The sequence below is a fragment of the Apodemus sylvaticus genome, chromosome X (genome assembly GCF_947179515.1).
Source record: "Apodemus sylvaticus chromosome X, mApoSyl1.1, whole genome shotgun sequence".
Taxonomy (NCBI): domain Eukaryota; kingdom Metazoa; phylum Chordata; class Mammalia; order Rodentia; family Muridae; genus Apodemus; species Apodemus sylvaticus.
The window spans coordinates 131,544,010-132,120,725 of record NC_067495.1 but is presented as its reverse complement, the minus strand read 5'-3'; the positions used below and the strand labels follow the sequence as shown (position 1 = coordinate 132,120,725).

Sequence of the window (576,716 nt, the reverse complement as noted above, 5' to 3'; positions counted from 1 at the left end):
CCAATAGTTGACTGCAAGCATCCACCTCTGTATTTGTAAGGCTCTGGCAGAGCCTCTCAGGAGACAGCCAAATCAGGCTTCCATCAGCAAGCACTTCTTGGCATTCACAATAGTGGCAGGGTTTAGTGACTATAGGATGAATCCACAGGTGGGATAGTCTCTGGATGGCCTTTCCTTCAGTCTCTGCGCCATACTTTATCTCCATATTTGCTCCTGTGAGTATTTTGTTCCCCTTCTCAGAAGAACCAAAGCACCCACACTTTGGTCTTCTTTCTTCTTGAGCTTCCTGGAGTCTGTGAATTGTATCTTGGGTATTCAGAGATTTGTGCTAATATCCACTTATGAGTGAGTGCATACCATATGTGTTCTTTTGTGATTGGATTACCTCACTCATGATGACACTTTTTTTAAAAAAAGGATTTATTTATTATTATATGTAAGAACACTGTAGCTGTCTTCAGACACAGCAGAAGAGAGCATCAGATCTCATTACAGATGGTTGTGATCCACCATGTGGTTGCTGGGATTTGAACTCAGGACCTTCGGAAGAGCAGTCAGTGCTCTTAACCGCTGAGCCATCTCACCCACCCGTGGATGACACTTTCTAATAACATCCATTTGCCTAAGAATTTCATGAATTCATCATTTTTAATAGCTCAGTAGTACTGCATTGTGTAACTATACCACATTTTCTTATCCATTCTTCTGTTGAAGGACATCTGGATTCTTTCCAGCTTCTGGCTATTATAATTAAGGCTGCTATGAACTTGTTGGAGCATGCATCCTTATTACATGTTAGAACATCTTCTGGGTTTATGCCCAAGAGTGGTATAGCTGGGTCCTTAGGTAGTACTATGTCCAGTTTTCTGAGGAGCCGCCAAACTGATTTCCAGAGTAATTGTACCAGCTTGCAACCCCACCAACAGTGGAAGAGTGTTCCTCTTTCTCCACTTCCTCTCCAGCATCTGCTGTCACCTGAGTTTTCGATTTTAGCCATTCTGACTGGTGTAAGGTGGAATCTCAGGGTTGTTTTGATTTGCATTTCCCTGATAGCTAAGGATGTTGAATATTTATTTAGGTGCTTCTAGGCCATTTGATATTCCTCACTTGAAAATTCTTTGTTTAGCTCTATATCCATGTTTTGTTTTTGTTTTTGAGACAGGGTTTCTCTGTGTAACCCTGGCTGTCCTGGCACCCACTCTGTAGACCAGGCTGGCCTTGAACTCAGAAATCCGCTTGCCTCTGCCTCCTAAGTGCTGGGATTACAGGCATGTGCCATTATTGTCCGACAGTACCCCATTTTTTAATAGGGTTATTTGATTCTCTGGAGTCTAACTTCTTGAGGTCTTTGTATATATTAGATATTAGCCCTCTATCAGATGTTGGATTAGTAAAGATCTTTTCCCAATCTGTTGATTGCCATTTTGTCCTATTGACAGTGTCTTTTGCCATACAGAAGCTTTGCAGTTTTATGAGGTCCCATTTGTCAATTCTTGGTCTTAGAGCATAAGCCTTTGGTGTTCTGTTTAGGAAGGTTTCCCCTGTGCCCACGTGCTTGAGACTCTTCCCCACTTTCTTTTCTATTATTTTTAGTGTGTCTGGTTTTATGTGGAGGTCCTTGATCTACTTGGATTTGCGCTTTGTGCAAGGAGATAAGAATGGGTTGATTTGCATTCTTCTACCTGCTGATAACCAGTTGAATGAACACCATTTGTTAAAGATGCTGTCTTTTTTCCACTGGATGGTTTTAGCTCCTTTGTCAAATATCAAGTGACCATAGGTAAGTTGGTTTATTTCAGGATCTTCAATTCTATTCCATTGATCTACCTGCCTGTCTGTACCAATACCATACAGTTTTTATCACTATTGCTCTAGAGTATAGCTTGAGGTCAGGGGTGGTGATTCCCCCAGAAGTTCTTTTATTGTTGAGAATAGTTTTTGATATCTTGGTTTTCTTTTTTGTTATTCCAAATGAATTTGCAAATTGGTCTTTCTAACTCTATGAAGAATTGACTTGGAATTTTGATGGGAATTGCATTGAATCTCTAGATTGCTTTCAGCAAGATGGCCATTTTTACCTTATTAATCCTGCCAATCCATGAGCATGGAAGATCTTTCCATCTTCTGAGATCTTTGATTTCTTTCTTCAGATTTGCAGTTCTTGTCATACAGATCTTTCACTTGCTTGGTTAGAGTCACACTAAGGTATGTAATATTATTTGTGACTATTGTGAAGTGTGTTGTTTCCCTAATTTCTTTCTCAGCCTGTTTATCCTTTGAGTAGAGAAAGGCTACTGATTTGTTTGAGTTAATTTTATATCCGGCCACTTTGCTGAAGTTGTTTTTCAGGTTTAGGAGTTCTCTGGTGGAATTTTTTGGGTCACTTAAGTAGACTATCATGTCATCTGCAAACAGTGATAGTTTGACTTCTTCCTTTCCCATTTGTATTCCTTTGACCTCCTTATGTTGTCTAATTGCTCTAATTGATTTCAAGTACTATATTGAGTATATATGGAGAGAGGGCAGCCTTGTCTAGTCCCTGACTTTAGTAGGATTGCTTCAAGTTTCTCTCCATTTAGTTTGATGTTGGCTCCTGGTTTGCTGTATATTGATTTCACTATGTTTTATGTATGGGCCTTGAATTCCTGATCTTTCCAAGACTTAACATGAAGGTATGCTAAATTTTGTCAAATGCATTTTCAGTATCTAATGAAATAATCATGTGGGTTTTTTCTTTGAGATTGTTTATGTAGTGGATTACTTTGCTGGATTTTTGTATATTGAACCATCTCTGCATCCCTGGGATGAAGCCCACTACCTTGTGGTGAATCATTCTCATGTATTCTTAGATTCTTGGATTCAATTTGTGAAAAATTTATTGAGTATTTTTGCATTGATATTCATAAGGGAAATTGGTCTGCAGTTCTCTTTCTTTGTTTGGTCTTTTTGTGGTTTAGGTATAAGCATAATTGTGGCAACATAGAACAAATTGGGTAGTATTCTTTCTGTTTCTATTTTGTGGAACAGTTTGAAGAGTATTGGTATTAGGTCTTCTTTGAAGGTCTGATAGAATTCTGCACTAAACCCATCTGGTTTGGGGCTTTATTTTGGCTGGGGGACTATTAATAACTGCTTATATTTCTTTAGGGATTATGGGACTGTTTGGTTTATCTTATCCTGCTTTAACTTTTGCATCTGGTATCTGGAAAATTGTCCATTTAATCCAAATTTTCCAATTTTGTTGAGTATAATAGGATATGATGGTTTTTTTTTTTTGAATTTTTGCAGTTTCTGTTGTTATGTCTTCCTTTTCATTTCTGATTTTGGTGATTTGGATCCTGTCTCTGTGTCCTCTGGATAGTCTGGCTAAGGGTTTATTAATCTTGCTGTTTTTCTCAAAGAACCAGCTCCTGATTTGTTTGATTCTTTGTATAGTTCTTTTTGTCTCTATTTGGTTGATCTCAGGCCTGAGTTTGATTATTTCCTGCCTTCTACTCGTTGGTGTTATTTGCTTCTTTTTGTTCTAGATCTTTTCAGGTGTGCTGTCAAGCTGCTAGTGTAAGCTCTCTCCAGTTTCTTTTTGGAGGTGCTTACCACTTTCCTTTTACCACTGCTTTTATTGTGTCCCATAAATTTTGGTATGATGTGTTTTCATTTTCATTAAATTCTAAAATGTCTTTCATTTCTTTATTTCTTCCTTGACAAGTTATCATTGAGTAGTGCATTGTTCAGCTTCCATGTGTATGTGTGTTTTCCATTGTTTTTGTTGGAATTTAAGACTCGCCTTAGTCTGTGGTGATTTGATTGGGTGCATGGAATTATTTCAGTCTTCTTGTATCAGTTGAGGCCTGTTTTGTGACCAAGTATATGGTCAATTTTGTAGAAGGTCTCATGGGATGCTGAGAAGAAGGTGTGTTTTTTGTTTGTTTGTTTTTTCCATGACAGGGTTTCTCTGTGTAGCCCTGGCTGTCCTGGAACCACTCTATAGACCAGGCTGACCTCAAACTCAGAAGTCTGCCTGACTCTGCCTCCCAATTGCTGAGATTTAAGGCATGTGCCACCACTGCCCAGCTGAGATTATATATATATATATATATATATATATATATATATATATATATACACATGTGTGTGTGTTAAATCCATCTGTTCCATGACTTCTGTTAGTTTTACTGTGTCTCTGTTCAGTTTCTGTTTCCATGATCTGTCCAATGATGAGAGTGGGGTGTTGAATTCTCCCACTATTATTGTGTGGGGTGCAATGTATGCTTTGAGTTTTAGCTAAGTTTCTTTTATCAATGAGGGTGCCCTTGAATTTGGAGCATAGATGTTCAGAATTGAGTGTTCATCTTGGTAGATTTTTCCTTTGACCAGTATAAAGTATCCTTCCTTATCTTTTTATGTAACTTTTGGTTGAAATTCAATTTTATTGGATATTAGAATGGATATTCCAGCTTGTTTCTTGGGACCATCTGCTTGGAAAATTGTTTACCAATCTTTTACTCTGAGGGAGTGCCTGTCCTTTTCACTAAGGTGTGTTTCCTATATGTAGCAAAATGTTGGGTCCTGTTTATGTATCCAGCCTGTTAGTCTATTGATTGTTACTTCCTGTTATTTTTGTTTTTAGAGATGGAATTATGTTTGTGTGGCTATCTTCTTTTGGGTTTGTTGAAAGATTACCATCTTGCTTTTTCTGGGTTTTAGTTTCCTTCCTTGTGTTGGTGTTTTCCATCTAATATCCTTTGTAGGGCTGGATTTGTGCAAAGATACTGTATAAATTTGTTGTCATGGAATACCTTGATTTCTCCATCTATGGTGATTGAGAGATTTGCTGGGTATAGTAACCTGGGCTGGCATTTATGTTCTCTTAGGGTCTGTATGACATCTGCCCAGTATCTTCTAGCTTTCATAGTTTCTGGTGAAAAGTCTGACGTAATTCTGATAGGTCTGCCTTTATATGTTACTTGACCTTTTTCCCTTACTGCTTTTAATATTCTTTCTTTGTTTAGTGCATTTGATATTTTGATTATTATGTGATTGGAGGAATTTCTGTTCTGGTCCAGTGTATTTAAAGTTCTGTAGGCTTCTTGTATATTCATGGGCATCTCTTTCTTTAGGTTAGGGAAAATTTTCTTCTATAATTTTGTTGAAGATATATACTGGCCCTTTAAGTTGGAAATCTTCACTCTCTTCTATACCTATAATCCTTAGGTTTGCTCTTCTCATTGTGTCCTGGATTTCCTGGATGTTTTAGGTCTTTTTGCATTTTGTATTTTCTTTGATTGTTGAGTCAATGTTTTTTTGGGGGGGGGTTGGATTTGTTTTTTTGTTTGTTTGTTTGTTTGCTTTTTTTTTTTTTTGAGACAGGGTTTCTCTGTATAGCCCTGGTTGTCCTGGAACTCACTCTGTAGACCAGGCTAGCCTCTAACTCAGGAATCTGCCTGCCTCTACCTCCCAGAATGCCACCACCACCCGGCCTTGTGTCAATGTTTTTTATGCTCTCTCCTGCACCTAAGATTCTCTCTTCTATCTCTTGTATTCTGTTGGTGATGCTTCTGTCTATGACTCCTGATCTCTTTCCTAGGTTTTCTATCTCCAGTGTTGTCTCCCTTTTTGATTTCTTTATTGTTTCTATTTCTGTTTTTAGATATTGGATGGTTTTGTTCATTTTCTTTGCCTGTTGATTGTGTTTTCCAGTAATTAAGGGATTTTTGTGTTTCTTCTTTAAGGTCTTCTAGCTTTTTACCTGTGTTCTCCTGTATTTCTTTAAGGGAGTTATTTATGTCCTTCATTAAAGACCTAGACCATCATCATGATAAGTGAGTTTTAGATCCGAATCTTGCTTTTCTGGTGGGATGGTGTATCTAGGACTTGCTATGGTGGGAGAGTTGGGTTCTGATGATGCCAAGTAACCTTGGTTTCTATTGCTTATGTTCCTATGCTTGCCTCTGCCATCTGGTTATCTCTAGTGCTAACTGCCCTCGCTATATCTGACTGGAGCCTGTCCTTCCTGTGATCCTGGTTGTGTTAGAACTCCTCAGAGTCCAGTTGTCTCTGTGGTTCTGTGATTCTGGGATCCTGTGATCCTGAGATCCTGGGTGTGCCAGAGCACCTGGGAGTCAAGTTGTCTCTGGGGCCCTGAGATCCTGGTGTGTGCAAACTCCTGGGATCCTGGGATCCTGGGATCCTGGGTGTATTAGAGCCCCTAAGAGTAAAGCTTCCCCTGGGTGTTGCGGAACTGGCCTCAGAGTTTGAGCTCAAGGTAAACCAGCCCAGACTGAAATATACCTGTGCCACTGGCCGGGCAGGATACCTGTGTCCCTGCATCCTGCTCTTTCCAGTTATGCCCAGTGGTGTTGGGACAGATTTTGTGTCCTCCTCACCTCTGATCCCATGATCCTGGGCATGCTAGAGCACCTGGAATTGGAGCTTCCTCTGGGTGTTACAGGACTAGATGTAGAGTTCGTGCCCAAGGTAGCATTAGAATTTTAACAGAGCTCTCAAGTAAATTTAAATCACATCCATTTATTTGTGTGTGTGTGTGTGTGTGTGTGTGTACATATGTACAGATATGTGCATGCTACAGAATGCTTGTGGAGGTCAGAGGACAATACATCAGTTCTGTCTCTATAACTCACACACACACACACACACACACACACACATACGCTTGACAGCAAGTGGTTTTACCTGCTCAGTCACCTCACATGCTTCAGAGTTCTTAAAATGTAACGTTAGGGCTATTGTATATATAAATGACCATCAATACAACTGTGTTTTTATTCTTGTGGTGAAACATCAAGACCAAAATTTAATTTGGAGAAGAGGTTTTTTTTTTTCCTTACTCTTCTGTATCACAGATCATCATCTGGGGCAGGAACCTAGGGGCAAGAACCTGGGGGCAGGAGCTGATGCAAATTCTATGGAAGGGTTTGCTTACTGGCTTGCTCTTCATGGCTTGCCCAGCCCGCTTTCTTATAGAACTCCCAAACATGAGCCCCAGGATAGCACCACCAACAATGGGCTGGGACCTCCCCCATTCATCACTAGTTAAGAAAGTAACAATTTCTTCTAAGAGTGATATAGTCCATCCTTCAAGGAAGCTCCTTAAGCAAGATAGTAAACAACTCAAAAGAGCTTCAGAAGTCCCTGGAACTGACCAGATTCACTAGGCCTCTCCCTGCCAGAGTAAGCAATAAAAGCCGAGAGTCCCTCTCAGAAGAGCAGAGCCAAGCTGCTAAGGAGACTCTCAGCTGCCTAGAAGAAGCAGAAACCAGCTGAGCAGACTTGAATATGGTTAGACCAACTGAGGACTCTCTCCAGCCTGTTGAGCTGCCTGCAGGCTGTGCCGTGTGCTCCAGGTTTCCAGCTTTGTGAGCTCTCACCCACACTGGGGTGGGCTTTGGTGATGCAGCTGCCGTTGAGTCAGTTCTGCTCCTGTGAGTAACCTCTCACCCATATTCCTGTAAGTAAGCACAGTGAAACTTTATTGGTCCACCAAGTTGGACCTCAGTGATATCCACACTTTAGTCTGTTGTACATTCTGCAGCTGGGGTGAGGAGACAGGTGTGTTGCATCTCCTCAGGAAACTCTTTAGCATGAAGGCTGACTTATAGCTGGATCTTATGGAGGCATTTTTCAGCTGATGTTTCCTTTTTCCAGATGACTCCAGCTTGTATCAAGTTGACACAAAAGTAGTCAGGATAACATGTTTGTGGGCAAAACCATGTTTTCAAAAAAGTTTAATAGTACAAGTGTTTTTTAAAAAGTATTTATTTTTTGTATGTTTTGCCTGTATGGATATCTGAACCATGTGCACAGTGGTATCTGCTCTACCACTAAGCTATACTCATATTTTTTTTTTCCGGAAGAAAGAAGCAACACTGAGAGTGTAGCCCACGACACACAAAGACACAAAAACCGTCAACATGCTAGTTCTCATTTTTAGTATTATTATAAATATCTGACTTGAATTTTGTAAAAACTAATCAAGGTATAATATAATAATCACTGAAAAGTTATACCTTGAGTTGGAGAGAGGGCTCTGCCCTTCCAGATGACCTGGGTTCAATTCTAAGCACCCATATGGTGGCTCACAACTGACTATAAGACCAGTCCCAGGGGTCTAAAGTCGTTCCTCAAGAATCTACCCTATATTGGTCTGGAGAGATGGCTCAGTGGTTAAGAGCACTGACTGCACTTCCAGACGTTCTGAATTCAATTCCCAGCAACCACATGGTGGCTCACAACCATCCGTAATGGGATCTGATGCCCTCTTCTGGTGTGTCTGAAGATAGCTACAGTGTACTCTAATAAATAAAATTAATAATTTTTAAAACACATATACCCCCAGCCCCCCATAAAGAACCCACCCTATAAAATTTTGTTGTCTTATGATACCATGAAGAGGCATTCTAGTTGTTTCTTATTTGTTTTCTTTTGTGAGGATTTCATTTTTTCCAAATACTGTTTAGTCCTGGAGCAATTTCAGGTAAAAGCTGAAAACCAGGTTCACTTCACAATGCGTACACTGATGTGGGGTGCTATTATTTGAGCCAACATAGTCAGACAGGATGTGATAGTTACATGGGAATGATTCAGCAGGAGAAGGGGAGGATCCAGTTGGGGGACTTCAAGAATAGATTGAATCATGATTTCAGGTTTCAGGATGACACTTTGCAGTGGAGTGAAACATGTAACTTTTGACAATTTAATTTCTCCTTCATCTCTCAGTCACTGTAAAATACTCTGTAAAATGAGAATAAGAAGTGTTTTATGAGAGTTAGATGAATCCGTATCTGTAAAGACATTTAAAAATGGTTTGGGCACACAGTGGGGCCAATTAAATACATGAAAATAAAAATTAAGGCACTTTGAGCCTTCAGAATCGCTGGACCCTTCATTATCTATCAGGGTTCTCCCAGGATAGAAATGTGTTGCTCTTTTTATGGTATTTCTCATCGGGTTTCAAAATCATCTTTGTAAAAAAAAAATCTTTATTGCTACCTTTATTAAACAACGTCTCCTTCCTTGCATGCTGGAAAAGCTCAGAACATCTTGAGAGAGAGGAGAAGCAAGCCAGAATTATATGTTCCAACAGGTGTTTTATGTTGGGAACTCACTAAACCTTACATGTAAAAATAATACCCTGTACTTGCATGACATTTCCACATCTCCCCCAAAGACCTTTCCTATCTAGTATCCCTTGTTCTCATAAGACCCATATGTGCTAATGAGAGCAGGTCTCATTTGATGTAGAAGGGAGCTGAATCCACAGAGGTTGAATTTAACATGTCTTGAGCCTTTACAATAGGAGAGGAATTTGTGCTGTTAGGAAGGATAAAATGTACTGGGGATTGTGCTTGGGATGCACAAAGATCTAGGTTTGACCAGCAACACAGACAGACAGACACACACAAACACACCATCCCACAACACCTCAGAGGATAAAACATAGTGTATAACTGTAACTAAAACAATTACTGAAATAGCTGATGTTAGACTATGTAGACCATAGGAGCCTGCATATTAGGCACTCCTTGTCTAGAGTTCTAAACAATGGAGTGCCCAGACTGCTGAAAATACCAACTTATGTGCTTCCCAGGGAAAATAGTCCTGACACATCAAATGGCCAATTTCTGTGGTCTATCTATTCCCGTAGCTAATTTCAAGCTACTAATGTGACATCATCAAACAGACTGTTGACCAGAGATACACAGCCGATTTCTACCCACCAACACAATAGGTATGGGCTGCACAGACATAGTATAAAGCATAGTAAAATGAGAAGTAATGAATCTTGAGTATTATCTGTGCTTTAATGTGCCTTTTGAAATGTGTACTTTCTTTTTATTATAAAAGATTTAAAAGTATTCTCATGTATGTGTTGGTCTCTGTGTCTATCTGTTTAGGTTAATGTAACATGGCTGCAGTACGCATGAAAGTCAGAATAGGGCTTTGCATCCCCTGGAGCTGGAGTTAGAGGTAGTTGTCAGCTGCCCTGCCTGACTACTGGGATCTGAATTTGGGTCTCAGCCACATCAGCAAGCACTTGTAAACAGTGAGTCATCTTTCCACCGTCTCTCCAGCCTCCACAATATGATGTTTCCATAATTTAGTTTTCAGTAATGACTGTGTTTACGGAGTTCACAAGCCAGTACTGGTGGTGTAGGCCAGTAGGATTTGCTGAAGGAGGCAGAGGCAGGAGGGTCTGGAGTTCGAGGCCAACCTGGGATACACATTTTAGGGACTGGAGATATGGCTCAGTTCACAAAATCCATGTTTAAAAAAACATGGGTGGTGGTAGCTCATGCCTTTAATCCCAGGCAGAGGCAGGCTGATCTCTGGGTCCACAGAAGTTCCAGGATAGCCAGGACTACATAGAGAAACCCTATCTCCAAAACCAAAACCAAACCAACACCTACCCACCCCGCCCAAAAAGTTCTGAAGATTCTCTGAGCTGATTCTAGAGAGTCCAACCCTAGCAAACAGTGAGTTTCCAGGTAAGTAATGAGGGACATACCCCAAAGAGAGAACCACTTAGGAGACTGTTCTGTACTGTGAGTATTCCTTAAAAGATTTACTGTGGTACTAATGCATTTTCTTTCTTTCTTTCTTTCTCTCTTTCTTTCTCTCTTTCTCTCTCTCTCTCTTTCTTTCTTTCTTTCTTTCTTTCTTTCTTTCTTTCTTTCTTTCTTTCTTTCTTTCTTTCTTTCTTTCTTTCTTCTTCTTCTCCTTCTTCTCCTTCTCCTCCTCCTCCTCCTCCTCCTCCTCCTCCTCCTCCTCCTCCTCCTCCTCCTTCTTCTGGATTTGGTTTCTTTCGAGACAGGGTTTCTCTGTATAGCCCTGGCTGTCCTGGAACTCACTCTGTAGACCAGGCTGTCCTAAAACTCATCCGCCTGCCTCTGCCTCCCAGAGTGCTGGGATTACAGGCATGTACCACCACCACCCAGCATGCATTTTCAACCTATGTTTCTCATTCACGAAACCACATTGTACAGAGAGCTTCTTACCGAATTTTGTACTTGTAATTTGGTATTCTTTTTCTTTAAAAAAACTTCTTTCTAGCCAGGCAGTGATAGAGCAAATTTTTGATCCCTGCACTCAGGAAACAGAGTCAAAATGGATCTCTCTGAGTTTGAGTCTGCCTCTCTCTACAGAGTGAGTTCCGGGACCCTGTCTGAAATCCCTCCCCAAGTTTGTTCTCTCTCTCTCTCTCTCTCTCTCTCTCTCTCTCTCTCTCTCTGTGTGTGTGTGTGTGTGTGTGTCTGTCTGTCTGTCTGTCTCTATCTATCTATCTATCTATCTATCTATCTATCTATCTATCTATCTATCTATCTATCTTCAGCCCTGGCTGTCCTGGAACTTGCTCTATACATTAGACTTGCTTGGAACTCAAGAGGATCCACCTGACTCTGCCTCCCAAATGGTTAAATGTGTGTGCTGCCAAAACCTGATTTAAAGAGTTTTCACTTAAGTTTAAGTTTCTATACATAGTGTATGTATGTGTAATGTGTATGTGAAGCAGCCTAGGCTAGGCTCAAATTTACTTTGCAGCTGAATGTGATTTTTTTTTAAAAAAAAGATTTATTTATTTGTTATATGTAAGTACACTGTACCTTGCTGCGGACCACCCAAGCCAGGTATGGGGGTCCCTGGGATGATGGTTCTCGAAGTCCAGGTGGGTAAGTATTTGGTGGTGACAAACAGAAACAAACTCAGAGGCAGCTTGAATCTGAGTGTATTTTGCAGCTCTCAAGCAGGGAATTTTATACATTAAACATATCTCTTAGAAACCATATCCAGCGAAACAATTGTGAATACCAACAAGAATCACTTGGCACAGTAAAATACAAAAATCATCTAAGCATTACCACTCTGAACTACATATTCAGTGAATCACAAACAGAACAGGTAATGTCATCATCAAAAATATAACAATTAAAGCACAAAATACAACTGTGACTGGACTTGGTACTGTGTAAGAGTCACCCAGATGGAACTGGTTTTGAAGGCATGAAGGGGTCATGAAGAGCAGCTGAGGCTCTTGGCACAGTGAGAGGCCACAGAAGGCCATTGGTGAAGGTGCAGCCTCAGTTGCAATTGATGGCCCAGGACTTGAAGGGGTCATGCATAGGAGCAGAGGCTTGTCACCCTGATGAGAGCCTATGAGAGGCTATTGGTGAAGCATAATTACAGTGGAAGATAGCACCATTTTGGAGATGCCAGTACCATGAGATGACCACCAAGAACAGCAGCAGCAGTGGAGTACAGGCAGCTGGAGCCTAGAAGACAAGCTGTGTGCTACAAAGGGCAGAGCTGGAGAAGTGGCCCAAGCCCTTGGAGGAGCCCAGAAGATTGTGAGTTGGATCCCAGACATTGAACCATTGGAGTTTGAGTTTTGCTTTTGGTTGTGACTGTGCCCTGATATGTTTCCCTCTTGAAGGAAGAAAGTATGAGGCAGGAGTTATCACAGAGAAAGGAGTTTCAGTTGGGGAAGTGCCTCCATGAGATCCAGCTGTGGGGCATTTTCTCAATTAGTGATCAAGTGGGGAGGGCCCCTTGTGGGTGGTACCACCTTTGGGCTAGTGTTCTTGGGTTCTATAAGAGAGCAGGCTGAGCAAGCCAGGGGAAGCAAGCCAGCAAGCCATGGCCTCTGCCTCAGCTCCTGCTTCCTGACCTGCTAGAGTTCCAGTCCTGAGTTCCTTTAGTGATGAACTGCAACATGGAAGTGTAAGCTGAATAAACCCTTTCCTCCCGAACTTGCTTCTTGGTCATGATGTTTGTGCAGGAATAGAAATCCTGACTAAGACACAATTCTAAATATGTTCAATAGGGTGATCATTCAAGGCCAGTGGCATATTCCCAGGAACAGGTTAATAAATCTTTATGGTCAGTGCTCTTAACCACTGAACTAACTTTCTAGCCCCTATGATTAATTATTGCTTAACATCTAATACCTGATTTTTTATAAATCTTCAAAGCATAAATTTAAACTATTTCAATTCTTTCTAATTAAGGCTTTTTTTTACCATATACCAAAATCCACTTCTGATGACACATGTGCAGCCATATGAATTTTATTGTTGGGAAAGTTTTTATCTATCATAATAATTTGTAAATGATTTGAAAAGTAAAGCGTTGGTTTCCGTGGAGACAAGGTCATGTTAGTGAAGGGGTGGTTTCATACCCATTATTCGTGCTTAAGATCATGGTCTAGGCTACCAGGAACCTGTAGGTAAGAAAAGGAATGAAAAAGAACAAAAAGGAAAACTAGCCATGAGAGCTATGGCTCAATTGTTTTTTCTGGCCCAGAGTTCCACAACCAGTACCAGGAGATCTCCTTCTTTTGAAGTTTAATGCCTTAGGCTGTGGAACTTGTCACACAGATTCTACTGGGTGTGGCAGTACCTGTCTTCAGACACATCAGAATAGGGCATCGGATCCCTTTATAGATGGTTGAGAGCCACCATGTGGTTGCTGGGATTTGAACTCAGGACCTCCGGAAGAGCAGTCAGTGCTCTTAAATGCTGAGCCATCTCTTCAGCCCTGAATGTGACTTTTTACATTTCTGACCCTTCTGCTTCCACCTCCTGAGTGCTTGTATTATACTGTGATGACAACTGGCATAAATTTCATGTACGCTGAAACTTTAAATCAATTTGAGAATGGTTTCATCAAGAGCATCTTGGAATTTGTATCTTTGAATTTGTTGTTGATTTTTCAAGATAGTGTTTCTCTGTGTAGCCCTGGCTGTCTTTGAATTCATTCTGTAGACCAGGTTGGCCTTGAACTCAGACATCCACCTGCCTTTGCTTCTAGGGTGTTGGGATAAGAGGCATGCGCCATCATGCCAGGCTTCCATACTTGCCTTCTTAAAACAGTCCACGTCATCACTGTCCTCAGTTTCAAGTAATACAACAGCAAAGCAGAGGAGCAGGGTGGTGAGGTTAATGGAAACTCTTTTGTATGACAGAAAAGTGTGGCCTTCATTCTACAGAGAGTGGGGGAGGGGAGCACTTTGCTTTGCTCATACACATTTTGCCAGCTTGTGGAAAATGGGTGGTGAGATTAGAGTTAACTGTGCAGATTAGTTACAAGGCTCTGGTGGGAAAAAGGTTGTATGACACAAAGAAATGATTGTAGAGATGGAGACAAGGATGTAGATTCCAGAGACATTATAGTGCAGTGGAAAGACATGAAATCACAATAGCTAAGAAGTAGATCCAGCCTAGATGTCCATCAACAGATAAAATGGATAAAGCAATTTAAGGCACATACAAAATGCAATTTTATTCAGTCATAAGGAAAAACTAAACTATAGCAATTGAAGGAAAAAATATATGGAACTGGGGCTCATTCTAGTTTTTGCTTTATTTGGAGACAAGGTTCCATATATCCTTCAGTGATTTGAACTCACTGTGTTCAAAACCTTTCCTGGTTATGTGGTACTGGGGATCAAACTCAGGGCTACATGCATGCTACATGCAGACTAGTTGGTTGCAGTTTACCAAGTAAGCTACATCCCTAGTCCAAATAAAAACTTGGCTTATTTGCAGTGCTGGGATAGAACCCAGACCCTTATACATGCGAGACAAGCACTGTATACTGCTGAACTCCGTTTCCAGCCCCTAGAACTTGGAGCCATAGTAAAATAAATCAGACTGAGAAAGACAAATACCACATGATTACTTTAGTTTGTGAACTATAGACTGAAGTGTGTGTGTGTGTGTGTTGTGGAAAATAGAAAATGAGCTATGTTGCAGGATATTTGATCATATTGTGAACCCCAAGATTGTGAACTGGAAAAACATGTTCCTGTTGTGGTGTGGCTAAGCCCTTGCACACACATTTAATCCAAGAGCTTTCTATAAACAGGATTAAATAAAGTCAACCATAGGTCAAGAGCAGAGCAGGCAACCAGTTGACAGGGAGTGAACATAAGAGAACCCGGGAAAGAGAAAGGAGGTTCTTTGAGTTGAAGGTATTTAATAAGACAGTGTGGAGATGGAGAAAGCTTTTTTCTTCTGGGACTTTGGTGGAGTAGGAAGGTCAGCTGTGTGCTTTCTCTGCCTCTCTGAGCAGCTTTTAACACACACACACACACACACACACACACACACAGAGATGTAATTTTTATTCTCCTGATATAATTGTAGTCTCAGAGGCTTACTGCCTCAGTCTGGTAACCTAGGCTTCATCCTGGAAGCTTCTGGGATGAAGAATATATCTAGGCCAAGAATATATTCAGCCTCTGAGGCTTGCTGTTGAATAAATTTACCCCTTCCTAGTTCTTTCTATGGCTGGCTGGTTAACACAGCTGTTCTGGCTCAAACTCCTCTCCAAGATGACTGCTTCAATCTTCCTTCTCTCTTGGCCTCTCCTGAATTGCTTTGCTTGACCTTGAACTAATTCTAGCAATGTGTTCTAATTTTCTGGCTCCTTCGCCTTCTCTGGTTTGTTCTGCTTTTACCTGTGTCTCTCTTCTATAACACTCCTTCTTCTTTCCATTGTCCTCTTAAGTAGCTTCCTTTTCCTGTCTTTTCTTGTGAGAGATGGAAATATCCCATTCGGTGAAAGCTTTTTCTGATTTTTCACTTTGTCTGCCACTCAATTAGACATCAATTTCAATCATGGGTGTTTCCTTCTACAAACTAACTTTACCTTCATTGTTTGAGATTAAAGGTGTGTACTAAGGGAGAGTCTGTATTCCAGCCAGAGGGATTAAAGGTGCTAAGGGCTGAGACACACCGCAACTAGAAACAGGGTTTTTCAGTAAATAACACAATCCCAGGATTCACAATCTGATCCAGTATCCTGCAAAGTGCTGTGGCTAGGGAGGAAGCTATGTTAAGGAAATGGGAAGGAGGAAGAAAAAGAGAGAGTAGCAGAATTCATACGATATGAAAACAAAAGGAAGGACTCCTGAGTGGGGGAGTGAGGAAAGGGAGGGCAGTGGGAGAAGGGATAAAAATGAAGAATCTGTGGCATAAGTATAGGGAAATTCTGTAATGCAAATATAACTACTTTGTATACTAACTTAAAAAAAATAGGAACTGTGCATGGTGGTAATCTCAGAATTTGAGAGGCTGAGAGGCAGGAGGTGGTGAGGCCCACAGTGCTGTGTCTTAAGAATCCTTCTGGGGATTTAGATACACTCTCAAGTTTTAGAGGCGCTGTACCATACACAAAATGAAGGGTATCTTCTTAAACAAACAAATCCCAGTATTTATGTCTGTGTCTGTTGGTGTCAGTAGGGTCAGAAGTTCGAGTTACAGGTAGTTGCCAAATGTCTGACTAGACTGTGGGGATTTGAATTAGCATCGTCTAGAAGAACAGCAAGTGCTCTTAACCACTGAGCCTCTCTCCAGCCTCAGAAAGGGCATCTTCTTATCTCCTTTGCCATAAGAGAGAGAGACTGGCTCCGAAAAGTAAAGGTGTATTATTGTTATGGAGAAGTTTGTTCTTTCACCCAAACTTAATATTTGATGCTAATTAATTTAAAATTAAATTTTAATTAAATACCTGATACGTTTGGGTATTAGGTATTTTTGACACAGAATAAAAAATTCCTAACCTTAGGGAATTTACAATCTCTGGGCAGGAGAATGAATAGGAAAGAGGGAAAATCTATTGTAATAAGGATGGGGCTTTTACTCTGAGTGAGCAGGGAAGTCACTATTGGAGTATCTTCATGGAAGTAGATCTTTTTAAAAAGGTGTCTTAATGCTATATTCTTTAATCCTTTATATATAGGCAACTAGATTGTGTTATTGAATGTTGAAATAAAATATTTTCTACTCAAGAATAATATGACTTAGTCTATGTCTTTAAGAGGGTTGTTATGCTCAGAGGTAACAAGGACCCCAGTTAGAGGCTTATGTTAATGGCTTTTGCCACTACTGTAATCTAATACTGGACAGAAGGAAGTTAAGGAAGACATTATTTATTTTGGCTCACAGTTTGAGAGTTCTTTTTTTTTTCCCCCGAGACAGGATTTTTCTCTGCAGCCCTGGCTGTCCTGGAACTCACTCTATAGACCAGGTTGGCCTAGAACTCAGAAATCTGCCTGCCTCTGCCTCCCAAGTGCTGGGATTAAAGGCCTGCACCACCACCGCCGCCAGTTTGAGAGTTCTTGATCCCTTAGCTTTGTTATTGCTGGGACGACTGACAAGACAAAACCCTAGAGTCATGGCAACAAGCATCAGAAGAGCTGCTTTTTTAAAATTTTCTATATTCTTTGTTTATATTCCAAATCTCTCCACCTGTTCTCTAGTCACCCCCCCCCTCCCCATTTTCTCTGTCCTGGTACTCCCCTACAATGCTGGATCAAGTCTCTTCAGAACCAGGGCCCTCTCCTTCCTTCTTCTTGGAAATCATTTGTTATTCTAATTGTGTCTTGGATATTCAGAGCTTCAGGGCTAATTAATATCCACTTATCAGTGATTGCATTCCATGTGTATTCTTTTGTGATTGGGTTACCTCACTTAGGATGGTATTTTCCAATTCCAACCATTTGCCTAAAAATTTCATGAATTAGAAGAGCTTTTTTACTGTGGACAGACACCTGAGAAAAGGCCAAGTCTTTAGAATAGTTTTTTAGGGTTTTTTTTTTTTGTTGTTGTTGTTGTTTTTTGTTTTGTTTTGTTTTGTTTTGTTTTGTATTTGGTTTTGTCGAGACAGGGTTTCTCTGTGTAGTCTTGGCTGTCCTGGAACTCACTCTGTAGACCAGGCTGGCCTCGAACTCAGAAATCCGCCTGCCTCTGCCTCCCAGAGTGCTGGGATTACAGGTGTGCACCACCACCGCCTGGCTCAGTTTTTAGTTTTATACCTTGAAGTCTGTGATGGATGTGTTTTGGCTAGTTGGTGATATTTCCTGAAGGCATTTTTTCCACTGTCCCTGAGCAAAGTTCTTGTCTTATTTTTATCTGTATGTGTCTGCATGTGTATCGATACACACACGGCATGGCATGTGTGTACAAGTTAGAAGACAACTTTTGAGTTTTGGGCCTTGTCTCCCACCTTGGTTCCAACAATGTCTCTTTGTTCTTTGCCAGTGTATATGCCAGGCTAGCTGGCAGAGAGCTTCTAGGGATTCTCCTTTCTATCTCTCTTCTCACACCAGGAGCACCTAGATTGCAGACATATAGGTTCTGGGAATTCAAACCTGGGTTCTTTTTTATTTTTATTGTTTATTTTATTTTCTTTAATTAGTATTAATCATTCCTTTCATTTACATCACAAATGATATCCCAATTCCAGGTTACCCCTCCGACACGCCTCCGTCCCCCATCTGCTCTGCTCCCTTCTTTTGCCTGTATGGGAGTGCTCCTCCATCTACCCACACTCTTCTACCCCACCACTCCAGCATCCCTCGACTCTGGGGCATCAAATCTCTCTGGGACCAAAGGCCTCCCCTTCTGTTGCTGTCAGGCAAGGCCATCCTCTGCTACATATATATCTCGAGCCAAAGATCTCTTTAGGTACACTCCTTGGTTGGTGGTCTAGTGTCTGGGAGAACTGGGTGGTCAGGGCAGCCTATGTTGTACTCCCAATGGGATTGCAATCACTCTCTGCTCCTCCAGTCCTTCTGCCAGCTCCCCCACCAGTTTAGTTTGATGGTTGGCTCCAAGCATCTGCATCTGCATTGGTTAGTTGCTGGCCGGACCTCCCCAGGAACCGCCACACTAGGTTCCTGTCTGTAAACACCTCTTGACTCCAGCAATGGTGTTGGGTTTGGTGTCTGCAGACATGATATATCCTCAGGTGGGGCTGTTCTCAGTTGGCCCTTCCTTCAGTCTCTGTTCCATTTTTGTCCCTGTTCTTCCTTTGGACAGGAACATTTCTGGATTAAAAAAAAAAAAAAAACTTTGAGATGGGTGGGTGGTTCTGTCCCTCAGCCTATCTACTGGAGGTGGTCTCCACAGGCTCTATCTCCTCCTTCTTTGTACATTACCACTAAAGTCATTCCCACTGGGTCCTGGGAGTCTCACATTTCTCTGGTGTCTGGGATCCTCCAGTGGCTGTCCCCAGTTCCTCATCCCCCTGCTACCTATTTTTATTCAATTTCCTGACCCTCTGTACCTCTCTCACATCTCCTCCAGATTCTGATACTGCCACCCTTGTTTTCTCTTCCTCATTTCCCCTCCCTTAGCCCCCTCTCCTTCCACCTTCCACAACCATCCTGTTCCCCCCTCAATGCAGGACTGAAGCATCTACCCTCTGGTCTTCCTTCTTTCTATGCTCCATATGGTCTATAGGTTGTATCATAGGCATTGTGAGCTTTTGGGCTAGTACCCAATTATTAGTGAGTACATACCATATGTGTTCTTTTGTGTCTCATATTCCCGCACAAACATCATGACCAAGAAGCAGGTTGGGTAGGAAAGGGTTTATTCAGCTTACACTTCCACACTGCTGTTCATCACCAAAGGAAATCAGGACTGGGTTTCAAGCAGGTCAGGAAGCAGGAGCTGATGCAGAGGCCATGGAGGGATGTTTCTTACTGGCTTGCTTCCCCTGGCTTTGCTCAGCCTGCTCTCTTATAAAAACCCAAGACTGCCAGGCCAGGAATGGCACCACCCACAGTGGGCCCTCCCCCCTTGATCACTAATTGAGAAAGTGCCCCACAGTTGGATCTCATGGAGGCACTTCCTCACGGGAGGCTCCTTTCTCTGTAGTAACCCTAGCTTGTGTCAAATTGACACACAAAATGAGCCAGGATACTCACTCAGGATGTTATTTTCTAGTTCCATCCATTTGCCTGCAAATTTCATGAATTCATTGTTTTTAATAGCAGAGTAGTACTCCATTGTGTAAATGTACCAACTTTTTTGTATCCATTCCTCTGTTGAAGGACATCTGGGTTGTTTCCAGCTTCTGGCTGTTATAAATAAGGCTGATATGAACAAGGTGGAACATGTACCCTTGTTATATGTTGGAGCAGCCTTTTGGTATATGCGCAGAGTGGTATAGCTGGGTCCTCAGGTAATGCTATGTCCAATTTTCTGATAAACCCCAAGACTGATTTCCTGAGTGGTTGTACCAACTTGTAATACCACCAACAGTGGAAGAGTGTTCCTCTTTCTCCACATCCTCTCCAGCATCTGATGTCACCTGAGTTTTGATTTTAGCTATTTGGACTGGTGTGAGGTGGAATCTCAGGGTTGTTTTGAATCCAACATCAAACTAAATGGGGAGAAACTCAAAGCAATCCCATTAAAATCAGGGACTAGAAGGCTTCCCATTCTCCCTACCTATTCAATATATTATTCGATCTTTGACAAAGAAGCTAAAACCATTTAGTGGAAAAAAAGACAACATTTTCAACAAATGGTGCTGTTTCAACTGGTGGTCTGCCTGTAGAACAATGCAAATTGATCCATATCTATCTCCTTGTACGAAGCTCAAGTCCAAGTGGATCAAGGACCTCCACATAAAACCAGATTCACTGAATCTAATAGAACAGGAAATGGGGAAGAACCTTGAATACTTGGGCACAGGGGAAAACTTTCTTTTTTTAAAAAAAGGTTTATTTATTTATTATATGCAAGTATACCATAGCTGTCCTTAGACATCAAATCTCTTTACGGATGGTTGTGAGCCACCATGTGGGTGCTGGGACCTGAACTCATTACCTTTGGAAAAACAGTCGGTGCTCTTACCCACTGAGCCATCTCTCCAGCCCCAGGGGAAAACTTTCTGAACAGAACATCAATGGCTTGTGCTTTAAGAACAACAATAGACAAATGGGACCTCATAAAATTGAAAAGCTTCTGTAAAGCAAGGGACACAATCAACAGAAAAAATGGCAACCCACAGATTGGGAAAAGTTCTTTTCCAACCCTACAACTGATAGAGGGCTAATATACAAAATATACAAAGAATTTAAGAAGGTGGCTCCAGAGAACCAAATAACCCTATTAAAAATTGGAGTACAGAGCTAATTAGAGAATTCTCTATCAAATCTTAATTCACAGTAAACTGTCCACTCACCCATTTCCAGAACTTTTAACCTTATTTTTAATGGCACCAATCTCTTTAATAATCACAGACTTACAACTTTTCACTCCCCCCATTTTGGCTATACTTTTTTTTTTTCAATTTTTCACCTTTTCTTTTTTCTGATTCCACCTCTACAGCCACCATTAACTATGCCACAACCAGAATATATGCTGTCTGAAGTTTTCCTCCCCTAACTTAGTCTTCTACCTTTAAACTCAGTCCCCCCACCACACAAAGAAAGTTTCAGGACACAGAAAATATGGCAACAAGTTATTTATCAGAACATAATATGAATAGACTCTATTCCGATTCTCTAAATAGAGTCTTTGTTCCCTACAAATCCTCAAGAGATCTGACTCTACTGTCTAAATTTTTATCACCATTCTGGCCTTCTGAGCTTCTATCAGAATTATCCATTAAACTATGCTTACAGAATTCTTGAATTTCTGTAGCATGCCTCCCCAGGCTTGGTCAAATCATCCCTGTAAACCATTCTGAAGGCATAACAATCATATTATCAGGATTTCTCACAGCAACAACCTTATTTTCTGATAACCATTGTCTGCATGTTTTTTTTAATCATCACAGTTGGGAAAAAATCAATAAAACTACTCCTTTTTTGCAAGGGAAGAAGGATCCCCCTTTTTGATAATTTCTTAATTTGATAGTTTCATGGTCAGTTGGCCCTGTTTACTTGAGAGCATCATGGCAGCAAACGTGTAGGCTGGAGGCTGTTTTTTCACCCCCTGGCTAATAGGAACCAGAGAGGAAGGGGTACTAAAAAAAGGGAATAAGCAAGATGTGGTCTCAAGGATGAACTGCAAGTAACCTGCTTCCTCCAACCATGCCTCCATATCTATATGTCATACTTCTCAGTGTTACTCCTTCTCAGTAACATATTTCATATTATGAATGAATCAAGTGAATAATCTCTTAGTTGAAAGCCCACAGGATGGAAGTCTTCAAGATTTGTTTCTGGAAATTCCATCATAGGCACACCTAGAAATGTGTTTCACCAATCTCCTTGGTGTTTTGTTCTAAAAATTTATTTATGCATGCATGCGTGTGTGTGTGTGTGTGTGTGTGTGCCTATATTATTTCATATGCATGCAGGTGTTCTCAGATGCCAGAGGCATCCAAACTCTGTGGAACTGGAGTTTCACAGAGCTGGGAGCCACCTAGGGTAGGGGCAGGGAAACTGAACTTTGGGGCTTTACTGAGAGTAAGCAGCAGTAGCTCTTAACCACTGAGTCATCGCTCTGCTACTTCCCCATCTTGGTGTTTCTTAATTGAGCCAAAATTAACCATCACAGAGGCTACTGTAATACTTTAAGGAAGAGTTTATCATGGCTTGATACAGAGTGGGAGTGGTGAAGGTCCTAAGAGATGGGTAACTAAGACTATATTTTGAAAGTGAACCCATCAGGATTTACTCATGTACTAGCTGTGTGATAGGGGAGAAAGGACAGAGTTCAGATAATGGGAAGGCATGAGTAGCAGGAAAGCCATTGATGTTTTTGGTTGGACAGAGTACTGAGGGATGGGTGGAGTTAGGGCTGGGGACTGAAGATTAGGAACATAACAGACTATTGTAAAACTAACTAGGCCTACGTGTTAAAGATCCTCATTTATTAAGGTTTTAGAAACATTGGCAACTCTTTAAAGGTTTTTTTCTCTGATGAACAATTTGAATGTTTGAGAACCCAAACATTTGGATCATCTCTTGATGGTAAGTCTGAGTTCAAAATTTAAAAAGTGATACATTTTACAGGTATGATTGTTTTGACCTTATGTATGGATACATGTGCGCTACATGCATGCCTGGTGACCACGGAAGTCAGAAGAAGGACTGGAATTACAGATGGGACTGGAATTACAGATGGTTGTAAACAAATATGTGGGTGTTGGGAAGCTAACTTGGGTAAGACACACACATGTTCTTTACCGCCAAACCATCATTGCGGCTCCTGGACATGCTAATTTTGAAGTACTTATCAGAAACCTATTATGGACTGTATTATGTTGTCCCAAGTTTCCTATGTTCTAAGTTCCTATGCCCTATCAACCTGTGTGACTGTATTCAAGATGAGGCCTTTAAAGGAACTCACTAAGGAGAAGACAAGACTAGGGAGGCTGTTGTGCTACAGCCCTGAGGAGAAAAGCTTCCCCAATGAAGGTGTTACAGCTCTGAAAGTGTTATAGCCCTGAGGGGAAAGGATCCTGGCAGTCAGGAGCCTAGGAATACCATGAAGCCACCCTGAACAGCAAATCTCGCACATAAGATTTATCAGGAGAGACACAAGAGGGTGGCACCGCCTCTGCTCAGGGAAGAAGCAGCAGGGAACTGAGTAGGAAGCAGGATTATATAGGGTTTACTGTTTTCAGTTCATGATCCCTTAGCTCTGTTATTTCTGGGACCATTGACAAACAAAACACTAGTCATGGGAACAAGCATCAGACGAGCTTCTTTATTGTGGACACCCAAGAAAAGGCCAAGTCTTTAGAACAAGTTTTTATTTTTATTTACTAAGAGGTAGAGATTTTGGGGGCAAGGGGGATTAGTGAGATTTCAAGCCAAGCCCAGGGATTGGTGGGATTTCATGCTCAGGGATTGGTGGGTTTTGGTAAGGCTTTTCACCCAGAAGTGGCTTTGACCTTTTACCCTACAACTGTGACCAGTTTGGACAATTTAGCAAGTTCTGGGCTAGCCTAAACTTCAAAGCAAGATATTTGCCTTTAAAAGGGGGGAGGGGAAACAAGGAGGAGGGGGGGAAGGTGAAGAAGGAGGGGGAGACACAAAGAGACCTTTCTTTAATGTGTGTACAGAGGAATGGTCTTGCAAGGATATGTACAGGAGATGGCAATCTGTTATGCCAGGAGAAAGCCTTATTGCATATGGCCCTAATGACACCTGGGTTTTGGACTCCTCACCTCCATAACATTGAGAAAATAAATGTTTATTGTTTAAGCCACCAAGACTGTGGAACTACCTAGTTTGTAACAGAAGGTGAATACATAGTTCAAGAGACAGTCTGGTCTGAAGATAGAGATTTGGCCCATGTATGTGGCAGAGTTCTGGGGTCTAGAGTATTAAATATGGGTAGATAGCAAGGAACCTTCAATGCAGTGTTAGGTGAGACTTTTTGTGAGGAGATGTGAACATCTATTTGCCCCAGATTGTGAATTAACTACAGATGAAAATAGTGATTCTGTTAAATCCAACTTTGAAGAAGAATTTTGGGGGTGGGGGATACTTACAGAAATATGGATGAGATGTTACTCAGAGGAACAGGGAAGGACTCAGAGCCAGTTGCATCACCAAAAAGTCCACTCCAGCATGGGTGAGGCTTCACTGAAGGTGTGGTCCTGAAGCTTTTATACAACTTGCACGCAGCCTGCCAGGTCTGAGTTTCGCCTCCAGGCAGCTGGGCTGATGGGAGAAATCTCCTCCCCAAGCAGCTGTTTACTACTCCCACTTATAATCTTGGAAGGTGCTTTATGAATCTTGTTAGTTCTAAGAACTTACTGAGACTTATGAGTTGTTTACTTCCTAAGTCTCAGGAGCTTCTCCACTCCCTCCTGGAGGCAAGGTTTTAATACAACAGAGAATCAAGGCCAGCAACCACTAAGAGGAAAAGCTAGCAGCTGTAGCATCTTAGAAGCCGAAGTTGAATAGGAAGAAATGACTATGTCAAATGCTGATCTTTCTGGAAAGTTGAGGACAGAGCTTGTTGATTATTAGATTTACATTAAATGACCATTTTTTTCATGTGAGGGCTTCTATGTTCTCTGTGAAGTAGGAAACAGGGTCATTTTGGATACAGTGGGGAAGAAATTGGGGGGAAAGGTATAAAATTTCTGGGGAGCGTAGAAGGGTTGTTTCAGATGGACAAAAGGCAGCTGTATCAGAGAAGACTATCAAGAGCTAATAAAGTCTTTAAAAATTAAAATAATAACAGAAGATCTTTGTTTAAGACTGCAAAGACAGTTTCAAGATAAGAAAGAGCCAGATGCTGACAGTCCAGGAGAGGCCACTTGGATCTCAAGGGAGTGTCACATAGCAATGTCCAGCTGTAAGAGATCACATAACTAGAGAATGCTGAACAAGCTTTCATCCCTACACAAAGAGCTTCCCATGAAGCAGTCTGTCAGACACCAAACCAGGTGACATTTGTTGTCCTGATGTGGCTTCCTAATTTCCTGACTGGCCTCAAAGAGCATGTATAGATGTGTCTAATATATTGCAAAGGAAATGTGCAATGAGACTCAGATGGGTAAGCCACTAATGTACTCTTGGCCTTTCACAGGATACTAGCAACAGTAATATTGGATACTTTATAAGCCCCATTCTACTACATATGTCCACTTATTGAGTGTCCAGCATAATGCTATGTGCTAAATGCTGATGCAATGCTCACTTTATAAAACGAGGAAACTGAGACTCAGACAAATTAAATAAAATGGTTATGGGCACAATGATATGAAGCAAGAGAACCACATTGCCAATCCACAGGTTTACATGTTGACTGTTTTAGCATGCATATGCCAGGTAATAATGCATCAAGTATTGCATGGACCATACCATTTTGTGGTATGGTTCTCAATGACAACACATTGGGCACTGAGAACTTTGCAATATGATAGATTTGTTGAGATACATTGAAAAGGAGGAGGTGGGATCCGGTTGGAGGAAGTAGGCCACTAACATCATGCACTTGAATCAGTGGATATTGACACAAGCTTCCTCTCTCCTGTCTTGCTTCCTGTTCAATGTAAGGTAAACAGGCCCTGTGGCAAAGTTTAAATTGCCACAATGTACTGTGTCATCATGGACCCAGAATTATGGAGCCAACAGACGATGCTCTGAACCTTCTAGACCATAAGGTAAAATAAATTCTTCCTTTCGGGAATTGTTTATGTCAAGTATTTTGTCACAGTCATAGACAGTCTGATTGTTATGTCACTCTAGTTTCTAAAAAACAAATCATAGAAATTTTACAACAGCAGAAAAATGGAAAATAGAGGTAGCTGATCAGGACAGGCTAAACAACCAAAGCAAAGTGTCCCAAAGATAAACTGATGGGGGTATGTTACCTTGCTCTGGTACTAGTCTACCCCACTGTGGTTATCCTTGCCCCCCAAACAAAAGGAAGTACACAGATGGTCAGTCTGAGGCAGAGTTCAGATGCATGCCCAACTGAAGGATAGAAAGGCTGAGGAACTTAGATATTAGAGCAAAAGGTAAATCACATGATTCTGCAGTCAGTCCAGGCTGGGTGAAGGACAACTGGCTCGGGAGGCTGGTCACACGCTTCAGAAACTCTGCTGTGGGATGAAGGGTTAGGTTCCGTTGGGAAGTGAGAAGACAGAACAGAAAGTCATGGTTCATTTTGAGAGGTAGAGTTTGGAGGATGTAGGCCCAGAAATGTTAAAGCCAGAGTGCTGTCACGAACATGATCTGTGAGGTTGAGGACAAACGTTTGGTAATGGAGACACAAAAGATCTGTGAGGTTGTGTCTTATGAGGAGGGATCCAGAAGATGGCAGCATGTGAGATTTGGAAACATGATGCTGGGCACATCTGTCTACGGTGGGAACAGAATCTATGAAATGGTAAAAACAGCTTGGGCATCCAGTTCCTGTTAAGGTTAGTGAGGAGAAGAGGCTTTCTTCAGGTTCAGGCTTTCTTCCTCTCCAAAGTCACTACGGTTGCAGTTAACATTTAAATAGTAGTTAATAGTTTATCCTTCTAAATGATCTACAGCCTGCACTTAGGTACAGTATATTATCATATTTTCTCATCTGAATATCTTGGAAACATTTTGCTGGCTTGCACAAAGTTTGAACAATTTGCAAAACCTATTTCAACATTACTCCCTTGATACCTCACACGAAGAAACAATTCATCTTTTTCTTCATTCCTGCCTTGTCTCCCATGAAAACAAACAAACTCCTAGTATCACATCCTTTCCAGATGGCTGGCTTCAGGGAGCTCTTTGCCCTTATGAACTGCAGGATAAAAATCGAAAGCGTAATACTTCTTCCTACCACATGAGGGCAGACTCTTTAACAAAAAAGGGGGAAATGGCTATTTACAGTGGAATCTGTATAACCAAAACTGGTTAATGTGTGGCTAGATTTCGTGTGGTTTCCAGACTTGGTGAGTTAACCACCCTTCTCAAGCTCATGCCACATTGTATGCATTCTCTCCTGAAGTATAAAGTGGCTTTCCTTTCTCCCTCACCTTTCGAACTTCTTTCCCATCTCCTACTTCTACAAAGACTTACTGAGCACTTCCTCCAGGTGGGGTTGCCAGGATGCCTGGTTAAACCAAACACCACACAGACAACACAATTTTAGTATAGCCTCGTCCCATGCATATACTTAGGACATGTTTATGTGAAAACAATGACAGTGTACTTGGAATTTCATTTAATGACTGTCCTATGTTTTTATTTGCTAAATCCGGCTAGTAAAAATTAGAGACAAAATTTAGCCTGGAAACTGACAGGATGGGACCCAGAGCTCCCCATTCTCAGCAGCACACTGTCAGAAGCATAGGCACCAGAGGTGCAGGGCAGCAGGCTCAGCATGTGTGGTCTAGGAAGCCTGCCATAGCATCTTCATTGGTTCGTCTTGCTCCTTGACTCCACATTTGATATCTCATTCTTTCAGCATGGGATATCCAGTTCAAGTGTTTCCTCCTCTTGGAAGATGATCACACTTATCATACTAGGTTGTTGTTGTTGTTGTTGTTGTTATTATTATTACTATTATTATTATTTTGACAGAGCATCACTATGTAGTCCTGGCTGGCCTGGAACTCACACCTGTTTCTGCATCCCAACTTCTAGGAATACAAGTCATGCACCTCCATGCCTGACTTTCACCCTACTTCTTGATTTAAATATAAAGTGCCCAGCCGTCATATGTTTGAATACTTGGTCCAGGTCATGGACTCTTCAGGATGTGGGAGCTAGATGGAGGAAGAAATCTTCAAAAACCCAAGAGGCTTCAACACACATTCTTTTAATTTATACCTGGTTGAATAAGCAGCAGTTGCTACAAGCAGTGGCAAGGGAAATGAAACATAAAGCCTGCACTTCTTACAGGTTTCCCTCTAACTTTTTAGCTACCTGTCTGTGTCGTATCTTGTTGCTTCATGTAGTAATGTTGCAGGCTGAATGTAGACATCCCTATGTGAGAGTTTGAGTAAGAATGGTCCCATAGGCTCATACACTTGAATGCTTAGTCATTAGGGAATAAGCACTATTTGAAAAAGATTAAGAGATTTGGCCTTATTTGTTGGAGTGGATGTGGTCTTGTTGGAGAAGGTGTGTAACTGTGCATGGGCTTCGAGGTTTCAAAAGCCCAAGCTAAGCCCAAGGTCATCCTCTTCCTGCTGCCTTTAGATCTTGATCTAGAACTCTCTGGTACTTCTCCAGCACCAGGTCTACCTGCATGACACCATGCTCCCTACCATGATGATAATGAATTAAACCCCTGTAAGAAAGCTCCAATTAAAGCTTTGTTTAATTAAGAGTTGCTCTGATTATGATGTCACTTCATAGAAAAAGAACAGTGACTAAGAAACCCTCTAATATCCAGGACATGGGAGATGAAGTCATGGGGGCAAAACTTAAATGGGTACAATTGATGTCCTTATAAACAAGGGTTCAGAAAGATTCCTCCTCACTTCCACTAAGTGAAGACACAGTGAAAAAGCACCATTCATGAAACAGACCCTGATCATGCAGGCACATCTCTCTTGGACTTCTTAGTGGCCAGAACTTTGCAAAATAATCCTTTGTTGCTTAAGATACACAATTTATGTACATTTATAACAGAACTGATTAAGACAAGCATTACCAAATATTTACATGGCCCTGGGCACTAGTATAGATTAGATACTAGATTGTATACCACAAACATCAGCTCAGCAGCTAGACTGCCAGGCTCTAGTTTAGTTGTATCCTGTTGTACCTATTGAATGTGAACAGGTGTTGGATGAATTTTCAGTGTTTCAGGTTCTCCATTTGGAAGAGGAGGATAATGACAATAGTGCTATATCTTATCACCTCAGAGGTTCTATAGGAGGATTACATAATATATGAAAATATATGCAATGATGACTATATTTCTCTGTATATTAAATACATCGATTTGTAATATATAAATATATAACAATTTCTCTGTATATTAAATACGTCGATTTGTAATATATAAATATATAACAAATGAAATAGAGATGAACATGAACATACATGATTATCAAGAAGGCACTGATTTCTCCCATTTTATAGATTGAAAAACTAAGGCTCAGTATGGATAGCATGCTTTTTTTCCTCTTAACTACTATGCAGTATAGCTTCTGCTTTTGTTTGCTTGTGTATTAGTTTCCTTTCTACTGCCATGATAAAACATGGTGACTGTCTTAGTTAGGGTTTCTATTCCTGCACAAACGTCATGACCAAGAAGCAAGTTGGGGAGGGAAGGGTTTATTGAGCTTACACTTCCACATTGCTGTTCATCACTAAAGGAAGTCAGGACTGGAACTCAAGCAGGTCAGGAAGCAGGAGCTGATGCAGAGGCCATGGAGGGATGTTTCTTACTGGCTTGCTTCCCCTGGCTTGCTCAGCCTGCTCTCTTATAGAACCCAAGAGCACCAGCCCAGGGATAGCACCACCTACAAGGGGCCCTCCCCACTTGGTCCCTAACTGAGAAAATGCCCCACAGCTGGATCTCATGGAGGCATTTCCACTGAAACTCCTTTCTCTGTGATAATTCCAGCCTGTGTCAAGTTGACACACAAAACCAGCCAGTACAGTGACCAAGTCAACTTACAAGAGAAAGTTTAACTAGGTGTATGCTTCCAGAGGGTTAGATTCCTGGTTGGTGGAACAGAGGTAATAGGCACAGGATGGCATAAATTGAGAACTAACATCTGGAACCACAAACAGGAAATGTAGGACATAGTGGGAATGGCAGTGTGAAATTTCAAAGCCTACTCCAGTGACACACCTCCTCAACAAGACCACACCTCCTAATCCTTCCCAAACAGTTACTTTAACTGGGGACCAGTTATTCAAATGTATGAGTCAACGAGGGTGCATTCTCATTCAACCCCCCAATTTGTTATATTATAAATAAGCATTTTGCTTTAAAGTAATTTCACTCTTACAAAAGAGGGGCAAATATAGTTCAGAGAGGCTCAGCATGCTGACATACACCTGTAATCCCAGTATTAGGGAGGAAGATTATTAGGCTGAGGCTTGCCTGAGCTATATAGTAACTTGGAGGCTAGTGAGAGCCTGACACATTCAAAAACAAAACAAACAAATAAAAACAACCCCATAAGCAAAAAATAGTTCATATTACCTTCATATATTTTTGCTTCATGTTACCATCTTACACAACCATCTACATTTGTTCAAGAATTTTTTCAGCTTTGTGAAGGTACACTTATTATACAAAACTTGCATATGTTTAAAGCATCCATGAGTTTGGACAGATGCATCCACAACGATCCACAAAAAGGATATTGAATATATCTCTTATTTTTCTTAAGTTACATGCATTAAACATGTACACTTTAGGTGGACATTTTAAAAAGATATTATATATATATATATATATATATATATATATATATATATATATATTAGTACACTGTTACACTGTTGCTATCTTCAGACACACGAGAAGAGGGCATTGAATCCCATTAAGGATGGTTGTGAGCCACCATGTAGCTGCTGGGACTTGAACTCAGGACATCTGGAAGAGCAGTCAGTGCTCTTAATCACTAAGCCATCTTTCCAGCCCTAGGTGGACATTTTTAATAGAGTGTGTTAGTATATTCAACTCTTTCCTCATCTTCCCTACTCCCTGCTCATAATCTTCTCTTGTAACCTCCCTTCTAGTTTTCACCTCTTTTATGAATATTTTTACATGTCAATTATATATAAAATGATTTTAAAAGTTGAGAAATTAGCACCTATATTGTATTATCTTCTAAATTAAACTATCATTAAATTTTAATTAAACTATAGACATTTTTGTAGTTTATTTGTTTCTCTAGTAACAGCCTTAAAAATGTACATGTATGGGTGTTTTGTTTACATGTATTTCTGTGAACCATGTGCATGCCTGATGCCCACAGAAGCCAGAAGCCAGAAGATCCCCTGGAGCTGGAGTTATAGATGGTTGTGAGCTGCTCTGTGAGTTTTGGGAATCTACTCCAAGTCCTCTGGAAGAGCAGCCATTGCTCTTAACTTATGAACCATCTCCCCATCCCCATCCCCTCTAGTAATGTACTTTCAAGAAATATACATGTATGTTTTTCAGATATTTTTTTAACTTGTGGATGGGTATTTATAGTTTTTGGCTATTATAAGAAAATCACACACATAAATACACAATGCAGTACTATTCAGCCATTAGAAACAATGAATTCATGAAATTCTTAGACAAATGGATGGAGCTGGAGAACATCATACTAAGTGAGGTAACCCAGTCTCAAAAGATCAATCATGGTATGCACTCACTAATAAGTGGATATTAGCCTAGAAAATTGGAATACCCAAAACATAATCCTCACATCAAATGAGGTACAAGAAGAACGGAGGAGTGGCCCCTGGTTCTGGAAAGGCTCAGTGTAGCAGTATAGGGCAATACCAGAACGGGGAAGTGGGAAGGGATGGATGGGAGAACAGGGGGAGGGAAGGGGGCTTATGGGACTTTCAGGGAGTGGGGAGCCAGAAGAGGGGAAATCATTTGAAATGTAAATAAAAATATATCGAATGAAAATTAAGCAAAATAAAATAAAAACAAACAGGAAAAATTTTTTTAAATTAATTCTTTAAAAATAAGTCATTTAAAAATCTTTTTAAAAAGTATTAAGATCAGTCACTGTGTAGTGACAACTGATTATAATACTAATTTCCATTCCCTGGTCATTAGTGTGCCCTTCTGTGCCCAGTCACTAGTCACTAGTCACTATCTTCGGTGAGGGGACTGTTCACATCATTTGCTCATTCTTTTTTTGTTTTTGTTTTTGTTTTTGTTGTTGTTGTTGTTGTTGTTTTGTTTTGTTTTTTTTCAAGACAGGGTTTCTCTGTGTAGCCCTGGTTGTCCTGGAAATCACTTTGTAGACCAGGCTGGCCATTTGCTCATTCTTAATTTAGGTTATTTGTTTATTTAGTTTTGAGAGTTCGTTGGATTCGTGTCTGTTATTGTTTGAGTCTGAAATGTCTCCCATCAATCCATCTGGTTCATGCTTTGAATATCCTGTTTTCTGGTAGCAGGAAGTTAGGCAACCTGTAGGTGGGGGGAAGGTCACTAGAGGTGGTCTTTGAAGGCTATAAATGGCTCGAATTCCTGTTGCTTGCTCTGCCCCTCAGCCCCTGGGATACACACAGCCTCTGCCTGTGCTCTCACCTCCAGGAACCAGGCCACTGGCTGCTGTGCCTTCCCCATCACGATAGACAAGAATCCTCTGAAACTCTGAGCTGAAGTAAGTAAGTCTTCCATATTATACTGGGTTCATCAGGTATAGCAATACCTGTATGGCTGCAGGTACACTGGACACAGATTTTTATTTTCAGTCTGTCTGTCTTTGTCTTAACTATTGGCTTAACATCATTTTTTTAAAGATTTATTTATTGTATTTTTGTGAGTACACTGTTGCTGTCTTCAGACACACCAGAAGAGGACATCAGATCCCATTACAGATGGTTGTGAGCCACCATGTGGTTGCCGGGAATTGAACTCAGGACCTCTGAAAGAGCAGTCAGTGCTCTTAACCATTGAGCCATCTCTCCAGCCCCTAACATCATCTTTTTGTTGTTGTTGTTGTTTTTGTTGTTTTCTTGAAGGGATTTGTTTTTTTCTTATTATTCAATACATTCTTTATTTACATTTCAAATGATTTCTCCAGTCCTGGATTCCCCCCTCCCTGACAGTCCGATAAGCCCTCTTCCCTCCCCCTGCTCCCCAATCCACCCCTTCCCACTTCCCTGTCCTGGTATTCCCCTACACTGCTGCACTGAGCTTTTCCATGACCAGGGGCCACTCCTTCCTTCTTCTTGGGCATCATTTGATATGTGAATTGTGTTTTGGGTATTCCTAGCTTCTAGACTAATATCCACTTATCAGTGAGTGCATACCATGATTGATCTTTTGAGACTGCGTTACCTCATTTCAGATGATGTTCTCCAGCTCCATCCATTTGTCTTAGAATTTCATGAATTCATTGTTTCTAAAGGCTGAATAGTACTCCATTGTGTATATATACCACATCCTTTTGTATCCATTCCTCCATTGAGGGACATCTGGGTTCTTTCCAGCTTCTGGTTATTTTAAATAGGGCTGCTATGAACATAGTGGAGCATGTATCCTTATTACATGCTGGGAAATCCTCTGGGTATATGCCCAGGAGTGGTATAGCGGGGTTCTCCTGTAGTATCATTCCCAGTTTTATGAGGAACCACCAGACTGCTTTCCAGACTGGTTGCACCAGCTTGCAATCCCACCAGCAGTGGAGGAGTGTTCCTCTTTCTCCACATCCTCGCCAGCACCTGCTATCTCCTGAGTTTTTGATCTTAGCCATTCTAACTGGTGTGAGGTGAAATCTTAAGGTTGTTTTGATTTGCATTTCCCTGATGACTAAGGATGTTGAACATTTCTTTAGGTGCTTCTCAGCCATTCAATATTCCTCAGGTGAAAACTCTTTGTTTAGCTCTGTACCCCATTTTTAAGGGGGTTATTTGGCTCTCTGGAGTCTACCTTCTTGAGTTCTTTGTATATCTTGGATATAAGCCCTCTGTCGGATGTAGTGTAGGTAAAGATCTTTTTCCAATTTGTTAGTTGCTGTTTTGTCCTTTTGACAATGTCCTTTGCCATACAGAAACTTTGTAATTTTATGAGGTCCCATTTGTCAATTCTTGATCTTAGAGCATAAGCTATTGGTGTTCTGCTGAGGAAATTTTCCCCTGTGCCCATGTCCTCAAGGGTCTTCCCCAGTTTCTTTTCTATTAGTTTCAGTGTGTCTGGTTTTATGTGGAGGTTCTTGATCCACTTGGACTTGAGCTTAGTACAAGGAGATAACAATGGATCAATTTGCATTCTTTTGCATGCTGACCCCAGGTTGAACCAGCACCATTTGTTGAAAAGGCTATCTTTTTTCCACTGGATGGTTTTAGCTCCTTTGTCAAAGATCAAGTGACCATAGGTGTGTGGGTTCATTTCTGGGTCTTCAATTCTATTCCATTGATCAACTTGCCTGTCACTGTACCAATACCATGCAGTTTTTAAACACTCTTGCTCTGTAGTACTGCTTGAGGTCTGGGATACTGATTCCCCCAGAAGTTCTTTTACTGTTGAGGATAGTTTTAGGTATCCTGGGTTTTTTGTTATTCTAGATGAATTGTTTTTCAGATTTTATTCCAAGGTTTTTTTTCATCCTTCTTTTTATCCACTCTTCCCTCCTTTCCTTCCTTCCTTCCTTCCTTCCTTCCTTCCTTCCTTCCTTCCTTCCTTCCTTCCTTCTTTCCTCTGTGTAGCCTTGGCTGTCCTGGAATTCACTCTGTAGACCACGCTGGCCTCGAACTCAGAGATCTGCCTGCCTCTGCCTCCCAAAGGAAGTGCTGACATTAAAGTCATGTGTAGCCACTATTGTTTTAAAAATACTTACTGAGTAGTTATTTTGGGCCAAGCCTTGTAGTAGGCATTAAAGACAGAGACATGAGTAAGAAAACCTTTTAGCCCCAAAGAAACATAGTCTATTCAGAGATAACAGCACTCTCAAATATAATAAAAGGCAGCCAGTGGAATTAGGGTTAAGCACAGAGGTTTGTCATTTGGATGTGGTATTATTGTGTCCACCAGTGATTCATGGTTGAAACCTTGGTCCTCGGTAAAGCAATGTGAGAGGTGGTAGACTTTTTTTGAAGTGGATTGTAGTGGAAGGATATTGTAGCAGCTGATCTCCAAAGGACAGTCTTCCTATCTTGCCATGAAACTGTCCCTTCTACAGCCAATCTAATCATGATATCATCCAGCAAGATATGGTGTTGCTATCAAGTCTCTCACTAGAGGCTGACCTGGATGGAGCTTTTTGATTTTTGGATAACCCTCTTTCCTTACCAATGGCCCAGTTTTGGGTGCTCTGTTGCAGCAACAGAAAGTGGACTAATACATGGGGATACATGAGGAGCAACTGATTTACACTGAGAAATCCAAGCTGAGGTTTAGAAGATGAGTAGGAGTTCATGGAAAACACCAGGGAATGTGTATGACCAGAGTAAGTAGTTAGTGATGCAAGCAGGACCCAAAGCTTTGGGATTATTTAGCAAACAGTAAATGGTATATTTTAAACAAAAGACTTAAAATCTCACACATTCAAGCTTTTTGTTCACCATATGGAGCAAGAAATATACTAATTTTCTTGGGACAACTTATTCCATGCTGAGTTCTGCTAAGAAACATTATGATGTGTGTAATCATATCTGGCTGACCCACAGTATAGTTTATAGTTTCTGCTTTTGTTAAATTGATTTAATCTGTTGGAGCTTCAAATAATGTTAATGCTCCCTAGCACTTTCATGCTCAGAAGCTTAGACACTAGAGAACTTAATATTTTTCTCAAAGACATGAAAAATATTACTTATCATACAATCAGTGGAGCAGCTGGGACAGAATTCTTCCTGCAGCCATTTGGACCAGGGAGCTGGGCGGTTCCATAGCCTTGTGTGCACATCCAGCCAGGAGAGAGAGATCTCCTAGCAGTGATTTCACTTCTGAGCATGGAAGTGAGATCTCCACCTTCCCTCTGAAGTGGAACAGCTAGGGGCACACAGGGTATAGGATCAGTGGAGCAGCTGGGACAGAGGTCTTCAAGCTGCCATTTGTACCAGGGAGGCAGGCAGCTCCACAGCCTTCTGTGCACAAATTCTGCAAGAAGAGAGTTGGTCTCCCAGGAGTAAGGACACAGGCTTACAGGCCCACATGAGCGGCAAGCTCCAGCCAGAGACAAGAAGACCAACTAGCACCAGAGATAACCAGATGGCGAAAGGCAAGCACGAGAGCCCTACCAACAGAAACCAAGGCTACTTGACAACATCAGAACCCAGTTCTCCCACCCCAGCAAGTCCCAGATACCCCAACACATCAGGAAAGCAAGAATTGCATTTAAAATCGTATCTCATGATGCTGATAGAAGGCTTCAAGAAGGACTTAAATAACTCCCTTAAAGAAATACAGGAGTACACAGGTAAACAGCTAGAAGCCCTTAAAGAACACAAAAATCCCTTAAAGAAATACAGGAAATCATGGTCAAAAGACAGAACGCTTAAAGAGGAAACACAAAAATCCCTTAAGGAATTACAGGAAAACACAAACAATCAAGTGAAGGAATTGAACAAAACCATCCAGGATCTAAAAGTAGAATTAGAAACAATAAATAAATCACAAAGTGAAACATCTCTGGAAATAGAAAACCTTGGAAAGACTTCAGGGGTCATAGATGTAAGCATCAACAACAGAATACAAGAGATAGAAGAAAGAATCTCAGGTGCTGAAGATACCATAGAAAACATTGACTCAACAGTCAAAGAAAATGCAAAATGCAAAAAGCTTGTAACCCAAAACATCCAGGAAATTCAGGACACAATGAGAAGACCAAACCTAAGGATTATAGGTATAGAAGAGAGCAAAGATTTCCAACTGAAAGGGCCAGTAAATATCTTCAACAAACTAGAAAGAAGTAGAAACTAGTAGAAGAAAACTTCTCTAACCTAGAGAAAGAGATGTCCATGAAGATACAAGAAGCCTTCAGAACTCCAAACAGACAGGACCATAACAGAAATTCCTCCTGGCACATAATAATCAAAACACCAAATGCACTAAACAAAGAAAGAATATTAAAAGCAGTAAGGGAAAAATGGCAAGTAACTTATAAAGGCCGACCTATCAGAATTACACCAGACTTCTCACCAGAGGTGATGAAAGCTAGAAGATCCTGGGCAGATCTCATACAGACCCTAAGAGACCACAAATGCCAGCCCAGACTACTATACCCAGAAAAACTCTCAATCACCATAGATGGAGAAACCAAGATATTCCATGATAAAAGCAAATGTATACAATATCTTCCCACAAAATCAGCCCTAAAAAGGATAATAGATGGAAAACACCAACACAAGGAAGGAAACTACACCCTAGAAAAAGCAAGAAAGAAATCTTCCAAAAAACCCAAAAGAAGATAACCACAGAAACATAAAAATAACATCAAAAATAACAGGAAGTAACAATCACTATTCCTTAATATCTCTTAACATCAATAGACTCAATTCCCAAATAAAAAGACATAGACTAACAGAAGTAGTTTTCATGCAAATCTTCAATTTTGTCAGAAAATGTTTGTAATTCCTATTTCAATTAATTTAGTAATTTTTTGTCTACCATTTTATCTGCATTCTTTTTCATGATAATCTCCATTTTTAACGTTTTCTATATATTTCTTCTATTTTATCAGAAATGTGTACTTGGGTGGTAGTGGCAGGTGGTTCTTTGTGAATTTGAGGCTAGCCTGGTCTACATAGTGAGTTCCAGGGCAGCCAGAGATGTATAGAGAGACCCTATCCCAAAACAAATGGATAGAAAGGAAAAGAGAAGGGAAGGGAAGGAAGTTTTACTTTAGTGCTCTTTGAAATAGAAGATGACCCTGAATTTTAGCTAGATAGCCCTTGCCTTCCTTCAAACACGTTTTGGTTTTCCTTTGGGAAGCCTTTGCTATATTCTGAGATTTATTTATTTAATGCAGATAATTTCAAATACATAGAAGTAGACAAGATCATAATAAAGCCCCTGTCATTATTGCTAAGCTTTACCAATGGCCAACATAGGGATAATTGTATTTCTTCTCTCTGCTAGCATGTCTTCTCTCCCTCATGGGACCATCAGAAAACACATCTCCAGTCATCCTGTCATGTCATAGACAGCAAATACTTTAGAATGTAATTCATGTTTATTATTATTTTAAACTTAATTATTAAAGTATGTTAATAATTATTATTTAATAATAAACCTTTAAAACAAAATTGCTGAAACGAATGCCCAATATCTGTATCCATTTACAAACCTTAAAAAAATAGTTTTTAAGATCAACTATGCAGACACTGGAGAGATGGTTCAGTGGCTAATTTCGTTGGCTGATCTTGCAGAAGACTCAGGTTTGATTCTCAGAACCACATGGCAGCTCACAAACATATGTAACTCCATTTACAGAAACCCTCTTCTGGCATCTCTGGACACACAGTATACATACGTGTATGCAAACACTCAAATACACATATAATGAAAAAAAAAGGAACAAATTATACAGGTTGAGTTTAGTTTTTCTCAAAGTGTCTTATCAGTTTTGATTTGTTTAAGGCAGGATCCAAAGACATTTTACACAGTTGTTATTTTATTTTCTAAGTTGCTCTACAGCTTTCGATGCAGTTCTCTTCCTTGCAATTTATTTCTTGAAGAAACCATATCAAATCAACTTACTCTGAATTGTATTTCTGGCTAATTTAGCTGTCTCCTACTTATTTCATAAATGTCTCTCTGTTTTTCTTTTGGGGGTTGGTGGTTAATGAGAAAGGATGCCAGCAGAGAGCAGAATAGAGAGTGGCAGACTGCGGATGGATCATTCTAAGCCCCTGGCATCATAGCTTAATTGCTCGTGTCCTTCTACCACTCATCTTAGAGACTAAGACTTTGCCTTGGTTTTGCATCTACCTCCACTGGACACAGAGCCTAAAGAAAAGTAATTATTGCATGAGTCTCACTGGCATGAGTTAATAATGTTAATCATATTGCTTATGGTCTATACCTTCTTTTCTCCTTGTGGAAAAATTAAGAATTTGTGAGACTTTGAGTTCAGCATTCTGGACTAAAGGGGTCCTGCTATTTTTTTTTTTTTCTGAGACAGGGTTTCATTGTGTTGCCCTGGCTGTCTGCGAGGTTGCTCTATAGACAAGGCTGGCCTTGAACTCAGAGATCCACATGCTTCTGCCTCCTGAGTGCTGGGATCAAAGGCATGCACTACCATTACCTAGTCTGCCAAATTCTTTTGATAGTTTCTCTCTCTCTCTCTCTCTCTCTCTCTCTCTCTCTCCTCTCTGTTTTAAAAACAGATTTATTTAGTTTTTTTTATGTATATATTGTAGCTGTCTTCAGACACACCAGAAAAGGGCATGGGATCCCATTCCAGATGGTTGTGAGGTACCATGTAGTTACTGGGGATTGAACTCAGGACCTCTGAAAGAGCAGTCAGTGCTTTTAATTGCTAAGCCATCTCCCCAGCCCAATAGTTACTTTTCTTAAAGTTTGTTTTTATTTTTGACAGATTTCATTGTGAGGAATACTGTGCTTATTGTTTTTTTTTTCCTCTATGTTGCTCATTTCCAGAGTCTCTGCAGTCTTGATAAGTTTGTTTTAATTTCAAAATGAAAGCTCCTGAGAACTCGGCTTCCCGCCAGTCAGGAGAGACTCACCTCCATCTTGATCCCGGGCTCCAGAGATCGGTCAGACTGAGGTACACAAACATAATCCTAGGCCCAACACCGCAGGGGTCTGAGCCAGACGGGCGTTGGCCTGCACCCAGGCCCTGGGCTGTTCGAGTGGCCATCGGGGCGCCAACCCAGCCAGGAGTTTTTTTTGCCCCGGCCGGCGCACGCGCCGCCATTTTGCCTACAGGAGCCAGAGTGCTCGGGAGGGCAGAGACTGCTAACAAGCGTAGCCTGAGGCTAACAAAACGGGGGTCTAGGCCCCAAAAGGCACAGGACTGACCCCAAGAACTGGGCGGTTTGGTGGGCCATCTGTGTGTCAACCCGCCCAGGAGGTTATTAGCACAACAGACTCTCCCGGTGCTTTCGGGGAGCGCGGACGCGCACGCCTGCCATCCGGGTCACCTGGCGGACCCAAATAACAGTCATAGCCCTAGGGAAACTTTGCTCGGACCTTGGCCTCCCAGGCGTTTGCCTGGACTCAGGGCCCGGGCGACAAGGCTAACCTAGTGTGCGCCAGCCCGGTTGGGGAAATCGGCTGCCCAGCAGAGTGAGCAGAACACAGGGGAGGTCACAGCAACATACACCTTCGGAGTTCCCTGGGGGTGCACACGGGTTCCATCTGGCCCACAGACACAATCTGGGGCAAGGCCTCAGGCAGAAGCCCTCAGGTCAACTCTCTCCGCTTCAGATCAGTCTGGGTGGCCGCCACATCTCCAGGTCCCTCAAGAGGCTAGTGGGGGCTTCCCGGCGGCCAGCTGGGAGAAGTCGGTGTGCTCCAATAAATCCTGCGGGCCCCAGCGGGAGCCTTCAGGTGCCTGCTTCGGGATCTGAACAGCCTGGACAACAGCACCCTGTCTACAGGCAGTGCAGAGTGTAAGCTGTGCACCAGAGGCCAACTGGGAAGGGGCAGCTTGCACTGGTGAGTCCAGCACTGACAAGATAAACTAACACCAGTGAGAACTAGATGGCAAAAGGCAAACACAGGAACGTCACTAACAGAAATCAAGGCAATATGGCAACATCTGAACCAAATTCTCCTCTACCAGCAAGTCCTGGATACCCCATCACACCAGTAAAACAAGATTTGGATTTAAAATCACTGGTCATGATGCTGGTACAGGAACACATGAAGGACATTCAGGAGAAAATGGATCAAAAGTTAGAAGCCCTTGCAAGGGAAACACAAAAATCATTGAAAGAAATCCAGGAGAATACAAAAGCCAACAAGGAGGAAATGCAAAAAACACTTAAAGAAATACAGGAGAACTTTGCTCAACAGGCTGAGGTCATGAAAGACGAAACACAAAAATCTCTTAAAGAAATACAGGAGAACTTTGGTCAACAGGCTGAGGTCATGAAAGAAAAAACACAAAAATCTCTTAAAGAATTACAGGAAAGCACAAACAAGCAAGTGAAGGAGCTAAGCAAAACCATCCAGGATCTAAAATCAGAAGTAGAAATAACTAAGAAAACTCAAAAGGAGACAACTTTGGAGATAGAAAGCCTTGGGAAGAAATCAGGGGACAGAGATGCAAATATCAACAACAGAATACAAGAAATAGAAGAAAGAATCTCAGATGCTGAAGATTCCATAGAAACCATGGACTCAACAGTTAAAGAAAATGCAAAATGCAAAAAGCTTGTAACCCAAAATATCCAGGAAATCCAGGACACAATGAGAAGACCAAACCTAAGGATTATAGGCATAGATGAGAGTGAAGATTTACAACTTAAAGGGCCAGCAAATATCTTCAATAAAATTATGGAAGAAAACTTCCCTAACCTAAAGAGAGAGATGCCCATGAATATACAAGAAGCCTACAGAACTCCAAACAGACTGGACCAGAACAGAAATACTTCCCGTCACATAATAATCAAAACACCAAATGTTCTAAACAAAGAAAGAATATTAAAGGCAGTAAGAGAAAAAGGCCAAGTAACATATAAAGGAAGACCTATCAGAATCACAGCAGACTTTTCACCTGAGACTATGAAGGCTAGAAGGTCCTGGGCAGATCTCATGCAGACTCTAAGAGAACACAAATGCCAACCAAAACTACTATATCCAGCAAAACTCTCAATCACCATAGATGGAGAAACTAAGATATTTCACGACAAAACCAAGTTCACCCAATATCTATCCACAAACCCAGCCCTAAAAAGGATAATAGGAGGACAACACCAATACAAGGAGGGAAACTTCACCCTGAAAAAAGCAAGATAGTAACCTTTCATCAAACCCAAAAGAAGTTAAGCAATCAAATTTAAAAAATAACGTCAAAAATGATAGGAAGTAACAATCACTATTCCTTAATATCTCTTAACATCAATGGACTCAATGCCCCAATAAAAAGACACAGACTAACTGACTGGATACGTAAACAGGACCCTACATTTTGCTGCATACAGGAAAGACACCTCAGGGTCAAAGACAAACACTACCTTAGAGTAAAAGGCTGGAAGACAATTTTACAAGCAAATGGTCTCAGGAAACAAGCTGGAGTAGCCATTTTAATATCAGATAAAATTGACTTTCAACCCAAAGTCATCAAAAGAGACTCTGAGGGACACTTCTTGCTGGTCAAAGGAAAAATACAACAAGAAGAACTCTCAATCCTGAACATCTATGCTCCAAATGCAAGGGCACCCTCTTTCATAAAAGAAACTTTATTAAAACTCAAAGCACACATTGCACCTAACACAATAATTGTGGGTGACTTCAACACTGCACTTTCCTCAATGGACCGATCAGGAAAACAGAAACTAAACAAGGACACAATGAAACTAATTGAAGCTTTGGACCAATTAGATTTAACTGATATATATAGAACATTCTATCCTAAAACAAAAGAATATACCTTTTTTTCAGCACCTCATGGTACCTTCTCCAAAATCGACCATATAATTGGTCACAAGACAGACCTCAACAAATATAAGAAGATAGAACTAATCCCATGCCTCCTATCTGATCACTATGGAATAAAAGTGGTCTTCAATAGCAACAGAAACAACAGAAAACCCACATACACGTGGAAATTGAACAATACTCTACTCAATGATACCTTGGTCAAGGAAGAAATAAAGAAAGAAATTAAAGACTTTTTAGAACACAATGAAAATGAAAACACAACATACCCAAATCTATGGGACACAATGAAAGCAGTGCTAAGAGGAAAACTCATAGCCCTGAGTGCCTCCAAAAAGAAAATGGCGAGAGCATACATTACCAACTTAATGACACACCTGAAAGCCCTAGAACGAAAAGAAGCTATTTCACCCAGGAGGAGTAGAAGGCAGGAAATCATCAAACTCAGGACCGAAATCAATCAAGTAGAAACAAAGAGAACCATACAAAAAATCAACAAAACCAGGAGCTGGTTCTTTGAGAAAATCAACAAGATAGATAAACCCTTAGCCAGACTGACCAAAGGGCACAGAGAAAGTATCCAAATTAACAAACTTAGAAATGAAAAGGGAGACATAACAACGGAAACTGAGGAAATCCAAAAAATCATCAGATCCTACTACAAGAGCCTGTACTCAACACAACTGGAGAATCTGGAGGAAATGGACAATTTCATTGACAGATACCAAATACCAAAATTAAATCAGGACCAACTAGACCATCTGAACAGTCCCATAAAGCCTAAAGAAATAGAAGGAGTCATAGAAAGTCTTCCAACCAAAAAAAGCACAGGACCAGATGGCTTCAGTGCAGAATTCTACCAGACCTTCAAAGAAGAGTTAACACCAATACTCTTCAAACTATTCCACAAAATAGAAACAGAAGGAACACTACCCAATTCCTTCTACGAAGCCACAATTACGCTGATACCAAAGCCACACAAAGATCCAACAAAGAAAGAGAACTTCAGACCAATTTCCCTTATGAACATCGATGCAAAAATACTCAATAAAATTCTTGCCAACCGAATCCAAGAACACATCAAAACGATCATCCACCATGATCAAGTAGGCTTTATCCCGGGAATGCAGGGTTGGTTCAATATACGGAAATCCATCAATACAATCCACTACATAAACAAACTCAAAGAACAAAACCACATGGTCATTTTATTGGATGCTGAAAAAGCATTTGACAAAATTCAGCATCCTTTCATGCTTAAAGTCTTGGAGAGAACAGGAATTCAAGGCCCATACCTAAACATAGTAAAAGCAATATACAGCAAACCGGTAGCCAGCATCAAACTAAACGGAGAGAAACTTGAAGCAATCCCACTGAAATCAGGGACCAGACAAGGCTGCCCCCTTTCTCCTTATCTTTTCAATATTGTACTTGAGGTACTAGCTCGGGCAATTCGACAACATAAGGAGGTCAAAGGGATACAAATTGGAAAGGAGGAAGTCAAACTATCATTATTTGCAGACGACATGATCGTCTACCTAAGTGACCCAAAGAACTCCACTAGAGAGCTCCTACAGCTGATAAACAACTTCAGCAAAGTGGCAGGTTATAAAATCAACTCAAGGAAATCAGTGGCCTTCCTATACTCAAAGGATAAGCAGGCTGAGAAAGAAATTAGGGAAATGACCCCCTTCACAATAGCCACAAACAGTATAAAGTATCTTGGGGTGACTCTTACCAAACATGCGAAAGATCTGTATGACAAGAACTTCAAGACTCTGAAGAAGGAAATGGAAGAAGACCTCAAAAAATGGGAAAACCTCCCATGCTCATGGATCGGTAGAATCAATATAGTTAAAATGGCCATTTTGCCTAAAGCACTATACAGATTCAATGCAATACCCATCAAAATCCCAACTCAATTCTTCACAGAGTTAGAAAGAGCAATTATCAAATTCATCTGGAACAACAAAAAACCCAGGATAGCTAAAACTATTCTCAGCAACAAAAGAAAATCTGGGGGAATCAGTATCCCTGACCTCAAGCAATACTACAGAGCAATAGTGTTAAAAACTGCATGGTATTGGTACAGTGACAGGAAGGAGGATCAATGGAACAGGATTGAAGATCCAGAACTGAACCCACACACCTATGGCCACTTGATCCTCGACAAAGAGGCTGAAAACATCCAATGGAAAAAAGATAGCCTTTTCAACAAATGGTGCTGGTTCAACTGGAGGTCAGCATGCAGAAGAATGCGAATTGATCCATCCTTGTCTCCTTGTACTAAGCTCAAATCCAAATGGATCAAGGACCTCCACATAAAGCCAGACACTCTGAAGCTAATAGAAAAGAAACTGGGGAAGACCCTTGAGGACATCGGTACAGGGAGAAAGTTTCTGAACAGAGCACCAATAGCGTATGCTCTAGGAGCAAGAATTGACAAATGGGACCTCATAAGGTTACAGAGTTTCTGTAAGGCAAAGGACACCATCAAGAGGACAGATCGGCAACCAACAAATTGGGAAAAGATCTTCACCAATCCTACATCAGATAGAGGGCTAATATCCAATATATATAAAGAACTCAAGAAGTTAGACTCCAGAAAACCGAACAACCCTATTAAAAAATGGGGTACAGAGTTAAACAAAGAATTCTCACCTGAAGAACTTCGGATGGCGGAGAAGCATCTTAAAAAATGCTCAACTTCATTAGTCATTAGGGAAATGCAAATCAAAACAACCCTAAGATTTCATCTTACACCAGTCAGAATGGCTAAGATTAAAAATTCAGGAGACAGCAGGTGTTGGAGAGGGTGCAGAGAAAGAGGAACACTCCTCCACTGCTGGTGGGGTTGCAAATTGGTACAACCACTCTGGAAAGCAGTCTGGCGGTTCCTCCGAAAACTGGGCACCTCACTTCCAGAAGATCCTGCTATACCACTCCTGGGCATATACCCAGAGGATTCCCCACCATGTAATAAGGATACATGCTCTACTATGTTCATAGCAGCCCTATTTATAATTGCCAGATGCTGGAAAGAACCCAGGTATCCCTCAACAGAAGAGTGGATACAAAAAATGTGGTATATCTACACAATGGAGTACTATTCAGCCATTAGAAACAATGAATTCATGAAATTCTTAGGCAAATGGATGGAGCTAGAGAACATCATACTAAGTGAGGTAACCCAGACTCAAAAGATGAATCATGGTATGCACTCACTAATAAGTGGTTATTAACCTAGAAAACTGGAATACCCAAAACATAATCCACACATCAAATGAGATACAAGAAGAAAGCAGGAGTGGTCCCTAGTTCTGGAAAGACTCAGTGAAACAGTATTTGGCAAAACCAGAACGGGGAACTGGGAAGGGGTGGGAGGGAGGACAGGGGGAGAGAAGGGGGCTTACGGGACTTTCGGGGAGTGGGGGGGGCTAGAAAAGGGGAAATCATTTGAAATGTAAATAAATTATATCGAATAAAAAAAAGAATAAAAAAAATAAAAAAATAAAAAATAAAAAAAAAATGAAAGCTCCTACTTTGTAATTTGATATGAGGTTTCTGAATGGCTTCTGAGGCTTTACTCAATGCAATTTTCTAGCAACTTCTTTGGAAGTCAAGCATGACTTCACTGAGATGACTTTGCTCCCTACCTTGAATCCCAAATGCCATCCCTTCCTTTTATGTATTTGTTTTTACTTTGTATGAGTGTTTTGTATATATGTATGTGAACTGTATGCAGGGTATGTGATGCCCGTGAATGTCAGAAGAGAGGGTCTGATCGCCTGGAATGTGAGTTACAGATAGTTGTGAGCTACCCAGAGTCCTCTACAAGAGCAATGAGTGCTCTAACTCCTGGGAAACCTCTCTAGCACCATGTTATCTCTTCTTGTAGATTATCCCTCACTATATGAAAGCCAGTGTCACCGAGGAAGCTAGAAGCAATTTCTTTCTGCACACTGAGTTTCTCCTGTTTCCAGTTGAAGCATGTGCATTCTACAGTGCACACGGCTGAACATCTTTCCTCTTAGCTCTGTAGCATCCACTTAGACTCTTGCTATGTGTTCCAACTTGTCACAAACACAGAGTTCCTGGGATGGCCAAAACATTAATGCCCTATGTGCTATTGGATTTGCTATGATGTTCCTTATCCATTTGATCCTGTGAACTGCAATGATGTCCTTGGAACTGTTTTAGAAATACTTCAGGTTTTGCTTTTTCAGGAATGATAATCAACTCATGGGATCTGAAATATTATTTTCATCAAATTGTTATGAACTGTGCTCAGTCATTTAATATTCAACCAAAGTAATCTTGCTTTAGTTCTGAGTGTTCAGGGCTTAGAGAATTGTGTTTGAAATGGCAGGTGATGAAGTCCTTCCCTCATTATTTTTTAATGTGGCAGTTAGATAATAGTGAATTAAGATTTCCTGGAGAGCCAATTTGAAGCCATCAGCTGGCTGTGAAAGATGAACAAAGACGAGATGTCACATTGAAATTATATGTAGTACATAAACTTATATCAAACACTTGTAATCTGGCAAACAATGCAGTGAGTGGCAGCAAATGCAATAAAACGGAGACCTACATCAATTATCTTCGAAGGATCTCAGGCAGCTGATAAAAATGGGACCTCGGCGTCTTCTGAATTAACTAGCACGGAGATTATGAATCAGTCTTTCATCTTTCATTATTTCATCCTTTGCCTTTGAAGTAAACTTAAAAATAATCTTTTGCCAACTTCTCAAAATGAAATATTCACTATATCACTCTTACTCCTTATTAAAAACTGGCATTACTGTGCCTTTATACTGAAGACATCAAAGACACTATGGAGTGTACCTGGATAAACACAAGGAAGCCTGAAGTATACTGCAGACTTTTCTATGGAATAATGCAAAATCATGGTACTTCATAGTGCATTTCCTGAATTCTATTTGAATTTTTCTAAAAAGGAATTTCCATTTTCTTTTAATTACAGGGCTTGTTGAATGAATGGAATATGTGGTAATTTTGAGATCAGCTATACTTTTCATCTTTGATAATGCCCATCAAGTAAAGTAGTACACTATTTTTGTTTTTCATTGGGCTTGGATTTGAATAGCTCTGTGACACTGAATAATTGTGTGACTATATCTAGATGTCTTTTCCTTCCACATGCTTGAATGTCTGGACACATCTGGTTATGTTACAGATGATGCTGATTGCTGACTCCTACCCTCTTTTCCATGATGATACAGCTCTAATGAAAACTTAAAGTATTTAAATATTTACTTATTTAATGTCTATGAGTGTTTGCCTGATTGCATGCATGTGCACCACCCACCTGTGGAGGCCTGAAGAGGGCATCAGATCCCTTTGATCTTGGAGCCACCTTGTGGATGTTGGGAACTAAATGCAGGTCCTCTGTAAGAGCTGCCAGTGGTCTTATCTGCTAAGCCATCCCCCCAGACCCTAGTATTCTAATTTCTACTGACATGAGCCACCATGGAGCTTACTAAAGCTGAGACACTTCCACAGCCCCAATCCCCCAACCCTCCCCCAGCCTTGCTAATTGCATTATTCTCCTTAATGGCTGGCCTAGCCACAGACAGAAAATACAATTCTGGCTCACCACATTTGTAGAAAAGTCTAAGGCTTTCTCAGAAAGCTTTTTATATGAAACTGTCCCTACAAAAGGACACCTTCTCTTCTGGCCATATAATGTTATTATTTGGGGACATGATCCCTAGAGCTGGTACAGGTATTCTGCTGCTATGTAGGAAGTAGGTAGCGAGTAGAAACATAGAAAGAACCAGGGCCTTTATAATGCTGTCGAGCCAGTGAACTGCCAAGGCTGTTGCATCTCACTTTGCCTTATCATGTGATTTAATAACCTGCATTCATCACTGAACGCTAGTTTGACTTTCTATTACCTGTATCCAGGTACTCACCAAAATGCTACATAAATCTCATGCTTCCCATATTGTAGCAGGTGGTTCTGTTCTTCAGCTTTCTGAAATCAGATCCCAAATCTTCAGGTTTAGCTCTATTAGCTCTCAGTATTATTGTGTAATGATTTACATGGAGTAATAGATTAACAACTGAATTTTTCTCAAAATGTCCAGTAAATTGAAATGTTCAGTCAGTGTTTTTTATTGTACTAATAAGACTGTATAGTTCTGAGATCAATAGTTGATGTCATAGAAATGAGAACAACGGTTCAGAATGTAGCTTAGCTGGTAAGTGTTTTTGGGTTAGATCCCTAGGACCACATAAACTGAACATAATGACAGATGCCTGTAATCCCAACACTCAGAGAGTAGAGGCAGAAACCAGTGGATCAGAAGTTCAAAGTCATCACTGGCTGCATAGAGAGGTAAGACTAGTGTAGAATACATGAGACCTTGTCTCAAGAAAATGTGACTGGGTCAGTGTCTTAGAAATAAAGAATACTTGTTACTCTTGCAGAAAGCCCAAGTTTGGTTCCTAGCTCTCACACCTGGCCACTCACAACCAACTTCACTCCGGCTTTAGGGCATCTGGCACCCTTTTTTGTTTCACAAGGGCACCCATGCATATGCACACACACACACACACACACACACACACAAATACACACACAATAAAAAAATCTGTATGATAATACCACAGAAGGTCTATCTCCCTGCTTTTCAAGCGTAAGGCTTATTGAGGCAGGTGTATTCCTTAATTTTTATCTATCACAATGGCAAAGGGGCCCTGAGATGGTTGTTCAAATTGAGGAGCTACAGCAAGCTACAACAGAAGAAGATGGATATGATTGTAATAGCTTCAATTGATGAAGATTAAGGCTATTCAGAAGGTGGCCTAAGGGCTATTTATCTGAAAGGTATTTGAGATTTCAGTGAGCTGCTAATTTCCTAAAAGCCAATATGAGGAGAAACTTACAAGCTAGTACTGCTTGTAAGATACAAGGACCCAGGAAGGGGGACGGAGTACAGGGGAAGTTAATGGAAGGTGGTTATGAGCAAAGTACAGTGATGTACATGTCTGAAAATGTCATAAAGAAATCTGTTATGCTATATGCTCCTAACTCCAACTTCTAATTTAAAAGAATATGTTAAAATCTTCTGCAGTAAATGCATATTTGCAGCTAGATTTCAGTTAACCTTGAATTGACTTTTGTGCCCTTGGACAAGTTTTGTTCCCTGTACCTCTATTGTTTACTCGTAAATCATGACTAATAATAGTACATGGTTCATTGAAAGGATCAAAATAATATAATAGAGGGATGTAGAGATATCTTCATCAATAATGTGGTTGCCATGCAAACATGGGGTTCTGAGTTCTATCCCTTGTACTCATGTGACAAGACAGGCACAACCTGTGATTCCAGCAATGAAGAGGAAGAAACAGGAAGATCACTGGGGTTTTCTGCCTGGCCACTCTTGGTGAGCTCCAGGTTCATCGAGGAGCTTGTCGCACAACAATAGAAAAAAAAAAAAAAAAAACAGGAGGAAGACACAAGACATCAACCTCTGCCCTTCACATGCACATACATACAGCATGCATCTGCACCTGCATATACATGTCCATATATTCATCAACAGATACACACACAGAAATAGGATAAAACATATGATTTAATGGCAACAACAATCATTTTTGCTGCTTATCATTAAATCAGGAGTATTAATTGTCCACAATGATCTGCTCTGGAGTAATTTTATTTTTCTCTCACACATTTTGCAGAGAATCAAGAGCCAAGCAAACACAAAAAGAGGATCTTCAGAACAATATCATGTACAGAATACTTTATGGAATTAGGCATTTGATCTGAAGAGAAAACATTTCATAAATTTTAAAGGCAGCCATACACACATCAGATACAGAATTCAATTTGTGTTGTTCCAAAGGGAACTGTGGGTGCAGCAAGGAGAAGCAGAATGCTGTTCAATCTGCTGCAGCCTTTTAATTATGTTTGCTATGTAACTACTGCCTGGCCTAATTCAAGAAGCGGTGACCTACCTATCATTGGAAGTACTTGGGCAGAGGCCAGATGTGCATCTGTTCAGATAATACAGGGAATTCAATGAGTCCTGCATTTTCTGCTTGTCATTTATTTGACCTGAGTCCACTTTTTCAAAAATGTTTTCAAATAACTTTCCTGTACTACTGTGACCTGAATCCATGGCCTTATGCATGCTACAGAAGCATTTTACCCCTGAACTATGCCCCCATTCAGCTCCACTTCAACTTTCAATTTTCAATAATGTCTTAGTTACTCCCTACTCCCAGAGTTCTTCCCCATCCCCCCTTCCCTTTGCCCCTGAGAGGGCCCTCCCCTCCCTACCAGGCGGTCCCTTTCTGTAGGGCATCAAGTCGCTACAGGATTAGACAAGGTAACTCATATAATGGAAAAGATTTAATTGGGGCTGGCTTAAGGTTCCGGAGCTTTAGTCGCGTATCATCATGGTGGGAAGCATGGCAGTGTGCAGGCAGACATGGTGCTGGAGAAAGAGCTTAGGAATCTTTATCTTGGAGAAGACTGTCCTCTGTAGGCAGCCAGGAGGAGACCTCAAAGCTCAAGTCCCATAGTGATGCCCTTCCTCCAACAAGGCCACACCTATTCTAGTAAGGCCACCCCTCCTAAATTGTGCCACTTCCCATGGGCCAAACCACCACAAATAGGGTTTTACTCAGTTGCCCAGACTGGCCTGGAACTCAATTTATATACCTTAAGCAGGCTCTGAGCTTATGATCTTCCTGCCTCAATCTCCCATGCAGCTGTAATTACAGGTCTGTTCCACTAGGCCTGGTTTTCAAAATTTCTTGACATAGGGTTTTGCTGCATAGCCCAGAGTAGCACTGAGCTTGCAGTAGTCTATTGTCAACCTTGACCTTCTCTCCACTGGGAACATTTTACTTTTTCCATGTCTTATATAGATGCCCTTCAGGCTAGAGTAGTTCATCTCTGGCTGTCACAGGCATATTGTGCATAGCAAACTGTAACAAAATGTGAAGTTCCCCTGAGGTTGCAGTGGGAGTTATCAAGAGTAGGGATTCTTGGTCTTTGACTTTCCAAACGTACTTAGGCCACTGGATTTTACCGTTTCTATGGCAGGAAATGCTTTGGGGCCATAATGAATGTAATTAAGTGTAGTTCTGAGTACCCAATTTATGTGGGGCAGTTCAGATTACATGGTCTATTGACATTCTTGATCTCAATTAGAAAGCCAATCTTGACCCAAAATTAGAAGCAAGACTGGAATAGATTTTTAGGAAGAAAAGTTATTTTCTTAAGGGAATATAATTTTCTCCCAGAGCTCCAGGGATGACATTCTCTGACATTCCAATCATTCATAAATATTTTGATCATTGTTGAGTTTAGTAAGCATTGTGTAGTTTAATGGATCAGAAGGGGCGGGAGGTAGAGTTACTCTCAATGTAAATTTGAGTAGCTGGAACCCCATTCTCTTCCTCAGGGCCCTCTTAAAATTGGAAGACTTTTGAGTCATCTAGTAAAAGTAAAGGAACAACCAGAGAAATGGAAAATTGAAGGCATTTTTATTGTGTGTGGTGCCAAGGATGAAACCTAGAGTCTTGTACATGAGAAGTGTGAAGTCTACCATTCAGCTGTGCCATTGGATGTCAGTCAAATACAACATGTTACTTCGATTGAAGCCTGCTATAGGAAGGAGTAGAAAATACACCTCTATTTACTTCAGAAGATTGCAGTCATACTCAGCTTTTCTCTACTATGCCTGTCTCATTTCTGGTTGCCTCACCAAAACTGTACTGTTGTCAACAATTTCTTTTTCTTTTAAAATTACTTACTTTTTGAATGCTATGTATGACTGGTTTTGCTGCATGTATGTGTAGAGGGTGGCTCTGATGCTAAGGTCCTGTTACCCAACCGGTTCAGGATCGATTAATAAAGATTCCAGGGGCCAATTGCTGTGCTGAAGGAAAGAGGTGGGACTTCCAGGTCCCCGGAGGCAGAGAGATTTTTGTCATGCTTCAGAGGAAGAAAGGGTGACCAGCTATGTGAGATCTCCTGTAGAGCAACCATAGGCCACTTCTTCAGGCAGGAGGTTAGAAACACAACTAAATGGAGGGCAGATTTAGGGTGTTGAGCTAGAATGTAACTGAGCAACTAAAGCTGAGGGCAGATTAAGACGTGCTGAACTAAGAGTATTAGGAAGGACAAACTAGCCACTGGAGAGTAGAATGTCTAGCAATTGGGCCAATAAGGCAGGTTGAAAATAAATTAATGTGTGTGTTCAATTCACAGAGGGAAACTGGATGGGGCTGGTAGCACAGTCTGCCCGGAGCTTAAAGCAGGGAAGCAACATGTATGTCTGTGTACCATGTGTGTGCCTGGTAACCAATGAGATCAAAATGTAAATAGTAGTGTGGGGACTGGGAACTGAACTTGGGTCCTCTGAAAAGGTAATAAGTACTCTAAACCTACTGAGCCATAGCCAAACATATTTACAACATAATTATTTGTTAAACTTGTGTTCTTCTCTCTCTCTCTCTCTCTCTCTCTCTCTCTCTCTCTCTCTCTCTCTCTCTCTCTCTCTCTGTGTGTGTGTGTGTGTGTGTGTGTGTGTGTTTAGGAATTGGTTCTCTTCTTCCAGGATATAGGTCTTCAAACTTGGTAGCAAGTTTCTCTTCCTATTCCTTGATCTGCTGAGCTTGTGAGACAAAGACTAGGGCCCTAACTTGCATATTTGTCTTGTCTATCTGTATTCTAAAAGTCTATGGTGGGTGGCCATAGCATGCTGTATGTGCAGATATTAGTGTTAAATCAGAAATAGAATCTGTTGGGCTGGAGAGATGGCTAATGGTTAAGAGCATTTGCTGCTATTGAAAGAGACCCGAGTTTGGTTCTCAGTACTCATATGGTGGTTGTTCACCACCATCTATCTGTTCCAGGGATCTGTTGCCCTCTTCTGGTCTTCAGGGATCTACATGAATATGATGCCAGCAAGCAAAACACCCTACACATAAAATACGAATAAAATAAACGCATTCTTAAAAAACGTAGTGTCTAATAATTTCCAAAATCTGGGAATACAATTATCCCTTGGTATCTATAGATTGGTTTGGGGATGCTCCCTTTCCCTTTGAGATATCAAAGTCTGCATTTCCTCAAGTTGCTTATGTAAAATAGTATAACATTTGCATAGCCTCCATACTCATTCTTCAGTTTCCTTCTTTTTCTCCTTTCAGATGGGTTCAGATGCCTATTCTCGACTGACTGGCTTGGGACTGGTTATATGGTCTAGGCTAGTCTTGAACTTGTTGCCATCTACTTATGTAATCCCACATGATAGTGTTATAGACATATGCCACAGTTCCTGGCTACTTCTTTATCATTTAAATACTCTTTAGGTTACTTTAATACTTAACAGTATATGCTTGATATACAGATAGATATTTTTCTATAGTGCCTATGGAATAATAAAAGGAAATGTTTTGTATATGTTAAGCACAGATGCAACCATTTTATATGTAAATACATTTTTAAACTCACCATTGGTTGAATCTGCCTATGGAGAGTCCATGGATATGGGCAGTCAGCTGTGTTTCTTTTTCCAAAGAATGTTTTCGTGGGAGAAAGCAATAAGAAAGCTGCATACATATGTGTGATTCCTTTCCCTGGCCTTTCATTCATTTTCTCATGTCTGGTAATTGGGCCAAAGGCAGTGAGCCACTATCATAATAAACCAAGTGTCTTAGTCAGGGTTTCTATTCCTGCACAAACATCATGACCAAGAAGCCGGTTGGGGAGGAAAGGGTTTATTGAACTTACACTTCCATGCTGCTGTTCATCACTAAAGGAACTCAAGCAGGTCAGGAAGCAGGAGCTGATGTAGAGGCCATGGAGGGATGTTCCTTACTGGCTTGCTTCCCCTGGCTTGCTCAGCCTGCTCTCTTACAGAACCCAAGAATACCACCCACGAGGGGCCCTCCCCCCTTGATCACCAATTGAGAAAATGCCCCACAGCTGGATCTCTTGTAGGCACTTCCCCAACTGAAACTTACTTTCTTTTCTTTCTTTCTTTTCTTTCTTTCTCTCTCTCTCTCTCTCTCTCTCTCTCTCTCTCTCTCTCTCTCTCTCTCTCTCTCTCTCTCTCTCTCTCTCTTTCTTTTTCTTTTTTATTTGGTTTTTTCCAAGACAGGATTTCTCTGTGTAGCCCTGGCTGTCCTGGAACTCACTCTGTAGACCAGGCTGGCCTCGAACTCAGAAATCTACCTGCCTCTGCCTCCCAGAGTGCTGGGATTACAGGCATGCGCCACCATTGCCCAGCTCTGAAGTTCCTTTCTCTGTAATAACTCCAGCCTGTGTCAAGTTGACACACAAATCAGCCAGTACACCAAAGTAGGTCTTTGTTCACTAAACTAGGAATTCTATTAGTTGTAGAAGGACCTCAGCAAGCTCCAAAGTATTTCTTTACTAGCATCTCTATTTAATTTGCCTATGCTACACAATGCCTGATTGCCACAATAGCCCAGCTATCTCTTGTAACACTTGCCCCATTCCATGTCAACTCTTGCCTCTGTTTTAATTTTCATTGAGGTCAGCAATTCCAATGTCACTCAGATATGTCATGCTAATATTTCCATCTAGAGAGGATGAGCCGGTATAGTTTTAAGAGATAAAGAGGAGGCTGTGTGTGGTGGCTCACACCCATAATGCCCACACTCAGGAAGCTGAGGCAGGATGATTGTGAGTTAACTGTGTCTGGGCTATATTGAAAAGAAAAAGGCCTCTAAAAAAGAAAAAGGACAAAGGAGCTTGAGCGCCATCATTTTTTAAAACCACTATAGTAAAAAATGAGTTAGACAGGAATTGACTACACAAAAGAGAAACAGTTAAAACAAAGGGGAAAATTTGATGATGAGCAAAATACCTGAACAGTTCATGAAGTGTGTCTCCACAGACTTATTAGTTTCCAGAGAACAAATAGTAACTATAACGTGACAAAAATCAGAAAATAACTTGAATCGTGTGACTGAAAATTAACATCATCCATGAGTTACCAATAGATGGCTAGTATCTCCAAGCACAAAGGACACAGCATCCATTACAGAGTTGTGTGGCTGGGGAGGCACAGCATAATAAATCTAAACAAAGGAAAGTATCAAACAAACTTTAAATTAGAAGCAGTCTGTTAAAGCAATAGGAAAATGGGACCATATTCTTCAAAAATCTCAATACCACAAAGGACACACTAAAGTAGATTAATGAGATGTAGTGACAGTATCTGGTCCTAGACTGGCTCCTGTGCTCTAGTGTACAATAGGATTACAAAAGATACTATGGGTCAATTACCAAAATTGGAATTTGGAAGTAAGATTAGATCAAACCTTTCAATAAGTGGTAAATTTATTATTTTTTAATTATATGCAGCTATGTCAGTGCAGGTTCTTAGAAAAGATACAATGGAATAATTCAGTGTGCTACTCACTATCAGAAAGCTTAGAAATCATATATATGCATGTATGCACACATAGTTAATGTTACACAAATGATAAAGCAAATGAGACAAAATGTTAACAATAGAGGGATTTGGATAAAGGCTCTTTTGCTGAAATTCTTTTCTTGGGAGGAAATGTGAACACCTACCTATCTCTTCAAAAGGTCCCAATGACAAACCAAAGTTAGAGTCCACGAAAGTTTGCCTGGAAGAACTAATGAGTTTAATGAGCATGGGTGAGGGATTACTGACAGCATCATGGGTGAACTCAAAGAAGGTGCATTGGAAAGTCTTGGACAAAGCATGGACAATGACTTCTCTACAACCACATGGGTGGAATATCTTTCTAGTGTTTCCTAGCCTAAATACTTTAGCCCCTCCCTTAGGCAATGTGCACTTAGGGAAACTCACTTAGAAATGGCTGAGAGGAAAGGTTGAGTACGTAGGTGAGACTCTTCCCCAGGTCCTCCTTCCATGAAGGATTGTTAACATGCAACAAGTTATGAAAAGGTGGTTCTTTGGTTTGGATTGTAGGGCTGTAAAACAGGCTTTATGACGTGTGTGTGTGTGTGTGTGTGTGTGCGCGCGCGCGCGCATGTTATTCTTAGTTTGACAATTTTCCTAAATTTGTTATTTTCAAAGGAAAGGAAAAGCTACTTGGGCTTACCTTGTCAACTTGTCTCGAATCCTTAGCAATCTAGAGCCAGTCAGTGGGCATTTCAAGGCATGTAGTTAAGAAAGTGAGCAGGCGAATCACCGATGATAAATCCACCCAAGCATATTTCCTTCACAAAGTTCTTAAATTCCTTTCTCTGGGTCATGCTGAGGAATTTCGAGTCTTAAAGCGACAAAATACTACACAGAAACCACTTCAGTGATGGACAGTTTATTTAAACTAGTGGTTTAGGGCATTTCAGCTCATTGTACCATGGAGAGCCTAACAGGGTGGCTTCATCCATGGCAACAGAAGTCCATGGTGGCAGAGCAGGAGATTGCAATGAGGCAGATCTGGCTGCGACAGGGAAAATATTCATCCATCTTGTCTCAGCTGAAGATATCTCTGGTTTAACCTGAAACTGACCCCCTTTTTCAACCTCCATCTTGAAAAGTTCCTGGGAAGGTACCAAACCCTCTTCTAGAATTTCAGGGTTGAAATGTTCCAGCTAACTGCATGTTTCCAGCTTCTGTTACACTGCTGGCTTACTTCTCCCAGAAACTGGCAACCAGGATATAGTTTTTCCTGTCCTTTGCCTTTAAAAACTCCTTGTAAAATGCATCTGAGACTGCTCTGTGGGAAGTGTTTCTCTCTGGGATTAATACAAATTCTCAATTCAGACTTTGGTCATGCTGAGTGTGGTTCTTGGGTCTCTACCCTGCCAACATCCTTAGGGACCTACTTCCATCCACATGCAATGGAATATTCCAGTACAACATCAGTCAACCTTTAACTTAGGATTCATAAAGAAAGTGTGTTGGGGCCTGGTGAGATAGCTCAGTATGTGACATGCTTGCTGTGCAAGTGTGAGGACACAAGTTTGGACTCTAAGCACTTGTGCAAGTGCTGGAGAAGTGTGGTGGTCTGCCTGTAACCACTGTATTCAGAAGGCAGAGACAGTGAATCCCTGGGGCTAGCTGAGTAGCTAGATTAGCTAAATCTTTGAGTTCCTGGCTCAGCAAAAGACTGCTTCAATGAGAAAAGTGGAAAATGAAAAAGAAAGACATCCAGTGTCAGTGCCACCTCTGGCCTGTACACTCTGGACACACAAGTGCATCACTATACACATGTACAGCTCGCAGGACCACAAATGCATGTATCACACACACACACACACACACACTCACACACATACACACACACACGCTCACACAAGCATGCATGCACATGCACATGCACAGACCAAAACTCCAGTCAAAAGGGCCACAGATAGCCTGATTCCTTTTACATGTAATGTCTAGCATAAGAAAATCTGTAGAGGGCTGGAGAGATGGCTCATCAGCTAAGAGCACTGACTGCTCTTCCAGAGGATCTGAGTTCAATTTCCAGCAACCACATGGTGGCTCACAACCATCTGTAATGGGATCTAAGGTCCTTTTCTGGTGTGTCTGAAGACAGCAACAGTATACTTATATAAATAAATTTTTAAAAAAGAATGGAAATCTGTAGAGGCAGTCAGTGGATCAGTGGTGTCCAGTTATGGGCTGGAGGGAGGAATGTCTACTAACTAGCACATGGCATTTCCTTTGGAGTGAAATATTCTGGTACTAGGTAGTTGAACTAGTTGCTTAGTTTTGGAACTTTAAAATGGTGACTGTTTCGGTTTGTGTACTACATCTCAATAAAAAAAACTTAGATCTAAAACATTGCTTACTATTTTCTCTGAAGCAAATATAAAGTGGTGTTCTCACAAATAGCATACAGTTCTAGGACTGAACGCAGGGCTGAGATGAGAACACATGTCACTTCTTTGGGTTACCAGTAGGAGGCAGAACGAGGTTGTGTCTTAAGCTCATCCTTCTCCCTACAAACAAAATTCAAATTAGACAGTCGATTGAATTTTCTTTTAGCAGATGCTTAAATATTGTTTACAGAGTTGTCATTCTTCTCAAGTGAGGAAGATGTGTAACTCTCTTCAAAATAATTTTGTGTGCTTCAGATGTGTTTAAAAATATCCAATTTTAAAAAATGGGAAAGTTACTTTAAACAGCTGCAATTACTTACAATGGCCAGTTTCTTGCATATTTCAGTATTGTCATTGCATGTTAAAGGTTGATTACTTGAGGGAATAGTACAGAGAGGGGAGAAGAGGGCCTTCCTCCATAGAATCATCGTTTCCCAGGTAACAGTTTTCTGAGTTTAGAAAAACCATTGCACAATCTTTGGCTGTTAGAAAAGAGAGAAGAAATGTTGGATTCATTGACACTCTGTCTCTCTGTCACATCTTCCTCTTCCCCCCTCTCTCTTCTTCCCTCCCTCCCTCCCTCCCTCCCTCCCTCCCTCCCTCTCTCCCTCTCTCTGTCCATCTGGCTGTCTCTCTCCCTCTCTATCTGCGTGTTGGGTGTGTGTGTCCTTACATCATCAGGCTTTGGTGACAAGTACTTTTACTTCCTGATCCATCTTGCTGACCCTTTTCCTTTGATATTTGATTTCCACAGACAGTAAAATATGAAGGGTGTAGCTAGCTGGAAGTTATAAAGAAATGTGAATAGCTATCTGGCAAAATGTACCTTCTTCTTTAAAGAATTATGATAGAGAAAAGTGGTAATAAAAGTATTTTGGATGGCCTCACCTCTGGGAACACTTAAATGAGGACTGACTAAAGCGAAACAGAACACACACATCCAACAATGTAATTAGATGATTCGTTCTTGCTGTACCTTACTGTTTGAATGAGCCACTACAGGGGCTCAGCAGGAAGACTCAACATGGCCCTATCTGAGACCACTATAGTGAGGGAAAGCCAAAAAAGTGCAAAGAAATACAGGAGTGTCTGTCAGAAGCTGAAAACATTTTCCTCTGTTTACACAATGCCTGGGTACGTCTGTGTGAATGCCACATCGAAGACTCGTATTTCTTCACCTTTAGATAGAAAGGGTGTTATAATGAAAGTCCAGAGAAGAGCATTTTCAAAAATCAAGCCAATTGAGAAGATTTCTGTATGAGGCTATTATAATCCATGACTGATGTCATATGCTTTTTCAAACAGAAAACAAATGAAGGCTGTGAAATGTTTTTATACAAGGGAACCATAGGCTTGTTTGTCACCATCTAGTATTAGGACATTTTTTAAAAATGGGGTTAACATTTTTATTTATGTTTGTGTGAGGTTGTCGATTCTTTGGAGTTACATACAGCTATGTGCTGCTATGTTGGTGGTAGCAATTGAATCTGGGTCCTCTGGAAGGGTAGCTAGTACTTGTAACCACTAAGCCACCTCTCCAGCCCAGAATATTTTATTCCTGACTTTCTGTAGATATGTTGCAGCATTTACTGATGCTTCCGAACTTGAAAGCTAATCTTATTCAAACGAGGCATCTGTTCTGTGAGTACACAGTCTGTTCCAGAGCAGTCTACTGACCCAAGCCAAGGACAAAATAAATAAGCTCTAAAAGTTTCATTACTTCAGTTCCTTGGACTTTCTCTTTCCTATACTTTTTTCCCTAGTCTCCACATCTAGAATTCTGTCTTGTTTCCCTGATTTTGCCCTCCTGTTTCTCAAGATACAATGAACTGATAAGTGGCACTTGTGGTTCTTGGGGTTAATTGGCAACTTGGCAGAATCTTCCATCACTTGGGAGATGAGCCTCTAGCCAAGACGGTGGGAGATTATTTGGATTACATTAGTTAAGGTTGGAGGACCTGCCCACTGTGGGCAGCAATGATCCCTGGTTGGGATTGTGGACTCTGTTAATGGAGGAAAAATCAGAAGCAGCTGTGGACAAAAGTGAGTAGCTGATTCAAGTCCTGAGACTTTGACTTCTCTGCCATGTTGGACTGTATCTTGAACTGTGAGCTAAAATAAACTATTCTGTTCTTAACTTACTTTTCACCCCTCACTACCCAGGCAGACCCTTTCAACAAGCTGAGCTGATGTCAGCGTAGAGAAAGACTCCAAGCTGTCTTGACATTTGGGCTGGTCCTTTAAGTTGTTAACCCACTTTCAGATGGAGCACTGCAGCTGAGTGGGTTCCTTTAACCGGAGCTCCCCTATTTACAAGGAGGTAAATTGACACTTCAGGCATGATAGTGCACACCTGTAATCTCAGCATGCCCAAAGCTGAAGCAGGAAGGTTGTTGCAAGTTCAAAACTAATCTGATGTATATAGTGAATTCAATGACAGCTTTGGTTCTATAGCAAAATTCTCTCTGAAAAAAATCAGTGCAAACAGTATTATCAAGAGAGTAAGAAGACACAGAATGGGAAAAAATCTGCAATTCACTAATCTAATAAAGGTTTACTATTCTGAATATATAAAGAGATTCTATACTTCCATAACAAAAGACAAATATTCCAATTAAAAATAGGCAAATGATTTGAATAGATATTTCTCTAAAGATAAGCTACAATCACCATTAAACACATGGGAAAATTGTTCAACATCAAGAGACACTGGGGAAATACAAATTCAAAATACAATGAGACACTTCTTCGCAGCCACAAGAATGGTTATAATGAGAAAACACTTGAAGTTGAAGCCCACATACATTGCTGTTTAGAATAGAAAATTGCATATTCTGTTTGGCAATTCTTAAAGAAGTAAAGCAGAATGTTGCCTTAGGACCCAGCAATCTCATTCCTGGTGATATTGCAAATACTCAATCAAATTGAAACTAGAGGTCCAGATCTAAAGAGATAACTCAGTTGGTAACGTGCATATCACACAAACCCAAGAACCTGAACTCAAATCTCAGTGCCCACATAAAGAGATCTGGAGTGGGGTGTGAATGGAGCGATGGTTCAGTGGCCAAAGACACTTACTGTTCTTGCAGAGAAACTAGAGTTAGGGTCACAGCATGAATGTGACGGCTCACAAGCATCCTTAATTTCAGTTCCAGTGGGTCTAATGCCCTCTTCTGGTCTCCATGGGTACCAGATACACACAAACACATGCAGGTATACACTTATACACATAAAATAAAAATAAAACAAGTCTTTAAACGAAAAGGCTGGGCTTGATGCTGAGTTAACAGAGACAGGAAGGTCTCAGCTTCACTGATCAGGGAGTTCCAGGCCAATGAAAGACCACATCTGAAAAAATAACTTGGATGGCTCCCAAGGTTTAATTCTGGCTTCCACACACATGTATTCACGTGCGCGCGCGCACGCACACACACACACACACACACACACACACACAGAGAGAGAGAGAGAGAGAGAGAGAGAGAGAGAGAGTTATATAGAACAGCATAAGTCTAAAGGAAAATGTGTCCATGGACATCTGTAACATGTTGTTCATAAAGCTGAAAAAGAGAAAGGACACAAATGTCTATTGGCTGGTCAACAGAAAAAGCATTATACATTTATACAGTGAAATATCATTTGGCCATAAAAATAAATTAACTTTGCAAAAAAAAAATCTGCTAAATAAAAGGATAGAAAGTCCACATACTCTAGGACTCCACTGATGTAAAATGTTCAGAATAGACAAGTCTGCAAGACAGAAAGTAGCACAATCATCCCGTTAACAGTGAAGTTACTCTAGGGTAATAGCATTTAAATGTGAAATGTCTCCTGTAGGCTCAAGTGTTTGAGCACTTAATTTACCAGATGGTGGCTCTTTAGGAAGGGTGCAGAATGTTTAGGAGGTGGTATGGATCACAAGCAGGTGGGCAGCTTTTACAGCCCAGCTTCACTTTCTGCTAACTGTTTCCTGAATATGAATGCAATGTGAACAGCCTTCCCTGTCTGCTACCATGTTTGCCTGCCATGATGGAATATGTCCCTCTGAAAATGTAAGCCAAAATAAGCCCCTTCTCCCTTTAGTTTCTTTTGTCAGAGAATTTTTGCACAGCAATAAGAAAGTAACTAAGACAGTAGGCATGAGGTTTCTTTTGGGAATCATGAAAGCATTTTGTAATTAGGAATTTGTAATGATAACATAACCTTGTGGGTATAATGTAAAAACACTGAATTGGAAACATACATGAGAATTAAGCACTTATATATGAATTTTCACACTGGTTACTTATAATGGCCAGAAGATGGAAATAATCTTACTATCTATTTAGGTATATATTTCTAGGTATTATGTATTGGATTACTATTCCCCAGTAAAAAAGAAAGGAAGTCAGCTACATGCTATAATATAGGGGAACCTTGAAAACACTGTAAGGGAAAGAAGGCACTCACAAAGACCGCATCGTTTATGTATCCACATATATTAAGTGTCAAGAATAAGCTAATGTATAGGAATATAAAACACACTGGTGGTTGCTAATGGGTAAAAATTGAGAAGGAACTGGGACTGCCTGTCAATGGATTATGGTTAATTCTTTTAAGGGGTTTTAAACCAGCCTAAAGCTGGATGTTGATAATGGTTTTATAGCCTTGTCAATATATTAAAAATACTACTTAATTTTTAAATGAGTGAATTGTATAGTATATTAATTATATTTCAATTAAGCTTCTAAAAATGAAAAACATTGAATAGCTATTCAGATAGGTGAGGTTTATTGAGTGTGAATTATATTTCAAGAAAGCTGCTTAAGAAAGGAAAGCAGCCCCTAATAAATGAAAATAAAGCTTATGTCCATGTGTTGGGGAATATTAGTAAGACATAAGTATTATCTAATATGATTTGCCAACCCCAATGCCTCTAATGTCCATAGATGGGTGGATAGATGTACAAATTGCTATATAGCCATTTGTTGTGTGACAGACTTGTCCTGTGGAGAGGTGAACATATCTATCTATTCACCCTAGATAGGAAGCCCACAACAGACCAAAGTAGGTACCACTAAAGTCCAACTTTGTGAACTCGGTGAGATTTTGGGGGGTTAATTACAGGAATATGGGTGAGAAGTTATTTACAGAAGCAGAAATGGCTCAGAGACAGCTGCATAACCAAAGCCCACCCCAGCATGGGTGACAGCTTATGAAGCTGGGGACCTGGAGCACACTGCACAGCCTGCAGGCAGCTCAACAGGTTGGAGAGAGTGTTTCCATGTGACTCAGTTGGTCTAGGCATCTTCTAGGCAGCTCTGCTTATCTGTTTATTATAGCAGATCTGATATTTTGGCAGGTCTCTGCTTCTTCTGGGTCTACTGCTTCTGTGAGGTAGTGGGGTTGTTCTAGAGTTTTCTGTGTAGCTTGCCTTGTCTGAGAGCCTTCGGTCAGCAGTCTTTACTGTTTGCATACTCTTTTGTTGTTGTTTTCCCCCCAGTGTTTCTCTGTGTAGCCCTGGCTATCCTGGAATTCCCTCTGTAGACCAGGCTGACCTTGAACTCAGAGATCTACCTGCTTCTGCCTCTAAATTTCTGGGATAAAAGGTTCATACCTGGTCTGCTCATCTGCTCTTGAGCCTAGAGAATCTGGTCAGTTTCAGGAACTTATTTTATCTATTTTGAATTGTTTACTGTGGTGTCTTAATGGGCTTTCCTGTAGGATTGTCTCATGTCTTTGTAAGCAAAAATATCCTGATGTTTCAATTCTCCCTTTTTAGTCTGTCTTAAGAAATTTCCCTAGTAGAAGGAAGGCTTTAACCTGGGAAGAATCGAATATATAGGAACACTTTGAGGAATACTATTTGGTCATAAAAAGGAATGAAAGACAGATACCTGCCAATCTACAATGTAGATTAACCTTGAAAACATAATATGAAATGGAAAAGGATAGCCATGAGAAGATTAAAAATGCTAATGGAAGTATCTAAAGAAGTCTCTTTCCAGAAGCAGAAGGTAAAATGGTAAGTGACTAGTATGCAGAAACTGAATTGTTAATGAGGAAGCTTCAGCTTCCTCAGAGGAAAAGGTTCTGGAATTTGAAGTTTGGTTGCACAATAGCATGGACATAGGTAACACTGACCAACTGCACATTTAGAAAGTTTCAGGTTGCAAGTTTTATGTTGTTTTTAAAGGATGGTTAATTTTTTTTTAGAAAAATAAAAGAAAGTGGAACTTCTCTTTTACACTATAGGCAGCATAATCAGGAGCATAATTAGGTATCCAGGAGATAGTCATTTAAAGCTGTAAATAAAGTAAGCATGGTATAAATATAATTATGAGTCTTGTCATTTAAGCTGATTTGGGGATGACAATTTCGGGTGGCCCTTGAGATTTCTATAAGACATAGAGAATCATCAGACTTTCAGGTGGCAGCTATGGTACACAGGAGAGGCCGTGGCCTGGAAGACTGCAGCTGCATCCAAATGAGACTATTCTTGTGTCACCTTAAAAGTGGCAAGTCCTCAGTGCACTTTTTTCAGTATTCAATTCTGTAACAGTGCTACAGAAATGGAAGGTTTTTTTTTTTTTAGATAAAGTGATTCTGCACAGAGTTGATTAGAACAACCAATCTCTCTCTGTTTTAAACTAAAAGGACTCTTAATCATTATTTTATAGTTCTATCTTTTCATGACAGATGTTGGCATTTTACTATTGCTCCAGAATCAAATGTCAAGTTATTCCTGCTCAGAATTTTCCATTTTCAAAGAAGTCCATCTGCAGCTGTATTTATAAGGAACTCTGCTTGCAAAGACCCAGCATTTTAAAGTAGGTTTGTAAATAGGTTTGAAGGAGGACACGTGAGCACTGGAGACCTGCCTAGGTTAATTAATTCTCTTTTCAGGCATTAGAACCTACACAAATAGGCCAGCTGGAGGGGAATGTTGTCTTTGAATGTGATAATTATATGCCTTACCAATTGTTTGCCTTCTCATTTCTCCCTTGGTCAGATTCCCCACAATCCATAAACTAAGTATCAAGAGAGGTTTTTCTCCTCCCGAGAAAATGAGCATGTAGATGAGGTGAGATAATGATTGCTGATAATACAGAGAGTTAGAAGGTCTGGATAGTGCATACAGATAGCTCCAAAGAGGAGACGGTGCTTTGCTAAATATAGCAGATAATGCCTGCTATGGCATTGTGAGTGCATCTGTGCTTCAGTTCACATTTGCTTTCTTTTGTTACTTCTAGGATGCTTTGGTTTCTCACAACCCAATTTCCTTCCAGAGAGTAATGTGATGAATAGCTCTGTGCATCTTCCAGTACATAGAAAAGCAATAGGTTTGGGGGGGGGGTGCCTGTAATGTATCTCCAGCAGGTAGCATGTTGTCCTGGTACTAGCAGGAGGGAGTCAGAGAAATCAAGGGTATTCTGGGTGTTCACTGCACACTGTGCCTTTCTTAGACAGAGTTGTCTGCACCCAGGAGTGACCCACCTCCCAGTGCAGCACTGACAGAAACACAAAGGCTCCCCATTCGCCATCCTATCTGGATTCAAGGATGCCTGGCTTCTTCCAGAGGAACTAGCCAGCTGTGCTCCCTGAAGCCATGCAAGGCTAGGGAGAATGGACTGTGCCCAACGCTACAGAGCCACCTAACAGGGAGTGTCATGTGGACTTCTCATCCTTGGCAGGCAGAGGTACATGGTGAACAGCAGGTTGTAGAATGTATCTTCTCACAATAAGATGAGGTTGGTGAACAGTGGGATGAAAAAAATCTCCTTTTTGTTGAAGATCCCTCCAACAGTTCAGTTTTTCTTGTCTCACAGAGTTTATAACACCATTCGTAAAAGGACAATGAAATGAACTGTTTTCCAGATCCCTCACACACAATACATGGTTGAGTGCTCATCAGTATGTGAAATTAAAGACATACTCTCAAATCTGACTCCCCTGGAAAAGCTTGGAACTGTTATATCTAGATGGTGTCAGTACTTGGTGGGTAAAGGCACTTGTGCCCAAGCCTGTGGTAGAAGGAAAGAACTGAGACTTAAGAAAGTTGTCCTGGTCCCCCCACACTTGGGTTTTCTCCCACACATATGATAGTGATATATCTTTTCTTTCTTCCTTTTTTCTTTTCTTTCTTTTTTTAAAGATAAGGTTTACTATGGAGCTCTCTGGCCATCCTGGCACTGACTTCATAGATGAGGCTGGCCTCGAACTCACAGAGCTCTGCCTGCCTCTGCTTCCCAAGTGTGGGGATGTGCCACCATGCCTGGCTTAATTTCATGTAATTTCAACAACTGTGAATATCTGAGTTGATAAGTTGAAGGCAGAACACCAGTTTGCCCATGTCACCCTTCTAAAGACATTAGGCTACAATTTCATGAACTATGGCCTGTGGGTGACAGCTGGCTTTCATATGACAGTAGTATCATAAGCAGTAGTTTCATGTTCTCATACCTTATTTTACTTTTGATTATTGTGTGTCATGTGTGAGTGGAGCTCAGACCATTATGTGAGATCTAGAGTTTGAACCCAGGTTATCAAGTTTGAGACCAAGTGACTTTCCCAAGATGAACATCTTCTTTTCACATTTTTGGTTAGTTGAACAAAAGTTGAAGAATATTATTGATAAGTGAAAATTACATGAAGTTCACATTTCAGAGCTCACACATACCACATGATATTGCAGGGCAGAGTTTAGCAGTTGCAGCAAATGCCAGCTACAGTACTCACAGCTTTGCACCAGTGATAGAGTCATACATTGCAAATGCCAGCAGCACAACTGTAGCTTGACAGTGTTTTGAAGGCAGCAAACATTCACTAGAAAGTGACATTCTACTACTAAAGTAAATACATTGTTCCAACACAAGAAAAAAGAAAACAAAAGAGACCTTTATGTTTTTCACTTTAAGGACAATGAAGGGGAGATTATCTAATTACAAATCAAATGGCAAACACGTTTGCTCTGCAAAAAAATAACTGTGCTGAAAGACTACATCAGGTCACTACCACCAGATTAATCGCTGATAACAATATTCTCAACACATATGAAAACAATGGTCAGAAAAATATCCAACATTAAACACAGAAAGTCTCATCATAGCTGAACTTTATCACAAACCAAACAAAAGAAATGGAGACTGCACCGAAGTGAGTTTCCAAGTGGCTCATTCATTACCTGCGCTAAGAAAGCTATTTACCAACAGTAAGTTTATTAAATTGGATTTTATTGCAGTAGCTGAAGAAATGTGTCCAGAAAAAATTATCATGGTTAAGACTATTAAGCCTGTTGGCAAGAACAGTTACCTGAAGAATTGAGACTATTAGGAACAACATGCATACTGGATTTTAAAAACAAGGCAAACAATATGGAATGGCTTTCCTTGGCTATTGATGAATTGGCAGATATTACTGATACTGCATAGTTATTGTTTCAGAAGTCAATGCCAACTTTTAAGTGACTGGAGCTTGTGTGAGTAGTGTGCACGGAAAATTACAGAGGGAAATATTTTAAAAGAAGCATTGGAGACTCTAAATACAATACAACGGGGAGTGGAATCAATGAAGATATATGGTATGGCTGATGGCAGTTGCATAAGTGTGGAGAAAATAATGGGTAAGTTGGCCACATTTTAGTAACTTGTGAAAATGTGCACTCTGTTTAGAGCTCATGGTTATAATTGCCTTATTCAGCAGGCATCTTGAGGAAAACCTTTGACTCTCTTATGTTACTGACCTACTGGTATTGATGGTGATTTTCATCCACTCTCCTGGGGTTAATCATCACCAGTTTCATAAAACTGTTGTCAGAAATCAAAGCTGGGCACTCAGGCTTGTTTTACTATGGAGGACTTCAGTGGCTTAGCAGTGGTCACATTTTATTGCAATACTTGGAGTTTAGATTCAAAATGTATTTAGCTGCACAGTCCCAGAGTTTACTCGCGAACTTCAATTGGAAGTGATTAATCTGCAGCATAATGACATAATACAAGGCAAATATCACAAGAAGAGTATAATTCTATAGATGCTTTCCAAATGAAGGATAGGCTCCATTAAAATCATATTCTCATACCTATTTCAAAAGACTGTGCAGTTTTATCTATATGAAATGTCTACAACAGGCAAATCGATGAGAGAGGAAGTAGATTGTTGATTCCTTACGGCTGGGGCAGGGAGCTTGGGAAAAAGTGATTGATAATAAATATGGGTTATTCTTTAAGGTATTTAAAATGTTATAAAATTGGTCATGGTTGCACAACTCCATGAGTGTACCCAAAATAATTTACCTGGGCAAAAAAAAAATCGTATGATCATGGAATGATATCAATATTTGTTAATGTATGCCCATGCTAATTGATTTGTTTTAAGATAAGTTAAGTACAATTAACCTTTAGTTCAGCAATGACATAATTATCTGTGATCAAATTTTGTGACACAGAACATTTATCTTGAGGTGCAATTAAATGAAATGTCCCATATTCCTTTTAAAAATTAGCATGCATATACTAAAAGCATGCACTCAGCTATTATTGTATTCTGACTTTTGAACAAAAATGTGCAGAACTGTGCATTCTCCTTTATATACTACCTACATATTTATATAACACCTAGAAAATACTCTCAATTTTTTTGTCTTGGCCCACATTTACAATATGAGCCTTTACTGAGAAATTGTGGCTGTGTTCTCTCAATTCTTCTCATACTCCTTTGTGTTTAGAGCCATCTTTTTTAGTCTTTTCTATTTTATAGTTAATTTTTTAATTAGCATGCATTAGTTGTACGTATTAGTGGGATTGCTTACATTGTAACACATGCATGTAGCATGCACTGATCAAATCATAGTAATTAGAATATCTCTCCTCTCACTTTTCCTTTATGTTGGAACCTTCAATCTCCTCTCTTTTTAACCTTACAAAATATGTAATCGTTTTTTGTGACCTATAGTCATGGTAGCTCACTCTTTCTAATTGTGTTTTGCTACTTGTTACTAAAACTTCTCTCCTCCCTGCTCCCTTCCCAGCTGCTCCTAATCACTATTCAACATTCAAATAGACCTCTTTTAGTGTCCCTTTAAACAGCTGTGTTGGGCTCTTTCTAAGACTAGGTTAATGGGCTCAGACAATGCTTTACTCTTTCTACAGAGAAATCACAGAAAGTAGGCAGCGTATCTACTACAGACAACAGGGTACCATCTGTTGGTTTCTAAAGAGTAATAAAAGCTTGGGATGATCCTTGAAATTATGTTACTAGGGAGAATTATTACAAAGACATTGAAGGGACCCAATCTGAGTAACAAGAGAAAAAAATAGATGATTGTACTATATTAAAAGAAAATGTCTTTGTATCACAAATACTATCATGGGGAAAGCAAAAAAAAAAAAAGAAGCTCACAGAAGAAAATGTCTCTAAATTTATATACCTATGATTTAATATTTAGAATACATAAAGAATACTCATAATTCAAAAACTAAAGATAAGTCATTTGATTATAAATGTACAAAGGATTTGAATAGTCATTCTCTAAAGATAGTCAAATGGCCAGTGAACTTATCAAAAGATACTCAGCCTCATTCATCACAAATATACATCAAACGTCCTGTATGATTATACCAAGTCATGTACATTAGGATGCATACAATAAAAAGGGCAGGAATTCACAAATGTTGGCAAGACTGGAGAAATTATAATTCTCCTGTTTTCCTGGGAGAAATGCAAAAATGATTTTCCCACAGTGGTGAACAATCAGACATTTGTCTATAAAACTAAATATAAATTAGCATATGACTCAGCAATTCTGTGTCCCTGTATCTGTTCTGCTTAATTTTTTTTTCTACTTGACACAGCTAGAGATACCTGCGAAGTGGAACCTAAATTGAAGAAATACTTCCATCAGATTACCAGTAGGCAAGTCTTTGGGAATGTTTTCTTAACTGAATATTAATGTGGGAGTGTCCAGCCCACTGTGAGTAATCCCATCCCTGGGCAGATGGTCCTTGGTTGTATTAGAAAGCAGGCTGAGTAAACCATGGCGAACAAGCCAGTAAGCAGCAACCTCCAGGGCCTCTGCACCAGCTCCTGCCTCCAGGTTCCTGCCCTGGATTCCTGTTTTGTCTTCTTCTGATAATGGATAAGTAACTTGCAAGCCAAATAAGCCCTTTCCTCCCCAAGTTGCTCTTAGTCATGGTGTTTTGTCATAGCAACAGAAACCTAGTTAAGACAATGTGTATCCTAAATAATTTAAAACAGGGATTCACATAAGTACTGGTACTTTAGCCTTCATTGAAGAGTGATTCATAATAGCAAAGAGAAGGAAACAATCCACGTATCTACCAATAGACAAATGGGTAGCAAAATATGGACTGTCCATAAAATGGAATTTTGTTTAGTCACAAAAGGAATGGGGTTTGCTATGTGCTACAGCATGGAATAATCCAGGCACCATGGCAAAGATGAGTCTATCTATATGAAATATCAAGAGCATACAAATTTGTAGAGGCAGAAAGTAGACTAGAGGGTGCCAAGATTGATGCAAAGGAGAAATGGGAAGTCATTATTTGTTTAATGATTACAGTCTCCGCTGAAGAGCTGAAGATGTTTGCAAACTTGGAAATTTTGCAAATTTGTACATTTGGAATAGCAATTAATGCCACTGAACTGTGCACTAACACAGAAAGTGCATTTGTCAATAAGATATGAACTGAGGAGGCATCTGAGTGGTTGAAGAGCTTGCTGTGCAAGTCTGATGACTTGAAGTAGGATCCCAATATCTAGGTTAAAAAATTGGATGTCGTATTTCCCAACTATGATCCCAGTGCTGGTGTGGTAAAGAAAGGCAGATCCTCAAATCTTGCTGACCAGCCAGTCTAGCCAATGAGGAAGTACTGGGTTCAGAAAGAAATGCTGTTGCTGTCTTAAACAAACAAAGAAACAGAGATTGATAGAGGACCCAAGATTGATCCGTGACCTCCACGTACACACATACAATGTGCCCTGCCACACAGGAACTGCTAAGCTGGTCATATTACAATCAATGTCAGGGAGCCGAGAGATAAATGCTGCTCATTTCCTCTACATGCTTGTCAATAAATGGTGTTAGTTTGGGGTTTTACACCTGTGTGCATATGTTCATTTGTGTGTGTGTGTACAAGTGTGGAAGCTAGAGCACATCACTGGGTGTCAGCCTCAGGAGAGGAATCTCTCATTGGCCCAAATCTCAACATCTAGGCTAAGCTGGCTGGCTAGTGAGCTCCAAAGAGCCTCTTGTCTCTACTCTCTAAGTAGGAGGATTACAAATGTATATCACCATACTTGACATTGTTACATGGTTTGAACTCAGGCTTTGTTGTACTCATTGGGCCATCCCCCAAGCCATATATATATCTCAGTGGGTATGATGCAATAATTCACTGTAGTTTTGATTTATAGTCTCTTTTCTCTTAATTACAAGATTATCCTTTCTTAGATGGGCGGGGGTGGCACATGCCTTTGATCCCAGCACTTGGGAGGCAGAGGCAGGTGGATCTCTGAGTTTGAGGCCAGCCTGGTCTACAGAGCTAGTTCCAGGACATCCAGGGCTATACAGAGAAACCCTGTCTCAAAAAACCAAAAAGATTACCCTTTCTACAAGTGGAAAATCAATTTCCCTGTTTATATGTCACACAGACACACTAAAACTGAATATGAACATCAACCTCTATCTTTATCCGCAGAAATGTGCATATATAATGTTGTTATGCTTACATGGTCACTTGCTGAAGTAGGCAAAGCTGAAAGGATTAACTGAGAAGCCCTTACCAGTGTTGTAAGACCAAAGACCCTAAAATAAGTAGAAGCACTGGGACAGTAGAAAGCTTTGTTGGCCTTCCTCCTGAGAAGCTTTTCTCTACAGGTGTTGAAGAGATCAACAGTTCTGTAAGCTTTTCTCTGGCTATGCCCTGAATCTTCTTTCCCCTCTATTATCAGGATAGCAAAGGTTTATAAAATTGAAGGACTGTGATTTCTTGCTTTGACTTCATTTATAACTAGAGAAAAGAATGAGTGTTAGAGGTCGTAAATGACCTTTGCAGGAGCAGCAGAGAGGGCTCAGTAGTTAAAGTGCTTGCAATTCAAGTGACAGGACTCAGTTTCAATATCAAGCACCCACATAAAAAGCTGGTATGATGGTTAATCTTGATTGTCATCTTGATTGACTACATCTGGAATTCACTAAAACTTTAGGTGCCATTTTGAGGGATAGTCTCAATTGTACCATTTGAGGCAGGAAGACCATCCTAAATCTGGGTCACACCTTCTGGTTGCAGCCCACATTAAAAAGTCAAGGGAAAAAGAAGCTTTTGCTTTTGGCCTACTTGCCCTTACTCTTGTTAGTTCATCCATCCTGAGGTATTCCTATGCAGGTATTAGAACCTACTCTTCAGGATTCCAATGTAGATTGAAGACCAGCATTTCTCTAGGAATCCTGTGGGACTCCAGCATCAGATTGGGACTACTGAGACATGTATTCTCCTGGATGGAACAGCTACTAGATTCTTGGCCTTTCAGTCAGGAAACAGCCATTATAGAACTACTCAAACCACAGCCTGGAAGCCACTGTAATAAATCTCATTTTAATATATATTATCTTAATATAGTTTATATCTAATATAATCTATATTCTTATATAAAAAATACAATTTAATATATCCATTCTATCAGTTCTGTTTCTCTAGAGAGCCCTGACTAATACTAATACAGACGGGCATGCTGGCATGTGTTTGTTTTCCTAGCACTAGAGAGGCAGAGACCAGAGAATCCTAAATCAGTGACCTTCAGGTTCAGTTAGAGACCCTGACACAAAAAATAAGTTGGAGAATAATAAAGGCGTACATCAACCTGTAGTTTCCACACATCTGTGCACATCGACACACATAATGCACACACAAGAATACATACATAAGCACTAACACACACATGGAGTCAGGGGGAGGGGAGTGTTTTGCCTTCCTTAGGGGAGCAGAAAGTGACTAGAGAGAGGCGTGGAAGCAGTCCTGTTGTGATACAGTGAACAGCCTTCTCCCCAGGAGAAGCAGCGGAGGCACATGAATAGGCAGTTTTACTGGTGTGCTCACAGGAGCTCGGCTTTCCCAGGTCAAAGTTGCTCTGTGCCTCTGGAGTGGTAAAATTCCTTTCTTGTTTCATCAGCACTGCAGTGTTGGGGCCTCTATTGAAGCAGGGGGCTCACGGTGCCCAATGCCTCTTGTCTGTTTTGCTTTCCAGGGCAAAGTATGTCGTGGTTCATAAAAGAAAAAGATCAAAGAACCCAGGCTTGCTTGTTGAGATGGAGGTTGGTCTAAAGGGCAAAAGAGTCGAGTGCCCCGCTGGGGACCTCTGGTGTTCGTCCACGGTGTGGCAGATGAGAAGTGAAAACCCAGCTGCCTCTCTTCACATTAACTCTTTCCTCACAGGATTCTACCCCTCTGAACCCCATTGTATCATCTGATAATTGGGCTATCCTGTTTTAAGAACGTTGTTCTGGTAGCCACTTTATAGAACTCCTGATACCTTTCTTTCCATTTTTCGTCGTTTATTATATGCAAAGAAATTTGATAGAAAGAGATTTGAGAATGCCTGAAACTTACCTCAATTAATAGGATCAGAACTTCATAGACAGTGACATTTTCCCCCTTTGGAGTTGTTGTTGTTCTCTTTGATTTTGAGAATGTGGCCTCAGCTTGTCCCCGGATTCACCACATAGCTAAACGTGGCCTTGAACAACTGATCTTCCAGTTACAGGCATGAGCCTCTATGCCTGTCCACACAGGACGACTTTTTGAGACAAAGAGGAAGAATATTTCAGTTGGTATGCACCACATAGAAGATTTGCTTCGAAATTTTCCCTGTCAGTAACCATACCTTCTTCACGGGATCCGCCCATCCTCTGCGCTGAGTTTTGGGGTCTTTGTCTCTCCTTTTGAGAAGTAGAAAAAGCACAGCTGTATTAGTGTTTTTACAGAGTTGGGGACTGGAAACCCTGTCATAGTTTCCATTTTCTTACAGCATGATCTATTGCCAAAAGAAACATTGTTGCAGTGACTGCAAGGGAGGTAGACCAGGAATGCTACACACTTTGCTTCCCCTGGTGGAAGGTAGCCCCCCACCCCCCGGAAAGCTAAACAACTCCATGCCTGGAGTTAAAAGCAGTGATGAAGGAATGTTGCCCTCCTGTGACGTCCAGAGCCTCTCTCTGAAGACTCACATGCCCTGCACCTGCAAACTTTGAAAACACTTTTCTCTCTGGATTAAAAAAAAAAAAAGAATTAAGGGTCTGATGGTGGGGTTCTGTAATCCTTGCTGCTCTGGAGTCTGAGGCAGGAGGATTGAAAGTTCAAGGGCTGACTGGGTTGCAGAGAAATACCCTGTGACAAAATTTGAAAATGTCCAAAGAGGGCTTGTCATTAAAATGAAGTTTTGTTGTCTGCAGGAAAATGGATACAACTGGAACTAATTATATTAAACAGATGAATTCACTGTCACAAGGACACATGTTGCATGTTATCTCTCCTTTGTGGATGCTAGAGTTTATATATGCACAAAATGATATATTTACCAGTGACATGAAAGTAGAAGTAAAACTGTCTGGGGAGCAAAGGGGGCTAGGGAGAGGGGGAAATAGATGGGCAAGGGGAGGGTTTATGAAGAGGTATGTTGAAAACACATTATGTACCCATGCCACAAGGGACTTTTGCAATATAATAGGTTATGTGATGATGATGATGATGGTAGGGCTGAGAATATAGATCACTGGTAAAATACTTGTCTGGCATGTGCAAAGCCCCTGGTTCAAGCCCAGTAGTAGAGTAAAACAAAGTACCAAACAGAACCATCCAAATGATTTTGTATAATGAATAATTTAGGGTAGGTTTAGATATACAGAAGGTAGTGAGGATGGCACACAAAATCCTTGTATGTTCTTAATTGGGATTCCATTGGTTTCCTCCTTTAGGTCTTCTTTCTGTCCAGTTATCCCATCCAGGAGATCACCTGTGTTAGTTTCTGGTTGTCACAACACAATGCCATAGAGTAGATGGCTTGAACAATAGAACTTTATTTCTCTACATTTCTGGTATGTAGATGTCCAAGATCAAGGAATTTGATTTATTCTGAAGTCAGCATATTTATCCTTTATGACTAGTATAACACGATGTCATAAAACAAGTAGCTTTAAAATAACAGAAAACTATTTTTTTTTTGTAGTTCTAGAGACTAGGAAGCTCAAGATCTCTGTGGCCTTTTCCCAATGATTATCAAAGGTACTGACATGATCATGATGGAAGAGTCAGAACAGTCGGGCAGGACCATCAATCATTGTTGTTGTCATCCTCATAGTCATCATCATCATCATCATCATCATCATCGAGATAAGCAGATATCATATGTCAAGACAGAATAGAAAATATTTCTAAATTTTAATAAAAACATTAACTTGAGCATTCAAGAACTTCAAAAAGTTTTAATTTGGATAAAAGTAAAGAGAACCATACATATGCATCAACTTTGTGAGCACTGAAAGTTCTCTAAGGAACAAAGTGGCTTAAATCTTAAAACACACAAGGCATAGTCAGTCTTCTTAAGACTGACTCCTCACTAGAAATCCTGGAAAATGTATTACCTGTCTGAAGGAAATGGCATGATATATTCAAAGTCTTGGAACAGAATGTCTGTCAATCAAGAATTCTAAACACAGCCCAAGTGTCCATCACAAAAGAAGAAAGTAAGACATCGCCAGATGAACAAAAAAGAGTTCTTCACTGGCAGACCTGCCCTCCTGGAACTATGTTATAAATGGAGTACTTTAGGTTGAAATAAAAAGACATTGGATATTAATCAGAACTACTAAAGGCAGCTGTATAGACAAATATAAAAGATGCTGTGAGTGGGGTTTTGTTTATAATGTTGAAATTAATATGGCACAGTTATACATTAAAGTGTTAATTATAATCTCAGGACAAGTACTCCAAAATAACTTGTGTTATACCATGCCAGCAATGCTGGATTGCTCTCTTGTCCCTCATTTTCACTGTCACTTATTTAGATCCCTATCACTTTCCTCCTATGCACCTAAATTAATTTTTAAAGTTTTGTTTTGTTATTTGTTTTTAAGACAGGATCTCATGTAGTCCAGGCTGATCTTAAATTTGCTATGTAACCAAGGATAACATTCATCTCTTGATATTCCTGCTTCTACACCCCCAAGTGGTCCAATTATCCATGTATGCTATCCCATCTGTCTAAACTCATCTTTACAGAACTGGGTATACAGAACAAGGAACTCACTGTTTCCTCTCCTATGTTCATATACAAGATAGAGGATTGCATGATTTCCAGTCCAATGGTAGGCAAAGGCTTCATGGAAATAAACTGAAGGAAAGAGCTAATTATTTTGTGTTCTTTGAAAAAAAAATTGGTCCAATTCTGCCCGTGGGGGGGTGGTGGATAAGGCTTTTCTGTGTTCTTTCTTCCGGAGTCAGGCCGCTCACATACGGGACACATGTAAACTCTGTATATGTTATGTCTGCAGAGCTTATGGCACATCTGTAAATGCATTTACCTGCAGGAGCCTGGGGACCGAGGAACTTTCAGAAACAACATCTGGATGCACTGTGCTGCACGATAGTTTAAGAGAACAAAAATGAGTTCAGGAAAAGGTAGAAATAGAATCTAGGAACACTGGCTTTTCTTTCAAAGCCTTAGCTGTGTTTTGTGCATGAAATATTTTTAAATTTCAAAATAATTTTATTGATGCATAAAATCTTGCATGTTTATGAATACCATACCAAGTTTTGATACATGCTTGTATCATACAATGTTCACATCAAGCCAAGAATATCCTATTATCAACTAAAAATTTTATTTGAAAACATTTAGCCTTTTCTTTAGGCTGTTTTTAAATGTACACTGCATTATTATAATTTATTACCACTCCACCATGTTGTGGAAAATAAGAACTTTCTCATATCAGTCTGTAACTTAGTATTCACTGACCAGCAGTTTATATTCCTTCCCTGCCTTCTGTATCCTTAAACTCTGGAAACCACTCTTCTATTCTCAAGGACAGTAAGACCAAATACCTTAGATTCCACATATGGTACTATGTGCTATTTGTTTTTCTGTGCCTGCCTTATGTCATTTAACAGTGTCTTCCTGTTCTATCCACGTTATCACAAATGAGAGGATTTCACCATTTACTGGGAAGATAGTATTCTACTGTTTACATGAACCACATTTTATTGCTGTGAAGATAAACCATGACCAAGGCAACTTTTATAAAGGTAAACATTTAATTGGGGCTGGCTTACAGTTTCAGAGGCTTAATTCATTATCATCATGGTGCAAGCAGACAGGGTGCTGGAGGAGTTGAGAATTCTACATCTTGATCCAAAGGTAGCAAGGAGAAGAGTGTCTTCTTCAGGCAGTCAGGAGGAGGTTCTGATTCTACACTGGGCAGAGCTTGAGCACTAGGAGTCCTAAAAACCCACCCACAGAGTGACACTCTTCATCCAACAAGGCCACACCTACTGGAACAAGGCCACATCTCCTAAGAGTGCCACGTTTCATGAGCCAAGCATTCAAACACATGAGTCTCTGGGGGGGGGGGCGGGGGGGGGGCAAAACCTATTCAAACCATCACACCATTTAGAAGTTAATAGCAACTCAGGCTTCTACCCATTTTTTGGCAATTGTAAATAGTTCTACAATGAACACTTGAAAACTGATGTTTCTTCAGTGTACTTCATGTCATTAGGATTGCATGGCCATATGGTAGTTTTACTGTTAATTCTCTCTCTCTCTCTCTCTCTCTCTCTCTCTCTCTGTGTGTGTGTGTGTGTGTGTGTGTGTGTGTGTGTGTGTGTAAATGTATGTGCAGTGGCATGGGCATGGATGTCAGAGGAGAACCTTCAGAAAGGAATTGGTTCTTCCCTTCCACCATGTAGATTCTAGGGATCAAACTCACATTATCATCAGGCTTGGTAGCAAGTGCCTTTACCTTATCTCACTGGCTGTATTACTACATTTTTGATGAACATCCATATCAGTTTTCATCATGGATGAACTACTTTACATTTCCTCCTATAATGTCTTCTCACTTTCCCCCACATCCTCACTTGCATCAGTTATCATTTGTATTTTCAGTGACGGTCATTCTTAGGTGTTATTTCCCATAGCACTTTGATTTACATTCCCCTAGTGAGGAGTGACAATTGATGATTTCTTCAGATAGTTAAGTTATCTACATTTATTGCCTTTTTTGTACTATTAGGGTATATTTATTATACAGAATTATGAGTTACATCATGACAATTCATATATGCATATATGGTGTATTGATCATATGAACCTCTCATGACTGTGTTGACTTCCTATTCATTCTTTGATTCCCTTTTTTTCTCCTCTAACAGTTCCTCTTATATTCCCAAATTGTCCTTTTAATTACTTTTTCAGATTCCACATATGTGAGAGAAAATGTGCACTATTTGTCCCTGCAAGCATCATATGTTCTTTCTCATATGTGGATCCTAGCTTCTCATTTTTTATATGCATTCATTTATGTGTGAGAGAGTGTGCATATAGGCCATGAACCGAGAAAGGAGCCTGGGAGAGTGGGGAGATGTTTTAAGGAAGGAGGGATGGAGACTAAGACAACACATGAGACATTTACTTAGAAAGGAGAGTACTGGAACCAGAAGGTTACAGGAGGGGGAGGGCAGGGAGATGTGGGTAGGTGCCAGGAAAGAAGGGCAACCAAAACAAAGGACATATGAAAAGGTGATAAGGAAATTTATTACTTTGTATGCTGTCTTGGTCACTTTTCCTGTTGCTCTAATAAAGTGCCCTGGCAAAAACAATGTAAGAGAGAGGGGTTTTTTTTGTCTTAAGTTTGAAGTCATAGGTCTATCATGGCAGAAGAGTTACAGCAACAGTAGCTAGAGGCAATTGGTCACTTTGCATCCACAGCCAAGAAGCAGTGAGAAATGAAAGCAATACTTTTGCTTAGATCATTTTCTCTCTTTTTCATTAAGTCCAGGATCCTATCCCAGGGAATAACACCATCCACATTGGGTGGGTTTTTCTACCTCAACTAACTTTATCCTGTAGTTATCCTAAATATTATCCTGTAGGTAGTCTTTTGCTACTTTCTGGGTTCTTCTTTCTTCTACCCTTCACACACTTCACCCCTTTTCTTCCACACTTTCAATGCCCTAACAATATAAGAGAGGAAAAAAAGGATACAGAGGAAAGGAACAAGGAAGGTCATTGAATAAGGTCACGGATTGGAAAGGTGTCAACATTAGACTCCTTCCTGCTGATTAGGGGCATTGTGTTCCTTAGATTAAGTTTGGCCTTTGACATTGGAATATCTAATTTTTTCTTCTTGTTCTTTGCAAACCACAACCAACAACAACTAACCAACAATCCACCTATTGGGGCTCTAGCATTTATGTACCCTCTGAAAAAATTCTCAGAATTCCAAATGTCATGCAATCCCAGAAACTATCTGTAGCTGACAAAACTACACCTCTGCTAGAGCACGAAGCAAATCATAGGCAGCTGCTGCTGACAGTCCAAAACAGCCCCAATCCCCACACCTGGGATTAAAATGAAAACATATTTTTATATTTCTGTGATTTTTAAGGAAAACAAAAATTCCAGGATTCTCATTATACTATCCCACAGGCATGTCCAGCTGTTTCCTGGATGATTCTAGATCTCAAGTTGACAACAGAGATTAATCCATGACATAAATTTTAAAAATAAATTTATAAATTATATTGAAAATATTAATAATTATTAAAATTGAAAAATGTGAACAAGTGCCTTTATGCAAAACAGGTTATTTTGTTTAATGTAATCATCTCCAGTTTCATCTATTTTCCTATAGATCACATAATTGCAGGCCTTTTCATGGCTGACTAAAACCACATTGTGTGTATGCATACATGCACACTTATATTTTAGCAGTTCATCTGTGGATGGGAACCTAGGCAGATTCCAATGTGGCTATTAGAAATAATACTGCCTTATAGTAGATATTCAGATATCTCTATTCAACACTGACTTTGATTCCTTCATGTACATCAAGAGAAGCAGCATAGCTGAGTAACTTGAAATTTTTATTTTTAGCTTTCAATGAACTTCCATGCTGATTTCCAAAGTAAGTGAACTGAACTAAACTAATATACATTCTTGCTTGCCAATAAGAAGTATTTTGCCCCACCCATGCACACATGCCAGTGTTTTTTTATTGTCAGTAATCTTTTTCAGATTTATTTATTTTATGTGCATGGTGGTTTTCCTTTGTGTATGTGTATATGCCATGTGCATGTGTGGTGCAAGCAGAGACCAGAAGTGGGTGTTGTATCCCCTAGGACTGGGGTTACAGATGGTTGTTAACCATTATATGAGTACTGGGAACCTAACCTGGGACCTCTGCAAGAGTAACAAGTGCTCTTAACGGTGGAGTTATCTCTTTGCCCTGTAGTCTTAATACTATCTTTTAAGACTGGGGTGAGAAGGTAGCAGACAGAAGTTTTGCTTTTGTTTTTGAGACAGGATCTTGCTAAGTATTTCAAGCAGGTGTCAAATTCACAACTGTCCTTCCTCAGCCTTTTGAGTGCTGGGATTTCAGACTTAAACCACCATGCTCAAATCAAATGTAGTTTTGTATTTACTTGGTAACTAAAAATAATTACTATTTGAGTTGTATTTCACTGAATGATGCCATAGGTGTTTTATTTTATTTTATTTTATTTTATTTTATTTTATTTTGGTTTTTCAAGACAGGGTTTCTCTGTGTAGCCCTGGCTGTCCTGGAACTCACTCTGTAGACCAGGCTGGCCTCGAACTCAGAAATCCGCCTGCCTCTGCCTCCCAAGTGCTGGGATTACAGGCGTGCGCCCCCACCGCCCGGCCATAGGTGTTTTTTAAATCTCATCTTCTATTGCTTAACATTTAGCCATTTCCCTCTTTATCTATTATAAATAAGGCTTTTTTTATTGTCATTAATATACAAGACTTTCATGGGCATGCATGCTGGCTAATTTTTATATCAACTTGGCACAAGCTAGAGTCAGATGAGAGGTGGGAGCCTTAATTGAGAGAATACCTCCATAAAATCGGGCTGTAGGCAGGCCTGTAGGACATTTTCTTAATCAGTGATTGATGGAGGGGAGCCCAGTCCATTGTGGGTGGTGCCACCCCTGGGCTGGTGCTCCTGAGTTCTATAAGAGAACAAGTCATTGGGAGCAATCTAGTAAGTAGCAGCACTCCAATGGCCTCTGCATCAGCCCCTGCCTCCAGTTATCTGCCTTACTGCTTCTGATGATGAACTGTTATAAGGAACTGTGGGTGAAATAAACCCCTTTCCCCCTCCAAGTTGCTTTGGGTCATGGCGTTGCATCACTAACTAAGACAGCATGATTCTTTTCCCATTGGCAAACCCATAGAGAGGAAGGGAAGTATGGAGGGCATCTCTTTATAGAATTGTATGTAAGTAGAGAACCCCCAGTGAACTGATATTGAGTTTTAGAATGTTAAGATGGCAGGTGTTCAAAATTCTGTTCACAGCCAGGTGGTGGTGACCCACACCTTTAATCCCAACATGCAAGATGCAGAGGCGGGTGGTTCTCTGTGAGTTTGAGGGTAGTCTGGTTTACACAGAAAGTTCCAGGGCTTCCAGGACTACACAGAGATACCCTATCTCACAAAACAACAACAACAGCCTTCTGTTCACAAAGCTGTGTCTCGGGCTATCACTGAGCTAGTCCCTGGTACTGTCTCAACCATGGGGATAAGAGATCTTCAGAGGCAGGGATCATGGCCTTGCCTTGAGCTGTGTTTATTCTGTCACCCTTCTTCCATTTTGATGGACACTGTACTTAAGGACCTGTGTTTAAAGGCAAACAAACAAACCCCCAGTTACCTTTTCTGCATCTAATAAACATTTTTAAACTCCAAGGTTCTGGAAGCTTAAGGTACAATGTATTCTAGTTTCCAAGTTCCATATATTAGTGATCCAATCATGGCCACATGCTTATAGAAGAAAGAAACAGTTGAAATTAAACAACTGCTGGAGAGTCTGGTTCTCTGAGAAGCACGTTCCAGTCTTATCTAGCCACGCTGGAGTCAGTAATCCCCACAGACCATTTGCATGGCTAGCTTATGCGGCTGGCTGGGCTCCAGCTAATTGGCCGTGGCTAGCGCTTGCTTCAGACCATGTTTACTTCATCCTGTGTCTCTGGATAGCATTCCTCTGACTTTGCTCCTGGATTTATTCCAAGCAGGTATCTCCTGTTCTTAATGAGTTCCAGGGAAGGAGCTTCATTCCACAGTCTCCTTTGACAGCTTATATTATAGTGCTTTATGATATTGTCAAGAAGTGCCTTTCTCTTTCCTCTACACCTCATTTCCTCCTTTTCTGAATTAGTGAAAGTAGAGATGAGGCGGCCACTGCCTTCTCCCATGGTAGCCCTTATGTCCTATGGAGGTAGTTTAGTTTGTTAGCTCTCAAACTTCTTTTTGGAAAGATTAGAGAATATATTGTGGTATGCTTCCTTCCTGGGACAGCACTAAGGGTGAATGAATCAACCCCCATGACGGCTGAAATGACTCTGGGGTACTTGTCCCAGCTGGACTGTTACCATGCAGACATTTTATCATTCCCTGGTTTGTATTCAATTAACACTTTTTTCACAAGCCAGGGGGAAGCACCTAATATTTTTCCTTGATGACTGGGTAAAGCACATTATTTAGATACTAACCAGGCTGGTCCTGCCTAATGTCCAGTTCTCTGGACAATGTGTGATTCTTAATTCTGAAACTCTGCCGTGTGTTTATAATATGACCATCTAAGAGTCTGTGGCTTATATCCTTAATGGCTTTCCCCTTTTCCTTCCTTCTCTCTCTCTCTCTCTCTCTCTCTCTCTCTCTCTCTCTCTGTCTCTCTCTCTTTCTTTTCAGAAAGCATCTTTTAGATTGTTATGTGAGAAGGAATTTGACTCACCTCCAGGACTAGCCTAGCCTATGTAAAAACTGATTAGCGATGTGTTTATGTGTTGGATATTCATGTATGTGGGAGATATCATTTTTATTAGTGCAGCTAGGTATTTTCAGTTTGGAAGAACAGTGCAGCATAATGGTTAAGGGCATTGTTATCAGCATTGGACAGAATGGAGTTTGTATAATAGTATTGTTAGTTTTTCCATGATTTTAAACAAATAAATTAACTTCTCCATGTGTCCCTTTTCCTCAATTCTAAAATGAGTGTGGTTATAACATTACCTATCTGACTGAATAAACAAATTGTGGTAGATCCATACAGTGGAATACTACTCATAAATAAAAGAAGTGGACTAGAACAGCAAGTTTTATATTATATGTGTTTTACCATAATTTAAAATATGGAACAAACCAAAACCATTGAATCAAACATTTTAAATGGGAAAACTGAAAGTTATGTGAATTATCTCTCAATGAAGCTGTTGTAAGAACTGGGATGTTGATATATATAACTGCTTGGATGGATCCCAAACTAATTAGGTTGAGTGAAAGAAGCCAGACAAGAAAGAGTATGTGCCATATGATTCCATTTATACAAAACTCTAGAAAATGCGCACTAATCTACGGTGATGGAAAGCAGATCAGCAGTTGTTTGAGGAGGGGGTGGGAGGGAAAGGGGCTGGGAATGGTCAGGAAGGAGAGAGGCAAAGAGAGGCAAGGAAACTCTTAGAGATGATAGGCATGTTAATTATCTTGATTGTGGTAATAGTTTCATGGGTGCATACATGTGTCAAAGCTCATCAAATTTACACTTTAAATATGTGAACTGTATTATGTGTCAATTATATCTTAAAATGCTCATTGAAAAAATGGTAACTTTTTAATATGGCAGATAAAAGGTTGAAATGACACGCTGAATAAAAAATGATTGGGCACATGGTAAGTGCTCAATAAATTGTTACTTTAAAAGTATTCATCAGTGAGGAGTCAGGGAGGGAGGGAGCTCAGCAGAGGTGGGGAGTTTGCATTATAAGCACAAGACCCCATGTTCAGTCCTCAGCACTGCATTAACTGGGCATGATGGTGCACAACTGTAATCCTAGACCCCAGCGGGTACAGGCAGGAAAATCAAAGTCATCCTTTGCTATATATCAAGTTTGAATTCATCCTGGGATACATAAAAACTCTCCAAAATATCATCAAGGGCAAAGACATGAAAGAAGTGGGGTTATGTGGAAGTCTTTCAAGTGCTTAGCTCAATTCACGTGAATATTCACCTATTGAGCAAGTCCCACAGTGAGGCTTGCACCTAATCTCAACAGCAAAGCAGAATATTGGACATCTTCCTCCATCAGGCAGAAGTGCAACTTTTCAGTTTTTGTGACAGGTAGGTTAATGGACAAGTACCCTAAACACCAGACATAGCAAGTTTAGATGGCCTAGTACCAAGCAATCTTTGCCCTCTTCACAGACAAGGCCTATCCTATTTAAAGGTGTCATAGTCATTTAAAGGAGAGGAAGTGGCCTGCCAGTCTGCTTTATGCTGCTATAAGAGAATACATGAAATGTACAGATACTATATAAAGAATAGACACATTGGTCACAGTTGTGGAGATTGGAAAGTCCAAGATCAAAACACCTACAGCTTTGGTGTCTGTTAAAGGGGAGAGAGCCAGTACATCCTGATGGTGCTTTGAGTGGTGATTCCTTCAGAGAAAGAGAAGATATTACACCCTGTGGGACAGGACAGCAGAAGTGCCAAGAGATATACCTGTTCTTGAGAACCATACTAAGGCATTGAATCCACCATGAGGGAAGATACCAAATCACCTCTTTAAAGGTCCTTCTCTTCATACTTTTACAATGACCATTAAATATCAAAGCAAATTGTTCCAGGCAAACAAGTACTCAATCAATCCCAGAACCTCACAAGAGGAATTCAAACCTATCTTGGCCCATGAAAAGCTCGAGCCCACCACCCTCATGCTCATTTTTTATAGTTCACAGATCAACAAACATAGTGAATTACGATTATACACAGTCACTGCCTGATGGTTTCCATTACTCAAAAGAGCAGACACAGGTCAGTTGTAGTCCCTGCTCACCTTCAACAAGGCTGGCACCACAGCATTAATGAGACTTCATTTTCATTTAGATATCTGACTAAGGTAAGATCTACTTCTAAGCTGCCCCCTGTTGTTAGCAGAGTTCATGTCTTTGCGCCTCATTTCTTGATGACTATTCTCTTCATACTCAGGTCTGAACAAACAATTTGCTTCTTTAAGATGAGCAGCAATAGGCTTTCCACCTCAAGAACAGCCCATGTCCTCTTTTAAGGACTCTTGACCTGATTAAGTAACAGCCAGTCCCAAACTTCTTTAACTCCATGGTAACTCCTTTGGGAGTTTTCACCCTGTCTTTACAATGTAAGCACTGGACAGCATTGCATTATCAGCATAGGCCCAGAGCTATGGGGAAGCTGAGAGCATTTTATGAGGGGAGAAACAAAGGAGTGGTCATCTTGAGGTGATCTTACGAGCTGGCCTTTGATGCTTGTCTGTGATGTAATGGGATTGTTGGGAGCACTTATATTTCTCTCTTTTGGCCCTTCCCTGGTTCTGGAAAGACTCAGTGTAGCAGTATAGGGCAAAACCAGAACAGGGAAGTGGGAAGGGGTGGGTGGGAGAACAGGGGGAGGGAAGGGGGCTTATGTGACTTTCGGAGAGTGGGGGGGCAGAAAAGGGGAAATCACTTTGAAATGTAAATAAAAAATATATCGAATTTAAAAAAAAAAAAGAAAAAAAACCACTTCTGGAATCTTTCCTTGTGGAATACAAACAGAATGTTTATGCATCTGTGCCTGCTAAACAGAGAGGCACATGAGCACCATACTTTATGGCATGTTGATACCTTGACAATTTAGGAAGATCACAATATCATTGCATCTTCTTTCTTTCTTTCTTTCTTTCTTTCTTTCTTTCTTTCTTTCTTTCTTTCTTTCTTTCTTTCTTTCTTTCCTTTTCTTTTCTTTTCTTTTCTTTCTTTCTTTGTTTTTTTCGAGACAGGGTTTCTCTGTAGTCCCGGCTGTCCTGGAACTCACTCTGTAGACCAGGCTGACCTTAAGCTCAGAAATTCACCTGCCTCTGCCTCTCTGTGCACCACCACTGCCTGGCCCCATTTTCTTTCTAGAGGGATGTCCATAGGTACATTTGTGCAACTGGGAAGAATATTTACAATATTTTTTCAATCCCATCTGCCTCATAGATTAGAGAAGCACTAAACCATGACAATATATGTTGAAAAAGAAAAGAAAAGAGCTGGGAATGCTGGCACTTGCTTTAGCTCTCAGGCAGAGGTCAGAAGATACCAGGTTCAAGGCCAGTCTGGGCTACATGGTGAGACTGTCTCACAAAAAGAGAAAATTCATAGTACTAGAACAGTGCTCAGTTCTCCAGTTCTGACGTGAGGTTGTCCCAGTGGTCTGACCAAGCCTGTGTCTGCCTCCTGAACAGGCCAGATACCTCATCTAAACTGCCTCCTGTAGTACCTCCTCACTCCAGGTAGCCAGACAGGAGCTCTAGACCAGTTTGTCCTTTCAAAACATTTTAACAAAGCTTTGTAGAATCACTCACAATGCCCCCCATGGAAGTGACCCAACATCCATTCACTTACAAATGACAAATCAAAGAGCCATGCAAGAGAGTATGTTTAGTTATAGGAAGGCATGAAGTATTGATACATGCCTTAACATACATGAACCTTAAACATAAGGTGTGATACAAGAACAAGACAACTACAAAAGATTACATGGCAAATGTGCTAATCCATAGACGTAGAAAATAAAGATTGGCAGATATCTAGAATTGGAGAGGTCATGGGGATGGGAGGTGAGCAGCCGCGAGTGCTGGCTTTCATGTTCAAGGGATCTGTCTTGTAAAATTAGAAAGTAGTGATGGTTTCACAGCTCTGTGACTATACTAAAACCACTGAATTATATATTTTAAAAGGGTGAATTTTATGGTATGAGGATATATTTCAGTAGGGCTGTTATTTTTAAAATATCAACCAACCAAGACATACTTATTAACTTCTCTGTGTTTGCTATGGGGTGACCTTCCCTAAAGTTACCTAATATGTAGTAGTGTGAAGAGAGGGGAGACCATTCGTATCCACAGGAAATGCCTTGAATTTTGTTGACATTTTATGAGTTCAGATGAAAGAAGGAGAGACAAAAGGCATGGTTGGATGAAATTTCCTCCAGAATATTGTTTCATTTAGCCTAAAACTTTCCTATTCACACTGTAGTGGGAGCACCTCCTGGGAACTTGTTGGAAATGCAGAATCACGAGTTCCACCAAGAAGCACAGAATCACAATCTACATTTTAACAAGATCCGCAGGTGTTTGGCATGCACATTACAGCATGAGAAGCACTAGCCTGAAGGTTGGCAAGATGACTTCATGACACTTTAATTTGCCCTTTAATCAGTCTGTAGGTAAAGTGGTGACATATTTAACATTGTATTATGCTGAATATTCTCTATATAAAGTCATTTTAGATGCAATCTCAGTATTTAAAAGTGAAAATGAGTCTATCTTAATGTAATTTCTGCTCTTGTTTTTATCCAGTTACTTTTCATAGCCTTTAAAAAATCCTGTAACACATTCTTTTCAGTGATAATATTGTAATGATAATTTGGTGTTATTGTGAACAATGCTTATTTTTTTTTCAACTTAAAGAAGATAAATTATGCTTGGAATTTTAAAAGTGTGAGTATTTTTTCAAGATAATCTTGAAATTTTGAGTTAAACTCAATTGTAAAGAACCCTATTTAATGTATTATTTGTTTAGTATGCCAAATAGGTAAGTTACACTACCCAGTTAAAAGCTGTATGCTTTTAAAGCATTGTTGTGACCTTTTAAAATTGCATAAAATTGCTTTAATGGGATTGCTCATTCACTTATGTAAACATTAAGATAAAAATTGACCAGTTTCATAAAATAAAATGGCTAGGTACATTAATTTGAACAATATTTGATAAGTCTGTTACACTTATGTGGGGAACATATTACAAATCCTGAGAAGATTTGTAGCTATCACTTATGTGTATGCATTTTGCAAAATCCAGATAGTTCTCTCCTTGCACTCTCAAAGCAATATCACATCTTTTATCTACCCATTTGGATGATGAAATGGCTTCTTGAGTTTTTTCTATTGCCAGGGATTTTATTTTGCAGTGCAATTGCAGCCTCTCTCAAGTGTGAGCATCTGGACATTAATAATTGCCAAGTAGGCCAGAACCTGTGCTCCTTTCCTTCCCAAGTCATTGTGGCAAAAAAAAAGGATGTGGGTGATTTGTGGTATACTCTAGGTACCCTTCATTAACTAGGTTTGTGTGTTTCTACACACTTTTCATGGTCGCTTAATTGATTGATTTCTGACGGTGAGAGTGTCCAGATCCTAAATTTGAGAAGCTTTTCTCTTAAGAGGTTGTGCCTCTATATTTGCAAGTAGCCATGGGACATTGGTTTCTCAGAAAAGTTCAGCACATCAGATGTCAGCCGAATTGAAGAGTTCAGACTGAGATGTTATTCTATGTATTGGCCCAGGGCTGCAAATACCCAAGAAAATACTGTCTCAGCTATCTATTATAAAGACAATGAATGTTCTTTCCTGGTTTCAAGGCTCAGACCCTAGATACTGATGCCTATCTATAATCTTCTGGCTAACCCAACATTTGAGGGTTTAGGTTTGAGGGTTTAGGTCTTTCTTTTTAAGCTCTGTAGATTGAACATAGGAGGCTGGGCGTGGTAGCGCACACCTTTAATCCCAGGACTTGGGAGGCAGAGGCAGGCGGATTTCTGAGTTTGAGGCCAGCCTGATCTACAGAGTGAGTTCCAGGACAGCCAGGGCTACACAGAGAAACCCTGTCTCGAAAAACCAAAAAAAAAAAAAAAAAAAAAAAAAAAAAAAACCAAAAAAAAAGATTGAACATAGGGAGTCATGAACTGATGCACTGCCACTGAACTCCATCAACGGCCCTCTACTTTGAGACAGGGTCTCACTGAATTGCCCAGGTTAATTTGAACTTACTATGTAATCCAGACATACTTTGAAATTATGATGCCTTTGCTTCCTAAGTAGCTGGTAGTACATACCATCATACCATGCCTAGCCTTCCCCCCCCATATCTGTATGTTCTGCATGTATATATTTCAAATCTACTTTGTCCTTTCAAACTTCCATTTTAAAATATACGACAATACTTTCTTCTCCTTTTTTCCCACATGACTTCAATATCTATTACAACTGTTTTCTGCCAGTCTCCCTATTGCTATGTTCAGGGTATAACTTATGGAATATACAGTTGATGATGTGGCTATAAATGGGCTGCAGAGGATTGACTGAAAATACCCCACCCCCCATGAGCTCATATGTTTAAATAATTGGTTCCTCAGTTGGTGGTAGTGTTTGGGAAGAATTAATTGATATGGCCTTATTGGAATAGAGGTGTGTCACTGGGGTTAGGCTTTGCAGTTTCAGAAGACTCACACCATTTTCACTGTGGCTCTCTGCTTCTTACTTAGGGATCAAGCTGATAGCTATAGGCCTTTGTCTTTCCATGGATTCTGGCCTTTTGAAACTGTTAAGCCCAATTAAAATCCTTTATTTCGTAAGCTGCCTCAGTCATGGTATTTTTGCATTAGAAAATTAACTAAGACAAGGATCCTTAAGACAAATTCAAGAGGTTACAGGTAGGAGCTAAGGCAGCTGTTCAGTAGATTGATGTAATCAAAGCTATATTTTTAAAAACATTCGATCTGGGTATTATGATTTAGAGAAATGTAATTACCTTTCTTAATAGATTGTATATGGAGTTCTCAACACCTTAAACTTCCAAAGGTCACTGATTTCATGTGTATTTGTGGAACTGAGTCTTGACACTTTTCATGATGTGGTCATCACTACATATCTATGGGTGAATGTGTGGAAGACATTCTCTGTGATTTCTTGGGAGGATCAGGAATGAACCAAACATGCAGGATAAGTAAAACAATATCAGAGTCACTCAGTATTTGGTATCCTTTTTTTTGAGACATGCTTTTTTTTTCTGCATAGCCCTGGCTGTCCTGGAATTTCATTGTAGACCATGCTGGCCTCCAATTCACAGAGATCTGCCTGCCTGTCTCTCAGGTTTTGTAATGCTCTGACTTTAACTAGGGTCATTACTGTGACCATGGATTTGAAACCCATGGGGGCTTGGTATGCTTGATGTTGGGTATGCAATGGAAAATAGCGACTATTCCCCTCCCCACAAATCCATATATAGTACCCAGTATATGAGATGGAAGGGATAGGGCCGCATTTGAGACAGGGCTTCCTTAGGTACCACCCACCATTTCTGGCCCTCTTCTCTCACCAAAGTCCTAAAAGTACTATCACCTCTCTGTGGAACCTCTCCTAATATCTCACTTTGCATTTCCATTTCATTTAATCCCATGTATGCGGCTTGTTATTTTTGTAAATTTCTTTGTGTACCTGTCTTATTCCATTTTGCAGTCTGTAATTTCTTATTCACATGTATTTCTCATAATGAACTGCCTTTCGGAGTTAAACACTGGGGGCAGGCAGTGCTTCTGTTTCTGCCCTGCCCACTGCTCTGTTTTGCAATGTGAAATAAACTTGGTCTCTTTCTGAAAGTAATATTGAGATAAAGATAAGTGCGTGGCAGGTACTAATTGGCCTCTTCTTTTCTGTTCCCAGAGTGTCTTTGGCTATGCCTTTTCTGCCTTCAAGACTGAAATTGACTGAAAACCTATTGTTATCTGCTTATTCTTGGAGTGAAGCATCGCCATCTCTGCTCACTGCACTCTCCCATATGCAAGCCTACAAAACAGCTCAGTGCCACCTTTGAAAGGAAAGACGTCCCCAAATCCCCAAATATGACTGTCTTTATCCTGCCATGTTCTTCTCTTTGGTTAGTACTCAGAGTTTTGTATTCAAGCTATACTACATTTTATGTACTATAAATGTAAAGTATAATGTATGTGTCCTCAGGCCATTATATATTTTAATGATTACTCTTGTTATTATGTAATAATTAATAGAGTATTGATTTACATAGATAACATTTTTAAAGCATTTCTCAGTAGTTGCACAGCAAAGCTTGTATAGTATTTATTGTTTTAAAAATGTGTTTTATTTTATTTTATCTTATATGTAATGGCTATTTCTGCCAGCATGCATATAAGTTACCATGTGCATTCAGTACCTACAAAAGTCAGAGAGGACACTGGATTCCCTGAAACTGGAGTAATAGATAGTAGTAAACCAACATGTGGGATCTGGGAATCAAACTTCAGTTTTCTGGAAGACAGCAAGAGCTCTTAACTGCTGAGCCATCTCACTAACTCTATAGTATTTGCTATTAGATGTAATATTTTTATATACTACATAGCTAAAACTAAACATTAAGCCAGGCAGTGGTGGTACACACCTTTAATCCCAGCACTTGGAAGGAAGAGGCAGGCGGATTTCTGAGTTCAAGGCCAGCCTGGTCTACAGAGTCAGTTCAGGATAGCCACAGCTACACAGAGAAACCCTGTCTCAAAAAACAAAAAAAAAATGTATACAACTTTTAAAAGTTATTCTTATAATAAATTGTCAAGAGGATTTGGTTAATAAGCTAACAGCTATGTATTCACTGTATATACTGTTGGTTTAATTTTCTTTTATGTGGTTTATGTGATAATACATGCTCCTCTGTATATGTACATGTGTATGTGGAGGCCAGGTTAATGTTTCGTGCCTTCCTTAACCTCTTTCCTTCAATTTTTCAGACAGTGTCTCATAGTGAAACTAGAGGTCACCAATTTAGTTAGGCTGACTGGTCAGGGGGGTCCAGATCTTCTCCCCCAGCATGAGAACCACAGAAGCATATTGCTATAGCTTGTTTTGTTTTAAACATGGGTGCTGGGGATCCAAACTCAAATTTTCCTGCTTGTACAGGAAATAGTTTACTGATTGAGACATCTTTAGCCTCCTTTTACATCTACCCCTCTTCCCCCATTTTACAGCTCTAGGTTGAGAATCCAGAGCCTTGTACATGCTAGGTAAACACTCTTCCATCGACCTTCAGCCCTGACCCTATACTGTTGTTTCCTTCAGCAAACATCTCTTCTAAATCGTTATTTGACACTTGAAATAGCTTCCATCACTAATTCCAAATTCACCATAATTAATGCTCGCTATTCTCGACTGACTATCCCTTCGCCAGGCTTAAGCTATTCAGCATGTGGTGATCACAGAAATTGAATCAGTGATACCTTAGTCATTTGAAGCCTGGGACTTCTTTTCCATGGTGATAGAAAGCAGCATGATCTTTTTCCCTAGGATGTACAAGAGGAAATAGATAGCCTTGTTGCTTTGGCAACCATTTTACAATAATGAGGGATGGCAGCCTGAAGATGAATTCAATATGAATGGCAGATAGAGCTGAATGTATTACACAGAAACAGCCACAGCCTTGCTTAAACTTTGCTTTAAACCCTCCTCATCCAAAACCTTTATTTATGTTGTTTAACCCCCTCCCCCTTTGTTTAAGTTAGGTATAGTAGCAACATACTTCTAATCAGGCACTTGGAAATCAGAGGCAGGTGGATCTCTGAGTTCAAGGCCAGCTTCATCTACAGAGAGAATTCCAGCACACCCAAGGCTACACAGAGAAACCCTGTCTTGAAAAAGAAAAAAAAGCCCCTTTGTTTAACTCAATTTGAACTAAGCATTTTATTTCGATCAGAAGTGTACTATATTAGATTTTTCATCACTGTGAAAAAATACCTGAGAAAACACTCTGAAAGGACAAATGATTTATTTTTGGCTCATGGTTTCAGGGATTTCAGACTAGAGCTCCTTATAACTATTGTTTCTGGGACCATGATGAGGAAGATTACCATTTGGGAGAAGTAGACATGGACAGATTGTACAGCAAAATGGCCTGCATCTATGGGAGCAGGAAAGAATATTTCAATGGAGTAGAAAGGAAAAGCTACCATTTTTACCAGTTATTGTAATGAATTATAAAATGCCAACTATCAAAAGCTTGGCATGGATATAAGAAAGAGAAATTAGGGGCTGAAGAGATGGCTCAGCGGTTAAGAGCACTGACTGCTCTTCTGAAGGTCCTGAGTTCAAATCCCAGCAACCACATGGTGGCTCACAACCATCCATAACAAGATCTGTCGCCCTCTTCTGGAGTGTCTGAAGACAGTTACAGTGTACTTACATATAATAAATAAATAAATCTTTAAAAAAAAAAAGAAAGGGAAATTAAGAGCAATTATTTTCAACTAAGAAACAAATAACAATTTAACTAAGTAGGATGAAGGGTGTAGCCCAGTTGGTAAAGTATTACATAGACATTGTGAAGCCAAATTGGTCTACATAAGACCTTGACAAAAGAATCAAGCTATGCTCTGTACAGGAAAATGACAACTCAAGGGAAAATCAGTTTATTTTGGTTCATAGGTAAGGGATATAAAATATTAAAGCAGGAAGGTATGGGTGCAGAAGCATAAAGCTGGGAGTTACATTGTCTATGCAGTCAGGAAGCAGAGTAGACAGGACCCTCAAGCCTGCTCCTAAATTCAAACCACAACAAATGTCATAGCAAGCATTGGAATTAGATTAGAAATTCATCAGATTTCATAAGATAGAATTGAGGAGTGTTTTGCTACAGTAGGAACTACCGATATATATATATATATATATATATATATATATATATATATATATATATATATATATATATATATATATATGTGTGTGTGTGTGTGTGTGTGTGTGTGTGTGTGTGTGCACAACTGAGTTCTTTACTCGAGGGACTTGTTCACAAGGTAGTTTTGATTTTTGTGGGAATAAGTCAGTATCAATTAACTTTATTGAAATTTAACTTTTAAAGTTCTTTGAAATTCAAACTTTAGAAATATATGTATTTTGTTTTATGTGTATGGGTGTTTTGTCTTCATATATGTTTGTGTACCACATGCATTCAAGGTACCTACCTATAGATGCCATGATAACTCCCTGGAACTGGAGTTACAGAGTTGTAAGTTGATATGTAGGTGCTCAGAATCAAATCCAGGTCCTCTACAAGAGCAATAATTGCTCTAATTGAGCCATCTCTCCAGCTCTAGATTTAAACTATTTTATTAATTAATTAATTATTTTCTTTATTTACATCCCAAATATTGCCCCCCATCCTGGTCACCCCTCACAGAGTTCTTCCTTGCCTCCCTCTCCCTTCGCTTCTGAGCTGATGCCCCCCCCCCACCAGGGCATCCCCCTTCCCTGGGGCATCAAGTCTCTACAGGATTAGGTGCATCCTCTCTCACTGAGGCCAGATATGGTAGTCCTCTGCTACATATGTGCTAGAGAGTCTCAGACCAGCCTGATTAGGCTCTTTGGTTGGTGACTTAGTCTCTGGGAGCTCCCAGGGGTCCAGGTTACTTGACCCAATTGTTCCTGCCTAAAATTTTCAGGAACAAAAATTGAGCAGAGTCTGGGGGACATGGAATCCAGTGACCTGCCCAACTTGGGATTCATGCCATGGGCACCAAACCCCTGATACTATTGTTGATGCCATGTTGTGCTTGCAGACAGGAGCCTAGCATGACTGTCCTCTGAGAGGCTCTATCAACAGCTGACAGAGACAGATGCAGATACTCACAGTCAAACATTGGACTACCGCTATGGAAGAGTTAGGGGGAGGATTAAAGGAACCAAAGAGGATGGCAACCCCATAGGAAGATCAATAGATTTTTTTAAAGATTTATTTATTTATTGTATTAAGTACACTGTACCTGTCTTCAGACACTCCAGAAGAGGGAATCAGATCTCATTATGAATGGTTGTGAGTCACCATGTGGTTGCTGGGATTTGAACTCAGGACCTTCGGAAGAGCAGTCAGTGCTGTCAACCACTGAGCCATCTCTTCAGTCCCAGATCAATAGATTTAAACTTTTGAAATACATACTAAATATTTTATTAGATTTTCTACAGGAATTATTTAGATGTGAGAATAGAGTATTCTGGAGTGTAAATTTAAGGATGTAAGGATTAGTTATGTGGCTTAGTTGGTAGAGTGCTTGACTATTATGCATGAAACCCTTGGTTCCATCTTTACTATCACATTAATTGGGTGTTATAGTACACACATCTAATGTTAGCACTCAGGTGATAGAGGTGGAAAAATCATATGTTCAAGATTATCCTAGGCTTTATAGCAGGCTCAAGGCCAGTCTGGAATACACAAGACCCTATCTCAAACAAACAAACATGTAAATGCATACACGCATACATAAATTGAGGATGCAATCATTTTTTTCACCCCACAAATATATAATGGATGCCCCTGCTATGTTGCTATATCTGGGTATGCAAAAGAAAACAAGATAGATAGATGCAAATGCTTATACTCCCAAACCTCACAGTCTCATGGGGTGCTGAGAACTGAAGTCCTTGTGCCTTGGTTTTATTGAATTGTACTGAGAAATGCCTGAAGACTGCTTGTCCATAATTTACTGTGTTTTTAGCTTTAATTTCAATCTGATTATGAAGTTTTGCCAAGAGTAGCTAGGAATAACTTGTAATACCATCTGGTGGCTAGTATCCAGAATGTAGGATGAACACACAACTGTCTTGGAAATATGCTGGCCCTGTACCTGGACTGCAGCCATCTTCATGCTCTTTATTATGAGAGGAATCTCTCTCTCTCTCTCTCTCTCTCTCTCTCTCTCTCTCTCAGAATTTATCTATTTTTAAAAAATTATGTTCATTTTTATCTTTTTGTTTATTGTGGGGGGTGGGAAGGACTATATGTATAGAAACCAGAGGACAACTTTGTGGGGGTTGGTTTTCTCCTCCTACCATGTGGGCTCTGGGGATTGTCAGGCTTGACAGTACATTTTCCCTCTGCGCTATCTCACTGGCCCCTGTAATGGGCCTTTTTTTTTAACCTCAGAAGATAAGTTTCTTGATACTGTGCTCACTGAGCCAGACAATTTGGAGAAAGTTCTATTTGGCTTATGGATGTTTTAAACTAATTTTTAAAGTTTGATTATTTGTATGGGTATGATAGTTTTGCCTACATGTATGTATGTGTACCACATGCATATCTGGTGCCCACAGAAGTCAAAAGAGAGCATCAGATATGCTGGCACTGGAATTGCAGATGGTTGTGAGTTGCCATGTAGATGTTGGGAATTGAACTTTAGTCCTTTGGAAAAGCAGTTGGTTCGCTTAACTGTTGAGCTCCTATGCCTAAAAGTAAAAATTATGAGAATATTAATGCAAATGTTTTGATATATTTTCCTACTGGCTTTGATATCTGATTTGAGTTTTTTTGTCTGATATTTTTGCTGTTATTTTTTTTAAAAATGATCTAGTGTATAGCCCTAGATAGCCTAGAACTTACCATATGGACTAGACTAATTAATCTCAGACTTGCAGTTGTTCTTCCATCTCTGTCTACTGAGTACTGGGATTACAACACACAAAAAGTGGTCTGCAGATTTTAGGTGTTCTTTTACAGGGGTGGGAACTGAATTCAGGTTCTTGTGTATGTGAGACTAGTGCTCTAATACTGAGCTTCACTCCAGCCTTTGGGCTGACATTTTTCATTGTCTGCTTAGGAACTTGGTGGAGAGTAGGGAAGAGAGCTAAAAATGAAGGACTAAAATACAACCATTTAGAAGACTGGGTTTGGTGGCACATTCCAATCCCAGCACTTGGGAAACAGAGGCAAATTGATCTTTGTGAGTTCAAGTCTACCCTGGCCTCTCTAGCCAGTTGCAGGCCAGCCAGGGCAACAGATTTAGACCTTGTATCAAAAATAAACAATCTCCTCTAAACAACTCAAAAGGAAAATACAACTATTAAAAGACTTTAGGGACAAGACTTGGAGATCGGTCATATGTAGTGATGGTAGTTATTAGGAAGTCTGGCTGAGGATGTTCAAGCAGTACAAAGTAAGGTAAATGAAGATTTTTATGAGCCTACAGGTCAATGATGAAGTTGGACTTAGCCAAAAAATTAATTAGGGCATAGTCAGTGGTCTGAAAGAATTCCTTTTGGCATGGGTCTAAGCTGAGCAGTTTGGATATCTCACAAACAACCGTTGTGGTAGAATATCTGTTATTTAACATCTGAGAATCTCTACAGAAGCAACCCAGTACCGCCCCAGCCTTGGCTATTTTTCATTAGCAAAGCTGGAGTTCTTGGAAGAACAAGCAATCACGGGTGCTGGGATGGAGAAGGCTATTGAGCCTTAACGTGTAGATGCTTCAAAGCAGCTCGTGAAAGGGCATTCTGTAGGGAGGGGATGTTTGAAGAGGCTATGGGAAGAATCAAAGAAGAAGGGAAGAGGGGAGGGTACGAGCAGTGCAACTGCCTGTGAAACAGGATAAGCAAACAGATCCATGCAGAAAAGAAAAAGACACCATGGTATTCTGGTCAAGGAACCTGGTCTTAATAACACAGACTGGTGGTTGATAGCATGTCAGATGCACATATATAGTCACTTAATTGCCACAGCAATTGCAATAGGCAACTCATTTTACAGGTAAATAAAATAAGGCATAGAACAAAAGCACTAAGTTACCCAGATAGTGAGTGACAGAGCCAAAACCCATGTCTGGAAGATTCAAGCTTGTGTGCACACTCACAAGCACTATACATTCCACACCTTTGTTTCAAGCAGCATTTGGATACTATTCCAGAGCCAGCATTGTTGTTGTTGTTGTTGTTGTTAGAGTTACCATTATTCTGCTATTTGCTGTTTCATGTGCAAGAATGTATTTTGTGATGTATTTTGATTCCCTTGGAATTCATCCTTGACCAGAGGCTAATTTTGCTGTTTTTTTTCTAAGACTGTCCAGTGGAGGACAATTGTTATCTCTACGTTCCTGAGCTAATTGTACAATTCAACCCTGATTACTAGGCAAGTGCATACTTTTGATGCTCCATGGGTTCTACTTGTCAGCACCTATTAACCTTGCAGAAGCCCAGAGAGTGCAGGGAGAGATAAGGGAGGATGATTTAATGAGCTTCCTTCTGCCTGTGAAGGAAGGGCTTCTTTGATCTGAATACACCAACCATTCCACAGGACTTTCTAGAACAGATTAGGTAAGACTGAAATATTGAATAAGAGTTTTCTTTAAAAAAAAAAGGGGGGGGAGGGAGCACGAAGGCAAATAAATAAACAAACACAGTATATAGTGAAGCCAGGTTTGGCTAATGCCCGCTTTTCAGAGGCCCATCTCATTGTAGGACCTATTTCCACAGAATGCTAAATTATGTTCACAACCTACCACTGCCTAAGACAAGAAGTTCGGAGTCTTTAGATGGCTGAGTCCCAGACAGCCAGACGTCCAGAGTGACAATCTTTTGTTGTCCTGCTCATTCTAAGACCTGCCATTTTGGTTTAATTTTCCTGCCTTTATGATGATGACTGATAATCAGGAATAAGTACTGGGTTTCCTAGGAGACTCTAGCCATGCTTTACCCCATCATTGTGGCCTTTATCTGTAACTGTAAATTGAGAATAATGTTAGAAAATAATACAACCCCATTGTGTAAAATACGTATACAGTGAGGTGGAGGCTTTTGAAAATATCTTCCAGTAGTTTTCAGTTTTCATTCTTTTCCAATTCCATTTTCTTCTTTTTTTTTTTCTTTTTGAAATAAGGCCTCATCTGTCCTAGGCTAGCTTCAATTCACTATGTAGCCAAGGATGAGCTTGGACTTCTGATTCTTACATCTCTACCTCCTGGGCACTGGGCATAACAGCATGCAATTGTGAAGATGGGAACCAGGACTTCAGTATGCTAGGCAGGAGCTCTGTCGGCCTAATTAGATCCAGACCCCTGTCCTTTTCAAATAGTCTAATTCCTATGCCTTCCCTATGAATAACATTCCTAGTTATAGATACACCAAACCATTGATTGAACCTCTACTTAGTATTATGCTAATAGATTGCCTTTAGGCCAGAGCATTGTTCTGGGATCAGTTTTATTCTATTTTATTGTGATGCTTGTTCTTTGACTTCAAATTTTGTTAAATTGTATTTGCTAGTATTTCTGCTAATTAAAAGAATTACACACACAGATGTGTGTGTGTCTGTGTATATGAGTACAATTGCCTATAGAGTTCAGAAGAGAGTGTCAGATCCTCTGGAACTGGAGCACTGTAGACCACATGTGGAGGTCAAAGGACAGCTTTCAGGAATCAAATCTCTCCTTCCACCAAATGGGATCTGGAGATTGAATTTAGGTCCTCAGGCTTGGCAGGAGGTATTTTTACTTGCCAATCAACATGTCCAGCCCAGGAGCTAACATTTTGCTATATAAACTATCACTTGGTAGATACTGTGCTTTGGTTTTTATTTGCTGATTTTTTTTTTTGTTTTCACCTTCATCAGGTTTTTGAAGCCATGGTCATGTTTGTATCATGGAATGAACCAGGTACACACTATGTTTTTCTCTGATTTAGTCTTTGAAGGTTTGAAATTATTCTTAGTTTTAGAGACCTTGGGTGACAGGTTCCTCAATTTATACATTGGTTATTAATTTATTCAGATTTTCATACTTGCAGTGTGAATTTTATATTTTGTAAAATAAAGCATCCACTGCAGTGTATTTTAAAAATTTATTAGCATACAATTGTGAACAACATTTACTTTCTATTAAAATTTTTGCTTATACTGGCTGCTGCATCTTCTTTTCCATTTCTAATTTTATGTGTGTTTTTCTTACATAGGTTTTCTGGAGTTTAATCTATTTTATTAGTCCTTTCAAAGAAACAGTTCTTGAATTTATTTATTAATACTACTGTTTTTACATCCTCCAGTTTATTTACTTTTGCTTTTATCTTTATTTCCTTTCTCCTACTTTCCTGAGCAATATTTTTGCTCTTTTTGCAAAATTACCAAGCTCAATGACCACTTGTTTTACTGGCCTTAAATTTTAATAAGGAGAGGTAAAGACCATGTCATTGTGAAAAGTCTTCTTTTTCTTTTTCTGAGCTACTTAGATATTGGGAGAAATGGGAGGTAGTCCAAAAAGCAGACAGAGTATGGCCTAGAATGTTCCTCCACAAAAAGCCCCTGGAGACAATATTTTCCAGAGTGTTTCTCCACAAAGGGGCAGTAGGGAGTCAGAAGTGCTCAGAAAGGTGCGAGCCTTTTAAGCTGGGCCTTCTCTCCTAAACAGGTCTGCTGCTGCAGCAGCCTGCAATTCTTTCTGCCTTGTGTTCGGTTTTTCTAAGGCTCGCTTTCCTTCCTGTTCCAGCTACCCAGACTGTGATCTTAGCTAAATTTGCCTGAATCCTTCCAGGGATGCAGCAGAAGCCCGTGAATTTTCAACTTAAACTGAGTTGTTGGTCTTGTCTTTGTTCTGTTCTCTCATCAGACTCAAAAAGTTTGGGGATCTGAGGCCTAAGGCACAGGCACAGATTGTCTCATGGCCCCAGGAGGAGTTGATGGAGAGGGCTTGCATGCTGAAACTGTTTCTGAGCTGTGTGGGGAGGAAGAGGAGGGAGGAAAGGGGAGGGGAACAGTAAAATATGAGGGTCGGCTGCAAAGGCAAGGAGTCCCAGGAGAAGAGGAAGCAGATGCCTGGAAACCCCAGACTTCTCTCCCCGCAATGTTCTGCTTCTGAGCATTCCCTCTGGAAAACCTATTTCCCTCCCACTCTGGCTCTTTCTCATAAATCAATAGGGGGCAGCAGTCTCAGCCCTCAGTGTAGGTACACTCGGAGAGGCCCTTTGTGTGCGGACAGGCATCACGTACAATCCTTCACTTCCTGACAACCCCTCCCCCACCTTTGTGGTTTCTAGCCACGCTGTCTGGAGCGAACTTCTTTTGCCTTTTCTCATGGTTGGCCTTCTTTCCCATGGTTGGCCTTCTTTCTCATCATGTGATCTCACTATCTTTTCCATCCCTTTGGTCTCAGCCCCTTCTTCAAGAAATCTTCCCTGATTTCTTTTGCCTAACAAAGAACTGCTTCCCAGGACTCCAAGGGAATTTGCTGCTCTTTTAGGAGGGTGCTGGGAATGGAACCCACAGCCCCGTGCAGCTAAGCACACATTCTACCACGGATCTATTGCCCCAAGCTCACGAACTAACTAGACTTGATGTCATTTTCTTTTTTATGTTAATTTTAAATTATTTTTTTCTATTTAAAAAGTTGTGCATGTAGCTGAGCATGGTTGAACTTGTCTTTAATCCCAGCATAACATCATCATCATCAATAACAACACACACACATAGGGAAAAAATTGTGCATGGGTGGTAGAGAAGGATGCTCTATAGGGTACTTGTGGAGGTCAGAGGACAACTTAATGTAATAGGTTCCCTCCTACCATGGGGGGCCCTAGGCCATCAGGTTTAGTGGCCTTTACTCACTAGGCCATCTCACCAGCCCTTTGTGATCTGATTTTTAAAATTTTTTTTTGCCTTTTCCACCCCAATAGAAAACATTTCCTGGGTGGTGGTGGCACTCGAATGCTTTTAATCCCTGCATTCGGGAGGCAAAGGCAGGCAGATTTTTGTGAATTCAAGGAAAGCCTGGTCTACAGAGCAAGTTCCAGGACAGATGAGAGAGAGAGAGAGAGAGAGAGAGAGAGAGAGAGAGAGAGAGAGAGAGAGAGGAAAATATGTGTTTTACTAATTTGTTTCCTTTACCTAGATACAAGCTATGCGCAAGTCTAGGCTTAACACAGAACATACATTCAATAAAACTGTCTTTGAAAGAATAAATGAATCAACATGACAATCACTGTGGTAGTTGCTTGTGGAACAAACCCATTGGAATCTCATAATTCTCTGAGGGTGAAAGATAGCTAACTGAATAATTAACGAATGTAAGGCATATATTCTGAATCACTAGAGATGCTGTCTTCACACTCCCACAGGACTTGTTTCACAAGTTGCATGTTTGGGTGATTACTCAACCTCTCAGTGGTGGCTCATTTTTCTCATTGTAAAATGAGAATATTATCAGTTCACATGTGAATGTAAACATGTTTATTATCCGTTCAGTTGTAGTAAACATGTGAGATAGTGCAGAGAAAAGTGGCCATCAAGCTCTTCCTGAATCCCTGCTGCCGGCTTGGGCTGCAGCTGCACTTCTCAACTGTTTGGTTTCCTGCTACTTGCCTTTTGCTTGAGGCTGCTCTGACAGAGAGCAGCTAACGTCTAGAAGTATCTGCAGCGAGATTTGTTCAAAGAAAGCCCACTCAGATAGCGCAGGCCAGGCTGATGGAGCCAGAAACTGTTTTCTTTTTTTTTTTTCTAAATAGGATGCTGCCTTTTAGTTTTCTGTTCCAACTTACTAAACCAGGACATTTGAGGCAAATTAATTCAGGCCGTTAAATGCTGATAAATGCAGAGGCACTTATTGCTAATATTTCAATCAAGTGTCAAGACAGAACTGATTAACAGAGAATTCAAAAACTTCTAGCTGATGGAGGCTGCACTCCTCATTCCTTCTAATGTAAGGCATTACTTTAATTTTGTTGTTTATTTGACCCCAGCTAATGCCATATTGTTAATGTTTTAAGGGGGGAAAAGTCCTAGTTCGTATGGTGCCATTTTGCGTTAATTTGAGAGAAATGTACTTTTAATGCATTTGTCATGCTCCTGGCTCGCCTCCATAATTACAGGACTAATTAAACATATACTTGCAAGCAATCAGTGTCAGAGCTGAACGGGGTTGCAGGGATCACTCAGGCGAACTGTTCTTTTTGCAGAGAAGAAACAGACCTCGCCTTTTGCTTGAGGACATGTGGCTTGAAGAAAGCAGTATTTACAAAGTGGAGCCGAAGCCTGAAGCTGCCTGGTCTGCTCCCAGTCAAGCCTGCACTTTCCCTTCCTGGGCTCCTCATGTTCCCACTTCATTAATTCAACAAAGTAACCAAGTCCCTACTCATATACTGGATCTGCTCAGTGCACACACATGGTCCCCCAGGTTTGTCAGCGGGAAGTCTGAGAGAAAAGCAGACAAATGTTTAAAAAGCGGTAGGGAGAAGTTGGGGCTATTGTGGGAGCACCTAGGAAGCTTCTGACCCCAGAGTGGGGGAGAAGAGACATGAGAGAGGGTAGCCATCAAAGGCTTGTGGGAGGAAACCTTACTCTTCCATCAGAACTAGGGGGCTGTATCAGGAATAGGAGAAAGTCGTGCAGTGCGTGTGGGGGTGGAGGAGACTTGGGACAGAGCAGATGCCATGCACAAAGGCCAGGCAGCAAAAGAGAACATGATACGGCCATAAAAATAATACATACCACAATGTGGATGAACTTTAAATACAGGATGCTCAGTGAAGGAAGTAAGACACAAAGGGCCACGGACTGTGACTTTGTTCATTTGAAATTTTCTCAGAAACAAAATAGAAATAGACCAGTGGCTACCTGGGCTAGGGGATATGAAGTATCTTCCCATCTACTAAACACCATTGGATTGTGTAGTTAAAAAGAAATATGGCATGGCATATGAACTAAAAGATAGAAGGGCAAGGGGAGGAAGGATTGAGGTTAGAGATACTACTAAAAGTCAACATTTATAGAGCACTATTCTGACTACTGTGCATATTAACTTCGTTTTCAAAATGACCCTACAAAATAAGGATTATAAGTATCTCATTTTACTGAAAAGAAAACTGAGGCACAAAGAAGTTCATAAGTTCAAAGCTATCCAGCCACTAACTGGTAGATCTGGGATTTAGAGGCCAGCCAGTCTCCTTTGAAGATTACCAATAAAGTCTATTGCGATGGTTCTCAACCTTCCTAATGCTGTGGCCCTTAAAACCATTTCTCATATTGTGGTGACCCCACAATCATAAAATTATTTTCCTGGCCACTTCATACACTTTGTTCCTGTTATAAATCATAATGTAAATATCTGATGTGCAGACTATCTGATATATGACCCTTGTGACAGGATTGTTTGACCCCCAAAGGGGTTGTGACCCACAGGTTGAGAACACTGGTCTAAGGGAGCGGGGGAAGAAAGATCTGATCAGAAGGCCTTTAGAGACCTTGTTAGAATTGGTTTTTGTTGTTGTTTTCCCCTTGAACACTTTTGAAGTCGTTTAAACAGAGGGAACGAGACTGGATTTGTATTGGAAAAGATTAGTTATGGGATACATGTGACAATCTGCACACTGGGGTCAGGCAGCAAGGAGTCATGGTGTGGGTGCGATTACAGTGGCGTCTGGGGAGAGGAAGGTGCAATCCAGCCACTAAGAGAACTGAGTTATAAGAAGCTCCTTTTCCTTTAGATGCTGCTGTCACTACTTGATTTTTCAACTTGAGCTCCTCTTGCCTAAGCCAGTTGTCTTCTCAAGCCTTTTACCCAGCTTCAGTGTAAATAGGACTCTTACATCCCTTTCTCTCTAAACCTGTATTTTGTTTTAAGGATTTTTTTTTTTTAATTTGCCTGTGGGGCTGGAGAGATGGCTCAGTGGTTAAGAGTACTGACTCCTCTTCCAGAGGTCCTGAGTTCAATTCCCAGCAACCACATGGTGGCTCACAACCATTTGTAGTGGGGTCTGATATCTTCTGGTGTGTCTGAAGACAGCTACAGTGTACTCATATACATAAAATAAATAAATCTTTAAAAAAATTTGCCTGTGATAATTTTTTGAAAATCAGACATAGTGAGTGGTTTAACATGTCCAGAAATCTGACAATAAGTTTTCTCATTGTGACTATTTCATAACTTGTACTTTGTTAAGTATTTTCTGCATGTAGTATATGACAGGCATTCTATAATTAAGCAAGCTTCTTTATTATCTGATGTCCTGTGGCCTTTAATATGCTAATGTTTACTGCAAATGCACTTGGGATGTAGAGGCAGGGGGATCAGAACATCAAGGCCACCCTCAGCTATGTAACAAGTTCTAGGCCAGCTGGAGCTATATGAGACCCTATCTTTAAAAGAAACAATACAAAACAAAAACTCTTGAACCAAGTAAGATAGTGGGAGGAAGGTACCCTTTCAAACCATGACCCTCCCCGAGGCAGATTTAAGAATAGTAAAGGAAACCCAAGTTTTGCAAAGCTGAAGGAGAAGCCCAGTTTAGAGTTTTATGTCACTGCTTCTTTTTTTTTTAATTGTATTTTTGTTTATGTGTCATTATAGACCAGTAGAGGATATCAAGATCCTCTGAAACTACAGTTATAGATTAAGCCATCTGAAATGGGTGCTGGGAACCATACTCTGATCCTCTATAAGAGCAGCTCTCTAGCCCTACAAGCTTTTAAAAAGGTATTATATTTAAATTTATGTACTCTGTGTGTGTGTGTGTGTGTGTGTGTGTATCTGTCTCTGTGTGTGTGTATTCATGTGTACTCAGGCCCATGTTCATTTGCACATGGATTGTTTGTATACCCCAAACATATGGAAAGGTCGGGGGACAACTTTTGAGAGATGGCTCTCTCCTATCATGAGTGGCTTTGATAATCAGACTTAGTGGTAAGCTCCTTTACTTGCTGGCCCAACCCCCCAGTTCATCTCCAGATCTTTTTGTTTCCATTTAAGGTGGCTAGAGAGACCGCTCAGAGGTTAACAGCACTGGCTGCTCTTCCAGAGGACCCTGGTTCAACTCCCAGCATCCATATCCCGCTCATACTTGTCTGTAACTCCAGGGGATCTGACACTCTAATCACAGACATATGTGGAAGCAAAACACCAATGCACATAAAATAAAAAGGAATTATGAAAAAAATTTAAATTCTTCAGAGAAGCTTCAGACAGCTATTTCTCTGTGCATATTTATAAGACTGATTGGATTTCTTCTTATATATTCCCTTAGTGAGGATACCAGAAAAAGGGAAGAATATTCTCACAGATATAAGAGAGGTAATTTCATATCCATAAAATGACACATGTTGAATAATAATATATTTTCTGGTTTTGGAGTTTTCAAAAATGCAGTCTTGTCCATAGCTTGATTTATTGTGTCCATCACACAGAAGAGGAAATTGAGGCTCAGTGGCTGACATGCTGAAGATTGCATCTCTGCTTAACAGTTGAGCTAGGATTGAATTCCAGCCTTTGGCCAGCAGAACATCCATATGTTGCCACACAATTGCTGTGTTTTTGATTCTCATGCTCTTGAACATGTCTGGATTATTGTGTGAAGATATGGGGGAGAGAAGAGCAGACAAGAGGAGGTTGGGGTAATGATTAACTCTCCTCAGGGGGAAAATGGACCCTGTTAATGTTTTTGGAATGAATGAAAGAGTTTTCCGGGCAAGGGCCAAGTAGTGATTAGATCTTTTTCCTTCCAAGTAATCCCCATTCAAGGCTGCATTAAATTGGAATCCGGAGGGGGAGGAACTGTGAAGCAACAGACCCTGTCTCTAGCCCAGCTAGTCAGGCTCTTTGAATTAGAGAATGTGGATGGTACTTGTGTAAAAGCCTGCATCTTCAGCTTAAGCAGATTCAGTGATCATGGCACAGGCTCAAAGGAGATGGTAAAGGAAAAAGTGAACCAAAAACCACGACACATCACAAAGTTTGCAGGCATAGGAATCGTCCTGTTTACAAACTGCTTCTTTCCTCATAGTTTCTAATTACTGTTTATCACGTCAGTTCAAGCAATCCTGAAATGCTTATGACATTTCATGTCCCTTCCACCTTTCTGTGACATTTCTCACCATTGTGACAATGTAGTGTGCTGTCCATCCCACTCAGAACGCCTAATTTGCACACATCCATCAGAATCTATGGTACTCTTACTTGGTATCTGGAACTAAGTTAATCGTTTCAATGTGGTGCCTCATTTAATCCTTGTTCCGATGTTCTGAGGTAGCTACTGCTACCCTCATTTTATACACTCATGAACAGAGGTACAGGGAAGAGGTCTCAGTATTTGAATAAAATGTTTCTGATTGGAGAGCAAGGCCACTAATCTTTGTTTGAGTGCTCTGAGAATAAGAACCCAAGATGGAATTCTGTACAGAATCACCAGTTCGAAAGAAAACAGGGGGGAAGCCAAAGAGGGCTGGGCTGCAATCTAAGCCTCAGGAGAGCAGAAAGAGAGTTGGGGTGAGACCGTGTTAGACTGTCATGCAGTCTCAGAAATGTTCCTGAGGGCCAAGTCCTTGGGCCAGAATCCGAATATCCTCACAGAAGGCTTGCCTTAGTTCCCTGCTGTTCTCAGTTCTTGGTTAGAAGCTGAAGCCAGGCAGTGCAGCCTTGTGCAAACACAGGAAATGTGCTCCTGAAATCAGCGAGGAGAGGCCCATGAGGTGCACTGTCACTGCTGCCTCAGGTTCTCCCTGTCTTAGTACCTACTGCCAGTAAGCTCCCCCTGCTTCCCAGCCCCTCTGCTCTACACTCCTTCCATTAGAGACCCCTCCTCTCCTGATTTCCTATTCCCAGTCCATTATAGCACTTACTGCATTACTAGTGCATGTAGACTTGCCTATGCCCCTGTATTGATTCTGGGAAACTTGAAGATGGGAGCAATGCCTGGCATTTTGTAATTCTTGCTCCTGTCTTGGGAACTGGCCCTTAATGTTGATTAAAAGAATGAAGGTGAAAGAAGGATCATAAAGGAAGTTTAGTAACCAATGTAAGTGGCTGACCAGCTATTGCCTGTCTCCCTCTTCAGAATTATCTACCCTAGTGTTTCCCCATACCTCGCTGTTAACATCTACAGCAGAGTAAATTCCTTTCTGGATATTTATACTTGAAGAGCCCCTTTGTGGCTTAGATTCACTGTATCCATGTTGAAATACAAGTCTTCTCCAAATCTGATTTTGTTTGTGCAGTCTGGTGTCCATGAACGATCCTGTAATTTATTAATTTATTGTATTATTGAAACTAGAAAAGCAGGCATCCTGTACTTTCTTTACTCCCAACATTTATGAACCCACTAATGCCAAAGATCTACTTTTCTCAGTACCTTTCAAAATTCCCTCACATCACATCACTTCCCAGTAAGTGCAGGAGTCTCCTTCATGAAAACCCTGTTTCCAGCCTTGCCACGCAGTCCTTTCAGATTTACACTCTGCTGCCATTGTGAAATTCCTAACGTACATTCAAGGATATTAGCCTCTGACTTGAAATCCTTCAAGGATTTCTGGTGATCCTCTGGATAAAGTCCAAAGTTCTTATCACAGCACACATGACTTTCATAACCTGGGCCTTGCTTGCTTTTCCAATCTCATTTCCCTTCACTTACACATACCTTTGACTCTAAGTATTTCTCAACTGGAATTGTTTTTCCCCCCTCTGGAAAACATCTGGCCATGTCTGTAGACATTTCTGATTGCCACACCTCTGGAGAAGAAAGTCTACTAGCATTTGCTGAGTAGAATTCATGGATAGTCCTACAAAATATACTATAATACAGCCTCTGACAACTAGTGATTATCCAGACTAAAATGCCAGCAATATCTGTATCAACTGTCTAAAAGTTCTTGAAAGCCTTATGTTAGTTTTACCTGTCTGTGCCTAAAATATGCTTGGAATGCCTTTCTCTATTTTTTTCAGTCTGGCTGACTCCCAGGTGCCCTTTAAAACTCCACTGCATTCTTACCTCTTCTGTGACGCATTCCATGACACTCTGTCTCAATTAGACATCCCTACACAGCTTTCAGGACTTCTGCTCTCACATCACTTATTGGAGAGCACTTCAATAATTTTGTTGTCTGTTTCTTGTAGAGCCTGGTCTCATCGACATTAGAGACATTGCATTCTGCATTGTATTCTTATACTTGACACATGGTACCTGCTTCAGTAAATCTTCATTACATGCCCTACGCCTGAGACCCAAAGGAGAGTACTTGTTTTTACCCATTGCTCTTACCTTGGATCTTTCTTTAGGGAGGTGCCTGAACTACTTTTGTAATGTCGGACCACTCAATGAATCTGAAATCGACCCACAATGTTTTATTGGCTATCTACTATGTTTCAGACACTGAGCTAGACACACAAAAACAAAACAAAGCAAAACAAAACAAAACAAAACAAAAACACCCAAACTAGCACTGAGTAAGCAGACATAGTCTCTGCCTCTGCCTCAAAGAATGCAGAATGCAAATTCTACTCACTGGACTAAAATCTGGTTAGTATAAGTAGCTCACCTTGGGGATCTCAGTTAAGAGTCTGGAAAGAAAAATATAATAGGAAGTTAGACGGCTCCCTGGTTTGATTTGACTTGCTTGCAGTAAATTGGCCAGATGCAAATCCTTGGTGTAACAGGCATGTCTGCCCCACAAACAAAAACGAGGTGGCTAAAGTTGCTCTCTGTCTGGCTTTTACTCGGCTGCCATAAGAAAGACTCTACCCACAAATTAGAAAGAAGGCTCCTGAACTAGTAAACTACAAAGTAAGTGACTACTAAGGTCTTAAATTGACTTTGTAGAAATCAAATGGAAACGGATTTCCCCTTTCAACAGTTGCCCCACACCCCCAGAGTTGGGGTAACCATTGCAGAATGTAAAGCTCACTACTGAAGAGTCAACATTTACAGACATAGTTAACATTAACTATGTGTCAAGCAAAGCTTAGATCTGTTATCTCTCCCTTCCCAAGACTCTCTGAAATTCCAAATGCAACTTAGAAAATCTCTCCATTTTCTAAATGTAATTCAATAATATTTAGACAGCTAATCTAAATTGCTTTAGATTAAACTAAAACCAGAAAAAGGCTTATTTTCAACATAACTATAAAAATGCTGTGGGACAGATACATTATTAAACTCTAATCTAAGGAGATAATGGGAATGACAGTGTTCTTCAGATACCCACAGAGATTCACAGCCAAGTTAGCCTTGAGAATAAATATAGACTATTAATAATCCTCCAGCAGCAGAGGCTTCCATTCATTTCATTCATCTGTTCATTTCATTGAGCCCCTACTGTGCGCCAGTTATGTAGGTCCTAGAGATTCAGCTGTGGAGGGGCTTCACTGAGGCATGGTCCCAGTATAATGAAAATACCAAATGGAGATGAAACACTCTTGGGTGAATACTTTGTGAACAAATGTAAGTGGCTTCTCATGGGTGCAGGAGTGTCTACTGTGTTGGTATTTTGCTCTCTGAGGAAGGTCTGGTGAGTAGAGGTATGAGGTTTCTTTACAGGTTCTGTAACTTTGATGATGCGGGTGTGAAAGAGCTGGATCGAACAACTCATTGAAGAAACCACTCTGACCCGTAGGTGCTGTTTCGTGTTTTCCCCTAAATACCAACTTTTGCCTTTCAGGATTTTATGGCTATAAATAGAGTCATTCTGGTTCCTGAGGTCCATAATTAAGCTCTTCTGCTTGCATGTTCAGATCTTGAGGGTGCCCCTTGGGCATTTGGAGAGCATTTAGCCCACTCAGCAGCCTCTGCAACAGAAGCCAAAGTGGCAGCAGGAGTGCATTCCATAAAAGCAGCTCTAGGCCTAGAGCTCATAATTAGAATGTGTTAACTACATCCTCTTTGCATCTGGTACACAGCAATTCAAGGGTGACAGAGGAGGAATGGAAATGGGATCTATAAAAATGTCCTTCTCTCTGTAAAGGGGAGAAGTTGGTCTTGATTCTCTTTTGTCCACTGGAAATCAGAGTGTTTTCTGCCAGGTATTAGATGGGTATGGTAACCACACTATTCTCAGAGTGAGGCTTTACATGTGAAACATTTACTACAGTTTGTAGTGGAAACTGAGAGTTTGAACATGACAGCTAACATCATCATCATCATCGTTGTCTTCATCATCTTCTTCGTTGTTGTCATTGTTGTTGTCATCACTGTTATCAAATTAGCAACTTCGTCTTGGAGTATGAGGTACGAATTTGGGAGTCATGTATGTAATCTGATCCATTAATTATTCATAGGTTTTGAGGAACACTTATTATTAAGTCTTGCATGATTCACAGAATGGTAACAAGCTGAGTCTCTGGTGCTATGGGTTAAGGAGGAGGGGAAGGAGGAATCATGAGTGAAGCAAATTGGAGCTAAGATGGGAATAATTTTGCCGCATAGTATTACTGGATATTCAGAACCACACTTCTCTGTGCTGTGACACTGGAGGCTGACCTTTATGGATTGTATTAATGAGCTCCCTTGCCTCCTGACTTCTGGTTGTGTTTGGCACCAACTGAAGATGGGAGGGTGGAGGGAGAGTCAAGTGTGAGTATTTATTCCCCAGGCTGTCTAATGATAGGCTGAGTATTGGTAGCAGCTGTGCCTCTTGACTGAAGCCCACAGGTCTTGTAAAGCTACACTCTTCATGCTGTTCTCTCCCTTGCCTTTCAAGCCTTAGAGCATAGTGACTCCCTGCTTACCTCCAAAGTGTCGCCTTGCTTTTTGCAGTGTTCCTGTATTTTCCTCATGTTTAAAGAAATGGCTCCAGTATGAAGTCTTTTACAGATTACTCAGCATGAGTGTAGCACAGTGTGTAGCACATGGTAGGTACCAGGTCAACATTACTGAAGTGAATAAACTACTCACTTTAGATTAAGATAGCTCAGTAGCCCAAATCGCATTCGTGAAGTGGTATAAGTTGGATCATCAGGAGTTCTGGTAGATGGGGCATTGCCTTAGCAGGGTAGGACCTGGTGATAACAGGCTCTGTTCTTCAGAAGATAACTAAGAAGACCCTCGTCACTGACTAAGTTTCAGGATAGAGCTCAGGTAAAAGTGTTGGCTCAGGTAAAAGGCTGGACCAAGGGTCAAATGAAGAGTTTACCTTGATCAATGGATTCTGAGGAAGAAAGAATACCTGTTAAGCTGAGGTTTGGGATATACTGAACAGAGATGGAAAAGTCTAATTTTAACTGGCTAGCAGAGTTTAAGGATTCTTAAGAATTCATAGCCGGGCGGTGGTGGTGCACACCTGTAATCCCAGCACTCTGGGAGGCAGAAGTACGCATATTTCTTAGTTCGAGGCCAACCTGGTCTACAGAGTGAGTTCCAGGACAGCCAGGGCTATACAGAGAAACCCTGTCTTGAAAAAAACAAATCCAAAAAAAAACAAAAAAAACAAAAAAAAATTCATTTGTGGGGACTGGAGAGATGGCTCAGCAATTAAGAGCACTGGCTGCTCTTCCAGAGTTCCTGAGCTCAATTTCCCGTAACCACATGGTAGCTCACAACCATTTGTAATAGGATCTGATGCCCTTATCTGGTGTGTCTGAAGTCAGCTATTATGCACATAAAATAAATAAATAAAACTTTTTAAAAGGAGAATTCATTTGTGTAATATTGTTCTTTAGTTGTTGGTTCTAATTTTGGCATTCACCAAACTGTCTTTACAACTTAACTTAGTTTCTACCATCTTCCATCTTGTTTGTTTTTTGTTGCTTTGGTTTCTCCAGACAAGGTCTCTCTATGTAGCTTTGGCTGTCCTGGAATTTGCCTTGCCTCTGTCTAATGAGGGCTGGGATCGAAAATGTCCATCTCCACGGCCTAGCAAGAGCTTTTGTTTTCAATTTAAACAGTGACATAGTATGCACTGGATGAGGCATTAAGAACAGGGCCATTAGAATTATATGGATTGCTATGAAAATCTTGCCTTGAGCTGGTTGTAGTGATGCACGCGCCTGTAATCCCAGGACTTGGAAGGCAGAAGCAGGAGGATCAAGGAGTTCACGTCCATCCGTGACTACATAGTCAGTTTGGGCCACTCTGGACTACATGAGACCCTGTCTCAAAGAGAGCAAAATAATGGAGTACCTGTGATGCAGCTTGGTTGGTAGAATGCTTTTGTAGCATTCCCAGAGTCATGTATTGGCTCCCCAGCACCCCATAAACTAGTTGTGATTGTGTATATCCCAGATTAGGGAGAGGCATGAGGATCAGAAGTTCAAAGTCACCCTTGACTACATAGTGTGTTGAAGACCAGTCTTGGCAACATTAGACCTTGTTTCAATAAAAATAAAAAAAAGGAAGGAAGGAAGGAAGGAAGGAAGGAAGGAAGGAAGGAAGGAAGGAAGGAAGGAAGGAATTTAGATTTGACTAGTTTGATCAAGTCATAAACTTGCTTTCGAAAAAGGAAAGTGGTTTTAATACCTTTCTTAACAGGTTGTCATGAGTGTTAAATGAGATGATTCACTGTAAAGCACTTAGACCATTTCTTGCTATATAGTAAATGCATAGCAAAATATTTTAGTTTACTGCTTATATAATATTTATCTTTCAGATTCATTGTGGATCGATCCTCCTGGAATGTGATTAGCCATAGAGAAATAGATGAAAGATGTTTTTCAATGTGCAAAATTGAGGATATGCACAAATGGCAACATCTGTGTGCCCCTACAACAAGCATTACCTCCCTCATTTCTAAGCCAATCATTTGCGTTGCCAAGGGAGAACAGTTCTGTCTCTTCTGATCTGTGCTAGCCTTTGGACCATTCTTTTGGAGCAGCATGTGTCTATTTCTCCTACTGGGTGATACACCACATAGAGCAGAGCACAAGAATAGAGAGCTCAGAAATGCTTGTTGACATTTTTTTCTTTCAATTTGCACATACCCTCCCAGGACCTCAGTGTCTTCTGAAGAATAAATTAGTCACTTAGAGCACCTGTGTTTCTCTTCTGATCCCAGTCCTTATTCCTTCCATTCCTGGACACCTGCCCCCTGCTCTGAACAAGTGTTCAAAAGCAAATATGGTAGAAATAAATACCATTCAAACAGTGCCTACTCTGCAGGGAGCCCATAAAAGGAGAAGGTCCTTCTAAATTGGAGATCTGTTTATTTTGCAATTAACAAAAGGTCAGGAGGCCTGGCATAGAATCCGAGTGTGACTATGCTGTGTTAGCAAGAATTGCAAGGTTTGAAAGTTATTGCTAGGGATTTGGAATTTTTATTATAAATTCCAGGAAGCCAAGTTTTCTGGACAATATGTGAATTGTGGCCAAGTATTCTGCTATCCTTTGACCCAAAGTTAGTTCCGTTGTAGTGATATAACAAGGTCAATAGGTCATGGGAGCTCCAGTGGGTTACCTTGAAATGACCCCCTTTGAGGATGTAACAGATTATTAATCAGGAGCCATATCAAGGAGCTATGGCTAGGGAGGAGCGAGCTTTCAACCTGTGATTTAGGAGCTGGGAATTTACAGTTCTCTTTCTTCTGCAGGGCTCTAAATTGGCTTGACATTTGTTTAGCCGTTGCTCTTTTGGCCACAGAGAATTATGGGATATCACCCATTCAAAGGGGGGAAAGGCATTATTGAGTACTTTACTATGTGCATGTTCTAAGCAAGAGTAGCAAAGACACTACAATGGGTAAGACTCTATCCTCAAGGTCCTTAAAACCCAATGAAAGCTACTGATGATGGAGAAATGCTGTTATGGGTGACACAGTTAATATGCAGGGGACAGAGAAACGGTGGAGTTACCCACAGTAGCCAGGAGGAAATGTTTCATAATTAAGATGACATGTTTCAATTATAAGGTAAAAATCAAGTTTTCTTGAGCAGAGAAACAATTCTCTTCAGATTTGCACACATATCCTTTGACACAGCATCACAGCATCTGCATTTCCTATAGACTTCTGCTACTTGTATGTACTTGTACTTTGAACTTCTGCCTTGTGGTCTTCAGGGAAAGGCTGTCAGAACTAAGAGTTTTCTATTGGATTACTTAAGATCTTTTAAGTAGGGGATCAACTTGCTTATTGTGACAATAGCCACATTGTGGAAACAGCCTAGGTGCCCACTGTGGGTGAAAGGGTAAAGACAATGAAATTAGGTTCCTTACAGGAAAATGGACAGAACTGGAAATTGTCTTGTTAAATGAACTAAGGCAAACTCAGAAGGGCAGACATCACATTTTCTCTCTTCTGTGAAATCTAAATGTTTCTTAAAAGACTTGCACAGTAGAAAATAGAAAATGTCAGCACAAAACCAATTATTTTTTACAATTAATATATACTAGTAACAAAAGAGCATTTATGTTAGAGTCACTGAATTTGCCTTGGAAGCTGAAGTGTTTATGTTTATGTCTACCTCAGTTTTTAAACACACACACACACACACACACACCACATACACACAACACACACATATTTGGTTAATTGAACAATGAAATATATATGTTACTTATGATATATGTATCATCTCATATGGAAACTCACTAGGCTTTCTTTTTCTTCTATCTGCAGTGTTGGGGACAGAACCCAGCCATTTGTATATACTACACAGGTGTTCTGTAGCTGAGTTATGTCTTCAGTCCTCACAAGCTTGTAAAGCTTACTTCACAAGGCACTTGCTAGTGGGTAAGAAAACACTTGTCTCTAAAACAGTACAGAGCAGCTTCCTCTTGGCATCAAACTGCTTGTGCCTCCTTTTCTATTTCTCCTCTATTCTGATCTAGGCAAGCTAATATAACCATTGCCTTGACATACCTCTATTGATGAGAATCAGGACCCTATCAACATTTCTGTTCTGTCTTTTATTCCTAAGGCTTGCAAGATCCTTCTTGACAACAAGAGATGACTCCTCTAGTGAGAAAAGCAAAAGCAACCACCACTTGTGCATTGTGTTTGTACATCTATGTATCAATGTATGCACATGAAACTACAGACTTACTTGTAGCATCTGAACTTGCCATCCCAAAACACTGACATATTTGTTAGAATCCCCATGTAACAGAGACTTCCATAGAGCTTTACACCCAATGCTTTTTACTCAATTAGGAAAATTATACTGTCATTTAAGTGGTCTCCTTCCACATGTAACATCTCACTTTTTTTTTACCATATGGTTATAGTTGGATGATCTTGGAAAGTAATATTGAAAAGTTTCACATCAACCAAATATAAACTGTAATCACCATGCTGTACATTATACCCCTATACATTATTCATGTCATATTTGAACACTTTTATTCTCTCTCAGCTCCTGGTAATTATTATTCTGTTATCTGCCTTTTGAATTTAGACCTTTGAAATCATATACATTCACGAGATTGTGCAGTAGTTACCTTTTTATTTCACTTAGCAAGACTGTCTCCAGATTTATCGATGGTGTTGCAAATGGAAGGGATTTCTTTTTTGTAGCTTAATAATATTCCATTATCTACACATACTTCACATTTTCTTATCCATTCATTCATCCATCCATCTATCCATCTGTCAATGGACACTTAGTCATTTTTGTATCTTGGCTGTTATGAGTAATGTTGCAATAAATACAGGGTTCAGACACCTTTTTGAGATACTGATTTCATTTACAAGATATGTCTGAATTATCCCATTCTTGAGTATTTATGCTGCAGGCTCAACAAATCAATGCAAGCAAATTAAATTTAACATTAGCTTAATAATGACTTTCATGAAACTAAAGGAGTTAGTCTAAGAATAAAAATAGTAACAGTTTGGCACTAAAGCAGAAAACACTTTCTTTCAATGCAACTTCCTAGTAAGGGCCAGGGTAAATTATTAGTCCAGAGAAATTGTCACCTATTTATCCTAACAGTAAAAGACGTCAGAGAAAGGGGAGGGAAGGTATCCCTTTTGTCTTTACCATTTGCTACTTAAAATCGACTGCAGCAAACTCCCATCAACTTGGATTAATGGAGGGTGGGGGCAGGCAGACCAATCTGAATTAGTGACAGGTTGGAATTCTGGAATGTTTTAAAACATGCCCTTTTATTAGTTGAAGTCTATGTGTACATAACTCATACTGCTCACAGTGCTTCCCAAGAGAAATTCTCAGAGACTTGCTTTCATGAATAGATAAGACCCATTTGTTATTAGCAGTATCCATTGACTCATAAACATTGCGCTAAAATCCTTAGAAATGGTTTGCTCTTTTAAGACAGAAATGCATTTGTGGTGTGGTTTTAAAGAATTCTGTCCAGAAAAATTACTCTTTATGGAGAGTACAAAGAGATCTCTCTCCAGAATCTCACATAGTAGGTGGCAGCCAAGGGATTGACAAGTGAAAGTTCACCCAGCTTTCTGCTAGGAAACCAATTAATGGAGAGATGTGAGACACGTGTCTTGTTCCACACCCACCTTCTAGCCATAAGCAAGGAGGACATCACCTTCAGAGGGCAATTAGATGTTTTTCCTTGACCCTGCATTAACTTCATGGATGGATAGAATGTTCTTCTGGTATCTAAGGGTCAACTTACCCATCACTATCCTTTGCTTCTAAAGCTGGGCTCCAAGGCTCATGTCTGTAAGTCCAGCACTGCAGAGGCAGAACAGGGAGTCACCATGAGGTAAACTCAAGGCTCACTTGTCTACATAGTAAGTTCCATGTCAACTAGAACTACATAATAAGACTGTCTTAAAAGATGCAGGGGTTGAGGGAGAGGGTGCATGTATGCAGCTCTTTAACTTCTTAAGGACAGATGTAGGAAGTTCATCTTTGTTGTTTTACCTGTCTTCTCTTCTCCATTGCCTTTTCTCTCATCTTGAAGCACATAATGAGAAATGAAAAGTTCGATAAAGAAGAATCTTGCCCCTTCTGGAATCAATCGTCTATTTCTATAAAAGTGGGAAGGATCCTAGTCCTTGAGGCTGGAGAGATGTCTCACTGGTTAAGAGCACTTGTTGCTCTTGCAAAAGACCTGGGTTTCTTTCTCAGTACCCATATGGCAACTCAAAACCATTCGTAGCTCCAGTTTTTGGGAAATCCCCCTTGAATTTCCTGGGCAGCACACATCCATGTGCTACACAGGCAAAGACTCATATACTCATACATAAGTCTTAATTTAAAACACCATATATCCAAAAGCAAAAAAAAAAAAAAAAAAAAAAAAAAAAAGAAAAGAAAAGAAAAAGAAAAAGAAAATGTTGGGATCTGTGGCTCCCAGTTACATTCACTATCTTCTCCCTCCACCCCAAAACACATTCACCTTTGCTCTGTTAGGGAATGTCAATAGCGAGTTGTCTCTTCAGATCTAAGTGGAATGTTTGTGTTCCCTTGTCTTTATGGCCTTGACATGCCTGGCCACATCGTGATGGGCCTGTATTACAATGTAAACTTAAGCAAATGCTTTGTGTTTGCTCATTTTTGTGTAATTCTCACAAAAGAGTACGTAATAAGCATTAAAAAAAATTAACAGTAGCGAAATGCCATGCAAGAGTTACAAATTCAGCCTAACCATTTGGGAGAGAAGAGTACAACACAATAGTACAGGTACCAGTTTGCACTGGTGATATACTGGTGAGCACAGCTGCCTGTGTTTTGCAACTGATTTTTGATCTTACAAAAATGAAGTACTTTATTTATTATATTCTAACTCCCATTTTTGTCCTTTTTTTCCCCCAGTCACTAATCTCCATTTTACTCTCGTGGTGATTTTGACTACTCTAAGAACATCATGGAAAATGAATCTTGCAGTGGGTTGCTTTTTTGTGACTGTATTATTTTATCCAGATCCATTGATGTTTTAGCAAATTTCAGACTATTCTTCAAAATCTATGAAATATATTTGTGTGTGTGTGTGTGTGTGTTCATAAGGCAGCTGTGTGGAGGTCAGAGAATGACTCCTTGGAGTCCGGTTCTCTCAGTGCACCCCATGGGTTCTGGGCCTCCACCTCAGATCATCAGGCCCAGTGACAAAGCACCTTTTTTTCTGTTCAGGCACTTTGCCAGCCCCAGAATTTTTTTATCTTGAAAACTGAGCAAATGTTGCATTGAATGTTTTTCAGTTTGCTTTTCCACAAATCTGCCAGTGGATTGTTGTGTTTCTTGTACATTTTGTCATTTGTGAATAGTGGTGTTCTAACACTCACCTACAAATACCTGTTCCACTTTCTGCTTTTAGTTTTCTTGACTACACAGAGTGGAATTGCTGGCATGTTAATTCTGCTTTTAATGATTGATTTCACAAATGAGACCCGAGACTGAGAAACAAAGGAGATGTGTGATTGATTGTGGAAGAATCCCCCATGTCTCCAACTTTGTAATGAGTACCTACCATGTGCTTAGTGCTTAATCTGACAGGACTTCGGACCCTGCACATCCTGTTGTTTTTTTCTCACTGGAATGTGACATCTACTGAGATGGCGCCTTTGTCTGTTACTTCTTCTTTGCTATGGGATTCCCAGAAGCTCCTAGAATTGTGTCTGGTATTCATTCATTCCTTTGTTTAGCAAATCATTATCAAGTACCTACCGGGAAGCAGGTATAAACTGACCATCAAAGTAATCAAGGAAGTCAGTTAAGAAACCACTGTTTTCTGTCTGTTTGGTTCACAGACAGAGTTGACAAAAGGAAGCAATAAGGTCTTTCTCAATCATTGTGTGCCTTATCAGCTAAACATTGGTGGCCCCTTTGCTTGCAGAGGGCACAGGGGTAAATTTCAGCCTGGGAGAGATCAGTAGAGGACTTTTCCCCCCCTGAGGGAGCTTGGATAAAACTGCTCAGTAATACTGCAGTCCTTTTTAATTAGGAGGGCAGAAAGCAGTGCCTGATTATCCAAATCAACTGCTTATCTTAACAGGCTGCAATCAAATCTTGCCTGAAAACTTCTTTTTTTTTTAAATTTTGCTTTTTCACTCCCCACCCGTGCCCAAAATCTCAGTGAGAAGATAAAACAAGGCTATTCTCAGGCAGTGCCTGCAGATGAGGGGAAAAGTATTTCCCAGAACCCAGTTGGTCTCAAGTCAACAAGGCTGCATTATATTTACAGAACATTCTCAGAGCTCTCTGGGTTTCCCAAACTTGTGCGTTCATTTAACAACACTCACTTAAGTAACCTCTTTTAAACTAACATGAGATATGCCATTGAAGAAATTTGGCAGGCTAGTGAGTTGACAGGGAACTCTCTAGGGGGCCTTTTAGTTAAACCCTGAAAGGCAATTTACACTCCCTTGCTTGCTCCTAATATGCCATGTTTCTTCTACCTTTTGGGAGCCCAGAGATTTGCTTGTCTTTCGACTTAAAAACAAGATAAACAAACAAAAAACCCTGTCAGACGGTCTCCCCCTTTTCAGGGTTCGTTTCACCTTGGTCTAGCCTGTGCAGCTAATCTCCTGCTTTTACCCCAAAACACCAGTGAGACCACAAAAGGGATAAAGTCACAACTGTGGAGGACTGAAGGCCATATACTTCCCAAACTTCTAGTAATCAATGTCCTCGCTTCTTTCCTTGAAGGTACCCAGAAGCCCCAGAGGCTTCCTGTTCTCTTTTATCTGTGAGGGTGGCACCCCTTGCTTATAGGATAAGGCTACACTAATTAGCCTAGCATTCAAGGCTCTCTATAAGCAGACTAAGGTCTACCGCTCCATTATTATCTCCCACTCGTTTTCCAGTCTACACAAACTGTCTGCTCCCGTCAAATGGTCTACTAATTGTTCCCCCCCAAAAAACGATTTTTGTTCCTGTTTCCTGGTCTTTGTTCACATTAATTCCCTCAGGCCCTCTACGCTTTCTTTGGGCCTTGGAGTCTTACCTTTTGTGACCACCCCAGGCCCTTGGAGCAGAATTGCTCCCTTCCTCACATTTCCAATAATCCTTCTAGTCTGCAGCCACTTCTCCGTGATTAAAGGTAAATGTAAAAAGGTACATGTGTGTGCATGCATGCCTAACTCAGACGGTTCCTGACGTCTCTTAGCCTTACATGGTACCATGCACTCAGTAGGTATTCAGCAAACATTTATTTTTAATGATGTCATGTTCTTGAAGCCTGTTATTTCTTTCTCTAGGGAATATTTACTAATGTGAATGAAGTGTTGCTGAGACTTGCTCATGTTTTTTAAAAAGACCAGGATGAGATGACTCAGTGGTAAGATCTCTTAGCATCTTGAAAATACTTGCACTGTCCTAGCAACACACGTGTAACACGGGGGAAGGAGCCAAAGAAGGCTTAAGATTAAAGAAGGAAAGAGTTTTAGGATCTTAGGCTGCTCTCTCTCTCTCTCTCTCTCTCTCTCTCTCTCTCTCTCTCTCTCTCTCCCTCCCTCCCTCCCTCCCTCCCTCTCAGTCCCTCCAGCTCCTGCTCACTGTCTCACCCCTTTCCCCTCCCCCTCTTCTCTGTAGCCCACCCCTCCCCCTTCCTTCTTCTGTCAAGGTGATTAAACACCGGAATCAGCTACAGGGGGAGATTATTGAGAAAATTTGGAGAGGTAGACAATTTATTCATTCATTCAAAGGAAAACTGAGAGTAAAGAAAGGGGGAAGGGAAAGTTTAAGTATGAGCGATTTGGCATTGCTCCAATGGAACAGAGGAAAGTGGATAAATGTTCTCTCTCTCTCTCTCTCTCTCTCTCTCTCTCTCTCTCTCTCTCTCTCTCCTTTTTGGTTTTTCAGCATTACTCTACAAGACAACCAACAGTCTTGTGGTGGGGTAGGGTTCTTTCAGAGTGTTGTAGAACCACCAAGGAGGCCAGTTAAAATTTTAAAAAGACTGCAGATGTTTTTCCTTGTGAAGAAAGGATTGGAGCAGTTACTGAGTGACTGTTTTTCTGTTAATGTGAACATATCTTTGGCTGCAAGAAGACACAAACAGGCTGACAGCTTAGCTCTGATGTACTTCACCCAAAGGAATGCCGGGGTGAGGGGTGGGGAGGACTTGCTGGCTCACTGGTATTCGAGAGAAAATAGACTCACAAGGGAAAGGACAGGGACTAAAAGACTAAAAAGTAATAAAAGTCACAAAAGGGAAAGCAAGTGTTAGGGACACAGGAACTGCAGGGAGCACGGGTGGAAATCTGTGATTTTTCTTGGAGAAAACTGTAGAAAATGTGGCATAAAATACTTCAGTTCCAGAAACACTTAATATCAGACTGCTCATTTATAAAATAATTTTAGGAACTGGGCTTGGCGGCATGTACCTGGAGTCCCCACTACTCAGGGGGCTGACATAGAGCAAGTGCTCAACAACTCAGGAATTCCAGGGCAGCCTGGCTGCACATGGAGTTTCTGGGGTTTTTGTTTTGTTGTTGTTGTTTTTTTTAAAAAGTTAAAAAATATTTTTAAAAGAGTTGTGTGCATCTAAAGGGAGGACTGTATTTTCAAGAAGTGCTTCTGGGGATTCTTACAAGCAAGCTGGCCTGGGAAGTGCTTTTCTGTAATGGAAAATGACTTTTGCTTTTGGTACAGAAACAACACAAAATAATTTTGCTTTGCAAGACAATTTCTGCAAAAGAAAGGAGTAAAAATGCTGAAGTTTTGAATGTAAGAATAAATTTCTCTCTCTCTCTCTCTCTCTCTCTCTCTCTCTCTCTCTCTCTCTTTCACATACACACACACACACACACACACACAGACACACACACTTCCCTCTCAGTTCCCAAATCAATGAAGATACTATAGTTAAAATACAAAGATCCAAAACATATTTAGTGCTTACTGCTGCTTGGAAGTGTATACACCCTAGACTCTTTTAACACAATAATCACATGTGGTTGAAACTACTGCTGCTAACTCCACATTAAAGATGATGGAACTGATGGCCAGATTAATTAAGCTAGGAAAAGATAAATCTGAAACCCAAGCTTGTGATTTCACTGTATGGCTCACAAACGCCGAACTAAAACAACAAAGGGACAACAACAAAAAAATGCAACTAAAGAAAGTAATTTAAGGAATGGGGAAGCAAAGAAAGAAAATGCTAAGGCTGGAATGAAGTCTCATTCCTTGTTTGCAAGTGGGCCCCAGTGCTTGCTTCCACAGCACAAGCACTTACATTGCAATGATGGGGAGATTAGCCCCTGTGCAAGAAAGACATGCAAATTCGTGAAGCCATTTGTATTTTTTTCTGTTAAAACAAATCTGTGAGAAAAATTTATAGGCTGGGAAATATAACAAACATTAGCCAGAGGCTCTGGATTCTATACCCAGCAACACACACACACACAGACACACACACACACTTTAAGAAAGGAGTCACAAATTTGAATCTGAGTTTTCAATAGTAAAAGCTAAAAGGTACTATGTTGGATTCAGGGAACCATAGGATAAAAGCAAAACCTTTTTTTAAGGCAAAGAATAATTTCTAGTAGAATTTGCTTAGACAGATGTCTCTTACGGATCATTAAAAAAGAAAGCTTTTTTTTTTTTTTGTCAAAGGACTTCACTGTTTAGTATTTTGTTTTTAAAATGGGAAAGCAAATGTTTAAAAAAGAAAATCACTTAAATATGGATTATAATATTATTCCCTTTTACATATGTTTTGTAGTTTGCACTTTTAAAAGAATCATGAAAAAAAAAAACCCTAGATTTTCGTGTTTCTGTCTTTTGAGCTTAAAGAAAGGAACGGCTGTCCCTCTGTGTTGGATGCCTGTAGGCAAGACCCGGCTTACGGGCCCCTTCCCACTCCAGGGCTGGGATTCTATACTTCTGAGCTCTGCAAACACTTGTACCTGGGGCAGCTTAACTAGTCTTAAACCTAAAGACTTAGCCATAGCATGGCCATGAATACTTCCATTGTAGGAATCTTTTCTTATAAAATAAAATGTGTTTGAAAAACGCATGCATGCAGGCACGAACAATAAAATTAAAGGGCCACAGCATTTGGGATTAAGACACACCTGAGAAAGACATTCCGGGGAAACAAAAGTTGCACTTAGTAAATGCTTCTCATGTGGGATGGGTAGTTTGCATTTAGGCATGGACTCAGAAGAAGCCTTTGCAGAAGTTCTTTGTGCCTCAGATGTCAAATCTCTCTCTCTCTCTCTCTCTCTCTCTCTCTCTCTCTCTCTCTCTCTCTCTCTCTCTCTCCCTCCCTCCCTCCCTCCCCCTCTTTCCCCCTTCCCTTCACTCTCTGGAGTTGAAGACCAAACCCAGGGCCCTGTGCTTACTAGACAAGCTCTTAACCACTGAGCTAAATCCCCAATCCCCAAAGAAACCTTTTCTAAGGGAGCCATCAGCACCTCAAGGGCAATGTTTTAAACTTAATGTGAAAAACTTCCGTGATTAACATGGTCCAATGCCTTTTATGACAAAGCATTGGGAGTACAGATAAAATCCTCTTCAGGAGGAGAAACTCTTGGCCATTTTTCCCCTTATATTATCCCTTAGTAATGTAACTCAAGAAAACAACTCTTTCTTTTTGGAAGTAGGGGTGAGAAGAGTTAACTGAGGAAGATACTACTGTGCAGTTCACACTGATCCAAGTCATTACAGTTTGGGTCAACGAAACCCATAAAAGGCAGGCATCAGGTTAACACTACTGTACCCCTTAAGAAATGTCAGGTGGAGATAGCTAGGATGTTTTCTTTTCTTTTTTATTTATTTATTTATTGCCTGTTACAGTCTGAATCTTTGGCTTTTGGGTTGGTGTGGCACGTTAGAAGAGAGGCATATTAGAGGTTTCTTTAAGAAAGGACTGAGTTACTTGGCTGGCTGTAAAAAGAGAGGCATGGCAATGCCCCTGTCAACTCAAAGACTTCATCCTTATGGCTGAAGGTGTCACTCTCTGGAGTGCTGCAAGGACTGTGGCTCTAACAGGTTTTCCCCTTTATAAACAGAATCCAGCCACTTTGGCCTTATCTCCTTGATTTGAAAATAGCTCATCAATTTAATAGCATTCAGGTTGTTTATGCACACACAAGGCCCTTTGAAAAGAACCCTTTTCATGTCGCCAAACAGGCATTTTGAAATCAACTAATTGGATGGTTGTCTGAATTCAACTCGTTGTTTTAAAAATAACCAGTTGTTCCACTGAATTACATTTTTTTACCCCCAAGCCAATTGGTGTGTGTAGACAGAGTTTGAGTCAATCCAGATGGCTGGCTGCATTTTTGACTTGAACTGACTGGATGTTTTGTGGTCAGATATATACAGCTCTTGATAGCCACTGGGGAAATGGGGTAGAGGGGAAGGAAGGTGTAGGAAAGTTAGAAGAAATTATATCAACAAAAGTTTCCATCTTGAGTGCTGTAGATCCAGACATTTTCTGCAATCAATCCTCTCTCCCTCCCAAAACACGTGCATGCTTGCACACACACACACACACACACACACACACACACACTCACTCACACGTGCGCGCGTGCACACACACATACACTCATGCATGCACGCACACACACATAGTTAAGAAAACAGAAATAAAGTAATAACATCCCTCCCAGCTGGCTCTGCTCACGGCTGTGGGTCTTTTCTTTCTTTCTTTCTCTCCATGAATTTCTTCACTGCTTGGGTGGCCTACAGAGGGATTCTGGCAACTGGGCTTCATCTCTTTAGCTCCCTCTCAGGCTGACTTTTCCTTCCTGTGGGGAGTGCCCCTTTGAGGGGCTCAGGCGGGAAGAAGAGGGCTGCAGTCAGACCTGTAACCCCCAATTCCAAGCATGAGGCTTGGGGAGGAATAAAGAACCTCCTTTCTTGAGCACAGCTGGGAATTTCCTGTAAGGACTCTCCCTACCCAGACATGGCTGCTAGGTTTTGAGAATTTTCAAGTTTTGTAGCATCAGGACTCCCATAATTAGCTGTCAATTTCTGCTGGCCAGATGCTTTCAAAGGCTACTTTTTATGAACTTATCATTGAATTTCCTTTTACCTTACAGGATGAAGAAGACAGAACACAGAAAGCAGCCTTCACGTTCTACTTATGCTGAAGTTCTTTCACTATTAAGAAAGAGTTCTGCAAATATTTTAACCTAAAGTGTGAGGAGGATAATTTCCAAAGTGTCAGCCACTTTTTTACCCTTAACAAATTGTGACTGGAGTGTCTGTCCCGAACTTTACTGTCTGCTTTGTATCTTTTCTGTCTGTGTGACGGTTATTGTTTTTAGTGACATGAACAGCACAAGAAATATTCCTATACTGTCCCCAGCTTTTCTCTCTCATCTAGTAAATCTCAAATTGGCATGTTTTTCATAACATGTCATTTTTCTTGCCTGGCTCTTTAAGGTGAGTATTGATTCCCTCAAGCTTTCCAAAGACATCTGGAGAACATTGAAATGTTTTTGCCTATGACATTTAGGTTTTAAAGCATTGCCACATGGGCTGCTTGGGATTCTTTCTCTCCCTTTTATTTTAGACTTAAGGTATAGTCTGGTCGTCACTGCTGACCTGCTAAGTCGCCTTGGGATCATTGCTTTATTTCTCTGAATCACGAGGACTTTTTCATCCATATTGTTGGACAATAATCCATCCCTATCTGGTCTGCCTCATTGAGCTATTAGAAAGGGTGATGTGATAATTCTAAGAGAGTTATTTGTGAGGAGTATGAAGTCTTAAACAGGAGATAATTTAATTCTTATATTTAGGTAGCTTGAAAACACGGTCTTTCCTTGTGAGACCTCACTTTCCTCTTGGCTTCTCAAAGCATGCTATGAACTACAATTACTTTAATTCCTGGGTCTGGTGGTTTTTTGCTGTTGTTGTAGAAACACTCTTGCCAAAGAGCAACTTCTAGGAAAAAGTGCTATGAATGAATATACATTTCCCCCCCCCCCCTTTTTTGCTGTGGTAGGAATTGAATCCAGGGCTTCATGCATAGTAGGCAATTTCTGTATCCCTGAGTTACATTCCCAGCTTTGCATTAGTTTTGAGAGTAAACAAAAAAAAATATACTGTATTCTTAGTGTAAAGAAAAGAAAACCTGGTGGGACTGCTGTTTTTTCCTTTCTACTCATGATATGGTGAATGTGTTAAAGTGTATCAGTCACATTTTACATCCTATGGTGAGAAACAGAGATCCTCTCTCTAGGGTTCTGAATCGTGGTTACGCTTCCGGGACCATTGTGTTCACAGAAAGATACTCTTCTGCTCTTTTTACCTCAGGGTCAAGAACTGCACATTTTTGTGCAAACCCACCAAAGGACAATAGGCAGTTCCTTCATTCATTCTTTGATCTTTCTCTTCAATGGGCTCAGCGTTTTCCATCCTTGAGTGGTATAGGGCATTTGATAAGCCCCATATGGTTCACAAGCACACTGAATCCTGCTTTACATTATCATCTTGTCTGGATGCTTGCATGTGATTAAATGACCTTTTTTTGGTCATAGGAGTAGTTACAGTGGGAAAAGTGAACTTTCCCGGCCCGTCCATATGTGGAATAAATGTTATCTTTCCACACAAAATATTAACTGAGAGCCTGCCATTGTTTCCAGTTTTCAGGAAATCATTGGTCTTTTTCCTGTGAAGAAGCATCACTGTACTGCCTAGCCTCAAGCAGAAGAAAAGAAAGTTAATGTGACACGATATTTCCATAGAGCAGTAAATGCTATGAGAACATGCAAATACTACTGAAGTTTAGAACTCAACTCAATCTGGCTGCGAGCTCAAGATTGAAGCCTTTTTTATTTCCAGAAGTGAATTTGAGCTCCTGTAGTTACATCCAGGAAATATAAGCCATTACTAAGGCTGGGAATTGAGAGCAAAGCCAAAATACAGGCTGGAAATGTAATTGTAATTGGGGAGGCCAAACAACAGAGGTTAAACCCTGGAAAATGGAAAGGCAAATCCATGTCTGAGCACCCCTGGGCCTGTGACAGGTCTCTTGCTCTTGTCCCCTCCACGGACCTGCTTTGAAAGGCAGGCTGAAGGAAGCTATAGTTACTAGTCAGACTGGACAGTTAGGAAACATCCTCTGAGAATACAGTTGCTCCTCCTTCAAACTTAAACAAATCTGAAAACACTTGCAGATTTGATATTCCCTAAGACTGCCAAGGGGGCAACTCACAAGGAAAAGTGCAAACTCCCTATTATGCCTGATTACCCTGGTGGCTAAAAGCACACATGGCTAGGGAGCATGAGGCCATGAGTTTGGCCCTCATCTCTGTACTACCAAGGCTTTTGGTTTTTCTGGTCAGGGTTTCTCTGTATAATCTTGGCTGTCCTGGAACTCACTCTGTAGACCAGGCTGGCCTCAAACTCAGAAATCTACCTGCCTCTGCCTCCCAAGAGCTGGGATTAAAGGCGTGCACCACCACCGCCCGGCTGACTTTATAATTTTTAAAAGAGTTTATTTTATTTTTAAAATTTGTGTGTATATGTGTGTCTGAGTGTGGGTGTGTGTATGTGAGAGTGCTGCCCAGCCTGTCTCCATCTTAGGCTTAAAACCCATCTTATAGTAAAGATAAGCTAGGTTCATTCCTGTTTATGATTAAACCTCTGGGATTAACAGGAGGACATTGGACCCTTTGGAATTGCAAGAGATTAGGAAGCACCCACTGTGGGTGCTTGGAACTGGACTCTGGTCATCTGGTAGAACAATAAGTGCTGCTCTTAACTGCTGAGCCATCTTTCCGGTCTCTTAAAATAAACTTTCTTTTCAAGTCTGAACAAAGAGTCATAGATAACTCAGGAATGCTGAGTGTGGGGACTAATAGTCTTCCCCAGGGAAAAGCTCACCAATTGGTTGCCCAGTGCCTGAAAATCTATACGTACAAGTAATTTGCAAACAAATCCTTGGAAGGTTATAGTTATGTATTTAGATGTGTGTGTGTGTGTGTGTGTGTGTATGTGTGTGTCTAAAACAACAGTTAAATAAAAAGATTCAATCAGGTGGTGGTGGCACACGCCTGTAATCCCAGCACTCTGGGAGGCAGAGGCAGGCAGATTTCTGAGTTCGAGGCCAGCCTGGTCTACAGGGTGAGTTCCAGGACAGCCAGAGCTATACAGAGAAACCCTGTCTTGAAAAAAACAAATCCAAAAAAAAAAAAAGATTCATCAGAAACTTATACATAGTACTACCTGTGGACCCAGCTATACCACTCCTGGGCATATACCCAGAAGGTGCTCCTATATGTAATAAGGACACATGCTCCACTATGTTCATAGCTGCCTTATTTATAACAGCCAGAAGCTGGAAAGAACCCAGATGTCCTTCAGCAGAGGAATAGATACAGAAAATATGGTATATATACACAATGGAGTACTATTCAGTTATTAAAAACAATGAATTCATGAAATTCTTAGGCAAATGGATGGAACTAGAAAGTATTATCCTGAATGAGGTAACCTAGTCACAAAAGAACACACATGGTATGCACTCACTAATAAGTGGATATTAGCCCAAAAACTCAAAACAAGCAAGTTACAATTTACCCAGCACAGGAAGCTCAAGAAGAAGGAGAACTTAAGTGAGGGTGCTTCGGTTCCTCTGAGAAAAGGAACAAAATACTCACAGGAGCAATAAGGGAGACAAAGTGTGGAGCAGAGACTGAAGTAAAGGCCACCCCAGAGACTGCCCTACCTGGGGATTCATCCTATAAACAGTCACCAAACCCTGACACTACTATGGACAACCAGAAGTGTATACCAAAAGGAACATGCCATGGTTGTCTCCGGAGGGGCCCTGCCAGAGCCTTACAAATACAGAGGCAGATGCTAGCAGCCGACTATTGGACTGGGCATGGGGTCTCCAGTGGAGGAGCTGGAGGATGGTCCAGAGGAGCTGAAGGAGTTTACAGCCCCAGGGGAAGAACAGTGATTTCAGCCACCCAGATGCTCCAAGACTCCCAGGGACTGAACCATCAACCAAGGGGCACACATGGTTCTAAGCCAAAAGTGTGGCAGAGGAAGGCCTTGTTGGGCATCAGTGGGAGGAGTGGTCCTTGGTCAGGTAAAGGCTCAACAGAGAACCCAACAAAGGGAAACCGAGGGGTGGGTGGGAGTGTGTCCGGTGGAGGGGCAGGGAGTGGGAAGAGGGGTTGGGAGTCTTAGGGGAGGGGGCAATTAGGAAAGGTTTTACCATTGTCAATATATATGAAGATGATATTCAATAAAAAAGATGAGATCATGAATTTGAAAGAGAGCAAAAATGATACATAGGAAGGTTTGGAGTGGGGAAAGAGAAGGGGGAAATATAATTAATTATATCACAGTGTCAAAGAATGTAAAACTTTCAAAATCAATTTTTAAGGTTAACAATAAGTAATGGATGTCATTGTGGCATATTCATAACACATGCTATTATATTTTGTTCCCTTCCCCACTCCTCTTCACCACTCCTACCTTAAAGATCTTGAATAATTATAGATTATAAAGAAACTGAAAGAATTTTACAGAGGATACAAGCATACCTGCCACCTATATTCTATCATTTGTGTTTTCCATTCATTTATCAAGGTTAAGTTTTCTTTATTGTGATAGTAACAGTTGATATAAGCACTGCTCTCTTAACAGAATCCTAAGTATATACTACATTAGTGTTGAATATATGTACAATGTTGTATAACAGATCCCCAGAGTTTTTTGACTAAAACTGTACCCCAATTATCTCTCTTTTCAGCTTTTGGCAATTACATAGTTGCTTCTATATCTATTTGACCATTTTAGATGTCTCATGCAAACAGAATCATGAGCTATTTCTCCTGTATTCCTCTTTATTTTACTGAGCATATTGTCTTTAAAGGTCATATCTGTTGTCACATACAGCCCTATTCCTTCTTTTCTTTATCTTGTATGTATTATTTGTATACATTCATCAGTAGATACCACTCTAGGTTGTTTCTGTAATAATTTCACTGAGAGCACAGCTTACTTAGAACCCAGCTTTTAAAAAAAGACAAGGTATTACTCTGTAGCCCTGGGCTGTCTCAAATTTGTGGGTGATCCTCCTGCCTCAGCTTCCTAAGTTCTAAGATTGCAGGTATGAACCACCATGCCTGGCAGAATCATGCTTTTGATGCTTTTATATTTTTTGCTGGTTTGAAAAATAAAATGTGTGGATTTATATGTGTGGATACGTGTCTGAGTGTATTTGAGAGTGAGTGTGTGGGTGAGTGTGCGTGTGTAGCTGCAGCTCAGATGGAAGCCTCTGTCTTCAGGCTTTGAGGTACTGGGATTATAAGTGCATGCCACAAGGCCTAAAGAATTCTTTTGGATAAACAAGCACATATGGGCGATAGCTCCAGCTCTATTTTTAGTTGTTCCAAGAACTTCCATACTGTTTTTCATAGCTGCTGCACCAACAGCAGGGTGCAAGTTTCCAAATTCCATATCCCCACTAACTCCTGCTATCTACAGAAATATAAATTTTTTTAATCCTTATTTTGTAAAGTTAAGGCTTAGATAGATAAGGCTCTTTGCCCAAGGTCACCCAGCTAGCAAAGCAGCAAATTTGGAATTTGGACCCAGGACTCTCTGACTCTGAAACTTAGTTCCATTCCATAATGTTGTCATGCTTCTTTTGATCAATGTGTTGCAACATAAGTTAAAGCAAGTTAACCGGAGGGTGAGTTGAAATTAAATAGGAGGTTGAAGTTGAAGGCAAAGGAAAAACATAGGAAGAACTACCTTAGTCTTTGATTCCAGATTTGCAATCTGTAAAAGTAAACACAGGCAGCAGCAAGGTGAGACTGTGCATTATGTACCACACATTAAATAGAAAGAGAAATGTCAGTATGTAGAATTTATTTTTTAAAAAGAAATCCAGTTTCATGGTGTGGATCAGGCTTGGTGTAGGTCCACTTTAATGTCTCCTCAATGCCATATATTTACAGCATTATTCAAAGACTGAATATGATATACCAGAGCATCAAGGACAGGTTAGATTAGATTTCATGTACAGTGTTTACAGAAGCACAGAAACATGCAGTTCATTTGTGAAATATTTCCATATGAGGGATTGACATAGATTTCTCAATAAGGAAAACTAATAATGAACCTTCTGAAGAGTTTACTCTCTTCATTTCCAAACACTTTAATAATCATACTTCTACCCAGTGAGTTTTAGATAAACATGATCTATTACCTTTAGTACTTTACAATCTTAAAGAGCAAATATCAAAGTCTCAGTTGTTTAAACACTTTAATAAGTTAATTTAAAAATCTCTTATTCAGGCCAGGAGACATGATAATGCATGCCTATAAGGCTAGCCTGGTAGGTAGAGCCAGAAAGATGCCTAAATCCAGGCTAGCCTGGGCTTTGTAAAGACTTTGAAAGCAGCTGGACATACACAGTGAGACTATGCCTAAAAAATAAAAAATAAAAAATCCCTTTGATTTAGATTTCTGGTTCGAAAAACTACAATAGAAGTATATCTGTTCATAACTCTATTCTTTCAACACTGTTTACAGCAAGACTACTCTCCTACTCATTAGGAAATTATTGAGATTTTAATGTTGTTATGTAGTCCTTCAATTAAGTAACACACTGATCCATTGACAAATACTTCCTGAGGATTCCCTGTGGAGTCATGGGTGAGTCTGTGTTATTAGGACTACATTTTGTCAAACATTCAACAATATGTATTGCGGTCCTACTACACTCTAGATACTGTTTCATATGCTGTTTCATATCCAGATGTGCAATAGTCTCTCAAGTAGTTCCAGGCATGGGAACACCGATGGTTAGAGGTAGGAAGAGCCCTAGAGAGCATGTAATGTAGCCTACAACCTTCAATTTCCAGTTAGGAAGATGCACTTCCTGATCCCATCCTACCATGCTTAGTGGGACAGAACATGGACTAGAAACCAGTTCTTTTCACTTCTGTTCCTTTGATTACTCTGGACTATTTGGGAAAACAGGATACTTTCTTACTAAACTACTTCAAAACCATACGAGACAGAAAGCTGCTGGCAAACCATCTGGTGTTTACTGTCAGTTTAATAGGAGTTAGAGAAAGACTACAGACTTCCAATGGAGTGTAAATCTTGTGACATGCTTTGCTCCTAACAAGTAGCGAGGATGAATGAGAAGGCATTCCAAGGAAGGAGTCCTTCCCTCTGCCTATTATCATTTTGCTCTAAAGAGTTACTTTTGGTACACAGGCTAGTATCTCTTTTATTTATAACAGAAAGTGTGATATAAATTACAGGAGAATAATTGATAAAAATAAAATGTAAAGGCAAGGGAGTTCAACCCCCACTCTTCATTTATCATAAGAACTTATAAAAAGCAAGATCTCACACAAGTTGTATTTCCTTTCCTCCTAGAATTTCTTGAAGAAAAGTGAACCAAAGGGTTTTATTCTTATGTAATAATTTAGAAGGAAGATCGTTTATAAACTCATCTTCAGGTAGACTACCTATTATATGGGAAAGTTTTCTGTGTTGTAACATCAACAGAACTCTCCCTAATAAGGATGTGGTCTTCTTTTGTGAAGGAAACTACCACAGGAGTTCATTAAAAAAGCATTTATGAAATGATGACGATGGGCCAAAGTACTGTGCATAGTGAGGCAGTGCTTAGTACTTTATCCCATCTGTCCTGAAGGATCACTTTATCAATATTGTTTTTATACCTGAGGTGAACAAGTAGTTTGAGAAGGTAAAATAAAAAGTAATACAAAACATAAGAACATTTCAATATATTATTAGAGTCATCAGTGGAGCCAACTTTTCATGTACTTGAAAGTGGCAGCACTATCAATATACTACCAACTTTCTCAACGTTGATCTAGGTATAGTGGTTTATTCACAGTTGTAGTCCCAGAGCTGGGAAGGTTGATGTAGGAGGATCAGGAGTTTGAAGTCACTCTCAACGACACACTGAATTTTTTAGGTCAGTCTGGACTCAAAAGTAAAATGAAAAATTTTCACAAGTTTCTCACTGTGTACTCTGAACTTCTGTACCTAAAGTCATCATGGAGTCACAGTAAGAGTGCACAGACCATTACAAGTACTTTGGAGTTCACTTTGGGTAGCACTGGATTAGAGGCAGCACAGAGAAGAAGAGTTGTATGAACTTCTGTTCATCTAAGGTCCTCAAGTTAGATTGAAGATATAAAGTAAGCATGTATTTGTTTCACTAGGTGGCAAGCAGAGAGTTTCCCTCCAGGACTGGCAGCAGGAGGAGCCTGGGCCTGGTTGGGAGAGTATGGAACTGTTTAGAACTTACCTTCCTTTGGCTCCAAGTCACAGTCACATCGTGTCTCCATAACTTAACACAGTTTCTAATGGATAACCTTCATGGGAGGCAACTTCTCTTATCTGTTGAACCACCATCTCACTAGACCTATGATATGTTACTTTGGAAATGTGCCCCCCCCCAGACTCAACATTACCAATGAAGCTTGGGAAGTAGGGTGAGGTTATTGAAAATATTTGTTGCTGTCTATGATGATGACTACTCATAGCTTCCCACATGTGGCAAGGACATGGAAAGAATATAGTAGGGAACAAACTTGGTAAGAAGTTAAACTTTTAAATGCCAGTTAGCTTATTGGACAACCAGGCTTTAGAGACTAAGAACCCAGAAATTACTTGAAAATTCTATGAAACAAGCATTAAGATGCATATATCACATGCCTGAACCATTGTAAATTTTGGTCCATAATAAATGAAAAGCAAAATAAAGCACACAGGAATTACCATGCAGCTATGCCTTGGCCATTACTAGTATTTGAACATAAAGCTACCATGCTCTCAATTGCCAAAGTACAAAACCACTCAAATTTTCACACATACACACACACACACACACACTCCTATGCAGAAGACAGAAAATGCTAGAAATACATACAGTATATCTGTCTAGTTAAAAAAAAAATCAATAGACTAAAGGCATGAAAAAATATGTTAGGAGTCAAAATCAATATTTCTTTATGCAAACAAAGACACAATAGAATACTTTTTATTTGTAGTAATCAACATGATGCCACAAATAAAAGAATTTACTATTTATTATTTTCAAAACTTTGATGCTGACTTATAAAGATTTCAGTATACTGTGTGGATTTAGTGAGGGAAGAGCATAGTCCCCAGTCTGAAGAGAGGTTAGCCCTCCACAGCTCACAATTGCAAGCATCCCAGTCACATCTATTAATTTTCCATATACATGGAGCCAAATGCTGCCTGAGATTATTATGCAATTTTGAAAATGACTTTAAGTCTTTCAACTTACAAAGTTACCATTTACATTGCACTGGCCTGCTGGCTGCGATGGATGAATGAGCACTCTTTCCCAAAGGACTATAATTCATCCTCTGATCATAGCTTATACATTTGGGAGAATTGGGATCAGTGTGCCTGGCGCCTCCCCTTCCTTCTGCCCCACAAAGGACTCATACAGTGCAAGAGAAGAGGAGACAAAGTGGCTGTGTGCCATCTAGCTCAGAGGTGTGGCACAAGAGGTGTTGACTGGGAGCAGCAAGCAGCCTAACATATAAGCAACTGTCTCCATGATGTGATTTCAGGTGCACCAAAAAAAGGCCTCATTGCCCCTCAGTTTAAACACTCCCTTCCCACTGGCGGATGCCTGGAATTCCAGAGTTTTTAGAGCTCTGTTCCTTTAGTCTAAAGCTTTGATCCCTGTTGAAATACTTATACCCCTGGGTGGGCAGCCCCCATTATATCCCGTCAAGCAGATACACTGAGATAGGATGAGTTTGAAAGCTTCTTTCCTGACAGACAGCAAGTTCGAGAGTGAGGGGAAGAGAAGAAGATACTGTGTACCTGAAAGGGATGGAAAAAGGAGAACATCACCTGGGGGGCAAAGGAATTGGGCCCAAGACAAATAATGTGTGCGTGTGTGGCCATGTGCATGGCTGTGTGCGCGCTCCTCCCAGGGAGGCAGCTGTTGAACACCCTTTCTTAACCCTCTCCCAGAAAACTTGATTTATGCTGCTTTTGGAGCCATGGAACCAGACTCTCCTCCCTGCTACAGCAAGATAATAGCTGCTGGCTACAGCTGGGAATTCTCGAATTCTTTCAAACTGGAGTCCAGGAGCAAAAGGTGAAGAAAAGTTCTTCTGGGCATGCTGTGCTAGATAGCCTTCCCCTGGGGTCCAAAGAAGAAAAAAGGGCCCAGCCATGCTATCTAAACACTTTCAACCGGGTCTGAGAGCACAGAGCCATGATTGTCAAAGCGAACACTGTTTCAATCAGCATGTCCTTTTGTAGCCCCACACTGATTACTGGAGCGTTCAGAGGACTCACTGACAAAAACGGAGTACGAGGAAGGGAGCTTGTCTTGCATGAGGCAAGGCAGTTGCTTCTATAAAAGAGAAAATAGAATTTTTGTCACCACACACGCACGTGTTTTCTGTTTATTGTTTTTGAGACAAGGTCTCACTGTGTCTCCTTGGCTGGTCCTGAACATCCGGACTCAATGCATTCTTCTACCTCAGCCTGGGGAGCAATGGCTGGCTGGGACAATATGCACACCCCAGCTTTCTTTGCTAGGAAACTCAGCCTTAATAACCCATCTTAATCACCCATCTCTGTAGCATGCAGTATAATACATATAGTGATGTAAGAGATTCTACACATTTGTATATACATTTTCTTCCTTCCTGTTTGTCTTCCTTTTCTTGTTTTGCAGAACAAGACTTTGTGCAAACTAGTCTTTACCACGTGCTTTACCACAAGTCACATTCCCTAGCCTCTGGCTAAAGATTATCTGGAGTAAACTTTTTCAACACTGACTAAGCAGTGGAGATGGCTGCCTGTGACATTTCTGGAAGTGTTTCTGACAAAGAAGCCTAGTCCACAACGTCCATTTCAGTGCCTGAAATTCCACTGTGAGACTCATCACTTGGGGGACTGGGAAGGTTAGAAGCCTTTGAGAGGCACTTATAAAAATGGAAGCACTTCTTCAGCTAGGCAAAGTTTTTTTTTTTTTTTTTTTTTTTTGTTAACTCTTCCCTTTGCTTGGCTAAAAGCTCTGAAGTAGGTGCTTGGAGTGAGAGCAGAAACTTCCAGGCTAAAAAATAGTTCTTTGAACCTCAGAGTCAGTCTGTCTCTGACTTAGCTCAAATCCTAGGACTCATAGACTACCCTACTTGGTTTGCTGTGTCTTCATATTTCCAATACCATTTAATGTTATCTTCAAACTATCTCATATTTTGCTGAACTGGGTACTTAGCATTGCCTGACAAAGCTCATGAGGTGAATGCACCCATTCATTATACGTATAGTTTGTAACCCACTGAAATAAAGTTTTTGACAATAAACCCAAGTTCGTGGGTCTACTGCATTGAATCCAGGGATCCACACTTCATTTTGGAAGCAGTGCTCTAGTTTATACAGAGCATGTTCTATATAAAAAGCACATATTGAAAAGGAGGCACAGTCACTTTTTCCCCCAGGTACTCTATACCCAGTAGTTGAAAACAACTGTTGCCTTTGTAGTTGGTTGCATGAGCTCTGGAAGATCATGAATTTATGGGAGGTCATGTCTTCCTCTGCGAGGTCGTGAAATTCAATCAATGCTTGCCTTCCAAGCTGCCCTTTGGTCACAGGGCTCCACAGGTGGAACATATCAAACTCACCAGCCAAATTAGGACTCTTAATTGGTGTTTCTTTTAAAGTGGATATGTCATTTGTCAAATGTTCAATGCAGGCGCAGGCCTAGCCCCAGGCGAAATTATGAAGTAGAAGAAGAATGCCAGATACATAGGCAGCCCTCAAATGTTTGTTGAAAAAAGGGGGGTGGATAAGCCCTCCGTCCTTAACTCCTTCTCTCCCAACCCCCATAGGCACTGGATCAGCATGCATTTTTAATTCTATCTCCTAAATATCTCTGGGACAGCTTTCGCCTTCCAAAACTCCTTTGTCACAGGCCTTTTCTGTTCCTTGTGGGTATTAGTTTCAGGGCTTCTTAACTGGTCTTCTTGCTTCCAATCTTTTCCCTTCTTCAAACCGTTCTCTGAAACACTGTTGGGGGAGATCTTTTACCAAGACAAATATGATCATGTCACCCCTATGCTCACAATTTCCTTAAGTGCTTCCCCAGACTCATCTGCAGGCTTCCAGACTGCACAATTGGGCTCTTGCTTGCCTCTTCCTCCTGCCTAGCTCTTTTAACTCCTCAGCCTGAAATCATTACTAGCACCTCCTACCCTCCAAATGGGCCCTGCCAGGGCCTCTCCTCTTTGTTCACCCTGCTTCCTTGCCAGGGCACCCTTCCCCCAGTCTTTTCTCACCTTAGCCCCTACTGGGCTTTCAAGTCCGAGTTTAGGCCATCAGCATTTCTGGGACACTTTCTCTGATCCCTCCGCTCAATCCTCAGAACTCCATCTTGCCACTTAACACATAATGTGTTAACATCTCACTTTGTTGGTTCCCCGTTAGATTTGAAACTCTCTGAGGTCAGGTACTACAGAATGATTTTTGTGTCTCTGTTTTCTGTTTGTATCCCATGGAGTCAAGCACATAGTAAGAATTCAGATGCTGGTTATTGAATGAACAAATGAAGATTTGAATGAATTGCTCAGTTTCCTTCATATTGCTTTCTCTTTCCTCATAGCCCCCTATTCAAGGCACAGCCCCCTCTCCAGCTGTGTTTATTTATTTCTCCAAGCATACTTCTGTCTAGTAAAAAAAAAACCGACATAATCAGACAACAAGCTAGTTTACACTGAGATATTAAATTCATTAATTATAGAACTACTGAGTTCCTACTATGTACAAGACACTGGGCTAAAGTTGTCTATGTGTGCACATGAGTGGAGTCACAAAGAGAACCAATCCGATGGAATGATTCCATTTCCGTAGAGCATAGATAACGATTATATGCTTTTTCTTCTCAAAGGGGGCATTTGATTCTCAAAGCAATGTATTTCCAATGGTGAGAATTAAGTAGAAGAAACGTGGCTTGGCATTCAGGAACTCTTCCAAATAGGCTTGTACTCCAGGTATGAAACAGTCTGTCTATGGCTTAATGACTTTAATCTGTAAGATGATTTCCTGAATGAGTTACTCTTACCAGCTACACTTTGATTCATGAGGGTTGCCCATGACTATCCTGCAGACGATATGATTCACCTAGGAATCAGGATCAAGTACCTAAATACACGCGCACACACACATGTGCGCGCGCACACACATTTACTTTGTGTGTTCTATTGAAGCAGACCCAGCAAGCTACAAGGGCTTCCAGACCTTTTAGGTACAAATAAGAGCTAGGCTGTGAAATCCAGAGGTCCCCAGCCGCTCCAGAACGTGACTATTGTGGGTAGGCTTAGAGAGCATGGCCAGAGCTGCATTGGGAAAGGGTTCCCAGGAAGCCTTCTCTGGAAAACAGAACGAGGAAAGGGGTTTTGTGCTTAGGAAACCTTGTGTGGGCTCTAGTGGCCAGAAGGAGCCAGATCTGCGTGGGAAAAGGCCTAGGGTCGAATCGTGTGTGTGTGTGTGTATCTAAATCGCGGACATCCACTCGACTCCAAGGAAGGATGGAGAGCTTGCAAAGGCTGAAAAGGAAAAGCCCTCCCGGCTGTAGACCGAAGGGAGGCGGGAAGGAGTGAGGCTGGGGAACTTCTCCCAGAGCCAGTCAGAGGGGACTGCTGCTCGGAAGCCAATCAGCGTGCCTGAGCCTGCAGCCCCTCTGCAGTAGTTATGCCAGAGCGCCCAGTGTAGAGCAGCGGCGAGCGAGTGGCAGGGCAGGATTGCCTGGAGCCACCGCACACGGTCCTTATCCTCTTCCCGCGCCTCTCCCGCCAACGCTTGCCCACCACCTTAGTAACCCAGTCTCCCTGCTAAGCTCCTCGCCACGCCCCGCATCCCGCAGGCCAGCAGCTACACGACCCCACGCTGTCCTCCAGGCAGCGCAGCTCGCTTCGCCTCGCCCCGCCCTGACCCTCCTCGCCCCGCCCACAAGGCTCCGCCCCGGGCCGCCCCGCACCGCCAAGCTGTTCCCGCCCTCGCCCAGCGCCCAGGTAGCTGCGAGGAAACTTTTGCAGCGGCTGGGTAGCGGCTGGTCTCTTGCTCTGCTGGGCTACTGCCAGACTTGCTGAGTCTCCGGACCGCTCCTGCTCTTATTGCCACTCTCTCGTGCTCTCCTCGCTCCCCCAAGAAGCAGGATGGCCGGGACCGTGCGCACCGCGTGCTTGCTGGTGGCGATGCTGCTCGGCTTGGGCAGCCTGGGACAGGCGCAGCCCCCGCCGCCTCCAGACGCCACCTGTCACCAGGTCCGTTCTTTCTTCCAGAGACTGCAGCCCGGACTCAAATGGGTTCCAGAAACCCCCGTGCCAGGTGAGTAGGGGGTCCCTTGAGCATTCCCCGTGCACAGTGGAAAGCCAAGGCGCGCGTGGTGGCTCTTCCCAGAGCGCGCTAGCCAGGCGGGGCCGCGGCGGCCGTGCTCTCTGCTGCAGGGTACCTGGGAATGGTCGCTGTGCCTGGGGCCTGGACCATCTACCGAGTGAGGGAAGCAGAGTATGGATGGACTCTGTCCACATGCCCCGGGCTCACGCTGCTGTCAGGAAATATGCAAGCCAGAGCAAGGCATGGCAGAGATCGCCTTTCTAGCGCCCATTTTTTTGGGGAGGGCGGGAAGGTGGGAGCTGGCTCCCCTCTGCTCCTAGCAAATCGGCTTCACAACGTGAAGCCGGTGACTCGGGAATTTATCTCCCTTACTCGCACGTTCTGCCTAAGCTGGCCATTACTTTCTCAGCCATGTGTGTCCCTCCCATGCTTTCGGTTCCCTAGTCTGGGTTCCTGAGGCTGGCCGGGCCCAAGTGCAGGCAAAGTTGAGCGAGCACAAATCTTTGAATCCACAGAGGCTAGTGAAGACACAGTGAAGGAAACTTTTGAGTAGGAGAGTCCTCCAAAACGTGAAGACTGAGCCTTTTCCTTCAAAACAGCGTCCCTTATCTAGGTTGGCAAATCTCTTTAAAAATCGGCGGTGCTGGCCTATGGAGCACGAGTCTAAAAAGGATTTAACTCCTCCCCCGCCCAAATTCATTTGCCTTGACAGGCTGGACCCCGAAGAGGAGAAGATTTTAGGCAGAGGAAAGTTTCAGAGCGCCTGCCTTTTGTTCTGCACAATCAGATCGTTTTGTAGGGGCATATTTTAACCTTAGCTCTGGGCTGCCGCTGTCAACAGATGAATATTAATTGCCTTGTGTGATTGACTGTCCAGCGGCTGGGCTCTTAATGCCTGCCTTAGAATCCAACCAGGACAAGTTGCTATACTAACAATATGTGCAGGAAGAATGGGTTTTGAAAAGATTAATTTTTCAGAGGTGCGCTTGGAAGAAAGCAGCCAACACACAGACGTTTGTGGCTTCCAGGCTCTCTTTCCGAAGACTCCTGCATTCAGCTAGGCGTGCGTCCCGCGCTTGGGAGACATTGGGAGCAAGCCTCAGCACAACTTGGCTGGTGGCTCTCAACAAGTCAGGGAGGCGGGCCGGATCATTGGACCAAGTTGTGAATGCATATGCGCGCCTTGTGGGCGCTGCCAGGGAGCGTTCACTGGCAGGAGGTTACCTAGGCAGCCAACGCGCCCTCAGCCTTTTCTTTAGGTTGATGAAAAGAGGCTAGCGAGCCTGCTGTTTAGTTGCAAAGGTAATTGGTCACCCTTTTTTGGTGACTGAAATGCACTTGCGCATATGTTAAATATTGCCTTGCAGGATATCGCTCTAAGGGAGGGTAAACTACCTCTTCCACTGTTAAGTCTTAATAACGTACCACGTGGGCGTGTGCAAGAGCTGTAAGGGGCAACCTATGAATCAGTTCTGCAGAGCTGAAACAACAGGCGAATCTCTCTCCCCTGGAAGTGCCTTGGTAATTAGATTGCTAAAGCTAGAGAACACACTTTTGTTGATAATCTAAAAATTGGTCCTTACAGGCTGAGCCCCCACAAGATGAATTGGTCCAGGGTTGGGGTTGGGCAGTATTTGACTGATGCGGAAGGGAAGTAAAATGGTGCTTAAAGAAGGGGAGGCAGAGAAAAGTTCATCTAGATAGTCATTAGCAATCCCCTTACAGACACACACACACACACACACACACACCACACACACCACACACACACACACAGAGAGGGAGAGAGGGAGAGAGGGAGAGGGAGAGGGAGAGGGAGAGGGAAAGGGAGGTAGAGAGGGAGGTAGAGAGAGAGAGAGGTAGAGGGAGGGAGAAAGAGAAAGAGAGAGAGAGAAAGAGGGAGACGGGGAGAGGGAGAGGGAAAGGGAGGTAGAGAGAGAGAGAGGTAGAGGGAGGGAGAAAGAGAGAGAGAGGGAGAGAGGGAAAGGGAGGTAGAGAGAGAGGTAGAGAGAGAGAGAGGTAGAGGGAGGGAGAAAGAGAGAGAGAGAAAGAGAGATAGAGAGGGAGAGGGAGACGGGGAGAGGGAGAGGGAAAGGGAGGTAGAGAGAGAGAGAGGTAGAGGGAGGGAGAAAGAGAGAGAGAGGGAGAGAGGGAGAGGGAAAGGGAGGTAGAGAGAGAGGTAGAGGGAGGGAGAAAGAGAAAGAGAGAGAGAGAGAGAGAGAGAGAGAGAGAGGCAGGCAGGCACGAGTGCCTAGTTTGCCATTCTCTCTCCTTCCCCCCAGCTCTCTGGCTGCCTGCCTCTTTGCTACATCTGTATAAAAGTATTGGGAAGGCCCACACACTGTGTCTATGAGAGTTGGCTAGGGCATATTTCCTGCTTGCGTGCTTCCAGCCTAAGATGATCATACTTATAGAGACTGTAGTAGAGATTTCCGCCCCCCCCCACCCCGTATTGTTTCTCAAACTCTAGGAGGAAGCACTTTTCTTTTTTTCATATACATCCAGCACAATTCATTTCGAAAAATTAAGTGGTGCCCCACACCTTTTCATGGCAGACATAGAAAACAAGGCCCAAATTAAAATATGGTGATATCCATCCAGCTGTGGGTACAGCTATCAGATTCTCAGGCTTGAAACAAAACCATTTGTCTTGAATTTTAGTAGGGTAACTCTGGACGATGTAGATATAGAAAATATGGTAAAAATCCTAATGTTCATGTGTAGAAAGAACTCATCAGTATTTCAGAGAAGAGATGATAATGGCAGACCGAATACAATGGCAAGTGCATAATTTTAAAGTGAATAAATGTGTAATTTGCTGCTGTCGCTCACTGGTTAGAAATGGAAAGAGAACTGCAAATTATTTGATAGTTATGAACCATCGAAATGACCGCTTGACTCTCCCCTCCCGCATCTACATCTACAGTTTAAGCCATGTTCAGTTTGTCTGCTGCACTGTGTTAACTGCATTAATGCTTTCTTTGTCCCAGATAAAATGAGATTCGGTCCCTACTCAGGAAATATCCTCAAGAATGTCCTGTTTCACGTAAGGGGCGCATTTGGGATTGACTGCTAACTTTGGGCCATTAACAGAATTGGGTTAGTGTGGATAAGGTACATTTCTTATGTTAATATGGATGAGACTAAATGGCATTTGAAATCAGCCAGCCTAAAAAATAAATCACTGGTGCTGAAGGACTACCCCAGACTTCTGCAAAGCTGATCTAAACCCTTCCAATCGCACTTTTCTTTTCTTTTCTGGTGTTCAAAGGCACTGGATAGCCGTTCTAAAGAGCATGTTCCCCAAATCCATGAATCTCTTCAGACCCCACTTTTTTTTAAGGATTTGTAACTTGGAAAGCACTACAGATGGAAACCAGGCACACAGAGTTAGCATTTGGCAGGGAAATCCATATAACTGACTTTCAGTGCAGCTCTTTTGCCCTTATTTAATTTAGAAAAATTCAGAAAAAAGGCCAATGAGCTCATAAGTCTAGATGTTTATTTTGTTTTGCTTAACCTACCCACAGGCGCAATCAAGAATGGATACAATTTTAGGCAAGGGAAGTGAGCTAGTAATCAGACAATGATGTTTCCAATTGTCTCAAGGGAATGTTACAGAAGTCTGAAAAAAAATTTCTCTAAACAAAAATCAAGTGTAATTCACTTTATGAATGCCATACACCACTTTTGTGGGGGGTGGGAGTTGCAGGGGTCGGATGGGAATGAGAAAATCAAACAAACCGTGGTAGTGTTGCAACTCCTCTAAGATGGAGAGATCTTGTCTTGGAGAGGGCCTTGGAAAGTGCTAGAACTGATCCAGAAGACCAAATGCACCCATGGGTGAAAGGCAGTCTCCAAGAGCCACGATCATTTGGATTTCTTGAAATTGATGAAAGAAAAAAATACAAAGGAAAATTCTTGAAACAAAGAATTTGTTTGTAAATGTGAATGCGTTTGTGTGCACATGTGTGTGAGTGTGCATGTGCTAAGAGAACTGGCAATCATATCTGTGTTGCCAGCTGTGGGCCCCCAATTATTTTGAAACAACTAACAGTCCAAATGTTGGGAGAGACAATGAGAACCGAGGTATGGGAGAATTTTTTTTTCTCATTTGGATGAGCAGTGATTTGCCAAAACTTTTTGAAAGTTGTACTGCTGTATGCTAACTTTGAGGAGTTTAGAGAATTCTTTCAGATGTGCTCTGAATATATTTAGTGCATAAATCCTGACTGAGAAGTATTTAGAAGGAGCCATCATTCTGATGGAGATGGCTTTTGATTGGTAAGGCTCCTTGGCAGGCTGTGCTTTAGGTGCTGGGGGTGCAGAGAGGAGTAAGATGCAGTCCCCTTTGTCAAGGAGCTTGCTGTAGAGTGGGGGAGCACACAAGTAAACAAGCTTCCCAGGAAACTTGTAGGATTAAATAGGGTGAAAGAGGCTAGAAAATACCTCCAGGAAATTGGCTGAAATGGTCACAATAGGCAGCCTGGGCAAGGGAAAAGAACAGAAGAGGTGAAGTGGGAGATAGGGAGAAGTCTCTTAATAGAGCCTCCATCTTAAAAAGACACAGAAGAAGGTTTTGATGGATGCTAGATGACACAGATGGTGTCAGTTTTGCAATGTGTTTTTTCTTACAGGCTGGTAGATTGTATCCAATATTTTGATGCAATATTTTTGAGCATTCTGTTGCTTCCATCTTTAGAGTTGCAATGTTTGCTGTTCACTGTAGCCTAGGAAAAGACTGCTTATTACCAACCTGGGAGAAGAGTCCTGGATTTGTCTCCTATGAGACAAGACAGAAAATATGTTTTCTCTTTAAATGGCAGCTATCAACGACCATGCCAACTTTAGTGTTTGATGCTTATACAAAAGCATGGGTCTTAAGAAGGATCTCATTACTCATTTCTAAGAAAATTGAAGATAATCACTTATAACTTGTGCACACGATACATCATTTGGAAAGAATTTCACTGGAGATCATGTTGCTCAACTGAAAAGTTTTGGCGTGCTGAATTTGTACATTTTTGTGAGTGCTTCCTTTTACTCTGATCTCTAGCTTTTTTCCTGCATATGGTTATTTGTATGTTTTAGATTATAAGCTTCTTAAAGGGAAAGCTCTTTGAGCAGTGTTGAGCACAATGCTAATAGTGCCATGCGGCATTTGGTTGATAATTAACAAGAAAGAATTTCTAGATCATGAAAGTATTTTATATGAACTTTTAAATACTTTCTCAAGCTTATTTTCAAAGCTTAAGCCCAATGCTATGGCACACTCTTAGGGTGTGTAGATAAACTTTGTAGTCTTTATGTATTTTGGCTGTAGACAGATCCAGGCGTATTTCAGTTATCTGCTGTCTCTTAATAACTGGCTGGGCTTATTAATATTGAATACCCAAAGAACAAATTGAAGTCAGCAATGCCTGGATTAGTATAGTTAAAGATCAACAATTATATAACACATAAATCAAAGGACCTCTCCTAAATCAAGTCCTTTGTGATTTAATGTCAGCTAGATGTTTTTGCTAATGTTGGTGTTGCCATATTTGGAAGCCAAGCTAGGAGACATGCACAGATCTGTTGAAGTACCTCATGGGTTTCTGTAACCTGGGATCACAATTCCTGTACAGGCTCAACTCAAGAGACTGTTCCAAGAGCCAACATCTGTTGAGCTCTAGCTGATCTTGTAAATGGGTTTGATGTATTTGGTAATCTAGGGTCTAAAGGGAAGTTTCGGCAGAAAAATCCCTTAGTTATTTGCCCATATTTAGCAGCATGTCTGGCTTGAAACAGGATCTCTAGCACTCCATTAAGAAATGAACATCAGAGTTGGAGAGATGGTTCAGTGGTTAAGAGCACTGACTGTTCTTCCAGAGATCCTGAGTTCAATTTCCAGCAACCACATGGTGGCTCACGACCATCTATAATGGGATCTGATGCCCTCTTCTGGTGTGTGTAAGCATTCATACATTAAATAAATAAATAAATAAATCTTTAAAAAAGAGAAATGTATCAGAAAATCGAATACAAGCCATGGTTCCCCAGACTGGCTTTAGACAGCATTAAGCAACTGGGAATTTACCTCTTGAACTATAATGGCAGAGAGAAAACGATTTGATTCAGAAAGCAGTGTGACAATGGCCATATTAGCAGAGAAAATGCATTTTGAACTTGTGTGTATGAGTGGCAAGGCACCCACTGGAACACCTTGGCCCATGCAAAGACCTTTCTGAATATACATGTAAAGAGGCTTTACTCCTCTACTTCAAATTAGGGCACTTAAATATTAGCTATACGAATGCTAATTATCAGAAATTCTTGTCATTTAAAAACCACCACTACCACCAGCAGCAAACATAAACCCGAAGTAATTACGAAGAAAGACATTTTTCACTTTGGCTTCTCTTTGCAGAAGGAGATGCACAAAGCCACATTTGAGAATTTGTATTTTTCCTCATGACGGAGTCAATGCATTGCTAGTGTTCTGAACAGTTAATTACTTCTAGGAGCTGAAATTGTATTTATATACCAGATTAGGAAATCTACTCAGTGCTTTGAAGTATGCTTAATAGGCTTATATTGATAAATAATTGATAGAAAAGGAGATAAAATATAGGTGAAAAAGGCAATAAGAGGGAACAGGAAAGTCAAAGCCATTATGAAAGAATCTTCTACCCGTTGCATGAGTCCATGCGCTGCAAGATAAAAATTGTACATTTCTCAAAAAAGGTTAGAGTAGTTAAAATTTTTTTTTTAAGTTTCCACAATGAAGCACGTGTCTGTCATAAACTGCAAAGGTGGCACAGTTTTAGGGAAAAATTTCTGTTGATCCTTTGGAATCTTCCTTTTGAAAATAACTTGAAATCCTGTTACAGTAACCACAAGGTACATTTCACAGATATTCCTCTCACAAGTCTGGTATCTCCTTTAGGTTAGGGATTACATGGTATTCATTTTTATGTCTGCACTTAACTGTGAACAATTGGTACTAGTACGTATTTACTGACCAAGTGAGTGCAGTTAAAATGTACTAGAAACATAAAATTCAATAAAGTTAGTATTTAAGAATTGATTTAATTTTACTGGGTTGTTTTTTTTTTAAAAAGGGGTCACTTTTTCAGGTTAAAAAAAAATCCATCTACCTATAGGTAAGTAAAAAGAATGTTCGTTTAACTCAGTTGCTTGTGCCTTCATTCCCTGGAAGAAGTAGACTAGCCAAGTCTTACAAGAGGGGTAAGTATTTTTTTATTTCCAAGGCAATTTTATGTAATTTAAGGGTAAAGTTATACACAGTTATATATTCATGCATTTTCTTTACTATATAGACCTGTTGAATTGGTGTTTATGAAAATATTGCTGCCCAGTATCACTTACAGATGCACAGCACTCTAGCTGCTGCTCAACACACCACTTTCTTATAGCATAATCATTAAGCAAACTGAATGGAACCAAGTTTGTCCTCTCCAAGTTCGTGTTTACTCTTTCTTACTTATGCCACTAAGATGGCATAAGTATGCTGTGTTTAAAAGGACATATTCCAAAATATGTTTACAGGACGAGAATATGGTAAAACTAAATAATTGGCACAGTTCCTGTCTTAATTCCAGTCTGTCTCCTCTCTCCCACCACTGCCTGTTTAGTATTGATATTGTGTTTCATGACATCCTGAGACTCTCCATTGCTCTTTACAAACCTGGCTTTGCATAATTGAAGCGGAGGAAAGTGGTAAAGAGGAAGAGTTAGAATGACAGACATAGGGAGGAGATTAAAAGCTCACATTTTGGCATATATCAGAATAGTAATTAGCATAAACAGACAGAGAGGACTGACAAACATCTCAACATGGAGTTTTGCAAGTCCATGCATTCAGGGATAATGCAGAGACAAGTGTACCACCAGTGCATTTGTTGCCCAGAGTATTTTACCCATACTTCTTACTTTGCATTCATGATTTTAAAGTGTATAGGGAATTCATAATCTCGTCCAAACTTATTGTTTACTGACTGCAGGAGCCATATTTGAATCATGACCTTCTCTAGACTGGTGAGTACAGTGACTTGTACAGAATTATTATTGTAATTTATTATATAGTTAACCTGAAGAGATTCTTAAGGACTTGACTACTGTTCATGAAAGCTTAGAATGACATGTAACTAGACAATGTTTCCCTGAGTGCTTGGTTGTCTAAACTGGTTTGCAGCAGAGAATGAAGAAAGGATGGAGTTGAAACACTGGCCCTGGGAGTCCTGTTGGCCTAAGAAGATTGAAGAGGAGGTGACACAGAGATTTTCTTGTGGTGTTACTTAAATGGTAGTATTTGAATATGTATATGCATATATATTCATACATTACACACATATCCATACAGTACTATTTTGATAATCATAGTTAATTACACATATTGTTCCAGCTCAAATTTCTTGTTACTCTTAGCAGTGGGTAGACTTTCACAGTATTAGCTTATATTTGTGATTTGAAAGGTGTGCTTTAATATGACTCATGTCTCCACAGCACAGCTACCCATAAAGTGTCTACAGTTTCTCAGTTCCAGGGATGGGCCTGGTTCCAACATGCATATATGTGCATGTGTGCTGAGTGTATTCTGCATACACACAGATGATACAGCTACAACACAAGCAGGGTGTGTTCAACCTATTGCTTGTGGGTCACACACATCTATGGCCTAGTTTACCTGTGAGTGCAGCTCAATATAAAATTGTAAAATTACTCAAAACATTGTGAGATTTTTTTCATAACGTGATCGTTTGAATCTTGAGCATAAACTGTAAATGATGACATCTTGTCACAACATCAAAAGGTTGGACATGTCTGATGGAAGCTGAGCCTAACTCAGTGGGAAGAACTAAGGGATACAGCATTTCACAGATCTAGGAAAATGTGTTTTACTTACATTGACCCTAAATTGTTGCTGTACTGGTTACCACTGATATAACAGACCTACTGCTTAGTTATCAGGTTTCATCATTTCCCCAAGTATGGAGATGTAATCCTTATTAAGTAACTACAGTCAGTTCACACTGTTGTAGGCCTGTTCTGGAGGACTGCTTCTAGAACTGGTATGTGAATGGGGCTCCAAATGCACTTCCCAAGCTAGATTTCTGAAACAATTATAAAAAATGTGCTGTTGTATGAGGCATGAAAGAAGTAAAGATTTATGACAAAAGGAAGGGCTGGAGAGATAGCTCAGTGGGCAAAGTGCTTGCCCTACAAGTATGAGGACCTGAGTTCAAATCCTCAGGACCCATGTAAAGCCAAATGGTAGTATGCACATTCAATTTCAGTGCTCCTATGGCAAGATACCAGGAGATTCCCTGCTAGCTTGAGGGCCAGCTAGCTTGGCATATGGAGCTATTGACAACAAAGGTACTCTGTCTCAAAACAAGGTGAAAGAAAATGAATGGTATCTGAGGCTGTCCTCTGTCACACATGAGCCTTCACTCACACTTGCTAGGCATGCTTGATGGCTTGAGTTCAATCTCTGGAACCCACAGAAAGACAGGAGAGAACCAAATGCACAAAGCATGTCTTCCAGCCATGGGCTATGTCACATGCTCACACACTTATATCATGTGCCCACACATAATAATGAGGTGGGAGAGGCTACCTGTGTAGGATTTATCAGTATATAGATAGCAACTGAAGTCCTGGGAGCTCACCAAGAAAATGTGGAGTTAAGATGAAGCACAGTTAGGACTCATCAATATATAGGCTCAAGCGGTTCCATGGGTGTGGATGGTAATTTCCAAGCCTTTGTATGGGACATGTCTTAAAATATATTTTGCCAACATCTGGTGATTTAAAAAACAACAACAACAACAACAAATCTTTCAAGAACTTTCTAGATTAAGAGGAAGTATGAGTCTATGTTGTCATAGTTCAAGCTAGAAGATACCAAACACTCAAATGTACATACACATGGAGAAGGGAAGAGGGATAAAGGGAGAGGGAATCTCTATTTCTATCCCTATCTCTGTCTCTAACTATATCTCTGCCTCTGTCTCTGTCTATCTCTCTTTCACAGCCACACCTTGACATTGGAAAGCCTTGTTTCCATGTATCTCATGTGTACACAATGCAAGTGTTCATGCAGCACCTCATTCATCCCAATATGGTGGCATTCTGCTCTTCCCCCAGTAGGGACTCTCCTGCTCTATAAGATGAAAGCTGTTACACTGTTTTCGGGAGACCTGGACTAGATTTCATGCAGGCTAGCCTCTGAAACATGTGGTTCTAAGCAAAGTCTAGGGATACTTGTAAAACTAAGGTGATCTTTCTTTCCTTTTTTTAAAAAAGATTCATTTATTTATTTTATGTACATGAGCACACTGTAGCTGTATTCACATCCCATGGTTGTGAGCCACCATGTCATTGCTGGGATTTGAACTCAGTGCTCTTAAGTATCTTCAGATTTTTGTTTCTGGGTGAGGAGAAAGTGAGGTGTCTTTAATTTCTCTATTGTTTAACAGGTTGTCTTCACCAGGGTTTCTACTTCCGTTTTTAAAGATTGCTATTTTATTAATTTGTCCAAGTATATGTTTGCATGTGTTATGTATGCACTTGCCCTCAGATGCCACAAGAGGGCATCAAGACTGTCTGGAGCTGAAATTATAGGCACCATGAGCCACCTGATGGGAGTGCTAGGAACTGAACTCCAGTACCCGGGAAAAAGCACCAAGTTCTCTTAACTGTGCCTATTTTCTACTTTCAACACATACTTGAAACTCCTTTGTTTCTAGTAGATTTGGGGGTGGGTCATTTTTAGGTTGGTTGGATAGTTCCCCCATATGGAACTATCGTAGAAAATAACACCTACTGAGTTCTTACTGTGTGCCACTTGCAATCTGGGTACTTTATCACAATATATAAAGCCAACCTGAAAGGGAGGTGGGGCATGCCCATTTTATAGTTGGAAAAACTGAGACCCAGAAAGGTTTACTTTCCCACAGTTGCTGTAAATGTTGGCAACAGGACTGAAATCGAGACTTGTTTTACTCCATCTCTAATGCTCTTTCCACTGTATCCCTCTCCTTTGGACTCTGAGGGAAATAATATAATGTACATAGAAAGTTTTGATCAGAATTGTCATATTCTTTTGTCTTTTGAGATAGTGTACATTCCAGGTCTTCTACTTGATTCTGCCTTTGCTTGTCCAGTCTGTTCATTATAACCTTTGTTAGATGTGGGTGTTCAGTGTCATATGTTCTCTGTGCCTTCCCCGTTGTCTTTGCTTACTCATGTACCTATTCCCATGACTTCACTATCATGTTCACTGGTTTCTGCATCTCCTTTTAGTCTGCTGTCTCTCTTGCTGTACAAATCAGAATCTCACAATTGCCCGTTAAATCTCTCCATCAGATAGTCCTTAGTGCTTCACCTTAGACAGAGCCAAAAATGACTCACCCCATCATTCTCGTTTTCTGACTCCATTAACTTCTTCATAAGCTTCTACATTTCTGGTGATGACTTTTCTTTTTGATGCGAAGACTTGAAACCTTGACATCATCTTTGATATCTCACACCCATATTAATTGTCCAAGTCCTGCAAATCTGTATAATGTTTCTTATTCTTATCCCTTTGCCATACCATGTATGCCCTCTATTTGTAGACAACGGGATTCTGAACCATTACTGAAATGATGCTGCAGTTGTCTGTTGGCTAAATCTTAGAGATCCCTACTGTGTCTTCCCATCATCACTGCACAATGTAGTTTTACCTACCCTCAAAAGTCTCAGTGCAGGGCCATTTTATTTCATGAACCTCCCCCCTGAGATGCAATTGTTCTTTGTTTGTACCACACTATCCTATAACTGGATCAAAATTTGCATTCTTAGCAAGGTCTCCCAGTGATTTGTATGTGTGTTAAAAGTTTGAGAAAAGCTTCCAAGTACAAGTTAGATGAGGGTAAGAACTGTGCAGTGTACTTGTTAGAAACATACATTAACATCTTAAACATAAATTAGCATCCTTGTCATTTTCACATCTGTGCTTGGCCCATTCCTTCACTGAAGTGGCCTTGGGGACCTATATATAAGGTATGCACGGGGGAGTGGGGAAAGAGGAGCAGAGGAAGGAGGATGACAGATTGGAGGAGAGGGAATGAAGGACGGAGAGAAGGAGGGAGAAAGGCTGAAAGATAAATGACGATGGGGTAATGAACTAGCCATAGAGAGAAGTGGGGAGAACCGAACATGCAGGAGCATCTCATGTCGCCAATGTGACTACTTTGGGGAACACCTCCTTTGTAGCAAAAGTGATGTAGCCAGGGACAAATGTCTCCACTCAGGATTTTGCTTCTTCTCTAGGGGGATGGAATGGGTGAATGGTTTCTTGTTTTGTTCTTTTGCTGGCTTTCTGGGGTCTGTCTGTCTTCTCTGGTCATCTCCATAAGTCACTGTAGAACTTGAAAGGTTTCAAAGAGCCATGGAAGAACTGTACTCAGAGTCCCCAACAGACCGTTCTATTTTCAGAAACAGATTTTATTCTTTGTTTTCAAGTACCAAAGTTTATTTCTGAAATAAAGATTTATTTTCCCCACTGTAGTCTGAAGGTTTTCTACAAATGTTAATTTCTCAAATCTAAGTCATTTCTTGGCTTTGAAATTTGAGTGCCATGGGTCAATTTAATAACGTTACCTAAAGGTTTTTCTCTGGGGGGGGGCACTTCAAAAGCCACCAGATTAGTATTTCTTTGTTCTTTGAGGAAATAAGTTTGCCTCATTTCACAAAACCTGAAGGTGACAGACGCTGGAATCCAGTCATTTAGAGTCTTCCTTCAACATTATCCAGTTTTATTTTCAAGTTTGGTCCTAATAGCACTGACTACCAACTGTCACTCAGGGGTAAAATTCCTGAAAATCTCACCAACACTTCATAGATCAGTGCTAATGAGCAGCCAAGTTACTTAGCTAACACGCCCTGGCTAAGGGAGATGAGGGGCTTTACACACCTCCAGATCACAAGGGTCCTTCATCTGTCTGCTTTCCTCTGCTTCCCTTCCATCCTCACTTACTCCCTCAACTGCTTATAATTTAAAACAGAAGGTATTTTATGGTTTGCTATATTTATTGAATGGTTTTGTGTTTCTTGTTCTCCTAGGGAAAAAAAAGGGTGGGTGTACCATTTTGTATTTTCCTCTGCGTTGGGTTTTAAATTGTATTTCCTTTTTCTACAGCTCCTGATTTTTCTCCCTCTCTCCCTCTCTTCTTGTCCTCTGCCTCCTTCTCGTCTGCCTGTGCCCAGTGATTCTGCCACATATTTGATTTGGGTACTTACTTACTTCTCTTGGGATATTATGAAATTTTGTTCCTTATTTAGTTTGGAAGTGAAGCACTCTAAAATGTCCCTCTTTCTAAAAATCATGAGCATTTAAAATGTTTTTTGTATTGACAGAACAAGGTTATGTATATTTGACAAGTAGCTCATGAATTGGTGTATAGCTGACATTATCTCTCACTTTATAATTTTCAGTGAAGGTGGTTTGCATCTTTGTTTCTAGAATTCCCTCTTTTTCTGGGCTGGAGAGATGGCTCACTGGTTAAGAAACGTCCCCCACAATGCTTTTTCTTTTTCTCTAAAGATAAGGGAGCGCCTTTGAAATCCTGCTAACATCTGTTAGAACTAACACCTACCTTGTAGGTTAACCAAATTAACAGTCTGCTTCTCCCTAATGACCTTATCACATTTCAGGGACCCTGTTTCACTTGTGGGGTTCAATTGTTTCAGTCTCAACCCTGACTTCAGGTTTGAGATTGTGTTCCAATTGGACTGCTCTGTGATACTGTTTCTTTGTCTTTATACTTATGGGGATCTCTTGTGTGTCTTGTATCTAGTATCTCTTCCAAGCTTGGCCAAGGTTATGAGGTGATGAACTATATGTATAAATATTTAATATGATAAGTTAGACAAAATGTGCTTAAAGAAATTCCAATCTTTCTCCTGTTCCCCTCCCCACAGCTTGCAGCTAGCTTGCTCTCTCTCTCTCTCTCCCCCTCTCCCTCTCTCTCTCTTTCTCTCTCTCTTTGTGCGAGCAGAGTCAACAACAGTTGCTTTATCTCAGATGTTTAGATTTGGAGGACATTCTTTTGAGCTTTGCTTGATGGACACAGTGGAATGCAAGCTTTCGAGTCAACCAGGATCATCAAAATGGTAGCGCCATGTCACAGATAACATTAATCTCTTGTCCTGTTTTTTTTCCAGCTGGTTCCCTAGATTCCCCTAAGCCAGAAGGTTTGAGGTATGAGATTGTGTGTTTTTAAAGAAAATATTATGGATAAAGACTAATGTTCTCAAGTCAGGAAGAACAATTAGTACCATTCATTAATCAGGGACCATGTTTTGACTCTGGGTCCTGGCTAGGAAATATAAACTGTGAAAGTCACACATATATATGAACCTCAGGCAAATTTATGACTTGTCAGCCTTTTAAGGTTAAATTCTTAACCCCCAGATCAGGGCTGGCTTTATATGTGGACTCCAGCACATTCCTCTGGGCCACTGAGCACACCCCCTCCCCAGCCCTTTGCTTAACAGCAGCTCTTGGCCTAATGAGCAAGAAAGATTTCTGCCTCTTATCAGCTGCCTAAGGAGCAACAGCAAGGCTGATGTACAGAGTTTAGGTCAAAACTTAAGTTCTTGAACTGAAAATATACAAGGTTAGTTTAAAAACCCCAGAAATGTGGTCGGTATCTCTCTAGTCATCAATACCTGTCAAGTAAAGCAGGCAGACACTTGAGTTCAAACAAATAGTAATAGTTGCCAAAACCATGAACAGTCTAATTAAGTTTCCTAATAGTTCCTTCCTTCTTTGTTTAGTTCTTCTATAAATAGCCTTCCTATATTCTTTAATGAGCTTTTTTGTGTGTGCCTGGAGGTTGTTATGTTCATTGGGAGTTTTTGATTGTCAGATGCTGATGATGATGAAGGTAAAAATATTTATAATTTTGGCTCAGATTTTAGAAGGGGCTGCCAGAGGAAGGCAAATAGCAGTACTATGTACTACTTTGGTTTCTTTCTGAACTGGATTTTTGAATGGCTGTGAAGTCAACTTGCCATGAAATCAGAGAAGTCTTTGTGAAAAAGGAGAAAAAGTGCCTGGTTCTGAGATCTGCCTGGAATCCAGGCTCAGACTCACACGGAATAAATATTTTAGGATACTCACTACACATCATCGTGAAAGCCCCCTGACTTTCATCTTCTGTGTTTGCATTTTTCAGATACAATGATGAAAACATTTTTTTTAAGATTTCGTTGTGTTATTGAAAGTCCTATTTACATAAACAGGCATTGTTGTGGCTTAGAGAAAAGTGTGGGGTCCCATTCTTTAGCTCCTTGTATATCTGATGTTTTAGCCTAAGCAGCTTTTCTCATTTAGGTAAGCAGGGTAGTTTGAAATCTCAGTTCACTAGATAATTGAGTCTCTTCTTCTTAACTATTTCAGGCATGCAGGTTGCTCTCTTTATAGTAAAGACCCTAAAAATCTAGTAATCTCCTCAGGCATCCATTTGCTAATAAAATCTAGTGCATTTTCAGGGGTTAATTTTCATTACAATTGTATGTTGTCTTCCTACCCCCATGCTGAAGAACATTCTGCTATCTTTTAGAGTCCGGTTTCCTCACACTGCAGAAGCACACTTTAAAAAACATCCAAGAATCCTTCTGGAAATACTAAGTCTAAAGGAAATTTAAATGGATTCAGATTCATGCTCATTACACAACTTTCATTTAGAGTTTTTAATAGCCTTGTCATATTTCTTGGAAAATCATATGCCAGACTTTGCCAGATTTGGGTTTCTGCTTTGAATGAGAAAGAAAAAAAGATTGATAACTAAAGTGTAGCCTGAGTATCCCTATTTTGTCCTTTACACACACACACACACACACACACACACATAAATAAAATAAAATAAAGAACCAAAGTTCCAAAACAGCCACCCGCCAAAAATACCTCAGAATTCATCTGGTACATAGCTAGGCAGGGAAAACTTTAAAAAAAAAAAAAAAAGAAAGAAAGAAAAGAAAAGACCTAGGTCTCTTTCACATCTGCTAGTCATTCCAACTGGTGTGACTTCAATTCAGTAAGTTTTTATTGGGCACCTGTGGTGGGGGTGGTGCTAATAATCGTTAACATTTATTGAGCCAGGCACTATGCTAAGCCTTTTACGGGCAACATCTCACTTAATCCTCACAATAGCACTACCAGGTGGTACATCTTTTCCCTCCATTTCACAGATGAGGAAACCAAGGCTTAGAGAGGTTTAGTTCCTTGTCTTTGATCAAGCAGGCACACAATGAATTCAACCCACTTCTTTTTCACTCTGGTATCCCATCCCTTCCTTTATTGTCATGACAGGTGAGAATTGTTAGGAGACTAGTTTTGAAAATTGAGTATATATGAGATGCTAAGCATTCAATGTCAAATACTCTATTATTCCTGCTTTTGACAGGGAAAGGAGATGTATAGAAAGATGAAGGAAAGGAGGACTGCATAGAAAGACCAGTGCCTTGGACTGGGTGAAATGTTGCCTTCTGAATGCACTCTTGTAGCCTGGGGCTATAGGCATCTCTTTCCTGCTTAGTGAAAGTGGTTCTTCCAATCAAACTCCCTAGGTGCTTGTGCCAACCTTTTTCCCTCGATGCCTCAGCCCACTGTAGCATTAGCTATCTTGAAACCACCACTCCTTAGATATGCATGGTGGGGGGATGGTTGGCTCCATCTTTCCCATGTCACTATTTCTGCCTTATTTTCAATTTCATGGCAAGAAAGGCTCAAATTAAATGAAGCAGATATTCCTGAACCAGATCCCTGTGTCTCAAGAGCTGGAGGCAAATCCTAAGAGTGGCAATATGCAGGGAGACTGTGGGTCCAGACAAGTGTATTCAACTAGATCTGGACTCCCAAGAGCTCTGTTTCTGACTCACCCACAGTTTGATAAGAGATTTAACTTCCCATTGGGATATTTTTTGAGATTTTTCAGTAAAGTTATGGCAATGGAAAGGACAAGCCTCAAGTCCTCTGTATGGATAATTTATATTGTTTTCATAGTTTCTAAAGAAAGCACCAAAGAAAAAAGAAAAGACTCTTACATTTTCCTCAGTTTTAGAAAACATTTGGTTCAGATGAAAATGAATTCTCTCTCTCTCTCTCTCTCTCTCTCTCTCTCTCTCTGTGTGTGTGTGTGTGAGTCTGTGCTCTTGAAACCATATTCTTTGGCTTTAAACCTCAGCCTTCCAATCTTATAGTTGGTCTGCAATGTTTTCCTTGTCAACTGCCTTCTCTAGCACTTTCTCCTCTATTAAATCTCTTCCATAAAAAGGGGATATCACCAGATTTGGACTTAAGCAAAATGCCTGAGGGTGACCAATTAGTGAGAAATTTGATTCTTACTACATGGTTGAGTGTGGGGAGGTAGAAACACTGTCCATTCCAGCCCTTTATGTTCTTAAGTTCTGGGACAACTTTATGGTGAAGACTGATAACATTACTGGAACATTTACCCAGTTATTCCCCAAGATGATATAAATGCCACAGCACTGGAGCACACCCAGTCATTCAGATAAGCTGAAAGATGAGAAAAATGAAATGATTGACAGCAGTACTTCTCGCATAGGGTTAGAGACAGCATTTGGTTTTCTTTTGGTTGCTGTCTGCTTAGATGTAGAGTCTGTGCTGCACTAACAAGGCAACCAACTCCCCTTCCCATAATCTCTATCCTAGGGAAAGAGGAATGATATAATAGAGGCCGCAGATTATTTACAGTGGCTGAGAATGTAATTACAAGGTGCAATGGCTTGAAACTGAAATGTAGGTTAGCCATTAGAGCTGGGAAAAGCATCTTCACAGTAAGGACAATTGGGCATTGGAAAGATTTGCCAGCGAGCTGGTTAAATAGCATCTCCAGAAATGCTAAGGAGTAGGGCAGGGGAATGTGAAGAAAAATTCAAATTCAGTGTTGGGCTCAAGTCCAGACTCATGGGCAGCTTTCATTACTGCCCAGCTTCCTTTCTGATTATTTAATTGCTAATCTCTTGAAAGAGATTTTTTTCATGTATCCAAAACAAGCCTAATTTGTTAAGCACTAGATAACAAATGCCTTTGAGCATTGAGAAGGAGGCATTTGGATTGGTTCCAGTAGCCTCCTATTGGACTTTCTGCAATATGGGCCAACAACTGAGGCAGTGTTGTTGTTTTTATTATTTCACTTCTGCAGGGCTTCTAAATCCTTATATAAGTATTGCAGTTAAAGGACAATTTGTGTTATATTAGTATTATTTATCTTAGGGATGACATTAAATAGAATTTGTTTTGGTCCATGTTCCATTTCATCTTTTACTTGATCTTTACTTTTGTTCTTGTTGTTTAATGCACCCCCTTCCCTGTCCCTTATCCACTCCGTCTCCCTACCCTCTTGTCTTTGCTGGAGGCAGGTTCTTAAATAAACCCATTTTCTTCAAGCAGGAAGGTCATATTCAGGAGTCGTACTTATCGGGACAGCACTCCATGAAATAAGTGGCAGATCAGCCTCAGGATGAAACATTTAGACAACATTAGGCTGATACTTTCCTTTAGGTGACGTAGAAGAAGAGATAGCTTATGTGTCCTAGGGCTGCCACAACATGGTGCCTTCAATTTGATGCCTGCAAACAATGGGCTCTGTTATCGACGGTTCTGGAGATCAGAAATCCAAAGGAAGGCTACCACGCAGCATTGCCTTTCTAAAGACCCTGGGGAAGGAATTATTCCTTGCCTTTTTTGGGCTTCCAGTGGCTCCTTTTCTGTGGCTATATCCCTCCCAGCTCTGCCTCCAGCTTCACATGTCCTCTTGTCATGTGTCTTTACCAAGATGCCTAACATTGGATTTAGACTCCACCAAGGTAATCCAGAATAACCTCATCTCCAGATTCTTAATTATGTCTTCAAAGACCCCCCCACCCCATTTTTTTCCAAGTAAGGTCACAATGACAAGTTCCAGGAGCTGTGCATAGACATATCATTTTAGGAGATAGCACTCGACCATCTGTAGATTCGAGCTTTCTGGGTCCCCTTGAATCACATCATCTTATGGGACCCTGATACTCAAAGGGAATTTGTTCAAGGGACGCTTAAAGTAGGTTATCAGATGTCGGGGTTTTCCCAAGAGGGATGTGCATAGTACCTGCTGTTAACCCATTTTTTTCACATGATTAAACTGAGGACATGGGGAGTCAAAAAGTCATTTTGGATCAAAAGAAAAGAGTTTTGAAGCACAATAGGCTACCATGTTATTCAGCATAGATTTTTGTCTTATGACTTTGGATTTTTTCCTTGAAAAGTCTATTTTCTTTCCTAAACACTTTAGCCACAGGAAAGCAATTACTGCTTATTACGAACCTGAAAAGCCTTTTCACAGGATCTGCGGGATCAAGGTGATGGTGCACTTTTGGTGTGCTGCAGCTTCCTACCTCTTTGTGATTTGCTGCAATACTAGCAACAGGGAGATTTGTAAGCCAGAAACATCTGTGAAACAAAAGACTGCCTTTTTAGATACAAGCTCAAAATACAGATATGGTCTGCATACACAGTGGTTAATATAGTTTGTGCAGATGAGACCTTCACTGTAGAAAGAGTTTCATACTTGCTTGTGACAAAGGGACAAGTTCCAACATTCCTGGCTATGGAATGTCTATTTCTCTTCTAATGGGGGAAAACTTAGGCATGTAATGTGATGAGGAAGTATAGAGAAATCACTAGAATGTCACCTACTGCAGAGTTGCTTCAGTGATCTCTGATATGGCTCTTCAAATTGTGTTTGAATGCCTCAAGAGACAGGAGTCATATCGTTGACTGTTCACAAGTCCAACAGTCAGCATTTGAGTGTACCATAGACCAGGCTCCATTCCATTGCTTCACAACCTGTGAGTCACAACCCCTTTGGCAAACTTCTGACTCCAAAGTTATTTACACTATGATTCTTAACAGTAGCAAAATTACATTTATGATGTAGCAACAAAAATAGTGTCATAGCTTGGGGTCACCATGCCAGGAAGAACTGTCTTTAAAGGGTCACAGCATTTGGAAGGTTGAGAACCACTGCTCTAGACCATGACAAGAAATGCAGACATGGTCAAGATACAGTTTGGGCCCATGGACTTGTACAGCTCATAGCAGGAATAAGACTAGAACATCAATGGGTGCAGAGCTTAGTTTGCAAAGTACACTATCAGATAGGCACAAAGTGTATTGAAACAAATCAGAGATATCATACCTCCTAGGGTTTATTCAGAGGGAAGGGGAAATTTTTATGAAAGAGGTACACGAGGGAGACTTGGTGGGTAACACATTAATAACTGAAGCGGAGGGGATAACAGCCAATGAATGTGAGCAAAAGAGGAAGCAGGGCTTGCATGGAGACATTCATTTTGGAAATCTTAAAGAAGAGTTTAATTTAGTCCTTGCAAGCATGTTGAGATGTAGCTATTGCCCACCTTTTTGAAAAGATAAAAAATCTGGGGTTTAGAGATGATGTGATCTGCTCAAGGTTCCATATGAGGCTGTTTAGTGGCCAATGGCTGTTGTGTTATAGCCTTGTCTGCTTTGTTTCAGTGTCTTTCTCTTTGCCACTGCATGCCATCCTATAAGGAAGCTGACTGTCAAGAGATAGCTGCTAGAAATACAGATCCATAGAGGGGTATGCTGTTACCTAGTGGATTGCAGTGCTGCAGAGCCCCACCTGTTGGTATTGCTTTACTTCCATATCCATGTGCTATTGCAAAGCTTTTCGAGTGGAGGAGAATATAGTCTGCTGCTTCTTTTGGGTCCCCTCAGTATCCCATCTCATGCAGTTAGTGAACACTGTCTATCCTGGGCTTGCAAAACATCAGCTCCCAAGGCCAGACCCTTAGAATAAAACCAGGCCTAGATTTGGAAAGGCAACTTGCCTAAACTCACAGCTGATTTTGCAACAGAGCAGATGATAACACTTGATCCTTGATGTGAAAGAATCCCTTCCCCAATGGTGTGATCTTACTGTGATTTCATAGAGAAGGAAGAGCTGAGCCCTTAGGTTTAGACTAGGATATTGAAATTCTCTGCTATCACTCTGTTTCACGTGTTTGAAGATTGCATCTCAAAAATTAAAAAGAAAAATTATCCATCTTTTGAAAGACAGGATCTCAGGATCTCAGCTACTTATCTGTGTAGCATAATAATTAGGGAGTCACTAGGGGAGACAGTGAAATTACCTTAGCTTAGTTCCTCTGGAAGAAATGTAAACTAAAAGAATATTCTGCATTCAACCTCAGAGTGAGTGCCATTGTTCTTCAGTCCAACTTTAGCTTCGTTCTCCAATTCAGTTTTCATTATATTAAGGGCTTTGCTATCGTTTACATAGCCATGGATGTGTGTGTGTGGCCTTCCATTATTGTAAAATTCATCCTAGTATTATCAATGAATCTGACGTATTTCTTTTCAACAGAAGTCTCTTGATGTTCTGGCATTACCTCCCAGTGAAAGGGAAGGGCCTCAAGCCCAAACCACAATCAGTCCCTTGAGATACAAATATGAGTCAGTGAAAAGTCTTCCCCTCAAGGAACTTAAGTCCAGAGAAGGCAGATAAATATAACTGTGAGTCTAGTTCGAATGTGAGAAATATCAATAAAAGATGGAGTGTGTCATGGGAATTCAAAGGTCTAAAACTTTTGGAGTCTTTTTTTTTAAAGATTTATTTATATATGTGAGCACACCGTCTCTATCTTCAGACACACCAAAAGAGGGTATAATTGGATCCAATTATAGATGGTTGTGAGCCACCATGTGGTTGCTGGGAATTGAACACAGGAAGGACCCTTAGAATGGGTAGTCAGTGTTTTTAACCACTGAGCCATCTCTCCAACCCCTGGAATCTGTCTTTTTCTGTTCACAAGAACATTCTCTACTATGGGACTCCAATCAAAAGGCAACTAGGGGTGATGGTGCAATAGGGCTCACATGACTTCTCCTTACCTCTCATTTCCATTCTAGTCTTGCCAGGTTCCTTAGAGTGCCGAACATTCCACCTACATAGAAATCCCTCATACCCTTGCTCCATTTTCTTGGAGAATTTGAAATAAATAGAATGATTGACTAGAAATGGACTGGAGAAATATGAAATTAGGGGAAGAAAGAGATTGGCGCAGGAAGTCCACTTTGGAGGTCCTGTCATCTTTGCAAAGTGAAAAGAGGTGAGGAGATGAGGTAGCAATGGGAAGGGGAGAGTTAGGGAAATTTATAAAGTGGGAGCAGGAGCTCAGTGTTGAGAGAACAAACTGCTGTTGCATACATAGGACCAGAATTCCGTTCCCAGAATATGTTTAATGCCTGACAGCTGACAGACTACTCTTCTGGCCACCATGAGCACTGCACTCCTACACACACACACACACAAACACACACACAAACACACACACACCCCTTCATCTATATATACAGATAGAGAAATTCTAAAGCAGAATCAGTTGAATATCACAGTGCTTGGCAGGTGAAGATGAACTGAGATATCTAGAGTGATAAGAGGTCTAATTAGGAATTCTTAGAATAATCTATGAACTCTAGAGCAGGGACCATGTCTTGTTCATCGTATTGCATTGGGCATGGTTCTTGGCATTCTGTGAACAATTTCACAAGTTGGTAAATTGAATATAGTCCATGACTTTGTCTTTCCAGAGTTCATGTCTACTGATGGTTGGGTAGGTAAAAGAACCACTTTGTGAGGAGTGTGTGTGTGCACACACACACACACATACACACACACACACAGAGATCTGGGGATTTAACTTTTCCTGGGCATGAAATGATAGGCAGTTGGCAGTACAGATAAAGGTAATTCATTCTTTATTTCTCGAGCCTAGAGAATGGCTTATCTCTAGGGTTGCTTTAAACTTCCAATACTCCAGTGTAGTAGCGACATTTTGGCCTGCCTTTTATAGAAGCTGAGTCTATGGCAGCCCCAGGCATAGTCTTTGATTTCAAGTTTGAGCTCTTGATATCCAGGTGCACCCTCTACAAGGTCATGTTCTTTCAGGCTAAATAACCTTCTGCTGGATTCCCAAAGATCATTTCTTTATCAGCAATGATCGCTTTCCCCAATGGTTTCAAATGCAGCCATTTCTTTCATCTGTATTCCTAGCTTGATTAGTGAGAAATTAATGAGCATGTAAGATTTGATTTAGATAATGATTAATTAGGGGAAAAGGTGCCATTCTAATAGCAAGTCACTATTATATGCTAAGGAAATTAGTTAATTTTTTGGATGGCAAATTGACTTGTCCTTTGTTAAAAACATCCTTTTAAAATACCTGATACATTTTATATATAATTTTAATAAACATGTGTTAGTTTCCTTACAAGTCATGAAGTAACCAGGCCTTTATATCATTAAGTTCTTTTGTCCAATATTGCCTCATGATAATATTGCTTTTTTATTTTCAGCACAGTGTTCCTTTGTTAGGAAAAAAAAACACTGCTCATAAAGCAGACCTTGACAATGAAATGTGTCAAATCATCATACATACTCACATATATATGGAAAAGATTTCAATTTTCATTGTTACTGAGCCCTGACAATTTTTCTCTGTTACTGTTTGAATATGCTGTATCTGCTCTTAGAGAAGCATAAGAATCAAGGTCTACATTTCAAAAATGACTATTTTTCTGTTCTTTATGTGCTATTTAATATGATTTTGACAATTTATTGTCATTAGTTAAATTTGTAGACTCATAAAATAATCAACATATAGAACATAATAAAGGTAATTAGAGAATCAGAGGACTTGACGTGACCTTGGGGGCTCACTCTGCCCATCTATCAATTTCAGGCTATGTGACTTATCTTCCTAGACATCACTCTTTGTCATATTATGCTCCTTGCTTGAAAACCTCTAGTTGTTCATTGTTTGCCCTGGGGTTAGGCCCATAGGTCTTGGTCTGCATTCAAGGCCTTTCCAATTTGGACCTTTCTTACCTGATTAACTATAGCTTAGATTGCAGCCTGTCTCTGGACAAGTTGGCCTGTCATCTACTCTAGTGCCTTTCGAAATCCCTCCTCTATGTTCTAACTCAAGCCCCAGGTCCTTTTGGAAGTTTCCATTGATCCCTCCCTGCCTCCTGGGGTGTCTGATGAGTACTCTCTTATCTAGACAATACTGTCCCATTACATATTTTAAAAACCAACATTATTGATGTATAATTTGTAAACAATAAGATGTGCCCATTCCAAGTCATGACTTTTGACAAGCATGTATAAACTCTTCCAGCTACTGCTTCAATTAAACTATAGATTATTTTCATCACTTCAGAAAATGTACTGCATATTTTGTCACATAACCACGGACCAATTTAACTGTTCTCTAGTTATTTTGGGGTGTGAAAGTCTGGTCTCCACATGAATTTAGGCTTCTTTTTTATTTGTTTAATTTGAATTAACACTTATTGGAGATTTATTCTGTAACAAGAAGGCTAAGATATTTCTTTAATCTATGAAGTGAAGAGTGTCAGTATTCCCATTTTACAGATGAGGGCAAAAAAGCATATAAAGGTCTAGTAAGCTGCTCATGCCTGCACAGTTGGTAAATGGCAAGGACTAGACTCTAAGCAGTTTGACCTATGAAACAAGAAGGACTTTTACCTGTTCCTGATGTTACCGCTTTTAATAATACTGGCTCCCTATCTCGGAATAAAATCCAATAGGACTGACATATTCACATACACAGAGAGTCATGTGCACTGTCAACTCTATGCTGTTAATTATGGCCAAGGAGTAGAGTTTCTTACTACTTAACAGCCTCGGTGGAGTTGGCTAAGGAAGATTGGGGGCAGTCGAAAATGTCAGGTCTTTACTTGGAGGCAACAGAAAGCAAGGGCTGGGCCCAATGGGAAGAGCACAGGCTGACTGTCAGGAAGGTTGAGCCACAGGTACCCATGTTTGGAGACATCATCAGATGTCAACGTAAATGTACACATCTAAAGAGAACTTCCAGAGGGATAGCTGTGGTTAGCTTCTGGGAAAAGAGTGCCAGGGACAGGTGCCCAGATTGAAGATCTATAAATATAACTCCCCAAGAGATGACGCTGCCATGCTTCAGATATCCCTTTTCAGTTGTAAGACCTGAAACTGGATTCAACTTGCAAGAAAGACTTAAGGTCAAAAGAGTTAGAAATATATGCGACATACTTCCTGCAAATGAAACATGAATTTGTGTATAGTCAAGATACTTGGAAATTGCTTTTATGGTATTTTTCCAAGAACAAAGTTATATAATTACACAGATCTAAAGCTGTCAGAGACATCTCCACTACCCTGATTTTTAAATATAGGCAGGCAAATAGTTCTTGTTAGTCTACAACTCTCATTAATTCAATGGTAGGTACATCAGTTGAATGAGATCACTGAGGCATTGCAAAGGAGATGAGAGTCCCTCTCTGCTCTTTAAGAAACTATAATGTAGCCAGGCGGTGGTGGCACACACCTTTAATCCCAGCACTCTGGGAGGCAGAGGCAGGCGGATTTCTGAGTTTGAGGCCAGCCTGGTCTACAGAGTGAGTTCCAGGACAGCCAGGGCTACACAGAGAAACCCTGTCTCAAAAAACCAAATCCACCCCCCCCTCAAAAAAACCAAAACCAAAAACAAAAAAACTATAATGTAGAGAGTAGAGTTATATCACTGCTCGACCTTTTGGCTAAGATCAAGTGTGGAGAGTAGACTTATAGTATGAAGATATTTTTTTCATCCTTCAAAATAAATGGAAGTTAGTAACCCTATAATGATTTTAGTTATTATTTTTTAGCATTTGAGAATGGAAGTTATTAGGTCTCCCTAAATTGACTTCCTCCGACTTATTTGAACAATGAAGTCTTCTACTTATTGCCATGTAAGGATGTATTGTTTGTCACACTTTCCATTCCCAGGTGAATTTCATCCTTTACACAAAAGGGATGTGAGTATCCGTCTTTGAAAGTTTAGCCCAGAGTTACTTTTCTGTTTATTAAATGGTAATGTTTCCCTTTAGCCTTTTGTTTCTCATGTGCTTAAAGAATGCTTCCCTATTTATTAAGTCTTTTGTTCTTTGTTTAAAAGTGTGGGTATTTTGTTTGAATATGTCTGTGTACCACATGCATGTAGTACTAATCTTAGCCAGAAGAGGGCAATGGATCTTTTGAAATGGGAGTCCTCAGACTGTTGTGAGCCACCATGTGGGTGCTGGCAATTGAACCTGGGACTTCAGGAAGGGCAGCTAGTGCTCTTAACTACTGAACCAGCATCTATAATATGTTTTTTTTTTTTTTTGGCATCTTATTTTTTCAATTGATCTTTTGGCTTTTGCCATTTCAAGTGTGTAGTATAACCATTTGCCCTAGGATTTACTTGGTATTCATCCCACTTAGGAATCAGTTCTTAGAGTAAATTCTTTAATTTAGTTGATGAGATTCCCTCTAAATTTCTTCTCTATTCCTTTTTGCTTTGTTACTTTCCTGGAATTTCTCATAGTATTGAAGTGGTTAAATTTCAGTACTATTAGTTCATTTAGGCAAGTTGCTCTTATGTTAAATTTGTCATGAGGGTTTTTTGATGTTTGTCAATGGATTATAGGAAATTTATGTACAACAAAATATTTTTTCCATTAAGTGTATATTCCCTTTGATAGGAAATTCTGAATCTTTATCATTTATGATTGTCTTTATTTCCTTGGGCTTGTAGCCAACTCTTGGTCCCTAAGATCAATTGTTCTGGTTTAATTGATTTACTGGGCAGTAATAATTAAAACAATGTAAATATTGCTATATATCCACATTGGATACAAATATACTTACATCTTCATAACATTTGGCATCGTTCCTGAAAAGTTTTCATTTGAGCTTTTATTCCTTTTAAATGGTTTTAGTTAACCTGCTGAGATGACAAGGATTCCAAGACTTGGCTGAGGGATAGTCTTGCTATCCTAAGTCACCGTATGGATGATCATGCCAATAGCAAATCAAACTGGTGTCACAGTAGCTTAGAATCATTCTTGAACTTCTGCAGGTACATTGAACCACATTTCATTACAAGATCTTAGCAACACAGCACTTCATAGAAGAAGAAAAAAATTAACCCTATTATTTTATCCCTCCCATAACCAATGCTAGTGGAAATGGTTGCAATACTAACAGCTAGCCACCCTGTAGCAATTGCTTAACCATTCTGCAAAACTGAAAATGATCCCCAAGGCAAGTTTAGAAAAATGCAGGGCTTACTTTGTCTATGACAGTTAATTTTATGAACTTATGTAAGTACAGAGAGTTTAAACACACATGATATAGTCATTAAATCAAACCCTGTTAAATGATCAGGGACTTGATACATGGAAAGGTTTACTAAATAGAGTCATATCCCCCTCTCCCCCCCAATCTAGGTGTGTGTCCCAACCAAACATGTTTAAATTTAGATTAGCCACTCTTCCCCAAGGGGGCTCTTTCCCTTTTTGGTTCAGTAGACTGCATCAGTTTCCACTCGTAGAATAGCATAATGTTTTGTAATTTCATGTAGAAAGAACATAGTTACAACTAGCCCTGATTCCTTTTTGTGTGTGTCTGTGACTATAATCATAAAACCTTTAAGCGTAGACTTTATTTAAAATTGGTTTAAGGCTTGTATATGAGATTGATGTTTATAGGAGATAAATCTGAACTCCATGTCTTCAGATCCCAACTTGTATTTTGCCATTAAATATCTCCTTTCCTTCCAGTAGTATAAATTATGGTGCTGGATTAGGTTTGCTGGTAAGTATGATCTGCTCTCTCCTTTACTGCTTTTGTCAGTTCTTCCCTTCTGTAAAGGGAAGTGAAGAACTTGTAGTCAATCACTTGGATTCAACAGTGATGACATGAGAGATACAGGATGATTATTTTCATTCTTAAATAAAGAAAACTTAGACACATGCATTAAGGCATCAACTACAATTATTCTGAAACAACATGGTGTACTAAAATGACAATTTCTAGTAACTGAGGGCTAACTAGTCTCGCTTTATTAAATTTCAAAACTTTAAAAAAGGTATCTAAAATTTCCAATAATGCTTTTTAATGTCACCAAGATTTATTGAACCTTACTTTCCCTAGGACTTTATGGAGTTGGGCAGAAGTTATGAATCACATATATATTTTATCATCCTAGTGATGTTGATTTATTACATTTATTTTTTAGGTCTAGGGATGTATCTCTCTTAATCAATTTAGATGATGAGGTTCTCTTGGGCAGGGGCAATGTTATACTTCCAATAATTAGTACCATGCCTGGCACATACATAGCAATTTAGATTGGGTCACTAGAAGAGCAGATGGCAGGTGGACAAGTATGTGAGCCAGCATGGGAACGGATGTTCACTAGGCTTATTAGGATAAACAATTGTGAAGGAAATGAGGGAGGTTGCTGAAGGAGGATGAGAAGTCATTGGTGCAGAGTGCAGGTCTCTCCCCCTAGGAAGGAGGGACAAAAAGGAAGGGTTGTGTAAGAAAACCCCTAGCCTATAGTGCAAAATTAAGGAAGTTTTCAAAATGGGAGTCGTTACCCTAAGGCCCCCTGTGAGCAAAGTTCTATGATATACAGGACCTTATTGTATCTTTGCCATGTGCATTCATGAATGAGTTGGGAGCCACCCTTAAGGATTGTGGCCTCTGCACACATGGTGGTGAAACCAGAAAGCAGCTCCTGGGCTACTAGTCAATTACTCCCCACAGTAGGAGAGGCCAGATGCATATTTTCATAGCCACATGGAAGGTACTCCATAAATGCTTTCTGAGTAAATGAGGAGTTGCATAGTAGAGTGTTACCTTATGTGTGAGTTGAGGGGTTCGAGCCACAGTTACCCCTTGCCACAAACAAAACAAACAAAGCGAACCCCCACAAAAATCAGAAAGAGAAAAAAAAGCAAGAGTTGGAGATGGAAAGGGGGATTGGATTCAACACTCATTAAGCATTAATATTTACCCATGTTGTGGAGGATAGTGTCATGAGATCCTTCCTACCTCGTCCATCATACTTCAGTATTGCCTTCTGGCAAACAAGCTTCATGGAATACCAGTTATAAATCAGAATGGTCCTTGCTGCCAACATCTTCTGTATCTCGCTTGCTTTGAGGTGTAACTGCTATGTATTAAATAGCAAATGCTTCACGAGTACACATTGACAGTTTATACTTGTACACCACAATCAGCATAATGAAGGTGTCCATCACTCCAAAAAAAAATCTCCTCACTGATCTTTGTGATCCTCCCCGTTGTCCTTTTGTTTTGCCATTTATCCTTATACAGCTGCCACTAAACTGCTCTGTCTATAGATGTGTTTCCATTTTATTGTGCCTTACAGAAATGGAATCGATGGGTTTGGGTTTCTTGGTTTGTTAGGATGTAACAGGACTTCATTCCTGTATGCCATTATTCCCTTCCATATTTGTATTATATTTTATATAGTATTCATCTTCACTTGACATTTTTTATCCATATTTGGCTGTTTGTTCTCCTCAAGAGTATAAATGCCACGAGGGCAGGCCCATTGTTTCATGTACGCTGTTTTGTGCACTCTACACTCATCGTGATTGGCATGTAATAGCAACCAAATAAATATTTGTTGACTCTTGTAGACCTTTAGTTAAAACGGTAACAAAGCTTTGATTTGATATTGATGTTTTGATTATTTTTTTCCTGAAGAGCAATATTAGGCTGGCTAGACATATTTCACTTGAAATCATAACTGGGATTTAAAAAAATTTTCTTGGGTTGTGTTCATATTCGTAAATAACAATCAGGAAAAATAAATTAGAAGAATGAAGATTGATATTTTACAAGACAAATTAAATGTTGGTGTTCAACAGCCTGTACTTGGTGCTGCTATAAATTAGTTTCTGTAGAATTTATGAGTCAGACCTCAGCAATTAGCTGACAGTTATTCAAAAGAAATCAGCTATGAGGGCAATTGGATGAACTGAGATAAACAACATAATCAAGACCTACTGTATTTAAAAAGAAACTTGTTGTTTTGTCCTGTTTAGGAGATATTTTCCGCTTACTGAAACATGAATACCTTATTTGTTTCAGGATCAGATTTGCAAGTATGTCTCCCCAAGGGCCCAACATGCTGCTCAAGAAAGATGGAAGAAAAATACCAACTAACAGCACGGCTGAACATGGAACAACTGCTCCAGTCTGCCAGTATGGAACTCAAGTTCTTAATTATTCAGAATGCTGCCGTTTTCCAAGGTGAGTTTGGGGGATCATTTTCGATGTACTGTTCAATGGCATCATTATTTGGGCACCGGGCTTTCAAATGCTAAATATAATTTATAAATTGCCATTCCAGTATGCATGCTTGATATAAAAACCTCCCAGTGAGAGACCCTGGATAAGAAACACACAGTTTTTAAAAGGAACTTTATTTTCATCTCTGAAAAAGTGGATAGTATTAAAATTCATTGTCTAAGGACATTTTGTTTCCCTGTATGCAAAAGGCATAAAGCACTGCTGAAAAAGTCAATGATACTTTTCTCTGTCTATTAAGACTTTTTTTCAAACCTCATGACCACCACCACCACCACCACCACCACCACCACCACCACAACAACAACAACTGTCATAAATTCCACAGCCAGTTTTCTTCCAGAGTGAGTCAGATACCTGTGCAACATACACGAACTCCTTCTGACCACTGGGGACATTTGCATTTAAGAGGAAGAGGCTGACTTTGTTGGCCAGCCAGTTTGTAGTTTGTGTGTGTGAGGTGTGAGTGCTTTCCTCCCCTCTCCTTTTGAGTATCACTTCTCACCATTCTTGTTTCTCTATGAATTGCGAAAGGATGGGAAATAAGGGATTCCACCCTTGGTAATTTACAGGAAAACACTTATGGGTGGCTCTTTGTTACCTCCGTTTTATAGATGAAGATGAAAGACCAGAATGGTTAGGTGATTTGCCAAGGCTACCCACCTAAAATAAATGGTTAAGGCAAGATTTGAATCCAGATTACCTGTTTTTTATGATTTTTATCCCCTATCTTAGGCTACCTCATGTGGCTAGGAAAATTACTTGTGAATATGGAGATTCTCTTCCAACCCTTCTTTAAAGTTGTATTGGAGGGTTACTGTGGACAGGTATATACTTGGTAGTATGGGTGTGTACACATGTATGTGCATGTGTGGAGGCCAGAGGTCAATGCATGTGCATCTTTCTCTATCACGCTCCACCGTTTATTTTTTGAAAGAGGGTCTCTCACTTAATGGGAACCTTACCTATTCAACTAGGCTAGCTGGCCAATGAGTTTTAGGAATCCTCCTTGGTTATTCTCCATCCCCAGTGATGAGGTTAAAGGCCCACACTGACGTTTTCTGTGGGTACTGTGTATCTGAACTCCTTACTTGATCAGCTGAACTGGTCCCTAACCTGCTTCTCTCCCTTCAAAACTAAGATTATTGAATCAACTGCCATTTGCCTGTAAAGGTAGGCTTGGGGTTGGAACTAATACTTCTGACTACTTGACATTCTTAAGATTCAGAATAGCGACACCTTTACAAGAATTAACCTCTGAATTATAAGGTGGGTCAATTATACCTTATTTTTGGTATTTAAAATGAAATCCTTAGCATTAGCTAAAATGTTGTTCAAATTCGCTAATAAAACATACATTCCCAATGGTTTCTTGTGTCAAAAGCCTAAGGGGATATTGATGTTAGGTTCATTATATGAAGTATAATACAAAAGCATGAAATCTTTGTTAACCTATTTATGCAGTGAGGCTCCCGTGAAGCATTTGTTGAGACTAACAATTTAGTGATAGAATGAATAATTCAGACCAGTTTAAAAAATACATGCACCACTCATGTACTTCTTAGATTGGTTTTGGAGTTGATACACTGGCTGGAAGTGGAGTAATAAGTAATGTTACAAGAGGATTGTGTTGAGGTGGACAGATGAAACTTAGTCTTTAAGGTATGGAGGTACTTGATGAGAATGGAATATTAGTGACTTCTTTCACTCTTAGAATAACCAAGGCCCCCCATGTTCCCTTGCTACCATTGCCTGCTGAATTGCTATGGCAGAATGACTGGTATTCAAGTCTTCAGAGCCACTAGTATTGCTGTCCATCTGAGGGTCTTTGTCGTTGCAATTCTTGTACTTGTCCAGTCTTGTGCTTTGCATATTGTATTTTAGGGGACTGGAACAGTATAAGACTAGGGACAAAAGTAAGTCCTGACAGTGTTTTGGATTGGTGTCCAGATATGGCTGCTATAGTATAGAAGCTGAATAGTAGCCGAATGAGCAGGGGGTAGAATGCAGAGGCAACACCTACTACTACTTATGTCCTCTCTCTGTTTCTGTCTCCCTTACACAAATACAAATGTGTGCACACACATTTATTTCTAGAATCACAGGGATAGGCAGAAGAACAACCTTAGAACTGGAGCATGGGGACATCCTCATGCTTGTACTCTTACTGTCATGCCTACTCCTTTATCTCTTTTCATTCTGTTTTTTTTTTTTTTTAATTTTGGTGTGCCTCACTTTAAAAAAAGCCCACAAGAGAAAACCAACCACAATCACAGACCTCACGGCATTTATGTTATGCTTGGAGAAGCATTGACCACAAATCCTTTCTGGAACAAACATTTTGATGAGAGAAGGCTTCAAACAAGGCATCAGAAATAGACATTTGCTATGGAAGCTGGGCATCTATTTCCTGTTTCTCACAACTACTTATTATTCCCGTGAATTGGGATTGAGGGGCACAATTGTTTTTGCTCAAAACTAAACATCCATCCCTCAAGATCCTGGTAAACCAAATTATTGAGAAAATTGCCCTACTACTTTGTTTATGTGAAATTCGATGTGGTCGTTTTATGAGCTATTTTCTCCACCACGTGCAGGTGGAGTAAGCTCATCTTAATCTTGGCCTAGATCCTCAATCTCTTTAGGATTCTGTCAGTAGCCCTGATTTTTTTGGGGGGGGTGGTGGTGGATTATAGCAGTGAGAGCACTTTGGAGCTCTGTGCACAGTTCCATGAGCAGTCCTTACTGCCTCGATTTAGATTTTATGTCTTTGATTGCAGGAAGCCTTTGCCCTCACACATGAGCCTGGGGCCCTTTGCTACAGTGGTTGGAGTGCTCTAATGCTAATGCTGTTTTGATAATGATTGAAGCATTAAAAAAGTTGTTCTTTATCCTCAATCTTTGCATTGCCTCGTTTCCTAAATTTAATTTACTTAGATGTGCTTAGGAAAATGGGGCAGCACAATCGTTTTTTGTTTCTGCTTAATTAATTCTTTTTGAGAAACTCCACTGAAAGTACATTTTCCCTTTGCTTTCCCTTTCTTCTCCCCTTCTTTATAATAATTAGGATAAAGATAATGGTGAAGATTCAGTAAGTGCCTACTGTATGATGCTTACTTTTACATAATTATCTCATTTAATATTCCTAGCAACCCTATGGGGCCCGTACTGTAATCATCACTAGTTTATAGATAAGGAAACTCTAAGGTACCACAGTGCCTCCTAAGCTATCTATCCTATGACTTGATTCTTCTTGCTCTCAAGCAAAACAAAAGTACGAGGCAGTGGGATTTATGGTCCCCCTGAAGAAAACATGAGATTGAAGTCTGACATTTTATATCTCTAACACCTCATCTTCACGATTAGAGTTCTGTTCTCATTCGTGGAACTTCATTATGACATTTCAGCCTTACACTATCAGGAAATCTTTAGGCATATGTCCAGGTTTTTTAATCAACATTGAATGATTTTGGCCTTCCCCAAGGTGCCAGGTGCCAGTGATGGAGGGAGAAAGGGCTCTTTAGAATGCATCAACACTATGCTTTTACTGGAAGTTGACTGCCCCACAACTTGAACTCTTGATCAGAACGAGAAAACTGTGGTTTAGCTGCAAACATCTCTACATGATGTGAAATGCCACAGAGCTTCTTCTTATGCAGTTAGCTCATCCGAGAGCTCCCAGGGTCCTTGATTGGAGCCTGCTCTACTTGTTAATGTACAGTCTTTCCAATCTTGATTTTCTGACTTTCTAGCTTTCAGTGGAGAAGCAAGTGGATGTGTGGCAGAGTGTTATGGAGAGGTACATATGCACAGTATGGAGCATCATGGAACAGTAATAGTGGAGAACATAGACCTGGAGTCAATGACTCACTAAATGGTAGTTAGGGGCATTTATAGAGGGTTATATATGTACCTGTTATAGTAACCACAATCATATAGAAGGCAATACTGGTGATTGTTAAGCAATCTGGGAAGATTAGGTTCCTTCTCCTTGTCTTAATACTTACATTTTAAAAGGCTTAATAACTAACTTTTATACCAGAAGAATGCTGAATTCATGCCAGTGAGGTGGCTCAGCCGCTATTGGTGCTTGTCGCCAAGCCTGATGGCCTAAGTTCAATCCATGGAACACACCTGTTAGTTGTCCTCTGACCTGCACACATACATGTGCACACACACGTACACTCATAAGTGTGATGGAAAAGGGTTTCTTTTTCAAAGAATTCTTTTCAAAGAATTTCAGAATTTCAACTGAATTCAGAGTTAGAAAAATACAGTCTAATTCAAGATCTGCATTTATAGTTTCATGGCTTTGGAGACATTTAGATTGGATTATTATGCCAAATCTATAAAATGGGGCTAAAATTCTAGTCATAGAGAAACTTTACATTGAAATGTCTTCCAATACACACACACACACACACACACACACACACACACACACACACACTTTATGAAGACTGCTCTTTTCTATCAACATTTCTATTTCTATCCCAGGTGGTGGTGCCCAAGAAACTATAGGGGCAATTGACCTCTGTGAAGATGGACATCATGATGTACTTAAGCACCTTCTGCCACAGTTAGTGGTTACAGTTTCAGGTGACTCCAGAGCACCAGACCCTTTAAAAGGCAGAGGTGCTGAAGTCAGGTCCTCATGCTTTCCCAGTTAGCCCCTCCCCCAGGTGCCCAGGCCACAGATGAACTTCATTGTCCATCACAGTGGAGGCAAAGGAAGGCGGAGCCTTGGGTTAGCTGGTTGTTATCCAGTCTTGGAGGATTTGCTTTCAATGGAGGAGCTAGGTAGAAAAGGATAGGAGGAGGGCAGCAGTTTCTTCCTGCTTTTCTTTCTTCCTGCGGTTGCTTTCTGCTGGGTTTCTGTTTCTATCTGCACCCATTCTCATCAGTCCTGTCTCTCCTGCTCCCCCAAATAAAACTGACCTTGGTTAGAACGCCCTTTTCCATCAACTCTAACCAATTTCTGCTCGAAATAACTGGATTTTTTTTTTTTGAACGGTGGGATGTTATTTAAGCAGATTATTTATTTTTCTTACTTCACAGTTAATATGTGACTAAATAATTGCTTGACTGTTGATAAACATGTTTTTGTGATTCAATCATTTCTTAATTTAGGTTTTCATGATGTGCTGGGTGTTTTAAGTGACTACTGAGCAATTTTTCTCCATTTCGAAAATCCCACCCCCCTTAACTAGCTCTGCTTAGGCTGAGCCCCACTGAGTCTGAAACTGTTAACTGCTGACCACCCTGTCACAGCCCTGTCTTTGTTGAAAACAGTGTGCCTGAGAGAATAATTACGTTGATGTCTAATCAGAACTTAATTCATTTGTTGGAGCTAAATAGAATAACATTCAATTGAATAGAAGAATTTTAGGAACACAAACCCTGACCACGAGTGAGGTTATATATCCTCAAAAATGTCAATTATTAATCAGCCCACTCGTCGTTCAGCAAAGCTCTGCTAATCCCATTATAACGGGGAAATTTCTCATCAGAACACAGAAGGTGCTGGCTCTAATTAGAGGACATTTTTTATGGCACTGGCTCAAAGAGGTATTTTGGTTCCGAAGGTTTTTTTATGCAATTGTTTTAATTATTAGGGCTATTAAAAAAAACTGGAAACCCAGTGTTTAAAGTCAGTCAGTTTTGGCCTAAAAACTTTTGGATTCCATTTGGTTTTTAAATTGCAGTGGCTTTAGCTGAGCAGGAGCTGAGGGAGTTGCAAACCTTTCCTGGGCCCTCTTATTGATTTAGGAAAGTCAGTCATTAGACTGAAAACTGTTTAATAAAAAGAGCTTAGACAAATGACCCAGTGTGCAAGCAGAGACTATTCTTTTTTTTTTTTTTTTTTTTTTTTTTCAGTGTATTTTTTTTGTCTTTTTTTTTATTTGATATAATTTATTTACATTTCAAATGATTTCCCCTTTTCTAGCCCCCCCCCACTCCCCGAAAGTCCCGTAAGCCCCCTTCTCTTCCCCTGTCCTCCCTCCCACCCCTTCCCAGTTCCCCGTTCTGGTTTTGCCAAATACTGTTTCACTGAGTCTTTCCAGAACCAGGGACCACTCCTGCTTTCTTCTTGTATCTCATTTGATGTGTGGATTATGTTTTGGGTATTCCAGTTTTCTAGGTTAATAACCACTTATTAGTGAGTGCATACCATGATTCACCTTTTGAGTCTGGGTTACCTCACTTAGTATGATGTTCTCTAGCTCCATCCATTTGCCTAAGAATTTCATGAATTCATTGTTTCTAATGGCTGAATAGTACTCCATTGTGTAGATATACCACATTTTTTGTATCCACTCTTCTGTTGAGGGATACCTGGGTTCTTTCCAGCATCTGGCAATTATAAATAGGGCTGCTATGAACATAGTAGAGCATGTATCCTTATTACATGGTGGGGAATCCTCTGGGTATATGCCCAGGAGTGGTATAGCAGGATCTTCTGGAAGTGAGGTGCCCAGTTTTCGGAGGAACCGCCAGACTGCTTTCCAGAGTGGTTGTACCAATTTGCAACCCCACCAGCAGTGGAGGAGTGTTCCTCTTTCTCCGCACCCTCTCCAACACCTGCTGTCTCCTGAATTTTTAATCTTAGCCATTCTGACTGGTGTAAGATGAAATCTTAGGGTTGTTTTGATTTGCATTTCCCTAATGACTAATGAAGTGGAGCATTTTTTAAGATGCTTCTCCGCCATCCGAAGTTCTTCAGGTGAGAATTCTTTGTTTAACTCTGTACCCCATTTTTTAATAGGGTTGTTCGGTTTTCTGGAGTCTAACTTCTTGAGTTCTTTATATATATTGGATATTAGCCCTCTATCTGATGTAGGATTGGTGAAGATCTTTTCCCAATTTGTTGGTTGCCGATCTGTCCTCTTGACGGTGTCCTTTGCCTTACAGAAACTCTGTAACCTTATGAGGTCCCATTTGTCAATTCTTGCTCTTAGAGCATACGCTATTGGTGTTCTGTTCAGAAACTTTCTCCCTGTACCGATGTCCTCAAGGGTCTTCCCCAGTTTCTTTTCTATTAGCTTCAGAGTGTCTGGCTTTATGTGGAGGTCCTTGATCCATTTGGATTTGAGCTTAGTACAAGGAGACAAGGATGGATCAATTCGCATTCTTCTGCATGCTGACCTCCAGTTGAACCAGCACCATTTGTTGAAAAGGCTATCTTTTTTCCATTGGATGTTTTCAGCCTCTTTGTCGAGGATCAAGTGGCCATAGGTGTGTGGGTTCATTTCTGGATCTTCAATCCTGTTCCATTGATCCTCCTGCCTGTCACTGTACCAATACCATGCAGTTTTTAACACTATTGCTCTGTAGTATTGCTTGAGGTCAGGGATACTGATTCCCCCAGATTTTCTTTTGTTGCTGAGAATAGTTTTAGCTATCCTGGGTTTTTTGTTGTTCCAGATGAATTTGATAATTGCTCTTTCTAACTCAAGCAGAGACTATTCTAAGGCCACCAATGAGGTGAGAAGATTATGGAGGTGAACCTTTACCCCGATTCGTGGTGGCACCTCTTACACTCACCACCTCTGCCCACTTTTATAACTAACATGCCCCACCAAGCAAATGCCTTCTAGAAGCTTCCAGGGAGACTCTCACTTTGCCTAGAGTTGATTGCTCCCCACCGTGCCCCCCCCCACCGGGCTTTGTTTACTTTCTTAAAACATATGTTCCTCCTCCTCCTTTTTCTGTCTCACTGCTTTGCAGTACCTGATATCAGGGTAATGAAGCATATGTTTGAGACATTTCAATTCTCTTGACAGTTGAATGGAGGTAGAAACAATTTTCCTCTAAGCTGGAAGTGGTAATGTTGAAATTAAAAACACTTTTCCTGTGGACTGTGAGATGTTTCCAGGGCTTAGGTACTATGCTTCCTTTCTCCCCGGCCCTACCTTTCTTCTCCCATTTTCCCCTGCATCCCTGCCTTCATTCCTCACCCAGGTTCACTTGTCTCCTTCATCATCTAATGTATTTTAGTCCCAGTCTCCATCAGTTCTCAGCTAGAATACCAGCAAAAGCACAGCGGAGTCTCCTCTTCTTCACCGCCTTTGCTCCGCACTTCTGTAAAGCAGTGCCGTGATTATGGATACAGTCTCGGGGCCAGGGCAACTTGCCTCAGGTTCTTCTGGATGAGAGAAAATAAGCAAGTGGATGTGTGCGGGGAAATGGTTGTGAGTTGCAGGGTCATCAGGAACTTCCTTTATAAATAAGCACCAAGAGACTGAGAAAAGAAGGAAAAGTCTCCTGCTCTAACTAGTTTCATTTGTATTTATCTCATTGAAACCTCCCCTCTAGTCTGTAAAATTGGCAGCTTGTTGGTTTCCTTTTACTCCTGAGGAAGTGGAGGCTTAGGGAAATTACAAGTCCAAGGTAGCATAGCCAATAGATGGTAAGGAGGGATTGGACCCAGGAAGGACAGCTGGAGAGACCACACCCTTAAGTACTGTTTTAGCCAGACTCCCTGTATTTTGCTTTGTGGTTATGGGAAGTCATTCGATTCTCATTTTCATTCTTTCAAGGGAAATCTATTCCATTTTATTTGAAAACTTGCTGAGCAGTACCTAGCATGTTCAAAAGGCAAGTATCAAGAGGGATTCAAAGAGCTAAATGACTACAATACCTACCTTCGCAGAGTTCAAATCTCACAAAGCAAGACCTTTGCACACGAATAACATGGATAGCCAGCAGTCTTAGAGAAATGCTGAATGAAATGTTTACAGTTCTTATAAGATGTTGGTGTGGACCCATATTTGCTGAGGCTAAACGCTTCTCCAGTTCTAGGGGCTCATTTCCTAAGGAAGGCCGTTTAGAATACTGAAATCTCGAGCCTCTTCTGGAAGTCGATGTGCCAAGATGGGTCCTTGTAGCTCTTTTCATTAGCTTCATAGGAAATCTGCCTCCATAGAGATTGGAAAAAGAAAAGAAAAAAAAATGATTTCAATTAGTGGCTAGATATTCTTGGTTGGGGGGTAGGGGAAAACTGTCAGTGTGAGGTCTCTCCCCAGATGTGGCTTTTAACTGCAGATGAGAACAAGTAAGAGAGTTAGGTAATTCATCTTCTTTTTCAAATCGAAATTAGCAGTCATCTTTTAGATACTACTCTTCCTGGCCTTGCTGACTGACCTCGTCATCTGCCATTCATCCTTTTCTCTTGAGAGTGGGGACAAGGCTAGTGTGCCAAGGATGTGCTCTCTCTTTAAGCAGGCAGCAGTGTAAGGGCGGCTCTGTTAGAACTCCTTGTGTCCAAGGGAAAGTTTCTGCACTCTGAGCCGTTGAATAAAAAGGGCTGTGAGGTGAAAGCTATGAGGAGTTGAGATCTATGCTGGCCTTTGCTACAGAGCCTAGCAGTTGCAACCATCTCAGACTCATTTTAGGTGGGTTTCAGTGAGACCGATGCTAGCTGTTGTTTTCTTACTCTGTCTTGTACGTTTACAATTTGTAAATGCAATTCTAGATGGAACACCCTACTTTCACTATATTGAATGGCATATATCTGGCACATACACAGTTTTTAGTGTTTTTAAAGCGTTGATGTAATTATAATGAACATAAGATGCTTTGGTAGTGGTTAGTATGGTATTTTAGAGCATTTTATGTTCATTTAAAGATGGCTTCTTGTGAAACTGTGTACCTGTCTCCTTACCCCTCTCTAGGGTGTTTGTGTCTATGTGTGTGTTTATGTGTGTATATTTGTGAGTCTCTCTCTCTCTCTCTGAGTGTGTGTGTGTGTGTGTGCGTGTGTGTGTGTGTATTCATGTATTTCCTTAAGACTGTACAATTTGCAAAATGGTGCCCTAGTGGTTTGAACGAGTTTGACATAACCTCTTAATTTAACCTGCAAGAGGAATAAATACTCTGATTTCTATTAGGTTGTATTAGTAGCATTAATAACTTGACCTACTCTCACTTCACAAATCACTCCGAACAAACTTCATGCCACAGGGATGATAATCTGTGAGGTGAGTGACATGCCAGCTCATCCCAATATGCTCCTGTGTGTTCTACCACATAAGGAAAAAAGAAAGCCACCTTTCTTACATGTCTCTTGTGGATCAAGAAGACATTTTTTTTTTTTTGCATGTAGCTCAGCCTTCGCAGTATCTCTTCACAAAGGTTCTATTTGTTCCAGGAAGAAAAGAAACCCAGAGTACATAGTCACTTAGGAAGGGAACTTTATGTTGAATGGCAAATTTCCTGTTATTGCCCTGCATTATAATGTACTCTCTCTCAGCTAGGTTAGTGGTTCTTCTAATTTGAGGACCATGACCATGCACATGACCTTACCTCTCCTTAGATTGGCAGAATATGCAGGCTTTACAGTTAAAGTGCTCATAAATTCAAACACTTCTACTTTGCTCACTAGTTACACAAGGGCTTTTCACAAAATACGGGTAATGATTACAGCCCAATAGAACTGTGAAAATCAAGCACAAATTATGTCAAGCACAATTACCTTTTTGCTTGCTATGTACTTGGTCCTCAATAAATGGAAGCCATTGGTGAAGAAAAGTGTTCTCATTCTGTATTATAGCTGTTTGCATCAATTCTAATACAAGGGAGTTTTATTTAGGTATAACAATTTGACCAAATATAGAGGGTATAATGGTTGACTCAAGTAGAAGAAAGGATACATCAGATGAATAGTGAGCAAAATTATAGAGTAACCATTAGTTAATCACCAAATTCTCTTTAAATAAAACATCACTGTTCATAAAGAAATCAGGAAATTTCAGTTGAATGTATTCATATCTATTTCTGATGGCATACTTACAGAAGCCAGTGGATATTTATTATGGCTTATGACAGTGAGGCCTTGAAAGTTGTTAAAGTAAAAATAATTCAAGATACTTGAATTTTTTAAAATGAATATCTCACTCTCTTAAATATGGCCATTTCCATGCACAAATATCATGTATTTATGTATTTGAGCATATTACCTCCAAACCATTCTATCCTCCACTTTCATGCACTTCCATTAGCCAGTCCTCCTTGCTCCCTTATGCACTTTTGCTTCTACTTTCATGTCGTCTTCTACACACACACACACACACACACACACACACACACACACACAATTTTATATACCTGTATAAAATCTATGACCCACAAATGAGAGAAAAGATACTTGTTTTTCTGAGACTAACTTCATTTTATATGATTTAATACCACCTTGGGGTATTTACCTAGAAGATGCCAAGTCAACACATCACCAGACAGCTTACTTTTTAAAAATTACTTTTTTATCATATAAATAAAAACCCACAAAGGAACAAAAAACTGGAGAATTAAATGACCCAGATTCTATCTGTTGGAGGTTAACAACTAGTAATTTGATGTGTTGTCTTATATATCTTTAGTCTGTTACAGGGCTGAATGTATATACATAAATATGTATGCATACATGTTTATTTATATAATATATCAATATAAATTACATGTAATTAATATCGGTAATTAATATTAATATATGAGATATTTCAAAACATGTTGCCTTTTATGTAGTGTATTAATAGCATATTTTCATGCTAGTAATGTATTTTATGATACATAATAGAAATTTAATTTGTATTCAGTTAGCATGAATAAGATATATTATATCCATCCACCATCTAACTAAATATAAATTCATGTCCTTAATTATTTCTTCATGATATTCCTGCACCTGGAAATTTTATATTAGAGGTTATATAGTTTTTAAAGAATATTATATCTATTTCATAAAGTTGACTTATATTTTCATTTATGCTAGAAAATTATACATGTCCATTTTCCTAAACATATGTGACTTGTCACTTTATAGTAACTTCAGTTTGGATGAAAAAAATAGTACTCTTTGGTCATTAGGGAAACTTGTGTGTCATTTTTCTTTTTACTGGGTAATTTTTATTGTTCCAGTATTTAAAATTAGATACTCATTGTTCCTTATTACATGCCTATTGATTTTCAAAAGCTATTTATATATTCAGGATATCAAACCATTTTATATGCTATAAATTGGTTTTACTGGTTTGATGATTCAGTTTTCCATTCTTTGTGAATGTATAAAATTCTTTCAAATGCACCAATTCCTTTTTTGTTTTCCAATATGTTCCTTGCTTAACAATATTAGCTTCAGGATGAGTCAAATAAAAATTCTTTTTCCTACCAGCTACAGGTAAGTAATTTAAGTTTTTTTTAAAAATATATGAAGACTGTAGCATCTGGTCTGCCAACCTCCCAGAGCGTTTGAAGATCAAAAGAGGTAATGTATATGAAAACATTATTGAAACTTGAATTGAACCTGGTGTGATGCTACCTGCCTGAAATCCAGCACTTGGGAAAGAGGGTCACAATTTGTAGGTGAGCTTGGGTTACATAGTGAGTTGTAGGAAAGTCTGGGCTATATAAGACCCATCTTAATAAAAAAGTAATTGAAAAGATTATTTTAGTTATTTTGTCCCTGATGTTACTTGTCCGTCTGAATGAGCCCATGTCCACTCTACTGACATCAACCTTTTTCTCCTGGGATCTCAAATATTTCTGGCCATCATATTAGGAAGTAATTTTGGTATATAAATGAACACACTGGAACCTGTGCCCTGGGAGTTAGATCAGTGCTTAGTGGCTGGTGCAATATCCCTTGCCATCAGTCTCTTGGCCTAGTGTAGATTCTAAGCATCCTTCCCACATTGCCAGCTGGACACATAGACCCTGAAACCACTGTTTGATGTCCTCTATGTATTTACTCCTACATGTCTGCCCATCAAAGACTGCTTAGGAAACCTAGTGGGTAAGTGCCATTTCTTGTCTCACAGAGCACTAGTTGAGGAGAAAATCCCATAGCTTTCTATCCACATGCCTATTCTTTGGGGACTTGAAAAACAGTACTCTTTCTAGCAATTAATATTTGAAAAAGATAGACCTATCAGATAAACTGGTAACTTTGCATTGTTTTGTGGTTTAAACTGTCTGAATAGAGTTGTTTGTTGGTGAAAAACCTCTACTTATTTTTTAATTGTGAGATGACCACAATTCTCCCTATTGAAATGGCAGATCTAAAAAACAAAAACAAAACCTCAGAGGGACAGGGAAAACAAGGTATTTTGTGCATTAAACTAATCACTAATGGAAAGCCCAAGTGTATTCTTTCTAACCACTTCTAACCACATCTGCCAGAAGGTTGAAAAATGAAGAACTCAAATGATACATATAGCATTTCAAATGTAGCTATGAAGGTTTTAGTTTTAGTTTTGATTCAAGAAGAAGATCTCTGAAGAAATTAAGCCTCCATGAAAGTCACAGGCCTCTGGGGTTTCAGGGTCTATGTGTCTAGTTGTCGATGTGGGAAGAATGCTTAGAATCTACACTAGGCCAAGAGACTGATAAGACTGACTTGATAAGGTTAGACATTTGAACTCATTTGGTCTTTTAACTGAAGGATAAGAAAGTGAACTAAGCTTACTAACAATCTACCATGTATCATGAGTAATCTTCATAAGAGTCATATTACCACTAGGCATTTTCCCCATTCTGTAGTTGTAGAAACTGGGTTTAAAAGTGATTACGGGACCCAAGGCCACAGCTTGAGTAACCTTATGTGATGAACTTCCAAGTCATTGACCTTTTCATTGAGCTACAGTGTCTCTCTTGGGGCTACAAGATATAAGCAAGATTCCATAGTCATTCAAATGAACTTGTAGGCTTTTGGGATATAGAAAGTGCTGTTAGGAATTTCAATAGTGATGGCGAAATAAACAAAATACCCCCAAGAATAGCCCCAAACTTTCATTTGGCAGAAGGCTTTAAATTCCATTGACATGAAGAAGTTCCCTGTAGGGCCCTACTAGGGTGAATTAATTTTGCCCCAAATATTCTATGGCAGAAAGGAAGTCTTTCTTATTGCATAATAAAGCATCCTGCACACGCCCTTCAGAGTTCATTTTAATACTATTCAGCCTGACATCTAAAGGGGCTGCTACCCTGACAAATACAATCTGGCCAGATGTTATTATTTTGCACTACATTTAATTTCTTCCTGCCAAAGATTTAGACTTCTCCCCCCAAACCCCTGATAAAGATCAGGGGAAATCGTCTGGTATTTACAAAATCCCATCCAGGCGTATCTGTTACAATGTTCACTTAGCAAGGTTTATTAGATTATTAGGACTTTAAACCCTTGGGCTCTTTAGTTATTGAAATAAAAAAAAAAGAAAACCCAAACATCTTCAACAAATTTAAGTGGTATAATTAGACCCTGGACTTGTCTTACAGGCATTTTAGAATTATGAAAATGATTTAACTAGCGTTTGCTTCCTGAGAAACTTGCTGAGTTTGACAGGGATGAAAGAAAAGTGGTTATGCTGCTTTGGGCTTGTGCCTTAATGGGGAAAGTGATATGTAGAACTGAGAGGGATTTTCTAGAGTCCTATGGAGAAATGACTCCTGTAAGTAGTTAGCTGTGTCACACAGGGCCTCTGTTTCATGGCTTAGTTAAAATCCAGGCACTACACTGACAGAAGTAGGAGACTCTGTCTTTCTTTTGCTCATAAAGTCTACTTTGACTCCACATTTCACTAGCTTCTTTAAATGCTCCCCTTTTGTGTCTGTATGCATTAAAATAGACATATAAACTGATAGAAAAGTTCGGTAAGTCCAAGTTATTACAAATTATGATTTATAGACATCACAGCTCTTCTTTGGGGAATTTCAATACGTTTTGCATGCAATCGCAGTTGCAAGCACTGCCAATTGATAGCTGGCGATGCTGTTGCTGTTTTCTTCATTGGATGAGTGTAGACATGGGAGACTTGAGGTGGTGGCCTGACCTAGCCCACATACATAACCAGTGACTAATTGGGAACTGAGTTAGCTAATAGGATATATATGTAAGAGTGAAACTACAAGAATATAGGTACAGTTGCCCCTGTTCATTTTCAGCAAATTGGGTGGGGGAGCTGCTTATTTGGTTACCCAAATTCTGGAACAGGATACTGATTCACATATAGAGAGAAGCTGGTTGACAGTATCCCTTTCCTATGCCAGGCTGAGCTGTTTCTTTCATTGTGAATTTACTTGATGTCTTACTAGGTTTGGGTTCATTGTTAAAGCCCAGTGTCCCTGAGATGACTTTTGAAATACCTCACTCTTAAGCCTGGCCATACTTGGACTTTCTCTTCTTAGTTTTAAAGGTGCTCAGAAGCTTTTTATATACAAATAGGAAGAGTGCAAACATCTGTTTGTACACTAAATACATAGTTAATAAATGTTGAACTCCAAACAAGTGAATTCCAAACAATAGGTAAATATTTTGTCAAAATTAGTGAAATAGAGTGAACTCTCATTAACTCAGGCTCGGGTCGTTTGAATATTGTGGTAATTTGACTGAAGCTAATTTTCATTGTATTTATAAAGAAAGGATCTGCTAGTCACATTAATAGTACATATAAGATTGCAGGAGGGCATGTTTAACTTGCTTGAAGGATTTGAGCAAACCCATTAATTGGGACTGCTAATTGCAAAAAGCCTTGCTTACCAAAGCAAACCTGATAGAACTTCAACTGGGAAACACTTTTATTAGCCACGAGTTTGAGTTACTTTAGGTATGGAAAAATAATAACGAGCAGATAATGGATTCTGGGAGGAAATAATTTAGTTTCCAATCATGTTAGCCATCTAATATTATTTATCCTCGATAAGATTCCCTTATCTTTAAAATAGGGACGATAACATGCCTTATATGGCTGTTGTGAGGAGTAATGATAGAATATATTGAAAGTTTAGAAAGGTGCCTAGTGTATAGTAAGTGCTCAATTACTGTTAGCTGGTGCTTAGTCTTAGAAAATAATTGTAAATTATAACCTACTAACTAGACTTCCTTTCTGTCAACAACTCAGATGGGTAAAGAGCTACAGAAAATATTGTTAATCCCTGCCCCCATACTCACACACCCCCAGCAGATGTAATTCAGGGCTTTCTACATGTTAGGCAAGTACGATACCACTGAGCTATACTGCACCAGCCCTAACATTCTATTTGCTGGATATGAATTCTGAGATGCCATCTGTAGGCAATAATTACTGTACCTGGCACAAAAAGAGATGATCATTAGAGTTTAAAGGCTTTTCAATTTCTCAAGAGGGAAATTCTAATTGAGCAGGTTTTATAATCTTAGTTGACTATGAGGTGATTGAAGTTTATTATGGGAACCTGAAAAGTACCAAGAGAATATATGCTTGATGGTTTCACTGTAATATTTAGATTATCTGTCTGTTTACCTGTCGATAAGTCAAAAACTTTAAGTCACAAACTTTATTTTAGAAGCTATCAAATTTTGAAAAACACAAAACAACATGAAAACCACCCAACACTGTGTAAGTGACGCTCTGTTAGAACTCCTACATTCAAATCCCAGCACCATGAATAAAAAAACACCCAGAGTTCTGATATTCAGAGGTGACCATGATTATAGGGGTTTTGTTGTAGTCATTGTTGTTAAATCATTTCTCTATGCATAAAGCATGAGAAAAAGAGAGAGGGGGAGAATATCATACTTGGAGACATTAAAAGCTTGGTGATAAAGCAGAGCATGCCTGTTTCCCTCACTTATTTTCAGGTGTATTAAGATAAAATATTAATTTGTAGCCATGAAATGGACTTGAATTTGAAAATTGTGTATAATTTTATATCTATGTGTCCTTTTCAGCTCTTTCTACTGAGGCTAATAGAAATATAGCACAGAGAATATGGCTTCAATTATCTTCATCGAGCCATTATAATTCAGAAGGGCTGTGTGTGGGGCTGTGGATGTGTGTGTGCTCTTGTACGTGCTGGGTGGAGATTGTTCCCTGTTGTGTGGTCTAGTGACAAGAGCACTGAACTGGGACTAAGATAGGGCTCATGCTATGACTCCATCATGACTCACTGGATGACCTTGGGCAATTAATGTCATTTTTCTAGGCTTTATTTTCCCCATATATAAAATGTGGTGTTAGAGTGGCTAATTTCTACAGCGCCTCGTAGCTCAAAGAGTCTGGAATTTAAAAAATCAAACGTGCCTGTCTGGTTGGAAGAACCCGAGGCTCTGTTGATATCTTCCTGGCAAGAGGAGAGGTGATGAATCTCAACAGTGTCTTTGTTGCCAGATAGACCATAGGCTATAATTTTTAGCCTATCAGGTGTTTGACTTTTGAAAGGGCTAAATTCTCCATTAGGAGTAAATGTAAGAGCTGCGGGTTATTTATCGGTATTTACACTTCCCATTCATAACTGCCAGTGTCAAAGGCTTTGTCAACATCACTGTGTCAATCAGGTTAGCTGTAATCAGTTTAGTGACGGCTAAGTCACAAATTTATCAACTAGCCAATCGTAATGCAGGAGTTCTCTAAAGTCTGACTGAATTATTTATTTTGTTATGATGAAAATGTCTGGGCTTTATTGGGTTTTCTTTGAAGAACTTGATTCAGCTTGAAGTCTAGAAGATAAAAGATCAGTGATTGTCTTTCAGATTTTTATTTCACCTTCCTTTAAGGCTTTTCATTTTTCACAAGCCAAGTTGTTAGCTCTTTTAAGTCAAGGTGAGAGCGGTGCGATATTTTTTATCCTAGAGGTTTAAATATGTGGGGAAACTTTTGCCTTTGATTTCTTGTCCTGCTTTTGTCATGGGGGAACTGCCTAAGCTTCAGCAAAGCACGTCACTTGCAGGAGCCTCATTTTCTTCATCTATAAAATGGAATGAATCCCAGTCTTGCTGAAGTTTCAAGTTTTGAGGCTCAAATAAGATAATGCTAGGGTAATGGGCAGTGCTGGTCTACATCTTTAACCCCAGCTCTCAGCAGGCAGAAGAAGGTGGATCTCTGAGTTCAGGGCCAACCTGATCTACAGAGTGAGTTCCAGAATAGTCAGGACTATGTGGAGAATCTCTGTCTCAAAAAATGAAAACCAAACTAACCAACCAACCAAACAAACAAAATAATGCTAAGGTATCTTAGTGTTAGATAATATTAATGTCATTTAGTTGTGAGAAATTGAGGAATTATTATTGTCCTTCAGCCTGGTCCTCTTGAAAGGTTAAGTACAATTCAGTTTTTAGATCAGAATGTACCTTTGCTTTACACGACACTCTTCCATATATTACCACAGAAGAATTTGTTCTTCAGGGGCATAAAAACTAACAGGATTCAGTGAAATTTAAAAGAAATCACATTCCCTCCTCCTCCTCCTCCTCTAACCCACTGAATCCAATTACTGCTTCCTGTTCGTGCATGGGCCATCCGCTGTAGCATGAGCAACCTACCAGTGACTACGGAGTGGGGGAGGCGGTTATGATCTGAATACAATGTTTTCGTGTATGAAAATACCAAGAACAAAGCAATCACATCCAACTGAAAAATAAACAATTTTCAAATAAAACAGGAGTGCCGCAAGTCATTAGCTAACGGCTAAACAGATGTGTATATATAGCTCTTGAAACTCAGAAATGCGAAGTCATTTATTTTGCGTCAAAGGTGCTGTGGCAGTTTTGGGGGTAGGATGGAGAGGGGAATGGGTAGCTGGTAGGTAGTGGGTGGTCAGGGAGAGAAGATAAGAAAAAGACATTTTAAATATAGCTATTCTACACAGCTCTTTCTGTGCCACCCCCACTGCACACTCGTTATTCTTTGCCCAGACATCTTTAATACAGACGGTGAAATTGTTGTAGAAATGTGCCTTTGTACTCGCAAGAAAGTTGGGTGGCCTCTCTAAGCCTCACTTTTGTTTTCTTTCTTTTTTTTTTCTCCACTGAGCCATTCAGAGGCTCTGATTACCAGCACAACAGGAATGAAAAGAGATAAATACCTAGCACCACAGCAAAACACAAAAGAAGGCAGATTAGAAAATTGAGAAGTGTGGAGGGAGAGCATTTGAGCACAGTAACATGGCTGCTAGCTAGGGAGGAGAGCATTTGAGTAATGGGGGGATGCTAGAGCGAAGGAAACCCTTCAACTTTACCTACAGAATCAGCTCATGTTTAAGCCTAGTCGAGCATGGTGAATTCCCTTGCATGTGCTCAAGTCAATTTGCAGCAACCTAAACTGGTATCTATTGGAAATTGAAGAGCTGAGCATTTTCTATCCCTGATGAGGCAAAAGCTCTGTGTGATTTTCAGCCTCACCCCCATGATTGTGAGTTGACAGGAGCTCAGCCTATAGACGAGCCTTCAAACTGTACCTCAATACCTCATAAATTACAGGTCTGAGAATGTTTCCTAGCTCTGGGAACAAACACACGGTCCCCGAGAACTTATGGAGTGTGGGGGCCTTTCTTAATTTGTGGGTTAAGCTAGATCTACTTGGTGTTTGTCCCTCCCTCTTTCCTCTAGCTCCATGCTTCCTTCCTTTTCCTTAGTACTTAGCAAACTAGAAATAATGCAGATAGGCTGGGGGATACGGAGAGCAATTTGAGGGTCTGTGTTGAGTTTATCTCTGTATCTTGCTGCCACTTCAATCTGTCTTGGGGGGAGACATGGTCAGCTTTCTGTAGACTTTGGAACTTTAGTTCTCTAAACCTTAGATTTTGCATTTATGCAAAGGAACATGTATGGCCAATACAAATACTTGGAAATCAGTCTACCAACTGACCTGTAGGATATATCCCTATCCCCTACATAGCATTCGAAAATATAAAGTGATCTTCTGGCTCAGAGGTTAGGCAAAACAGCATTTTGAAAATTCACTTTTCTTTGTTTAAAAAGATAAATGGATTAGCTGAAGTCCAAGAGTGGGTTACAGTCAGTCTTCAAAGCCTTTGAAATTCTGTGCAAAAGTTTTGTATACGTTATGTTTTTTTTTTTTTTTCTATAAAGGAGGTTGGGGGAGAGACAGAGACAGGGAAAGAGAGACAAAGGCAGAAAGATACAGAGGGACACAAGAGATAGAATGAATGTATACAGTTGAATTATGGTCCTTAAAAAATATCCTCCAAATGGTTAATGATCACAGGGCTAGCTGATCTCTAAAACTCCCTTCAACTCTAATTTGATCCTATGAAAAAAAAATCTTAGTCTGAAGAAATGGATTTAAATTTATGATTATTTAATGGGTTCAAATTAGTAGTCTCAGTTATTTTAACAGCACTAAATGCAGGATTCTCAGATTTAATAATATCCATTTGAGTACTGATTGCTGGCATGTTCTGCTATAACTCAGGTTGCAACTTGGCTTGAGGGAACAACTGTTATTTGGGGTGTCCCCCCCCTGCTCCTTTTGTCAGATGTAGTTATTTTGTCCTCACCTGTGTGACTTTTAGGAGTAACTGGTTTGGGGCTTGCAGAATTAGTTTTGTATAAATGTTTGTCAACTCAGCATAATAAATTATCCCTTAAGGAAATCAAATAGCAACCTTGAAGCTCTAGCCTAGCACCGATGAATCAGGGAGTTGCACCATTTGCAAACTCACTGTGTGTGTTCTTTTCAGAATGAGGATACTGTACACCATTTATTTCTCTTGGGAGGTGATACAATTAAAATGCTAACATCCTTAGCAGCAAGCTCATTCATTCAGCAGTGCACACTGAGCTTTGTATTTCAATAAAGAGAGGTGCAATACAACCATTAGACTGAACGTATGGGCTATGTTTACAGTGAGTAGAATAAAGAGGGGAAACTGTCTTTTAAGTCTGTTTAAGATCCTACCCTTTGCTGACATTAGGAACAGTCTGTTGACACTGTGTGTGGGCTCATCTTGATCTTCAGAAGGGAAACATTCCAGCCAGAACAGTGCATAGTGATTGGGAAAAGTATATCACGAGTAGGAGATACACAGTAGCATTTATATTCTATGAAGGAATAACAAGACTTCTCTTGATAATGAACTTCTTGCTAATTTTCCTTTAGGGACCTCTTCCACTGCCACTATAATCTGTTAATAATATTGACAATAGTAGTGTGAATTTCTACTTATTTTCTGCTGTATGTTCTTTAATCCTTGAGGAAGGTGATAAGTTCTTCATTTTATGACTAGAGAAAGTGGGTGTTCAGCAAAATTAAGTATCTTTTTAAAGTGCTACCAGTATCAACTCCTTCCTGGTTTCTTTGTCTCCTATAGCCAGTGGTCGCCAAGTCTTACTGATAAGCCTCTTTCATCATAACTAGAGTTTTCTGCACGCATTGAACCAGGACTTTAATCACTTCCCAATTGATGTCCCCACCTCTAGTTTTGAATCTTTCTTGTACTAACAATAGCTTCTAATATGTAACTGACATATGATTTTCTCCAGGACACCTTCCTCGACAACCTACTCCTAGGTAGGTTTCACTCTTTGAGTATTCCTGATTTGCTTAATTCAGAATAATAATAGACAGTATTTGCTTTTTGAAATTTGGGGATGTCTGGGAATGCACTGTGCATTCCCTCAACAACATTATGAAGCAAGTAGCTGTTGTATTCTGTTTTAAATATGTTCAGAGAGCTGTTTACAGTCACATAATGATTACACTTACATAAAATTAAGCACTCTGATGAGGCGGGTAGGTAGGAAAAGCAAGGAGAAATGATGTGTAGTGACTGGACTTAAAACAGGCATTACTGACACATGGATTTGGATATTTCTTTGTTGTTCCAGTTTGCATATAAGAAGGTGTTAAGCAGAATCCCTGACATTTACCCTCTAGATTCCAGGAATACCAAAAACATCACCAGTTACTGTTAAATGTCCTGTGGAGGAGAGGGGACTTCACCTATTGCAAACCTCTCCCCTGAAAGCACACATTTGAAAATTGGCCTTTTAACTCTGATTCTAGCTTTAGTCTTGTTCTTATTCTGGTGCGGCAAACTGTGGCCCATGAGATATTTTTTTATAAGCTAACCTAATCTTTCTTTTTGCAGTGGTGACCGAAGAGCAGCTTACAAGAGGTTTACTGGGGGACTTTGTTTATTCAATCTATTTATTCAGTGTTGTCTGATTTTCCTGTTCTTAATAATTTTTGTATATATACATTATATTGGTGAATTTGATAAAAAAAAAGAATGTCTTTCAATGTTTATGCGGTCTATAGGCTTATGTGACTCAGTGCTTCCATTTAACTGACTTTGTTTCAAATGCCAGATTTGAAAGTAGTCCCTCCACAATGTCAAGTATAATTAACTCTTTTTATCCATGGGCTCACACCCACACATTCTACCAACTGTGGCTCAAAAATACTTTTGAAATTACATTTGTACTGAAACTGTGCCCAAGGAATATCTAGTTTCTTTTTGATTTGAGTGATAAGAATTGAGAGAAGAGTCAGTCCTTTGGATAATACATTGTCCTATGTGGACAAAAAATTATGAAGAGATTTTCTTAGAAGTCCATCATGCTAGAGATTCCTTGAGTAGAGCTGCTCAGATTTTTTTCACCATGATCCTCTATTGATTACCAGGAGGCTGGATGAAAGTATGTACCTGGACACAGACACACACATGTGCACACACACACATGTGCACACCTGTTGGAGGAAAAGTTTCAGAAACTCTGGATCCATCAGTGGATTAACCGGGATTAGGATAGAGTCCTCGCAACTCAATCATCCCAAAATGCTCTCATAGATTGCAGAGAAGTGTGCTTCACAAATTTCCTAAGGGGTCTCAATTTACTTGATATAGTCACAATTAGCCATCAAATATTCTAGGATCCAGGAATCTTCCTTCCGGGCATATAACTAGTGAAGATAAAAATCACAAACTCATAAAGACCTTTGCATTGTCCTGTTGTCTTGGTACTATTCAAAGTAGCTGAGATGCAGAAATAATCTAAGTGCCATCATTAGCTTTTTTCTGTCACTATAATACAATACTTTAAACCAGATACTTTCTAAAGCAAATAAACGTATTTAGTTTACAAATTTGTAAGCCCAAATAACATGATGCTAGCCCTGAAGGGTCCCTTATCCATATCACGACATGTGGATGGCATCACGGTCACAAGCATACGTGAGAGGAAAACATCAGATGGCACAATTGGCAGCCACAGTGAGATTGACATTGGGCCAAGCTTGTTCTTTTTAGACAACACTCTTATAACAATGACCTAGGGTCCTATGAAAAGTACCTTCTGAGAATAATTTTCCAATCATTTGTCAAAACTTCTCTATTTCTTAAAACATGTACAATACCTCTTAATACTCCCACCTTTGGGATCAACAAAATCAAACTTCCAACACACAAATCTTTAGGGCACTAACTATATCCAGCTCCTGTAGTGCCCATTGATGGCCGATTGGTTAAAGATATAATTTAGCCTTTCAAAAAGAAGAGACCTTGACAGAATTATCTTGTCATGGTACATGCTTGGATATGGGAGGTAAATTGGTTAGATGTCTCAAAAATGTCTCTTTTTACTCTCAGGCCAGTTTGCAACTAGTTAATCAGTGCTTCCTGGGCTCCAAGCACTGTTTGGTATGTTTAGGTATGCATACGGTAGTATTTAGCTGTACTCCTTAGAACTTAGGGTAGTCAATCTCTGGATGTGATTATTTTTATGTCCTAATTAATGGGAAGATTTCTCTTAATTATAGAAGAAATGCTTCCCTTTGATTTCCATTTTTGTTTTGATTCTATCTCTAGAATAATCCTCTTAGAATAGGTTTGTTTGTTGTAGTTGTTGTTCCTATTGATATAAATCACTCTCTGTATAGAAGAACACCAAATTCTGTTTTTGCAGAAGGCTTGGAAATAAGTAGTTGACACATCACCATTTGACTGCCTGCAACCCCCATCCTCACTACAAACACCCAGCCACCCAAGTAAAGTTTATTTAAACTCCCCAGCCAACCATGCAAATAAGACCCCCATGGCTAAGGAGCTCAGACAAAGAAAAGGCCAAGATTGTCTGCTATGTCCCTACTCTAGGTTCAGAATACTGGTTACCATGGGGGTAATTCATAGATCAGGGGTTTGGCTTTATTTTTGTGCCCACTTAGAGTTCTGTAAGTTAGGAAGGTGCCTCCATAATGTCACTACATCTCAGACTTGGAAGGGACCTTTAGAAGCATCCTACCTCTGTGTGTTTCCTCTATGTGTCTGTCATATTCTGAGGAAGCAATTGTTTGGTTTGAGAGTTAAAACACTGCTGCTCCCTTATGTAGCTGAGCCTCTTATCCTATACAGGTCACTCTCATGTGGTAGGCATCTTCTCTTGGATCCCGATGCCCATTAGCTCAGTGTAGAGCCCAGTGTGGCCAGCACCTCCTGTGGCCTATCTCCTGTACTATTTACTCCAGCAGGCAGTATGCCAGCCACTTGTGCTTGATGTCTATCAGTGTTGAACTTACATTCAAGCAACATTCACCTTTGGGCTTTGATTCTTTATTAATATGAGAGCTTATGGAATTGGACCCCAAACACTTGAGTTTAGAAATGGGTTAAGTGTTTCTTTCAGCTTCATGTGATTTGTAAATTGGATCAGCGTAGCTTTTAAGCTGCTGTTGTAGTGTTGGGAAAATGTTGAGCAGAGCAGGTCTATTAGAATTATGACTTCAAGCCTTCCTTCTATAAGGTTTCATTAACTTATTAACTAGTACCTTTGACCATAAACATTAAAATAAATTAGTGGAGAAACCAGTTAATGGTATTCTTGATAGCCCACAGAAACCTGTCTTAAACATAATGATTCACTTTACCCTTGGGTCAGGTATATCCAAGTATGTCCAACCAGAGGTCCAACCATAGGCTTCACATGTTCCAGGACACCTATGAATTCAGCTTGCCATGTTAGGAGATAACAGTGTCATACAGCAATGTCAAAAGATTGGATATCCTGTTAGGTCTTCTTGAACCCCGGAAGTTTGTCTGTGTATCCCTCTGCTTTTCAGTCTACTATTTTTTATCATAAAAGGAAATGCAGTTAGCCTGGAATGACTTTTCTTTAAAAATAAAATAAAACTATACTATCTTCTGTGATCACCTTCTTTGTTCTCACAATCACACAAATCACTAAATCCTCTGCTAGATGAAGTGTTTGGAAGTCTTGCTTGAGATTATTATACATGGTAGTCATCATCTTTTTCCCTTTAAGGAATATGGCAAACAGATGAGATTTGTTTTTTAACTCTCCTCCTTTGCATTCTCCACACCTCTCTTTCCACACACACTCCTGGATTTTTCCTCCAGTTTTCTTCCTGCTGGGCTAACTCTTTCCTTTTCATTTACTTACAACACTACCCTTCAGTTTTCCTACATAAGGGCTACTTAGTGTAGTAATGGGTGCTAATAAGCTGACATGCTTTTGAACGCTGCCGAAATCCCAACATGTGATTAGAACGGTGGTAATTTCAGGCACCGTGGCAGGTTATTAATGTAGTGTGGGTGGCTAAAACCTTTTGTTTCCTTTCAAATAGGTGGCTGCCCACTTATACACTCCCATGCATGGCTTTCTGCCAATTGTGTTGGGGGCGATTTCAAGCCAAATTGATTGGCTAATTGCTTGTGGTCATCTGGCTTTTCAGCTGCCTGTGTAACATCTCTGGAGGTAATTAGCACTTCCAGAGTTAGGTGGGGGGGTGGTATGTGAATTGGAGTTATTCATGGTCATGGCTTTTGGAGTGGGGACAGAGGCAGCCAGTAGTGTCTGTGAATCACTCATTTTAAATGATTACTGAGGATTGATGAGTTTCTTTAACAATTTTTAAAAAATCTTTTATGAGGAGTTTGATAAGCAATTGCTTTCTAGAGTCATATAAAATTGTGTTATAAATTGTGTTTAAATTGTGTGTTATTGTGTTATAAACTCACTAGTAGGAAATAACTTCAAAAGTGTTAAATATTTCCTAAAAAGTGACTGGAATTTCAACTGTAGCCCTGTACTAACATGCATAGTGGGATGTTTTGCAGCTAAGTGTGATACTAAAAAGTACAGAATTCATTTTTCATTCAAAAAAAATCTCATACCGCTGACATCTGTAACAGTGACTCCTAAATGTAGAATCATCAGATCACCAAGGTGATTTTTCCATTTAAAAATAATGTTTACAGGGACTGGAGAGAATGGCTCATGACTTTAGAGCAAAGATTGCTGTTTTAGAAGACATGAGTTTAGTTCTAAGCACCCACACTGGGCAGCTCACAACTTCCTGTGAGTCCAGCCTCAGGGAGGTCTACTGTCCTCTTCACGTGCACAAACATACCTCCACACAGATATGCACAGATACATATAAGAAAATATAAAATAAATCTTTATAATAATTATGAGGGATTTTCAGTGCAGAGAATGGTTGGTTGAGCAGAACATCTTGGGATTCTTCTATTTTCCCCCACAAACCTGGCATGTGTTAGTGTCAGTCAAATTCCACCTGTGCCAGTAAAAGGAAGGCCTCTCATAGCGTCTGCTTATTTTGACTGTTCCTCGTTCATACTGAAATGGGAGCTGATGTTATCATATTTGGATGAGCCAGCTTGAGGATGATACGCTTCTGCATTGCAAATAAACAGTAGGCTTGGGCCACTGCCGAGCATAGGGCTGGGAAGTCTTGGCTCAACCAGCTGTTGGATTCCAGTTGTTCCCAGGCTATTCAGGGTGGTCTTCTTTGACCTGCTGAAAGTGTACAGGCTTCATCTTAGGGATTCTTCTAGCGTAGCTTCTTTGTATCTTGGGTGAATAGGTTTGGCTAATGGCAGAATTCAGGGAAGGTTAGAGGGACATGATAATTCTCTGTCTTCCCAGAGTTGAAAGGTATTCAATCTTCTATTTTCAGGTAGATATCTTTTAGATAAGAAAAGATTTTCTCTTGAATTCTAACTGAAGGCATCTTATGAAAGGGAGAGTGATGCTTCTAACATGGCTTCTCCACTTTGTGTTTTCAGCAAGTTTTGAGTTTTACTTTCACTTGTTTGCTTATTCTTGTCTCTGATTCTCCAAGACTTACTTACCTACAGTGATTGTTTTTTTCTGAAAGTAGATTAAATTACTCTTTGTTGAAAAGAAAAACAATTGCTGTCATAGCTGTGTGTGTGTGTGTGTGTATGTGTGTATGTGTGTGTGTGTGTGTGTGAAGTTAGTTAAGGGTTTTGAATATCCCACATGAAGTTTCTTCCAGAAGTATGTTGTTAATTCTAGTGGTCCTCAGTCATAAGACTGGATTCAAATCTTGGCTCTACATCTGTGGTCTTGAGCAAGAAAACTATCCCCTAATTTTTGTTTGAAAAATTAGTTTAACATAGTTCAACCTGGTCTTGAACTTAGTACCCTTCCTTGCCATCTGAGTGCAAGGCCATCCCTTTAAAATAGGGGATAATGGAATGGTCTATCCCACTTTTAGGATCAAATGAATAAGCCCAGAAAAGGTAGGGAGAGGGTAGTGGTGGTAGGACTTTTGTAAGCATTCCATTTAGCTCCTAAGAGCAGACCAAACTAGGGAAAGTGAAGGTTTTGTCCTTGTAAGGATCCAGTGTTTGACCGAGAGGAAATCACAAACCTACCTAACCTCAAACCATTTCTGTCCCTAGAAAACAAACTACATCTTTTGAAGGCAGGGTGGGGGAGGCATCAATCAAAGAACTGTCTTCTGCAGTGTGAAGTGTCATGAGAATAAACAGCTGCTCCCTCCACTGCACAGCCCCTCCTGCTGTTAAATGACTCTAGGGAAGAGGAAACCAGTCATCAAAGACTTCTGCTCCCTGTGCACAGCTGGTAATTCCTCAGGTCACCCCTATAGTGACTAGAGCAGTTCCCAGCAGTATCCACTGGTCCAAACCACTAAAACATACATTGCAATAAAGCCCAGGGACTTCTTTTTGACTCTGTCATCCATCCTCAGAGCATGAGAGTGCCTGTGAGCTGGGCCAAACACAGCAAGTGCAAACACAGTTTATAAGTGGGACACACTAGATCGTCTATGGTTATTTTGGGAACTATATCCCTTGAGAGATTCAGGGGGAGGAAAAGAAGCAGGACTAGATGTTCTTTCTTCCTTCTCTGAAGAAGGAAGAAGACAAAATCATTTCCTTTGACCTACTTGCCTTCCAAGTGTCAGTCTCTCAAGGCATTTCAGCTTTTCTTTCCAGTCAGATTTAGCTTTTTCTACCACTAAGGTTCCTTAAGATAGGTAGAAGGGCTCAAAAAACAAACCTAGGGTTGTGTTCTAGGTGGGGCCGAGAGGCTGATAAGTCCCAGAGTTCTAGAGAAGGGCCGGAATGGGTCTGAAACTGCATAATGGTTGACTAAGACTTGTAGACAAAGCAAAAGGCAACAGAAATTCTGGAGGAGAGACAGGATGGTCCCTAAGTAGATGAAGTAAGCACAGCTGGAAAATTCTAGCACAACATGGCTGAGGCACATCAAAGATAGTACAATGTATATGGGTACATATGTTTAGTAAGAACAGATAAAAGGACGTTTCAAAGGAAGATGAAGTCAGGCCTAGCTAGGACCAGAATTTAAGTCAAGGTTTGTATGCTCAAATTTCAAGAGCTACAATTAAAATCACTCAACTCAAATCACTTATTCTTTACCTTTCAAGAAACCCCTAAGGTCAGTGTAGTTAAAATCATGGACTTTGGAGTTATGAAGGACTTGGGCTAGAAACTCTGCATCTTCTATTAAGTTTTTTAGTATGTTCAATGCTCCTCTGAAGTCACATGTTCAGAGGCTCAAAGACTGTGTGCTGAGCAAATTGTCTCTCTTTTCTAGTGGATGTGTCCAGTAAGATTTGGATTGCTGATAGTATCTTCCTGCCTGAAGGTTCTAACCCATTTGCATTTGTTTCAGTGCTTGGTTTTGTCTTGTCTAAGAGGATTGCACCGGTTACCTGGTGCTATCTCGATCCAAGGTGTAGGAGCAGAGATTCAGCCAAAAAGGACAGGAGGCTAGGGACCAGGGAATCAAAGCAATATAAATGCACTGGGGGAGAACTCTAAGATAACTAACTGAACTTGTGAAAAATCAGGAAAATTGACTACTTTCTCTTATTAAAACACGGTATCTTTCTTTCTATGTGTATGCATCTTAACTGGTTAAACACACTGTACATAGCCTCTAAGCTACAAGAAAAGCTGATGAGATGAAGAGGCATTTGATGAGTTTTGAGTGAGGCCAAAGTGTAAATGATATTTGTTAAACTTCAGTGACCAAGTAAATGCAATGCAGAATCCCAAGCATTAGATAGAATGAGGACATTAGTGGCCAATCTGCAGAAACCCAGATGTGAGTGGTAATTATGTTCATAGTATTGTACCAATGTTAATTTTAAAATTTTGACCAATATTTTGTGATTATATAAAATATTCATATTAGGGGAAGTTGGCAAAACAAATTTTGTAAGTCTTTTGTAAAACTCAAATTATTATTTCAAAATAAGCTATCTTTTAAATTAAGAGTCCAAACTCTGTCCCTTTCCATAGCATTCATTTCATTGCGGGGTGTCTAAGGACAGTTTTGAGAATACATAGAGAACTTTTGCACTGCATATATGTTTGAGCTCGGCCCTTTTCCCTCTTAGCAATCTACTTGCATATTTTTTAAGTGCACTCAAAAGTTCACCTAAATGTGACTGTTAATATGTATATTGTGTTTAACCAGCCCCTCAGTGATAGACATTTTAGATGGTTTCTAATTTTATGCTAATATGAATAATACTGCAGTCCACCTACATACACATAGTTTTGTCTCTTTGAGAATTGAGACCTAGAAGTAAAAGAACAGTGTCAAGGAATATAAACTCAGAAAGAGCCTAATGCTTAGCATCACATCACTCTCATTGGAGTGAATGGTTAGTTGGATCTCAGAAGCCATGAGCAGTGTGCTTGAGCCTGCTTCACTGCCCAGCTAATCCACAGAGGCTGACAAATAGAAGAGAGTGCTCCCTTGCGCACATCCTTATGTACTTTTATAGGGAACACTCATTTCCCTTTTAAGAATCTCAGTTTTAGTTCTGCAGTGGTTTTGTAAATTTGAGTTTGTTTTATTTTAAATACATTTTTGTAGTAGTACTTATTGTTGTTGTCTTTTCTTTTTCAAGACAGGTTTCTCTGTGTAAGAGCCCTGGTGGCCCTGGAATGCAGTCTGTAGACCAGGCCAGCCTTGAACTCACAGAGATATGCCTGATTTCACCTCCTGAGTGCTAGGGTTGAAGGGTGCAGCTTAAAATCAATTTTCATTAAAATATAACTATGTCAGTTTTGTCAGTTAGTAATTTTTATTATTTTTTCAGGTGAGCACACCAAGTAATGGTTTCATGACAGCCTTCTAACATATCACTCTAGTCTTCCTCTTTTCACCACCCTTTCCGTGCTTCCTGCTTCCCTTCATGCTAACCTGCAGCTCTCCTATCCCTCATTGGTTTTCAATGCTAGGCTTAGTTTCCTCTTCCCTCTTTTTTGTACTTTACTATTTTTAATTCTTTACTAATTTTTTAATTCTTCAAGATGGTAGTGCACGGCACACAATTTTTTTAAAAATTTGTTTACCTTACTGATACTTTTTTTTAAAAAAAGAAAATACATTTCTAGATCTCTCTCACACATTCTCCCTGCTTCTCATATTTTCTTTCCATCCATCCATCCATCCATCCATCCATCCATCCATCTATCCATTTGTCTATCCAGCTTCAGATGTCATTCAACTTGAGACCCTCCTGCCTCAGCCTCAAGTGTTGGGATTACTGCTGTGCTATCACATTCAGCTTTAAGAGTCTCTCTCTCTCTCTCTCTCTCTCTCTCTCTCTCTGTGTGTGTGTGTGTGTGTGTGTGTGTGTGGTGTGTGTGTGTGTGTGTAATACCACTAATGAGAGAAGCTGTGAAAATTGGAGAGTATACCTACAGGAGTTACGAGAATACCAACTTGATGTAGTCTTGATTTAGTAAAATTCACCATCACCTAGCAGTGAGTACTCCACACATGTAGTAAATAGTTTCCCACTGACTCTGCATTAGTGTATTGGAGACAAAAGAGTTTAGAATGTATTTTGTGCTAGGAATGACATTTATGCTCCTGGCTCACTCTTCTGGGTCTATTTTGAACACAGAGACCTCGCTTGACACCAGTGGTTCTAGTGGATAGTATCATAATAGTGTGCTGGTTTCCTGTTATGCCCCAGGGACATATCTGTCAAAAAGAAAAAAAAAACCCTAAGAAACAAAAAACAAAAACCAAGCTGCTGCTCCTGCAGCTCCGGAGGTAGTTCTTTCCACTTTTGTTGCCCTTCACAGTCTTAGTTCCTCTTGTATTTGTAAGACTGCTTTAATAGTCTTGTCTTGTAATTACATCTGGAGACAGGAGACAGCATCTTTTGATAGTTCAAGTCCTAACACATTTAAATTGCCCTCCTAATGCTGTAAAAGAGTCAAATTATATATTCTGCTTTGCACTAGACAGCAATAAATGTCAAGGTGCCATCCACTCTGGTATTTAACTCCTTGATGCCATCTGTTTCAGGGTTCTTCCCACAAACTATACGCTACTGTTTCTCTATCTCCTGGCATGAAAGGATCAGCTTGGAACATAAATCTACTATTCAAAACATGCTAAAAGGCAGAGGCAGTTTGTAAACATTGCTTTGGAAAGCTAGGCATAGCAATAAAGTCAAGGACAGGAACCTGATTCTGTAAAGGAAACATTTCACTAGATTGTCATCTACTTTATTTTTAAAGCTGCAATAAGATGTAATGATAAAAAGGCCAATGATGCATTTCAGCCAAGTGATATGAACTCTTGCTAAACCAATTAAACTGTCAGTATACTATGGTTTCATGTTTTCGATAACATACTAGGTCACCTCAGGACACTTAGTCACTTATGTTTTTTATAACCACTGATGCAAAATCAACTTGGCAATTTATAATCTTACATTTCATTATAAAAGTATATTATCCGGCAAGATGGTTGCATGGAAAATAAGAGTTCTGAAGCCCATTCACTTATCTTTCTGCTTAAATAGTCAGAAAGGAATAAAACCAATTGCCTTAGCTCGTATTTTGAGATTTTAGATAGATTCTCATTTATATGATTAAAGAAAAGATGTATGAAGATGTAACAATCTCCATCCCTGGTTGGAAATCTGAGCATTGGATGAAATTACAGGCATTAAAAAGTGAGAATTTTGCCTGATAAGTTTACCTTCACACTCACACACGCGCACACACACATACATGCACACACAACACACCTTTGTAAATGTACTTCGGGGTGGGCTTTAGAAACAGGGCCACACTATGCAGTGTTGGCCGACCTGGAACTCACTATGTAGAACTAGACTGACCTCAAACTCTGCTGGGATTAAAAGTGTATGCCACTATGGCCAGTAAGGGTAGGCGGTTTTAATGTCCCGTATTTGGGGTTTGGCCTTCTAGCTCTTCTTAAATGGAATGAGAGCAGATGGTTATTCATATTTAATATCAGCACGGTTTTCAGGTTGGTTTTTGGAAGCTGTAAGTTGTAGAACGCTAAATCAGCAGTATTTGAAAGAGGGCTGGGGAGAAGGTAAAAGAAGGCTTGGGAGCTTTGTACTGTTACTATTATGAGTTTCCTTTGGAAATCCTTTCCCCCTTTCTCTAGGATAAACATGACACTGCTTTTGAAAAACCAATGGCAGTAATAAAACACACATGACAGATCCTTTGTTTTAGGCGCTCATTAGTGCAGTAGAGGGTAGATCTGTTCTCATAAACACAAACAGCAAACGAGAGCATAATTAACATTGGCCATATAGCCTTTTCTTCTGTTATGAACTCAATGGGGTTTCCTTTAACCCTCCCACATGGCTATTAATCATACTTGTAAATGCATTTGCCCCCGAAGCTTAAATCAGTTGTGTGCCTCTGGCAAGTGTGGCTGCATTAATGCTAGACCATTTAAACATGAGATGTAAACTCCAAATTCTCTTCTATTTTTGTTTAAGTCATGGTGGCAGAGATCATATGGCTGATCTACTCTATTAATTTACACCCAGTTTATAATTTAGTATTTCTAATTTGCACATGATGCAAAAACCATATGCTACTCAGACACTTGGGTAGCTTTACTGTCTCAGGTATTCCTGTTTTTGATGGCATCTTTCCTATTTGCATGGTCTTTCTTAGATTCCAGTCTGAGAGACTAAAACACACTGAAGGAAAGGAGACACAAAGACTGGGAACTGAAGAATTAAAGCAAACAGCACGAACACAAGAGTCTCACTATATAGACCAGGTTGGCCTCGAACTTCCTGGCTCTGCCTCCAGAGCATTTGGCTTACTAATACGGTCCATCACACCTGGATTTAACTGACTTTCTCTGCATAAGCTTTAGGTACAGGCCCTTGCACCTATACCTACATTTAAGCTCCAAACAATGTTGTGAGATAGATCAGGGTGTTCTATGTTCACCGGTGAGAATCAAGGCTCACAGAGATTAAAGAATTTGCCAAAAGTGTAATTCAAGGAAATGGTAGACTTCAGTGTCCAATTTAAAGACTTATACTGAATTGTAGTGTCATACATCAGAATTCTTTGTCAAGTTCAGACTGGGATTTAGAAAGTGGGCAAATGAACAATTTTAGGCAGTTTTTAAAATTAGGAATAATTGGTGTGATTTCCATTCGCTTTAGGAAATTGAAGAAAAATGCTAAGAAAATAATTTCCCAATGGTGATAAGAGTAGAGACAACTGCCCTTTGTCTTTTGGAGCACTAGGGATTGAGTCTAAAGTCGTGAGCATACCAGATATAGGCTGTACCAATGAGATACATCCCCAGCCAATACCCTGGTTTTTTATACAACCCAACAATACAATTGTGAACATTTCCCCATTTTATTATACAGATGTCAACATGGGTTTAATGGCTAGTCACTATTCTTTTGTTAGGGTGTACAAGTAATATATTTTACCATTCCATCTTAATAAGAACCAGACTACCAATTTGAGAATATCCCTCCATCACAAAGTGGCTTGTCAGTGTGTTTAGTTAGAATAAGTGTTTCATTATTCAGATAGCTATGACATAATGTGGTGTCCTTTTTATTCTTATTTTTATTATTTTATTTTATATGAAGTAGTAGTTTCCTGAAAAATGACACAAAAAACTAACTTTTGAAAGGAAGGGATCAAATGTCTTTTCCCTTCAACTTTCATTGTCAATACCTTCTGTGGGTCACTGAAGACTTAAGCTGAAAGGTACATTTTTCCTGGATACCAGTGTGGTGGTCTATGAAATTAATTCCTGAACATCTACTAAATATAATTTAGGTCGCTGTTAGTAATTAGGTTTACAAAGGCGATTTTATGATGTTAAAATGGCATAAATGCTATTTTTTACAAATAATTTGATATAAAATTATATATGGATAAAAACACACATATACACACATACACTTCATGTAAATAAACCCCATATACATTATGTTGGTTCCTGAACCTATTTTCTTGTTGCTTTTAGGATGATGGGCTAATAGCTAATTATCTTTCTTCTTTCTTCTTTTCTGAGTTTTCTAAAACTTTATAGCAAACATGCATTCATGTGTTAATAAGATAGCCTTATGTGAGGAAGACACCAATTCAGTATGTAATGGCCACAGTTTTTAAAAGTAAAATTTTTGTTCCTTCACCACTTTCTTATATTTGACAACGCTGTGATGAAGGTATTAGTGTTCGTTAGAGGAGGTTAGTTGCCCAAGACCACACAGATTGGACTGTGCATGGGGCCGGGTAGGGGGTTGAACTTGGGTGTTATATTTCCAAAGCCTGTGTGAGATAAAATATACTTGGCTCAACATACAGGGAGGTTTATTTTTATATTTGTCTTAAGAGGTTAGAAACTAAGCAGTCAAAGCAGTGCTTGGACAAGAAAATACGAGGGAGGGACAAGGTTGAGGGCATTTGTGCTGGTGAAACCTGGGAGGTCCTTTGGCGCCAGGGGTTAGCCCAGAGGCCCTAGATCCCCGGGGTTAATAATATCTACCCTCATAGTGCTATTGTGAGGATTAAACGAGACAATTCATGTAACGGGCACGTGGTACAGGCTTGCTCAATAAATGGTAGCTAGTATTATATTTAGGACTCTGCTTGTTATAGGGATTAGAGGCTTCAAGAAGCCTGAGGCAGGACATGTTTACCCTAGAGAATCCTGTCACATCTTAATAGTCCTCAAACATTCCTGACCATTCAAATGCCTTTTATTTGAACCTTTCAAATAAACAAGCCCTAATCAGCTTTGTGAACCCTACCAGCTTGTTCAGAAAAACCTTTATGCTTTTGGGGGGTGGGTGGGAGGTAGGTGGTATTTATTTACTCATTGAAAATGGGGACTTTGAGGGAAGGAAGACATGATTGGTTTGGAGCTAATAGGCAAGTTTTTTTGTTTTGGGTTTCTTTTTTTTTTTTTTAACCCAAGAAGACTTGATTGAGGTAACTCCGTTAAGACTCTTGGAGAGTCTGAGAACTGAGAAGAACAAAAGCTCTGCAGGAAGCCACCGAAGCGAGCAGGCTCTCCACCAAGCTTTGTAAGGCCTTCCATTTTTCATTCCGGTTTTGTCTTCTCTGCAGTCCCTAGAATAGAGTGGCATTATCCTGAAGCCATGGAGATTTAAGAAACAAGCAAGTTTGGCCTCTCTTTGTTGAGCTTATGAAAGCCATATTTAGTCTTCTGAGGAATGTGTTTTCCCCTCGGGAGGCCCCTCTATACCTGCAGCCATCAGAAATTCCATAGTAAAATCCCACATTTAAGTCTTTATGGCTGAAGCCTGTTCTTGTGTGTCTGGAGCAGGTCCAGCTGTCAGACCCAGATATTATTGACTTTTTCTTCTCCAGTGAGTGCTTTACATCTGCTGGCTCCATTTCTTTACCACTAATTCTGAAACACCTTGTAAGCTGACTCCTACTGCCTCTGTATTAAAATTGCACCCTCAAAGGATTCCAATAACTGACTTTTTGGCTGAATTCAGTGGAGGATTATTTTTCTTCACTTCTTTCTCACCCTGACTGTTCCTCTTCCCCTGCTTTTTGACCCTACATGAATTTCCCTTCCCTTCTCCCCCTGACTTTGCTTCTCTCCTTTGGGACAGCAGATCTGTTGTTTCACTCATCAAAATGTGACGACTATTCTCTAAAAGATGCACTCAGTGGTACACTCATGGCTTTTTACTCTTTGTTCAATCTCGTGCTTCTAGCTGGCCCCTCCGTGTAACTAGTTCATCAGTTCCAACTTCTTCTGACCCATGCTCCAGGGCTGCATTTCCTATTGCACAGGATCAACTGGAGTCACCTTTTATGAGCCACATATTGTATTATGTTCTTCCTACTCATCATTTCTGATACTTAAAACAGTCTTCAAGATACAGGTATAAACCCATATTATAGATGAGGAGACATGCTATAGAAATTTATATTTTGTCCAGTTAGGTATATGCTATCAACTGAACACAGCCAGATCAGAAGATAAGTTTGCCCTTTGGAAACACACTGGTTCTTTTCCTTATAAGGTGGTGTTATATCTACTGTTATGTTGCTTTCAGGATGACAGAGTTGGAAAATCAGACAGTCAACCAGTTATTTTTAAAGATTTATTTTTATTTTATGTGTATGAATGTTTCACCAGCATGTATGTATGTGCACCACATGCATGCCTATGGAGGTCAGAATAGGTCTCACCACATCCTCTGGAACTTGAGTTATGAATGGCTGTGAATCACCATGTAGGTGCTGAGGACTGAACCTAGGTCTTCTAGAACAACGGCCAATGCTTTCGATGGCTGAAATCAGAATAACACTCCTTTCCTAAAAAGAAATAAAAAGGGAAGCAAACAACTTGCTTAAAATCTATTAAGTGCAATTCACTGCAGCACCAAACTCGGAAATTCAAGTCCAAGCTTTCATACAGATGAACAGCACTTTACTGTTATGGTTGCCTAGTTTAATACCATCCACATTGTACATGGAATGGGCTTCCTAGGGTTAAGCATGAGACTCAGGATATAGCTCTTACTTTCTTCAGATTATTCTGTCTGCAAGCAGACCCATCCCATAGGGACTCCTTAGCGTTCTGCTGTGTTCTCATGGCACCAGCTATATTCTTGCCCCTCTCCTCTATTGGACAAGAAAGTCTTTTTGGAACGTAATTTAGAGATAGTATTTATATAATAGACAGACCGTTTAATTGAGTCATAGTTTTAAAAGAAATACTTATGAATGTTGACAATTTAGTAGTAATACCAGCTGACGTAAAGCATGTTCACAGCTGATCATACCAATATATTAAGATCATGACATTGAAAACCACTTTAACAGATTATTAGGGGAAAATCCAAATGCTCATTGGTGGGATTAGTGTTTCATCTGTGTGCCTTATTTGCATAATGGTACAATATTTACAACTTGATGCTATCTATAAAAGATCTGAGAGCTAAGAAACTCCATGTCTTTCCAGTGCTGGTGACAGAATCACCAGGCCACATCAGTTCATTACAAATTCTCCACATTCCAAACCGAATGCTTTTCTTGGGGGCTATTTTTATACTGCTAGCACCTCTGTGACCATTTTACTTTTACAGGACAGAAATCTGTAGATACCATCATGGTCAATAGGAGCAACGCAAAATATTAAATTATATGCTAGTCTTGTGACGTCAGGCAAAAATAGTGTATAGATTTATTAAGAAATTTGGGAGTTTTGCTCAGTATGCCATTTTTTCTATTAATTATAAGTGTCTTGAATTGCATTTGCCAGGAAGAAATTTATTCAGATTAACATTTCATGAATTTTTCCTTTTTGTGTGTATTTACGGTGCTGCTGCTAGAACCATGGGCTTGTGCATTGGACTGTGATGACAAATTTTAGTCATAAATTTGCCCATGACACGCAGGTATTCTAGATTTGATGAGTTGATAACTAAAACTAGTCACCACAACTACCATACTCAAGCCCCTGGTTCTAACTGACGTGTATGCAGACATTCTCTTTCCACTCCTGACTATGGATGTAACTAACTGCTTCGCACAGTGAGTCTTGAAGGCCCCTGCATGTGATTCATTTGGGGACTCAGCCCTTTTGTCCTACAAAGATATTCCACCTGATGTTGGTTAGAGTCTGACCAGTAGCCAAGGTTACCTGTAATGATCTGTGCTCCTCTGAGGTAAGCAATTGAATAGAAGGCTAATTACAGCTAGTTTAGCTCATACTTTGCTAAGCAATTCAATTGAAAATGATTGCAGTGCTTACTTGGTGCTCAAATTTTGTGGTCCCTGCTATGGAAATATGATACGTCATTCTTTTCCCCAGACGTGCTTCAAGGCAAGTCAGTCACAAACAAGAAAAGTTGAATAATGGTACAAAGTAGTTTCAGAATCATAGGTTACTAAGGATCATTAAGAACAAACTTTCCACTTAGAAAGAACGTAGGTATCGACTAAGAAGAATTCTACAAAGTTTGTAACCCAGTTGTTTCTAGAAGTTGGAGCTCTCTTTCATCATTCACTTACTAGTTACTATTTTCATTCAAACATATAGGTGGTTATACATAATTTTAAAACCCACACATTGATCAGCTAATTTGATGTTGGGCAATTTTTAATGGCTTGAGTTTTGAATGGGGGCATTTCTGTGAAAGATGACAAAAACAAACTAACAAAACATCGAGCCCCCCATTTTTAGTAGCATATACTGTGCTTGCCCTATCTATCTTACCCTATCTGTCAGCTTCATCTCATGCCTTTGCCTGGAACATAGACCAGGAATAAAAGGAGAGCAGGGGTCAAGGAAGAAATGGGTGCTGTGCCATGGTTGGATTGATCTCCCAGAAGAGAAGAGGAGTGGTGTTTTGGGTCAAGCACCACCTGGCAGGTGAAGCACATTATCATCAGAAGTCATGTGTTCCCCACATGTGTTTATCTTTGAAAAGCTATTATTTTTTATATAGTATCTGCTTATTTTCTGAGAATTTTCTCATTTCTTGAATGTTTTGTTTCTTGAAATTTCTGATTCTAAGCCTTTATGAGACCCGAATGACATAGGGTAGAGTATTCGGGTAAGAACATGGTTCCATAGTTTGATATCCAGACATCCATGGGAATCCTTGACCCAATTCCTGATGGTTCCCATTAGTATCTCCTGTAAAATACTAAGAAGAAGTAGCATATATCTACTCTTTTCAAGATCGTAAAGGCAATGCTGCTTGAGGGACATGTATTGGTAGGCTCTTTAGAAGGTTTCAAACACAAAAAATTTAAAACACATTTTTTATTATAGACATGATCTTTTCAATTACACTGTAATTTTAGTTTCAAAATTATTCTTTAAATTTATTCCTGAAGCCAGGAGTATTAATCCAGTAGGTGGATTATTGAGTTCCAGGCCAGCCTAGATTACATAGTAAGACCCTGTCTCAGAAAACAAAATCAATCAAAACAACAACAAAAAATTACTCCTGAAATGTAAAGAGTCTAAAGGCAAACAGGAATGTCAGTTAGAATACTAATATTGAAGAAATCAGAAAATGAAAGTTGCCCCCATCATTTGGGTAAGAGTGGAGGGCAAAGTGTCAAGGAGGCAGATGAAAAGCAGCCCTGGTAATCTGCTTTTGCCATGAGTGCATCAAGATGGCTACATTCGATCTCCCATGCCGGAATGTCAAATATAAATATAGGATGTCTTGATTTTAGCAAAACATTTGGGAGGATTCTTTAATATCCTTGTGCATAAGATTGTGAGATTTGACTGCATAACTAGAAATTAGGCAAAATCACAGCTGGTTGAATGACAGATTCAATGTCAACCTGAAGGAAGATGTTTTTCAGGAAGGGTCACAGGACTGGCCAGGCATTCACTCATTTAACTAGCTCTGAGCACCTACCAGGAACAAGCACCTACCATTAACAATGACTGTGAGGAACAAAAAGGGGCATCCAGATTTGGCTCTTGCTGCAACGGAGCAGCTTGTTTTTCATAATCGATCACAAAGACATGCTTTTCACACTGCAGATAACACAAAGCCGGGTGGTGTATTTTCACATCCAGAATGACAGAATCCAGATTGAAAATGATCTCAACCTGTAGGAACTTAAGTTCAAAACCTACAAGATGAAATTTAACAGTGATAGATGTAGAGTCTTGAAATTTGGACTGAAAAAATTGCATATGCACAGGATATGAGAGATGTGACTTGGCAGGAGTTTATGTCAAAAGTTCTTGGGGATTTAGTGGATCACAAGTTTAATATGAGCCAACAATGTGGTGGAGCTTATTTTTTCAAGCAAAAACAATTTTAGGCTGTATTAGAAGCATGTGTGCTACTCAGACCACATCTGGAGTATTATGTTCAAGTATAATCACCACAGTTTATGAACTTTGACAAAGTTGAGTGTATCCAGAAAACAGTGACCAGGATGTGTCTGAAAATCATGTCAATCATGTCAAGTAAGAAATGGTTGAAAGAAAGAAAGAAAGAACTTGTGATATTCAGCTTTTTAACCCTTCTTTTTTTAAATCCACTTTTCATTTCTTTTTCTTTTAGTTTAGATGTTTCAAGTCCCAGTTAGGTCCCTTTGCTATGTATCTCATTTTCTGCACGTCAACTACACCTTCCCCAGTAGACTAGGATTGCTTTAAAACACAATAGAGTCTCTGTACTTATGTTACATCCATGGGGCCCAGTTCATCACACAAACTAGAGTGGGTCCTCAGCAGTGCGAGCAAATGAGTTAGGGAAGTTTACCATGGTAGCAGCCTTGAATACAGCTGGAGAAAGTGATGAATAACTATTGTATCTGCTTCTATTGTCATTAAATAAAGAAACAAACACAACGAACCCCTTTAAAAAGAATTTGTAAAAAGTTGTATAAGTTTTGTTGACCTCTTCATTGGATTTTATTTTGGTGTCTAATGACATTAGGTAAAAGACACACATTTTTGCTAGCCAGTCTCTTCAGAAAGCCTTGTTTCCAAAAGGAGCATTTTTTTTTTTCAAAATGAGGAAATTTTGGCACCAGCATGAAGAGATGCAAAGGAAACGAGACACCATTTTTATTCCCAAATTAGAAAAAGTATATATGATCTTCAGTGCCAATAAGATTTAGTCAAATGGTCACACAACCCTTTTGGAATAGTCATCTGGCAATGTGTATTATCAAGGGTTTGAAAACTATTCATTGTTTGATCCAATGATCTTCTTTAGGGACTTTTTCCAAGAAATATCATTTTGAAGAAAGAAACAAAAATCTTATGAACAGAGGTGTTTTATGATAAGAAAAAAATTGGAAACAATGAAAATGTTTAATAATAGAGGAGTTTGTAGTTACATAAACTTTCTGATACACTTCTGATAGTGTGCTATAAAACTTGCAGTTTCCACAGAATATAAAGCTCTGTATGTGGTGTGAACCATCAGCAGAAATGCAAACATCTAGACATATGTAGAAAGAGTTCTGCAAATTCTTCTACCACAGTCACCAGTGGCTGCTTTTCAGTATTGAGCTCATCAATTGTTTTGTATTTTCAAAAATTTCCCCTTGAAAATGATCAGTCTCCAAGTATACCTCCTTGCATATATAAGCAGAGTTGTTGAGGTTTGAATTTGTTTTCTTTTCTCCCATTCTTCCTTCTTCTTTTCTCTGTCCTTTCCCTCTCTTCCAAAACTCAGACTGATCTTGAAATTGACTCTATAGCTTAGGCTGAGCTCTAATTTGGGGTCCTCCTGCCTCAGTCTCCTGAATGCTGGGATTATAGGTTTTTGGCACCACACCTAGTGTGGACATTAGCTTTGTAATTTAGTCCTTTAACACAGCCTTGTGTATCTCCACTGAAACTAATGCCATTATGAAATCTGAAGGAGAAATACCCAAACACATTCAGAGAAAATTTGCTTGTAATTCTAAATATAAATAAAATTAATTTTAATTTGCTGTAACTCAAAGCCTTTGTAAATATATTTCATGAACAATTTTGATTAAGGGTACAGTAAAAAGACTCACAAATAAAATATGTTGCACTGAAAAGAGCAGTAATGAACTTGTCAGGCAGCTTTCAAAGATGAAAATGTCCCCTGTAGTTGGTGGGCATTTAACAAAGTGTTTAGTGGTTACTGCTGGAGGGAAGGAGGGAAGAACAAAAGACTGATTGTGATGAATTAATATTGAATTGCTTGATATGTAGTGGAAAGGTCTGAAACTATATCACCTGGATCAAGTCTGTTTGGCTATTTGTGTAGTGCATGAATGTATCAACATTCTAGCTGTCAGACCCTGGATACTGTAAAATGCATCCATTACAAGTACTTTGCATGAACCCATCACTCTGGACACTCCCCAGTCCTTTGTGTTCTCCTTTATCCTTAGTAGTCAATATACAGTACTCTGAAGGAGAACAGCATTTCTCAGAACGATCCTTTCATTAACAGGATGTAAATGCTATAGTGACAACTTGGTTGTCATATAGTTTGTGGCCAGAGGAAGAAATGACACAAGAAACACAAAACTTCAGCATTTCAAAGAAAAAAGAATAATGCGTGAGAAAAGGGCAACATACCAATTGAAATCTAATCTCATGTATCGCAGTTCACAAATGGGCTATTGATGAGAATGTTAATGCACATTGAGTTATTTGAAACATTTCAGCTGTAATTTTCTTTTGACCTGGTAGATTGTACTGGGAGTCCACAGTTCAGTGTTCACATAGTTGTCCAGGGCTTAGGAACTATCCAGTTGGAGATCTTGTCCTCAAAGGCAGGATAGGATCAGGCTTGTTATTAATTTTTCTGGTGCCAGAGATGAAACTCAGGACCTTTTGTAAATTTAGCACCCATTCTACTATTGACGTACATTACTATCCTAGACAATTTTTATGTTCTTACAGTGTGCACCACCTATGTTTTGACATTTGTTTTCCAGTTGTTTGCTGCTATAAAAAATACCCCCAATGAACCCCTCCTTATAAATGCAGGTCTTCTGTAGCTGTTTTACTAGACAGAGTCTTGGATCTCTTTTGTAGCAAGCAGACCATTGCAGGGGAAGAAAGGGCAAGGTTTAGCAGTAGGAGTTGACAATATTCTGTACTAGACAAAAATTCTAATATGCATGGGAGTCAGAAAAGTTAGTTACTTGACTTAGGTCACATGGCTACCCTTAGAAACCTGGAGGTATCCAGTTCTTTGTTCTGTGAATTCTACTTCTAATGAGGAAAGATATTTTTCTACTGGAGAATATTTTCAATGTAAACAATAAGTTAATATATTGAGTAAAATTTCACTTAGGTCAGTGCCTATTAATCTTTTTAGTATATGTTTGGTAAAAAGTTATAATTATTTTACCTAAAGCTAAATTCTAAATCAAATGGTAGAATCTTATATACAGTTGTGTATATCTATTACAGAAATGGTGCTTTAAGTGGTTTTTGATAGTATGTTACTGGATTAATCAAAAACACAATCATTCTTTTGTTCGATTTATTTCAGAAGCAGAAACAGGCTTGATTCAAATCAATTTCTGGATAACTCATGCCATTAGCTTTTAGAACAATTGAAAGATACATTTTTACCAGGAAGGATGCAGACCACACGAGTCATAATTTATTTTGCTCCTCCTCCTCTTCCTCTTCTCCCTTTTAGAAAGGGTTGCATCTTCCTCTTGCTGTCCTCAGATTTACTATGTAGTCATGGATGGTCTTGAACTTCTGATCCTCCTGTCTCTGCCTCTAGCAGTGCTAGGCATGTACCTGTTTTATGTAGTCCCTGGGCTGGAACTCAAGTGTTGCACATGTTAGGCAATCACTCTACTAACTGAGAGCTACATCCTCAGCCCTTTCAAAAGTGAATACTTCTTTGGGTAGAAGTTCCCACTGGAAGGCAGTTGGTAAGACTTTTGGTATTAATTGCATATTATTTGTCATCTCTGCTGAATCTAGAGCTTTTAGAAGCATGTTTTCCCTCAGTGTAGTTACTGTTACCCCCAAGTTGTGTAGTAAGAGCCCTTGTTCCCTTGTTAGTGTAAGCAGGAGCCCTTGGAGAATATTTGAAATGGTCCTAGGCAAGAGTTCCTTTTCTGGGATTGCTTTTCTCTCTTGTCATTGTGTTGAAAAAGCATCAGAAAGGGATATTGATTTTTAGTTGACAGAAAGATGTAAGCCAAAAGGGTGTTTAAAGAAGATGAAGCCTTGTACCTTTTGTTTAATCTTTATATATGGCATTCTTGAAGGCACCACAGATATTCTGTCTTTTAAGAAAGAAGTACCTACAAGTTGACTCTGTTCTTGTTATTACCAAGTGCTTCTTTATTGAACACACATTCAGTTTCTCACAGTTCTTGCAGAGGACTCTCTACGTGACAGGTGATCAATAAATACTTGATTAATGTCTTCTAAATGCAAATTTAACATTCAAATATACAAGTTTCCCAGTGCCCTCCTCATCTAACACAAAATGTCTGTTAGCAGAATGTGTGCTTGAATAGTTGGTTCCCATTCCCGTGTGACAATTGGCATGTGTGTTTTCTGCTTTGGGGTTTGAGTTTACCTCAGCGTTAATAGCCTCTAGGTCATTAGACAAATTACTCAGAAGTCGCCTAGAGTATCAGGATCTTCCAATAGCAGGCAGGCAACCTGTAAGTCTGGAAGGACCTTTAGCTAATTATTGATTATTCCTTGAAATAGATGTCAGAAAGGTAGTGGTTGGGTTTACATATAATAATAGCTCAGATTCATTGGCCCCATTTTAATTGTCTAACAGTTTGGGATTTACTGAAGAATACTGTTGACACTTTCAGGGATCTACTTCAACAGAACGAATGAGTGCTAGAGTTGATTGGTAGTGGCTGTTAATGCAAGGCTCCTGAAGTGTTGGAAGAAGGGCACAGAAAGAAGATGGGGACTACGTGGATGAAGTAGTCATTAGTGACCATTTCTTCTTGTGGCATGGGTAGATGTGGCCACAGAGGAGCAGGGCTCCAGTCAACCATTTGTGCCAAGATTGGTTAGGGATATAATGAGGTCAATACCTAGTCAGCTCTGTGTTCTGTACCATGTGAGGCTGGTGCTGATTATAATGAACCAGAGGTATTTAACAGTTTATGTTTCATATACAGTGCTTCATCTACAGAGACAAACAAATGGAAGAAATATCCCTACAGCAGTGAATGAGGATTTCAACAGTTACATTTATTTTCAGAAGACCTTAATCTGCGAATAGTTAACAAGGTCAGACATTGAGACGGATACAAAAAGCCATGTGTGTTCCTCTGGAATGTTTATTAAGCTGAGAAGAGTAGACATATACAAAAGGGATGTTCAGTCAGTACAAGCCAGTTGTTTATTGACTAGTATGGGCTTCAGGGGATGACAGGCTCCCCAGGGTCTTGAGTCGGTTAGAAAAGTTTCCAGATTCTTCAGTTGGCTCAGAGGGTTGAGGAGGATTCAGGTGGGCCCAGCGTGTTTCCAGGTCAGCAGAAATGTCTTTTGCCCTCTGGGAAGCATCAGTGTCTGACCTGTCCTCCAAAACTCCTCCCCCAAACTTGCTTGTCCATTTAACATCTTTAAAGCACACCTGGACGGTAATTAGCTCAATCACACTGTGTTTCAGTCATTACCCTTGGATTTCCCAAGGATGAGCCTAATTCATCTCCCATATTAAAGTGAGTACCTACATGACCAAAACTCAGCTGAACAGATTATTCTTGTCTCTATTATGTCAATTTAATGCTGCGGTAATTTTATTGCAAAGAAAAGGGTGTTGGGTTACAATTTGCCACCCAAGTATCTGTACAGAAATTGTTCGTGTATGTTGTAAAAAAAAAAAAAAATCTCTGTCAAAGGGCTCTCATTTTTCCCGAACACTACTTCATCTGAGGGAAGAAAGAAAGGAAAATGAGCTGAAACTTGGATTTGCAGAATTTAAAACTGATAAGATCTAATTTTGCTCATTCGCTCAGAGACTAGTTATTCCGAGTTTATAGCTTATAAAAGTATTGATGATGGATACAGCCCCTTGCTTCTAAGGTTTTACAGGGCTTTATTTTGCATTTTAACTACACTTCCCTCACCTCTGACCTACTGTTGGATCTGATCGCACAAACTGCTGGTACATACGCTATGCTACCAAAGTGAGAAGGGAGAGGGCACCTTTATTCGATCAGATTACTGCCAGATGCCTGGAATGTTCTCACTGGTTGCTGTTTAAAGGGGGGGAAAACACAGATCTGACCACATCTAGGAATGGTGCCAGGTGCCTATACTAAGGCAACCCAACTCCAGAAGGCTATAAAAATAGCCCCCAAGTAGTAGGTTCTGATTTCCCACTGAGCTGACCAATAAATCCAACTGCCAGTTAATTAAAAATGCTTGGAGAGAATACACATCCTCTGTGACCCACCTGTCCTTGTGCATACTCATTACTTACAAACGGGAGGCTACAACTTACTGTTTCAGTTTCCGGGTTAGGAAATGCCCTCTTCCCTTTCTCAGCAACCAGGAGGTTTAAATGGCATGTGTGGGTGCTTGGTACCAGTGTTCGGGTCTCGGGGTTTATTTGAGGGTAAAATGACCTGTGGCTTCCAAAGAAGCATGTACTTTTTCCACTTGTGTTCAGACTTCCTGGCACCACCAGAAAGAGCAGGTTTAGAGATACCACCTCTTCTTTCATGATAGGAGTTTCCTTCAGTTTGTCAAAATCTGATAGAAAAATATTTTTTTCCTCTAACTACTGGTACAAGTTGGGTACTATAGTAGCCTGAAACACTGGAATTGGGATCTTTTAGTATTTATTTTTATAAACTTAAGAATTCAAACTTGATAGCCTTTTTTGAGATTTATTTTCTTTAATGTTAATGACTGTTTTGTTTGTATGTCTGTACCTGGTCCCCATGGAGCCCAAAAAAGGATATCAGATCCCCTGGAGGTAGAGGTATAGATGTTGGGAACTACCTGCATTTTTAAGGTGCCTCTTGGCTATTTTCACATCTTTTTGATTTGCCCCTGCTCCCCTTTTTATGGTATGTGAAACCAGGTTGTCTGGCATTCACTATGTAGGAAAATATTGCCTTAAACGTGTAGTAATCCTCCTAGTTGCTGTGGTTAGAGCTCAACAGACTGCCTGACCTGTCAAATTAACAAAAACTAAAAGCAAAAAAATAATAAAACATAAAACAAACAAAAAACCTTAGTGACAAAAACTAGGTGGTAGAACATGTACAAGGCCCCAGGGTCCATATTTGGGGTGTGGGAAGGGAGCAGAGAGAAGGGGAGAGAATGTGTCTGACAGACTGCCACTTGTCTACTCAGACGTCCTGTTTCCTTTTAGGGACCTGAGGTCAATATCCAGTACCATAAAAATAAAACAAATACATAAAAACCCACCCAAACAAATAAGCTTCAGTGTAACTGGTGTCTCTTAATTCGCTGGAGATTTGAATGCATTTTCCACCACATCAACCCACCCATTACCAGTCTCCTATTGTTAGAGCACTCAAAGATTTATGTCAGAAAAGACCTTCCACACCAGTATAGAAGAGTGAGACAATATGGTTTCAATATGGGGTTAGCATTCTCAGAGTTACATGCACACAAGGTAGCATAAAATTGACTATCAAATGTGGAAATAATTTTGCATACAGTTTTAGAAAAAATGGGAGAGAGAACAATTTACAGGCTCTTCTGTGTTCCTAAGAGGCAAGAAGAATTCCAGAGGTAACTATCTCTGGTTCTAAGGGTCAAGAGGCCCAGGAGCTTGAATTGTAAGATCAGAAGGTCAAGGCATTTGATAGACCTGTTACATTCTTATGAAATCTAAAGGCGAAATCTATCTATAACACTTTTGTTGTATATCTGAAGGAAATTAGTCAGCACATCACAGAGATAGCTACAGACCCATGTTTATTGCTGCAGTATTCTTTGCCAAGCCAAAAATTACATGTACAGCAGCAGATGAATGGATAAAGAAAATGTGATAAACTGCAGCTTCGATCCAGTCACAAAAAAATGTTTGCAGGAAAACCAGTGGAGTGGAGATCACTATATTCATAATATAAATGAGATTCAAGATTAAACAAGTTCATGTTTTTTTCTAGTATGAGAAACCTTGTATTTATGACTGTCTTCTATCTATCTATCTATCTATCTATCTATCTATCTATCTATCTATCTGATGTGAAATTATGAGGTAAGAGGAGCTGTCTAAAGGGAGGGAGGGAGAATTAGAGTTTGATGGGGTAAAAAAGACAAAATATCTACATTTATATGTATATGTGTATATGTAGCTTTTTAGTATAAATACATACACATTTGTGACCTGACAGAGGAATGGGGGATATGTCCAGGAGATGATCAACAAGCAGAGAAGTATGGGGGAGGCAGTGTCTTATATCCTTTTGCACAACAGGATGGTGCGTATTCATTAGGTCCTCAAAAACTTGGGGATTAAAAACTTCTTCCCTACAAGGATGCCACTACGTAGGAATGGAAATCTTCCTCTATATCACTATATTGGTTCATTTTAGAAAAGTTTTGTTTTTGTTTTTTTGTTATTTTCTCTTTTAGATTGAGTCCTTTGACTGAGGTCTTTGTTAAAAAGTGAAGATACTGAGGACTTAAATGGGGTAAATGTAGTGGGAAATTGCAGCCTCTTTTTCTTAATATGGAGATTTTTCCTTCCCAATTAGGTGTTACATTGGCCTTATACACCACTGAGAAAGGATAGTTTAAAGACACTTAAGAAATACAAGTTTGTTGTGAGCTTAAGAGCATGCACATGGCTTTTGGACAGACTTCAAACCTGAGAAATGTGTTTGCTATTACTGAGGAAAGTAAATGAAGACGCATGTAAGTTGCTTATTTCTTCTGCATGCAAGACTTTTACTTACCTTGACTTGCACACTGTTAGCAAAGCTTTTCCTGATTAGTTGCTTCTTCCCCCTTTTTAGTCCTCTCTGAGGTATGCACTTTTCCTCATGAGGACATCTGGCGCTTTGGCCCCAGTGATTTGTACAGACAACTCTTCAGCTTGTTCTTTTAGGCTACGTAAGTACGTACATACGTACATATTTCTCCCTCCTGCCAGTGTGACCTTTTCCCTTTTCTTTCTTTCTTTCTTTCTTTCTTTCTTTCTTTCTTTCTTTCTTTCTTTCTTTCTTTCTTTCTTTCTTTCTTTCTTTCTTTCTTTCTTTCTTTCTTTCTCTCTCTCTCTCTCTCTCTCTTTCTTTCTTTCTTCCGTTCTTTCTATTTTGTTATTATTATTATTTTTTTGCTTTGGAGTAGCTGAAAGGATGTCACCATAGGACAACTATCTTTGAGCCACCCTGATCACTAGGGGGAAAAAAAAAAAGAAATGCCAGCATCCTGTTTGGACAGGTTGTCAGCTGTGACATTAGACCTTCCTGGTATGCAGAGTGGCTTTCATCACTCTCCCTGCCCATCCAGCAAGGTTAAAGGTCTCAGGAAGGTATGTGACTTGTGGCTCTGACTTGCCCTGACTGCTGAGCAATGGGTCTTTTTCTTGAACCACTTAGGAGGCACCCTTGGGAGCAGCATACCAGAGACAACTAGAAACGGAGGGGGGGGGGAGAAATGTTTGAAATGAAGAGGTCACCCACAGGAGAGTAGAATATATACCAAAGGCTTTGCCAGTAGTTTTGTAATTTGCCAGCTCTGTTCAGGAAGCAAAATGGTGCTGCATGCTTTGTTTGGAGTCAGAAAGAGAAGTTGAAGAGTATTGTAATTTGCTTTTAATAAGACCCTCTGCAGCTGGGACTCAGCCTCATGTGGCTCACACGGAAGGGCTTTGTTCACAGAGACACTGCCAAATAATCTATGTTTATTTATTTATCCATCCAAGAATATCTGGTTTCTATATGTAAGGCACATCAGACCATATGATCTCATTCCCTCTCTTTTCTACCTAAAGGGAAGACCTTGGGTTTGTATTATGGTCTTTTTTTTTTGAGTCAGGGAATTGCTGTATAGCCCAGGTAATCCAAGTGCCTCAGCTTCCAGAGTGCTAGAATTACAGACTCACACTTGGGTTTTTGAACAAAGAAACATTGGCTTCAAACCGAGTTGGCTTGCTGTTTTGCCACAATTGACTAACATACTAATGCTTTATGAGAAGTCTGTGGGCAAGTGTCTGGAATTCCCAGGGCTGTAGGGAGAGGAATGGGGTTTACTATTTTCCTACAGAGAAGTAGAGGAGCAATGCAACTGTGGAACCCACTTGTAGTTCCCGTCTTGGTGATAGACCAGTGTCTGACAACTATTTGGCACCTAAAACTTCTTTGGGAAATTGATGTCCCCATCTCACTCTATCTGTCATTTCTGTCTTGCTTCAGAATATGACCTCAGGTGTAATGACACCGTAGGTTCTTTCATGTTTAGAATATGTTTCTATATTTACATATGTGCTGCATGATAGTGTTTTTGATAGACAGTAGACCACATAAATGCCCATGGTGCCGTAAGATGTTATTGCTTAGTGAATTCAGTTACCATATTTAATAGTACTACTATTGCATAGTTTATTACTGACAGAATGAGAATTTTAAATAATTATTATGTGCACAGATATTTTGCTTGCATGGATGTCTGAGTACCACATTCATGTCTGGTACTCTTAGAGGCTAGATCTAAGAGTACATCAGATCCTCTGAAACTGGAGTTACAGAGTTATTAGTCATCATGTAGGCACTGGCAATCAAACCTAGGTCCTCTTGAAAAGAAATGTGTTTTTTAAGTATTGACCCATCTCTCTAACACCTCTTAATTCTTTGAAAGTTTCACGCAGTGTATTTTGATCATACTCATGCCTACTCATTCCTCCCATCAACTCCTCACAGATCCACCCCATCCTCCACTTGTCTTTTTTTAAACTTTTGATAGACTGTCTCTGAGCAGATTTCCTGGTCCTCTGGCTCTCAAAATCTTTCCATGCCCTCTTCTTCAATGTTCTGTAAGTGTATGAGTTTATTGGAGGTGTTTTAATTGTCTTTTTTATACCTTTCTCTCATCTCTTCTCCAGGGTTAAAGCAGTTGCAGCTTTCTGAAATGATCTCCATTCTTTAGTGATCTTCATCTGCTGCAAAATGAAGCTTCCTTTTTTCCACTGTAGGATTGATTATAGACTGTGTGCTCTTACGTATTGTGAACACACACACACATCAGGAATTGTGACAGGATCTTATACACAGCAAAAAGGTGTCATATTTTAACTTGAGTCACATTAAGAGCCATAGAGGCCATGTTTATCAGTGGTTCTGTGTGTATCTATGGCTTGACAGTGAACTTTCTAGCTATTCCTTTTCTACAGGAAGTGACTGGCAATGTAATGGAGAGTTTATTCCCACTTACATGATCTGACATTTGAACATTTCCTGAGCTGCAGCATACTTGAGAGCAAACACATTGGCTTTTACTGAAAAAAATTAATTATATAGTCACTTTCACATAGTGATGGGCCTTTGTACGAAGACAAAGGTATTCAAGCTGGGAAAAATGAGATGGTTAACAGGATGACAGTAACATAAAGGTCTTAAGTCTGGAGAAAAGGACCTCATTAAGTACTGATTATCAGCATGGTGTTAAGCCTTTCAAAAAGTCTTACTATATTCTATGGCTTTGTTGTATGAAGGAAATTTAAATATGTAGTTCATTTACATCATAAATAAGTTTTGTGTAGTTTATAACAGCCTAATATTGCCTTAGGATCCATCAGAACTAGTGGACTCAGATCAGTTGTTTAAACAGACTTGATGGGACAAGCGCAACATATAAAGCCTGTCACCAGGAGACACAGAGCTAAGCTGGCTTGTGTGTTGACATGCAACTAACTCTTCTGATTGCAAATCTGGAGATGAAGTCAGCTTGGCCCAACAAGAATATGAACAGTTCATTCAGGAACATTATGAATTAGTTTTGTCACAAGAGGCAGTGTAGTGTTAAGGTTAAGAATTTGGATAATGGCTCCTTGTATTAGATCCTAAAAACTCAAGCAAAACTAAACAAACACATAAACTAAAAACAGAAAGTAATTACAGCTAAACTCCATTAGCCACAGGATGTAAATTTTAAGATCCCTTATGGGTGCCTGAAATCTTAGGTTGTATACACACACACACACACACACACACACAAATACATGTATATGATAAAATTTAACTTAATAAAATTTATAAGTGTATTTCTCATGACAATAATTTTATTTATGTTTTTTAAAAATTACTTGCTTATTTTGTGGTGCTAAGAATTGAGCGCAGGACCTCAGTCATGCTAAGAAAGTATTCTATGGTTCAGCCACCCCTTTTTCCCAATTTCTCTTTACCTGGTTTCAGTTACCAGAAGTCAACCCCCTCCCAACAATACTGATGTTGTCTGGCTGGGCAGTGGGTCGATGCTAGATAGCAAGGTAAAAATTTCACACAGCAAAGGAAACGATGAAGTGAAGAAAGCAGCATGTAAAAGCAGTGTGGGAAAAAGTATTTGCAAGTCACTTGTTTAATAAAGGGTTAAACATTCAAAGTATGTCAGGAACTCAGTTTGATAAGTGATAAAGTAAGTAAACCAGTCAGAAAGTTGGATTATGATGCAAATAGCATTTTTCATAAGAAGGCCTACAAATGGCCATCAGATGTATGAAATATGCAGAACAACACTAACTTTTACAAAGACAAAAAGTAAAACTAAAGTTAGGTATCAGCTTATCAGTTAATATAATGTGGATATTATCAAAATAACAACAACTAATTGTGAAGATTTAAAGAAATGGGAAGTCTCATTCCTTATTAGTGGGAATGTAAATTAAACAGACATTATGAAGAAACGAGTGGAAGTTCCTATAGAAACTAAATTAAGACTATTTTATACTCCCGTAGTCTCACATAAGGTTAGATAGCTTAAGGAAGTCGGTTTATAAAAAGGCACACTCATTTTCATTTTGGCATTATTCAGATGTTATATATCCATAATGGAATGTGGTTCCAGTCAGCATTTAGAAGGGGGTTGACTCTGTCATTGTGATAAATGGATGAATCTGGTGATCATTAGGCTAAGTGAATAAACTAGGTACAGACATGCAAGTATTGTGTGCTCTTGCTTATGCTTGTAATCTAACACAATTGAACATAAAGAATCCAGATGGAAAATGGTGGGTGCAAGAGGCTAAGGAGGATTTGGGACAACGTGAAAGGGTATTTTCAAGAGTGGACATGCTAATTAGCTCAAATAAATCACTTCACATTCTGTATGTGTATCCTAGCATTGCATGTGTACCTCATAAATACCTACAATTACAAGTGTCAATAGCTACTGCCATTGGAGAAGGGTGAGTTCTAATTTCTGAGGAGATTGAGACTCTCTGAGCCTCGATTTTCTTATTGTTAAAATGCATATGGAAATAGTTATTTTACAACATAGGTGTGCAGCTTAAAACAATGTACATCACAGTGTATGTGACATAGTTTCTCATTTTGAATTGCCTTTAAAATTTTATTTCTTATGTTAAATTGTTAAAATTGACAAAACTAAAACTTTGAATGCAGGGTTTGGAAATACAGTAGTGTAATGAAATACTGGTAGAGAAGTTATTGAATGCAATATAAATATCAGAGAATAGTCAATTTAAACAAGCAAACAAAATTTGAACATACGTATAGCCTCTGTTCAGCAATCATGGAAATCTTAGTTTGAATTTGTTCTTTTTTGCTTCCTGGCCATTGGCCTTTTATAACATCTAGAACTCAGAAGATTCTGATTGTAGACTATAAGGCCTTTGTGACTTTTTCTAGAATTCTCATCAGAGCACTAACATTCTATTAATAACATGCCACCCTCCTTCCATCTTGCTGGTTCTGATCTGTTGACAGCTTGAAAACTTCCCTTCAGAATTTTCTTGCATTCTGAGTAAAAGCAAAAGAGTTTCATTTCTAAAATGGATTTCACTATATTTTGATTGTTCTGTCTTCTCTATACATAAGGATTCTGTCTAAGGGAAATCCAAATAATGTTTTGGCATCCTTGTTAAACATGGAAGGATGAAAGAAAGGATGGGAAATAACCCTGTACTGTAGAGTAAATTGTTACACTTGCGTAAATTAAATTTTACAGCAATCATCAGAAACTATCACCTCACAAAAAATATAACTGATAGGTAATGTAAAATTAAATGCTTTGACAAGTGGAGGATTTTGAATTTAGGTCAAAGGACAGTATTTTGAATAATGAAAACGTTAATGCCATGGTAGACATCCTGAAAGAGAAAGGAGACATACTGCTGTCCTAAATGTCTGGATGTTTGGTAACAAACACAGTCCTCATGTATTGCACTACTAATATAGGCTCATGGGCTCAAAGTAAACTAAGTGTCAGAGAGTATCTTAAGTTTGAGCAAAAAGTTGAGTACGTTTTTCATAACTTTTTCTTTTCTTTTTGACAGAGTCAATAAAGAGTGTATCTGTGACAGGGTTTTCTGTCAGCTTTCATGCCCCATGGCTCATGTTGCACCCTGAATGGGCTTTCAGGGTACTGGCATATTCTAGCTTTGGCATAAACACCTTTGCTACATATTGCAAATCAAATTTCACTTGGTGGTAGGATGGCAAAAAGGGTCATTGTGTAAGAACTTTATTTAAGTAGATGCTTGCCAGACAGCATATAGAGTTTTGATCTGGCCATAATAAGTTGCATTCTGTATATACTTGCAGAAAGTGGAAGAAAATGGGATAGCAGGGATTTTATGCTGATTCTTGATTAGTAGTGTTTCTTAGTAACTGCTTCTATAACCTTGTGCAGTAATTGTATTGGAAAGCAATACAAATAGAATCTGAAAGTATTGAGAAGTCTAGGACAAAGGAATAGTCACAATAAAGGCATTGTTAGCCTTTTGCAGGATTTAGTTTGTTGAATTGTTAGGAAAAAGGCTTTAAATGCATATAAGCATCCACACATACCCACATTTCTGAATTAAGACTATATTTTTCTGAAGGGACAAATCTCAGAACTGTGAATTGGTGGTCTCAGAACAAGAAAAAAACCCTTACACATTTGTTAAGAGTCTCCATAACTGACTGATTATGGAGAATTGGACTGTCTCTGGTCTAATGGCACATTATCTTGGGCTGTTTAGCGGCCTTCATTCACTTGTTCACTTTCCTGTCAGATTTAACATCCTGTGATGTTTGGAATGTTTTAGCAGGCGCTAGCACAAAAGTTAATGATGCCATCAGATAGATAGCATCTGAGGCCTACAGCAGAGACTTACCTGCTTTGCTCAACCTACCTACTTGTATGTTCCCACAAATGTATTTGAGAAATGCTTTGATGGTTTAGTCACATTATTAGTGCGTCTCTCAAAGGATAAGAATATGCCTTTCTCCACCATATCGCCTGCCTCTCAGAAGGACATTTTCTCATTTTGACCCTGTCCTCTTCATTGGTCCCTTTCTTTTTGCAGAACTTGCTGAAGATCACATTAGGAGATAATGGCAGATCCCGATCTGTTTTCAGTTCTTGGCAGGCTAAGAATTTGTGGGTCTTTCTGTGATTAGGAATACAGTTGCTAGGGTACTTTTCAAGTTCCCAGTAAGCACTGATTGATACCATAGGGGAAAATCCTTGTTAATTCAGTTGGCACCTGAAATACAATGCTTTAGAAAATATCTTGTGGCTATTTCCATGGAATTCAAGCCAAATCATTTATCTTTTGTTCTGGGGGAACAGCTGATGGTGCATCCAATAAGTGCTTTCTATAGTTTAGTGTCTTCCGGGCTTATCCAAGCACTGACTAAACTTTATACTCCAAAGCCTGTTTTGCAGCAGGTGAAATGGCTTAGTGGGCAAAGCTGCTTTCTACCACGTCTAAAGCACAACTTAGCATCCACTCGGCCAAGTTGTCCTGTGACTTCAGTAAGCATGGTAAACTTGCCCCCATGAATGTGTGACTGTACATACACCCACAAATAAATAAATAGGAAAGACGAGATAAAACATTAGAGACTGTTTTGTATAATTTTAGTCAAGGACCCAATTTAAGCCATTTTTACCCAGGTCAAGCTTAGAGAAAGGTGGCAGATGAAATCAACTTAAGGTCTGGCACCAGTTACAAAAGGAAGTAGGTCACTGGGTTGTGTTTATAGGAAGAAAGAGAATGGATTGCCAGGTTGTTATCACTGGAATGATTGTGGAGGAAGGGGAGACACTCATTTGAAGCCCTAGCTCCCAGACTAAAGGAACCCAGAGTGCTTTAAGGACCCACACATAATTGGCCATACATTCCACAGGAAGAAGGCCTGCCTCTGGCTACATCACTCTGCCTTGAAGAAATGGAAGGGGGAGGAGGGACAGAGGGGAACATTTGGCATCCTGTGAAGACCTTTCTAAAGTGTCTCCAGATTTTCCAGTCTCAATTTCACAACTCTGCATTGAAAGCTGGTGAATCTTTAGAAGCCTTAGCAAACAACTTGAGGGAAAGTTGCTTTTGCACATCAGCAAGCCGCGGACATATGCAGTTTACACAGTCTTGGTTTTGAATGTGTACGTTTGTTGTTTTGGAACTGGATAATCTTGCTCCTTGACAGAACTATTCTGTGGTGCTTAATAGTTTGCAGAAAATACTGCCTAGGACTCTGACGAGAGAAAATAAAGGATTTAGTTCTTCCAAAACGGGATCTTTCGATCCTGTTAAGATCTACAAAACAGAGGAAGATATAAAAAAGCAGCTACTCAATAGCCAGGAGCCGGTGGTGTGTAGTTCATTCTGGTAAAACATACATGACAATCAACATGAAAACAAACAGCTAAGTGGTTTTCATTAGTATCTAATTAGTAGGTGATTTGGTTGCTAAATGCATTTGCTAATTCATTAACAATTAGGTAAATTAAATATAATGGAAATGATTTAAGTTTGAAAATACAATACCATCTGTGTTAATTTTAACTTGATTGAATAAAATTCATTTGCTGTCTTCTCCCACCCCCATGTACCCCTTTTCTTCCAAACCATATACAGTAGAGTACATAGATCTCTTGTCTCTGAGAATCAGTCCGTCAGTGGAGCACGTCTGTCTATGTCAGTAGATGAGTGCCAGGAACAAATGGTGCATGTGCACATAATGCTGGTGGGGGGTTGTGTATGCACCCATGAGAGCAGGGAAAGTCCTTTGCAATACTGTGAGGGATCCAGGAAGGTATTTTAGAATTTGGAGGGGCTTAAGGCTTGATTCCGCTGTTGATATTGAATTGCAGCATGACCAAAGGATTAACAAACGTGCCTTTCATGAAATATCTCAGGGCACAGAGGTTCTCAAATGATTGCAAATTGGTTAATGACTTAAGAAAAAACACATTACTTCTGTAAACAAGTAATTTTGCAGGATTTTTCTAAATGTGCATGTTTACAGCATAGAATTATATATATGTACATTATATATATATATATATGTATATATATATAATGTCAATATACACTGAGCTCGAAAGCAAACATGACTTTAGAAGAATCTGAAAATAACCATTCTAATTTGGAATGATACTTAAAAGACTACTATCTCCCTTACTTTAAATAACATCATATCAGCATTTCTCACAGTGACTAGGAAAGTTGCAACACATTCCTGTTCCACTTGTGGTTATTTGCAGTGTATTTCTGGCTGTGTTTCAAACCTTTGGCTAGACTACATTCACAAGTTTTTAGAGAAACAACCACAATGGGACATTATGTGATCCTCCCTACCACCCTTTATCAAACAGAAAACTGACTTAACAAAGCTGAGCAGGTAGGCTAGGCAGGAAGGACATCATTGTGGAATGGGATTTTCCTTTTTTGAGAATCAATAATCAGACATGTGACCTTCTTCTAAGCTGTTTGATGTGAAGCAGTATGGTGCCTCCATGGAAGGGTGGGAGGGGATATGGGACCCATTGTGTTTGGTGACTTGTCAGGATAGGTTTCCAGTCTCTGAGAAAGGGGCTGGAGTCTTTTAGCAACCACAGTATTTCCCATTGAACTTAGAGTGGTAAGTGGTTGAAAGTTCAAGTGATGTTTTTGAAGTTGAGCAAGTAAAAATGAGTTAAGAGTATCTGGTAAGTATGAGGAGGTCATTCCCTGTCACTCTCTGTCAGGATATCTAATTCTCTGGGAAGACCAGACCTGCTTTTCTGTTGTACCAGGGTCAGATTACCATTTATCTCAAAGTAAGCTACTGTGCTGATAAGAATTGTATTTATTCTTTCTCACAGATACGTGATTATAAACATTAGAGTAGAAATGTCATTAGACTTTTGTCATTCTTAGACTTTTTTCTTTCCCATTATATTCAGTCTTAGGAAATAGAAGAGAAAAATCCACATAAAAGGACATGTTTGGGCTGTTTGGTCCTTTAACTGGCTTAAAGTATGATTTAAAAAATAGAAATGAATGAAAGAGTCTTTAAGGGAAGCAAGATAGGAAGAGTTGAGTCACCATTAATGAAGATTCTAACAAAGCTAACATTCCTTCTAGGGAGTAAATGCTGCAGATCACTTCCCTGAGGAGTTTTTTTTTGTTGTTGTTGTTGTTGTTCTCATTTTCATTCATCAACTTGCTCAACTGAGCATTTGACTGCTAGACTTCCCAATACCACTAGCTTTGGAATTTACATTTACATCTATACAAATAATGTCCATATCCTCAAAATGTCAGGTATCATCAAACTGTACCATTAAAGGCTTTTATTCTATACATAGGATGAAACATTAAAAGCTGTGAATGGGATGAATTTCCTTATTTTGTAGAATGGGGGGGGGGGTATCTAGTTTGGGAAGCAAAGATCTTAACCCTATGCAGATATTTGATTCATTGATACTCCTTCCCTTTAGAAAAATATCTCTCTGGTAAGCCTTTCTTGATGAGGCTGATATAGTCCTACAAAACCAGTGTGTTTGGGTGAACACATTTTAAAATTCTCTCTATTTTTAATGTGTAAAATAACATATAAGAGAAGAAGGTTTATAGGACATATGGGGAGGGGGATCCGGGAAAGGGGAAATCATTTGGAATGTAAACAAAGAATATATAAAATAAAAATATTAAAAAAATAACATATAAGATTTTTTTGTGAAACATAATGTGTACATATACACAATTACACGATCTCCTGTAGCTTTAGCTGGGGCTTGCACTTGCTATAGCCGAGGCTGGCCTAAATGTTCAATTCTCTTCTAAGTATTGTGATTGTAGTATGACTCCCATGCTCAGCTTTGCAATTCTGGCATTTGTGTTTCTGTTTTCTACATTTTACTTATATATCCCAGTATCTCTGGATTTTCTTACTTTGACTTAGCATTCTAGATTTACCAGAGCCCTATTCTCCAGGAGTTTATAGATTTTTTTTTAAATCATTATTTTGGAGGGGGTCACAGGATCCATGTCAGTGATGAGAAAAATTCCCTCCATCTATATTCTTTATATTTATTTTTAAAAAGTTTTTTGACTTGACTACAACTTTGTGGTTTTGTCTTGGCTTTTTGAGTGTACTGGTCATGTGGGTATGGCAGCTGGGTCTCTCACTGAAGAGAAAGTATCTATTCTTTCTCACCTTTTACAACCAAGATGTTGCCCAGCTAAAACAAATGAGGGGGTTTTAATGGCAGACTCTGATCCATGCTATTAGATACAGAAATGCTTGTAAAAAGAAATAAAACATTACTTGTACATCTTCCAGTTCACATTGTCCATCAAAATCACAAGAATTCAATTTTCTCAGGATAATTATATTTACAAACCTCTTTTTTTGGTCTGTCCTTCATAACCACGTCATTTAAATCTTCTGGAAATGAGCACGTGAACAACTCTAACAATAAGAATGAGAGATCACTTGGTACTCTTACTGTAGACTTTACTTTTCCAAATATATAATTTTCTAACTGGAATTAATGGAGAAATATCATTTAAATTATTTTCTGATTATAATTTCTATACAACAGCTTTTTAACAAAATTTGAGTATTTGGGCTTTATAATATTTTTTCAGTATTTTTTTTTTACTATTTTACCCAAATATAACAATGTTTTGATGGTTAAAATCTTTTAATCTTTGCTTTCAATCTTTCTCCTCTCTCTCTCTCTCTCTCTCTCTCTCTCTCTCTCTCTCTCTCTCTCTCTCTCTCTCTCTCCCTCCCTCTCATATACAGACATTCTTGTGAGTGTTTCACTTCGCATTATTTTATAGGCACTGCTTTCCCATTGTCTATTATGAACATAGTAATAATTCATTGAATATTTTAAAAAACCTTCATCTGTAGAAATCTTCATCCAATGTAGGGATGTAGAATTTGTCATTTTGCTTTAGTTAGTTCTCTGTTATATTGTCTCAACATTTAACAGTTGTTATTATTCTTGGTTTGTAAATGCAATGCTCAGATGGACAGATTCAAGATTCACATGATAGATGATACTCTTTGTCTTTGGATTCTTTGAGGTGTTCTGCAGTCTTATTACTCTACCATATAGTGAAGGAAGCGATAATGATAGATATTTATTGAATTAGCTGGACATTTTGTGAAGCCAACATAATATAGTCATGACTTTAAAATAAATTCACTTCTGATTATTAGTATTATCTCCTCTAATATATAGAATCTTTTAGAAAGTGAGGAGTCACTTCCCAAAGGCATTCTTTTATATTGTCAATATATTTTCTGACTTTCACTTAAAGTATCCACTATAAAAGTTATGTTTAACTGAGAAATGATAGCCTAAAGTGATTTTACTATTGTTTTTAAGTCACCAAACCTGGTTTATAGTATTATTCTTTTTTAAATAATAGTCTTCCCAGTTAAGCACTAAGACTTTGAAAAGATTACCCTGTCAGGATTAAATGTGGTTTCAAACTATTGTAAGTGACCCTTTAACACCTATAAAAAGTACTGAAACTTTTGTGGACTCTTGGATGTGGAAGAAAGAAGAAAAAGGCATGTGTATGTCAGGGCTCTAAAATGAGATGTGATACAGCAATTAAAGATAGGTTTCTTAAATGAGGTACAAGCAAAGGAAATATAGAAAGGTTAATAAAACAAAAACAAAATAAATCTCATGTTCCAAAACTAAACAAGGCAATACTGCTAACAAACTTATGTCATCAGTCTTCACATTTTTTTCATTCCCTTACTATATTTTTAGACAAGCTAGGAACTGTGGTCTTTGTCTGGTGATCTTTTTTTTCTTTTTTAAACTTTCAGGTCAACAAGGAACCATATTTGGACTCTGGCCTTTTGCTCTTTGACTTATGGAATCAATGGGACAACACTGTTTTGTTCTGGATTCCTAAGTAGATAGGAGGCAAATTGGAACTAAAACATCCACATTCTGAAAACCAAGATAACATTTAATCTTATTTGAGTCTGTTTTCTTTAGTATCACTTTACCCTGGGAGGCCCCGTAAGTGTTTAATAGGTACCATTGCTTCTGGGGTTAGAAGTGCATTGCCTGAAGACTTCTTATTGTATACTGATATGCCTTTGGGGAAAGAAGGCCTTGAAGTGTTAACAGGATCTCTATTCTGTTTTTGGTTCTTGCCATTACTATTTCAAATCACATTATCTTAATGAAATAGGAATCTATGTAATATGAATTCTGTTGTGTTTGACAAAAGATTAAGGATGTCTAGGAATTATGATCATGTTACAGTAATTGCCTAAAATGTGGTGTTAATGTTTCTCACTTCACTTGTTTTGTGTTGATTGAACAACCTTTGGAATAGATGGTGAATCTCAATGTCATTAGTAATAAAGATCTAAATTGCTTAATAATGTTTCTGAATGTAGTAGTTTTTCAGTGTTTTAGAAAATGACAATTTTTTAATCAAGGTGCTTATATTGAATTCAAAGAGGATAATAGTACAGACTCTTATTTTTTTCAGTGTTTTCGGATAGCAGGAACTATATTTTGAATAAGTGTATCTCCTAAAATTAGATTTTTGAGGGTTCTTTTGTTACACTAAGTACCTTGAGATAGAAATTGAATGATGGATTCATTTAGCCCACAAGTATTTTTGAGGATCTACAAAGGGTCAAGCACTCTCCTAGGTAATGTGTGTGTGTGTGTGTGTGTTATGAGATTCAATTTTTGGAGGGGCTTTATAGTTTGAGTGATAAAGGCTATATGTATGCATGCTATTGATAAAATGATACAAAATTCAGTAGTTGAATATACTGTTAGCATATGAGACCTTGTGTTCAGTTTCTAGCACACATGTGCACACACACACACACACACACACACACACACACGGACACCCATTGTGTGCAGAAATAGCAGCCTGGCAAATTCTTGAGGCAAGAAAAATATAAGGTTGTTAGGTACCAAAATCCATCTGGGCTGGAATCAATGTTTGCATAAAGGAAATAGTATGGTGAGAAAGAGTTGAAAAGGAAGGCAGATGACAGCCTTCTCTTCATTTCATTTTCCAGATGTATTTTGAGGACTGTATGCCTAAAACTTACTGAGTATGAATAAATTTGAAGTAGGTCTCTAATTGAGAGTAACACCCAAGGAGCAAAATATCGACCTAATCTGTACAACATGTGGCATTGTAAAACAATCCTTCAGAGTGTCCTGCCTTAAACATCCTCCCTTTAGTCTCTGTGTATATCATCTGGGCCACCCAATGAGCTCAGCTGGAAATGAGAGGCTTGGGTTAGAAAATTTTGCCAGAGTAGTTAAGATCTCATTGGATCAAGCTGACCAGCTGTGTGGTTTCAAAAACACTAGCTTTTAGTGAAGTGAGAAGAGTATGAATTTTAGGGTGTTCAGAAGTAAAATCATTGATGAAATGATCTGTGTATGAGCCCTTTACCATAGACATGCTTTTCCATAAATGGCCCAGAGGTTTGTGGGTATTTTTTGTTTTGTTTTGTTTTTTGTTTTAAGCAGTGCTCTAGAATTTTACTCTTCAAATCTCCTAGGTGTATTTTGTGATGTTTTGACTGAATTGGCAGTCAACCAGAAGTCTGGGTGATTGCAAATGGCAGATGGAGAATAAGTTATTTATATGTGACTTGAATGGTCCATTTATACTTATATTTGACTATGGTTGAGTCTGCTTTTGAAAATTATTTTCAAACTAAATAATGAAGTCATAATGTAAAGGTCTGACTTGTGCTGCTGAGAGGCCGACCTGATTTCTGCAACCTGCTTCATGCTGGGTAGAGAGTAAAAACATTGCCTGTTGTCCAACCTATTACTTACACAGCATTATTCTAAGTGCTACTTATGTGTCTAACAGAAATATTTTATTCTATGGCTTGCAGCTATTTCCTTTTAGTTTACTGTCCATAAATATAGAAAGGATCATATTCAGAGCATTTAAGGAAGAAAAGGCAGATGCTAGTATATAGAACTGGTAGAGAAAGAACTATTGGCATAAAATGGAAGGATTAGAGTTTGTTGACAGGAACAAATCTTTTTAATATTGCAAGAAGTAAAGATGTTGATGCAAAACTATGATATAATATTCAGTGCTCCAAAAGAGAGTGGTGACTATTTTGTAAAGACATTATAGATATGAATGTTATAATAAGCTTATTATTTTTCACAACTAATATATGCTCAGTTAAACCAATCAGGAAGAAGTCCCACCAAGAATGAGAATAGTTTATATGGGGTAAAGAAATAGAATGTGTCATGCTTTCTTAAATTGTGATTTCACTATATTGGGATAAATCAGGTAACCCAAGGAATATGGCATAAGAGTATTGTAAAATTATTCCTAAAAAAGCAGGTGAAAACAGTCTTGCTCCTCAACTGAAGAAGCTCCAGAATTGGAAGAATGAAAATGTTGTGTTTTGATACAAGGTAGATCTCCATAAACCTTGGATACTCTTATTTTCTCATCCATAGACCTGAATCAATTCGGCTTTGTAAGGGTCTGCTCCTGAAAAACAAGAGTTACGTAAAATTAATACCATTCAATAAGCTATCATGGGTTTACCTTTGAAGATTTATATATTTTATATGTATGAGTATTTCACTTGCATATGTATCTGCATACCACATGTACGCAGTGCCCACCAAGGCCAGAAAATGGTAAGCTGTAGTGTTGGCGCTGGGAACCTGCTTCTTTGCAAGAGCAATGAGTAAGCTTAAGCATGTAGCAGTCTCTCCAGCTCCCATCCATTATGGATTTAAATCTCATGAATGTGATTATCACGGTTGGGGAAAACTATTTTAGACCATTATCATTTCTTATTTGAGAAATATTGGATTTTTTTGATATGTTTGAAACCAGCTTTCATCATATAGCCCAGGATAGTCTCAGATTCACTATGTGCGTTAGTCTGGCCTGGAAGTTTCAGTCCCCCTGCCTTGGCCTTCTGGGTGTTAGGACTTTTGCCAGGGTTCTATGTGATTTTCATTAAAATTTTTTCAGCTTCCCATACCACTACCCACTTTTATCTGTTTTTAGCTTATTTTTAAGCTTACCTTTGTTTAGTTTCAAAATCTTTCTTATCTCAACTGTATTAGGATTTGGTGAGCTCTGTTTACCTAGTCAATATTCATTTTAGTTTGACAAACTGATAACACCCCTCCCCAGTCTTCCTCTGTTCAGATTAGAGTGCCTAGCTTTATCACCTGCCCTCAAATAGCAGGCTCTGCTAACTCTCTAGATGATAAAAACTTTCCCAAGCTGAGTTCTGTCTCATCACTTGGGATCTTAGAATAGTATGTTTGAATTCACGAGGATAAAGGGCTTCACTTACGCTGCTGGCCCTGTCTACTTTGTTTCAATTCTTTATGGGTGGTTTACAGATTTGCACCATTCTTTAGGACTTCATGGGGAGGATATACCCATTGAAACTCACATAGTATTGCCTGCACTTTTTGTTGGATGACTTGTCTGGGAGCCTACAGCATTGTCTGTGGGATTTGCTCATTGGCAGAAGCATGTCAAGGACTCATGTTTATGCCTGGCACTGATTTTAGTCTTGCATTGTACTTTTGTAGTAAACCTCCGAGATGGCAGCCTTCCAAGAGCCACTAAGTAAAGTTTAGAAAAATAAGTGGGAGGGGTTTCAGGCGTCTGTTACCTGTACAGTTGATGCCAGTTAGATGACTTTCACTAGGGATATTTTATGAGGGTATAAAAACTTCTTAGCAAATTCACTGTTTATTAGGCATGGTGTAGACCTTATTTCAAGAAAACAGTTTGTAACAGTACGTATACAGGAAACGGAAGACATTTCAGCTCTCTCTGTGGGTGCCTTTGCAATATGTTACGCATCTTGGCAGTTGTCACTAAGTGAGGAAGGCAGCTGTTATTAAACATTTGTGATTGAGGACATTAACTTAAGCAATATAGCAATAAATATCCTATATCTTGGTAGTTATGCCAAGGCATGTTTATTCTAGCTTTAATGTTATTCGTGCATGATGCTATAGAAGTCACTGGTATCAGGAGCTCTTAAACCCATACAGTGGAAATAAACCAGATGGAGAAAAAAAGAAGTCAGTCGATAAATGTTCAGTTGGATTAGTCAGCCTCACTTAATTTGTTGAAACTTAGAAACGATACTTCTTTCTCCATCTCTTGTCATCTATATTTCTGTCTATTTCCATCTATCTTGTGTTCCCACCCCTGCAAAAGACAGAGTAATATGGGAGTGAGGAAAGATGGTTGTGTGAAGAGGCAATCGTTCTAATATTTCCCTTACTTTTTCACTAATAGTTTGTGATAAAAAGGACCCCAAATTATATTTATAAAGATGAGCTTGCTGGGTGGTGGTGGCGCACGCCTGTAATCCCACCACTCTGGGAGGCAGAGGCAGGCGGATTTCTAAGTTGGAGGCCAGCCTGGTCTACAGAGTGAGTTCCATGACAGCCAGGGCTACACAGAGAAACCCTGTCTGTAAAAAAAAAAAAAAAAAAAAAAAAAAAAGATGAGCTTGTCTTTAAATAATCTTCATTGATTCAGGGGAACATCAAGATGACCCAAAAGGCACTTAGGCAGGGAAACATACAACTTGCTTTGTTCTGAAAGAAGTGACATTTGTGTCCCTTGGTATTTATATAGCAAAGGAAAACATCCAAATTTCACAAAAATATGTGAGGTTTATAGGTACTAGAAATAGGAAGCTGTGCTTTTTTCTTATTGTCAAGTTTTGTAAAATGAGGAAATATTGTATGATATGCTTCAAGACATTCATGTATAAAGTAGTCTGTTATCTTCACATTCCTTAGGTATTAAAGAGGCTTGAAGTCTGTTTAAGGGCAATATTTTTGTCTTATTGGCACCATCATTAATCTCTTTCGGATGACATGTAATGTATTTGTACCACTTATAGTCTATGAATTTTCCCCTTATTTGAGATAACATGTACTGATAACACATACTAAAGGATAGTGAACTGAAATCAAATAGAATCTCTTCATTCCTTCCATTTTATTTTATTTCTTTTAAAACTGTATGATTATTTTTGCCTGGCATTTAAAAAAAGATTTATATGTATATATTCAGGTACTATTTGAGGTATATTGGAGGAACCAGTGGGGGGAATTGGATTGTCTGCATCAAGAGTTACAGGTCACCTGATTTGAGTCCTGGGAACCAAACCCAGGACCTTTGCAAGAGCAGAAGTGATCTTAAGCACTGAATCAACTATCCATCACTCTTGCCTGGTATTTTAAAATCAAGGCCTTTATATTTTTAGAGGGGAAGTCTTTTGGAGTACTATGATTTGGCTGTGGTTATTAATATCTGCTTGGCATCACTGGCAGAGAAAGAATGTTGACAATGAGAGACACTAGTACAACTTGGGCTGTTGGATGGATTAGTGTTAAGAAAAAGCTGGATATGAGTGTGAGAAAATGATGGTCATGAAGAGAATCAACAGGGCTTAGAGACTGCTTTTTGATCTTTATTAATTCTTTGGAAGAAACACAGTAATGCCATGAGTAGAAATAGGGAAATTGACTGAAGCAGTAAGCATTGTTGAGTGGCCACTATGGGAGGGAAGATGCTGAATCTCACCTTTGTCATGTCTTGAGTTTGTAATTTGAATGACCCACCACAGGGAGATGCCCAAGAAAGAATCGGAAATCCAGATGAAGAGCTCTGGAGACTGGTTGAGACTTACCAGTGGAAGTTGAAAAGGTTGGCAAACAGTTTTTATGGGGTAAGGAGGAATCCATAATAGGAACAGCAAAGGTATACAAGAAGAAGTAGCATAGAAACTCACAGAGATGTACAGAGGAGTGAAAGAGAGTAGAGGTTAGAAGTGGCCATTTTTGTAGTCATTGGTGACATTTGAGAACCAAATTCCATTAGTGTAATGAGCGTGAAAGTCACAAGATTGAAGGTAAGGAAGTGAGTACTGACGCCTTTTGCCATACATTTGACAATGAAACGAAGGGAGCGGGAGACTGGGTCAAGAAAGGTGCATGGAATCTCAGGAAATGCATGCTTAACATCTTCTCTCTTATCCGAGAAATCTCATTTGCTAAGGTTGGGGAGGCCAGGATTGCGTTTGGGACTTGGGATATGGCACAAATTCATGACTTCCTCCAATATTACTTGGCAAGTAGTAGGGACAATAGTCATGAAAATGTGGAGTAGAAAAATCACAGGGGGGGGATGAAAAATCACAGTGAAGAGTTATACAGGGGGTAATCAATATTGGAATAAGAAAAGTGATTACTTAACTAATATATTTTGTCACCATTCATTCCCTTTGCAAGGAATGAATTATCCCTGACCATGTGGCTTCAAGAAGTGTTCCCTCCACCCGTGAACTTATTGTTAGAGTGATGATTAGCCCATCATCATTGAAAAGTCAGAGTTGAATCGCCATGTGTGAGATTCATTGGAGACATATGGGATATAAAGTGTTGATTAGTTGCCCAGGACTCAGAACAAAGAAGAAAGAGTATGTAACACCCCCACCCCCGGCCACCCCTTCAAAAGTGCACATTTCTATTCTGTGCCTGTTACAAAAGTAATCTGTGCCATTCCCACTTGAAATGTGTTTGTGTTGTCATGGATTTTGTCAGTACTCTGTCTCACTGTTCTAACAGTTGTTTGCATTCACTGACCTCTAACAGGTATGACTTAGCACAGACCCCAAGTGAAAACATGCATGAAATCCTTTGTTAGGGCTAGATTCTGTGTGCACTTCCTGTGAATTTAGACCAGTGGCATCTGCTAGTTTTTAAAAATAAGGTTGATTTGCAAGGTGATCTCTTTTCAGAATTCTGCCTTAGCTCTTCTTAAATATCACAAATCTTCATAAAGTAAGATGGCTACTTGAGTTAGAGCACAAGAAAATATTACATGTAGCCTATACTTTCTGAACTATATATTGCTGTCATATTTACCTCCAGGCACACACAGCTTCCTATCCTTGTATTTCTCTTCAGGTCTTCAGAATGTGTATGGGGTGGGGGTGGGGATGGGGAAGCAAGAAGAGCAGGGACAAAAAGGTAGGTGGTTGTTGATGCTAGGATGTTAGAAGAAAACATAAGTTTAGTGAACGTTACTAGGAAAATCAGGCTAAAATTCACCTTCATACAACTGGGGTTCTGAGATAGCTATTTCCAGAGGCTTCTTAGGTTGCACATGAGTGTGTGTGTGTGTGTGTGTGTGTGTGTGTGTGTGTACGTGTGTGTTTTATTAAACTTTGTCTATTCTCCTTTAGTTATTAACTGTAAAACCCTTTACAAAACCTCAAAAAGGTTTCTGGGCTTAAGTAGATACAGATGGGGAGGATGGAAACTCTATAGCTGTGTTCTGCTTGGCAATGGCCCAAGAGAAAGCCGAAGTCAAAGAGTAAGTGTTGTCAGCAGAGGTGGGAGGGGGGGAGGCAGGGCCTGGAGAAAGCCAGCACCTAGGGCCTATTGAAGAGGAGAGGGTCAATTTGAGTGTCTCTGGCAAAGTCTCTGGACAGAGTAGCCTTTTCAAAAGGCACCTACTCCGGAGGTCATTCTTTCCTCCAGCTGGTACTCACTTTATCTTGCTCTATTCTGTCTGTATCCCTTAAAGGACTCTAGTCTTTAGTATCTTCTATCTCTTCTTGTTGTTATCTTATATTTTAGTAGTTACAGTCATGTTCTACATAAGTGTGTTGGTTAATAATGGACCACACATACAATTACATTGCCTAATGGCATTATAGAGATCATAATTTGGGCAAGTACATTTCATGATGTTCTTACAACAGAATTGCCAAATGGTATAATTCTTGGACCATATCCCATAACTAAGCTTCTGTAAACATACCGAGACTTCCCGCTTAGACTGGGAACTCTTTGAGAGAAGTGTGCTTTGTGCTGTGGCATCTCTTTCAGTGAATAACTGCACAGACAGAAAATTAGGCAGCTTCTGATATTTTTCCTATTGTCAAAACTATATTTTTGAATGCCATTATTTGGGGGGAAATTGGGTATATTTGAGATAGGACCATATCCTCCAGACATTGCTTGTCTAGGGAGACATCAAAGACTTTGGTTCTTTCCAAGAGGGTGACTTTTTCCTCTTTCTTTCCATTTCTCCAAGGGACAGTTTTAACTAATATTCTCCTTGTTCTGAAAACTATTATCAATTCTTTTTCAGTCATTTATTCCCCAGGCCCAGGAACCCAATAATTCAATATCTGGTTCAGTGAGGACTCATCGCTGAGCCTGACACTGACATTAACAAAACTCTTTTTTCAGAGCTACTCGGCCATTGCAAGCCTCAAGGGAATCCTAGAGTAAATGGTCATATTCGGGGACCAAGTAGCAGATCTGTTGTTCATTTTCTTAGTAGGTTCATCCCCAGAGGCTGACTTCCTCATTGTATTTACCTAATTTCTTTTCTAGTACTGAAGATTGACCAGAGAAGTTTCGGTGCCAGAATTTGAGTTCTAAAATAGCACACATGTTCTTTAAAAATGATTTCATTTTTAATGCTAATGGAATAGTAGGTTGGTTGGTTTGTTGTTGTTGTTGTTACTTTTTGTTTTTTAAAAAAATAAGTGAATAGCTAGTCCTTCCATTTGCTAAAAATATTGTGAATGAGAAGGTATGTTGCTGGAGGTTAAGATAACCTAGACATAGATCTGGAAAATCTATTTCAATTATCATCAGGGTGCTTTTAGTAAAAATAATAAATTTCAAAGCGCTAAGGCAATCATAAAAGAAAGTGTTATGAGGAGAGTGGCCCTCATTTTTCACTTTCAAAATTAAATCCTTAACGTGGAATTATGCACTGCCCGGGTCAGGGCGTTGCTTCTGGGCATCAGTTGCTGCCATAGATAACTACTGAAGTAAGGAAGGGGAGCACTTCACATCAACACAGAGATTAAGATTGAGACACGGGTTTACTGAGACTCCCCTAAATAAACTGGTACCTAATGCTCAACTGGGGACTAAAAGGGCTGCTGTTCCATATTTACAGTTTGCACATGGAAGTACTATTGAAGCTCACATTTACATATATTAGGTGTTTATATTGGTTACTGAAAGATGAAGTAATTTTTTTTTGATTTAAGTATCATTTTCCTTCTCTCCTTATTGCTCAAATAGAAGGTAGAGAAATAGCTTCAGATGATTGTTTCTGAAAAATTCTATGTGTAGCATCTTTTTTTCTTTCAGTCTCTCATACTTACATTGTCTTTATATCTAAGTACATTTAGTACCTTGCTACTGCTTAAAACTAAAAAAAAAAAAAAAAAAAAATCCGCAATTAATAGTTACTTGACAAAACTGCTTAACTGGGTCTACAATACCTGAAATTTCCCTGTAGCATTGTCTACTAAAAGCAGTGAGGCCCAGTGGGCTTACCAATGTGAAGTGGCCTGGTTAACCTTGTTGGTATACATTTCTGTGAATTGCCTGATCCTCTATAATAGTGATTAAGTGCAATGCCAAAATGGTGCTAGGGTTTAATTAGCTGTGGGCTGCAGTTTTTGTAACTATTGGCTTGGTTGTTTACCAATTACTCCATGTAAGAAGAGATGAAAAAGAATTCCATTTTACTGTGACCACAGAATAAACTGATTTGCATCAACAAACTTCATATAGATATTTTTTTGCAACAACTGGAATCTGAATTGGTTTCCTTTTCTATCAGTGCATTTCTTTTCTTGTTTATTTGTTGAGAATTACGGAGTAGGTTCCTTATGCAGGGACTTGGTTGTGACTTTCCAATATGAGATCACAATGTCTATGCACCTATTTATGAAAAAATTATAAAAGCAACTTACTTTTCAAAATACCATTTTAGTTGTGTTTGTTAATTACATTGATTTGTGGCTTCTACCTAAAAAGTAAGGATAATGGTTACTACATTCAAATTCAAAAGTCATGTAGTGTCATGTTATCTCCTTGAGAAGTTATAGTTGCCATGATAGGACTGAATTTGAAGCATATAGAGGGAGATGATATTAATATTAATTTTTATTTTTGTGGGGATACAAATAAAAGATATTGCACAGATAATTGTAATTGGATTTTATTGAGTGAAGAGAACTTATGAATAGACCAACAGCTGGTCATATTAAGTTAAAAGAAAACCCTACAAAGCAATACTGTGTTTCATGCATGAATGTCTAGGAGAAACCTTAGATTGCATCCATTCAGTTCCAAAAAGACAGAGACATCATTTTTACAATTGGGAAGTTTTTATGGATATAAGTGCCAAGTGAGCTTCCAGATACTTTTTAAATGTAAGTAAAGAATTTCAGAACAAAAGAACCAAAGTAACGCTTTTCATTTAATTTGTAGTTTAAGAGCAGGCTTTGCCAGCTATGGTGGCTCACACCTATATTCCCAGCATTTGGCTCACACAAGAGTATTTCTTTGAGTTTGGGGCCAGCCTGGGCTATAGAGTGAGATCCTGTTTTAAAACATCCAAAAGGGCAAAACAAAACAGAAAACAAACAACAGCACAAAATTGCTCTGTTTCATCCTTGAATTTTAATAAGAGCCTCCCTTGCTTTGAGAATAAATGCTTTCAGTAACAAGAGAATCGGATTGAATGTGAGTAAATGTAACATACTTTCCCATAAAATTTCAATGAAAGTTTAGAATTATACTTCTTAGGAGGAGAAAAAAAAATCAGGAAACAGCCAATTTTTTAGTTACACTTGAGTTCTGGGTAGAAGGCTTTTTTTTGTTGATGTGAGCATTACATATTGAAAGATTAAGGCGAGACCTGAGCAGTGATGGGACCAGGTGGAAAGGCAAGGCAATGGGAATTGCAGCTGCTTGTGTGTACCCACCATCATGGTATGCCAACAGCTGGAGAACAAATTTGGTATAAATTCCTGGGAGCTACTGTTGGTTAATGTAAGCCTTCCAGGAACACATACCAAATAATAGCCTACTTTCCTAATTCTATTATGGGAAATTTTTTCGAAGTCAATCCCTGTGAAATGAGATCAGGAATGGTTTGAGTCTAAACCGTGAAGTGAATACAATTTGGGTTTCATGGCCTTTAACCTTCCCCTGCATCTCCTCTCTCCTCCTAAGGGGCCCATTATCTTTCACCTTTTAAATATTGCCATGTTTTCACTGCTCTCACTTTTAAGCATTCTGTCTTCCTCTTTTCCATGCTCTCATCTTGTTGTACTCTTTGTAGATAATACCTTGTAGTCAAGGTTTGGTTACTGGGGTCTTCAGATTCATATAGTCGCTTTCCATGGGAAGGACAGCCCGCCAATACTCAGCTCTCTCCCTAGGAGTGGAATGCTTTTCTGTTAACTCGGTGTGTGTGTGTGTGTTGTGTGTGTTGTGTGTGTTTGTGTTGTATAGTGCCTTTAGTACAAAGGTATGCAACATAAATTATATCCTTTGTTACTACTGTGGTTTTCTCAGCCCTTTTCAGTTCTCATCACTTGTGCCCCTCTTCTCTGTCTGCAAAGGCTGTTCATGAATAGATGTTTGCATCCATTTATTTCTGTTTGCCAGAAACAAAAGTTTTAACAATGCTCCTGTTGCCCAGTGCAGCAAAGAAGAAACCTGGAAGATTATTGAAATGCTTGTTCTTATTTAGAGAGAAATGACATCGTTTGTCAAAAATTCTTCCATTACTATGCTTAAAGAAAATGTTTTTGCCCCCTTAGAGAATTAGTCAGAGTACTAAGGCCCAGATTTATGACTAGTATTGACAAGAAATTATTGGACAGATGTTCCATTTGCTATTTCTGGGGCCTTATCAAAAAATAATTGAGTAGCTGTCATTTTATACATGAGAACATTTACTATTGGCTTATTGTTTTCATTTATGCATTGTAAACAATGGGAATGCTGAATGTTGTTAAAATCAGCATGAGAAAATTACCACATGGAAGAGAGTGGACATTTAGTTGCTCTCCTACTGCTGCTAAGCAGAGCCCAGGTCCACTGCCAACAGGGCGTGCACACTAAAGCACGTCTATAATGCAAACAAAACCACACAGGTGAAATTTAGGGATCGAAGGGTGTGCTGAGGTAGTAGGCTGCAATGCACAATCATGAAGAATTGGCTTGGCACAGTCATAGGACAGTTCATGTGAAAGGCATTAAAGAGCTGTTCAAGATATAACCGTATTTGGAACCTAACACACAAGTCAGATAACTTCTGTTTTGAGATGAATGTAGTCAAGATCCTTTTTAAAAATGTATGGATATCGAATAGCCATAATTTACGACATGGAACCTTCCAACATAGGTATCTTGTTTTGCCTTTGTTGCATGATTCATTAGTTCTGACCATGAACCACATGTTGATATATCTCTAGATTGACATCTGAGAACAATATTCTCTTTCTATCTTGCTTCCTCTCCCCGTAGCTATCTTCTTCCCTCTTCCCCTTTCTGGTATCCTATGCCCTCTGTCATTCATTCATTCAGTCAGTCAGTTAGTCAGTCAGCCTGTCTCTGTGTGTATATATATGTGTGTGCATATGGAGGCCAGAAGCTGAATAATTGTCCACCTTATTTTCCCTTTTATGAGACAGGTTCACTTGCTAAAACCTGGAACTTTTCAGCTGGACTGTCTGGACATCAAGACCTCAGGGATCTTCCTTACTGTGGGTCACAGCACTGATTTTAACAGTCACGTGCCACCCATACCTGCCTTTTACATGCAATCTAGAGGTACAAACTCAGGTCTTCACTGTTATTCAACAAAGCCTTTCCCAGTTGCGCTTTCCTCCCAGCCCGTTCATGCAGTTACGACAGTTTTGTAAAAATGACTTGTGGCATGTACTGCTGAGATAGGAAGTCAGAAATGACATATTCAATAGGTGCTCTAGTCTCCTATGGTAGAAAAACTCTTCAATTAATGAGTGGCAGCAGAAATGTATTCCTCAAATATCAAGACTGCACTTAATAAGAAGAAAATAAAATCTCACATTCCTATGAGTTTTGTTTAAAGGGCTGAAAAGTTTGGTACAGAGTTGAACTTCTCGAATATTACAGCTTCTTATTTAAGCATCTTTAAATATGTTTAGTATCATCTATGGTCCATTCCTCATTTAAAGATACACCCTCAAACTCCAGCCAGACAAGCTCTGAGGCTATTTATCTTGTGACCATAATTCAAATTATAGCCTTGTCTATGTCTGGTTCATCGCCATGACTTAAATTTGGTGCTCCCAGCCATAGCTCCTTTGTCTGGTCTTGAGAGCCCAGCAACTTCAACAGGAACAAAGTTAATGGGAACCAGACCAGATGATGATTTGTCTTTTACAACCATCTGTAGCTAGAACATTAGGCCTTGGTATCTTGTTACCTATACAAATAAAACTCTTTTCCAATCTAGTTCAAATGGATATCCTAAGGAATCTTTTTAAAACATGATTTAGGAATAGTAGAGATTGATTGGTGGTGGTTAGGAGCACTTGTTGCTCTTCAGGAGGCCCCGAGTTTGAATTTCAATACCCATGTCAGTTGGCTCACAACGATTTTTAACTCCATTTCCAGGGGATTTGATTCCTCCGGCTTCTGTGGGTACCTACAGTCACTTATGTGTACACACACACACACACACACACACACACACACACACGAGATCTTTTTTTTAAATAGCTGAGTTTTTACTTCTCTTTGTAATAGTCAAGTCCTATCTAGGAGACTAACTGTACATTTTCAGAATGGGATGAATGATAGAAGCTTCCTCATAACAACTGAACTATCCTCATAGCAACACTGTTTGGATTAAATAATACAACATGTTCAAAGGATTTAGCAGAGAGAAATCATTCATTAAGTGCTAGTTCTTTATCATGATTTGAATTTTTTTTTTTTTTTTTACTACTTTTCAATGTCGTTTGAGTGCCTCTTAGTTGCTGGCTTCTCAATTATCTGTGAATACTTTGTAGAAAGGAATTGGGCTTTGGTTCTCCAGCACCTCACCCAATCAAGAGAAAATGGAATAATCACACCCTCCTCATTGGGATGCTCAGAATAGTTCAGCTATTTACTAGACTAACATGGATGAAAGCCTTGGTGAGTCAGCCACACTTGGTATTCTGTACATATGTTACCTTCCTCTCTCTTAATTCATGGAATTGCCAAGGACTGAATGAGACAATCCCAGGAGTGCTTTGCCAACTCAAATTTGTTTTCTTTGTTTTTGAGACATAATATTGTTAGTTGGCCTTAAAGTCATCTTCCTGTTTCAGCCTCCATAACACTGAAGATTACAGGCCTGTATCCATACTCTAAGTCAAAATAAAAATCTTGCCCCAAGTATAGGTGATGGTAGAGAAGGTGTCTATAAATCTCTTTCACAAATTTCTCTGTCAGGAACCTGAGGCTTGCAGAGATATGTGCTAGGTCTTCTCTCTCAAGCCCTAGACCCTGTTTGCTGAAGCAATTCACTGTCATGTGAAACAACCAGAATTTATACCCCAACTCCCAGCGCGACACACAGACACAGACAGACACACACACACACACACACACACACACACACACCAGAACTAATAATAGATTTCTTTAACCCAAGAGCCCATCTGGGCCTTCTGCGGGAATTCCCAGGAAAATAGGAGATAACTACGTTCAGTTCCAGAATTACTATGCTCCAGGAATCCCTCCTAGAGCCCCTGCATTGTAAGGAATGTTCACTGGAATGGAAAATGGGAACCTTTGTGCAGGGCCTCCTGTTTTCTTAAATAGTGAGTCAAACATAACCCTAGTTCTCCAGTGCGTACTTCTGATCTCCAAACGTTGTAGTTAAACTACCAGATTCAAGGACCCTTATTTCCTACAAAATGTTTCTAAAGACAAACTGTTAACATTGAATCTGCCTTAGATTCCCCATCATATGAGAACTTTGCTTTTTTTTTTTTTTTTTACATCTTTCAAAGTGATATCCTTTTCATTCAGATAGCTGACTGGAATCTTTAGTTTGTCCTCATCTTGGGATGAATTTAGTTCCAACCCCAAATTCAAGGAGAAACTACATTAGTATTAAGTTTGATGGGAGCAGTGAAGCAAGTAAGACAGGTGCACAGGTGTGGACAACAATTAGAAATTAATTTGGCTCTGGGCTCTGGGCTCTAGGTCTAGGAGAGGCTGTGAGAAGGAAGGAGAGGGAGGGAATGAGTGGGAGACAGGAAAGGAGATGGAGTCCAGTTACAGTTATAGAAAATTGTGTCAAAGCAACACAATTTGGGTATTAGATATGATGGGTCAAGTGAAGATTAGTGATAGTAAGTTATGTGAGATCTTGATAAGGCTTCTCCTCAATAACCTCTCTTCCTGAATTACCTGCTGTTCCAGTTAGTATGCTATACATATGACTGGCTCTCCTGTACCTAATCCATTCATTCTGATAACAATCTGATCTTCCATTTACTGGGCCATCTCAGAACATTGTCTGGCAGATTAACATATCACTCCAGCTCTGTGAACTGACCCTTATAGCAAGACTAGCTCCCCCTCATCTCTTTTATCCCTTTATCTATAAGTACTTTTGAAAAGAAGGCCTGACAGCTTTATTGTTCAGGAATAATTGCCAAAAGGCTTAGTAGACTGTACATGCTGTCTTGGGATGTGGATTCTTCTGCTGTACTGTGTCATTCCAATTATGTTGTCGTACTCTGAGCTCCTGGTTTGTGCCTGATGCTTGTATAGGTAGTGATCATGTAAATGCGTGGAAAAATAGCTCATTTGTACATAGATAGCTCATTTGTACAGCTCATTTTGTGCTTCCCAAGTTCCAACATACTCTGAACCTTTGTATACATTATCTGCCTTTGAGATAATCCAGTCTTTGTTCCTTTTATCTTAAAGGTGAAGAAACATTCCCAGAATGGAAATGTGACTCAGCCATGATCCCACTGTGGTTGAATGGATGAGGTCAAGTTTGGAAGAACCCAGGTCTCCCAGCTCTTAAGCTGGGTCTCTTGAGCTAATAACTTTACAAGCTGACCTTTTGAATAAAAAGGGAGATTACATTTACATTTGATATCTATGTACACGTGAAATCTATAAAGATAACTCTGTGTAGTAGGAAGCAAAGAATGATAAATGTAAAACAGTTCTATAAACTGTGCATCCAAGTTAATTAAGCAAATTTGTATTGATTTAAGAGAAACTGGTTAATGAAGTTCATGATTCATTCATAATCAATTTAACTCACTCTGAAAATATTTGTGGTACAGGCAAGATAGGAAGAAAGGAACCAGGGGGCAAGAAGAATGGGGCAGAGGGAGAGGAATTTAGAGGACAGAAGCATTGTAAATAATAAGAGTAGCAGATAAAGTTTTGAGGGTCACTGTTTAAGAGATGATTACTAAAGAAAGGAGAGCGGGAGAAATTGCTGCGGGCAATCTAAACAGAATTCTTACCCAGTGCATAATTAAACTAGCCATCACTGCTTGCTATTTGTCTTCCCCAGGTTCAAAGCCCACTCCTAGTGCTGGCACACTCACTATCACACTATGCCTTAGAAGCACGTAGGCATCATTGATTCTCAAAAGCACACACAAATGACCTGCTCCAAACTAGAATCCATGAAGAGACTGCCGAAAAGTATTTCAAGACTCAGTGTCAGTAAACTAGCTAATTGAAAGAATGTATGCCTGCTCATGTCATACTTGGCTAGTTCGCCTGGAAGTCCAGTTTCTCATAATTGAGTTCTAGCTTTCATTTGTGTCAAGTTACTGCATAGTCACTGGAGAAAAAAATCTAAATATGATGAATATAAAGAAAATGACACTCCTACATCATGTCACTATTGAGGAAAACTGTTATTAATAAGTTAGGGTATTTTTCTTTCTTTTATGCATGTTAGTCTTTTTGAAATGTTGGAAGTTATAGAACTATATTACAGAGAATTCAGCATATTAAAAATGTATGAAGGATGATGTTCACAACTCCCAAGTCAGGCAACTCACAAGAGGTCAAAAACCTGTAACTCCAACTCTAGATGAACAGTCACCCTTTTCTGTCCTCTATGGGTAACTGCATTTTCATGCACTTATCCACACAGTGATAATGGAGACAGACAGACAGACACTGCTTAAAAAAATATCTTAAAGACTATGAGTATCTTAATATCTTAAAGATGGCTCAAGTGTAAACCTGCTTTCTGCTAAGCCTCCTGAATTTCAAGTTCAGTCTCTTAAACCCACATGGCAGAAGAGACAGTTGACTAATGCAAATGGTCCATTGAGCTTCACATATGTGTACACACATACACGCACAAAAAAGAAATTAAAAATGCAGGAAAGGGAGCACTAAAATGACCTATAATCAGTCTGACATATTTATTGTTAATAACTTGCCACATTGTCTTTTAGTCTTAAGTTTCTTGTGGAATTCCAAGAAAAATAATGTTTTATAATGTTATCAATATGCATACATAGTTTGATGCTTTGCTAATTCACTTTCATAGCTTTTCAAAAATACCTTACCATATCATTATTCATACCTACAACCATTATTTTAAATGGCCATATAGCAGTTAACTTTTGTGGATGTTCCCCAATTGATTATGGATGCTATTGAGTTTATTTAGTATTTCTACTAGCAGTGTGTCAGTGGACACATGTCACCACACGTTCATTGTCCTTTCATTTTATCTGTTGCTATCTTTGCCAATTTGCTGGAAGAATGATGCCACCTCATTGCTTGGACTTTCATTTATTTGCTAATGGGGTTGAACCTTTAAAAAAGAAAATAAAACACTTGTCTTTTGACGTGGTTTTCAACACCTACTGAATGCACAGCTTCTAGTCAAAAGCACATAGACATGTTTAGGACTCATGGCTCCAGTTGTGACAGAACAAAGATTGCCTTGCTAATACATTTTAATATAGCACTGGGCTACGTGCCACAGCCACTAAATAAATCATAAGTTCCCTGACAACTGGGCCCATATCTTAATCATTTCTGCATACCCTATAGCCCTTAGCCTAATGCTTGACATGTTGAAAGCTTTAATATATGTTTGTTAAATGGATAAGGAGGTAGAGCTTTTGTGAGGGTCAATGGTAAGTTACTAAAATAGATTTCAAAGTCCTGTCTTGTGAAAAAATAATCTCTAGAGTTACAACTTAAAACCATTGCTTGAAATTTATGTCATTTTACAAGGAGTAATGAGGAAACAGATCCTTCCATACCAGGAAGTTTCATTTGTCCCAAGAACTCCATATGTAACCATTTTACCAAATCTGTAAACGGCACTCTCATGATAAACAAAGCAAATGTATTAACAACTAAAAATGACCAATTAGTTAAAAGGGAGGTGAATGGTTTACAAAGAAATACAGGACAAAGTCAAGAAGTAGGGAATTTTCTTTTCGCATTGTTACTTTGGAAATAGAGAATTGAGATTGTAAACCCTAGCATAGATTATTGAGTTGTTTGTTCATTTTGTCTGATAGGGAAACTGTAGTGCTGCGTCGTGACCTGTCTTGGCCACGGCAATGCAAACCATAGAAGAATATAGTTAGGACTGAGATGAGTATCTTTTTTCTCCTGGATATTTCTTGATTACCACACCCTCCACAGCAATGTAGTAAAGAAGTTTAGGCTCCTTCACTCTCCTTGCTGGCTTTGTACTTTACACATATCTCTCTTCTTGAATGTTTTAAGATCTATTTTTATATTGGTTTAGTTGTCTGTGGATGTGTGTGTGTGTGTGTGTGTGTGTGTAGGTGAGTTGTGTGTGTGTGTGCGTACACTTGAGCACTGCTGGGTTTTTAAGCATGTATCTCTGTGTCCTTGCTACTTGTGTGAGGGTCTCTGAGGACTTTAGAAGAGAGCATCAGCTTCATTGGAGCTGGAATAGAAGGCAGTTACAGGCTGATGAGGATACTGGGACCCAAACTCAGGTCCTCTGGAAGAGCAAACAATGTTCTCAACCGCTGAGCCAGCTCTCTAGCCTTATCTTCTTAACTTCTCATTCTCTGGTACATTTCCTGCTTCTTGTGCCTGTGTCTCCCAATACACTGAATTCTTGGAGTTCAGGGTCTTGGTTCTCATCTCTATAGCTCCAGTATCAAACATAGTGTTTGATGCATTTACTGGCTTAACATAAATTCTTTAGAGAAATCATATTTATTACCAAACTTGTGATGTTGTTTTTATCACTCATACACTAAGTATCTTAATTTCTAGTCATTTGAATTTGTCAAGTTATTCAGTTGTCCCTTGTGATCTCAGCAATTGTTCCAGTTTTCCTCTAACTAAGTCTGCATCTGGAATGAGAAGCAACAACTATTGTGGAAAAACAGTAGGCTGAGCAAGTAGACACTGAGGGAAACAGAAGATTAGGGAGCAGTGAGGAGGCTGGAGGACTAATGTGTTAGGTACTCTTGAAGGGTAGTAACCACTATCATTAATTTGTGTATCTGGGCTGTGTCATTTTCCCAGAACATATATGTTACTGTAATTCCATGTGTAGTTTCCAATCATTGTACAGAAACAAATGAGAAATGTTAGCTGCTGTCTCCAGGCTCTTGTAGTTAAGAACTGAAATCTAAAGTGAAATCTGTCCCACAGTGAAATCTGTATATAACCTTATGTCTACTTCTGCATAGCGTCTCTGTACATAGTAATATGTCACCAATATTAAAAGGCATAAAAAAGCGGAAAGTCTTTTGTTTATGTATGCTCTTTCATTAAAAATATGTCACATCATGCTTTTTTAATTTTTTGCCTTGTTTGGTTTTGGCTTTGTTTCCCCTAAATTCCCTGAGCATCAGTGGCCCATTGGATTAGGGCATTTCAGCAGTGTAGCTCGTAAAACATTCTGTAAGCTAATGAAGATGTTATAGATGGCGAGAGGAGGGTGAAAGGCATCAGACATCTTGCTTTATCACAGCAATGTTGGAATGCTAGGTCACACCATCCCAGCCATTGCTACCTTCAGCCCATTGCCTACACAGTCACATTTTTTTGCCCCTGTTCGAACTTCATGTGAGCCCTGTGATCACTGTTTATCTCTCTGCTGGCAAAGCTGACATTTTGTATTCTTTGAAAAGCAAATGGCAGCTCATTAGAAGTGATTTGGTGCTTTCTAGGATTTGAAAACTTAAGGATGCACTTAGTCCCCAAAGAATGAAGAAATCTAGCTTAGATCTTCAAAACATCCCATTTTTAGCTAATGTGTTTTCAAAATTAAGGTTAATATCCTTAGCAATTGATTGCACCTAGCTGACAAAACAGTGTTCCAGACCCAATGAAGGTTACATAATTATTTCTGTCCTCCTTTCTCGAGGCAGTCTGGCACCAGCTTTAAGGGAACACAGGAAGATGGGTCTGTCTCAACCTTCTACCCTTTGAAGGCCTTATTAAGTTACAAATTCCATCTGCTCCCAAGAGAGCTCCAATTGAATGAAATATTTGGTCATTTAGTAGAATACCATGACTCGGTTTTGTCTTAATGCATTGTATCATCATTCTATAAGATTCAAAAGCTTTCTTAGCAAAATTTGAGAAATGTAATTAGGTTGAGTATATTGTAGGTTATGAGACCTGAAAGGGACATGAATAAGCCGTTTGATGCGTCCTCTACTTAGGACCCTCAACACCTAAATCTTACATGAGCAATGGCTTTTGGATTCTGTTTAAAAAGAATTTTAAAGATAGATACTTGGTGATTTTTTTTCTTTCTTGTCAGTAGTCTGTACCAGTGTTTAGATATGTCTCTTTCATGGTCATGAAGTTCTTAAATGTTTGAATTCCTTCCTAGCCATGCTTTTAAGCCCATTTGATATGAACAATTTAGAAGTCTTAGGAAGATGCATGACATTGAAATTTGCTGAAAAGTACTCTATCTTGGATTACAGTAGAAACAACAAGGAATCATGCCAGCCTGTAAGGATGTAAGCAGAATACAGAAATGGATAGCTGATTTCATCCTGGATTTGCATGCAAATAAGGATGAAGTGGTGTAGAGGGAGAGAGAAACAACAGCTAAGAACATATGTCATTGGAAATGACTCAATAGGGGAGAAAGATTGTAGGGTAATAATGTGAAATTGTTAGAAGTGATGGGAGCTGGGAAGGGGTGGATGGGAGGACAGGGGAAGAGAAGGGGGCTTACGGGACTTTCGGGGAGTGGGGGGGCTAGAAAAGGGGAAATCATTTGAAATGTAAATAAATTATATCGAATAAAAAAATTAAAAAAAAAAGAAGTGATGGGAGCCTAGTTTAAAGAGACTAGAAAGAACAGGCTTAAAATTGAGAGGGCAAGATTGATTGTATGCTACTCATAGGATATTGCCATGACTAGTGTAGGAGATAGGAGATAGGCATGAGCAGATACAGGGAGATACTGACTGGTTTGCTGGGAGGGTGTAATGGTGGTCTAGTAACCCGAGAGCTATGTAATATAAGAACTTTAAAGCTCACTTCAAGGAAAAGTGTGATGGCATCCTTATTGAACTGCCTTTCCTTTCCAAGGCCTCAGGTAAGGAAATCACATTTGAGAAGAGTTCGTTTTAAATGAATATCCACATAGGCAAAGGTCTTTCTAGAGAATGGCTGAATACAAATGAGTAGACTCTTTGAGGGGTCATTTTGTAATTCTTATTTAGATAATGAAGGTACATGTTCAATCTTTAATAGTATTTTTGTTCACTCCCAACTGCACATACCTAAAGAAAGAGAACATTGGGGGTGGGTAACTTTGGTACTCCATGGTGAGGGATTGTCTCTAATGAGGGGTGATAAGCCTAGTAAGTGGACAGGTCTTGTGTAGACTTGAAATTACACTGTAGTAATCATCTAGTAGAACTCACAGGATTCTGAGCCCATCCCTGTAGTCGACTTTTGTACTAATTTCAGAAGGTTTGGCTCAGGCTGTCGGCTGTTGTAAGGATTACCAAGCAAATATTGCTGCCCTATTTTGCAGAGTGATATTAAGTATTGATCCCTACCCCCCTTGGACCATCTGACAGCAGTGATCTCTTCCCATACTTCTCAGGCTTTGGAGGTTCTGATAATTGTGTGAAGTTTTGGACCTTTGCTCTTCAAATCATTTTACAAGTTACTGTGGAGAAGCTAATGAGAATCCTGTGAATTTGCTGGGTTTGAACTGTAAAGTTTGAACTTTTCTTTTTCATCTTAAGTTGTAAGAAAGAGTTCTGCTAGGTTTATTAAAAAACTGTAATGATGAGTGTATCTTGTGAACAGAATTTTAGTATTAAGGTTTAAAATTGTTATTTAAAATTGTTATTAAAAGGTTATTATTTCACCCCCTATAATATTTTGCACAGAGTATAGAGATGGCTCAACTGCTAAGAGCCCTGGTTGCTCTTCTAGAGGAACTGAGTTAGATTCCCAGCATACATATGGAAGCTCTCCAGGAGCATCTTTTTGGCTTTTGTGGGAACGGGGCACATATAGGAGAAAGTATCAATGCATAAAAAATAAAACTGAAAGTGAAAAAAATAGTTTGCACAATAGTCCAGACTTCGAAAAAAAGAGTAGCAAATGAAGTAAATTTTGAGTGGCATCTTTTAACAGTAGAGGATGACTGAGGTTCACCTCATATAACTGTAGTACTCAGTTTTCTCAGTCATAGAGATCCAGAATGAGCCAGCCATACCTTCTGCCCTCAAGGGACTTCTTGTCTGGAGAAGCAAGCCTAGCCCCTCTGCAGTTAAGAGTCAGTGTGAGTGGGGAGAGAGGGATCAGGTGAGGGAGGATTGGACCAGGGGATCAAGTGACATTTAAGTGAGCCTTGTCTCCAGCAGGGATCAGGCAGGCAAGCCACAGGAAATGAGATTTTTCTGTTACATTTTTTTTTCCAGATGGAAAAGATTTGAATGTGGTTGAAGGGGAGCTTACAAAAAAAGACTGATGAAATAAAAATATTTACCTCTTTCAGTTTAATACTGATATGATGATGAATTATAAACATTGTTTTATTTTGACAAATCAGGATGAATGTATTTCTATGGTCTCTCTAAAATTTACATTTGCATTTTAGAGTTCTTATTATAATAGATCAAAAAGTTATCTTAGCTTTGTGGAGTCATGGAGTTTATTGTACACCCTAGTTTATTATGGTACCACAAGGATGTGTTGTATTTTAAAGCATCGTTAGTTATCCATAGTAAAACACTCAAATATTTTGCAAGAAGTTTACAGAAAAAGGTTTTATATTTACTCTACTTTTTATAAATAACATTTCATTTTGTTCTGTTTTCTCAGAGATGGAGATTAGATATGTGTAAAATATATTGGAAGGGTGGTGAAATTTCCTCCATTTTTCTCTTGCCTTAAATAGTTTCATTTATGTTATTTTTACGGTGTCTTTTTATTCCATCGATTCTCTCCCTGTCTCTCACCCTCTTGCATCTATTTAGTGTATCAGCTACTACACAAAATAATGCAATGTATCCACTCCCTTCCCTTCTCAACTTGCTGGTCTATAGTTCTATCATTACAGGACCCTTTGAGGAACTCTATACTGTATACTATAAAGGAACATAATCTTAGGATCTTTACACTTTCCAAAAATTTCATGGAAAAAAAAGAGTATTATTGGAAATGTTAGATTTCTTGCTTATATATACTGATTTCAGCTTTCTGTGGATAATTCTACAGATTATCAGCATGTATACCGAAATACTGGCTTTCTTCAGTATGACCACTTCTGTTAGATTACATTAGGACTGTGTTATCTCCTAGTTCATATCCTAGTCCATTACTTTTTTCTATCTGTATGCTCCATGGATGGAAATATAAATATATATTTTTAGGAAGTAGAGATGTAATAGAGTTTTAATTTTTATTTTATTTTACTTTTTTGTGTATGTGTGTTTTGCCTGCCTGTGTGCACGTGCACTATGTGGGTGTCTGGGACCCTAGGAGGTCAGAAAAGGGTATTGGATCCCCTTGAAGTGAAGTTACAGATAGTTGTAAACTTCCATTTAGGTGCTAGGAATTGAACTCAGGCTCAGGTCCTCTGGAAGAGCAGCTAGTTCTCTTAACCACTTTGCTATCTCTCCAGCTCCAGCTCCAAGATGGACTTCCCAAAAGATAATAAAGTCTTTCTGTGTTTCTTCTTTGTCCACCACAAAGCTGGCTCTAGCCTCTTCTCTCAAGCCTGGGCATTATTTCCCCCCTCTGCATGCAAGCACAGAGTCAGTGATGGTGCCATTAGACTTTGATCTAGATTCGAATATCAACTAATTCTGAATTCTTGGCTGCCATGAATGTTTTCGTATGATTCTTGGTATCACCTCTTTCCACCTTTGTTTTTGATTAAAACTGATTGAACTTCTGTATGAAACATCAAGTGTTTTCCTTTGCTCTTTCCTCAACCACTGTTGTTTCAGTGGAGTGGCAGCATTGATTTTCTTCCATTTCCAGAAAAAGCAGGCAGATTCACAACTCTGCAGGTAACTGTTGCTTCTGTCTTTTCAGAGTATTTCTTAATACAAATGCCCTTTCTTATGGGCAACTTCGTTTGTACATTCATAGAAGCACGCACCAAAAAAGAAGCCTCCAGTATTAGTCTTGATTCTGCTTCCTGTTCAACAAGTCATATTCTGCATTGTGTATTTTCTCTGTGGATGTGCAAAACCCAGAGGATTAGCTCTTTCTCATTTGCTACATGAATGTTCCTTATTTTTGAACATGACTTGCGAAAGTTCTTCCTGTCAGTAGCTATGGACCTGTCCTTGGGGGTGTTGTACAATGTCTTTCTTTCATATTTGAAAGCCCTCACCTGGAGAGATGCTGTGGGAAATAAACAATGGGAAAGCATCCTACCCCCAGTCCTTCCCATTTAATGCAGTTCTTTCCATTTATAAAACTACCACAGAGTCAGCTTGGTTTCCTTATTCATCTGCAAATGTACAGTGGCACCTGAAATTAACAGTAGATAATTTGCCTCTGTGGTATCATATCTAAGTATGTGATTTTAATCTTAAAGCATTTTAGATTTCCATGCATTATTTCTGTCCTCTCTATATTTTATCATATATTATACATACACACACATACACACAAACAGTATAAACACATCATTTTATTCTCTAATTCCACTTAAATTGAATATGTTGGCTTTGTCTTTTCTATGTAGCTGAAAGGGATCACATACCAGAGCTTTCCAAATAAAGGCATTCAGTAAGTCAATCTTAGAAAAAGTTAGTATCTATTCATTTTCCAAAGGAGCCAATTGGGCAATCAAAGATTCTGAGTGAGCATTATGGGCAAAACTGGTAAAGCAACAAATTTTTGTTCGATAAAATGAGTTCAAAGCTACTGATAGTGAATGCTTGATATATAACTCATGGACACAATAGCACTATGTATCCATTAGTGCTAGTTAAACTATAAAGACAAAGTAGTCTGCTGGTAGTTAGACAGAGACTTTAAAACAAATAGGCAGAGGAGCTAATTTTGTTTTTTAGGATTTCAGAAAGAAGGCAGCTTTGCACCACTGAGTGAATTCTGTCTTTTTATGTTTGATATTGCTCTGGTTCTCATCCTGACTGGGTCAGAAGTTCAGTATAATAAATTTATGATGACTGTGAAACCAAACCATCCCTTTGGATACAAATGTGGAAGAGTAGTGGAGAAAACAAATATGGACTTTCCTTCGCCCTGTCATGTATAAAGGAGGTGAATATTAGAGTATTCATCATTGACTTCACTGGAAAATGAATCTTTCGAAGGAAAGTTATGGTTTGAAGGTCCTGCATATCACTGGGGTGAAAGGGGGATTATTTCCATATGTGTTGGCGTTAGCTGGTATTTGAAGTTCTTTAAAAAGAAAGCAGTTGGACCTCATTAATTCGAAATTCTGTTAATTTGTAAACAAGATCGCCTGAGGGAGCTTTTAAACCACTTAAGAGAATAAACTTTGGAAACCCTTAAGACCTAGCTCCTGGTGTACTAATTTCAAATAGCAATTTGCATGTGAAACAAAAATTCTTGCTGGGCCACATTTTCTTCAGTTAATTTTTACTATGGCATGTACAGTAATTCCTCTGGAAATCTAAAAATCCCTTCATCAAAACTATAGCCCACGCAGACTTGCACATATATACTTTTCCCACCACGCCAAGAATTTTGGATCCTGATTATACAAATCTCTACCCCTTCATATTTTGAAGGAGGGAGTGTTATGGAGTAACCTCAAGTCAAATGGTTTCTTGGAGGGTGAAAGGGAAAAGTACAGTGGAACAGTGAATTTACAAGGATCTCATTAAAACAATGAGGGAGGAAGGACCTAGAATGTTTGTAGTCAGCAGATAATGGGAAATGAAAGTTAATTGTACAGCATTTTTTAGAGCTTATTTACCAGACACACTTGATATGATTCTTTTTGCTTAATGCACTGTTTCAGTTTTATTATAATGAACATTAGCAACTATATATGAGTCCTTCTAGGGTTATATCTGTCTTGTCTCTTGAACTCCAGGAAGGATGGCACTTTCCAGTTGTAGGAAAAAATCCTTAGAATGTACAAGGTCTTCTTGTACTTCCTACGGATTTCTTTTTGGCTGCTTCAAGCCACAGACCTTTGCCTGCCATCGTCTTTCCCTTCCTGGGTGTCTGAGAAGTGATCTTTCTCCTTGTAGGTCTATTGATTTTAGACAAGAGTGAAGGTATCTTAAGTGTTTCTCATATTTGTCAAAAGAACGAAAATTTCATTTGAGTCCCCACTGTCTGTCCAGTGTCTAGCACACTGTTGTTCCATGATCAGTTCTCGCTATACTGAATCGTTAGGACTCAAGGAGTTTGCACCTATACATTCTTCCTCATACCTCATTTTGCTCATTTCATTCTTTCTCCTGGTTTTCAGCTCCTTCTAGACCTACTTCATCTGATAGAATATTAATTCTTAGCTTCTGTTCCTCAGGACTGGCACCTTATCTATTCCAAATTAGCATATATAAGCAAAACCATTTATCCAAACCTGGAAGGCATTATCCTGCCCAACCCCAGGAAGGATGCAACAGGAATGCAAAAACGGACTTTGTATTTCTGCTCCTTCTACTGTTGTCTACAGCCTCCTGCTTTGTGAGCGAACCCCTCAGGCCTTGGTCAGTTTAAAATGGCCTTCTAGCAATAATGCCACAGACTTTCTCTTATGTACAGATTGAACTAAACATGGTAGGGGAGTATGGCCTAAAAATGGGCCACATATTTGAAATCAGGGCTAATCCCTATATGCTGTTGCTTTTGTAACTCAACCATCCATATCATTTTGTCACTTTCCATAAACATGAGGGTCAGTGAAGCTGAGGAGAACCAGAGGGTTTGTGAAATGTGTTAGCTTCTCTTTGAATTCTAAGAATAAATTACATTTTTCTTTCTTCCTCTTCATTTTTTTTAAGTTTGGTTTGTTTTGAACAAAATGTATTTGTCAGACTAAGTTTCACAAAGGTTATATGTCCAGCCACACATTTGTGTACATGTCATTTAAAAACTTTTCCCCAGATTTGTATAGCTAGTGGCCTCTTCTTGGTGTTTTCATGGAGGATAAATACAACCAACCTCACCAGGGAAGATCTGACCTTGGATTCTGTTTCCAGGTGTGCTGAAGGGTAATTGAAATAAAAGGTATACATGTTTCACACAGACAGTGTCCCAAATTGTCTTACACATATACTAGATGCTACCCTCAATAAAACTAAGACGCTGTCACCTCACAGACTACGTGCTCTCAGCTCAGTAAAGGAGTTCCTAAGATCTACTTTTCTACCACATTTTTATTCTATGGCATGGCATTAGTAATTGTAGTTATCTTGATGTATATTAAGCCTAGTCCCTTTCCACCAGCATTCCCCAGTCCGCAGAGCTTACCTCTGCCCTCTGCCATTTTTTTTAAGGCTCTACTAGAAGACCCAATGGTCACAGTTAGGGTTATTTTCCTCAAAGGTTTATTTTGTCAACCATATTTTATCTCTTCCGCAAGTGTATGGATTTTTTTCTTTAGCTTTGGTAGTACACTTGTCTTCTGGGAGATCTTGTATCTCAAGCATAAGCAGACAAAAGGTCACATGAATCAAGGAGTATGGAGATATTACATGATGTGAAGGATACAGTGGAAAGTGTAGTGTTTTTGTAGGAGAAATCTTTTCACACTGTGAAATGAAGAGCTGCCACCGAAGGCTGTTATTTTTTAAAATATCTAATTTATGTAAGATAACCACATGTTCTCTATTGCTGCCTGCTCCATACATAAACAGCAATAATAATGTATTATCTTATGGTTTCTCTGGACTTTGGAAATGCCTAGATTGTATGATTCTGAGGTGACATTGTAGTTAGATGTACGTTGGAGCTGGTAGATCCGCTTCCATTTTGCTCTCTCCCATGACCAACAAGTTGGTGCAGACTATATGTGACAATCTCTTTTCTGTCTGTATGTCGTTTTCTGTAGTTTAGCTAGCATATTCTTACACAACTGCAGTTGGCTTTTCACAAACCAAACAATCCAAAACAAAATGAAATTGCCTTTTTTTGACTTAAGCTAAGAAATCACACATAATCACTCTGTTGTCTTTTATTGGTTTTACTGGCCAAGCCTGATTCATTGTAGAATCATTGTGGAAGGGACCACCCAGGGACGTGAATACCAGGAGGTATACATCATTGGAGGCCATCTTTGGAAACTGGCTACCACATCATCTATGTAACTGAGGAAAACTCTTTCAAAGTAGAAAATATAGGAACAGTAACAATAACAGCAACCACTACTTTCACCTCTTATTGATTTCCATGTAGAAATTTCTTAGGCATATTTGCATCTGGTGTCTGCTTGTCTCATTGCCTCTATTTTGACCATCACCTCCATTGATCTCTTTCTTCAGTGTGCCTTTTTCTCAGGGACTTATCTTTGGTTCCTCTCCATTCTTAAGACATAATAAGTAGTTGTCAGATACTGTAACTCATATTTTTAGGATATGAAAATAACTGATCACTCTCTGTATGGATGACTGATATGCCCCCTCACTTGCCTGTGTTCCCACTGGGAATAGGAACATCTTCTAATCTTTTTCATTTCTCAGAGTAGTCTGTTGTCTAGCACAGGTTTGATTTTGGGATGTTGAGAGTTGAATGAAATCTACATTGTTGAGCATCATTACTCCTCAGGGAAGTGGAATGTCAAGCTAGCAAAAATAATGAAGTATAAGATAATTTTCTTACATTTTTTGAAAGTACAGGTAGTACAGGAAGATTAGATGGGGGCAAAACACTAATCAGCATCTGTGTAATTTGCATTGATAAAATATTTATGGGTCGTGTGTGACACTTGTAAACAGAGGGGAATTGTCGAGTATTCATTGAGGTCTTAATATGCAATGCTGCTGTAATAAGGAGATATGTTCCACTATGTTCATATCAGCCCTATTTATAATAGCCAGAAGCTGGAAAGAACCCAGGTATCTCTCAACAGAAGAACGGATGCAAAAAATGTGGTATATATACACAATGGAGTACTATTCAGCCATTAGAAACAATGAATTCATGAAATTCTTAGGCAAATGGATGGAGCTGGAGATCATCATACTAAGTGAGGTAACCCTGACTCAAAAGGTGAATCATGGTATGCACTCACTAATAAGTGGATATTAACCTAGAAAACTGGAATACCCAAAACATAATCCACACATCAAATGAGGTACAAGAAGAATGAAGGAGTGGCCCCTGGTTCTGGAAAGACTCAGTGTAGCAGTATAGGGCAAAACCAGAACAGGGAAGTGGGAAGGGGTGGGTGGGAGAACAGGGGGAGGGAAGAGGGCTTATGTGACTTTTGGGGTGTGGGGGACCAGAAAAGGGGAAATCATTTGAAATGTAAATAAAAAAATATTGAATAAAATAAAAAAAAATTTACACTCTCAAAAAAAAAAATGCAATGCTGCCTAAAGAGGCTCATAGTCTTGGGTATCATAAAAATGGAAACAAAGATATGTCTTTTCAAGATTTTTGTTTGGTACCCTGCAAATGTGGGCTTTTGGAAACAACTCTTCCTGCAATTCCAGCAGAGCCCTAGCCTTTTGCTTTGGCCCACACTCTGCTTGTAGTAAACCTGGTTCTGAGACACTTCCACCAAAAGCTCCATTGTTGAAAGACAGTAAAAGAGAGAAAGCTGCTGTTGCTGGCAGCAATGGTGGAGGTGGTGGCAGTGCCCGTGGTGACGGTGGTTAGCATGTAGTAAGTTTTCTGTGTGCAAGATCACATACTGAGTGATCCATATGCACTGGGTTTGTTATCCTTCACAGCAATCCTACAGGGCAGGTTAGACTAATTTTAATGCCAATTTTAGAGAGGAGAAAAGCAGGGTGAATAACAGTTGGATATAGGTTGAGACTGACATCTGAATCAAGACAGTTTTGTAATCCTATCCCCACCTCTCACTCCTCTTCTTGCTTACCTTAATGGCCACTACCAATGACACTGCCTAAAACCATTAGTTCAGGAGGAACACTAAAGCTCATGTATGTAGTCTACAAATGTATGTGTGCTAGATATAGGATTCTATAATCTTTGCAATGTCTTTGTTTTTTTTTTCTAATTTGAAACTCTCAACAGCTCCATGAAGTGTCTACGAAAGCCATTATCACCAATGATAAGGAAGTGAGGACTCAAGCAGCTAAGAGGCTCTCTGAACATCTTCTAGCAAGTTTGTGACAGGGTTGGGATTAGAATTTAGGTCTCTTAATACCCAATTCATTGTTTCCCTTCTCTTTTAGTGCAGAGAGTTATGAGTGCTGAGCCACATTTCTAATCATCATTAGCCAGTAGAAACACATGGCTGTTGGGAGACATTGCAAATTGTATCAGCTTTTACATTGGGAGAACAAAGGGTGGGGATGGTTCTGTGCTTGTGAATTATGTGCTGATGATTACTTTGCCTTCATCTCAGCACCACCTTGAGTCTTTGAACTAGATTTTCAAATTGAGCTTTGTTAAGTTATATCTAGTAAGTGATGTCTGTTTAAGATATAGAGCATGTTGACTTGATATGTGTATATATTGTGAAATGATAATCAGAATCCAGTTGAGAATGGGAGAAATAGTCTTCCACAGGGAACTGAGCAGGATATATTTATGTATTTAGGAGTATATATATGCACAGACATATGTACATATATATGTAAGAACAATGAATGAAAAAAGAGACGATGATTTTGAAAGAGACCAAGGAAGGGTATATAAGTGGATTTGGAGGAAATAAGGGTAAGGGAAAATGATGTAATTGCATTATAATCTCAAAAAATAGATATTAAATGTGCAAGAAAATAAATCTTTTTTGAACTTCTGAGAATAGTCTGGGACCCCTTGTAAACAATACAATTGTTTCCACAAGGGGGCACCAAAAATGCTTCAGGGGTCAGAAAGGGAGAACAGTAGATTATTGGGTCTGATTTCCCTTTTGATCTGTTTGTATAGAACAGCCTCTCAGCACACTCAAGAAGAGAGAAGCAAGATGGTGTTGATTCTGTTGGTAGTGGCTTTGTATGTACATGGTCAAGGGATGGTTCTAAACAAACTTGACTCTGGGATCTAAAGCCCTTCCAGCAATCATACACTAGTGCATTCCTATCACCTGTTTCTTTTTTTCTGTTACAACTTTTTCCAGAAAAGATGATCTTTCACCACTGTGTGTGGGAACTGGATCAACTGTAGGTTGGCATCTGTTTCCTTAGCACCAGGTCAGCAAGTTTGCTGCTGAAGCCATTTCTATCATCTCTTAGTCAGGGTGTTAAAGAGAACCATGTATAAAGGTTTCTACTACATTATTTTCATATCATGCTAGATATCGGGGGAAGTAGATCCAGTAGCACTGTTTTTCCTTTAATGAAATCTGTATTTCAGTTAGGCCAGGAGGAAGAAGAATGGTGTGGCCTTCACAGACAGAGAGAGTTTCAGAATCCATGTTGGAAAAATAAATTTGGTTAACCACCAGGAGTGTATATAAGGAGGTTGAGGGTTGCAAGCATCCTCTGTATGTGAAAATTAATTAAACTATTATTTTAATTGACACCTGCAGATCTTTTATCAGAAATATTTTTATCAGAAATTAAGAAATGTGTATGTGATAATAACTTTCAAACACAATATTTCCAAATGTCAAGTTAATGTGTTCAGGGAGTAAGAAGATCCAAGTACTCAGTATGAGACTCGCATCACATCTGTTTCCACAAAATGCTTTTGGGAGCTTTTGAAACAAAGACGGTGGGGGACCTTAAGTTATTTGCAAGACATGGAGGTGAAGATGGGGGAATATCTCTCCCCCTCTTTTCAGCTTTAAAACTAGAAATGAAGATTTCTTAGAATAAGCTGTTGCTTCAGCAGAAAATAAATTAGGAGTCATTATTAGTTGCAGAAATAACAATATGTATAAGAGAAAAGCAGAATTACTTTTTAGGATTTAGGGGAGAGGTTGTTAAAATGACATAGTTTTGAATAATGTTGCCTCCCCTAGCTAAGATGTAATTACTGAATTTTTAAAAACAGAAAAGCCATAATCTAGTAGTTCTAAAAATCCACTCAGCTCTCTGTAGGCATTTGAGATTCACTGTTTGTTTTTTGGAGTGGAAGTAACATCTTTTGCAGTTGATTTTTGGAACATGGCCATTGCTGAATAAAAGCTTCCAATGGTGCACCATATCTCTTCTGTATAATTGCACTAAAAGAATACATTGGCATAGCATGTGCTTCATAATGAGCTGGGGGCAGATGTAAAAATGCCAGAAACCTTCAACTGTGAATTTGGTATTCTGAGTGTAGTTTTGCTCTAACAGCAATGCCATGAAAATTGAATGAAAAAAATTAAGTTATTGTTATTTACTCTGATAGTTAAATCAAAGGTCTCCCAGGTACAGACCTGAGAAGTGACATAGATGTTTAGATTTATTCAAGGAGTTCTTTACAAAGTAGTTTGGCTTATGTTTAAACCCGCCCTTGAAGACAATTGAGGTTCTGTCTAAACCTGCCCTCAATGACGAGTCGGGTTAAGTCTAAATCTGTTCTTTGATCACTGTCACCCCAAGTCACTGAAGGATGAGGGTATGTGACCTGGAGGCCCTAGTTGTCACTAACACATTGAATAATAATCGGCAAACACATGCAGTTGTTATATAACAATGATTATTACTGCAACATCAATCTTTTAACCTTTGTGCCAAAGGCTCTTTCCTTGCTGATTCCTTCCTTATTTTGTAGTAAAGTCAGGAAGTGCAGATTGTCAAGAAATGTGAAGGGTCTGGTATTTTTTATCTTGCTTGTAAGCCAGAAACCAAGCTTGAGACAGTTTATTAAATGATGGAAAGAAGCACAAAACTCTTGGGGAAGAGATGAAGGAACAGTTATGCGGATAGTAGCACTAACAAAAACATCAGCAATTTTGTTTTGTCCTAGTTCTCTGAACCCACTAACATTCAAAATGGTCAAAATAATATGAAAAGGGTCAGACTCTGTTGTTACAACCAGGGTAACAGTTTAGGGGCATTCCCTGTGTCAGAAGTGATATCTTTTATTACCAGCAGGAAGTATATTAGCCTCCGACTCCAGGGACATGACTGTCTACTGAGAGGTAGTGAGCCCTATCTCCCGATGCTATGAGCACATTTGTCCTTTACTCTCAGTGAGGTTCTATGCCTCTCATCCAAGGTTCATAGTGATACACGATACACATGTTCTTGAAAAAAACCTATCCTTTAACTAAGGCATTCTGTGCTTTTTGTTTATGACACTAACATGTAAGTTAAGTGGAGAATTATTTGCCAACAGAGACGGCTAGGGTAGTGTCTGAAGTCATCCTTCAGACTTCCTAACAGGACAGAGGACCATAGCTGTTGCCATCTTTGCTATCACACTTTGCTGCAAGAGTCTGGTCCTGAAGCTACTTCCTCTCTGCAAAAGCAAAAGTTTTGTGCTCCATACTCACTCCATGCTAGGGACTATATTGTTGGTTATCATCATGTGCAATGACCTGAGGTTGGGGGCCCCAGGTGTCTAAAAGTTATCATATGACCATTTCCCCTTAAAGCAAACCAAACTAAACAAAAAAAACCCTCTCATTTCACTTAAGATTTATGTAGTTCCAAATCAGAGACTTAAATCATTGAAGGGAAAGACCATTCTTTTGGAAGGAGAGATGTGGAATTTGGAGATTCAGGCCAACTCCTAGTCCCTGTGCAAAAATCCATCTTCTGACATAGCCTTTAGTAAGATGCTGGACTAAGGAGCCAGGAGGATAGCCAAAAGACCTCTGTCTCTATGCCATATTTTCCTTACATAGAAACAAATGGTATTTTAAACTAAAGTGTGCAATCTGAAATTAACAAAAACAATTAAAGTTGTACTGTTCTATCAGTCAGGAAAGTCCATAATATTTTTTTAAAAAATGATTTTATGCAAAATGCACTTTTTCTTTCTTATCTATTCTGATTTAGGAATCCAATCTGGCAGAGTTGTTATTGTCAGATTACATTTCATGTTTTTTTTTTTTTAAGTTACAAATAATCCTGTGGCTATGAAAATGAGCCAGGACCTCAGAGCTGCCTGAGGTGCTAGCTAGAAGACCATTGTTATTCTTCTCACAGAGGTAGCAGGAGCAGGAGAAACTTAGGCCAGATGACACCCCTACCTGTGCTCATTGGTTGGCTGTGAGATTTTGCAGCAGTCACATGTCTTGTCCATCTGATGATATTTAGTACTCTACTAGTCCTGACATGCCTCTTTTATCTCGAAATTCGAGAATATGTATTTGAACTTTTTTGAAAGGGTGACTTATTTTGTTTTCTTCTTGACAGACATAGTATATTTATTTGGGAGAAAATAAAGGAATATAGATTTTTCAAAGAGTCATTTTTAATACTGTTATTACTTTTGTCTGTATTTCATTTCATACATGCATGAAATAAATATTGGATCATATTTTTAATAACATGCTTTTTGTTAATAATGTAGATTGACCATGTTTTGGTAGTGGTGCACACCTTTAATCTCAGCACTTGGAAAGCAGAGACAGGGAAACCCCTGAATTCGTGATTGTTCTGATCTGTAAAGCAAGTTCCAGGACAGTCAGGGATAAACATAGAAATTACATCTTTAAAAAAGTAGAATTTGTGTCTTACTTTAGCATCTGGAGTTTATCCTGAATCTAATGGAGAGCCATTGTAGAGTTTCAAGCAATTGTACTCATTACAGTAGAGGCAGAGAAAAGAGAACAGTCCCACAAGTGTTGAACTCACTTCACTCTTTACTTAGTCCATAGCTGAGTCTAGTATTTCACACCTGCAATCTCAGTGATTTTAAAGGGTGAGGCATAGGGATTGCAAATTTGAGACAAGCTTGGACCTGATACCAAAATAAAATTAGATAGAGGAGATCCTATATCAATATAAAGCTAAACAAGATGAAAGCTTGTGTTAGGGCAATGATTGCATGAGGCCTTGTGTTCAAGGCCAAGCTTCTGTTCTTACCCATCTCCCACTAGAAGTTTATGAGACTTGATTAACTATGAATTAATGGTGATTCTAGAAGTACAGATATTGTGAGCTGCTGTAGTAATAGCACTGTATCTGTACCTTTATCTGCCATGAAAACAAATTGGAATGGCATACGGAAAAGAATTAATCACATGGAGAGTGTTTAATGGCTTTCTAATCAAAATGATCAACTATACATGTCAAATTTCAGAGCATCCCCCTCAGATATTGACAGTCTATGAGGCAATTTTTTGTACAGATATGTAATTGCAACAAAACTGCTTATATTGCCAAATTTATTTAAGAATGTTTCATTCCAAATCAATTCAAAAGAATGCTTAATTCAACAGTGTAAAATATAGGGTCATTAAAATGTAAAAACCAAGGAGACCAACAAAAGAGAGTAGACAGGGGAGCTGACATTTAATGTCTAGACAAGTCCATCCACATCTGTTTCCTAGCAGCAAAAGTAAACAGGAAATTACACTGGCCTACATAGCTTTTATTGTTGCTGAAGAAAATAGGTATGCTTTTCCCCCAGACAAATTTTATACAGAAATTTATTATATGTTCCTTGCATGAGGGATAATAGGTTATAGCAGACATCTTCAACTATAGCTTTGTAAAGGAACACCAGACCTACTGAAATAGGTAATTCTTGTCTTGACCTTATACTTTAAGGGCTAGAGTGTGATATTAAACTATAATTCAGGTTCGACATTTCCTTAGAGGCTCTGATTATGTGGTCTCACTTATGTTTCTGATGATTTGATACAGACTAGTACTTGAAAATGTGGCTGATAATCTAACTACATTTTCCACTTGATTACTTCTTTCATGTCAGATATCTGAAAGGTAATCACCAGAGGGTTATGGTTTGCATGGGAATCATATTGTGGAAACCTTGGTTTAGTAACTCTAGGACCTAGAGTCTGGACTATGTTGCTGTTGTTGTTGTTGCTGCTGTTTGGTGTGGTACTAGAGATGGAGCCCAAGGAATTGAGCATCTTAGGCAAGTTCTTCTTCACCAAGCTACAAACCCAGCCCTCCCTATTTTTTGAGTAGGCATTCAATAAACTTGTGCTGAGTAAATAATTTGCTGACTCTTTGCACCTTCTGAGTGACCATTTCTACTAGGACACACCATCTGTGAATCTATTTTTCTTGATATGTGTGTTTGTGTGGATGTGAATGTCATGGTACTTATAGGGAGAGATCCAAGGACAACTTCCAGAAGTCAATTTTTTTTCCCACCATGTAGGGCTCAAAATGGAGCTCAGCTTGTCAGGTTTGGCAGCAGGCACTTGTACCTGTTGATATATCTTGCGAGCCACAAATCTATGTTGTTTGTTTAATGTACCATATGATTTATTTATCTGCCTCCCTTTATACAATTTGCATTTACCATATCTCTGGAAAGCAGCTGTTATAGGAACACAAATACAATTGCATGTCAAGAATTAACTCCTACAAGTTGTATGTGTTTGGGTATGTACTATACATTATATATTTATATATACAAAATATATAATTATATATCATATAATATTATATTTTGTACATATACATATATAGTAACTCCAACTAGTTTTGTACTAGCAAATAGCCATTAATAAGAACTGATTAAATTGTAAAACAGAAATAAGAGAAAGAATACTAAGCAGTTGCTAAAAATATTTTGAAAGTTTAATTGCATGAGTAATTATCCATGATAAAATATGATTGGGAAGAAACCATTTGTGCATGTTATATTATGATTGCCTGATGTATGATTATCTGTTCTATTGTTCTTCTGTCTAGGTATGTATGTATTATATATGTAAGTATCTCTAGATATAGATATATCTCCATCCATTTAAAGTATCTAGCTGCTTATCAAGATGCAAAGACCTAAATAGACAGACACATAAAATGAGCATACAGTTTTGGTGGGAGCCATGTTAGTAGGTCTTCTGATATTTTATATTTAGATTTTTTTCTGGATTGTCCATGTTTACACATGAAATATAAAATATAAAACACATTGTCATGGAACATTCTACATTCTCGTTTGGCTTCTGTTCAGATTGCTCCCCATCCCTTCTTATACACATTGTGAACTCCGGCCACACAAGGCCACTGGAATTTCCCCATTGTCAGCCCCTCGTGGCAGACTGGTAGCCATATATGTATCTTTTGTACTTAGTGCAGTGCCTGGCACTTGGCAAGTTCTCAATACATGTTTGTTGAACGAATCGCCAGTGTGTAATTCTGTTGATTTTAATCAGATCCTCTTGCCCCTTTCCTAGTCAATAAAGTACTCCTACACTCTTGCTTTCAAATCACTGCCAAAATCATGTATTTGAAAGAGAAAGAGGTAGTTTAGTTTTCAAATGATGGACCTTACAGCATACAGCTGGCTGTGGTATGTTAACATGGGATGGTACTAGTCATTAAGCGTGTCCAGGATTGTTTAATGTGACATTTATATATGGTCTTACCCTTATACATCTTTTAACCTTTAATCACTATCGTTCACCACCTACTTCATGAAAGCACCCCTTCATTTTAGGAGTACTTTGAACACATCAAAAGACATAATCCAAATATATCCTAAATAAACAAAAATCCACATGATCCATTTCCCTTCAAAGAAAGTATATCTGGTCTTTTTTTCCCTCAAAAAATGAATTTAGACCTTGAAGAGCTCACTAGATTTAGACAGTACCACCTAATTTTTTATGGTCAATTTTACTTCAAAAACAATAATTAAGCATGGTTCTCTGTACCATCTAGTCTTCCCCCCCCCCCAAGGAGATATTTTGTCTTACTCCTTTTTTTGTCTTTGCTCAGCACATTGGTGTGCGTGATTTATCATTATCTATTCTGGGTTTAGGCAAAAGTGACAGAGTAGAAACCAATCTAGTGATACTGCATAAGTTCACTTATGATGACACTGTCAATCAGTGACAGAGATTCCATTTTGTCCCTACTTATAGCTTTGGTTTCTTTGTTTAGACAGCCTATATTTCTATTCCTTTTATGATTATTTGCTCTTGTTTGTTAGAGAATTATAGTAGCTACATTAAAAAGAGCACTATCTTATTTCTCCATCACAGGGTCCCTCTGAGTGTCAAGAAGTGTTGAATCTGTTTGTTCATAAGAGTTCAGATCTCTCCTTTTACTTGTTTATACAGCCAAGTCATTTGCAATCTTATCCTAAATGCTGTTATTTATATGCATTTTTATTTATAATCTCTAATAATTAGAATGTGTAAATGTTAGGCACATGCATGCCCTTTCCAAAGGTAGACATGCATAGAGTCTTACTATGCAATTACTGCCTCACTGAGTCAAGAGAAGTGAATTCAAAAAGGACCTCTAAATCATGCCAAAAGAAGCTCAGTCTCTGAGAGTTCCTGGAGGCCCAACTTAGTTGGTCTTCCTGAGCAAGCTCTTCCAAACAACGGATTGTGAATGGGTGTGACAATTGTAGTATTACTATTTGATGTGGAGGCTAGAGAGATGATAAAGACATTTGCTGCTTCCCATTATCTGGTCCCAGCACCCATGTGGTGGTTCAGAAACATTCCAACTCTGTTTTCCAGGCGATCCAGTGCCCTCTTGTCGCTTCCTCATGTATCAGGCCTGTGCATATTCTGTATATGTACCAGCAAGGAAAACACTCTTGCACATAAAATAAACATAAATGTTGTTTATTTGAGACAAGTTCTTTCTTTAAAAAAGCATTTTTTAATTGCTCTTTAGTGAGTACCTCCCTGATAAACACAAAACTCTAGTGTCAATGATAACATATTTTCTTGAAATATTTCAACATAACCTACAAGCATTCCTTGGTCATCTGCTATTTGTCACAATTTTTCAGCTTCATACTGGAGATGGTAGGTAGTGATACTTTAATTGTGTATATGAGCAACTTGAAGTTTAGATATGTTGCTGTGCAGTAAGTTGTCGAACCAGGTCTTCTGAATATTAGACTCAAGACACCTTTGTCCTATATATAATTGAAGATGAATGGGAGTATATGTTTAAAGAGACAGAGATAAGAATGTTATCCATTCCACTACAATTTGGACTGAAGTTTCAGGTGCTAATCATTCCAGATGACAATTATAATTGACTGTTTAAATATTGTGACACTGTTGCTCTTTACTTAATGTCCAGTTAAGGATGTGCCAGAATAATATAGAAATTTGAAATGTTAATAATTGGCTATAATATTAACCAACATTATTTGTTCATTCCAATAGAGTTTAAAAGCTTGTTAATGCACTACACATGTTGCTAACTGGTGACCTTTGTAATCCAATTACATTCATTTATATTTCTAAAATCATCCATTTACTTACTGTCATTTTTTCAATTATTATGTTTATAGGAAAAATTATGTTCAAAATGTTGACATAGGTATAAGTCTAGAGACATCGTTTTATATATATTTGAAAGCTAACATTCTTTAATGTTTAAGCACAGCCCTTCTTGTGATCATCTAAGGACTATATCACAAAGGCTGGAAAGATGTCTCAGCAGTTAAGGGTATAGCCTGCAATCCATTCCTAGCACCTACATGATAGCTTGCTCATATCTGTAACTGTAGTCTTAATGGATCTGGCACTCTCTTCTAGCCTCCACCACCACCAGGAACACTTGTGTAGAGACATACCTTCAGGCAAAAATACTCATGCACATAAAATGAAAATAGTAATACAAAAGAAATGTGTTGAGCTCCTACTCTAAGCTGCTCATTGGACTACGTCTGCAGCGTGCATTTTCTCAGTCACACCTTTGGATACAGCTTGAGACTTTGGGTACAGTTCCAGAGTACCTAATCACATTCCTGTGCTGTCTCTCACTCACCAGCTCCTTGATTCTGTATCTTTTTCACTCCACAGTCTTCAAACCTCCCTGTAGTTTCAAGAGCATGTGTCAAACATACATCATTGCCTTCTTTGCTGATCAGAGAGATAATATATTACTTCTGAGAGAAAAGTATATAGGAGAGTAGAAGATTCAACTGAAGTCTGCCAATGAATATGTTTTATGAATTTGCATTCGTTATACCCCCAAAACAACCCCAATTATTTTCATATTTTATTTATTTATTTATTTATTTATTTATTTAGAACCCAAAGGCTGCCTCTCCTCCCCTTCACAACCCCCCCCCCCCCCCCCGGTGTGTCACCTCTCTACAGGATTAGGCACATCCTCTCCCACTGAAGCCAGACAAGGCAGCCCTATGCTACATATGGGTGGGGAGGCCTAGATCTAGCTCCAGTATGCTCTTTGGTTGGTGGCTCAGTCTCTGAGAGCTCCCTGGGGTTCAAGTTAGTTGGTCTTTCTCTGGGGTTCCTATCCCCTTCTAGGCCTTCATTTCTTCCTACCAATTTTTCCATAAGGGTCTCCAACTACCCTCCAATGCTTGGCTGTGGGTATCTGCTTCTGTTTGGGTCAGCTGCTGGGCATAACCTCTCAGAGGACTGTTATTCTAGGCTCCTGTCTATAAGCATAAGAGAGTATCATTGATTGTGTCTGCAGAGTGATAATGTTGGGACGTGGTCATACTTTTTAGAGGTGGAGATGAGAGAAACATCTTTACAATTGTTCATAAAGCTGAGTGATAAACTCAAGGACCAAAAAGGTCTTTCAGAAAGTGCTTCAGGGCTTAGGGTTAGAGGAAGATGGTACTAAGAATGTTGAGAGTAAGTATTGAAATGATGTAGACTATGGTTTGAAGTTGACCATGAACAAACTTGCTTAAACTCATTAAATCTCAGTCTTCAAATCCTGAAAGTAGAAATATCACCCTAATATTGTTATGAGAAGCAAATAAGATGTCCAATATTGAAGTAGGCATTACTATGCCTGCAAGTTACACATACAGAATGTAATATCTTAATCCAAATCAATCACACTGCTAGTATCTTGCAGAGTGAAATCTAGAACTCAAGGTGGCTTGACTCGAGAGAGCTTTCTGTTCTTTTTTTTTTTTTTCTTTTTAAATAAAACATTTGATCAGTTACTACTTGGAAATACAGATGTTCAGGGCTGGAAGGAACTTCTATGTTATCTATGATGAGCTATTTGAATTCCATTCACAACTTATCTCAACAAAAGCTGTGCCAAAATTTCACTATGCTTCTCTTGAACACCTCAGCTTATCTATAATTGACCTAATCTGTATTGAGATTGTACTCTAAGGTGAAATAACACTGCTGTCATTTAAAGTGCCTGGCATGTTTGTATTATGTTGAGGATGATACCAGTGTAAGAGAAGAGACTATCAGATAGATATGCAAGCAGCCTAGGAAAGTTTTATTGAAGAGATACTGATTCTCTAAGCCATGGTTGCAAGACAGACAGACAGACGGGCAGGCAGGCAGACACACACACACACACACACACACACACACACACAGAGAGAGAGAGAGAGAGAGAGAGAGAGAGAGAGAGAGAGAGAGAGAGAGAGAGAGAGAGACTATTTTTATTGTCATAGGGAAATAGCCATAACTTTACATCTTGCCCAGAGTGCAGGTACCCTTCTTCTATTAGATTTGTCAGGATGTTTAAGTTAATTAATTTGTGGTTTGCTTTTATGTAATTCACACTTAATTATTGGAACAATAGGTATACTTCAGTCTTTTAAACTTTTTATGTTAGTACTTAAGGAAACCCAGGACATCTGTTGTTGGGGGTACTAATTTAAATTCACATTGTTTTACTTACTACCTAGTTGTTGCCCTCACTTGTAGTTAGACTAATGCTGGAAACAGCCAACTTATTTTAAACTGAGGCATTTGTGTGGGTGGGTCTCTATTTTCAGCTCATTTCAACTCCATATCTCAAGGAGGATGTTATGCAGTCTTGTCGGAGGTTGTAATTTTAAACCACTTGGAATAATATTCTCCTTTGCTTTAATGTTATACATCCCTGTGCATGTTCTTCGGTAATTGAAAGGGATATCGGGCAAATTTGATCTGTCTGGCTTTGACTTATGCTGTCCTTATCATGGCCTTTGTGTCATTAAGAAAAAAATTGGTATTGATTTTGGACCATACCACTACATTGTGCTGCAATTTTTCTTCCTTGCTAGTGGAATATAAATCGATAAAAGGCAGCTGCTTTAGACGAGGGCCAGATATGGTGCTGTCATTTATATATTGTAAATCCAATGATAGCTGATCAAATCAGTGCCTCTCCTGTTCCAAACTTGACATGATTGAATTGTCAATAAAAAAGATTTTACAGTAAGGGAAGGAGAGCTGACAGTGTAAATGTCTGAAAACCCAATGAAGCTCAATAGAAAATGAAACAATGAGCTAGGATATCATTTTATAATTTCCAATGGGGAAAATATTTAGTGAATCACGGCTGGGATTGGGATGATCACAGAAGGAGGGGAAGCAGCAATGAAAAGCCACCTATCTTGCATTATAATTTTGGTGAAACCTGAAATGCAAATTTACAGATGCAAATTTTTAGAATTATGCATCATACCCACTGAGTTGTTTATTTACAGAACTGTTTCAAATATTCTCCACCTCCTCTTCCACATGCACACTTTTTACTGATAATACCCAGTTTCTAGATGAAAAATAAACATATCCCTGCCCAGGCATCCTGCTGACATCTAATAGATGACTCAGGAATAGATCTGATATTTCTGACCCTGCATTCTTCAAGTCAATCAGGAGAGCTTTATTTTCCCTTAATCCATCTCTAAAAGTAGTCAGATTTGTTTTGGAAAACTGAAAGGACCATGCTCATAGGAACGTGACGAAATCCTGCCAGTTTTTCAAGAGACCTCATTTGTTCCTTTGCAAATACAAAAGCCTGACACTTATTTGTATGTTGAGAAGCATTTTATGTCCCACAGGGAGAGCCCAGGCTGGGAACTGATAAGAGAATGGTGTTTCATTTAACTCCCCTTGCATGAAGGTCTTGCCTCAGTAGTTGCTCTAAATACATAGGACCTGATTAGCAGAGAATTGGTTTCTGAAAAATGCCAAGAGTCAGAGATTTCTACCTGAAAGGTCCATTGTGATCTTTTTGGAATATGTGTGGGTGACAGCATCAATGAGCCAGGGTCCCAAAGTGAATGAATAAAAGTGGGAGGTAAACTGAGAGAGACCTGGGATCTTTCTCTGGTTTCTGACTGTGGCTGCAATGTGGCCTCCCAGTCTGCCTTGAAATGCTTCTCTTCCCAATTCCTGAGTCAAAATGCTCTTTCATAAGTTGTTTTGATTGGTTATTTTATAGCAGAAACAAGAAAAGTAGCTAATGCATATGCATACATATAAAAAACATAATATGTTAAGTAGGCAGAGTACCAATGAACTACAACAAATATACAAATATAATAAAAGGTATGCAAATATGATTGATCTCAAAAATATCTTGTCTTGCTATAGATCTGAAGTTCAGCAGATTTTTTTCCTCCTTCCTTATTAAATAGAGACCTTTCACCTTTTCACATATAATAAGCACTTTGTAGCGTCTCTTTAGTATGCCCAAATTGTCAGCATCACCACTCTCATGCTTTAAGGCCATTTTAAAGTGAATCAAGGGTTAATGGAGCATCAGCAACAGTTGGTCCTGATAACTGATGACACCAGTAAGTGAGTAACTGGCAGGTAAAACATAAAACCTGACCTATTAATGTCCTGGTTGGGACAGAACTGGATGGTGCAAATTGTTATCGCATTGCTCAGAACAACCTGAAAATGAAAACTTAGGATTTACGTATTTCTTATTTACTTACTCATTACTTCAATTTAATAAGCGTTTTAATCATTGTCTTCTATAGGCAGCTATAACTGTGAAAAGATTCATAGTAGAAAGTTAAAAAATACTACATTGTTTCATTTGAGCCTTATAGAAATCTCTATAGAAGTTAATCAACTGAGTCTCCAGAGGGCGGATACAGTCGGGAATATTCCAGATTCTTGGCCCACATCCAGTTTTGCCACAGGGTGACAACAGAGCCATCAGAAGAAATGAAAAAGTGATAGATGTGGTTATGAGTGCCTGAGGCAGGAGAACTGTAAGTTCAGGGCTAGCCTGGGGTTGTATAGTATGGCCCTGTCCCAAAAGAAAGAAGTAACCGACCTGTGAACTTAGTAATAATGAAAAGGCCGCTTTATGACTCTGGAAGCCAGGCAGCCTTCTTGTGATGCCTCCTAAGGACACAATATTCTACTGTGCCCCCTTTGATTCTTTATTGCTGACACTGAGTCAGAGATTCTTGTGGGTAGGTGTTCAAGAGCCAGTGACTCTCTGAATTGTGAGGCAAAGTATCCTGTATTCACATGTGTTCATTTTCTAGCCAAAGCGATGTGTACTGTATCTCCAGGCTCAGCTTAAACTTTTAGACATTTTCCACTAACTTCTTAATGGCAACATTAAATAAACAACAAAGGCCCTTAACTTCCTTCCTTCCTTCATATCATCTCTGTGTAAATTGATGATCTTTTCAACACTTCTACAGCCTTTCATTATTCTCCTATCTATCCTACCTCTAGGATAGACATGTCATTATTGGCTCTAAGATCTTCTCTTCCTCTTTCCAGTCCTACATCCTTCCCTTAGGACCTCTACTCCTGGTGTTCAATTTTTGAGATTGCTCTTGGTTGGTCTTTAATTTCTAACCATCTTTGTTTTATAATACTGCCAACGTTAAGTTTGAAAGATTACCTTTGTCACATTCAGAAGAGTATTTAAGAACATAGTATCTGTAGGCAATGGAATAACTCATACCTGGATTATAACTTTGATGTCCTTTTTGGTATGTGTGTCACCCTAGTGCAGCTGATGGATGTCTGGGGATCCTTCTTTTCCCCATTTGGGCATACAGAGTTCTACCTCAAAGGCTTCTTGGGAAAATGCAGTAAGATAACACATATAAGGAGCTTATTTAGCACAGTACCAGCATATTGTAAGCGTTCAGGGCACAGCTATCATTTTCTTCTCAAGAACAGAAAATGGCTTCCTAATATATACCTTACAGAACAGAAAACCTTTCTGAACTTTCAGGCCTTCCCAACACCAGACCCTACTGTTTTCAGTTTTACTCTGCTCCTAGCAAAAATCTTGAGTCCTTATCTCTTAGATAGCATCTCAGGGCATGCTTCTGTCACTTGTCCGAGTTTTTTCCTTATGTGATGCCATCTCAGTTTCACTCAGTTCCTTGTGCCTTCGTTCAAGCCCTAGTGTCTACTATTTCCTTAGTGGTTATAGTCACAGTGGATCTTACCATTTCCTAGTTTTGTTTGTTTGTTTCTTTGTTTGTTTTTGACTCATTGTCTCTAATGCTCAGTTAGTGCCTTATACTACTAATGCCTTATCCTACATGGTCTATACTTAAAAGTTTTTATGTTGCAAAATATGAAGTTACCTATCTATTGTTCTTAGCACATTATGTTGTAGTTTTCTATTCAATCAAAGCACCATTGCAAAATAAACAATATTCTTTTATTCATAAGAGTTTGTGCTAACCATACAATTGCTTGTTTATCTGGCAGATTTATGGAACTGTAAAACTTTGGATCAGAAGATGTGCGATTAAAAACCTGTTGCTGTTGTAACACACTTACTGTGAAAACCTGGAATCTCTTGTCAAGCTGAGAGACTTGGGAAAAACATCATTCCCTTCTTCTCAGCACCTAGTGTAGCTCATTCTCAGAAATATGTTGTTAAACAGGCAAGTCAGGCTTGATGAACTCTCAGATCTAGTCCTGACCTCTTTTGACTCGAAAACTTTGATGAAAGTAACACTCAACTTTGCTATCTGCCTTTGCCCTGGCTTGCTTGGGTTTTGACAGTACATAGCATCTCAAACAAAGCTTATGTGCTATCCTTAATCGAAACTATTTGTCTCTCCTAGTGAGCAGACAAGGCTGAGGTTTAGGAAACCACATCAGCAGATTTCATTCCAGGGTGGGGACCTGTTTCTGACAAGGAGTCCTGCAAAGTGTGCACGCTTCAGAGAAAAGGGAAGAGTGCATAAACAAATACTCCCTTTGCTGCAGGAGGATGAGAGTTGGAGATCACATTATGGAAGAGGTATCCTGGGGTGTCCTGGGTAACCAGCCAAAAATTTGATCCGGTTTCGCTTAGCATGAGGTATCTCAACCACGCCAACTGACATATTTCTCCAGTGACCTCTACATCTGAAAATGTCCCCTAAAATACAGCTGTCTATTCTCCATCCTTTGTCCCTCGATATTTGGCCCAACAGCCCACACAATACTATTCTGCAGATGTTTTTCCATTCCGTTCCATGAGAGCATATTAGGTTCCTTTACGTTTCTGATTCTTTAATGACTGAGTTACCTAGAGCTCAGGAGCCACTTTCATGTACCACAGACTAGCAAGCTCTGAAAAGCTTTTGCACTATGGAACAGACTCTTGATGCTGGTCAATCACCACTGCCACCAAGTGTCCAGTTAGGGTGAACAATTTACTGTAATTAGCACTGGCAGGACATTCGGGTAAGTTAAGTAGGATTAAAAACAAACCAAAACCCAGTTACATATTGTCACAATTTTAATCAGAGTGCTGTCTTCTGGTGGGACTATCCTTAAACCCTCATTCATAACCCAATTAACATCATATGGTATTCGATAATATTGGAGGGTTCTGCACCACACTTCTTTAATTCTGCATCAGAACTATTGATGTGATACTGACATTTACAGACAAGCTGGTTTTGTTATGCTAGCCAGAGGTGTTTTTTTTTTAAATCTTCTGCTTTACCTTTTCTTTCAGAAACCTGAGCATGTCATTAATATTTAATGCTCCATATAGTTTTCCCACCAGTAATATGCTCCCAAGAGATTTGTCCTTAGTGTATATGGGACAGGGTAATTAGGTCTATTGATCCTTGCCATACCCATTGTTATCGTAATGGTGATCAATTTTAAAAGTAAGAGGTAGATATCCGTTTTAGCCAAGTAACCGGGACAGCTCTTGTTCCTTGAACATTCTTAGCCCTAACAGGGGCATTGCTAAGCAGCTACCAGATCAGAAGGTGTTCAAAGCATTTTTATAGACTTGATATAAGAGGCCAATATGAGGAGGCATTGCTTATACCAAGAATGGGATAGTCTTACACTGAAATAGATTTGGGTCATGGAACAAGCTTCACAAAGCCAATGCCTCAGTCAGGGGCTAGCCTGACTTTTAGGTTGACAACTGAATTATCTGAAGGAGCATTTCTTAGGTAAAACGTTTAATATAAATCCAGTCTCAGGAGATTTCCTTTACTAATCCTCAGAGTAAGCCGGGTAATAGCTCATGACTAGGGATAACTTCAACCAGATGTCTTTGATGATCATATAGTAATTTGAAGAGGGAGATAAATTTCTAAAGTCCTAGAGGATTGGACTGGGTACGAGCTTCCACAGTTGTCAATGCACAATTCCTAGACTCTAAAAACATGATCTTGCTAAGACAGTGAAGCTCATGGGGAGCTAGGTTGCTCTGTGCTGATTTCCTAGGATGTCTTTCCTCTTTGGTTTCCCACAGAAGGCTTGTTAAAAAATTTTTTTGAGAATTTCATATATGATGGTTTTAAGACCACCGAGCCTCACCTATTCGAAGGCAGTAGATTTAGTTATATAGCTAATGGGAACAGAGTTTAGAGGCTAGAGACTACATTGCCAGGTGGGCACGTAGCCAAGAGCAGGAGTCCAGCTGCAAGAGGCATGGTCTGTTAGGCTGGGCATGGAGGTCAGTTGGTAGAGTGCTTGCCTAGTGTGCATGAAGCCCTGGATTCTGTCCCGAAGAGCTCATAAAGTCAGTCATTGAGCCACATAGCTATAATCTCAGAACTCAGAAGTCTAGGCACGTGGATCAAAAATTCAAGGTCATCCTCAGGTATATAAGCAAGTTCATGACCATCCTGGGCCTTGTTTGAGAAAGAAAGCAAGATGATATTCTGAAGAAACCTGGAGCTAACCCCAGACAACAAGATCAGTGCCTTGAAAAGCCAGGGAGTTCTGAACAGAGGTCTCTTCATCTTCTTACTTGTCCTGCAACCTCTTCCCTGCCCATTTGCCCATGTTTTCCATAAGGCTTATGCAAATCAAGCCCACTGATTTGTACACACATCTGTATACATAGCCTGAGTCAACTACAGTGGATCCAAACTCATTTGAATTTAAATATTAACAACATATTTTTTTTCCCAGATGGCTTTGGAATGAACAAAGTCAGTCCTTCTAGCTAGAATGGTAAATGATTTTGAGAAAACATGAATCTGTCATCAGAGTATTTAAACATTTTGATCTGTTATGTTCATATCTTTCTTTGGCTTGAAAAAAATAGAAATGCTGTTTGTAATGTTCAATAAATTTCTAGCAAGATTTTATCCAAGTAATATGAATGTTTCTTCAGATCCTGGACTATGTCATTAATTTAAATATGGCTTGGGGTCATCACAATATCTTGTTGTAAGGATTTTATAGTCTAGAAGAAGAAGGTTGGAATCTTTCATTATTATTTTAGCAAAATCTCCTTTTCTTATTTATGCTTAAGTAACAAACTTCTGTAATGGTTATGTATTATAAACAAACTTGTATATTTGTCTACGAATTTTTTAAGTAGCCACAAAATAAAAACAGTCACTTATACCCAAAACAATGCTCAAGACAAGTTTAAACTCTCTATCCAAACTACGTGATTAGTTCATCGGAGTGATTTGTGGATACCCGAGGGTAGATTTTGGCTTACATGAGCTGCTGTGTTGACTTTTAAATGGCTAATTTTTTCAATGTGAACTTCTCTTAGTTTAAGTTAGGTGATCTACACTATATGTATATTATGTTTGCTAAAACTGGGGACAGTCTCCAATTAAGTAGAAGAGGAATAACCATTTGTAGATATGCAAATCATATCATAGAAGATACATTCCATAAGAGTGTTTCCTGTATAGTTGTGCTGTGTTAAACAGAAAATAAGGAAAAGTAACTGAATATTTCAGTGCACATGTATCTTGAGAGGAACCATAGATCTCACCTTTGTTCTTTTCTCAATCCTGTTTCTTTCTTTCCCCCTTCCTTCCCTTACTTGTTTCCTCCTTTCCTTTCTTCCTCCAGAAATGAAGCTCTGTAACTTAAAGTATGTCATTCAGAGACATCTAGTTAGCTAGAGCTGCAAACAAAGTACAAAGCTCCGATTTTTTGATGACTCACAGATTGACTTGTAGTACAAACCAGGGCAATTTTGAGAGAGAAGGAAGTGCTAAAAATAATGAGCAGATTTCTTGCTCTAAAAGGTATAAACTGGGCCTTTAGGATACTAATCTACATTCATGATAGCGTATCCACAAAGATGCTAGTATGTGTGGTATATAAGGCCAGTAAGACCATGTAGTCTATTCCTAGTAGATGAAGCTAAGAACACAACAGCACTTACTGGTGCTGACCCAAGCCTTCCTTCCATCTTGAAGTCCAGTTATCTTCTGACTACACACTATGCTTCATCACTGAGCATTGCAGAAAAACATCAAGTACAAAGTCACCTCCGTTTTTTAGTTTTCCACCTCCTGGTGAATAGTTTCTGGATATGGAATTTTTCGATAATGAGATTCACAACCCTCTTTGTCCTGCCAATCACTGGTTTACAACTAATTACATATGGTGTTACTGGTTGAAGCCAGACCACAAAATCATTTTCCTCTCTTTGTCTTTCTGTAGTTTAGGAGGAATGGTACACCCATAAAAAGTAAAGCCAAAAAGACACTGTAGAAATATTCAGATCATTGAAATTCAAATGTAGTGTTTTCCTTTTTTTTTTTTTAATTTGAAGAAAGTGAAGCTTGCATTGATTTTTGAGACAAACTTTTCTGACAACCTGTACTTGAGTGATTTACCTGATAACCAACAAGGTAAGGATATCTCCTGAGATAATGAGCATTGGCTTACACCTCTGGGTAATGGGTGAGAATCAGTGAAACTCTCAGTTGTTACCTGCCTTAAGAAGTTTTGAAACTGAACAGAATAGTCCATTTAAAATGGACCAGAGACTAGGAATCACGTTGTAAGTGTAATGCTCACTATCTCCATTGCTGTTACTCTGCACATTCTCATCCACCGCTGCTCATCCACCACATCCATATGAAAAGAATACGCAACTCTAACTCAATTTATTGTGAAACACTTCATTACACAGCAGAAAGAACAGAAAATATACTGAGGAGTTTGAAGATATGGGGAAACAATGATTTATAGAAAAGGAACATTATCAAATCTTAATGGAAATGTGGATATGATTGATACAAGGCCCTTAACATTAAGATCAATATCTTACTTCCCTTTTATGTATAGTTCAATAATCATTTATTGACTAGATAGCATTGCTGGATACCGCCATTGATTCCCTAAGGTAATAGGAGTTCTTCCTTTCATTTGTCTAATGGCACTGAGTGGGGAAATGTTCTATAGTCAGGATTGTTAGTACTAGGCTTTCCCTTAGTAGGAACTGCATCATGGGCTCAACTGAGCCTTGGAAGTTTCACCTGTCTGTAGATTTTTATCATGAACTCCCTCTTACCCTTCTCCCCAGTTGGTATTTCCCACCCAGTGAATTGGTTACCTTGATATTTCATCTCTTCTACAAATCAACTACTAGATGTTCAGGAAAACCAGCCATTTGCCTTCCTAGTTATAGGTTTTGACAAAAGATTGCAAAGGAACACTGGATAACTAACTTATAAGTGAACGTTCTGGAAAGTTTGTTGATGGGGGTATATACAATTGTGAAACTAAAGCTGTAGGTTATTCCTTTATTCCAAAGTCATATCTTTCTGTAGACTGCATACTTCTCTTCCACACTTAGCATTTTGATATTTTATTACTTGATCCTTATTTTGATTAATTTCCTTGCCTAGCTCTTATATGTTTGCAGGTTTTTTGATTTTGTTTTTTCATCAAAATCTCCTGTCTGTTCCTCATTCCTTCACTTGCCATATACAAGTGAACAGAAAAGAAATAATTTGAAAGATAAGGTTTGCCTTTATCTTTTATATGCTACTGTGAGTGGAACCAGAGTTTCTGTGCATTCTGATAGCCCATCTACCATTATATCACTAACCTTAGAATACTAACAAAGAAAAAATAAAGGCTTGAACTAATTCAATTAAAATATCTCTTCATCTGTATATAAGACATGCACTTATATTTGGAAGTGTTGACACCAACAAGCATGTTCTTCACTGCATATGAAATTCTGTGTCCTGTGCATTTTTGTGGGGGTGGGAAGTATGTTTAGGTATACAGTGGAGACTATAGGTAGTTGTATTACAAATTGGTGTGAGTTATGGTAGCTATTTGATTGTTTTCTGGTTCTATAATGCTTAACCAATCTTTTATATGTCTACTATCCAATAAGTAGTAAAAGTGAGAGTTGAAAAGAGATTTGTCTGGCTGCAAAGCCACAGTCTCTCTCCATTATACTATACTGCTTCCTAGTATAAATGATTCTGAGTTTCTTCTCTTTCTGATATTATAGCCCAAAACAAAAAGGACCACATATATTTCCCTACTGGCTTCAGTGTTCTTATATTCAATTTCTTTATATCCCAAAGTCTTTTGAGTCATTTTTCTATTTATGAAGGACTATAAGCTTTGATTTGTATTTGGGGATTAAACAATCTCCCCCCATCCATTTTCCTTCCCCAACACATATGAATTTCTTTGAAATATATCAAACTGTCATTTGAGACTAAGAAAGAAGGACAGAGTCTTTTAAATTTCTCCTTGTCTTGCAGGCATGGTTTTCATTAGGCTCTTTGCATTTCTTGTCAGAAACAAACATTTGGCTTACGTTTATGCTTGTGGTTTGCAGATATAGTCTTTCCCTAATATCAGGTTCTTGTCATGGATGCATGCTGATTCAGTGGCCAGGTCCTGGCAGTGCCATTATACTGCCTTAGTCTTCAGTACTTGACCGGGATTCGTAATGCCAGCTGCATCCTAATTGCTGGTGCTTTATTTCACACCAATATAAATGCTAGAAGGGCAGGCAGCAAGATGGAGAGGACAGTGCACTGGAATTCTTTAACTTGATCTTGCATCAGAATCCCCTTGAGGACTTGTTAAAACTCATATTTCTGGAAACTTTCTTAGATTTTCAAATTCAGTAGGACTGGGGGTAGATCCCAACAAGTCACATTTCAAGTAAGCTCGTAGGTGGTTAACAGTGGTGCTAGTCTAGAGACCATACTCTGAGACAGTAGGAAAAATGAGATATTAGCTTCACTACTTGATTCAGTCTCTCCCAGACTTAAACACAATGTCTTGGTACAGAATAAATTATCAATATATGTCACTGATGCTTTTTCATTGTCTCTATCCTTTTGCTAGTCAGTTCCATCTCAAAGAACTGCAATGTAACTGTTGTGAGAACACTAAATTGCCCTGGTCCAGTTTGGCAAATTTACTCTGTATCAGGTATGTCCAAACTTATACTTTTGGGACATGAGGTCATATACAATCTTCTTTCTTGAGAGCCATACAATTATGTCACACACGAAAACCACGGGAGAAAATAAAAAACAACTCTCTAAGTTTTAAGTAATTTTACAATTTTGTGTTGGATCACATTCATAGTTGTCCTTGAGCATATGTGGCCTTTGGAAAATTGGTTGACTACATTTGCTAGAGACATATTTATTAGTCCTTCATCCCATGCTGTGATTTAGGTAAAGATAAATAATAATTCCTTTTTCTTTCCCTTGGATTGTTAAAACTGGGAACATGTAATGAGATTACCCCCCTCTGCACTTATATATGCTTTCCTAAAAACCATCCCCCAGAATTTCATCAAAATAAGTTATCAGCTTTTCATCAAATCGCTTATTTCCACATTTTGAAAATCAGTACAATTAATTAATATATAAACAAGAGCATTGATCACAATGATAAATGAAGATCAGGAGTTCCTGCAAGCTTGAGCCACATATGACTTTCTAGTTGATCTTGATGGATGGATGACTCTTAGAATCTCTTCAAAGGAGCAGCACTTTCCCAACTATTCTATTACCCCAGTCCTATCTCTTCTGTAAATTTGGACTTCAGCACTTGTAAACGAAAGAGACAATTGTAAATTTTTTTTTTTGTGATCTTATCCCTCTGGCTTAGTTGAACCAGTTAGCAGAGTGACTCCCCATATTTGTCTAGTTGCAAAAGCAGAGAAGACATCTCATTCTTCCAGTTCTCTGGGGCGCCGATGTAGTTAAAAAACAAGAGCATGACAGAAAACTCTCTACACTCTGTTCTTCCCTACTGCCTAGAGTACTGTAAGTGCTGTATTCAAGTGTATTAAGTGCTAGAACATCCCGTCTTGCACCACATGGATCCCATTTTACCCTCCTTATTCTCAGGCGGACCAAATCATGACATTGCTACATCTAACTAGGTATTAAGCACAATATACTCTTTTCACAGGACATACCTCTTAAACTATTAAGCTACTCTACATAAAATAACTGCTGTTCGACTTTAAATGGCCAAAAATGGCCATTCAACACAATTCTACCCGATGCTTTTAGGCAGTAGTGTTCAAAGTCGAAATATAGCATGATTCCCCAGGAAGCTGTCCTATGATGATGATAATGGAAATGATAATGGATAATGATATATAGGTCCTGCTATTTGTCCCTTTACCTATTATGAGGCTTGTCACTAACTCCTCAACAACCCTAAGAGTTAGTGCTATTGCTTAATACTACTGAGTGTTCTCTCTCTCTCTCTCTCTCTCTCTCTCTCACACACACACACACACACACACACACACACACACAGGCATCTGATATATTTTTCATCTTTTCCTTGCAGATTTCCTTGCACAGGTTGCACATTTTGTTAGGAGGTACAGAAAGTAACAGCCACAAGCAAATGCCAGACTATGACACGTGTCAGTTTCCCAAGGTTTTACTTTGAGGAATATAGGAATGTATTACTCAAGGTCTCTGCTAAAAAAATTGTTGGCTCATTCTTAGTATGTTCATAGGTCACTTTTTACCATGTTTCTTTGTAAATTCTTCCTGTTTTGTACAGACATTTTTTTTATACTCTTTAGAGTCTTTTTGAGATTATAACATAATCACATCATTGCCCCTTCCTTTTTCTCCCTCCAAATCTACCCTCTGACCCACCATGCTCTCTTTCAAATTCTTGGCCTCCTTTTGTATAGATTACATTTTTCAGCTAGGTCCACCAGAATCAGGCCTGAGGCTGGGGTCAGCCATAAGTGCTGTGAAGGACTGGATGATGGAGCTGCTTTCAGTTGCTAGTTTTCCATTTGCAGCACTAAGTACCAACAGGCAAACCTGCCCCTTTCCTTTTCTTTGAATATGGCTTTCAGTGATTTAATTAGGTACTCACCTATGGAATTCCAATCTGAAGGTCCTCCTGATATAATGAAGAGTTATCAAGAACATTAGTCTCTTAAACTAGGGAAATTAGCTTTGTTATCCTGATAGTTTTTCATTCCACATTTGTGTAGCTCTCCAAGCTCTACCATGCGCTTCTTGCAGACCACTATTTTGGATCTGGTAGTGTTGCTTTCTCCCAGGATCCTGTATAGAGGAAGATCTGAGCATCAAATTAGTGAGGCAACTCACATAAAGTCCTATACATTAATCAACAAAACTAGATTCCAGTTCATATCTGGTGATTTCGAAACTTGGGTTTTTTCCAATTCTGTCATGATTCTAATGTTCTAATTGAATACAAGAAATTGTGTATTTTGAGGCAGAGGAGGCAGATGTCATGAGTAGCCAAATTCTAAGATGGAAGTCCTGTATCTTTGTCCTATAAATTGTCTCATATTCTATGGTTCCCAAGCCCTAGACTGCTTCTGTTCTCTTTTACCTGTTCATTTATCTTCCCAGGGTATTTTTGGGAGACTGAATTCTAGGACAGGCTACTTACCTTTATTCTCTGCTTTGTATGTGATGGAGATGGGAGGTCCTAAGGCTTAGGGAGTAGTCCAAGTTGAATCCCTATAAATGGTGCACTTTGTAGCACTCCCATAACCTTCTGTGTTTTAAATTTTTTATCCTCTTTATATTTCTCTTTGATTTGCAACACCAAATAAAACATCAACATAATTAAAGGCTGCCGCTTAAAATATTTGCTTTTATGCTCACCACAACTCCAGGGCCAGTTCTGACCCAGATATACCTGCTTCAGTGCACTCTGGTCAATAAGCATTCCCTCTGCAAAGGTGATGGAAAAACTTGTCTCATGGTGACTCCTTTGATAAGTTAGTTCTCATGGACACTGTGTAGTATCTAATGGTAATATTCTCTCTCTCTCTCTCTCTCTCTGTGTGTGTGTGTGTGTGTGTGTGTCTGTCTGTCTGTCTGTCTGTCTTTCTCTGTCTCTCTCCATACACACACACACACACACACACACACACACACACACACACTTATAAGAGAATATAATGCACCTACCAATGGTCTGCAAGAAGCTCATGTTTTATAAACAGAAAAGGGCACATTGTTCTGTAAAATAGATAAACTGGAAAAAGTCAGAAGACCAGAATGGTAAACTTTATAAAAGTTTTAGTCAGTTTTAAAATATTTTTAAAGGAAGATTGAGACATAGAAAATTCGGAGTGCTTGGAACTCTAGTTTATAGAAATGCAAGACATCTTGACACAAGGTCTGTTTTTAAACATATTCCGTTAAGAAAGACAATCTGAAATCAGACTTAACAAATGCAACAGTTTGGAGAAGAAATAGATGAATTCACTGGTTTGGTTTTGGTGCAGTTGAGGTACCCCTGAGATGACCATAAAAATAGTCTGGAATGCAAGAGAAAGGTCAGGGCTAGAAAGAGATTTTAGAATCCCCAAAAGAAAGCTGGGATGATACCTGTGGATGAGATGAGCCAGTGCAGATGTTTGAGACTATTTAAAAACACAGGTTCTTTGCCATTGCCTTTGGAAGTTCTGATTCAGCACATCTGGGATGGGGCCAGCACATCTGAGATGGGGCCAGCCCCCTTTATTTAACAAGCTCCCCAGGCTCTTCCGATTTGTAGCCAGGTTAGTTCATTGGCTCATCCATCAACTCAGCACTTGGCTGTTGCTTTGTTGCCTCCAAAGGGGATCATAAAATGTGAAAGATTCTTCTCCTGTCCTTTCAAAAGAGAGTAGTTTCCAAAACAAAGCAAGTTTGAAGATATATTTGAAGGAAATATTTATGAAAACTTGGAACCATTCATTTCCATTGTGGTCTTTGCTTTGGCTTATCTATTTATAGAAAAGGGAGCTCTCTCTCTTTCTCTCTCTCTCTCTCTCTCTCTCTCTCTCTGTGTGTGTGTGTGTGTGTGTGAATTTAGTCCCCACACAGGAATGGATGATTGTTGCACATTTTCCAACATCATATAAAGAATTTTTCATTTTTTTTAAATTTTAGTTTTATAAATAGAATATAGTTAGCAATTTTAATATCTTCCTTACTGGAAAATGTTGCTTGATTTCAAGAAATAGGACGTTACAGACAAGAAAGGTTATATATGAACTTTGATAAACATCTTACCTTTGTTTAGTAATATTAATAAATGATAGTTCTTGTTTTAGTAACCTGAATGAGGTACCAGTGCTAAGGCATACTTGAGGTCAGCTTTTGAATATTTTACTTTAACGGTTATAAAAAGATCTGAGGATAAACCCATAACAGTCCAGGCTTCCTGAATCAGATCCATTACTCATTTGAGACAGATAAAGCCAGGAAGCATTGCCTTCACTTACCTATCTTTTGTGAGGATAGGAGGCCTTTTTAGAGGGGTATTTTAGGCTAGCTATGTAGTCCAGTTGAATGATAGTAAGAGAATTGGCTATTACATGCTCCAAAGAGTCAGGATCCTTTACAATGCATGTGAACTGTATTTGCCTTTTCAGTTGAACCATAAGTTTAGTATAGAAAGGACACTGGTAGGTTGGGATAGGGAATTTCACAATCTAAGATCAGTCTAATTTCCTGGATGTATAATTAAAACAGTTTATATCGTTGTTGGCTATCACATCAGTCCCTCATGGAGACATATTTTACTTTTAAAACATCTTCCACTGTGATATTGCATCTTTTACATATTTTTAAGTCTTGACACTCCCCCCCATCCTATCTAAGCAGGTGGTTCCTAATAGAGGTAGATACATTGCCTTTTCTCTGGGTAGGAATTCTTATTAGATGAGAAATGGGGAATGATTTTCAAAGTGATTTTTCAGTCATTTTTAATGTATAATTTGTTTATGTTGAGAAAATGTCATTTACATATATTTGAGAGGAGTTTTCAGAAATGCTATATGTTATCTACATCTTATATAATCCCTATAAAATAGGGAGAGTAGGATGGAGTTAAAACCATCAATTGGTCGATATGAAACTGAGACTTGAAATGATATTGGTGCAACATCTTTTACAGTCAGTTGTTTATTTTTCTTTTTCTTTTGAATGAGGCACAGGAAGCGGGGCAGAGCAGAGAATGTATGTGTACAGATTTGCAGGTCTGCGGGTGGGTGATCACCATGAATTTTCTCATAGGGGAAACCACACAGTTCATTCAAGTTTGCTGGCAGGTGGGACAGAGTTGGCCCAATATATTATGTTGTACTGGTGTGAGGGTGTGTGTAAATGAAAGGACCTCGACTTTTCTTTAAATAATAGAGAGGTACTGTACTTAAGATTACATTGTCTCATGGAATGCTGTTCATGCTCAGACATTCAATACACTAATTATTCATCTGCTTGCCCTATTTGTATTAACCCTTATGTTGAAGAGCTTTAAGACTTCAGAGCTCTGATTGCTTATAATAAAGTCTCTTGAGAATGGCCAAAACTGCACTGGGAGAAATCAGTAAAGGTTTCTGTCCCCTTCCCAGATCCATTTTTCTGTTTCTTTCTCTCTCACATTTTTCACTGTTTTTACACACACACACATACACACACACACACACACACACACACATCTAGATAATTAATTCATTCATGTGCAATTAAACTTAGAATGCAGACTTCGTGGAGACAACACATAAAAAAAACCAAAAGCTTAAGAGACCTATTAGCGAAGTTCATTTGAGTGCCTGAGGTATAAGGAATCTTTACAGCCTTGACAGAATGTATCTTTAAGTGTTCTTTGTTTAACCGCAATGTGCTAATACATGTTATGCTGTATGGATATTAGTGCTCTTGACCTTTTAATTAAAATCCCTTGAAATGAAGGTTACAAGAGATGACATAGATTTTGTTGGTTTGCAAGAATTGACGTTAGTTAAGGATAATACCAATTTTGCTGGCAGTTTATTAAAAAATAAACCCCCTAAACCTCACTTGCTATTTTTTCCCTAAAGGGGGAGGCAGAAATGGGTTCTGTTGTTGTTCATTTAGTTTTCCTGTACAATTTTATTAAATTGCATTCAGCTTTAAATGGCCTTACTAGGTTCCCAAGCAAAAAGGCACATGTATAAACATTCTGCTAGCATGCATGTTCTGATAAAAGAGTTGGGAACTTCTGTTTACTGGAGTAAGGAGGAAAGCAACAGTGTCATTGCTTAATGTCCTCTCAACTGAACTTGATTTAAAAAAGCACAATCAAAAAAGCAACCAGTTGGGCTGATTACATTAGATCTACCTACCCAATTTCTGTGGCTGGTTTAGTTGCAAAGTTGTTCTCTCTTTCATCTCTCTTCTCTCTTCTTCTCTGCTTCTTCTGTCCCCGTGTCCCCCTCCCCCACACCCTTGCCTCCAGCTGCCTATAGGTGCACATGTGCTACAGTGCATGCATGGGGGAAGAATTCCATTTTAGCCTTTCTACCATGAAGAGGCAGGGGATCTCTTTTGTTTTTGTTTCTGCAGTGTATTTTCCAGGCTAGCTACTCCATGAGCTTCTTCATGGGCTCCTGTCCCCACCTCCTTAGGAGTGTTGGAATTACAGATGCACGATACTGCATCTGGCCTTTTAAGGGGGTTATAAGGGGGTTGAGCAGACCCATGAGGATTTTCCAGCTAGTGCCTTTACCCTAACCTAACATTTTCCTTAGAATAAACCCACCTACTTTGTGAACTTTGCTACCACATTTTCTATGTGTATCACACATTTGTGTGAAGTCTTACAAGAAAGTTTCCAAATTCAGTTATCAACTCTGCCTTTCCTCCAGACCTTTGGTTACTAGTACTTTGTTTTCCTATTTCATTTGCTGAAGGGATTCTTGTTTATTCAATGAGTGGGCTAGTGAGGAAGCTGCTTCTACATGAGTAGATTTCAAATGAAAGCAGGTGTGGCAACATCACAGATTGGCCTATTTGTAACTAATTCAATTTACTTAAGCAATGTGCCTACCTCTGTCATTAAATGTTCATTTCATATTTCCCATCACAAGAGAAAATTTTGATCATGGAATGCTCTTTAGCTCAGTGGCTATTCCAAGTATTGTGCTGGCCAGTTTCCTATCAAACTGGACCCACTTACTGCACACAGTTCTATTACATCTTTCTAAGGCACAATGTTTCCAGAATGCTCTTAGGAAATTTCCTACTCTTGATATTCGAACCTGCAGCCTGCTTTATAATCTGCAAAGCCATTTACACAATCTTTTCTATTTTGTTTCTTTAAATGTTCAATAAAAGAGATTTCATCACAAAATGAGCCAAAATATGCTAGATTGACAGTATTCATAAACTGGACACTTGCTACCTCAAAATTGTTCATATTTTTGAAGAAGGGCCTACATTTTCTTTTACACTGGGCCTGAGAAATTATAAGGCATATTATGTTTTTGTCCCATACTGCTATAACAACTATCACCTTAACAGAAAACAAAATTTTCACTTATCTTTTCTATGATGATGTAATAAAACACCAAAGAGTTTACCTGGCTTCCCACATTGCTGTTTATCACTAAAGTCAGGACAGGAACTCAAGTAGGACAAGAACTTGGAGGCAGGAGCTGATGCAGAGGCCATAGAGGAGTGCTACTTACTGGATTACTCTTAATTAATGGCTTGCTCAGCCTGCTTTCTTATATAACCCAGGACCACCCGCTCAGGGGTGACATCACTCACAATAGTCTGGGCACTCCCTCAGCAATCGCTAATTAAGAAAATGCATGGCAGGCCTACACACAGGCCTATTTTGTGAGAACCTTCTTTTTTCAAGTGAGTTTTACTCTTCCCAAATGACTCTAGTTTGTGTCAAGTTGACATAAAACTAGCCAGAATATCTTTCTTATACATTTTCACTCTCTACGTGCCACTCCAGCTGTGTTCCAGAAAAGGAAGCCTCAGATACAATTTATCTCTGCTCAAGTTTGGAGTATTTAATGGATTTTCCTTTCAAGTACCAATTACCTTCTAAAAGAGTCAGGCAAAACAATTGTGACTGGTGATATTCAGAGGAATGCATTTTAAGGCAGATTTAAAAAAGAAGGTGTTTGAGATGTTACAGAAACATTGATGGCATTTGAACTGTTCTGGTTACCAAGCCCATTCTTAGGTACCATTCCATTCACAAATCTAAAGCAGTCTCATGGTTTCTTCATTCCTTTACAGAAGGAAATAAATGAGGTAGATGAATGGGCCAGACTTCCTAAAATCAGCATATAAAGCCTATCCAAATGCATGTGGGCCATACCTCGTAGTCGTCTTGGTAGCTATGGGAAGCATGTAATTCCTTCCTTTCTGGTGAGCATTAATTAAGACAGCAATTTAGAACACAGAACAGTACAAGTAAAGGTAAAAAAGTACATACATGGGTAAATGCCCGTGCCTCAAAGACTGATAGCCTAAAGCCTAAATTCCATCCCCAGGACCCATATGATAGAGAAAACCAACTCTCACAAGTTGTCCTGTGACCTCCATTAACATAGAGACACATACAGCTAAAATTTAAAATAAGCATGAGATATATTGGACACAATTATTCGTTATATATTATTGGTTCTAGAAAAGTGACATCACATTTTATATGAAAGAGTTGAATGTCCACAGGAGACCTGGAACAAACTCTTTTCCACCAACACTGAGGGACAACTGTAATAAGATCTGCATTCATGAACTCAAAGTAGAGGTAGACAAAGATCCAGTGAGAATATCTTCTTGTAGCTGAAGACATCTGGCTGAGTTAAGACCGTGAATTCCTAATCTGAGGCTCAGGGGAAGGCCCCTATAACCTGTAGCAAGGGAGTTCACATAACTGAAAGTTCTGTCCAGGAAACTGAGACTCTGTGAGGCAAGGTAGAGTGTCAAGATTGGATGGATTGCCATAACTGACTAGGGCAAGGAAATCATAAAAAAACCAAGCTTACTGCCACCGACACAAATGTTGCAGCTGGATAAAGTGTCAGAGCCCCAAGAGACTTGATCTTAAGTACTATGCTGTCCAGCCTCTTCTCCAGTTTCCAAGGTTACCATGAGATCTGGCTGAGTTTCCCAGGGGGATCTATGAGGCATCTCATTTGTAGTTCCTCAAGAAAATAGTAGGTGATGAAGTTTTGCTAGCTTAGCTGAAGACAAAATTGAAAGGTGTTCCGATTTACAGAACACTAAAGAAAAATGTTCCATATGTGTCCAACAACAGATAAATGGATAAGAAAAATGTGTATATACACAACAGCTGTTTTTGTAACCATAAAGAGGAATAAAGTTTTATCACTCTCAGGAAAATAGACAGTAACATTTAGTTTATTGAGCAAGGGTAAAAAAGAAATATCATATTTTCTGTGATTTGCAGTTCCTAGATTTTTGAATGAATAAAATTGTGTTCTCTCTCTCTCTCTCTCTCTCTCTCTCTCTCTCTCTCTGTATGTGTGTGTGTGTGTGTGTGTGTAAGCAGAAACATAACTGTATAGAGAAATAAATGAAGGAAAAGGGAGATAAGGAATATTAGTGGTTATATGGGAATATTCTCAACATAAATATATACTTGTATAAAGACCTAAGAAATAAGGAAGTAAAAAGATTAAAGTTAGTACTGATAGTGTGTATACTGCACCACTCAAGTTATGGATTATTTTGAAACAATGTGTCCTCTAGCCTTCTTCTTTGAGTAGCAAGTCCTCTAAGTTATCAAGGCAGTGGGTGCAGAACCTCATCTCAGTAAGTAGTAACATGATGCATAGAAACAAAGACTATTTCAAACTTAGTAAAGGCTGCCTTTCAAGTAGGTTCTCTTTTGATTAAGATAAAATAGGCCAGGCAGACAAGATGGTTCAGGGAATGTGTAAAGCTCTGACAAGCTGAGCTCAGTGCCCAGAAACAATGTAAAGATGGAAGAGAGACAACCATAAAGTGGTTCTCAGGCCGACACACGTCCACACCAAGCTCGACATGTGCTCCCTCCCTCAAGCCCCTGCCTGGGTACAAAGCATGCAATTTCTAGTTAGTTTATTTTATAATAGACTGTCACCTCTTGGCCCACCCCATTCCTGGCACTTTTGAAATCTCAGGTCTAACTTGGTAGCCCAGTTCACTTTGTACACATTTTTTGCCTTATCAAGCAACATGGTCCTTTTAATTGTAGAAGCTGAGCTGAAACATAATGCAGCACACAGGAATCCATTTTCATTGTGGCATGTTGAAAATCACTCATGCAATGTTTAATGTTTTAAAAGGGAATCTAAATTATGGAAATAGTAAACTGTGAAAAATGACTGTAGTCACTGTGCAGGAGGACTTTTGCCTCGTGGAATGTACTGGAGTTCATGTATTATATTGATAACAATTGTTGATTGTTTACTTGGAGGCATTTATGAAAGGGCTGGCCTGCTGTCTTTCATATTGTAGCCGTCCAGGGAGATAGAGTAGTCTTCCAGTACATAACATGCTTTGCAAAAATCTCAATATAATTTATAGTATTTGTAATATAACCTTTTAAAAACATATTTTAAGCCCATAAGTATTTAGATACACATGCAAGATAGTAAACTTGTTTTACCAGTATATTTTTTTCTTTCTTTTTGAAGTTCTGAATGAAAAATGGCACTTTGCTGGATTTTTTTTGTGTGTGTGTGTGTGACAATCTATCTTATTGGATCTAAGCCAGGCTATTCAGAATATTAGTTGGAAATTTTCTCTCGTCTCACCCCACCTTGACCAGTCATTGCAACACAAATTATGAATTGGGACCATGTGTGACCCTTATCCATTTATTTAATATCTAATCCTAGCAAACCATAAGCAGACTTTGCCTTTGTAGTTTTTCATGGCTATGACCACTTTATGTGAATTACCACAAGGGGAGGACATGCTCCCTGACAAGCAGATAAGGAATAGTTTGTCCAAAGGACATTGTTCCGGAGGAATATAATGGCTTTTATGTTCCCTGCTTCTTTTGATTATATCAGTTGTTTTGGGGTTGTGTTCGCCACGTGTGTTGTAGCTACTAAGTTTTTTTCCTTCCTTAAACTCTCCATGATCCGCATAGCAGATGTTTTTCAGCTGAAGCCACCATTTTATTGAATATTGATACAGGAATGGATCATTCAACCATGTGTTTATTAAATGTCCTCTTAAATGTCAGGGCTGTGTGGTATAAATACCAAGACATGAAGATAGGAGTCCACAGGCTAGAGGGAAACCGGATGGACAAATGGGTATTTTCAATATATCATGATTATTTCAGAGTGCTGTTGGAACCAACCCAAAACCCCTGTGCCTACCTCATCCGATATCTTCTACTTGAGAAGCCATTAGTATGTTCAGCCACTAAGTAACCAACCTAGTTTTTGGAGACAGGGGTTCGTGGGGAGAATATTTACAACCGGGATTCAGTTGAGATCTAGATAAATGTAGGCTCTGGGATGCCTGAGGCCATGATGGGAGGTAGGTTTACAACACCAATTCACAGTAGTTACTTCTGGTCTGTCAAAGAGTGAAAACTGGAGGAGGGAAAAGAATGGGAGAGAGGTACAGAAGTCATTCCACTTGAAGAAGGCAGAGATAAAAGTTGCATAGCTCACCCCTCCATATGTGCCTTCAAGACTAAGAAGGTGACTGACCCTGGTGTAGACTTTGTGTCTTTCTACTAAGCTATATTTAGCTGTCAAGCCCGCAGATTTCTACATAGCAACTTAACACAAACGAGGAGGCCTCCTTTGTGCTTAGGGACATTCTCAAGCACTTACGTTTTTACTCTGGAATTCACAGACCCTGCTCTGGTGCGTCTTTTATTGCTTTCAGCTTATTTCCTGTTCTCTTGATTAAAAACTAAAGAGCTCTGTAGAAATTACAAGTTTAAAAAGGAGCAGACACCAAACATTGCTTACTGGTGACTACTCTGCCCAGGTGAAGGGAATCCAGGGCAACTGGGAACAAAAGCACTAAATGGAGCCAGCTTTCCGCACTGTCTTGTTCAAAGAAAGAAAGAAAGAAGTGCTTTGGACACTTAGCTTTTTCCAGTGCTCTGTGGAGTGTTTTTTTTTTTTTCCTCTTCTGTTAAGTTTAAAACTGTTTATTTTTTTTCTCTCATCGTGATGTCTCATGGGCAGATGATAGAGGAGAAACCTCCTGCATTAGCTTCATTTAAGTGATGCTAAAAGGGTTATCAGGGGGCAACTGAAAATCATCAGCTCCGACAGCTCAAGACGACCAGCTCTTTCTTTTCACCTCCCGAGGCTTTAAACACTCTCAACTTTATTAACAGGAACTTGCTAGGACAAGCCTGCTAAGCTTATCTCATTCCAAATGAACACTTTAATTCATCACAAGCTTCCAGTGACGCTCTGAAGGTTTACAGAAGGAATACCATACAAAAACCTCCCAGAGGTCCAAGGCAGTGATCTGGTACTGGCGCTCGACATTGTTGGTTTTATACACAAATATATAAGCTTTTTGTGTTGTGACCAGCCAGGCAGTGGTGGCCTGAGGGGTTGTGTGCTAGAATGGAGTTCATAAAAGAACCCAGGGTTCAGAGTTGGGATATTTCTGAAGAAAATTGAAGAAAAAAAAACTGTTCAGTTATAAGGGTTGGAATATATTTACTAAAAGCATTAAACCTTTTTATCCCATAGAAGGGCATTGTTAAATTTATTTTTATCCATCATCCTAGCTAGAAATTTGAGAGTAATGGAATATGCCATCATAACAGAAGTTCACATACTGAATTCTTTTGGATACTTATTAAGCCCTTAAATTTCTTAATAGAAAATTTAAACATATGCTCATATATGTTAACTATAATAGCTTTTCCTTGATACATTTTCGTGCGTTTGTACCTTTGATAGGTAACAAGGTGTTAAATTTTTTATTTAATTATGCTCTTTTCAAAAACCTCCCCAACTTATAATATGTGCAGTGTTTAATTAAAATGCATTTTTACTAAGTCTAATGAAAAATTTCTTGAAAAGGCATTCAGCTTGTAATGTCAGATTACTTTGATGGCAGGATGTGTGTGTGTGTGTGTGTGTGTGTGTGTGTGTGTTTGTGTACCTCTCCTGGTGTGTATGTTTTAACTCAAGCTAATCACAAACCAAAAGATTATCATTATGATTTTATTACATTACTCTAGTTAGAGAGAATGCATCAAAAGGAAAATGCATTTGGAAGCCCTTTGCATAATGGTCTTTTGTTGGAAAGAAACATAGCTCCCTCCCTCCCCTAGTGTGTATAGAACAATTCAGGACCATTTTGGCAGCTGGCCATGGCGTCCGTCCTGGCTTTGGCAAGAACAGATGGTTTTGGGGTCTGTTGTTCACATTTGATTTCCATGTTACAAATTTTGAATGAAGTCTTTACTGAACCCTTTGTCCTGCGGTCTGCAGCTCTTCACATCAGGGGGCAGTTAGGCGCCGGTCCTGACATGCCAATTTGACACCAGAGTACTGCCCTTTATCCAGAACTTGGATTCCCCTATCTCTGGCCCTCTACTGGATGGAAGCAGTAAGTGTGGGTATACTGCCCTCTGGTGTCCAGCTCAGGGAGCTGCCGAAGGCTGGAGTTCAGCATTCTAGGAACTCAGGGGAGAAAAAAAAGCCTTCATTGGCTTTCTGTTCCTTGGGAACAACCTCTTTGAATGCTATAGCCTTACCACGAAAGCTCCTGCGATGTGAATGGTGCAGTGTTTAGACTTTGAATGCTGGAAATGACTTTAATCTTAATATCACACTACCTTCCTTGCCTCATTTCATACATATTTATTGAGCATCTACTATGTAGTTTACTATATAAATTTTAATTCAGGATTTTTTATTAGTCTATGCTACATACACAGTGCGTTGGCATGAAACATATAACAGTGAAAAAAGAATGACAAAAATCTCCAAATTATACTGGGTGGGGGATGGGAACAATCAGGAGGCCCTTTTAAGAAGACACCAAGTCAGAAAGTAACAATAATGGCAGTCTTAAACTTATGGTGAGGCTCTGAAGAAAAAGAAAATTGGAGCTCAAGAGAGATGTCCTGTGGTAGTGATGGAGTGATGACGAAAAATAATTTCCAAGTGGTTTTGAGAAGTGAGGCGAGGGAGACAGAAAGGCCTGAATTCTCCCAGCCCTTTTGTGGTGAATATCAGATTAGAATACATATTTCCTGATTCCAAAGCCAATATTCTTACTTCTGATAGGAATCTAGGTAGAACAGCCCAAGTCAGTTCTCAGCTGCTTCTGTATATCAGGCAGATAGCTCAACCACAACACAGACACAAATATCTTCCCTCTCATTGATCATCTGAAGAGTGAATTATGTGTCTGAAAAGTATCTTGTACATAGAAGTTAGCAGTCACCCTTATGATGGAATTTATTGTTTAAATATACTATTGGATCCTCTACTGTCTGGGCCTAGCTGGTTGTGCTTTTTGGGTGAGGCAAAATACAATGGCTCTATGCCTTAAAGTTTCCAGAGAAGCTGCAGCATCTCATCACTTACTGCTCCCCCATCTTGTTAGCTGCAGCAGGATGATGATGCCCCTCCCCCATGTCTTCCTGGACTTCATTTTTGGGGTTGAGTATAAGCTATCTTGGTTTACATCAAAAGGATCCAAGCCAGGAGAACTCTATGGAGGGATGGTCTCTTTTATTCACCAAATGACCATAGTGATGCTCTACGCTCATCTAATTCAGAGACAAGGTCAACACACAAATAAACTGGAGCCCTTATGCACATGTCAGTGAGAACAGACATACCGTTTGTTAAGAGCCCATGCCGTCCACACTCTGCCAAGCCTTTGCCCCTCTCAGTTTTTATTTCCCAATGTTCATTCTTTGCATGTGGCTATCTATAGTGTTCTTAGTTCTTGCCTTCAGAACAAAATAATCTTTTCTTCATGGTTCCTTTCCTCATAGCAGTTCAAAGACTAGCTGGGAGAATTTCTCCCATTCACTTTTAAGGGTTACTTTCTCCATTATGCAATCCACTGTCATGCATAACTATGGGTTATTTCGAGGGATGTTTTTTTAAATCAACATGTTGAGACTATAGGATTAAATATATATTTTATATACTACAATCTCATACTCTTCACTGTCTCAACCAATTTAGAAGACAAAACAGGAGACAATAAAATATGATGAGTGTAATCCTGAGGTCAGTTTTTACTAGGGCCTCTTTGAGTGTCAACAGTCTCCTGAGAAAATGATTGCCTCCTCCTCCTCATTTTTAAAGCCTGTACCATATGGTTGGGGCAGGGGAAAAAGTTCTTTCTTTACCTTTGTCGCCTCCTGGTCACCAGGGCATCTTTGCTAACTGTTCTCCCTACCTCATTGCTTTCAACTTTATTCTCATTTTTTCCTCTCCTTTTCTTTTTTTCTTTCCCCGCTCTCTGTCCTTACCTGGTAAATTAGCCAGTGAGTTTGGACTAAGGCTTTTGTTTGTTTGTTTGGGTTTGGGAGGCCTGGTTTCTGCTTCTTCCCTGTCATTCAGCAAACTGACTCCTTTTTTATGGGATCCGAGGGGGCAGGGACAGGGGATCTGCACTCACTGACCTCACTTTGTTGCATGCCTTGGACCAGCACTGTTTTGGAAATGAGCTTTTGGGAGCTTTAAAAAAAACAGTATTCAGCAGGAGTTCCCCAAGTTTTTGGCTGACTGAGAATTTTACCATTTTGGAAATTCTTCTATTAGTTACTCTTGGCTTTCATTTACTAAAGCTGAAGAAGAGCAAAATTATCCATTTGTGATTATTTAAAATGAGAATCACTTGTGTTTGCATGGTATTTTTAAAATGTCATTTAAATTTTTTTGAGGTGTGTGTGTGTGTGTGTTGCACCTACCACAGTGTACATGTGGAGACCAGAAAACAACCTTCAGGAGTTTTGAACTGTCCCTCCACATGTAGGCCCCAGGGATCAAACTCAGGTTATCAGGCTTGGCAACAAGCATCCTTAACCACTAACCCATCTAACCAGCTCTTTAAAATTGTTTTGCATTTGTCTCTTCTTTCTCCTTGCAACAACCCTACGAGATATATAAGAGCGTCTCTGTTGGCTGACTAACCAGTGAAGTAGAGTCAGTTGAAATCCTAGCAGACATTGAAACAGAACATTTGCTTTCTGTTTACAGCTCATATAAGTAGCCCATGTTTTCTGAAGACCCTGGAAGCAGTTTGTACTCTGGTCGCCAAACAAGCTATAATAACTCAAAGCAAAGAGATAGCTCTGGAAGATCTTCATGCACTCAAAGAAGTTATGTGCCAGCGAGTATGGAAAGGGATGAAGGCAGCAGGGATCATTTTGCAGAGCCTGTCCATTCCTAAGAGCTTGGTTATCAAAATCTTATGGAAAAGAGACCTCCACTATCTCTGTATCATAAAGGATTATGCTCCTTTAATCCCAGCACTTGGGAGGCAGAGGCAGGCGGATCTATGAGTTTGAGGCCAACCTGGTCTACAGAATGAGTTCCAGGACAGCCAGGGCTACACAGAGAAACCCTGTCTCAAAAAACAAAAACAAAACAAAGGCACACCAAATGGTTTCAGAAAAGAACTAGGTAGGATTGGGCATCAATCCTGGGTTGTTGCAAGGAGAAAGAAGAGACAAATGCAAAACAATTTTAAAGGAGGAGTTAAATATTCATTGCAGGAGGAGCACACCTGTAGCACACCCCTTGGTTTGGTTCACTTTCCACAATGCCTGTGTAGTGGTCATAAGGCTCTTGATTTGGAACTTTTCTTAGTGAAGAGGGATGATTGGTTGTGTTTAAAAATCCTGTCCGTGTTTTCACACATTCTGTATGAAATATGTCTTCTTTATTTTGGACAGGATTGTGTTAAAAGTAGCTTTTGGAGTAAAGACGTGTATCTTCTTCTAGATCTTTTGTGCCTGATGGTTTACTATTAAGTTTTGTAAACCAAGGGTCTTATTGATTTATTGATTTCATACTATACTATGTAGGCATAGGTATCAGTCTGTGGCTACAGACACTGAATGCCACATAGTCACAGTAAAACACCGAGCCTCATGAACTGTAGTAGCCTTTGCAGGGGAAAAATAACATCTTGGAATTTTAATTTCCTGAAAATGTCAACTTACTGGGCCTGTCAAGACATTAATCTGGAGCTAGTGTTTCCTCACAGAATATTAGTCTTACACATTGGATCAGATGTCGTGTCAATTTATGCCATGGTTATCCTTCGGGGACATCGCCAATCCTTGTATTCAGAGCCTCGTCTTGCCTTTTGATGAGGTAAGCCTATGTGTCAGGAAGACATGAGTAATGTGAAAACAAGCACCTAGCACTAAAGACTCATTCGCTGACATCTTCTAGCATCTGACAGAGTACCTATTTGTCTGTCTGTCTCATCTCATTTGATTCTCTCAAAATAGATCTTATGAAAGTAATGAAAAGGGAGCCAATGAATTTGAAAGAGAGCAAGGAAAGGTATGTGGGAGGGTTTGGAGAGAGGAAAGGGAGGGGAAAAATGAATATAATTACTGTACAATCTCAAAAGATGCAATATTTTTTTTAATTCCCATGAAATAAATAGTATGATTTCCCATCCATAGAAGATTAGGAGGAAGAGGCTTATAGAGAGGCAGTAGAACTTGGAAGTTACATAACCCTGTGTCTCCAAAAAGTTGTGGAGCTGAGACTTGAGATCATGTTTTTACCTAGCTCAAGAGCATACACGGCTATAGAACTTCTTGCAAAAGGACCGAAACTGAGTTTATGAAAAAAATTCAGATCAGCTCTATCTTTTATGACCAGAAGGATAGGACCCCATCCAAAAGAGGAAGAGAGACCCAGGCCTGGTGTGAAAGCAAGTGAAAGGCCCCTAAAGGAAGATTTCCCATCCTAAGTAAGCCCGATACTTGAGAAATATGCATTTTAAGTGGGACCCCCCCTCAACATTTCCTACTGAGTTGTTTCTTACAAGGAAGAAGCCACTGGATACTCCAAAACAAAATCAGAAGGGCAGCCCTTATACAAAAAAAAATAGTTTTCCATATCATATAAACCCATAGAAAAATAGAGTAATAGTTGTCTAGTCCTGGAGGAGGCTGTACAGAAAATGCAAAGTGACCACTGATATGTACAGAATTTCTTTTGGAAGTGAATATGTTCTAGAATCTAATAGTGGAGATATTCCTCTCTCTCTTTATCTCTTTCTTTCTCTCTTTCTCTCTTTCTCTCTTTCTCTCTTTCTCTCTCTCTCTCTCTCTCTCTCTCTCTCTCTCTCTCTCTCTCTCTCTCTCTCTGATGCTTTAAAGATGTAACATTTATGGCATGTGCATTATATGCCAACATTTTAAGAACAGTGATGATTGAGTGCCCTCCCCCTTCCCCTTCCACCTCCTTTTCTAGCAATTTCCTTAATGTCTGTGCCTTATGAAGAGTCTGCTGTTAAGGGAGAAAGTTCCTGGAAATGGAATGTCTGCTTAAAGTATCCATATCCTTGGGGGTTCACAGTGCTCTGGGATGCCATTCGTGGCCTCTGACCCTTGACTAAAGAACAGAGCTTTGAAATCAGCTCTGCCCAGGAGCTGGTCAGTATGAGCTCCTAGCTTCCAGTGCAGATTTTCTACTCCCTGATTACAACTTTCCTATAAAAAGTTTGAGAGCCAGTTCGAATTTCTCCTTCTCTGCAGGATACTAAGGGAAAAAGGCTGTGCTTTGCCTTATGAGAAATGTGACTAGTTAGAAGTGTAACTTCCCTCGAACAAGTTGATTTATCTTGAAGTACAGCAATTTGCTACACGTGCGTTTTTCAGAAAGCACTAATCAATTCCAGGTCAGGATCAGTTAAAGCGCCCCACAAATTGATAGTGAGGTCTTAAAAAGGCTCAGCAGCTTTGGAACGTTAAATTTACTTGCTGTAAATTTGGAATAAGAGCATAAAGAATCACTTTCCAGCAGGATGATGAAAATTCATCATGTTCATTATGTGTTTCTTCAGAAGCACACTACATTAATTTTCCAGCTCAACTAAGTGGAGGATGTAGGGTTTCTCGTTACTAAAAAACTTGCTGTGATGTTGAGAAGGGCGCTCCAGTTCCATTAATGAATCCAGTCTGCTGCAGTTTGAGATGCTGTTTAATGCATCCTAAAGCCCCACCATGGCTCAGTGTCATACAAACCAATACCAGGTTTTCTCCCCTGAAAACAGCGGCCAGGAAGGTGTTTGTAAGACTTGCTTTTGTTTTCCAAGGACTGAGTGCAATACCCTACAATTAGCTCATGATTGTCTGTGATAACAGAAGACTGCAATGGTGTGGTTCCTCTTGGGTTAAAGTCTTTATCTTGGAGATATGTGCTGATCCACATTTGCCTCTGGGGATGCATCCAAATGAAGGATAGAGGAAGACTAAACAATCCAGCATCTCTTCCTTGAAGGCCCGTCCAAAAATCTCCTTCACTCTTGAGCATGTTGGAGAATGATAGCTTCACCCTCTCTGCACAGAGGGGGCTTGAGTGAGATAGAAAACAACAGGCTTCCCTGTTTGATGGGCCTTCTGCTGAGCTGCAGCCAGCACCGAGAAGTTCAAAGAAACTGGAAGGCAACGGAATGCTTGGACACTGTGTCCTGTCATCTGTTTTACTTCTCTTGGCTGATAAGAACTTGAAAGCAGCATCATTCCCCTAAGAATTACTGACACATGCTGTGCCTGTCTTTCTAGCCGTAAGATGCACTTTCCATGCCATTTTAAAGAACCCTCCCCAAAGAGCTTTGCAAATTATTCCTGGACACAGAACTGCTTGATGCTTCCTGGAGAGTTCCTCGTGTCGTTGCAAACAGCAGCAGCTATTAAATAACTTCTAGAAACGCTGGCTGAGAGTTCACATTGGGAAACAGAGGTTACACCTAAGGTTTATACCTGTATTTTCAGTACTTCTAGGGGTTATTTAGATATTTTTTTCCTTGGGCATTTTAAACCATATTTAGTCCGAGGACTCCAGAACCCTGGGCACCCTTTTAGGCTTTGCAGCAGCAGGGTGGGGGGTGGGAGGGACGGGGAGAGGTTTATGAAGCTGATATTCATTCACTCACACGGGCCTTTTTGGTCACCTTCTCCCTATGACCCTTAGATACATGCCAAACTTGCATCTGTTCATCTGTATCCTTGCTGCCAAATGTTTTGGCAATCTATCTGCATATACATGATACCCAAACATGTGGCAGATCTCTGCCACCAGGAGTGCTGAACTGAGAAATTTGTGTGATAGCCCTCCCATCTAAATTCTACCGTCATTTCATTCCTTTCTGCCTTTCTGTCAGTGGCAATGACAAAAGGTTCAAATGTGTAAGTAATCTGATGGGAAGGGGGCGAGCCAAACTTCATTTGTGTTAGAGTTTGAACAGACATGTGCAATCCATCAGGCAGTCATATATAACCCGAAACTTCACAGAGTCTGGTCCTGACTTGTTTTATGGTAAGGTCCTAGGAGGGGATAAGGAAGAGGAAATGCAGGAAATGAAAAGCATGAGTGAAGGAAGGGGGAGGGAGGGGCAGAAATGTGGATTAGGAAATTTGAAGAGACGTACTGAGAGGACAAATGTGTCTGTGAGTTAAAACAGGGGCCAGGTGTGGGGTGCAAGCCTGTAATCCCAGCTACTGGAAGCCCTGAAGCAGGCATAATGTAAGTTGATTCAAGATGGCTTTGAAAACAGTGAGACCGTCTAAAAGTAAAAACATTAAGAAAGTACTAGAGGTGTAACTCAACAAAAGACTGTGTAGCATGCTTAAAACTCCAGGCATAATCCCTAACAATGCAATGTACACACGCACACATGCAAGTGCAGGGGTGCGTGCAGGGGCACACACACACACACACACACACACACACACACAATCTACTCACACCTTAGTATAATATCTGTCCCAGAGCAGCAGTCACTGAACACAGTGGTGATGTGGTTTATCTAAGGGTGTGATCTAGGTGGTAATATCACACATCCATCCTCTCCTAGAAAGAAATAGCTTTGACTCTTTCCTTGGTCTTGCTTAGTGCCCTCACTACCAACTTGCCTACCAGCCATATTTCATCAGCTTTCCACTTCTTCAGTGTAGTCCATCTGTGGCAAAAGCATTGTCTTTGAAATCTTTTTCAACAAGTCAGTGAGTGCTAGGCAATTGCACAGAGCTTGAGATGATGAGAAAAGGGAAGTTAATATTTGGGATCAGCCACAATGGAAAAGTTTTCTGCTCTTCAATCTGATTCTACTCTAATGGTACAAAGCCAGAATTCATTTCCAGCTTTGCTTTTTGGAAGTTTTTACTTGAGGTACTTGGGTCTGTTACTTTCTTTGCCTGGGAGCTAACAATTGCACAGGTAGAATGTGCAGAGGTTGATTCGGGTGGTAACATTGCCCATCCATCTTCTACAAGAAAGAAAACAAACAGAACCCTCTTCATTCTTAAGGGATCAGAATTCAGTAGCTGCCCTGAGTCTGCAGGGCCAGCCTTGTGAAAGCAAGTGGGTAGCTTTGGCAATTATTGTAATACTAACTAGCTTAGACTCAATTAGCTCAAGACCATGTTTCCAAAGCCACCAGTAATGACTCATCTCTAAGAGAAGGTAAATATTTAGAGTATACATTTTCTCTATTAAATGCTATAAGACAGAAAGGCAGTTAGCCTGAGATTTACCCAGGCGTTCTAAAAATAAAGGGAAATCGTAATATCAGGGGCAGTTTAAAAAATCAAATATTACTAAAAATATTTCTTAAGGTTAAAGAGAAATGAACTGCGCTCTTAAAGCCATAAATAAATCCTAATCTCCAAATAACATTCTCTCCAGTCCCACCTTTTTAAGATTAGAAAAATTTAGTGGCTCGTCACAGCTTATGAGATCGAGGCTGAATTCCCTAGCATTGCCCCTAAGTTCCTGCCCAGCCTGGCCCCAGCCTCCTTTTCCATATGGTCTCCATAGCCATTTTATTTCATCCACCCATATGGCATTTATAGAGAGACACCATGTGTAAGACATTGCTAGGTGTATTGTGATCTAACACCACATTACTCCCTTTTGGTAGGGGCTTTATTAGTTCCCCATGGCCCTACTTGGGCCCCATTAAAAAAAATTATGAGGTGCTGAGTGTCTGGAAATGATTGTAGAAATGGCCTGGGGGGAAATTGGACACGGATATGGTGGGAGACAGAAGAAAGACATTGAACAGCAAAGTTGATAGATACAAACCACTCTGTATTTTTCAGTGAATTTCCAACTCCCACAAACTTAGTGAAAACCATGCACACTGAAATTGGGTAAGCAGTGTGTGATATATTAACACAATAAAACATCACATTACATGGAAATGTGTATGTGAGATAATGTTAGTAGTAACAGTTAATTAACATTGATGAAATGCTTGTTATAAGCCAAGCATTGTTATGTATATGGCTATGCTGCATGTGGGTATGCACATCAGAACTCTAATGGCTTTGGACAATATTTGGCCCAGTGTTACAGGTTGACATACTAAACAGAAGAATGATTAAGAGCTAAGGCCACATATTTAACACATAGTAGAGTCACAATTTGAAATGGTGTATATGTTTCAGAGTCTGTGCTCTTTACTATACATCTGTCTCTGTGTAAGGAAAAAAAACCAAAATGTGTGTGAATTTAGCTGACAACATATAAGTATATTCTTAAAAACAGTTAACTGTGATACATATAAACTGAGTCAGGAATTAATGTAATAGCATTAGGTAAGACACTTGGCCTGTTTAGCAACCATCTCATCATCAGTAAACACTTCTCTTGCCTTAAAGCTATCTTTTGATGATTTAATGAGATGTTACCATATTCCTTGTGATGTCCTTAGATAATGGGCATGTTTTTCAAGATACCAACCATAATTGTTGACCATATTTCTATGAGTTAGAAAAGAAACGCAGAACATATGTGAATGTTTCAAGTCTTCTGCGGTTGTATAAGGTACTTTATGATCTTCAAATCTGGCTGGGTTGCAACATAAAAAGAAATAACCTTGATTTCTAGAAGGAAGAACAAACAAGCAGATTGGTAGTTTGATATTATGGGAACAAGCTAATTGATGGATTAACTAGAAGTTTTATTCTTAAAAATTAATGGTGTTCAGTATGAACCATTCATGATATCTATCTAGCATCCTCGGACTTTTCATAGCTTTGCTTATTCCTTAATCCATTAATTTAGCTAATATAGTCAAGAACCTCCTGAATACCCACGACATATCTTTACCCTAGAGTTAAGATGGAGACACATAGCCCTCATTTTCAGGGTAATGTAGTGTGTAGCTCAGGAGGTGGATTTGTAAGTAAGGATGTTCCTTATGCTTCAGTGTGTATAATTTACTATAAACATCCTATGAGAGTGAATAAAATGTACAGGCCAAAGTAGTTTTTCTTTTCTAGTACTAGTTTTCCTTTTTTATTAAATTGAATGTCTAGATGCATCATAGGTACCTAGACTTTAAGAAACTATGGTTTTTCTAGTAACTGCCAAACCAAGCTTTCTGAGCCCTATGATATTTGTACATGGTAAACTCTCGTGCAAATATTTTGATATCATGTCTGGTGTCTTTGATAACCAGTGCCTTTGTAACATCTTTATATGACTTAAGAGTCTTCTCACATGGTATTTATCTAATCACTCACAGAACCTTCACTCTTACTATATTCAAACCAAATTCTCAAGAGATACCTAGGCAATAGAAGATTAGGTAGACAAACTAGTCCTTTGAGTATAGGAAGGCCACTGATTTGCTTGAGTTGATTTTGTAACCTGCCACTTTGCTGAAGTTGTTTATCAGCTGTAGGAGCTCTCTAGTGGAGTTCTTTGGGTCACTTAGGTAGACGATCATGTCGTCTGCAAATAATGATAGTTTGACTTCCTCCTTTCCAATTTGTATCCCTTTGACCTCCTTATGCAAACTAGTCTAGCCATATGTCTGAAGTGACCTTTTTCTTGTTCTATTTTCTTGTTCCTTTTTATCATGGAGATTACGCTAATACTGGAATATACTGTATATTCATCTTGCTAGGAGACAGAATACTTGGAAACTGTTTTACATTCCTAGCTGCTTATAATAGCTAATAATCTATTTTTCTTTCAATTAAAGTCAGTCACTAGGTGAGTCCATTACAAATTTAATTTCCCAAAATTTGAGTGTAATTTTAAAACAGCTTTATGAGACTCTGTTTGGATGTCAAATTACGGCTCAACTCCACCCAGCTAAAGAAGGGATGTCTGACAAGTCAAGGCCTACTTATTAGCCCTTTGTTATTCTTTTTTTCCCATTCTGCTTTGGGCTTTGGTTTACTGTCTATAGTCTCCATTACGAAGACTCATCAAGAAGGTGTGGTAACTTAGGCAATTATGTTGGAATGGTCATCAATATGTAGGAGCAACAACATAGAAAGCAACAACAGAAAGGTTTGTAAATTTACTTATGCCTTAGAATTCAAGAAGGAAATCAATAGGGAGAGCAAAAGATGGATGGAGAGGAAGTGAGAGCAGGAAAAGAAGATTGTCTATTCTTTTAGTTTTTTTTGAGAATTTTGTATAATGAATTCATGGGTATGAGATATTAGGAGTCAGTTTAATACTGTGTCCATTTTCTGCACTAATTTAAAAATATTTTATTAGTGCTCAGGTGTGTTGTGTGGGTATGATGTATATGGGGTGACATACGCCTTAGTGAGTGTGTGAAGATCAGAGGACACTCCTATGAGCTAGTGTTCTCTCCCTCCAACTTCATGTATGCTCTGCAGATTGAACTTTGAGCTGTAATTGCACTTACACACTGATAAGTCCCACAGACCCCACTCTGATTTTTTAGTATGCTCATTGCTGTGAGAGAATAAGAACCTGTGATGGATTATGATTGGAATGCGAATGTCTCTTAAGTCACAGAGTGTTGGGGATATACCAGACTCAGTATTTTCCCTGGGAAAGGCTTAAGAAGGAAGCAACTCTGGTGGAGAGGCACAACAGCCAGACAATATGGACACAGAGATTAGGAGATGGAGGTAGACATGAAACATCTTGAGATATATAGTTCCAGTGACTCAGAGATGAACTACTACCAAGAAATAATGAATGAAAGTGAAGGGGATTGGGCACCATTGGCTATACATAATGGAGAAGCTTTTTTCTTAATGATTTTCCACATCCTCTATAGTTTTATTTCGCTACACCAGTTGAAAGCCCAAAATGCAGTTGATGTTTACTAATGCTAACAACAGGGCTCATGGGAGTTCTCTGCATCATAGGGATGGACCACACTTGAGCGAGAAGGGTTCTGTGAAGGATTAGGACTTGTGGAATGTTTTGTGTCATTACTCAGAAGGCCAGGAGGGGGCGCCAACCATTTTGTTGCTACTCTGGTGTAACAAGATTTTTTTTTTTTTTTTGAGGTTTTCCTCAGAAATAACAATGGATTTTGCTTAGCATATTACCCCAGTTCTCTCTCTCTCTCTCTCTCTCTCTCTCTCTCTCTCTCTCTCTCTCTCCTTCTCTCTTTCCTTCTCTCTCTCTCTCTCTCTCTCTCTCTCTCTCTCTCTCTCTCACACACACACACACACACATACACACACACAGAGCAGACAAAATATGTGTGTGTTCATGGTGTATTTAGAGTAGTACAAAAGCTACTAAGAATTCCACAACTGTAATTCTAAACATTCAATGTACCATGGAAACAAAAAGGCTGCTTTGATGTGACAGAAAAGATGTCTTTTACCATAGTTCCTTGTACTTACTCATTGACATTTGCCATGCACACCAATTTATTTTTTTTCCTTCTGAGAAGCTTTTTACTTTCCATTAACTTTGGTCTTATCCTTTTTACAGAAAACACTTTCAAAAACAGTTCTGGCTAGGAATCTTTCCTTAAACTTTAAATTTTCATTTGTAAAGGAATACATACTAATGTTTGGAGCCATCAGAAGTTATACTTATGCCTCTTCTAGATGTCTAGAGGCGCTGTGTTAGTGGATTATGGCTCTGTTTCCAAGGCATCACTTTTGAAAATGCTGCTCTCAGTACCATTAATGCCTCCCCATAGTGACTTGTTCATGCACAATTATGTGATTTCTTAGTCAGTGTTTAACATCTCTAGCTTTGTTATAATCTTTATACTGCAAATATTTGTTTTTATTGTTCTCATTGAGGAATTTTGGGTTCTTTGTTTTGTTTGTTTTGTTTTTGCAGTTAAGAGAGGAAGACTAGACTAAAATGGGGGGCACATTTTATATTGGTGCTCTGGCCCCGATATCATTTGTGAATCACTCTGACTATGTTCTTCTTACAAACCCTACCTGCTGTGTGCCAGAGGCTATGCGCGTTTGTCTGTGGAGGAGTGCGTGTGCATGTGTGTAGAGGCCAGAGATCAACCTCAGGTGTCATTCCTCAGGAGACATCTGATGAATGTTTTTAGACTCAGATACACAGCTCACTAATGAGGCTAGGCTGGCCAGCCAATGAGACCTAAGGCTCCCCTGTGTCTACCTCACTGGCAGTGAGATCTAGTGTATACCACAGTATATGAATTTTTACATGAGGTCCAGGATTGAACAAATGTCCTCACACTTGTGTGGAAAACACGTTTCCCAACTAAGCCATCCCCCCCTACCCCAGAGCCTTGTGCTTAATAAAAATATTCATCCTGTTCTCTCCTTTTATATTATTTGGAATTTCATTAATAATGAATATGCCAACTGGTAATACTTTCTCTCTTTCACCAAGGAGAATGTCTTCTCTCTCATATTGAATGTTAGCAGAGAATGCTGGATGGTTCATATTGATTTCCAGCTCTATACCACTTAGGAATTGTGACGGTTGGGGCTGCTTAATTTTGCTTCCCGTGCCTCCATTTTTCTATCCATAAAGTGGTGGTGGGAATCTCCATAACCACCTTATTGGATGGTTGTAAAATAAAAGGCATAGTGTGTATGAGAGATGGTGGATGGTGATATTGTCAGCCCAAAGTAATTAAGAAATATGAGTCCAGCTATATTAGGTAGAACAATACGGAAATGATTGTTTGCCAGTACCCAGCCTTTCTTGATGTTGTCTGCAGCAGTCTTTGTGTTGGCATCATTACTCACTTACCTATATTTAAAAAATTAACATTTTCACCTGGCCCAATCATTTTTTTGAAGCAAGTTTTGTAGCCAATATGTAAGCTGACCCACATAACCCCTTGACTTAAAAAAAGTTCTGTCTGCCATTGTACTTTAACAAGCATTGACAATTGACAGGGAAACTTTATTTTTTTTTTTAATATGGAGACATTCAGTGCCCTGTATCTGGTATTCTCTCAGAGATAAGATATAAAGACTAGGAGAGCAAGGTCAATGCAGAGAGAGCAAAGGGATATGTGGAAAAGGAGTCTGTTAGAATTTGTTAGCATATGGCATATGCACATCAATACCTTGTTCTATAGTGAAATCTCTGAATGATCTGGAAAAGTTCAAAGATCTAGGGCAGACAAAGTCACTATTGGCCCATTACAAGGATGATCTGAACACCTTTTACATCAATATTCCAATAAAACTTTGGTGTTAGGTGAATTAGAACTTTACAGCACCACTATTTCTTATTGCCCTCTGTGCTCAGATGATTTGTATCCCAAGAAAGAATAGAAAACAACAGAGTGGAGCTCACTGGTTTGAGCCATTCTGGGCTAAGAGGTACTGGCTTAATTGACACCCATATGGAGATTTTTTTTTCAAGACAACCAATTTGAATTTCAGTTCATCTCTTAGTCTCTGACTTGAACAATAACCTATTGAAGGGATTGCTTTCTTTTTTTCAATCAAGACAAAATTATCAATGATGTCAACTCCACTGCCCCAGTTCCCATGATTTGGAAGAGATAGAGATTTGAGTCTGGCCTGCTGCTGCTACTGAAGAGGCAACAGTCAATTTTATCTTCCTTTATGCTGGAATCAAGGACACCCCAAGCCCACACCTGTGTACAAGTGGACCCCCAGGCATGGTTAAGGAAAGTGCTAAACAACGGGAGCAGAAGAATTCATTAGGGAAGGCAACTGTAGCTGTATTTTAGCCATTCTGTTTAAAACACCCAATCTCAAAATCACCCTTTTCTAGGCATATTGCCAAATTACAGCAATGGGCCATTTTTTTAATGCCCATTTAAAATAAGCCCCCTTGAATGCAGCACTATGGCAAAGGTCCTTTTGGCAGAAAGCCACTTTAGACATCAGCTCACTCCAAGCATCATTTTAAAACAGTGCCCAGGCATTTCAGTAATTTGGGAACTATTGCCTTTGAACCCAGAAAATGTCAGTGCACTGAGAACACGCAGAAATGGTGTTTGCATGAACAATCAGTGGATCTCCTTTCCTACAGATAAATGTAAAATGTTTCCTTGTCCATCTTTCTGGATTGAACTATTTTTCCCTGATTTAATCCTTGTCCCTTTTCTCTTCAGATTTCAATATTAAATTGTGCTTAATGGGGGTGGGATATAAGGTAGTGAGGTGAGAGGAAATTAAGGTACAAGCATATGCTTTAGGTAGGTCAAGTACTCACCAAAGTGAAAAGCACACGCGCCATTGTGATCTAGGCAGTAGGTCACCTAATCTCACTAGTGCTGAATAAGGAAGTCATTGGTACATATTTTATCACCAAACCAACAGAATTATGAGGCTTAGTACCACCTGAACTTTTGTGTACAGCAATTGCTAAGGCTTTAGGCATCACCAGAAATAGCTTGAAAATGAGAGAAAATTCTCAGAAATGAGTTATCCAAAAATGCAGGTTTGATTGCTCACTCAGTTGCATTTGTTTGTTTCTTCGGAATACAAATATATAAATGCCTTGCAACACTTCTGTGAACAAATGTCCTGCAGATGAGAGTATGCAACGCCCCCTGTCCCACTTGCCCACTGCAGAGATTCCTCTGTCAGTACAGAACTATAAAGACTATAAACTGTAACACTAATGAGTTAAAACCAGATGAGCGAATGAAGCTACTGGGGTGGAATTTCAGGCAAAGAAAACCATCTTGCTGTCGGGAAGATCTGCTGAGCTCAGTTTTGAGGTTTGTCAGAGACAGTTCTGAAGTCATGGTCTTTGGTCCTATGCAAATAATGACTTGGAGAAGTTTGATGACAAATGGAATAAAAAAATTGTCATTGTAATCTTGCAAATCAGAGGCAGTACTAGGTGTCTGCTATCCTGATTTTAGCACAGAACCTGGGGCTTTCTCCAATAATGTGGCATCGTCATAATGGTTAGTAGGGGGTAGTACAATAGGTCTACATAGGTAGACAATGTAAAACATGGAAGATGAATCAAGTGTTTATATTTGTGAGAGGGCTGCTTACATTTCTTACCATACCTCTCCCGAGTGATGATTCCACAGTTGCTGCATCCCCTTTCCGTTTTTTTTCTAACCTTCTATTATATCCATCTCTACCTTTTGTTACTGTAATCAACTGTCCCAGATTGTTCAGAAGATCAAATTCCATAAGGCCACCTGGTTTGTGCTCACTAACCTCACAAGTAATACTCTTCACAGGACAATATAGACCAACGAGTCATGGCTTTGTGGGGCAGAGGGTGTGCTCCAGGAGGCAAGGCACATGCCACTTATTTCACAGGGCTGTGACCTTTGGGTAATATATTTGTGTCTTAAGAAATGTTATTTTTATAAAAACAAATTCAATTGGATGTTTAGTAAAAAGACATTTTTCTGATTCATTTCCTTTTGGGGGTTCTGTCTTTCTTTTTTTTCTTTTTTTCTTTTTTTTTTTTTTTTTTAATGACAGACTCTCATACATTCCAGGCTAGCCTCCAACTCACCATATTGTTGAGGCTGGTTTCAGACTCCTGATTCTCCAGCCTTAATACCCAAGTGTTGGGATTATAGGCATGAACCATTCTGCCAGGCTCTTACTAATATCTTTACACTTGCTTGTTAGGCTGCTTACATAGTTGCGAAAGCCTGTGATAATTACTACAGCCAATAGCTCAGGTAGTAGCACAGCCTTCATTGATTTGGTGTGAAGAAGTACCAATTACTGTGTGACTCAGGCCTAGATGGATTTGATGTTCTAACTTCTCAATCACAATGGTACTGTATTTTTCACTTTACTGGTGCATAGTAGACATACAGAAAGCATATTTTGCTGCTTAATTTGGATATAAGTGGACAGCCATAAAACCATGACCACAATCTATACCATAAGTGTATTCATTCCGTCAAAAGCTTTTTCTACATTCTCAATTTATTGTTGTTTTATAATTAAAACAAAAGCTTACTTTTTTGGTGAGTTTTCCTACAGGCAATATACTATATGTTGTCTTCCTAAGAATGTTTTCAATCTTATCTGATTGAAAGTTTGTACTATTTAATCAACATCCCATTTTTGTTCTTACCCAGGATGTAATATCAACAATTCTACTCTCGGTTTCTAAAAATGTGACTTATAAAAATTATTTTATTTATTTTATTTTTACATGTATGAATGTTTTGCCTGTCCATACACGAGAGTACTTTGTGTGTGCTTAGATGCCTCCAGGAGGCCAGAAGAGGGCATTAGATCCCTTTAAACTGTAGTTACAGGCTGCCATGAGCCATCGAATGTGTCCTGGGAACCAAATCTTGATCCTCTGCAAGAACAGTAATGTTTATAGAATATAAGCGAAATTTTCTAAGGTTAAATTCCATTTCTTTGACAAGCTCCCAGGAAATATGTACAGTTGGCTTGTGGATGGCAGCAATTCCTATTGCCCTTGACCTTGGCTGGAGTGGCACTTCACGTCCTGCTAGTCCTGCTAAGATATTTCCTGTTGCCAGAGCCCAGCCAATGCATCTAAGTAGCTCTCTCTCATCTGAGCTCATCAGAACCTGCACTAGGACTCCTCCAAGCCTCACGAATACTCCAGTCTTCTTTGTCCTTAATTAAGTCTCATGCTCTATCCTCCTACAGACTGAGTATTCAAAAACTGTCACGATTCTGGCCATTCTGCCAGTAGTCCCTTTAAGGAACTGTAATTTGAAAGAAGACCTGACATTTTTCTTTTTAACAAAAACTAGCTTTTCAGTTAAATACCATAGTTTTATGGCTATAACAGAGCACCGAGATTTCCATGCCTCACACCAGTAATCCCAATAATCTTTTTTTTTTTTGATTTTCTTCTAATTTCTATTTCATTGTAAGTATAGGTCATGACAAGCGGTACATTTCTGAAGAAATGATTGTATTATAAGCAGTTGTTGGAGCAGGTCCACTTTTGCTGTACTTCTCACGATTTACCCATGTCATGGAATTATTTTCATATCTATTCAGTAGATTCAGGGTAGCCAAGCAACTGAAGCATTAAAGTTCAACCAACAGAAAAGCAAAAAGAAATGTATACAGTCTGTGACAAATAGATTCATCCTCTTTTATCTGTGTGTTGAGAAAGAGCAGAGAAGCACGCTCTGGCATTTGTGTAGAAGTCCGAGAACAACTTTGCATGTTATCTGTCTCTTTCTACCTCATTTGAGATAGGGTCCCTTTGTTGTTTGCTGTTGCATACTCTAGGTGAGTTGGCTCATGCGCTTCTGGGGATTCTCCTGTCCCTGTCTTCCCTCTTTCTGTGAGAGCACTGGAAATACAAATATGGGCTACCACATGTAGCTTCATGTTCGTCCTAGGGAATCTGACCTCGGGTCCTTATGTCTGAGTGGCAAGCACTCTCATATATCTTTAGAGGCAGTAGTGGTTTAGGCTGTAGTGGTTTGATCAGTAATCTCTGGGTTCAAGACTGCATGAATTCACATCTCAGCCCTTCTACTTAATTCAGATTCTCTATGGCTCAGTTGTCTTCCCTTAGAGAGGAGACAGCAATAGACACTCCTTATAAGGAAGTTTTGATAATGATGATATGAATTACTTCACATAAAATGCTTGCAACATTGTCTGACACAATAAGTGATCCAAGGTTGCTAATTCCACTTTCCAAGTTTGGCATGGGATCTTTATCCTTCAGGGAGATGGACATAATGTACCAGCATTATACACATGGTCAAGAGTCCTGTGTTCCATTATTCCTACCGTGAACCACATAGCTGTATGGCTTAGATCCAGTCTTAATTTTAGCTAGCTCATGTGTGAAATTGGGATAATAATGTTTCTCTTGGCTACATGTATGCACCAGTGCACATACACACACTCACTTTCAGCTATGGAAAATGAGAGAGAAACATCTGGAGTGATATGAAGTACTTTACAGATATGTCATGGTGACTTAGTAACTTATATTCTGTGTATATTGAAGCTTTTCATACATAAACAGAGTTTTTTGCTTTTCAACAGAGAGAGGCCATGTATTATTTTATCATAGCTGACTATTATAAGCCTTTTAGGGACTATGCAGTTTTGTGCTCTTCCCACAGACAAGCATTTAGTATGCATTCAGTAAGTATTAAATGAAACATATATTTATACCAATAATGTATTCAGTCTAATGAGACAATTAAAATAGATCATAAATGTTCTTTATTTTTTGAGAATTTGTTTAATATTGCTAACATCACAAAATGATAGGGGCCTGGGGTCATTTAGATGCCAAAAGAGTTGGAATTTAGATTGGTCAAATCCCTTGAGGAACAGGAGGGGCAACAAGGATCTCAATAAATTTTAGGTTTTGGGGTCACATCACAAATCAGTCTCTTCTTACATAAAAGAATAAACAAGTCTTGTGGCTCTCTGTAAAAAACTGAATAGAATATTGTTACATGGATAGCTCTGTTGGCTTAATGAATGAATTATTCCTTCAAAAGGTTATGCATGTGTAGCTTTTAAGGCAACTCAGATTTGGTACTTTTGGTTTCTGGTGGGAGTAAAGAGGGGACTGTTTATTCCAGTACTGTAGGGAAGAACAGTCTGTTGCCTTGGTGTTACTAAAGCTTTGGCTGTAAAGTACCTGTGGAAATGCAGATTTCTATAGAAATCCTTACTAGCAAGTTACAGACAAAATTCTCTTTAAAACAATGAATTCATGAAATTCTCAGACAAATGGATGGAGCTGGAGAACATCATACTAAGTGAGGTAACCCAGTCTCAAAAGATCGATCATGGTATGCACTCACTAATAAGTGGATATTAGCTTGGAAAACTGGAATATGCAAAGCATAATCCACACTTCAAATGATGTCCAAGAAGAATGGAGGAGTGGCCCCTTGTTCTGGAAAGACTCAGTGCAGCAGTGTAGGGGAATACCAGAACAGGGAAGTGGGAAGGGGTGGATGGCGGAGCAGGGGGAGGGAAATGGGCTTATCGGACTTTTGGGGAGTGGGGAGCCAGAAAAGGGGAAATCATTTGAAATGTAAATAAAAAAATATATCGAATAAAAAAAAAAAAAAACAAGTGGATGGGCAGAAAGATGGCTCAGTGGTTAACAGCAATTGTTGCACTTAATCTACAGGGCCTGAATTTTATTCCCAGAGCCCACATGGCAGCTCACAACTGTCTATAACTCCAGTCCCAGTGTGTCTGATGGCCTTTTTTTTCCATCTGTGGAAAGCAGGCCCACATGGAGTGCACAGACATACATGCAGGCAAACAATAAAAAAGAAATTTTTGTTCAAAAGGACAAGAAAGAGTTACATAAACCATTGACAATTAACCTTCCTTAGAATGGTAGTTCAATGTCTAAGCGAGTAAAGAAAACAGTGCAACCCATACATGCTAATTGATCTAACATCACAGAAAATCCTCTAGGATGTGATCTTTGTGTCCATTATTTAAGTTACTTTGAGGAGAAACAGATTCTCATTAGCTAAAGCCAGTACCAGAATTCTTCCATGCCAAACTTTCAATGACACTATACCCTCTTAATGGAACAGAACCCATCATTAAGTATCTTCCTCCCCCAAAAGGCATATTTATTTTGCTAAGCTTAGGTTAGCAAGTACTTAAAGAAAGAAACTCTTTAGCTGTGATTCATGAATCATAATAGATCATACAGCAAAATCTTCAGAAGTCAAGGAGACAAGAACCAGGCCTAGAAGATGACATAATGGATTTTTTTGGTCCAGTTAAAATATAAGTCATTTAGTTATATCTAGTAATCCATGTGCCCTGCCATAGTTTCTGGAGAAGGGCCTTTTCTTTAGAGTCTTTAAGGTAATAGTTCAGTGAGCAGGCCTTTACCATCAACTATGTGAATTCTTGAGAAAACTCTAGGACTTTACTTCTTTGGATAGCATTCGACTTCCTGTTTTAAAGAATGAACTGAAAGTTCTGAGAGGATGACATTTGTGCTTTTAGTGAGTGTCATGCCTATACTGTTCTGTCTGGTTTCCCAGGGATGGCTTATCCCATATGAACATAGACGTTGTTAGCCCTGTTGAAGCTACTCACACTAAACCCTATCCTGTGTTAACATTGTTAGGTAAATTTAACTCCAGTTTTTAAATTGTGGGGAAAAGAAATGTAAGGAGAGGGCTCTGACAGCTGCTGGGGAGGGTAGCATCTGCTAATGTGTTCCTGAAAGAGCACCACCCATTTATAAGTGGGAGCACTTCTGTAATTGCCACTGCAGTCATGAGATTGTGTGATTGCAATGATATTTTGTCTATCTTTCTCCATGCCCTTGTTCACCAACTTGTTTATTCCCTAAAGAATTTTAAGTGCTCTTTAAGATTGTCAATAATAACTATGAGGTGCACTGTAACTAAAATACCCAAGCACACTCAATCTAGTGGAAAATACAGGTAGGAACGATGGAGTAAGATTATGACACAAAACACGACATGAAGTTTATTATGCTTGATAGAGGGAGGCTATAAATTTAGCTGTAAGCTTTCAAGTCATAAATGTGAGGAGGGAAAAATTATGAGTTACATGACTCACAGAGTCCAGAAGGTGAAAGCAAACTAGTTGTTCAAGAAAACTAATGGACAGTAAATGATAAGAACTTATTGGACTAATGGGCCAAAAGTGTGGTCAACTGTTGCAGGCTCATAAATTTTCTAGTACAGATGTTCACTTCTTACTTCTGAGGACTCTTGCAATAAAACATTTTAATTGTCTTCTCTAGTCTGTAATAGCCTTTGAAGGAAATTTTATCAATCTCTATTCATCCATCTATCTATCTATCTATCTATCTATCCATCTATATAGTCATACTCCATCCATTCTTCTATTTATTTGCCTATCCATTCATCTATCCATCCATTCATTGCATCATTATCCATCTGTTTGCCTGTCTGTCTATCTAATCTATTGATCTTTCACTTATCTCTAATAATGCATGTAATAACCCATAAAAATATATTTCTTTCATTCTTTCATTCAAATATTTCTTTACTGCTAGTTGATCTCTCTTATATTTAGAAACATGCTGTATGAAAGGTAAAAACGGAGATTATGTGTGTTTATAAGCTGCACAAATAAATAACATATTTAATAGCAATTTATTCTTAAGCTTGGTCAGTTCTGGTTAAATTAATGTGGATTGTAAAACACCAGGAAAATACAACACAACTATGGTATTTAGTGTCTTCTCTATGAACTATTTAAAAAAAAAAGCCTTACTTGCAACATAAACTTTCTGTTTCTTTGTGGCTGGTTTTAAAAAATAAATCATTTACTATTCAAAAGTAACTGAAATGTGTTACCTGTTTGGGTGTTTTGGTCCATTAACCTTTTGCAGTGGGTTTTCCAACTAAAATTACATTGATGTCATATGCCATCTACTGTACGTTAAGACTCCCTTTTTCAGGAACAAAATGTCAAAGCAGATTAAAGGAAAAAAGAGGGAGTGACTTAACTGTGTTCAGTGATTCTCATCACTACTTCCATCAAAGACTGAGTTCTAAAGTGCTGGTGCTTTCAAAAACTAATAGCCTTTATTTCAAATAGTTTTAAATTTGAAAGAAAAGTCAAGTAGGCATTAAGGGAAACACCATCTCTCTAAAGTTGTTGTAGCATCTTGTATTCCCACTAGATAGCCCAGTATCTGTTGATGCTCTACCCCCTTATGGTATTTGGCATTGTCAATTGTATGACTTTTAACCATTCTCATGCCTGCATAGTAGAATCTCATTAGGACTTTAAGTTTTAATTTCCTAAAGTTGTATGGTATTGAGAATCTTTGGGATATGTGGTTGTTTGTTGGGAAAGCAGCTGTTCAGCTATTTTGTCTATTTTCCAAGAGTTTTGTTGGTTTTATTACTGTTGAATTTTATTTATATATTCATTTATTTATTCATTTACTCATTCATTTAATGGTGCTTTGAATTTAACCCAGTGTGGTACCTCAGGAGTTTGGTGTGTGTGTGTGTGTGTGTGTGTGTGTGTGTGTGTGTACGTACATGTGTGAATGTAGAAGCAGATGTCAACTTTGTCTACTTGTTGGGTTTTTGTTTGTTTCTTTGTTGCTTCTTTGAAGCCTGGGTCTTTCTTTGCTCTGGAGCTCACCAAGTAACCAAGACTCTACCTCCTTAGCAATGGGATTACAAACTCATGCTATTATTTATGCCCATCTTTTTTTAAAAACATAGATTCTGGGGATTAAACTCAGATTCGTATGCTTTCACAGTAAGCCCTTTACCACCTGAGCTGTCTCGTCTTCCTCTGAGAATTTTTACCTCACAAACTGATGCTCAATCAGCCTTTAGCAATTACTCAAAAATAAATGCCTCTGCTTTTACATTAAGGCCTTGGACTAGAAATATTACCTGTGTGGACCATATTGCCTCCAAGCCTCAGTTTCCTCCCCAGTAAAATAAAACAAGACACATGTGTGTAGAGGGTAGATATAAGCATGTTTTCTGTGGATTCTGACATGTATCGTGCAGGTGCCTGGGAAAGATTAGTTTTCTTTTTCCATCCAAGTACCTGTACTTGAAAATAAGGTTTCTTTTCCATCCAAGCCATTATGAAGTATTCATCCTTGTAACATAAAAAATAAATCTCATAAAGTAGTGGCCATCCTTGCAGTGCTGGGAAAACTGCTTTGAAAAAGAACTGCTTTCTATAACAATTGCTTATTCTACAGACCTTGAAAGGGATTCCATGCTTCATTTATTTTTCTTGTCTTTTAACCTAAATATATTCTCCTTTTAAAAAAAATACTCAGCTGACTACCAAGAAGGCAAATAAAAGCCCATTTCTTTTAGTGTAGGTCTGAATGCAGGAACCATATACTAAAGATAGCCATTCTGCTCCTGTGACAGACTATATTTCTTTGGGGTGCGTAAGTAGAAGAGGTTCTTGAACCATTTAAAGAGAGTCTCGACACTTCCCCCCATAGAACTATATCCGGAGAACTGTGTCTGCCACTGAGAATCAAAGGTTAAGAAGAACACTGATAACTAGCATCTGTGGTGATTAGGATGGTGATACAAACATTTCAAAATCTAGGGATTAACCTGGTGAGATGCCTAAACCTATTGCCTGACAACTTGAGTTTGATGTTGATTCCCAGAACTGGCATGGTAGAATGTAAGAACTGATTACCATTAGTTGTCCTCTGACTCCCCACAAGAATGCCACAGCACATGTGTGTGCACACACATACATACATATGCTCAGTAAGTCAATAAGCATGCAATAACAGAAGGAAAATGGAAGCTTTCCTTATCTGGGCATATTACCTCAATTGATTAAATTGCATTTATTTCCATCTTTAGATTATAAAGTCTGTGGATGTTCTGGGGACAAATTCTTCATGATAGCTCTGATTCCACTAGATTTGCTCTAGTGTTGAGTGGACATTACTCTTCACTTCATCCAAGAAAAGAGAAAGAGGAAGATCATCTCTAGCTAAAGTATACATGATTATTATTAGACTATGTTGTAAATGGACTTACACATCCTTGCATTTATTCCTACTCTTGACTTTATTTTTTGAACCCTCTAGAGACTTAAGAAGAGACATAAGAAGGCCAAGAATCACTTTTCACCTAGCGTTGTTTCCTATGAGGCCCTGCGAACCCTTTACTTAAGCCCTTGCATTTTTCTCTGCTGCCATGTGATACGGAAGTGAGAGGATTGGGCAAAATCCAGAGCTGTGCTAAGTTTGTTCTGACATGTATACTCTGCTGTCAACAGCACATGAGAGCTAGATGTTCAGTATGGACTCCAGCCCTTTCCCCTCTGCGATCTGTGTTGTTGTTTCTGTAGATGAGTTCATGTGCTTCTGTAATTTTCTTTTTCTATTGATCCTGCAGTGCTGGCAACAGAACTTTTATAAAGAAATGTTATTGGCAGGAGAATCTGTGGGGTTTTCCTGCCGTGTATCTTGTATATTAGAGAATGAGTGTAGCACAATTCAGGTAAACTCTGCTTCCCAGAGAGTTCATTTCCGTGTAGCCTGGATGATTGAGCTCTTTAGGGGTAACCTGTCTGCAAAGCAGCCTTCTCCCATCTCTTACTTCATGCTGCCCCAAGGCAAGGGTGAAAGTGACACTCAGCTTTATTGGTCTTTGGGTTTCAATTTCTTCTGGTACATTTTCGTTCAGAGATGAGAGAGTCGATGGGAAAATGACGAGTTTAAAATAGAACTTAACTTTCTACAAAGATTTTTGAGAATGCATTGTAGACTCAGTTTGAGGGCAACTAGGGAGTACCCATCACTTAGAGACACTGGTTGGAATTGATCATGTCTACTCTGCAACTGTGTGACCTTGGGAAAACATTTCCATTCTACTGAGACTCAGTTTGATTGTCTATTAAATCAGGGTTCATAATAACAAATTCAGACGGTTATTGTAAAAATTGACCAACAAAAATTTCTTTTATGTGTCTTGTAATCTGTATTGCCTGTAAATGTTTTTTTTTTGTTTTGTTTTTGTTTTTTTTTTGTTTTGTTTTGTTTTTTGAGATAAGGTCTTATTACCTGGGAGTAACTTGGAGTAGTTCTCCAGCCTCTGTTTCCCAAATGTTTGGCTTATGAAAGTGAGCCACTGAGCTTGGCTACTTGTGAATATTTCTGAGACAAGAATGGTTTACCAGTGATGTCCATCTAGCTTATGTGCCCATAGCACCTCCCAAGCCTAATTATGTAATGTCATATTTCTACCTAAGGTTAAAATGAATAAATAATCTAGAATATCAAATTTTCTGATGGTTTTAAACAATTGAGTGACTGGCCCTTTGCACTGGGCTAGATGACTACATAGCTGCCTTCAACATTTATATTCAAGGATGGAGAGGAAAGAAGTAAGTGTAGCTAGGAAGACTCTATAAGGTAAAGTTTCTCAGAATCATTTACTGTTCTAAACAAAAGAGAGCAAACCAGTGAGCATGTAATGATTGACAGAAAGGAAAAATTAGCTCCAGTATCAAAGAGTTGCAAAATGGAAGGGATCAACAAACACTAGTACCTCTCAGTGCTACAAAAGCCGTCCTCAGACCAATAGCCAGTCCAATATTCTCGAAAACCTTTGTAGATGGCTAAGTTCTAATTTAAATTCATTTTTGGTCTCTGGTGGCTTTGGGAACTCTTAGAATTACACTGGCACCTCTCCAACAGTACTGGGCATGTGATGAGCTCTAGGGAAGAAGCTAAGGAATGAGTCCTACCTTGTGAGGGATCTAGGGCAGATGGCAGTCTTTCAGTCTAGAGCTCACTTCTGCCACAGATGACTAAAATGTTGGGCTAAGTGATCCCAAGGAATACAGTCTCTCTAGTAGTCTGGAGGTAGTAATAATTTGAATTTTCAAGGCTCATGAATTGGCATCATTTAAAGTACATCTGTCATGGACCCTTGCATTTTGGAAGGAACTGAATGTACTAAGGTAAAATATCAGGAAATTTGGCTAGTTTTGTTTGTTTTTAAACCCTTCCATTATTATTATTTTTTAATGTTTTAATTTTTTTCAAATATAAATGTGACACTCCAGTTGTTTGTGATGAGTATTTTGATTTGGGGAAAATGAGATAGCGCATTACTACTTTTTTTTTTTCTCTCAAAGCAGTGACACTAATTGGGCTTTATGCCAAGGGGCTGAAGCAGCAGATGTAATCTTGAATTTGAGGTCCCTGTAGACTGGATGAGGCTTCCAAGCCATGTGGAAATTGAACTTACAAGGGGAGCGTAGCGGTTAGCCTTCCAGATGTTCAGCTTGAAGTTCCTGTCAATATCAAATGTATAGATAGGGGTGTGGATTGCTCTTTCCAGCCAGTTACCCATTCAGTGAATAAACACCTTTTCCAGGTCTGGCAGTTTATCAGATAACTCCCTTTAAAGTCTTTTGGAGAAAGTCTACCCCAAATAATTAAATTTTGCTTATCTTTTGTTCTTGGCTAATAACTTGCTTCTCCTCTGGGTTTAAACAGGCCTAAGTTGTCATATGAGTTTATATAGTATATGGTCTGTTGTGAAATATTTATCCCTGTCTAAAAATGAAATGTCCTTAGATACAATCTTTTAACTGGGAGAATCAATGAAAAAAAGAAATAATTTCAAAAAATAAAGGAATAATTTCTCATTTATCCAATTTTTGATCAATATTTTCATGAAAGGCTGAAATGTTAACTGAATCATGGCAGTTGTCATTTGAAATACAATTTGTTTGTTTAAGAATTTATGTGTACATCAGGGTTAAGACATCACACTGAGAAAGGAAAATTGATTTATGGCAACAAACAACTATAGAAATATAGGTAATACCGGCAATGAATGTGAGTCAATTATTTAAGGCAAATGGATCTTAATAATCAAAGCAACAGAGATGTATCAAATTCGTTTACACCCTAGATTTCATGTTTTAATTTTGGGACATGTCTTTTTCTCTTATTTTACAGAGGCCTTTGAAATTGTTGTTCGCCATGCCAAGAACTACACCAATGCCATGTTCAAGAATAACTACCCCAGCCTGACTCCACAAGCTTTTGAGTTTGTCAGTGAATTTTTCACAGATGTGTCTCTCTACATCTTGGGTTCTGATATCAACGTGGATGATATGGTCAATGAATTGTTCGACAGCCTCTTTCCAGTCATCTACACCCAGATGATGAACCCAGGCCTGCCCGAGTCAGTCTTAGACATCAATGAGTGCCTCAGAGGAGCAAGACGCGACCTGAAAGTATTTGGCAGTTTCCCCAAGCTTATTATGACCCAGGTTTCCAAGTCACTGCAAGTCACTCGAATCTTCCTTCAAGCCCTGAATCTTGGAATTGAAGTAATCAACACTACCGACCACCTCAAGTTTAGTAAGGACTGTAGCCGTATGCTTACCCGAATGTGGTACTGCTCTTACTGCCAGGGACTGATGATGGTTAAGCCTTGCGGTGGTTATTGCAATGTGGTCATGCAAGGCTGTATGGCTGGTGTGGTGGAGATCGACAAGTACTGGAGAGAATACATTCTGTCTCTTGAAGAGCTCGTGAACGGCATGTACAGAATCTATGACATGGAGAATGTGCTGCTCGGACTCTTTTCTACCATCCATGATTCCATCCAGTACGTGCAGAAGAACGGAGACAAGCTGACCACCACTGTAAGTATCACTGAGGTGGTGGGTGGGATGGCCTCTCCAGCAACAGATACTGATAGAAAAATAGAGAAGTGAGAATGCAGATGGGCTGCATGAACTCTCAGAAACAGACAGCACGTTAAAACTACAGGCTATAAAGTCATAATACCAGACTATGTATTCTAGCTCTACATACATCCTTGCTGCCGAGTATTGGGAACTAATTTTATCTTTATGAGTTTTATTTTTTGAGCTCATGAAAAAAAAATAGCTTGTTTTTAGACATGTAGCATCTGTGTGGTATATGGTAAGTCTTTATTAAACGTTATCTGTTAATGTTATTATCAAGATCCTTATGGGAATATTTCCTCTCTCTTCTAAACAAGGAAACTGAAGCTTAGTGAATTGTATGTTGCACCGGGACATCCAGTTCTGTAGTTAGTGGAAGAGACATGATTTAGAAACTATGTAGTCTGAGCTATTACTTCACGAGAATGTAGAGAGCAGCAAGGGCTAGTTAGCCCTGTCTTTAAACTCTGGAAGTGCAACTGATGGGGTAATTGGTTTCTTTGGTGAATTAAACTAGGAGGGATGACAGAAATGATACAACCCTCAGCATGGCTACTTACAAAGCTGCTCTAATTGCCCCATTCACAGTGTTGGCCATTTAAAACCCATTTGCTGAGAAAATATTTTATAGTAATATGAACAGAAATGCCCTATCTAACGATGGTGTTCTTCGATGGCTAATTATTCCCTTGACTGCTTTATAATTTGAGGCCATATTCTGGGGCTGTATGCAAAAGTAAATTGCACAGAACTAGAAAAATGAAAAGTAAGTGCATTCATATGTTCATTCACTAGCACTGATCAAGGGTCCACTGTGAGCACCCCAACCAAGGGCATCAGAGTGTGAGAATATCTACAATCTTCTTTAATGGCAGGGAGCACGAGTATTTAAAGGTTATCCATGCACATTGTTTTTGAGCATAGCATAATGGAACTTCCTCCCCCAGGAGGAACTTTTAAACTTTTAAAAGTTTAAAAACAAAAAGATAAAGTTTCGAGTGTACAAGTGACACATCCCCTTAGCCCAGATCCTCAAGGACTAGGGCACAAGGATTGGGAGTTTGAATAGACTGCCTGGACTAAACTTAGATCCAGTCTTCGACAACAAACTAAAAGAGAAAGAAAAGAGAAGAAACCATTAAGAAACAAAAATACCCATGCTGTTCTAATGAGGTCTAGGCATGAAGACTTGTTGAGTGGACATTTATCAACATCTGCTTTCTGCAGGAACTTTATCAGGTGCTAAGGATCCATAGCCTCCCAAGGCAGGTCTGGAGTCTTGACATGCATGCCACAGTTTTACTGGTAGATGGATCTGCATTCCACCATAATGAATATTTTTCTGTGATATGAATGTTGGAATGGCAATGTGAAAATCGAGCTAATCTAATCCCATTTGAAAATGTAGAAATAAAGATTCTGGAGTCATATCCAAAGTTTTTTAAGCTAACAAAGGAGCCAGAAGCAGAATCCAAGGTATTCTGCTGCTGCAATCTAATACCCTTTCTGCCATAGCACCCTGTTCCCCAGTAGATCCCTTCAGACTTTTCACTCTAAAAGCACCATTAGGATTTTTGCAAAGATTTAAATTGCATAGTTATTTCAGGCTTTCAGACGTGCTACATTTTAGGTATGTGTACATGTGAGCTTGTGCTCACACATACCTACTATGCAATAGAGGGAGTACATTTTGTGTCATTATCATTCAGGAGGAAAGGCCTTGGCTGTCAGGAGGTGCTCAGTGATGCAGTGCCTTTCTGTTTTGGCCATTAAGGGCCTGATTGCTCCCAGCTCCCAGCTAGTTATGAGAGCGTGAAGTCTGTCTTCCCCTGGGAATGCTTGAACTAAGCCAGAAAGCATATGTGTGCTGCCTCACTGCTGTTATATGATCACGAAGACTAAGTTGTCTGCATCACCTGGTGGGGATTAGGGAATTACTGTCTGGGTGTGTTCCAGCCCACACTCTCTCTGTACAGGCTACAAGCAGGCAGGGCTCTTGATTAGGGTGAGGAGAACTATGGGTTTGGCCGACTGAAGCACTCTGTTCATGTGGACAAACCCACAGACAGAATTCTTCAAACCAAAAGGTGGTTTGAAATTAAGTGTTAACAAGATTCAACTAGAGTACCCTCACTTCCTTGTGATGCGAAGGTTTTACCCACAGTAAACCATACCTAGGGTCAGTTGTCCTGAGGTCTTTCTTTAACATCATGCCATTCCTGAGTTGTGGGGGTGGGGCATCTTTCTTGATGAACTGAGCTACATAAGTGACGGCATGAGGTGTCTGTGCGAGGACACAACTGTTGTCCAGTTGTGTTGGGGTTGGTCGCTATTATCCATTTCACATCCTGAAGGTGGTTTTGGCCTTTTATATAGGTGTGAAAATCTTAGACTTTCATAAGTATAGATTGTCGGTGTGGTAGTTTCTCCAAGAATGGTTCTCAATCCTGTAGACTACCAATTGAAGGCATGTAGGCAAATATTGGGGTCTTATTACAGCACCCCTAAATGTAGCAAATATTCAGTTTCAAAATTGACTCATCTCCTAGTCAATGGGAGAACTTGATTAACATTGCTGGGAATCCATGCCCAGAGATCTGATAACAGAACTCTAAGGAGAGGGTAGAGAACTTGCCATTTCAACAGTGTCCTACTTGATCCTGATGTTCCCTTAGGAACATCTGTCCATCTTGTTTGAAAGATAAAAGAAGAATGAGAAGTTGGGAAGTGAATAGCCCAGATACTGTAGGCTGGTTTGGACTGAGGTAGAATGACAACATATCGCTAAAATGGTGCTGCTATGTTAGATGTTAATGAATTGTCAGGTTTAGAAAATGCAAGTACTCACTAAGCCCCAGTTCAAACTGCTAAGTGCCCAGTGAATAATGACTTTTCTTTACACTTTTTAAAGATTTGTTTTAACTATATGTATATGTGTCTTCATGTGCATATATGTGCATGTGAATTCAGGTACCCTTGGAAGCTAGATGCATGAGATCCCCCTGGAGCTGGGATTAAGTGCTTATGTAGGTGCTGGGAACAGAGAACTAAGGTCCTCTGAAAGCGCAACAAGTGCCCTTAACCTCTGAGCTTTTTCTCCAACCCATTTACACTTTTTTATTACTGCTGAATGAACTCAAAGAATCACATGTGCCAAGAAAGTGTTCTATCACAGAGCCATAAACTCCAGCTCCATACACTTATTTTAGATTATGATCAATTGATATTATTTTATTGTAAATAAATTGAATAAAAATGCCAATAAATGAGTAAAAGATATCTATATGTGTATGTACGAGGGCAAGGGAACAGAAAGTGGAGGAGACAGACGTCTTTACTGAAACGTTCCCTCCAAAAGGTATTAATAATAATAGTTCCATTCTCATCTTCAAATGGATTTGGAAGCAAGGACCCCTATCTTGGCCCCAAGTGATTATTGAGCCTTTGATAATACTTGGGTCAAAAATCTCACTGTAAAACTTGATCAGCATGTTATTGAATTCCACATTTTATACCTTGAAGCAAATATAGATACTGTATACCTTATAATGCAGTTACGATCAGCATTGCTGATTACCATGGCTAATTACCTAATATAGAGGATGGAGCCAAGCTTTATTTATGTATATGTTAGGCAGCCACTCTACCATTCACAGTGCCTGTAAAAACATGTTTTAAAAGTTCTATTTTTTCCTCCAAGTCACGTTGATCATCATTACCATATACCCGAATGTTGATTATGTGCATTTCATGGACAACTCACTCATTTGTTACATGTCAGGCGCTTGTTCTCTCCCAGAATAGTTGCCAAAACTTTCTGTAGCTAATCTTATTGGCTGTCTTTAGTCCACAGTGTAATTGCTCATATACTTGTTTGTTGTTATCATTGTTGTTTATTTCTGAGAATGTAATTTAGTTACAACATTTCTCCCTTCCCTTTCCTTCCATATACCCCTTCCTGCTCTCCTTCAAATTCAGACTCTTACGCTCTTGCTTGGCTATTGGTAGTTTTCTTTTTCCCTATTTGCTAGTATACTTTATTGCCTCTCCTTAGCATGCCCCTGTCTTAGGGTTTCCTGGCCCATAATTTTATTACCTTGACTTTGTACAACTGAAAGTTGTACAAAATTGCAACCCTTTCTATCACAGCCATTTCTCCCTTTCTTCTGTCACTGAGACTCCTTGGAAGAGATTCTGCAAATGTCTATTACAGAATACATTGTGGAGGCAGTGTGGTGGACACCGAGCATCATCACGAGGGTAGGGAAGCTGAGCATGAAAGATTCTTTTGCTCCATTTAGGGGTCACTAAGCCAGCAGGTCTCAGAACTCAGATTCAGAGCTGGGTTCTGTCTGACTCCAAAGCTCTTGCTTGTTACCATGACTCTCTATTGCTCTCTCAAACACTTCCATTCTCTATTCACTAGAATCTTCATTCCCCAAATGCAGCCTAAATTGGTTTTTTATTATATTATTTAATATCCTGTATTACTCCCTACTGTTTTTCCAGCTGCACAATCAGTTTTTGAATTCATTCTCTCTCCTTGGAGACTCTTGCTCCACTATTTCCCAATGAAGAACTAAAAGACATGAGGCTGCTTTTTTTTTTTCCTTTTCTCTTTTCATATTCCTTACCCTTAAAGGCACAGAATAGTTTCTAGGAGAATATTTGTATAAGCTCTGCCTGTTAGTGTTGTCAATAGTGAAAATTACTAAGTTCCAGTTGCAGTGTTGAGTCGAACAACAGATGCCAGCCATCTTGGATTTTGCAGTGATGGAACTCAGGGCCTTGTGCATGTTAAACATGTGCTCTAAGACAAAGCTACATCTCCAGCCAGCCCCAACAGACAGTTTTCAGGGTGATGGTGTTTATTCTGAATCTCGAATTATATTCAGATGTCTATTTCGGTCTTTCCTTAGGTAGTAACTTTGCCTTCTTAGAGCCTAACCTATGCTGATATCCAAGTTCACCCACTTCTTTGGCTAGAATGTTTGAAGAGGCAATATAGTTAGTATTTAATCATGGATGGTAGGAAGTTTTGAGGCAGATTCTCCTTCTGAGCTGCAATAATAATTCACTCTATCAAATTCATGCACTTTCCTGTCTGTGTGAGTGACTGTAAGTCATCAGAATTTCCAAGATTAGCTGTACCTTTCGTCTCTGCCTTTGAAGGCTAAGGCCATTTCTCAGATGTCAGTTTGTCCGAGCTTCTCTCCTTGTGTGCTATCACTGTACCTTCATCTTTTTTTTTGTCTCAGACATACATACCTTCTCTGAATTCATAGAAGCTGCTCTCCTTTCTGAAGAGATTCAGAAGTGATAAATCCAGCACTATCTCAGTGCCTCATTAGTGTCTGCAGGCAAGCATCTGAGACTGCAATAAGCAATATTATTCAAATGAGGTCCATTTCTGACGTGATAGCAAAATTTACATTTTTCATCCACTTTTTTACATTCCCAATAAAAATAGTGCTAGTGATTGCCATCAGACAAGGGTGATGATTTGGTCTTTTGTTCTGTCTTGAGGATTCTCTCATTGCCCAGGCTGGCACTGAACTTATGGTCCTACCCCCTCAGCCTGAGATAGGTAGTTATTAAACATAGACGACCTAATTATTGAAATACTACAAAGGAAGAATTGACACTACTGAGTGTTAATTTCACAGGGTGTTTCCAAAGCTAATCATATGAAGAATGCTTTTGACTGTGTCATCCTGATGTTACATGCAGATTGTAGGTTATTTTAGGAGATAAAATAGGCTCTCTGCAAATCTAGCATTGTTTGCCTTTACCTAGGTGAGGGACAGCATAATGATGGGTCGTTCTTTCCTTTTGTCCTTAGGAATTCATTTCTAAGCCTCTTTTCTATGATCCATGAACTGATAAGTTGAGAATATGCCCTCAAGAACTGTGGAAAGTCTGGGCTTTCTCTTCAGTTGCAAGCTCATACATCGTTCTTCTGTCATTTTATGTAAACCAGTTAAAAGGAATGAGTTAGATACAGAACTATTAATTTCTCACAGCAATGGCAGGAACCAGAGGATTAGCATTTATGTCAGATTCCCTAGCCTCAGTTCCCATGAAGCAAGGCGAAGAGGGCTGGTTAACTCCTGCAAACACCATGTGATACTTTACTACAGAGTATTTTCAGCCTAGAGCACTCAGTGTATCCTTAGCACTACAGGAATAATACCAAGCAGAACAGCGATCTGTTGGTCTAATGGCCAGATTCTCAACATTGCACCTGGGTAAGTTGATTCTCACCACTGCTAGTGCTCAAGTCTCTGAGGGGAGATACTATAGCATCCAAACTATACAGATACGACATAAAGATACTTGGAAGAGATCTTTGCAACAAAACGTGTTGTTTTCACTTGTAAGACATGCAGAAGCACAAGCTATCTATAACAAATTGTCTTACAAGTTGCTACCTTTGGATGATGGCAAGACCCTCAGAAGTTCTCCATGCCTTTGGAGGATCAAACCAAGGAGCTAGAAACTACAGAACAATTAGTTCAGCTTTGTCTGGTTGGCCATGAGGCAGCTTATGTGCTGCCTGTTGGAGCATAGCCAAAGGTACACACAAAGACCAAAAACAGTGACAGTGACAGTGTTGTCAGCCATTCAGACATTACAAAACCTTACCAAAGGAGCACTTGATATTAGCTTCTCATTAGCAGTAAAACTCTATTGCTTTGGTCTTCCAGTGCGCGCTCTCTCTCTCTCTCTCTCTCTCTCTCTCTCTCTCTCTCTCTCTCTCTCTCCCCTCTCTCTCTCTCTGCAGTTATCTTTTCCTTTCCTGCTTTTTGAGGGTACAGAGTTGTAAGTTTTCTATTGCTACAGCTACACAGGCTGTAGAAGTTACCTCTTTTATTGAACTTAAAAGGTGGCAGATGTGATAACCACAGGGTAGTTAACTGACACTTATCCATGTCTGCTGGTCGTGACAGGGAGAACGGATTTTTTCCCCAAAGGATATTCAGAAAGGTTCGATAATTCAAGGCCATTTGCCCAAGAGTGCAGAAGTTAAGAAAGATACCCCCGAGACCCAACATTATAAGGACCCATGTGCTCCCAGGGTGACAGTGAGTGAGCACAAAATGCCTGTTTCAAATGTTGGCTGCTCAGGGAGTCAGAACTTGCTGAAAGCAGCCTTCACTTTATGAAGGCAGAATAGCCTCTGGATATTTATTCATTACAAAAGCTGAAAAGCCTCAAAATTCACAGTGTGGTTCCTCTTCTATGCCTTTTCCTTCGCCTGAAGTTAAAGTCTGTCTTGGCAAATGTACTGACAGTCGGTCACTAATGATGCCCCCCATGCCCTGCACAAGATACCTTGGCCCATTAACCTCTTAGGCCTATGCATTTTGCTACTTGCTCAGGTATTCAGGCCAAAGTTCTTTCTACCTTGGCTCTCTTCTTCAACTCCCCAAACCTCAAAATTGGAAAACAGAACAATTCTTGCCATCACAGAAGCTGATTTTAAACAGGTAGGAAATAATTATTTCCTTAAGGTAGTGAGCAATTGCAATGGTTGCTTCAGTTAAAAAGGGAAATCATTTGAAATGTAAATAAAAAATATATCGAATAAAAAAAATAAAAATTACAGGGTCAACAGGAAGTGAGTCTCCGCAAGTATCATCCTGTGTGCTGCCGCCTTTTGGAGATCAAGTGCCTCCTCGTCATTCTCAGCAGCCCAGCTTGGCTGAGTGCTGAGCTCTCTGCACTGCAGTGAGCCTCCCTGTTTTCTGTTCCTTTCTGTGGTGTGTGTGTGTGTGTGTCGGGCAAGGGTATCAACAAGTAAAACAAGTGAGTTTTGTTTCTGTGAAAGTACAGATTTCATCATATCCTTTCAAAAATGTCCCTTTGGGATGTACATGACCCCACAATGCTGTTTTCCTGCTTTCTGTGGGGTCTGCGGTGGGGGAAGGAAAGAGCCAATGCTGCCCCCTTATTACCCAATTCAGATCCTTTCTGAAGAATATGCAGAAAGCGAATTAAGTTTGCCTATTCATTCCACTCAGAATGCCTGAACCAGATAAAATAGGAAACGGAGTCATTATATTTGGGTGCTGTCTATTATCATTTACTGACTCAGAGTCTATCTAATCCTTTCTGCTTTTTGCAGATAATTAATTTTGTTCTAAATGTAGAGAAGAATGATTGTAATCAGTATGTTTGTATTTTCAGCTACAAATAGAACCTATCAAAGATGTGTAGTGCAAATAAACCCCATAAAATATGCAGCCCCGGCACTGCTTGAAGTTAATGTGCTATCTTTTTTTTCCAAAGGAAACATACATACTACACACACACACACACACACACACATACAATTTTTAAAGTTCTTCTTGCTTTTCTTTCACAGTTAATAGATAGGGCCCTTTTTTTCAACTCAAGCCTGTTGTATGAATTCTATTCATCATCAAATCTCATGTAACAGAGCTGAAAGAGACTTTGATTTGGTGCAGAAATCAAATTGTCAACATATACACATTTCTCAGTTCTAGATGTGAATTTCTCTTATTCTCCCAGGAAATTGGGAATGGTCAGATCCCACGAGTACAGTGTTTCTGAAAGAGGTCGCTGTGTGCTCTTTGGGAAAGGATGCACCCTTTTATTCACACTGCTGTCCCTGTACCTCTAGCCAAGTCCTAATCGAAACCCATCCCTTTTCACCCTCTTTTAGGATTATATAGTACTTGCATCTCATTCATTCCATCCCTGTTCTGTGTTTAAAGTGACGATGGCTGATCATAGTTCAAGCATCACAGGGACCCTATTTCTGCTTCTGCTAGTATACTAACTAGTATATTTGTTCTATGGAAGAACAATCTACTTCCCTTTGAGAAATTCTTTTCTTTTCTTGCCAGAAAAGTCTTCTGAAAAAGGAAGTAAAGTGGCTCTTAGCCAATGTCATCCATTTGTATAGAGAATCACCTGAGTGGTATGCTGCACTTTATGAAATCTCCTGCTATGAGAAATGTCAGATTAGGAATTAGAGTTTTTACATAGGATCTCAGCCTTGTACTGCCACGGCCTACGGCCACTGCAACTCTTCAATTTCTATTTCTGAATGTGTATAAGGGAAAAAAATGTGAACAGGGCAGGAGGATTGAGGAAGAGACAGCAATTATTAGAACTTGCTGTATACCTTATGGAGATCTCTGCTCTATCCATGAATGGCCTCCTTTGGTTTATGATAATCATGAGAAAAAGAGGATTATGGTGATTGCCGTTTTCCTGGTAAAAGAACAGAGGTAAAGAGACTTGGAAGTAGATGCTAGCTGTACAGCTGCTTCAGGGGCTATGTAGAGCCCTGAGGTACATCCCGCACCTCCAGCAAGAACCAGTTTTAAAATATCTGGTAAGGGGTAGGCCTTGGTTGTGCACTGACTCAGTTAGTGGGAAGAAGGAAGGGAAGCCAGAAATTTCTCAGGGTCTTTCCTTCTTGCCAACTTTTTCAGTTATTATTCATCCTGTTTTCTACATATGGCCTTGAGAATTGCATGGGAACTTCCAATGGGCCTCTCTTCTCTTCCTCATTTTTGTATTAATTAATCCTAATTAGATTTTTCAAAGTCTGCTTAGAGCTCAGGCTTCCCCCAGGATTGTCGCCTATTTAATTTACCTTTTTAAAACAGAATCTGTTCTTGATGAGCTTAGGTTTTTTCCCCCTTTAATGCTTTAAAGGTATATAGTGCTGTGTTTTTTCCCTTTCAGTTCAAATATTCATGGTGAAATATGAAGCTCTGTAGCTTTCTTATTCTGCACTAAACCTTGAAATTATCTTTTGCCAAACGTGGAAGGAGTTCCCTATTAAATGGATTTCTGAGTGATTCAACTGCTCATTCCCCTGAACAAATCCTTAATGCAAAATGATTGTTGTCTTGACTATAATGAACTACTTCTTTTTAATTGTGAGCATTTTTAAGTCATCTTTTAGCACTTTACAAGTTTTCTAGACATAGTGTTATTTAGGCAAAATATTTGGAGCCTAAACTAAGATCCTCAACCTGATTAAAAATAAAGTAATAATTGTTACAAATTGGTATAATCAATCCTGACAGAGCTATAGAATCCATGCTATGTAGCCCACTCCTCTGAGAAGGATATCAACCTTCCTCGGAACTCAAAGGGCAAAGGAACACACTGGAGGAACGCTCCTTCACACATCTGTGTTTATCAAGCTTGAAAGTCTATTTCCTCTCACCATTTCTCCTGAATCTGTAATGCTCTGATTAAAAAAAATTAATGTGTGACTCAAAGTGCTCTATTCTGAAAGGCCCCATTCAGAACTGTCACAGCTCCGGTTATTATTGGCCAGAGACTGTGTGAGATACCAGGAATGAAAATTTACTACAAAGCTTCATTTTTTAAATTTGATTTCTGAAATAGAATTACATCATTTCCCCCTCCCTTTCCTCTTTTCTCAGTTACTCTCTGTCAAACTACTCCCATGTCCCCTACTCTCATGTTGATAGCTTATTTATTATGCACACGCATGCGCGCGCACGCACGCATGCACACACACACACACAAACACACACACACACACACACACACATTTTTCTTGTGTGAGTATATGGTTTTAAGGTCGACCACTCTGCATTGAACAACCAGTATGGGGACTTATCTACAGGAGAGGCTAATTCTCCTCCCAGTCCACAGTTGCATGTAGGTTAAAGGTTTTGAAATATCAAAGTTTTCTGCACAGCAAAATGAGGCTATACCTAATAAAGGAATACACACAGTTTGTCCTTGCATGGAATAGAGTAAGAAAAGTGTATATGACTTGGAAGAAGTAGCTTGAGCTTCAGGAGTTACAGTGAGAAATCTTTGCATCCCTGAATATGTTTTATCTCCACAAATGTTGTTTCATATGTACATTGAGAATAAAAGCACTGACAAAAATGCCTAGTGCTTAAAGGCAATGGAAAAAAACTCTTAAATGTAATATGATTCACTTTACCTACTGTGAAGCAAAGTAGCCTTTTCTCCCTACATCTTCCTTTGCATGGTGGGGTGTTCATCTTTTGGGTCCCCATAGTAGCAGTACCATATTTACTGAGTTCCAAAGAAAAAGTTCTTTTGCTGGGAGGTACCAATACAAATATCAAGAATCTGTTTGGGGAAGATAAACCAATTGGCCTGCAGAAGAATTTCTGGATAATTTTTCTAATGTTAATATTGTTCTTTCAGATAAATATGCTTGACCAGGTTCTCCACATGTTTCCTAAGGTCTTAATTTCTCACTCCTTGCTACATTTAGGGCTTGATGTATCTTTAAAATCAACATCTTTAGTCTCTGTAGTTATAGGACTCTTCTTCTACCTGCCCAAACCCTACCAAGGCCAACCATGTTTTCCCAAATGTTAAGGTCAGTTCCCTACCAAGCAGACCAACTGGACCATCTACAAGTTGCTGGCTGCTCACAATAGGTCTTCCCAGAGGACTCATGAGAAAGGGGTAGCAAAATGTAATCTGGACCCCTGATAGGGCTTGTTTTGGTTTGTTAGTCTGCTGTGGCTTACTGCTGAAATCTCCTGGAATAGGGAGAGGACTCAAGCTGTGTTTATGGCTCCTTTGTTTTGGGAATGTTATTTATGCATTATAATGTTAAATTGCTTTTTACTGGGCACCACTGTTAAATGATGATTAAACTTAGGTTGGTATAAAAATGAATAGATGTCTATTATTTATCTCTGGGATAATTTATTGATATCCTCTTGGTTTAAATGCTAAGCTTTTATTCTATTGCTAAAATGTCTCTTCTGTTCATATCTACTCTGCTTACATTCTTTCCCCTTCTATTATCTTTCTGACTCTTAGGGTTTGGATTACCATTCTATTTTCTGTTGAACAGAAAGATTAAATACCAGATCCTCCCTCCTACCCTGTGGATACACTGAAATATAGGACAGAAAGAAAACATTCCTCTCCTACAATTGAAATGTAAAAGTTTTGATGCCATAAATCTCAGATGGGTCCCTGACAAAGAAAAATATTAATGCAAAGGATGAGGAGAAAAGTAGAAAGATACAGAAACAAGAGGAATCCAAGCCACTGTGGGTGATACTCCTCCTAAATGGCCTATTTTTTCATTCATTTTGGATGGATGCTGGATGCTGGAAGACAGTGAGACCAGTGCAGTCATCTGCATATGTTCTCCGATATCTCCCTTTATTAATTTTCCTTATTGGACTCATCATAAAGATGATTAAATGTTTCTTATCACTTGAAAATTCATTAGCCTTGACTTCATTTGTTAAAGTTCCTTTTATTTTTGAGATTATAATATATTTCATCATTTCCTCCTTCTATTTCCTCGGGCTAAACCCTCCCATACACCCCTTTTGCTCTCTTTCAAATTCATGGCCTATTTTTCACTAATTGTTATTGTATACATGTATATGCATGCATTATATACATGTATATATGTATATATGTACGTATATACTTATGTCCGCCTAAATATGACCTGCCTTTACTGTTTCCTTTTTCCATTCCTAAGATACATTCTCACCTGTTACTGTCTGACTTTCACAGAGACTGTGGACTCCTCTTCTCATCTGAGAATTCCATGAGCCTGTCATAGAGACTACAGAGACACCTTACCTCTTGCCCAGATTAAGTGATTAGATTCTTGGTCTAGTGTTTGATTCAGAGATTCTTGTCTGGGTCCCTGGACCTTGCAGGTTTCCCTGAAGCTCTATCATGGCTTTATTTCCCCCTTTCATTCCTCACCAACATCTTTTGCTACAGCAATTACACCTCCCAGTGCCAAGAAACAGCCAGAATCAATACCCACAGCCAGCTCTCCTGGTTCTTCATCTTGAACTTCGAAGAGATAATGCAAGAGGGAAAAAGAAAGACTCGTTAAATATAATATTCGAGATAAAATGCAAATTTCAAGAGGCCGAAAGTGAGGAGCTTTACTCTGCCAAATGAAAGCAGCTAGTGGATAGAAAGAAAACAAATCTATCAGTCCAGCAGCCAGGAAGGCTTAACACAGACAGGAAAGACATTTCCTTGTTTTATCTTTTCAAACCAGAGTAAGGAGATTTAATTGGTTAACGGTGGGAAACAAGCCAACAGTCTAGGAAAGTGAGAGCTAAAACATGGGGAACTAAGAAAAGGGAGTCCAAAACTTTATGTTCCTGTTGGAAAGATGGAAAAAACAAATATAAAGTAGGCACCTATGTAGCATCTGTGAGTCCTGGGATCAAAGGAAAGAGCCATAAATACTTCAAGATGTCTGCTTTGTACTGCATGGCTAATTGGACCAATGAGAAACCAACTTGCAGGGGATCATGAAACACTTAAGTGTATAAATATAGATAATGATCCAGCCTGAAATATATACAGGTGTCACAGAATCAGAACTTTGTTCTTCTAGTCGGTCTCATGGCATGTTGGTAAGCTCGGGTTCTTTTCTGTCAGAGATGTTCCAGGAAGCACTTCCCACTTCACAAGGATTCCTCAATAGTCTGCTCTTAGGAGCTCCAGAGGGAAATGCTGACCTTAAGCTGGGACCTTTGTTTGTTTCTGTTTTTCATCATTATCAACTCCATTTCCCCATCTGGTTCTACAGCGTATTCCATTCTCTTGATCATTTCGTTTTTCTTACCTGCTATTAAAGCTTAAAGTATTTTTTCTTCTTTTTCTTCAAGTTGTCTTCTTCCTCTTACATTTAAATCAGAGAGTGATTTTGGAAAGATGAGGGAACTGAAGCATATGATCAGAAGAAAGGTGTTTGCCCAAGCTGTATCAGTTTAAGGCAAACTAGGACAAAAATGCCTGGCTTCTGCCCATCAGTCCAGTATTGTTTGTGCTGTATCACCCAACTCTTTCAATGATTCTGTCTCCTTCTACCTTAAATATTCAAGCTGGCATCTGAAGTTACTTCCTGATTTGCTTTGTGCTCTGATTGTAAAATTCCTAGAGATCACAATAGACACCTCATTACTATAGATTTCAGCACGCTGGGCATTATGAGTATTTTTCTGTGAAGAACAGAAATAAAATAGGCAGAGGATGAAATTCCATGCCAAGATAGTTTTGCATCTGTGTTGCCTGAGAAATTTTTGATGAGGAGAGAATCAAGTATAAATATGCAATTGAGACAAAGACAACTCAAAGATGTGGTACTATTCACGAGAGCAGTGGTGAATAGAAACTGTTAGTCTGGTCTCTTCCTCTTCCGACTCTTGCATACATCTAAGCATATCAATGAAAAACTGTTCCTCAAAATGTGTTTCAGTTACAGTCAATTAAAGGTCAGCAGGTGTAATTTACATGTAATGGATAAGCAAGAATAAAAGCTATCTGTTGGGTCGTGAGAAATAGATTCCATTTCATTTGCAATGCATGCTCCAAGGGCTTTTGAAAATGCATGATGCAAATCACTGTTGTTATTTTTTTAGAAAGCATTTTCCCAGGTTTGGTGTCTCAGCCTGTTTCATTCTCTTGTTTGCATGCATGCCATAGTCGTTAGTACAATTGAATTATTGAATGACCTGCTTCGATACGCTGGTAGGCTGCTTGATTGAGCCTATCTTTATAATGGAAATCAGAGAACACTTTTAACCTTGTTATAGTTTCACTGTATCATTGATTAATATATAAAGAAAGACATAAATTTCACAGTGAGCTATTTATTTCTAGACAATCTTGTGAAAGCAGTTTGGGTGATGTTACAGAAACTTTCTTCATGCCTTTGTCAGGCTGACACTAATGATCGTGATTATTTCTCAGACTTTCAAAGTGTCAGTGTTAATTAAATGAACGCTTAAAATATAGATAGAAATGAATATTTAAGTGGTTTTCTTAAGTGTTTGACAATGTGTATGAACATTCTTTTGTTACCTAGTTACTTTCAGAGAGCAGATTTCATTTGATAAGGGTTTTTTTTTCCTCTAGTAGCAAATACTTGGCTAAGTGGATGAGCCAATGTTATCAAGGTCACTGAATTTCATACAGATATTCAGTGAGTGTTTTGATATATTCTGTACCAAGTATTATGGATAGAGAAATAGAAGCAACCACACCTGCTCTCAAAAAGACTTCCTAATCTAGTGAGGGATACAGTGACCAAAAGGGAGAACAGCCAATGTACAACATCACAGCAACATAGTGAGCAATGGGAATTATCCAGCCACACTTGAGAAGGTCAGAAAAGGTGTCCTAGAGGAGTTGTCCACTGGGATGACAAGCAACGGGTCTCTAAGAAATATGTTGCTGGTTTTGAAGGACAACAGAAGCTTAGGACTTTCCTAGAAACTGGGGAATAAGGTTTACTGGAAGAAGGTTTTTCTTTCTGTGGTTCAGGGCTCCTTCAATAGCCCAGACATATATCTTAAGCCATCCAGGTCCTGGAACCTTACATGAACTCTGGAAAGAAAGGCTTTTTAAAAAAAAATGTTGTCTTTTCTCCAGCTACTTTGGCAGCAAGCAGGCCCCAGTATGGCTGGAAAGATCAGGCAACTCACACTGGACCTGCCTTCTACATTTAGAGGGAGTTTGAAGAGTTGGAATTTGACTGTTTGCTAGGGCAAACAGGGCTAGTTATAGAAAATCAAGACAAAAAGTAAAACCTGGTTCTAATGAAACCAATTCTATAAAAATGTATCACTGCTTTTAGATTGCTATTAGTGGAGTGTAGAACTCATTAAGAGACCTTAGCATCATTAATAATTTTCCTAGTTGAGTTTTATGAGTACTGTTTTCTTTAAAAGCTCTCATGAAACCCTTGTAGAAAAGCTAATGTGCAGCTTTTCAACGTATTGCCCTTCAAGGCTCAGGTTCTGTTAAGCATAAATTGCTTCCACAGTAAAATGTACTTATTGTCTTAGGGTGCATTCATAGTTTTAAAAACCAAGCTATAGTCAATCCTTATTTTAGATAAACACTGCTAAGGAAGATTGTTTCATAGGCTTTAAGGTACTTGGGATAGATTTGAACAAACTCACTAAGTGGGGCAAGAAAGGTGTGCAGGGTGTGCTAAGAGGCAAACTTGTGCTTCCTAGACAAATGCCACATGCCTTGCTCTGGAGATGTTTTTAAATAAACTCACTCATTGTCAGTAGCAGAGATTCATATAATGAGTTCTGGTGTACATTTGAGGGTAGCATATCCTGGAAGGTAATTAATTATGTTTCCTATTTAAATAGCCCCTTCTCCTCTTTTTCTCTTCCTCCTTCCTTCCATTCCTTTTTCCTTCCTCTTTCTTCCTCCCCATCTCTGTCCCTCAAGAAAAATGCACGATTGAAAACAGATGATTTCCATTTCATTGGATGGGAAAAGCTGCTACCAAGTGGTTTGTCTCTAGCAACAGATGTTTGTTTGTCCAGGAAGGGAAGCCAAAGGGATCTATCTACATTGCCCCATGGATCACTGTTTGCATGTGGGGAGAACTGGAGCCAACCTCACACTTTTCCCTTGCCTTTAGAATAGGTTACAGGGTCGGGCGGTGGTGGCGCACGCCTGTAATCCCAGCACTCTGGGAGGCAGAGGCAGGCGGATTTCTGAGTTCGAGGCCAGCCTGGTCTACAGAGTGAGTTCCAGGGCAGCCAGGGCTACACAGAGAAACCCTGTCTCGAAAAAAACAAAATCCAAAAAAAAAAAAAAAAAAAAAAAAATAGGTTGCAGGAATCAAAGTGGAAACTCAAAACTTTCAGAAGCCAATAAATATTATGCTTCTCTGGGGATGGGAAGGCACCATATGTCACTTTCATGCTTTTAATCTAAAGGCCAAGTCTTCACTAGACTGTAGTAATACGTATTTGCTTTGTGGAGATTTTCATTGAAATGGCAAATGTCGTTTCTTTAACTATTTCTCATGCATTGCCTTCTGATCAGAAAACAAATAAGTACAAAGTGAAATGCCCTTAAGAAATGTTACAAAACATACTGTTTCTGAGAATACTTTCAACACTAGGTTGCCTGGGAACCACTGGAACCCAGGTTATTGGTTTACAAGGTTCCTTTCAAGACCTTTAGAAATCCTTAGTGTAATCCCATTGTTTCATGAACAATGGAACGAGAGAGTACATAAAGAGTAGAGGAATCGTGAGACAGCCACAACATTAAATAGTTGGGAGAGAGAGTTGGTTAAGAAGTGCCCTAATGATTTTAGTAAGTTACAGGATAGGATGTAGTAAAGAGAAGAGACCATGAGAAACAATGGCTGCTTATTAAGTGTCTCTTCTAGGAGGCTTCATTCCTAGCATTTCCGTCTGTGTTCTTTCATGTAACCCCCAACATAGCCTCATAAAGCAAAGCTGATTTCCCCCCACTTTTTTGGATGAGATGCAGAGAACTGGAGGATAAAATAGTTCTTTTCTTTTAACAAGAAGCAGGAGGAGTAAGACCATACAACAATCTTTCCAGAGGTTAGACACCTTGCTGCCTGTCCAAATTTCCAAGTATGTAACCTAGGAGAAAACTCCACGAGTATACATTTTAGCTATGAAGGCAATAAATACAAAGATCAGGAGATGAGAAGGCTAGGTCTGGAGGGAGTTTCTGACAAGAAGAACATGTGTGTACCTAGCACAGTGGTAGTGCACAAGCCCACCCATGTGAAATGTGTCTTCTTTGGATGTATGATAGGTGGGAGCAAGCAGAATGATCTATGAACATGGAGATAGAGGGGTCAGGGAAAGAAGCTGTGTTTGAACACAGAGAAGCAAAAGGAGAAAGGCAAAGAGATGACAGGCATGTGGCAATCTGTTGAAAGAGAAATATCTATACAAAAGAGGATGGAGGGATTGGGGATTGTATATCAGATGAGTAAGATAGGAAAGTGAATGACTAGGCAATACAGGGAAAAAAACACTCCAGAGAGCTCTTCCCAACCTGGTTTGCTCTCTCGACATTTGTATGAGGCATTTTTTATGGCATGATCTAGATGACTGAATACTAATTCCTTGAAGACGTTGCTTCTTCTTTGTATATCTTTATGATTATTATTGAATTCTTTGCTTTTTGAATGTTTATGATGACTCATTAATTTGGATTCCCTAGCTTGGAGTTGATATTTGAAACAATGTCCTAAGGGGCCTTACCCAGTGCCCTTTTACAGAGCAGTAATAACCCGAATGCTACTGTCTTCTTTTGTTACCATACTGACAATGTTCAAATCAAAACCATCCATTCTCTGATTCATGTATGTTATTAACTCCAGCTGGGTGTCAAGACATGAGTCAGATACTGTTTTATTAGTGAAACCTAGATAAGAAAACAGAGAATGAAGATATCACCTTTATTAGAAAAAGAAAACTTTTATTATATTTCTTTGTACCATGCAATGAGTTTTTAATAGAACTGAATGGATAGAGCACTCATGTGTCTGGCCTTAATCCCCCTCCTTTGGCGCCAGATATATGTGATTTCATGATTCTAGCAAGAGAGAGATGCTGGTTTGTCAGTTAATCAAAAGTTGTTAAAGAAAAGTCAATACAAAGGAGGCTAATCATCATCTTGTCTTTTCCTTGTGACTGTAGGACTTCTGGTGTGTAGGTTGTTCGTTCTCTGTGGCAGCATTACCAACAGTAGTACTGGTGCCCTTTCTGTAAAGGGTGAGAATCTCATTTTCTTTCTCTTCCTTGTGATAAAAGACTGGAGTCTAACTCCTTGGAAAAGCTGGAAGAATATTAACACTAGCTATGTGTAGCCAAGCATCACTTTTCCTCCCTCTCTTCTTCAGGCATGTACACAGTAATTCATTTCTTTGTCATACTTGTCCTCCTCTGAACCTATGTCTTTGAAGTCTTGCTCTCCTTTCCTATAAATTGACTCCAAAATGAAGTAATTTGATTCTTCAAGTGGAGCAGTGGGTTTCATGTGTCCCCTAACCCAAGCTATACTTTGCAATGTCATGTAACCCTTAAAACCATGCTAACTGTGCCCACCAACCTTTCCTAACCAAGGGCACAAGTATCCCCAACATGATGCTATAGGAAGGATTTTTTTTTTATTGAAAGTACCTTTCCTCAGGAAGAATCTTGCTTAGAAAATTCTCTTGTAAGAGGCTAGATGATTTGTGCAAGTAGCCACACTGACATTATTTCTAGCTGCAACATTCTGGCCATCATTTGAAATCAATAGAAGATTGTATGGCCTGGATTTCACATTTTACCTAGCTTCCTGAGGTGATGTGTTCTAATACATTGCAGTCCAACTGCTCTGATGGCGCCTCTCACCACCCCCCAGGCATAGCCTCCAAGTTGCTTGTTGTACAATACTGTCTTTCATGTTCAAAAATGTTCAATTATGAACCCTTTCTAAGACTCTAACACAGAGATCTAAGTCTCTGTGCAGGTGTTGCTCATTTTGTTATGGCTGCTGAAATATCTTGAGAGACAAAAATGGTAGGATGATGTGAAAAGGCAACTTGAAATTACTTCCCAATCTTTTATAGTTTTGCTCTGAGGTTCACAGAATTTTAAGATGCTGCAATTGGGAGTGATCATTTGATCCAGTCCTCTTTACTGTATGGGTGAAATTACCGAGGCCTAGAGAGCTGAGAGTGCCCCCAAAAGAATGTAATCTCATACTGTTGCTCTGCTCTTAATTCTGTACTTCAAAAAGAAGAAGAATTGAATTTGTTCGAGTTTTCAACTCATAAGATATATTTCAGACAAAGGCACCATCATTCTTCACTAGAAATTAAAAATAAAACAGGCCCTACTTTTTATATTGTTCTGCTAACTTTATCAATTATATATAATGAGAGGTTCCACTATGATATTTTCATACATATGAGTAATATATTTGATCATGTTCACTGTCCTTATTCACATATCTTGTTCTCTTCCTGTTTCCATTAATTCCTTTTTTTTCTCCTGAAGTATTCCCCTTTCTACTTCCATGTGGTTTTGTGTATATATGTGAACCAACGTGTTACATGAAGGTTGTTTATAGGAGCATACATGGGTATTAAGTTTACAGGAACAGATGTGCCTTGCCAGTAGTTACACTATTGAAGAGCATTGGTCCTCAATCCCCATCTGAAAATTCATGCAGTATAGCTGAAGTTATATAAATACTTGGGAAAATGATGAGATTTCATGACGGTATCCCCTGATTAATAGACTGGGCAAAGAGAAAAGTAGGCATGACGAATCCTGACTGACATGTAAGGAGGTCATCAGAAGAAGAAATTGGAGAGTGAAAATAGCATGCGTAGAGAAGCAGAGCTGAGATGACGGCACTGCCCAGTGCTGCTGTCACAGAGGGGCATGCCTAAGATGACACAGAGGGATCTGCATGAGATGAGTCTCTTGGAGCTATTTCCGCTCTGAGGTCACGATGCTTCTCAATTCACCTGATTTTCTCACTCCTTTCAATCATGTTCTTTTCAGAATTTATCTCAGAAGTGGTTCTGATTATAACTTTGGCTAAAACCAATCAGTGAAGGTCTATCTGCTGTGGAGGACAATCAGCTAAGATCCAAGGTATTGGTCAGCAAGGATATCTTCATTTAGATAGACAGTGGCTAATCAGTTTGGCTGGAGTCACAATCAGAGCAATCTTGCAACAGCACTGCTGCCTATCAGGCCCACTGCCATTCATATAATTTTAGGAATGGTGTGTGGTTGAATACAGTGAGTTTTTATTATTTCCATACAAAAGGGTTATGAAAATGATCTAAGGTGTGTTTTAACATTTTCCCTCTTAATTCATCATTTAGTATTCCTTCAGCCAGTAAGAATTTAATCACAGTGCAGAAAATAAGATTCATACTTAGCTGGTCCTGACATCCTGGACTATGTATGTAGTGATTTCCTTGTATTCTGGGAAGGCAGAGATGTTGCTGTGTTTGGTGATAAGGTTGTATGTAATATTACACGTAAGTCTGCTCTATTTGTATATGCCTTGGATTTCTAGAAACTTTCCAATCAGACTCAAGCCTAAATTGTGTATAATTTGAATCAGAATAAGTACATGAAAACCAAAAAGTTATAAAAATGAAGCACAGGCACAGTATTAGTACCAGGTAAGAGACAAACAGTACAGGGGTTCATCAGACCCCTTTGCGGCAAAGTGTGTATTATTGTTATTATTTTGTTGTTGGGTTACAAGAGCTCTCTACATAATCAGAACAGTAGACCTTTATCAGATAAATGATTTTAAATTATGGTTGTAGGCTGTCTTTTCATTTTCTTACTTGAACAGTTCCAAGCATAAATGTCTTTAATTTATATACCATCCACTTGATCTGTCTTATACCCTCCTCCCATTAGTTGCCATTGCTAAGGAAATAGTGCCAGATTTAAGACCACAAAAATTGAGATGTGTGTCCTCCCACAGATTTGGCAGATATTTTTAACAATTCAATGTGAGTTGGTATTGACTTTGTGTTCATTGTTATACATAGTATATGCTAGTTAGCTTTTTGTCACCTTAAGAGAACAACCTAAAGGGAGGACTTGTTTGGTTTTGCTCAGAATTTCAGAAGTTTCAGGTCATTTCCATGCCTGGGCTGAGCATGATGGAGCAGAGAGGCTGGGGTGGTGGTCCCAGGAAAAGAGCAGTCACGTGCAGTAGCTGTAGATTGGACTTGCAGCACCTACATAGAGGCTCACAACCATGTGTGACCCCAGTCCAGGGAATCCAATGTCCTCTGCTGGTCTTCTTGGGCACTAGACATATATGCAGTGTGCAGATGTATATATCCAGACAATACTACTATACAAACATAATAACTATTTAAAGAATGTCTCACATGCACTCAATAGTAGGTTTTGTTGTTCTCTTGAATGTGCTATAGATGTCTGTGTGATCTCTTTAGAATTTTGGTCTTCAAGTCTTCCAGTTCCTTGTTGCTTTTCTGCTTGGTTACTCTATCCATTACTTAAGGAGAGAGTTGAAAACTAAATATTACTGTTGAATTGTCTCTTTCCCCCTTAAAATTTAACAGTTTTCATTCACATAATGTAGCTCCAGTACATATATGCTTGCATTATCTTTTGGATGAGTTGACACTTTAATCTTTTGTTGTCTCTCTTAATAAATTTTCATCTGTCTTGAAGACTGTCTTATATTATCACAGCTGTTCCAGCTCTCGTTTGATTACAGTTGGTAATGCTTGTATCTTTCCACATCTTTTTACTTTCAATGCAAATTATATCTCTTTTTACAAAAGCATAGACTTATAACATGTTGTTTTGGATTTAAATGATTCATTCTACCTTTTGATTTGCACATTCAATGCCCATGCCATTAATATACTTACTGATAAAAAAGAGATCTCAGTATGTGAACTGGCTTTCTAAATGCTTTATACATTATTTCTTTTGCTTTTAATGGTTACCTTCTTTTTGTTACCAGTTTGTTTTCTATCGGAATTTATATGGCAAACTCCTCTTCCCCCTCCCCTACATGTTATCCTATGGATCTGACTATGGCATGCGGCTTTTGCTTGTGTGTGATCATTGGCTGGAAACGCTGTCAAATGCTTTCCTTGAAGGGATGAGCTTGCACGTTTACTTCTGAGGAGATGTCTGTCAATATTCAAGTTGGAAGACAGTTTGTGTGCCAGCCTTCTTAAGTAAAAACTGTTCCACGACATGAATCTTTAGTTCATATCATAACTCAATGGTACATGTACTGTGCTCCAGTTGACAATTGTACCTCAGTATGTGATGGGAGTACATTGAGTATACATCTCATTTCATTATATACATAGTATTCAAAAAGACATATAATCAAAGGTCAATTGAGTTTTACTGCCTCTTCAAGAGTATTGTTAAGTGAGACTGGCTATTTTTTAAAGGGTGATTGTTTGGCAGTAAAACTACAGTGGCTTGCAGTTTCGTGTCACTGCCTCTACACATGCTGCAGTACCATGGTTTTACCCATCTCCCACCCTAGAGTTTGCACATTATCATTGCAGAATCACTTGAGGGAACACTAAATTTAAACCTGTTTCAGTGCTTTGGATATTTACAGTATTATTAATGCCCTACCCTCCCAACCCCAACATGCATACTAAGCTTTCACCTAACAGACCTTGGAAGATCAATTACTGCTGCAAACAAATAAATAGCAAGAAAATAGTAACCCCAGCCCATGTTTGCAGGTTCATTCACTTGCAGGATGAAAGTATACTCTATAGAGAATATATTCACTTTATTTTTATATTTGCAGTTCAGACTTCAGAGACACGCTCTCTCTCTCTCTCTCTCTCTCTCTCTCTCTCTCTCTCTCTCTCTCTCTCTCTCTCCTTCAAAAGTGGCAAGACTCCATCTACTGACTTTTCCCTTAGCTGGCATGGAGTAGTGTGAACCCTGCAGAGTTTTATTACTTTTTCCCCTGTTGTGTACACTATTCTGGCAAATATAACACAGTGAGCTATCATCTCAGATATTTCATTGACTTTTACAATTCTACTTTGGAAAGTTGTAATGAACAATTTTGACTTTTAGAGAGCTCATAACATTTATTTTCAATATTGAATTCCATTTTCTTTAAACTGAGAATGATTGAATTCAAGATACTTCTACAGCTTAGCTTGGAAGGTAATACAATTCTTAAATGTTTTCTTATAGAAAACATAACTTAAATTACTTGTATTTTTAATGTATTTATTTATTCTTTGAGAATTTGATAAAATATATTTTGATCATATTCTTTCCCCTCCTACAACTCTCCGTATGTCTTCCCCTCCTCCCTACCCACCCAACTTTATGTTCTTTCTGTCTCATAAGCAAAACCAATAGATTATTTATATCTGTAAAATTAAAGGGAGATAGCCTCCGCCCCCTCTCAACACATCCTATATCCTGATGATCAAACCTAGTTATTCATGCTAGAATAGTGGTCTACTGTGGACCTATATCAGCCACCCCCATAAATTTGTTTCTTAATTACAATTGCAATCAATATATTCCTCTCTTCTATGACAACTTTTTTTTAATGAAGGAACTCAATATGTAACCATGGCTGTCTTACAACTTTCTTTGTAGGCCAAACTCACTTGGAAATCAGAGAGATCTACATGCTTCTGCCTCCTACGTGCTGAGAGTAAAGGCATAGACCTCTATAGTAATGTGTTACAGATATTTTTTTTTAAATCAAAGTATTATTGAAAAATAAACTACGGTTGTATGTACTTCCACACAGATAAACTGAAGGTTATAATGATAACAGTCAGACATAGTGGAACACACCTGTAATGTTAGTACTTGTGAGGCTAAGGCAGGAGAATGTTGAGTTGAAGGCCAGCATAGAACATACAGATGGCCAAGCCCCACTCCTGGGATTTACAACAACATGTGTCTGAGTTTGGGCTCCCAAATTTGCATCTCACACAAGTCCATGAAGACTACATTATGGGTCTTGTTACTCATCTTAGACCACACCCTAAGTCTATTGAATAGGCTTCTATGCCACTAAGATTGCTAAGGAATTTCTTTTTATATTAAAGTTTAAGAAATACGTTGGAAGCTATTTAAAAGAGACACAACAACACACCAAGACATAGTATATGACTATAAGAACTCCTCTGAATGGAATTAGTAATAGCTATTGACCATCCAAGCCAGGACTGTGACACTGAGGCAGGCTGCCAAAGGTAAGTAGGCTCAGCTTACACAATAAGTTAGTCTAGTCAGGAGTGTCATTACCCTTTGGATCATTGTGTTACTTTATCCTCATCTTGCAGTCAGGCTTGGCAGGCATTGCTTTTGTCTCCATTTTAAAGATGCTGAAACTAAGAGATGCAAGGAAATTAAGTATCTTGTCTGATGTTTTGAAATGGTCAGAGGATGAGCTGTGACTAAAACCCCAGGCATCCTGATTTCAAACTGTCCCTTTCCCTTTAATATGGTGATGTGCCTCAAATTAAAGGCAAACTGATCCTTGGGACTTTCAGTTCATTTTCCCCCCCCTTAAATTCCAATTTCAAGAGATGACTTATATAAAATGTTCAGCTAATGCCACCTGATTTCTTAAAATAGCTCAATTCCTAATACACTGCAAATTATTAGAGAGCTTTTACTTTAATGGCCTGGCAATTAATTATGAGTCACAGTAAAATGTCTGTGGGGTAGGAAAAAAAAAAACACATTGTTACCAGGGTCTGTTCATTATCCTTTCTGCTCTAAATCCAGATCAATCAATAGTTAATTAATAATGATGTGCTTCCTCAAGTACAAGGTTATAAATTAATTTAATGCTCATATGCATAGTTTCTATAACAGAAAATGAATGGGGAAATGCCTGTCATGCCCATCTCGTTGTACAGAAACGTATGTAACAATTACCCACATCTAATAAGAATGGTTGACTTAGCCAAATGTTTGTTCATTTCTGTTCATCAGGATTCACTTGAGCTACTTCCATGTAGTTTACAGAAGCAGTGCAATCAGTTGAGTAGTGTGGCAGATTTAAATCAGTAATAAAAGCCCTGGGGAAATTAACAAGACAAAACATTAACCACAGACTAAACATTAACATACATTAGCATTTTTATTATACCTGCAGAATTGTTAAATGGGTATGGTTACTACTATTTAAAAGTTGATCATTTCAATGTATATTTTGTTTGAAATCTTTTAAGATTTAATTAAACAAAACTGTACAACACCACCACAGTATATAGCTTATGGAGAAACTCAGTGTTTTAACTAGAATCTTTTAGAATTCTCATCCTCAGTCCAAGATACCCCTCAAACAAATTTCATGGGCAATATTTGTTTAAAGTAGTTCATTAGAGCCTAGCTCATATTTAATATGCATTATCTTATAGGAAAATTCATTTTGAGTTCTTCTGGCTCCCAATAAGTCAGCCTATTAACAAAGACTAAAGTTATAAGAAATATTTAGCAACAGTTTTCAGAAAAAAAATATTCATTGGACTCACAGTTATCCATGGTCACGAGCAGTAAAGCAATTCTGTAAGTCACTAAAACTGCAGATACCTGCTGGGCAGTGGTGGTGCACACCTTTAATCCCAGCACTCCGGAGGCAGAGGCAGGTAGATTTCTGAGTTAGAGGCCAGCTGGTCTACAGAGTTAAGTTCTAGGACAGCCAGGGCTACACAGAGAAACCTTGTCTCTCAAAAACAAAAACAAAAACAAACAAACAAACAAACAAAAAAAAAAAAACTCAAAAAAACCAAAAAAACGGCAGATACCTCCAGAGGCTAAAGAGTCATGTCTTCAGGGACAGCTCCTTAAAACAGGAGTTACTCTGATCACAGAGTCCAGAAGTCTAGCCTTCATCCCCTGGCAAACTGTCGGGTTCCAAGGGCAGTGCCATTCAGTCACCCATAAACTTTTGATCTCTGCTTATTTTTCCTTTCTCATCTTTTCCCTCTTCTTTCACATTCTTTCTTTCCTTCTTTTATAAAATATCATCTAAGTTAGACCGCATACATTTAGATAACCCAGTCACATATACATCTTACATTACATATTTTCTGTCCAGGGTGGGGCAGAAGTCAACAGCAGACGTCTCCCTTAATAGCTTGTCAGTTGAATTTTTGAGACTGGATCTCTTGGAGAATGTACTGCTCCATCAGTTAGTTCAGTTAGGCTGACTAGACAATAGGCTTCAGGGATGTGCTTGTGGATGTTTCACAAGATGTCAGATCTTGGCCAAACCCAATACCGGGATACCCCTGAACCTATGTTATTGATGAGAACTTAAGGCACAGAACAGTCCATGGAAAATAAAAATATATTTTGAAGTAGGAGAAATCAGTGTCAAAATCCCAGCTCTGCCTATTGCTAGAACTGTGATTTTGCTTTAGGTTTAGGAAAAACTAAAAGGTTTTTAAATTCTTAGGCTTTTGATGAAGACACTCACCTATCCAATAAATTTATTTCAAGTAGCCAAATGTAAAAGTGGCAGCATTCTTGACCAGGTACATTACTCAGGGGATGAAAATCGGATTGCATTTCTTATTTAAGAGTTTAAAACTCCTAGGCAGGCTATGATTTCTAAAACACCACTTGAGAGAGCCAGGCTTCTTTCATGAGTGCAGCTCAAGAGTGAGAAGCTGGAAGGCCATCTTCCGTGGGTATGCCACATCTCTGCAAGTTAGAACGTCTGTTAGTCCTAACTCCTCTTCTCTCAATAAGCTCAAGATATTTTCTTCCAAATTTGAATGTGGAGGTGAAAGATGGGTTTAGGGGACCCTAAGTGGGAGTGGGCCATCTCTGGCAAAGGCTTTGCACAAGAGAAGAATTGACTTCATCGTAGATTGGTGAAAATACAGCCTGCCTGATAAGGTATGGTACACCTTGAATAGGAGCTGGAGATGTTAGCAAGACTCCATCATTTGTCTTTTATCCTGCACAATGCCTTGAGAAGTCTTGTTGATAATGCCATATTGTGAACTTGGGAAGAAAGATGATGAGAATACTGACTGGATACTTTCTTCTTTGTGCTTAAACTTCCTACTTTTGCTTCATCTGCTCCATATGTGAGTAGGCTAGATTTGGGGGTGGGAGCAAATACTTTGAAGTCATGTTCTGGTCCAATAAGAATTTGATGATACATAGGATCAATTTTCCTTCAGATGGGTCATCATACAGCTATGTTTTTCAACTAGACAGCATAATGTAATATATTTTCATTTGGGTGTTCTGTGGAGGACACATATACTTAAAAGAAAATGTGACCTGTGCACCTGAATGTGAGGATATTTTGAACCTGGTAAAACAGATCCTAACATTGATCTATGCTCATGTCATAACATATAGACACTTAAAGAACAAAAAAAAGGTTTATTATCTGAAATTTACCTGCAGTTTAAAAATAGTAATAAACATGTATTTGCCTATGGACATAAACTTACATTGTACAATTTGCCAGTTATTTGTGTCTGCACTACAAGCTTTGAAATGAATAGAACCCCGAGACCTAAGTACAGTTAGGCAGCCCCTATCCTAAAAACACCCTATCAGACTCCCAAGGTAGAATAGATTCAGAGACTGCAGATTCTGTACATAGAGTTAGAATCAGCTCAAGTCAAATAGCATTGCATAGGCACATGCAAAGATGTCAATATCTTGCATTCCAAAGTCAGATGGAGTATTTTTCCCCGAATCTTCATTTTGTTTTCCATGTTAGAATAAATGATTGAGGAGAGCCAGTTTGAACACATGGAAGTAATTCTGCTGCTCATTCAATATGTTTTCTGACTCAAGAATTTGTGTGAGAAGCCTTCCAGAGTTATGCAAACTAAATGGCATGTATGCCTCTTTGCACACATAGATAATCCAGTAAATGCTATTGGGCCATCCTGAAATATCCCAAAGCCAGACGAATACCCAGAATCAGTGGTTTAGTGATAGACTGGTATTTGGGGCCTAATGCACTAATAGAAAATTCCTACAATTCACTTAATTTGCCTAGAAGACTATAAAGTCAACTCTAAACTATGTGAAGTCACAGAAGTGATTCATATTCAATGTCTTCACAAGATGCTTCCAATACATTCCCTCAACTTTACAGTCTATATATTCACCTGAGCTATGTTAGTTGGTGATATGTCATTGCAAGATAATAATCTTTCTCTCCAAAATAAAATGTAAGCAAATAAATAGCAGGCATCATGTTTTAGGTAAGTAGTATTGTGTTAAGATTAGAAGTCAGACTAATGGGTTCAAAGATAGTCAAGTGGATCCGCTGCCTGTTTGCTTTAGGCAAGTCTCTTAACCTCCTTTTTTGTTTGTTTGTTTGTTTGTTTGTTTGTTTGTTTTTTGAGACAGGGTTTCTCTGTGTAGCCCTGGCTGTCCTGGAACTCACTCTGTAGACCAGCCTGGCCTCAAACTCAGAAATCTACCTGCCTCTGCCTCCCAAGTTCTGGGATTAAAGGTGTGTGCCACCACTGCCTGGCAGCTTCTCTTAATCTCCATGAGCCTCAATTTCTGCATCTATAATAAAGTAGAGGTGATAGTATTTTAGTGTCTGGCACTAGGAGCAATATAATAACGTTGATATTCATACTATTTATATGCATATTTATGTGGAAGTTGTTTTAGGCATTAGTTTCTTAAGTGCCGTGCTCTTTTAATGAAATCCTACAGTGACTTAGTTGATACACAACTCACAGTTGATGATGCTGCCTATAGGTTGATGTGCTTGCTTCCCTCCTGCCTTTGTAGGAAATTCACAGGAGCAACTATACTGACTGTTTTCAAAACACTTTAACTTGAGTCTAGTAAGACACACTTTAAAGAACTGGGCACACTCTGTGCCCTGAAGGCTGCTCTTCTATCAAGAGGCCACTCAGTGCCGCCTTGAACACCTTTCCATCTCTCATTTCAGATTATCTCAATTTTCTAAATTGCCTTTTGTGAACTTCTCCATACATACAAACAATAAGTGCCATCGAAAGCTATCAGCGGAGGCCTGTGTTTCCCTTTCTACTTTAGCATCTGAGCAGACCGCACTCAGAATGGTCCACTACTCCTCACCCAGAGTGCCTTCCCTTCTACTTCTGGTTCTTTGCCTTAAAACCTTATTTCATGATTTGACTCTATTAATGACTCTGTTCTCTTTGAAAGGAAATTGATGGAGAAAATTGTAGTGCATTTCCAAATCTGTTTCTGTCATCATAGCCATGGAATGATTGTGCTGTTATGCTACATCTCTCTCTCTCTCTCTTTTCAGATTGGCAAGTTGTGTGCCCACTCCCAGCAACGCCAATATAGATCTGCTTATTACCCTGAAGATCTGTTTATTGACAAGAAGGTATTAAAGGTCGCTCATATCGAACATGAAGAAACCTTATCCAGCCGAAGAAGGTGAGAGAATTTTTCTCCTCCATTTCAGCATACAAGTAACCACTGGATTTTCAGGCCAAAAATCACTGGAGTGAAGATTCTTACATATGTGCTATTTAGTTCTTCTGAGTAGAGTGCTCAATTAAGATCTATAATTTGTCTCTGTTAAAGAAAACTATTACTGGTAACTAAGACATATTTAAGTGTAAAGTTTCCAGGTATAAATATCTAGTTGGGCAACACAGGGTAGAATGAACTTCCCTAATCAGGACCCCTTATTTATTAAAAAAATATTTTCTGCTTATAAAATCTTATAGTTCAATGATCGATCTTGTGGTTATTCTCATTATTACCAGTAAGTTCCCCAGAGGGAGTTTAGCAAGACACTCTCAACATACATGACACATTTTACACAAAACTGCGTTTGCCTTTCACAGTTCTTAAAACATCACTCAGGAGCCAAAATGCAGATTCTCATAACCTTTCTTCCCATCCATCCCCACCCTTACTCAGGTTCCCTCCAACTCTGTTCAAGCTTCTGGGTTATAGTTAAGAGGTAGAGACCACATGAGAAGACCTTAAGAAAATTGTGCTACCCAAAGAATTATCCTTGTAACCAACTCTACACTGACTCAAGAACAGTTAGACATTAGTCTTTTGTTGTTCTTGTTGAATTTTTAGGGAGTTTTGAGAGATTGGCCTACAGGTAGAAAATTTATATCAAATAAGTAATATCTTAGATATGAGTTGTTGTTCGTTTGTTTAATGTTTTGGTTTTGGATTTTTTGAGACAGAATCTCTCTCTCTCTCTCTCTCTCTCTCTCTCTCTCTCTCTCTATATATATATATATATATATATATATATATATATATATATATATATATACATACATACATATATCCCTAGCTGTCCTGGAACTCCTTATGTAGACCAGAACCTCTTATGTAAAAGCACAGAGATCTGCCTGTTCCTGCCCACTAAGTGGGGCAATTAGAAGCCCAAGTCATCATGCCCAGCCCTCTAGAGATTGTGTCAAATACTTAGTAGTGCTACAATGTATGCCGGCAGTGAAAACAGGAAGATATGATCTCTAGGTCATTCTAGTGGAAAAATAGATATAAATACAAGCAAAAGCAAAAGAATTTCCAGAAGACACAGGCAGTCTACAGAAAGACAGACCCTCAGGTAAGGGGATCTTCAGAAAAGGCTTCATGGAAGAAATGGTTTAAAAATTTATAACAGTCACATACAGAGCAATCTTAAACTGAGCAAATCAACTCCATCTTGAAATTGTTCTGTTGCTATGTACAGTTTTTATTTATCAGGTATAAGTTAAAGTATTTTTAATTAAATTAACTTATCAATCCAGACACATTTTATTTTTTCTATTTTTTACAGATATTTATTTATTTATTTATTTATTTATTTATTTATTATATGTGAGTACACTCTCACTGTCTTCAGACACTTCAGAAGAGGGCATCAGATCCCATTACAGAGGGTTGTGAGCCACAATGTAGTTGCTGGGAATTGAACTCAGAACCTTTGGAAGAGCACTCAGTGCTCTTAACCGCTGCGCCATCTCTCCAGCCCCTTCAGACACATTTTTAAATGGGAGGTTTGTGGAAGACCCTGCTTCATGGATTCTATCTATGCTGGGCTCTGTATTGTCTATTCGTATTCACTTTACTTTGGGAGAACTCTTGATCTAGATGCTGGTCTAGGGGGAAAAAGAAATTGATAAAGGAGGTCCCCCCCCCCCACCTCACCTCTGGACACTTAGATATAGTATTTTGTTTAGAGCCATTTTTGAGCCTGAAGGCAACTTCCAAATAATTGAAATGATAGTAAGAGAAAATTAAAAAGCTATAGATTTGAATTAATGGCAGGATTTTGGGAGGGGGGGAGTGAGTGTTACTGGAAGGGTTTCTTTTGGAAGAATTTTAATACCTATATATATTTCTTACTGTGATCACTTCAGCATTTCAGACACTCAAGAGAAATGGATGTATTCATCTATCAGCTTCAGCACTCATGCCCAAGATCTATTAGGGATTACAAACAGAACAATTAGAAGGGAATGCTGTCGTAGTTTACTCAATGTGTGGAGGTTACAAGCAAGCTATCTGGGTCTGATTACAAATCAAAAAGACCTTTGCTTTATTAAAGTAACAGCACACAAAGAAACACAGGATTCCTTTGGAAGTATTCAGAAATCATCTGTTTGTTTTGTCTGCCCCCAACTGGGTACTTCGCAGCACACAACTAGTCTTAGAAATAGCTTAGCTCTGTTTAGAGGCAATTTATTCTCAGCCGGTGGTCTATGTATGGGATTTAAGTTTTCTTTATGAAATACATGTTGAAAATATCTGTTGTGAAATTTAGAACACGGAAGACAAAATACTTTGCATTCATAATGCATCAAAACAGAAGCAATATGCTCATCCCAGCCCTTTACTGATATGTTCAGTACATTTGGGTTTTCAGTCTCTCCCTCTTTGCTGTTCTTAATTTCTCCATCACCTCACTTGTGATACTCGGTCCCAGATACTGTTTGGTAGAGCACATGAGTAATACTTTTTACTTTTCAAATGCAGAATTGGTAGTTGACTAGTCCACCCAGCCCCTATACACCAAGCTTGTGATCCAACTGCCAACCTGTGATAAAGCTATAGCCCTCCACCCTTGTGGAATTCCCTCTACATATTGGAACCTCCTGCTTTCTGTAATTCTTAGTCTGAAGGGGCAATGGATTAGGTACCACTAGTAAGCTACACAGGAAAAAAAAGGTAGAAGGTGGTCTCTCCATGATCCAAACCTGAGGCTAATTCCTGCCTCCTCTCAGACCACTGCCTTAGATGTTTGCCTTTGCTAGGCGGCCTTGTAAGTTCAGGGGTATCTTCCAGCCTCTGCTGGAAGCAATAGAATATATATTGAATGAGTCAGTAAATGAGTTTTCATTCTGGTAGACATTTTCCTACCCCACACAAGCCTTTATAATAAAAGCTTTCAAGCATATCTATGAGCTGAGCATAGTATAAGACAGGTTATGATGAGTAAAGGACCCTACACAGTCCAGTCAAGGGGACAGACATACAAATGAATAATATCTTATATTGAATTTGAGTCATCTGACTGAGCTACCTACAAGACAGTAACAGCATCATAGCTGGAGGGATGGAGTCCTGGGCCTCTCTGGGAGGCTCAAACATGGCTACTTGTATCAGATAGCTTTTAAACACAGCCTAAGAGATGAGCAGGAATTCAACTGATAAAGGACAAAAAAGGTGTTTCAGGCAAAGTTAATGGGAAGAGAAGAAGGATGGTAGTGTCTGTAGCAACAAAAAGTGGAAAAGTCTTCCTCCATTAGAATTAAGTGTGATCTTGCACCACTCAAATTTGACTTACTTTGGTTTTTGTACAATGACATCATATTACTTTACATTAAGAAAAAAGGAACCAGGTTGGAGAGGTGGCTCAGTGGTTAAGAGCACTGACTGCTCTTCCTGAGGTCCTGAGTTCAATTCCCAGCAACCACATGGTGGCTCACAACCATCTGTAATGGAATCTGATGTCATTCTGGTATGCATGAAGACAGCTATAGAGTATGCATATAAATAAAATAAATGAAAAATGAAAGAAAAAATGAAAGAAAAAGAAACCTTACTGACAAGAGGGAAGTTCAGGATCTACAGTCAGGGATGAAAGGCTCTGTTTAAATTGCAGTGGTTTCCAATTAGCACTGCTTTGATGCCTGCCCACAGGAGATCAATGTGAGAAAGTGAAGGCAGCATCTGAAATTGGGGATGCCCTCTCTGGGATGATGGATGCCCCATTGGAAAATCACATGCACTGAGCTCCAATACTTTCGAATGGCTCAAGCCTGCAAAGGAAGCCCATCCTTTAGTTCCACATTTCCCACCCTAAATGGACCCTTCTATGAAGAGACCCTTTCCTAAGCAAATGAGAGCCATAAGCTGTACCCTTTCTATGTCACTGGCATGTCACATTCATAGATTAGAATCAAAGAACATTCCTTTCAAGTCAAATGATTTCTCCAATCTCGGCCAAATAGGCCGCCTTAGTTCCTAAGTAGAGATTCTTGTGTTGTCTGTCATGGAGTACCAACACAAAGACAAAAATCTGAGAAAATTAACATGCCACCTAGTTTCAAGTGTCTTTCATTAAAAAGGAAAAAATAAAAATAGTCAACATATTGTCTTTTAAAATTATATGTGTGAAGACATTGTGAAGCTTCATTTAAGAAAGCATAAAAATAAAATATACTTAGCTCTCATACTAGAGCAAGTTTGAGGAGAGATGACAGAAGACAAAGAAGAGGAGAAATGAGAAACACAACAAACTCAGTAGGAGGTAAATGACTCCTGCCACGCTCTGCTGTCATGGTGTCAGAGGACATTATTACCTGTTGTCACTGTTCTTCAGAAGCTCATTGACTCTCCCACAGTTTAGTGTTTTCCTACCTTCAAAAGTAGTATGACTGCATCTATTTTCAAGGTCAAAGTGTTTCTTGGAAACCACTGATACAAAAGACGTTGCACAAAGCAATGATCCAGTATTCTAACAGTGTCCTTTGGAGCACTGAGGGATTGGTCTGTGTACTATTTGTCCTAGAGACCCTTTCTTAATTCTCTGAAGAATAGATAGCATTTTGTCTCACAAAGCTAGAGATTATTTGAGAGCATCTGTTTTGTGGCACTGGGTCAAAAACTCAGAGTTCAGGGTCTTGCACATTCTAGGTAGATGCTCTGCCACTAAGACACATCCCTAGCCTCCGTTTTGTTATTCTGAGATTTCTCTCTAGACAAACCATGTCTTGATTCTATTCAGAATCAATTGAAGAACCAGAAAGAAACTAGTGATAAACCTACCACAAACAGAAGGCAGTATACTACACATTATCAACATAGTATTTCTGGCTCGTAGGTCTATGATTTTTTTTCCTTCTACTTTCTTTCATTTTCTAGATTACTCAGGGTGAACATGAGTTTCTTTTACAAAAATAAAGTCAAAAGACTTTGTTTTAAAAGATGATAGAAGAAATGGATGGAACTAAAGTTGAAGCTTTGCCTGTTATTTCAGCTTCTAAGGAGGCTGAGGCAGGGACATCAGAAGTTTAAAACCTGTTTAGAGAATTTACTGAGACTTTGTTTCAAAAGGCCAAAAGAGAGTGGGGCATGTAGCTCAGTGGTAGAACACTTGCAAGGCCCTAGATTCAATCTCCAGAGCTCGCCCCCAAATTCTTCTCCTTTTAGAGAGAACTTACTTGTACTTATGAATATGCACCTCAAAAGATGTGAGGTCTTAATCATGTTGCACAAATGTGTTACCTGGAAGTTGAATTTTAATTACACCAATTATGTAGAATATATTATTTCATATGTAATGCATATTGTCCTTCAGATTCATGATTAGTGGAGAGTGGGCCATGACTTACAGTATGAAGATGGCTGATTACTTGTGTGGGTACTATGGTGGTGGTAGTTAACGAGGTAATCAACTTACATTCATTGTCCATTGAATCATCACAGAAACCTTGTGACATAGATGCTATCATTACCTTCATTTTATGACAAAGGAAATCAAAGCTCAGACAAATTTAGAATCTGCCTAAGGTTGCATTTCTGCGTAAGTGAAACCAAGCTAGCACTTAAAACTCAGCTGGGTGAGAGGGCCAAAACCCAAGCTCTGAGCTACTACTCATAGATCATTTGAAGGGGCTGTTGTGAGAATCCACTCACAATGATAGCATGGTGGCTGAGTGAAATGGTGTTCCAAGTTGACAATGACTAATTCTAAAGGAAGTTTTAAAAGGCCACTCTCGTGTGTCCATCCTTGTTGAAGGAGGTAATGACATATGAAGCAAGATGGCTTTTGTTTCTCTGAGTTACTTCAAGCTTCCAAACCTCTCTCAGTTCTAGAACGTGATGCCTGCCCCAACTGTGTTATATTATCCACATTCTTTGCAGTTTCTTTAGAAACCATCTTAGGATATATATATGTGTGTGTGTGTGTGTGTGTGTGTGTGTGTGTGTGTGTGTGTGTGTGTTTTAGATTTATTGCAGGCCCTTGTCCCTTTTACATTTAGGTAGAACCTCATCTGGATCTTCCTCCACTTGTCAGTTATCTTTATGATCAGCTAAGAAAGCTTCAAGGGTTGAAAGTGGGAGCGGGGGAGTTCAGGTTCCATTTGTTTTCAACTTCTAGGGATATCAAATTGGAAAGCCTTGGAATGGGTTCCATTTTTATCACCCAGTTCCATGTTTGTGAGAGTGTATGAAGAGGTAGGAAAATGCCTAAAGGAAACTCTTTCATTAAAAAGGCCATCATTTCCCCTAGACTAATGCCCACCTTCTATTTCCTCCTGGAGTAGGGGGAATTTCTCAGCCTCAGCCTTCAGTCTTTGAGCTTCCACTCTCCGGAACTGGATTATTACCTTGTAAAACAGAACATCTCTCCTATTAGCCATTAATTGAACCCATCTTTCTCCTCTTGAGAAACCCTAGTGTTGACTTTTATTTTCAGAGCTCTGTATTGAGCCTCTTCTTTTTGGAGATTGACGGTGCTCAGATATCAGGCATAGGCTGGGAGGTGAGTGTGTGCACAGCAGGAAGCAAGTATTGGAGTATCAGTCACACTCTATGTCCCAATAAGCTCTTCTGGTTGTTCTGTCCATCACCCTGGCTTCCCTGTGACCCAAGCTTTTATAGACATGTACTGAAAGCTATGCCTTTCTCTCTCTCTCTCTCTCTCTCTCTCTCTCTCTCTCTCTCTCTCTCTCTCTCTCACACACACACACACACACACACACATTAGATAAAATAATAGTTTTGTGGTAAATACAAAATAGGATGAACTATAAGAACATTTCCACAGGTCTTCCAGTTTCAGCTGGATCTGAGAACATTGCTAGGCTCATGACTTCCACTACCCTTCAAATGGAAGTCAAACCTGTGGATCCTAATAAGGCCCATGCAAAAGGGCATCCATTCTTAGCTGGTAGAGCGTGTTGAATAATTGCTCCTCTGCCAGAAAATAGCCTGACCAGACTGGGACTTAAAGAGCATTGTTGCTTTCTATCATGGGCCATTGCTTTGACTTTTTAAAAATTTCTGCTTATGACTGGATATTATAAAAATATTGTAAAAATATTTAAATGTTTCATAATCATATTCATGTATAGCCTGATAACTTATGTAACATACACATGTACAGCTGAAACAAGATAATAGGCAAAAAGTCTTGCTATAATTGATATCTGTATATTTCTATACTTTTGCATATTATATTATTGCTCTCTTGGGGTCACTTTTATTATCATAAACAGCATAGAAATGAAAGCAAATATATAATAATAATAATAATAATAATAATAATAATAATAATAATATACTACTACAGCCCTTTCCCCTTTGCTCTGCCTTACAGGAAAAACAATATACAGACAAAAGAACAAAGCAACCTTCCTCTTCTTAGCAGATGGGAGTTTTTCTGACTATATAATCAGGAGAATTTCATAGAGCTTATACTATTTTGAGCACCCTACCATTTGGATCTGCAGCCATTAGCCAGAGACTTTATGGAAAGGGGCCATCTCTAGGGTAATAGCATTGTAAATTACAATCAATGTACTCAATTACGCTCAGAAACCAAAAGATATGTAGTGCTCTGGTGTGCCTTGTAATCAGCACCTTTGAGAATCTAGGTAACAGCATTCTGAATGAAAAAAAAAAAAAAGGAAGCTGCTGTACGTGTGAGAAAATGGATGTTGGAATTAAATCATCTTCCTGATAGGAACAGCATTTTCTGTGGAAGGCAACCGTCCCCCACCCCCACTATCATTTTATTGATTTAAAAAAAAAAAAAAGCTAAATTGTGGCCTTGTAGCTAAGAATGTCTTTAAAAATCATTTATTGCTCTAATCAGCCTGGCAGAGCTTTTCTGTCATGCTGATAAGGAAATTAAACTTTTCTCATACTGTGCTTACTTGCCTCTGATGCACAGATGTTTTGTTTTCCTTTCAGGGAACTGATTCAGAAGTTGAAGTCTTTCATCAGCTTCTATAGCGCTTTGCCTGGCTACATCTGCAGCCATAGCCCCGTGGCCGAAAATGATACCCTGTGCTGGAACGGACAAGAACTTGTGGAGAGGTAATCTTTTGTGAAAGTTAGTTATATATGGCAGCATTTGACAGCTAATCATATCTGAAGATCGAGTAAATTCCCATCCTTCATTCACTTCATAGGAAAAAAAACTCCACAAAACTTACCTGTTAGCATTTATTTATGATAGTCCAAATGTTGCATAAACTTGTAACTCGTTTTGAAGCCCATGCAGAACCATGTATTCAGGGATATTTGACAAAGTATAAAGCATATGATGAACTTTTTTCATCTTTGGTTATTTTCATCTTGTCACTAGGTGGACTATTATTCCTTCTATATGAAACAATCATATTCATGCTGAGTGCTCTCAATTATTGGGAGTTAACTGTGCATTAAACACCATGCTAAGTAATTTGTATATATTAACTCTATTTCTTTGCAACAATCCAATGAAATAAATTCTGAGGATGAAGAAAAGGAGGGAAAACCATTTGCTGAAATGTTTGCTCATTTGAGGACTTTTAGTGTAATCTATAGTAACTATCACACCATTGTTTATAAAGAATTTGCTTATCACTGACCAAAAAAAGAATATATTCATTTATTCAGCCAATATTGAACACCTTGTTAAGTGCCAGGCATCTGGAATTGAACAAAACAGGTAAGCAGCCCTGTCCTCATGGAGTTTTGCTCTAGTAGGTTAATGGTTCTTCACCACCATTGTGCTGTGCACAGAGTACTCGCTTGTAGTTACAGAGTGAAGTCTATGTGGTAGGATGCTTAGGAGCCTACAACTTGCTTTTAAAGATATGCAAGTTTTTGTAAACATACAAAGAGGAGAATAGGAAAGAGATTTGAAATAGAATTCTGAGTCTTTGCGCTGGTTAGTTGCTGAACATAATTTTTTTATTTTTTTTATTCGATATATTCTTTATTTACATTTCAAGTGATTTTTCCCTTTCCTGGATCCCCCCTCCCTGAAAGTCCCATAAACCCTCTTCCCTCCCCGTTTCCTAATCCACCCCTTCCCATTTCCCTGTCCTGGTAGTCCCCGACACTGCTGCACTGAGCCTTTCCAGGACCAGGGGCCTCTCTTTCCTTCTTCTTGGGCATCATTTGATATGTGCATTGTGTCTTGTGTATTCCAAGCTTATCAGTGAGTGCATACCATGATTAATCTTTTGAGACTGGGTTACCTCACTTAGTATGATGTTCTCCAGTTCCATCCATTTGTCTAAGAATTTCATGAATTCATTGTTTCTAATGGCTGAATAGTACTCCATTGTGTAGATATATCACATTTTTTGCATCCACTCTTCTGTTGAGGGATACCTGGGTTCTTTCCAGCATCTGGCAATTATAAATAGGGCTGCTATGAACATAGTAGAGCATATATCCTTATTACATGCTGGGGAATACTCTGGGTATATGCCCAGGAGTGGTATAGCGGGGTCCTCCTGTAGTATCATGCCCAGTTTTCTGAGGAACCGCCAGACTGATTTCTAGAGTGGTTGTACCACCTTGCAACCCCACCAGCAGTGGAGGAGTGTTCCTCTTTCTCCACATCCTCACCAGCACCTGTTTTCTCCTGACTTTTTGATCTTAGCCATTCTGACTGGTGTGAGGTGAAATCTCAGGGTTGTTTTGATTTTCATTTCCCTGATGACTAAGGATGTTGAACATTTCTTTAGGTGCTTCTCAGCCATTCAATATTCCTCAGGTGAAAATTCTTTGTTTAGCTCTGTACTCCATTTTTTAAGGGGGATATTTGGCTCTCTGGAGTTTACCTTCTTAAGTTCTTTGTATATATTGGATATAAGCCCTCTTTCAGATGTAGTGTTGGTAAAGATCTTTTCCCAATTTGTTGGTTGCCATTTTGTTCTTTTGACAATGTCCTTTGCCTTACATAAACTTTGTAGTTTTATGAGGTCCCATTTGTCAATTCTTGATTTTAGAGCATAAGCTATTAGTGTTCTGTCGAGGAAATTTTCCCCTTTGCCTATATCCTCAAGTGTCTTCCCCAGTTTCTTTTCTATTAGTTTCAGTGTCTAGTTTTATGTGGAGGTTCTTGATCCACTTGGACTTGAGCTTAGTACAAGAAGATAAGAATGGCTCAATTTACATTCTTTTGCATGCTGACCTCCAGTTCAACCAGCACCATTTGTTGAAAAAGCTATCTTTTTTCCACTGGATGGTTGTAGCTCCTTTATCAAAGATCAAGTGACCATAGGTGTGTGGGTTCATTTCTGGGTCTTCAATTCCCCTTCTTCCTTCTCCTTTGCTATTTCCTCCCAAGTCCAATTCCTCCTCCCAGTTCTTAACTTTATTTATCTGTTAGTTTTTATTAATTTTTACTTTATGTGCGTCAATGTTTTGCCTGCATGTATATCTGTGTGCCACATATGTTCCTGGTACCTGTAGAGGACAGAAGAGGGAGTCAGATCTCCTGGAAGTGGAGTTAATCACTGAGTTATTGCTTCAGCCTTCTCTTTAGTTTAAACTCTTCTTTTTTGAAAAGTTTTATAGGTAGATAGATAGATAGATAGATAGATAGATAGATAGATAGATAGATATTATCTATTAATCAGCAGTGTCTGAGTTATAGAAATATGTTAGGTACAGAGCTAGATGCTAGGAATACAGGAAAAAGACAAATGCATGTTACTTCCTTTGAAGAGCTTACATTCCAGTGTACTCTGATTCTTAATACATAAGGTTGGTGAATAAAATGTATTCAAAATGTAGTATAACAAACAGAGGAGCAAAGGAACTTGTTTGCATCTTAGTTCTGCGTGTTGCCTTGGCACAGTCAGATAACACAGAGGTCTCCAGGTCCTTTTCTTTAAGGGAAGGGCATTTTACAAAGTTACCTTAAGTAACCCTTAACTAAGGTACCCTTAAGTAAAGTACCCTTAAGCCAGGTGAGGCACGTAAAGCTCATACTGCAAGCTCCACTCGTGTCTAAACTCTTTTTCCCTTCCTTTCTCCTCTAACTCTTTTCTTCACAGTACAAGATAAAAGACATGCCCCCAAATAGCTTGTTTCTCATCTAAGTAATTTTTCTGACATGAGACGTAAGAATGAGATTGCATGCCACCCTAGATGATGCACTGAACTTGTATGGTGATAGACTCCCTTGGAAAAATATGAATGGACCTGGAAGGATTAATGGCTCCATGTAGCATCCTCATGCTGGAGAAACAATGTTTACTTGTCATCCTGAATGGTCAAGAGTATTAAACAGAATCATAAAAATGTACTTAACTGTTATGGCAATTTTTTAATTGTCAGAAATAAAAGACAGTTGGTATCGGCTTTATAAAAATTTATACTTTAGCACACACAGAAAATATAGTCTTTAGAAAATTCCCATAAGCCAAATGCAGCTCTTATATAAACTTGATGAGCAAACACCCTAATTACTTGCTCTAATGCTATGATAGCATGAAAAAGAAAGAAAATGCCTTCTTGAATATTGAAGTGACATATATGCTAATAACAATGATCTCACATTAATACAGACATTTTAATGTATAATATATTTAATAATGTGCTAATTAATTCATTTTACTCTGTGTGAGCACCTCCTATATATCAAGCCATGGTATTGTTTCTTCATTATTATAATTTTTAAAGTGCATATAACTGCACCAGATATATCTTCTAATGCTTCAAGGAAGTAATCAGAAGGTCTAGTTTGAACTTATTCAAAACAGTACTTTTCCAAGGTGTTTGAATAAGCAGAATATTTTATTGTGCTCTGTTCATATTAACTACTTTCATAGATGGTAGCCTTTGAATCACTTAGTTAAAATAGCAAGCTCTTGTTAGTGGAAAAATATTTTTGTTGAGTTTTCTTTCTTTTAATGCATTAATGATTAGAATAAAATAAACACTTCAATGTGGAGGAAAGTTACTCTAAATTCTTATTTTTACATCTGAAGTATTTTTGTCACAGTTTTGTGTCAGGCTGTCTAGGAACAAAAGATAAAAAAGAAGGGAGGGAAGAAATAACATATTTGCAGATAGAATAAAGCTAATATAAACCAGGAAGCAACTTGTCTTTGGTTAGTAACCTCGGGTGATAATTAACCTGTACTTGTATTAGTGACCTAATGGGATGATGAGACTAGGGAATAGTGCCAAACTTAATTTTTTTAAAAAAGATCCGCAGCAATGTACACTTCATGATATAGAGTTCTTTAGCCTGAAGACATGTGTGCCCTCTATTTATGTCATTTGTAAAGATTAGCTTTACACTCCTGTCTCATCTGCAGTAAAAATATCTTTTATCGACTTTCTTATTTAACTTTGTCTTCAGTAGTAGTCTCCACTTCAGAGTATCACTGCTATCTTTATAAATTCGATTTATATTCCTTGGAAACGATTTTACTTTTAGACAAGGTAATTCATGAAAATTAAAAGTCCTGACAGAGAATGAGACTTGGTCATTGGAGATACTTGATCAATGGAAAATATAGATGCTAGAAATCCTGAGAAATAGTTCTGTCTGCTGAGTAGTGTGTCCCTACTGTCCAGGCATACCCACCTCTCCCCTCTCCTCTCTCTGCAAATAAGGGAATTTCAATTCCTTTCTGTTTTTATCTCCTGAATGCAATCAACTGAAGGAATGTTTTTCCAGACCCAGTCTCAGTGAGGGCCACTTACATTTGTTCTTCTGACCTCTCCATTTTAGCTTTAGATAGCATGAGATTTCAGGATTAAACTGAGAAGTCTTCAAATTAACAACCTTGGCCCAGTTGAGCCACCTATAACTGGAGAAAGCAGAATTCTTCCAGCTCTTGCCTTTATGAGACAGAATTACAATTAGGGACTCACTAAGATAAAGAGAAAAATAAACAACCCCACCAAATTAACCCTGGGATTAGCAATAGGTAACTCCCTGAAAATACATAAATGAAGAGCAAATGCCTAAGTGGGAGTATGTGTTGAAAATGCCAAGTTGTCCAGTCTCCTGTCTGAGTAGTTGGCTGACATCTTCATTCTTTTTCTGGACAGTTGGTCTCACGTAAGCCCAGTTTCACTGTTTAATTGTATCGAACTTTACTGTATTGTAACAGGGGCCAGCAATGTGTGGCTCAGTGGGTCAAAGCACTTGCTGTTCTAGCCTTACAACTTGAGAGGCCACAGCAGAAGTGGAGAGCTAACTCCTAAAAGTAGTTCTCTGAGCTCACACACAGAGTTCACTCATACAGCCATAATGTTAGCCATAATGTCATTGCCCAACATCATGTCCATGTTTTATTGCAGTCATTCTCTCCTGAGTCTTTTCTTCTCAGCCCTGTGTGTAAAATCAGTTTGTTTTTTTTATAGTTAGCATTCCTCCTATAACCATGGAGGATGACCAACAGTGTAAAGACAACCACTTGAATTTTAACATGTGGATGATGCCTTAGCTCCCTTTGATTAGGCCCTAGATGCTCCTGTTGCTCCTGTGATGTAGCTGGGCTGGATAGACCTCAGACAAGGTGTCAGTTCCAGGAATTAGCTGTTATCTTTTCTGGCTAACAGTTTGTTACTTCTGTTTATGGGAAATCTGTATTCATCTTGCTCCCGGAATGGCTTAGACTGTCACTTGGGGCATCCCAACATTACAGAACAAATGCTTTGAGATCTACAGAGAGCTAATTACAGTGAAGGTGCCTCTTCTCCATGTTTTGCAATCTTACTTTGTATTTTCAGCTGAGAAATTGTATACACACATGCACTGTGAATTCTCTTTCTGATTTCCAGTGATCAGCCAAACCTTCTCGTGTTTATAATGCCTTGCCAAGATGTCTCTGAAAACTGGAAAGGCAGAAGTGGGGATATGCAAAACAACTCTTTTAGTTCTCAAAGACTGATGTTCTGGTCTCAAAACCTTATGGGTGTTGCAAAATGGAATACGGAGACATTTTAAGTTTTGAAGTTTGGGACACACACACACACCCGCATGTGGGGGGGTATGCGTATGAGTGTGTAGTTGAACACAACCATGCACAACCATGGAGGTCAGTAAAGGTTGAATTTCTTCCTCTATTGCCTGAAAACAGGGACTCATGCTGAATCAGGAACTCACCATTTCACTCAACCTGGCCAGCCAGTGAGTTCCTATGATCCACTTCCCTTGTCTCTGTTCTCCAATGCTGGGGGTTACAGGCATGTAGAGCCATGCTTGGCCTTTTGCATGGGTGCTGGATTCAAATTCAGAATTTTTTTCTATTTGTCAAGCAAGAACACATACCTACTGAGGCATCTCCCGAACCCTGACCTTTTATTTTCTTCACCGCTACATTAGGGGGCTAAACTGTGGCATACCAGCAAGTAGGAATGAATGAGAGAAACTTTACCAACCAGTTCCTGACAAATACTGCAAAATACTTTCCAAAAATAGGTTAATAAAATAGCTTATTTTCTTCCATGATCTAGGAAAGGCTGTGGAGAATACTTGATCCTGTTTTTATACTGCTGTTATTTTAAGAATGGCTTCTTTTGAGGACTTTGGTGTGGGAATAGACTTCGAGTACTGTCAACTATCAAGCCTCTCATTGCTTTATATAGCAAGCAGTCATCAAAAGAATTAAGGAAGGACCTCATGTCATAGTATGTGCATATTTTCTCTGTCTGTGTCTCTCTGTCTGTCTGTCTGTCTGTCTGTCTGTCTGTCTCTCTCTCTCTCTCTCTCACACACACACACACACACATACACACACATACACACACACACACGTTCATCTCATTTCAGCTGCATGAGAATAGTCCAATAGAAGGGAGCAGATACTATACATAGCTCCCACGCTCTTGTTTTAAAATAGACTGTTTATTTTTTGATGTTTGGGCTTATTTTTAGGTTTATAGTGTGGCTTTTGTCCAAAGGACCCAAAGCAGTATGCACTGTTTTAAATATAGTTCTGCCAATGAAGCAGCAGTGTGGGAACGTAAATAAATGGAAGAGCCAGCAATTGCCTAACATGTGTGAGAACCTGAGTTTCATTCCATGTAACCGTAACCCCACCAAAAAAAAGGGCAATAAGGAAGCAAACCTAGAGGACAGAATTTACAGCCAACAGGAAGGGAGGACAAGAGAAAATTAAACTCTTGGAGTATGGAAATGGCATTAGGTGGGTTGAGTTGGACCATTTGTTTCAGAGCTCCCTCGGTAGCACCCTAAGAGAACTCTAAGAGCTCCCTAAGAGCACACTGTAGCTGATACTTACTCAGTAGCCCAACATGCTTTGGGGCTTAGAAATGGAGGTTTACCCTTTACCTCTCTGGTTCTGTCTTCTCATTTATACTTAATCATTTTCTTCTTGTTTTCCTGTTTCTGAATGGATGGATAGCGGGTAGGAGAGCAAACATGGCATTTTTTTTTATTTCGTTTATTGCTAGCTCTGTCCACATCTTAGTCTCTCTTGACTATCCTTGGATTTCATTCATCAGTTTTCCAGGAAGCAGAATCAGGACACGCCATTCATTCCAACTTGATGAACTACTATGTATATCCTAAAATGGAAGCATGGACAGATCCAGTTGTTTGCTAGTGTAGCAGTTTACATTTTTACTTCGTCCTAGAGAGCTAAGTCAATACTGTTTGTGAAAAAGCTTTGGGAGACTAATGCATTACACAGAAAATTACTTAATTTGCTATGGCATGAAATATTATTGATGGCTGCTGAGAATTTAAAAAAATCATGGTAGAACAAGACAGATATGTCTGGAGTGTACCCATGTGTAATGTTCCATCTAGGGGATTAGATTGCTATATTTTTCATCGTAGATTTATCTCAAAAATAGTCCTTAGTGACAGCTATTTATCAGGACCCACTCCATGACAATATAGTAACATTTATCCCTTAAGATTATTTTGTGGTGCCACATACAGTAGCTTTATCTTCAGAATTGAATGAGAAAAAAAATGTTCATCCTGTTGACTGATGGCTTAACACAGAGTGCCTCATTCTCTTCAAAGCAGAATGGGCTGCCTTTGGTTGGTTGTCATGTTTTAAATGTTTCCTCATGTAGGACATGGCTGTGCCTGTAGACCACCTGTTGAAGTTTGGATGGCTTATTATTTTACACAGAGTATGTTTGTCCTTGTAATACACAATGCCAGTATTCCATGGACTCATCATTTTGTTATACAGAGAGCATTTGAGGGTCTTCTTGGTAAGTCCCCATAATATATGTGTCCTCAACAAATAAATATCACTTGTTCTTCATCAAGATTCAAAAGGAAAAGCCTTCTCTCACTGTCACTGCACCTGGAAAGGTAAAGCAGTGAAGCCATGAAGGGAAATGGCTATTTTTAAGGAAAATTTCAAAGTGACATATGTGAGCTTCTGCATCTGTCAAGTGTCTTTGCCTCCTTCAAAGGGCAAAGCAGGAACTTTGTAGGCTGATTTCATTGATGTTCCCCACCCTCCCAATATTATTTTTACATCATCTTTTGAAAGAGACCTACGGGGTTATGAATGAGTAGTCCCTGCAGTGGGAAGATTATCACTGGTGCATGCTGAGGGTTCTAGTAATAAGAACCTGAGAAGTTAGGAAACAGGACCCAGGTAAGGGAGGTATTCTGAGGAAATTAGACTCTTTAGAAGGATCCCGATGGAGCTCTGAACTCTTATTCATTCATGAACTCTATGCTGCGGTGGGGCATTTAACACCAAATTCTGCCAACTGACTTGAAAGATGGTATGCTGATGCCTACTCCCCAGTTGAAAGGTGTCTTCTGAAATGTAAGTGCAACCATTGGCACCACCCAACCATTTATAGCATCGTAGAAAGGACTATGTAAATGTCAGTAACAAGGACATTTGTCGGCCATCTTCTTCCCAGAAAGGTAAATTGGATTTTGTTTGTTTTGTTTTTTAAGGCTTACAAGTTTTGGGAAACCAAGCTGCTGAGTGGGACCACTGACTAAGAAGACTTGCACCTTTTGGGGTCCACTTAGTGTGAGAGGATGAAAGACTGGAATGTTTGGGTTTTCACACACTACCTTTAGATGGGCTTTGCAAAGAAGAATTCTTAAAATGGTTTGAATGATATCAGTATCATGAATGGGGAAACAGCATGTCTGGGACATTCTGGTAGCTAATACACAAATTAAAATTTACCCCTCAGAGAGCCTGTAAATTGGGTAGAGAACTAATTCAATCTTTGGTGCTGGATAAGTCTTCTCACCTTTCCGGATAAGGCAGACAGTCAGTTTCCTTTATCACCTCATTAGAATATTTCTGACCTTCCCAAATAGCCATGCCTCTGAAATCCTTTTCTAATTACTTTGACTCAGCAGGGTTACTTCTGGTAGCCCCTGAGCATCAAAATGGAGTCTTTGGACTTGGGGTAGAAAGCACAGAGAGAAGTATTTTAAGGAAGCCATTTTCTTAGGAGCCACCTAATGATGGGCTTGCCATTAGATCCAATCCAGTTGGTGTGATGGCTGTCATTGTGGTTCTGGGTTTGTCATGGAAATGGCTGGCAGTCACCCATTCTTTACACTTACTGGCCCCACTTTTTGCCTCAGGGTACAAACCTTTGGTGGTTCTCTTGAAAGAAAATGACTTATCTGATTATTTTTACTGCTATAAATACACTCAAACAGTTGACAATTAAGGAAAAGAAAACAATGAATTTCTAAAGCAAACAAACAAAAACCAGAGGCAAATTTTAAAGCTACATGGTACCGTGAAGCAGGACTATTGAGGCCTATCTGGACTCAGCATGTCTAGTGTTGAATTTCTGTTCTGTACGTCTTAGTCTGTTTTCTTTTCCAAGCCCCAGCTTCCCCATGTGAATAGAGGTAATTGTTCACTTAAGAGATTGCTAATAACTTTAGCAATATTGTTAAAATGGGCCATCAAAAAATAGCAGCTATTGTTGCTGTCAAGGCAGTTAGTCAAGATTTCTTTTGATTCCGGGGGTCGGGGGGTGGTCACGGACAGAACAAGCATTTGCCTAGCATGTGCAAGAGCCTGGATTGCATCCTCAGCACAGAAAAAAGGAAACGCATCTATCCACGCATCCCTTGTAGATATTTACTAGGCCTGGATGCAGCAGCTCCTCTCGATGACCCATTTCTCAGGAACCTGCCTCCCCTCTTTTTTAGCTTATCTCTTCTGCAAAACATGAAATTCCCTGTGCTTGGCCTGAGTGATAGTCCACAGCCCGTTTAGAAACCAAAATAGGGTTAGTTAGCAGTTCAAAGCAGTTGCTTAACACTCTCAACTTCTTCCTGTCACCTTGCCCTGAGCCTCTGTGGCAAAGGAGACAGATCATTAACGTTAGGCATGACTTCCCAATTTTTCAAGCCAGTGAACTTTATTCTTTTACACAAGGCTGGCTTCGGTCCTCGGGTTTGTCTCCTTTATAGTGTCACTTCATTTCTGTGTGAAGGGAAATGCATTTCCATTTGTAGCTCAGGAGTCAGAGGAGCTTCCTACTGTCCTCCGATCTCAGTGAGCCACGTGGTGAGATGGAACTTTAAAAAAATAATATCAATGAATGAATGAATGAACTCTTAGTTTTGTTTTGAGACACGGTCTTGCACAGTCCAGGCTAGCCTACAGCCTACTATGTAGCTGAGGATGGCATTGAAAGTATGATCTTCCTGCCTCTGCTTCCATTGTGCTAGGATTATAGCCTGTATACCACAGTAACCTGTTTATGTTGTGCCCGGGAGCTATATAGGGGCTTCCTGTAGACTCGTGATGCACTCAACTCAAAAGGTGAAGCAACACAGAGACTTTTGAGAGGAGCAAGCATAAGGACTAGACCCTTGGGGATACTGCATACTTTGGGCAGGTGACTCGAACTTTCTCTTTAACCTCTTAAGGGGTTATGGTGATCCCCCAATAAGAACTCGCACATGAAATGGTTTGGAAGTTGAAAGTACCTTTCTTATACTAGATTTTAATGTGAAAGAGTGGGTCGGATACTGGGAGAACACTGCCCTGAGTAAATAGGGCTGCACAGTAGATGATGAACACAGCATTACTGGATTCTCTTTGCAAGCACGCACTCCTTGAGCAGCCTCCTGAGCAGCTCTCTCTGTGCATAACTCTAAATTATTTTCTTTAAGCAAATCCACTTGGCCCCACAGATTCTATTTTTAAACAAGTCAGCCCGTGGTCTTGAATAAAGCAATTGGCCCTGGATTGGGAGCTCCTCAGAGAAACTGGAGGTATCAGTTGTAAAGAACAAAAGGTCTGAGTGACATCATTTCAAAGAAGGAGCACTTATATTACTTTCAAACACATGTAATAATAGTGTTGGAGACTGAACTTGAAGCATGTATAAGATAATGGAATAAACAAATGAGAATCACTGATAATGAGGCTATTGTTGTGTTACTGTCCAGCTAAAGAACCTTATTTTCAGACTGATTATCGTGCCCCTGGGAAGCCTATTTATTTAAGATATTCTTCTTCCTTCCTACATACAAAGAATTTCCCAGTTTAAAAAATTCATATCCATAGATACTGATAGTGCAGCTTTTCTTAATGCCAGTGGATAGCACCTAGCAACAATGCACTGTGCTTTGGTTATTAAAATATAAAAATAATAAAGCAACTTGGGGGCTGAATTTGATCCTCAGCACTGCATAAATTGAGCGTGGGAACACACAGCTATATTTTGGGAGGTATATATTTATACCTCTAAGGAGGTAGAAGGAGGAAGGTCATCCTTGTCTACATAACAAGTTTGGGTTACCCTGGGCTATGTGAAACCCTGTCTCAAAGCAAAATAATTCACCCAGAACACCAAATGTCTCTGGCACCAACAGTGGTAAGTTTGCTAGTCTTACTCACCTGGGACTTTCCAGTTTTTACATAGAAGTTTACAGGTCCCACAAATCCCCTCAGGTTTGGGCCAATTGCCAATAGCTGGCCACCTTTAGGCCCCTGTGTCTCTTGACATCTACTAAATATGGGGGAAAGATGTCATTCCGATGGGGCTTTTGCTTCCTCATTCTGTTGGTTTATCGGCCTTTCCTCTTTTAACTCCCCTGACCTTCTCCTGCCTGAAGGATTCCCAAGCACTGCTATCACTGCTATCTTGACTCATACATCCTTTCCAAGTCTGACACTTCACAAAGCAGGGCTCAACCAGGAGACATGGTGAAGGATGAGAAGAGCTATCTTTGCTCGCATGCTTGCTCTCTGCCAGGTCCTGTGTGCTAAGTACATTGTGGACATTCATTCTTGCAACAGCCTTTGTGGGAGAGGGGCTGTGCCATTTCCCCCCATCTTCCCATTTTTACTGAAAAAAAATAAGTACATATTAGCAGAGGACACTGCGCTAATAAAGTAGATGAAATTCAGAGGCAGCCAGCCCATGCAGTCATCCATTATCCATTATACTGCTCTGGCTGGAAGAAGCTCTGCTCGTCTTTGGGATTCAGAACTTTATGCTTTCTTCTTATTCTTGATCAAATCTCTAACCTAAGTTTGCTTTCACTGCTAGACCACTATACGTAGGATGAGTGCTCCGTGCAGCAGCTAAATCTAGTCCTTTCTTTGCTCCTCGCCCCACCCTCAGGTCCAAACAAGAGCATCAGGCCTTTCCAATCTCCAATCTCTCCAGTCTTGTTTTGTTTTGTTGGTTTGTGTGTGTGTGTGTGTGTGTGTGTGTGTGTGTGTGTGTGTGTGTGTGTGTGTGTGTGTGTGTTTTTAAGTCAGAGGAGAGTTCTTTGCCTAACAGCTACTCCAGTGCGTCGCTAGAGGGCGCCCTTTGCTCGCCTCTGAGGCTAGCTCTTCCTTCAACTTCTTCTAGCCGGGTAACTTTCTTTTCTTTATCTCTTTGTTCCTTTGTTTCAGGACATGGGGCTTTAGGCTGGTTTATGGGGGGTATTTGGGAGGGAACTGGGAATTTGAAAGGCAGAATGAATGCCCTGCAGCCACCTGAGTGACTTTGAATTTCTACTTCTGTCCTTGACGGCTTCCCAGATAGCCTACAGTGAGAGTATTTAAGCAGAGCCCCAAGGTATAATCAGTCTCATTAGGATCTCGGTGAGGCCTTCATTTCAGTCTCCCAGCAGCTAACAGGGGAGCAGGCAGGCCAGCTGTCCGAGATGTTGTCGAAGTCATTTTTAGTTTCTGATCCTGGAGAATTTGGGGTGCCACCTCGAGTGATTAAATCTAAAAGAAAACTTAAAGCACCACACAGCTCTGGTGGGGCTTCTGAGCAAAAGAATTGGGATTCAATATCTGTTGCTTGCAATAATACTCGACACAACTGCCCGGGATGAAAATTAGACACCCTCTAGCCCCAGAGCTAGATCAGTGACCGGAGAGCTCTATCTAGAGAGGTGCCAAGGCCTGAAAGGCACGCAAGAGCAGAGAGACACAAAGTAGCCTAGCAGCCAGAGGGAGGAAGAAGACAATTTCCACTCTTTCTAAGAACCTCTAGGCTAGAGAGCTTGGGTAGTTTCTGACCCAGTTGTCCTTGTGTGAATTGCTGCACGCTTTTATTAAGTATTTATGCGGCACTTTATATCTTACCAAGTGCTTTACAGTCACTTTTATTTGGCTGAGTAAAGTTTTCCTGGACTCCCATCTGCTTTAGGCTGGCTCGAGGGACTCGGTTTGTTGTTGTTTGCTGAGCACCGACGCCGCGCCTACAGCCTCACACAATGAGCGGCTTGTTCTAGAGGGAGAGCAGGTGCAAACTGCTGGGGGTACCTGGGCAACCTGGGCAGTCAGAGTGGACCTGGATCATGCTGGAGCACACACCCCCTTTCCCTCTGTTATTCTTTGACTCGCATTGATGGCTGGTGACTAGAAGGTGCCAGTGCCAGGCCCAAGCCTGTGAAGGGTGGGGCTAGTCTGATCTGGAGCCGCTGGTGGTGACAAGCTCTTTGTCTAGACTGGTTGTCACATCTCTCTGTGCTCCACATTGCCACTTGTCCACCAAATGAAGACGCACTGAGTGTTCTTTCTTTACACTACCTCCAGACGTTGGTCCAGGAATTGAGAAACTGATGTTAAGAGAAGGCCATGAAGGGGTAGTCCCACCGTGTGTGATAACCTTCAGTGTTCTGGGCCCAGGTTCACACTGTCTCACTTTGCCCTTGCTAGCTCCTTCCCCACAGTGAAAGGCACACCATTCCAGTCCAGTAGATGCTGCAATACAGAAGGCTTTGCCTTTCAATATGTGAACACTAAAATTCCAAAGTCCCTACTGCCTCAGGATCAGAAACTTCCTGAGGGTCGATAGGATATCAGAATTGGAAAAATCCCACAGCTAACCTTACGTGATGAGTCACAGTCAAAATGTAGGTACATTACAAATATCCCATACCACTAGGTGGTTTGAATTATGTGGATAAAGAATATAGGAAACAAGAAGGAATTTTATATTTATATGTGAGTCTCATCTACAGGATATCTTATTATACACAAGACAATATCCAAAAATTGGGGGGTGTGAGGAAATCCAAACATTTCCAGTCCTGAGCATTTTGGACTAAAAATCTCCACCTGTAATAAGTAAAGTTACATCCTCCATCACATGTTGACAGCGGATGTCCCAGGTATGTCAGATTTGCTTCACAGCCATAGAACATCATGAGTTGAAACAGCAATGGGAAGTTGTGCCACTCAAAAAGAGGTTGTGATCGCAAGGCATGCTGCTAGCAGGTTTGGAAGCCCAATGACTAGTCTGAAGGGGCTGGAAGGGGAGGGCTGAGGGCTGTGGCCATCTCTCTGGCTAGCCAGACAAAGTGGTATGTGTCACACCACTTGAATGGTAACATTTAGTAACGCATAGAAAAGTTAAGTCTGCCTCAGAGACAGCAACTGATCACTAAGTAGGGTGACTTGATGGGTGGAAGAGACTGGCAGAGAGACCAGAAGGCCAGTCAATGTAAGGCAGGTCCCCAGTCAATGACTGCAGATCCGGCAAGACTGAATAATTAGAACTATAAACTGAGCTTTGTGGGTGAGGCCTTCCACCTTGAATCAGCCCCACAGACAGCTAGTGAGGCCCTAAAGTCCGCCAGGAAATGAAGAAGGGGTGGTAGACACAGAGGCGAATACAAATGAGGGAAACAGGACCGAGTTCAGGTCAGATAGCCCAGGGAAATATGAAACATCGCCAGGCAAGAGGAAGTCGTGCCTGAACACCCAGGGCTCACTCCAAGAGCTTGAAAGAGTGGCTTTGAAGAACAAGGCGAATTCCAAAGCCTAGGGCTTGCCAGGTGAGTCAGCTAAGCTAACACCTTTAGCAGCTCTGTTTCCTCTGGCCCAAGACCTGGGGCGGAGGTGGGAGAGTGGAGGTGGAGGGGCGATAACCTTGCAGGTGAAAGGTTTTGAGGCCTGCAAGTAACTATAGCTAAGGGAACAGATGCTTCCAGCCAAGTGATGATAACAGGAATGTTTATCTTTTAAAGGATCTCAGCAGCTCCCATTGCTATAGACCAGTCTGCCCTTTGCTCTAGACCTCTGGAAATTCATTTTGACATTCAAAACAACACGATGAAGTCCTGGACAACAGGTTCTTCCTTGACAGACCCTGTCCCTTGGAAGCTCTGTGAAGGTCTCTCTGCTGGAAAGTCCTCCGGCTAGGCATGAGTATTCACTGCCTGTCGCTTAGCAGTCAGAGTTCAAGTGCAAAGGCAAACAAAGAAAATGTTAAGTGTTCTTTACCTTGATCCCATGTTCTGGCCCTATAATATTCCCACCTCAACCTTAACTTACACTTTACATAGAACCAGACTGAACATAACTGAAGCCTTGGGTCTCTCTCAGGGTAGGCGTGAGGAACTTGAAGCTTCTCCTAACTATTGTTCTCAAGGTTCATTTGGGCGCCCTTTGCAAACAATGTTTATTGAAGGTCTACTATCTGTCTGGCACTGTGTTTAGTACTTTCACATAACAAGAGCTCTCCTCTAGAACATTCTATGTTCTAGGCACAGTTGGAAACACATAGCCTATATAATCTCAACTCAATAGCATTTGTCGTATCTACAATTCTCCCAAAACATGCAAGTGACATTATCCCCATCCGTTTGAAGGGAAGCCAGTTTTATTTTTATTCGGGGACTGAACCACACATGCTAGGCAAGTGCCTTACCAGCCCTCTTTGTATCATTTTTTGAGACCTTGTGTCACTAAATTGCCCAGGCTGTTCTTGAATTCACTCGGAATTCCAGACAGGCTTTGAACCTACAGTCTTCCTGTCTCAGCCTTCAGACTACTACCAAAGATTTCAGGCCTATACCCCAAGCTCAGCTCAAACCAATATTTGAATCTATATCTTTGAAGATAAGCCCAATTCTCTTTCTACCACATGCCTTGGTCCTTTTGTAAATGTGTTATATAGCGGGAGGAATGTAGCTGTATCGCAACTGGTAGAGAGCTTGCCTGTAATCAAAGCGCTTGGGAGGTAGGTTTCCCTTTCTCTCTTCCCCCCTCCTGGATCCTTTGATTGTTAAAGACTGAGATAGCCCATGTAATCTCAACTCAATAGCATTTGGCGTATCTACAACTCCCCCAAAACATGCAAGTGGCATTATCCCCCCAGGCATTGTCTCTAACATCCCCTCTCTGCTGGGACAACTGCTTCTCCCAGTCCCAGACTCTGATGGATAATATCAACTTCTCACATTTCCTTCACTGGCTAGAAAATATTCACTGCATCTATGGATTTAAGTCATTGATATTCCAAGAGTAATCTTTTAGCCCTTTCCCAAGTGGGGTTTAAAACAAGGATAGAAAAGGATTGACATTCACTTACTCTCCTACCATGCTAATGTCTTCTAAAATGAGATGTAAATGGCTTTGCATCCTTCTGTTTCTTCCCTAGCATTTTCGTTCTTGCTACTAAAATCTCTGTAATTTCTGAAAGGTAATTGTGTGAAAACACAGGTATTTCTTGGAATATCGTGGATAAGTGTGTTGTTAGCATTGAAAATTTGCCCTGAAGTTGTTTGTAACTGCCATGTTGCAGTTAGAAAAAAAAATGAAATATTTCTCTTTGACTATATCCACAAAAATGATCCATGTTTGCCATCAGTATAGGGTCAGCTTAATGTATATATTTCAAGTCCCAGGGTAGCCAGGGGTAGACACTATGACCCAAAATAAACAAGGAAATGTCTACAATTCAGTAGGAAAAAAATGTCACTTTCTTTATTAAACACATTTAAAATCTCAGCTAACTTCATCTTTACTTTTATTTTTGTGTATTTGTGCAAATTAAGGCTGCATCTCCAACAGAAAACAGTTTTCTCTTAAAGATTCTTAATAAGATGCTTTTTGCTATTCCGTGGTGTTCTAGTTTGCTTTTGAAGCTATTTGTTCTCTTTAAATTATACCATTTTCTCCCAGCTCTTGTGGCCAGAATATTTTCCAAGGATGACAGACCCTTTATTGTCATGCCACAGTCTGTCCATAAGATGGCGCCCTGAGCATGTATGATCTATAGCTCCTCCCCCCCCCCCCCCCCCCCCCCCCCCCCCCCCCCGGCGCTCAGCCATAATCAGGCAGAAATTGAATTGAATGTAAACTTTTGTGAAATCAAATCCTTTTTGCCAGGAGTTAGTCCTTCTGAGACTTGCTCACAAACCCTTACCACCATTCTAATGCCTAGGGCAAGAAGGAAAGTGAAGTCCCCAACAACCAACCCCCTTGTCCTAAATCAGAACCAGCAGTGTTAGGAATGCACAGGATATGTTTGAGGGACCTTTAAAGAAGAATTTTATTCTGAGTATGAAACTTGTACTATTCGCTGTTTGAAAAGTCCCTCGCTGAGTCTGTTTCTTCATGTACATGGAGAAGGGGTTGGGCCCGCTGGTCTGTGAAGGCGCTTCCATCTCCAGCATTCTCTATTTGCATCCACTGATTGCCTCAGCCAGTGCAGATTTAGGAAGAAAAGCTCGCCCATTTTACGCTTGTTTGACTCTATTCCTCTTTTACAAGTGCTCTCTTTGCTTCAACTGTCCCAGGACAAGCATGCCCAGATGTCCTGTTTTAATTAGGTTCCTTTTCTCTTTAAGGCTTTTACACAGGTTTCCTCCCTCCCTCCCCCTCCAGGCCTTAACCAATCTTCCTGAAAGGGAGAAACGTTCTCCTTTTCACTGCACAAATAGGGTTTTCTTAGTATCACGGCAGTCATTTTTGTGCTGAATAGATCCAAACAGGATGGGGTAAGAAGATAGTGCACGAGGTGCTTGAAGGTAACAGCTCTAACATCATGCAAAATATATAGAGCTAAAAAAGCATTCTGTTGCGGCGGCGGAGGTGGGCATTTCTGTTCTTTTATTGCCAGAGGCATGTTAAAACTTCTGGGAAGAGGCAGTTGTAAAAAGAGGACAATTAATCAAGCCACAGATAAGTCTTGCTAACCAGATAACCCACCGTTAAAATCTCCCGAGGCTAATGAGTGTTCCTGTCCCTTTGCAGTGTGTGGATCAGATGAATTGGGGCTACGATGGCTCAACCTTATTCAAAGACTCTCATGAGCTCCATGCATCAGCAGCACTGAGGGAACCCATGGAAGTGAAATGCTGAATGAATTCATTAACTGCAAACTCCAGGGACATCCTAACTGATTCCCTTTTGGGCTTGACACTCAGCGTACACATGTTCCATGAAATACCCTGAGAGCACACCATCTGTGCCCCTTTGCTATAGCAGGGAGGTACATGTGCTTAAGTAAACACAGTAAAAATTTTTAAGTTATTAAACAAAAGGGACGATGGAGTGAAGCAATGGATAGATTAAACAACTGGCTTTGGAAATCATTTCACTAGACATACACGTATCTGAGCATCACAGTGTACATGATAAATACATTCAAATTTTGTCAATCGTGCCTTACAAACGATGAAAAAATGAGGTTAACTGTGATGTACAATTTCATTAATTTTTTTTAAAATCTAATAGTTACAAAGGTTTAGAAAGCTCACAGTAGGGGACTGAAGATATAACACAATAGCAACGAACTTCTCTAGCGTGGGCAAGGCCCTAGGTCCAGTTGTCAGAACTACCCAGAGAAACAAATATTCATGGTGTAAAATACAGAAGATAAATAAAGTTATAAAATATTTAAGCAAGTCATGCCCGGCACTTATTGAAAGTAACAGTTGCCACTAGTTTCTTGTTTTCTATACATATTTGAACGGTTATATACAACACATGAGAGTACAGGTGTTCTCCTTTTGTAAAATATGGATCACAAGACCCCTGGTTAGTTCCTTAAAAAAATGATAGTACTGAACCCCACATAAATAGTCACCTCTCTATGTCCAAGGATTCAACTAAACACAATTTGAAAATACAAGTAGGAAAAGACTGGTGATGTCTGTGGTAGACCTCATGCTTAGCAGGCCAAAGGTCCTGAGTTTGATCTTTGACAGGATAAGGGAAAGAAAAGTGTTGGTCAGTGGCAGAACATTTTCCTGGTATGGATGAGACCCAGCACTGAAAAGAAAACAAAACAAGAGTTGGCGATGGTGGTATACATCTTTAATCCCAGCACTCCAGAGGCAAAGGCAGACAGATTCCTGTGAGTTCAGGACCACCCTGGTCTCACAGTGAGTTCCAAGCCAACCAAGGCTATATAATGAGACCCTGGAGAGGATAAATAAGTATGAGGGGGCTGTATTGTGCTGAATATAATGAATATATAGATAAATGATATAGTTTTTCTTGCCATGAGTTCCTAAATAATATCATAATTATTTGTATTACAGTAAGTATTATAAATAACATTGAGATGATTTAAACTATAGGAGAGAATTGTATAGGTTATATACATATACTGTGTGGTTTTTATATAAAGGGGGATTCTGGAACTAATCACACTTGAATACCAAGGGACGCCTGTACTGTTGTCTCCTGAACATAGACAACTATTCTGAAGTTTAGTTTAGAAATTAGACTTAGCAAGAGATTAATAATAATATCATAAAATTATTCTAGCTGTGTACTATAATGAAAGTTTTGTGATCTCTTCCTCAGTCTGAAGTCAGTCTGATGACTTAGGCAGCTTTTAAGTGACAAGTATTGAGCGGGGTAGCATAAACAACTTAGACTTGTTAAACACAGAGATCATTTATATCCTAGGCATGAATGAGTGGGATGGTATAGGTTTTATCATACTTAGAACAACATTCAATTTAAAACGTATGAATTAATTTTTCTGTAGTTTTTCACTTAATGTTTTCAGACTATCACTATTGTTAATTGCTAGCCAGTGACTCTATAGAAGGGGAAGCTGTAGATAAGTGGGGAAGGCCTATTATAATGTCTGTACAAACCCATTTTTATCACAAATAGAACCACACTGGGCACTTTCAACTTGTGAGGGTTTCTTTTTCTTTTTTTTTTTTGTCTGTTTTAATGTATCTTGGCCTTTCTTCTCTATTAGTGCATACAGATCTACTATGCTCTCTTAATCTCTGCATCATATATTCCATTATGACAGTCATTGCTTTTAAAATCTAGTTCAGTGGGGTTTTTTTCAAGCTACTGTAGAAAGAAAGGATAGCAAGATAAGATACAGGAAAAGATGTGAGGAAGGGGAGCGTACTGAGTGCCTACAGGATAGTATTTAACATAGTATTTAACTAGTGTCACTACATTTTAGCAGCAGTGAGCATCAGTTGGATGAGTACATTTAGCAAAAATGAGATAAGGGGAGAGTTTTACATCTAAACCGCAAGCCAGCCCTTCCCAACACTTCTGTAACCAGAAACTATGCTTTATTTACTAGAGGGTAACTTTTTGGAGTGTCAGAGAACCCTACAGTACAGTCACCAAGGGATCAGCTGTGCGAGTAATTAGATTTAATATTCATAATAGTTTTAGAATGGGGAGTCCAGGACCAAACTGCTAAGCTGCCATGTCTTTCTACAATCCTGGTTAAGGATAATGAGCTTCAGGAAAATGCTTGTTTTGTAGGAAGGTAGAGCTTTGATATGGACAAGACCAAGGAGGTATCTTTAAATAGGGAAATTTAAAAGGTTCTTCTCTGAATGAGTCCTATATCATCAACTGTACATAAGATCTCTTCCTTAGGCAATAGGAGGAGTAAAGAAAGAAGCTGGAATTGGTATCATCAGGGAGGAACCGCATTTGTACAGCACTCTATGGACACAAACGAGGTGGCTAATACTGAGTATACTGTTTGATAAAGACTCCAGGGAGGCAGTTGGCTCAGGGATCTGACAATTCAGCGGTTGCCTTTTCATTCTGTGCCAGGAAACGACAAAGCTTCTAGGAGCTGAGCATATGTATATGATGGACTCTCTCTCTCTCTCTCTGTCTCTCTCTCTCTCCCTCCCTCTCTCTCTCTCCCTCCCTCCCTCCCTCTCTCTCCCCGCCTCCCTCCTTCCCTCCCCCTTCTCTCCCCCTCTCTCCCTTTCTCCCTCTCTCCCCTTCTCTCCCTCTCTTTCCCTCCCTCTCTGAGCAGGAATAAACTTGGTAATATAAAATGCTATACAAAAAGTATAATGACATTAAATCAGCACACAAGGCTATTCTTTGCAGCATTGTTTATATTATCAAAGGGTTTTTTTTTTTTACCAATAATTTAGTTGTTTATCAGTATCACAGTGGACACATAAATTATGATATAGTAGTTATGCAGAACAAAAAACACAAAGCAATTCAATATGTTCTGAAACGGAATATGTCCAGAGTATAATATTAGGACAGAAAATTATGCAAATCAGGATGCATGACAGGATTCTAATTTAGGTTAAAATTACTAACTGGAACCATGGGTACAAATAGATGTTCAATCAAGTGGGAATCACTGTCCCAGTTGAAGCCAGAAAGGCCTGACACTGGGGATAAAGGTAGAATGAATGGCCTTGGATTACAAATCTTCGCCCTGCTCATCCTGATGAGCACATCCATAGAGACCTTAATATATCCTCCAGCTCTAAAGCAAAGCCTGTGATTCCCCACGCAGGACAATGTCAACAGCCTCTCCCGAGCCGTGTCTTTCTCTGCCGGGGGAGAACATGGAGGCAAGCTAGCAGGTACCAAGTATGCTCTGTCTGGTTGTAAAAGCTACCTGAACAGAAAAGCAGCTCCTGTGGTGTCCGCAGGAAATTGTGAGAGGAGGGGTATGAGGGGAAGGTGGAGGTAAAGAGCATGGGACACTCTTTCTCCTTCAAATGAGTGGGAAGCACATCCTTTTTTTTCTTTTTTTTTATATTGATATATTTTTTATTCGATATATTTTTTATTTACATTTCCAATGGTTTCCCCTTTTCTAGCCCCCCATCCTTAACGGTGGTTTTCACTGACCGTGACCTTGAACGTCCCCTAGCACTGTGCTTCCTAGTTGGCCTTCTCATGTTCTAAAAGGCAGGAGAGAATTTCTAGTCGGTTGTACTGTTGGTACCCAGTGGAGTCAGTGTCTTTGATTGGGACTCTCATTGACAAACTTTCTCTCTCCCTTCATCTCTATAGATACAGCCAGAAGGCGGCAAGGAATGGAATGAAGAATCAGTTTAACCTCCATGAGCTGAAAATGAAGGGGCCCGAGCCTGTGGTGAGCCAGATCATTGACAAACTGAAGCACATTAACCAGGTATGCGTCACAGCCAACAAAAGTGGAAATGCAAAAGAAATCAATATGAGGCAGATGATTTTCATTGCTGAAACTAATATTTAGGCACATGGGAAAGCAGCAATTATTCCTTTTCTTCAATGATTTTACCTGCTAAAATTGACACCTTTCACTCCATTTTAATCACTATTATATTAATTATTATTAATTACTATGATATTGCAATAAGAGAGAACTCATAATGGTATAGCCACAATGCCTGGCTTCATAAAATATTTTGTTTTAAATCATACTATACTGACAACACATTCTCATGCTCCTCTTAATCCTTTGCTGTGACCACGTAACATTCTGTTGTCTATTCATCATAATTGATGGACATCCTAATTGATTCCAGTTTCATTCCATCTTTGAGCTGTCTCTTTATCTATAGCACCATCTCTTGATCATAGATTATTTTCTTATAATACTGTGCTGTTGCGTTAAAAGATGTGAATATTTCAATGGCTGTCTCCAAATTGCTTTCCGATGAGAATGTATCAGTTTTCACTAACACCAGCAAGATCTCAGACACCCGGTTCACAGCACCTTTGCCAAATTCTGACTCACTCCTCTCATTTTCTTGACCTATACACATACTTTCCCCCTCTTGTCAGGAGTTTTACAAGACTCAAATAGAAGTTAGTTGTACCATCTGCTTGTGATTGCTTTGTGGCCACAATTTTTTTTTAAAGTCACCAGAAAGGCCACCATATGCCACAGTGACAGTGTTTCTGTGCCATGCCATTCTTCATGAATGGGAGGGCCCAGATACTGGGCTACTATTTGTAGTCTGGGAAGAATTTAATGTGACTAAAATGTTTGTGCACAGACAGAAGTTTCTGCATGAAGACACAGGCTTGATTTTATTTTCTGTGTGAACATTAGTGAATTTTTGGCATTCTGAGAAAATTGTTTGCCAAGGCTTTCTAATGGTAACATATTTCACTTCGATTGCGTCATGAGCATACTGAAAGCACACTTGGAGGAACTCCTCCAGTGTCTCCTAAAGTGCTCTGAGCTCAGTGAGCACTTAAGAAATGCTTGTTACTGCTGCTGAGCACATGGCCGCAGCAGTGTAATTCTTTCCAAATGTGTCTCCAAGGAGACCAAGGCAAAGACAATGTGACCACTTCACCTAGGAGAGAAGGCAGAATTGGTCTTCAGACTATTTATAATGACCCCGACTACCTGTGTCTGGGTGAGTCTACTCAGTTAGCATCTCATACTGGTGAGACCAAAATTTTGGGGCCCATCACTGTGCCTCTAATCCTAAGTATAGATGTCACCAGACTTTAAGGCATTCTTGGTATATATGTGTTCTCCTGGGTCCTGGAGACTTCTGAGATTGAAAAGAAATGCAATGCTCTGTTTTAACAGCCTCCCTGGAAGGGAACCCAAGCATAAACATCTCCAGAAAGATCAAGTGTGATATACGATAAAGTGTGGAGAGATGCTACTCAGTAGTTTAGGGTGACCTGACATAAACATAGGGTGAGCTAGGCTAGGGGGAAGAGCCTTGAAAGGGACAAATGTTAAGAGCTGCTATAAACCATGGGTAAGGGAAGAATATGTAAAGATAAGTAGAGAGGGCAGCCATAAAGCAATTTCAGACAAAGACCTGTGGACAGAATCCACTCGAAAAGGGGGAAAGTTGAGAAGATACAGGCTTAAATATGATTTAGTAATCACCAAAGATGTTTATAGCATGCCTTTTTGTAAAGGCTTCAGTTGTAGTTAAATATGAATTTGCTTCCACATTGAGTCTGAATTTCATTATGTCTTTTAATATATACATGTATATATTATATGCACATGCATATATATGTACTTGTGTATATAAATTAAATATACATACATAAATATATACATGTATAAATATACATACAATATTTATAAATCTATAAATATGTATATTATATATGTATTTTTAATATATAACCTTAGGCAAATCAGTGCTTTCATTCTCCCATCAGTAATACTATAAGGCTAGCTAAAGCACATGTGTGCGTGTGCATAATATATCATTCATAAATATATACATATGCATAAATATAATCGTGTTTGCATGTCAGACCTTTATTAAATGGTAGTTATAGAGCTGCTGTTTAGGCTTTTCCCTGTAGGCAGGACATAACTTTGAAAGGGAACTTCAGTACTTTAACCACTGGGTTTTATGCAACTGCTTAAACTTTGAGTTGAATGCAACTTTGCTTGCGTTCTCTCTTAAAATTTTTTCTAACTTTCAGCCACAAAGCACAAACTAATCCATGGAGAGGTAGAGATAAACAAAGAGAGGGCAAATTTACCATCAGCGTTCCTTTCTTCTCCCTCTACTCATAACAGCATGTGCACATTTTCCGTTTCTATACAAATACCATTGAGCAATCGATTGTCATTGATAGACCAGTTTTACCTGTTAGCATTGGTCTGGTTCCAAACATCCACACTGACTTTCTTTTATTCTTACCTGTGTTGCTTTACATGCACAAAACACATCATTTCAAACCTTAGCTAAAACTCACATTTTGGCCATTATTCAGTGTGAACGTGAGATGATTTGGGAAAATGACAAAAGAACAGAGTTTTAATTATGATGATAAAGATGTTAATGCTGATATTGCATTAGCTTTCTATAGCACTTTACATTATTTCAAACCCTGCATGCTCTTAAGACTAGTTGTGGGGAATTCAATCTGGAATTATATGAGATATAATACTCTCATAGAACCATTCTTTTCAAGAATTCATTACCCTTAAAGATTTTTATCATCCTCACCAAGTGATAAATGTTTATCCCCTCTTTATAGCTAGAGAAACTGAGGCAAGGAGCCATTAGAGGTGATGCAGGCATGCTGCCAAGCATCTAGTGAGTATAGTTGAAAATTCAATCAATTATCCAGATGTTGTTTCTTATATACTGCCAAACATCTGGATTCAGTGAGTGCCTGACTAAATTGGCCTAAACTTTTGGCAGTGGGGAGGTAGAATCAAGTTAACTTGCCAATGTTTGCATGTGAATGGAGAATCCAGGTAATGTTACTTTCCATCCTTTCCATCTGTAAATGCAGAGATATCTTCCTATTTGGATTTGTGTGTCCATCCTGTTGCGCTAGAGCATTTATGAGCATCTCCCAAAATAACTCAACTTTTCTTCCACAGACATTCTCAGCTGCCTCCTTTCTGATTATGGTTCTGTTGATAGCACTGGAAATACTATACCCACCAAGGGAATAAAGTAACATTATTTCTCCATTGACAGTCCCACAGTGTAACCTTGAGGGAATGGGTTCAGGCTTAGTACTGGGCCCATTTCCTGGGAAAGGGGCACAGGTGTGTAATATACTCCCTCTTCCTCATAAGCCACATAGTTCATGCGCAAGATTCCCACGATTGAAAATAAGGTCTTTTTTTATTTCTTTTTCAGTTTCTAATTTATGTGAGAATTTATTAGTTTTTGTTAGGGGAGGAACTGAACCATTCTTGGTTCTCAGTATTAGTTCTGGAATTTACTAGACGATATTTTTTAAACCAACTTTTGTTCCTGCTCAGACTCCTATGTGGAGAGAAGACTTCCCAAATACCAAGAATGTACATAATACCTTCCCACCCTTACAACACTGTGGGAAACTGATCCTATAACTTGGTTTTGTCAGTAACATTTTCTCTGTTTTAAGTGTATTTGTAAGTTACAGCTAATTTTGCTGTTCTGAAACTACCACAGAAGTTATTGTCCTCAAGGAAACAGTAGTAATTTATCGTGTTGCCCATTTCAGTAAAGGTTCAAATGAAATTCCAGAAATTGTTTTCCTGCCTGTTGTAAAGAGTTGAGGCCAGAGCAGTCAATACCTGCCCGTTTGGTGTCAAGAATTTCTCATTCAAAGTAGGATAAAGTCTCATCTGTCTAGGATGGCTACAAAGTCCTGCTGAATGGTGGGGGGAGGAGACGAGATGGCCTCTTAAGATTCCTTCCAGCCTTGTGATTCTGTGATTTGTGACTCAAGGTCAGGCTTTAACCCAGCACCCTCTTGTGAACAAGTCTTGTGACTTTATTCTCTGCTCTGCAATCTTTTTAAGACACCCTGTTCCCAGGTCACCCTTTTCCACTTTGTAACCTCGTATCCTTTCAAAAGTTGTTCCCTTCCCACCAGCCTTCCAACACAGGCAGATGGGGCTTCAACCTGCCCTCCCCCTACCCAGTTCTTCTGTTCTTCTGTCTTCTTTTCATCAGGCTATAAAACATTAAGTGGTAAAAAAAAAATGGCATTTATCGTTCCTACTATGTATGTATCCCTTCCCCAGCGCCAGATATTTGACCTGTCTTTGAATCATGCTAACCAGGTAACTCTAAATGATAATTCAGCCATACATTTGCACAGCAAAGATCAGTTTGTAGATGCACTCTTATGTATGTTAGATAAACTGATGCATTGGCTCTGAGAGGAAAGCAAGATGGGCTCTGTTATTTGCATTACCAGAAGAAGAAACTAAATGCTCTAATGAAACCCAGACCCCAAGGCTACTAGCTTTATTCTCGGCTTTTCTTCTGCTTATCTATTTATCTAATGAAGAGAAGAAGAACAAGATAATATTAGGATCCATGCATAAGAGGTGCGGAGGAGCACAAATATCTGAAACCCCTTACTTTGTGAGTTAACAATTTTCAAAGGCCAAATATAGACATTTCTATAGTCTAAGGCTTTAAAGTCTTCAACAAAGAAAGACAAAGCATGTTTTCCAGAATCCCAATTGGGATAATCATTAGAAAACTGCCTACCACATTATATGATAAACAAATAAAGGTGCTTTTTAGCATAGGTGAGTCTGTGAGCTATCATCTCAGATCCCTAAATAATGGGCCATGGGGGGAGAAATCAAATGTACAACAGAGAGTGAAACATCTGTACTTCTGTCTCTCTCTAGAAATAGTGGCAAACTATCTTTAAGCTGCTTGATAGAGTCTGGTACAAATGAAGACATTTGTTGTCTAAATAGAATGTTAAATATTTAATAAGTTAATTGGTAACGTTGTTGAGTAACAGAGGAGGTACATTCCTTAGCATGCCGTTTTTCCAAATCTTTGAGTTGGCTCTTAGTTATGATAGAAACACATCAAGTCAGTTTTTCAGAGTCTTCTTCTAACAACCAATAGCTGGAAAACACTGACCTGATCCAGTGCTTTCTAGAAAAACTAGTCTTAAACATGAATTCCAGTCTTGTTTCCTGTTATTTTAAGAAGCTTTCTGAAAATCAAATTTAAATAAAAGGCCTTTCTCAAATATTGCTATATCCCAATGTCTTGGATACGTCTTTACTTACAAATGGTGCTACAGAACAAGAGTAACTTTCATTTCCCTATAGAGCCAGACTAGGTTAGTGAGAGAGGAGACAGGGTATCTGCAAAAGCCAACGAAGAGACTTCTCAGTCACAAAAGGACAGTGTAAATTAGTCATTAAATATGAGCTGCTAGACTCTGTGGAGCAAAACATCATTTCACAAAGTAACAGGAATTAACTGATACATTCCAAAGCACATTTATCATTAAAAAAAATCTTTTGTCTTTCTGTTTAATAGCTTGAAATATAATTACAATGTCTGGTGGCTTTGGGGAGCATGTGTTTTTAATATCCTAATTACTATTTACAGTTTAATAACATTGTACCAAAGAGGATTCTCAGATATTTTAGATTAAATTTCTTGAAAAGGAACTACTTGCTATATTTAGAATATTGAGCATTAAATGTACTTAAATAGGGTCATGTATTTTAGTCCTTGCATATTAATTAAACTATTCAAAACTGGAAGATAGGTCAGGAATGGTGAGCAGCATGGTTTTGGCAGCACTATTATGATAACCGTGATCAAGCAACAGAGGGAGATACATTTTTTTTATTACTATATTTTACTGTATTCGATTTTCTATAGATTTTTAACTTATTTTATTTATCATCATTTGTCATTGTTGTTGTGTGTGTATATATACTCTAGTTTGCCCCTAAACTCTTTTCTAATGCAAATATGAATATATATGTACAAGCATGTTTTCTTGTACAGTATGTACTTCAGGTCATGGCAGGAGGTCATGCTTCAGCAGTTCCTCTTTGAAACAAAAATGCCCTTGGCATAAGGCATGAGCTTGCTAATTATTTATCTTTCGTGGACATTATTAACTAGGTTTGTTCATAACAAGTACACCTCATTACCCACCACCTCACTCATTAAACCCGCTGACTAGTTAATACACTGAGTGGGGGTAGTCTCTGTGGGGAGGGATCATTGAACCCAAAGCAGGCAGAGCCAGGAGAACCTATTGTGCAGACAACTGGGCCCTCTCCCAGAGGCTGACTCCATTCTACATCCAGAATCACTCATCTTTATACTCACATACCCTGGATCTTAATTCCTCTATCTTCCAGGATACATTAACAATTCAAGATTTGCCTCCCCCTTCTAAGGATGACAAAAATTAACATCATATTAGTCAGTAGATTTAAATGCCAAATAACTCAGTTATTTTAGGACAGTGCATTCAAATTCTGTTCCATGGTGAGTGTGGGAGTCTCTCATTCTTATTTCAACCAAAAATTCTAGTTGTAAACTTCTTCTTAGATAGATATTGGTCTTCTGAATAAAACAATAAAATCTCAGGCTGCTCTTAAAACTTTTGAATGTTTAATCCAATGTGAACACTGCCTCAATATACAGAATACCAACAACACACAAAGAAATCACTGTATTTGCTTTTCAGCAACCTCCTAAACTTAACTGGTGGTAAAAATGGAGATCAGACAAGAGAATATGTGTGGCTTGGTGGTAACATTATTCCTTTTAGAAATGATAAGTGAAATCCCATGTTCTAGTGCTAATGAACTAAAGTGTCTTCTTCAAAGCTGATGACCAATGCTTCCAAAATTTCCTTGCCCATGTCATTAGAATTCTGACAAAATCCAATGGACATAAAGAATGCTTAGCTATCTTGCCTAGAACGATCTTTTCCGTAGTCTCAACCCCAGACAATGTCCCATGTTAGTTGTCCCAACAAAATATCTGGCCATAGTCTAGCCCACCTAAAGTTGCTTGTTTTGTTCTTATTTTTTTAAGATGGGGCCTTTCCCATGGTTAGTTGAGTCTGCTCATTGCATTTTAAATGCATTTGACACATGAGCAGACATGGGGCCTTATTCTTTATGAGCTCATTATTGGTATTTAGAGGAAATAAAGTCTTAATAAAATCAATCCTGTATCTCTAATTATAGCATCTCCTTAGGCAGCAACCACAGTGATTTTTGCATAGCAACTGAAAAGTAGATTTTTTTCCACTAGACGCCCATCTAATATACAAGATGAAAATTACACCATTGTTTAATGCACTGGATTTCAGCTGGTAATTTTTTTAAGAGTTTTTTTTGTTGTTGTTTTGTTTTTTGTTTTTTTTTCCCCTGAGACAGGGTTTCTCTGTGTAGCCCTGGCTGTCCTGGAACTCACTCTGTAGACCAGATTGGCCTCGAACTCAGAAATTCACCTGCCTCTGCCTCCCAGAATGCTGGGATTACAGGCGTGTGCCACCACTGCCCGGCTTTTTTAAGAGTTTTAACATGTGATTTCTTTTTCTCCTTAATAAGTTGACCTAGACACTTTCTTGTAACCCATATTTTTCAGTTGTTCCCCAAACATTACACAGTATGAGCAAGTCTATGACAAGATTAAAAAATGAAGCTAAAATAGTTATTTTGTGTTATGTCATGAAAATGATGCTCAAGTTCAGGTCAATTACATCCTAAGGTACTGAGCAGTCTTAGAATAATTATCATGCTAGCACTGTCAATAAACTTTGAACTAGCACAAAAAATAGAGGAAGAGCCACAAATCTGGAATCCAGTAGGTTCTACCCTTAACTTTAAGAAGCCGAAATTGTATCGTAGAAATCATAAGCTAGGGAACCTAACATCATATCTTAGCAAAGTTCTGGGTCAATCTCTTGGATAGTGTGAGTTCTCCATAATAATTATGAACTAGAAACCACTGTGGACTCTCTCACAGAAAAATCAAGACATACAGCTATGTCATTGAACATGTGTTGATGGTCTGTATGTCTGTTATAGATATGGTTTTAGACAGAAATAACCATGAGTTCCTTTCAACAAGTGACAAGAAATGTTGGTAAATAGATAACCTGCCTTAGTCAATGTGTAGCTAATTAATTATCAAACCTAAAAAATATTTTCATAGCCAACTGCTATCAGCCTGGAGAGAGGTCTTTGCTGCTTTGCTTTGAACTTAAATTTTATTGTCAGAAACCTTTTTTTTTTTAAGAAGACAGAGAAGCAAGCCATGTCATTAATATTCAGTCATAGCATGCAGGAAGGTAGAATTAACTATTATATTGATATTATCATTGAAATCCAAATATATCTTAATAGACTGAATGACAAGAGAAAGCTAGAGTTGAGAAGTTCCAGGGATAAATGTACAGTATTCCATTGGGATTCCCAAACAAAAGTGTGCTAGTGATAGGGAAGCTGACTTTGTAGACATTGGTTTTGGTGATAATGGAAACAGCAATAAGGACCTTAGATTCTATGGTTAGTAGGTTAGTATTTGCAGGGAAGAAGTGTATATGTACATAGGTACATTGGAATGGGAAAAACATGAAAGAGACTAGGAAAATTTTCTTCACTCTATTTGAAGGTTTTAAAGGACTGTTTGATGACTGCAAGGTTCATTGCTGAGGGTTTGGTTTTTCAGGGTTTTTTTTTTTTTTTTTGCTTTTTTGTTGTTTTTTAATGTTAAGGCTTTTTATTTTTATTAAGATATTTTATTAATTATTTGGAAATTTCACATAGTGCACCCCAGTCACATTCACTTCCCAGTCCTCTCAGGCCTACTCCCAACCTTTGTGACCACCACAAAAGAAAAGGAAGAAGAGGAAGAGAAAAGAACAAAAGAAAAGGGGGAAAATAAGTTTTTAATTACAGCGGAGCGGTGCCTGTCATTATTCTAAAACCTTCTTGGCACAGGATTAGAATTACAGTGAGAAGATTGCAACCACAACATGTGTGTATTTACTTCGGCATAAAGCAAAAAGGATCCGTACTCAGCTACCAGTCATGTCTTTGGATGAATTCTTTAACTTCCTGTTGTTGTTCCAGTTTCTTAATACCTGGAAAATGGGTATACTATCATCTGTCTCGAAGAAAATAAGGTGCAATATACACATAAAGTACAGCTACTATTTCCTTTCTTATTATTATAGTATAAAATGTTAGCACAAGGGAAAGTCAAGCTATTTGAGTCTTTGTGCAGGATTGGAGAAACTGTGTCTTTTCTAATTTGGAATGTTTTCGTGATCTTAAAATTCTAAACACAATAATCTAAATTCTAAAGATTCTTGGAAAAATTGTATCTAGCCAAACTTCAACAGATTTTTTAACTGTTGAAAATTTAGTTTGGCTCAAAGTTCTTGAAGAGAAGAAGGACACTGATAGATGAAATATAGGCGGTATCTGCATGCATGTGTGAGTGAGTGAGTGTGTGTGTGTGTGTGTGTGTGTGTGTGTGTGTGTGTGTTGAAATCAAGTTCTTTAGATTTCCCCCAAGTTTGAACTCTGCCCTAAATTAGGTACTCTATTAATAAGCAAGCTACCCTCCGAGTGCAGCTTAGGAATCTTAGCACGTGATCCAGAAGTCTCATTTTGATCTTCATCCTACCAGGACCTTTCATGGAACAGTAGTATCAAATAGACTTCAGAACTATAAAGTTCATGGCAAGTTAACCTGCATTCCTTTTGCATTTTGTTCTCTAGTTGAAGATGTTGAGAAGTTTCTATATTTAAACTATGGCTGCCACGGGATGCTTATGGGCAGATGTCTTCCAGGAGGTATTTAGAATGGTTTGGAAACGCATATAATGTATTTGTGAGTGTGTGTGCATTTCACATGCCAGCAGAGCAGAAAGAATTTACAAGGCATGGGGCTCCTGAGCTTTCCTTAAGACACCATCACTGTCAGCTGTTGGGGTGATGTCAGAGATGCCCGGAACACTGCTTAAGGCCCGAATTCCTGAGCTCTATTTGAATTGCAGAGAAGCTCTGTTTTGCATTGCAGAGCTTAGAGCAGGCCGACCCATTCTGTGGGCTCTACCTTCAAAGACCTATGGAATTTGTTAACTACAGACAGAGACTAGTGAGCACTTGTTATCTAGCAAAAGGAAAGCTGCCCCCTGCTGCCTGAGTCTTTGTCTCTGCCTGGGATACCGTGGAAAATGGGGAAGGAATCCAGACTCATTAATGAGCTAATACAAAAGCCTAAAACAAACTAGAGGCCTTTCGTTATTGCTGCGGATGGATTCTTGAAGGAGGTGGAGAGCCAAAAGCTGTCCAGCCCAGAAGCAGGAAGCGGTAATCTTACTGCTGATATCTTTTTTATTTATGTGGGTTTCTGGACTATTGTGTGGCAAAATGGTTGCTCAATAATTGCCATCGGATAACTTTTTCCAGTGCAAATTGTTGAAGCTACAGGTTTTCACTCTAGGGTTGAGATTCCACACAGAAATGAGCTTCTCCTTGGGTGCATGGACTCTGTTCATTCTTGGAAGTCACTTAAGCTGTAATCATTTCTTTGACACCCTTTCAAAGTGAAGCCTATAAGGCAGAAGAACATCTAGTAAAGTGTGGTTATACATACATGCTGTCACATTGGGAATTATTTTATGTATTATGCATCTGTGATTTATGTGGTACTAACTACATTGATAAGGATATACAGAATCCACTCTACATACACATCTATCATCTCATGTGGATGTATCGCCATCCCTTGGATCCATTCATCCAGTGCTGGGCAACTATGCCCAGTACTATGGGTGTATGGATACTACTTGAGTGCCATCTCTTTCGAGGTAGATGATGAGACATACCTACATTGCTACTATCCTAGACTTGTATTAGTGTTATAAGAGAAGCATAAATAAGGTCCAGCTAGCCCAGAGAAGGGACTGAGAGAATCAGACAGGACTTCAAATATAGGTAACCTTTAAGCCAGCCTTTGAAAGACATGGAGAATTTTGGCAGATAATGATTGCAAGGAAGGATCTTCCCAGCAGAGGAATGTGGTATGAGCAGTGGCTCAAAGACACGAAAGTGCATCAGTAGACATGTGGCTGGAGAGCTGAAGCCACAAGGTGGAGTAGCGTGTGTGTGTGTGTGTGTGTGTGTGTGTGTGTGTAGTGAGAGATGAGACTGAAAAGGTGTGTCAGAAATGCCAGGGGCTATAGAAAGCATAAGAAGAAATCCAGAGTTGTACTCTTTTTGGTAGTGACAGCCACTGAAGGGATAGGAACACGAGAGCCGATATGGACAGAGAACAGGGTTTTGTAATGTCCACTGTTGAGTGTAGCTTGAAGACATGGGGGTTAGAGGGTGGAAATTGGCAGCAAGCAGTCCAGCTAATCCTGCAAGAGTTTCCAAGGAAGGGAAGTGAATGAAGCCTGCCTTTAAAATGTATTAAACCTTCTTTTCTTCTGCCTGGCGGAATAGCCTAGGGAATGAGAACTGCTTTGTCTTTAAATTTGGCCCTGTCACTTTTTACCTGTTAGTGAGGACATAAGGATCGGAATAGGCAGTGATAGGCTCTCAGAAGAATGTACTATGTGTCATAAGCCACTCAAACCACACCAGTAGCCATTCTAGGTCCCACAGTGCAAAGTTAAAAGAAAACCCTAGTACCTGTAAAGATTTATCCTTCATTGAACTTTAAGAAGTTCTCACAATGAGGTATTTAGATTCCCTGATGAATGTGTTAACTATTACTCTTTAATCAATTTGTTACACGTTTTTTTTAGTCAATATCCCAATTAAAAGTGGCTCCTTGGATGTTGAATGTTGAGTGTCATCCATTCACTGAAGTCTCAAAAATTACTGAAACTGTGAGAAAGATCGAGAGAGATTATCGTGTTTTTCTTCAGCTGCCACTGTGGGAGCTTAGATGTGTTGGAGAGACTACTGTGCTTCGTGACAGCCTCACAAAGAGGCGTGGGGAACCAGAGGGAAGCAGTGACTGTTTGCCTTCTCCATACCTTTTTAGAACAAATTTCCTTATTTGAAAGCAACTTCTGTGTTTTTCTAATTATAGCAGCTACTTGTAGTTTGCTCTGTTTCCCTAGAATGGTATACAGCGCCTTGCCTGTTGTTTTATTCAAGTGTATGCAGACAGCAAGGGACCTGACTTTTTACCAAACAGTCAGGCTCTTTCTTCTCTGCCTCCGCACACACTTGTGCCCTGCTGATCAGATCCGATGCTAAGAAGGCCAGCAAAGTATTTAGGATGGGTAGCACAGGAGCTGAATTACAGCCTTTCCACAAGGGTAGATATTTGTCCTACTACTCAGCACTGGGCTGTGTGCTCTTAAAACAGCTTGGCATGTAGTAGGGTGACACATATTTGTATGAATAAGTGGATTATTTAGTTCTTGTTTTGACCCACCTGTTTCCCTGTTTGGACAGAATGTCTCTGTCCAACACCTGCTCTGCCGTCACATTCTGAAAATGGATCATGTTATCTGCTTTTGTAAGTACACAGGTAGAAGGAGATCTTGCCCTATGATGAGTCATAAATTTAATCTCATCCATCTTTGAGTTAGATGATATACTTTTGGATCGATGGGCGCTAATAATACTTGAGATTATTTGGAATTAGAGTTGATGCAGTTAAAAAAGACAAGGTGAATATATTTTGCACATGGAGAAATTTTGCACATGGAGAAAATAATACTTTTGAGGGAAGGAAATGTATAGACACATTCAGAGAGGAAGAGAACACACAGGGAATCCTTTTGCCATTAAAAATGAAGAAATGTTTACACTGGGTATTTGATTTTAAAATTGATATATGGAATATTCTGGGTTTTTCCAAAGGCCATCTAGAAAGCCAGGTGTGGTATCACATGTTTATAATCCCAGCACTTGAGAGATAGAAGCAGGAGGATCCAATGTTCGAGTCCATTCTTGCTAACACGGGGTGTTCAAGACCAGCCTTGGACTGCACAGACTGTCTCAATCAGCAATAGCAATAATAAAGTCATCTAGAGTACTCCTGTTTTCACTTTCTTGAGAAATATTCTAGAATAGTACCATGTTCTCCATGTGAGTTTCTTGTTCTACTTGTTCAGAATCTCTTTAACTCTGCAAGAACTGGGAAACCCATAGTCTTCTCTTCCCTCTCCCTGTTCTGACTCTCACTTGGAGAATGCATGTTGGTTCTTTTTTTGACAGAGACATCGAACCATGTCCTCCGCCTTCTTCTCTCGCCTGTTCTATCACTTTCAAATATGATACCAAGCAACCTACTTTGTCTGTCAAAGCTTGAGTAATAGGCACTTTCATTTTCTTGGCTCCTTTTCACTTCAAGTTTAGCTTGTTGAGGCTTGAACAGCTGAGATAAAACACAACTTCATGCACCCTTTTGATTTCTAAGACTCTGCTCTTCCTGGGTCCTGAAGTCCTGTAGTGACTCATGCCTCATGTGTAGTAGGTAGAAATTGAAAAGCATTCTTATTTGCAAGTAAATAAAACCTTGGGCACACCATCCCTTTTGGTACAGATTTGTTATACTTGCTACAGGGTATAGTATCCACGAAGAAGGACAGCTTGTCCTCTAATTATTCCCACAGCCTATATCCCACTCACATTAAATCATCATTTCTCTGAATATGTCACTAGCTCTATACTCTCCTCTGTAGCCAGTCACCAAATACTTTAAGGTTATTCTCTATAACACTGTCTTTTTGAGATACTGTTATATCCCTGTTCCATTTATGCCCATTCAGGCTTGCTTTTGTTTACCGAGGGTCCCATGTTGGGCACAAAGACTAGAAAAAAATCCTAAGTCAGCACCACCTTTGGCTTCTAGGAACCTATGGGTTTTTTTTTTTTCTTCACCTTTCCCCTTTTGTTTACATTTAGCACAATAAACACCAACCTGAGTTCTATTCCTAGTTTGCTTTATGTATTTTCTTTTGTTGATGCAAAACAGGTGTGGGGTGTGTGTGTGTGTGTGTGTGTGTGTGTGATTGTGTAACTTCTTTCTCTGGTACAAAAAAAGCTTAGAAGCCTTACATTTCCTTGATTCCTACCTTCTCTAGCTAAAAGACAGTGCTTTTCTACAGCTCCTCTTTCACAGCTTTTGATTTTTTTTTGTTTCTTTTGTGTATGTGCGTTTTGTTTTGTTTGTTTGTCCACCTACTTCCATCTTTTAAATAATATAGGAATTTCTTGTGCAGGTTAAAATGTTTTTTTGAGACGGTATACTGGCTTGCCTGAAACTCTTTTTGAAGACCTGGCCTTAAACCTAGAGATCTACGTGCCTTGACTTCCTGAATGCTAGGATTAAAGACATGTATCACCATGCCCAGGCTAAATTAAAGCTTTTGTGTGGATGTGTCTTATGACTGTACATTAAGGGCTGGAGAGATGGCTCAGCAGTTAAGAGCTCTGACTGAAGGTCCTGAGTTCAATTCCAAGCAACCACATCGTGGCTCACAACTTGAGATCTGACTCTACATTTAATAGAAAATAGTAAGTAAAATAAATAACTTAGAGAAAGGCAACTGTCAGAACCAATAGTATGTACTATATGCCTGCTGTACAATTGGTTTATGCCTCACAACCTCTAAGAAAGCATACCTTGCTTGTTGAATGCTTCATTTTCAATAAGAGAATCCATAATCTATAAATGCTTTTGGCTAGCAATGATGAACAGCAGCAGTTTTTTTTCCAAAGCAAAAGCACCAGAAGTTTGGAAAGGAATTGCAAGTAGTGTTATAATGCAACTGATCTCTTTCTTCCTGAGAAAGTTGGTGTCTCGCCAGAGTGTTCAATTCAGACCCACACACTCTGGGTGTATTTATAGAGGGCCCAATGAGGAGGAAGAAAAAACATGATCAGCTTTGCTCCCCAGCACAGCAGACAATGACAAATAATCGCCAGGTGAATGTTCTGCACTTAAGAACTTTAGGGGGTCAAATATCATCTAAGTAAGTGACAGCCAGACTTGCACTGGATTGAAAGCCCCTGCTCCCCACCATATGCACAGCCCAACTTGAAACAGCAGCTGAATTGAATCTAGGAACCTAGAAATATTGCCCTGGATGCTATTGGGCAGCCTTCTTTGAAGCAGTTACTTGTGGGCAACTAAAGCTCCTTTTTAATTCTTATTGTTATGGAAATCATAATGGAGATTGCTAAATAACTCAAGCTGGTCTTAAACTCACAGCATTTCCCTTGTCTCTGCCTCTCAAGTGCTAGAATTCTGGGTATGTACCACCATGCTTATAGCTGCTTATGAAATCTTAGCACTATATAGATATTAATAAAAATGTGCACCACTGTGGTTAAATGTTTATTTCCAATACCACATTTACATCTATGCCAGGATCTAGCTATCATTAACATATTATTGTTCTGTTTCACAGATGAGAAAGCTAATATTCAGATTATAAATGATCCAAAAGTTAAATTTGGATTTGATTCCCTATCTTTTTACTCTGAATTCCGTGGAATAAGTGCTAATAAGAATCATTAGAATAAAGCCATTGCCTAAGAAGTCAGTTGAAGAAGCCTGCAGCTAGCAGCTCCATTTACAATCATTTCTCCCTAAGAAAGTTTATTACAATCCACAAGATGTATACGGATATGCCACTGTCATTGTTTGTGAATAGTGAACAAAACCCAGCAATGAAAAAAATCCCACAGAAACAAAAATCTGTAAAAGTAATTAAACAATCCATCAAATAGATACTATGTGAGTTGTACTGTTCCTACACAATAGAGTTAGATACAGGCATCAAAAAATGTTTTTTCAAAATCTTTATTGTCCTTAGAAAGATATCCATTACACTTATTACTAAGTATGAAAGGTGAGGATAGCCAGGTATGGTAGTACCCATTTATAATCTTGGAATTCGGGAGGCTAAGACAGGATGATCACCTGTAAAGGTGTAACTTCTGAGTTCCAGTGTGCAGATCCTACTTATCACCATTGTGGACTTCGGTAGTGGGAACTGAGGTCAAGGAGACTGAAGTCAATGTCTTGCTCATGCTAAACAGACTCTAGACAGCACTGTTCTATGGAGCTATAGTCCCACAGCTAGGAAAGCAACAGTCCTTTCCTAGGTCATTCAAAACTTTTATTTTGAGCGCCTTCTCTAAAATTGCCCCAGCTGGCCTCAGATTCACTATGTAACCCAAGCAAGCCTTGAACTGCCTACCTTCCTGTAGCTAGGATTCTAGGTACAAGAAAACAGTTTTGTTTAATTTTGGGTTTCTATCAAAGGCAGTTAGCTCAGCAAAGGCTTATATTTCCTGAACCTCCCCTTCTCTTCTACACTGGTTAGCAAATGTCAGATTGGGAAGTTGCGCTCCTGCCAATGACTTGAGACACAGCAATCACCTATGTCAGAAATAAGAGAGAGTCCATCTTGGCCAGGTGTGCTTGGTAGCCTGGTTTGGGTTCTGGTACACCCTTTTCTTGGGGGAGAAAAATGCCGTGCTGAGCTACTTTTACTTTGCTTCTGTGGTCCCTTGTGCCGCACCATGTGTTTCCAACACAAGCATGCACCACCACGGCAGCTTATAGTGCTTTCTCACTCGTAGTTCACCTTCACCAGTCAGCTTTTCAGGCTCCACAGGTTAATGGTCTGTCCTTCCATGGGTCACTCTAGATTACAGCCCTCATTCTTTTCTTCCTCTTCTCCTGACATTGCCCTATTCCGCTGTTGTCCTACGATTGTTCAGACAGCAGTAGAGAAGGCTGAATATTTTGGGTCCAAGGTACAGTAGCATATACACACAGCTCTCAAGTCAGTACAGCAGCTTGAAAGGAACATCTTTGTCAGTGGGCTGCTAGGTGCAGTCATTCAGAAATCCAGTGTCTTAACAGCAAAGGAGCCACTGAAGAGCTGTGCATGTTGACTATTGCTTTCCTTACAGATACGTATGTGCTCTCCACCTTATATTGTCTAATACACTAGTATCCAAACTTAGGATGCAAAGTAAGTGGGGGCATGGGCTTCAAATCAATGAAATAAATGCTTTCATAACATAATGTGCAAGCTCTAAGGAATAAGACAGTGCTAATCTCTCAAAGGGTAAAGATAAGGCCATCTGACAGCTTTGCAACATCAGGGACTTGAGTCATTCTTTACACAGTCTTTACACACGTGTAAAACCTTCAGATGGTCTTGAGAAAATAACCTTTATTTTTTTTTAAAAAAAAGAGAGAGATGGCTTTGAAGTTTGAAAATCAAAGCAAATGAAAGCAAGGCAGCTGTTTCTCAGTGTAGAAAGGACTGTTCCTAAACTGTGAGAAAGTTAATAAGGATTTCAAAGGGCAGTGATAACTTATATTCTAATGGGCACAGCACAGGGAACTCCAGGTTGGAGAAAAGTGGTTAAGACAACTAGGACATGAATATGGAGACTTGCCACGTCTTCCTGTGTATATCCCACTGTTTATCTTTCACTATTTCTGGGTCTCTTTCTCGCCATCCCCTCTTTGTCATACTGTTCTCTTCTTAATTTCTCTCTGTGTCATATTCCTTTTCTTTTAAACACATTCCTAAAAGTGGGATAGCATAGACCTGGAAGTGCTTTTTATTATTATTATTTCTTCCATCTTTTTAATGGAGTTCTGCTTTCCCTCTTTTTTTTTCCACCCTAAAATGGATGGCACTTTTTTTTCTTCCACAAAACAAACAAAGCATATGGACTAAACTGAGTCCAACGGCTTTTTACTTGTGTGTGGCCCCAATTGATTTTTTTTCCCCCTGTGGGTCAGTGGCCCTTGAAAAAAAAAAGGTCCCCACCCTTCTACTAAAGGGTCTTGCCAATTTAATTCTTCTTCAGAAAAGGAGATGAATAACAGTATGGACAATTAGTTACTGTGGGTGGGAGAAGGAATTTGGCTGGAGGCAATTTTCTTTGGAAAGAGATAGGCCAGCACAAGAGGTTGAAATAGCTGCACTTGTGAAAAATAGAGGGTATGAAATAACTTGGTGGAAAGTTCAGCTGAGAACGGGAACATCTGGGGCTTATTCATGCTTTTTTTTTTTTAAAGAAGTTTTTGAAGCTTTTTTATTAGCTGACTTGACCTCAGATTGAGGAGGAGATTTTTCAAATGTTAAACAGTTTTTTTTTTCTTTTGCATTCCTAAAGTCATATTGTGTTCAGCTTGTTAATATCTGCACAGGGGGCCTTCAGCAGACGCTGCCAGAGCAGCGTGCTTTGGGGACATAGTTCCAGATAGCTGGTATTTCCCTTTCTTGTTGAGGATTTGCATGTGTCCCTTTCATCCATGCATATAGCAGATTCCTCTGCAAATAATTGCATTTGACATCACAGTTGTTAGAGAAAACTCAAGGAGAGAGGGGGGAAAATCCCCGTTTCCCCCCACACAAGACAGCTGGAGGGAAGCAGATTAGACAGGGAAATACATAAACATACCTGGAATGTAGCAGCAGGTAACTTTGTCTGTGTTAGTCATGGTAATAACTTGCATGTTGGAATATCTATGGCATACATTCCAAGATGCGTAGGACTCAGAAAAATGCAAACACACACACACATACACACCCAACACACACACACACACACACACACACACACCACATGAATCAACACCTTGCATCCTGGGGATGGATTTATGATGTCTGAAAGGAGAAACTTTGTCTCAGCCTTCCAAGGTACTTTCCCTTGTTTTTCTGGAAAAGGATTTCAGGTAATTCCAGAGTTTCTGATGGCAGACACAAGGGCATCTGGCAGGGAAACACCAAATTTGGCTGTGGTAGAATGGTCTGCATGGTAGGAGGTTTTCTGATTGCATCGTGGTAGAAATTCCTGTTGCTGGAACCCTCAGAAAGGCAGGCACTCTGGGGATGTTTAGAATGTGGGCAGTTAGTCTGTCTACTGAAAGTATAAGCAGAAATAACTTTCTGCTTTAGACATTAACTGCTTGAACAGAAGCTCTCATTCTTAATGGTCTGCAACATGTTCTGTGGCTGAAGCTCTTGGAGGTAAGTCAGTGATTTGGAGTTTATTTTCTTGCTAACTGCTGGACCTACGAAGGTTCCATGCAAGCAAAAGAATTCAAACCACTCTCCAAAACTTTGACATTAAACAAGTGGAGTTATTCCAGCACAGATGTTGTGCATTCTGTATTTAGTTTGTGGTCTATGCCAGGCTCCTTGATTAACAGCTAGAACACATACAGACAGTTCAATAAATCAACGCATAATACTTGAACTCTGCCTCGAAATGCTTATTGTTTGTTCAACCAATGAGTGTCAGGTGCTCTGTTAGGTCCTGGGAATCTTGAGACGCACAAAGATGAGTCAAACACAGTTCTGCCCTTAAAAACCCTTGGGCTTCGTAGGGGTGACAGACGGACACAAACAACCACAATACTAACTAGGCAGAGAAGGTCATTGAGATTTGGAGTCAAGTCCTTCTAAAGAAAGTGTAGTGAGAGGTGTAGTGAGAGTAAAGATGAAACAATTAGATTCAGCTCCAGAAATCAGGAAAGAATGTGTGAAGGAAATGATATTTGAGATGATTCCTTTCGAATAAACAGCGTGTCAACAGGGAAGATCACACAAGGCTAAGAGAGCAGCATGGACAAAGTGCACGGGTGGGAAATGCTATGGCTTATTTGGAGAACTCAGAGGAGAGAAGCTACATGGGGAGTCTTATGGGATAGGAAAGACAAGCATACCGGAAGTTATCAGACCTTTGAGTTAAGAGCCCAAGGATCAAGTCCAGACATAGAAACTTTATTTAAAAGTGTGAAAAGGAATTCGGCCAGAGAATTTGAAGAATAGTATTAGAAACAGCCTCTTTGGGAGTGGCACAACTCACTTAGAGGCAAGGCACTCATACACTCTAGAAAAACAGAATGACCTGAGTAGTGTGTTGCAGTACACATGAGTACCAACCAAGGGACGGGTGCAGGAGAGCACAAGGTCCATATAGGTGAGTCACCTTTCTAGCCAAATTAGAACCTTGGCACCTACATCCTCTTCAAATGTCACAGCCTTCTAAACAAAACTTGCTATAAACCAGAATCCCACTTCAAGTGACTGACTGGGGTGACAGCTGATGACAGAGCAGAAAGGATTGACAGACAATTCATCTTTAGTCTGGAGAATAAAAAAAAATTAACTGCTCATAAAAATCTAGGTAATTGATTTGTTCTTGTTTAGTTGTGAACATAATATCTCTTCTCTTTTTTTTTTTTTGAAAGCAACACCTAGTGACGTAGAAGGAAGTAAGCAGGCAAGCCTCGGTTCTTCTTTGCTTTCTTGTTTTTGTTTTGTTTTGTTTGCTTCTTTGTTTTGTGAGGAAAGTTTTCTCAGCATAGCCCTGGCTGTGCTAGAACCTGTTCTATAGACCAGGCTGGCCTGGAACTCAGAGATCTCCCTGCCTCTGTCTCCTGGGTACTGGGATTAAAGGTGTGTGCCAGCAGGGCGTTCCTTCTTTGCCTTTGTAAGGTATGAGAAAGGCAAGTTTTTCTTACCAGTACGTGGGGTTCAAGGGACACAAGCTTTCTCATCATGGATGAACATATGTAGGTAATTGACACTTTCAAGTGTTTAGCAGTGGCTCATTTGAAATGCCAGGTGCTTACATGCAGTTATGCTTGTCATAGACGTAAATGATTATCATTGAGTAACTCAGTGTTTCCCCAAATTGAGTTCCCTTCTGGAGAACATTATGCAAATCCCAAAGGAGGTCTTGGAAGGGAATTGGGTGAGATGACTAGAAGAGAACCCCTAGTTCTCCCTTTGAATTTGGTTGAGGAAGGCATCTGCTGCCTTTTAAAGCATCCTTCTCCCCAGTTCATTTCCCTCACCATGTAACACAAGGACCAGTGCACCTGCCCTGTATTGGAAAGGAAATAAGTGTCAAAGTGAGGACAGAATAAGAACAATTGGCTCATTCCACGTCTCTGTGGGACTGGAAAGTAATCACTCTTCCCACTGTGCTAAGGGGAAGGGCAAGGCAGCCTCCCTGGAAGCGAGTGTTAAATTGTGGCTTGTGTGCATAGCCACTTGAGCTATATTTACTTAAATCACCCTCGAATAATGGCAAGCTCTTATGAAATAAGTTTTCCAGAAAGCCTGCTTTATGAATAGCAGGGAGATCTACGAGGGAAGCCATATGTTGTACTGGCGCCCCACCCCATCCCCGTCCCCACCCCGCAGTAAAAGTGGTTCCATTCTGCACAGCGCATGGTCGGAGCCCTAGAGGATTGCATTTCTAGTAAGATGTGATGCCAAGATTACAATGACGTTGGGGCATTAAATATCCTGAAGCACTTCTTTAAAAAAGTGTTTTCTCTGACCTTCTTGGCCAAAGTTCACATCTGGTAATTGCATCTGTTGACACTGGCCACCCTTGTCCTTTCAGCTGTATACAATATTCCTGTCTTGCATCCTGTCTTAACTGTTGTCTTGCTATGTGCTATGAAACAGCAATCATGTTGAACCCAGCAGGAATACATGTGGAAAGCCTTTGGGAGTAGCAAGCTATAGAAAGGTCGAGTTGACAGCATTTATTTATTTATTTATTTGTTTATTTATTTATTTATTAAGGCAAGAAGTAGAAATGTATGAAATAGATTCAAACACTATTCAGGATAACTGTTAATGTGTGCAGCAGAGGAAACAGTAGTCATATGCAAGGCCAGGTATGTCAAGGAATCAGCAAGGCCTATTAGAGATAGGGAAATGGAAAGAGAATGGGGTTTTGGTAGTAATTCTGAAATGTGACTTGTAATTTCAGAACATGTAAGGAATTCTAGAGTCTGCTGGAAGGGAGGCTCTTCATGTGGGTCTTTGCAGCTTCCAAACATCCAAATGCACTTCAATTTCCCAACCCTGGGAAGTATGGGATAGCTTAGCTTGATGTTATAATGTAGAAAACGAGGAATGAGTTCAGTTTCTGGATCTACTTAAGGTCTCACTCTAGCAAGTGCAAGAAACAAAGGGATTTGGAGCCAGGCCAGTTGACACCAGTTGCTTTACTCTAGAGCACAATGAAACTGCAGAGTAGTGTGCTGTTGGTGGCTTGATGAATGAAGGGTGGGTGTGTATATTAAACACTGAGAAGCTAGAAACCTTGGGGATTCTGGAAAGGCCAGGGGTCTCTCTCTTTCTAAAACTTGGAAACCTTTTTAAATACACATGTTCTTAACTTGTCATATAATTGCATTGTTCTCTACACATTTTAGGTTGTCTACAATTTAGCTTTGTCCCGGGTACCTCCAGACACCATGTGACAACTCATATAAGTGTTCTATTTTCGCTTCTGTCTTCTTAGATAAATAACATTTTATTCCAGTAAAATACTAGAAATTACTAATTCCCAAAAGCAAGTCATTTACTCATCAGATGAGGACTGTTTCCCTACAGATACATTGTACTTTTTAAAAAAAATTACATTGTGTGTGTGTGTGTGTGTGTGTGCGCGCGCGCGCGCGCGCGCACGCGCGCGCGTGTGTTTTGCCATGGCATACCTATGGACGTTAGAGAATAACTTGTGGGAGCCAAGTCTCTCCTTCAACCACATGGGTCCCAGAGATAAAACTCAGGTTATCAAATCAATGAAAAGAAGCTTTACCTGCTGAGCCATCTCTCTGGCCCAGATACATTATTATTAAATATTGTCTGTGGAATCCATGGGGTGGAATTAGGCAAGAGCAAAATAGCTGAAACATACTATTAGAGGAAAAAAATAAAAGATGTAAGCATGTTTTCTTGAGGACAAGAGGAAGTAACACAAACATTAGGAAATGGAAGAGAGATGGAAATGAGATTTCATAAGAGTAGTAATTGAGTCTTATTTAAAAGTGTCAACTTGAGCTTCATGTAGCTAATGTGACTCCAGGCTAATGAGATAATTGCAGGTGGTTGAGTGTTGGAACAGGAAAGAAGACATCACTGGCTAAAGAGAGCTAGCTTCCTACTGAGTTGGACTCCAGGGGCTGGTATTTTAATCCAGGCTTGAGCTCTTCACTTGTCACATTGACTAGCATAAGCTCTCCCTCTTGGCAAAGATATTTTAATTACTTGATTGAAGTATAACTTACATTTTATAAATTCACCCATTATAAGTATACAATCTAAAGAGTTTAACTAAATTCTACCCAGTTGGGCAATTATTAGCCTGTTTCATTTTGTTCTAGCACCCTAACAAATTCACATTGTTCAGCCTATCTTTCTACCTTAGTCTTGGGCAGCCATTACTTTCTGTCCCTGTACATTTGCCTCTTTTTAGCATTTCATATAAATGAACTTATACAAGATGGGGGGGGGGAGTGTATGTGTTCGGCTTCTTTCACTTAGCACAATGTTTTGAATATTGAAGTGTATTGAAACATGTATCTGTTCCTTGTTTTTTTTTTTTTAAATCACTAAATAGTATTTTTTGTATAGCTATACTACATTTCATTTATTCAGTCACCAATTGATGGACTCTTGGATTAGTTCCCAGTTTGGACTTGTGTGAATAATGCTGCTAAGAACATTCACATAAAAACCTTTGTATAGACAGATGGTTTTGATTCTTTTAGGTAGATTCCATAGGGGTATAATGACAGGGGCATCTGATAAAAAGGCACTTAATTTCTTGAGAAACTGATCAAGTATTTTCCAGAGTGGTTGTACCATCTTGTTTTCCAACAGCAATGTATGAAGATCTAGTTGGTCCATATACTTTTAGATATTTATTGTTGTCATGCATTGATTAGACTTTCTAGCTGCTTTTATTAGTATTTCACTGTGATTTTTAATTCCAGTTATGTGTATGGCCAGTTATGGGTATTCATGGGTGGACTGCCCATGCAAATAGTTCTTATGGCTGTTTTATAGTTTACATAAGAAAGAGAAATGAAAGAATGTGAATGTGTGAGGACATAGCACCCTCCCTTCTGTGAAGTGCTCATCAGCCTTTGTCTCTTTTTGTATTTGTTTGGGGGAAATATTTGTTTGTTTATGAATTTGTTTGTTTGTTTTATTTTGCTTTGTCCTGGAACTCACTCAGTAGACTAGGCTGGCCTCAAACACAAGGTGCTTTTGTATATATTATCTCACTGAATCTTCAGAGGTTTTCCACGAGGGATATACTTCATTGTCTGCTTTTTACACATGAAGCTATAATTGTATAATGCACACAAAGGGAATCAATTTTAAAATAGTATACCTGAGTCTTTTTTTTTTTTAATTTGGGTAATGGAGATGTAATCTAAACATTTTCCCACTGAAATATATATCCAGCCCCTATACTTAGTCTTCTAATCTCCTATTCTTTCCTGTGTTGTGGGAAGTGGTCACACTTGAAGGTACATTTTGAAATGTCATGCTTTAGAATTCCAGCAAAGCCCAGACCAGCACCTTTAGGATATAAAGTGGGAATGTCTTTAGGGCAAGCTTTCAGGAAGTATTTCCTCCCTAACCTGATTAAAATGAGTTGGCCCATTTTCTCTTGGCCCAGATGTCTGAATCTCTGTATTATAGACAACCTGATTGTAATCTGGAAACAATACAGACTCAGAACATCTGCTGAGAAAAGGAAATCCAATAGATGAGGTGGCATATTCTGAATGGAGATTATTTTAGGAAGAAAACCGTTTACTTAAGCCAACAAAACAATGTTCAATTGACAATGTGCTAAGTTGTAGGCCAAAATATTGTTAAAATTAAATGTATAAATAAAATATTAATATATGTAAAATGTATTGTATTCAGTTGCCTCAAGTGTTTTAAGGAAATTTTATCTGAAGAAGTAGGCAAGGAAATAACAGTTTTATGTCATTCAGAGGCATATTTTTAAAATATTTTATCATATTAACTTCATAAATCATTAGAAATGTATGTTTCAACATTTAATGTCTGTGAAACTTCCAGATTACCTTACATATTCAGTACAATAGACACTCATACAGACACACACACACAGAGACACACACACACACTTCATTAGATTAGATGTTTTGGTTAGGGTTGGCAACTGTGGCTTTTATTACTACAACATACAAGAGAAATAAAGAATCAATAAGAATTGTGAGACAGAAGATATCTCTGGAAACTTATAACTGTCCCTTCAGCTGTGGGACAATCTTGTTGGCCCCAAAATAGTAAACCTTAAGTGTTCACAAGCTAAATAAAAACTCCTCTATCCTGAAAATGGATTTATAATCATTCATTTGCCCCAGAGCCATGTATTAAATATCATCCATAGACTCTTTTTCCTGTGACTTTTGAAATTATTCCTCCAGAAAGCATAAGGAAGAAATGCTAAAAAAATCATTAATCCATGAAATAGGTCCTCATGCCCCTTATGATGACTACTAAAACAAACCAAAACAACAAAAATACCCTACAAACACAAAATATTAAGTTTTAGTGTTAATGAGGGAAGGGGAGAGTTTAAATTTTGTACACTGTTGGTAGGAAGGTAAAATGATACAACCATTATGAAAATCAGTCAGACAGTTGTTCCTCATAATGCTAACAATGACATTATGATATGATCTAGGAATCATGCTTCTGGCTAATACATCGAAAAGAATCAAAAGCTAGGGATATTTACACATCTGTGCACATAAGAGCATCATTTCCCATAGCTATGATAGGAGTAAGGTTTCCATCAGCAGTTGGATGAGCACAATGTTGAGAACACAGTGGGGTATTACTCAACTTAAAAAGATGATTCTTTCACATTGCTAGAACATGGGTGAATCTTGAAGGCATCATAGTAAGTCCATCACCAAATGTCAACGACTTCATTACTCCACGTGCATCTAGAATGGTTAAGCCCATGCAAACACAAAGGAGAACGGTGCCTTACAGGATTTTTGAGAAGAAAATAATGGGTTGTCATTTCATCTATAGAGGTGAGATTACAAGATGAAAAAGTTCTTGAGATTGGCTGTATTGCACTGTGAAGATAATTAACACTACTGAAGTAGATAGTTTTTGGCACTTGTCTTCATGCCTGACAGCAGAAGTTCAATCCCTGGCACCCACATGGTGGAAGTAGAGAAATAACTTCTAAAAGTTGTCCTCTGAACTTTATTACCCATGTACCATAGCACGTGCCCCTCCCAAACACAAATAAATTTAAGTAACACATATTTTTAAAAGATAATGATTTTTTTATTATGTGCAATGTAGCACAAATAACTTCTAAATGTGTTTTCGTATTCTGAAATAACAAAACGGTACTCTAAGCCAAAGGCAATTCATTTATAGACAACTTTACCATAATTTACACTATGCCTTTGTAAGAAGGTACATAGTATATGACATTTTCTCAACTTGTATGTCCATGGATCTATGTTTCCAATGTACTATGCAACTTGCCCAATGTATTTATGAGTGCATTTTACAAAATGTTACTGTATAAACTGTTAGTGATTTAAGGCCTTACCCCTATACCAGACATTTTATTTCAAAGAGATACCTGCACTAATTAATGCTTATGCAAAAGAAATGTGTCTCTAAAAATAGAATGTTAATCCTTGCAAATGCCTAAGGTTTAGAGCATCTGGCCACCTACCATCTCTGTACTTGCCAATGGCCAAACTCTTCTGCCTGCTTGCAAGGTCAGCCTGGCATTTTGACAATGCTGAGAGTAGTAGTTACACCTCAGAGAGACCCATCTTCACTACATATGTGATCCTAGAGCTGCATGGCTTCCTTAAGCCATCTTGTCATTCTAATACAGAGAGCCAGCCTTTCCAAGGAAGAAGGTTAATGCTGTGCAGAAACTCGTGGATAGAGAGGATTCAGGATTTTAAAAAAATAGAAAACTTGGGTTGAATGTTTCATGTGTAATTCAGAATGGAAGGTTACTTGTAGGTTTATATATGCTGTAGTTGAGTTAAAGAACAATGACATGGTTAAAAGCCAAGAATTTCCTCCATGAGCAGGTTAAAAACAGCTGACATTCTCCATTGTTTTTCTAAGGGCTTCAAATGGCTTTTCCAGACCTGTGACTTGCAAGCATTTTGGTAATATTTGATTAGCAGTTATGCCTTACTGTGTCAAACCTAAAATTAGAATCTGATTTCCTGACATTGTCCCTCCCCCCAAATAAAACCCCCAATAATTCTGTATTTCTTTCATTGGTGGGGGGATGTTCATCTAGCCTTTCAGTGGTATCACAGGACTTTAATCCCAACACTGGGGAGGCAGAGGTGCCTCTGTGAGGGTAAGGCCAGCCTGATCTACAAAGTGAGTTCTAGGACAGCCAGGCACTGTTCTCAAACAAACAAACAAATAAATAAATAAACAAACATAATCATTCCAAAATTATTTCCCCTTTCCTCTTCTGAGTACTCTCAACAATACACTGTCAGAGCTGAAAAAATATTTAGGATTCATGTGACCCACCTTCCTTTCTGGAAATTAGGGGAAAAAACAAAGGCTCAGAGAGGTTTAAAAAAAGGAGTCCCACCAAGATGCAAATGCTGACAGAACTGAGAATATATGACTGCTTATCTGGGGCTCATTCTGGCATACTGCGATACCTCATTAGAATTTGATAGGCAGGAGCTGGATGTATTTGTGACTCTAGGTCAAATTTGTTTATAGTTTATTGGACCAGCAAATAACCGGGGTTTTATTTGAGTGCCAGAATATGATTTCTCATAGGTAATACAATTTGTAAACTGAGTGTGAAATTTAAAACCTGAAATAAATCAGTCTCACAGCATGTAAGCATGTACAGTAAACTGTAGTCTAACATTTTGTTTTATGTGCAAACATATAACAGTTAGGCCACATGTATCCACTGAAATTACTTGGTAGTTTTGATTTGCATCGGTACTACAGCAGAATCTGAAGGGAATTTTTATTAGGAATTATCTGGCTTTACTATGCATGATATATCCTATTTGTAAGTGATATAAACACTGTGGAGCTAAATGAAAACCAGAAAATAGCTGGCTTGATAGGAAAGGTTGTCTAGAGTATAATGGAAATAAAATGCATGGTGCCTGAGAATAAAGAAGTCTCTGTAGCAGTCATGTTATCTCATGGCTGATTTATTGTTGTGCATGTGGTTAAGGGCACATATCATTTACTCGCTTCAAATCCATTAGCAATCAACCAGTTAGGGTGAGAGATCTGAACCGAACTAGTATCTCATTTCAGAGTTCTCCTCAGAAGCTCTTGTGGCATGGACTAGTTCCAAAGGAAGGAAGGAAGGAAGGAAGGAAGGAAGGAAGGAAGGAAGGAAGGAAGGAAGGAAGGAAGGAAGGAAGGAAGGAAGGAAGGAAGGAAGGAAAGAAAGAAAGAAAGAAAAAAGAAAGAAAGAAAGAAAGAAAGAAAAGAGAAAAAAGAAAAGAGCAAATCTGATCATCATTAAAACACTTGGAGTTGAGGTGATGGCTTAGTTGTTATGAGGATTTGCTACTCTTCCAGAGATCTAGATTCAGATCCTAGCACCCACACAGTAGTTCACAACTCCAACTCTCAGTTGCAGAAGTTCTGATGTTCTCCTCTGACCTCCCTGGTACCAGGCACACACGATACACATATGCATATATGCAGGCAAAACATGTGTACACACAAAATTAATAAGTCTAAATTTTTTAGAAGATTTTTGTGCCTGTATTCATAAGATATTGATCTGTGCTTTTTATAATGTTTGGTTTTAGTTGGCTAGCTCCATAGAAAGAAGGGAATTGTTCTTTCTTCTCCCATCTTTATTAGAAATAAATGTTATTGTTCAACAATTGGTGTAATTTTGAGGGTTTTTTTTTTTAACTTATCACTTAGGGAATTTGTGTTGAAAAGCAGAAGTAGAAAACTGTCAATGTGAAGTTAATACATGGACATCCAGAGATGTTTCACACAGGCCAACATCTCTTCCTCTGTGTTTCCTTCCATCTCTTCAGGGAGCCACTCTCCCCACAAAGCCAGGGGTTAAGGGAATAGTTTATCAGAGAAGAGCCACATCTAAAGCTTCAAGATTAATCACTATCAACAAAGAAATCTAGCATTGACTGCGGTCTGTTGTGTTCCCACATATCATATCAAATTATTTCTCTGTGATAGGCTATATAAGGCACCTGGTATAATCACCATTTGGTAACTGCAGAGGCTAGTGCTTGGAGACTTTAACTATGAAAAAGATTTTGAGAAAATTTAAAGATAGGCTTTGGCAGAGTGGAGGATCTGATGCATGCACCACAATTACACAAGTGCATTGACAGACTGAATATTCAAGGAACTGTTGGGAAAATCTGGGTCCTCTAGAGAGACTAACCATGTCCACTTGTAAGTATTATTTCTTTGTTATTTTCCAGTGAGCTAGCCAAAGTTTTAAAAACGTTCTATCAAGTACAAGGATGTAGTGAAACATGGACATGAGAAATAATGGACATGTATAACTCTTTCCCATAGAGTTGGGAAGGGAAATTTCACAGAGCCATACAGTGTTTAGGTGTGTTTCTCTAAAAGTAAGGTAATGTTACTAAATATACAGATTTGACCCATATAAAAATGCTAATGCCTAAATGCTTCAAGAGAAGGAACAGTTTTCCCAGTTGAATTAATGGAAATGAAATTTTATTCCTGGCTTGTATGCTTAGGAAAAAGAAACATATGTCAGGCTGGGCTAGGGTGAGGCAGGGACATGTATCAGGACAGTGAAGGACTGGGTTAGTAACATTTGCCTTCTCTAAACTCTTGTGGCCCTCAGGTTTGACATTACTGTTACAAAACTTAGTAGTTGCCTCTAAGCATGGAATCTGTGTAGGCATAAATATTTATGCCTTTGAATTTCTGGCCATTTTCTCCCTGGTGTTGTGGAGGGTATGCTTGTCTCTGTATGGTCACTTCAGATGATTATCTTAGAGTGTAGTTTGAACTTGTGGAGTCATTACAGACAATTTTACCCATGCATACAATATATATGTCACTGCCTCTTTTCAGAAACAAAAACGTTAAATAGCAGCCATCTGAGATGGTAAAGTAAGTCCTTAAATAGAGTAAGGCACGTAGGAAATAAAATATAATTGTATTCAATTAAATACACATGCAAGGATTCATTATAATTAAGACTCGTTGAAGTGTTCGAGAAGACAAATAGGAGGGAGAAAGGGAAATGGCTAGATATTTTGGCAGATTGAGACAGCTCATTAAGAAGAAATAAAAATGAAGACTGGGAAGGATATGGAAGTTAATGACGTAAGTATAAAAATCACAAGTCCTCTTTGTACAACCAGATCACCTCTGAATTTGAACTCAGTGGTTATCAAAAAAAATCTGCATTTGACCTAGTTTTAGTCCATATTACAGTTCCACACATACGAGGCAAAACCTTCTGGGGAACCATGTATTTCTTAATTGCAGGCTGTATATTGCCTTGCCCATGCCCAGACACTTTGTGGCCCTCCCCTTTGCTGCTGATACTTCTGTATTTAGCTAGACTTTAGAAAGGAGAACTTCCTCCCCCTCTTAGAATATTTAAACACATGTTTGTAGCTCTCGAGTCCCTTTGCCTCTTTTTCACCAACCTGAGTGGAATTTCCCATACTATCTCCAAGGATACAACAGACAGCTAGCATTCCTCATAGAATCTAAGTCTAAAAAGCCAGTTGTATGGTTGGAACATGCTATGTCTGTTGCTTGTAATGACTTGCTGTCCTCATCTGTAAAATCAGGGGATTGGACCTGGACTGTGTAATCACCCCATCCTTTCTAAGTCAACACTCCTTGGTTATCCACTTAGTAAAGTGTTGCATATAATACTGAGTACTTCTTACTGAATGTGTTCAAAATATGTAGTAAATCCTTTTATCCACACTAAGTGTCATTCTCTGAGAGGTGAATATGCTGGTTTTCACTAGGGCACTCAATTTATATTTTCGAAGATAAAAAAAAAATATTACTCTATCCAGAATCATTAAGTGAGCACAATGCTTGGAATGTATTTATGTTACCCATTATAAGGTTAAATGTTATGAGAAAGGGAAAAGGGGAAAGACTTTAATTGAGTATGACTGCCAGGAATCTCAGAGGATGGTGGGGAAACCCATGTCAGAACTGGTCAAGACATTCTTCCATATTGAGCTCAGTGAACGGAAACAAAGAAAGGTGGAGCCATAGATTATGTTGGCTGTAATTTGTTATGTGCGTTTCCCTTTTCCCCTCCCACACTTGCATTCTCTTATTCCTGCCATTCTATCACCGCCATCATCCCCAAATCATTTCCAGGTAAGATACCCAGCCAAGTACGTTAGTCTTAGAAACAAGCAAAATGTGCATCCTACAGCCACCAGAGAGTGCCAGTGAAACAATGAATTTAACGTCATGGTCACCTACTTGAACCTAGCCAAACAGCATAAGATCTAGCTCTCCCCAGCACCTAGTGTACATTGGCTAGACTTAGCTACAAAGTGTTCTTCCCAGAGCTTGCAGTTACATTCTAATAAGCTTTTTGGGAAAATCAAAGGGTCTGTCTCTGGAATGGATTCATAGGCAGATCTAGCAGGAGAAATGGTTGAAGTGGTTTAGAATTAAATAATAAGAAGAAATGATAAAAGAGTTACTGTGAGAAAAGGAACTGATTATATTTGCAAAATCCTATTCATACTTCAGAGAAGTAAAATTAACCTGAAGGCCAAACTATCCCCCTATGAACCAGTTCTTAGCTTAGGGACTGAAAGGTGAGTGTGAAGGTTGGTTTAGGCAAGTGATAAATAACATATTTTTGTAAAGGTTAGTTTGGGCAAACGTTAAGTCAAAAATATTTCTTAGACTTAAAATCAACCAGGCAGAAAGTATTACTGCTTTAAAATCCTGCAAAGTATATATGGAATTTACTAGACTGAAATTGGTATAATGTCTGCCAATATCAATACATAATACATGCAAAGTGAGTGAGTGGATTTTGCTAAAAGACTGTTTAGTAGAGGATTCCAACAATATAATGATTCATTCAGTGTCTTACTGGTTAGGCTTTATTTGAAATGTATTGCTCATGATATAACTTTTAAAGTGTTCTAAGCAAGGGCTATTGGTATAGTTCAGGGGTGGGGTACATGCACAGAACCCTAAGTTCAGCTGCTAGTTCTGAAAGGGGGGGTCTTCTAAGTATTTACTAAAAGCAGAGTTCAAATTCCTTCTCTATTGAAAAATGCCAGAAGTTCCATTTCACATTCCTTCATCCCCTGCTTGACCTTGCCATTCAAACCCGTTAAAATACAGAAAGAAAAACCATCGCCATAAGGCAGTAGTCAATCATTTGGTAGATGCTGCGCCCAACAAAGCATGCCAGGGGTACAGTGTAGAGCCTAGTGCTCAAGTGTTCTTCTGGGACCAAAGTCTTATAGAACCATGGTGGTGAGTTCTGAAGAGGCAGCCATTTCAGCATCTTTAATGCTACATTTACCAAGCAAAGGACTGTCGTTTCTATTATTCAATTATCCAAGTCTCGAAGTTAGCTTTTACTTAAGGAAGCTTGAAAGACAGAAGAAAACTAGTCTTGGTTTCTTCTCTTTCAGCCTGCAAATATGGATGATGAAATGTGAATATTGTAATGCTTCTGCCCCTGTTCCCTACTTCATGGGAGAGCTCACTTCCCAGTACTCCATAAGCTCAAGGAAAGAGTAATGTCTGAAATTCTCTGACCTCCAAGGAAACTAAAAACTCAGTATAGTTTTTCAACAACTCCCATCTCATTTACTTATACCAGATGCCCTGAGTCATTTATTTTCCTTCAAGATGTTATAGTGCTACCTTAATTATCAGAAATATTGCAAAATTTATATTTTTCAGATGGTATACCAAGGAGAAAAACTAGTTTTTACTAAAAACAAAACAACAACAACAACAAAAAAACTATCTACATAGCCTGATTTTGACTTGTTCTTGCAAAGAAGGAAGAATCTTTGATAGGGAAACTAGAGACATCTAGTTAACTCTTGGTGGACCAGAGGCCCTCAGGAAGAGTAGGGAGGCATCAGTCCTCCTCAGGCTGACTCCAAACCCAATGCCTGATGACATGGCTGCTGTGGTTCATACATAGAGCTATTTTTAGAGGCAAGAATTCTCATTTCCCAAAAGTATAACCACATGATGTCTATTTGGAATGGATCACATTTATGCCCTCAGACAGTAGGAAACGCTCAGATCATGCCTGTGTACCCTCAGTTCCCTGGGGAAATATGTAATATCTTGGTACACTCTCACCTCAGGACCCTTTGCCTCCCGTCAATGGCCCTCATCTAGATGGGGCAATTCCTTCGGAAAGCAAGCAGTGGCATGAGGGTTCACAGAGGCCTTTGAAGCTGGTTTTCCTTCCAGACAAACAAAATGGTATTTCATCCTTATGGCATTTCACAGTGGTTTAAAACTGATACAGGGACAAGCATGCTTGTAATCTTTAGTGAAAGAAATGCTCTGGGTCAGTGGCCTCCAGAGGAAAGCTTGACTTGCTGGCCTGCCTTTCTGTTATGTTCCTAGGATTGCACTGGAATGAGCATCTCGGTGCATCTTTTCTTATAACTGCAACTCTTTGGGGCCTTTAGTTTCTAAAAGAGAGGCTTATTCAAGTAAAGCTGGAGACCCTTGAGGGAGTTATACAGCCCATCTTTAACCGACTGGCAGACTAACCTAACAGAAATCTATTTGGTTATGGATTGGAAGAGGCTCCCTTGTTGAATATGGGAGCCTCATGGAGCCATTTAAGTTATCATACCCTCTTGTGTTAGTTGTCTCGTTCATTTAAGAAGACCAATTGTCTCCTCTCCTCTTTGATTTTGCTTCACTTTGACAGAGATAAAGGATCCAGAATCTGAAGATAAATATGGCATCTGCCACTTAGTGTCACCCAATAAAGTGAATGGTGGCCCTCTATCCCTCACCTAAACTACTATGCATCTGATCTAGCTCTTTAGGCTCTGCATCCAAGTCCTTTCGGGAATGAGCTGTTAGTATACCAGGGCAAGCCTAGCAGGAAGAGATAGAGGCTAGGAAACATAAAGTTCAGTGCATACAGTTCTTATTCCATTTGTTAACCCATTAGTTTATCCATTCCTATCCATTATTGTCCAGATCCTGTGATTATTACAAGTTAAGGCTAGAGTATTAAGTCCCTCCTTTTGGCACTATTCCAAACCCTAGCTAAGTATTACTGTAAATACCCTTTCATAAAGTTTTTATTTTGTTTTCAGAGATAGAATCTCACCATCTATACCAGGCTGTCCTCAAACTTGTAATTCTTCTGACCCAGCCTCCTGAATACTGGGATTAGGGGTAAGCGCCACCATGTCCAGCCTTTTTACAAGCATTTAGGCTAAAAACAGACATGTTGCCTAATATCTTTCTTTAGTTCAGCATACTGCTTTTGTAAAATAAAGCTAATGATGTCTCTGCTGTTGCCTCCTAGGGTTCTGGAGAAGATCAACTGAGAGGACAGATAAGGAAGTGGTTTTAATTACTAAAATAATGCTAATAGTAATCATAGTATAGGTAACAGTAAGGGATTATTCTTCCCCATAATTAGCTGTACTTAGGCCGTAACTGAATCATAGCCTATACCTAAAACAATTAAGCATTCATTCTGTTCTTTATAAATATGTAGTATTTAATATATAACTGTAATGCATTATTGTGTGAACTGTGTGCCACATACTAAGCTCAGTGCTTTATTCAATTTCTGTAGTCACACTGCGTGAGAGACAAGTAGAGGTATTACCATGCCTATCTCAGAGATAAGAAGCAAGAAGCATAAAGCATAGAGACCTCAAATGATTTGTTTACAGTCCTAAGGCTGGGAGGCAATGGTGTCCAGATTTGGAGCCAAGTTTTCTGACTCCAGAGTATAAGCCTTTAGCCCCATTGGTATGCCTCCTCTCTAAGAAAGACTAAAGGGTTGTACAGTTTTGAGATACCAACTGAAAACCCTTAATCTGGTCATTTGAGACCCAAATGCTCCAAAAATCCAAAACCATGTGAATGCCAACCTGAAGCCATGAGTACAAAACTCTGCAGCATGATACATGTTTCAAGCACAGGAGTAGTAAAAGCGCTGTGTGGGCTGTGTATGCAAGGTAAATATGGCAGAGAAGATGGTTTTATATTTAGACTTGGGTCCCAGCCTTAGGATACCTCTTCATGTATTTGTATACATCCCAAAGCTCCTGGTGCCAAACATTTCAATTAAGGCAAATTCAACCTATATTGGTAACATTACTGGAAATTTTCTAGAGATAGTAAATGGCTTCCTCAAACTACAGAGAGCTGTCATCTCAAATGGTTTGAATTCCATAGATTCCATTCTAAATGCTTCTTTCACATTCCAGTTTGTCTTACTATCTAGACATGGATTCAGTGGAGAGTCTTGTCTTCATACATTTCAGTGTTTCCTTACCAAGATGCAGTGAGACTTGTGGAAGCTGGAGAGTAGATGTGAAGTCTGAGAGATGGGTGTGGAAGAGAGTTTCAGTGAGGGCCACCTATGGAAGCACAGCCTCTAGCAGGCAGTTCCCCTAATGCTCCCTCAACTAAACTTCCTTGGTGCAGACCTTTCCTTGCCTTACCGGGAACATTCAAATGGGTTTTCTCACACTTGAAAAGATCTGACCCCAATGATTTTTCTGGTACCTAGTTGTGTGGCCAAAGCACTTTACTTGACCTTAAGACAAGGCATATTCAACAAGCCCGTTACCTCTGTTGGTGTGGTGGGGGCTGCTGGCCCTTCTCCCTCTGCTTTTTCTTCTTCCTTGAGATCATTATCCTGAACAGTAGTTCACATGTCAAAGAACTTAGTACCTTGTCAGGAAATATAGTAAGCACCATGTATGTATTTTTCTATATCCACTCATTGTAATGAGCATTTATCGAATAATAATTACTTTGTGACAAATACCATGCTAGCCACAGATAATCAGGGCAGACTGAGTTACTTCTTTTTTTTTTGAGGGGGGGGGGGCGTGTCGAGACAGGGTTTCTCTGTCTAGCCTTGGCTGTCCTAGAACTCACTCTGTAGACCAGGCTGGCCTCGAACTCAGAAATCCACCTGCCTCTGCCTCCCAAGTTCCGGGATTAAAGGCGTGCGCCACCACCGCCCGGCCTGAGTCACTTCTTTAGTCTATTAGAAATGCAAAAGGAAAATGTATAATTGCAAATTGCAGAAAATTCTGTGAGAGAGCATCCATAGAAATCTCAAATGTAAAAAAAAAAAAAGAAAAGAAATCTCAAATGTAAATGCTGGTACTTTTATTTTTTTATAGACTTAATAGTATTAGTCCCCATTTTTACGGGTAAGAAAGTTGAAACTCAGCAAGAGTAAGTGACTTATACAACAGCATGCAGGTAGTAAATTGGCTGGGTAGAGATTTAAATCCATGCTGATCATATTCCAAAGCTCACACTCTTAACTGCTATGCAGCATGGCTTCCTCGGTGTATAAAGTACATATATAGCCATTAATTCTAGCCTTGTGCATTTGAGGTTCTGGCTTCATCTCAAAAGTGCAGAGTTTCCAATTGTTTCCAATTACTTGTGGCTGTGGTTTGGTGTATTTGTTCAAAGAAAGTGTGCGTGCAAAGTGGGGGTCGCATTTGAGGCCTTGGGATATACACAATGTGTAAGTCGTACTGGCATTCCAAAAGGTCCAACATTCATTGGAGTTACCACATTTGTTTCCCATTAGCTACTCACATACAAACAGTAAAGCATGTGTTTACATTACTGTGGACATGGAGAGCCATGCCCCCAAAACATTCCTTGCAGGTTGTATAAAGCTAAGCACCCAAACAATTCCAAATCAGTTTGTGTGAGCCCAGCTTAATAGCTTTAAAATGTAACCTGGATCCCTCCACTCCCCCCCCCCTCCACCAAAATGCCTAGAAGGTCTGTGAGTAGCCAAAGAGACATCAGCTAAATACCCAAACTATGTATCAAACCCCCTATTTACAGTATCTATTTTGTTGCTTATTCTTTATTATTTTGTAAATGTTAAAGAGCTTAGAGTCAAGAGAACTCTTAGCTGTGTAGCAACAGGAATGGCCTTATTGATTCCATCTTAACCGGCTGTCCAAAGCTTCTCAAAACAAACCCATTCATGATGAGATGCTTTGGTTATATGAGACACAGTAGATGGAAAGTATCCAGTGTTATTAAGAGCATAGCCTTATTGACCCTTCTTGGTTTTGTTTTGTTTTACTTTTGAAACAGGGGTCCCACTATGAAGCCTCTACTACCCTGAAACTCCCTAAGCAGACCACGAAAGCCTGTAACTCAGAGATCCAATTACCTCTCTCTCTCTCTCTCTCTCTCTCTCTCTCTTCCCCTCCCTCTCCTTCCCTCCCCTCTGCTGGGGTGCTGGAATTGAGGTGTGTACAACCACACCTAGTGTTATTGCCCTCTCTTTACTTTCCCACCCAATAGTAAAAGTCTTTCCCATCAGGTTATAATTAACACCTAGCATCTAAGAAAATGTCATAGAGGAGGAAGTTACCAGAAATCAAGGCAACTGAATTGAAAAAGGGAAACTAAACATCTCAGTTATAGATGTCTTTCCCTAACTAGTACTTCTTAGAGAGCTTGAGACTTAAGGAATTAATGATGTCTTTTTTTTTTTTTTACTAAGATCTTTATCAATCACCCAGTAACTTTGTCTTATACACTCTCTGGCTTAGAGTGCTCCCTTGATGAAGAAAATGGGAGTGGCATCCCCCCCCCCCACACACACACGCGCAAATTGGAGAACAGCATTCCAAAGGACTTTGTGACTCTGTGAGAGGACATGTACTCAGTCCTAGCTCAGTGTGAGGCTGATAAGACTCTTGCCCTTACAATCAGCACAGTAACAAGAGGCACATTGTCTGCACCATATAGACAGATCAAGAGGGGCTTCTCCCATGGGCCTCTTTGCAGCATATTTGATCTCCTTAAGAACAAGAAGTAGATTATTCTGATCTTTTTCTCTTGTCAACCAAGCATAAAAAAACGTTGAACAAATTGTATTGTCCCATAATGCAGTGCCCCTTTCAGGATGTGTGTTTAAGAATATGAAATTGATAAATTCTAGAAAGCTTATTTTCTTTCCTTCACCATGTTGCTAATTTCCTTACATAATTATGTCAGGGTTATGTTTCCTTTTATTGCATGAACCTGAGGACCTGTTTCTATGCTTTCTTTCCAATGTTTGCCTTTCTAATCAAATGAAGTCAATCACCTTTATAGAAGAGGCTTTTCATTCTCCTTAGAAGAGGATTTTTATTAACTATGAGGGCAAAAGGTCATGATGGTCATACCTCGGGGAAAAGAAAAATGTCATTGTCTTCTACTCTTTCACAAACTGGTTTGAAGAGCAGTAAGAAAGATTCCAACAAGCATAACCATGGATATCTTGATAGCACAATTCAAGTCCAAAGCCAGCTCTAGAGAGTTTCTAAGAAGCAGAGTAATACTGAGAAACCTTTATTAGAGTGCGATGTAAACCTTAAATCTCAGTTACTTAAGAAAGGGTCTTGATCCTTGAAAGGATTGATCTAGCATTGGAGGGGAATATAAGGACAGAGAAAAAGGAGGGAGGTGATTGGAGAATGGATGGAGAGAAGAAGGTTTATGGGACATATGGGGAGGGGGGATCTGGGAAAGGGGAAATCATTTAGAATGTAAACAAAGAATATAGAAAATAAAAATATTTTTAAAAAAAGAAAGAAAGTGAGACAGGAGAATATCTCTGAACTCTTAAGTGTGGGACCAGCCTGGTAACATTTTAAAACCTGACCCCTCCCAAAACCAAACAAACAAATAACAAAAGTACCTCATCTGGGGTTCACTAACATCAAGATTCTGGAAGACATGTGTTTAGAAATGCAGATATGTTTTGTCTTTGAGATATTATGAATCCAGCTTAGGACCTCACACTTACCACACTCTCTGGAACTTACCATTGAGCTATATCCCCAGCCCAGGGAGCCTCATTTCCAACCAGCATCTTAGATGACGTTTATAGAAGTTTTATTCTCACTTCCATGGTTGTCTACAGACTCAGAGTACATACTCTTTAACCTAGCAATCCTACAAAAAGAAATGATCAAAAATGTAAAGTGATATGAAAACAGTTGATGAGAATAACTGTGTGTGGAACACACACAGTTCAGACATGGCCATAATGCAAACATTCATTGCTGAAAAACAGTTAAGAAAATTTTGATAAATTCCTTAATTGCTAAGCCTTTACTATATGCACATGGGGGTGGGGGTTGGATTTAAGATTCCAATGCGGCCAGTAGTGTGATACATGGCAGAAGTCCTAGACTGAAGCAAGAAGATTATGAGATCAAGGCCAACCTGGTCTATGTAATAAGATTCTGTCTTAGAGGATAAAGAAAAAAAAGATAGGTGAAAAACATAACATGGTACTTTACACATTAAAAAAAAGATTCTAAAATAAAATCAAGGCTTATATATGGTGGCATATGCCTATAAGTCTTAGCACTCCAGAGATCGAGGTAGGAGAATCCCAAATTTGAGGCCAAATCTGGGATACATAGCAAGACCTTATGTCAAATCCAACGTATCAATATATATTTGCAATATGCTTAGCTACCTGTAACAGTAGCTCAAACAGCCAAGCAGAGGGTAGCAGCTATTGAAAATGTTGGGTCATGAATGGTCTTTCCCACTCTGCATATGTGAATCCATGTGTGGCAGATGCTTTAGGTTTAAAGCCTGGCTGTGTGGACAGTGGATGAAACGGTCAGATTTGTGTTTTAATAATATTTGACATTGCTAATCACTATTCTGAGCCGAAAGCTTATTTTTAAAAGCTGACAGGATACTATCCTGTGCAAATGACAAACAGTTCATCAACAACACTAAGCCCTTTGTGTTACCTGTGCTTATGTACTGGTCTCTCCCAGTCTTCTTTTTTATAAAGTAAATGTTAAGTCTGAAAGACATTGTAAATAGTGAGAGAACAAAAGGGCCATGTTGTGAAATGGAATTAGCCTGATTGGATTTCTCAGTGAAAATCAAAGCTGCACTAAATCCATATCCATTTATTGGCAATTCTTCCTCAGACCCATTTTCTTTCTTTCAACCCTCTTCTTCGCTCTCTTTAAAAATAATCATTTTCCTGGTTTGAATTTGTTTTGTTAGTGTGTAAGGACTAGACTCCTCAGGAGCTATCCAGGTGAAATTACCAGGAAACCTGTCACAATCACCTTTCCATGCTGGATTTGTTTAAAATAAACATAATTTAAGACCTAAAGTGCTAGCTACCTCCTCAGCAAAATTTTAAGGCCTTTTTATCAAGTCTCACTCTGTTTGAACAGGGCTATCCTATGATATTGGAGACATTTATGAAGGGTCAGAAATGGCCTCTCGAAATAAGCTACTGGTCTTAACCAAAAGTGTTTTGTCAGGGCTGGAGAGATGGCTCATTTGGTAAGCGCACTTGCTTCTTTTTCAGAGGATCCAGATCTAGTTCTCAACACCAACACAATGACTCACAACCACCATCACTCCAATTCCAGGACATCAGAAGCCATCTACTGGCTGCTGCAGGCACCTAGCATGCACGTGGCACACATGCACACATGCTTATACATAAAATAAAAATATCGTTTTTTAAAAGGGAGTTTTGCTATTCATTTATTTTCTTATCTGGTTATGGAAGTAACTTTAAGGTCTACCATGCCACTTCATTTTGCTTCTTCGGTTCCATAGCACATTTATTGAGTATCAACTCTATGCCAAATAGTCCCTTAAATGCTGTGGGTTTCAAAAACATGTAAGATGAAGACCCTAGCAACTCCAGTTTAGTAGTGGAGAAAATCATGACTATACATAAGTAATGCCAGATTACATATAGAAAGTACCATTTAGGGGGTAGAGATAAAAGAAACACTCATGTGGAATGGAGGAGGAGAATTATAATGATCATCTGCCAAGACGGCTTTATTAAGGACATGGCACTTGAACTTGGCTTGAAAACCTGGAAGCTGTTCAATAGACAGAAATGAACAACAGCTCATAGTATGTTCTCAGTTAATGTTTACTGAAGGTATTAATAAAAAGCTCAAATGTGAGATGTGCTTAAAAAAATAGCAAGTTCACTAATATAGACCTAACCACAAAATCTCCTCATGTAAGAATTTCTAATGCAAACAGTCCGTGTTATACACAAAGGATGCATTCTTGAAAATTAACACAAAATGCTTATGTCAAAAGCAATTTTCCCATATGAAATAATGGTTAAGGATAGATTGGAAGTTTGAGTTAAACTATAGTGATGCTTGTTATAACATAAACTCACCCATTCTCAGAGAATGGTCTATGGACTCTGGAAGTCCCTGAACTCTGGAGAGCCACAAGATCGAAACTATTTTGACAACAATACTAAAATTTTATTTGTTGTTTTTACTGTGTTGGTATTTGCCAAAGCACTGACTAGGGAAACTGTTGGCACCACTGTATAAATAAAAGCAGTGACACTAAAATGCAGTTGTCACCATAGTCATCATTACATATGTTGGCAGGAAAATAGGTGGCAGTCACCTAAGAGTACTGTTGCTGAAGCTGTGGAAATTACTGAATTTATTAAACCTCAATACTTAAAAGCAATTATTATTTCTTATTAGTTTGGGCTATGAGATGAAAGTACACGAAGTATTTGTGCCTCTGCTACCTGTCAGTGTGCATCTCAAGGAAATACTCTTGGGAGATCAGTGATGTAAACTAAATTTAGCCCCCTTTCATCATTTGTGTTTGTGAATTCCATAGTAGTTTGGGTTATGAAGTGGGAGGTACACAGCGTATGCTTCCACTGTACACCAGTGTACATTTCAAGGAATTCTACTTATATGTTATTGTCTTGAAAAGAAACAAAGAGAGGCTGTCAGCATGAGGAAAATAACTACTCATACTTATTGCTAAATGATAAAACTCTAGCTTTTAAGAGCAGACTAAGAGTTGGCAAGAGTGTGGGGCAGCTGGCCATACTGTACCAACAAAAGCGCAAATGGGAGTTTGCAGGTGCTCTCTCCTTTTTCTCCAGTCTGGTACTCCAAGCATGGGATGGTGGCACCCACAGTTAGGGTAGATTTTTCTACCTCTACTAACCTAAGCTAGAAAATCCTTAACAGGCATGCCCAGAGACTTTCCCTCATGCTCAGTCTCAATCTTGTCCAGCTGATGATCAAGATAAATCATCACCAACTCTCACTGAAAAGCAAAGGGTGGTACCTAGATGACCGAAAATGGGCGACAAGACAGCAATTGGAGCAGGAATTGAGGATAACAGCACAAAGCCTTAGAGAGAGATAACAAGGGAAATACAATGGACACGCATTCATCGCCAGTATGGGTCTGATAATAGAGAGACACTGGGATGATAGGAGTCCTCTAAAACTAAGCCACATGACTAAAAAGCTATGCCCCAAGATCAAAAGAAACATGTCCCTTAATGAGTATATTAACTATGATAAAGCAGAATGATTTCAAAGCACCTTACTTACTGAAACCTGCAGAAGAGAGATCTGTTTACAATTATTTTTCAACTGGTCAAAATGTGGGATTTGACAATTATACGTTATCATTTAAATGGAGTGTTATTCCTTTAAGAGACTGTTATGTCTTTATTCCATTAGAAACAGGTGTTGTTTTCATATAATGAAGGTAAATGCCATCCTAGTACACTTTCATAGGAAACTTTTTCCTGATCTTGGTGCCCTAACATACTGTACATATACTTCATCTGTCAAGGAACTTAGATACAATGTTACAGAAATGTAAAATGTGATGTATCCTCTGATTTCAGTGTGGTATAAGTAGGCTGGAAGAATAAAGAATCATGTCAAATGCTATGAAACTGTCCAGAAGTATGAAGTTCTAAAATATCTAAGCAACTTATACATAGTTAGATTTGAAGATGATTTTTTTAAATGGAGTCTTGCTATGTTACACAAACTGGTGTTGAACTCTGGACCCAAGCAATCTTCCTGCTTCAGCCTCCTTCAGAGTATGCTACTATGTCTGACCCATAGAAAACAGTTGTGAAAAGTTGTATATTTTGTGGTAACACATTCTTCTAACCTTCTCAGAAAAAAAGAAATGAGAGTTTCAATACACCTGTTAATTCTCTTCCAGCTCCTACGAACCATGTCTGTGCCCAAGGGTAAAGTTCTGGATAAAAGCCTGGATGAGGAAGGACTTGAGAGCGGAGACTGCGGTGATGATGAAGATGAGTGCATCGGGAGCTCTGGTGACGGGATGATGAAAATGAAGAACCAACTGCGCTTCCTTGCAGGTAACTGGCTGAAAATGCTGATGCTCCGTTGCTTTCTAGACCACTGCTAAAATCCATGCAGTACACAATGCCATAAACTCTCTTAGGAGAGATGATACTCTCAAAAGGTATCAACCTTTCAGGTAGGTTTTCCATCCCAATCCCTCATCTCTAACCGTGGGGAGACCAGAAAGGCAGTCTCGATTTCTTCATTTTCTAAAAGTGAATTGAGTTGATTGGTTGGTTCTGTTTTCCTATTGGAGCTGTCCTTAGGCCTTCTTGGTTATATGAAGAAATACTGTCCTTGCAATCTTGTGCAAACCTACAGTGAATCTTGGAGTTGTGGTGGGGTACAGTACTTGCATCTCCTGTGGAGGTATTAGAGTTAATCCCCAACACCATAAAACAAGGAAGTAGACCTTGTTTATGTAATGAAAGTAATGAAATAACTTTCAAGAAAGAGCTATGGGCTGAACTTTCCTTCTTCAAACAACAGGTCTATTCTTTTTTTTCCTCAAGGCAGTCTGGTACAGTTACAACATATCACTGTATTGCTACATAAAAACAATAGCAATAGAAAAGAGAAATACCAGGGATGCTGGGGTCAATCACGAAATACAAAAACAACAAATCTTATATTTGTTGTGTCTCAGTTTCTAAGTCCTTTCACGTTGGCATGCATCCTTCCATTATAAATCCTTCCTAATAAAGCTGGGCTCAGAGAAGGGATGAAATTTCTCTACATAGGAAATGGACTTTCACTACCAAGCCTTTTCCTCCTCAGCACATTGCTTCTACCTGAAACTCTATTGTCCCAGGCCTCCTGTTTCTCTCATAGCCTCATTCCCTTAACTAACTGCTATCTATCCTGATCTGGCCCTGAAAGATGTTGTCAGCAAGAGGTCTCATTTTAATCCTCTTCTTCCCTTTTCTCTAGAGAGAACACACACATCGTATTCACTCTCCCTCTTTAAATGTTTTCTTGGAATCAATTCTATTTCATTGAAATCTTGCCTCTTAACAAAATTTTATGTGTACTGTAAGCATCATTAATTAGGTCCAATTTGGCTAAGAGCAGATGTCCAGCATTTTCTATCTTGCATGCCCAAAGCACTATGCCAGTTGAACAGCACCTCTTCATTTTCCCCAGACACTCCCCAGCCCTGGAAAAGAGTATTTTCCTTTGAGGCTTCTGAGTTTCACTGCTTCATAACGCATATAAAGTAGAATTGTACAATGAATGCCCTTCTCTGATTCTCTTAATATAATGTCCTCAAGCTCCTTTCATATGGAGGGTATGGTGGCATGGTTTCCTCTTCCTCCGTTTCTTGACTTGTATTTTGTTTTTTCACTCAGCATCCTAGAATAACCTCAAATTCAAGACATACCTGAGAATAACCTTGAACTGCTGATCCTCCTACCCCCAACACCCATAGTGCAGGCATGCACCCCCACACACACACACACAACTTGTACTTTTTAATCCACCTTCCTTCTGCACACATTTCTGTTTCTATCACTGCTTCCTCTCATTCCCTCCTCCCACTCTCCTGCATAGGATATTGCAATCAAATCCTAAGTGCTCTTCAGGATTCCAGGCTAAGGCAGGAGTATTGTGAGCCTTAGGTGAACAAATTAGCAAACAGAATTACAGACCCAGGCAGAGGATTCTAACAATTCATCATGTGCAGATGACATGATTATCTTTCTGAAGCATCTTATACTCTCCCTAGCTCGGCTGCCTTCGTCCTGTCTCCATTGCTTTGAAGATAAAGCTCTGATCCTCCGCAGAATTCTAAGAGACTTGTAGTCTAGCCCTAACTAACTTTCTGGCCATATTTCCTACATTAGCCACATACACACTCTTTACTTCAGCTTTAAAAGCTGATTTGTGCCCCATGAACCCAATAAACATGCTGTGCTGGTTTCTATCTTCATACCATTGTCCATGTTTATGTCTATAAAGATAAGCCTCATTTCTTCCTTCTTAAATCATATCTGAACCCCACAGCTCATTTCATATAAGATTGGGGGACAAAAAGTTAAGTTTTGCTATAGAATGGGCATATATTCTTCTTACATGTTAGTATGACTTGAAAAAATTTCCTTAAGTTTTATCACTTCCTTTTTAATACCCCAACTCTTCACTCATCAAATGGGGATCATGCCCTAACTTCATGGGTCTATTGCAGGAACATATCAAGGGTGCAGTTGACAACATGGACCACTAGGCACCCCATAATTGTTAGCTTCCCTCCTAAAAATCTTTTAAAACCAATGGATATATGGACAATAATTCTCTGAATTATTGAAATAAGCTTTGCCAATGCTTTCGAGATATACTCTAAAGTGATTTTCCTGGTTCTATGGGGACATATTCAGGACTGATATTCAAGCAGTCTGGTTTCAAAGGCTACTATTTTACTCAAATGTTTTCTTTGCTCCTCAGGGTAACCATGAATAATATGAAAATGAGTTTTGTATTATACTATAAATTAAACATTCTTTGAAAGCCCAAACTCCAAAATACTATAAAATTCAAACCTTCTGAGAGGCAACATGATGCTAAAATTCTGTCAAATATTTAGAGACGATCAACCAGTAAAGACCGCATAAATATCCTATAATCTGAAAAAAAAAACCTGAAGCACTTTGGGTCCTAAGCCCCCAACCTGTGTTTAGCAACTCTTGTGACCATATACATTACAAAAATTTTCCAGACAACTAACCAAAATATTGATTAGTCCCAACACTGGCCCTCATCTCACAGCACTGCTCATTTCAACTCAAGATTTCCTGCCTGGAAGTCCTGTCTCTATCCACTTTTTAAAATGTTCTATAGTTCCAAGGCGACCTAACTTTTGTAGGCAATGCCTGGTGTAGACCCTTGTGAAGGACATTGTCAAATATACTTAGATCGAATCCTTGGTTTCCCATTGTTTACATGCACATTGATCTTCTCAAAGAACTTTAGTTTGTAAGGCATGGTTAACTTTAAGGGTTTTATAAACTGTAAAACACTATATAGAAGGTAGTTAATTTAATTTACAGGGAAAATGATGCCCTGTCTCTAAAGCAGTACATGTGCCTACCCTGATCAGTGATTCTACCAGCCTGTGGTTCCTTGGGTCTCCTTTAAAACACTTCTTGTGGAGAAGAAATTCATTGCCAGTCTGTCACGCTCAAGGCACAATAGCTATTTGGAACAACAGGCTATACACATTGGTTAGCTGTTATATAATTTCACCGAAAATCTGGGTGGATGCCATGTGGTCCTGGTGATTCATCTTCATCCATTTATTTAGTCAACTTGACTTGGAACATGATGTACATTTACCATTTCATTTAGTACTGCAAATTGCCTCCTCCAGAAAGCAACTTGGGAATAAAGAGCGTGGCTTAGAATCTGTTCAGTTCTCTTGCATCTTTCTTTTGTCCCTGATTAGACATTTTACATCATAACCAGTGAATGATCCTATTGGCTGGATTTCCTGGCTGGCTTCTTCCTTTCTTTTCATATACTACATAAGTCCCTTTCACTGTTTAAGAGTCAATTTCTCCATCTGTAACATAAAGACAACACCTAAACAATTCTTACAGACTTGTCTACTGCCAACAGTCTGTTACCATTTCTTTGGCTGTGGTTCCTGCCAAGATATTTACAAGAGTCTTTGGGGTATACCTTTATGCATTTCCACCGAACTAGCAGGTTCTCTGTTCTCTTCTGTGAATATTGCTCCTGTTCTAACCATTATTCTGACATTTCCCATCAGGGAACTGAGCCTTCTTACAAAGAATTGCCTGCACCTAGCCATCAGCACACTCATATAACAGGATATTACCAAGAAGATTTTATATGTGTCTAAGCTTTCTGGGGGTATATTCACTTTTAAAACTCATCCTAAATTTTGTTAAATGCTTTCTTTTCAATGCTCCTGACTTCATCCTTTCCTTCTTTTATTCCATCTTTTTCCTTTGTCTTGTAAAGATTTTATTTTGTTCAGGGATGGGTTTGTTATTGATGTTTTGATGATTTATTTGGTTTGGGAGGTTTAAGACAAAGTTTTACAGCATACCCCAGGGTAGCCTTGAACTGCCCCAAATAGACATGGACCACTAAATCCAATGTGCAGCAATTTTTATTTCTACATTTCTATTTCTTAAAAACAGAAAATTTCGGGGTTTCTACTCTTTTCTGACTAATGACTTAATTTTTTGGTGGGATGGCTATAAAACAATATTTCGCTCATAGTTACATCTTTACCCATGGCTTACCAAGAGTAGTATGTTTTCCTCTTGACGAGTGTCTTATTTATGCTGCTGTTAACAAATACTTTCGACTGAGTGATTTATAAAGAACAGCAATTAATTTCTCACAGTTCTGGCAGCTGGGAAGTCTAACATCAAAGCATCATCATCTGGCCTCTGCAAGAGTCCTTTCTTGATGTATTCTTAGATGGTGAAAGATGCAAATGCTGATTCCTCACCTGGTAGAATTGATGAAAGGGCAACAATGAGAAAGTTTAGTATTCTCCCTCCAGTCCTGTAGTAAGGGACTAATCTGCTGCATGGAAGCAGAGCTCACACATCCTTATCACCTGCCATCACCCTACTACCACTACTGCTACCTCTACCGAAAGTTTAGTATTCTCCCTCCAGTCCTGTAGTAAGGGACTAATCTGCTGCATGGAAGCAGAGCTCACACATCCTTATCACCTGCCATCACCCTACTACCACTACTGCTACCTCTACCGCTACAGCTCCCACTACTGCTGTATGGGGAATTGAGTTTCAGGGTGAATTTTGGAGGGCACATGAGCTTGTAGAAGTGGTTATAGGATTTCTCAACCATAGAACCAATAGTTCTATTGTTTCTTATATCAAATATTCTTTCTCTGCAGTTAGTTTATATTTGAAAGGTAAAATGACAACTTGAAACAAATATTGATTAGGAACTCCTTTAAAGACACTTACTTTTATTTATACTTATTTTTTTTCTTGAGATAACGCCTCATGTACCTCTCGTTGGTCTTCAACTTACTGTGTAGCCTAGAATCAGAATCTCCTTGAATTTCTGATTTTTTAATATGATAAGAACACAGTTGTGTGCCATCACAATGGGCCTCTTTTCCATGCTTTTTTTAATGATCAAGTACAACCAACAAACTTGTGGCATAATAAAGGGAAGGACATTTCAGTGATGTATTCTTCTAAACTGTCAAGTCAAATTCTCACAAATGTGAGCTGGTAAGCACTGTGTATTAAGAAATACATTGATGGGTTGGACTTGTGGAAGGGATAAAACCAGCAAAGGAACTTAATGATAGGCCTTTTATCCCAGGTGACATCTGCAGACAGAGAGCTTTTGGAGGAATGAATGGCCCGGGTTGTTGTTTTAATGGGTGACATGTTGAGTCCAGTGCTGAGCTCAAAATACATTAGAAGCAATAATATATCTATCTACACTGACCAGTTGGCAACAAATTCAGTCATAAACTACAGTAGTTTCTAAAAATGGATTCTGCAGTGAGCAACCAAGTTTGACTTCCTCTGTCCTCCTTGGGAACTTACTATATAGAGCTTTGACACTTAAGTTACAGGTTGCTTCTTGCTAAGTAATCCATGTTTGGAACTCTCAGGCAAGATCTTGTATTTATTAAGATATCAGAACCTTTGAAAACACAACTTCAATGCAAAAGGAGCTGATCTATCTACTAGGAAGTGGATCTTATCTAATGAGAATGGAGACACTCTCAATACATAGGGCATTGAAGTTTACAATATTAAAAACATCATGTAGTCCACAGAGTCAAGGAAACTGAACCTTCTTTTTCCCAATGTGGTAACTTTTAGACAGTGTCCCTTAGCTCTACAAAACTTCAGTTTCTGCATTTGTGAAAGTGTTGATAACATGCCTGCCTAGCTCATTAGTTGCTGAACCACATGTAATAGTGAATAGAAACATATTTATAAAATTATAAAACAGAGTTCCCATTTTAACTAATCTGACCATCATTTAGTACTATTGGGTTCTAAATAATTTTTTATTTGCAAAAGCCTTCGGCTAAAATGAAAAAGGTCCAAATGTTCTGTCCAGTAATGTTCATTAGACGTATTCTCTTCTCCATTCCTAAAAAGGAGGCATTCACTTACTCTTTAACTTCTTTTTAACCCAGGGTGGTCTAAAGTAAGAAAGTATTTGAACAATGACAGTTATGTCTGCTAAGTCGTGTGAATAACCACAGACTCGGAACAGCTGTAGGTACCTACATCTTGAAAGACTCACAGCTAGTTATAGTTTGTTTTCTTTGGTGGGAGTAGGGCAGTAAGGGCAGGAGTGGACAGCTTGTTGGGGAGAGCCAAGAAAGGGCCCTTGAAGCTTTCCATTACACCTTGTTCTTAGCCACACGCAGCCTGCTTTCATGTCTAGCTAGGTCTTTGCTTTTAGGGAGTTAATACCTTGGGAAAGCCGAAGGAAGCAAAGCTCACTATAATAACACTCTTTCCACAGACAGACCAGGTGCTTCTTGCTAATAGATTGACAAGACAGCCAATCTCAATCCCTAAGAGCTTTGTGCAGCTTCTCCAGCTTGCAAGGAAAGACTTAGATGTGAGCTTTAGCAGTGTTATTACCTGCCAATTGAGACATATACCAAGAAAGGAGCCTTCCAAATGTCTTAATGTTGACTAGGGAGTCACCAAAGATGAGCTGGTGATAGATGAGAAGAAGAAAAGTAGAAATCTTTTTATAAAGTCACTACAGTTAGGAGTGTTTTCAGGAGTTTGTTATTTGGGATGAGATTATTCTGATGCTTGATTTTCCAGGTCTCTACATTGTGATACTGCATCATAAGACCCTTGGGGTATGATGCCTTTATATCCAGAGAAATTGTGGGGGTTTTGTTTGTTTGACTGTTCTGTGGTTTGGTTTGGTTTTGGTTGCTTGGTTGGTTGGTTTGTTGTTTGGTTTGGTTTTTTTGAGACAGGCTTTCTCTGTGTGTCAGCCCTGGCTGTCCTGGAACTCTTTAGACCAGGCTGGCCTTGAACTCAGAGATCTATCTGCCTTTGCCTCCTGAATGCTGGGATTAAAGATGTGTGTCACCATAGCCCAGTATCAAGGATAGTTATTTATAATATTATTGTTAATATGAACAACTTAAGATTATTACATTTTATAATCATAATTCAAGTAAAATATTAATTACAAATTTGGCTACCTGGGTTTGTAATTGGTTTCTTCTGTATATGTGTGTGTATATGGGGGAACAATGCTGACCAATTCAGTGACAGCCTCAACTAAACTTTGTAAGTATAGATAGAATGTAGGTTTTTTTTGTTTGGTTTGTTGTTGTCGTGGTCATTGTTGTTTGTTTTGAGACACAGTTATAAATGTAGCCTAGACTCACTTCAAACCCTTGACAGTCCTCTGTGCCGCAAGGACCAGGCTTACAAATGTGAACCACCATGTCCAGCTTCTGTTTTTTAATTCATAGTTCTGATAAGTTCCAAATATACTCATTTTTATCTTTTGATTTAAAAAAAAAAAAACCCTAATGTACGAGGCTGATTTTAAGCCTTTAAGGTAAGAACTGGAAAGCTAGCAGAGACTCTTCATTTGTAACTTGTGGGTGGACTTAAGCAGTGATATAATTACCAAGTACATAAAAAAGAGTGAAGGTTGCCCTACAAATGCGAGTATCTGCAGGCAGCCTGTGTGTGAGAGCAGGGGGAAATCTCATTAGCACCTTCAGGATGGCTTTCTGAGTAAAGTGATTTGCCCAAGTACCCATGAGCTCCTGGGAGAGTTTCAAGCATGTCTTTTTCATCCTATATCTACACTTTTTATCCTGAAGGTGCTAATGAGATTTCCTTCTGCTCACAGACTATCCCAGACACTAGAATTTGGAGGAAAGCCTCTACTACACTTTTATTTACGTGGTAATTATACTGCTGATCAAGTCTATCAATGAGTGACGAATTAGGAAAGTCTGCTTATGCTGGGTCCTCTGCCCCCATTTTTACCCTAAGGACTCAGCTGTCAGTCACTAAGCTCACCACCCCCAACCCCTCACATACGCACACATACCTGCTTAGTAGACGTCATTTAATAAACATTTGAGGACAGAGGCAGAAAGCTCACTAGTAAAATGCTTACCTACTATGTGGGAAGACCTAGGTTTTATCCCCAGTATCACAAAATAAATGGATAATTATCCATGTGCAGTGCTGCTATGATTTTTTTTTCTTTTACAGTACTGAGGACTTCATGCTTACTAAGTAAGCTCCTTGCCACTGAGCCACATCCCAAACCCTGTGTGCAATATTTAGTTTTCACATTTGCTCCCTTTCTTCCCATTTTTGGCAGGGTAGCAAACTGTCCCCACTGTTGCCATCTTATGAACTGACTCCTCCTTCCAAGGCCCCTCTAGCTTCCCATAATGAGGACTTGAATAAGAGATCACCGTTCTACTCTACAAAGGTGTAGGGGACTCAGTCAAGTAGGCAAGTCAGGGCAGGCACTAAGTGAGCATTGGTAACCAAAGAGCATCAAGACGAGGATGAGGAGTACAAGGAAGAATTTAAGAAGTGACAATGGGAAGACAGTGGAATTAAGTATCGGTGTTCAGTGTACACAAGATGAGGATTCAGAAGATGTGGACATGTCTGTGGCTTAGCAGTCAGACACAGGGAAGATGAGAACCAGAAGCAAAGCAGGGAATTTGTAAGGACTCATACTTTGACCGATGGAAGGATGAACTTTCCTACTCTTTCAGCAATTCCTCAGTGGAATGAATGACTTGCAATAAGAAACAATCAGCTCCTGACTATAAGGGAGTGTGGGTAGTATTCATTAAACAGAATATATTTGAAAGGTTAGTCTAATAGGCATAAAGTGAGTGTGGATTAATACCCCTGTCATTTCCATTTCAAAGACAGTGAAAAGCTCTGACGTGGCATCGTTGTATGTAAGTAGAGCAAAAGAAAATGATGGTAGAACAAAATAGCTTTTCAACCTAGAAGAAGGAAAGAAGAATGGAGAGCAGAGTCTCGGGTTATTTGTATTTGAGCACATGTCACCAATTACGATTTTCTGTAACTATTTTTCTAAGCAAATGGCTCCTTAAGAATGGCACAGATTTTACAAGAGAATCCTTTCAGCATCCTCTGTCACTCACAGCCCGTGGAGTTGTCTTTCTTCTATGAGACAATAGATCTTATTTTTCTTCCTGATTATTTATACTCTTGTGGCCTTCCTGCCATTGTGTTAGAAGACAGACTTGGAATAGAGCCCCCTCCACCCCAGCCTCAAGCAATTAGCCTAAATGGCTGAATTATCAAGATCTAGGTTATCTGGTTCACGCTCATTTCCTACGCTGCCCTCTCCAATATGCTTTTGTTCGCAGAGAATAAAGTAGTATATCTCAAGTAATCTATGATCCAGAACTCCCTCTACCAAAGCAATCATGGACCCATACTTTTGTAGAATATAATAAAGATACATTACTAGAAAAAAGGAAATAACAAAGAGGCCCGCCAAAGATAAACCACAATTTTTAATTAAGAGATTCAACAGACCAAAGTATCTGTCGAGATGCTATAAAAGTTTAAGTGCTGACTTTCAGTTTCTGTTATCTTCTTACAGATCAGCAATAAAGAGCAGAGTAGCAGAGTGCACTTCAAGCAGGAAAAAGTAGCTCGTCCTGTGTGTGTCTGCTTGGCATCCCTCCTTACCTTGGTGGGATCCACTCAAAAGCAGTCTGAATCGGTTGAGGGCAGTGGTCTACTCGAGTTGTGTAGCATATATCACAAAAGCCAATTGTTACATTTTCAGAATTTCTGTGAGCCAGTTTTATATATATATATATATATATATATATACATTATTAATAGAGAGTAAACATTATAAATTTGTAATAAATAAATTCTATTCAAAAAAGGATGATTCTCCAAAGTCATCTTATGCTAATTACACTGCCCATTGTCTGTGTCCATTTTATCTGTGAGGCAGAAATACTGTATACTTTTCCCACTCTGCATCAAGTGCCAGCACATCTGTAGCTTGATGGTGCCTGTGATAGAAGTAGTTAATCCTTTAGAAGTCAGCAAACTCAGTAAGTCAGGGCTTGAGTTATTGTTCTGTTCATTGCTTAGAATTTAAACTTAAGGGAAATGTGAGTGGTGTAACCTGCACTACTAATTGTGTTCTAGGTATAGCCATCACATCCTCAATAGCATACTGTTTGAGGGAATATTCTCCCAAAATTTGAAAACTATTAGCCAGCACTAAATATCTCACTCTGGTCACTGATGTAGTGAAGTCCCAACTGATACTTTGTCTCTTCACTTAAGAGAGTTTCCTTAGCTGGGTGGTGGTGGCGCACGCCTGTGATCCCAGCACTCTGGGAGGCAGAGACAGGCAGATTTCTGAGTTCAAGGCCAGCCTGGTCTACAGAGTGAGTTCCAGGACAGCCAGGGCTACACAGAGAAACCCTGTGTCGAAAAAAACCAAAATCCAAACAACCAAAAGAGAGAGAGAGAGAGAGAGAGAGAGAGAGAGAGAGTGTTTCCTTAATGTAAACCGGTATAGCAACTCATATTCCTGTAGAAACCATATTTGTTAATCAGTTGCAATGTAGCTTAGTTATAGATGCAAACTTCTGGCAAAGGAAAGGTCAATGAAAGCATTAGAGTATCATATATTTTATCTATAAATCATTTGCTGCACATCCTTTATTCTAATAAAGTTTAAAATAAAAAGACATGCATATTTCTTGTTCTGAGAGCCAGTTGTTAAATATTTACTAGCATACCACTGCAGTGAGGAGGTGCATTGGAAAAATTTATTTTCTCTGCTTCATCCTTCTTTCATCCTTCGGGGCTCTTAGCTTAAAGCAGTAGCTCTTTCCACCATGGAGAAAAGTTCCTGTCTTTCAAAATTATTCTAACAAATGAAAGAGCTTCTCATTTTTAGTCACTTTGACTTCTAGGAATCCTAGACTTGGAAACTTCCTTACCTCTGAGACTGCTAACCAGATCCATAAACTTGTTCTTTCCCAAAGCTCTTTGTTCCTTATTGAGTTTGACAGGCTCCTTCTGAAGTCTCACTTAACCAATAGAAATCTCATCAGTTCCATCCCCAATCTGCACGGGAGTCTTGATAGGTCAGCTCACAGAGGCATAGAAGCAAGGACCACTTGGAGAGTTTAGCCTCTCTATCAGAGGGCATTAGGACAAATGAATCCTGTGTGCTGCTATTAGCTCTGGTTTCACAGAGACTGGAACTCCTAATATCAGATTACACTTTGTTGGCTTGGTGATCATTTTTTTTTTAAACCATCAACCATATGGGTAGAGGTTGGAAAGACAGTTAAATTTGGAACACACCCCCCACTCTTCTGTTCAACATTTCTTTCTTGTTTGTGCAGGGAGGCAACACATTACTCACACTCACGTGCCCCACCAATACTCACTCTCACGTGCCCCACCAATACTCACACTCATGTGCCCCACCAATGCTCACACTCACGTACCCCACCAACTAAGAAAACTAAGAAATGAGATTCTCCCTCAATGTGGTCAGATAACTGGCTATTTTCCACATATGCATGCAGCTGCATGTTAAAAATGGCCATGCTCTGTTTCTACCCATTTCTGAATCTGTCTGAGAGACACAACACTGAAAGCCTAAACCCTGAAAAGAAGTACAGGGATTTTGTGACTGTTAGTTTATAAGTTCGGGATCATTCTTAGTCTACATCTGAGATGCTACTTTCTGAGGCAAAGATTTTTAGACTGTAGGGCCATAAATTTCTCTATTATTTTCATTCTGTTCCATCTTTACTTCTCTCCCACATATCACTTCATCTGTAATGACAGCTGGAGCAAGAAAGATAGACTGTGGGAAGATGGACAATGATGATTTGGGCAGTATCTGTGGAGTCATGTAGATTATATTCTAGCCCTTTTAAGATCTAATTAGAGAAGCCATAATTTAGCTTCAAATTGCTAAAGGGGAGTTTGGAATCAGGTTTAGTTAAGGAGTGAAAGTTGGTATGCCTTCCCTCAAGGAGAGGCTAGAATCTTCTCAGTATCCAACTAAAAGTCGAAAAGATGTCCTCCTTGCTGTCCCCTAGATTCCAGGAAGGAATGAGTGACAGTGAAGACAAATGCTTTAATCTGCCCTTCCTCATCTGGCTCCAACCATCTCCAGCCCTGGATGCCATTAACCCCTACCCCATCCTATAGTCCAGCTATTCACAAAAACCCCTACCCCGTCCTATAGTTCAGTTCTCACAGTGTCATTTTAGTCACTCAAGCCTGTCTGGGACTTTGTAGCACACATAAAGAAAGCACTTAGTCCAGTGCCTTTTCTTTGATAGGTTTCAATAAGAGGTGACTGTTAATGTTCTGCACAGGCTGATCTCTTAGACCATAATTATTTCCCCTTCTGTGTCTTTTAAATTCACTTGAGAGGCACCTCTCCCTCCTGGGAAGCTTCACCCTAGGCAGAGTGCTTTGTTAATATTCTTCCTGGCAGCTTGAGGTCAGGTAACTCCCAGGGCCTAGCTCATAATTAGTGCTCAATTAGGGTCCGTTATGCCCCTGACCATGTAAAAAAAAAATGAATAGGCACAATACCTGCTGGTATCATATGGTTGGGATTGAGGGAAGAAAAGAGCGCAACAGAAAGGGCATACACACCTATCCAGAAAATTAGACTGTACTGCTGTTCAAGTACTTATTGTAGCATGCACAGGCGGTTATATAAACACAGAGGAAAAGTTACAAACCCATACTGCAGTGGTCAGAAACCAAGCTAGTCTGAAATAACATCGATTTAGGTGAAATGAGGAGAAAGCTGGCAGGCAGGTATAAGTAAAGGCATGGAGATGAGCAAGAATTTGGGGTTTTCCTGTGGTGTAGCTGGAGCAGAAGGAAGCTAGAAATACGGCTGGAAGATTTGCTAGAGAGTGTATCATGAGGTGCATCCTGGTCCTGTTAGTGAATTTGGCCTTGATCCTTCGGCAGGCCCTACACACTTACAGTAGGTTTGTTATCTATCTATTAGCTCCTTGCTATCCCTCTCCATGGAAGACACTGCTAATCAGTCACAGCACCCCATTCTACTGAGAACAAATGGGGGGTCTTCTAATCCTTTGCAACATAACACTACAGAGAAACAATATAACACTTCAGGGGAACAGAATATGACTGAATGTGCTACTGTGGTTTGCTGGTGAAAAAGTGTGTGTGTGTGTGTGTGTGTGTGTGTGTGCCTCTGTCTGTGTATGTGCCTGGATGATGAGAAGGTGGTCAGAAAATACAAGTGATAAAAAAAAAAAAGCAGTGGCCAGGATTCAACCAGGGGAGGAGATGAAAATGTAGAAGTGGAAAAGTACCAGCAGGGCCTACTTATTCAGCTGTGGCAAAATAGTAAAGAAAGAATAGGCAAGGAAAAAGTCAGCGGTCCTACTTTGGAAGATGAGCAGATATCAAAATTATTCAGCCAACAGAACATGAAGGAGGTAATGCTGTGTTACGGATAACAATAATAGACCACAGTTTTTTTTAATACTTTTATTCATTCATTGTGTGGGTGGGAGAGAAGAGAGAGAGAGAGAGAGAGAGAGAGAGAGAGAGAGAGAGAGAGAGAGAGAGAGAGAGAGAGAGAGAGATGGAGAATGTAGAAATATAGAGGTCAGTTCTCTCTCCTTCTTCTATGTAAGTGTAGCCCAGTGGTTCTCCCCCTTCCTAATGCTGGGACCCTTTAATAAAGTTCCTCATGTTGTGGTGACCCAAATCATAACATTGTTTTGTTGCTACTTCATTACTATAATTTTGCTATTGTTGTAAGTTGTAACGTAAACATTTTGAGAGATAGAAATTTACCCAAGAGTGGCAACCAGAGGCTGAGAACTGCTTTTCTAGGGGATTGAATGCAAGTCATCAGGCTTGGTGGCAAGCACCTTTATACAGTAAGCCATCTTGCCAGCCCAGTAGCTCACATCTTGGGATACTAACTGCATGATTTTAAGCACTTAATGTAAATCAGATCATTTTTCTCTCTCAACATGGCTGTAGAGCAGATGCTATTATTATTTCTGCCTTACAGCTAAAACTATATGAAGAAGTGTAGCATATTGAAAAAAAAAAAAACAAACACAATCAAGGACACAAATGGGAACATTTTAGAGAAAGAGAAACTAAAGAACATCACTGCATCTTTTAAATTAATATGGATGGAGCCAACTAGGTCGCCAGGTACCCATGAAGGGGTTTATCAGTTCATCTCTAATGTTTTAGAAACCAGAGGATTTACAGTTCTTGGAAACGGGCTGTTTCAATGTGCATGAATCTACAGTACCATCCACATCTGTTCTACTTCCAAAGACAAACACCAGTAGGACTAGAATTAAAACAAGTCTATCCAAATGATGACCTAAATGAAGCTTCCAAATGAAGCTTCAGATATAAAATATGTGTTCTATTCTGAAAAGAAAAAGGAATAGGGGGTGAGGGTCTGGCTAGCTTCCGAGCAGCCCATGTTACCAAAGTTATAATGAAAACAAGTCTGCTCCGAGAAACAAATGAAAAGGGCAAGGTTAGGAAAGGTATTGAATTTAAAAAATACAACACACGGAGCTCTGTTGTTTTTTCCAATGATTAATCTTCTCTCATTTCAATAATTGTGCTATGTTCCTCTGTGTATATAAATATTTATGCTTGTTCCATTTGTAAAACAACTTCATATTTTCCAAAGCACTTTCTTTTGGTCATTTGAATATTACAGGAGACCAATTGCTTTAAGGACCTGGATGTTCCAGTAGCTAGTTGAAGTGCTGTATTTTCATTTTAGCTTCACATCTGGTCCTCTTAACTAGCTGGGCTATGTTGGGATTGCAGTGGCAAGCACTTGCAAGAGTCAGATGCCACAGTCAGGAGAGAGCAAACCTTTATGCTCTATTGCTTGAGCCTGGAGGCTGTGCTAAGGGCTCCCTGGGTTTTCCCACCTTTAAGCCAGGTGGAAGATTAAATTATGGCTGTGAAAATCTTCATGACCGATGTAGTTGACTCTAAGTCTAAATTTTCCTCAAAACACCACTTTCCCTGTCTGGTAAAATTGTCTATGTTGTATCCTCATTTTAATTTCTTTCAAAATATTTTCCATTGTCCTCTCTCTGGCTTCTTCTTGTGCTGGGTAATTTCTCAGATGGCGAATTTGACAAACAGCCTTCTATTACGGATTCCTAATTTCTTTCCTCCCATGGTGCTTGGTGGAATCCCTTGTGTCTGTTATTGTCTTTACTTTTCAGTACTGGGGATTAAGCCCAGGGCCTTGATGATGCTCAGCAAACACTCTACCAGGAAGCTACATCCCTAACCCTTTTTACACTTTATTTTGAGATAGAAACTTGATAAGTTTTCTGGTCTGGACCCTAACTTAGGATCCATTAGCCTCAGCTTTCCAAGTAACTAAAATTTAGCTGTATGTTGCTACCAAGCTCTGTAGATAATACACTTTATGTGCTATTCATGTTTTTACATTTATTGTGGCTGTTTTATGGCCAACCAGTCTGTTCTAGAAAAAAATTCTATATCCGTTTTACAAGAATGTATGAATTACTTTGTACTAGCCTGTCTTTTGGCAAGATTAATGTAAAAGTGTAAAGTGATTTTTTTCCAGTATCAACTTCATATTTAAAAACAAGCTTTCTTCCATAACCCTTTTCTGTGGCTTTTAGAAAAGAACATGTGAATTGACAGTAGACCTAGAGAAAGTCCTCTCCTTGCCATTGCAACATCCCCAGCCTTTGAGAACCACATAGGAAGCACTTAACTATCCACATGATGTCTCATTTTCTATCTTAACAGAAATAGCCTACCATTCTCAAGCCTACTGCCATGTGTCTTAGTTCGGATCACTGGTATAAGCTGACACAAAAGATATAGATGTTTAAATATCAGAGGATGGCAGTTTGTTAGCTTGCCACTGAAATCATAGGGACTCAATATGCTTTGGGTTTCTTTTTGTTTTGTTTTGTTTTGTTTTAAAAAGCTAGTATTGCTAGGCTTCTTGGTGACATATTAGCTCTATAAAATACCTATCAGAATGCTGATAGCTCAAATGTACAAAGCACTGTGGCTGAGTGTGAGTGCCTTGCTAAAGTCAGCTGTGATGCTTAAACTCTCCATTGGTATAATTCATGGCATTTAAAAAAAAACCAGCTGTGCCTCAAAAATAAGTTCTGGAATTAATTTCCTATTTTAAATGGCATTCGGTATTGCCTTTTGTCAGAGAAACCATTCTCACTTGTAGATTTATAAGGTAATACAAATACACATCAAAGAAACAAAAATATTATGGTCAACCAAGATGTTGGTTTAAAGACAAAAAGAAAGAAATGTCTGATCCCTTTTCATGCTTCAAAATTCTCGTGATACTTATGCCATACACATATGTATAAGTTTATAAAGCTATACAATAAAATCACAGATTTTTCACAGTAGGTAGGTTTAAGATTCAGACACAGGAGAACTATATTTTCTATGATTTTTTTTTTTTTAGTTCTTATATAAGAACTCTTAAAATCCAAAAAAATATACCCTGCCTCTACGTAATAAAATTGGGTACACTGGCTATAGCAATAGAAAAATGGCCAAGGACCAGCAAGAAATGGTGAATCACTTTAAGCAATTGGTCATGGGACTAAACACCAGGCTCTCAGACCTACACTGTGTATTTAATTCTACTTAGTAAATCAAGGTAGTGAAGGCAATGGATCTCATGCTGAGAAAAGAGGAAGGTTTGAGTCAAAGGCCCCTGATTCTGCTGGGAGTTTGGAGAATGGATGCTTTTAAGGAAATTTTTTTTCAACTCAGAATGAGTCATCTCCAGATGTGCCCATTTCATCTCCTATTTGTTAATACCTCTGTTTTAAAATGTTCTTTTCCAATACAAATGTGTTAAGGCTGATGTTTCTAGCGTAACCAAAATTTGTATAATCTAGAAATGAATTCCATCTGCTGATACTCATTATGCAATATGGAAATTGCTCTTAAGAGCTTGCTGTTTATATCTACAGGGACACTACATGGATAGGTGTTTATTACCACATGTGTCTCATATTTAACCATAAAATAGATACCAACATCCATTCAGCACGGAGAGATTTAAAATGCAACATTTAATTGCCAAATGTTGGTTTTGCTCACAAAAATAGATGGCCTTTCTGGTTAGAGGAAAACAAAAAGCCACAGAGTAGTGCTTTAAGGCAATTTTAAGTCAAGTTGTATCTTTACTTCAGTTCAAATTCCTGTGGACCATAATAAGGAAAAAGTGGATTCAGGGTTGGAGAGATGGCTCACTGGTTAAACACTTGCCACTGAAGCCTGAACCAGAGTTAAGATCCCCAGAGCCCACATAAAGTGACAAGTGGGCATGGCAGCCCACCTGTAATTCCAGATCCACATTGACTTTAAATTAAACAATATTCCTGTTTTCTTTAAATCTAAGGTGTACTAGATTTGGCTACTTTATAGGTTTCTTTCTCCTACCTTTCCCCACCCCTATCTGCTGCTGGCAAAATCACACTCCTGCCAGAGCATGAGGCAAATCATAATCAAATGTTGTAAACAACCCAAAGCAGCCCCATATTCTACACCTGGTATTAAAATGAAAATATTCTTATAATGTTTCTGTTTTAAGAAAACCAAAATTGTCACTATGCCTTAGAGAAAGTAGAGGGATAGAAGGAAAGGCCATTCAGTGGTGAAGACATTGTCCAAAAGAATTCAACCACGTTTTCAGGAGATAAGGACAAACTCACAAATCAATGATCACAAATTTAAAAAGAAAAGTAACCAGCAGAAGTGTGCCTTAGACCATTGTCTTATCTGCCAAGGATTATATGATTAAGTAAATGGTCTTTTGCAGACAAAACAACCATTTTGCTGTACTATTATGGTTTGGAAAGTATTATTCATTGGAATAAGATTGGTTATCCTTGGAAAGTTAACCATAATTGTTAATTGCCTGGGATAGTTAACATGCACTGCTGCTTCTGTTTTTGTAAATACTATAAGTGCCTAGAGAGATGGGACAGTCTGTGTGTGGGGCAATGTGGTATGTTTAAATGTATATCTTTCTTACTTACAAGTACATGACGATTGGGACAAGTTAGGGTTCACCTGGGAAATTTAACACTAAAATGATGCCTAGTACAATACATATTTAAATAAATTAGAGTGCATGACTAATAATACACGCCTTCACTGGAGGCGTGTGTGTGTGTGTGTGTGTGTGTGTTTGTGTGTGTGTGTAAAATGCATGTATACTCGGCTCAGTCTAGATAATATTATAGAATATTAGTATATCAATATAGAGTACTAATATATCTAATATATCCTCTCTCTGATCTTTTGCTTCACCTCCTGAATTCTGGAATTGCAAGTATGAGACATCATGCCTGGTTTATGAAGTGCTGGATATGAAACCCAGGGCTTTATTCCTCATGCACTCCAGAACCCTCAATGGTATTTCCTGGTCTGTATTTCTAAATCCTTCACTATCTCCCCATGGCTCCTGCATCTCATAAAAATGGTCTATCCATCTTGCTAGAAGACAAAGCATCATCCAAACAAATGGAAATATTTGGAGAAACACATGGTCCAGCATTGCACATTGGTGGTGGGAAGAGTGTCAGGGCAGAATTTTAAATGTCTATGTAGAAAGTTCCACTATAACTAAAACAAAACCTTATAGCTGTCAAGCTCTGGGACAGACTACTTTTAAAAAACAAAATTAGAATCACGTATACACACACAAAATTAGAATAGGTATGTGCTTAGTTAATAGAGTCCTTGCCTAGTATGCACGAGGCCATGAGCTTTATAGCACCACTATATAAACCAGATGTTGTGGTACTAGTAATCCTCCCAGAACTTAGGAGGTTGAGGCAGGAGGATCAGGAGTTCAGTCATCACGGCATACATAGGGAGTTTGAGGCTTTGGTCACATGAGTTCCTTTCGCTTAAAAATTGAATTATAGTAATAAATAAATTATAGTCATTCTCATTTCCTTATTACTCATAATTATTTCATGGTTCACATTTACCAACAAACATGGATATACTAGAGCTTCTTGGTTATAAACATAATTTGGGAGATGTTTATAAATATAGGCATATATAAACATGTTTATAAAAATAATGTTTACTTTTAAAGGGAGACACTCAACATTTCCCAAGTTCCACACTAGTAAATGGTATACATAGTAAAAGTGACCTTATTCATGACACAGGGATCACTGTTGAGTTGGGAGGCCACAAGGAAGGAAGAAATTGTCAAAGAGAACTGATTCAGTTCAGTCAGTCATTTAGGTTCAACTTGTAGATATCTACAGAGCATCTTGTTTGTTCCTAATTCTTTTAGGTGCAATATTAGAATGTGACTGTACTTGCTCTGTAAAAGGTGGGTAAGCTCAAGAGGACCAAAGTGATTGGGCTTCATCCTGTGTATATAACAATCAACCATTCCCAATATGCCTTTATTTATTTTCACATCATTACTAGGGGAGGAGGTCAAGAGAGAGCAGGAGGAGCATGAGACAGTGATTACTGAAAATCTTTACTATGTTACACAGGGATATTAAAGCCATGACAGTGTCTGCATCTCTGCCTAGCACCTTCTGTAAATGTGAACTCCCACAGTTTAATGAAAAGAATATAAACCAACCATCTGTAGCAACATATTTGTTTAAAAAGGAAACACCAGCATGAAGACTTAGCAACTTTGAACCAGTTGAAAGAAGAGCATCTGCCTGATATTCTCATAGTGGTTCTATTAATTGTTCATCTTCCATTCTTCTTATGGTTTCTGTTACTAGCATATTTATATTGGTTCCACCAGAATCCTTTTAAAAGGAACTTGCAAATTGCTACTTTGGGGAGATTAAAATCTATAAGTGAATTAAAGCTCCCGGGATGCACAATTAGAGCACATAATGTTCTATCCATCTTGAAGACCATCTTCCCATCCCTATTCACTTTTCATGGAATGCTTACATTTATCTCTTTCCTTTTATGTATCAAACCAAAATAAGTCTTTATGTACTCATAGCAATCTCAATTTGTAGATAAAGAAATTATGGTCCATAAAATGATATGAATATCCAAGTCAATACTGAGTATGTAGTACTTACAACTACATTTATTTGGCTCCAAGAATAGGATTCTACCACAATACCACCCACTATGGTGGGTCGCATACTCCTAGGGTATATATTGTCTGAGTCACCAGGAAGGAACCAGAGTCTCTGACTTGCTCATAAGCACCAATTGCCTTTTAAACAAAACACCTGGCCCTGCTGAAATGAGGGTCAGACTGCATTTGACATGGAGAGCAACATATTGAGAGAATCAGATACTTAGTAGTGCTAAACCAGTAAGATTGTCCTAGTCAGCTGTAAAATCACAAAGTCAACAAATCTCTCTTTAGAAGACAAAGAGAAGCTACAATAGAAATGCCAACAATGATGAATTAAAGCTACCTTGTCCTTCTTCCAAATTTGTTTTTAAAGATAGGATTTAATAAATCCCAGGCTGGCCTTTGACTTACTATGTAGTCAAGGATGACCTTAAATTCTTGACTTTCTTGCCTCTACCTACGCCTGTAGTAGATTATAGGTGTGCATACTCAACGGCTTTTGTATATTAGACAAGTTCTCAATCAAACCATATCCTCAGTCCCCTACTTTACAATGTACACACTATGAATGTAAAACGAGAAGGCTGGAAATGTGGCCCAGAGATTGAGAACACATATTGTTCTTGCAGAGGACCTGAGTTCAGTATCTAGCAGTCGTGTAAGGTGCCTTACAACTGTCTATAATTCCAGTTTCAGGGAGATGTGACATCTCCAACCTCAATGGGTACATACACACCATATATATATAATCAAAATAATAAGATAAAAATTTAAAAATAAATACAAAAAGACCATCAGATTTCTTGGTGGAGACAGATTCCTGTCACCCCTGTGGTGCTACTTTTCCTCAAGCATTGTTTTGGTTGATGTCAGAGTTCTAGGTGGTAAATAGACCCAGCCCAAACTTCACTCCAGAATGGGCCTCAGTCACAGATTTGAGTATTAGACCCCTTTCAGTTTTGTACCAATTTGAAATTGTGACTTTGTAACTTGGAATTACTACCCAATTCCAAGTGGTACTAACCACTCTAGCATATTCTCTCCCTACATTCAGTTCTGGGGTAGGAAATGAGGCCCTGGTTAGAGCCCAACCACTCCCACCACTGAAAATGCAAAGTAGCATTGTGCCTGGTTAAGTCAAATAAATAGTCATTAATGCCTGGGACAGTGGTCTTTGATATGGAGAGATGATTAAAAGTTAGAACAACTCGTCAGAAAATAAAGAACCAAGTAGCCTGACCTGTCTCAAAAGAAAAAAGCCAGTATTTGAGCTTTCTTATTTCAAAATGACATTGTCTATACCAGTAACAAGGTTATAATAATTTGATTTCTGCCTTAAAATCTAGGATTTGGCATTTTAATGTAGTTGCTGTAACTTAACAAAATACCATATTCACTGACATCACATTTAGCCAGTACTCATAACCAGCTCTTTTATTGGCTATTTTGAGCAGAATTGTGATTCTGATTATTTTAACATTTTTAAATGCTAACATAACTATGCTGAATTCTAACTCAATATAACCTCCTAGATGCAAGCCAGTTGGATTTGTTTCCTTTTTTTTAAAAAAAAAAAGGAGGGTCTGAAGAGATAACTCAGTGAGTTGTATATGCATGGATGTACCTGGAGACAAAGATTTTTGCTCAGCCAGTCAGGCTAGAAATAGCAGTGCTATACAATGACAGATTGTGTCAAAAATAAGGTGGAACCTGGGTATGGTAACACAGCCTTAATCCCAGCACTAAGAAGGCAGAAACCGGCAGATGTATCAGAGTTCAAGGTCAGCCTATTCTGAATAGCTGGTTCCAGGTTAGTCAGAACTAGATCATGAGACCTTATCTCAAATGGAAAAAAAATGAAAAGATAGTGATAGAACATACTTAGCATTAACCTCTAGTCTCTATACACACACACACACACACACACACACACACACACACACACACACACAGAGAGAGAGAGAGAGAGAGAGAGAGAGAGACAGAGACAGAGACAGAGAGACAGAGACAGAGACAGAGACAGAGAGAAAAGTTGAATTCAACAGGACACTCTCCCTTTTGTCTTGTAGAGATAACATTACTTAGCTTGTTAGCTTGCTTCTTTGTCCCAAAAGTAGAGTTATGACCCAGTTTCAATTTTTACACTAATTTTAAATATACCTGAACTGAACTTTGCATAATTCTCCCCTAAGCCCTATTCGGAAACAACAGCATATTTCACTTGGCCTTTACCTTTCTCCTTATTCATGACCCTTTCCATGTCGTTGGTCCATGAACTGGGATACAGATAGTATTTCAGTTCATTCCCTCTATAATCAATTGATGGAATATTTTTATTGCCACTAGTTTTCATGTTGGCTCAGATTTGAAGGGCTGTGGTCATATAGGTAGTAGGTGACAAGGGAGATGCAATCTTTCTAATTGTCTCTGTTCTCTCAGATTCCTATTGGTAGCTCTGTGAAATCCTATTCTAAGTAACCCCATACAAACAGATTAGCATTTTATCACCATAGACCTGCCCATGTCTAACTCTAAGTCTTACTGTGCCAGGATAAACCTACATCAAAGATTGGTGAGTGAGACATGGACATTTATTTATTCATTCTTCATTTTTTTTCCTTTTTCTTTTGGTCCTAGGAATGAAACAAGGGCTTCATATATGTGAGGATAATGCTGTTTTACTTTATTTTTGATACAATATATAATGAGGCCTAGGCTGTCCTCAGATTCCTTGTGTATCTGAGGACAGCTCCTGATAGTCTTAAGTACATTTACTTCATACCGGGCATATAGACGTACACTACCACACCCAGGTTTTCATTTAAAACTCCTCAGGAAAAGTAGGAGAACTCAGTACCTCTAAGGAGAATGGGGCCAGTCCAACATTTAATGTTGCTTGGAAAACTACTCGTGACTCCTTCGCCTTTTATACGCCACATAAATATTCCGAGTTCCTCAAACATTTTGAAGGCACTGTTTTCATCTTTTTATTCCTCTTAAAGTTGAAACAGAAAGCCTCTATGGGTACGCATCCACATGTTTTAGACTGTGTGCTTCATGCGCTGTGACTTGAAATCCTTCCATGTCATTTTGATTTAATAAATATTTTCATAATCACCCAAATGGTACAGTTCATGCTTTTGTCATCAAATACAAACTAATGTCCTCAAGGGGGAAGAAAAAAATGCAATTGTTCTGGCATGGTGCCAAAAATGGCCCAAAGAAGCTCCTGGAAGCTTGGTTTCTAACATATCTGCCCTGATAAGTTAGCAGGGGTTCAATGAAAACTACAGAGCTGGTTTTTAATTCCTATTGAAATCACTGCAAGTGCTCCAAGTTTTATCACTCATAATTAACATAAAGAAATTAATGTCTTAAGAGCCTCAATATTGGAAGCCCTATGAGTCCCGAGGATATTTAAAGGGAGATGCAAAGTAAATAGGATGAAATTCTTAAGCAAGATTACTGATATGACAGGACTAAAGCGCTTGGGAGTGTGTGAAAAGTGCCTCTTTTCTTCCCTTTAATAAGTCCATTACTTGCACTTGGGCATATTTTAAGGTCCTTTTCATGCTGAATCTAGACTTGAGCATGCTTTGCATTTCAAGCTTTGTCTATCAATCAGTAGAAGCCAAAGTTATTTCTGCTTTAAAATAACAGGAGCCAGGAACAGCTAATCTCTTTTCATTCTGAGTTCCTTACATTATTTTACCAGGACAAAGTTTGTGTTGGCTACAAAACAGGCCATTCACAACATCCTGGAGAAGGAATTTAGGTAAGAATGAAGAGAGATTGTAGTATGTATAAAGACTCCCTCTCCTGAGGCCATTAAGAAATTCCAAATTGGCAAGGTTTTGAATAGTGACATTGCATTAGCCTTGCTAATTTCAGTAATTCAAGCTGATAGTCTCTCTTTAAGGGGGAGGGGATGGGGGCTCGTCCTTGAAAGCAGCCCGTCACCTCTGCACCATTTCTCAGCTAAGGTGAGCTGGTATTTTAAGACATGTGATCAAGAGGGGGACCATAACCAGCGCAAGGACACCTTAGTGAGAAACTCTTTAGAAAGCAATCTAAGCAGTCTTCACTTTTCTTTCTCTAACCAGGAATGAGACTACAAGACAGGGAAGATTTGTCACTCCGTCAGCTCCTTGCATTTGACCCCTTTGATGATTTCTATCTGGCTTCTTAATTGTGTTCCTTTCAATAATTGGGAAAGGCAAAGAAAACCTTCCAAGGTTTTCTTTTCATTTTATCTTTAATTAACAGATAATGTGTGTGTTTACGAGATACATTGTGATGTTTTCCTGTATGTTCATAATGTAGAGTGACTGGATTTTTTTAAATAATGGAAGCATATTTGATCTTCAGTTTAGAAAATGTGCAAGGAAACAGATAGACAACTAATGGCAAAATCTCTCAACTAGCTGACATTGTATGTGCTGGCCAAAGGTACAGAGGGTAATCTTCAGAGCCTCACAAGCGAAGAAAGCAGGATGGTGGCCGAGTATTTGAAAGGGTTTAAGGTTTCATCTGAAGAACAGCTGTATCCTACTGTGCTTGTAGTCAGATATATCAAACACCAGACACCAACAAGCCAAGCAGACCTTGGAAGTAGTCCCAAGTGCAGCGACAGCAGAAGCCTTGGATGCCAAGGCACCCTGGCAACCCAGGCCTTCTGCACATCCAGCCCAAGGTTGTTGACTTAGCTTTGTTTTTAGTCAGGCAGTAATGGGGGCCAAAGCACAAGAGCTTTGTCTGAATGTTTTATTAACCAATAACGTGTAAAAACAGAGGGAAATAGGAAAAGAGGGTGGATGGAAAAGAGGGGAAAGGAGCATGCAAATATGTGAATGGCCTTAGGAACAAGAATGTTTCACAAGAAATATTCAGTTAGACCATATAAGTAACATCTTGCTGGGTGTGGTGGTAAACACTTGTTAATCCCAATGCTGGGGAAGTTGAGGCAGGAGGATCAGTACAGCCAGGAGCACATATCCAAAGACACTGTCTCAAAGCATTAGGGCCAAAAAAAAATGAACCATATGCTTGTTAAGGTTTACAAATAGATCCATATCTTGCGCCATTGTTACTTGAGAAGTGAGAGGAATTCTTATAAGCAGAGCAGTCAGGGAATTGGCTGGTCTCCCCAGGTTTTCTTCTCAGACCCACTGCATGCTCTGCTCCCACTCAGATTCCCAGAGCTCTTTGCTCTCATGCCTCTCTTGTGGCACTTAGCACATTCTAACTCGGGAGGACAAGTTATTTTGGGACTCAAATCATCTGCCTCAGAAGAGAGAATTCCAGGAGGCCAAGAGGGAGTTTTCTCCTGCCGTAGCGTCTGGCACCATGCCCGGCAAATGAAAAGCATTCCTGCTCACTGCTGCCTCATCTCACCACCTGCTCAAGGGCAGCCTGGGCTACATAGCCGGAGATTCTGGCTCAAGGTACTAGTACAAAAAAAACCAAGAATCAGTTGTATCAGTTGTATGCATCTCCACTTCCTGTTACACAGAGAGCTCCTTGAGAATAGATTCTATAACTTATCCAGTGTCCTCAAGGCCTGTCTGTCTGGCTCCTAGTACCATAATAAGTATTCCTACCTCTCAAGAAATGTTTAATGAATTAATTAAATACACTTAAAATACACCCTTCTGTTCATCTATGGCTGCGGCATTAACCCCCTCCCCATTTATCCATTTTAAGACATGGTTAATGATCATACACATATAAAAATACATGTTTATATAGACTCAGGTAATGGTGACAGGCATTTCATCTGCACTCCATCTATTTCTGTCCCTTTTCTCCCTGAGAAAAATAAGTGGCCAGAGTTGGAAATGGGTTTAGGTAGAGAAACTGCGGGGGGGGGGGGGGGGGGGGAGGAGAAAACGCAGTAAGGTAAAGAATACAAGCTGAGAAAGATTGGTAGGGGAAGAATTCTGCCTGTCTGTTATGAGGGCTCTGAATCCTCTTGCTGTCTGCCTGCCTGGAGCACAAGAAAGGTAAAACCAAAAAAAAGAAAAAAAGTAAAAAAGAAAGCTAAATAGAAAAGGGAGCCTCTTAAACTTGGTCTTAGTCTTAATGGTAAGGAAACTCTTGGATTACTTACCTTGTTGTTACTGGGGGGGGGGGTGTATTTCTCCACTGGGTGACCTAAACTGTAATATGTCTCTATAGCCCTCTGTTAATACTTCTTGCATTTGTAAGGAAGTTATAGTGACTAGAGAGGCTCCATTTACTTCCTCTAATCTCTTGGTGGAGAAATTAAAAAAACAACCAGACATTGCGGTACATCTGGAATTCTCCATGGCCTAGGGAGAACCGATTGGGACAAATCAATTGAAGAGAACAATCTTTATTTAAGGGCCCTGCATCTTTAATCACGGCAATCCCTTTGGCAAATTGCTTTTTCTAGTGGCATTGCACACCTAATTACAGCATGCTCATTTCAGTTTTCCCTTTACACATTGGTTGTTGTTTGTGCAGTTGTGGGTTTTCAGGCTGAGCAGCAAACTGAATACCAGCCTTAAATCCTCATAACCAAAAACTCCCTAAAGGTCTCGGGACCACAATGTCATCCACCACTTTGGGAAGAAAATCAAAGGTCACTAGACAAATCCATTTTCTTTAGCATTTTCTCAGAAGACCCATTTTCTACCATGTTAATGAATTGAATGCTCTTCTCTACCAAATATTTTCAACATCTTAAAAATTGTGAAGATAAAAAAGATATTGTATGTGGGTCCAACCAATGGCCATGGAGGTAGTTTACATGCTAGGATTTGCTCTACCAACCAACATATGTACCCTAGAGACATGCTGGTATGCTTAATGAAAGCATTCTGTTCTCCAGCCATATTCAGTAATAGGTGACCATGACTCCCAGTTTCTCTTCCACAATTCTGTGCAGCCAGATTTTTCATATCTTGAAATTGCAGGTTTTTAAGTGAATGGCTACAGGAATATTATTGTTTGTTTGTTTGTTTGTTTGGTTGGTTGGTTGGTTGGTTGGTTGGTTGGTTGGTTTGGTTTGGTTTGGTTCTTTAAGAGGGAAGAAGGTTTTACTGTATTTGCCCAGGCTACACTCAAAGTAACATTTTTCATTCATGTCTGAACCTACCAAGGAGCTAAAATTACAGATGTACACTACTATGTCTGACTCCAGATATTTTTAAAATATCTCCTGCATTATAGTAATCTTATTATAAGCTGATTTCCATTACAATTCCTTAACATTGTAATATTCCCTTGTTAACATACTCTACATTGTCTTTTTTAGAAAAAAAAAAGGCATTAGCCCTCCTTTCAAAATTCCTTTTTCCAATCAGTCTGAACTGCTTTCTGCTCTGTTGTCTTGCAACTTGACCATATTTGGCCATCATTCCTACATGCTAGAGTGAAATAGACCTCGTGGGCATAAATCACGTGGCAAAGGCATATATCAAAGGATATTCACTGAAACAATTTTTATAAAGGCGAAATCAGAAACAACCCAAATGCCTAGCCGTGGGAATGTCTCATTATTATGTTCACTGTATGGAATTTCTTGTAGTGGTTCAAAAGAATGAGGTCATTCTGCAAATATTAATAACAAAGATTTATTAGATGCTAGAATCTGTGTCCATGCTTGCATATAAAACACATTCACCAGTAATCATCACTGAGAAGTTGTCAGAGGAAATAGTGAGATGGAAAATATGTGTGTGCATGTGCATTTGTGCATTTAGATAACATATATTTTGGTATTGCTTGAATCTTTAATCTCAAGAATATATTCATAGAAATACCATGTAGAGGTTTTGCCAAAAAAAAAAAAAAAAAAAAAAACAGAAAGAAAGAAAAAGAGAGACTGAGCAGATGAGTCAGTGGGTAAAGCACTTGCTGCACAAACTCGAGGGTGGGAGTCCCCAGAACCCACATAAAGTGAGACTAAGTAGTGTATCACTACAATCCCAGTGTTCCTCTGAAGAGGTGGGAGATAGAGACAGGAGAGTACCAATAACCTGGCAGGCCAGCTAGTCTAGCATGTACAATGGCAAAAAAATTAGGAAGTGAAATCTGATTCCAAGACTGTTGTTTTGATATCATATATTCATCATAGCAAGTACGAGCCTGAACTCCCACATATGAACATAAATGCATACATACACATGAGCACATCAATCACAGATATAGAAACATTAAAGTAAAAATGAAGCGCTAAAAAGAGAATTACCCTATGACCCAGCTATAGTCTTTCTAAGCATGTATCCTAAAGGACCAATAGCGTACCACAGATATTTGCACATCCATCTTTACTGCTGCTGTGTTTTCAACAGCAAAGAGAAGGAACACACACAGTTGCTGTGGGTCGATGAATGGGTAAAAAGTGGTCCATGCATTCAGTCATGGAAAAGAGTGAAATTATGAAAACTTCAGGAAGATATTTACGACTGGAAAACATTGTGTTAAGTGAGGGAACCCAGGCTCAGAAAGACGTATCTCATTTTCTCTCTTATGCATGGACCCTAGCTTATAACTCCAGTATGTGTGAGCTCTGTGTGAGTGAGTGTAAGTCCTAATACTAGCAAGAGGACTAGGAGAGGGAACTGGGAAGAGGAATAGAATCCATGTGGCCTGAAAGGACAAGACTGGAGATGGACGGTACAAGCAGGAAGGGAGTGCAGAAAATGGGGTGGGTGTCAAGGAGCAATCAATCAAAACAAAATGTACATGAACATGTCATAAAGACACCTGCTCATTTGTATTATAATTTTTGTTTTAGAAAAGTGTGTTTTCATAGAATTAAAAGTGAAACTACCTATGGGAACCCAAGAGACTAATGGAGTATGAAAGGTCAGAAAAGGGGAAGGGAGCGGGATATGTGGGACAGAATCGAAATACATTATATATTTGCATATGAAGTGCCTTATGCAACCCAGCATAATAAAATAAAATATGTATACATGAGCTAATGGTATAGCTTAGTTGATAGAGTGCTTGCCTAATAGTAGCAAAGCCCTGGGTTCCATCTAGGTATCTGACTTGGGCTACCTGGTGATAACTAACACAATCACTGAAAGGGGAGCAATTAGGGGAAGGGCAACACCTCCTTCCACTTGAGATGTGTCATTCAGCCAGGTAGGTACAGGCAGTGAACATAAAAAATCTCCAGAAACGCAGGGCAGTGGTGGCATATACCTTTAGTCCCAACACCCAGGAGGCAAAGGCAGGCAGATTTCTGAGTTCAAGGCCTACCTTGTCTACAGAGTGAGTTCTAGGACAGCCAGGGCTTCACAGAGAAACCCTGTCTTAGAAAAACAAAACAAAACAAAATGACAATTTCCAGAAAGATATCTGAGCTAAATCCAGATGTGGAAATCCTATGTTAGAGGTAAAACCAGTGAGCATATCCAGGAAGATGGGCAAAGGGAGTAGAAGATAGACTTCCCACCCTCAGAACAGAGCAGAAAAGAGAAAGGAGTCCTGCAGAACAATCAGAAAGGCAGGAGAGGAACAGGGCAGAAGCAGTGTCAGGAAACAGGGGTCATGGCAAGTTTCAGAGCAGGCAGTGGCCAGCAGTATTATTGAATGCTGCAAAGGGCTCAGGATGAAAAATTAAAGAGACTCCATGGAAGGATTAAGTGTAACTGGTCTGAGGGATTTCCTGGGAAGATGAAGGTGTTCTACAATTGCACACCTCAGTGGACCCACTGAAACCCATGCAACATTTGAAATTTACTTGAAATGGATGAGTTTTATGGTATGAAATTTTGACCTTAATAGTGTACATAATGTAAACCAGAAAAATAAAAATAATACATTGAACCTGCTTCCAAGGAGCACTTTCCAGTATGATCTTTTCTTTGTGTGGGAAAGGTGCCATGAAAAAGAGTCAAGTGAGTATATGAGCTTCCTGGTGGCATACTTTATCTACCATTACAATGTCAAGATCAAGCTTATGCATTTGATTTGCCTTTTCCCCAAGCCATGAATATTACCACCCCATACTGCATCCTCCTTTGGATAATTGCACATTGATTGCTGTGTTTATTTTTATTTATTTTAACCATATATTTCTAGAATTTTAGAGGTGCACAGCTACAAAGCCCCAACTTTTAGCTGGTTTGGTTGTTGGTGACTGCATTCTTATTGTAATTGCAACATTTTTTCCCCTTTCCTGTCCTCTCTCCATCCCCTCTCGCTCTCTTTCAAATGCATGTCCTCTTTTTATCCTATGGTTTAATGTGCTTTAACACAGATTCTTTATTGGCCCTGAAACAACTGAGATTGTCACTCAGATGACCATCATCATCATCATCATCACCCATTTTATGGTACTTATAGCATAGTGCTTTGCCCAAAGCCATTTTCCTTCTTAATTCAAATTAACCAATCACAAAATGTATTTGTCTTGCTGATGGGCACTTTGATGTGTTCTGTATTAGGTAAAAATATAATGGAAAATGTGTCTCCTTTTTGGCTAATAAAGAGGCAGGGCTACTAATGGTGATATTTAATGTGCTCATTTCTTGCCAACTGCATCTTCTTTTAATATTGCTGCACTGCCTTCCTGCTGGTTTTTTTTTTTTTTTAATACTTTTCCTCAGTGAGCTGTCACTCTAGAGAATTCTCCTTTCTGGTGGTAGCTGTGGGTCCAGACCACTCTTTTTTCCCTTCCCAACCTCACTCTACACTCGCTCAGCTCATGTACTGTGATCTAATGCCCAGAGAGCTATTAATATGCATATCATCTGCCTTTTTTTTCTCCTCAGTTTGTCTGCCTTTCAACTGGGTCCTTTCAGCTTAGATCTTAAGAAGGGCTTTTCTCCAGCTAATATCTCTCCTGAGGGACGGATACCCTAGCACAAGTTGAGCTGTCTACCACCTGGGAATTACAAACTGTTCTTCTGGGAGATTCAGAGTAAACAAGTCTGGGGTCGATTGTTCTATCTCTCTCCTGAGATCTGACCACCTAGGGGAACCTACATACCTTTCAGATTGTTCTACTTGTCAAAATGTTCTCTGTTCCTTTCCAGCCCAGTTTTCACATTACAATAATGATTAGAAAGTTCTTAATCTCTTTTAAGTCCAAATTGTTTTCCTCTTCAGAGAAAGAGAGATCATCAACTAAAAGGGAATGGTGTCTGAGGAGTAAACAGTAAGACAGTGGAAATGATAATGGAAGACTAAGGAAGGAAATATTGGAACCTCTTCCAGGAGAAAGAGAACCTGACTTAGAGATTTGCATTAAGTGGGGAAGAACAAAAAAAAAATGTTCATTATTTGGATCCTAGAAGTGGGGGGAGGTGTAGCTTAGTGGTAGAACTCTAACATAGCATTCTTCGGGTCCTAGGTTCAATCCTCAGTACTCAAAGGAGATGAGGGAAGACAAAAGATAACGTCTGTTTCTCTAAAAGTGATAGCTCACACCTATAGCCCCAGCAGTCAGGAAATGAGACAGGTGAATCAAAGCAAGTTCAGAGATGGTCCTAAGCTACAGAGTGAGTCTCTGCCTCAAAAAAGTTTTTAAAAATCAAAATCTATCTAATGATTCCAACCTGGCCTTTGCCCAAGGATATGTTAAAAGAACCCTGTGGAGACAAGAGAGTGAAGTGTTTGATAGAGAAAGCTATGATCGGACCAGACAGAAAACAATAATTGGATTACAGAAAGTTGTTTAGAGAGCAATGGAAAGAGAAAAAGAAGTGAGTTGAGAAATGGAAAGGGGGATGAAAGCACAGACCTTCCAGGTTAAGGATTTGCACTCATTCTTGTGCCAGCATGCAATTGTATTTTACTGGCACTCATCCCATGGACCTCTGCAATGAGAAAGGGATGCTGGCAGGTGGGACTGAGAGGATTCATGTCCTGTTGCTTTGTTTGATCACAGCTAAGCAAAGGACTTCATTAGCAAGGCTATACTTTGATGTTCCAAAGACAGGCATTGAAATTTTAGTCACAGCGGCTTCTACACTTGGGAATCAATGGTAGGGAGAAGGGTGGAGTGTGGCCCAGGGGTGGGTAGATTTTGGAGGCCAAAGGTATGGGACCACAGTCGTCAAGGTTGCAAATGAGACATGAATGGAACCTACTCACTAGATAACCCGTTTCCTGCTCTGCATGTCATACGCAGTGCTGGCATGTGTCAGCTGCTCGCATAGCATGGCATCAAGTTCCAGGCAACAAAAGCAAATACAAAAATAATCTTTGTGGATTGCATCCACACTGAGCACAGTAAACTGATGCTGCTCTGGGTCATACAGACTGGCTACTGCTTACTGATGCCTAGGAATCTAAGGCCATGCTTTGAATTCTTTCATTTTCTTCCTGAGGTTCCCTCTATTGGCCCTGCATCTTTGTTGTCTTCCGCATGAGTCAGTGGCAACTATTTCCCTTAAGGAAATCAGAAACATCAGTCCCTGAAGGATGGGTTCCTTGACAGGAGATTGGCCTTTGACTATATACTCCCAATAGGCTTGAGATGGGTATCCATTTTGGGCATTTGTTCATCCAGACAACAAGCGTGTGTTTAAGTTCCATAATAATCAAATGCTGTGTGGGAGCTGTGAGCACGACAGAAATCATTTCTTACCTCACTGAAGTCAACCTAGTTGAGAAGGAGACCCTGGAAATGACTAACTTTACTATGACACAACTGGACATTTGTTCTATAATAGAAGTCCAATTCAGTTCTTATTACAGAGAAGCTATTGATTTGGGCCAAAGTGAGAAGAGTAGACTTCCTAGAAGATATGCTATGTTATGTGTATATTAAAGCTTGGAAGATATAATTGTGGGTAGAAGAGCTGGCATGGGAAAATGAGAAAAGATGCAGCTCCCAAAAGCTGGGGAAAAAGAGGAGGAAGAACAGACAGACATCATCCCAATCTAAGAAAACAGCTTGAAAAGACTTGAAAGTCCTTGGCATTTTCAACATTGCTAGGGACTACAGTATATAATGCTTAGAAAAATATATAGGCAGTTTTCCAGTTACAAAGCAAGGAAACATGAGCCAGAGAAGCTGCTAAGGACTTAAGATTCGCTCCCATATGCATCAAAGTATTGTGAGGCAGGGAGAGATGTGCTCCCACATGTGTTTTTAGGAATAGGATGCTGACACATTTCTATATATTAATCTATATATTTCTAGCTGACCCAAAAAAATATAACATTCCTGGACCAAAAAGAAAAAAGGGGAGGGGCATTGGAGAGAAGCAGGTATCTTACACTACTGAGTCATTAAGGACTAGGTCAAGAGTCTGGGCTGAAGCAAAGGAGAAGCAGTCAGCAGCTAGACTTACAGGGGAGAGGTGCCTGTGTGAGAGGGAATGAGGACTGTCTGACAGTCCAGATCTACAGGTGGAAGAGGGTGGAGCCAAGGTGCCAGTGTGTACATTCAAGATAGACTCGGTTGCCCAAGGAGTTTATAGTTGCTAAGCATTTCATGAACAAAAGTCAGATGGAATAACTTAGAGAAGGGTTTCAGCTGTCTTTTATGCAGACACCTGCCTGCTGTTGATTTCCAGCCTGATGCTCCCACAACCAGCTGAGTGGGGGAATTTTGTTTTTTATTTTTTTGCCCCACCTGCCCAGCTGGAGTGCAAGACTTTTTTCTTACTGTTGAACGTGGCCAGGACACTGTAAGCACATTGATCCCTCCCTAACCCTACCCCACAGATCCTCCAGTACTCAAAAAGGGAAAAAAAAATGGAAGCTGCCAAGGATTTTCCCATCAAAACAAAGCCCTCATGTATTTGATGGACTCCTAACATAGTTGACTCTGAGGAAGTACATGAGCACTTCTTTATTCCCATGAGCCCTCAGTAGTTGTTGGATTTGGCTGCGATAAGTGACATTTTGTGTTTTCTACATTCTTCGAGCCCAGAGATGCATGCCTCTGTGACTGTGTCATACCCACAATTGATGTTACAATCAGAGCTTCGTGGATCTAAACCATTAGTTTGTAAATTTATAGGGAGAGTCTCCTTGTAGTTATTGTTTTTTTCAAAATATAGTTTAAGCTTAGCATCATTTGTGTGAGTTTCAAAGAACATCAAGTGTAAGTTTCTTGAGATTGTATAAACTTGATCATTAAAAATTAGCTTCCAGTTAAAATCTATAAGCCCCTCCCCTTTAAACGTCCTCTTCTCTAGTCCCTGTTGAGGAGCTTTACACACATTTCATGATAATACTGAAGAGTCTGCCATTTTGGTTGTTGTTCACATCTTGGCCTGAGTTTCAAAACATTGGAAAGGGGCCATTTACAGTGTGTACCTTGAAGTTGGGTTCCTTTACAGCACTCCACATAGTATGATACTAGACTAGCAATACCCTTGCATTGGGGATTAGGGAGTCTGCACCCCAAATGCCATTGCCTCTTGCTTTCTAGTAAAGGCTCACTTATTATTTGGTTGTAGGTAAGGCCTCACGTAGCCAGCTCCTTGAACTCAAATTACAATTAAGGATATCCTTGAACTCATGATGCTTCTGCCTTCATCCAAATGCTGAGATTTACAGGCATGCACCATACTTAGTTATGTGGTACTGGATATTAATGGCTGGGTATTGTTGCCTGATAGGAAAGTTCTCTGCCAATGGAGCCATGTTCTCCTGATTAATAAATTTTTTTTCAAAATTGTAATAAATGTAGGCAACTCAGACGTGCCATTTTAACCATTTAAAGGCACAATGAAAAGGATATTGATTATATTCACATTGTTGGACAGTTCTCAGCATTATTTCTATACATAACCTCTACTCCAAGGAAATGGTAATTTAGTAATATACTACTACTCTGAATCTCTAGCCTTCAGTCACCATTCATTTATTTTCTGTCTCCATACATATAACCATTATTTTTTAAACTATTGAGGGTATGAATTTGACTGTGGAGGTCATAGGAGTCAAATCCCCATGAAGCTACTCTTGCTAGTTGTAGTGAGCCACTTGATACCGATGCTAGGAATTGAACTGCAGTCCTCTGGAAGAGAGGCATGTGCTCTTACCCACTGAGTCATCTCTCTAGCTTTATTTTGTTGCACGCAGTGTACAGAGAGACAAGCAGGCACACACACACACACACACACACACAAAAGAACTAAAAGAATTGTTGCAAACATTTTCTTCTGAGAGGGTGATAGTAATAATGGTAAGACCAGTAATAGGAACAATAACTGTAAAAGGCCTCTCTTCTTTTCCTGTCTCTTGGTCCCATCACTTCCTTGAGAATAAAGTAAGTTTTACTGTGGAAGTAAAGGCTTCGATGAGCTGATTCTTCTGGGGCTTTAAGCACTCTTGGGGAAAGAACACATTGACAAGAGTGTAAGTAATACCACTCCTGAGGAAGAAAGGTGGTAACAGTGCCTCTGAGACTGCGGGGGCTGGGTGGGGAAGATGGCCAGTACCTGCTCTTCCTCTCCAAGTATCCAGGATCCAGCTATTCTCCTTTTTGGGATATGATTTGATTCATGACACATCCAAATAAGTACAATAATGGCCCATGTTATAATAGGTTATATAATAAAACCATTTGCTGTTTGCTAAAAGATGAAGTGATTTCTTAATTGCCAAACAGTAATAAAGCACAGTTGGTGTTTCAAATTCCTGGCAACAATTTTATATTAGAAACCTAAACAGCCTGAACCATAGTTGAGAGCCAATGGTGTTCTCTCCTGACAAGGAAGTCACCATAGAAAAGAATGTATTGAGTTACCTTCGGAATTTGAGAGTCAGAATGCCCTCTGGTAGCAGGTGATCTGGGTCACCTAACAGTGCCTTTAAGACCTTTCCACCCTATGTATATCAAAGAGCACCATCAAATCTCTGCCTATGAGGATATGGAACCTAATTTGAAGGGCTAGCTCAATCATCAATATTCAATGAAGTTTTCAGGGCACTCTTACTCCACCATACAATTTTACATGTTCTTTAAAAAATATGTTTTAGGTTCATTCATGTAACTGTGCATGCGTGTATGCATGCACAATCGAATTCCTGCCTCAATATATATAGATTTATAATGTACATACAAAAGCCAAAAGAAGCCTCAAGAGGGTATCAGAGTCACCCTGGAATCAGAGTTAGAGTGTGTTGTTAGCTGCCATTTATGTATTGTGAATCAAACCCAGGTCCTCTGCTAGGGTAAAAAGTGTTCCTAACAATTGATCCATCTCTCCAGCCCCAGCATTGAATGTTTTACTATAAAGAATATACTGTTATTCTACGTCCCTGGGAAGTATGCCCATAGCCAGTGCAGTGTAACCTGAAGATACTCTACCCCAACTTGAAAAACAGGTCCATGATGAGAGAGACCATGCCTCCTCGAATGGGGATAACGTACTGCATTGTTGTAGCTGAGGGTGTTTGCAGGCCGGAATTAGCAATAGTACGTGAAGTGGAGACACAACTGCCTAACCCTATTCCAGGAGAGGCCATGAGATCACTGCCAGGTTTTATAATCAGTTATCAAGTAGGCAGAATAGACATCTCACTTATTATAGACAGCTGTAGTCTTATTGACAGTGTAGTCAATAAGATACACTATGAAATGTGCCTGTTCTCAGTGGGGTCCCATTAGAAGAATTCAAAACCAAAGGCCTGAAGTATGCCTGTTTACCCACATCTGAAGAAGAAAATGCAGACCTCCAGAGAGCCTGGCTTCGTTTGCAGAGGCACTTGCTTCTGCTTTCAAGTCCTAAGTACTCATTTCACTCCTGAAAGTTCATAAAGGAGGTGGAGTTACTGTGGCAGGAAGGGGGCTTTTGTTGTGGTTCAGAAGACAAGGAAACCAAGATCTGTTTGGGAATCAGAAACCAATGGCAGAGCCCCAGGATGCCCATGTGAATGGGCAGCAAAGTGAGCAGTGTTGCAGTGAGTGCCGTTTCCTTGGAGATTGCCCCCAGTTTTATCCTCTGGGGTATGCCAGGCAATGTCCTGAGGTTTCACATACTCATGTCTTAACTGTACACAGCAAATGGAAAACACAGGGATGGATGGCAGTGTTGTTCTGTTGCTATATTAGGGCCAGATTGAAGCCATCTGCTGGAACAGGCTTGGCAAGGAAGAGCCATGGCAACCCTCATGCTTGGCTTAGCAGTAGCATCCTCTTTCCTGCCATTTTTATCTTTAAGACAGGGTCTTCAGCCAAAGACGACCTTGAACTTCTGATCTTCCTGCTTCCACCTCCCATGTACTGAGATTTCTGGCCTTGGCCACCACACCCAGTTTGTACACGGCTAGAGTTTTAACCCAAGGACTTGTACGGTTGAGACCAGCATTTTAACAACTGAGCTTCATCCCTAGCCTCCTCCCCTTCCATTTCTAAAAATAGTTTAGTTTATTTTATGTGCATTGGTATGAGAGTGTCAGATTCCCTGAAAATGGAGTTACAGTTGTGAGCTGCCATGTGGGTGCTGGGAATCCAACCGGGTCTTTTGGACAAACAACTAGTGCTCTTTACCACTGACACATCTTTCCGGCCCTACTCGCTCCCCTTCCATTTTGAGGGCAAGCTGAGCTGCCCTGTATTGTCAGTGTAAGTGAAGTTCCCATAGCAACTTCCCTCAGAGGATGAGCATTTCCTTGTTGTTATATGCTCAGGCCCTCATTGGCTTTGAAAGAATCCCAAGACTTATCTCCTTGGCCACCAAATCCTTCTCCTCCACTGCCTGTGCAGGCCTGCTTGATCCCGCAACTTTTCCCCCAAAGCTTTGTGGGCAGTGACTTTAGTGGGGGTTGTCAGACCATGGGTTAAAAACAAAACCAGAACAGTGTGCATCGTGGATTTGTTTATTGCCAGGGTCTCTCATCCATGACTAGGAAGCTCAAGAGGCAAGAACTTCCATGGCTGATGATTGCTAGAGAAATATCCGCAGTGAACCATCTGATGGACCCTAATGCTATGGGGAGGCTCTGCTGGAAGAGGCTGCCTTGGCTCTTACAAGTAAAGGAATGATTCCAGCCTTCAGCAGACAATATTCCTTTTCCAGGTCCCAAGAGCATTGAAACCAGAAAAAAAATAAATAAATAAAACTGGAAAGAAATGTTCGGGTCATCAGTTCAGCGCTGTGATTTGACGTATAGAGCAACTGAAGCTCTAAGTAGGAAATGGCTTGTCAGAAGTGAGGTGGGAAGGCCAGGAATCCAGAGGTCCAGACCTCAGGGAACAGTAAAGACTCCCTGGGGATTCCAGGAGGAGATTTTCAATAACCAGGAATACAGGACTCTCCTTTCAGAGCTTTGCTGGGTGCAGAAAAACTTTTCCAACACAAACACCAGGCAGCCCCTAATGACTGACTGTTATTTTAAATGGATCATCTAATCTACAACACAAAGGCCATGGAGGCAAAAATGAGAGTCCGGACTGAGTGTGTAATTAGTACAGATAGTTGGGTCTACCCCCTGGGCATCGTTAAACTGATTACAAATAGAAACAGATTTTTAGATGAAGCTGGGGGAAAAAGTCTCCTAGCTGGTCCAAAAGGTTCTCACAGAAGAACCACTCCAAGAGAAAAACAAATTTATGATCCTTTTAAAACATACACTTAACATGATGAAAATATAGGCTGAAAAAAATCACTGAAAAATATAACTGATTTCAAATAAAATAGTGTGTGGTGTTTTTCATAATATGTCTGGTTTATAGTAAAACCTAGATTTAGCTTTTCATAGGCTTTTTTTTTTCCCAGTGTGCTACTTACTGATCCCCAGCTCCTGTTCCCACAGGCTTCTTCTTTCTTCAGGACAAGATATCTGAGTCATTCTGGTTTAGGGTTGTGCTTCACACTGATAACAGGGATCTTCCTAAAACCAGAGATCAGATTGTGCAGGTTCTGCCTTAGAAACTGGGACAGCCCTTCCTACTGCCTTCAGGATAGTTGTAGCATTCCTAAGCCACAAGGTCTTACTGAAAGACACTGCCTCCAACCTCCATTCCTGTGCCCTGCTGTGGTCATCACACATCTCCTAATGGAGATAGCCAAGTTGGCTTAAGAAATCGTCCTAGATACTCCCCTTTCGGGGTTTTTTTGTTTTGTTTTGTTTTGTTTTGTTTTATCGATCCTGTTGGTAATTTGCAACTGTCTTCCTATGAACCCTCTCCTTGATCTGAGGAATGTCTATCTGGTTTATCTATGGGTGTGGTGACCTTGCTGAGGTTTGGGATTCCTTGAAAGAGTAGCTAAATCTTCCCCCAGTCTTCCGCTTACGCCCTTGGACACCATACTTAAGATAGTATTGTTTGTTAAATGAAATTGCATTCTGTTCCTTGTATCCAGGAATGTCCTTATTTATCTTGGACCAAGGTCCTATTTTCTCTGTCTCCCATAATACTTTCTTATTGTTCTCAGACCCCTCTTTAAGCTCTAATCCTGTGGTGGTGGCCCTAGCTCAGAGTGTGCCTGTGCTGGGCTTCCTGTCAGTTTACACGTCAGGCACTGCGCTGAGGGATTGAGCGACAGACATCTCTTCCTGCTGAAGGGAGAGCCTCACACAATCTCTAGCCATAATTTAGATAAGGATGTTCCTAGAGGCCATTTGGTGGCCTAGATGTATGCCAGGGATCTAATGGCCTTAGCCATCATTACTCATTTCTTGGGGAACAGAACTGATAATTTCCACCATCAGCTCCCCAAATCAAGAACTCCCTGCACTATTCTATAGTTTAACAAGGTTTCTTATTCGAACAAATGGTGAACTTGATGTGGAAACAATGCCTTTTGTCATGCTTTGGAAGTTCCCTTTTGTGATATATAGTCACCAATTGAGGTTTTTGGTTTTGTTTTGTTTTGTTTTTAATGAGAATCCATTACTCCACAGTCCTGCAACATATTTGGTATACAAAATTTTCCAAGAAGCGGTATGGTGGGTCTGAAGGGATGGCTCAGCATAAGAGCTCTTGCTCTCGCAAAGAACTTGGAGTCAATTCCAGCACCCACATAGCAGTTCACAACTATCCACAACTCCAGTTTCAGGGGATCCAATCACTTCTTCTCATCTCCATAGGCACACATAAAACATCAATACCTAAAATATAAAACAAAATGAAAACATCCAATCATTTAAAAAAGTAAAAAAGAAGCAACATGGCTTCCAAAGAGGTATACAGTTAGATGCTGGATTCAGATAGTACAGCTACTGGTTGCAGTGGAAATATGGATCAAAATCATTACTCTGAACTTGAGCTTCCTCCTTTCTTAAATAGGAATTGCAATACCTACTTCTTAAGGTGGTGGGAAGCGTTAAAATAAATGAGATAAATAGCACATTGTCTGGTATAAATGGGCATTCAATAGTTTAGAGGTCCCTATTATCATTTCCATGCACAAGATTCAAAGAAAACATTTAGAGGCCTGGGAACACACTTGCTGCACAAGCCTGAGTTCAGTCCCCCAGAAGCCACGTGGAAGAAAAGAAGCTACTCCTGAGAGTTGCTTTCTGACTTCATTCTATACATTTTACCCTCACATGATGCGCATGCGCACGCATAAATAAATAGATAGATAGATAGATAGATAGATAGATAAATAAATAAATAAATAAATAAATAAATGTAAAGTACAGCTTGTATTTAAAAGGATTAGAAACTCCTGGGTTGAGCAGAAGTGTTACACCTGCTGTAGCTGCTCCAGTCATCAAGACTGTTTAGTGGTAGCGGATTATTTGAAGAGCAGAGCTAATAGTGCAAGAGCGAAGTGGAAACATTAATAGATATTGTTTCATCTTGCTGTTGGGCAAGAGTATCATCCAGAAAAGGAATGTGAAAGCAATTCGGAGAGCCTTCTCATTCGGGTCAACCCTAAAAATACCCGCTCTTTGCTTAAGTGGAGAAGCTGCCGTGGGACCCAAGTCTTGGCTTTCAACAGATGAGCCATATAGGCGCTCTGCTTTAGTGAAATCTGATCATGCCCTAAGCCTGTGCTATCCTTGCCGACTGACAGCTGACCCCTGCCTTCTTGTGCACTGCGCATAGTTCACCTTTCAGAGAAAGAGGTCTGATCTCCAAGTAGAGTGTTGCTCTTTGTTCTTTTTCCCTTTTATTTTGTCTTTCTGTATGTACTGAGGGGGATCTGGATTACAGCCTGCTAAATTACTTTTCCTAAGTAACAGAGTTTCCTGAAAAACAAGATCTGAATTACTATCAGCATTTGGGCAAAAGAAACTTGCTTCAATTTTAGACGAGTAAAATAGAATCAGATTTATACACATTAAAAGCTCTGTCCTCATATCTTTGGGACACAATGATAGAGAATTATAATAAATTGAAAGATCAAAAATACTTGGTTTTGGTTAATATAAGCATATGGTCCAATATAATATGTATTATTCAAATTAATAGGGAAAATATCAATACCCATCACACTAAAAGGCAAGATAATATGGAACTGTTGCCCATTGAGGAATATAATTAGTAAGCCAAAGCACAGAAAAAACTTAATCTACTCTGGTGACTAAGTGTATGCAAATTACAGAAACCTTGATAAAACGTCTTGTTTCTTCAGGTGAGGCACATTAAAATTGCTTCTCTCATCATCCCTGGTAGCATTATAGAATGCAATATCCTTTTTGGAAGATGGGGTCACAGCCTATGAAATCAGACCCCCTGACTTTGATCTCCTTGACTTTGCTTCCTGTACTAAGCCATGCCAGCCTCAGAGCTGCCTGGTCTTGGACCCTGCTCTGCCTGGATTCCGGACTAGTTGAGTCTCCACCCTTGCTTCCTGGGACTTACTGAGTATTTTCATGACATGTAATAGGAGCTCTTCCTTCCTCCCCTTGCCTTCTTTGGGTAGAATCCCAGCCATTTCCTCCTAGCCCTCTGGCAATGGGACAGTTGGTTGGTTGTAAGTCACTCACATCACCTTCACAAGATACTGAAATAAAAACAGTAGCCATGGACTCCTGTAAAAGGGGAGGGTGGTGGATTGGATCTGAAAATGCAAATTTGCAAGAATCTGACCCCTGAATTTCACATAGAAACCTCAATCTGCTTAGATTTGCTTTCTAGGAGACTTTTGTTTTAGACCAAATCAAGGACATTTTGGTTTTACTTTTTGGTTTTTTGTGGTTTTTTGTTTTGTTTTGTTTCAGAATCATGTATACATCTCATACATAACAGTCAAAGAATGCAAGACTTTTACCCATTAGCCTCTCCTTAGGCCTAATTCACTTGGCATTAGAATTCAGGCATGTCCAATCAAAAGCCTCATACGCCCAAGGACAGCTAGGAATGTGCCCCAACACAAATTCATAAACTTACTTAAAACATTTGGAGAGTTTGGGGTAGCTTTTTCTGGAAGATAACTTGATCTAGTAATTCTCAAATGTGAAAGTTGTAGGTGACAGTGCTGCATCACAGTGCCAAGAGGTTGGACAAGATTTCTCTGATAGATGTGACTTTTGGGTGTGGTTTTATTGATTTTTGTGGGGGAGGAAACTGTATAAAAGAGGAAGTACTTGGGGGAAAATAAAACCACTTTCAACAGCAAATTACCCTGTCCTTCAGCATTAACTCATCTAAACCCCTGGGGTAAGAATACCCAGTCCACTGCAAGGGGTTAAGGAAAAGGACAACTCTTACTCACCAGTATCCCTCCTTCCCTTCCCCAACACACAAGGACAGATTAGTTCACCAAATAGCACATTTTGATGTAAGTTCTGATGAAACTGACCTTCAATTCAAGGGTACATTTCTGCCCTGGAGATGTTGCAAGGGACCAACAAACATCCTGTTGTATTGACAGAGCAGAGAGGGAAGCACTGACTGACTCATTCCCGGTTGCTGTCCTCTACAAAAGAGTACTTCTGGTCATCTCCTTCCAGTCCACATCCTCCAATTACACCCTCTCCTTCCCACCTCTGGGAAGCCTGGCTTTCCAAACAAAAGAAAAGTCTAAATGGGAGTTGAGTTCCTCACCAGGTCAGTCAGGCCAGAAGCTGTGAGTGGTATAGACCTGATGTGGTAGGAAAAAAAAAAACCCTCCAACTCAAATCCTCTTTCTCTTTTGACAGAACTGGCATATGATCTGGATGTGGACGATGCTCCTGGGACCAAGCAACATGGAAATCAGAAGGAAAACGAGATCACCACCTCTCACAGCGTGGGAAACAAGCCGTCCCCAATGAAAATCCTCATCGGTGTGGCCATCTATGTGGTGTGCTTTTTTTTCCTGGTGCACTGACTTGCCAGTGTCCCAGTGCCTGTGCTGCCCTGCAGCACCTTGTGGTCCTCCCACATAAAGGGAGCCACCTTCTTTTTTTTTTTTTTTTTTTTTATCTTTTATACCTCCTCCCACCGCCATTAAGTAGGAGACTAACCATGTGTTATGTTTTCGAAAATCAAATGGTATCTTTATGAGGATGGTAAATTTTAGTGGTAGGATAGATTGTCTTTTTGCAAAGAAAAAAAAAAAAAAACCTTCAAGTTGTGCCAAATTATTTTCTTACATTTGACTGCTGGAACATGGTTGTCATGTTTCCCTCTTTTCTCTTTCTCTGCATGGATTTCTTTGACAAAAAAAAATAAATAAACATTCAAATAAATGGTGTTGGTCCTTTTTAATATATATATTAAATAATATATGTGTTATTTATACATATAATACATACTATTATATATGTATTATGAATATATATGCATATATATATAATTTACGTCTCCGTTCATCCAAACTTTGCCCCTTTCATCTGGCTTTTTATTCAGTATAATCCCATTACTATCCAAAAAAAAAAAAACCTGCACAACAGTTTCTCTACCTATACCCTCTGAATGAGTACCAATGCTGGCTTTATGTCCTGATTCAACTGCCCATTCTCAAGGTATATCTCATGCCCAGTCTCTTCCATTGAAAATCCTTAGGTTGGATTGGCCTGTGTATGAGACCAAAGGTGGCACAAAAGAGTTCCACCATGACCTCTCTTTACAAATTTCCCTTTTGAAATGAAGACACAGACGCCTCCATTGCTAACGTGCTTGCCTTAAAAGCATGAAAACTCAAGCTCAAACCCCAGAACCCGCACGCAGAGAGCAAAGCCTGGTGCCCTGCATCTCTAATCCCGGCTTTGTAGGAACGGAGACAGGAGAAACCCTGAGGTTGTGAGCCAGCCAGCCACACCTGTTCCATGAGTGCCAGATCAGTGAGAGATATTATCTCAAAAAGCAAGATAGAAATCTAAAGGAGCAGAAAGTTTACCTCTGGTCTTCACATGCACCTGCACACATAATGTTCATCAGCATACATAGAGGCATGTACATATACACAAACTTCAAAAAGAAAAGCTTCTGTGCAGATTATTCACAAGTCATAAAATCAATATCCTCCTTTTTTTTTTTTAAATAAGCTAGAGAGGTGAGCCGAAGCAGCACAAAGAATTCTCTCCGCTCTTTCCTGCTGTCTTAGGCTTACTCTCTGTCATGCCTCTCTCTTCAAAGACTGCAGCATGGCAGGTCTAAGAGATGCCCTGCATTTGGGTTGGAAAAGTTGTCAAAGCTTATGATTTACCAGAAACACCTCTAAGCCTCAGCCTCAGTTGGCTTGCTCAACGGGTGCTTTACATAAAGCTCAATTTTGTGAACTTATGGAGTGATTCATAAGGCACCAGTTACTAGAGAGAGTGGCAAGGACGAGAGCCCTTGATCACTACTGTCGTGTAGCTGAGGTACCAGCACTGGTACTGGCTCTAACAGTGTCCTTCCGTGAATCGTTCGCCCAGCACTCTGACTTCACTCCTTTTTTTGTCCACAGACAGCACCTCAAGCACTCATGGTACTTACTATTTTACTTTGATTGCCTTCCTGCTGCCAAAGAACTCTGGGAATAACCAATTTGTCATTTTTTTTTATCATGTATGTAATGCTCTGTGCACGGCTTTCCTATCAGGTAATGTCAATAGAGAGAGCCAGGGTGAGGTGCAGGGAGAGGATGGGCAGTTCTCTTTGATTCTGGAAATAGTTCCCTGCAGGAGCTCCAGCTTCAGTCCCATAGTAGAAGGTCACCAGGGGAAGCAGAAGGTACAATTTATCACAGCTTAGCATCCCATCTAAGTCCTCACTCCTGCTGTCCCCAACATTCTTCTGTTGGCCTCCTGCTGAGCATAACTTTTCAATATCCACTTGTCTTTGTCCCTTTCAGAAATGCCTGCAAACGCCAGTTGGAAAGGTGGGCTAGCCTTTTCCTAAACAAGTTCTGGTTTTGTCTGGTTGTTGCTAGTTTTATTTTCTGATATAACTTGCATGATACACAATGGTTCATGAGATACAAAGAACAAGAAAGTATCTTTGTTTTGAAGGTAGTTTGAAGATGAAGTTGTTCTTGCTTCTAAATTTGAATGAGGTTAGTGAGAACCTTTGGTCCTGGATTTATGGAAACCGAACACTGAAAATGTTCATTCTTTAGATTTGCAGCCTGATTCACTAGCAACAACAGACCAGAAGAAGGGCTTAAACCCAGTTATCATCTAAAAATTTCCCCTGTCATTGTTAAAAAAAAAAAAGCTTTACTTAATTTTGCAAAAATAGTTGTAGTAGTAGTAACAATAATAATAAATTGGTAGCTGTGAAACCACATTTTGTTCCTGTAACAAATGTTTCCACCCTGAGAGTCAGGCAAATGAATTTCAATAACAAGGCACTATGAACATTAGTTACCTCGGATATTTTGCCAGAATGATGGAAAGCTGGGTGACACAGCCATTGGTGTCCACTGTTAATTAGGGAGGTGTGGTCTGGAGATGAACCCAGCACCTTGCACAAATGACTAGGTAAGTGTCATTTGTGACACTACCACTGAGCACCACTGCCACCCCTACTGCTAAACTTTTGATTGTTTAGTCACTTTCCCTTTTCCCTCTATAGATATAGATTCAAACACTTGGGATTATATTAACACACAACTCATAATGTGACCCAGTCCTTATTAGTGGAGTCTAAATCTCCCTATTGTGTCAGCCCATTGATCTGCCTCCTCCATAAAGAACAACACGAGATTAAGGATAAAATAATGGCTTCTCACAATTGTCTTTCAACAATAATTGTTATACCTCTTTTCCATTCTTTGCTTTTCTAAGCATGTCTTATAAAACCCGTAAACACATGTTTCCTTTTCCATGCCGAAATGGATCAGGAGTTCTGTTGGACTGCTAGGCCAATTGCTGTACCTGTGGTGCAGGTTCAGACTAAGCAAAGTGGAAGAGAGAGCCTTCCACAGAGGCCCAGGGCCAAAGAATGCAGAGGCTTCCCTTGCAATCATGAACTTTGATATTAAGACAGGATCTCTTTTAGGCTAGCCTAGAACTAACTATGTAATAGAGGATGATCTTAAACTTCTAATTCTCCTGCCGCCCCACGTCCCAGAGTTCTGGGAGTTACAGGCATGTGCAAACCTGCTTTGTATGATATTGATATATGGTAGGCAGGCATTATAGCAACTGAGCTATATCCCTCGTCCCTCATACTATGCTGGACAAATTATCTTGCAACCAACTGAACTACCAAGGTAGCTTTGAGAAACAGCTACCAACTAAGTCTTTCTATCTCATACTTGTATCTTTTCCTTGTTAGTTTCCTTGCTTGCTGGCTTGTTTTTGAGAGAGGATTTGTCTTCCTGTAAAGACAAGGCTAGACTTGACCTCACAGAGATCTACCTGCTTCTGCCTCCCCATCGCTGAGAGGAGGTGTGCACCACTGTTCCAGAACCACTATTGGTTTTCGAAAACAAAAGTCTAAATATTTTATTTTCTCTACATGATCCGTCAGACAGTCTCGCTGCCCCGCCCCAGCCCAAGGTGGGGGTGGGGGTGGGGCAGGGGTGGGAGTTACTGGTGGTGATGGTGGTTAGTAGTAGCAGAGAAATTCTTTTCTTGCCAAGGCCTCAGCATGTTTGGAAGTCTTCCTTTGGAAGCCCCACTGAGCTGCTTTATGTGCCATACAAGCGAATCGGTCTCGTTTCTTGAAGCTCACACCTTGCTTGGAGCCAATAGTCATATTCCTCAGCTTGATCACACACCTCATTCGCTAGCTTTGCTGCCAAGTGGCTTTTAGCTGTTTCCAAAAATCAAATTGCCTTCAAGAAACAACCCCTTCCCCCACCCAGAAGATTCAAAGAATATTCTGTGGATTAAGAAAGGTTTTATTCCCCCCCCCCCCCGTCAAAAGTTCCGCCCCCCCCCAAATGTGAGGGTACTTTCCCTGGCATAATGATTCCCTTCCAAGGGGGCTACTCAAAAAGCAGTGGTGCTCCTTAGAATGTAGCAAATCTGCTTGGTTTGCCAAAGGGCCAATAAAATAGTCTTACTGCTTTTTATTCCTGTGTGTATGGAAACTTTGAAGGATACACATTGAAAATAAAGCAGAGGTCAGAGGCTTAGTGGGTAAAGAGGCCTGCCACCAAGGCTGAGGTGAATTCCAGCCCCATGACCCACTCCAGACAGTTCCCATGTGCGCTCTACTTGTATACTATGGCATGCATGCCCTTCATACACTAAAGAAAGAGATGTAATTTTATTTTTTTAATAGAGTAAAGGGTTGGCATGAGGTTGCTACCAAATAAGTGTCTGATGGATCCAGTATTCATGTTCCAAGTACTTTGATTAACGCTTTGTGCATATGCCACATCACATACTAAAGACAGACTAGGACAGACCTAACCCCTGCCTTCTTCAGATTTCACATCTGCTGTCTGATTCAAACAGGGAACTGCAACAAAATCTAAAGACCCTATGTCATAGGACTGTGATATGCAAAGGAGAATAGAATGTATTACACACAATGTGCAATCCCCAAAGAAAGTGTAGAAGAAAGCACAGAAATTGTATGGTTGTAAAGTACAGAAACATGAGGGAAGTGGAGAAAATGTCCTTTGTAGAGGGAGGGGGGAAAAGTTAGACAAAATAGTACGTCACAACTTTGTAGAGAACTATACACAAGGTTCATGGCTCCATTCTGGTTATGATGAGGCAAAGCAAGTCTCTAGGAAAAGGCACAGTCACATTGTGCAGTGAAGCACACATGAAGTATTATGGAGCAATTAGAAACAATGAGCCTTGTGTAGACCCCAAAACATAGAGAGATGTTAAAAACAGGTCTGATGATCTGAGTTTAATGCACAGGATGCACATGGTGGAAAGAGAGAACAGACACCCTCAGGTTGTCCTCTAATCTCTCTCTCTCTCTCTCTCTCTCTCTCTCTCTCTCTCTCTCTCTCTCTCTCTCTCGCTGTGTGTGTGTGTGTGTGCTTACAAAAAAACAATTAAATGCAAGAAAAAATTGTAAAACCACAATATGACCAGGAACGACAGCATGTGCCTATGATCTCAGCAATCTAAGGCTGAAGGATCAGGAGTTAAAGGTCTGCCCACATAATATCAAGACCTTGCCTCAAAAAGCCAAAAAACAAAGTCAATTCCCTAAGAGAGCTAATTCAGAGGGAGAGTACTTAGCTAACATGCATTATGGCCCTGAGTTCAAACCCTGCCACTCCAAAACAGAACAACAACAGCAACAAAAAAATAAACATATGTGGTTCCAGGCTCTGGTGACAGGAATAAGTCATCAGTGGCACAGGCTCTTCAGACCTAGCACAGCCACAGCTCTGGACATGAGAAAGTGCAACCACTACCAGCCCTATCCTTTGGTACCCGGCTGGAAATATCACTACGACCAGCTAGTGCAGCTCACATTGCATATCCAGAGGTAACCAAAGCATCTCGCCATTTACCTTGACTCTGCACCAGAAGGAGAAGCTGCAAAGAACTGGTCTGGATGGCCCTTCAGGAGCTCAATGAGCTATGAGTCACCTAGCAGCAGCAGCAGCAGCAGCTGGAGGCCTTCCTCATTCAAAAGGGTGATGCTGACAAGCCCAGGGACCACGACTAGCCGGGATGCATGATGGGACACATGCTCCTCTTCCTCCTTACACAGAGTAATTGGAAAATACAGTTTTAAAAAATCAAAATGAAAAGGGACCGAGAGAGGATGAGACAGAAAAGAAGGCATGGGGTTTCAAGAAAAAACATTTCATCTCCAGGGAGAGTGACATGGAGGGTCCTCAACAGAGAAGTCAAGATAATGCACAAATGAGCACCTCATGCGTTTTACCCCTGGCAAAATAAATGTACCTTTAAGCTGCCTGACCTTCTTGCCACCTAGTTATCCACTGACCCAGAATTTTAGATGTGTCCCACGGCTCAATGGCAGCTTCATTTTGTAACAAACGCTTGGATGAGGAAATTTATTTTTTGATGGTTTGTTTTCTTTTGTTACCATTTCTTTTCTGAGACAAGTTTCACATATCTCAGGCTAGCCTTGAACTCCGTATATAGTTGAGGGTTACCTCGAGTTCTCTATCCTCCTGCCTCCACCTCCCAAGTGGATTACAGGGCCGCACCACAACACCCATCATGGTGCTGAAGATCAAACCCAGGGCTCTGTGCATACTAGGCATGTCCTCTATAAACTGAGCTACGTTGCCAGCCCCTATAACACTTTTTATTATTAATTTTTACTTTATTTGTAATGAATGCTTTGCCTGTATGTATGTATGTATGCATGTATGTTCACCATGTGCATGTGTGATGTCCTCAGAGGCCAGAAAAGTGTCAGATGCCCTGGAACTGGAGTTTTAGACAGTTGTAAGCCACCATGTAAGTGCTGAGGTTCCAACCCGGCTCTTCTGCAAGAATAGCAAGTGCTCTTAGCCACTGAGCAATCCGTGTAGCCTCTATAACAACGCTTTTTAAGAGCTACTTCAGGCAAGACGATTGCTGCTTTCCTTTGGGATGAGAATTTCCAGTTTCCGGTACCACAAGGCAGTCAGATGTCATGTTTGTTCTGTTTGGAAGGCTCAGCTCAGGTTTCTGACGCCTATATGCTCATGTCCCAAGTGTAGAAATTGAGGCCGAGAGACGTTAAGAGACGTGCTTACAGTCACACAGCGAGGTGAGTGCAAAGTCAGGGCTGACTTAGGGCCTTGGCAGTCACTTTACACATCTCATCATTTCATACTGGCAGAAATAACAAATGGCTGCCCACTTGAGCTAGGGTAAAGGCCTGCTTCCTGAAACCTGCACCCAGGCAGACAGAGTTGCTAATGCTGATCTTCATTTTGATCCTAGTGGCAGTTTTAGAAGAAAAAAAAAACCCTTATCTAACAAAGCACATTGCCTTTCCAAATGAATGCATTCAAGCCAGGGCCTGCTTAAAGACATTTAATGTTGCCCTTCCAAATTAGAACCTGGCGTGGGGGAATCTCATCCTCCTCCCAAAGACGCCTTGTCACAACAGAAGCATTGTTCTCCTCCCCTGCACTGTTTGCTTTCCTGCCTCTTCGGTAAGATGTTAGGTATTTGTTTTGTTTTGTTGGTGCTTTTGTAATCAGTCTAGACACGGACCTACCCTGAACCTTCCAGGAGGCAATGCAAACTCCCACTGTGGAATGAGGTAACCTATCCTAGGATGCCTATCAGGGAAGGCCAAGAGAACACTAGCCTGCATCTGGTCCCCAAGCCAAGCTGCCCTTGGTGGATGGATCACTTCATGCAGGAGGCAGGACATGCTCTGTTTCTGAAGTGTTTTTTTTTTTTTTTTTTTTTTTTTTACTTGTATCATTGAAACTGGTTTGGTACTTCTTGTTTCCACAATTGAGGGGCTGTAGGCTTTTCTTTAGCCTACACAATAAAGGCATAGAAAGACAAAATGAAAGTGTGTGTGTGTGTGTGTGTGTGTGTGTGTGTGTGTGTAAGAAAGAGAAAGAGAGAGAGAGAGAAAAAGAGAGAGTGAGAGTGAGAGGCTACTTGAATTTAGTTACAGTGTATCTGATCTCTTGATGCAAATTGGTTGTTTCTTTGTTGTATGTGCATGTGTGTGCATGTGTATGCGTGCATGCATGCATGCATGTGCAGGAGCACCTGTGCTGTGCCATTCATGTGGAAGTCAGGGAACAACTATAAAGAGTTGGTGCTCTCCCTTCACTGTGGGTCCCAGAGATCAAATTTAGATGGTTAGATCTGTAGAGCAAGAGCTTTTGCCCACGGAGCCATCTCGCCAGCCCTGTTCAGTCAGTGTTATGCTCTCACCACCAGATGAATAGATGTGTGACTTGAATTTCACACTTTACATGATTAATGCTTTTTGCTTTTACTCTAAAGATATAGGATGGATACAAGCAAGGTTTTGCCCCTTACTGGAAGGCTTTAACAAGTAGGTTCTGCTCTCCAGCCTTCACAAGACACTTCAGTGATCAGAGATGCTTCAGGAGTATTGAGAATTCCAAATTAGAAAAGATCCTTTAGGTTAATAGTCAGTGAGGTCATTTGTCCTGGGATCGTTCACAGGAGTTGGCACTCTTGCACCCAGCATCACAAACAAGATGTTTATGAAGGGACTATTGATATGCATGGCCAGAGTTAGGGCAGAGGAACGGAAAGTGCCCAATTTGTCTCCAGCAAGCAGTACCATAGACTCTTACATCTGTACACCAGGACTGCCTGGCCATGTAGCCCAATGCAGACCACAGTCACAGTCCTCCAACTTCACAGGAAAAAGCATCAGAGTTTCAGTGCAGTCTGCCACCGGGTATTTCACTCTTAAGGACAGGAGGTCATCTTCAAAATAATGGTACTAAGGCAGATGCTGAGAAGCCAGCACTCCAGTTACATTTGGTGCTGAGAATCAATGTTTCTTTTGAAGGAAGCATTACAGAAAACTCACAAGTGGTCAAGGCCAAGAATTTACCTGACCCATGCTGAAACTTGTTATGAGCCTGTCTTCCCTCAGCTCCTGATTCATCTTTCCTGAAGTAGCCTTTTGAAAGCCTCACAAGTGGTTTGATTCTGACTAAGAAGACAATAGGAACTGAGTGTCCCATCTTCTGTATTTGGGGCTCAAGCAGCTATCTTGGATCCCTTCCAGCATCTCCTTTAGTAAGCACTTTTGTTCCATCCTTTGTCTAGCGCATGAGGCAAGGCTAGTAAGAGGGCCATCCGTTACAGTCACTCCATGGAGATATTCAAAACCAGTTGAAGTCAGTTGTCAACTCTGAGTCATAATCTTGGCTTTCCAAGAGTGTGTGTTCTCCTCACAATGCCATCAACAATTGAGGGCTGAGTATCAGTTACAGTCCAGCAGGACACCAGGAGCAGAATGAACAGTGTCTAATAAGAGGTCATGTTATATGCGAAGAAAATTTAGGCTTCCCAAGTGTTGACCAGAACAACCAAAGCCTGAGCTGAGCCAGCCACAGGTCTAAGGGAAAGGAGACTGATGTTCTCCAAGAATGGGCTAGGCCCCTCCACTCAGTTAATCCTTGTGAAAGCTTTAGTTTGCAGAGACTTTCATTTATTTATTTATTTATTTACTTACTTACTTATTTACTTACTTATTCACTTTACATCCCTATTGTTGTCTATCCTCTCCTGGTCTATACTCCCACACATACACACACAGTCCCTCCCCCCTCCTCTGAGAGGGCTGAGGCTCCCCTGGGAATCTCCCCACCCCAACACATCAACATCAAATCTCTGTGGGGTTAGGTCCATCATCTCCCACTGAAGCCAGACAAGGCAGCCCAGCTCGAAGACCATATCCTATGGACAGGCAACAGCTTTAGGGACAGACCCTGTTCCAGTTGTTTTGGACCTACATGAAGACCAAGCTGCACATCTGCTAGATGGAGAGACAGGAGAGAGGGCCAGAGGACCAGAAGAATGAATGGAAATCTACAGCTGGTAGGGGTGGGGGAGGGGGACATCTCTAGGATGTGCCAGAGACCTGGAATGAAAGAAGCTCCCAGAAGTCTATGGGCATGACCTTAGATAAGACTCATAGCAGTGGGGACATGGAACCTCAAGAGGCCACCTCCTGTAGCCAGGCGAGAACTCCAGTGAAGGCATATGAACATCCATCACAAAACTTTCGACCCAAAATTTTTTCCTGTCTACAAGACATGCAGAGGTGGGGGATGGATCAGAGACTGAGGGAATGGCCAACCCAAAACCAGCCTAACTAAAGATGCTTGCCATGGGCAAACACTAATCCCTGACACTATTAATGATACTCTGTAATGTTTGCAGAGAACAGTCTAATATAACTATCCTCTGACCAGGTCCATCCAGCAGCTGACTGAGACAGATGCAGACACCCAACAGCCCAACAGTGGGTGAGCTTTGGGACTCTTATGGAAGAGTTGGGGGGGAGGATTGAGGGTACCCAGGGGACCTGCTGTGTGCTGATAGTGTGAGTAGTCTGCATAGGGACTATTCTCAAGATTTGGCTCAAGCCCTCCCAGGAATCCTATGGGAAATGACCCAACAAGGAGACTCAGTTTGCCCTAGCAGCCTTCTGAGGCTCCCACTTTGCTCAAGGCCTTCAGTTTAGTTGTGTTGTATCTGTTGTTTTGTCAGACACACTGCTGTGTGCCCTCACTATGTAGCTGAGAATAACATTGAATTTCTACACTTAATTTTAACAAATGGGATGACCATGATCTCTGGGCCCTCCTGCTTCCACTTCCCAGGTCCTAGGATTATAGGCGAGCATCATCGTGCCCAGTGCTGGGGATTGAATCTGGGTCTTGGTAGAGGCTAGGCTAGCACACTACCAACTGAGCTCCTCCCTCAGCCTACAGCTCGGAAAGGCTGATGAGAGCAGCTGCCCCACCTTCCCGAGCTAGCTTCAGAGTTCTCAGAGTCAGTGCCATGGGTGGCTGCATAAAGGTCCCTGTGAGTCCACACGAAAGGGTGGGCTTCCGAACAGGCAAGCCGCCATGAGCATTTTCAAGTGCCTTCCATACTCGTCCTCCAGGAGAGTTCCGCCGAAGCTGCCGAGCTTAGTGCTTCTGGCAGTTTTTATTTGTAATCATTCCAAAACCACGACATTCCTACAACAACTGAGATTTGAGAGAGAAAGTGGAAAAAGGGACCAGCTCACTGACAAAGCGCGTGCTGGCTCCCGGGAGCTGAGTTTCCGAGGGAAATGAGATTAATGGCTGGGTGGAGCCTCTTGACCTGTGCTGATTCCGGCCTAACCCTAACCCACATAGTTTTTCTATTATTAATCAAGGTGTCTGCCTTGGGAGGGACAGCTGTAAGATTTAGAGTTAGCAAAGGCAGGGACGGGGAAGGTGCCCAAAGTCAATGCTTAGGATCCAGTGAGAAACTGACCATAGCGTTGGCAAAGCTTCTTGCTGCAGTCAGTCCAAGGCCCGGATGTTGGCCTTCCTTCTTGGCATGTCCTATTCTGCAAGCTGCATCCGAAAAGAAAGCAAAATTCTGCAGAGTCAGAGCAGGTAGGTCCTTGAGGTCAACTAGCCCCGACTCCTCAGCTGACAGGCTAAGGAAAGACCTCCGGGTAAATGAGGAATGTTGGAATGATTCCAGGTCCAGGAGCCTGGGGCCAGAACACCCTTGGCTTCCAGTTCCTAGGAGGACTCAGAAACGAGATAGGCATCTGAAAGGCCAGAATTTAGTCTTGTCCCATTTCAGTATCCCTGGGTTCTCATCAGTAACTTCTCTTATCGCCAACCCTTCTGACAAGTATTTTGTCAATAAATTCCTTTGTGGGGATCTTTAAGTTGCCTGGAAGATGACAAGAAGATAGAGTCTAGTGGACTTAACGGAGAGTTCATTGGACAGGCATTTCTAGTAAGTCCAAAAAATTACATAAATTTTCTGGAGAGAAATGAGATTCACTTAAGGGGCCATAAGGAAGAAGAAATAAATTTGCTCAGTTTATGTGGACTTCTGCAGTAACTCATGCACAGCTTACTGTCCCTTCCCCCGGAAGCTTACTTGGCCCTGCACTTACCTAGAGACCTGCCTCTGACATGTCTGCTCAGCCTGTAATTATAAGGCAGCAGAACTGAGCTGCTAACTTCACCAACGGTTTTCCAAGAACAGCAGCATATTTGGCACAAAATAGTATGCTTTTCGCTTCTTGTTTCATAGTAGAATAAAACAGTGTTATCTATCCCCATCAACTGAGTCCTGGACAAAGCCCTTTTCTGAGGGGGAAAAACCCTTCTGTCTAGGAAAGGTTCACACTTAGTTCTTAGAAGCAGGAAACAAGGCTGACACAAACAGGCTGGACAGAGAGGAGAAACTAACTCACTCCCTATAGTAGGAATTAATTAGTTTCCAACTGTAGTTTCAGTAGTGTTGTATGCTTGGAACACAAAACCTCTATTTATTGTGTTTGTTTGTTTTGACATTTGTTTTTTGTGGCTTTGGAAGGCATTGTGTGTGTGTGTGTGTGTGTGTGTGTGTGTATTTCTTGTGTTTTGTTTTTGTTTCCTTTTTGAGAACAAGATAATAAAAAAAAAGACAGTTTGATTGGGAGAGTAAAGAGAGAATCTGGAAAGAGTTGGGGGAGGGGAGAGATAAGAATCAGAATATACTGAATGGAAAAAATCAAAAAAGTATTTTTAGAAATTTTGACAAAACCTGGGGCCTTGTTGTACATGGATTTTAGAAAACACTGACATCCTGCAGAGGAGGCCCCAGAACGTGTAAAGCTGTAAGAATTGGAGAAATCTTATCTGCATCTCAATTCTAGTCACCAAAAATTCTTCTCTGACAGGTTACTTGTGGTGGTAACACAGAACATTAGCATCTCAAAAAAGCAAATGAACCTGGTAGGAAAATACACAAATTGTGATAAAAATTATGTATTTCACTTATGTATATATTTGATGCCTTATCTTCTATAAAATACATTCCTTACATTTTAAACTCACTACAAACTATACTGTGCTTAGCATTGAGATTTTGCATGGAAATATCTTCCTTAGTCAAAACTTTGATTTTAATTCCCCCCAAGTCAGTTCTTTTAAAAAAGATTTATTTGTTTTATGTGTTTATGTTTGGGGCTTGTATGTACATATGTGTACCATTCCTGAGCCTGTTGCTCTTGGAGGTCAGAAGACAATTTTGGATCCCTTGTAATTGGAGTTACAGGTGGTTTAGAGCTGCTATGTGGGTGCTGGGAGCTGAACCCAGGAGTCTTATGCAAAAGCAGAGCAGTCAGGGCTCTTAAATACTAAGTCATCTCTCCAGCCCCTCCAAGTCAGTTCTTACATGTTCATGGTTTGCTTTTGGACCTTTCCCTCCCCCCTTCCCTCCCCTTCTCCTTTTCCACCCCCCCCCCCTCAGAACTGTATAAAGAAATCTTTAAAACTCAGATGGGAGCTCTGTAGAAACCATGTGTAGCCACTAATAATCAGCACTAGTGACATTAAGAAAAGGATCATTGCAGGTTCAAGGGCAGCCCAGGTATATAGCAGGTCCCAAGCCTTCCTGGGGTATAAGTCAAGGCTGTTTCAAACAAAGCCATCACAAATTCTCTGTACCAGGGAGCATCTTTGACCACTCATAGTGGTATTTTGGCATTTATCCTTTTGTGTAATCCCTTCCCCTTGAATGTGGTATAGATCTGATGGCTTGTTTTTATAAGTATTTTGCAGCAAATGTGATGAAATTAGCTTAAATTTATACACGTGGTTTTCATACATATATTTACACGTCCTTTTTAGAAAGGTTTTCTTCCATCTTCTTTGCTGTCTTTTGCTTTCATATCTCTGAGATACCATATTGTATATTGCTCTGTAAAAAGATCTGTGTGGTAAAAGAGTAATGCCTCTGTTCATTAGCTATCAAGGAATGAGGCTTGTTCACAGATACATAAGTGAATACTGAATCGAATTCCTCTTCAGTCAAACCCAGATATAAATACAGACTTGGCCAATATTTGATTATAGCCCTGGAAAGACCTGAAACCTGAGACTCTAGTTAAGCCACACCCAGATTGCTCCCTGAAGGAACCATGTGATAATAAATAGTTTCAAAAGCTGCTATATGTGACAGTAATTTGTTGTACTGCAAGGGGATAACATTACACAAGACTTTCTAGATGTTCAGGGTACTCTGTGAGCATTCTAAATCTCATGTCACATTGTTTCTAGGTTAGTTATATCTTAAAAATCCCTAAACTATCTGTAGACAGAATCTCTTGGATGAGCTAGAAACCCAGGACAATAGAAACTCTCTGGAATCTTTGAGGGTAATCCTAGCTAAGACTCCTAGCAATAGAATCTGAAAACCACTGCCATGAGGCAAGACTTCCAGTGGAGGTAGGGAGACATCAACCCAGCCACAAAACCTTCAACCCAAAATTTGTCCCGCCTGGAAGATGTTTAGGGATAAAGTTGGAAGAGAAATCAAAGGAATGGCCAACCAATGACTGCTCTATCTTGACATCCATGCCATGAGAAAGCACACCCCAGCCCTATTAATGATATTCTGCTATACTTGCACACAGGAGCCTAGCATGACTATCATCTGAGAGGCTTCACTCAGCCACTGATGGAAACAGATGCAGAGACCCACAGCCAAGCAATAGGTGCAACTAGAGGGAATCTGGTGAAGAGTTGTGGGAGGAAGGATTGAAGGAGCCAGAGAGGTCAAGGACAGCACAATAAAACCTACAGAGTCAACTAACTGGACTCAGAGGGGCTCCCAAAGACTGAACCACCAACCAAAGAGCATCCATGGAATGGACCTAGGCCCCTTACACAAATGTAGCAGACATGCAGCTTATTCTTCATGAGGGACACCTAACAGCTGGACCAAGGGCTATCTCTGACTCTGCTCCCTGCCTTTGGACCCCTTTATCCTACCTGGGATGCCTTATCTAGCCTCAATAGAAGAAGATGCCCCTAGTCCTACTGCAACTTCATATGCCAAGACAGGTTGATATCCATAGGAGATCTCCCCTTTTCTCAAGAGAAAGGGAGAGGGTAAGAGAGGTAAAGTGAGAGGGTGGGACTGGGAGGAGAAGAAGGAGGGTAAACTGTGATTGAGATGTAAAGTAAATTAATTAATTACTGAAAAAAAGCAAAAGGGATGATATCAAAAGGCACCTGTGAACAAGAATTCCTACAAAGAAGCGAAGTCTGGGGAGGCTGATTAAAACTGTGGAGAGTTTGGCATATCACAGACCCAAAGGCTAATTGCTATGTATCCTGGGCAACCCTGACCCCTAAGAAGCCATCCTTTGTCCACCTCTGTGTCAGACCTAACATCCCATAAACAGGTAAACACTTTTGGAATGTATTAACAAAAGTTGATTCTCCACCTATCAAAGGGCTGAAAAATATTACCAGCTGGCCTATAGTTGAGATTCTTCCACTTGACTGTAACCTACCTCTATATTGTTTCCAACATTAGATTTTAAAAATGCCATGACTTGAGACTTCTTTGTTCTGTTACCACAAAAACTCCATAAAACTGGTTCGATGTTGGAACAATTGAACTTGGTGTAATCTAAATCCGTATTCTCAGGCCGTAGCCACTCAAATTTAGATCCAAACTAAACTATCTCTTATTCCCTCAAAAAAAGTCCCTAGGCTAGTGTTGGCCAATAGAAATATGGTACATGTCAGAGGATGTTTTAAATGTTCTAGTAACCACTTTTTAAAAAAGAAAGAAAGAAAGAAAGAAAGAAAGAAAGAAAGAAAGAAAGAAAGAAAGAAAGAAAGAAAGAAAGAAAGAAAGAAAGAAAGGAAGGAAGGAAGGAAGGAAGGAAGGAAGGAAGGAAGGAAGGAAGGAAGGAAGGAAGGAAGAAAGAAAGAAAGAAAGAAAGAAAGAAAGAAAGAAAGAAAGAAAGAAAGAAAGAAAGAAAGGAAGGAAGAAAGAATGAATGCTGGGTATGGTTGAGCATGCCTTTAATCACAGCACCTGGGAGGCAGTGGCAGGAAGATTGTTGCAATTTCTCTGTCAGCCTGGAATGTATAGCATAATCCTGTCTCAAAAAATATTAGAAAGGGGAGAAAGGGGAGAAAGGGGAGGAGGAGGAAGAGAACAAGAAGGAAGAGGAAGAAGTGAAAATACATTTAATAAACATACTTAATATAAACATAACTAAAATGCTATTTCAACTTGTAATGAATAGTAAGGTTAATTGAACATTTTCCAGGTAGGATTTTGTACTAAATACTTGAATTGGGACTGTCAGTTAATGAATAGCTCATGTCAGTTTCGACAAGCCATACTTGAAGTATTCATTTACCACACATGGACAGTGGCATCTGAAGTAGACAGTGCAGTTCAAGACTAATACAAAACACACACAAGTAATTGGATGATTTGGCCACCCTACATTCCTGGTAGTCATGTAGAAGCCAACCTGACCTACAGTCATTGAAAAATCTCAAAAGGGGAAAGATATCATACTTCTCAAATGTCTATCAAAATCTCAGCTTTTGATGTTGTTTGCTTTGGTTTTTGCAGAAATTGATATCATGATGCTACAATTTATGGGAACTAGCAATTGCCTGACACAAAGAATGTACAATAACTAGAACAATGCTGAAAAAGAAGAGCCAAGTGTGAGAAATCACCATTATCTGTTTCAAAGCATACACCAAAACAGCGGCAAACAGATTCAAGGTAGGAGGAGGATGGGATCAAATTGAGAAACAGATCGATGAAATGAAATAGAGAGCCTAAAGCTGAGCCTGTGCATCGATGGCCAATTGGTTTTTGACAAAAGACCCAATATCGTTCGAGGGGAGAAAAGTATTCTCTTACAAAGGATGCAGAGACAAGTGGGTATTCACATAAAAAGGCTTTGGACCCAAGCCTGCCCCCATCTCCCATAATACACAAAAATTAACTCAATAGATCAAACACTAAAATGTGACAGCTACAAGTATAAAATTCTTAAATGCCATAAAATTTTTATGGTATTATTTTTTACCATGTTTACTTAGACATAACATTAAACCCACAAGCAACAAGATACAAATGAATGTTTGTGTTTCGAAAAGTAGCAAGCATTAAGAGTGGAGAGAGGGTTCAGTGATTAAAAGTACTTACCAAAGGACATGAATTATGTTCTTCTCACCCATGTCAGGCAATTCACAAGCTATAGGGATTCCAATGACCACTTCTGCTGTCTCTGAGCTCCTTCACACACATAGCATATATTCTCATAGATAAACACATATACATACATTTAAATTTTTAAAAATAATGTTTTAAAGTGATATTAAGGAAAAGATGACTCAGTGGGAAAATACATTTAAAATCATATAAGAGACTTGAATCTATCATCAAAAATCTTTACAATTCAATAATAAAATAGTCAACCAATTAAAAATGGGGAAAGAAGAAGCTAAGGATGTGTCTTCAAGGTAGAGAAATTGCCTAATGCAAGAAGAGGTCCTGGGTTCAAGCCCCACTTAAAAAACAGAGATTAAGGGCACAAGTATGGAAGTGCATATACTCAATCCCAGTTATTCATGAAACTGAGGCAGGAGAGTCAGAGCCTCAGGAACCACTTGAGCTACAGAGTACAAATTTGTCTCAAAAAGTAAAAATAAAATACATGTGCAAAGTTGTTCTCTATCATCATTTGGGAAATGTAAATCAAAACCACAGTGAAGCTGCATTTCACACCCACTCAGACAGCTATAACAAAAATACCAGAAAATACTACGTGATTGTAAGAGAGTGAAGAAATCATAATTCTTCTCAATTGCTGGTGAGCATGTGAAACTGCACAGCTGCTCGGAAAATAGCCTAGCATTTTTTTTTCCAGAATGGTAAATACAGAGTTATTATATGAACTGTCGACTCAACTCCTAGCTACATACCCCCACAGAACTGAAAACAGGACCTCAGATGCTGGTCTACTTATACACCAATGATAATTATAGGACTATACACAATAACCATGAGCTGAAGAGGTGATTCAGATGGAGAAAATGTTATCTTTATAAGCATGAGGATCTACCTGAGGTCAGAGCCCTAGTACCCATGCTAAAAAGCAAGGTAAGATGATGCATGCGTACAATCTCGGAGCTGAAAAGACAAAGCCGAGCAGATCTAGGGGACTTGTTGGCTAGGCAACTGGTGAAATCTAGTTTCAATGACAATGCTTCCTCATAAATGAAGGTGGGGAATAATGGCACACTCCTTTAGTTCCAGCACTAGGGAGGCAGAAGCAGATGCACTTCTGAGTTCGAGGCCAGCTTGGTCTACTGAGTGAGTTAGAGGACAGGAAAAGAAAAAAAGAAAAAGAAAAAGGTGGGAAATGACTGAGGAAGACACTAACATCAACCTTGGCCTTCACACACACACACACACACACACACACAGTGTGACACATTTGTACTCATATTCTCTCATGTATATATGCACACATCTCGAAGGGTAGAAATAACTCAAGTGTCCCAATAGATGTATGGATAAACAAAATCTGCATACAATTTACATTCATTTATTCATAAATAAAGAAAGCTTTGTCTTCTACATGGAGATAGTGGATGTTATGACACTAGTTGAAAGAAGCCAGGCACAAATACTGCAAGATTCCACTTTTATGAAATATCAAAAATAAGCAAATTAATAAAAAACCAGAAAGTAGATTAAAAGTTAACCAGAGGCAGTGGGAAGGGAAAATGGGGAATTATTACTTAATCCTAACAGATTGATGAAACAGCTTTAGAAATAGGTAGTGACAGTGGTTACATAACTTTCTCTAATTAATGACTCTGAATTTTCTTTATAAAAGTGGTCAAGATAACAACTTTTATGTTCTGTCACTTAAAAAAGTTAACCATGGCCAGGCAGTGGTGATACACACCTTTCATCTCAGCACTTGGGAGGCAGAGGCAGGTGGATTTCTGAGTTCGAGGCCATCCTGATCTACAGAGTGAGTTCCAGGACAGCCAGGGCTACACAGAGAAACCCTGTCTCGGAAAAATTAAAAAAAAATAAAAAATAAAAAATAAAAAATAAAAATACAGAGTACTCCAAACCATTGAGTCAGACAGTGTGTGGGGAGGATGTGGTGGTGGTGGTGGTGGTGGTGGTGTGTGTGTGCATGTGTGTATGGTATATGTTTGTGATTTGTATGGGTGCACTATGCAGAGACAAGGGCCAGACATCAGGCATCTCCTGTTCCTCTCTACCTTATTGCACTGAGACAAGCTCTCTCATTGGATGGGAATCTCCTCACTTTGGCTAGGCTGGCATGCCAGTGAACTCTCCAAATCTGTCCGTCTCTGTCAGGCTTACAGGCATACCACCATTCACACTCAAGACCTCATGCTTGCAGAACAAACTTTCTGACCTACTGAGCTCCTTCCTCGGTATTAGTAGGCATTTGTAATGGCTAAAGTGGAGATGTGGGAGTTGTGCTTGCCTGGTGAATGAATGCCCTATGTTTCTATCACCAGAACTACAAAAGTAAAAGAAAACAGAGAAGATGTCCCAAACCAAAAAGAAGCTAAATTTAATTGCAAGCATTCACATAAGGCTCCTGTAATTCCAGCTGTAGCAGATCTAATGTCCTCTCTGAGCTCTGAAGGCACCTACACACATGGCAAACACACACACACACACACACACACACACACACACACACACAAGAAGTAATTTTTTTTTTTAAAAAAAGCAAAGCTCTAGTGACTGGTGAGGCATCTCATCTCCTTCATTCTTTTCCTTGGCTATCTGCAAAGGCAGACATGGAGAAAGGGACAGGAGGGCCATTGAAGTCAGTGACCACCAGTGCCAGATACAGTCCTATGCTTCATCTTCATTCAGCCTGGATTCTGGTTCTGTTTGTTTTACCCAGGGAGACAATTCACAGGAGCAGCTGAGTGGTGGAACCCAGTTTAATAACCCACCTTCAAGTTCCCACTCTCTCTCTTCTCTTGTGCTGAGGCCAGATCCCACTGTAGAGATGCTGTCTCTGGGCTATGGGTCTCAGATAGGGATTCACAGCAGGTACTAAGTCAAAAGATAGCTGTGACCCACCAGGTAGAAATTAGACTGTAAAACTAACTTTCATTCTCTTGTTAATTGTTGTCTCTGCAGCTTACTGCCTCAGTCTGCTAACCTAGACCTAATCCTGGAAGCTTCTAGCCGCCACACAATCTTATCTAGGCCTAGAATATTTTCGGCCTGTGAGACTTACTGCTGAGTCCTAGTTCTTTCTGAACTCTGGCTAGCTGGTTGAACTCGGATGTTCTGGCTCAAACTCCTCTCCAAGCTGGCTGATTCAATCTGCCTTCTCTCTCCGCCTCTATGAATGCTCTGCTTAGCCTCATATTAACTTTGGCAATCTGTTCTAACCTTCTGGATTTTTCTGTCTTCACCCATGTCTAACTTGCTCTCTCTACAACTTGTCTTTCTATAAAGGTCCCAATAAAACTACTTGCTCTCTGCACTGTCCCTTAAGTAGATTTCCTTTCCTCTCTCTTGTCACAAGAGTTGGGCAGATCCTATTCTGTCAAATCTTTCTCTGATTTGCTACTTTGTCTGCCTCTTAATTAGACATCACTTTCAAATATGGGTGCTTTTTTCCACAAATTATCTTTACCTTCATTGTGATTAAAGATGAGTCTGTATTCTAGCCTGATCAAATCGGCCCAGGTCTTTGGATTTGATCAGATCAGCCATGTTGCTATATTAAAATTCCTCCACATCAGACTCTTAGAATAATAGTCATATACTAATCCCATGAGCCTAGGATGTCTGTTACCATATATGGAAATAGAATCTTTGAAAATGTGATCAAACTTTGGGTTTTTTTAAATATAGTTCCAAAGCTTTATTATAGAAAAGTAGGAAGAGAAATGAGATAGAGAAGTAAAGAGAGAAAGAAAAGACAGAGAGGCAAGAGCTGTCCAATGACCACATGGAAAGAGAGGAAACAGGGGGACAAGAGCAAGGGCAAGAGAGAGAAGCAAGAGAGCCAACCTTTGGGTCTTAAGATACAGAGATGATCCTGGATTATCTGGGTGGATTCTAAATGTCCTTATAATAGGGAGATAAAGGGCAGTGTTACACAGATAGAAAAGAAGGCATTGTGACTTTAGATAGATAAAGGGAAGTTACACAGAAGAGGTGGCTTTGTGACTTTAGAAGTAGGGGTAAGACTGATGTGGCCACAAGTCTGGGACAGATGACAACACAATTGTGCTCACCACTTGATTTGGGGACAATAATAGTGACTCTGGACTTCTTGCCTCTAAACTGGAGAGAAAATCAAATTCTTTGTTTTCTAGTTTGCTTGCTTTTTAAGAGTGTTTGTTGTTTTTAAGAAATGGTTTCTTGTAGCACAAACTAGCCTCTAACTCACTAGGTGACCAAGGGTATCCTTAAACTCCTGATTTACCTGCGACGACCTCCCAAATGTCAGACATGTTGTGTGTCACCAAACCTGAACTTGAATTTCTGTGGTTTTTAATTCACTAGATTGTTGTTGTTGTTTTAACAACAGTCATAGAAATCAAATACATAAGAAATGTTTCTCAAGTTCAGGCAAGAACCTTAGCTGGTGGAGGATATCAGCTGGCTCCTAAGGTAAAGTCTATTCCCATTATAACATACCATAAGTAGAAGTATGGGAGGGCCAGTACATAGCTCCATTTCATTAAAGTGAGATTTGGAGCCCAAGAAGCCTGGCGGAAGAGAGTTGGTTACTTGATGTCAAGTCATAGGAATTTTGAAAAGCTATGTGACAGGCCTGCTAGCTCCCAGAAGTCTCACTGGCAAGAGGGAACCACATGCCTTTGAAACCTTCTTGGCAGGTGGTTCAGAGAGTTCTAAACTACAAGTACTTTGCATAAAACGTTCAGTGTTTCCTGAAATGCTAGGGCTGGAACTCAGGACCTCATGCAAGGTAGGAAAAGCACTCTGCTACAGAGCTACATCCTCAGCTCAAAATTACTATCTACAAACTCTCTCTTTCTCCCTCCTTCCCTCCCTCCCTCCTTTCCTCTCTCTGGCCCTCCCTCCCTCCCGCTCAGCCTTGACTGTTTTTACTTGAGGGAGCTTTTAAAATTCCTGATACACAAGTTGCAAGCTGAATCAATTAGACCAATCTTTGGAGATGAAACCCAGATAATAGTGTTTAAAAAAAAAACTCCTACTCAAATTATTCTTATATGCAGCCAAATTGGAGAGATGGTTGCTTAAGTCTCAGTGCTTGGCCCAATACAGGACCCTGGGAGGTCTGCATGAAGACACAAGTGTATCTTCTGAAGCTATACTTGTATTTCAGTCCTTCCCAGGCATGTCCAACCTTCAACCCAAGGGCCATGTGCATCCTGGAATAGCTAAGAATGTAGCCCAATATGTGAAAATATCAAATCACAGTATCAAAAGGTTGGACACCCATGCCCAGAAGGAGAGAAAATGGGGCAAAGACAAATGAAAAGAGAAGCTCTGGTGAATACCCTCAGTGAAGGCAAAAGCAGCTTTATTTCTGGCAGACATTCTAGGAAAATGTACAGCTAGGATCAATGACACCCGTAGACTGACAGGACCCTGGGGTTCCAGAATTACTTGGTCTTTAAGGTTGCATGGACTGTAGATCAGACAGAGGCAGCCCTGGCTTATTTTGTCCTGATAGAAAATGAGTGTGGCATATTATTAGAGTAATAACTGACCTTCAGAAGTGAACAATGTAAGTTAACAAAATTTCCTTCCTCTCCTGCTTCCAGAAGTTTCCCTAAAATAACTTCGCTGACCATTAACCTTTAGAGCGCTAATTAACATCCACCATTCCCATGAACTACCTATTATTTATGCTTGGTTAGAATGCTAGGCAGAGCCAATATGTGCAAATAAATCTGATGAACTATGTTGTGAAGTGTGACGCCAACATTAAACTATTTAGTAGTCCAAGGATTTGTCCAAGGATCATCATAGTCCTCAAGGGTTAGAATACCATCAGGAACATAGTTCCAAGTTCTTGGCTCCCTTCAGTGACAACTGTTGTCTGTTGAGCAATATCAGACACTTAAAGCAGAATTCTGCTACTAAGAAATGTATGACCTTGAAACCTGTCAGTGAAGCTTGGGAAAAGAGGACCCTGAGTCTTCAAATACACCTTCTTGAACAAGACACAACTAAATTTGCACCTTCAGTGTGAGTTTCACATCTCCCTGATTCACAGGACTGGTGGTACTGACTAGCAGCAGAAAATGTAACTACAAGAGAGCTGTGGGAGCCAATACAATAAAAACATGGATTTGAATCAGCTGTGGCCAGCCAAGAACAACAGGACCAAAACAAAGAAGGGGGGTTGATATGGCTGGGAATATAGGAGAACACAAACCCACTCTGCTTCTAGACTCTCCTAGGAAGCTGAAGTCAGGTCACAGGGCCCTAGTTTGGCTCTAACCCATTGTTGGAGAGGGGGCAACAGAACTCTGTGTGTGAAGAAAGCAGTTGCCTAAGTAGTAGGTATGTTGAGCTACCTTAGGTCAGCACTGTGCTCTTGGAGAGGAGCTGGGAGTGTAGCAAGGCTGGAAGGTGCTGAGGAAAGCAAGTGAGACAAGGAAGAGAGCCCAGGAAGTGTTGAGGGTTGAATTACAGCTGCATGGCATTCCCCTCTACTGAGGTAAGATGCCTCCTTCCTGTTAGAGGCAGACAGTAGCTCCGGGCATGTTTATACAGCTAGTGATGTCCTCTAGGAAAGTTTCTGTTTGTCAAATCAATATATTTTATTGAGAGTTTGAGCCTTTCAAAAATAAATATCTGATATAATGTCACAGCCTATGGGGAATCTATTAAATTCCACTTCTTATAGATTTTCTTATATAATAAAACCACAGCCCCAAACCTATTACTGTCTTTGGTGGCCAGGAGAGCTCACTGGAACTGCAGAGATACTTGATGTTTGACTGTCACCATTTCTTCTCCTGAAAGAGGAGGCTGGGGAACTTGTAATTCAACAGTGTGCACAGTAGCAGTAGGTATCTCAGGTTGGAAAAGTACTTGCCTAGCGTACATGAAACCCTAGGTTCAATTCCCAACTTTACATAAAGCCAGATGTGGTGATACATGCCTTGAATTCTAGTACTCAGAAGGTAGATGAAAGAAGATCAAAAGTTCAAGATTATCCACAGCTACATAGCAAGTTCAAGGCTAGCCTAGGATACTCCAGATCTTGTCAAAAATAATGAAGTTAAGGACAAAAGGAGAAAGGACACACACATACACACACACACACACACACAGAGAGAGAGAGAGAGACAGACAGACAGACAGACAGACAGAGACAGAGACAGACAGAGAGACAGAGACAGAGAGACAGAGAGAGACAGAGACAGAGAGAGAGACAGAGAGAGACAGAGACAGAAAGAGAGACAGAGAGACAGAGGAGAGAGGAATCAAGAGTTTCAGTTTTATTTTTCAGTCCTAATATTGAGTTCAGAGCCTTATGCATACTAGACAAGGGCTAAACAGTATCACATACACTTTCATAGTGGGAATACCTGTGAAGAAGAGAGGTGCCATACTTCTCCAGAACATCAGAGTGAAGTTAATTAAAAATTAATGAAGTTTATTGATTGATAAATTAATAAAGCTTTCTCCATGAGCTACTTGATATTTACGTTCATGACTTTTTGTCTGGTCCCATACTTTATTTTAATTATAAAAATAACACCAAACCCATCAGTGAGTAAAAATGTCTCGGGAATTGTCATTGTTGACCTCAGGATATTTTTCTCACTCTTTTTTTTTTTTTTTTGGAGACAAGATCTTTTTATTTAGCCCTGGCTGGCTTGAAACTTGTTATGTAGACCAGGCTCACCTCAGACTCAAAGAAATTCACCTGCCTCTGCCTCAAATGCTGAGATTAAAGGCCTGTGCCACCACTGCTTGGATTTTTCCTGCTCTATCACAACAAAGATCACCTTTTCCCTATCTATCTATCTATCTATCTATCTATCTATCTATTTATTTATGTGTGTGCTTGTGTTCATGTGTAGATGTCAAAGGACAGTGCTCTTCCTCCAGTGTGTTTTTGAGGCCGTGTGCTCTTGTTTCTGCTTCTGTGTAAAGCAGGCCAGTGGGCACTCCAGCCTGTGAGTTTCTGTGTCTGCTTATCATTTCAGTATAGGAGTACTGAGCCCATAGCTTTTTACAGTAGATCCCAGAAATCAAACTCAGGTCCCTTTGCTTTTACCTGATGAAACATCTCCTTAGTGGAAGGTTACTTTTATTACTCTTTGGCTATTTTTACATACATACACATTCAAATAAATTTACACGAGCGAAAAACAGGAAGAGACACTTTTTTAGATGTGTATTTCATTTGATGATGTTTTAGCAAAGACTAATATACAAACCAGTCCGAACTAAGACGGAGCTTCATTCAGGCTGATCTTTAGTCTCAGACATAAACATCAGGGCAACAAAATGCCTGGCTCAACTGAAGCTATCAGAATTCCAATACAAAACAAATTAGCTTCACACCAAGGGAAAGGGCAGTACTTTAATCCATGTCTTCTGGGAATGTACACAAATGTCATTCTTCCCAATGTACGTAATTAAACAGTTTAACTGGTGTGGCCATACACTGTTTACTTTCCCATTGGGTAATGGGGATATGTTAGCATCAGATGACAGGGAGAGAATGAATGTAGACTATGGACAGTTGCAACTGTGTTGGGGATTTCTCTCTCTCCTTTCTGTGGTGTTGTTTTTCCCTCTCTTTGCGGAGTCCAAAAAAAAAAAAAAAAAAAAAAAAAAGACTTGGCTCAGACCACAGAGCAAGAGTCAGCATGCTATAGCTTCGTTGCCAGTTATGATCAGTGTGACTCCAGCTTTATCATTCTCTACTGAGACTATTGCTGTTCGTTCTAAGGCAGCCTCTATCCTAGTAGGCAAGCAGCACAAAGGCAGTAGTAGACAGCCTATTGCTTCTGGTTATTTACAGAGCTCAACTGGGAAGTACAGCATGAAACGAAATGGAAGAAAGAAGCAGGGTCCTGGAAGCCAGAGACACCACAGCTACAGCCCTTCTAAAGTTCAATTTCTCACTTCTTCAATGAAACCAATGATGATATACAACAGTCTGTAGTGTTGTGAGGATTCAACAAGATAAAATACAAGAAGCATGCTATATATGGGCAGGAAGTAATTACTTGACATATGGGAATTCCCCCATCATATATAAAACTCCAGGAGACATATTTGGGGGAATGGAAGGATCATAGTTTCATAGAGCAGGTTGAAAGCCTTCTTGAATAGGTGGAAAATTTTGAGACCATGTCATTGTTCTGCCACTGGAAGAACTTCTGTCCAAAGGTCTGCTTTCTGTAAGACCTCTGTGGTCCAGTTTGGTTTCATGTGAGTGTTGTTTGTTCGTTTATTTTCTTTTGTTTTTATTCTGTTTTTGAGACAGTTTCATTCTGCAGTCCAGCCCTCTGAATCAATCTCAATGTCCTCTCCTCCCCGCCACACTCCGCTCTTTCCTCTCCCTTCTCACTATTTCTTTCACCCCTCTCTCATTTTTATTTTCTCTCTTGTTTCTCTTTTTTCTCTTTTCTACTTCTTCCCCTTCATGTGTGTGTGTCCTCCTCTCTCCTCTCTTCTTATTTTCTTTATTTGTGTTATTTCTAGATAGGGTAGTTTCAAATTTGCTGTGTAGCCAAAGGTGGCCTTGAACTTCTGATCCTCCTGTCTCAGCCTCCCAAGTGCTAGAATTAGAGACATGTGTTCCTACACCTAGGTTATGTAGTACTGGACATAGAACCTAGGGCTTCATGCATTCTTGACATGCACAAATCACATTTATATCTCTGATAATTTGATTGTTTCCAAATATTCCATAAAAACAGAGTTATCCAGCACACAGCCTTTTATGTCTGGCTCTTGTGACTTAGCCATACTGAGCCATAATATGGCTAAAGCTCACCCATGTCATAACATGAGTAAACAATGCATTCCTTTTTATGACTGAATACTATTTTATTGTGCAAATAAAACGTTGTTTACCTGCTCATCCATGGATGGGCATTGGATTGTTTCCACCTTTTGGCTGTTGTGAACAGTGATCCATCTGTATACATGTGTTTGTTTGGACTTGTTTAAATTCTCTAGGGTATATGCCAGAAAGAACTTGCAAGGTCATTTGGTAATCCACTTTAACTTACCGAGGAACCACCAAGCTGTTCGTTAAGGTGACAACACCATTTTTTTTACATTCCCGCAAGCAACTGTGTGAAGGTTCCAGTTTCTCCTCATCTCAGCCAACACTTGTTGTTTCCCATCTTTTTAATTATAGTCATCCTAGTGGGTATGAAGTAATACCTCATTGTGGGTTTGATTTGCATTTCTTTAATGACTAATAGTGTTGAGCATCTATTTGTGTGCTTGTTGGCGATTTGTACTCCTTTGGAATAGACCCTCTCTTCCTTGGTCTCCTATGGCTCCCTTGCCTCGCTTGCCACCCCTCTTTTCCTTAGTCTCTTTGTGGGTTCTTTCCACTGTGCCTACTGCTCTGGTGTATTCTTCCTTGGGGTTCTGTCCTCAGCGGATTTTTTGTACTTCATTACACACTGTCACTGGTGATCTCATCTGCCTGATGGCTCTGTCTCAGTCTCCAAGCTGGCAACTCCCAGATCTTCACCATCTTCAGCCCACATCTGTCCTGGGCTCCAGGCCCATATACCCACTTGCCTTGCAGATGGCTCCACTTGGGTGTCTCCCAGCACCTTACATACTCAACATGCTCAGACACTACTTACCCTACTTCCACATGTCCAGACCTAATCAGTCACAAAGGCCTCAAACCCTGAAGTCTCCTTTGACTCCTCATTCTGAATTTCTAATTAGTCACAACAGCTCATGGATTCTGTTTTAGATGTTATCCAAGAGACCACTAGCTTACCACAAGGGTTTAAAGCATTGAATTAATTGTTCACTGGCCCAGTACCTAGATATTAGAATCATCAAGTGCAGCACAATTATAAAATATTTTCAATTTCTTTAACTACTTAACCCACCTGAAATCTTGTGCCTAGATAGGGAAGATGGGGACTCTGATTCTATGTTCAGTTTTGCCATTCTTCGTGCCTGCAATGTCTTCTCTGTCTATGCCCTTACTGCCCTTCATCTAAATTATAACAAGAATCTCCTTATTTACATATAATAAATAAATAAATAGATTTGGGTTTTTTTTTAAAAAAGGGGGGGGGGGCTGGTGAGATGGCTCAGCAGTTAAGAACACTGACTGCTCTCCCGAAGGTCCTGAGTTCAAACCCCAGCAACCACATGGTGACTCACAGCCATCTGTAATGAGATCTGACCCCTCTTCTGGTGTGTCTGAAGACAGCTACGGTGTACCTACATATAATAAATAAATAAATAGATTTGGGTTTTTTAAAAAAAAAGAATCTCCTTATTGGTCTCTGTGGTGATTTGAACGTGCTTGGCCCAGGGAGTGACACTATAAGGAGGTGTGATCTTGCTGGAGTAGGTTTGACCTTGTTGAAGTAGGTGCCATCTTGCTGGAGGAAGTATGTCACTAAGGGAGAAGGCTTTGAGACTCTCCTAGGTGCCTGAAGACACTAGGTGCTCCTGACTTCTTTCAGATGAAGATGTAGAACTCTCAGTTCCCCCAGCACCATGCCTGCCTCGACACTGGCATGCTCATGCCATGATAATAATGGACTGAACCTTTAAAACTGTAAGCCAGACCCAATTAAATGCTGTACTTTATACAAGTTGCCTTGGTCATGGTGTCTGTTCATCCCAAACTAAGCACAGTAAAACCCAAACTATGATAGTGTCCCTGTCTCCACTTTTCCCCTAATTCTGAAATCTTTCTTTTGACAATAGGGACATCTTCCAGAAGCACAGTTTATTATATTGTACCTATCTTTAAAAACCTTTCAACACTGAGATGACTCCACGAGTTAGAATACTTGTTGCCCAAGCAGAAGGACCCGAGTTGGCATACCAAGCAGCCATGTAAACAGATGGACATGGTCACATGTGCCTGTAACCTCTGTGCTGGATGGGAGCAGGTGAGGAAATAGAAAGATTGCTGAGACTTGCCAGATGCCAGCCTAGCCAAAAAGAAAATAAAAAGGTGAAAAGTGATAGAGAAAGATACTTGTATACATAGACATATGAAAACCCCACAGGCACTCATGCAAGAGAACACACACACACACACACACACACACACACAGATTTACAGTAAGTTCTTGCTGACTGTATCAATAGGCTAAATGCTAAAGACTTGAAGCAATACTGAAGACACCTCATGATCTGGGCCATATTTATTCTTCCCAACTCCTTCATTTTCTTTAATTCTTCCTCCCTCTATCTCTGAGCCACACCCCTGGCCCATAGCTCCTGCCAGCTGCACCAAGTCCATGCCATGCTGAAGACATGCTATAACTTATCCCCCTCTGACCCTTCATTCATACTCTACTTCTCTCTGAAATGAAGCAGTCTTCACTTCTTTTCTTCCTGTTGTACTCCCAACAACCAATAAGGTTCTGCAAAACTATGGAATGTTATGAAGTGTTCCCAGATAAAGTGGCCATTTCAAGGCATTTAGTTCAAGTGGTGTATACTTAGCTCCTGTGACATGACATGCATTATTCTGTAGAATGTTATAAACATGATCAAGTCTACAACTTTTGTCCTGAAAGAGCTCACAATAGACACAGCAAAGACAGCCTAAGGTATGCAAATGACAATATAGTAGAGGGGGAGGAGCTATGTTAGTGACTTGTGCAAGACACAATGGAAATGCCTCAAAGACAATCAACAAATGTGCCTGGAGGAGCTGGACATGTAGCTAAGTTGGTAAGAGTACTTGCCTAACTTGAACCAAACCCTGGGTTCTACCCTTAGTATACCTGTAAAGCCAGCACAGGTGAGAAGAGTCAGATGGAAAAAAATTGATGCTACAATATGGCAGTTGTGAAAGAAGACAAACTTTGGAAAGATAATCCTAATCTTAAATCCAGATTGCAGCATTCCCATGGTCCTTGGAAAGTCCAGCCAATGCTGAAGAGGCAACACTAGGAGCTAGAGCGCAGGTAAGTGGAGTGAGCTGGCCTGGGAAGGCAGCCTGAGGGAGGAGGATAACGGCAGTCTTTTCAATGCAGGCAACCTCATCTTTCAGCCTTTCTTCCTACAGCTCAGTACCAGATTGAACACACACCAAGGGCAAAGGTTGATACTTGTTCCCATTCACCTTTCTCAGCCTCTATGTGCTGCCCAGCATAGAGTAGCTATTTGGGTTTGTATCTCAGGACTCAGCTGTAAGAGAGAAGGCCTGGGGCAAACAAGGCCAGTACTGTTAGTGGTTGTTTCCAAAGGTGCTATTCAGGTTCTCCAGTGCTCCACAGTGAGTCACAGAACACAGTTTAAGGAAACTTCTGCAAAGAGGGAAGGAGCCCATCAAGCAGGTTTGCTAACAACTGAGGTTGGCACTGTTACTTTGTCACCAACTCCATCCTGGAATCAGTGCTAGCAGCAAACAAATCAGGAATAGACTAGGAATAGACCTGTGTATGCGACAGAGTAGGGCTTGGGGCAATGACTGTTTTGCTCCTAGTACTGAGCTCTTTTTATGAGGTCTGACACACCCAGGGGCAGCTTAGTTTTTCCAGGTAATATTTGCTTACTTTTCAATTTATATCTACCCATCCCTCAGTCCATCGATCAGCCCATCTCATTTTCTTAATAAATTGTTGACTTTTTTAAAAAACATTTTTTAAAAAAACATGTATTTACATATTTTATGTATATGAGTACACTGTTGCTCTCTTCAGACCCATGAGATCCCGTTATAGATGGTTGTGAGCCACCATGTGGTTGCTGGGAATTGGACTCAGGACCACTGAGCCATTTCTTTAACCCTGTCCGTCTTATTTTTTAAATATCAATACACTACAATACACTATCAGTACACTACAAACACAACTACACTTTACTTCCAAAATACCTTACATGTCATATTATTAACTATAACACAGTGTGTTTAATGATTAGTCATTCTTTGGTGTAAAATTTGTATGGTGGATACACATAAACCCTTTCTATTTTGAGAGACAGTGTCATATATACTTCAAACTCTTTGTGTAGCAAAGTATGACCTTGAATTTCTGGTCCTCCTTCCAGTTTCCCAGTGCCAGATTTAAAGATGTGCAGTGTTGGGCATGGAACCCAGAGTGTTATACATGCTAAGCAAAACTCCCAGCCTGACATGCACAATTTTTATTGAAAAATAATTAATACAATATGTTTAGATCATGGTTTTCCCTATTCTAGTTCCTCTCCATCTCTATGTCCTCTCTTTCTATCTTTCAAAAGTAAACAAATAGGCAAACAAATCAAAATTAAAAAAAAGAAGAGAAAAAAACTTAAGAAACACACACAGGGAGACACATGCAAAAAAACAAAAGCCCATAAAAATATAAAATCAGAAATCATAATAAACAAGCATAAGGGCAATAAAAGGAAAAAGTTGTCCAAACAAAGCAATATGAGACAGAATGTCAACAAAAATAGCATTGAGTTCATTTTGTTTTGGCCATCTATTGCTGGGCATTGGGCCTGCTCTTGAGTGTGGTTTGTATACCCAGTGAGACTCTTGGAGAGAACTAACTTATCCTTTGTGAGCAGTTGTCCACCGGAGATAGCATCTTGATTAGGGATATATGCCAGTGTCTACTTCCCCATCTCTGTGCTGGGTAACCCAGCTGGCTGCCGTGGATACTAAGAGTTCATACAAACTTCAGTTCTGTTTTATCCAGAAAACACTGTTTTCTTGGTGTCCTCCCTTCCCTCTGGCTCTTACAGTCTTTCTGTCTTCTCTTCCACATGGCTGCCTGAACCCTGAGGAGAAGGATTTGATGAAGACATCCAATTTAGGACTGAGTGCTCCAAAATCTCTCACTCTCTGACTGTTGTCTGGCTGTGGGTCTCTGTATTTGTTCCCAGGTGTTGTAGGAGGGAGCTTCCCTGGTGACTGCTGAGGACAGCACAGACCTGAGTTAGCACAATGTCATTAAGGATCATTTCATCAGGACAACCCTTTAGCAGAGCAATAGTATTTGGTTTCCCCCTTGGCTCATGTCCTATCCAGTCTCAGGTTTTTAGCTACCTGAGCAGTGTCAAGAACAAGTTCTATCTCATGGAGTCAGACCTTTAATTTTAATATAATATTTTTTAATCTTTGGGAATTTTACACAATGTATTTTGATCATATCCATGCTAATTTCATCCCCTTATTCCTCCCAGATTCATCCACACCACATCACTACCAACTTCTTTCTTCTCTGTCTCTCTCTCCTGTCTCTCTGTCTCTGTCTGTCTTTCTCTCTGTGTCTCTGTTTTTGTCTCTCTCTGTCTCTCTGTCTTTATTTCCTACCTTTCTCTGTCTCTGTCTGTCTCTCTGTCCGTCTCTGTCTCTCTGTCTCTCTCTCTCTCTGTGTGTGTGTGTGTGTCTTTTTAAGACTCAATGTCAAATTTGTTTTGTACATACATTCACAAATATGTGGTCACCTGTTGGAGCTTGGTCAACCTACCAGTAGCCACACCCTTAAAAGACCTGACTCTTCCTCCAGAAGAAGCTAACAATCCCCAATATTTCTTCAGCTAGGAGTGGAGGTTTGTGAGTCCCCCATCCACACATGCACATTTTTGAAGGTATTATTCTTATTTTTATGTGTACAAATATTTTGCCTGTGTGTACATATGTGCATCATGTTCATGCCTGTTGCCCACAGAGGCCATTAAAGGATATCTGATCCCTGGAACTGGAGGAATAGATGGCTGTGAACTAACTGTGGATGCAGGGTGCTGAACCCAGATCCTATGCAACAGCAACAAATGCTCTTAACCTTAACCACTAAGCCATCTCTTTAGTTCCATGTGCACAAATCTTAACTATCATTTGAGGATCTGACCATTTGAGCAGATCCTGTAGAACACAAAGTCTTTTGGTATGGTAGGACTTTAGAGTCTTCATTGGCTACTATAGTATTTGATCTTCTGACTGGAGAGCTAATGGATTTCCTGTGGATGCTAAGGTAATATTTGTAAACGTAGCAAACATTACAGGAGAAAAGCATTGAGAACTATCACTGAACAGAAAAGAATCTGAAATGTTAAAGAGATGATACTTTCCTTTGGGGCAGAAGGAGAGAACGCTGAACAATTAGAGCAAATCTTAACTATGAAACAGAAAGATAGGTAGGATGGGGTATTCAGATTTGAGTTTCAAATTTTGTCACTAAGTCTAGAATTGAAATTCCCACTGGAAGTAAGTTGAGGTTTGAAGTCTCTGTGGGTAAAGCAGGGATGGCTCAGCATGGAGTTGGTCCTGGAGGCTGCAGGTCTCCAGCCTGTGAACACTCAAAACTGTGTAGTAAGTCCTTGCAACTCAGCTTGCCACCATTGCTCACCCTGGGGCACATTCGCTGCTCCACGTCCAGCCATGTTATGAGAAGATCCTAATGAGACCCATGTAAGTTTTTCACCAAATCCAAATATTCTTAGCAACAGGTCTCAAAGATTTAGTGAGGGTCTGATTGCTACAATGTTACAAAAGGGTTTCTCTTTTAGATAAAAACTCCAGGCAGAAATGTATGTAAGGTCAGTGCTTTATATAGAAAGTGAGCCACTCCCTTCTCCCCTCACAGACTCATCAAGCAAGCCCTAAGAAAGACTAAGATGCCCTCACCCAGGCTCTCTATTTTTAGCAAAGCCTTGCTTGCAGACAGTGCTAACCAAGTGGGTCAGATGCCACAGTCAAGGGCAGGGTGGAACCTCTCCTATGTGGCCACTGACCCACAAAACAAGTGCCCTGTGTAGGTCATGCACAATGATAAGAAGTGGATTCTATTAGCGATAACTGCTGCTTAAGAAAGGAAAAGTGAGAGAACCCTGCTTGGGCCCAGATTGAAAACCACACTAGAGCATTTAAAAGCACACTTTAACACTGGAAGCAATCAATATGCTTCATTCCTCCTGATCGTTATGTAAGAGAGGAAGAACATGGAAGAACATAGGATTAAGAGTCTAGAGAGTAGCACAGCTTCAATAGAAACGTAAAAATGGAAGATAACTGGGAAATGGAAGGGGAAGAGAGATAAGAATTATCCAGCAAAGGGAGACTAAGAGAAAGCAAAATGAATGAGTGAATGAATGAATGAATGATAAAGAAATAAAATGGAAGACAGAAAGATAATGGGAAACTGAAAACAGAAAAGTATAAAATTGAGAGAAAGTGAAACAAGGGTTAGGGATTACCTCACTTAATAGAGTATTTACCTTGCATTAATGAAGCTCTGAGTTCCAACCCTAGCAACCCATAAGCTAAGTATTGTGGCATGTGCCTCTAATCTCAGTACTAAAGATGGAGGCAAAAAAAGTCTATGGTCATTTTTGACTATATAGCAGGTTGGAAGCCTGTCTGAATACATGAGACCCTGTCTTAACTAATGAATGAAAAGAAGGTGTAATCCCAGCACTCTGGGAGACAGAGGCAGGAGGATTTCTGAGTTCGAGGCCAGCCTGATCTACAGAGTGAGTTACAGGACCGCCAGGGCTACACAGAGAAACCCTGTCTCGAAAAAACCAAATGCAAAAAACTAAAGAGAGAGAGAGAGAGAGAGAGAGAGAGAGAGAGAGAGAGAGAGAGAGAGAGGAGGGAGGGAGGGAAGGAGGGAGGAAAGAAGGAAGGAAGGAAGGAAGGAAGGAAGGAAGGAAGGAAGGAAGGAAGGAAGGAAGGAAGGAAGGAAGGAAGGAAGGAAGGAAGGAGAATCAGACAAACTTAACCCCTGATTTTCTTGAAGGAGAAACTGAGGCCCAAAAGAAAGGAAGTTATTTGACCAAACTTTTGCTATCAGTCAAACCATAAGCTCAAACTCAGGTCTTCAGACTCCAGGGCAGGAGTATGTCCATCTGTTAGGTGACAAGATTTTTCTTGGGGAGGCACAACACACAGGTCTACTCACAGCAGACAAAGAGCCCATCACCACAGACCAAAGTACAGACACCACCAAAGTTCAACTTGGTGAATCAATGAGTTTTAATGGTGTTGCTTTTAGGAATATGGGTGAGAGGTTACTTACAGGAGCAGAAATGACTCAAAGACAGCTGCATCACCAAAGCCCAGCCCAGCATGGGTGACAGGTCACAAAGATGGGGCCTGAAGCACGTTTCACAGCCTGAAGGCAGCTCAACAGGTTGGAGAATGTCCTTTCCACTTGTATCAGTGGGTCTAAACCTCTTCCAGTATGCTCAGTGGGTTTCTGCTTCTTCTATGCAGCTGGTCTGGTCTCACAGAATCTTCTTTGCATCTTGGATTCTCTACATCTTTTTTTTTTAACAGCTTAGCTTGTCTGAAAATCTTCTTTGGGGGACTCTCAGCTTTTATTGTTTACTCTGGCAGGGAGGGGCCTAGTGAATGTGGTCAGTTTCAGGGCCTTCCTGAAGCTCTTTTGCGTTGTTTAATTTCCTATTTAAGGGGCTTCCTCCAGGATGGAATGCTTCAGTGTTGGAGAAAGATGTTACACAACAGTGTCCTAGCACAGGTAGCCCACATTCCAGACTCTCGACCATGTCCAGTTGTCATTCACTTGGGCCTCAAGTTATAACATGTATTTGGAGTTGGAGAGGTAAGAAGATAGCCCCAGATCCTACCAGAGCAAGTCTAGGCATTTGAGGGTCAGAGGATAATGAGATCCAGGGCCATGAAGTCACCTAAAAACGTCTCTAAGCTAAAAGAGGAATGCAGCCATGAATTGTACACTGTAGCTCCTGAGATCAGATGACCATGCGCACCCCAGACCCAAGCATCAAGGAAGATACCAGAACACTCCAGAGGTCCTGGGAAAACAGAGGCAATGTGGGAATTGTTTCCTTCATTATAAGTTGACCTATGGCTCACTGTGCCAACTCCAGACTGAGTAAGAAATATAGACCAACCTCAGATTTGTCTTTCTGTCAGGGCTGCCCAACTTGATGGCTATGAAAGTATTTGTCCTCAAAATACTTAACAACTTACTAAATGTCCCAGTCTAACCTGTCCCCTCCTACTAACTGTAAACCCTCCTGACTTAACTTGGTCACGGCTGGATATAATTAGGCACCATCCTGAGGTTCCAGAAGTCTGCCTTATGCCTCCACATATATCCAAACACACATGGAGAAAATACTTTTGATCCACCAAGCTGATACAAAAAAAGCTACTTAAAGGGAAATTTCTTTAAAGATCTTCTTCTAAGAAAAATTTGTGTGCTTCAGTGATAAATCTGGATTTAATTCTCACTCAGCCTCCTCAAACCATACATGCAAGTTTCCTCTGTTTCCATTGTCCTAGTCTAAGAACCTTTGGGGCTTCCCATATTTCAGTTCCTATACTTGGTCTTCAAGGCCAGTGATCCAGGTAGACAGACAGGGGCTGGCAAAATGAAGGAGTGACTAAAGTTGCCTGCTATCAAGCCTGACAACCTGAACTCAATCCCTGAGACCCCATGATGGAAGGAGAAAACCAACTCCATCAAGTTTTCATCTGATCTCTATATGTACACCAGAGAACAATGCCGCTCAACAAGCATATCATATACCTCTACACACACACACATATACACACACAAACACACACACACACACACACATACACACACACACACACACACATACACACACACACACACACTAAAAATGCTTTTTAAAGATTATTTATTTTTATATGCTTTGCCTGCATGTAGGTATGTATGCCAGGTGTTACATTGCCAAGGAATCCATTGCCGAGGAATTGCCAAGGCTCTCAGATTCTCTGAAACTGGAATTGCAGATAGCTGTCAATCATCATGAGGGTGCTGGGAACTGAACCCAGGTCCTCAGCAAGAGCAATAACTGCTGAATCATTTATGTGTCCCCTGGAAATGGAATTTAAAACCTACATTTCATTTTTAAAAATTAAGGTAGAGGCCGGGAGGTGGTGGCGCATGCCTGTAATCCCAGCACTCTGGGAGGCAGAGGCAGGCGGATTTCTGAGTTCAAGTCCAGCCTGGTCTACAGAGTGAGTTCCAGGACAGCCAGAGCTATACAGAGAAACCCTGTCTCGAAAAAACCAAATCCACCCCCCCAAAAAAATTAAGATACAGAACAACAGAAGAAAGTACCTGATATTGACCTATGACCTGGAAAATATGCATGCAAGTACATACACCTGCATGAACATTGCATCATATTAAGAAACAGAGCAAGTTCCTTTCAGAATCAGTCTCTTAGAATTGCCCTAGTGACCTTTCCAGGTGCACTGTCTACTTGCACTCCCAGCTACCAAGAAGCTGTTATGGTTTGCTTCTGAAATACATTCCAACAGACTTGTGGTTTAGATTCTTGGTCTCTTGCAAGTGAAGCTATTTTGGGAGATTCTGGAAACTTGGGGATATGGGGCTAGCTGTAAAAAGTAGAACACTTCAGGTAGGTCTTTGAAGAGTAAACTATGGTATCCTTGGTGACTTCCTGCTGCTCTCTGCTTCCTATCAGACTACACATGAACAGGTGTCCTCTAGCTCCCACTCCCACTGCTATGATGTTTTGCTCAAGTACAGGAGCATTCAAGCAATCATGGACTGAACTCTCAGAAACCATGAACCAAAATGAAGCCTTCCTTCCTTGTTTCTGTCAAGTATTTGGTCACAGTGACCTTAAAGTAACTAATACAAGCCCTAAACAGGCAGATGGCTCCCAGGAGTTCGAAGTCAGCTTGGGTAAAACAGTGAGAGACTGTCTCTAAATTAAACAAGTAGATTATAAATACATACATACATACATACATACATACATACATACACACAATACTCCGAAACCCAGTTTTTCCCTCCTTAGATCTCTATGTGGAACACTATTTCCTTTTGCAGTCTCCCTCCTCTGCATTTATCAAAGCCCCTCTGGTAGACACCCAGGGATAACTGAGAGCCTCATGAGGGGTCTGCTCCCAGCAGCACCTGGGCATTAAGAGTTTCTTTTTCTTCCTCAGAATGTTTTAGCAGTCGCAGGGTGCTGTCACCCCCATTGAACTTGTGGTTAGCTCAAGCTCCCTGAGGTTTCTCTGATGGGAACTGCAATCAAACCCTGTCTTCCTCCTCTGAGCATTTGTAAATTAGGCAGCCTGCTTTGTTTATGCCTCAATCTCTATGTTCTAATGACCAAAGTCAAACTTCTCCAAACTCTTTCAGACCCAAACTGCCTACATATACATGTTGAACCTTAAGTTAAATGATCTTCTTTGGGAGATTTTAAAAAGAAATGTCCTCATCAAGGGGATGGTGGCACACACCTTCCATCCCAGCATTCAGGGATGCAGAGGAAGGCAGATCTCTGTGAGTTCAAGGCCAGCCTGACTTACAGAGAGACTTCCAGGATAGCCAGGGCTACATGGAGAAACCCTTTCTCAAAAAAACCAAGAAAACATTTTTTTTCTCCTCTCTTTCTAGTTTATGTATTCTGAGCTGGACAAAAATTTAAATGAGGATTGTTTCTATAAACTCCTGGAGCATTACAATTTAAGATAGCATGCATATGTTGAACGGCTTGCATGCCAGGCGTTAAATTTTATATGCATTAGCTCATTCCTCCAATAGAGGTAGTACGGCTAAGCCATGGTTTATGAACAATGAAACCTCGGCTCAAGAAAGTCTGTGGTTATTAAGAGACCAAGGAAAGATTTGAACCTAGGCTTGAGTAACCCAAGGGTCATGTTCTTCCCTCCTCACCAGTGGCTCTTAACCTTGGCTGCACATTACAATCGCCTGGAGAGCTGTTAAAATCTCCTAGGGCAGTGAGAGCAGGTTCCCTAGGGATAAAGACTGGGGACTAGGAGATTTTAAAAGCTCCCCAGGCTTTCTAATATGCGGCCATAAAACCACTGTTGTATTCCATGCCATTTTCTAGGTGCATTAGTCTGGCGCAAATGCGAATGCAACTATTAGGTTTTCTATATTTTTAGCACTGGTTGCTTTCAGAAGCAACACTCAAGTTATTTAAAGCACTAACATCCAACAAATGGTGATGGGGCAGCTTCCACATGCTGCTACCTGTTCTGATGAGGGGGGAGGGAAGCCATCTCCACTTCATTTCAATTACCACTCCAGGAAAGCTTCCACTGAACTATGTCCTTTCCTCTGGTTAGCTTCAGTTAGAAGGATAGGTCTGAAGTCTACACTGGGTGAAGAGATAACAAGAGGGCTGGAAATATTCAGACCCATGCTCTTTTGAATCATTATAGAAAAAGCCATGAGATTTTGTTCATTCTGAACACGCTGCATAAGACAGAGAATTTGCCTGGAGAATTGAGAGTCCACATAGGTTATTCCTTCCTGTATTCGTCCAGCTGGTCCTTAACTGAGAAAGCTCCTTGTTACAGATTTGAAAAATTAGGAAAAGACATGATACAACTGAGAAAATAATTTGTGTCTTAGCAGGAGGTGCAAATCCCTAAAGAGCCCGATGGGGGGGAAAAAAGAAACTCAGTAACTCCAAGTCAATGGGAAGTTGTAAAAACCTAGTACTGCAAGAACAAAGAGCCCCAACCATATGGAATAGCTTATCAGAGGCTGGGCCTCGAAGCTGGTGCCGGCGTGAGAACTGCACAGGCTCTGGACAGAGACACCTAGATCCATTCAAGAAGAAGTCAGGAAGTGTTGGGGATGGCGAAAGAGCTGAAAGATGTGATTAAAGTAAATCCCGCAAAGATGGAAAAGTTAGGCTAAATGGTTTCTTCCTGTTCTTAATATGCTTTCTATTTTTCCTAGAGGCAGGGGGGCAGGGGAGCAGGGGGGACATTCTGAGCACTTTGCTTATTACCCATGACTCCCAGTCCTTCCTCCAAGGCTGCTGCACATTGATTCATCTGCAAATCCTAGATGTATGCTTCCCGTCTTAGAAGCCATGGATAAATATAGCACTTAAAAACCATATATTTTTTCTGTTTCTGTCAAAAAGACTCTTCTCTTAGCTTTCTCCAAGCATCCACATTACTAACCATTAAGTCAATAGGGCCTCACCAGGGACATTTCAACACATCAATTTCATGCATGTTCCCTTAGAGCATAGAAGAAATATGAGACCACATGGTTTTCTTCCTTCTTCTTTTCTTTGTTGGGCCTTGAGTGAGTCACATAATCTAGTCTCCATAGGCCTAGAGCTTCCATGCTTTGCATGAGCATACAACACCTAAGAGTCTTGGAAGAGCAGCATACTGTAGGAACATAATCAAAATAAACATTGCCGTGTGACGCTCATCTCATGCTTCTTCTAGCACTGGAGCCATGTGACATTTCCATGGGAAGACAGTCTCAAAATAGCAAGCAATAAACAGAGCAAGGGGGCCTGATGCAGCTCTGCCCTGTGCCAGAGTTCAGCTCTACTCCCTCCCCTCCAGAGGGAAACTGATTTTTCCACAACCTCACTTCTAAATCAGACTACAGGATCAGGTCATCAATGGCAGACATCACACCCCATAATAAATCTTAAGGAAACAAGAACATAGAGAAAACTTAGTTTCACTGATCAAGGAGCTCTACTGACTGGCATGCTCCATGGGACCAGATGGATCATTAAAGCCCAAGTGCCCTTGGATGAATCAGGAAAGTGAGAGGCAGAATGGAAGTGGACCCCGGGAACTGCTCAATCAGGGAATCTCTAGCCAGAAAGAACTAGGCCTGAGGCAAATGCGATGTTTATTCAGCTTATAGTTTTCATTTATCCTAAGTGATTTAAATGAGTTTCAGGGGAAAAAAAAGCATTCTACTGGATTGAGTCCATCACTAAATATTTGGGACACACGTTGAAAGGTTAGAAGCAAACTCCTGCAAAGAAATGATTGCTGGAATGAGCGACTTGGCTACCAGAGGAGGACTGGGATAGAGGCCAACAATGACCTGAGAGGGAATCAAGAGCAACAAAAATGATCCATGAAGTTTCTTGGCATTCCCAAGGACTCCTGGAAAGAGAGAAGCTCATCAACTTCACTGAAGAATCTCCAAGCAAATAGCTCAACTGTCTCTGTGTTTCTCAGCCTCAGACCTGGGCTGGAAAATGTGACAGCAAGTTACAACATGATTTCCAGACTGATGTCTGTGGCTTTCTAATGTGGTTTGGGGTGTTTCAGGCACAATGTGCCCTAATCATCACATTTCCAAGAGTACCATGGATTTGTTATCTGAGGAAGGCAGCTGTTCCCAGCCCAACATGGACCTGCATTCTTACACTGTTTCCTGGGAATGGGTTCAAGTATCATTAATTTAAAAAATAAACCAGGAACTAGGCATGGTAGTATAGACCTTTGATCCTAGTACTCCACTTGGGCAGATAGAACACAGATAGAACACAGATAGAACACAGAGGCAGGTAGAACTCTGAGTTTGAGGCTAATCTGGTCTACAGAGAAAGTTCTAAGACAGTCAGGACTACACTGAGAAACCTTATCTCAAACACACACACACACACACACAAATTAATGAGTGAATAGATAGGTAGATGGATGGACAGATGGATGGATAGATAGATAGATAGATAGATAGATAGAGGAAAATAGGGGACTAGGGATTATTCCATGTTTAAAAGCCTATACTGCTCTTGCAGAGAATGGAAGTTTGATTCTTAGCACCTACACCTACCTGTAACTCCAGCTCCAGAAGAATCCAATGCTTTTGGCTTCTTCGGGAACATACCCACAAATAGACATACACACATGCACATAACTTTTGGGTTTTTTTTGGGGGGTGGTTTTATCTAGACAGGGTTTCTCTGTATAGCCCTGGCTGTCCTGGAACTCACTCTGTAGACCAGGCTGGCCTTGAACTCAGAAATCCACCTGCCTCTGCCTCCCAGAGTGCTGGGATTACAGGCATGCACCACCACCACCTGGCACATGCACATAACTTTAAAAAAATGGGTAAGAGACTGACAAGGTGGCTAAATTTGTAAAGGCATTTTTACTGAATCTTAACAACCTCAGATTAACCCCCAGTGCCCATGCAAGGGGAGCAGAGAGAGCCAATTCTACAGAACTGTCCAGACTTCACACTTGCCATGGTAAGTACCCCCATTAGCCTACACACAACAGTAAGTAAATAAAGGAAACATCACTACTGTTTAATTTAAATGAATAAATAAATAACCACAACACTTATTAAAATTCTAATATTCTTAGAGAACTAGGAAAAAAAACTACCACAACTCATATGGAATTATAAAAGATCCTAGATAACTAAAGCAATCCCAAGGAGAAAGAACAAAGCTCGTGGTATTATAATGCCTGATCACAAATTATACTACAAAACCATATAGAAAGAAAGAAAGAAAGAAAGAAAGAAAGAAAGAAAGAAAGAAAGAAAGAAAGGAAGGAAGGAAGGAAGGAAGGAAGGAAGGAAGGAAGGAAGGAAGGAAGGAGAGATGGAAGGAGGAAGGAAGGAAGAAAGGAAGGAAGGAGGGAGGGAGGGAGGAAGAGAAAGAGAAAGAAAGAAAGAAAGAAAGAAGGAAAGAAAGGAGAGAAGGAGGGAGAGGGACAGGGAGGGAGGGAGGGAGAGAGAGAGAGAGAGAGAGAGAGAGAGAGAGAATAAAAAGGCAAGCAAGGTTTGGTGGCATATACGTTTAATCCCAAACACTCAGAATACTGAAGCAGATAAATCTCTGAGTTGGAGGGTAGCCAGGGCTATGTAATGAATGAGACTCTGTTCCCCATCTCAAAAAAAATTAGCATGGGGCTAGTAAGATGGATCAGCAGGTAAAAATGCTTACTGCCAAGCATGGCCACCTTAGTTTGACCCCCAAGAACAATATGGTGGATAGAGAGAATGGAATGAGCTCTCACCAGTTGTACTCTGACCTACACACACACACACACACACACACACACACACACACACACACACACAAAATGTAAGTTTTAAATTAGTATGGTACCTACACAAACATATACCAATAGAATAAAACAAAGACTCCAGAAACTCACAAAACTATAACCACCCGACTTTTGACAAAGGTGTCAAAAATAAACATAATTAAAGAGGCAGCCTCTTCAACAAATGTTGCTGGGAATACTGGATATTCAGATACAGAAGAATGAAACTAGATCCCTATCTTTCATCATGCTCAAAAATCAGTTCAAAATGGGTTAAACACTGTTCAACTTCAACAATTTAAACTACTGCAGACACAAAAAATACATGTATCACTTCAAGATACAGGCATAACTGGGGCTGGAGAGATGGCACAGAGGTTAAGAGCACTGGCTGCTCTTACAAACTACCTGGGTTTGATTCCCAGCACCCACATGGCAGGCTCACAACCACCTGTAACTTCAGTTCCAGGGGATCAGATTCTCTTCTCTGTCCTCTGTGGGTACTATCTATATACATAATATCAAAAAATAATTATTTTTTAAAGAAACAGGCAGAAGCAATAACTTAGGATATAACAGCAATAGTTGACAAATGAGTCATTATGAAATTAAGAAATTTTATACAGTAAAGCAGGTAATTAACATGGTGAAGATATAGCCTACAGAATGGAAGGAAGCCTGTGACAACTGAACATTGGACAAAGGGTCAATATCTACAAAATATATAAAGGATTGCAAAGCATCAATAGGAAACCCCCAAACATGAATAGGCTAATGAGCTGTACAGTCCTCAAAAGAAGAAATACAACTAGCCAATAAATGTATGTAAATGTTTAACATTTGTATTCACTAGAGACATGCAAAATCTACATTGAGATTTCATCTCATTCCAATCAAAATGGTTATCACCAAGGAAACGAATGGCAGCGAATGCTGGTGAGGATGAGGAATGGAAACCTCTGTGGGTGGGAGTGTTACACTTGTACAGTGTAAGTGTGATGCTTTCTTTAAAAACTAAAAACAGGAACTAAAGAGATGGTGCAGCAGTTCAAAGTTCTGTCTGTGTTTCCAGGTGACCGAGACTCCATTTCCCTGTATCCATTTGGTGCCTCATAACCATCTCCAGTACCATGGGATCTGATTCTCTCTTCTGGCCTCTGTATACACTGAATGTATATCAGGTATAGACAGACATGCATACAACAAAACACTCATGCACATAAAACAAAAAGAAAAACAAACAGAAGGCTAGAGAGTGGCTCAGTGGTTAAGAGCACTGAGCCAGGTTCAATTCCCAGTATTCACATGGTAATTTACAACCTTCTGTAACTCTAAACCCAGGGGATCTGAATCCTATGCCCTCTTCTAGTTAGAAGTTTCTGAGGGCACCAGACACCCGGGTGGTATATACCTATACATGCAACAAAACATTCACACATATAAAGTAATAAAATAAATAAATATACCTAAAGGGCTCTATCTATACTCAGTTTAGATTTCCACCAACTGGTGATAACTAATGAAAATATGGTCATATGCACAATGGGATTTTATTCATCCATAAAGAATAAGGGGCCAGGTGGTGGTGGCGCACACCTATAATCCCAGCACTCTGGGATGCAGAGGCAGGCAGATTTCTGAGTTCGAGGCCAGCCTGGTCTACAGAGCGAGTTCCAGGACAGCCAGGGCTACACAGAGAAACCCTGTCTCTAAAAAACCATAAACAAGAAACAATAAACAAAAAAAGAAAAGAAAAGAAAGAAAAAGGAAAGCACCGGGCAGTGGTGGCTCACACCTTTAATCCCAGCACTTGGGAGGCAGAGGCAGGCGGATTTCTGAGTTCGAGACCAGCCTGGTCTACAGAGTGAGTTCCAGGACAGCCAGGGCTATACAGAGAAACCCTTTCTTGGAAAAAAACAAAAAAGAAAGAAAAAGGAAATCACAGTTGTAGGAAAATAAATGGAACTGGATACCATCAGGCAGACCACAAGAAGATAGACTCAGACAAGTACCCTGTTTTCTCTCAGATGTAGAATCCAGATTTTTTAAAAAATGTGCATATTTTTTATTAGATATTTTCTCTATCAACATTTCAAATGTTATCCTCTTTCCAAGTTTCCCCTCCAAAAACCCCCTATCCCATCCCCCCCTGCTCACTAACCCACCCACTGCCCCTTCCCTGACCAGGCATTACCCTACACTGGAGTTACTCATGCAGCTGGAGCCATGGATCCCTCCATGTGTACTCTTTGGTTGGTGGTTTAGTCCCTGGGAGCTCTGGGGGTACTGGTTGGTTCATATTGTTGTTCCTCCTATGGGGCTGCAAACCCTGTCAGCTCCTTGGGTCCTTTCTTTAAAAATGTGCATATAGACATGAAAGTAGAAGTCCAACTATGTGAAGAAGAGGAAGGAGGAAGAAGAAAAAGTCAAAAGAGTGGTGTGCCAGTTAGGTTTTGAACCCTTGAAACAAACCAGGGGAGAGGAAACCTCAATTGAGGGGTTGTCTCTATCAGATGAGACTATGGCTTGGAAGGTCTAGATCCTGGGTCAGTCCTCTGGTCTGTTTACTGGAGAATTCCCACACTGTCTTCATTTATATCTCTTACTAAATTCTCACCCCAGGGTCCTGCCTGAACACTGGCTTTCTTAATAGTGATGAGAAATAAGGACACAAATCCCAGCACTTGTCAAGTTTTGGATGACTTCAGTCTAACAGAATTATGACTGTACTTGTCTCTTTTCTTCCCTTCTTTTTTCCTTGTAAAAGTTCTTCCTTTTCTTAAAAAAAGTATATTTATTCATTTAATTTTATGTGTATGGGTGTTTTCCCTGCTTGTATGTATGTGTGATACATGAATGGCTGGTGTCCTCAGAAGTCAGAAGAAGGTGTCCAACTGCCTGGAACTGGGGTTATTCATGGATATGAGCCACCATGTAAGTACTGGGAACTAAAACTATGTCATTTGCAAGAGCAACAAGTTCTTGTTAACTACTTAGCAATCTCACTCTAGCCTCTCCCCGTACCCAACTCTTGTGCAATGGCTGGCTTGAAACTCACTAAGATACATCTTTCTCTGTCTCTGTGTGCTAGAATACTGAGATTAAAATCTATACAATAAAGTCTGACCTGTAGGCATTTTCCTGATTAATGATTGATATGGCAAGACTGAGTGAACTATGGGTGGTGCCGCCTGTGGACAGGGGTAGCAACTAGTAAGCAGAAGTCTACTCGGGTCTCTGCTTCAGTTCCTGTCTCCAGGTTCTTGCCTTGAGTTCCTACCCTCTGTTCTCTTAGTAATGGACTGTGATGTGGATGTGTAAACCAAATAAGCCCTGTTCTTCCTAACTTGCTTTTGGTCAGTGTTTCATCACAGCAACAGAAAATCAAGCTAAGATAGTGTAGACAGAGAAATAAGAGGGCAGTAGGGAAAGAAAAACAAACACGTCATGCTCACTGTGATATGTAGAATCAGAATTTAAATATATGTACATACATGTTTATAAAAGCAGGAAGACTGTTTGGTAAGCAAAAAGAGTCACTGAGGGGAAAGGGCAAATGGGTAATGGGGAAAGGTAATATGAGCCAAGTTAGAAGTAGAAAAAATGTGATGAAACCCATTATTATTATTAATCTAAAACATTTAAAACCTATGAAAATCTCAGCGTTGTTTTGATTTGCATTTCCCTAATGACTAATGTTGTTGAGCACTTCTTAAGGTGCCTCTAGGCCATCCGAATTTCTTCAGGTGAAAATTCTTTGCTTAGATCTGTGCCCCATTTTTAATAGGGTTATTTGGTTCCCTGGGGTCTAACTTCTTGAGTTCCTTGTATATATTAGATATTAGCCCTCTATCAGATGTAAGGTTGGTGAATATCCTTTCCCAATTTGATGGTTGCTGTTTTGTTCTTTTAACAGTGTCCTTTGCCTTACAGAAACTTTGTAATTTGATGAGGTCCCATTTGTCAATTCTTGATCTTAGAGCATAAGCTATTGGTGATCTGTTCAGGAACTTTTCCCCAATGCCCATGTCCTCTAGGGTCTTCCCCACTTTCTTTTCTATTAGTTTCAGTGTGTCTGGTTTTACATGGAGGTCCTTGATCCACTTGGAGTGAAGTTTAGTACATGGAGATAAGAATGGATCAATTTGAATTCTTCTGCATGCTGACCTCCAATTGAACCAGCACCATTTGTTGAAAAGGCTATCTTTTTTCCACTGGATGTTTTTGGCTCCTTTGAAGATCAAGTGACCGTAGGTGTGTGGGTTCATTTCTGGATCTTCAATTCTATTCCATTGGTCCACTTGTCTGTCACTGTGCCAATACCAAGCAGTTTTTAATACTATTGCTCTGTAGTATTGCTTGAAGTCAGGGATACTGATTCCCCCAGAATTTCTTTTGTTGTTGAAAACAGTTTTAGCTATCTTGGGTTTTTTGTTATTCCAGATGAATTTGAGAATTGCTTTTTCTAACTCTGTGAAGAACTGAGTTACACCACTCAGAATGGCTAAGGTAAAAAACTCAGGAGACAGCAGGTGTTGGCGAGGATGTGGAGAAAGAGGAACACTCCTCCACTGCTGGTGGGGCTGTAAGATGGTACAACCACTTTGGAAATCAGTCTGGCGGTTCCTCAGAAAACTGGACATGACACTTCCGGAGGACCCTGCTATACCTCTCCTGAGCATATACCCAAAGGATTCCCCGGCACGCAATAAAGACACATGCTCCACTATGTTCATAGCAGCCTTATTTATAATAGCCAAAAGCTGGAAAGAACCCAGATGCCCCTCAAAGGAGGAATGGATACAGAAAATGTGGTATATTTACACAATGGAATACTACTCAGCAATTAGAAACAATGAATTCACAAAATTTTTAGGCAAATGGTTTGATCTGGAAAATATCATCCTAAGTGAGGTGACCCAGTCACAAAAGATTATACATGGAATGCAATCTCTGATAAGTGGATATTAATTAGCCCAGAAGCCCCGAATACCCAAGGCACAAATCGCATAACAAATGACTCCCATGAAGAAGTATGGAGAAGGTCCTGATCCTGGAAAGGATTGATCTAGCATTGGAGGGGAATATAAGGACAGAGAAAAAAAGGAGGGAGGTGATAGGAGAATGGATGGAGAGAAGAAGGTTTATGGGACATATGGGAAGCGGGGGATCTGGGAAAGGGGAAATCATTTGGAATGTAAACAAAGAATATAGAAAATAAAAATATATTTTTAAAAAAACCTATGAAAATATTCAAAGTAGGAATTGACTTATTTTCCTGCAGGACCTTTACAAGATAAAGAAGAGAAGGTAAGAAAGAAAAGAGACACACACAGTTGTGGTCTCATTACATTGAAGTTGCCCCAAAGCTCAGACAAGCTTTGATTCAAGCTTTGCTGAATCCTTGTTTCCCATTACTAACCTAGTGTGGCCCCAGGGCGAGAAGTTAGCCTGGGAGACAGAAGTGAGAATGGTGTGGGATTCTCCAGTAAACATATCAGGGGACTGACCCAGGATCTAGACCTTCCAGGCAAAGCCAAAATGAGGATGTGGAATAGGTTTGTACAGGGATGGGGAGGGGGGGCAGGAACTAGAAAAAAATAGCCTAATGTGAATAGTAGATCCAAGCTCCTACTGTAAGTCCCAGTAGAGAAGTCAAACTGAAGGAACCCTGGTCGGGACACTTCAGACTCTGCTTCCAGGGCCCCACCCTGATAGAAGAGTATTGTTATACAAGTTTGGGGTGGTGGCTCCATACTTTAACTCCAGCAACTTTAGAGGCTAAGGGCAGGGGGATTGCATGTCTGGGAAAGCTGTCAGTTCTCTGTCTGAAAATAAAAATTTAGAAAGGCTGGGGGTGTAGGTCAGTGGTAGAGTCCTTGCCTAGCACATGTGAACTCTGAGTTACATCTCCAATAGACATACCACCCCCACAACAATCACCAGACGAGACCATGGATTAGTTTGGTCTGGGAATAGGCAGGGCTCCAAAAGCATCTAACACAAGATAAAGAATAGAGCCCCAGACAAAAAAAGACCCACTGACTAACGTTCCCTAGAGCAAGTGAAGGCCAATTTTTTCTGAGAGGCTCATGCTGTACCTTTAATCCTGAAGGAGCAAGATGAAACAGCCTTCAGTGTCTGTCCAAATCCGTGCTTTAAATTTACTTTAAATGTTTTATGATGAGGGATACAGAGTCTTACTTAGTGTACTTTCTAAGGATTTTTTCTCCCAAAGCAATTTGTAAATGTTGCAGGGTGTTAGAAGAACTGGCTTTAGTGAAGAAAATAAATTGCACTGTTAAATTCCAAGTAGCAGGCAGTTAGCAACCACTGGAAATATCTTCTAGGAAGAGAAAGTGGCTCAAATCTTCCAGTGTCCCCAAAAGTTTGCGTCTTGGAATTGGAAACCTTTGGCCATCTCCAACCCCTCTAGGGAACGAAATGGTTCCTCATTTCTTCTTAGGCTGTGGTTAGAGAATGACTTGAGGCACCCAGGGCACAGATTCAGGACTCTACACTTGGCCCCTGCCCCTTCCCATTGGTCTTGGAAACAGAGTTATAAGTGGCCAGATATAAAGTAATATCGGTGATTGGAGCACAAATGCTCTCTCTCTCGAGCATATTTACATTTCTTATCTTTAAAATAATTATATTACATTATTTATTTAGTGTGTGTACATGTTTGTGTGCAATAGTGCTTGGTCCTTATGTGGAGGTCACAAGACAACCAGGGGGATTCAGTTCTCTCTACCATGTGGGACCTGGGGACTGAACTCAGTTTTATCCCTGAACCATCTCAGTGGCCCCAACAAACTTCTTCTCATTAAAAAAAGTCTCATCATGCTATAATTTATCATACAATCCAAAGTATATACAATACAATACAATACAATACAATACAATACAATACAAGTGGAATTCAAAGTGTATATTTTGCTGGTTTGTATATTTACTCTTTTCTACACTTATTCTTTTTTTGTTTGTTTTTAATTTATTGATATATTTATTTACATTTCAAATGATTTCCCCTTTTCTGGACCCCCACTCCCCGAAAGTCCCATCAGTCCCCTTTCCCTCCCCCTGTTTTCCCACCCAACCCTTCCCACTTCCCTGTTCTGATTTTGTTCTATACTGCTTCACTGAGTCTTTCCAGAACAAGGGGCCACTCCTCCGTTCTTCTTGTACCTCATTTGATGTGTGGATTATGTTTTGGGTATTCCAGTTTTCTAGGTTAATATCCACTTATTAGTGAGTGCATACCATGATTCACCTTTTGAGACTGGGTTACCTCACTTAGTATGATGTTCTCTAGCTCCATCCATTTGCCTAAGAATTTCATGAATTCATTGTTTCTAATGGCTGAATAGTACTCCATTGTGTATATATACCACATTTTTTGCATCCACTCTTCTGTTGAGGGATACCTGGGATCTTTCCAACTTCTGGCAATTATAAATAGGGCTGCTATGAACATAGTAGAACATGTCTCCTTATTACATGCTGGGGAATCTTTTGGGTATATGCCCAGGAGTGGTATAGCAGGATCTTCTGGAAGTGAGGTGCCCAGTTTTCGGAGGAACCGCCAGACTGATTTCCAGAGTGTTCTACACTTATTCTTATAATTGTCACCACAGACACCAAATAAACCTGTAGACATTGGCAATCATTGAGCAATTCCTATCATCTTCAGCCTCATGTTTGCTACGTGCGTTCATATCATATATATAAAATTATAAAAAAAATTTTATTTGTTTTTTGTTTGTTTGTTTGAAACAAGGTCTCATGTATCCCAGATTGGTGTCAATTCATCATATTAATGAGGATGACTTTGAACTTCTGATCCTCATACCTCCAAGGCTGGAATTACCGGCATGCATCACCAAGCCTGGTTTATGTTGCACTAAGGCAAGCACTCAACCAATTGATAGCTCTCTGGCTCAAGTTGGGTAGGTCGTTGTTGAATTGTGTTTTTCATATAGTAGCTAAAACTTCTTATCAAACATATCTGCTTTATAGATATTTTGTACCATTTTATTTTCAAATCCTTTAGAAGCCAGGCCTGGTGGCACCTCCCTGTAGCTGCAACTACTCCAGAGGATCCCTTGAGCTCTGGAATTTGAAAGCAGCCTGAACAGCTTATCAGTACATCATCTCAAAATAGAAGAAGAAATCCTTTAAAAGTGGGGGAAAGCATTCTTAGCTCACGGGTGCTCAAAAACCGGTCACTATAGATTTGACTGACAGGTTATATAGTGTGCTGAATTTAGGTTGAAAGGAAAATTGGTAGCTTTAATTATGTCTTTGTTTTTAGTTTCCTACTCTTCCTGGGAGGAAAATCTATATTTGGGCGGTAGGGGTCATCTTGGCTCCAGTCTATGCTGTTTGGGTGGCACTATCCAGGGAGACTTCATGTCTTTCTCTAAGTCAGAAGTGAACGACTGAGCTAAGGTAAGACAGAGAAGTAAATTCCGAACAAACTCCAAGTGACAGAAGACAAAGAGATAATCAGCATTGACTCATGGATGCAGAAGCAGCTGATAAGCCTGTCTGTGGGTACCCACACTGAAGATTCCAGCAGCCTCTTAGTTTCTGTTCTCTCTGAGACTTAGTGAGAAAGAGAACAGTAGAGTAGCTTTCCTCCCTTCAGTTACTCGCATGTCATTCATATGTGTCATGGTGTGAATATATACATCTATATTTGTGTATATGTATATATATATGTATATATATACACATATATATGTTGTTGTTGCATCAATCTTACATATCAAATGCAAAAAAAGAACTCAAGTGGATAAAAACTCCAAATGCCGTATGTGAAACTATCAGACAGAAGAGTTGGTATACTTTCCGTATGTGAAACTATCAGACAGAAGAGTTAGCATGCACAAAGCCCTGGGTTCCATTCAGAGCAATGCATAAACTAGGCACGGTAGTGCACACCTGTAATTCCAGGATTTCAGAAGTGGAAGTGGGAGGATCGAGAGTTCAAGGTCATCTTTGGTCAAACTGTAACAAGAGACTGGCTCTTGTTATACCACGTGTTTGAAAAAATTAATAAGTAAAAATGAAATGTAATGAAATGAAATGTAAACACTTAGAGAGGAGCAGTGGTGGTACACACTTTTAATCCCAGCACTCATGAGGCAGAGGCAGATGGATCTCTGTGAGTTCCAGTGCAGCCTAGTCTACAGAGCAAGTTTCAGGACAGTCAGGGCTACACAGAGAAACCTTGTTTCAAAAAGCAAAAACAAAGCAAAATCAAAAATCAAAAACAAAAAACAAACACTCTTAGGTTACTTTTGCTCTTAGAGGAAACTTGTATAACCTTGGATTTGGCTATAGTTTAAAATTTAAGCCAAAAGCAGAGGCAGCAAAAGAAAACAAAAGAAAAGATTTATTACAATTTACAAACTTTTCTGTATCAGTAGATACTGTCAAGAAAATAAAAGAAAGCGCTGGAGAGATTGTTCAGTGGTTAGACACACTGATCCCCTCTCCAGAAGAAGAACAGAGTTGAATTGCAAGCATCTACATCAGTGTTCATAACCATCCAAAGCTCCCATTCCAAAGGATCTAAGTCCATCTCTGGCTTCTGCAGGCACCAGGCACACATGCAGGCAAAACAAAAACTCCCATCCACAGAAAGTAAAATACATTTTTTTAAAGAACGAAAGAAAACTCACCAGATGAGAAAAAGTATTTCTAGATCCTATATTTGAGAACTGAAGTATAGTTCAATGATACAATACTTGTCAGCGCCTGGAACTGAAAAAAAAAAAAAACCCACACAGTTACATATCTAATAAGAATTCAATATCCAGTATAGACAAAGAACTTCTGAAGCTCAGCAACAAGATAAACTGCCCAACTAAAACAGACAGAGTTTGTGATCCTTTCTTTTAAAAACTGAAAGCAGAGGCTGGAGTGGTGGCTCAGCACGTAGGAATGCTTGCTACTCTTGCAGAAGACTGGAACAAATACATGAAAAGACGCTTAGCTCCATGAGTGTACTGGCCTGTTCTGTGTGTCAACCTAACACAGGCTGGAGTTATCACAGAGAAAGGAGTTTCAGTTGGGGAAGTGCCTCCATGAGATCCAGCTGTGGGGCATTTTCTCAGTTAGTGATCAAGTGGGGAGGGCCCCTTGTGGGTGGTACCATCCCTGGGCTGGTATTCTTGGGTTCTATAAGAGAGCAGGCTGAGCAAGCCAGGGGAAGCAAGCCAGTAAGGAACATCTCTCCATGCCTCTGCATCAGCTCCTGCTTCCTAACCTGCTTGAGTTCCAGTCCTGACTTCCTTTGGTGATGAACAGCAGTGTGGAAGTGTAAGCTCAATAAACCCTTTCCTCCCCAACTTGCTTCTTGGTCATGATGTTTGTGCAGGAATAGAAAACCCTGGCTAAGACAACAAGTCATTAGCGAAATACAAACCCAAACTAGGAGATATCATAGCATCTACACTAGCAAAGATGAGAATTAATGGCAAAACAAGGAAGAAAATGTGGCTCTCACACATGCTAATGGCAAAATGAACTCATCCAGCTGAGCTGGTCTGGTTGCAGTCTTCATTGCACCTTAGGTTGAGTGGCTTCTTTAGTCTGGCAGGCAGAGATGTGGGGAATCTGATCAGTTTCAGGGAATTCCTGAGGCTATTTTGTACTGTTGATCTTCCTGTTTCACGCGGTTCTCTGCAGAATGGAATGTTTCAGTCACAGAGGAATCTGTTCCACAACAGAGCTATCTGCAAAAGTATCAACAAATGAGAGCTGACTTCTACAAGTTGTCTTCTGACCTACAAACGTTTCTCTTTCTTTGTCTCTCTGTCTCTGTCTTTCTCTCTCTCATTTTTAAATTAAAAAGCAAAACATGTATGATATCCCAGCACTCAAGTAGTTGGGGAATAGAGGTAGGATCAGAAGTTCATGGTCATCCTCTAGTATATAGTGAATTAGACCAGCCTTGTCTTCATAAGTCTTAGGCTTCAAAACAAAACAAAAAATTGGGTGAACCTATGAGTCATATGCCCTAAGAATGTATTAGAGAAGCCAGCACCATTCCCTACAGCTAGGAGGTATTTTATAACCTGTTTATCACTCAAGTTCTAGACCATCTAGTGCTCTGGACAAAAAGAGTTAGAGTTGAATACAATTGCTTAGATGCTTTCGTTTTAATATTTAGCAGCTTTTTTTTTAAAAAAAGGAAACCTACATTCTTACATTTGTCTCAGTACTCCCAGTAAACCAGTTGCTCTCTGTTCCTGTCCCTGTCCCTGCTCTGTTTGGTCACATTCATTCATATCCCAGCACAAAGATACTCTCATCCACATGTACTGGTCTCTTCCCCATTCTGTATACGGTCCCTGCCATGCCAGGAAGTCTAGCAAACTCAAAGACATGCCTGATCCTTGATCTAAGCTTTCTAGGTCTTCTGGCTTGGATTCTTGTGTTTACTGGGGTGCATGAGTCCCTCTGCATCCTTGGCCTTATTCCTCACTGCAGTCTCAGCAGAGTAGGGGGTTAGGTTACCTCCCATTTACCTCATCCTTTTCACATTGGAGAAAGTTTCCTGTGCATGCCTTTTCAGCCTCACGGTTTGTCCTCCCACCATGATTGGTTGGGACCCTGACGTAGGCTCACTGGGCTTCACTCTAGTCAGTGCCTTATGTGCACACATTGTCCCGTGTCTTGCCTCTTCCCCCACTATATCTCAGCATCCCAACTCAATGTAGCATCAAGTTTCATCTCCTCAACATGTCCCCTGACTAACAGTTGTTTATAGCCTGGCTTTGGTAACAGACATCTTCTTATTTTTAGCAGCAATAAAAATCAAATTCAAGCTTGTTAAGAGAACCATTGTTCCAAAGAGGTGAAGATTATTAAAATGATGACGAATACCCTCAAGACTATTCCTTACTTCCAGTTACTTTTCAAGCTAAACATGATCACAAAATATTCACTGGACAATGGATTGCCTAATTGACAGATTCAGTACATGCATGGGACTCCTGTAAAGAGAAGGCACCCCAAAAATAGCTAAAAGCACCTGCAATTTAGTTGGTTTCTTTTTTAAATACAAGTAAAGGACTGGGAAGATGGCTCAGTGCTTAAGAGTATGTACACTGCTCTAGCAGAGGCCCTGGGTTTGGTTTCCAATACCAGTATCAAATACTCACATTCACCAGTAACTCAACTTCCAGAAATCCTGAATGCTCTTCTGGTCTCCACTCATCTTCTCTCTCTCTCTCTCTCTCTCTCTCTCTCTCTCTCTCTCTCTCTCTGTCTCTGGCTGTGTCTCTCTCATGCACACTCACATGCACATATGCTCATACACATGCATATCTACCACCTACAATATACTCCTCCTGCCTTAAAAATGTCTATTAGTATTAGTATTCTATACTAGAAGCAGTCTTCCTTACATGTGTCTTCAGTATAATGCTGTTTTACTTGTTCTGGGCCTAATCTTATTTTTAGAATGTTAGAAAACATCATAGCCTCTTCCCCACCCCAGGATCTCTGTTTTGGCTTTGTTTTGTTTTGTTTTTGAACCATAGCCTCACTGTGTAGCCAAAGCTGACCTTGAACTGCTGATCCTTAGCCACCTGAGTTCTGAAATTACAGAAATGAGCTACCAGAGTTTCTACTAGTTTTATCAAACCCAAAGTGGCCAGTTTGTTGCAGGGGCTTATGGATGCCTGGAGCACCCCTTTGGGTCTACCTAGACAATGTGTACATAGAGGAAAGAAGTTGGGTTTTGCAATGGGAGAGGTCCAGGCTGAGATATGTGCTTCTCCTTGGTTCAGATGCTAAACAGCTTAGATTCAAATCCAGAACAAGGCTCAGACTAAAGACATCCAGGTTCAGATTTCTGAGAGTCTCAGAAAAGCAACTCAAGTTCAAAGAACAGGTATTTGTCGGGGGTTTTTCCTATAAAGAGCTTATTAAGAGAAAGTTAATTTCTGTGACTCATAAAAAGATTTCCAAAGCACCATAATATTTCTATGCAATTATGTCAGAAGAAGTGATGAGAAAATAAAAAAGTCAATGCTTTCTACAAGTGTATCCATGCATATGAATGTGTGCTCTCAAAGACCAAAGACCAGAAATAGTAGTAGTTGGCAAGGACAAAAGAAAGTTCATCCTGGTCAACAGCTAGGGCGTCTCCATGTACACCAGGACACCCAAATTTGACTTTGTCTGTGATGGGTTGCTGAGTCCATGGCAAGGGTGTTTGTGAGGCCACCTAGGAAACAGCAGACCTTTCTTCAACCCATAGGCACCAAATTGGGCTGCTGGTAAATTATGAGCCTATGCTGTTTGGATGTTTCTGGGTGTGGAAAAACCAAGGGACTCTGCATCAGGAAGAACTAAAAACAGGCAGTGCCATCTGGGACCTCAAAGCACCGTGATAGAAAACAGAGGATCAGAAAGGAAGAATCAGGCAAACGTCCAAGAAAGCCTCCAGTATTTACACACACTATTTGACTTGACTTCTACATGTTGCTACAGCATCACAGGGAAAAAATCCTTTCTGCAAACATGAGAAATGTGACCTCCAAAGATAATGTTAATTTTACATCTTGGTTCAAAGAACACTCTAATCGCCATGTCCCTCACACTTTATTCCTGTAAATTGTTTCTGAAGCTGATGCCAATAGACAATGACCCTGAGAGCTCTGGGGTGACCCCCCTCCACCCAGCGAAGGCATCCAGCTTGCTTCTCCTCTCTGCTGCTAATTGCCTAGGGACTCCTACAGGGAAAAGGAAAGGGACACAAAATTGGCCCAAGTAGCACTGGGAGCTGGGAGCTGAGGAAGTCTAGCCAGAGAGAGAGCAACTGGAGGAGGAAGCCTAGCTCTGTCCTTTAAAAATTAAGTCCACAGATGGGCCAAGGGACAGGTTTGAAAGAGAACAGGCCTATAAACTCTCAGGGCCTGTTGCCACACAGCTGCCTGAGCCTGAGCTCTTGGTAACACTCATTACATTAGTCTACTTGTCCACATCGATGGCAGATATGAACCTCAAAATAAATAAACAAAAAAGATAACTATAATTTGTTTAATTGAGCAGTTTTTCAAGAAAATCCTAAAACTAAAATGAGGAGTAAACATTTTGTTCTGGAGACATCTTAATAACTGTTTATAATAACTAATAATAAAATATCAACTGTAACTTGATTGTGTTTAAAAACTTGAATGATTACAATTATTTTTTTAAAATGTCTTTGATTTTTTTTTATAATTACCAATGTCAAAATTCCCATGAGTTTGGTTTGCTTCTCCCAGCCTTGGCCCCCTTAGCTGTGTTCAGACCGCAGCACCTCTGTTTTCTTTCTCTAGTCACCAACTCAGCTTCCTCCTGGACATCCAACTAAGTCGGCAGGGGCCTTGACATACTTCTTCTTGCTCTGGAAGAATGGAACATTCTTCTTGCTTGTTACTATTAGCCAGATGCCATACCAAGTGTACTGTAGACATTTTATTACATCCCACTGAAGAACAAAGAGAAGATCCTATCCTCCAAAAGCTAGTGGTTCTGTCCCTAAAAGGTGGAGTGCTTTCTCTGCCCTTTGCACAGAAAATGTGCCAATCAAAGGTCCTTGCCTTCCACAGTCTCACTCATTGCCTTCATGAGAGACTCCTTCAGTGGAGAGTCCACGACTTTTAAATATGTATTTTATTATAAGTAATGTGCATGCTTGTGTGCATGTGTGTGCATGCATATGTCCACAAGTGTGTGTGTGATATGTGTGGGCACATACCTATAGAGATCAGAAGACAATGTTGTGGAATCGGTGTGTTCTTGAAATCAAACTCAGGTTGTCATATTTATGCAGCAAATGCTTTTACCCACTGAGCCAGGCTGAAGCTTTGACTTCCCAGAATGCTTTGCACTGAGAACACCTGAGTGATGGTTCGTAGAAGTGAGACTAGGATTCAGCCACCTATTGTAGCTTATTTTCCCAGAACCAAAACTCTTCTCTTGCCTTCAATAGTCAGTCTTAAGGGACTCATGGCACTGTATCCTGCCTGGCCTGTATATGTTGTCACAGATGAAGCATTTAAAAATCTTTGCCTGGGAATGGAGTGAAAGGCATTTTCAGAAATATTCAAAACATGCATCTCTGCTTCTCAATGAGAACCAAAGCTGAGGATGTGACGTTTATAGGACATGTCAGTGGGAAAGATTACTTTTCTTAAAATACATTTGTTAAATGATAGGTAAAAGAGCGAGCGGATGGGAACCTACAACTGGGAGACATCACAGGAAGAGGGAAATATGAATTTTATTATAAACACATGTATTTTATTATTTCTCCCAGTGAGGACTGAGGCTGGGAATCTGCAGCTGTGAAAAGGCAAAGGGAGAAAGCAGTATTTTTAGCCATGTCACTATAAAATATACCTTCTCCTGTACTGCTGCCCATTTCTCTAAACAAGACCCTCCTGGAGCCTCAGCTCAGCAAAGATGAATATCCATATAAAACAAATGACTAGGAGGCAGCCATTCGTCCTGTCCTGGAAAACACCATGTGAAATAGAACTTGTCACCAGCCCCACCCAGGCCCAGCTTGTCCCCCAGGCTCCAGCAATCAGGGCTGCTGTGCTTCCCAGCATGAACCTTGGAAATCACCCACAACACACTCATCTCCCACAATTCTACTTCTACCCAGTGTTAAGCCCTGTTGGTTCTTTTTCTAGAAGCCTCTCTGAAGACAAATAGGAGAAGCAACCATGCTGTAAGGGTCCCTATAGGGTATGGTCATACTGCCTTTCACCCACCACCACCACCAAACCACTTTTCCAGGAGGAAAGCAAGAAGAGCAGTCAGAATTTACAATAGCTCCAAGGATGATTTGTTTTGGTTTTGGTTTGTTTTGTTTTGTTTTTGTTTTGTTTTTGTTTTTTCAACACAGGGGGTTTTTTTTGTTTGTTTTTTGGGTTTTTTTTGTTTTGTTTTGTTTTGTTTTTTCTGTTCTGTTTTGTTCTGTTTTGTTTTGTTTTGAGACAGGGTTTCTCTGTATAGCCTGGCTGTCCTGGAACTCACTCTGTAGACCAAACCTTGAATTCAGAAATCTGCCTGCCTCTGCCTCCCAAGTGCTGGGATTACAGGCGTGTGCCACCTCCCACCCCCACCTCCCACCTTGCCTCAAATAAATAAGCAAGCAAATAAACAAATACTCATAGGAAAATAGCACCTTACGGATAGAGTAGCCGTAAGAGAGGAGAGCCCCCTACCCCACCCCACCCCTCTCTCTCTGTATGTGTGGGGTGTGTTATGTGTAATGTATGTTTGTGTATATGTTCATGCATGCACCCAAATGTACATGTGCAAGTTAAGAGGTGAATCTAAGATATCTTCCTCTATCACCTCCCTCTTTATTTTAAGAAGTATTATTACTATTATTGCTCATGGGATGATGAGTGTGTGTGCATGCAGACACACATGTGTCATAGTCCCATGTGGCAATCAGAGCACAGTTGTTCAGGAGTCAGTTTCCTCCTTCTACCAATGGCTCTGGGGATTGAACTAAGGTCATTTCAGGTCATCGGGCTCGTTCAACAAGTGATTTTATCTGCTGAGCTATCTCACTTTTTCACTGGCCCAATTATTTCTCTCTCTCCCCCTCCCTCCCTTATTCTCTCTCTCTCTCTCTCTCTCTCTCTCTCTCTCTCTCTCTCTCTCTCTTTCTCTCTCTCTCTCATGACATCTCACTGAACCTGGAGCTCAGTGGCCAGCTAGTCTTGCTAAATCAAGCCATTAATCTCCAGGGACCCTCCTATCTGCCAGAGCCCTTTTAAATGTTTGCTGGTGATCCAAACTCCCACTGCTACCCACTGAATCAGCTCCTCAGTTTCCAGGAGGGCTTTTCACATTTTACATTTTTCATTTATTTGCAGTACCCAGGATTGAACTTACAGCCTCACACACTCAGGCTTTATCTCTAAGTTGCATTTGCGACCTTTTTTAGTTTTTTCTTTTGAGATAGACCCTTCAATTGTCTTGGTGGGTCTTGAATTCGCCTTGTAACCCAGGCAGGGCCTGAGGTCACAGTCCTCCTGCGTCAGCTTCTTGAGTAGCTAGGACTAGAGGCCTAAGCCACCAGGATCAGAGAAGAGAAGGCCTCACAGGCTAGGATGAGAGGTGTGTGGTAGCTTTGCTCACAGCACTTGCACAGCACACAGAGCTGTTGTTCTGTCAGGGACTGAAGGCCTTCCTTCCATCATGCCTTTTGGTCTACTCATTTCTTCTGCTTATCCTCTTAAGTCAAGACTTTCTTCTTTGTGGCATCCTGAACCAAAAAAGCCTGGAGCAAGTGGGAGTGACAGGCACTTTATTACTGACATGTCATTGCCTACAGGGGACTGCTCTGCCTGCAAAAATGCCATTCCTCCAGCCACTTCGCAGATGACCGAACTCTGGGTTTGCTTAGTCTTTCGAGCTGCCAGGCTCAACACTGTCGTCTGTTTCTCTCATTACCTTTGGCATGGTTTCCACCCTAGGGAAGGAAGACTACTCTGGGGCTTGCTTTGCCCTAGGGGCTTTAAAATATGCCCAGTTTTCTTTTCTTTTGTTTTCTTTTCTTTTTGTTTTGTTTTTTGTTTTTTGGATTTGGTTTTCCAAGACAGGGTCTCTCTGTGTAGCTGTGGCTGTCCTGGAACTCACTCTGTAGACCAGGCTGGCCTCAAACTCAGAAATCTGCCTGCCTCTGCCTCCCAGAGTCCTGGGATTACGCCACCACCTCCTGGCTATGCCCAGTTTTCAAGTACAAATCATCTATGGTCCCTAAGAAGTTACCATTACCCCTGCCCATACAGCCAGGGCAGTGCTGAGGTCTCATTTTGCAAAACACTGAAGGCCATGTTCTCATTCTGATCCTTGTTTTCAAACTGTTTCTTAACGAAATATTGTCATTTGGGGAAACAATTCTGTCAGGAAGTTGTTTCAGGTGCACACGCATGCGCGCGCGTGTATACACACACACACACACACACACACACACACAATCAAATCCACAGTATTCCACACAAATAACAGACAGCCTGTGAAGCCCTTCCGTGGGACTCCAAGAGCTGCCATTTGGACGGGAGGTCAGGAAGTAGAGCATAAACATCTGGTGTTGGAAAGGGCTTGCCTGGAGACTGCTTGCAGATGTGAAAAACCATAGGCTTCAGGGCCTGGCCCCAGAGCAGTACCTTCTCTTTACTGATTCACAGTACTGGGTTTTTTTTTTTTGTTTTGTTTTGTTTTTGTTTTGTTTTGTTTTGTTTTGTTTGTTTCTGGAGTATTGAGTCATCTAGTCCTCAATTAACAGTGGAGGCATTCTGCAAATGTGTGGACTATTTATCAAGTCGATGGGTCATTTTCACTGACTTACTGCTCCCCTTTATTTTTTTTAATTAGTCAGAGTGCTAATTTGCTTCAAATTTCTTCAAATAATTGGTGCTGAGAGGTCCTGGACCCTTCAGCAGGGTTCCTTTGAAAGTCCACTTTTCCAATTGTCACTGGTTCCCTGGGCGTTTGCAGGAGTGGATTACCATGGTAGGTCGCATACCTTTCCTCCCTGCGACTTGTGTGAGCGCAAGTGCCTGAGGAGAAGGAATGTCTAAAGAAGATAGTGGCCGACAACAACTCGCTCTTCCCAAAGCAGCTTTCAGCACAAGGGCCCCAGACATTTGATCAAAAATTAACTACTTAAAGGCTCCAACACACCTGCATCCTGCCTCACAGCCAACGGGCTAGCTCTCCCCAGATGAAATGTAGGCCAATCTAGAGTAACATTCCCATGCGGAAGCTGTAATTGCTGGAGTTGAACATTGATGGACAGTTTTTGGTTAACATCCAAGATTTTACACTGTAATGAGATCTTCACTGGGGGCTCCACTGGCTCCCAACCTCCCCTGCTTTCCCATCTAATTGGAAAGGTGATGCATGTCGGCATATTTCTCAAGTGCAGGCTATGATTTAGAAAGCACATTCACTTTGCCACTGGCTGGGCATGATGTCTTATGTGTGTGAAATCCCAGCACTCAGGAGGCGGAGCAAGAACTTCAGGAGTGCAAGGTCATCTCTGTTACACAGCAACTGCGAATCCAGCTGGAGTTACTGTCCTGCCCCCAAAATAAAATGAAATAAACTAAAAACCAAGGGCTGGGGACATAGTTCAGTTTTTCGAGTGTTTGTCTAGCATGCACAATGCCTTACACTGCATGTCCAGCACCATGAAAACTGAACATGGTTGGGCACACAGGCAATCCTAGCACTCAGGAGGTAGAGCAGCAGGATCATTCAAGGCTATCCATCATAGCTACATATGGAATGAAATTTGAGGTCAGCCTGGGCTACATGAGCCATTGTCTCAAAAATAAATAAATAGGACTGTCAACATGGTTAAGTGGGTAGAGACCCTTGCTGAGTAAGCCTCAGAGGCTTGTGCACGTGTCCATGCTTACAGATACACAATAATAATAAACAAAATTTAAATTTAAGCTAATCATGGTGGCACATTTTTAATCCTAACTCAGGAGGCAGAGGCAGGTGGATCTCTGCAAGTTCGGGGCCAGCCAGGTAAGTCTATAGAGAGAGTTCCAGGCTAGGTAGGGCTCTATAGAAAGACCTTGTCTCAAAAACTCAAGAACTTAAAACAAAAGTTTATATAAAGCTGAGTATATAAAATGCGAGACCAGCATGCTGTGCTGAGAGGAATAGCTAGAGGAAACATTGAAAGCTGAAAGTGACAGCAAAACATGACAGAATTCATTCCGAAAGTTCAAACAGCCCCCTGGATATTATCAAGATGCTCTTGGATATCCTATAGCATGTGTGCCACCAGCCTAGGCAAAATGGGATGCAACCAGATCCTTGGAGCTTAAATCAAGATGAAAGAAGTCAATCAACTAGGAGAATCCAATAGAAAAGTTAACCCTAGATGGACAAATAAAAACACCTTCGCTGGAGAACATCATAGAGGGAGTGGCCTCATTTCCTCTTTCTCTCCTTCGTATTCTAATATGTGGAAAGGTCCTGTTATCCTCCACTGAAAGCTGCTTTCCCGGTCATCAAAATGGCAAGGTTCAGGGTGCTCAACTTGCAGTGGATGCCTTAGGAGTAGAATCCCAGTTGAGCTGTTGGTTGGGCTGCTTTCAACCCGGTTCTCCCTCCCATTAAGAGTTCTGACTTACTCAGAGCTAACCCCAGTCACACAGCCAAACTGCTTGGTGATTGTTTAGTTCTCCCTAGGCATCTGTGCTTCACATTGGACACCATAACTAACAAGGCATTCCACTTCACAAATCACCAGCCTATCTCCTAGTGTCCTTACCAAAAAAAAAAAAAAAAAAAAAAAAAAAAAAAAACCACACACACACACAAAAAACAAAAAAGAAAACATGTGACCTTTGTGCTTCCTTTCCCATCTCAAACTTTATCCCAGCTCCTTCCCTCCCCAGAAATGCACAGGGGTACATACACGTCAGTCAGCATCATCAAGGGATGCCTGGCCTTATTTTCATGCTCTTGGTGTCAAGTCTTCCCCTCTTCTATAATGTGTGTCACTGCAATGTGTCAATTTAGGAGTGTCCTGTTCTTTCGCTTGCCATTGTGTATCTGTTGATGTATTTATTTACTTAGTAGTACTGGGGATGAAACTCAGGGCCTCACCTGTACTATGGAAATTAGCTACTATTGTGAGAGCTAGGGGTCCAGGTTAGTTGATTCTGTAGATTTTCTTAAGAGATGGTTTCATGCATTTCACACAGGCCTAAATGTGGCAAGGATGACCTTGAGATTCTGATCTTTCTGCCTCCACTTCCTGTTTAAATGCTGGGTTATAGATATGAGCTGCCACATCCAGTTTTTAGTACTGGAGACAGATCCCAGGGTGTTGTTCATACTAGGCAAATAATGCTCTCTCTGTGATAAATATTCTATCTGATAAATAAATATTGAGATACAGCCTCAGCCCATTATGTTCTCTTTCTCAATCTGGGTAATAGTTGCATCGGTGTATTCAGATGTGAGAATCCATCAATGTCTTACTACACCTAATTAAAGTCCTATAAAACCTGTACTTAGAACAATATCAATCATCCTTTCAACTTTTGAGATTCCTTCTGTTGGGGGCTAGAGTGATGACTCAGCAGTTTAGAGCACTGACTTCTTCCAGAGGACCAGAGTGCCATCACTGGCACCCACATGAGACAACTCACTAACTGTAACTCCAGTACCAGTGAATATAATGTCCTCTTCTGGTCTCCAAGAGCAATGCATACCTATAGCACAAACATACATTCTGGCAGAAACATCCCATACACACAAAATTATGTACATATACATATACGTATACATATACATGCATCTATATCTATATCTATATCATATCTATATCAATTGAGAGACAGAGAGAGAGAGAGGAGAGAGAGAGATTCCTCTGTACCTCTAACTCCAGCATTTCAGAGGCTGAGGCAGGAGGATGTTAAGTTCAAGGTTACTCTGGTTATTCTGAGCTACTTAGTGGATTGGAAGCTAGCTTGGCCTACTCTGTATGGAGCTGTGGTCATGGAGTTATTTGTCTGTGACAGCATCAAAATGTCTTTTCTCAATTACTCTTATGTCTTGTTTTTCGAGACAGTCTCTCCCAAAGCCTGGGATTCATCACTTCAGCTAGATGCCCAACAAGCGATCCTGACTTAGCCTTTTCTGCTCCCCAGTACTGAGGCTGTACCCACGCACTAACATACTTAGCTTTTTGTGTGGCTCCTGTGTATCCAAGCTCTGGTTACAAACACAAACCAAAGCCTCCTTCTTGTTTGGGAAATCTGTGCTAAGTGTATTTCTCAGGCCTAGGGACGTAATTCAATTGGTAGTGCTTGCCTAGCATATTGGAAGCCCAGGGTTTGTTCCTAGCAACTCATAAACCAAGCATGGGAATTCATGCTTGTAATTGCAGCACAGATATAAAGGCAGGGAACTAGAAGTTTAAGGTGCTTAACTACATAGACAGTTCCAGGCTACATTAGGATACAGAGATCCTGTCTTGAAACAGGAGACAAAAAAGGAAGGAAAAGGAAGATGAAATACAATTACAGGTAGATTTGTGTTCTTTATTACTTAAACTTGTATATGGGTATATAGAACATAAATCCCTTGGGTTCCCTTTTTATTAAAAACCTTGATATGCCCTTACAAAACCTCAGTAGATAAAAGTCTGAATTCAATTTCTGGAGCTCAAGTAAAAGTATAAGGAGAGAGCAGACTTTCCAAATTCGTCCTCTGACCTCTATATTCGAAATGCGTCATGTATACAACACACAGTGATTAATTAATAAATTCATCAATATTATTACATAGAAATGACCTTCCATTTCCAGTATGGAATAAGAAATTTTTCAAAGAGTCCCTTCCCTTAAGGCAAAAGTAAACGAAAGAAGCTGGAACTTCTGGAGAATGAAAGGAAAGGAACACGTCAATTTTGAAGCTAGAAAGTAAAGCCTACTGCAAGAAGAAACCTAAAATTCTAATAGGAAGCCTGCCCTTCTTATGTCCTGAGGAGCAAGATGTCAGGATTGCAGCATTGTACTGAAACAATGCTGAGGGAATCTAGAAAAGAGAAAGGCAGATCAAGGAAGCCAAATACCCTGGGCCTAAACTGCGTCATGAATCATGAGTGATTCATCATGTGTGCACACAGCACATTCCACTTACCTTAAAGTTTTAAGATATGAATTGATACTTAAGTTTATGGCCTCCATAAATGAAGCAAAATTTCTAGTTTAAGATTAAGCTCACTTAAAAAATAACAAGCAAGCCGGGCGGTAGTGGCACACACCTGTAATCCCAGCACTTGGGAGGCAGAGGCAGGTGGATTTCTGAGTTCGAGGCCAGCCTGGTCTACAGAGTGAGTTCCAGGACAGCCAGGTTATACAGAGAAGCCCTGTCTCGAAAGGACAAATCAAAAAAATAAATAAATAAATAACAAGCAATACTTCTTGGAGGAATATAGCATAATCCAGAGTCTCCACAAGCTACCAACTTATATAACAAACATTTAACTCAAAGTCATTTAACCTTTTAAGGGGCAGGGCTGTGAGATCTACCTCTTTAAAGAGAAAAGATAGTGATCCACTTGAATCTTGAGATAGCTCAGATAAAAGAATTGCCAAATAAGATAGTTAAAGGTATTAATAAAGCTATGATCAATGAGATAAAGGAAAATATGTTTTTGATGAATTGTAAAAAGAGAAGGCAGAACCATAAAAGGTCAACCAGACCTAATTTTTATATACACATATTTATATATCATACACGTATATCTCATATACATATATATTGTATTTATGGAGAGAGAAAGAACATAAAAGGGGCACTGAATGGACATCGCAGAATGCAAAAAAGTAAAGTAATTGGTAAATATGAAGACAGACAAATGAAAACTTTCTTATTTTTTAACATCTTTAGCCACCAGGTAAATACAATTCAAACAAAATTGAGATTCCATCTCAATCAGTCAGAATGACTGATGACTGTCCTTAAGAAAACAAGTACCAGCAAATCCTGAACAGGATGTAGAAAAACGAAAACCCTTACATACTATTACTGGGAATGTGAATTATTTCAGATACCATAGAAATCAATATAGAGGCGTTTCAAAAAGCTAAAAACAGAATTGCCATATGATTAAGCTATATTATCCTGGACATATACCCAAAGGTCTCTATGACAACATACTATAGAGATACTTGCACATCTCTGTTTGCTGTAGCTCCATTCATCATAAGCAAGTTATAAAAATTGGCCTAGGTGTCCCTCAACAGATTAATGAACAAAGAAAAAGTGCAACATATACAGGGGGCTGAGAGATAACACATCTGTTAAAAAATAATTTCAGTTGGATTTAATTCCTGCTACCCATATAGTTGCTCATCTTTCTATTACAAGCTACATATGCCAATTTAAAAAAAAGAAAGAAAGAAAAATTTTGTTTCAAAAGAGAAGAGTTTAAAACCAACTGAGCAGGCCCTCAAGTTTCCATAGACAATATTAAGGGATCCAATACATAGGTAATTGTCCTAAAAGATACAAAAAGAGTAAGAAAATATTATGCAATATCCAAAGACTTCTAAAATTTTAGAATCCACAAACACAACAAATTGAAAGAAACTATACCAGATACATTTTAGTCACTGGAATGAAAAACAAATGTAAAAATGTAGTCTTGTGGGGGCTGGAGAGATGGCTCAGCGGTTAAGAGCACTGACTGCTCTTCCGAAGGTCCTGAGTTCAAATCCCAGCAACCACATGGTGGCTCACAACCATCTGTAATGGGATCCGGTGCCCTCTTCTGGTATGTCTGAGGACAACGATAGTGTATTCATATAAATAAAGTAAATCTTTTTGTAAAAAAAAATGTAGTCTTGCTTGAAGTGTTGGGGGGGGGCAGACACCCAGGGGGCCCCATCTGCTCAGAGGAGAAGGGGAGGGGGAAAGGGGAAGTATTGTGGCGGGGTGACTGGGAGGTGGCAGTGAGCAGGATGTAAAGTGAATATGTAAAAGGTAAATTTAAAAAAGCTAGTTTTGGTCTGAGAATGTAACTCAGTAGTAGAGCACTATCTAGCATTGGAAAGTCATAGATTCTATAATCAGCAATGGAGTTAGAAAAAAAGACAGGCAGAAAGAAAGAAAGAAATAAAGAGAGAGAGGAAGGAAGGAAGGAAGGAAGGAAGGAAGGAAGGAAGGAAGAAAGAAAGGAAGGAAGGAAGGAAGGAAGGAAGGAAGGAAGGAAGGAAGGAAGGAAGGAAGGAAGGAAGGAACGATGGTGTCCGATAAACAAAATATTATATGTAGGGACATAATATTAAAAACCAGAAACCACGGATTATTTTAAAGATATATTTATTTATTTTATGTATATGAGTACACTGTAGCTGTACAAATGGTTGTGTGCCATCCTGTTATTGCTGGGAATTGAACTCAGGACCTTTGCTAGCTCCAGTCCAAAGATTTATTTATTATTATATGTAAGTACACTATAGCTGTCTGTCTTTAGGCACACCAGAAGAGGATGGTTGTGAGTCACCATGTGGTTGCTGGGATTTGAACTCAGGACCTTTGGAAGAGCAGTCAGTACTCTTAACCACTGAGCCATCTCTCCAGCCCCCAGAAACCACAGTTTTTAATGTACTGAAGTAAAAACGTTCAGTGTGCTAGGAATGCAGCTCAGTGGGCAGAGTGCTAGCCTAGCATGCACAAAGCCAACTTCATATAAACCAGGCGTGATAGTACACACCTATAACCTCAGCACTTGTTTTTGCTTTCTTTTGTTTTTAGAGACAGGGTTTCTCTGTTTAGTCCTGGCTGTCCTTGAACTTGCTTTGTAGACCAGGCTGGCCTTGATATCAGAGATGTGGCTACCTCTGCCTCCCAAGTGCTGGGATTAAAGGGGTGCACCAGAATTTGGGAGGTAGAGGCAGAAGGATCAGAAAGAGAAAGGTCACCCTCAGCTACATAGCTAGCATTAAATCAGCCTGTGTCTTAGTTAGGGTTTTACTGCTGTGGACACCATGACCAACCTCTTTTTGTTTGTTTGTTTGTTTTTTGGATTTGTTTTTTGTTTGTTTGTTTGTTTGTTTTTTCCCGAGACGGGGTTTCTCTGTATAGCCCTGGCTGTCCTGGAACTCACTCTTGTAGACCAGGCTGGCCTTGAACTCAGAAATTTGCCTGCCTCTGCCTTCCAGAGTGCTGGGATTACAGGCATGCACCACCACTGCTCGGCTCAAGGTATCTCTCTTTTTTTTTTTATTTTTTATTTACATTGCATAAAGAAACAACATCTAGTTGGGACTGGCTTACAGGTTCAACGGTTCAGTCCATTATCACCAAGGTGGGAACATGACATCATCCAGACAGGCTTGTTGCAGGAGGAGCTGAGAGTTCTACATCTTCATTTGAAAGCTGCTAGCATTTACACATGCATATACATACACATACACATACACATATACATGAGAAGAAAAGGAAATGGAGAGAGAAGGAGAATGGAAATGTGTTCCTACTCATTACTGGTTCCTCTGAGAACTTCCAAACATAAAATCAATAATCAGAAAGGACTTATTTAATCAGCTACCTAGATATAAAATGTTAGAAGTGGTTTCAAGGACTTAGAGAACAAAACAATGTATTACTATTCAGAAATCACCCAGTGCCAGTAAAGCCACGAACAAATTCCTATTATAGAAGACATCTCTGTAAATGAATGAAGACTTTAATCAGTATAGTCTTTGAGCTTGCTCAGATTGATACTTTCATAAGCACCTGAGGGCAGCCATACCTCATATTGTGTTATCTGTGCTGGGATGTATGCTTTCTCCTGAGGCCAGTTCCTACTAAATAACAAATGTTCTTGCATTTGTCCATATGGAATGAGTACACAAGCATCCCTTGACATCCAGAAGCTTCAACCATACCAAGGTTTTAAAGTGTTGATTAAAATAGATCTCAAATTAAATATGCTTATTAAATTTCATTACACCTGAATGAAAGAAAAAGAAGGGTGATAAGGTAATTGTTGAAAGTTGATAGAAGGATAATTTTCTTTTTAAAAAACCTTTACCAGAGCGGTTTTCCCCTGGCAAGATCGGTACTCGGAGGATTGTGGCTCTGGGTACAGGTGGAGCCTAGATGGACCCTGTCCCAGCTGCTCTGCCTCACCTATGTTCCCTGCGCTCCTGGCTGTACCCCCCTGCTCAGTCACTGGAGAGAAGTTGGCGGCCTCACCTCGAAAGCCAGGAGTCAAATCACTCCCTGCAGAGCGGTTCTCCCCTGGCAGGATTGGTGCACAGACAGCAAAATACCCATGGCTCACAATCAACCAATGGACTGAGCATAGGATCCCCCCCATGGAGCAGCTAGAGAGAGGATCCAAGGAGCTGAAGGGGTTTGCAGCCCTGCAGGAGAAACAATAATATGTACCAACCAGTACCCCCAGAGATCCCAGGGATTAAAACACCAACCAAAGAGTACACCTGTAGGGACCCACGGCTCCAGCTACTTATGTAGCAGAGGATGGCCATTTCAGACATCAATGAGAGGAGAGGCCCTTGGTGGTCCTGTGAAGGCTCGATGTCCCAGAATAGGGGAATGCCAGTCAGGAAATTGGGAGAGGGGGGATGGGATAGGGGGTTTTCGGAGGGGTAATGTAGAAAGGGGATACCATTTGAAATGTAAATAAAGCAAATATCTAATAATAATAAAAAATACATGTGCATCAAAAGAAAAAAAAACACAACTTTTACCAAGGAAGTGGTTGCACACAGCACACAGCACTCAGGAAGAAGAGGCAGGTGGATCTCTGAGTTCAAAGCCAGCCTGGTCTACAGTCACAAGATAGCCAAGGTTACACAGAGAAACCATGTCTTAAAACAACAACAACAGCAAAAGAAAGAAAGAAACAAGCAAACAAACAAAAAAGATTTTTTTAAAAACCAGATGTGCCATCCATATTTAATCCCAGAACTTGTAAGGCAGAAGCAGACAGATCTCTATAATTTTAAGATTTGCAGGCCAGCATAGTCTATGGAATGGAGATCTTTCTTAAAAATATAAATGTTATCCTGGGGGTCAGGGGGTTAGCAGATGGCAAAGGGTAGAGTGGGGGGACATCTCTCCTATACCCATGTCACTTCACAACAGATGAGAGGTGGGGCCAGCTTTCCCATATTCATGCTACCAGGATCATCTCTACTGTGCTGCCCAGGAGAGGTGCAGGGGTGACAAAAGGGTTTACTGTGTGACACACTGCAGCTTCTAGACATGTTTTTGTTTGTTTGTCTAAATATTTTTATTTTTTATTTTCTTCTGTGGGTGAGCTTGCAAGGGTGGAGGGCAGATATGAAGGGACAAAGGGAAGGGGAGATGAGTAGAACTGAGGTACATGACATGAGAATCACAAAAAAATCAATAAAAAGTTTTAATAATATGAGTGTTTTCTCCTTGTTTGTGAGAAAGGGTCTTTCTTGCTGTTACTTCCAGAGTGTATGCTCCAGAGTAGCTAGTTTGACAGATTCTAGGCAATTCTTCTGTCTCTGCCTCTTACTTTTCTGTAGGAATGCTAGGTTCTAGGAGTGAACTCAGGTCATCAGGTTTGTATGGCATGTACCTTACCTTTACTAGCTGATCCAGCTCACTAGCCACAAGAATAATTTCTTCTGTGTTACTGAGGCTTGAGCTTCCAATATGTTACCACGGAGAAAACTTTCAGCTACTTACAAAAATGAATTTAAGCCATAATGCTGAGTTTGTATAGCATTGGTGTATATTTTCTTTTTGACATAGTGTCTTGCTCTATAGTTCAAGCCAGCTTTGAGTTAATACTCACCCTGATCAGATTATAGGCACACATCACAGTAAAAAACTTTTGGTTTAACCTCCTTCTCCTCCTCCTCTTCGACCTCCTCCTTGTTCTCTTCCACCCCTTCCTTCTCCTCTTCCTCTTCTTCCTTGTTTTATTGAAACAGAGTCACAAGTAGCCATCACTGTTCGGGAAATCTGTATGTAGACCAGGCTGACCTCAGACTCACAAAGAACCACCTGGTTCTGCCTCCCAAGCACTGGGACTAAAGATGCATTGCCACCCTGACCAGCCATGCTTTAGCCTTCTTGAAAAGCAGCACTTCACGAAGAAATAAACTACTCTTGTAAATTGTATTCACTGAAAAAATAATTAGAAGCTCTGCATACTGAGGCATTCCATTCAGTGTTAGTTACTCGGAGAACTTTGAGGTTGAAAACAGCCATTGCAGAAAGAGGGAAGTAATTATGAAAACCAGTTTCCATGAATGCAACAGAACATTAGAAAGCCATTGAAATATATTATGTGAAAAATAAGAGACATGCTTGCTCTGGTGCCCAGTAACAGGAGCAAATTACAAAATTACATGTTTCTCATGGTATGACTGTGAACATATACACACTAATTGATTTGAGAAAACATATCGAGTAGCAGATGTGGCTGATAAAGGAGTTACTGAAGCAAAGCTGTGGCCCCACTCACTCAAGGAGGTTAAGAGTATGCGGAAGATAGTCTTGCAAGCCAACTTCAAGGTCTTGTAACTCACAAGATGTTTTGGAAGGTCAGAGAGAACATTAGTCTGCTGAAGAAGGAAGACATATGTGGGCAATAAAGAAGCAGAATATGAAAATGAGAAATCACTTGTACCTGGTGTGGTGGTTTGAATATGCTTGGTCCAGGGAGTGGTACTATTAAGAAGTGCAGCCTTGTTAGAGGAAGTATGTAACTGTGGGAGTGGGCTTTGAAACCCTGCTCCTAGCTGCCCATGAAACAGTCTCTCCTAACTGCAGCTAGATCAAGATGCAGAATTCTCAGCTCCTTCTTCAGAACCATATAGATGCTTCCAGTCATGATGATAATGGACTGAGCCTCTGAAACTGTAACCCAGCCCCAATTAAATGTTGTCCTTTATAAGAGTTGTTTTGGTCATGACATCCTTCATAGCAATGGAAACCCTAAGACACCAGGGTAGTGAGAATCAGTTTTTATGCTTTTTGCATTTTTTATTACTAAATTGAGTCACATAAGGCCATAAGCTAGTATACTTTTGAACCTATCTCCCCTTCCTCATATCCTTCCCTTTGGATCCCTCCCCCTTCCTTTTAGTCGTTTCTTATGTTACATGCTTCTCTCATAAGGGGCTGGGATGTAGCTCAATTGGTAGAGTGCTTGCCTGACTTGCAGGAAGTCCTAGTCCCAGTAAAGCATAAGCCATACTCAGAGTGCTGTAGTGGACACCTAATCTCAGCACACTGGAGGAGAGGGCCAAAGGATTAGAAATTTAAGGTCATCCTCAGCTACATAGCTAGTTTCAGACCAACCTTGTCTATATGACGTCTTGCCCCCAAAGAAGAGACAACAGCAAAATCCTAAAGTGTTTACATATTTACAAAAACTGGGAGACAAGATGGGAGGGATGCTCGGGGCTAGTAGAATGCTTCCTTAGCATCCGTTGGGTGCTGAGTTCTCCCTTAGCATGAAAAAAAAGGATTGAAAAATGAAACCTGTATCTGGCTTTATGTGAAACAAAACTCAATTTATTGTACCTATAAAGGACAGTTTAAAATATTCTCTGGGCATCCTTCCCATCTATTTGTCACATAACAGGGGACTGGTCCAGCAGCATCTAGGCACCACACCTGAAATACCCAACCTCCCAAGAAGAGCTTTCCCAGCTCCCAAGGTGAGGGCTGTGGGACCTCATAAAATTGCAAAGCTTCTGTAAGGCAAAGGACACTGTCAATAGGACAAAATGGCAACCAACAGACTGGGAAATGATCTTTACCAGTCCTATATCTGATCGAGGGTTAATATCCAATATATACAAAGAACTCAAGAAGTTAGACTCCAGAGAACCAAATAACCCTATTAAAAATGGGTACAGAGCTAAACAAAGAATTCTCAACTGAGGAATACCGAATGGCTGAGAAACACCTAAAGAAATGTTCAACATTCTTAGTCATCAAGGAAATGCAAATCAAAACAACCCTGAGATTTCACTTCACACCGATCAGAATGGCTAAAATGAAAAACTCAGATGACAGCAGATGCTGGCAAGTATGTGGGAGAAAGGGGAACACACCTCCACTGCTGGTAGGTTTGCAAGCTGGTGCAACCACTCTGGAAACCAGATTGGCGGTTCCTAAGAAAACTAGACATTGTACTATCAGAGGACCCAGCTATCCGTTCCTGGATAACCACAGGAAAAGCGCCCCTGGCCCACACAGAGGCTGGAATGATCCAGAGCAGATTCCTGGGGATGGGGTTTAGACAATCCCATGCCCTTTCATGGCGTGACTGGCTTTCCTAACTTGTGCAGTACAGGGCTCTTAGGCCCTTGAGGAGGTGAAAGGCAGCTCTGCACAAGCTTGGGGCTGGAGAGAAGCCTACTGGGATTTGAATGTAGGGTAACTCCATTAACTCCTTAGTGCCCGATTCTCAGTTCTCCAATTGGCAGCTTCAGCATCATTAGGGACCTTGTTGGAAAAGCAGTAATTCAGACCTTCCTCCACAGGCACACTTTTCAGAATCTGCATTTTAATACGCCTCCCCCCAGGTGATTAGTATAGGAATTATAGTCCGAGAAGCATTTGTGAAGGGCAGAAGGGAGTGAATCCTCCATTTGCAATCCAAGGGCTTGGAACAGCAATGGTAATTTAAGGCTTAACTCTGAGCCCGACTAGGGGAGGCTAAAGGCAGGTTTCTTGCAGCCCAGTCTTCTAAAACTGAAAAGGGTGGATTTTCCAGCTGGGATGCCAGAAGAATCCATGTCTGTGATAAGCATCCATAAAATCTAGACTGAATGTGTTTGCATTCTTGCTATCTTCTCTGGGAGTCCTCAGGGTTAAAAGACCAGCACTCAAACTGTACATACAAGGAGAGAAAATGGCATGTAATTAATGAGCACAGACTCTTGAGTAAGTAGGCAACCTTGCCTTCTAGGCCCATTATTTTGACTAAATAACTGGGCTTAGCCAAGTTATGTGAGCTCTGTGAATCTCGGTTTCCTCATCTGTGTTACATTAGTAGTAAAAAACACCTCCCAGGATTGTTGAAGATAAACAAGCTAACATCCAAAATATGCCTAGAAAATACTAATTACTCACTAAACCAGGGCGTTCTTCCCTTTCAACCTCCCTCCTCATCCAGTGCTTCCCTCCAGCCTAGCACATTTTTCTTAGGAACTCATTGACTGCGTATTAGGTGATTGATTAAATTAATGGTCCTAGAGGCAATGCATTTTAATAAGTGACTATTTTTCTAAATATCAAAGGAATCTTTCTTGTTAATGAAAACATTTTGGAAAGCCCAGGAAGGTACAGTGAAACATCCCAAAGTTATAAAAGGCAGGCATGGTGGTATATGTGCATAGTGGCAGTGGTTAAAGGTTGAGTCAGGATAGTTGAAAGTTTACAGCCAGTCTGGATGACACAGTGAGACCTTGTCCTGTTTATGTTATTGTTGTTCTTCTTCTAATGCAACAGCCTATGGATATAACATATGTACGGTAATGTTTTGGAATATTTAGTTCCCTAGATATTTGTGTGTGTGTATATGTACACACATACACATAATAATTAGTTTTTACAAGTGCTTAAGTATGTATGCATACACATACATAATAATTGGCTATATAACAATACTGTTGATTTATTCAAAACAATCCCTTGCTTTCTGGGTGCTGAGTGTGGGGTTTCTAGACATCAGGTCTCAAAACAGCCAAAGTGTGACACTTTCCCGATCCTACGACCAGCCTCGGCAATGCCAATGATACAAGTTGTAGAACAGTTCTTTCAAAGACTATGTAGGAGAGGAAAAGGGAGTAATCGCTCTTCTTGCCCATCATAAAGCAGACACTCCTAATAACATAAGACAGATTAACAAGGGAAAAGCATAGCAGATTGATTTGATCATAGTTTTATGTGAACTATCCACTTTTATACTTGGGTTTTATGAACCACCAACAGTCGTATAGAAATGGGATTGGACAAAAAGCTTAGAACCAAATGCTAATAGACTGAAGGGAGAGAAAGACCCAGCACAGCCTGTCCAGATATATTTTTTTTTCCTCTCTGCAGCCAGCATTCCTTCTGGTAATAGCTTCTTCCTGTAATGGGGTGGGGGGTGTTGGATCTTCTGATCTACTATCAGACAAGATAAGTTAGGGCAGTTCTTTACGACTAGCTCCCTTGAAAACAAAAGGACAAGGGAAGTCCAGAGTCATATTTTCAAGTTTTATGGCTGGCTTTAGGGGAAAGAGACCCTGTTGCTATGTTCTGCCTTGGGGAAGAGGAATTCTAGTTTATATGGCCTGCCTTGGGAGTGGAAGAACAGGAGCAGGGGAGGCAGGTCAGGAGAAGATCAGAGAAAAACTTGGTTTCTTAGGTTGCTTCAGAGCCCTTCATATTGGAATATTTTTTTCTGGGGAACCTCAACAACTGAATGCAGAATAAAGGATTATAATATTGGTCCAATTTGAATTGGTAACCAGTCGAATGCTGTCTAGATTTCAAACTCAAGGCTTTTTAAAAAGAGAAACAACGAGACACTGAAAAGATGATATCAAAACCAAGGCTTGCCTCAATTTTAGTTGTGTGTGTGGTAAACCTTCTAAGTCCCACGGAGCAGAGGGTGGTCTTGAACTCCTCATTCTCCTGTTTCCACTTCCCAAGTGTTGAGATTGCAGCTGCACCAGGAATGGCTTGAATGTCTTGCTTTAAAGAAAACAAAACAAAACAAAAAGACAAAAACAACAACAACAACAACAACAAAAAACTTTAGCTGGGGAGTGGTGGCTCACTTAATCCCAGCACTTGGGTGACAGAAGCAGGGGATTTCTGAGTTGGAGGCCAGCCTGCTTGCTCTACAGAGTGAGTTCCAGGACAGTCAGGGCTATAGAGAGAAAACCTGTCTTGAAAATAAAACAAAACAAAAAACTTTAAAAAGATTTATTGTTGGGCACCCACAAGGCCGGCCCCACACACATGGCTTGTCTGCTTTCTGAAAAAAAAATTAAAAAAAGATTTCTTGCAGTAATATTTCCCAGCATGTGTGTGTATGCACTACATGTATGCCTGGTGCCTGAGGAGATCAAAAAACCTAAGAGATCCCCTGAAACTGGGGCTCCAGACAGTTGTGAGCCACCATGTGGGTACTAGGAACTGAACCTGGGTCCTCTGTCAAGAGCAACCTGTGCTCTTAACAACTGATCATCTCTCAGTGCTTTGAAATCCTCCCTTTAACTGAGAGACAGGAAGTGTTTGAAATTGAGCACAAGCAATATATTTTCATAGATCTAAGGCAAAATAGAGCTTGTTTAACTAAAGAAAATGCTCACAACCTCCAACCGATGTGTTGGTCCTGGGAGGCTCATGGTAACTTAGTGGTAGAACTTATGCTTAACATATGTAGGACCCTGGGATTCATCTGCAACACACACACACACACACACACACACACACACACACACACACGTTAGCATCTAAAATGAGGCAGTTGCAAAGCTTTAAAACATTGTTGAGGATCCTGAAATCAGAATATTGGTGGGCATAATGGCATACACCTATAATCCCAGAACTCAAGCGGTTAAATCCAGTCTAAACTACAAAGTGTGTCTCACATATGTGTGTGTGTGTGTGTGTGTGTGTATATCATATCATATCAAAACAAAATTAGACTGAGGATATAGATCAGTGGCAAAGTGTGTGCTTGGCATATGTGAGACCCATCCTGTGATACCATAAGAAAAAGTGATACACACATTAAATTCTGAAAACTTACATGGCTATTTATAAGAAGATATTAACCTGTGTAGAAAGATACTTTCATGAAACTGGGGCTAGTGTAAGACCTTGTTTCTCCACCAAATTCTAAGAACAAAAAACAGCAAACGAGACCCTCTTACTCATTGTGAAAAAGACCCAAGTCTTTACAAAGCATAGTCTGCATTTTTAAGACCATAAACATCTGTACTCACAGTTAGTTTTATAGGTCAATGTCTAGGAAATTACTTCAAAGAAATAGCAAGTAATGTTAGTGAGAAGACTTTATACTCATGCATAATCATTGTGGTTTTAGTTTTTAACAGATAAACATTGGCCACTAAAGACGAGGATATTTTTAGTTAAACCAGTGATGCTGAGTTCACTAGGTACGATGTTCAGCTACTAAAATAATTACTATGAAGTCTACACATAGAAAAGCTTATAATTGTGGAAAGGAAGGTATGGGTTTTTGTGAGTGCACGTGCACACGCCCCTATATATTGAGAAATGTCTAAAAACAGCAAATTACCACTACTGTCAGAAAGCTATAATTATGAGTGAATAGGGTTTTCTCTCTCTCTCTTTTTTCCCCTGCTTTTCAAAGTTTCTGTAATGTGGCTATAGTCTTGATTTATATTCTTATATATGGAATATATATTACAGATATATCTATATATATGTTACAGATTGTGTGTGTGTGTGTGTGTTTGTGTGCATGTTCCATATATGTTCCTTTTACAAACACCCATCCTGGGGAAGCAAGGTGTTCTGAACAAGGAATTCCTTTCCTTTGGGACATTTAGCAGTGGCCCTTAACTGTTGTGTTAAGTCAAACCATCCAGATTGCCCCAAGGAGAGTCTTTGCTGTTGTTCTGTTTTTCAGGGTCTGTTATTGAATCGACTAGTTTCTCAAGGAAGAGACTGGAAGATGGATAGTCTGTGCTCTTCTTGGACCTTGGCCACTGGAAGCCCTAGTGACATCTCAGGCCTGCTATGGAACACCTGGAGGGAAGGAAATGGGAAGCTAAAGGGAGCTCTGCCTCCAGGGGAGCGTCCTTGCAGTGTCTGCAAGCAAAAGAAATGGCATTCCTTTCCCCTTTGCTCCTGCACTGCTTTTGGGGAAGAGAAGGTTAAACAGTATTAGGGAAGAAAGACCCAGTGGATAGGCTTTTTCTGAGATGGTGAATTGGCCAAATACTTCTCAGATTTTAGTGGCAATTTAGAAAACTCAAAGAGGCGATACAGGTGTGTGTGTGTGTGTGTGTGTGTGTGTGTGTGTTTTGCAGTGATTGGGAACTGAGGGCTTCTTCTAAAGTGTGGACTGGATTTCCAACAGAAAGGACTGGATTGGGTCCCATGTGTCATAGGACTAGTAAAGAAGCTGGAAAGAAAAGAAAGTTTCTTGAGCGTTACCTAATAAGTTCCAAACACTTTAAAAGCTGTCTCTCCTTTCATCTTCAGGTGGCTCAGACAGAAAAGTATTATTACTATTGACAGAGTAGTATTACTATTACAGAGGAAAAAATTGAGGCTCAGAAAACAAATGACCACCATTACTGTCTGGTCAGTGGGAGAAGCAGAAGGCAGAACTGCATCTTAACTCAGCCATCCGTTCCTGTGCCCTTTCCTCTAGGTCAAGGCCTAGACCTTTCTTTTGAATTTGAGGACGCTGAAAGCCAGAGACAGGAAGTGATTACACCTTGTTGTGGAGCTCATCAGAGAGAGGGCAGGCCTTGAAGGGAAGTTCTCTGATTGCCCAGCTGGCTGCTTTTCCTACTTCTGCCCTACCACTGTAACCTCCTATCTTTGGCAGGAGGCCTTTCCCTAACCTATTCCAGAGTTCGCCTTTCTGAGGCCATTCTGGTTGACTGGGAAGCCCAGAGCGATGCCTTTTGGGATTGTTTGCTTTGGGGGATTTCTTGTTATTAGCTTGATTATGATTTGTAGTTTGCTTGAGGGTTCACTTCTGTATTTCCTCCAAGGCTGAGAGGCATTTGTTGAAAAACATTATCTGTGAAATAAAGACCATGTAACCGAATACATAAAAGCTCTTTGCCCCGGAGCTTTATGTTTGAAACTGAAGTCTGCCCGACCATTGAACATATTATCTGGATGATATCTAATATCCCCACTTTCGAGTGTGAGAATGAACTCTTTTCTTAAAAGGAAAAAAATCAGAAAAGAATATTGACCTTCCTAATGTTTCCCAGCACAAAGGAATCTGTCTGCTATAGGCAGCTTCAAGACAAACCAGATTCAATATGTTGAAAGTTTGGAACCTTCTGCTGTCCCCACAACCCCTAACATGCTACCCAAAAGTCATAACTCTTTTATTTTCATGTGAAGACTTTTGAAATGTTCTAGAAACCATAAAGGAGAAGTGAAGTAAATTCTCCTGAAAATAGGCCAGGGGAAAAATGTAAAGAAAGAAAAAAAGTTTACTTCAAATCCATTGAAACAGTGGCCCTTCATCGCAACATTTGTGGCACAGCCTTGTTGCCTTGTCAGCCATGGAATCACTGTTTTTGTTTGTTCTGTTTTCATTTTTCTTTTCTCCTTCTCCTCCTTTTCTTTCTCCTCTTCCTCCTCCTCTTATTCATTTTTCTTTATGTTGTATGATAAGCTATGTGCCTAAGGCTATAGGAGAAACGGGTTCAAGTTGCCTTCTTGCCTTTCAGGATCAGCTAAATCTAAATATCATGTTAGGTCTGAGGAGTGTGACTCAATTGGAGAGTCACTTGCCTAAAGTTTGCAAGGTCCAGTTCTATACTCAGGGTGATAATAAATATATACCACATTTTAATCTTTTTAGAATCAAGTTTTGCCTAAATTGATATCATTTCCCAGGAAGGTATGAATGTTTGTTGTAATTAGAAATCATTATATGTTTAAGCATTTATTTCGTATCTTCAGTAACATTATATTTCGTAATGTCTAACTTATAGTCACGTACACAGCCAATATTCTTCTAGAATCTTTCTTTCTTCCTTCCTTCCTTTTGAAATTTAAAGACCTCTAATTTTTTATGCATTCGTTTTTATTTTTCACATCTATACAATATATTTTGATCATAACAATCGTGTATGTTGCCCTCTTACTCCTAGCTCCTCCCCAAACACACCCCCTCCAAACTTTATGTATGTCCTCTTTTTTTCTTTAATAACTACTGGGTTCCATTAACACTGCCTGTATGTGCATGAGTATGAGGACATCTGTTGGTACATGGACACTGATAAAGCCTTATGTAACCCAAGGCAGACTTGAACTTGCTATGTAGCCAAGGATTACATTACATCTCTGATCCTCCTTGCTTCCACCTTCCATATGCTAGAATGTAGTTGATTGAAGCTGGACTCGGAACCCCACACTCACTCCCACTGAAGATCATGGACCACTGTGACATGACTGTGACTCTTCCTGGAACATTCTATTCTTTTCTCATTACTTCTCTGCTTCTCAACTTTTGTTCATCTTTCCTTCCTTCTTTCTTTCTTTCTTTCTTTCTTTCTTTCTTTCTTTCTTTCTTTCTTTCTTTCTTTCTTTCTTTCTTTCTTTCTATCCTTCTCTCTCTCCTCTCTCTCTCTCTCCTTTGGGGGGTGGTGCTTTTTAGGTGAGTTCTTAGGCTAGCCCAGGCTGACCTGGAACTTATTCGGTAGTCCAGGATGGTTTTATAGTCACAATGTTCCTATCTTAGCTTTCTCAGAGTGCTGCTATTGCAAGGTGAGCCACCACAGCCAACCTCTTTTGCTTTGTCTTAAGCTATGTTCTCACTCTTAAGAAGCCCGTGCTGATTTGGAGATCATCATGTGTCACAGACTGGCCTTAAATTTACAGTGATCCTCCTGCCTCTGCCTCCCAGGTTCTGGAATTACAGCCATGTTTGAGGTCCTGGGTTTCATTCTCAGCAGTGAAAAACTACAGAAATCAGTTTTTTATGTAAACAGACATGCATGCCATGTCTATGAAGTGAATTCCTTGATCACAGGGACTGGTTCCTGCTCACTTCTGAGCTATAGGATCTGGGATCATCGTGAATCTAAACTCTATAAACAATGGTTGGTTTCAATGGGTTTTCTCAAGCCTTTTCCGTTTCCCCAGTAGGCTCTTCAGACTTTTAGCAGTCAGAACAAGGAAACAGTAGACAAGCTCTTTAGTGGCCTTCAGGTCCTCTTGGAGCCAGTTATCTGTGGCTTCACAGAGTGCTCCAGAAGGGCTGAGCAATGGTCCTCTCTGTGTTTCATGTCATACCCCCACCCTTTCTTTTACTTCAGAAACTTTGCGAGATGTAAATTTTGGAATACAGATACTTGAAGGTTCACTAGAGATGAGTTTGTACAACATATTCAGAGCACCCATAAAACACAAGGCCAGGCTAGAGATGGGAATAAGTTGATTGAGTGCTTGCCTAACAAGAACAAAAGCTCTGTGTTCAGTCTCCAGCATTACATAAACTCGATGTGCTGACTTCCACCTATTAATTCCAGCACTGAGAGGTTGAGGCAGCAGGGTCAGTAGTTTCAAGGCAATAATGAGTTCAAGGCCAGCCTGAGTTATATGAGAATGTGACTCTTGGTCCCCAGGTCAAGTTCTTTTTGCTCCTGCACAGAATCTATGGACCAGGACCTAGTTCTCCCATAGCTGCTACCATGCCACAATTCCTGAGATGGCAGGGCAAGAAGGACAGGATGTAAAGCCTTACTGTCTCCCAGATAATCTCCCTGTTCCAATGGCTCAGTTAAGTAGGATTCAGAGTTCCTTCACTTAACTAAGAGAACTAAGAGTTCAGATCTGTCCTTCCCACCTGCCACCATTGTTGTGATTGTGTCCCCATGCCTTTCTTTCTTTGCTTTCAGAATGCTCCAGTGGAAAACCTGAACCCAGCCTGTCTGACACCATTAGGAAAGGCTTCCACAATAAAGGACCCCTGGCCCAGCAGGAGGGGCAAATTCTTAAGGCTCCTCCCCACCCCCACTGTTCACTGGGTGACCCCTCTCTCTGAAGCATGTGTGCAGGACTCAGCTCTATGCCTTCCTGGCTTCTCTAAGTGCCCAGGCCATCACAGGGTCTTCAGTCATTTGGAAGTTGGAACCCACATTCTACCTTTCAAATCCCCAGCCCCCATTGCTCCCAGTAAAATTAAACAACTGCCTGAGTGGGTCTAAACTCTTCTTTGTGCTATAATTAGGCTGGAACAAGGCTCACCCCAGGACAGAAATACTGTAAGGGGGCGGGTTATAGACTACTGCTGGTCCCCACAGTAGGGAAGTAACGACCTTTTGAATAGGAGGATTAACACATTAGCACATAGATTCTTGCTTCCGGGGAGGGTTGAATCCTAGGAAAATAGTTCCAGCCTTGATGGGAGGGGTAAGTCAAAGGGGCAGCCTTTCCCTGTAAAGACTTTGTGTGTTCCTGGGAATGTGTTTGTGTGTGGAGGTGTGTGGGTGTGTGGGGTGTGTGTGTCTGTCTGTCGCACGTTGGGGGAGGGGGGACACAGGAAGAGTCAGATAAAACACCAATCAGATGTGCATAACAGCTCAAGCCCTTCCTATGGAAACAGACCAGAGCACAGAAGCCTGAAGCATCTACTGGCATCTTCTTCTTCTCTATGGGGTAGTGTTAGGCAGTGGGCATACTATGGTAAGCACTGAGGGTACAGGTGCTAAAGGGATGGGCACAGGAGCCATGTATGATGAACATGCTGTATGATGTTGGACAGATGCCTACCCATTTCTTTTTGGTCTGCCTCCATTTCATCATTACCATAACACACCGTTTATCTCAGGAGGCTGTTAGGAGCATGTGAGATAACATAAAGAAAGACCCCTACACAAATAAGCCACACCTAGCAAGCCCAACCGCAAACGGTGATGTTATCCAGCTCAAACATTCCCTCTGTCATTCACATTCACAGATGGTCAGTTCTCTGTACCAAGTTTTGTTTTTCCTGTGTTGGGAATAGAACCCAGGCCTCGCACATGCTAGACTAGCAGTACTCTACTTGTGACATGAATCCTCATCATCTCGGTGTCATTTTGACTAGTCATTTTCAGCTTATCCATATTATAGGAAGCAGAGTAGGTATGTTGCTATAGCTGCCCCACATCTTTCCTTCAAAGGGCTCAAGGGCTCAGTCCTGGAAGATGACTTCAGTAAGTTCAGTGAGGAGCTGAGTCCTGCTACTATCTAAGGGTTTCTGGAGAAGCCCTCAAGAGCCAGAGGGAAGATGGTATTTGCTGAGCAAAATTCACAAAGCAACCCCTACTTTGTTCTCACTCATGGAAGTGCATTGATATAAGTCCTGAGCCAGCAAGAGAGGAAGCATGGGGCCTGGGTGACAAGTTTAGTTGAGAGAGAGAGAGAGAGAGAGAGAGAGAGAGAGAGAGAGAGAGAGAGAGAAGAGAGAGTAGAGAGAGAGAGAGAAGCTAGGTTGTGAGCAATATTAGAATATTTCTGTTTTTTTCTCTTTTGTTATATCTTTCCTGAATCTACCTCTCTCTCTCTCTCTCTCTCTCTCTCTCTCCCTCCCTCTCTCCCTCCCTTCTTCCCTCCCTCCCTCCCCCCACCCCGTGTATCTCTCTGTCTCTCTTGCCCTCCTTCTTTACCAGTCTGCCTCTACCTCTCTGACATAGAATCTTACTCTATAGTCCAAAGTAGCTTTGAACATATTCTTCCTTCCCCAGCCTCCCAAATGCTGGGGTTGCTGGAAATGAAAGCACACATCTGTCAAGTATTCACTCTTGAATTTTTAAAAATTGCATTTATTTATTTTTGGTGGAAGTGCCACGGTCAGAAGAGAGACCAGAAGGCAACTTTTGAGGTATGAATTGTCTCTTTCTACCATGTGGGTCCTGAGGCTTGATTCTGACCATCAGGCTTGGTAGTAAACATCCTTTACCCATGGAGTCATCTTGCCAGCAACAGATACTCTACTTTTATTTATTTTTTAGAAATATATTTATTATATATATATATGAGTACACTATAGATGTACAGATGGTCATGAGCCACCATGTGGTTGCTGGGATTTGAACTCAGGACCTTTGAAAGATAACCTCTGAGCCATCTCTCCAGCCCAGTACTCTACTTTTAAAGGAGAAGAGTAGAGAGAGAAGAGCAAGAAAGAGGGACCTTAAAAGAAGGAAACCTGAGAAACCTTTGAAACTAGGTTCCAGCCAGGCAGTGGTGGCATAAGCCTGTAATCCCAGCACTCTGGGAGGCAGAGGCAGGCGGATTTCTGAGTTCGAGGCCAGCCTGGTCTACAGAGTGAGTTCCAGGACAGCCAGGGCTACACAGAGAAACCCTGTCTCAAAAAAACTAAAAAAAAAAAAAAAAAAAAAAAAAGAAAAAAGAAAAGAAAAAAAAAAGAAACTAGGTTCCAGTCCAGCCTATAATCTTAGCATTTAGGAGACTAAAATACAAGGATTGATTTGAGAGTGAAGTTACTATGGCTACACAGTGAGTTCAAGGCCAGCCTGGGATGCACAGCAAAATCTGTCTCCAAACAACAAAAATTAAAACAACAAGCAAATGAATCGAAGGATCACGATCTCTTTCTGCAATTGAACTTAGGCAACACTCAGGAAGATCAGAATTACTGAGTTACCAAAGAAGTCATCTGTTTCTATAGCTCTGTAGGAAGATCTAGAGGTAGAACATGAGAGTCAAAGGAGGTTTTGGAGTGAAACCTTTCTTGACCTAACATGGTATGCTTTACAACAGCCTACAGGACATTTGTTTCATGACTTTGATACACTCAGGCTCTAGATGGTCAGATGAAAGGGAGACTGTAGGACTCAGTTTCCTTGCCTGTAAATTCCTGTTCTACCTTGTGAAGTTGTAGCACCTGAGCGAACAGTTTATTTTTCCAGTGCTGTGTACAAAACCCAGGGCTTTGCGCACTTGGCACACAATTTACTAGACACTCAACAATACCCTAAACCAGGATCTGAGATTTCTGTCGGAATCCTGACATCTTTTTTTGAGACAGAATCTCTTGTAGCCCAGGCTGGCCTTGAACTCGCTGTAGCCAAGGATGAATTTGAACCCCTCATCCTCTTGTCTCCATCTCCCATCTCTCCAGTGCTAAGATGACTGGGATGGTTGGCATGTGCTACCAAGACCAGTTAATGCAGTGTTGAGCATTGTGAAGGTTTGCATATGGTGGGCCCAGGGAGTGGCACTATTTAGAAGGTGTGGCCCTGTTAGAGTAGATCTGTCACTGTTGGTGTGGGCTTTAAGACCCTCATTCTAACTGTATGAAAGCCAATATTCTGCTAGCTGCCTTCAGATGATGATGTAGACCTCTCAGCTCCTCCTGCACCATGCCTGCCTGGATGCTGCCATTTTCCTGCATTGATGATACTAGACTGAACCTCTGACCTGTAAGCCAGCCCCAATTAAATGTTGTCTTTTATAAGACTTGCCTTGGTCATGGTGTCTGTTCACAGCAGTGAAACCCTAACTAATCCAGGGCTTTTTTCATGCTGGGCAAGCACTCTACCAACTGAGCTACCTCTCCCTCCCCCATCTTGACAGGTATTTCTTGACTCACTGCTTTAAGCTTACAGGTTTGTGAAATTTTGCTTTGGTGATTGTCAACAGGTCACCCCCTCCCTGCCAACATGAAGCATTATCGAAAGCAGGGTATGGGATTGAATGTTTTCTCCGTGAGAAATGCACTTTAGAAGGCCGAACACATTTCAAGTTGGGGTGGAATGCAAGATGTCTCTAAATCTGTCTCTGTGTCTATGAGGCAGGAATGGCTGAAATCTGCCTTGTGACTAGTCACTCTTTCAGGGGAATGGTGATTTGTGGGGAGCAAAGGTCAAGAATGCTAATTTCATGTCTTTTGCTCATAGAGTACCTTTAGGGGACTGGTAAATGAGTGAAAAATGGTTTAGGGGTTCATACATCTTGTATTTCCTTGCCAAGCTTGCTCAGTGGCTGTTCTCCCTTGGGGCAGGGGAATGGACTTCTTCAACAGAGAAGCGAAACAGGTGGGTTGCTGGATCCGCCTGTCACAAAACAGCCCTACAGAAGGGAAGGCTGACACCTGGAATGACTCGTCCAGGGTCAAAGCAAGAGCATCCCGAGGCACTGTGGAAAGTGCTGACACTCTTACTCACTCTCTTACCCTGGAGACCCAACTCTGAGGCCTTCACTTTGCTTTCTAGGGGAAAAGAGAAATCCAGCCTGAGCTGGTGACTCACTTCTGTAATCCCAGCATTTAGCCAGGTCTACTACCTAAGGAGTTCCAGGCCAGCCAGGGCTATATAATGAGACAGAGTTGAAAACAAGCAAGCTCTAACAGCCTCCTCCCCCTTATTCCAGCAGGCTCTCACAGGCAGTCACGTTGAATCATGAGCGTTTAGAGCTTTGGATTTTGCAAATTTGAGCAAGGAAGCAGGATACACTAAGAGAACTGCACCTGAAATGTAACCACTTTTCTGCTGGCAGAACTGATTCCCTTAGCAGGTAGCCTATTTACATTTTAACAGTAATAATTCCTCCATCAGGTCAAAAAACTCTTCCTTATCCAGAATTAAAATCTGCATTCTTGTAACTTCTCTCAGTGACACTTTTAAGCATCAGCTGTGGGGGTGGGGTAGGAATGGGCTTGGAGAACAGCAAAATGGCTCTACAGGTAAATGCACTTGTCAGCCTGAGGACCTGAGTTATAGCCCCAAGACACACATGAACAAACATGGGGGACACTGATTCTCATACATTGTCCTCTGACCTCCACCTGTACACCAGGGTATATACATTATCCCATTGGAGCCAGGCAGTGGTGGTGCACGCCTGTAGTTCCAGCACTCTGAGAGGCAGAGGCAGGCAGATTTCTGAGTTCGAGGCCAGCCTGGTCTACAGAGTGAGTTCCAGGACAGCCAGGGCTATACAGAGAAACCCTGTCTCGGAAAAAACCAAATCCAAAAACCAAACCAAAACAATCCAAGTGGAACAAATCTGCTCCCTCTTGCCCAACAGGCCTGAGAAATACTGTCTTCCAAGTCAGATTTAGTGGCATGCGTGCTATCATGTGATTTAGGTTCCTTTCCTTCCTATGGTTCTGTGTGCAGAGGAAGTTGATGTTGCCTAGAGATAGGACAACCCCTAAGGCTCACAGAGATTCCACAAGGATGACCTCCGACTCCAAGTGTGCTCTCCTCTGCTTCCTGCAGATCAAAAAGCTGTCCTTGGGGCTGGTGAGACAGCTTGTCCATTAAAGATACTTGGTGGCAGGCCTAATGGCCTGAGTTTGATTCCTGGGACCCACAAGATGGAAGGAGAAAACCAGACTCCCACAAGTTTTTCTCTGGCTTCCAGACAAGTGCTGTGGCATACAAGAAGCCCTGTTCCCCACGCACACACAAATAAATGTAATCTATATTTTTAAAGCCTACCCTGGATTGCCAGGATGCTGTGCTTTAGCTAATGTGGGAAAGCTATCCCTAAGCTTGCAGAAGCAAGCGCCATCTAACCCCCTCCCCCCATAGAGTTCGTGTCTTTGCTGTGGTGGTGGTGGAGCATCCAAAAGATGTTTTCCATATTAAATTGTATCTGAAAAGGTCAGGCTTTTCAAAATATAGCTTCATCCGCCTCACCCCCCCACTCCTTTGGCTCCTGTCACTTTGAACAGGCAGTTTGCTGTCAAAGTCTCAATTTCACAGAAGGTAATCTGGGCACATGCTGGAGAGGTAATTACATCCAATCTATGGAGGGCGGTGACAGAACACCCCCCCATCCAGTGCACCTCCCCCACCCCCATCTGCTCACAGCTTGCCTCTCCCTACTCAAACTGCCCTTGGCATACTTAGATGTTGTGGTCTCTTTCGCTCTGTGTGAGCCAGCCAGCCAGGAACAGCCCTCAGTGAATGCCACTTAACACAAATTCAGATGTTGACCAAGTCCCCAAGGTCAGATAGTCAGTAACTTGTATGCAGGCCTTGCCAGGCTGAGTACGGCTCTCATGGCAGGGAGAGAGAGAGGGAAAGAAAAGGAATAAAGGGCCAGGGGCCCTTGTCTCCAGCAAGTTTACAGGCCTAATTAGAGATAGATGGTCAGGCAATTCCCTCAAGAAAAGACTCAAGGATACTCAAAAAAAAAAAAAAAAAAAAAAAAAAAAAACCCAAAACCACCACTACAAGTGGGTGTGATCAGGAGGGAAAGAGAGCTGGGCAAAGATTCTAAGCTCCTTGAGGGGAGAATCTTGCTTTTGTGTGTCCAGAGGAGGGGCCTCTCTGCTGCCTCATTAACTTTTGGCTTGGAGGAATTACAACAGACTTTAGGCTCCCTGGCCTCCTGCTCTTTCCCTAGAGGGCCTCAGGCTCAAGGATCAGGTTGACAAACACCAGCATTGGAGTGCCTTCCAATGGGGGGAAATTTCCACACCTTTCTGAGCTGACTGACTAAGCTTTGGAGGTAAAGTATCTCTCCTCTTAGAGTTCAGCTCTGTGGGCTAGGATAAAAATGGTAAAGCCTCCTCTTTTTCTCAATCTCTTTTTCCTTTCCTTTCCTTTCCTTTCCTTTCCTTTCCTTTCCTTTCCTTTCCTTTCCTTTCCTTTCCTTTCCTTTCCTTTCCTTTCCTTTCTTTTCCGTTCCTTCCCTTCCCTTCCCTTCCCTTCCTTCCCTTCTCTTTCTCCCTCCCTCCCTCCTCTGCCCTTGCACTTGTCTTGAATTTTTGATCGTCCTGCTTCCAAGCTGGAAATACAAGCAGACACCCCTAAGCCTGTTTAGTGTGGGGCTAAGGACCGAACCCAGGCTTTATATGCATGATAGGCAACCACTCAGCCAACTGAGCCACGTGGCCAGCCCCAAAAGCTTCCTGCTTATAACTGCAACAAAAGTAATATTTATCACAACAGCTACGTAGGGCTCTATTCTGCCACTTTACCTTGAGGGTTCATTTTACAATTTCAGATAAGCTATTCCAGTAGAAAAGATGTCGTTCAAAGCAAATGACAACAATTAAGACTCTCCGCTTTTAGTTTAGCTACATCCATCTTCCCAACTAAAAAGGCATTTTTCCATTTAAGCAGGCAGTAATGAAAACTGCTAGACTTCTCTGTCCAACTTGGAGCTCTTCTGCAGGTTGATGAAAATAAATCTGAAGAAACATAACATGCACACGTCAGATCCTGTAAGCTTTGCGCTTCAGCCCCGTCTTTCTATAGCAGAGTGTTTACCCAGTTGGGACATGAATTTAAGCCATTTTAAATCACTAGATCGTTAGACAGACTCATCATGGGTCTTTGTTATGAGACAGAGTCTTGCTCTCTAGCTCAGACCTGGTTTAACTGGCTGTACACAGTTCAGGCTGGCCTTGAACCCTTTATCATCTTTCTGCTTCAGCCTCCTGAGTGCTGGGATTACAGGCATGCAGCCGGCTCCTTCTTGCTTGTTTATTTTGCTTGGCAATAAGTACTGAACCATCTCACTGGCCCTGAAAGGAGCTATTTTTATTCCCATTTTCTATACAAGTAAAATGACGCTTAGGAAGATTAACTTTCCCAAGGTCACTTGGGCAAAAGGGCAGAGCAGTGGCTCAAGGACAGGCTTGTTGGGTTATTCCAGCCAATTTCACTGTAGCAATGAATCTCTGAGCAGGAGGCTACTCCCCAGGCCAGTCTAAATGCTTTACCTCCCTGTGGGACAGAGGAAGAGCCTGTGGCTGGGTAGTAGTCCTGCACTGTAGCAGGAAGGACCACAAGTCCTCCCATGAGTCTCACCCCATGAGAAGGCGTGTGCCTTTGCCCAAGGGAACATGGCCTCATGTGGATAAAAAGTTGTCTTCCTGTCATTCCTCTACAGCTTGGAGATGCTGGTGACCTCTTTCTCCTTTGACATATGGGTTGCCTTGTGCTAGACTTACTGCTAGCAAAGAACTGAGCCTGGGGACTCCAGTGACTGAGTCAGTAGTCCAGAAAGCCTCAGGGCCCTGGGATTAGGCAGCTTTCCTGGGACCAGACAAGAGGCTGTGGCTAGACTCACATTCTGCTTAGGAGGCAGATGCAAGATGGTGCTACCAGAACCGGGGGTGGGGGCTGGGTGGCGTCTATATTGCTGTTCCTTATGCATAATGGATCATAATTATAATACTTGGAATGTATGTGGGTCCTGCTTTCCAGAAGCTCCAAGCTTAATAGAGTACTTTAGTTTCTCAGTCTCTCACACACAGAGGCACACACACTTTAAAGAGCTGGCCAAAAAGTGTTATAAATAAAATTCTAGAACATGAGTGGGAGGAAAAAACAGAAAATTTTCAGTGGAAGAGTTGAAAATGCACCAACTCCTTGTGGAGTGCTGACAAGCCACAGTTGTGCTATGAATCAGAAACGGGGCTCTGCCCAGGTTTTCTCTTCTCCTTGTCAATCCATGTGTTAAATATGCCACGAATCCTAGTGGATGAGGATAAGGCTGACAGTAAGAGAAGGAGGGCAGTCTCTGTAACCTTGTGGGTGCTGATGACTTGGCCACTGTGCCCCTTCCTTCCAACCACACAGGGCTATGCTATTGACCCAAGGGTTCAGTTCATGGTTCATTTGCCCATTCCTTCCTTCCTACTCTCTCTCCAAGCTGTGTCGTCTTCCACTCTTCTCTCCCTGCCTTTCTCATTCTTTCTCAGAGGAATCCAACCCTCATAATGTTTTCTATAAGTTTAGGATCTTGTGTCCCATTGTATTCATAGCCATCCTTGGCCGCACGTGGCTTGTGGGCCTCCAACTAGTTACACCTGCAAGGGTTCAAGGCATTTTGTATTTCTGGTATGACCTTACTCCTCCATCTGTCCCTTTGAGGCCCCTGTGTTATAAATACCTCCTCTGGTCTGGACCTGCCTACAGTGACCCCACCACACTCTGCCTATCTGGATTTAACACACAGTGCCTGCCTTGTGAGTTAACGTTTAGGTCCTTTGCAAGGCTGGACACTCTTGGAGAACAAGGCCCATACTGTGACTTTTTTTTATGCTCAGTATTTATGCTCAATGTGTGACTTTATTGCAAATTTCAATTTTACAGGAGTTGTCCAGAAACTTAATGACTTTTATTCTCTGTGGGTGGTGTTGTGTGGAGCTATATTTGTTTTCCCTTTGGAAATAAAGTCTCATGTAACCCAGGCTGGACTACTGCTTACTATATAGTAAAGGCTAGCCCTGAACTTATTCCTTTTGCTTCCACTACTAGAGTGTTATGATTATGGGCACCCAGGGCTTCACCTATGCTAGGCAAGCACTCTATTACCTGACCTACATCCCATCCCCTGCTATTGCATTTTGAGACAAGTTCTTACTGTATATCCCAGGGCAGCCTGGAACTATATAACTCTGGCTGGCCTCTAACTTGTAATTCTCTTGCCTTCTCACCCTGCCTCTCAAATGCTGGGATTGCAGACATGAGCTACAGTATGAGGCTTCTGGCCAACTTGAGGAGTTGAAGTAAGTCAAATAGCTGTATACATGATGCATAATGCCTATGGCAGTCTTTGTATTCCTTTCCACCCCCTAAGTTTTGGGTTAGAGATTATGTTAGGGTAAAGAATAGCTAATTTTCATGCCTAGGTGACATTTTTTTTAAATAACACTTGAGCCACCTCCATGACTCTAGAACTTTCCTATTCTAGGAGCCCAGGAAAGATAGAGATGTTGTTAGTCCAGAGACATTTTTGGGAGCCTCCGCAAATTACAAGCAAAAGAGTTGGTGAAAAAGACTGGCTCTGGAGGGATCCAAAGAACTCTTTGAGAATCTGCTAAACAATATTTTTGTGTGCTGTTTGTAAATGTGACTCGCTTTGAAGCCATCTGTCATACAGCCCTTTGCAGAGAACCGAGATGTATTTAAATCTGTGAAAATGAGTATATTTTTATATCCACCAAAGCGAGGTTTTAATGGGTCCCTGCTGCATGTTGTCCAGTGTGTTCTCCTAATTGTCATGTGATGTTTCAATGGAATTCAAAGAGGGGAGATGGTGATGCACAGGGAAGCTGTGTCACAGTTCATCTTGGTGCAGCATGTCTGTGGGTACCAGATGAACACGGGCTACCAGGCTTGAGAGAGGACTATTTCTTCCAGGGTGCAGACTAAGGTCAAGGCTGGTACTGGAGTTTAGGGAAGCAACGAAGGAGCGGAAAGGACAGAGAGCAACGACTCTTCAGTTCTTAGGAAAGAGCTAGCTTTGTGAGCTGGAACTGAGCAGCGCTGACAGCTCAGCAGTCTGATCCTTATTTTATCTACCCTTTGCAGTACTAGGAATTGAACTCAAGGCCTCAACGTCTCGGCCATTTTCCTTTTAAAGACATCGGTGTTTTCACTACTGTTTTCAATTCCCACACTCAATACCACCAATTTGATAATGGTTAAGATGTTGAAAATTATTGATGGTGACATCAGCTGTAACATCAAAATTACTTTTGTTGCTTTGCATAGGGGAAAGTAAGTCAGAAAAAAAATGTATGCAGTTGACAACTTAGTTATGGATGTGGCCCAAGTGGTGGAATGTTTACTTAGTATTACACGGTTTCTGGGCTCCATCCTCATCAGCACTATCTAAACCGGTAGTAGTGATACATATGTGTAATCATGGAACTCAGGTGGTAGAGGCAGGAAGTTCAGAAACAAAGTCACCCTCAACTATACAGCAAATTAGAAGCTGGCCAGAAATACATGAGACTCTTTCTCAAGAGAGAAAAAAAAAAGTCTGTTGTTACACACATAACGGCTGCTATAGGTTGTCAATTGTGTCTTGGGAGAGGCATGTTTTCTCTCCCTAATAAAACTAGGTAATTTGAAAGCAATGACTGCAAAGTTGAAAGACAATCTGGAGATGTGGGACAAGAAATTGGTATGTGGCAAAATTAGAATTCCATCAGAAGATTCTGTATTTAGAGCCCATGACTGCTCTCCAAGCTGTAGACAGACTACTCAAACTTCTGCTTCAGAGGGGAATGGTGTAGAACCATCCCATGATAATGTGTGCCAAAACCCAAAAGAACTGAAAATTGGTACTCATATAAATTCATGTGTACACATATTCATAGAAGCTTTATTTGTAATAGCTAAAGTGTTCAATGTTACCTACTGATGATGGTTCCTGTAGAAATCACAGTCAAAATTGTTAAATAGAAAACTGTAGAAATAAACAATGTACAATTTTAAAATTGCACACTGTTTGTTCTAAGGGAAACAAGAACATAAGCATTGAAATATCACAATAGTTGATCTGATCACTGAGATGTCTACCAGGTGTCTAATAGGTAAGTAGCCAATACACCATGGACACAGGGCAAAGAGCTGATTCATTTCCAGGCTGTGATGGAGCCAGATAGTGAGTGGTTTTATTACATTACTCAGAATAGCTCCCTGGGGATGGATAGATAGATGGAGAAGTTGAACAATACCTAACTCCACATCACATGACCATGACTGCATTATTTACCTCACCATATAGGCATTGTATCACCAAGCATAATTACAAGGATGAATATGGTACAATATGACATTTTGAGGGAAGGCAGGATGGTCCAAGTACTTTCTGCATAAGCCTGTTCAATCCCTGGAACCCATGGTGGAAGAAACTCTTGGACATTGCCCTCTGATAGCTGCATGTATGCTGTGATACATATGCACTCCACATGAGCACCCCCATACACACTAATGATAGTAATAAATAAATATAAATATTTTTAATTAAATACATTTAATTTAAATTAAATATTTTTAAATCAAATACATTTACTTACAATTTTATTATAGTATATTGCTGTAATTATTTAAACTATATCATGATATTTATTGGAAATAACATAGGAGTAGAGATATAGTTCAATGTTCGACCTCTTGTCAAATATGCAGAAAGCTATGAGTTCCATCTTTACACTGTAAAACAAAAACAATCCAAACAAGCAAAGTCCCCAAAACATTTTTAAAAAATTTCTATATATACACACATGCACACACACAGACACAGACACACAAACACACACAACTAGCACAATTATAAGATAAATTATTATAAGATTGTATAGCAAGCAGAGTGGTCAGAACAAAGACTTCAGTAGCAGTACTGTGTGGTAATCTTGGCTCTACCAGTGGCTGTCTGGGCCTCTGGACATGAGATGTAGATAAGGAAGCTAGTAGTTTTCCTTATCTATGAAATGTGGATGACCAGTTCACAGAGTTGTCACAGAAATTGCGTAACCCACGGGGAGCACTCAAAAGGTTATGCAAAAATATTTGGAGAAGAACATAGATGATTAGAGATTATCTGGGATCAGATAACAACTCCTTCTATCAATCTCAAAGGAACAAGGAGCTTAACCAGCACTGGGCAGTCAAACTGCAACTGCTCAGCCAGGTATGCTGTAAGACTGACATCATAGCACTACAGAAGCAGAGGCTAGAGGATCAGGAATTCAAGATCGGCTTCAAGTAAATGATAAATTCCCTGCCAGCCTGGCCTACATGAGAAGGTCTCATGTAATAACAACAAAGAAGAGACTAGCTTATAGTATCTAGGCCAGAGTAGATGACTATCCTAACATATTACTATTAATTTTAATTTGTTCTGTTTTTTTTTTTTTTTTTTGCAGTGGATTTATATATGCTAGGTAAATAGGCTACTATTGAGCAATATTTTATTAGCACATATTATCATTATAATGGGCCTTGGAATCCTATTTTCATACATGTATATAATACATTTTGATCATAGTCAACCGCCATTATCCTCTTTTGTCTCCTTCCTGCTAGACCCTCTTCTACTTTGATGTCTTTTGTTGTTGTTGTTGTTTAAAAAAAGATCCACGGAGTTTCATTAGAGTTGTCTACAGAAGCGTGAGTGAGGAGCTATTTACCAGGGCATAAGCAATTTACCAGTGGCTACATCACTGAAGTTTAAAGGAGTCCCCCTGTCCTCAACAACCATTATCTGTCTTTAGAGTCTTAGAGATGATGTTATTTAGTGGTTTTCTCTGAGATTGAAACATTTTATCCAGTAAGGAAGCTTCTTTAGGCAGAAGCCAAACAAACAACTTAAAAATAGCATCAGGAAGTCCCTGAAACTGACCAGATTCACTAGGCCCCTTCTTCTCAAAGAGTAAACAAGCCAAGTTACAAAGATCCTTACACAAGCCAAGCTTTTTGAAAGAAGCAGAAAATCAACAAACAACCTGTAGGAGGTTTATCCCAACCTAGTCACTTGGAAAGGGCACTCCTCAATCTATTGAGTTGCCTGCAGGCTGTGCCCTGTGCTCCAGTTTTTGTGAGTTGTCGCCCATGCTGGGGTGGACTTTGGTGATGCAGTTGTTCTGTAAGTAACCCTTCACCTTTACTCCTGGAAGTAATACTAATAAAACTCATTGGTTCACCAAGTTGGACTTGCATGGTATCTGTACTTTTTGTTTTTGTTCTATTGTGGATTCCCTATCTGGGATGAGTAGACATTTGTGTTGGACTTTGGTGGTATCCCCTTTTTGGTCTGTCATGGGAGTACACAGGTGTGTTGTGTCTCCCCAGGAAGTTTTGTCACACAATAGATGTGTAAATTTAGAGGCATTCCAAATTGGTAACACTGGCCTGGAACTTAATATATAGCTACGGCTAACCTCAAATTTGTTATCTTTCTCCCTCAGCCTCCTGAGTAGTTTAGATTGCAGGCATGCACCACCAGGCATGTTCTAAGCATGACAATCAGGTACCTAGTGTCTCCTGAGTAGTAAAGAGAGGGTAGGGGTCTCAATAGAATTCGCTATTAGTTTTTGAGACATGGTCTCCTGTACTCCAGGCTGGCCTTGAATTCACTATTTAGCTGAAGTTGACCTTGAATTCCTGATCCTATTTCTTTACCCATTCCCACCTGAGTCTTACACTTACCTGGTTTCCACGTGATTCTCCAGCCATGGCTTTGTAACTGGTAATGGCTCTGTTTGAATGCCATGATGCTTCTGTCTCTACAGTTGCTTCCCATTTACCATTTTTAACTCTTTCTCAGATATGGTAATATTGCCAGCTCCTGGGTATTCTGGGCAAATCTTGGTGACTTACTTCTGACTTCTCCTCAAACCCATTTAGGGGTCCCAAAACCATGAATTTTAAAAAGTAAATAATTGATAAATATTTAAAGCTAAGTATAAGGAGAAGGTTTGTTTTAATTGAGATATAAGGAATAAGAATGAAAACAAAAACAGCAAGCATTAGACTGATGAGAAAAAGAGGCAAGCAATTAAAACAAGAGCTCTTAACCAGGACAGTTATGGTCACTTAAACATATATGTGAACATGCATGCATACATACATATGCACACACACACACAAAAACCATGTGATTAGGTTGCATATAAGCATACATATTTTAATCTATATGTACATATATATACAGATACATGCATATGCAACTTTAGGTGATTAAATTTTATATGCAGTCATAAAATAGAATACAATCCTCAAACTATATAATAATATAATCAGTTTAAAGGATAAATTACAGATTGTGTATGCATATGTACACATACATCATAATCTTGTTTTGCTGTATTTCCCCCATTCGGTATTAAGGAATGCCATGCATATGGTGGCATGCATAAATCCAAAGTGACATTTTTACATATGTATGTACCCAGGAAACTACCACTTTGATCAAAATGTAGAACATTTCTAGAACCCCAGAAGGTTTCCTCACATTTCTTTCTTCAAAGTAAGTAAAATATTGACTAAACTGAGCATGTTTTCAAAATCATATCACTCATACATTTTTAGGAAAGGCAAGTAGTTTGCCAGGCATGGTGACACTTGCCTGTAACCCAGCCACTCAGAAGGCTGAGGCAAGAGTGTTTAAGTCTGGGGTCAGTCTGGGTAATTTAACAAGATCACTTCTCAAAGTAAAATTTCAAAAAGCTTGTGTGTGGAAGGGAATGTAGCTCAGTGGTAGAGTACTTAGCAAGTCCAAGTCCCTAGGTTCTATCACCAGCCAAGCACAAAGAGACAGGTAGATCCATAAAAGTTTACACTTAAATTTTAAAAAGGCAGGAAACATAAATTAGACTAGATTATTTAAAGGCAAGGATACAGCTCATCTGGTAGAGTTCTTACGGAGCACACACAATCCCCTACATTTTGCTCTCTAATATGCTTTTTATTTTATTTTTAAAAAGTATTTCTAGACATGCATATTGATGCACACCTTTAATCCCAGTACTCAGGAGTCAGAGCCAGGCAGATAGATCTCTGTGAGTTCCAGGCCTGCCAGGTCTACAAAGAGAGTTCCACGACAGCCAGGGCTGTTACACAGGGAACCCAGTCTCTAAATCAGGAAAACAAAATGAAAACCAAAAAACCAACCAAACAAAAAGGTACTTACTTATTTAATTTATATTTTTGAGACAGAGTCTCATGTAGACCCAGCTCACGTCTAACTTATCAGCCATAGATGATACTGAACTTGTGGTACTCCCTTGTTGACCACCACAATGCCAGGTTTGCATGTACGTGCCACCCCACCTGGTTTATGTGGTACTGGGGTTCAAGCCCAGGGCTTAGTGCATGCTACAGGAGAATTACCAACTGAGCTACATCCTTGGTTCTCAAGTTTTTTTTTTCCTTAATGCAACTTTTAAAATAAATCCTAAAATTGCCAGTCAGTGATGGCGTACACCCTTTGATCCCCCGCTTAGGAGGCAGAGGCAGGCAAATCTTTGAGTTCAGACAAAGCTACACAGAGAAATCCTGTCTTGAAAAGCAAAACCAAAATGAAACACAAACAAACAAAATGAAAAGAAAGAAAAAGAAAAAAAAAATCCCTGAAATCAACGAAGCAAACCAGGGGTTCCTTGGAGGTTGTGGATATGGAAGGGGGTATGCAGAAACCTCATCTTCAAAGTCCTTGTGTGTGGTAGAAGGTTCCAGGTCCTCTGAGAACTACTAAGAAAACGTCTGTTACAATGATCATAGAAAGCCAGTCCGATTGAGAAAAGCTTGCATCTGTTAGCATAGAGGGACATGGGAAAAGCTCCTCCCCCTGTGCTGCACGTCTTGGATTCCATTCTCTGCCAGGGAGGAATGTGCCTGCAGGTTTCAGTCTCCAGCTCATTTGAATGCATTATTGTTAAGAGTGTGGCAGGAACAGTGGCAGGTCTGCAGACATTGCCCATCAGTGGCTTGAAAAAATGACAAATGTCAAAGTATGTCTGACCTGCTCTCCAACTCTTTTTATCTGTGCTGTGTCTTTGGAATAGAAATGCCTGCTTCCCGCTGGGTCTTCTTAAAAAATGCATATTGTCCCTTCACATAAAGGCTGAGGAGGATGGTGGTACTGATAAAGGGAGTGGGGGGGGGGAATGAAGAAATTCATGGCAATCTTTCAGGTTCCCAAACCTGTTGGATTACACAGACCCTTTATTAAGAAGTTTCTTGCATCTATTTAAGGCTGTCTGTTGCTTTCTCAGTGAGCTTTGTCTTTGTCAGTTTCTTAATATTTACTGCAGAGAAGTAAGTTCCATAAAGTCCAGTTGTGGGAGGGTGTCCCTCAGTGCCTTGAAATCCCTGGAGAGTGAAGCTGTCACAGAGTAAATTATCTGCTTTGCTATAGGAGGACCTAGAACCAATCCTGTACAATACCATAGGCCCACTACTTCTGAACTAGTTTCAGTTCCAAAGGATTAAGCACAGACACCAATATGTAAAGAAAGGAAACTGAGATGGCTGTCTCCATTTGGATATAGACTTTATTCTTATCCCTAGGTGAAGGCCATTGATCTTCCAAGCACACAAAGTCTTTACAGAACTAAAGTGTTATTTATTAGTTTGTTTTAAAATGTTTGATTGGGCTGGAGAGATGGCTCAGTGGTTAAGAGGTTCCAAAGGTTGTAAGTTCAAATCCCAGTGACCACTTAGTGGCTCACAACCATCTGTAACGAGACTAACTCCCTCTTGTGGAGTGATTGAAGACAGCTACAGTGTACTCATATATAATAAATGAATAAGTCTTTAATAAGTGTTTGATTAACTCATCATCAGCTATCAAGACTGACTTTGAACTTGCTATGTAGCCAAGATGACCGTGAACTTATTGCTCTTTCAACTTTTACATGGGCTTATTGGCACTCACTATGTCATCCTGTGTGTGTGTGTGTGTGTGTGTGTGTGTGTGTGTGTATGTGTGGTGCCAGGGATTGAACTTGGGGTTTTATGCATACCAGGCAAGCACTTTATCAACTGAGCTACAACCCTAGCTCCTAGATCACTTTTTATTAAAAAGAAAATGTTGGGCTGAAGAGATGGCTCAGCAGTTAAGAGCACTTACTACTCTTCCAGGGGTCCTGAGTTCAAATCCCAGCAACCACATGGTGGCTCACAACCATCTGGCATGGGATCTGATGACCTCTTCTGGTGTCTGAAGACAGATACAGTGTACTTACATATAATAAATAAATCTTTAAAGCAAAAAACAAAACAAAACAAAACAAGAAACAAAAAACAAACAAAAAAGAAAATTTCCATAGAGTTGGGGATGGAGGCAAAGTCTCACATACTTTATGTCAATTCTCTATCACTACCCTACATTCCAAGCCCCAGAATCAACTGTTGTATAAAATAAGTAGTCACATAGTATAGCTTGCTTGATTGTTTGAAAAGGTGAAGAACCAGGGTGAAGAACAAGAACGAATGGTGAAATTCAGTTTGAGAATATGTTGAGTTTAGTTTGTCTAACCAACTTAAAATATAGTTTAGTGAGAGTCTCATGAAGCACAGACTGGCCTGGAAATCATTTTATTTAGCCAAGGATAACCTTGAACTTCTGATCTGCCTATCTCTATTTTTCAAGTCCTGGGATTACAAAATTGGACACAGGGCTCCACTCTACTAACTGAGTTACATTCCCAGTCCTGTCCAAACAAACTTTTACCAGTTCCGAAGCAGTTGTTCACTTTGAAAACCAGAAGATTTCAAATAGAGGTCTTTTATTTCCCTGGGGAAATGTCCAGTTTGGAATAGCTCCCAGTGCTAAGGGGAAGAATTTTTAGACAGTATGGATTCTGTAGAGGGACAAGGTTGGCATTTTCTTGCATTGAAGATCTAGAGACAGGAATTGCTGCTATTTCTGCTTGGAGTTCCCCAGGCAGGCTTTCTGAAGAATGAATCAGAGAAAACTGTCCATGGAATGGAGAAGAATGACAGTATATATAGAGGATGAATCCAGTAAGGGTGCAACAACTTAGCAAAACTAGGAAAGGAAACTGCTTTCTTCTCATCTTTGTATTTGATAGTGTGGGGAACTCACTTGTTTGTCAAAAGGACCTGATTTAATGGGAGGACAGCACAATGTGTTCTTCATTCCTTGTGCATATGTGTCCCACCTAGATGAGAGGCCTCATTGTGATGACTTGAATATGCTTGACCCAGGGAGTGGCACTATTAAGAGGTATGGACTTGTTGAAGTAAGTGTGTCACTGTGGGCATAGGCTTTGAGACCCTCATCCTACCTGCATGGAAGCCAGTATTTTTCTAGCAGCCTTCAGATGAAGGTGTAGAACTCTCAGCTTCTCCTGCACCATGCCTGCCTGGACGATGCTATGATACTGCCTTAATGACAATGGACTGAATCTCTGAACCTGTAAGTTCGCCCCAATTAGATGTTGTCCTTATATGGGTTACCTTGGTCATGGTGTCTATTCACAGCAGTAAAACCCTAACTAAGACACCCCTCATCTGGGAAAACCAGGCATGCTATTAGTGTGTTCTATCTAAGCCAGTCTTGACTTATACATCTCCCCTCCCCTTAGAACAAAGCTATTTGGTACATTGTATGAGTACCAAGCTGTTATTAATCTGAAGCAAAGATAGTTCTACAGAATCTGGGGAAGTTATACATTTACCACTGATCCTAAACAAGACCTAGAGCACTGTATTTTCTGAAAAAATAATATGGGATTATGATAGAGGCTTAGATTTCAGTCTTGGTGGTTCAGCTGCTCAAAGATCTCAGTGGCTGTGAATAAGCTATATAACCTGTCTGGGACTTGGTTTCCTTGTCTCTTTTAAAAGGAAATCCAAAGACTTTGCTGTGAGACTGTGTCTCCTAGGAATGTCAGAAGCTAGGCTCATAATCCCTACCTATGCTTATGCAGGCATCCTAATTAAATGCAGTGGGACACACACACACACACACACATACACACACACACTCACACACCAAATGTCACAAGAGAAATCAAAGCAGGATAGAAACTTTCTGAGAAGAAAAAAGTTCACTGGGAGAGGAATTCAATAAAAGGAGATATGCTCAAAGTATGTATATATTGTGTGTGTGTGTGTATATATATATACACACACATGTATATATACATGTGTACATGTATGTATATACACATATATACCTATCTATACACACACACACACGCGCGTACATTAAGATTTTCGTCTATCGCTGGGTTACATCCTAAGCCCTTAGAGACACCTACATGTTTTTTCAGGTATGAGGGTATACTCTGAAGTGTCTTGCAAAGTGTAAGGTACTATAGCATCATATTGTGGTATGCCTGTGTAATAGAATATTACTCGTCCTTAAAAAGGAAGGAAATGCTGAAATATGTTACTACATAGATGGATATTGAGAACTTGATGCTGAATGAAGGTAGTCAGACAAAAAGCCCTCAACACTGAATAATTCTCTTCATACAAAATGTCCAGACTAGGCAAAATTCTAGAAACAGTGAGCAGATTTGGTGGCTTTTAGGGTCTAGAGTGGGAAAATGGTGTACTCATGAGTATGTGGATTGCTTTTGGGACAACGAACATATTCTGGAACTAGCTATGGTGATGACTGAACAATATTAGATTATTTTCAATGTCACTGAATTGCGTAGTTTATTTGTGTGTCATCTGGATGTGTTTGTACATGTGCAGGGATGCAAGTGGAGGTCAGAGGTTAACCTTGGGGATTAGTCCTCAGGAGTTTTGCTTTGTGAGATAGGATTTCCCCCTGGGATCTGGAGCTCAGAGCTGACCAATTTGCCAAGCATCCTCCATAGCATAGGGATTACAAATAGGCGCCTCTACACTGGAGAATTTTTGTTTTCTCTTTTGTTTTTCTAGACAGGGTTTCTCTGTGTAACAGCATGGGTTGTCCTGGAACTGGCTTTGTACACCAGGCTGACCTTGACGACCTCAGAGATCCTTCAGCCCCTGCTTCCCTAAAGGCATGTGTCACCACGCCCCATCCTACACTGAGCTTTTTAAAAAATAAAACAAAACAAAACAAAAAAAAACTGGTTCTGGATACTGAACACAAGATTCTCATACTTGGCGGGCACTTTAACAACTGAGCAAATTCCTAGGCCCCCAATTTTATGTATCTATATATGGCTAAAATGGTCTACTTTATGTAGTCTTTACCATAATAATAAAAAACAAAAGTGAAAACAAATCCAAAGTCATGTGAAGTTTAACAGTTTGAGCCAACCAGCTGGAGGCAGAGGACTTATCCTGGTGTAGAGGCATCTCCAGTCTCCTTTGGCGAAGCAGCATGGGGGAAGGGAGAGCATCAGGAGCTAGGGCCATCTGAAAAGCTTCCATCTGGGTGATATTTGTTTCATAGATTGCCAGTTGTTCACCCTGTTTGTATTTAAATGAAAGGAGGCTTTGAAGTGGGAGCCGCCTCTGAGCTGGGCTTGGGGTTCCTGCCTTCCCTGGAAGAGTTCAGACTTGTCCAGATCTGCCTGTAGCCAGAGGTTACTGTTTCTGGTAGAAAAGGCTCAAGTTTTGGTTAATAATACACTAAAAGGGAGAGCATCAGTCACTTTAGGGGGGCAGAAATAAGTTCCTCTTGCTGTGGGAGGCAATGTTCCAATGTGGCCCTTTTATACGCTAGGAAAATCCCTTTCTCTTTTATTGTCACAGAGTTTTATTTTATTTTCCTTTATTTTGAAAGAGGGTCATATATAGCCCAGGCTAGCCACAAATTCCTTATGTCTCTGAGGCTGGTCTTGGACTCTTGATTTTCCTGCCTATACCTTCTGGGATTATACGTGGTGTGTATCATATGCCCAGTTTGGAATTTCATTTTACAATTAATGTTGGTTGCATCTCAGATCATATTACCCTAGCTGAAGAATATCTTTATGTATGGATCAATGACTGTTAGAGTGCTGTACTAAGCGCTAGCAGTGCCAGGAGGACCTCATGGTTAGCAGTTTAAGGATTACCTGGATTATTCAAAACCTCCTTGAAGATGACAGGGAATTTCGTGGAGCTGAGTGTGCATAAATTAAATGTGTTGCCAGACATACAAAATTGTAAGTCCCATCTGGGTGTGGTGGCACAGGCCTTAAATCTCAGCACTTGGGAGCCAGAGTCTAGTGGATGTGTGAGTTCAAGGCCAGCCTGGTCTACAGAGTGAGTTCCAGAACAGCCAGGGCTACACTGAGGGAGAAACCCTATCACAAACAAACAAACAGAAAAGAAACTGTAAGTTCCAGTTACTGACAGGTCACAGTGTGTCTGTTCATGCTACTGCTCTACAAGAGTTAATATATTGAAGAGGAGTCTGCAGTGGGCACTCCAACCAGCCCCCACTGTTTTCTGTGGCTCCTCACGGCCAACCATGTCAACACGGTTTCCAAAGAACAGTGGAGGAAGTCTCCAGAAACCTTCTGAGGGCGATAATTGTAATGATGGTTCGTATCTTCACCCTATGTAATTTTATGGGAATTGTGAGTCTAGCCAAATAATAAGCTCCAGCCCTTTTCATCTGCCCAGTTCCCAGCACACTCCCGAGGTGTCTGAGGCACT

At 39.9% G+C, this 576,716-nt stretch overlaps 1 protein-coding gene across 1 annotated transcript; it reads left to right on the top strand.

The window, feature by feature from the left end:
• The first annotated feature begins 139,694 nt into the window (after positions 1-139,694).
• On the top strand, positions 139,695-473,200 carry Gpc3 (glypican 3). The gene is made up of 8 exons (XM_052171490.1): positions 139,695-140,056; positions 170,164-170,325; positions 325,252-325,946; positions 355,623-355,756; positions 363,782-363,907; positions 386,290-386,410; positions 429,598-429,757; positions 472,932-473,200. Exons 1-8 carry the CDS (start codon positions 139,885-139,887, stop codon positions 473,099-473,101), a joined length of 1,740 nt encoding a protein of 579 aa, XP_052027450.1. The 5' UTR covers positions 139,695-139,884; the 3' UTR covers positions 473,102-473,200.
• The last annotated feature ends 103,516 nt before the right edge of the window (positions 473,201-576,716 follow it).

Excerpts from the sequence above, each read along its gene's own strand:
- Gpc3 (XM_052171490.1), top strand. The coding sequence starts at position 139,885 with ATGGCCGGGACCGTGCGCACCGCGTGCTTGCTGGTGGCGATGCTGCTC. Across the intron at positions 355,757-363,781 it reads ACCTTATCCAGCCGAAGAAG|GGAACTGATTCAGAAGTTGA; the intron begins GTGAGAGAATTT and ends TTTTCCTTTCAG. Across the intron at positions 429,758-472,931 it reads CCAACTGCGCTTCCTTGCAG|AACTGGCATATGATCTGGAT; the intron begins GTAACTGGCTGA and ends CTCTTTTGACAG.